This window comes from Sinohyriopsis cumingii, chromosome 12 (assembly GCF_028554795.1).
Source record: "Sinohyriopsis cumingii isolate HCF-2022 chromosome 12, ASM2855479v2, whole genome shotgun sequence".
Taxonomy (NCBI): Eukaryota; Metazoa; Mollusca; class Bivalvia; order Unionida; family Unionidae; genus Sinohyriopsis; species Sinohyriopsis cumingii.
The window spans coordinates 16,452,649-17,029,364 of record NC_142972.1 but is presented as its reverse complement, the minus strand read 5'-3'; the positions used below and the strand labels follow the sequence as shown (position 1 = coordinate 17,029,364).

The 576,716-nt window shown below is 35.6% G+C and overlaps 2 protein-coding genes and 2 long non-coding RNA genes across 5 annotated transcripts in view; 1 reads left to right on the top strand and 3 right to left on the bottom strand.

Moving 5' to 3' along the window:
* LOC149786033 (E3 ubiquitin-protein ligase rnf213-alpha-like) overlaps window positions 1-170,709 on the bottom strand; it is a 260,766-nt gene extending 90,057 nt beyond the window's left edge. The window contains exons 1-28 of the mRNA XM_089978105.1: window positions 170,517-170,709; window positions 159,007-159,361; window positions 155,945-157,332; window positions 152,277-152,308; window positions 146,800-146,946; window positions 135,547-135,758; window positions 115,566-115,870; window positions 110,992-111,254; window positions 107,564-107,797; window positions 101,382-101,595; window positions 95,795-95,859; window positions 75,884-76,172; window positions 70,774-70,878; window positions 64,617-64,724; window positions 58,298-58,493; window positions 56,284-56,601; window positions 52,105-52,670; window positions 48,048-48,201; window positions 40,435-40,655; window positions 37,805-37,960; window positions 33,407-33,568; window positions 29,538-30,174; window positions 26,964-27,150; window positions 18,789-18,925; window positions 17,531-17,605; window positions 12,210-12,316; window positions 5,754-5,895; window positions 375-561 (exon numbers count right to left, since the gene is read on the bottom strand). Of these exons, the coding sequence (XP_089834231.1) occupies window positions 375-561; window positions 5,754-5,895; window positions 12,210-12,316; window positions 17,531-17,605; window positions 18,789-18,925; window positions 26,964-27,150; window positions 29,538-30,174; window positions 33,407-33,568; window positions 37,805-37,960; window positions 40,435-40,655; window positions 48,048-48,201; window positions 52,105-52,670; window positions 56,284-56,601; window positions 58,298-58,493; window positions 64,617-64,724; window positions 70,774-70,878; window positions 75,884-76,172; window positions 95,795-95,859; window positions 101,382-101,595; window positions 107,564-107,797; window positions 110,992-111,254; window positions 115,566-115,870; window positions 135,547-135,758; window positions 146,800-146,946; window positions 152,277-152,308; window positions 155,945-157,332; window positions 159,007-159,325 (6,926 nt within the window). The 5' untranslated portion in view covers window positions 159,326-159,361; window positions 170,517-170,709. The remainder of the gene's footprint in view (window positions 1-374; window positions 562-5,753; window positions 5,896-12,209; window positions 12,317-17,530; window positions 17,606-18,788; window positions 18,926-26,963; window positions 27,151-29,537; window positions 30,175-33,406; window positions 33,569-37,804; window positions 37,961-40,434; window positions 40,656-48,047; window positions 48,202-52,104; window positions 52,671-56,283; window positions 56,602-58,297; window positions 58,494-64,616; window positions 64,725-70,773; window positions 70,879-75,883; window positions 76,173-95,794; window positions 95,860-101,381; window positions 101,596-107,563; window positions 107,798-110,991; window positions 111,255-115,565; window positions 115,871-135,546; window positions 135,759-146,799; window positions 146,947-152,276; window positions 152,309-155,944; window positions 157,333-159,006; window positions 159,362-170,516) is intronic.
* LOC149786035 (uncharacterized) lies at window positions 83,961-86,044 on the bottom strand. The gene is made up of 3 exons (XR_016424857.1): window positions 85,742-86,044; window positions 85,022-85,118; window positions 83,961-84,162 (listed from the first exon to the last, which is right to left on the bottom strand). It is a non-coding gene; the product is annotated as an uncharacterized LOC149786035 (long non-coding RNA).
* On the top strand, window positions 86,123-89,822 carry LOC149786034 (uncharacterized). The gene is made up of 3 exons (XR_016424856.1): window positions 86,123-86,501; window positions 87,193-87,289; window positions 89,266-89,822. It is a non-coding gene; the product is annotated as an uncharacterized LOC149786034 (long non-coding RNA).
* A 50,771-nt stretch (window positions 170,710-221,480) lies between the features above and the next one.
* On the bottom strand, window positions 221,481-576,217 carry LOC149786032 (E3 ubiquitin-protein ligase rnf213-alpha-like). 2 transcript variants are annotated; one of them, XM_089976319.1, is made up of 92 exons: window positions 576,149-576,217; window positions 573,513-573,873; window positions 565,271-566,715; window positions 559,086-559,123; window positions 556,135-556,281; window positions 554,643-554,848; window positions 545,904-546,205; window positions 540,137-540,399; window positions 535,570-535,803; window positions 532,429-532,642; window positions 530,180-530,244; window positions 523,571-523,859; window positions 522,057-522,161; window positions 515,549-515,656; window positions 510,028-510,223; window positions 508,209-508,526; window positions 502,227-502,795; window positions 498,361-498,514; window positions 489,133-489,353; window positions 484,323-484,478; window positions 480,721-480,882; window positions 477,142-477,772; window positions 475,703-475,886; window positions 465,269-465,405; window positions 462,965-463,039; window positions 459,622-459,728; window positions 458,124-458,265; window positions 456,517-456,703; window positions 452,526-452,763; window positions 444,934-445,080; window positions 442,769-442,877; window positions 439,976-440,141; window positions 437,549-437,717; window positions 436,169-436,320; window positions 435,305-435,502; window positions 434,265-434,387; window positions 431,786-431,906; window positions 429,441-429,682; window positions 428,604-428,686; window positions 425,161-425,294; window positions 422,813-422,905; window positions 416,588-416,812; window positions 407,419-407,585; window positions 398,231-398,453; window positions 396,041-396,274; window positions 388,156-388,265; window positions 387,077-387,214; window positions 380,825-380,984; window positions 378,580-378,653; window positions 376,549-376,681; window positions 373,886-373,993; window positions 373,171-373,256; window positions 368,673-368,849; window positions 367,488-367,614; window positions 366,371-366,568; window positions 363,176-363,312; window positions 362,205-362,412; window positions 357,583-357,824; window positions 351,853-352,112; window positions 344,741-344,882; window positions 342,134-342,480; window positions 341,052-341,215; window positions 339,955-340,176; window positions 328,107-328,300; window positions 321,613-321,721; window positions 319,467-319,567; window positions 316,980-317,162; window positions 310,093-310,362; window positions 304,362-304,488; window positions 298,448-298,710; window positions 293,681-293,804; window positions 290,376-290,492; window positions 287,262-287,372; window positions 286,801-286,854; window positions 284,124-284,321; window positions 277,876-277,969; window positions 276,752-276,786; window positions 269,374-269,471; window positions 264,128-264,278; window positions 261,869-262,043; window positions 259,807-259,907; window positions 257,148-257,205; window positions 251,791-251,996; window positions 249,455-249,596; window positions 246,942-247,004; window positions 244,258-244,426; window positions 243,335-243,548; window positions 239,474-239,548; window positions 235,152-235,343; window positions 230,904-230,993; window positions 226,706-226,905; window positions 221,481-224,063 (listed from the first exon to the last, which is right to left on the bottom strand). In XM_089976319.1, the coding sequence occupies exons 2-92, from the start codon at window positions 573,841-573,843 to the stop codon at window positions 223,907-223,909; spliced, it is 16,914 nt and encodes a 5,637-aa protein (XP_089832445.1). In that variant the 5' UTR covers window positions 573,844-573,873; window positions 576,149-576,217; the 3' UTR covers window positions 221,481-223,906. The 2 variants fall into 2 exon arrangements, with proteins under 2 accessions (XP_089832445.1, XP_089832444.1); XM_089976318.1 differs by lacking the exons at window positions 269,374-269,471; window positions 576,149-576,217 and adding exons at window positions 269,511-269,611; window positions 575,333-575,708.
* Between the last annotated feature and the right edge of the window lie 499 nt (window positions 576,218-576,716).

Here is a 576,716-nt window from a genome sequence, read left to right as displayed (position 1 = left end):
ATAATTATATACTGAATACTTTATTCTGACCTGTCACAAATCAAACCAGGTGAAACCTTGTAATATCATGATGCCAACAGCAAAGTATGTGTCTCTGGGTGTTCTTAATATAAAAATATAAACTACATGCAGTTTTATCTGAGTTTTTTTGCAGGATTCCAGTTTACTAATATACATTGCATTTATATAATTGATAAACATACCAAAGAACTTTTAAAGAAAAAAACCCTATGCAGAAGTATAATATATTCGAACACAGAATTTAATAAATGAATCAAGACTAACCTGCATTACTGATTTTTTAAACATAACACAAAAGCACATCACCATAGAAATTGCTATAGTTTTGTACAGAAAGATAATACTACACATACCTGTCAAAGTCCACAGATGCAGCAGTATTTTCTGCCTTCACCTGAAGTTTCCTCCCAACATAGTCAGCAATATGATGAATGTCTGGAATTGGCAGTGGGGGCCGTCTGAACTTGTCCAGAGCTGTGATAATTCGTGATTTGAACTCATTCTCAGCACTGCAGACCACAATTAGTCTGTACTGAAGGTCTGAAATAAATTGAAAATTTCACATGCAAAATATGCTGTCCACTTCAAAATCCACCAGTATCTGAAACTATGACTTTTCTGTGTCCCTAACTGAATCAATTGGCAATGCATATGGCAATCAACTATTACCAATGCAAAACTTGGCCATTAAAAACAAAATTAATGCTAAGACAATGGGATGGTTGACATGGCAACTTTTAATGCAAATCACAATCCAAGTTTATAAAATATAAACTTGGAAATTTTGGGTATTCTGAATGGAAACAAACGTAACTATGATGAACAAAAAAAATAATATAATAACTGGTGTTCCCAAACTGAAAAACAATAGGTAGAACAATTCACATGATAAAAATCAGATTTTTCAGATGTGAAATATGGTCTAAAGTTGCAAAAGGTCATAAAAGTACAACAAGTCAATGTATGGACCAGATGAACATCAATGGCCCATTCCCATCATCCTCCCCAAACCAAAATGCATGTTTACGACAAGCTTATGAAAGCTAGCTGAGGTTACACAAGCTAGTAAGGCAGCTTGTACAAGCTTGCAAAAGGAATTTTTTCAAGTCTGCAAGCTTACAAGCTTGCAAAATCTTAAGTTCAAGCTTGCGCAAGCTTGCAAAAAGAATTTTTCCAAGTCTGCAAGCTTGCAAAATTTGCCAAACTGTAGTAATCGATACAGTGCTGTCAGTTATTAACAATAGGATTACAAGATTATAAAATTTAAATGCACGCTTGTTAATCTCATTTCCGTTATTCTTAGGGTCTTTTTTTCCTCTCACATATCAAATTCAACAATTGTTCAAGGGTTGTTACATTTAATTCTTTTCATCCTCAAAGAAGATGGCAGTTATTTTATTTCAAAATGTCATAAGGTACCTAATCAGTTTCATCTAATTTATGTTGTTGTTTAAAGCTCTGAAGTGCCATTCAATTGACATGTGTCATAGCCCTTTCAAAATGGATTGTAAAACTAAAATTCACAGCTCACTAAAGATGATCCTGAATAACACTGATACTGCTTGGAATTGATAACTGATTTTGGAATGTTGAACTAAAAACGAAATGCTTTTGACAAAGTGGTAAATAAGCTTGCAATTTTGGTTTAAGTTGAAACAAACAGCATGGGAAACTTAGCATCCTCACTGGTAAGATTGGATTGAATGGATTTTGAAAAAAAATTTTGCTTGAATCATTTTTTCAGTCAAATTACTATGATGTCTGCAGTGTAATGACTTTATTTAAAGAGGGTAACACAAATAGCTAACAAATAATCTACCTTGAGGCCCTCATACAAAGAAATTTATTGATTTTAGCTGCATCTCTAAAGCCACTGGATATATTGGGTTAGGAAGAAGGAGATAGAGTGGGTATTTCTAACCTCAACTGGAATATTATTCTAGAGCAAAGTTCCAGAGAATTGGAAACTTGTTTTAAATATTTGGTTTGGAAATTTTATACTGTTTGGTACACATTGGTACACATGGATCACAGGTGGGGTGTATTTTCAGGTATCCTATACTGGAATAGTGATTGTAAAAATTCAGGAGCACTATTATTGGATATCCTGTTCATTAATTTGGCTTTAACCCTTTACCTTATGCAAGCACCTTTCGACCCCTCTACTCCATTCACATGGAAGTGCCTTTTGATGCCTGCTGTAAACATCAGCCATTTTAAGCCGGATTTTGTAGCGCCATCTTCGGGGGTAATCCCCTATTAGATACTACATTCATTTATGTGAATGACAATTACGTCAGATCACGTGGTCAGTGCTTATGCTCTGGTCGAAATCTGCTACTTAAATGACTGGGCCGTAATTTCCACACTCCAAAATGGAGGTTGCGGATTTCATTCAGTACTTACAAAGATTTCATGATTAGAATCACAACTTTGAAAGCTTGAATAACTTACATAAAGGCTCTGATATTGATGTAGGCAGCAATTAGTTTTTATAAATTATGAAATTCAGATGACTTAGTGATGTAGACGCAGACAAAAAAACTTGTAAATTTTGAGTATGAGAAATGGCAGCTACAGTTGGTCACGCGGCTTCACTGACTTGACGGTGAACGAGTTCTTTCAAGATTTTAATGCATATAAAAAATTCTTCTGTGAAAAATAATTACACAGCTATAACAATTGGACTTTACTCTTAAATCTTTCCACACATAATAGATGTGTACCAAAAATGTAAAATGGTTAAAATTGCTGTTAAACATAACATACACTATATTGCTTAACATTTAACAAGAAGGCCTATGCATATGGAGTCGAATAGGTAACAGGTGTTCTATTTATAGTGTTCTGCACTGGGTAACTTAGCTCTATGTGGTAAAGGGTTAATAGGTAATATTTTTAACTTACCACCTAAATTTTCCTTGCTTTCTTTCTAGATTGATATTAGCCAAAATGCTCTTTTTTGAATATGTGCCAGCTTTGCTATGTTATTATCATCTGAATTACCCCATATTGTATTACAGTAGTCTTAACAGGGTTGTATGTAACTGTTATAAAATAGTTTTCTGTGCCTTTCAGGGAGAAAATGTCTTATCCTACTAAGAAGTCATAAACTTGAATTGACAGTTTTACTGATACGTTTGATATGTTCAGTCCATGACAGGTTATTATCTACCCAAAGACCAAGTAGTCTATCATGATAGACCATTTGAATTTGTCAGTGATGACTGTGTACAATGATGTCTAGCACTGGGGCATCATGCCGCAGACAATGTAGTGTCAAGTACCACCCAGTCACATTACCCTGACACCAGGCCAACCAGTCCAAACACTATTGCTGAGTACCTAGCAAGGCAGCTGTAAATATAATTTTAATAAGTTTGGTATGACTCAGCCAGGGTTTCAAACTCATGACATCCTCACTGGTAAAAGTTCACTGACAAGATAAATCTAAGAATATATGGACATGGTTGTTATAATGCTCTTAAACTAACAGAAAAAACAAACCAAGTTTAGAAAATTCCACAGTAATTTAATTCTCTAAGTCATAAAATGAAAATTTAAGAGAACTTACAGTATTGTGAATGAAATCCCAAATAATCATAAAAGTCCTATCATAAGTCCAAAAGATTAGAGTGTTTTGAATGAATTCCAGGTCAGGAATGTAGTAATGTAACAAAAGCCTTGAATGTGCCAACAATCTTGATGTACCACAATGATATAATCCAGAATGTCTTTGAATGAATTCACAATAATCATAAAACAGTGTTTCAGTTCAAAGTCTATGAACACTTTTTAATTCCAATAAATAATTTAAATAATTTTCGATAAATGATTCTTCTCAAATTAAATCTAAACACAATAGTAAATACTTCTGCAGACTGATATTAAAATAGGAATAGGAATGAATAATTGTTACTTCTTCCTTTTAATATACATCACCATGACTCTCTGTTGCAATATATCCCTACTTGACCTACATCACAGTACATTCCCATCTGACTTATGTCACAGTACATAAAGATGCTGAGACATCAAAAGTTGCAATTATATGATTTAGCGAAACTTAAGTTATTGCAATGTTCTTCGAGAGGAACAACAAACTTCCACATGCTCGACTTTAATAACTACCCTTTGGGCCATCATCATAACCCAAGCATTACTGAATACTCTTTCAGCTGGAACATATGTAGCTGGGATGCAGAGAAATTTTGGGCCAGATTAGTAAAAACAGGGAGTCTGTAGCTGTTGTCCTTCCACCAGATTAGAGGATTCCCAGGTAGTCCTACTGAAGTTTCATTCTTGTACTTGTCAACTTCTAATGCTCTCATCCATACATATTTGGGTGTCTCAATGCTGACAATAAATATTTCTCCAAGTACTGATAGTAGACCAAGTTGACACCACAGCTTGAGATGACTGTCCAACTTCTTCCTTTATTATGTTTACTTGGGGGTCACCAGATTGGCCATCTACATTTGAATGAGCTGGGAGGGCTGTTAATGGTGACTCCACAACCTGACCTTCTGCAGGTTCAGTTTTCACTATTACACCAGGCGACTCAAATGCAGAGGAAGCTTATGTCACCAGCTGGTTATACAGTTGGAGCCTCTCATCTTCTTGAAGAATTGGCAATGCTCTGAATCTTAGATCCATACCAGTTACCAGCTCAGCAATTTGTTTTGTTTCAGACTCAATGCACCTTGACGAGAGATCCTATGTAACTGCATTTTTCATATCTCTGATAAATGACTAGGCCTCTTCAGAATGTATCACTGAAGAGACCAAGAGCCAGTACTGAAACAACAGGATGACTGAGATTGCTGGAATTTGTTCCGTACCAACATTGATCATCATGGTACAAAGTGGTTTCAGGCATGAAAGCATCTCTTGAGCACTAAGGATATCTTCCTCTGATAATGTGGCAAAAGTGTTTCAGACAGTGATTGATAAATTTCACCTTTCTGGTAATGTTTAAAATAAAAGTGATTCAAGATATCACTCTTTGGCCCCTTATCTGCCACAAGATTCAGTGATGACTGACTGTCTGCCATAGTAAGACAAACATCTGATTGCTTACAGTAAAGTTCTTACTTCCCAATTAGGTTTTGATCGAATAAAGCTAGTTCTACTACCATTCCATCTAACATACAATTAGAAATACAGATATGGAAGAATCTGTACCAATATGAATAGTTATAGGGTAGCATACATATGCATAACAATATATTTATATGATTCAAAAGTTTTACCTGCACCTGACTAGAGGTCACAAGTTTATGTCTTTTCTTGCCATGACCTTGAAGCAGGGGGCATGGCTATAGTATGTATCGCAATGTCTAATCATGACAGAGAACAGGGCTCAGTAATAATTATGTGAACAATTATCAGCTTTTAACAGAGCTGGTTCCTTTAAAACAGACGCAAGATTAAATATTTTTCTTCTTCAACACATCAGGATAAATTATAAAATCAAACTATTGTTTATGTTGGCACTGAAGCTTTTTATGACATCAAGCAATTGGTGACATTACTGAAAAATTTCAGAAGCCATGCCATGACACTGCTATATCCAAAATCATGTTATAACAAAGCATGTCATAAAAGTGGTTCACCGTATATCAAATTTCAATGGATCTTAAACCAAAGTAATGCATACAATTTTATACCTCATGAATACACATAAATCCAATGTATTTAAATATAACCATATTTTACTCCTTGTTTCTTACCAAGATGTTTCGTTTGCTGCATGTACTGCTCTAACTGTTTCTCCCCGCGGTCACTGACCTCAAAGTCCAAAAGGTCACTGTTGACCAGACAGTGGATCTTACTGCTTGTGTCAGCCATAGTCCTCCTCCAGAATACATCCAGCTGCAGAAAAAAATGACCAGTATAGATTGTATGTGGTCAACCCTGTGCATGAAAACCTCTCTCAGGACAAACTGAGTGGGATTCATATACAAGTGGTCTTCAAACACAATAAAATATTGTATATGAAGACTGAAAAAGAGACTGAGTATGTGAAGACTGAAAAAGAGACTGAGTATATGAAGATTGAAAAAGAGACTGAGAAATAGACAGATGAATATACAGAACATGGGCAAGAGAAGTAAAGGTGATTTTTATTAAATGGTACAAGACAAATATGCATATCTGAACACCAGTTGCTACAGCGATCATCATCCTAACATCATTGGGCATGGTCACAAGGGGAGTTTCCTAGTCAGTCTGGCAGAAAAACCATAGCTTTACTCCATATTTGATGACTAAAGACAGTGTTGTCGAAAGGTATATACCTCTCTTTTTGTAACTATCTTTCAATCTGACTTGGATTAAATACTTTGATTTAAAAGCTGACGAAACTGGATAGGAAACTGACAATGATGTTTATTTTGGAGTTGTCTATGTTCCTCCATCTGATTCAATATTTTCTATTAAATATAAAGTTGTTATGTTTGCATCCCAAGTTGCTATCATGTGTACTTCGAATAAATGTGTTTTTAATGGGATATTTTAAAGCCAGAACACATGCCATCAATAATTATTTGGAAATGACAAATTCGTTTTCATGCGCTTCAATTTTGGTGAAAGTTACATAAAATTTCCTTTGATACAGCAAACATTTTTTGAGAATATATTGCCTAAGAAACTAGTAACAGTAGATTGGGAAATTAATACCACTGGAAAATACTGATAGATATTATCAAAATAATCTTGGTATATAAAAAAGGAAGATGTGGTGATGATGCAAGTTTTGGTTCTACAACGTTTCAAAATACTTCTTTTATTGTCTTTTGTCTCTAGCAACACTCTAAAATATGATAATAATTTCTGCATACATGACCTTGATGCATTACTAGTTTTAGTTTTTACCACAAAAATGCTGACAACAATATATTATCACAAAAACTGAGATGGCAAGAAAGCACAAAGGCTTGTTTTATCAAGAATATTAATACCAATAAACTAGAAGCAATCATAAATAAGATGCATATGTTGCATTAAATGTATATATTGGAGAAAAAAATTCCTGTCCCAGAATTTATGTTGAAATTTTTTTTCACCTAGGTCATATGTCCCATAACTTATGAAATGAAATAAATTTGTATTGCATTTTTGCTCCCCCCATGCAAGTTGCAATAAAATAGATAAACAAAATGCTTATTCGATAATCAAAAGAAAGAAATTAACCTTGTATTGTTATCATTTGTTCCTTTTTTTCAACATGAGCATTAAAGAATAAAATATATCCATGAAATCTATACATGTAGCATAGGCTTCCATACTGTAGTGTGTATCGCTTATGTCTGATAGCACACACCATGTTGTTCACTGACATGAACATTGAGCAACAAATTGTGTTTGGTTTTGCTCAAAGGTTTGAATATGTTATCCAAATGAAAACTGGATCCAACAAAATCGCAAACAAGAGGGAAATAATCAACCAATATATTAAGGACAACTGTCATTCACACATGACATGGTGTTAAGTGCAAAATAATCAAGACTGAATTATATCCTGGTCTACTGTATGACAGTATCTCGCAAGTAAAAATCATTATTTGAAAACACATTCACTTGAATGCAAGTGACAATCCTTTTGTCAGCATGGGTTACAAAAGTATCATTACTATTTACCTGCAGACACCAATGCTCCTTTGTATTAATTATTGCTACAGATGCCAAGCACAAAGAGGACCAGGTGATGAATAAACACAACTGGCAGCGAGCAGTAAACTCCTTCTCAGAACTTACTGTTCGGGCATCAAAGACAAAGGTTATTTTTATTATAAAGCAAGCCAAGCTCAGAAGCCAACTTTGGTTTATTTTTTTATCTTTTTATTTTTTCAAAGGACATCAATACAAAGGTTATTTGATTGCAAAGCAAGCCAACATCGGAAGCCATGGATTCTTTTAAGTGATTTTTTTCTTTTAAACATATAAACACAGCCAAGATATGGAAACAAACTTTGGTTCCTTTTCACCAGTATTCATGGGAATTTTGAAAATAAATTGAAACAATGGAATAAATTTTAAAATGAACAATATAGAACAATATAGTGTTTCGTCCATGGACCTCCATGACCAAGCATTGCCCAGAAGATCTGGAAAAAATAAAATCATGTGATCAATTCGTACAGGCCAGAAGAAAAGCAGATGATTTCACAAACAAGAGGGAAATTGTTGTTGTTGTTGTTGTTGTTGTTGTAGGGTTTAACGCCATTTTTCAGCACAAGATAGGCCATATATGGCGGCCAGTATAACTGGTGGAGGAAGAACCCTGGAAAACCCAGGAAAGAACCACCGACCCACGAGAAGCTACTGGCAGGCTTTCCCACGTACCCACGCTAGCCGAGCCTTGGACTCGAACATACGCAGACAGAGGTGAGATGGCAGTGATCCGGAACGGTGAGCGCTTTAGACCACTCGGCCACTCGGGGCCCCCAAGAGGGAAATAATCAATATATTGAAGACAACTGTCATTTACGCATGAAACAGTGTTAGGTTCAAAAAAATCCTGACTGAATTATATCCAGGTCTACTGCATGACAGTATCTCACAAATAAAAATCATTACTTGAAAACATATTCACTTGAGTGCACTCTTGAGTGACAATCTTTTTGCCAGCACAGGTTACAAAAGTATCATTACTATTTACCCAAAGACATCAATGCTCCTTTGTATTAATCATATCTACAGATGGAAGCACACAGAAGCTCGGGTGGTGAATAAACACAACTGGCAGCGAGAAGTAAATTCCAAAGCAAGCCGACCTCAGAAGCCAAATTTGGATACTCTGAAGCCTCTTTTTTGAAAAAGGATATCAATACAAAGGTTACTTTACTGCAAAGAAAGCTGACAAAGCCAACTATGGATTCTTTAGTGTGCTGAATGTTTTAAATAAACAAAGACGGCTGAGATATGGAAGCTAACTTTGGTTCCATTTCACCAGTATTTATGGTAATTTGGAAAATAAATTCAAACAATGGAACAATTTTTAAAGTGACACAATATAGTGCTTTGTGCATGGACAACGATGACCCAACGTCATCCAGAAGATTTGAAGAAAATAAAATCGTGATGAATTCATGCAGGCAAGAAGAGAAGCAGATGATTTTGCTGACAATATGATCATTAACATGGATGAAATTCTAGTGTACTTTGATCACATTCCTGGATGAACTGTCGATAAGATGGGGTCAAAAGTGTGAGAATTAAACTGGTGCAGATTTGAAAAAATCAGACTTTAGTCCTTGCAGTGTCCACTTCAGGTGTTGCCTCTAACAATTTTTCACGGTATGAAAAAGCTAAATAAATATTTATGCACCGAAAGAATGGATTGTATGTGTGCAGGAGAAGGGTTGTGTTGATGAGATGCTGCTGCAGTGGAGTTTTATCTCAAGTACAGTTTTATTTTTTTCAAATAAAATTTCAGTTGAAGTGCATTTTCCGACATGTAATTTTCAAATGATTTAAAACGTGCCCTACAACTTAAAACTAAAAAAAACAACGATGTTGCCCAGAACATACAGTTCACACAAAAATTACTTTAAAATTAATTTATGGTGTCCCAACATATGCAGTGTCCCAACATATATGGTAAATATGGTAGGAGTGTATAATTTACATCTCAAATGACATTTATATCATACTTTACATCTTTAAACAGAAGAACACAAAGAAATTACTCATTTGCTAGTCTGAGATCTTTGAAATAGACTCTCTACAATCTTTATTGAAAATTAAAACTATAAAAAAAGCCAGATCAATCCAGTTATCTCTGAACTTGTCTCAATTAAAGTTAATTGCAATGGATAATTGCTAAATTTGATATGCGAGAAGAAAAATGTCCCTAGGAAAAATGGAAATGAGATTAAGATGCTTGCATGTAATTTCAAAATTCATCAACCTATTTTCAATAACTGACAACAATGCATCAAAATCTGCAGTTTGACAGGTGCAGCAGTAAATAACAATGATCTGCAAAGTTATTGTCTCAATGATTATGTGCAAAGATTACAAAGTCACCTTTTGACATTTAATGTACTGTAAGCAAACACTGTGCAGTATAATACAGTATAATTGGCCACCAAACTGCAGTCCAGTAAATGGGCAAAATGCAAAATAATGTTTGATTTTACTCACCAACATGATAACTCCATGATTTTAAATTCTCTTTGGAATTCCATGATCAGGTGCTGCACATGTACTGGTACAGCTTGCAATGAAATTTCTCGAATTAACAAGCTAAATTGTGAGGGTCCAATTTTGAAAATGGAGCCTCTTTGAAACCAAGGCTGCATTTTGTTTTCATGACTCAGGTATGTTAAATGTAGATTTCAATTTGTACACCAGTCTAAAGACTGAAAACAAGGGAATTAACTGTTGTTGACGTCTCGATGCCGAATTAGGTCTCTGTTGTGGAAAACCACATTCACTCTTGTGTGATTGTATCATTTAATTTCTTTTTTTCAGAAAAGCTAAATTCATGAACCTTTATTCCTTTTAGAATGCTGGCAGATAGGGATGGGTCTCTCTCTCTCTCTCTCTCTCTCAGAAAATAATAATTATTTACATTTTAAGCTTTTTATTTAGTCTGAAAAGAAATGCCAATGATTTGCTTCTTCTGGAAGCAGATAATAATAATAATAATAGTAATAACACTATTTCATCCTATTCACAACAACATTTAACAGTAATAACACAGGACACAATATACATGATGATAACTAAATGTTTAGAACAACAGAATTGTATCAATAATGGCTCTTCCCCCCCCACCGTTTTTGTTTAAAAAATTCTCATTATCAAAAATATATAATAACAGGAAATAAAATCATAATCAGTTACTTATCTTGCAACTGTACATAATGGAGTTGTTTATTATTATTATTAGTTTTATTATTATTAAGTTTTAATATTTGCCACATTAAAAAATATATAAATCTGGCAATAGTAAAAATAACAAAATGTAATTGCTGGAAATTAAATAATCCACATTATTAAATTAACTGAGGTCATATATAGCATACAATTATTTATTGTAGATTTGCTATCTGAAATTGTTTAAAAGTTATTTGCAGTTTATATGCATATAGCAGGCAATAAATGAAAATTCTCTAAGAAACTGAGTCTGGAAATATGTGGAAGCTTGCGGTTTTAATAAGCCTGCAAACTGTGCAAGCTTGCAGATATTGGTAAGAAAACGACCAGAAATGGTGCCATGCTTATGGAAGCTTGCACAAGCTAACAAATATTTATTTGCAAGCTTATTTTGATGATACAAGCTTGCCGCAACCTTGTGGCAAGCTTGTAGCAAGCTAACAAGGATGCATTTTGGTTTGGGGTCCACCAATCATATAATTATTTAATGACACCGCTTCAGAATGTTCTGTAATAAAAATTAACAAACCAATTAGCAACAAAAATGATAATTCAGTATATTACAATTACCAAAAAAAAGTCATGTACAAGAAAATTTTGGTCACTATGACTTACTTTTCAAAAGTGTGAATATTGGGTGAAAAAAATCAATGTTCCTATTATGTTTCATCACTGTAAAAGCAAGAGTGAGAAAAATGGAGTCAAGATATAAAAAAATGTATTGCAATTACTGGCATAGAAAACAATCCAATATAACCATTTCTTTACTTTGGTGTGTTGTATTCCTCCCAATGAATACACACATGACCATATAAACAAAGCTTAACAGAAATGGAGACAAATGCAAAAATCCTAACATTATGGAACATAAAACAAGGTCACTGTAACCTGCTTTTGTTCATCATGAATATTACCCTTTAAAATGAATGCAACCATCAATGCCCACAACTGTTCACACAATAGTGCCAGCAAAAAAGAGCCAAATGCAAAACATTAATGTACTAGTACTCACTGGAATGTGGAAAGTTAATCACTGTAACCTGTTTTTGTTCTTGGTGAGCAGTCCCCCTTCAAGATGATGCACCCATCAAGTTTCAAAACTGGACATACAATAGTGTCAAAAAAATGAAACCACATGCAAAGCTTTCACACTGATGCTACTGTCAACACCAATGATAAAACTGCCATTAACAAATATATCTATATTTCATATATGCTTTGCTGGTGAGATGATCAATGAATATCCAACCATACTATGAAAAACTGAAAATACAGTAAAGAACTTTTAGTTCACTACTCACCTGATCCAGTGTTGTCTGAGGCGTACACATCAGAACCTCATCTGCTTGAGGGAGGAGTTGGCTGAGATCCATCATGTAAATTGACAGGACAGTTGACAAGACATCAGCTAAAAAAAATTGACCAGTAATACATATTAGAGGACATACACTAATTTAGATTCAGCCTTATACTTAATTGCATAGAATAAATATGAATGTTCTCCAACAATATTTGGTTGCAAGTTGTTTTATTGTTTCACCTTTTGAGCTCAAAATCAATAGGGTTGTTCCTTACTCCATTCTGGATACTGTAGATGATGGACAACAAATGTAGAAATCCAATTTGTAAAAAACAGATGGAGTGACAACATCATAAGGAAGTCACACCATTGCAAGGGATGCCACCATACACAAGCACCTGAGGGACCATTAACTACAAAACATTACTATTACAACTCTATGGTCATAAACCATATAACAGAAAACAGTGAAAACCATGTTTTGCAAAATTCAACAAAACAATTTATTTCTTTAAAATACAAAGTGAAAATGTAAAAAAAATACCTATCAGTGTTGTCAATTAAATCCCAAATAATCCTAGAATTTCTAAAACAAGTCCTAATGATCAAAGTTCTAAATAAACATCAGTGGTAGTCCAAAATAAATCCAATGCTGTAAATGTTGATGTGCCTGTGATGGCTTGAATATTAATGATATGCCAAAAGCCTTTTGTTGAGTCACAATAATAGTATCCAAAACTATATCCTTGTCTGAATTTCACTATAAATCTAAGTCTCTATTTCCAAGATTATCAATTTAGGTGAGCACTTTTTATTTCCAGTGAATAATAATTTGAATAAATAAATTCCAATCCTAATGAAATAATGGACACAACAATAAGACTAATTTCTGCTTTGGATGTTATTGCAGGAATAATCAATTTTTCCAACAAACAAGAATGTATACTCCTTGACTTAAAATAGATCAAAATTCTCATTTTCTAAAAAAAACTGTTACTTAATAGAATATTTCATTCTAGAAGGTTCCAAATGTTTACAAGATAAAATCATAGTTATAATTAGGTTTGTTACTAAAATGACAATAAAAAACATGGTAAATACAATGTCCTTGATTCAGTTCAAGATAATTATCCTAATATTTATTCTTCAGTCAGAAAAAGGTAAACAATGTTGTTTACAAAACTGTCATTGATTTTGGGCAAGGTCAGCTATACAATTTTACATTACCCAAAACATATATTGAAATAAAAAAATAAAAAAACTGACTAACAAACAATGCAAATTAAACATACATAACAATTATTACTACCAACTTCCATAAAAGTTTACTCAGTTGTTCTGGAGAAGTTATAAATAGGTTTTCTATAACTTTCTTATCAAAGTCACATCAATACCAGAACACAATTTTGACAGTATGTGCTAAGAAATGTTGCAAATTATGATAAAACATCATAATTAAAACCCCTGTTTGGACTTCGAACAAGTGGCCATAGCAAGAAAGTGGCCTCATCGTAGAGGATAATTATTTTATTTTTAAATATTTCATGGAAGTAAACAAATACTAGTGAGAGCTCTTAGTTCAGAGGTTGTTACTGTATTACTTCAGTTTGATCAAAATTGGCTCAGTCAGTCTAATCACATCAGCTTTGCTAGCCAAGGTTCCGATAATCCTATCTACACCTTTGGCGGATCGAACAGCTATATTGGTGTTTTGTCCTAGAAACATTTATTGGATTTCATGTGTTGCCTCCCTCAGTATGCAATGCCAACAAGCTAATAGTGTAGTGCATTGTACATCGGCTGAAAACAGTGGTGGCAACTGACCTAAAAAGGATATTTTGTAAGTTTAGCATTGAAAGTATGACTGTGCAAATGTGAAGCCTATACAGGTGTATTTGAGTGAAAGGTATTTTTGTAAACATGGACCAGCACTGGAAAATTGTTTATTTATCAGTCCATTCAAGCTGTGTGCTCCCCTTGTCTCGATCATGTAAGAACAGTCTTTAAATTTGAACAACTTAACTTTAATTGAGTGCTGTGGCTTGCTGCCTCATCCAATGAAATTCACGGACCCAAAGCTCAGAAATATCTGCTTTATATGTCAAGGTGTAGATAGGGCTAGCAAAGATGGTCTTAACAAAAGGTCAAAAATAGGTTTTCCACTTTAATGCTAAAGAGAATAATTCTATGGGCATCATCAAAAGTAATTTTCTGATAGAATATGTCTAAAGAAACATTCTTACCCATATTGATCAAAACTGAATTAGCTGTTCTGGCTTGTATTCATGAATCTCTTCAACATTAGTACACAAGCAAATTCGAATATTATTTTTTGACAATTTATTAATTTAATTTTCATAAAATAAACTATTTTTAGAAACATGCTACAACTATACAAGTTTCAGCTTTCAAATACCAAATAAATTAGTATGTTCATTTCTGAATGTTAAACAAGATTTTATTTTTGTTTTTGTTGGTTTTAATGGCACTTTAAACGCATTATTTGGCTATATCATGCCAAGGAAATGGGAGCTAAGTTTCTTTCCTAAGCTGAGGTAGCTGACCTAGGCTAGATGGGTGGATATCAAACCCAAGACCCTTGGAATACTAGCCTGAAACTTTACCAACTGAGCTAATGTAGCTAACATTAAATAAGAATAGGGGCCCCGAGTGGCCGAGTGTTCTAAAGCGCTGTCTGTTAAGGATCACAGCCATCTCACCTCTGTCTGCATGGGTTCGAGTCTCCGATTCAGCCAATGTGGGTATGTGAGAAAGCTTGCCAGTAGCTTTTCGTGGGTCGGTGGTTCTCTCCGGGGTTTTCCTGGGTTCTTCCTCCACCATTAATACTGGCCGCCATGTATAGCCTATTGTGTGCTGAAAAATGGCGTTAAACCCTACAACAACAACAAATAAGAATATTGTGAACATGTGGTGGGGGGGTCAACCAATTTTAATGATATAATACTTACATGCTACAGTTAGTTGCATAACTGATAATTTTCTGGGTGGAAAATACCCCAATTGTATGAATAGAATCTGTTCTACCTTTACGGTGAACCAGAAGATTTGTGAACATTGCATTGCACCTGGAACACCCTGCACATACTTGCAAATGCTTCCCACCCTTCACTTGTTTCCCTGGGAGCAATCTAACATAGTGAGGCATCAATGCTGGGCAGGGGGAGGGAATCTGGTAATAGCAGCAGATAAGTGTTAAATCATTTAAGTTTAGCTGTATCCTTAAAAAAATTACATTTAATAACAATAATTAGGTACCTGCTGCTATCACATAGCTGACTTTGTCAATGTGGTGGGAGGCTGATGATCCCACAACTGGTGAATAAAAACAAACACACAAGGAATACTCACCCTCGTTGAAGAGTATGAGACTAAAATGAGACAGAATTAAAATGGGCAACAACAATGAGTGGGCCCAAGGAGAAAATTCCTTCACTTTAGTAGTCAAATGAAGGAAGTTAAAAAGAGCAGAAAGCAGTGTGAGAGCTCCAAAACATGGCTTTCTTCTCATCATCCGAAGACAAATGAGATAGATAGGCCCAGGCGGCAGCAATAGCTCGAACCTCATAGGCTTTAACTTTTACTAATGTCTTGTTCCTGTTGGTATGGGGCTGGCAAGTTCTCTTTATTGTTAATGTAATCTGCCTAGAAATAATGGAAACTGAAACCTTAGCTGAAATTTAATGGACAGAAAAGAACACTTTCTACCCTTTCTTCTCCTTTATTGGCTGCTAAATAAAAATGTAAAGCCCGAGCTGGACATAAAAGTCTATAATGATCATCCCCTTCATAGAAACTGCTGCAACTAGGTATCTCAACTTGGAGTGAAGCAATCAATGGAAGCTGAATTTTTGCTAGAAAACCTGGTGGCAACATTGCTAAGGGAGCTGACCTGATAATAATTTTGATAAAGCATGTTGTAAGAAATGATCCTACCAGGTCTAATTGATATTGGCTCAGACATTCAGGAGTAGTAAAAAAGTAGGTTTCGACCTAGCTTCTAAGAAAACTACTCTATGTTGTTATGAGTGCTAACCCTGAGCATGTTTTAAGAAACCTTCCTACCAAATAAAACTGGTCCATTGACTGCAATAGAAGCCACAAGGCTGGTGGTGGAGTCACCCAGAATTGAATTGTATTAGTCTCTGTCCTGAACAACATTAATAAAATGCTTGATCCCAGTTGGCTATGTGGTTTTCGGGAAGAAGTATTTTTTTTTAAAGAAATGCTGATTGAGACAAGAATGGATGATGCTTAACACATGCTGGATGCAGGGCAACACCTTAGAACCACCTGACCTTACAGCTATTATGTTTAGGCTCCTATAAAATGCAACAAGAAAAGAGTGAACACAACAAGCTTTGTAAAATTTAACAAATAATTTATTTCCCTAGAAAAACAAGGTAAAAAAGAGAGAAAAAACTTATGGTTCTATGAATCAAATCCAAAAAGATCCAAAAATAATCCAAGAATTTAAAAATTAGAAGTCCTAGTAATATAAAGTTCTAAAGGAAATGAGTTCAAATCCTGATGAAATCCAAATGGAAGGTGATGACATATGCTGTGGTCAGTATCATACTGATGTGTCAACAGTTCTTTGTTGAATCAAAGAAAATAATATTCCAGTGTTTGAATTCTGTGTAAATTTCAATAACTCCTTGTCCAAGAATTAATTTAGAGCACAAGTTTTTCCAGGGAAATATAATCTCTTGAAATCCAAATAATATGAAGAAAAATTAAAAATTCAACTCAAACTGGTCACACAAAACCCCTTTAAGTGTCAATGGTTTAAAGCCCAACTGCCCAAATTCTCTATAGAAAACAGTTATATACTAATTTAAGATGCAAAACAGATTCCCGCATGATGGTCACATGATCATGTTTCTAGAACAAGATAGAAGCTTTACATGCCTAACATCATGTACTCCCAGTATGGCCTTGACTAAAACCAATGATTTTTACTCTGGGAAAGAATTTTAAAACATATTTTACAAAGTTGTTTACTTTAACTCTTACGGACTCTGAGTCAAAGTCAGGAACTAGGTCAACATTAAATACAAAGTTTCTATTATTAGTTGTTTATGAAAAACAGTCAGTTCAAATATAACTGAACTAATTTTCTGGAAAATGTCAAATCCAGTAAATAAAGTTACATTACAATAGCATATAATGGAATTTTAAAAAAATTTAAACTAATAAACAAACAGTTAAATTAAATCAAATATAAATTAAATCAAATATACATAACACAGCCAGGTGACTTTATAAAACTGCATAAAATCAAACTCTTCAAAACAGATTTACCTTTAGGGCATATGATCAGATTAGGCATTCCTGGCACAAAACTTGGTGGGAAAGGTCGGTTAAATTGTATCTGATCTGGAAAAATAGAACATACAGATTGTGGTAAGAAATTTTGCCTCAGATATACCAACATTTCTGGTTTTCTGTGCTTTTTCTTGGTAATCTGACAAATATTAAAAGGTAAATGCTTTTCAGTTATGCTATTAAAATAAAGCTGACTTTGAAAGAATTCAAAAATGCACAAAATCACAGTTCTCTGCATGATTTTTGTTGAGCAGGGGTCAGAAATGCTTGTTTTCTGTAGGACATTGTATCATTTGTTCTGCCAACAAGCATTTTATAAAGAGAAACCAAAGCCAGCTCTTATAATTTCAAATGATGCTGTTAAAAATGGTAAAGTCTTGACAAACTCGTTAAGTCTGACCAAACCAAAATATATTTATGACATATAATGGACAACATCATTAGTCTAAAGCAAATAGAAATGTTTTGTACTCTGTTCACTTGTATAAATACAGATACCATTATGCCCAATCATCATCTGTTAAACTTACATATTTTCTCTGTAATTACAGTGATTTTGGTACAAATGTCATTTTGAACCCACACATTTTTTTAAGTACCAAAGCATTTACTTAAATTTTCTTTAAATTTACAAAGATTTTAAGAATCATTACATTTATTAAATATAAAACTTTGTGAAACACTTTAGAGTATAACTCCATATGCAATATCTAGAATCATGCAAAATCAATATTCACTATAATTAGTAAAATTTCTTGATAATACTTATGGAGCTAGGAATGGGGCCTTATTGTTTTTTTCTTGTTTCTTTACTTGCAGGGTGGGTAGGTAGTGGTGGTTACATGGCAACACATTAAAGGTTAGTGTTTGCCCAGACAATCAGAATAAAGTGCCTTACACAGGGACACAAATTATTATGGCAAATCTTGCCTGGTCTGGGTAGAATCTGAACCCACACCCTTCTGGTCAAAAGTCCAAATGAATCACTGTGACTCCCTACGATTCATACTCCATTTCATACATGTAATATTATTTTACAACAATGTATATGCCTTTCTAAGATTATTCAAAATGACTTTTAGACCAATGGTTCTGAAGTTACAAGCCTGACATAGAATGCTGATCTATGAATCGATGGATATATGGTGAAGAAATGGATGGACAGACAGATAATGCCACTGATGTGCGTAAGAGAATTAAATAATGCAAAAATGTGAAATTATAACATGTTTACCTTTTTCAGCAAGTCGTCTCAGAATGAGTCCAAGATGTTCAACACTGAGATAGTCAGTCACACTGGAGGACACAGAGGCCAGAAATTCTTCCCATAGTACTTCCATGTCTTTGATTAATTGATCTACATCCATGTCACTATGTTAAAAATTATTAAAAAACATATTTGTAATCCAAGGTTTTACTGTGTACAAGAACAAAAACAGAACCTCAGTCTAAAAATATAACTTTCTATTATGTTCAGAGGGTACAACTCATTTAGTCTCATTTTAAGCTTATCTCATGTAAGGCCCTCAGGGGCATAAAACACTCCATACGTGTAAACAATATTTGTATTTAAAAAAGTATGAATGAACTTGTTAATTATGGGTTATAATCTCAGACAGATACATCTCTTAAAACTTGCAATACGTATGCATTATTGTGCATCATTGTAACATGTTTGTAGCTGATATATATATATATATATATATATATATATATGCTCATAAGAAAAAACTTAGAATATTTCAGAGATATTATATGCCTGTGTAGTTGAACTATCCAGATTTAAACATGGCAAGAGTATCAGCCTGCTTTAGTTCAAGTGGAAGCCGATTCCGTTCAGAAGATCTTTTATATGTAACTGTCTTTTTCAATACATTAGTTTTGGGTTTTGGTAAATATTACTTTGAAGCTCATATTTAAAGAGGACACTAGTATTGCTGGTATGGACAAGCATATCATTTCGGTAACAACAGGACATTTTTTGAGGAGCGCAATCTCTCTTGCACACTATCATGCTCCTTAAATTGCTTCCAGGAGAGTGATCCATCATTTGCCTCAATCTTAATGGCAAAAACAAAGATTTCCAGGTGGGTTTTATTAAATAGCAAACTTCTAAACTTTTGTCCCAATTTTCATGGCAGTTGTCTTTCACAAACAGTGATATGTTTACAGGTTCCACCATTCTGATATATCACATCATGTGCCATAAACAATGATGTCAGAAATATCTGAATAGAGTGAATAATTCTACTCAACACGACCAGGAAAGCTGTTTACAGCTCTTCTGCATTTAAAAAAAAAACAAGCCCTGGAAAAAAGGTGTTAATTTATAAAGAGCTAGATAACAATAACAAAATGTAAACCAAAATACATCTATGATATGAGATTCTTTTGTCAAAAGAGAGCCTGTTTAAAGACTTAAACATATTAGCACATGGTATCATTATATCAACATTTAGTATAATTCTAGCAGAACTAAGCAATAGTAGTTCCTACAACTGATTTTTGGCCAACTGCTCCTTCATATAATTATTAGGCAGAGTCCTACAATTATACAATTAACCATGACTGCTTTTCAAGCTGCACCTTTAGTTGGCACCACATAGCATAGTGTACAAATCCACTGTTATATTTGTTGGCCATTGATATATTAAAAAACCTTTAATTTTCTTGTGAATACTTTTTATTGCTTTAAAGCTAGGTCTGTAAAATGTTATAAACATTGCTAATTTGTGGATATCATCTAGGTTGTTCTCAACTAAAGCAATAAGACGATGTTTTTTTTTTTTACAAAGCTGTAGCATATAAGGTAATGAGTTAAAACACTGTAATTTATATGGCCATGGAAGAACTTTTGACAATCATTTTACAGGATCTTTCACAATCTTTTTACAGGAATTTCATGTGACTTGGAGTCACATGAAATTGAGAGTATCTGGGTGGAAATTTCTCAGAATAATGCAAAATCACATTTAGATGGTTTACTTCAAACTTAAGTGAGAGAACACAACATGTTTGTATAAATAATGTTCTGTCTGAACCTGGAACAATTAGACATGGAGAACCACAAGGCTCAATTCTAGGTCCATGACTATTTATATTATTTATTAATGACCAATCACTTTGACTAAGGGACTCAATATCATCTACAGATCTCTATGCAGATGACACAACATTGTCAGGCATCCAAAACACAAAGCAGGAACTTGAAATTTCTTTACAGGATGCCCTAAACAAACTGGACAACTGGTGCACATGCAATGACATGATGGTAAATACTGGCAAAACTAAAATATCACTTATCTCAACATGGCAAAAAAGAAATCTTGATAATAATTAACTATGTCTGACATGAAAAGATAAAAATTTGCAAATGGTCTGTCATGAAAGACTACTTGGTTTTCTGGTAGATAGTAACCTATCATGGACTGAACATATCAAACATATCAGTAAAACTGTCAATTCAAGTTTATGGCTTCTCAGTAGGATAGGAAATTTTCTCCCTAAAAGGCACAGAAAACTATTTTATAATAGTTACATACAACCCTATTTAGACTACTGTAATACAGTATGGGGTAATTCAAATGATAAAAACATAGCTAAGCTGGCACATCTTCAAAAAAAGGGCATTTGGGCTAATATCAATCCAGAAAGAAAGCAAGGAAAATTTAGCTGGTAAGTTAAAAATATTACCTATAAAAGACTGAATCCATTTGAGAAAAGCCAAATTAATGTACAGGATATCCAATAACAGTACTCCTGAATATTTGCAATCACTATTTCAGTAAAGGCTACCTGGCAATACTCCACACCTGCGAACCAAGTCTACCAAACAGTATAAAATTCCCAAACCAAATAAGGAACTATTCAAATAAAGTTTCCAATACTTTGGAACTTTGCTCTGGAATAGTATTCCAGTTGAGATTAAAAATGTCCACTCTGTTTCCTTCTTCCAAACCCAACATATCCAGTGGGTTCAGAGATTCAGCTATAAAACAAATTCCTTTGTATGAGGGCCTCAAGGTAGATTAGTTATTAGCTAATTGTGTTACGCACTTTAAATAAAGTCATTATTATTATTATTACCTGTTTTGATATCACTGCTAAAGTAATCAAGATTCACACCAGGGTCCAATAAATTAAATGACCAGATTCCAGAGGTAACTGGACTACTTACTCTGGACTACCACAAGCTGAATTAAGATAGCAAAGTGAGCTACCACATGTTTTCATGACCTCTGGTACTTTTTAAAAAGTAGGGGCTGATGTGAACTTAAGATTTCTCACCTGACTGGATTCTTCATATTTGCCACAAGAAGGAGCAGTTGGCCAAGAAATCCAGGTTAGTAGGATGCTTGTTGTTGGAACATTTCCAATTCTGTTGATTACATGCAATCAGCTGGTCATGAAAACAATTCTTTTAAGGCTCTCTAGTATTTGCACCTTTATCAATATTTAATGGCACATCAGACATCAATTGTATAATATGGAAAGGTCTCTATGTGAAGATGTTTCATGTCAAAGTTAGTAAAAGTCTGTTCCAGCAATTTATTTTAAATAAAGCTATATGAATGTTTTTCTGCTTTTGACAATGCTGGTCATATTTGACAGTGAATTGGAAAAATGTATACAAATTTAAAAGACCTTCAAGCTAGGATGCTTTTTTGCAAATTTTGATGAATTCTGATGAACATTTTTTGCAACACATTTCAGTTTATTTATTGTGCTTTTAGTAATGGCACCCATGTTTGAAAGCAAACTAGTTATCATTTCTAAAACAAAATGAAAGTGCTTCAAGCCAGAATGATTAGTTTCCAATCTGGTAAAATCCTTTTGAGCACATTCTGTGAAAAAGATATTTTAAATGTTTCTATTTTTAGTAATGGTGGCCATAACTGTTGGCAGATTGGCATCATTCTGTACAAGTTGAAAGTAGTCTATATTAGTATTTTTTCTTTCAAATTTGGTCAAATTTTGTTGTGTGGCTTTTGAGAAGTTACTTAAAGGTTTCTGATCCTAGTAATGGCAGCAACACTTAATGGCAGATCAGCATTATCTATATAAATCTGAAAACCCCTAATGCCAGAATTCTGTCAATTTTGGTAAGATTCTGCAAAGCTTATTGAGAGAAAAAGCAATTGCATTATTTTTCTGTTTTTAGTAATGGTTACATTATATACTGGCAAACTGGCACTGTGTGTAGAAAGAACTTTATGCCATGATTCTTTCTATTAAAATTGTTCACATTCTGTTGAGTGGTTGTTGAGATGTCATTTCAGTTTTTCTATTTTTAGTAACAATAACCATATTTGATAGCATATTGGCAACATTCCTCATATGACTGATTAGAATTGTCAGATGAAATGTGTTGTACAGAGGAGTTTTAACCTGGTTCATTGAAGAAAATAAACTTTCACATACTGCTGTGGAAGGTGAAAGTGTGAAGAGCAATTCTACCATGGTTTTCTCATGCATAAACTGTTTCTCTTTGGATTCAAATAGGTGTCTGGACTTCCAGCATTAATGGTATCTAATTTACTCATTAAATCTGAGGAATATCATTAGAACTGAAGGAATAACATTTGTATAACCTTTTTATTTTCTGTTCAAAGTTAAGGCAATTTCTTGACTGTATCCAAAACACCAAGATTTAACTGATTGTTACAGTGTGTTATGATTACAAGATTAATCAACAGTGTCTGAAAGCCTCTTTGCTCCCATGCTTACACCAGATTATGGGTTCTCAAACCTTTTGTACTCAAGATACACTTGAGAGGACTCCATTTGAAGAAACCCACCTTCAAAAGTGAGCTGTGACCCATAGATTGAGAACCTATGCACAGGGCCCATCCATGTGGACAAAAACAAGTTGAATGCAATTATGTTGCATGCTGTCAGCATCATCAAGTTGTACATCAACATTACAAAATCCACTCTTAAAAAACATCCCGTCAGAATCTAAGCTTTCAAGATAATATATGAAAAGTAGTTTTCACAAGCATTAAAATATTCAAGTCAATCAAGGTGCAGAACTTTAACATATGATCCAAAATTACTAATCACCAAACTCATCTGAGATCTTTTCAAGATAGAGCATTACAGAAAGTCTGGTTCATATGAAACAAAAGCTGTAGATGCTGGAGAATTCAACAGCTATTAGGAATGCATGGCTATTCTTTGTCAGTCAAGGTTCATAACCCTGGACAAATGTATCAAAACTCTCTGTGACTGTGAATTTTATTAGCGAATATTATTGATATTAAACAAAATCATGTAAATGCAGCAGTCTTCAGAAGCCAATGAGATGTTAAAGTCAATCAACGACCATAACTATGCATGTAAAAATAAAAATCTAATTCATTTGGTTCAAAACAAGCAAAATAAGAATATAAGCATGTTCAAATCCTGTGTCCTTTAAGGACAATGATTCTGCAAATCACGGTCAAAATCTAATACAGTTAATCCCCAAAACCTGTCAAAATATTTGCTGAACCAAATCTTAACTTAAATCTGCTTGAAACAAAGAAAAACTATATATGCTACAGTGTTAACATGCCATTAAGATGCTCATTCTATGCTAATCAAGGGCCATGACTGGGAAAGAATTTGTTAAAATCTACTCATTATCAAACTTATTTCAGACATTGTTAAGATGATGCTTCAAAGTCAATATCAAGCAATCAGCTTCTTTTCAAAGGTTATCTAATTTTCCTGTACAAAGCTTTCAGCAGCCATATGAAATATTAATTATCATGCAGAAAGTAAAGACAACTTCAGTCAACTTGGCCAACGAAATGCTGTCCCCTGTGACAGTGCTTAAATATGGTACAACAGTTTGTAAAAAAAAACATAAAGTAGAGACACTATAATTAGCAGAAAAATCTGGAATAATTGTTATTTTTTAAATCATTTTTTAAAATCATTGTTAGTAAATCTGCTTCAGAAGTATTGTCAAAGACTGCCACCAAAGACAACATTTTATTGGATGGAAGTCACAGCCTTTGAATAACAGAGAATAACCCACTATTAGAAACATAGTATATACATCAGTCATAACTTGATCAGCTACAACAGCTGACGCCTCTGAAGAAATTCATGCAGTCCATTTTTAAGTCTTACTCATTCTTGAGTACAATACAGTCAACCTTTGGAGGGTAACCAATCAAACTACAAAATATTGTCATCAATATTAATGATTACCAATGAATAAATATATCTATTCCTACTTCGAATTGCACTGATCAGAAAGGGCTTTCACTATCAACCAAGCCATATATGGCACGGAAAATGTATGTGGTCATGTGCTTCACCCTATTTAATCCATGTGTGTAAAACGTAACATCAAGGACAGAATGACCGACGGTAACAAGAGCGTACAACTAACAGATGAATAAAATTAAGTTTCATTATTTTGACATAAAACAGCATCAAATAAATGAATTTTAAACACGAAATGTCCACAAATCAGTGAAGCATGAAATATATGTCAAAGAGCCCTCTTTTTGCAAAAAGGGTACTGTACTAGTTTCAAGACTCTAGGTAGGATAGTATGTATATATCATGCCAAAAACCCAGGTGGTCTCAAATTGAAAAAAGAACTAAAGCCAGTTGAAGAATGATAAACTTTTGCTGCGAGGTAGTATTCATTTTAATAAGCATTACTTGCTCATTGTAGAAGGTGAACATTTTGGTCCTGGTTTTACGATTTACTGACTTTGGTCACATTTTGTGTTTGATGATCATTTTTGAGGCACTGTGCATGCTTAAAATATGAAATTGGGGATGATAAACATCTCTCTTAGATTTATTTTTTTAGTTGTTTTCTTGGTTTCAATGGCACTTTTAATACCATACTGGCTATATCAATTACAAAAGAAATGGTAGCTAAGTGACTTTGACAAGGGCATAACTGACCAAAGCTGATATGGGCAGGCATTAAGCCCCTGACCATTGAATAATGTGCCTAACATTCATACACAAAAGTTTCTAGAACCACACCCTTACAATAGAAAATCACTGTGACCAATAATCAATCATTTTACTGGTTTTGGTCAATGTAATATAAAGCAGATATGTGCAATTTCTCCAGGGCACAGACTGGATATTGATTTTTAAATGTATCCATATGATGTAAATGTAACAGGACAAAACAGGTCATGGGCCACATGTAGCTGTTGGACTGAAGGTTTAGCATTAATCATGTACAAGAAATAAAGTTAGTTCCCCCATACACCTGCTTAGTAGGTACACGCTATGAAACAACTCCAAACTGCTGCCATGGAAGAAGGACTGAGACTGCACATAAGCAGATGCTTTTATGTGTGTGGATGTATGCTATTTTGATGCTGGGGATAATGTGATACATATTAACTTCAGAAAGGTGAACTAAAAACTGTGTGAATGTCAGAGTCAATGGGTTACCTATTCTTAACTAATAAAAGGCAATAACTCAGTCAAATTCTGAACACCACCAAATTTATTTGATCTAATGCTCAGATGAAGCTTCAATGTGAATATTAATGAAATCAAACAAGAGTGTGAAAGCTACAGTGTTCACAAGCTGTTGGGATACAGACATACTGTAAGTCAATCAAGTCCAATAACTCCTAGAAAACAAATCAAATAATCTCATTATCAAACTCCTCTATAGTCTCATTGATATGAAACTTCATAGCAAATTTGGACAATATGGAATAAAAAATATTGGTGCTTATGTGTACAAGGTTATACATTAGTAATGTCAATGCTCAAATTATCAAGGGCCATAACTCTAAGAAATATATGCAAAGTGTTCTTATCATCATAGGGGCCCCAGGTGGCTGAGGCACTTGCCTCTACAGATCACTCGCGTATCTCACGTCTGTCCATGTGAGTTCATGTCTTGGTTCAATCAACAACCTCTTGTTCAGATGAAGCTTTTAGAAAATAGATTTAGCGGAAATTTAAACATAAATGTAGAAGCTACAGTGATCACAATCTTGTGCAATAGTACTTATAATGTTAAGACAGTCAAGCCCTCATAACACTAACAATTATGTACAAATTTGCTCATCATCAACTTCTCCCGAGTTCTAATTGAGATAAGGATTTGACCCAAATTTGGCTGAAATCTAATAAATGTGAAAGTTAGAATGTTCACAAGTTTAAAACACTGGCTATTATAAGAAGATCAAGTGGCCATAATTTGGAAATTTTTGCAAAATGCATTCAGCACAGAACTCATCTGAGCTGTATTTAACATGAGGCTCTACAGCTGCACATAGTTCAAATTTAATAATGCATTTGGATACTAAAGCATTCACAAGGCATATGGACAGATGGAAGCATGAATGGATGCAAAGACAAATGGTGAACATTTCTCTGTCCTCTTGCCCAGGTAGTGAGAAAAAAATATTAAAGCTTTCCATACCCCTTTGCCATCTCAAGTCTGTTTGAGATTTCTGCAGCGATGGTCTTGACTGATTGGTCTGATTTTTTCCACCCTTCAAAAGGTATTAACTCTTTGGACTGATGATCTCCATCCTCCACCTCTGTATCTTCTTTTTCTTCCCCAATTGTAGCTTGTCCCTCTAGATGATCACTGCACCAAATTATACCTGTCAAAATGAAAATTTTGTCCTGAACCATGTACTCAACATTTTACTCCAATTACCATAAAAACAAGTATAAAATAAACTTCTTAAAATTATAAACCCATCAATGATATCCCACTGAGTAAGCAACATCTAATAAGGAATCAGAAAACCATGTAATAAAAAGTTTACATCATTTGGCAAACACAACAAGATGGCTCTGGTTGGATGATTTGCACTTGATCTGACATAATTCTCAGCCTAGGATGTCACATTTTTCTCTCATACACTTAATATATACATATGTGTGATAAGAAAAATAGTGACTTTTATATATACAGACTCTGATATAGTTCACAAACTGTATGAATAATAGCATTTCTATTCTCCAAAAAATGTTCCTGTGGCCAAATGCATTAAAAGGATGGTTAAACTATTAATTTCCACTTCACTGTATTTGTACTATTTTACATCTAAAAACTTACAAAAAGGGACAAAACCATCTTGTCAGTTCTAGTTTTAAATAAAATGCACCAACCAATAATTTTAATTGTGACTACAATTTTGCTGGAGACAGAAAAGTGGCTTCTATGACTCATTTCCAACCAACACAGGTTCAACAAAAATGAAATACCTCTTTTCTGTAGTATGCTAAAAACCTATTGCATAAATTATTAATACAGTCAAACTTGTCTACAATGGCCACCCATAGGAAAAGGTCTAATTGACCTTTGTAGACAGGTGATCCCTGAAGGCAGGTTCAGCTCTCACACATGGTTCATGACAAATGCATCACATAATAGCATTAGAATTAGTAGTAGTAGCATAATTATTACTATTTTGCCTGTATTATTATTAGCAGTAATGTAGTAGTATGATATCAATATACAGTGGTACCCCTCATGAACGGCCCCCTGACCACCAGCCACCCAATTTTTTCAGCCAGAATCCCTTGGCACTGACGAGTTTGTGTTCAAAAGTACCCATCAAGATAGGTCACCCCTCTAATGCGACCAGCAGACAATATATTATTGCAAATTTACTCCTCATAAGCAGCCATATGTTATTACTAATATGTGTCCAGAACCAATATTTAATTTATATGGTAAGGAAAGTAATCCAATTATCTTTCTGGATGTCTGTTTCCAGATGTCAGGTTTTTGTTACTCAAAGAAGTGTTGGCTAAAGTACATGTACCACTAAGGTTAGTAGTATTAATGCTGACATTTAGAGGAAATGGGCTCAGCAATTTTTTGTTAGTTGTGGCGGCTTCACACAGAGGTTTTTATCTTTTTAAATGATTATAACCAGATATAACTGTTAAGATCATAGCATGCTCAGCATAGGCTAAATATAGATTCTGTGGATTAACACACAGAAAAATTAACCTTGAACAAAACAGGGTACCAGACAAAGATTGTAAAATCACGTGACAGTTCATGTATCATATCCTTGATAAACAAGGAATTTTGTTTACTCTACGAAAGTTTCGTCTGCGTAATTAAATTGCAATACTGTACAATTAGCAACATATGAGTAAACTCTTAAAAAACTTTAACATGTCATCATCTAAATGGAGAAATAATACTCCAGAAGGAAAAGTAAAAGTTATTTGATTTGACGACAATGGAGAGAGTTCACTTGCCAATAAAATTTATGTTGGGAATACTCAAATAAACAACATCATAACAGATGAGAAGAATATCCTGTAGCAGTGGGAAAATGGAGTAAATGGAAAGAGGATTATTTTAAATATGAAACAATATATGTACAGAGATTTAAATATTATTTTTAATGGTTTTGCTATGTGCATACCAACAATACCCACTCACATTTCACGCCTAAGAATAAGAACTACTAATTTATGTAACCTTGAAATAAGTCTAAGACAAGAACATTTTAATAACTGATGCTAATTTTAAATGAAGGTATTAACTGCTTTAAGTTATATGTAGATTTCTTATCATAAACACATACATATACATACACATACATCTCTTAACTGTAGTCCGCCTCTGGAAAGGCCACCTGTCTTATATGGCCCCTTTCCTTGTGCAGGAGGGGTGGCCATATAAGAGGGTGGACCACTGTATATGTATTTAGTAAAGCTATTTAGCAAAAACAAAAGATAACAAAATAACAAAAAGAAAAGTTCCACACAAGATTACTGTATCCTCACTCTAATTCCTTATGATTCTCCTATCATTGTCATACGTGTTGAAATATTGAAGAATTGTTAGCAGTTCCTTTAATTCGCATCCAAACTTTATCTGACTGGGAAACAAAGGACTGACTGGTGTAATTAGGCATGAAAACAGGTGTTCACATTTCACTGGATCCCATCCATTGTGTGTGTGCATGTGTGTGTGAATTGTGTTTGCCATTTGTTTCAACATATTGAAAAGACTTACCATCTATAATCTCATCAGGTTTAACATGCCTAAGAGCTGCATCTGCAAGTTTCTCTGAATATCCAGCTTTCATCATCTCTTCAATAAAGTTTCGTACTACCTCTTTCTCCTTTGTTTGATCTGATCCATACTCCTCATCTTCATGACATTCCATCTCCTCACATTTCTCATCCACCTCCATCTGATCTACCTCCAAATCTTCTGAAGCCTTCTTCATGGCATCTACCAGATCTTCATACGTACAATTCTCCTTCACAGCTGATAAAAGGGGGTAGATCTTGATATCTAGACCTTGGTTTGGACCAACCTTCACTAGCTCTTGTTGTAAAATAACCAGCTGGTCTGTTGTGAAATAGTTCAACTCCAGATATTTTGATCTTTTCTGGTTGATATGGTCTAACCACTTGTCTAGACAATTCTCCATAAATCTTGCAATTTTTGGTATGATTGTTGTGACATCATCTTTCCAGGTGCATCTTCCCTTTAGAGGATTGGCTTCCTGACTAAATTCTATAAAGGCACACACGGAGCATTTGGGATCACAAAGGAATTTGGTCTGCCAATGTTTGAAAAGGACACATCCTGCTGAGTTCAGTTTAATGAAGACATTGGCAAGTCTCATGACACTGTCAGATACCTGCATGAGTAGAAAAGAGTTTGAAACAAAAGTACCAATACCTGACGTTATACACAGTTATCACAGTATCCTTCCAACTATTACACTGGTAACTGATATTTGCTAAAACAAAACTTGCAAGCAAATTTAATTTATTAATTTTAACAATATTTCTTACCTTCCATTTTCTTTTTTAAAGTCACATAAAAACTCTTTGAAATCACTTTTCATATTTACTTGTCAAAACAAATCACCTATCAACTAGAGTATATTTGGAGCAGCAGACAATAAACAAACTGGTATGAATATTTTTTTAAAAGTCTAAATATTAGGTCAAAGTGACCTAGTTTCAAAATGAATGAATTATTCTTTGAGAAGCATCCATATATATAAATTTACATTAATGCAGATGAAGTAGAATCCTAGATCTTGATGTTATAATGAGTAGGTGAAAACAAAAGGTCAAAAAGTAGTTCACATTGACATAGTTTTGCTTTAGGATGATATACTCTTCTTTAGAAGTACCCACATACCATTTTAATGAGTGTAGGTGAAATGGGGTCTAAAGTATTCATTGTGTAGAATTACTCTTGTTAACACATTAACCCCTGCTGCCTCGATAACTCATCGTACTTTACCTCTCTCATCTCCCGAGTGCCTCGATAACGTGGCTGAGTTTACCTAGCTTGTATCCCAAGTGCCAAGTTTGAGTGACATTATTTATCTAGGCCTGTATCCCGCATGAAGAGTTAAATTGGCACAAACCATTGGTTGATTTGAAGCCATTTCCTAATTATGCAGGCAGCTTAACCAATAAAATTTTAGCTTATATAGACAGAGTGAACATTGCTGAAAGGAGGGAATAAAATTTGACTTCGATGGCAGCAGAAATAGTGAAAATATATACATCTGAAAATGATGCAAATTGACAAGAATCAGCCACTGGGAACAGACTTTTACCTGACAGATTCTAACGGAGAATTTTCAGGATTTTAATCAGATGAGATTGATAGTGACATCGAAATATCTACTGGAGACGACAGCGGTAGTGATGAGAATGAGAATGTTGAAGAAGAAGAAAATGAAAGTAGAGCTGATCGATGATCGTAAATGATAAAACACACATTGACAAGAGGCTATACAAAGGACCAACACCAGGGCCAACAACGGATTTAGACCCTGATGCAAATGAAGTTAATTTTTTGGATCTTTCTTTTTGTTGAAGAATCGTTAAATAAATGTTTGGGAAATATATGCTGTTAACATGAATGTTCATAATTCAAGGTTTGTTAAGTGTCTTATTAGTTTTAAAATTTTCAGTGAGAGTTCTAAGGAAGAAATGTAAGTAAAGAACAAGCAAAATATGCCCATTTGTGCACAGTATTCACAGGGTGTTAAGTTTACAAGAGAAGACAAGTGGAATTTCTGTGTACATGAAATAGAATTATTTAATGTGTTGATGGTGTTAATAATTCTCTGTGAATTCATAACGGATTTTATGGATTATTCATGGCAAGAGAAGTAAATTGGCAAGTACATCATTTGTTTTCACCTTCATGCATTACTTTTATTTCCGCATGTAACATGAGATTTATACAATTATGTATGTAATTTTATTGAGAACTGCTGTGCCAAATTTCAGCTAAATTAAAAGAAAACAAATAAAATAATAACAGATTTATTGCAAGTAGCCCCCTCTATAAAAATCTGCAAGCCAAGTGCTGTCAGCTAGTCTCAGGGATACAGGCACTGGTAAGGCTAACACTGCTCTAGGTGATCTCTGCAAGTATGCTGTAGGGGACTGCCTAGCTGTTTGGCTCAGGGGTTAATGTGTTAAGCTGTAACAACATAACAAACTTTATTGAGCACAGAAGAAATAAAATTCAATATATTAAGTCACTCAAGTGTGAAAATTAAGTTATGCTGACCTGAGTCTGTCTTTCCAACAAACCTTTGTCGAAAAAGTAGGGATAAAGAAAACTGGGAAAAATGGAAGAGAGTGATACTGTATAAAGAAAAGTAGCATTAAATCTATATAAATGACTAAAAAATAAACAAATCCTTTACCTGTTTACTGAACTTACCGTTGTAAACTTAAACTGAAGCATGCGCTTACATACCATCTGTCTCTTTGGTCCCACTTACCCCTGTCATCTTTAATTATAGCTCCATATCACAAAGACTGTATCTAAATTCATTTTTATGATGTGAGTAATCAATTTTCAACATAGGTTTGAAAAAAGTAGGGATAGTAAGGCCAGTTTGGAAATATGTAGGGAAGAAAGGGTTTCTGCAAAAAAGTAGGAAAAGAATGAAAAGGTAGGACCCATAAAAAGATTGCAATGTTTTATATGGTTGGGTTACTCACCCAGATATGACTTACATTTCAGTTTTCATGAGCATAGGTGAAATATGGTCTAAGATACTGAGGAATAAAAAAACAATTAGCTAATAAATACAGGTTTTGGTATGGCTGAGTTACTTTCTTCAACATGTATCCACATATCAATTTTCATGTGCTGGTGATTTATAAAATCTCTAGGAATAAACACATAAAAAAAGAATGGGGCTTAATTATCATATCTAATTATTGTTCATTGGGTTTTTTAATTTGTGGTTCAGGGCATTAATGAAATCCATGAAAATTGGTACCCAACAAAAATTAGTGATAATACTGTATATAATATTTGTAAACATTAACTGTTCTTTCTATCCTCTGTATTTCTAGTTTGCCGTGTCTTGAATTTGTACAAAGCATCTGTTTGTTCTTAACTGTGTGCCAGAGCAAAGTTTGACTGCATAGCTAGGTGGTGTCAAAATTGCAAATGAAAGAGGTCAACATAACTTATATGTCAATAAATGTTATTTTGATATCTGGTCTTCATATCTCACTTTTTCTTAGTTGCACACTGACATATCAATTTTCAAAAGTGTTCATAAAATAAGATCTAAGTTACTGAGAAAGAAACCAATGAATAAACAACAAACAAAATACATTAGAAGCATTGGATCTGATATAAAAAGGTATGTGAGACAACTATTTTCAAAGAAAGCTTCTGAGCAGGCTCTCAGGATAAACTCCAATTATGGCTTGGCAAAAGATTCAAATCTTATGCAATGGGAACCAGTTTTTTGCCACATCCAAATCATTGATGCCTCAAACATAGTTTTGTCTTGTTTCATCAAATGGCAACTGTTTGATGAAAAAGAAAAACGTTATTTATCAATCAAAGAAAAGTATTTATTTACTAACCAACATAAATCTGTCTACATCATCTTTTCCCTGCTCTGCCCTCCCTGCCACCAACATCAGACGACTCTGAAGATCCTGTAGTTGTTCAAATGTGTATTGTCTGTCACCTTGGGACTCCTTGTCATGGTCAGGCACTGTCAACTGCAGGGTATTCTGGAGATCCTGAGAGAAAAAAATATATATCATTTACAAACCTGAATTATCAAGTAAAAATTCTAGTTTTGAGAAAAACTATAAAATCATTTGTGCATGAAGGCTGAATAAAATATTGCAACAAGATAACTGTGAACAGTACATTATACACATGCACCCTGTTTAATAGTCTTCTGCATAGGCACTAGTATGGCATGTTTCACTCTGGAGACTAGTGATGAATGGGTCTTAGTCACACGCGATGCCTTAGGTATGAGCCCTCCACAGGACTGGTCAAGGCACATGACTTCATAGTTTTGGAAGAAACATTTTTTTTTCCTTTCAGTCAGAGTGACTCTGACCTTTGACTTTCAACCTCAAATGAAATAGGGTTCTTTCTGACCAACAGACTTTGGTGAAAGTATATTGTCAAGAACTGAAACTTGTGCAGGAACCATTTTTAAAATTTTCATATAATGACATTGACTTTTGACCCAAAAATTAAAAGGATTCTTTCCACTTATTCCCCACAACACTTAGTACATGTCTGTAAAGTACAAGAAAAATTTATTGCGCAGAAGCCATTTTCTACTTTCAGTCAGTGACCCGTCTACTGATTTTTGACACTAAAATCAATAAGCTTCCAAGTAGCCCCAAGTGGAAAACAAGCACAAAGTTTGGTCCAGGCTATGACTTAGAGCTAGTGTTATTGTGCAGAAACTTTTTTCCTCTTTCAGTCAGTGACCTTGACTACAGACCTTTTGACCCCAAATTTATTGCGCTTTTTCTTTACCCCAAGTGCAAGCTATTTGCAAAGTCTGGTAATGGTAGTTGATGGACAACTCAAGATTTCTGTGCAAAATGAATTAGCAACACAGGCTGGCAACATGACAAGATATGCTCAGCCTTATGGATGGAAAACAAAAATTATCTCTGGCTCTCTTCATAGAGACTGTTATCATATCTCTCACTTCCCACAAGAACTGTTGGCATATAGTGGCCTTGAGATTCAACCTTTTGACCCCAAAATCAAAGGCACATGGTCTATGCTTGCCTTACCATTTGAGATAGTTTCAAAAGATCACCCATGAGCCACAAAAGAAACCAAAGATTTGTCACAGTTATATATTCTGTTTATTCTGGAGAATTTAAACAAAATTTGACCTGGAGTCATAAAGATGTAGTAATTGTTAAAAGGGTAAAATATTACGCTGATAGGAGGAAAGATATGAACTGAAAGCAAAGTATTAACCTCCTACTAATGAGTACAATTAAGGTTAAAATGGTGGCTAATCGGAGGTCTAAGTAGTTTGGTCTTTTAGCTTCATTACTTTGCTTTCACCTAATAAATATATAAAATGTAATAATCATCATAATAATAATCATCATAATAATAATAAGACCTTAAGTTTCAGAGCTAATTTACCATGAGGTCTTCTAGGTGCTATGTACAATATATACAGTATGTACAACATGATGTGAAGAATCTGGCTTGACACTTTATAATTAAGTGATTTTAAAAATCAATATATCAAGCCTGGAACACATGCACAGGCATCTGTGAACACATAAACATATATACAATAAAAATTATCATCCTGTATTGAAAAATTAAACTGTGAAAACAAGTCAAAAGGACAGATAAGCAGGCAGTATTTATATTACCAGAATGTTCAATTGTCATAAGATTACATTCATTTGAGACATCGATTATGAAAAGAAGAAATGCTAGGTGCCTCACTTATGTCATTGGAAATGTTGTTCCATACCAGTGGACCAGTATATTGAAAACATTTTTTAAAACAATTCCTTCTTTGGACTTGGCATAATGTAATTTTTACTTCTAATGGACCTTATATTGGAGTACTGTCAGCCTTTCCACGGTGAAAGATATTGCTAAGGTAGGCAGGAATGGCTTTTCTGGATACATATACATAAATTTGGCCTTTCTAAGAAATATTCTTTCATGTACTGGTAGAATTTTTATATTGTTCATTGTGTCCTGGAAATTGTCAATACAATGATCTAGAATGAAATGGCATGACCTCATTTGGCATCTTAAAAGTGTTGTTATGTTTAAATTAGATGTAATACCCCAAATTACATTACAATAGTCAAGATATGGCTGAATATAACTTTTATAAAAGATGACCCTATAATGAAATAGAAATATTTTGATTTTCTACAGTAGCCAAAGACAACAAATGTGTACATTTCCTGAAAGGTTAATAAAATGGCAAGACATTCATAATACAACTTATTTTTCTCAAAGTGAAAAAAATGTGAAGCCACTTCTTAATTTTTTCTTTGAAATAATTTCTAACAACGATCTTTCTGTCATTTTAAAACATACACAAACTTTACTTATTACACAGCTGCTGTATGCAAGCTTCAGTGTCAAGAATTTCTTAAAAAATATTTTGTTATATCTATTATGTATATAAAAACTGAATTCAATTTGTCAAAAGTACCAAATATTCAAATTTAAATCTGTAACATTTCAAATCAATATGAAAAAAACTTTCGCTGCTCACTACATCCTAGAAAATAGAATCTGTCTTTATGGTATAACGGTACCAATTGTGCAAGTCCAGGTGGGCGGAACTTAAGGTGTATGGAACATTGTATTCAGAATTAAAGAACAACACTAGCTGTGATTGGTGCATTATGTAAGAGTTGTACTTTCTGTTTGGCTTAAAAAAAAGTCGAGCCTCTTGGCAACATGTGAGTTTGTGTTAATTTCTATCTAGATCATATTTTGTAATTTTTATGATTTTTTTAAAATATGGTACACATGGCTGAAAATGTGCTTGTTGTGACTAGATAACTCTTACCCCTGTCTAGTTCCAGTAGAGTTATCTCTCTTAAACACAATGGAGTACCTGGTTATGTCATTGTCAAATTGACAATCTAGCATTGTTCTATATGACAGTGTGTGACATGCATGCCCAAGTTGGACAGAAAGTATATTTATTTCACAAAACATTAGCATTGAGGTATATGGAAAAACAATTGGTACTGTGATACCTTATAGACCATTTATTCAGCAATAAAATTGTACATTCTCAAGTTTAGTGTCTCATGACAAGTCATAACACTATATAATGAACATCTCTGTATATTAAGAATCCGATTCCACAAGACATGTGATCTTTCAAGACAAGTTTTCTATATTAGTTTATAGTATCATATATTTTTTTTTAAGTCACTGAAAAAATATTATTAACTTTCTTGGGAACTGCAATAGGATGCTACAATAGCAGTTGGGTCCACTTAGTGCAGTTATACCTAGAAGAGATGACAAAAGTTACAACTATTTAATATATTTGGGGATTTTTACACTGTTGCAACAATGAAGCATTACTGTCAAGTTTTTTTACTTTGCTCCAATGTGTTTACTCCAGAATTCAATTTATCATACAGAAAGGTGGTCTATTTGGAGCATCATACTATTCCATAGTTTACAATATCTTTTACAGTGTCTGAACCATCAATGCTCAAAAATACTTATAAATTGTTTTCAAAAAAATTAAATAGAAACTTAAAAAGGAAACTATTACTCAATCTCTCATTTTCTGATTCTTGACCTACATAAATATATATACTTGTATCTATCTCTAATAGATAACAAAAATCAGAAAATAAGAATACGTGCATACAATTTTTACAATTAGTCACCATTCTTCCATTAAAGTGAGATTGCTAAAGAGCACAGCACTGCATTTTTCACCTTTAATTAGGACAAAGTGAGCACTAAATTAAAGGTACAACTACTCTAATTGAACCCATCAGATTTAACTTCATCCTATTATAGTCTTTTAAACAGGAGTCCCTGACAGAACTGATACTCTACTTTCCTAGAATAGTTTTCCTGGAATTCAAGATAAAACAGTTTCTTCTTTTTAAGGCTGAGTGTTAAAACTATGTTGAAATTCTTGAGTAATAAGATTTTCAAATTAGTCAATGCACCAGCTATACTGGATGTCAGATCAGCACAATTTTCATTTATCACAAAGAAAACACCATTAGAGGACTATTGCTTTTTTAAAATAAAAAAACAACATCTTGTTATGAACATCAATTCAAGAGAATCAGTGAGAAAATATTAAATATATTTATTGTGGCATTTTTCTCCAAAGGTTTTACTCACCAATTTTATGCTAATGCACACAAAATCTGTTTCACAGAGCAATTAATGATTAAATGCATTTATTAAGCATACTGATTCAAACACAAGTGATTTTAGAGCAAAAATATATATCTCACCAAACCCAGTGTAGTGTTCTTTGCAGTACTGAATGCCCCTACACAGAAGATTCCCTTGGAATTAATGGCTTCAGCTTGGGCAAGGGAGGTAACTTCTACTGAACCATGTGCTTGTTTCACAGTCTTCAACCATTCTAGATGACGGTTTGTATCAAGCTAAAAAAAAAAAATAATTTTGAAAATAAAAATATATGTCTTTGTGAAATAAATACATATATACACAATCAGTGAAATACAAAAATGCATTAATAAATAATGTCTGCTCAACATGCATATCGTCTGATGACCAGAATATGTAGTTTCAAAATGAATCCACTGAAAACTGCAACAATAGTTGCATTCATGAAAATCTGACATATATTATACATGTATTGCCATATACTGCATCATGATGTAAATCAAAAGGGGCCAATAATTCTTACAAAATTTACAGGAACACAAAGATTTGTTGATATCTGCATCTTTTCATAATGACAATTATAATATTCTGATCTGCAAAAATTGAGTCTGTACTTTCATGGTCATTTCAGTAAGATATGTGGTCAAATCATGAGGAATGGCAGGTCTGCCTCTGTGACAGGGCATAACAGACAAAAACCAAGAAAAAAGAACATGATTTACTAAGATATCAAGGCAGAGGTATTATAATGAGGTTAAAAAAGCACAGACTAATACTGTTATCTCTTTTTAAAAATTATTGTTTATAAAATCTGCTTATAAAGATACTTTCATTGTCCTCTTTAAAAGTGATATTTTACTGGTGAAAAGTCTCTGAATCACATTTTTGGAGTGACAGCCAGTTCACAATTCTAGAATGAAGCATCGCCTGAGAAATGAATATCAAATATCAAATTTAACTCTAGTCAGGGAAGCATAAAATGCTGGTTATAACAGCCTACTTCTACAATGTGTGAAATATTGACCACTGCAACTTTCCTTACATTTGAGGTATTACTAAAATTTTCCAGCTTAATGATTCTATCATGAGCAGCTAAAGTACAAAATTTAACCAATGTCAGTGTGGCATGAAATATGAGTCACAGTGACCTACACTTGTGATCATGATGTGGTAGTCATCATGATGCATCCCCTCAGCAAGTTTCACTATTCCAGGTACAACAGAATGTATACAGGATGCAAAAAAAAAACAACTCAGCTAAACACATGCACACTGCTCTCTTGATAACTGGCATGTACTACTCTTGTAACATTGGAAGCATGTATTTAAAAAGTTCGGAAGTTATATTCGATACTGATGCAGTCAACATTATATCCTGCAAAAAGTAACATGTTTGTAACATACCTTAGACCTTAATTATCTCCAGTACAGTTACACAAACCTCATTTCCAAACCCTAAGAAGCTCAATGGATTCATGCTATCTATTGACCTGATGTAATTTTTGGATTATTTCCATTTCACATGATGATGGCAATCATATCTCTCAGTATAACACATACTCAAATCAACATGTGTAAGATAAACGTAATTATTGCCCTTCCTGCTTTATTTCCAAAGAATCTGAATATACCTTTTTTGTTCTTCTATACTAATAACACTTTTTAAGAGGCTTGTTTTCACTTCTATCTTGAACATGTATCATGACTGATGAGAGTCAACTGTTAAAACTTTAACGCCCTGGAAGCTTTCTGTCATATTTGGTCAAATTTAGCTGAGTGGATTTTAAGAGTTTTTCTATTGCTAGCAATGATGGCCATATCTGGTAATGGATTGTCATCATTTGTATCAATGGACTGTAAAAAAAATATTCATGCCAGGATACTTCCTATCAAGACTGGTCAAATTTTAAGCTGCTGTTTTGGAGAAATGAATATACATTTCTGTTTTTAGAAGTGGTAGCCAAACTAAGGGTGGATCAACATCATTTCAAAAGACTTTAAAGTCTTTTATGCCAGGATACTTCTGTTATAATAAGTCAAATTATATTCAACAGTTTTTAAGATAAAGTTACTTAAAAGCTTTCTGATTTTTTCAGTAACTGAAACTAGTGTTTGATAGCAGATTGGCATTTTTTCGTTTTTTTATAAAAACTGAAAAGTCTTCATACCAGGATGCTTTCTAGTAATTTGACAGTTTAATTTTTTTCAGTAAATCTGGAAAAGTAATTAAGGTTTTCTATTGTGTGTAATATAAGGATAATTCTGCCTAATTATTATCCTTCACTATTACTATTATTAGTATGCCGCTAACAAAGATACATTAAAAACATTTTAAATAAGCATTAACATTACAAAATACTGCATATGAATGTATTTTTATTGATGCTGGGAAATTTTAATTTGTTGCTGGGCAAGTCAAACTTAATTTTACTCATCCAATGGGCAAGTGGAAACAAAACAAACAAAAAATTAAGTCCTTATGCTATGAATTTGGTGAACAATCAGTGATGAAAAACATTAAATTGATTATGTTGCATGTTATCCCAAATGTACATAGAATTACTGTTTAACAATACATCTGTTTAAAATGACTAAATAAAACAAAAATTACTGCTCATGGACAAATCATAACACACAGTAAATGATGAACACTATTTTGGGACAATAACAAAAAAATATCTCAAGGTTGGTTAGAGTCTCAGTTAGTTCTTTAAACCCTCAAGCTACATACCAGTTTCTCTGGCAATTTTGGATCAGCTTTAAGTTCTTTCCAAAGAATTTGGCACTTGTCCAACAGTGTTTTGTACCCAGAATCCTCTTCCAGGTCAAAAATGAGGGGAGCATATCCTGTAGTGGCAGCATGAAGACAGTTGACCTTGGCAATCTCCATGTCCCCCTCCCCTGCTGATATACTGGCAAGATCAACAAACACCTTCAGTTCCTTCAGACCTCCTGTAAGAATGAGCATATTGTACTCTTTGAGATATATAATACAATGCTCTCACTGAGAGATTTGTGATTTTTGGCATTTAATGGTATATTTAGCATATGGTAGACCATACATGATGGCCATTATATTTGGTAGAGGAAGAGCCTCAAAAAAACCCAGAAAGAACTACCAACCCATGGGAACATACTGTCAAACTTTCTCCCATACCCATATTGGTTAAGCCAAGACTCAAACCCACACACACTAAGGTGAAATGTGCATGTGTGTGTGTGATTTGGATTTTTTAACGTAGCTTTTAACAATTTTTCAGTCATATCGCTATGATGTCTGCAGTGTGGCAGTTTATAGTGATGTCTAGCACTGGGCATCATACCACAGACGTGACATGATGTCTCACCCAGTCACATTATCCTAACACCGGGCCGACCAGTCATAACACTAACCTCGTAATGATGAGCATAAAGGGAGGAAGATGTTAGTACAATTTTTGTAAGTTTTTGGTATGACTCGGCTGATGATCGAAATAATAACCTCCCGCATCCAAGGCGGATGCTCTAACCACTAGGCCACCGAAGCTGTTCTAAGGTAATATGTAAGTGACCTGTAATGCAAGTGCCTTAGACCACTTGGCCACCTGTTGCCCTGATCTTAATGAAAAATGATGTCTAACAGAAGAAATATATATATATATATATATATATATATATATATATATATATATATATATATATATATATATATATATATATATATATTATTCCAGGTAGTCAAACTTGTCACTAGCAGCCACCCATGGGAAAAGAAAAAATTGTCCTTTGTACACAGGTGACCTCTGTAAACAGATTCATTTTTAAAAAATTGCTTTTGAACAAATAATATGCATCAGATATCATCATCATTATTATTATCATTATTATTATTATTATAACAAGATAGTTTATGTGCACAATACAACAAATTTAATTTATGTCAATATGTTGTTCTCTGAAATATATGTTCCACATAAGATTACTGTATCCTGCTCACTTTAATACATTGACTTAATATAATCACCGAGTTTGTTCACACGACAGAAACAATATTTGCTTTAACCAGTTGCTCAAGTCATGAAGATCAAAAGACAGTTGGCTTATGTGAGAAGCCTGTGATGAATAGGAAATCCGAAGAAGCTGTATATGGCTATTCTTTGTGACCCATGAATTGAAACTCTGCCTGTCATTAGAGACAAATTTTATACACTGAATGACCCCTAACCCTAATCAAAAAGTATACAACTCGCATCTCTTCTCGAAGAAGAACATTTCTCTTTGGAGATAGCCACAGTAAAATATATGAAGATATCAAACCATAACTATTACACTGGCACAAAAGGTGACTTCAAATTCTGATGCAATAATTCAAGCACTTTTACCACCATTCAGCAACAAATTGCTTTGACCCTTTACCCTAATGATAAAAACAACCTTACCTTCCAATTTGACATAGTGACACCTTCGATTTACATTGACTGGAGTATGGCGAGTATAAGCACTTTAAGAAAAGTTTGCATATCAATTCATGTAATATTGATTATATCTAATAATGCCTTCCTCATGAGGAAAAAGACAGTAGTCGCAGTAGATATGCACCAGTGACCACTTAAGGCAGGGAGAAACCATTGTTTGGTTAGGAAACACTTTGCTACTTGCCAGGGAAGGCAAGTGACTGTTATGTACATTCAGGTAGGACAGATTTTAATGACTTTTGTGAACAATGACAGCTGAGTTAAGGTGACCCTTAGGACAGGTGTGACTGTATCTAGTACTGTAGTGGCTGAATGGAGACTGATGATCTACCCTCCCTAAGATACTAATAGCAAGGTAATATTATATACAAATTCAGTTCTTATAGACCCCATATTTGTGACATACAGATCTAATGTTATCCATCTGAAAGCAGATAACTTGATCTTCCATATGTCAACATCAATAGAAACATGATGGTCAGATCAATGACATCCTTCAGTTTCTCCAAATCTGTGAAACAAAGCACTGTGAATAGAGCATGTCATCAGTGGTCATTTCTGAGTCAGTGATCCTGACATTAGATTTTGATCCTTTGATCCCAAACTTAAGTTTTATATATATCATCAAGGGTATAAGCAACATGTTGAGTTTGACAAAGATATGTATGGTAAAATATTTGGTACCATGAAGAAACTGTTTCTCTTCTTTGTTCTCTCTTTGCTTACATATGACCTTTCAAATCTGATATCAACAGTCATCTCTGAATCATGGAGGACAAATATTTGTGACATCTGGTCTATATGCATTTAATACAACTCAAACTGTCACATGGAAGATGCCTTGATTTGCAAAATCATGCTGACTTTAGCCTCTGACCTTAAGAATCCAAATTCAAAATGATTCATTGTATTCTCAAAGGAGCATAGAGTGAAGCTGGTGATGGCACAGTATACTCAAGAACTTGGGCAATAACAATAAGACCCTTTTTGCTTTCATAATTTTTAAAGATGTTGAAAGTTATGCGATATCCACAAATCCATAGGTGTATCTATTTTGTATCAGCAACTATCATGCAAGGTTTGGTGAAGATACATGAAGCTGCAACCAAATTATTAATAAACAACTGACATAACATACATACAACATACAGCAGGTATATAAATGAGAAAAATCTCTCATCCTAGTATTAGACAGATTTGGGAAATGGAAAAGAAATATCTATACATCAACATCATGTTCCTTTAGACATCCAGGAATACCAACTGACAAAATAATAGACTCCTGTATGTCAACAGGACTAAACAACCTAACCAAAGAGGACAATATTTTTGACAGGGATGAGGCCTGCAGAATGTGTGGCATAAAACTACTACCAGAGGGCCAGATATCTCTCAGGTACAGACAAATCCACCCAGGGATTCACGCACACACACACCCTAATCCCCTTCCATAGTCCCAGTTTAGCCCTTTAAACTTTTTCAACCAGCACAAATATATATTTTTGTATGTTGGCTTGGACCTCTTTAAAGCTTTCTGTAGGCACCCCATGAGTAGATAAATGATGTATAGAGTGGGTTAAATGTTAGATCTTAACAGAAAAGGAGATAAGATGCCTAATGATCCTTCTATATAAAAGACTACTTGTATGTTCATGTGTTTTGTCACATTGCTTTTATATCCATCACTACACACACTTTTAATCAATTGCATTAAATGCTTCTGCAATGTTTGCAACACTTGCATTTTTATCATATACTGTAAACATTGAAAATGGAGCATCACTAACATAAAGATGGAATAAGTACTGAGTTTACTATATGTGACCATTACTGTTACATTTTGTGAAGCAATTAAACTCTAAGCCATAATTTTATTGTCTAAACATGAAATTTGATGGTTAAATTAAATATTGATGACATTGCTGGTTTCTTCCTTTTTTTCCCATATCCCATTTCAAATATAGGCCAATATATTTGTGAAGGTTTAAAAAGTTAACAAATTTTTATTAGGAAAGTTGATTGTGTTTCATCTTCCATTTTTCTGGGGAGATTTCGTCCTGGGGGAATTAGTCCCAGGAGATTTTGTCCCACAAACATTTACTCTATTCTGTCCAAAAATGTAAGAAATATTCTTTATCTTATCCACTACATGTTATTATTTCATCAAAAACATTGCAAAATGCCAAGTACTTCAAAATGATGTTAAATAAATTACATAGCAACAACTTATCTACCCAAAGGGTAGATCACATTTTTCTCTTATCTCTTTTATGTGTGACACAATTTGCCTATGTGAGAAACAAGGTGGGATATGCCTATCCCACATAAGTGCACTCCCTGACATTAAAGGTGATGTCATTACACCTATTATATCGCAAGCATTTGTTGTTGTTGTTGTTGTTGTAGGGTTTAACACCATTTTTCAGCACATGATAGGCTATACATGGCGGCCAGTATTAATGGTGGAGGAAGAACCCGGAAAAAACCCCGGAAAGAACCACTGACCCATGAGAAGCTATTGGCAAGCTTTCTCACGTACCCACATTGGCTGAACCCGAGACTCAAACCAACACAGACAGAGGTGAGATGGCAGTGATCTGTAATGGAGAGTGCTTTAGACCACTCGGCCACTCGGGGCCCCCACAAGTATTTGTGAAATATTTAGTTCTGAACACTGAAAATAACAAAACTAAACTTGTTCTCAAGAGAAAAAAAATTAAAAATGTAAAGGATATGGTCATGCAGGTGGATTACTTTGCAAAAGCCCAAGGAGTATATAACAAAATGGTTTCCAAAGAAGATAATGATAGTAATTATAATATGAATAATGACTTTATTTAAAGAAGCTTTTTCTGTCAACTGATTAATCTTCCATGAGGCCTTCTAGAATTACATCTGTATATATATATATATATATATATATATATATATATATATATATATATATATATATATATATATATATATATATATATATATATATATATATATATATATATATTATACACAATCTATTGCTACAATAAAATGTGCACAAGGGTTTAAGGATAAGTTACAAACAGGGTACATACAAATAGTAGTAGCAAACATGTGTAACATATTACAGGTGACTACAATAACATTGTTTAAAATGTAGATGTACTGAATTTAACAAAAAAAACAACATAAAAATTATAGTTCTGTAAATGTCAACTAAGAAGCTTTTGAAAAGCCTGGCATAAGGTAGTACAGAATTCCAGAGTTTGAAAAGTTGGGAGCGACTACCTCATAATCTACTTGTATGGTAGGACCAATCAATTTTTTCTCTCAGTAAAAACAATAAATAAGTCCCGTGGGATATGCCTATTCCATACAAATCATTAAATGTGTCATTGCACCTATTATATCATAAGCATCTGCAAAATTTTATCAGTTCTGTATACTGAATAGATGAATAGAAAATTGGAGAGGTGGTGTAGACAGAATTTACTATAAACTAATCATTCAATACTATATCTAGTGATGTAAAAACTTTCAGAAAAAGCTCTGACTTTTTTAAGCTTTATCCATACAGATAATCCACCATCTTTAATTCCTCTCCAATTTTAAGATTAAAATAAAGCCTTGTTCCTACACTTAAATCATGACTCTCATGAACAATTTCCCTATGGAAAAAACCAATATATATCATGGATCTTCTTAACTTTGCCAATGGTAAAACTCTACATAAATTTGCCTGGTGCACAAGAAACATGGATATCCTGTTATGTTAATTTCTTCTTCCTAACTAAATGGCTACATCAAACAGCAACATTTTGAATCTCTTAAAAGAATTAGCATCTACCTATCTTTTTTAAAGTCACGACCAAAAGAGTGCAGACTGTCAGAAACAGAGAAACATATCCTGTGGTAGTACAGTAGAACCTGTCTTGAAAGACCACCTTTCCTGCCATACAGTAAAGGTCTCCCAAGACAGGTGGTCTCTCATCACAGGTCATAGCACTTAATAAATATATCCATGCATCAAGAATGTCAAGGTCTTTGAAGACATGTGGTCTCTCATAGCAGTGGTCTTTCAAGACAGGTTTTGTTGTGGCATGAAATTCCCTCCATCTTCAAGCCAAAATGTGTCCATACCTGAGGTTAGTCTATTTAAAGAATGCTGCTGTTTGTAAATGAGCATATATATCAAGGGCTTGTCATTCATTAAGATCTGTTAGATGATAGTGATATTCAACAACAAAATCAGTCTCTTCGTCTAGAAGTAAATATGTTTTTAAGGTCTTTTAAAAATGTTCTCTGGATAATAATAATAATAATAAAATAATAATAATAAAAATAATGACCTTATTTAAAGAGGGTAACACAATTAGCTAAAAACTAATCTACCTTGAGGCCCTCATACAAAGGAATTCATTTATTTAAGCTGCATCTCTGAAGCCACTGGATATATTGGGTTTGGAAGAAGGAAATAGAGTGGGCATTTCTAATCTCAACTGGAATACTATTCCAGAGCAGAGTTCCAGAGTATTGGAAACTTTTTTTAAAATAACTCCTTATTTGGTTTGGGAATTTTATACTGTTTGGTAGACATGGATCACAGGTGGGGAGTATTACCAGGTAGCCTATACTGGAATAGTGATTGTAAATATTCAGGAGCACTATTCTGAGATATCCTGTACATTAATTTGGCTTTTCTCAAACAGATTCGGTCTTTACTAGGTAATATTTTTAACCTACCAGCTAAACTTTCCTTGCTTTCTTTCTGGATTGATATTAGCCCAAATGCTCTTTTTTGAAGATGTGCCAGCTTTGCTATGTTTTTATCATTTGAATTACCCCATACTGTACTACAGTAGTCCAAATAGGGTTGTATGTAACTGTTATAAAATAGTTTCCTGTGCCTTTCAGGGAGAAAATGTCTTATCCTACTGAGAAGCCATAAACTTGAATTGACTTTTTTACTGGTATGTTTGATATGTTCAGTCCATGATAGGTTATTATCTACCAGAACACCAAGTAGCCTATCATGACAGACTATTAGCAGATTTGTATCCTTCCATGTCAGACATAGTTCATCACTATCAAGATTTGTCCTTCTTTGCCGTGTTGAGATAAGTAATATTTTAGTTTTACCAGTATTTACCACCATGCCATTACATGTGCACCAGTTTTCCAGTTTGTTTAGTGCATTCTGTAAAGAAATTTCGAGCTCATGCTTTGTGTTTTGGATGTCTGACAATGTTGTGTCATCTGCATAGAGATCAATAACATTTTCACATTCCACAACAGCACAATGGTCTGCTACAACAATGGTTTATATTTTTAATTAGTTGTCACAGATGCCATAGTGCATTGGGAATGATTCTGAATGACAATGTCAACAGCCTTTGTGCTTTACTTAGAAGGTTAGGAATAAAACTGCCAGCAGTAACAAAAACATAATGAAAGTGTTTCATTTTGCAATATGTCATAATTCATCACTAACTGTTTTTGCAAATTGTTTTATTTATATTTTTTGGGCATATCGTGTTTGAAATTGCTGGTTTTTGCCTATGGACTAAAGTAAAAATTAAAGTTGTTATTATTAGCATTATTATTAATAATTGCTGGCCAGATTATAAATATACATAGGAGTGATGGTGTCTCAGCAGTTAGCATGCCAGAATCATGACCAAAAGGGTGTGGGTTCGAATCCTTCCAAAGTACCAGCCTGGGTCAGTCACATGGTGTGTCCTTGGGCAAGGCACTCTGTTCCAATTGCCTCAATATTAAATAACCTGCTAGTGTTGCTGTACCATAAAGCACCAAACCAAATCCTTCAAGCCTTCATTAAAAACTATAAAAGATCACATAGAAAAGTGAGAGGTCTCGGGCTAAGACAAGAGCATACAGATATACCCATACATACCTTTCATGGATTCCCTAAGCCACTGTACAAGACGCTTGCAAATAATAAAGTGATCCAGACATTTGGTTTTCTCTGGTGTAAGTTCCTTTAGAAATTCACAGGTTTTTAAGAGAGAATCATCAAATTCTTTCATTTTCTTGTCTGCAGCATTTTCCTAAAAATAACAAGTGACTTCCATTTTGTTCAGTATGCTTTTAGTTAACTAGAAGATGAAAAACTTCAACACTAAACTTAATCTAAAACTAAATCTCAGTCACGCAGGTGACATAATTGAATAGTTGACCACTTTACTAACCAGGTTTATGTAGTACTGTAGAATACATTATATGTAAACTATCTAGTAAACTTTTAATAAGGTTGATTTTACTTATTATAATAATAATAATAATAATAATAAAGAGGACTTTGTATAGCACCTAATCTTTAGAAGCTCCAAGCACTTTTGTGTTGAACATTAGACAACACCTATAACATTAAAAAAAACCCTTAATGATACGATTACAAAAAACAAACACCATGAAACTAGAAAACATAAAAGCATGCTGAAATATTTAAGGTAGGAAACATTATTAGGTCTTTAAGTCTGGTCTTGCAGTCGAAAGCATAGTAAATCACGATACAATATATTTTAAAGATAAAATCATAATATGCATAGTCTGATGCATAAATAATATGCATAGTCTATTGCACATAATCCAAGTCATCCATGATGATTACCTATGCTATTACTATACTGCAAGTTGATTCCATTATAAATCAAGCATAATTCAAATAATTAAAACACACTGAAATCATGCTTATAGCACAGTAATATAATTATAGGTTACTGCATTTATGAAAATATGAACAAGTTTTTTTTTATTATTAATACTGCACAACCATTGGAAGCAAAGCATTCATACAAGAAAAGGAGTTCATATTTGCCCATACAAATGCAGTAACCTTTTTATTATATACTCATTTTTTTATTCTACCTAAGGCTTAATTATAAAAATAAACACTGCAAAAAACAAAGTAACTGAACTTATCTGTATTAAAAAATACACCTCTCCCTCGATAACTCGCACACATCAGGGTAAAAACCACAGACCGTACTATAAGCCAGGGCACAAGTTACCAAGGGACCACCAAAAATCCCATTAGACATCCAAAAATCCTAGAGGTTCACAGGTGGGAGGAGGGGAACTGGGCTGTTTAATGGCTGAATTCTCATTCTTGTATGGCTTCTACCACTAGCCTAAATGCGAAACATTTTATCAACAAAGTTAATGCGGAATCTTGCAAAGCAGCTGGTGTGTGACAGTCCATTCAGCCAATGGAAATAAGAATTCTTGGTTGTCTTGGCTTGTTGGCTCAGAGGCCCTTACATTTTCTACCAAAACCTTCAACTGCATTCTTCCACCATAAATTTAGTACTTTGACTTATAAAATGCTATGTCTCTGATAGATATGTGATAACCCTTGCCCTCAGCATGCCTTCTATGCTATTTTTATATACCCCAGAGAGTACTGGTCATAGTCCGAACCATTTCATTTATGAGAATTTACGAACATTTCTCCTAAATATCCATTTAAATGATCAGAATATTTTCAATACTGCATCTCTCATGATTGTTGTGAGCATTGCATTTGCTTGTTTGAAAGTTTCATATGTGACTCAGTAAATTCATCCACATTGTTCACTTTATCATCTCTACTTTCAAAAAGATGAAACAGCTCCTTTAGTTTATTCACAAACAAATTTAATCAACCAAAATCTAAAGCATCTACTACAAGAGTGTACATGGTTTATTTGCAGAGTAGCTTCTAATACACTATAACGTGTTCAGTTTTGTAAAATACTGCATGATTCTGACAATGTAAAGTTAACGGAGACAAAACTGAGCATATATTAAAAGCAAATATTTTTCAGCATTAATGCAGCACTGCTGTAAACACCCTGGAAACATACTGACATTTTGTGCTGCAAATTTACTGTTTTTGTACTTGAAAAATGTACTGCCAAATGTGAAAAATGTTCCATTTTTAAACAAACAGAATATCTTATATATAACAGCAACTGTAGTGTTGGTCCAAGAATTTTTCTCTGATTAAAAAGTTCAACCAAATGATTTAATGTTTCTAAACATTTCATTTAAAAATGAATGAATATTTAATGAAGATCTGTTACACCATGACTATGCCCATTTTTGTTTGGACCAAAAAGCATTTTGTGCATATGGATTTATCCAGTTTTTCCATACTATTATAATACTTTAGCTGAGAGTTTTAAAACACTCATTTCTACTATCCACCTATTTGGCATCATTGAGTGGCATTTGAAAGCTCAATTTAATTTTTTTTCATCAAAAGCAATATATAGCAAGAGCTTATTATAATCTTACTGTCTAAAGAATAATAGAAATTGTAAAATAGGTTAAAAGTTAAACTAAAGGAAATCCTGTTCAAAATTAGTTCTCTTAATTCATCTTTTCTAAAGAATACATTAAGTGTGGTCAACAGCACACACACACACACACACATGTATATATGGGGGGGGGGCTTAAGCAGTATTGTGGTTTTGTTCAGTCCTTAAAATAACACTGGAGAGATTAGCCAGTTTAAAGTCATACTGACTGATTGACTTGAGAACAATGAATGGTAAGATAAGGCGCATTTACATATCAATTCAAATGACATTACCTTAATTACTGTAACAATGCCTTTTGTTGTGGAAAACAAACATTTCATCTGCAGAGTATATGCCCTTGAGCAACTATTTTAAGCAAAATAATCAACGTTTCACTTACAAAGTACCTGGCCATTGACTGCAGAAAGCAGCGGTGATCATTTACTACATGACTTTTATGAAGGAAATTTCATCGAGGGGGAATGAAATCACGGCTGAAACCTGGTGACTGCAATAATGATGACCATCCAGGAAGGTCTGATTTTCATTCATTGTGCAGTGACAAACTGCTTATGATAGAGTAAATCTGTATTCATCATTTTTGACTTTGTTAATTTCTAAATAAATCTGCTATTTTGATAATGGGTATTTGTCTTTTTCACTGGTCCACTTATGTTTACTGTCCCCACTCAGTCCATCTTTCTAGCATGGTACCAACAGAGATGCACATAATCATCTAGTTTTAACTAATGATTCTAGCATGAACAGTTCAGAAATAAACAACAAAAAAATTGAACCCAAATCAATTAAGCATGAAATATGGCCCATGGTAATCCCCTCACAAAGTTTCATGTTTCTAAATACAACAATATGTCTACAGGATGCAAAACACCTATGGTCATATGCTAAACATACAAACTTAAATCTGGGACAGAAAATTTAAAACAATGTCACTGTGACCTTTTTTTGCTGTATGGATATGATATCAATGGAGTGGCATACAATCATCTAGTTTGATGATTTTCATACTAACAGAGCTTGAGAATAAACTTACACAATGTAACTAATGTCAGCTTAGCATGAAATATAGGTTAGTTATATACTTTGATATGTGCAGATGCTAACACCACTGAAATACAGCAACTCTCTTCACTGAGTTGATGTAAGAATATCACTAGGGCAGGATAATTAGGTCACAATGGTACAGTATGGGTATGAGTGTGTTACACAAGATACACCAACATAAAGTGCAAGTTTAATAAGATCAAGGATATTGATATTGATGTATGAATGATACCTGAACATTTTTTAAAGTAACTAAAGTATGAAACTTGTGTCACACTGACCTAGTTTGCTACAGATGAGCCACTTTTCATCAGATTGATCCACATACAAAATTTTGATAGGTGTAGGCTAAATAAAGTCTATGATATTTTCCACAAAGTGCTGATATAACAAAACAACAATTTTTCAAATTCTTTTTAAAAAAACAGTGAAACTACAAGCTCTTACAAAACTGATTTTACTGCATCTGTGCCATTACTCTAGTTATCATTACTGTCCCCCTCTCCTAATTCTCATCAAGATCACTATCATTTTTGTTGTGATCATCATCATCATTAATTGACTAACATTAATCAGAAGTACAGCACGCTTTCACACACGTACCTGTGATGCAATTGTCTTGATCACTTCAAAATCACCTTCTAAATCATAGGCTTTGGCAACATTCAGGATGGTCTTAGCCCCATCAACACATGCCTCCATCTGACGAAGCTGTTGTAGCTGTTTTACCCTTTCCCGAGCACATTCTTCGGGCACATTTATCAACCTCATTTCATCCACCATTCTTTCATAGTTAACTCTATAAATATTTCCCAGATAATGTTCCATTTCAGCAAACAGGATCTCTCCACTGACAAGCCTATCAGTGAGTTGATTCATTTTGGAGTAGACTGGTTTCCAAACTTGCTCAATCACTTCATCAATTGTTGAAGCCTTTGATGAATGCCCAATATCTTGCCACAAGTTCAAGAAGATATTGCTTCTGAATGATGTGTGCAGAAGTTCAAGCACACTGACAACACCATCAGAGAGCCTGAATGATTTGATCTGTGGTTGAAATTCATCCAGTACAGCAATCTCCACATTAGCTGGTTGACAAATATCTTTAATACAAATGTCTTTTTTTTCCTCAAGGAATTTGAGAGTTCTCTCCAGCTCAGTCAGTTCAACTAAAAAATAGTTTACAGACAATAAGAATATGAATACATAACAAGCCTTACTCAGTATGGAAAACAAGCCAATTCAATTGATACTGCCCTAAGCATGATACCCTAGAGAGAGTGGGAAAATGTATTTATATTTATTTTCTATGACCTATTAGAAAAGAAGAGGTTGTTAGAGACCTGGCATTACTCACCTTGCTAACACACCTTTAAAATTGAGCATTCACAAAGCAAACTCATTAGCAGAACACAACCCTTATATCATTTTGATTTTACATATCATAAAAAGTTTACCTCCTAAATAAGCTTCAATCTTGTTAAAATTAAACTCATTCAACCATGTGAGGATATCATATGAGACTATTTAACAAGTTAGATTCAAATTTGATCAAAAATAGTGTTGCTAGAGTGTTGACAAGGTCAGACAATCCAATGCAAAATCACTCAATAATATGCATGGACATTACTTGTAACTAATGATCTGAGATCTTGATGAGTTAGCCTATATTCGTAGTTTTATCAAATTCCTATAATACTCTCTAGTATAATAACAAGCTAGTCTGCTAATCAGTTGGAAGTTCTCTTCAACAATAATGTATAGCTCTTGGTCAACATAAATAACCCTTCAGGAGGTATGCATGAATTAGGTATATGTGTCCTACAAGTTTGATGGACAAGGATACAGAATCATTTTTTTGTGTTGTATCTCATCATATCCCACAGGAAAAACACATGGAAGGTCATTTATAGGCAATGGTAAGCGAAATCCCTGCAGGAAAACACATGGGACTCCATTAGGAGAAAGACTACAGTGAACTTGACCTCTGACTTTTTGACCTCAATGATTTCACACCTACTAATTATGCAAGCCATTCACAAAGTTTATTAGAGTTACAAGGGCTAGAATTAAAGCTACTATGCAGAAACCATTTTTCCTCTTTACGTCAGCAATGTCCTCAGCCTTTGACAGTTTGATGCCTAAAAACAGAAGGGTTTTTCTTATGGCTCAATCGTGAACTGATTATACAAGGAACCAGAATCGTAGTTCCGAAAGCGCTTTATGAACAAATAATGAGTATTGCTCATGAGGGTCATTATGGAATAGTTAACAGGACAAAACTTGTGTACAAAAGTATGTCTGCCAGGAATCAATAAAGAAATTGAACAGTTCTACAAATTTAAGCTGCTATGAGTGTCAGTTGGTTTGTCAGTCGAACAACCCAAAACCAATGTCGAGAACCAAACTGCCACTGGCACCAAGGCAACATTTGGCAACAGACTTTTAGGTTCTTTACCCTCTGGTGACTAAATTTTTGTAGTTGTAGATTATTAAAGTCATTTTTTTTATAGGTTGAAATTACAAAGTCTATAACATCAGAAAAAATTTACTTCATTTTTGTCAAAAATGTTTGTTACTCATGGACTGCTATTACGCATTCGGACTGATAATGAACCTTAATATATAGGGGACCATTTTAAATATTATTTGATGCACAATGGTACTGTTCACCAGTGAACAAAACCATTGTGGCCTCAAGCAAACTGTGAAGTTGAGTCCCAAAATAGATCAATCATGAAGTTGATAAAAATCTCACAAGCAAAAAAAACAAGATTGGAAGTTTGATTTACAAACATATTTATTAATTTACAGGAGCACTCCACATGCAACAACCAGAATAAGCCCCGCACTGAGTAACTGTTCAGGCAAAAGATCAGACTGAAATTACTGCAATTGGCAGACTTTGATGGAGACAATACTGAAGTTTGAGATTGCAACAGTGAAAATAAAGGAAAAGGTAAAATATATACTGAGAATAAGTGGAATGCTGTGGAAAATAATTTAACGTCTGGGGAGTTAGTTCAGGCAAGAGTGGCAAAATAAACTGACCATACCATTTTATCCATTACTGTGTAACATTTTAGAAAATATCGTTAATACAGTTATAGTTATAGTTATAGCAAAAAGTGTGCAAAATAGGAAGAATGCAAAACACATCAAGCGATTTAACAAAGATCAAATACCTCAAGATACACAAGACAAGTTATTTACCAAAACATCAAACATGCAAAGTTTCGATTCAATCACATTACAGAGTCAGGCAGAATTATCCAATGAACCCATGTCTATGGAACATTTTGTACCAAATGAATTAGATAAACCAGTAAGTCCAACTAATCCAGTTATGACTGTTTTGTTTCTTTTTTGATTTTGACACACAGAATTATTAAACTCTAACTGGGAAAAGGAGTCAACTTTGTTCATTCGTAGCACAGATATAACATAGACTGCAGATTTCAATAGTAACAGGAGCTGATTCTTTACCAGAAAACCAGACTGGCAAAGAAGAAATTAAATCATAGTTATCACTGCTATGTAAACAACCCTTTTCTTTTGAGAGTATGGTTCTCAAAGGAGGCTTCACCCAAAGGTCCATAAGGAGGCTTAGATAACCAAACAAAGAGGTTACTCCTTAACATTGAGGAACAAGAGACTAGTCTCTGGAGATCAAAGTACCTAATCAGTTCTGAAACAAGTGTGTCCAGCATTATATGAAGCCCATAGAGAATTTTAAAATATTTGAGAGGGCTGCTCTATAGCCCTTAATGATGGATAATGAGCAATATATTTCCTCAAAGAGAAAAATGTCAAAATCTGCAGCTTGAGTCAAAATGCATTTCCTGCTGTACCAATTACAGAAAATTCTCTACTGGCATCTCCGCCTTCTTGATGTCTGATGTATGCTATGACCGATATTTTATTGACAGCAACCATGATGCCGTGACATCTATGCAGTAGACACACCAATGAAGTGTTAGAAAAACAACTTGCATTTATAAATTGTTCATGGGAAGGGAATATTCTTTACAAGACCACAGACCCTGTACGACTGTACCCTCAGGTCTAATCAGTCCAGCCTACATCTTTGGCATCACTGTCATGGAAGGAGTGAAATTCCAATGTAAGAATCAAAACTCATGTCTGAAACCTGTCCTAATTCTAAACTCTACTTTGCTAGTGAATGAATAAGGAAATCTGAGTGGACACAGTGTCCTTGTGAGTCTCCAGTTGGCTAGAAGCAAGAACTGGAGAGGTTGCATATGAAGCCTTCTTAGGAGAACCAAGTCCATTGATACTTTGGAAACCAACATTAGGTATGGAATAATGAATAATTTATAATAAGATGATTGATATTGTAAAGTAAATAACTTTTTTACCACTCTGCATCAGCATTTAATATTTTATGCATGTTAGCTAAAATTTATACCATTATGTAAATATTTTTATTCAAAATAATCTTCCCAAATTTCTGCTTAACTAAAGTAATACTATTAAAAAATGAATCAATTTCTACCAAGTAACCCGTATCAATAAAATAAGACAGCCAAGAACTGTAAACTAATTCCAGTGATGCAGGAACCAGTAAACCTATATCAACCTAAAGTGATTCTCTGACTGTAAGTTAATTGTAAGGACCACCTAGCAGTTTGTCTCAGCAAATAATAATAATAATAATAATAAAATCAAACTTTATTTAAAGAAGAAGCACATGTGGTCAACAGACCGATCTTGCATGAGGCAGTTAACAGTCACTATATGTACATTTTTGCATGTACTGACCTGAATGTATATGCCGACAAAGCTGTATTAGAGTTGCAACATATATCTTTTGTGTGAAATAGCCATCCACCTCTTTCTGTCGGATTTTCACAGCTGTGACCAAATTCCATGTTTTCTCTTTCTTCTCATCAGATTTTTCACACACAATCGCAGCTAGTTCCTGAAATTTGCCATCAGCAGGTTTGATTTCATCAAGATCCCTGAGGGAGATAGTTCCATCTCTTAGAGCATGCACTTTTTGGTATATCACCGAGACAGCCTGTCCCAATTCCTGAAGGCAGACCTCTGATAAGAGACCAAGCGTCCTTTCATTTCCATCTGCAATACAAAAATATGCAGTTTTTGGTCCTCCATAACAGCTTAAACTTTACTCCACAAACATCTGTAATACAAATATATGCAATTTTTTGTCTTCTCTACCTTCACCCCCCAAAAAATGAATATTTGGGGGATTTTTTTATCACTATCAGACAGATCTGGATGCTTAAAAGACATCATATGACCCGAGTGTACTGGCTGCAAACCCATAGTTTGTGGTATCTTTGCCTATTACCAACCAAATGCGCCTTTGTCACATAGCTAAAAAGGTGTTTGCACTAGCTGTACCAGTTGCTACAGAGTATATAAACCTCACACTAGCAAGACAAAGTGATCAACTGATCCAATGTCTCTACCAGAACTTTTCGCATGGATGTTGTTACAAGAATGGTCAGGAACCAGGATTGACTACACCACCCAAGAACATGAGGGAATGCCTCCAAATTCCACCAGGCAGTATCATCTTTCCATTGTTGTATAAAGTTGGTTTTTAGCTTATATTAATCTTGGAGACCCATTTTTAATTGACAGTGGTTATATTATTGAAGACTTGCTAAGAGCAAGACAACTTCATGAAACACTCAACCTTTCCTGGATAAACATAAAAATTTTGTCCTCAATATTTTACTTTATGTTCCTGAATTTAATTTATTAATGTAAAATATGTATTTGTAAGCAAGGCAACACATAATTCACACAACATTACTTGATGGATTACTTATTCATAAGAATATTTTAAAATAAAGCAAAATTCAATCTAAGATGATTGGTTTCAACATTCATGGAACCTTCATTTCAAGCAGTTCAGAAGCAACAACTTCATATCATGATGACCTGACATGTCCAAACATTGCAGCAATCAACTTGTCATCATGTCTCATGTGTTCCACAGTCGGTGTTCCTACTGACAACCATAATAAAGAAACCACCAATTTTGCCAGCTGGAATTGGATTGGAAACAATAATTACATGTGGTCTTAAGTGTGAGTAAAGAACTGTCACTGGTGGGAATCCCAAAATGGGCATTGTACAATTTTTTCTTCTTGACCTTGTTTTTTTCAAAACTGCAAAACAGATCAAATGAAACAACTGTATGAAAAACTTCTGGACACTTAACCTACAGTAGACCGTATCTACCTGACTGTAGGATATGAAACAAGCCCATCTGGGCTGCACCCAAATTCTGGCTATAAACTGTTTTTACCCAATATCCAGTTTTCACAACCTTTATCACAGGAAACATAGCCACCATAAAGGAATGGTTACAATCACTTCTGGCCTCATCTTCATTTTCAACCACATACATGTCAGGTGAGGTGTATGGATTTAAAACATAAATGTTATTACTGATGTAGTTGTGAAAATTAAAAGACTACAAAGATTGTTAGCCTTTAGTTGCTGATGCATTAACTTGGAACCAATAACTTATCCTTGAATTATTGGGAGTCCAACTGTAAGTCTGTATCTGGAATCAAATATAGAAACAAGACATTGTGGGCAGATGCATGACAAATGCTGCACATTGAACATAGGACCACGCCAAATGCACACTTGGCCCTCAACCCAATAAACCCCAAAATGGTAAACATCCAGTACTTTTTACAAAACCTTTCTGAGTGGATCATTTCTAAATATTCTATGATTGCCTCATTTACAAACAACAAAAAAAAAGCACAAAAAATAGTGAGCAAATTACAGAACATGTTCAGGAACTGTGAAAATGGTGTCCAGGTGAGGATGTGGTGTAAGATGATTCCGTCTTCCTCCATGCCCTTCCTGTTCATTGCAGCCTTCCATTCTCTTGTAAATAGGTCAGAAAGGAGCTTTCCAAAGCGTAGTCTTTCAGGCTCTCCAAATTGATAGGCTTGCAGATCATATCCTCTTGCTATGACCTACAAACAGAAAAAAAAACTGAAAACTATTAATGCATGTTGTCAGGAACCATGATCTTCATCTTAGGTCTCTGAACAATGCAGGTTGGGTGGGTAATAAATGAAGGATGTTAATGTGCAGAAATGGAAGTGGGTGGGTCTACCAATCAGAGGCTCTCAATAGAGATGGCATGATTAACTGAATAATTGATAAATTGATTCATATATTTGTTAAAATGATTATCATGAAATAAATTAGGTAATCATTATTTTAGGAATTCATTTTACCATCATGAAAATTACTCTTTCACAATGAATTTACAATAACAGTTTGCCTAATCTAAACCATGGGGGCTTGATGTAGACTTGTAATTCCATTCAATTAAATTTAAATTCATCTGCTGCTCTCATGAATGACATGTATCATAGTTATTGTGGATACTTATAGTAAAATTTCATAAAAGCCATGGTAGTTCAATTGGTAGAGCATCAGACTTGCAAGTCAAGGGTTGTGAGTTCAATACCTGTCCATGCCAACTACCTCACTTTTACCCTTGAGAAAGGCACTTCCATCAAATATCTTCAGCATTATATAGCCAATAAAGCATTAAAAGTGCTATTAAACCAAACACCCTCCCTCCAGTAAAAAAATTTGACATATTTTCTAATGCACCTATAAATGGTTAAATGACTATTTCGAGAGCCTTTTAATAATAATAATAATAATAATAATAATAATTTATTTATAGAGGGTGACTCATTAGTCAAGGACTGTTCTCCCTTGAGGCCCTCTTAAGGAGAGTATAACAATGCACATTATATGAAGATAGCAATAATTAGTGTTTATTTTAACATGTTTAGTATTAAAATACTAAATTCCATTATCTACTAGAAACACATGCATGCTCATGATATCTCTTCTTAAATACTCTATTATTTTCAGCAGATTTTACATGTAGTGGAAGCTTATTCCACAGAACTGTACCAGAGTATTGAAAACTCTTTTTAAATTGCTCTGTTCTTGGTTTTGGTACTAGAAGGTTTCCATGTGATATTGATCTCAACTGGTATTGTGTTGAAAACGGCCTGAATAAGTCCTGAAGATACTCTGGTGCAGTTCTATGTAGACATTTATATAAAAGAACTGCCTTGTGAAAATATATCCAGTCACATATTGTGAGCCTTTTGAGTTCTGTAAATAATGCTTTTGAGCGATGATCAACAGATGCATCTAAAATTACACGTGCTGCTCGTTTCTGAAGTTTATAAATCCTGTCAAGCTCCGATTTAGGACAGTTTCCCCATACATTAGAATAATAATCCATTGTTAGAAGAATATATGACTTGTAGTATAGATTGCAAGTTTCCATAGGTAAATATTTCTTGATTCTGCTGAGAAGGGCAATTTTGGATGACAGTGTTTTACAAAGCTTATCAATATGGTCATTCCATAATAAATTATTATCTATGGACACACCTACTGTCCTAAATTTCATGTTTGACATTTTGTAATGGATGATTATTTATTGCAAGAGATAGTTTTGGGTTCCCTGACTTGTGTATCTTTTGTGATGTCCCCAAAATCATACATTTTGTTTTACCTTCATTAATTACGATCCTATTTTGTTGTGCCCAGTTTTGGACTCTAATAAGGTCTGAGTTTAATCTTGTTTGGATAACTTCAGTATCAGAACTAGATTTGTACAAGGTTGCATCATCTACAAACAAATCTGTATTTGTGGATTCATTATTTAATGGTAGACCATTGATATAGATTAGGAAGAGGAGAGGCCCAAAACTGAGCCTTGAGGGACTCCTGAATGAATAGTGTGAGTCTGAGAGCTAATATTGTACATGCTTATTTGTTGAGACCTTTGGTTTAGGTATGATCTAAACCAGTTTAACCTTTTCTAAGAACTGTAAGTAAAGCTTTCTTGTGGTTGTGAGTTGTTTGGTTTTACCATAGATGAAAAACACTGGTGACTGTACATCCTTGTTTTGAATAATGACTCTTGTGATTTTAAGAATTTTAAAGAAAATATTTTTGATTATCTAAACCCAAGCATCTGTGGTTTTATGTAAGAGGATCATGCATGTAGTTTGGTGCAGGATAGTGTGGTTTACTAAGGAGGCCCATCAACACAAATTCTTTCAACAAGAAACTATGTCATCATGTATCAACAACAATCTGCACCATTTACATATAAAACACACAGCATGCAATATATGTGCTTGTACTAATGAAATATGAGCTGGATAACAAGAAAACTGTGAGATAAAAATAATAATAATAATAATAAAAAGAAGAAGAAGAAGAAGTTAATTTAAAGAGGGTAACATGATTAGCTAAAGAACAAAATTTACCTTCAGGACCCTAATGTTAATTAATATATTTATATTCACACACACACACACACACACACACACAGACACACACACACACACACACACACACACACAACATTGTGTTCAAATCCATGAGTGGAGAAAATGAGGATGTTGATACACAAGTAACTGACAGCTGTAAATCTGTACTGTTTAGCTTGAGTGAAGGATATGACCCCATGAGCATTTTCAGCATGGATGAAACATGACTCTTCTTTCATCACACAACTAAGTCCACAAACATTGTCAAGGGTGACGATTGCTCTGGTAAGGAAAAGATCCAAGGATAGAATTATATTGCCTTTTAAGTCAGTACAAAAGGTACATGTATATTTTGTTATCTACAGTATCTTTTATAAAAAAAAAACTATTTTAAACTGATTTTCTTTGTTTTTCCCTGTTAATGAGATGAATCTGTAAACAGTTATTTTAATATTTTGAATTAAAACTATCTCCAATGAAAAAGAAATCTCCAAATAGAGGTACACTTCACTAGTGACATCCCTTCCAGTCTAGGTAATACTAACAATAATCACAGAATGCTTTGATTCATTCCCTGATCATCAAAAAGCACAAACAAGTCTTTTGATTTCTGCAAGTTTGAGCATATGCTTAGTCCATCATTTGTTTAAAGTGTGAAAACTTGTTTTCAAGCCTAATTATACCATCTGCCCTAATAAAAAGTCGGTCATGTGTTTCACAATAAAGGTAAACTGTCAATTAGTAATCTTATTTAAGAGCCATTTCTACCAATGAGAAAAAGTGTGCAAGACAGAGATGAATAAATGAGTGCATGTATGCAACTGTAGCTTTCTTGATTTGATTTTTGACTTAAATTATCAAACTGGTCTTATAAGAAATTAAAAGAAAAGCAGAGTCAGGTACTTATAAATGGACACAGTTATTTCTCTACACGAAGAAGATAACACCTCTTGGCATTGGCATTAGTAAAAAAACCCACATTGTTTTAGTAAGATCAGGCCAGAAAACATTCCTGTAATGAACACAAGCAAGAAGAAATCACAGATGATGGGTAAACTGAAAGGGTTTGCAATTCATCATGGACAATCACAAATACAGAAATCAGTGATGGAAGTTTCAGACATTGCAACTGAAATGAGGATGGAGACATGCAGAAAGTAAACTAGGATCAGTGATTCTATTAAAGCCTTATTAATGATTTCATGTACATGGTGGATTAAAGTGAAGATACAGTAATCCTTTTGTGGAAATTATTTTATTTAAATTGAGTTATTTTACTTTTTGCTAAATAGCTAAACTAAAGACATGTAGCTTCATAGCAAATTACTACTGCTAATAATAATACATGTGATATAATAATAATAATGCTAATACTACTAATAATAATGCTAATACTACTGGGTTCATAGTACATATTTTTGTCTTGAACCAAATTTGAGAGCTATGTGTGAGTTCAGAGGTCACCTGTCTACAAAGGCCAATTTTGCCTTTCCCATGGGTGGCTGCTGTTGATGAGTTTGACTACCATATTTTCAGGTCTTTTACATGGGTTTTGTTTTATACTCTAAATAAACTTAAATATATGGATATTATGAGATGTCATTGTCAGAATTGATAACAGGTTACATAGTTGTACAAACCCTTATTACCATATCAATAAATTACTTAAACAAATATAGCTGATTTACATAGTATAACTTGAATCATTATCTTGTATGCAATAATATGTGCTTCTTCTCTATGATTTCTAAAACATGAAATGAAAAACAATTAAAGAGCTCACATATCCTGGACTGCATAGCACACTTATGATCAATACCATATAGCAGCATAAAACAATTAACATCCCTTTCATTCTGTCAGCAAGGTAACTTGGCTTAAAGTCTGTCAATACAGATCATATTATTTGTGATCAAAAGTAATTCCAAAAGGATTTAAGAGAATAACTGATTATGGTTTTGATTACCAAAATGCTCAAAACAGCCAAAACAGGGACAGTTTTGTTTCATTGTTAAAAGTTTGTTCACATGTCTAACCATGCACTATTGCACAATGCTAAAGTGCCAAAATCTAAGCAAGAAAAATGTCACATGAAATTCAAGGATGGATGGAGATTGGAGTTTCAATGCTTGGAATTAAGTTCAAAGGACATGAATATATATTTTGCCCTTACCATAAAGCTGATTTCAAAATCTGCTATAGTTGCAAGAATGACATTACATATCATGCTTCATATTAAACACAGTACAACAAATACATCATCGCTAAAATCCATATTCGCACAATCTGCATCAAATGTGGATAAAGATATGCATGCCAAGACACAGTTTGCCATTTTTATAGCTGAAAATAATCTCCCATATATGGTAGAGAATCATTTTTCAGACCTAGTCATAATAATGTTTCCTGACTCAGAAATTGCAAAAAAAAGATCTCAAATACAAAAACTAACCCAAGCTTTGACATAAGAAAATGGAAGATTGATGCTGCAATTAAAACTTTTGTTATTCTCACTGAAAATCCTCCCTCTTTTGAAATCAGAGCTCCTAACTAAATTTTGCAAATCTTCAGATTTGTTCCAAGCTGACTTTTCTGTTCTTTCAAAAGTATCTTGTTGTTTAGTCAACAAGGTGACCGTTCAACATTCACAAATCATTTTAACTTTAGTTGGTTTAATTTTAAGCCCCTTACGCTTCATGCAACTTGCCTATTTATCAGACAGGATTTTTTTTACCACTCACCTAGCTGATTCTTGAGGCCAAAGTAGTGTGTTGCATTTGAGCAGCAACCATCTGCATTTCCTCTATTCAACTATCATGATCCTCTCCCTCAACATGCTGGACAAGACCCAAGGGCAAACAAGTTGCCTCTGTTCAGTTTTCTCTTATGTATCATGCAAACCCCAATAGGGGAAGTTCATAAAGAAGTTGAAAATGGCAATTTGTATGGAGGATTCATGTTACATAGAGACCATACTATAAGTATTTTAAAAATTCATAGCAAATTTGCATATCTGTCAATTTCGCTTGTGATTAATACAAAGATGGTTAAGAGAGGCAATTCATACATTTAGTGATCACTTGCACATGTTGGTCTAGTATATGAGTCTGTGTCAGTTTATCATTTGTAGCTGAATCTCTTCAACTGATTCCAGTTGTTCAGCTCATATACCATTGGAATATAAGGGAAACTCATTATGTTTTCTTTTACCCAAATTACCAGCCAACTGTAAATGTTCAACCCCAATCCAAACCGCAACAGTTGATATCAGGCAGCAGCCATTAACTAACATACACTCTTGTTTATTTAATGATTTAAGAATCATCCAGTTGTGAACAATTGAGGAAGAAGTAGAGTTGTGTTTTGCCTCATTAACCTGTCTAAAACAATCAAGTTATCCAGAAATTCTTAATTACATCTCCATCTTCATATAATGTGCATTGTTATACTCTCTTTAAGAGGGCCTCAAGGGAGAATAGTCCTTGACTAATGAGTCACCCTCTATAAATAAAACATTATTATTATTATTATTATTATTGATTATACATAAAAAGAATATATCCATATATATTTTTTTAAAAACTGGATTCACAATTTTTGTAAACCACATATTAAATAAAAGACAATTAGAGGAAGATAAATAAATCTGGTACTATAATGATGTGCATATAATATTATCTGGCTATGTTGAGTGTGCATGCACTGCCACTAAACCTACCATTTTCCTATTGACACAATGGTAGGCAAAAGACAAAAGAAGAACTTGATTTACTCTACCTCGAAAGCAAGGCGGTTTAAACAAGTCTGAACACATGGCTGGAAGGTATCCACCTTTGTGCAGTACAGGTCTATAAGTGGTGTTGTACTGCCAGTTGCTGAAGAGAACTGAAAAAAAGAGCATGAAACATGAATAATTAAAGTTGTATTTCAGCTGGGTCTTTAAGATCTGAGATTTTGAAAAAGATCTCTAAAAAATAAATTAAATCTAAAAGTTTCAGCATTGCTGTAATTACTTGTCATAACACCACTCTGAGGTTAAGGCAATATGAGGCAACTATTTCTTTAACAAAACAGAATATACTGGAGAGAAGTATGCAAAACATTTTCAAGAAATGGCTTTCCATTCAGGAGCAGAAATGTAGCCAGTGTTATATTAAGCACAAATGTTATAACTGTTGTACATTTTGTCTTGCCATCATATGTTTGCATCTGGTATATTATGTTTGTGGAGTTCATCTCATGTAGCATGTATCAGTGGAGTGAGTAGAGGAATATATGTGTTCACCATGTTGTCACGTGTGAAATGCATGTTGGTGCACATTGCAGGACCTGCCCAGTCCTCCTTTCTCTCTATGCGGTCTATCAGAAGTCTTCGTGGGGAGTAGTTGCACAACTCTACCTTACATCAGTAAATAATATATCATGACAATGAATGAAATCATCATTATTCAAACACCCGGTCTACAGAAATAACAAAATACAAGATGGCTGCTGTGGTGCCCATATCTGATGTCAGATCACAACCATTTTCATTTAACACAAACTGTACATTAAAAGAAGTCAAGACTGGTGAAAATTCCAAGTCATTATGACTTCTGTTCAAGCTGAGTTGCTATAAGATTTTCAACATAACTGCCATATTGGCAACCATATTAGATATCAGACTGGAACCATTTGTACTTACAACTAGTTATCGTTACAAGTCTTTTGGTGAAAACCCCAAGCTGATATAACCATCTGTTCAGGTGGAGTAGTAATAACAAGATTTTCAGGATGGTCATTGTGGTGACCATATTGTACATGAGAACATCAGACAGGAGGAGCAGCAATAACAAGATTAACAAGATGGCTGCTGTGTGGGCCATACTGGATGCCAGATCAGTAGTATTTTCATTTTGAATCATCAAGACATAACATTAATTATTTTTGTGTAAACTAAATTTCGATATGACCATCCATGTTGGCCATATTGGATATGTTTGGCACCAGATCAATTAGGATCAACTAGACACCTTAAGAAGTTAAAACCCTATGTTTATGTGGTCACCATTCATTCATGAGGAGTAGTAATAACAAGATAACAAGATTCTTAGGATGGCTTCTGTGGAAGCTAATCAAGAGCAGTTAGAGCTGGATTCTTAGGGTGTATGTTGTGTGCAAACCTTGGAGGGCAATATATGCAGTGACAGCTCTCCAGACAAATTTAGCTTAGAATTTAATTATTGTTCTTGAATTCATTAGGGCTAGTAAATTGCTAGAAAGTTTGAGATCAAATAACTACATTTCAGTCTGTAAAACAGGAACCATTATAAAATCTTTTATTTCTTTTCATTTCTCATTTAAAAAGAAATTAAATTTGAGAGCATTTGGTTCAGTAGATTTTAAAGAGTGCAAATTATATAGCAAAGAATTAAGAGGAACATGGTGATCCCCATGTAAAACATACAGCTGTGACTACTGTCAAAGAATTAAACCCTTTTATTTATTGAATACATGAACTCGGGTTTCGTTTTTTGTGTACAATGATACCCGAGGGTGATTTATGTATATTGTGTCATATTTCAAAATAGTGAGTTCGGTTCACCCCATGCCGCACATGCAAAGTGCTCTCGATGGGACAAACTGAAGGCCTACAATGCACAGATTGTCTGTGTATAAATACCTCACCGTATGTACATTTCTTTACAATACGGATAAGTCTTGTCAGCTGGCAGTCTGCTTCAAGGACTTGCACATCTTCAGCTGTAGAGGTATGTAAGTTTATTAATTTCTAGTCTATAAGTTATGACTACTGTATTACCACGCTTATTTTTGTATGTTTGCTATGTAGTATTGGTTTATGCAGTATAATGCACATATTTCTATTCTTGTTTGCAACTTAGCAAGGGATTTATATTAGCAATGTAAAGCTACATTTTTTTAAAGAACTGTTTAATATAGTAGGATTCTTATCAAGCAGGGTTAGTTTATTTTTGAACCTGTCATTTTGTGTTTTTTGTGCTGATAATGTAATCTATATAACTTGCTGTGTATAACGTCATTACGTTTTTACGCCCGTGTCATGTATAGTACACGGTATTGGATATATTTACAGCTGTCTAATGTCCAGCATCCGGAGTGTCCAGAGTGTCTAATGTCTGGGGTGTCTGGAGGGTCTAATGTCCAGTGGTCCGGAGGATCTCATGTTTAGAGTGTTCCAAGTGTTTTGAAGTGTTCTGAGTGTCAGGAGTCTGTAGCAGCTCTGAAGCTGAACTGTAGCAGCCATGGAGCTGAAACAGTGTACTGATTGATGATGAAGTGTATTTCCGTACATGTAATCTGTTAGCCGTGGGCTAATTTTGTGGTTTGTAAAACCCAATGTATCTTTCAGGAATGTAAAGATAAGTTGTATATCTGCCCCTCTTTTTTATCACCATAATTTCGCTACTTGAGTGAATGCATTTTACTACATGAGTAAAATTTTACATCGTTTACTACCTGAATAAACTATATCCATCATTTCATTGTCAAATCATTGTGAACCATTCACCCCTTGTCTTTGTATTTGCTAAATTAATTTATTTGTATTTTTCATCATTAAGTCATCCATTATTAAACCTTGTAGTTATATCATCGTCAAAAGTGTTCTGTTGTGAATCCAAAAATCCCACCCGGTTATCTTGTTACAACTACAACATACAAATGACTGTGTCTCCTGGTGGATGGATGCATATCCAATACAGAAAATAAGTAAGTAATGTATGTTTTTCATTTTTCTCTGCCCTATATCTAAAGATTGATAAAATTTCTTCTTTTATTTCATGCATAACACATCACTGTTTTCTTTTGCTAGGGCAATTTTTTTCCCCATTGGTTTTGGATAACAACTGACTTTAAATTTTATATCTTTTTAGACAATGAAAGAAACTTAAACATTTTGGCATCTGAAAGATGCAGGAAATATTGTAATAATATAATTAAAGTATCCAAAAAGACTGATCAATCTGTAAAAGCAGAGAAAGAGAGAGAGAGAGAGAGACAAAAACATCAACAAAGGGAAAAAGATCATATTTGATGTTGTAACAATAGTAAATGATGGATCATCAAAGTCAATGAATAATCAATTAAGTATGCACTAGAAGATAAATACATAGTTTATTATTTCAAAAAGTAAAAAGAAACTGAGTAATTATAATATTACAGAAAAATAGATATCACAAACTTCACTTTACTTATCCAAAGTTATAAACAGCAATGTTAGACAAGCTTTAACAAAAACTAGAGCTGTCAGTGCTGGGTACATCACATACTGCTTGCTACAGTTCACTCTGGATGGACTTAAATAGGAATTTTCTGGATACAACATGAAATAACAACTGCCACCATGAATTCTACCAAAACATAGTGTAATGTGTTCAACAATTTTATATATATGCTTTTATACTTCATGTATTTAAACTTGCTCATGCTCATTTTATTTCTATTTTTCCCTCTTGTACTTAAAATAGTTTCATCATCCTTGGGAACCTCAGGGAAGACTAGTTATTCTGCTGAGTTACCCTCATTAAAACTAAAGTATGTAGTAGTATTACATACACAGTGCTAAAACCTTGTTCAAAATGAACTAAATGCAAAAATCTAACCTAAGCCAATAAAATGTGAAATGAAGGTCACAGTTAAATTCTTTTTGTGGCAAGGAAATTGCACAAACAGATGCATTCATAGATAGTATAATTTTATTAGGCATCATAGAATTTTAAATAAAATATAAATCTGAATGCCAAATCTGCTTGAAATCAAACAACCATGTCCTGGTTACCTTATTGTTAAGAAACAATCTTTTTTCAGCAAAATGACCAATTACATGATTATAGTTTGAATGAAAGATCATAAAGTGATTCAAACTGTTTAAGACTTTGCAAAATAGCACATGCTAGACATCATGAGAACAAATAGATATAAAATATTCATGGATCAGTTAAAAGAAACTGATAAATCAATTTAAAGAAATATTAATGTTTTTCTCAGTTGACAAATCCAGAATTTAAACCTAGAAATTAAAAAAAAAGTTCATCTCAGAAGTACATAGGGACTGTAACAACAGCTAATAATAATGACAATAATGATCATGATAATAATCATTATCCATAGAGCTGTTGTTGTTGTTGTTGTGGGGTTTAACGTCATTTTTCAGCACACGATAGGCTATGCATGGCGGCCAGTATTAATGGTGGAGGAAGAACCTGGGAAAACCCTGGGAAGAACAACCAACTCATAATAAGCTGCTGGCAAGCTTTCTCACATACCCTCCATAAAGCTGAGATCCAAACTTTGTGAGATGTGGTGTAGGGACATAAGGACCCTGCTGCACCTCATTTCTGCAAGTTACTCATAACAAAAAAAAATAACACAAAAACATGGTCATGAATGGGGCTGACAAATTTAGATTTGGCAAAATGTTTTGTTTATGTGGTCGTGTCATATCCATGAAATTTGAAATGATATTGAACTCTTGATGTATCTTGGACTTTGAAAATATTATGAACAAATAAACATAAACTTGAAAATATTATGAAATACTATAAAAAAAGTTTAAAAACAGAAATCAGGAGAATTATTTAAACTTTTCAAAATTATAAATGATACAGAGCTCCAAAGTGCTAAAATCAAACAAATAGTAGATGTGGAAGCAAAATGAAAGCTTTTCTGTCAAAAAAACACTGTCCTATTCTAAAAACAAAATTATTTAATTCCATATCTCTAATGAATTATAAATATGTGACTAAGAAGTGTATATATATATATATATATATATATATATATATATATATATATATATATATATATATATATATATATATATATATATATATATATATAAAGGATTGTAGAATTTGTATATTTCTACTTTCCATACCTGCAAAGAAATTATTAAACATACTAATCTTTATTCCACAGCAAAAAACTTTATTTTAAACATCTTTATTCCACAGCAAAGATATAAACAAATAAATGCAGCATGGATTTGGCATTTTTTTTATTGAACATGTATTTAATCTTAGTAAAACACATGATTTTGATCTCTACAATATACATTGTCAAGCTGCTTCATTCCCTCAAATCTACTGGACTGTATATATTTAAGCCAGTGTATTACAATATTGATAGAAAAATAATAATAATAAAAAAAACAAAACAAGGGGTCCAGTTGGGCCTAATCAATATAAGACTATTGTATTTACCATACATCTTGGGACAAGATGAAATAAATTATTTATTGCTGTCCCATAACTTATGGTTAAACTTTTTGTTACCTAGATCATACGTCCCAAAACTTATGGATCAAAACAAATGTGTTGATATGCCACCACCCACCAAACTTGCATGCTACAATAAAGTAGGTAAAAAGAATATTTATTTGATAATACACTGAATAAAATTCTTGTACTCTTCTCATTTCTTCTTATTTTTTGTTCTTCGTAAACAATTTATGTTCAAAAGAAACAAAAGCATGGTCCTGTGATGTAGCATACACATCCATAATGTGTATTGTTTATGTTGAATAAAAACATTGACATACTGTTCATTGATGTGAAGATGTACAAACAAATAGTGTTCTCCTTAAGAGTTTTGATAAAATCACATTAAGTGAGAGAGAGAGAGAGCGAGAGAGAGAGAGAGAAATAACAAGGCACCATGAATTCTTTCATGACATGGTATAGAATGCAACATAACCAAGAGTGTATTATATCCAGGTTAACAATACAACAATATCTGGCACATAAAAATCTTATTAAATACATTCACCATGAATGCAAATAACAACATTTTTACTAGCATGGATTACTAATGCCAAGTTTGTTGTCATTATGGATGAAAATTTATCATACAAAAGTGAAACATCAAAATAAACAATATTTTTTGTTCATTGCATATGAAAAGTTTTAATATTTACCTCTCTTTTTAAGATAAGGTACAGGTCTTTTTCAATCTGAGAATTCCATATATCTCTAATGGTCTCAGATGGTAATGACTGTGCTGCAACAATACTGTTCCATTGCTGTGAAATAATACAAATTTACACAAAACAATTATTAATTTTTCATGGTTAAAACCTGGTGCAGGAGTAATTTCATTTTATGCTGTTCAAAGTTGACATATACAAAACAGCCAACAAGAGTACCGTGAATGGCACTACACCTGCCCTATGTTTATTAGTCTATATAGATTACTGAAATTCTGTGCAAATATAACTTTCTTCTTTCAGTAGTTACCTTGACCATTATAGCATTCTTTTTACCCCAAGCATAAGTCATCCACAAAATTTGCTAAATGTTCATGATGGAGAACTCGTTACTGTGCAGTAACAATTCTTTTCTCAGTCACAGTAGCCTTGACCTTTGACCCCAAAATCAACAGGCTTTTATCTTACACTTATTGCAAGTCATCCACAAAATCTGGTAATTGTTGATGATGGACAACTCAAGTTATTGTGCAGAAACCATTTTTTTCTGTCAGTCAGTGACCTTGACCTGTTACCTTTTTACCCCCAATCTATAGGATTCTTTCTTACCCCAAGTGCAAGCCAGTTTGATAACTGCAGATGCAGTTAACTTGAGTTACTGTACTGACACCAAGCTCATAACAGATTGACAGACAGGCAGCTGAACAACTGCAGAACATAATATGATCCACCTTAAAACAGGTGTATAAAAAAGATACCTAATTCAGCATTTTATAATGTACACTGGTGCAATATTAGCCTGAAACTGCATTAGACAATCTTTATATCCACACTGCTCATAGTACAAAAAAAATCAAATCATTCACTCACATACATGTTTCAATTCCATATGCAATGTTTCTTGGTTCAATTTAAATTCACTTCTTCACTGACATGGTATATAGGGAATTTTCTGTTATCTTTCTGCAGCCTATATGACTTCATAGGACCTAATGTTGAGAGCTCTAAGTTTACATGCGTTTCTTTTTAAAAGGTATGTAGATTTTTAAACTATCTTTAATTCTTTAAATTATACAAAACTGTCAATCATTTTTGTATATATCACACCTATACTTCAAGTGAAAATCAGTGTTATATGGGCCCTGTTTACAAACAGAATTTTTGTAAGTTGTAAGTATAAAAAAATCTTCTGTTATTTCGTAAGTACATTTCACAAAGACAGCCATAGGAAAAAAATTCATGTCATAGAAACACTTGTGCACAAGCTGCTCTTTTGCATTGGAGGTATGTTATTCATAAATGTAATGAGGCACTCATGAAAATATATTTACAAAGGACAGTGATTAAGATGACAATCACAACAACAATAACAACACAATGAACAAAAAATGTTATCAAAAGATGCCTTAACTTGGTAGCCATATTTAATGGAATCTTGGTATTATCTGTGAATAAAGAAGGTATTTTGCTTGTGTTGTGTGTGAGAGAGAAATCTTGTCAAGTTACAAGGTAATGAATATACAGAATTTTAACTAACTTGTTGTAAAAAATAGCCAAGCCATACTTCTTTATTTATCTATATAAAAATGGTTATCTAATTGCTTCCCTATTTTAATGACTTTCATTTCTCTAAATACAAAAATGCACTGGACAACAACAGACCAGCTGAGACCAGTATTGTAAATGTGAATGTAAATGTGATATTTATGCAATCCTTTGCATCATCTACAACCTTCCAAACTTATTTGATATTCACTGCAATACAAGAATAAACTTTTGTTTGGGTTTTAATTTTACTTTAATTTCAATTATTAGCACTGTTTGACCAAACATCAGAATCAATCCATTATTCATTCATGTTTAAATAGCTCCTCCCTAATTTTCATCTTGTCTGACCTTAGAATAACATTATAATGTACAGTTTGACATGATATAATGCATTTCTTTAGAAATCAGTATATTATAATCCCAAAATGTCTTTAAATGAATTCACAGTAATTCGGAGCTATTTATATCCAAATGTCTTTGAATGTTTTGAGCACTGCAGTTCCAACATATGATTAAATTAAATAAATGAATCAATTCTGTCAATATAACTGACAGTACTACTAAGAATGCCTAATTTTATGAAATAATTATATTATGTAGAATACCAATATGCATTAGAGAGCATGCAATATGAAGCTTGAAATGAATCATCCTGACATTTCAAAATCACTCTATCAGTAAACAGATCAGCTTACATCACTGATTAATCATAAATTAGGTCATCTGGGCCTTTCAGAACTCATGTCCTGTACTTGGGTCATGTGCTGTTTACCTGAACTATATATAGTACATCTCAACCTTGGAACTTTATGAATGGATCTATGCACTACATAAGAATGACTCATCTTTTAAGTACTACGATCATTGGGGAACATTAGCATTTAAATTGTTATTATCTAAGTAACGCTTACAAAACTATTATTATCAAACTAATACACGTAACGAAGGAAAGCAAAAATTGTTTGAATATTGTGAAAAATCTGCCCTCCCAATTTCCCTTTGACAGGTCAGTGCAACAGGCAAGCTTGGGTTGGGACAGACATATGGATAGAATGACAAACAAGTATATATAAAAAATGAAATTAAGATGCAAACAGTGAGAGATAATGAAAGCATCATTCTGTTGCATGACAGCATATATATTATTTGACACTTATTTTTGCAGTTGTTTTAATACAAAACTGAGTAAATTTCCAAATGCTTGAGTCATGTGTTCACAATGCAACTACACAAATTTATGAATAAATCAACTATATTTTTGCTTCTTATATGAGAAAAATGCTCAGTAAATACGAAAATTTCTTTATAATAATAATAATAATAATAATAATAATAAAAATAATAAAAATAATAAGTAAGTGTATACTGTATTTCTTCCAATATATGCTCAGGCAGTTTCACACTAGGGCTGGGTGGGGTTTTTTTTGCAGACAGCCTTCAAGGGATATCATAATTCAATGATATAAATCACATGACCATTAAATTTTGGTCATGAAAGTTTACATACATTTCTTATGAATTGATAAACTCTTCAATCGATGCATACCACGGCTAAGCTAATTCTCTCACAGTTTCAAAGTAGTGGAATTTCCTTGGCAGCAGCCACAGCTCTGTGTGAACAGTTACTGGTGTCCTCCATAATACAGAGGCTTAATATTACCAATTCAAAGGGTCATTTGTATCTAGTGAATACTTTGCAGTCATACGGGGATATATGTATAGTTGTTGTATCTGATACAATGTTCTGTTTTTGAAAATTACTTCATACATTTTGCAATAAATTTTAATGTGTGATGGAGAAAAAAATTAATTTACCTCACAACTGTGCTCTGAATCATCAGAGATGATTAGGTACTTAGGGATGATCAATTATTAGAGGCTATTAAAACTGTACAAACATTTGGTCCCAAAACTGGACACATATTAACTTCATGGTCAGGTCAATTTAGGCTCCTCCATTTGATCAGATGCAGGACTCATCTTGGTCACCATACCCTAAGTTTATCACTGTGTGAATGCTTTAAAAACATCTTATTTCATGACTTCATTTAAATTTGGAAGCCATTACTGTCTCATCTCCAACACAGAAGAAATATATTAATTTCCTCTTGCAAGGAAGATCTTATCTCGAAAAAGTCAGAGTCTGGGAGTGTGGAGATGACTAACAAATGAATCCATCATATTGTACATCTCTGTGTCTCTGTCAGTGAAATTTTTTTTCCTGACAACACCCAATTGCCTTAGAGAAATTAAAAATGTGACTATAACTCTTGCAGTTTGTAATCTACTCCCTCACCATCTCCATTCTAATTTTATTTTATCCAGTCGGCATAGTCAGTTGTTGATCACATATATATCAATGTAAAAGGAGACATTCCAAACTTGTTCCCTATGTACAACTTAATTTCTTTAAAAATCATTTAATAACCACTTTTGCAAGAAGCTTATATATTGCTTTGTATCTATTTGGATTGAGTTTTGATGCAAAGATTATGGTGTGTCACCAAATGAATTAGCTACAGTTAGTTCTTACTGGTGGTTATTGTTTTTCCCTGGACTTGAACAATCAATAAGCCACCAATCAGAAATCAATGCAATATATTTCAATGCTTGACATACTAGAAGTGTAGACTACAAATTGAATCCAAATAGACAAGATATGAAGCAACAGTGAAACTTGCATAAATGTGGTTATTAAATTATCAGTAAAGTGTTTAAATCATACATCACCAAATCTGGAATGTCACCTTTACATTGATATATGCTATCAGTAGCTGAAAATGCTGATGGGATGACATAATTAGCATGGAATTGGCAGGAGGGGGAGATCTCAAACCACTCTGTGTTAATTTGTAGAAGGCAAGTGGGTGTTATCAATAGCTTTTGTTTGTTAATCTGACAGAAATGAGCACATATGCCTGTGATAGCGATCTTAAATTCTCAACTTAAAGAATAAAAAGACAAACAAGCAATTATTATTCACTACTGCTGAAGATTAAAGTAACTTGTATAGGGTAAGTGTCGTTTTGCATTGATTTCTTCACCTCTTGTATCGATATGGAAAAAGTATCAACGCATCCATATATCAGTTAATCATTTTGCCCCCCCCCCCCCAGAATACAGCATAGAATTTTAGGGTGGAATTATAAATAGTTTTTAAAGTATGACATAGAGGTCTGCCCCTAAAAAAGAAAACAAGAGACCAAGGGGGCCAATGCTGGTTGCATAAATGGATTGCTCTTAGTATCTCAAAAAACTGTACAAACAACAAAAATATTTCAAACTTACAACATTAAAAAATATATTTTTTATTATGTCCTTGTAAACAGGAATTTCTAAAATAAAAATTTTCATGCTTGAATTTGTTTAATGTGCCAGAAACAACTGCATTGAGATTGGTCTTGTGCTACAAAATTAAATCACAGTAAACCAGAAGACTTATGTTTTATCTGCTGGGGATAACAAGCGAAACCCCTATGATGATGAATACAAGAAGTCAGGATCATTTCTAAAGGAAGCATAGCTTTACTTGAACATAAAAATCTGTACCCACCTCCAAGTTATAGCTCAGCTGGCTTCTCCACATCTTTTGGTAGATATTAAGCCATTGCTTGACTCCTTGATACCTCTCATCTAGAAGCTTCATGTGTTCTGACTGCTGACGAGTGTTTCGTTTATCTTCTTCTTTTGCTTTCTGTATAGCTTCCCACTGAGCTACATTGTGTAGGAAAATGTGCACTGCACTTCTTAACATGTAAAATGCATTTGTATAGCGAGTCTCAATGAGAAGATCACTTGATATCTTGTAGAGGAGTCTTGCTTGGATGATACTTGATTCAGGACTGAAGATAACAGGTAAAAATATATATTAAAAACTGGGTTTACATGTAAGCATAAGGAAAGTTTCAAATTTAGCAATGTTTTAGGAGAAACATGCACAACAATACTAGATCTGCCATTTGTTTTCATTTTTGCATCCAATATAAATAATTTGCATTGAAGACAATATTTAACGAAGGAAAAAATACATGTGGCATCCAAAAATATTATATGGCTGTCAGTCTGTCCTGCTAAGTAAAGTGTATACAGGGCTTACAATACAAAGCATAAGCAACGGAACAAAGTATAAATAAATAAATAAATAATCTTCTTCAAATTAGAGGGTTTATAGGTCAAAATGAAACAGACTATGCTGTCCATGCTTCCTTGGCCATGCTATTTAAATGGAGATGTAAACATGAAATGAAACTTACTGTGAAACACATTTATTTTTTCATCAGATAAGTCTTCTTCTTTCCAGAAAATCCTGCCAGCTTGAATTTTGAAGTTCAGCCCAGGGATCCATTTAGAACAATGATGAATAGTTATGCCACATGCAGAGTCTTATGAACACAAACTATAAATGTCTATGCTTCAGTTTGAAACAAATCGATTTGAAAGTTGTCCTTTTGGATAGCTAATGAATAAACAGACAGACAGACAAGTAGATAAATATGTGTCGCTATTGATTCAACCCTTTTCAAACACTTACCAAGACTGAGACAGTAAAGAAATGCAACTAATGAAAAACAAGTCCCTTGATGGGACTGATGTTTTACTGCATTAAATGAATTTCCTAGAATCCAAGATAAGTAGTAGTGAAACCATTTCCAACATGTCATGTGTCATGACAAATCTATTTTCTTATGGTTGAGTTAACAGGTTCACCATATATCTGCAACTGCAGTAAAAAATTTTTTGTCATGGCCTTTGACCCTGAACCTGCTATCATGGATAGAATATCAATGAACTTGTGTCAAGATATAACCACGTGCCATCTATAAGTAATATTGTTTTCATAAAGTTATCTTAGTGGTATCATTCACAGTATTTTTCAGATATATCTACAGACTGGATTAAATGATAAATACTCACTCAAACTTGTGTGTGTGTTATCTTTCTTACAAGCCAGTACAACTAAAATCCTAAGTCAAGACCAATGACCTTAATATCATTGTCATACTGCTTACTATCAATATGTTCACTATAATTCATCTGAATACAGTCTAGTCAAAATTTATTTCCATGTATACAAGTCACTACCCTTCATAAGCTGAAGTATAAAATGCAAGCAAATGACCTTAGACTTGACCTGAAGGCTGATTATGTATGGTTTTCAAAATTCCTTCATAAAAGTGTGGATATGCTATCTTTCATGTATGAAAATTTTATTCCAAAGCACTTAAATATTGCAAGAATTGTTTTAGTGGAAACCTTATGCAGATATAAGAATCCATATTGGAGACTGAATTAGTAATGATAAGATGTTAAAGATATTCACTGTGGCAGCCATACCTATTGTCTGAGGGGCATCATTTTCAATAGGACCAACTAGACATGATGAGAAGTCGTTTAGTGAAAATCCAATGTCAATATGACCATCAAAGATGGATACCATGGTGACCATACTGGATGTCAGATCAGCACTATTTGATTTCAGACCAACTATACAAGATCTATACATCAAAAGAAATTCTTCAGTGAAAACCCAATATCGATATGACAATTCAGGAGAAGTAGCAACTGCAGGATTTTCAAAAGGACTGCTTTTCGACCTCAGATCAGCACCATTTTCATTTACAACCAACTTTAACATCATAAGAAGACTTTTGGTGAGAGACCCATATTATGACCATCCATGATAAGATGTGGCCATAGCAATATTTTCACAATGGCCACTGTGGCAACCACATATTGGATAAATACCGACATCATTTTCATTTTAGACCAACTAGACATCATAAAAAGCAGCAGGGGGTTGGGGAAGAAGAGGAGAGGGAAGATGAACAGACTAGATTATTGGGGGATGAGCCACCCACTGCTGTTCTTCTGACGCCCTTTCCAAACCCCAAAAATAATCAACAGAGAGCATTCATATTTTATAATGACCTGATGCAATTCAAAACAAAAGTATGTTCAAAGAATATGCTTATTTCTTGAGTAGCCCCATAACAATCCAGGTCTCAATCCAGGTCTCTACATAGGCAGCTAAACAAAACAAATATGAATCTGAGAACTGTATGCCCTAGTGACCGTCACGCGATTATGCATTCACATAAAGCACATGCACCATGGGAGTAGCATGATGCTCTGACAGGTATTTGCCCCTCCTGCACTCAGAATGGAGTGACTGCAAAAGCTCTGGTAGTAACCTGAGCAACAAAGGTGTAAGAGTGTAGTACTGAAAGAAAGAAAATGCCTAATGGAAATTGATATTAGGCCCACCATCAATCTCTACACCAAAAACACAGGCCACACGGACAGAACTGGCTGATGAGGAAACAAAATGGACTCAAGCAGACTATTTAACTTAATTCTGAACATATTGTTCTGAGTACAATGACCCTAACCTGTCACTGGCACAGCAACTTGGAGAAGGTCGGATTGATTTATAATAGAGCACAATGGCTGTGATGTATCACTTGACTACCGCTTGGTGAATCTGGATTTTGTTAATAACCTAAGAACCTTTGATTTTCATTGGATTATGGTAAGTACAATTGAAAAATTAAATATTTAAACATTGATTCAGGTAATATACCTTTATATTAAAGCTGAGTACCATGAAATAATTTTGTACCTTGATACACTGTGGTATTTCTCAATGTACTGCGATACATAACATGGTATAACACAGTTATTCACTGTTTTGGGGTAGGAGCCTGACATTATTTTTAATTCTATTGATCAATAACTGGACAAACTATCTTGCTCTGATTTACAGCAAAATAGCACCATATTGTATCCATGACATTATTAGGAAAAACATATCCTGAGATAAAATAAAATATTTTAGCTCGAAAGAAAATCACAGCCACCTGCCCATAATTAAACAGCCAGTACCTTACTATAGATGAATCTGCTACATGTATCTTAATTGTTGCATAAGTTAAAATCAAAAACTGTAACAAAAGTGTTAAGATTAAGTTTACACTATAGCTGATACTCTGAAAGGCCTACTGCTGATATTAGATACTATTGTTAAAAATATGAAGTGCTGATACTGAAGCCTACAATTTTCTAGCTACACTATTGATATAATAGGTGGGAATCTTTGAGTGGGATGGCAACATTAAGGCAAGACATTTATCAGAGAGGTCAGTAAAAATTAAACACACTTACTCAACAAATGAGAAAATGTTTAGTGGATTTGAGAAATTACATATAGTTCAGGCAAAAAACAAGTACACTCCTGAAAATCAAGCATAATTTGAAGTCTCCCAAAAGGAATATATATATATATATATATATATATATATATATATATATATATATATATATATATATATATATATATATATATATATATACTTAAAACATTCGTTAACGAAAATAAATAACTAAAACATGACATGTTTATTCTGTGGTGGTGGGTCTTTGTTTTTTAATCTAAAAATTTTCTGAATGCTGGATTATGCCTGAATCTGTTTCAAAATTCATTTGGCCACCCTGTTGACATATGTGACAAGTGTCAAAATATGTGATTAAAGAATCAGAAATATAATTATATTTGTCACCATTAATTCATTACAGATACAACTGTTTTTTAAAAAAAAAATTAAAACATTTTGTCTTGAACAATGAAAACATGCTATTAAACCACAACAAGATTCCTTGAGAATTTCTGCGTATTCATAATGATGGAAACAACAGATGTACCAGTACAGTGAAAAAGTACCTTGGTATGTTGCCACGGAATTGTGTATATTTAATGTTTATGTGTATTTTGAATAAACTGTACTTGGGTTTCCATTCTGCATACAGTGTTACCTGCGTGTGGTTAAGGTATATTTATAGCATACATTATTTCAATGTAGTGAGTTTGGTTCACTCCATGCTGCACAAGTCTAGTGCTTACAATGGGAAAACCAATATACCATGAGTGCATAGGCCATGCATTGCAACATAGCTTGTATGCTTTTAGGCTCGTGGTATATGGCAATGTTACATTACAAGAAATCTTGTCAAAAAGCATCCACTTTACGGCACATTATCTCCAGCTGTAGAGGTATGTGAATTTTATTTTTCTATCTATATTATAGGATAGAAATGTTTTGTTTTATTGTTCTAATATTGTGCATTTTTGGATAGTCCCAAACTATATAATGCAATGCTAGATTTATTATAGTTGGTTTTCTAGTTTACCAGTATGTAACTGAACAGAACGACTGTATCCACACAAATATTGGATGTATTGAGGGATGAGAGAATGTTACTTAAAGTTCTGTAAGATTCTAACTGTCGGATGCAGATTCGCATATGAACCTGATCATTGTGATAATCCTGTACAATAGCCCTGTTGAAATAATTTACTATGAAGTAATTAACTCCACGTATGCGCATGCATAACATATGTCAATATATTTTATACATTACCATGTTGCATATACTACATGGTTTTAGACATTATATTTTCAGCTAAAAATGACTGAACTCCCATTTAGACCAAGATGTTAATACCTACTAGACTTAGAGTATTTAATTGGTATATCCAATAAAGTTCTCTATCTTTCCTAAAGATAGTGCTACTAGACAGCTCTGAATCAGATTTAATAATTTCTATTATCAGATATTTAACACAATCTATGTTGTGGTCAGATCAATTAAATGCTTGGACACCAGGCAATCTTTATGATTATAGATATCCCTCAAGTGCTCCTTTATTCTCACCTGGAATTTCCTTTTTGTTTCACCTACATATTGTTTACCACATTTTGTGCAGGTGAGTAAATAGATCACATTACATGTGGTACAGTGTCCTCAAAGTTTAGATTTATATTTCATTATCTGAGGTTAGTAAATGAACTTTTAAAGATTTTAAATTTATCAATTCTATTGCAGAAACTGCAATTAATGGTCTTGCAATCTAATACTTTATTTGCTTTAGTTTTTCCAGTAAAATTAATTGGTTGCTGAGTTTATAACCAATCCTCTCTGCAAAAAATCAGCTATCATGGAAAATCTGAGGGGAGACTCAGTTTGATAACAGGCTAGAGAAAAGGAAATAATTACCTTTATCACATGTGAAGATACCTGGTACCACATTGCAACAAACTCAATTTATTTTAATCAGTTTTAGTAATTCTGAATGATCAGCTGGCTTGCTTTTTTAAACGCCTATGTTAGAATCCTAGTTGGATAGCCTCTTCTTTATAAAAATAAATTAAATTGGAGGCATGTTTTTCGAAGTCCACTTGTTTAGTTCAGGTTCATCTAACTCTTAATAACTGACTAAATGGACCTGATTTTGTATAGTGGTATGGATAGTAGGAATCATAATGTAAATTACAATGTTTATCTGTAGGTTTACAGTATAAATCAAATACTATCATGTTATTTTCATGAATAACTGTAGTATAAAGAAATGTGATTTTGTCCTTCGAATATTCCATTGTAAACTTAATAATTTTATGGAAACTATTACAATATGAGTGGAATTTATTTAATGTCAGAGTCAATCCATATCATAAATATGTCATCAATAAACCTTAGATGTACAGTTTAAAAAGTGTTGATTTCAGCATTTTCAGTTCAAGCTCACCCATAAAAATATTGACGTATGATGGGGTCACTTTTCTTCCCATTGCAGTTCCACCATTTTGTAGATAATGGGTGTCTTCAAAAGTAAAGAGGCTGCAATGCAATACCAATTTTAATAAAACCAAGATGCTATGATTAGAGAGACAATAATTTTGTTTATTTAAAGCTAGGGTTCTAGCTAAAGAGGTTAAACCTTCATGATTTGGTATATTGATGTAGGGAGAGGTGACATCCATTGTGACCAAGAAGAATCATCCAGTAAATTGTGAATTGCTTGAACTTCATTGATAAAGTCTGTCATGTCCTTGATATAGGAAGGTATCAGTTTTACAAATGGTTTTAAGTGTTCACCAATGAGGCTACTAATTTTTTCTGTTAGTGAGTTGTTTCTACTGATAATTGGTCTTCCAGGGATTTTTCCAGGAATAAGGTATTTATGTGTTTTTGAAGGAGATAAAACCTCGGAGTACAGATTTTGTCACTGATGAGGTTAAGAAAAAAATTCCTTGTCATCTAATTCATCTTTGTTGTGAACTTGTATGACAAGGTTTTTCACCATGCTGTGGTGTATTTCTGTCACATCCTTCTTCAATTTGGTATAACAATTCTCATCATTAAGTTGTCTTAGAGCCTCTTTGGCGTAATCATCTGTATTCATGATTACGATGGTAGAGCCTTTATCAGCTTTCTTGATCACAATATCTTTGTCACTGGTAAGTTCAGATAAAGCCTGCCCGGCTGTACTTTTTCCATCGTATACTCTGGAAAAACATGGAAAACCCTGGAAAACGATGGAAAAATGTAATATTCTGCAGAATTTAGCATGGAAACCCTGGACATTGTGCATGGAAAATGCTGGACATGCCTGGAAAATGCTGGACATTTTGGACTTCGAAATTTTTCAGCATGGAAAACCCTGAAAAATGATGGACATTTTGGACTCTGAATTTCTTTCAGCATGGAAAACCCTGGAAAAGCATGGACAGTTTAGACTTAGAATTTTTTGGATAAATTTCAGCATGGAAAACCCTGGAAAAGAACTTAGTCAATTTTCAAGTTTGGTACAAAGAATTATTTTGAATTACCTAAAGAAAGAACAATCATGACTAAACTGCGCTGTAACACAGATTTTTGAACTTGAAACTAAACTATTATTTCAAACCTATGATAAATATATACTGAGAAATAGAGGACACAAGTCAAATAAACAAACTAAACCATACACACACACACACTTGACCCCTGCTTTAAAAAAAACAAACAACAAGTGTTGAAGTAGTACATCATTTATTGTATGTACCACATATGTAATTAAATGTTCATTATCAAAAGAACATCATTATACAAAAATGTTGGTGTAATACAAACTATACATGTATGAAAAGATATCCTGAAAAATTAGTTAAATCTTGACCAGAAAATATCTGGTGCATATAAAATCATAAATATGTCCAAATCTGTTCACCACTTGAGCTTGACACTACAGTGTATAAGTATGAAATTCTGCTGTACAATGGTGAGAACCATTTTAGTCCTTTTCATGATGATTGGGGAGAACAGTACCATAAATGGCATTTCCAATTTCAACAACAATAATAGGTTCTCGAAGACACTTGATCCTATTTTTGATGATGAAAGGAAGTCTTCTTTCTTGTCAGAGCCAACTTCATTCCAAAGAGATGTTTGCTCATAATTATTAGTTATGTACACCTGTACAGCCCCCAGTTTCACACATTTCTTCTTTATCGGAGTACAATTTTTTGCAGATCTCACAATAAAAATTGTATTTGAGATACTCCTTACTGAATTCACATTTTTTCTTCAAATCTTTGACAATTGTCAATCCTGTGTTTGCTGAAGGAAGATGCAACTGAATTAAGTCCAAAAAGTCACATATTTAGCATCTGACAAATTATGTCTTGTTGGCAAAGCCCCAAGGACAATAACATGTTCAGACTTTGTGACTTCACTACAATATATATCTTGTTATGGGGCTATGACATAAAGTGGGGGATCTGTGACATGGGATGGGTAAGACTGAGTTGCTTCACCTGATGATACTGTTCATCGTCTGAACTTGATTAAAACTCTATACTTTCTTCTGAGTCAGATGAAAAACTCATGTCACTGTCACCATATCTAGTTGGTTCATCTATTGATATTCTCATTATATTTGAAGATTAGTATTACGTACAGTCACCAATTTCATAATATCCAAGACCAACAGAACTGGATTCACCTAGATCAACAACACTGTAATGAGAAATACAAATTTTAGTGAACATGTATAATTCATATTAAAATCTTAACATTCAAACATTATTGTTTTGTTGTGGGAATTGAGTATGTACAGTTAATATTACACTGTTACAGTAGTTTAGTTCGACAAATCCAATGTTAATGCATGCATCATTTAAACATGGGTAATGCAAACATGATACACAATGAATGCATGTAAATGACAAGTAATTGATACACAATAATATACTCAATCATACAAAGTACATGTGATACAACATACACTTCATAAATGTATGTGATGTTTTCAGGAAAGCAACTCAAGTTTCATAACGTTTTAGGGCATTATAAGAAAAATGAAAGTAAAAATTATATTTAACATTTTAAATAATTAAAAACTGAAGTATGACAATGCATAACAATAAATTATTATATCTTGTTCTGCAAGAATCAATACTGATCAGATATTTCCTGGAATTTCTGTAATTGGCTGATTTGGTTAAATATGGTGTACATTGTGCATATATTGTGTATGGTGTGTTGGATAACCCATACAGAGTGAATGTTCTGTTCAAACACGTACATTGAATATTCTGTCTGTAAATACTGAATGATTTCACCATATACTCAGAATTTGTTGAACTCTGAAAATTCCACTTAGTGTTGTATAGTGAAATTTGTTTATTCCTTAAATTATTGATATGGTAATGAAACTGTGTTTAAGATATGAGCCATGTTAAGCTGTGAATGTACTAGGTAAGAACAAATGTATAAAGAATAATGCTTATCTTCACACAAATAAACATTGTTGTGGGAGACAGCTGCAGACATTATTTAAAATGTAAAAAAAGCTCTCTATTACTCCTGGAATTACCATTGTTTTCTCTTCCTCCAGTACATGGTGCTTTTAGGAATGGACTTTGTGGAATTAACTTCAAATTGCTTTTATATTTTGTCCTGAACACCAGTACCTGTAATACACAAACAGCATTAAAATGTTTACAGACTGTACAGTCAGGCTGATTAAAACATTAATATATCGTTCAAAAATCATCTTCATGGTAAAACTTGTGTACATTTTAATCTTGCTAAGATTAATGTGAAATTTTTCAAAATTTCTTTTTCCAGGACTTAAGTTACTTAAGTTATGATTTTACTTATATATGTAGCAGTCTGAAAATTTAGCAGTAACCTAAAGACCTTTTTGGACTAGATCTACAAATACTCAAGAAATGCACAACTTTATCATAATACCAGAGCAGTCCCTGTTTGGGCTTACATGTATCACTGGAGTTAACATTTCCAAGACTGACAATTACAAGGTTATGGCTGTTAAAATAAAATTCCACAAATTAGGTTGCTTTGAAAGTTATACATACAGATATATTGAAAAACAAAAATACCTACTCTAATTTTAAAACTGATGCAAAAGGAAACTTGTTTTTGACCTTGTATATCTTTTCACATTTATTGAAATACTTGCTTACAATTTAATTATCAGTCATACATATATAGTGTTGGGTGGTTAATCATATAGTTAGTTTATACTTGGGCAAACAAGATAAAGTTGAGACTCCATTTATTTCATACTCACCTATAATATTTGGGTGTCCAATTTGTGTTGTCTTTCCATTTGTGTTCCACACCTCGACACGATATTGCCTCTTGGTCGTAAACTTTGTCTTCTAAAACCACTTTACTGTAAACCAATCATTCCCCAACATATCCAAATCACGGCGTTGGTATCCGATGTATAGATATTAACTATTTAGATAAATCATAAATCAAAAGAGAACAAAATGTCTGATTTTTCTGTCAAGTATTCGCCTTCACGTATCGGAGTCACGTTTTTGTCACGCAGAAATAGCCGAGGTTGTTCCGTATGATGATGGCTGATGAAGCTGACTATGATGGGATATAAAATTATGAACTTATTGTTTTTAACCAATTACTACATTGAAAAAGCTGGCATATTTCGATTTCATGCGTTAGAACCAAATTTTCTGTAAAAAGAAAAAAAAACAAAAAAAAAAACGGTTCTGTAAAGTTTGGTTCCAAATTTGGCACTGTAAAACGCTTTGGATAACCAGTCTAGAATTTGGGCGCAATTTTCGATTGGAGTGTCATTGAAATTGTAAAATATAAAATATCCCAGGATTTTAAGATGACCACTGAACCAGAAATATCACTGGTTATGTGGGTGAATGATCGTCCCATTCAGGGAGGCATAATTTGTATGGCTGATGTACACTCGCCACGAAAAGAAATGAAGGAATATCGCACGGGAGAGAAAGTGATGGCGGTTTGTCATGGATTCAAGGGATACCATGAGTGTATTATTGCGAAAATAGCAGGTAAGTCATTACTCAGTCCAGTTGTAGCAAAATTATTTGCATGGCCGCCAAGTACCTTAGCTGCGAAAGACTTCGCGTGACGTAAATTTACAGAAAGCTATTACGAAATATATCCTATGGAACAATTTCTTTTTTTTTATGCTGTTTGAAGACTGATAAATTAAACATCAAACTTGTAAGGATATTGAAAGGTATGTGTTATGTTTTAAGCTTTGTTTACATAATTGGCAACATTTTTTACTTATCCTAATGCACAATGACCAGTCATCTCATGTCTGTCTTTCAAAAAAGTTGGTACGTGCCAGCCTTGCGAATATACATTTCCAAATTGTAAATTTCACTTTAAATTTTATTCACTCTTGATATTATTAATGATCTGACTGGTATTTGTATTTTTTACATTTTCGTTATTATTTTCCAGACAGTGTGCTATTTGTAGCAATAAGTTATATTTGTTTTAATTAATTTTAGACTGTGACTTGGAAATATACCGGTAGATCTCTTTTCTAATTAATCTTCAATTCAGATTATGGCTTGTTTCTGTCTATCCAATTTATATTCAGCCATTTCAGTAATATTTAATAGTAACTTACTGTATAATTAATAAGAATGTACAGTTGTAAACTGTTGGAAATGATTATCAATTTTCCTCACCAAAAATACTTGTTTAGTTTGTGTCCTTTAATTTCAGAAAAAAAAGTGGCAAGGCACAGTTATGTAAACAAGTTGATGGCGACAGCTTCATTGAAATTCTTCGATCTTTTAATTTTGAATTAAGCAAGCGAGAGGTAATACCACATTTGTTTCAAATTCAAATGTCTAGAACATTAGCTGTAACCTGGAGTTGTGTATGTAGATAAGTAAATATATCAGAAACTTAGTGCATATGAATCATCATGGTGAAAATTTGGATAAAATTTTTTTTCACACCCAGCATGAGGCAGAAATATGTCAAATTTTGGATTTTAACAAAGCTGCTAAATAAATATTCAGAATGCTGTACAGCTCTGGTGAATATATTGGCAAGACACTAACTGGGGCAAGAGCCAATAATAAGCACACACAAGGCCACCTCTCCAAGACCAGTCCAGAATTAAAATAATTTATGGTATATTTTAAATTATTAACCATGCGTTTTAAACTTTGTTAACCTATGACAAAATATATGCCAAATTGTAAAAAAATTTTTTTATGAACTAAGGCTGGAAAATTATTATGAAATTTAAACGTATACACAACTACTGCTTGAAACATTATAGTGTAGACATGCAATATTCAAATGGACAATGTAAATCTACTTTCAGTTTAAATGGTATAATCACAACTGCATGTATACGGTAGCCAGTTTGTGTGTGCGTGATTCAGATGTTTAGTAACGTAGCTTTAACAAATGTTTAGTCACATCGCTACGATATCTGCAGTGTGGCAATTTATAGTGATGTCTAGCACTGGGATATCATGCCACAGACATGTAGCATAATGTCTCCCACCCATTCACATTATCTTGACACCAGGTTGACCAGTCCTAACACTAACCTCTTAACCGTTTACCTTATAGAGCATAATTACAAAGTGCAGCATGCTATAAATAGAGCACCTGTTACCTATTCGACTCCATACGCATAGGCCTGCCTGTTAACTGTTAAGCAATGTAGTGTATTTTATGTTAAACAGCAATTATAACCATTTTACATTTTTGGTACACACCTATTATGTGTGGAAAAATTTAAGATTAAAAGTCTGATTGTTATAGCTGCGTAATTATTTTTCACTGAAGAATTTTTTACGTGCTTTAAAATCTTGAGAGGACTCATTCACCGTCATGTCAGTGAGGCCACGTGACCAATCGTAGCTGCCATTTCTCATACTTGAAATTTACAATTTGTCGTCTGCATCTACATCACTAAGTCATCTGAATTTGATAATTTATGAAAACTAATTGCTGCCTGCATCAATATCAGAGCCTTTACCTAAGTTATTGAATCTTTCGTAGTTCTGATTCTAATCATGAAAACTTCGTAAGTACTGAATGAAATCCGCGACCTCCATTTTGGAGAGTGGAGATTATGATCCAGTTACTTTAAATAGCAGATATCGACCAGGGCATAAACAGTGACCACGTGATCTGATGTAATTGTCATTCACAGAAATGAATGTAGTATCTAAATGGGGGTTTTCCCCGAAGGTGGCGCTATGAAAACCAGCTTAAAATGGCTGATGTTTACAGCAGGTGTCAAAAGGCGCTTCCACATGAATGGATTAGAGGCGACAAAAGACGCTTGCATGAGGTAAAGGGTTAATGCTGAGCACCAGGCAAGGCAGCTAATAGTACCATTTTTTTTAATAAGTCTTTGGTATGACTCGGTTAAGGGTTCAAATCTGTGACCTCTCACACCCGTAGCAGGTGCTCTAACCACTTAGACTTAGGCCACAGGAGCAGTTAGGTAGCCAGTTTAATTTGTGATGGAAACCACAGGTTTTTAAGCCTATCAAGTTAGTCATCAAGCCAAGTGCCTTATTACAATTACCAACCTCAGGGATTGTAAAAGTACTGTAATTGCATGAAATGTTTCAGGCATAACTCTCATTCTCTCACTCCCCTCTCTCTCTCTCTCTCTCTCTCTCTCTCTCTCTCTATATATATATATATATATATATATATATATATATATATATATATATATATATATATATATATGGGATTGAAATAAATTTGAAATCTTGCTTTATTCTATTCATTAATATACAATGATTTGTATTTCAGAAATCATGAAGGAGAAGTATAACATTGGGGAGGTGATGGTGAGACAGAAGCTTTGCGATTTGGTTAAACCATCAAGAGTACCATCACTTCCACAGACTCCAGTGGTGACAACAGAAAAATAAGAAATGTGGTGAATGAACTATGAAACAACACGTGTAAAAAAAAATATTTTAAATTTTTTTAATTAAAATTGAGATAGAAATTAACGTGAATTTCTGTTATTTTGTTGTTAAGATTGCTTCAGAATAAATTCAAACTATAACTAGAGTAAGAGAACATATTTTTAGAAACTTGGATGATGTTAAGGAGCCAGTAATCTGGATTTTATGACACACCAGTAGAAGTGTAGCGATATTTATGACAACTTAAGCCATGTTGTCTACTGAATACTAGTGCACAACCTATTAAGCTACCAGTGACAAGTATAGTTTTTAATTTTTGTTTCCTTGTTTAAAAGTTACTAAACATCACAGTCAATACAAGGAGTTGGTTGGGGTAATTTGGATCATGTTCTTCTTGAAATTATCATCAAATAAAAGTTGCATCACTGTTAAAAATCTCGTTTTCATAAAATATTTCAACAATTTTCAGCTAAATTTTAGTGTTGTCCAGGGTTTTCCAGCCTACCCTGGATAAAGACTGGAATATTAGTCCAAATGCTCCAACATTTTCCATGCTAGAATTGTCCAGGGTTTTCCAGCCTACCCTGGACATAGCCTGGAATATAGTCCAAATACTCCAGTGTTTTCCATGCTAGAATTTTCCAGCGTTTTCCATGCAAGAATTGTCCAGGGTTTTCCAGCCTACCCTGGACAGAGGCTGGAATATTAGTCCAAATACTCCAGCGTTTTCCATGCTAGAATTTTCCAGCGTTTTCCATGCAAGAATTGTTCAGGGTTTTCCAGCCTACCCTGGACAGAGGCTGGAATATTAGTCCAAATACTCCAGCGTTTTCCATGCTAGAATTTTCCAGTGTTTTCCTTTGTTTTTCATGGAATATGATGGACATTCTACAGCCGGAAGGTTCTTATTTTTGGTGATATTCAGGCAACATCTCTTTCTTTGTTTAAAGTAAACTAATGATAATTTTACCAATTTGCAGAACACCTCAATATACTCATTTTCGTTAGGTGGAAACTTCTTTGTCTGAATTTATTAATTCATATTTGGATGAATTAGTCTCATCATCCCTCTTTAGAGTATGATGAAAAAAGTCCTTGTGAATTAGACCAAGGTTAATTTCCCTAACAGCAGAACTAAAAGATAATCCTTTATTTAGGGCAGTGATATGTGACATGGCGAGAGGGAAGTTAGAAAGATTTATGACCAAATCCGAGTCATAAAGATGAGTATCTTTACTGTTTGAATTATTGTTAAAGTTTGCTAAACTTGCAAAGAGTATTAAGGTTTTTAGAATACCCGTTTGGAAATTATTCCTTCTTCCATGACCTCTGTTGTTCCTTGTTTGTTTTCTGGGCTTGGATTGTTCATTACTTTTTGCCCACTGTCTTGCACTCTCGTTCTCTTTTAAAAGTTTATTATATTTCTCATGGTAGAAAGTCAATAAATGTTTGTATATGTTTAAAAGCTGCTTCTGTACTATTCGATTATGTTCAGAGGGCAAATCTAAGTTTATTCCTGAAAATCTGGAAGGCTGCGCATCACACCCATCAGTCTTGTTAACACATTAACCCCTAGTGACGACTTAATGGAGCAGGAGGTAGCAGCCAACTGCCAAGCTCTGTAGCGTCATGGTCATGCATGATACACTAAAGTGGGTGGTATTATGTAAAGGTAGACAGATTTAGCTGTACAATGATACCAAATAATCTGGAATATCTAGTTGCACTACAAAATACAGATAAAAAAAAAACCTCAATTTTTGGACCTGACTTATTTCTACCCAAAATTCACCCGTGGTTGGAATCCGATTTTGTGTCCGGATTTTAGACTTTTTGGTCTCAAATCTAAGGCAAACCAGTATGAACTGCAAACAGACAGATGAGCTTTTGCAAAAAGTAGGATAAGATGGTCATTTGGAATAAAGAGTGGTCTCCATACAAAAATAATGGCTCTATTTAGCAAAAAAAAAAAAAAAAAAGAAAAAAAAAAAAGAAAAAAAGAAACTCCAACATTTACCCTTCTGCTCATGCACAAGTCAAATAGCCAATGAAAAACGATGTTTCTAACACAACTAGGCAGTATATTATTGAAAGATGACCGGGGATTTGGTGCTTTTGAGTCTATTCAGAAATAGCTTTCAAAATGTGTCTCCTACTCAATTTTCAGGCGAAAATGAAAAAAGCTCCAGGGGTTAATGTGTTAAGAGTATGGGTGAAAGTCAGGCTGGTTAGTTTCTTTGAGGCTTCACAGAGGATGGTGTTCCAAGCACTGACAAAATCTGGAGAATTAGTAAATCTTGGGTATGGATTAATTTCTAATCCTCAGTCTTGGAGGTAGTCAGATACCTTTTTTAATTTCACATATTTGAAAAGAAGTTTTCTAACTTCTTTATAAAGCAGAATCGATTGGGATGGTAGTAGCAAACACTTTGCTTTGGGGCGTCTTCTAACTGGTTCTTCTAGTTTACTCTTTTTATATTTTCAGCTGTTTGTGTTTTGGATACAGCCATCATTCTGACTGTGAGCAGTGACAATGTGTTTGTCAGAGTCAATCATATCTGTTTGAGTTGCCTGTGTTGGACAGTGTGGCGGCTGTACAGCTGTTGATGCTGTCCATCTTTGTTGCTGTGATGTGTCTGTACTCTGATGTGATGTAGCTGTTGTGAAAACCAGTGACTGTCCAAGTTGGCTGTGTGTGTTGGGCCACTGCAGAGCTGTTGGTGTTGTCTGTGTTGTCAGCTGTGGAACTATGTGTTGGAGGGGTAGTTTTAGCCATGGTACTGGTTTGGATGTTGAGTAGTGATTGTGTGTGACTTGGTATGTACCTAGTGTGCTGCTGTCAGTGGTGACAATGGCTCAGAGGGAGACAGTGGTTATCTCATGTTCAGGGACCAAAGATCCGGGACCAATGGGCCTGCAGGGAACAAAGGGGTCCATGGGATCATTAGGCAGACTGGGAGGGGCAGGCCATTTGTGGTGGCTCCTTGACCATTCGACAGCAGTGGGACTGAAGATACCATGTGCATATCACCTGGACAACTTGGTTATCTCTCTCCTTTGGGTTACATACCATTACCACTACTCAAGCAGAAAAACAACCATCATTGCTATTAGACCAGAAGTATAATCATTATAGCTATCTCAGCTAACATCATTATCACTATCTGAGCAAAAATCTTTGTTATTTGTGCTAACATCATTATCGCTATTTGAACAGAAGTTGTTGCTATTTGTGTGAACATCATTATTATTATTTATTTGGGCATCATTATCATTATTTATTTGCAAAATCATTTAACACTATTTGAGTGAGAATTTGCTAATTTCTGCAAAATTATTTACCACTGTTTGAGTGGTATCACTGTATTTGAGTCATGAACCTTTGGATTTTTTTGCATTTAATTTTTGTTCAATATCAGTTCATTTTTCATTTAAATTACACTTTGTTCCATTCAGGAACTGTATTATTTTGTATCAGTTATTTAACTCAGTGTGCATCATTATAATGTTAGATATCCAATATTTGGATTTGTTGCTGAGTGTGGTACAGGGTTTTTCTATCTTTAAATCATCTATAAATAAACATCGTATTTTTGTTAACATTCTGAGTGTCTTCGTTGTGATCTGACCAAAACCCAGTTCATCCAGTTACATACGTACCAGAGGGAAAAGATACTGTTGTAAACTGGTACAATGGTAATACTACACACCTCTAGTTTATATATTCCAAGTCTTGCTCATCAAACAAAAGAAGTTTAATTGCATACTTGAAGCGGTAACTGCTGATATGCTCTAGTGACCCTGGTAAAATATGTTTCTTCATGAATACTTACCCAATCATTATACCTTATAGATAACTACCTCAAAAATCCAGAACTCCTAGATAAAACTTCTTAGCTAAAGGAGCTAAAAGTTATCTGCCCACCCAGGTGGCTGTTGGGGAGAGTGATCTCCCCATGATATAGGGATTGGTGGCAAAATCCATGAATATCTCAGTTACTACTGGAACATTTGGCACAGTTTCTATATGGATGTAACTGCAGGAAGGCTGGGAGGGTGTATGTGTATTATGATTATTAAGTATTCACAAAGAAATACATTTTACAAGAAAAAATGAGTTTCTTTGTTAAATATGTTAACCAATCATAATAATAAGAGAATAGTTAACAGGTGGCGGAAGGTATATCCCCTTACACTGAAGAAGAGATCTCTGGTCTCTTAAGGTATGTGTGACAGCTTTTAGGTAACCTGACTGGAGAATTCTAAATCTGTCAGGGTGTGGCTTTGGAAAGGGAAAATGTTCCCTTCCACAAATCCAGCAGAAGTTGTGCTGCGTCTTATGCATCAAACAACCTGGGAATGTGGACTGTTGCACAACAACTATAAACCCCACCAGACTGAGCTGTGTCGTTTAGGATAAAAGATCTCTGAGGTAAACAATGGAGAATGTAGACTCAGATCTCCATCTCATGGCATGGATAATATCAGTTAGAGAACAGTTCCAGTTAAAGTCGATGCTTGTTGCAAGTGCTCTAACCTTATGAGCCAAAATGTGTAACAAATTCATCTGAGTTGGAGTTATTTCTCAATATGCATAGTGATTAACCCATTCGATCCAGGACAAAAGGGTCTGTCTTTTTATATCATCTCTCCCTGTTTGATAGGTAAAAATAGGTGTGATCTCCCTCAACACAAAAACTGTCATTTTAAAGTACCACTTCAAGGCTCATGCTGGATCCTGTATGTGACCTTGAGCGGAAGTGTCCAGAGTACACAATGATTTGAGTACAAAGGTCTGGCTGCCCATGGACAGAAACCTGTCCTTGGAAATAAAAGAGGGAACTGTCATCTGTGAAACTGACCTGTCTTGTCAGAACTGCATGTAATTTGGGTCCCTTGAAATGGCATGTTGTTGTTGTGGAATTGTACAAACATTAAGAGTTTCTAAAGGTCCCAGGGGTGGGTTCGAGTCTCGGGCTCGGCCAATGTGGATATGTGAGAAAGCATGCCGGTAGCTTCTCATGGGTCGGTGGTTCTATCCGGGGTTTTCCTGGGTGCTTCCTCCACCATTAATACTGGCCGCCAGGTATAGTCTATCTTGCGCTGAAAAATGGCGTTAAACTCTATAACAACAACAACAACAACAACAAAGGTCCCAGGAACATGCACATTATCATAATAAAAGTACAGCCCCAACTTATTTGTGAAGTTGCACAGGCCACCCATGCAAGTACCTAAGTACATTTTAAATGTGTGAAGACAACAATGTGTGGCTAAAATTGTCAAGGCTGAACTTTGTCAAGAGAGAAAGAGACACAAGTTGGAAATATAGATGGAATATACTTTCCTTGGGATGTGAAAATTCCAGCTTGTATCAACATTGATTCTGGCTTTTTCAAGGTCTCTCGTGTTGAGAGCACGCTTCTTGGTACGAGTTTCACCACCAATCCCTAAATCAAGGGGAGATCACTCTGCCAGACCACCACCAAGGTTGGCAGACAACTTTGAGACCTTTTAGTTAAAAGGTTTTATTTGGGAGGGCTGGAATTGCGCGGTAGTAGTATTTCTCCCTAAGAAATTATGATTAGATAACGAATTTAAAGAGCAAACATCTGGCCACTGGCCACAGAAGACAGGTGACCAATGATTACATAACATTTATTTGGGACATTTCCCAGGGAAAAACTAGAATGGCCATTGTGGCCAAGTGACTGCTGAACTTGGGTGACCATTAAGACAAGTCTGACAGTATAACACAACTGCAGTACAAAAAGTCCACCTCCAAACAAGAAAAAAAAATTGAAAAATTTTAAAACTAATACAATACCACAAAAATCTATCAATGCCTGATAAGTTGCTGGGCTGACACAATTGAATAAAATGTATAAAAGCCTTCACTCTGGTGTGACACTGATCAGAAAGAATGAAGAGATGAAGTGAGATTGAGAGAAGGCAGTTTTCATGACATAATCCTGAGAAAAAAATTAATAAAGACCTAACATGCAGCATTACCCTAACCTCACAGACTTTGGTTCTCACGAAATAAAGCTCTTTCACAGTGAAATTGTCAAAACAATCAACAATGAGATGCTGGTTGATAAAATATTAGAGATACCTTTGACAGGAAGAAAGGAAACTTTAAAACATATCTTGCCCCTTTTGATTTCACCAAATGGAAACAAAATGCCAAAGGAGTCAGTTTTGATCATCCACAGCATACATACGAATCATGACAGGGGATTTCAATCCGAATAGAGGCAAATCCCTAGGTGCAAATTTCATCATCCTGGACCAAAAATTGGATATACATTATATCTGGACATTCCTTAATAGATGATATGCATGTGTGTCTGTATTAATCCAAATGTATCATTCTATTTTTCTACATGATTTTTAATTTAATGTACCTCTCTCCTGGTAACTGTATTCCTTTGCATACATCCAACAGAGCATCAATTGCAGCACTAACTTTCTGTAAAAGGAAAGACATGGTTATACACATGTAGATTATTATGTGTGTGTGTGTGTGTGTATGTGTGTGTGTGCAACTATCTACCCTGTATGTAAATATGCATATAGTAGACGGCCACAAGAAGAATTTGTTCCATGCAACTAATTGTGTCACCCTCTTTAAATAAAGTTGTTATTATTATTGTTATTATTATAAACTAATGCATTCCATATAAAAGTATTTTGGAGCAAATGTACAGCAACCTTCAAGATTAATTAAACTTTGCTTTATCATATACATTCAACCAACAGTCACTGTGGTGATTTTAATTCTATCATACACAGTAAGTAGTCACAACTTTCTTTAATTTAGTTATATTCTCAGGTAGTTCATCAAGTTTTTTTACCCCCCCACTTTTTATTAATTTCTGGCATTACAAGACCTGGAGAAGAGCAACTGCACACAAAAAAATTAAATAGTTGACAGTGCCACCGTAGAAATACTAGAACTTGTGCACTTGACATCTATAATAATAATAATAATAATAAAGACTTTATATAGAGAAGATAACTAAACTAATAATTAAATTATTTGGATTGACCTTTGTACCCGAATAGCAAGTTAAATCAATCTTCTATAGATATATTGAAACAATCCTGACTACCTGTCAACTTGTATTTTTATAAAGTCAAGCCTTAAAAGCAAGGTAGACTAGTTACTACCGACACATTAAATTTAGGACTCACAATGACTACTATAAAGTTTCTCTGAAATTGTTTCAACGTTTATTTCCTTGTTATATCAGATAAAAACTCCCCCAGAGGGATTTAGCTGACGACACTGTCACTGTGTCGTCATGAACACAGCCATCTGCTATCCACTGGAAATTTAATATTCCGATTGGCATTATCGAATTTCCTATTCAGTTTCATGTAACATTTTGAAATCACAAATTTCCATCCATTTTGTAGTGGTTGTGTCATTTAGTTGATGAAATAATATACCCGACACAATGACACACTGTGTCGCTCAAAACGACACACACTGTCACATTCAACTCAAGCGACACACTATCGACATCCAGTTTCAGACTGTGTCGCTCAAAACGACACACTGTCTCAGCCAACAAACGCGACACACTATTAACATCTGGTTCCAGACTGTGCCTCTAACATATTTACTATTGGACTCTAAAACACAAACCCGGGACTTGTTCCGAACCTTGACTGGGTGCACAAAATCATTACCACTTCGGTACATTATATGAACAAACTTTGAGATAATTAGCTTCTTTTTTGTATAAGATTTGTTTGGGAATTGGGATTATCTGAGTTAGAGATGATGTGAATTAGGACAAATGGAACATTTATGCTGATTTTCACATGCAATTTAACACTGAAATTATTGTTGTCATTTCAACATGCTTTATGAAACATCTGTTCTGAAAATTGGCAAATCATATAATTCTCTATTCTGAGCACTAGATTTTGTGAGATAACACATTCAACTCTGGAAGACATATAATAAACTGTGTTGACTATTTATATTTGTTTTGTTTTGCGCTTTTATGACCTATATAAGAACTTTTGTATTGAACACACATTTCTTGACACTACAATACACTGGAGAGGTCCAGTAACTGAAAAAGGCGTGAGCTGTCCATATATTCCATTTTATTTGACCTTGACCCTTGGCACGTTACAATATTACATCATAGCTTTCCACATAATCATTATGGCAATTGCTCTCTGAATCAACCTCCTATCAAGGTAAACACTGATGAGCTATAAAAACTGTCTATGTATGCAAGCAGGCCATCCTCCAATGACTTGCAGCTTGTAGAACAGAAAGAAATAGGTTCCTTTCTTGTAATGTTACTCAAAATGTGTAAGCTCAAGCTCTTTCCAAAAACAAGCTCTCCAACCAAGTTTGATCAAGTAAAGTTTTGTAAAAACAAGATAAATTATTTGTCATGAAAAATGAAAACAAAGCTGTTAATATCATTAAAGTCATAACAAGAGTACTTGACAATTTCCATAAATTCCTTACTGACAGAAACTACTTAAGTACTGGTAGAGTGCAAAAGTACTGTGGTATGTACCACCAGAAGAAAAAAAAATACCATGGTTAACTGGTTTACCAGTAATATCATGCACCTCTACTGTCTAATCAATAAATTAATGCACTGATAATCTGGTCTCTCAAGACAGGTGGTCTCTCAGAGCAGTGGTCTTTCAATAAAGATTTTAGTGTATATATAGTGCACCATAAACAGTACTGTAAAATATAATTGGTATTTATATCAATACTTTTTAACAGCTGATCTCTTAGTTTAAAAGCAAAAAAAAACAACACTTTGAAACACTTGTTATTCAACTAACTTTCTGACTGGACATTAGATTCCTAAATGTATTCACTGAATGTTTATTTAATAACTCTCGTCAAAATATCTCCATCTAAATTTAGTATAAGACACACATATAAAACTGTACTCATCTTCTACCCATCTGAATTTTTTAAAGACAAATTTTGCAATAAATGATCTTTTTCAGTTTTAGTTTGACTTCCTCTTGTGATCATTAAATCATGTCTAGAATATTAAAACATTGCAAAATGTTTTTCTGAAAATTAAATTTTGTTCTAATGTTAAATATTTTTCAATTTCCAAATGACTGATACTGACTACAAAGTACATTTTTTGTAAAATCACCTATCTTACTTGGCCAGGTCTTTAATGAAGAATAAAAGACATTGTCTGAATGTTGTTAGAAAAGTGTTTGTGTCACCCATTTCTTGCAGTATCCAAAAGCATGACAAAATAACACATTTAACTTTACTGGACCTTGTGTTGTTGCCAGCATCATCCAATTTCTTTAACATAACATTGGCAAGAATAGCTACTTGTCTGCCCATGTACAATATGAGTTCAGTATTTTACATGTCATTATTCATTCTCTGAGACTGATATAATTATTTATCTGCTGGCCTATAAGTCGATGCAGAGTATAAGCTGAATGAGCGAATTTGGTAAATTTTCCATTCTTCATCCATATAAGTGAATAAAACAAGACCAGATCAATACCTTGACTTCATCTTTTCCGCTTCATTCCACACATCATCGTGAATTTTATTCTATCTGTAATTCTGTAACTTTTCAGGTCAGGATCATTAAATGTAACTAAAAGTACCTAATTTGCTACACACAAAATATTTTAAACATAATTATGTACTTTTAGCTACATATAATGAGGCTGAATGGAAAATTTATTGAGTTACAGATAGGATAAAATTTGTGATGCTCTGTGGAATTAAACTATAGTAACTTCTGGTTTCACGAATATTAAAGATATCACTATACGCTATTTCAGACTACCAGCAATAGTGAAATCACATCATTGATGCTATAAGTACTTTTTCCAGTTTTGTTTTGAAGAGAGACACAGAGAGAGGGAGGCATATGTATTCCCTCGCAGATTCTTGCACCTTGTGATCAAAATAAAATATGGCCTGACAAAAGAGAGAGATAAAAATATTTCAGCTCTTCATGCTATTTTGTACTTTACTGTCCCTGTTTAACTGAAGCTTTTGTCAAAGAGAGATAATAATAATAAATTAAATACTAAATGTAAACTACTAAAATACATACCATAATCCTTCAGTTTCAAAGTTGAAATATTCACAATATCTATATTCATATAAAATCCATTTTGGTTAAATCTCAAGAATGGCCATTTCACATGCTGCCTAATTTTCTTCACAAGCACAATGACCTCTCCATTTTGAACAAATAAGATCTTTTTTTTATTAAAGTACATGTACTATTCCTGTACTTAGGTGGCAATTTTTCTGATCTTTGCTCATCTTAGATGCTAGTTTAAATTGCTGATAGTTTTGTCAGCAAAATCAAAAGATGTCACTGGTTGAAAAATTTGCATGTAAGTAATCACCTGACATTTCCTTTTATTATATGCTACCATATTCATAATACCCTATGGGAAACCTCATTCCCCTACTGGCAGCCTCACTTATCTGATCTGGTCTGCCCAACCTTGACCTCAAACAGGTGTTAGCTTGGAAAACCTGACTACAGCTGTAGTATATTTAATTGGCATTAAAATACCACTATAATGCTATGTGATTTTTGGACAATGGCTGTGGTAACTAAAACTAGAAGGAATTGCCCAGTGGTATTAACTGATGATGGAATATAGTATTGCACATCTATATGAGTAAGATCACAACTGTTAGGTACATGAACAATACAGATTACAATCATCAAGATGCCTCTCTCTCTCTCTCTCATAATTTTTATTTGATCTTGTGGTGCAAGAAGAAAAATGTAATGGAATATCTGCTTTGTCATGGTTATTCATCTTTTAACTTGTCAATCTAATGCTCAGGTATGTAATCAAATTTAAACAATTTATGTCACTAGTGCATACTCCTTTAGTGCCCGTACATTAATTTTTAACACTGATGATTATGCAATTATTTTAAAATCCTTCTCAGTGTGGGGTCCTATATTTTTTCATATATGATCTCTTCCAAAACATAAAATATTTTTTTTACACATTATTTTTGTGTACCTTTGGAGATTTCTTTTACATACGAAAAATCATGTGACATATGATAAAGAAAGTCAGATGATATAATCAATATATTAGTCAATTTTGAGTACAAGACGAAGCTCAGATTTTCTGGTCAAAAAGTATCAACTTATAAGCTGGCAAATATGGCATATGGTATGCTAAGATATCTTTAACAAATTTCTGGTGAGTATTCATAGTCCCATATTGCTGACATGTAACATAAGATTGGTTTCACCATAGCATAAAATATTTCAATCTATGATTTAGAGGAGGCCCCGAGCGGCCGAGTGGTCTAAAGTGCTCTTCGTTACAGATCACTGCCATCTCACCTCTGTCTGTGGCGGTTTGAGTCTAGGATTCAGCCAATGTGGGTATGTGAGAAAACTTGCCAGTAGCTTCTCGTGGGTCGGTGGTTCTTTCTGGGGTTTTCCCGGGTTCTTCCTCCACCATTAATACTGGCCACCATGTATAGCCTATCGTGTGCTGAAAAATGGCATTAAACCCCACAACAACAACAACAACTATGATTTAGATGGAATCTTCCAAATACTTATTGATGCCGAAAATATCTAGATACTGATTTCAAAGCTGGAGATATTTTTAACTTTGGTCCTGCTCAACCTAGACATGAAAAGCAACCACATATATCAATAAAATTAAACTGTTTCAATGGGTTTGCCCCTGTAATACCAACACTCATAATTTAAACATTTTACTTGTCAAATAATACATTTCAACATATTCCTTTCTTAAGAAATGTAGCCCTGACATCATTTATACAATCTCAATATTCAACACAAAATTTTGCATACAAAGCACATAATCCTAAATTTTCAATTTTCATTTTGTTATTTTTACTGATATGAATGGCAATCTAAATCTTCTGATCGCCTTTGGATGTGCCAACATTACCTAAAAAAAACATAATAATCAAGCAGTACTTTGTGTACCTACCTTTTCAGGTTCAGTTTGACTAGTTAGAGGAGGATAAGGTTTTGTAGTCTTTACATAGTAGACAAGGCAGGCAGCACATACTTCATTAGGTATTTTTCTAATTTTGATTGTCTCTTCCATATCTTCTAGCCTCAACATGGCCATGATTGTACGTGGCAGAAGGTAGTCCATTTTAAACAGTGGATGCAAGACTGTGACTATCTCATGAAATGGTCTGATAAGAAAGAATAAGGACATTTTTTCAATTTACAATCTTAGCCAATTTCCTACTGTATCCTACAGTAAAAAAATAGGTTGTGGGTTTAGTTAGCTAAAATATATTTTACTAATGCAGGCCTTGCAAATCCTTGAACCAATGATGGAATACAGTAGACACATAATGTTCATAATGTTGCTAAATATCTTCTTCTGGTCATGACAGATCTTAATCATTGCTTGAATGTCATCAGATTTTTTCCCCCCACAAAACAGTCACATGGGAAACCTACTCAATTCCATTACTGTTGCTAAATATATGAATACATCATATGTATTGAAACAGACAACAAAAATAATTATTTCCTTCCAACACTTTCTAAATTTGCGACTAATTTTAATAGCCAAAAACTTCTCTGTGATAATCAATCTGGTTTCAGACAAACCATTCCTGTGAAACAGCACTGATAGCATTGGTTGATGCATAGCTAAAGGTTCAGATAAAGGAAAGTTAGCTGGGGGCTTTATAGCTGATTTCGAATAGCTTTTGATCTTGCAGATCATCAACCTCTTGAAAACTAAAAATCTATTAATAATGTAACACAGCTCACAAATGGTTTGCTTCAAACTTGAATGACAGACTTCAAAAAGTGACTTTAAATTGACTTTTATCTGAAATAAAAGAATAAACTATGGTAAGCCACAATGATCTATACTTGGAGTACTTTTGTTTGTTATCTTCATTAATGATCGTCCCCATCAAATTGGAAATACAGTAACGTTAACTGATCCACATGCCAGTGACACATACTACTCTCTAATAAACATATCACTGTAAAAATAAATTTAAAAATAATCTTCAAATGGTATCCAACAGCTTCACATGTAATTGAAAGAAAATGGCATGATTGAAAATACAGGTAAAATGAAAACTTAATTAATAACACAGCAAATGAATGAAATGACAGGCAGATGACTTCTTAATAAAGAAAAACTGAAAGTGGTTTTCAAGGACAAAATTCTTGACATTCCTCTTGAAAGTAATTTATATGCATCAATTTTCATCAATTTTATGACCATATTGTCCCTGACAACATCAGAGAAATCCCAAGTTAAATAATATATCAATTATCAAAGGAAGGTGTTTCTTTTACCATCTGCATCATTGTACCCAAGGTGGAGACAAAAGCACACACAATAAAATCAGTCAAACAATTAGGAAAATGGAAGAAAATTGTAGAAACAGCAGAAAAAAATATCATTAGCTACCAGGTAACAAAAGAAACATACAAAACTTAATAAACAGTAAATAATATAACCTCTTTCTATGGTCCATATGGTCTAAGCAAATGTACCCGGTTTGACAGAATAGGAAAAATTGCAATTTTTTTTACAAACTTTGATATAAAAACTGAAGATTTTTATAGTTCCACTTTTTAAAGTTATGAATTGCTAATTCTAAAATTATGTTCTCAACTTTATGCCAGAATTCTGAGGACACATGTTATCATTGGCTGACCTAAAAAAAATATTTTTCCATTGGCCAGATTAGATGGATATCAACAAGCCCTGCAGAAAATCAACTGGTCCTCCCAATCATATTTAATTATGGCTACAAAAATTTAACTGGCCACATGGGCCTGTGACTGTCAGTATTAACTGGTCTTCCTCAAAATTCCCAGTATATGGGCCAGCAGGCCATTGGCAAAATCAACCAATTTTATTAACAGGGTTGCTGAGAAAATGCAGTATAGTGCATCTTAGTAAGCCATTTCAAGAGACCAATCTCTAAAATCCAATATGATTTGGCACTGTATGTAAAAATATCTAAAAATAATCCCCAACTGACAACTTATTCTCAAAATTACAAACAATTTCAAGATAAATAGCTAATGAAATATGCAAGAATGGGATTGGGCATATTTTATCAGTGTTTTTTTCTATTGGGTGTGCTGTTGCTATATGGTACAATTCAGTTCTTACAAACTGAAATCTTCATGTTCAGCCAAATAATGATACTTCTGTTGTAAGACCATGAGCAAAACATACATACTATGAACAATCTATCCAAGAGGAAACTTTAAAAATACTGAAAATGATCTGAGGCACACACCCAGATATTTATATAAATCCCCTTGTAGGTGCCCAATATAAACAAAGTTCTCTCAAGGGCCTGAAGCAATATTGGGCAAAAAGAATTTCCAAGAATTAAAAATAAAGTCAATCTTCCTTTTAGCTGCTGAATGTTGAAAACATCTCTGATATTCTTTAGCAATAGCAAGAGTCTCAAGTTAGTTACTGTGGTGGACATACTAGTCTTAAGATTGTCACCATAATTATTCACGACCAATCAGACATCATTAGAAGTCTTGTGGTGAAAACCCCATACCATTTTGATATGACTTTCAATTTTGGAGGAGTAACAACAAGATTTTCAAATGACTGCCATGTTGACTATACTGGATATCAGATATGCACTCATCAGGGATCAAAGCCAGTTATCTTCCCAACAGGTGGAGCCATCAAATAACCTAGTCCCAATATTTGGTCTCTTCTCAGATTTTACTGTTTACGTGAATTTCTTTATAGATGTATTATCCCTAAGAATGTATGATTTATAATACATGTAAAACAAATAATGTCTTTTTTATACTGAGTAAATCAAAAGATAAATACTAGCACTAAAAGACACTAAAATTGCCACTTGGCATTTTATTCTGTTAATAAAAACAGAATATCTTAATAATTTTGGACTCCTTCTGTTCAGAATTTAGTGCAATCCTTTATCAAATTTTAATTATATTAATTTTATTTTCTTATGAACAATTTTTATTAAGGATAGAGAAGTCTCTGATTCCTTCTTATCCTCTCTCTGGAAACTGTTTTACATAACCTGCAATGTGTTAAACCAAATCAAATTAAAATTCAGTAAGAGCATACACGGGCTTAATATCAAAATCAATACACCCATTTTTTATAAGAGATAGCCTTCACCATAAATAATACTCTGATAGTCTTAATCCAAAATTATTTTCAAAATCTCAATTAAAGTTGTGCTTCAATAATCAAGAAGAAAAAAACAATTCAGTGCAAAGTAGACATAGCTGTTATTGTTAAAAGTCCCAAAGAAATTGCTAATTCTATGGTCAATTAAAAAAAAATACTGTTTACCTTATCATAAAAAATCTTGTATCTAAACAAAAATCACAAAAATGTATTCGGATCAGAAATAAAAATTAAGTCCCAATATCAACTCTGGCATTGTGCAATTTGTTTTTTATTCTGAATATTTATAACATTAAAAAAATAATCTTTTCAATAAAACAAACCACTCTCGTTTTGCTGTTGGTCTATTGCAAAACATGTGAATACTCGTCTTTTTGCACAAGTATATTTAAGCAATCTCAGGTTCATTTGAATATGTAGAACATAGCAAACTGCCACTCAATCACTTTTATCAATGTTTGATACATTAGAGACATACTGTTTCATGAAAATTAAGGGAGATTACCTTGCCCACTTAATATTTAAATATTCTTCATTGAATGGTAAGTGGATTATACAATTTTAGATAAAAATATCTTGGTTCTTTGCTTGTAAAGCAGAAATAAACTGGAAGTAATGTAGCACCGGTTCATTTCCTACTGCCATCTACTGAATTCAATGATACTACTGACAACAATGACTCCATGCATTTAGGACCAACTAGTCATCATAAGAAGATTTTTGAAACCATCTAGGAGATGAAGTGATAATATGATTTTCAGATATCCATTGTGGTGGCCATATTGGAGATCAGATTAGTACAAGTTAAATTTTAAACAACTTCATGCAGGGATGCTTTCCATAAAATTATTTCCAATTCTTTTGTAAAGTGTTGGTGAAAAAATATTTAAGTAATAGCAGCCATAAATGATAGCAGATAGGCATCATCAAAACAATATGAAAGGCCCTGATGCCAGAATGCTGCATACAAATTTGGTGCAAAGTGCTAAAGCGGTTTTTGATCATTGTGGATGCTCAAAACATGAAGTAAAATGGATGCAGAGCCATAACATAAACTTACTTGAAATAATGGCAAAGTGAGATAAAACCTTCAGTACATTATATGACTGCCTAATTTTGTGATATGAGCATCATTCCTACAAATCTGTTCCTTCATCATTTAATGAGACATATCATATAGTACTTCATTGTCAATTATTCAACAACCATACATGATGTTTCTTTATGTTATGATATCTGCTGAAGCATACATGTCTGGAAGCCAATCAACATGCACTTTTACAGTGCAAGACATGATCAGGAACTTTTAATACAAAACAGGAAGAAGAAAATTGCAAACTTAAGTCATGAAAAATGTTATCCTCTACTAATAGAATATATGTTGGGGTTGATACCGAGACAAGAAAATCCTAGTCAAGGGGTTATATTATTTGTCTCCCCATGAGGCTATGCTGAGTGGGGAGACAATTAATGTAACGGTGCAACTGGGATTTCCTTGCCTTGGTACAAACGCCGACATAGATTATTTTTCTCACCCAATATTTCCAATTAAATTAAAATAACCCTGCACTGTTGCAATTTATTTGACAGATTCAAAACACTGTATTCATCAGGTACTATTATTGCTTCTCACTCTATTTAAAGGTCATAAGGTTTTGTACTCTTTTATGAAAATCAGAATAATTATCTAAGTTGACTCTAGCTAGATATGTCATTCTTAGAAAAGGAAAAAGAAATCAAGAAAAAGTTATCACTGTTAGGTGTTGGAAGTATTGCGCAACAAGCATATTGAACCCCATGTTATTGTTATTCAAAATATAGTACAGCTCATTTATACGAATATGTTAATGAGGGCAACTCGGCAACCTGTCAACCATGAGTAAACAAGTGCTATGCATGAGAAAAAATAAAAATAAAACCATTTGATATTATTGATGAATTATCAAATAATCAATGTATGTCACATGAAAGCAACAATAAGTAATTAATATCTTCTAATTGGATAACTTTTAACTTTTAACTTTCATCAGTTATAATTTGGAAAACGTTATATGGTAGGCAATGGTACGATACATTACTTGGTACAGACTGCCATACAGTGTAGTGATGGAGGGGATTTCTAATTCATGATATTTTTGGAAATTATTATTTTCTTCTATGGAAATATGGCAAGTGTTGCTATTACTAGTGTAATGATATGCTATATGGAAATCTTGTGAAATATCATGTGGAATGATGAATGGATCAATATGATTGGTAAGTGCAGGAATTTTCATTTGTGTACAATGTTTGATTCAACTGGGATATTTTGGGGATACTTGACAAAGTTTGAAAAATGCAGGTCTGACAATACACAAAATTTAAGTTGTTGCCATCTTTAGGGTAGCTCTTGAGAAAGTTTCTATTTTTCCTTTTGGATCAGTGTTTTCTGTTATAGTTCATTCCATGCAGCATCTCGAATTTTATCCGATCTGTAGCTCAGTAAATTTTCATGTCAGTGTCATTAAATGTATCTAACAGTACATAATTTGTTTTACATGAAGTATTTAAAACTAGTTAGGTACTTTTAGCTACATTTAATAACTCACCTGAAAATTTACTGAGTTAGGCCTACAAATAGAATAAAATTGTCCAGGCTGTGTGGAACAAACTAGTTTCTAGCATAGTACCAAATAGCTCAACTTCATGTGTGTGTGTCTGTCCCTCTCAAACTGGTTTGTATGGTGTGTTCTCAAAGATGGAGAGGCCTTAAGTCTCTATATGGATTTTTTGTGTTATGTATGTTGTTGTTTGATTTTAAAACAACTACGTCAGACACAGCAGAAGATGACAAGGTTTCTTTTTTTAAAAGTATTCCCTAGTGCAATATGTACACAATGACTGAGACAACCTGTCTGAGATAAGAAAAGTAAGGTTAGAATACTCTATCACATGGGTGAGAAATCAAGGTATGTGCATGTGTACTCATTATAAATGCTTACACTGTCCAACTGGATAGAACAAAAGCCTTGAAACTAGCAACAGCTTTGGATAAAGGTACAATGCCCCACCACTTTGGTTCACGATTATCATGGGATGTGTCATCTGGCACACTTTGAAATGGCTGCACCTGATCAGTCAGGAAATGGTGCAGTGGCATGCATAGAAATACATGGGGGTTTTTGGCAGTTCTGGCCATAGACTCTATAAAACCTTGCAGGGAATCACCCAAGGGTCTGAAGAAAAAAAGAAATAAAAAATAAGTATGAACATCAAAAGCTTTCTTATGAGATAAATTACAGGTAATCTATTTAGTAACAGACTGATTACAAAAAATGGTGTACCTTGTTTATTTTTTCTAACAAGAGCATAGAGAGGGTCTGACATTGTTGACCTGAGCAGTACTTCACTAAGAGGTCTCAAGATGCCCTCAAAATGAAAATTTGGAAAATTGCTGAAGAAAGAGCATTCTTTTTGAAAAATTTTGATTTTTTTTCAAGAGAGAGAATGGCTTTGTACATAACATAAAGTTTCAGTGCACAATAAATTCTTGTGCTTTTTCTGAATGCTTTCTTTTACAATTTTTTTTAAACAACAACCCATTAAAAGTTTATCTACTTTAAACAGCTGAGGCAATTTTGCATAGCACATGGTGGAAAAGTTTTTAAACTATTTTAATATGGAAACCACATATTTGCTAGTAAACAAGTGTTAATAAAACTTTGAATAGAGCATATCCTCATTAACATACCTATCAAATCTGACTGAAACTTGCATGCTCAGCCTGTTTTAAAACTAGCATACCACTCAAGCCCCATGCTTAAGGAAACATTCCTACTTTAAGTTAGTCTTGTTCACCTGAGCTCTCATGAACTTGCTCTATGTGATCTTTGCCATAAAAGGGTCTGGTAATGGTCTAAACAAACAACTGTAATTTTCAAAATGAGACTTACCAAACATCTGGTAAAGTCACTGATTGGTAGACATATTAGTCAGCATTCCTAATAAAAACTTAGGTTCCATAAATGCTTAATTTATGCTCTTTCAAGGTTTTGTTTATGTCTTGGTGTATTTTGTTTATGTTCAATGAAGGCAATACCAGTTTTTGATTCTGAGCAAACTTCTTGCAAAACATCAGATTCTTACACTAACTCACCAAGTACATGAAGGTGCTGCCCACATTGACAACAATACATACTACCACCTCTAAGTAAATTATAAATATGTTTTCATTTTCACTTGTGCACAAATAGTATTGATGGAGTTTACCATATAGATAGCATGTCTCCAGAAAATAATGGAAATATGGAATAAGCATCACATATATTGGCAACAATCAACTGTATAAACCTTGCTGAGACTCTGCCAGTATAGATCTATCTGAGTCATGCAATTGTACTGTTGAATAAATTTAACTGAAATTACCCTGTGGTTGAGCATTATCAAATTTAATACCACTTAGGCTACTACCCTTTGTAAATATTTGTAACAAGATAACCAGGTGGGATTTTCGGATTCACAACAGAACACTTTTGACAATGATATAAATACAATGTTTAATAATGGATGACTTGCATGAGCAATTGATTATGAATATGTGCGTGTATATATAATCCAAATATTGGATTTAATTAACATAAGAACGCACAGACTTAATGATGAAAAATACAATTAATTTAGCAATACAAAGACAAGGGGTGAATGGTTCACAACAATTTGACAATGAAACGATGGATATAGTTTATTCAGGTAGTAAACGATGTAAAATTTTACTCATGTAGTAAAATGCATTAACTCAGGTCCAAATGGTAGGGATGGACATCAGGTAAATGTCAATAATGCATGTATAAATTTGTCTTTTCATGCCTAGCAAATAATACATGATTACTGACTGGGGATCTCAATCGCTAATTATGACACACCTGCACTTTTACAAATGTTTCAAGAAGATCTGGAGGGAAAATAAGAAATGGTACCTTGAGTCTGAGTTGTTGTGTAAATTTCTGACAGAAGAGATGTTTTTGGTAGTGATATAAAACAGGTAAATCTTGTATTAGTTACAGTCTACTTTTTTATTTTTGCTTGACACTTACATTGTTGTTACGCTAGAAATAAAAATCATAATCTTGCAGTAAATTATGTTATCTAATTTCTCAGTCAAGGAAAACAAGAAAATTGTAGCATTACTTGTAAATCAGACTTGCCAACCCTAATAAGGCATTTAATAATTTTTCCTTCATTTAGATCAATTTTTATTAAAGTGTAATGAAATATCATGTACCATGTATCATATATCTTGTACTGCTATAGTTGACTTAAAAAACATACATCTAAAAATTGTATAAGAGACTGGCCTGATACACCCAAGGCTACATAAAATTCAGGTAAAATGTTTGTGAGGCACAATTCAGCCTTAAAACTCCACTTCAGTTTTAGAAAATGTATTTTAAAGCCCACTGTCGAGGACACTGACTAGATTTCTCAACCTGACATAATTGTTTCCTCTTTATACATTTATGCCAATTGTTTTGTACTTTTTAATAGGCTGATTGTTCTCTTTGCCTTCAATGTGTTTTTGGTTACTGATTAACATTTCCAGATGATGCTTCAATGTAAAGAAAAGGTTGCTCATGAAAAACAATTTGTACAATATACAGTGGCTCACCACCAACTCAAGTGAATCTAATATGAAATACCAGATTGAAACCAAATCTGGTAGGACATTTGGATATGAAGACAAAATCATGTTTTTATATTTCTTGCTACACATACTGTTCCTTAAGTCTGTTGTTTATAAGTGATTTCAGTACAAATGTACAGGTTGGCAGGCAGGTCCAGAAAATGATGGGAAATGTTCACTGAATGATAGGAATCTTGATGTCTGACCATACAGTAATACCAATCAAATGTCACCTCATTTTAATAAACAGGCTTCGCTGTTTTCAAGGTCAGCAAGTGTATTTTGTCAAGTCTTGATGTTATATAGAATGCACTTGTAATTGTTTATGCATGTTATCTGTGATAATTTGTTAACTGAGATAATAATAAAATCTTTTAAGTGCATAATTTCATGATTTTAAATATGGCTGCATCCTCAAATACTTTTTTAAGATGAAAGTGTCACATCAATGTGGTTGTTTTACAAAATTTTGTACTGTTATGCTGCAAATTCTTACAAAAAATGTATCTGCGGATGACCCCCAAACATTATGTGTGTGATTCATCTGTCATATTGATGTGCCAATGGCGTACTGCATCCTGCTAGAATAAACCCTGATTATTTCCTACAAATCATTTTATGTATCTTTTCAGTTTCATTTTAACAAACTGGAATGTTTAAACATTTCATCGTTTACCACAAAACTAGATTTTATGGACACGTCCAAGGCCTCCTTTCATTGTCCTTAGGACTGAAAAAGATCATATCTACCTCATTTTGTTCTTGGGTACATATTTGCCTATGCATTCTAAGTCATAGCATTTCTTATCCTCATGATTGGGTCGCACAAGTAATCCTTTGGCCAGAAGATTTTGCTCCATTTCGCTCAAGTCCAATTTCAAACATCCCACAGCAGAAAGAACTGTTATGGCTTTAACCATCCTCATTTCTGCATCTGCTGCACTTTCCTTCCAATCACGAAGAGGAGTATTTTCAAAGGACTTCAAAATTGGAGCCAAAATGGACTCTATTACCTGAAGAAAATGGAAGATATTTTCTTCACTACACAAATGTAACACTCACTAATCATGTAATACATAACTCAATGCCAATGATGAAAATGCCTGAGTAATGTTTCTTTTAAACTTGCAAGCAGAAGTGAATAAAATTATAGGGAAATTAAGTACTTCATGTCACAAGAAAGCTGCATCAATGAGAAAACTGGTGGAGTGTCACTTCTGAAGGATCAAGAAGTAAAAATTGAAGTCTTCTCCAATCCACAAGAGTTTCACCCTTTGAGACTGTTCTAAAACAAGCCAAACTAGAAATCTTGTTTTATGCATTTTTGAAGACTTTAAATAGAAGACCCAGTAGGAATATTATTCTTAACTATATAGACAAGAATGATCAAAAGTACTTATTCTGATAGTGCATCAAAACAGACAAGTAGAGTATTTGATGATATGACATCATATTATAACTGGCTCTGATAAGTCAAGAGTACCATGAATGGCAAATTATATACCTGCCCATTGTACAATAGTTCTATATGTAAACATTAGTTGGGTATGATTAGGGAGATGACTGACCAATGGGTCTAAGAAATCTCAACCTCTGGTCAAATTATATGGTTTTGAACTAAACTTAATATACAAAAGACTATTATTTGCTTATTAAATTTACTATGACAATGACCTCTGAACTTTGCTACCCATGATTAACATATATTTTTATTACTTTAAGTGCAAGTCATCCACAAAATTTGGTCAAAGACAGTGGGAAAAAAATGTATTTTTCTTTAAACCAAAATCAGCTTGTTTGACCTTTCATCCTAAAAATAAATAGGTCTCTTCACCACCTTATGTGCATGCCAACCACAAACATTGGACGTGATTAAAGTAATGTGACTATGCAAAAACAATGTTTTCTTTTAGTCACAGTGACCTTAATTTATCATCTTTTAACCCCAAGATGTTTCTTCTTTCAATCTGTAACCTTGACCTTTGATCTCTTGACACCCAAATCATTTTTTTCTATCAGTCACAGTGACTTTTACTTAAAACCTGGGTGTCCAACCAATTTTTTTTGGGGAGGGGAGGGAGCAAAACAAATAAAAAGCTTAAGGTAGCAGGCTGCATGAACAAGAACAGTTTAATAACTAAATACAAAAATCCAACACAATTATTAAATGACACTAATTACATTTTTATTACAAGGTTGTAATAACACTGTTCAATAAAACAGTCACATACTGTGATAGAAACATAAAACATCATCAGAAATAAATACAGAAAAATGGAATAGATAATAATTTAAATGCATATTTTCAAAAGGACTGCCTTTCATGGCCACACAATGTGAAGGACTGGGCCACATGTGACCTGTAGGCCACAGGCTGGACACACCAGCTTTAAACCTATGGAGCCCTGAAAAGATTATCTAAGGGTTCTTACTTACACCAAGTGTAAGTCATCTGCAAAGAACAATAATTGTAGACAGTAAACAGCTCGGGTTACTGTGCAGATGGAAACAGGCTGATGGACAGAAAACATACAAAAAGTGAAATAAATAATAGTAGCAGTGATAAAAAAAATTATGAATTTAATGGTAACCATATTAATATACTCACATACATGCAATAACAATGACACGGATATACTAAGGGCCTTTATAGTGAGGGACAATTTTATGAAAAATTGTATTGCCTCTGTTACTCTCCTATGGGACTCTTTGTTTATGATTAGCATGCAATCACCAAATGTTAGAACAACATAACCAGTTCATAATTATATATATAGTTTTTTAATGATGTAATATTTACCTCATCCTGCTGATCATATGATTAGAATTCATCCTCCAGAATGATCTGAAGGTAGCCTTTAACGAGTGGAACATCAGTGCAGGGTAGGAAGAAGGAATCTGGCAAAGCATCGGGTAAGTATTACATAACCCCAAACTAAATTTTAATATCATTAGCACATAATCTGTTGCACAGCTGAATTTGCCAGTTCAGTGGGAGGCCAATGATCCCACAACTGGTGAAGAGAACAAAATGGAATACCCACTCTCACTGTTGCAGTGTATTCTACAAATGGATGGCATCTGCAATTAGAGATCTAGATGTCATGATGCTTATTAGAATCTCACCACACTAGTGAGTATCATTGTGTCTTCATTTACTGCTTTATCAAACATCCAGACTTCATCCTCCAACATCTGGCCTGACAGGTAGGAGGAGGGTGGGGACCCTCTTTTAGGTTGGCCTCTGGCCTGAGCAGACAAAATAAGTCCTTAGCTGGAAATGTCTGTACTACCTTTAAGTCAAGGGAATAATGACAGGGAAAGAAGAATGACTTAATGTAAAGAAGTGTCCCCACATCCCAAAGAAATTAAAAGTGAACATAGGAAAGAATTGGGTTGCCCATTCAATCCACCTCCCTATCCCTCTCAGGATTAACTGGTATCATACAAATGGGGACTGGGGATTGGGTCAGTATCTATCTAATCCCTATCCACAGACAAATAATGGAACCCCACTGACTGGTGACTGGCCACCAGACAAAGACTGGTCCAGAGACAACTATCTGATGTAAAAACCCACGTATCATTTTTCAATAATTGGAAGGAAAAGTCCTTCCTTTTAATCTCCAGAATAGTGTTCCCATCTTTCAATAAACCAGGACAATGTCCTCTGTAGCAGCCTCAGAATTGTGCTTCATTTGGAAAGGGACATCATCCACAGAAAAGCCAGAAAATGTTTCGTCACCCGACAGAAACAGTGACAGAATATCACGCAACTAAAGCAAACCAGAACCTGATTGATGGCTACCCTTACAAGGCATGAACATTAATGGTCATATTTAGAAATACAATAAAGAATTTTTCAAAACATGAAAAACCATCTTACAGCCAGGTATCTTGACTGATGTCAAGTTCCCAACAAAAGGTTTGCTTGTTTACCTTTTAACTTAGCATGCAGTCCCATGATGTTCACTAATATTTTGAAACTCATTATTGCTTTTTTGCGGAGCAGAGCAATTATGTCCTCTTACTATATAGTTGATTCCCTGGTCAGAAATCATGCCAGATCTCTTTGTGAGAACTATACACAAGTTCGACTGCATGTTATGCAAAATGCAGGCTTCCAAGTAAATCCTGAAAAATCCATCCTGACCCTACTCAGATCATAGTTCATTTAGGTTTCATCCTCAATTCCAAAGAGTTTACCATATCTTTGCCACACATCTTTGTTAACAAGATAATTATTCACATTTTTAAAGAGGTTTTATCCTACTCATCATGTACAAAGAGGATTCACATCTTACTGGCCTCTCTACCTCTTCATTTCGAATGGTTATTTCTGGTCCTTTCTCCTTTACAGACATTTAGAGTGGGAGAGAAATATTTTCTGAAGTCAGCAAATGACAACTATGATACACTCAATACATTATCATCTGAAAGTAAAGAGGGCATTCAGTGGTGGGTTAAAAGCCTTCACAGGATGAATGGGGCACACATACACTCTCCAGACCCTAAGGTTTACTTAGAAACAGATGCATCTCTGTCTGGTTGGGGTGCTAATGTTGCAATTCTTGTAAATGGAGAACACTAATCTACCAAAGGCAGATGGAGTGCAAAATAGGAGACAGGCCATCATATAATTTATTGAGCTTAGAGCAATTTTTTTATGGTTTACAGAGTTTGTGTGTCTCAATTTTTTTTAATACATTTTGATTAAAACTGACAATACAACATATGTTGCTTACATAAATAATAAGGTGGATCTAAATGAGATCTTTTGCTTCTGGTCAAAGATATTTGGCTATGGACTTTTCAGCATAATATTTTTCTTCCAGTAACTCATATTCTATGACAAACCAACATTCTTGCAGATTCACTGTCTATAAATTATAGTGATTCAACTGAAAGGAAACTCTTATCATAAGAAATTTGGTAGAATTCGCTAAGCAATATTCTAAAATAATACCATTTATTGCAGAATTGCCAAATGATGACTTAAATAATAAAGTGCTGAGTACCCAACTGCAAATAGTGCACATCTAAAGTTGTTGTGCAGAAACAAAACTGGTAATGGACAGAGGAATGTATGAAAAGACCTCATAAGTTAATATGATGAGTATATAAAAACTGTAATTTGACTACGAATTATTGGCTAATAAATTTTAGTTTCTCACTGTCAAACTATTTCACAGTTATTAAAGTTAAGATCTGATACATCACCTGTATTGATTTACTTTTAACAAAACAACTTCTAATCTCTTAAATTGCATGGATGAATTTCCAATAAATCATCATGCAAATAAAATTGAATTTACAGTATCTACCTGTCTCTCAAAATCCTTTTCAAAAGAGAAACAGCGTCTGTCTATAGAGTAAACTCTTCTCATGGAATGGAAAAGTTCTTCAAGCTGTATAACTGCTTCAGCAACTGATCCTTGAGGGTCTCTGCCTCTCAATACTGCATAAAACAGTTCTGGTTGAAAGTGCAGCAAGCTAAAATTTAGATCTCTTTTGTGTCTCTCAGTAGCACTCCCTCCAAAAAATTGCACAACCTTTTTGGCAAACTTCTTCAGGAAATTTTCTTCTTCTTTTGGAGGATAGACAACTCCATCAAACTGATGCCATTCATCTGCATGAGATAAATATAAAAAATTCACTTAACCATATTAAGACAATTAGGAATGAAATAAGAGATACTAAAACTGAGTGAAAGAATCTTACTCAAAGCATACAATTAATGAGAGTATTTCTGAATTGTACGAGTTTTCATAACTTTTTCAAAATTTATTTATGATGACTGTAAGTTTATGAATGCAGTTAATCTGTACAGTCATGCATAGATTCCTACGTCTATCCTTAACCCCGCCCCATCGCTCCATACATGTACCGGTAGTCATAACTTGGAAACCATTGAGATCCATGCCAAGGAAGCTTTGATGATTTAGTGGTTAAGGCATTGGACTCACCAACAAAATGGCTGCAGGTTCAATTTCAACCTTCTATTCAGCCTGGATGCTCATTAATATATCTAAATCTCGCTCATAATCACATTCATCTTATAATTGGATTCAACCCCACATAGCATGTCTTATCAAATAGAAAGAGTTTTCAAAAACTTGGTTAGTAAAGATGCAAGATCATGTCACTAATATCCCGGATTGCTGCTCATAACTGAACTCATTTGAATCTAAATTATAAAATATTACATTCAAAATATGGTCTGAAATATGCTGTCAACAGTGCTCACAAGCTTAGCCAATTGGATACAAGATCACTCCATTGATGGGTCTATATTGCTCCAAAGATGCAACATCACCACATTAATATTCATAATCACACCCATCTTAGATCTTGATAAAATAAGCTTAAATACCATATCAAAGCAAAACTGGATTAAAAAAATAAACTCCTCGGATGTTCACAAGCTCAGTCAATCAGATTCTAGACCACCTTATCAATATTCACAGAATGTAATGAAACTAAGTGTAAATGCACAACACCAATCCACACTCTAAAAGAAACAGTATGTGTAACAATACAAGTACTAAGTTTGTTGCACAAATAACCAACTGCGCATATTCTGATGAAACACTATCTGATTTGTGTAAAAAGTGCAACTTATTAACATGTAAATAATTATGTGATGCTGTTAAAGTAACTTCTCCCTCTAAGGCTACTCAGGTATCTAATTGCCACTGTCTTCTTGTAAATCTGATCATCAGTCTCATATTAAGTATTCTAATGTATCCAACTCTACTACATTTGGTCATGGTACAACAGACAAGTTTTGCATATCTTCTTCATGTGTGGTATGTAAATAAGCAAGGTGATGAAAAGAAATATGTTAAGACTAAACACATTACATGGAATAGTGCTATTTCTGAAAATCAATCAAATGATCAAAGCTCTAATTGGCCTCTTCAAAAGAAGTCTGCAAGTAGACAACCTAAAGATCAACCACATCCTCCCTAAATTGAACGAGATTAAATTAATGTTACAGAAACTAAACCAATCAGTATTTGGGTCCATTCTCTCTGATGATACTGACGATCTGGTTCTCCAAATACAGGGGTTCAACTTTGAAAGAAAAGATAGCATATCGATGTGGGGGTTCTTCTCTATGTAGGCAGTTCCATTAGTTGTAACATACACATTGATCTAGATACTAATGCAGTGGAGAGTATCTGAGTTGAATAATCCCTTGCCCAATCCAAGCAAGTACTCAATGTTTAGCTTACAGGCCACCTAGTTCTATAGCTGATTGGAAGCAAAAGTCGGTTAAAAGAATAAGTATCTTGAACAAAACAAAGCTATCTAAACATTCTCTTAAACATTAATATATTTTTATTTGTTTTTTAAAGAAACATACTTCAACTTAATACAATTCGGCATTCCCGACTTCCATTACATTCAAGCCGAATAAAATGTAGACCAATGGAACTTGAAAACACATCCATTTGCTTGTGCAAGAATTTGAATTTATTAGAAAAAGACATCAAAGTAAAGTCTGAATAAAACATTATGACTTCAATTTAATTTGTAGAAATGCATCAATAGGGGCTACCAAGTGTGTGAGATATTCCTGAAAATCTGACTTCTCATTCAGACGTTAATTGACATCGGAACAAGCTACACACTTGTTTAAACAGTAAGACCTTGACCCACAAAACATGAATATCTGGGTCGATATCATACATTATTGGACTAACATTGCATATACTCAGTTAAAGAGAGAGAAATAAATGAGTGCATGTACACAGTTGTGGTTTTCTTCATTGTTGTTAACTAACTAAACTAAATACATGTATCTTGGTAGCATACTGCTACTGCTAATAATAACACATGTGAAATAATAATAATGATAATACTACTACTAATAAAGAAGATGCTGTTCAGTTCATTATACGTAAATTTGTCTTGAACCAAGTTTGGAAGCTGCACCTGCATCCTGAGGTCACTACTCTACAAAGGCACTTTTGCTTTTTCCCCATGGCTGGCTGCTGTATTCAGGTTTGACTGTGTGTGTGTATGTGTGTGTCTATCTATCTATCTATCGATCGATCGATCAATAGATAGATAGATAGATAGTACTGAAGTAAACAAACTCATAAAAATAATTGTTTCTGTAGATGTTGACTAGGAAGCTTTTTGAAAGCTTGGCACGAGTCAGCTGACTTAAAGGTCATATGGAATTCCATAGTTAGGCTCCAGAAAAAGCAAAACTTTTCTTATAAACTTTGAATTTATTTTTTATAAATATAAATTGTTGTTTGACATGGATCTTAGTTCATACAAATTTTAATTTTCAACAAATTTAAAGTTACATTTAAGATAATAAGGAGCATCTCCATTAACTGTATTCAGAACCAGACTAACTTCCCAATTGCGCTTGATGCTCTTCTTTCATTTATAAGAGCTAAAATGCTGAAGATAAATATTTTTCAACGGCGAATATTAGTGAAACTGATGTTTTTGATGTGCTCAGTAAGTTGAGTATTAATAAAACCTCTGGTTTGGATGGTATTGGCAGATAAATTCTTAAATTTGATGCACAGTAACAACAGTGTCATTAATGCATGCTATAAACTTAAGTATAATGAGTGGTAACTTTCCAAATACCTTGAAATGTGCAAAGGTTACGTCTATCTTTAAGAAAGAAGAAAATTACAATCCAGGGAATTACTGACCAATATCTATTCTACATATATTATCAAAATTATTTGAAAAGCAAGTAGCTATGCAGGTCTATATATTTTTTTGAAACCTACTCTCTATTTCATAAGGCACAATCACGTTTTAGAAAGTACCACTAGTACCAAATAGAACTTATTAAATCAACAGATGTTTGGCTACAAAAAATGGATACTGGTTCTATGAGTGGGATTGTTTTCCTTGACTTTAAGAAAACCTTTGATTTCATTGATCATGAAATTCTGCTGCAAAAGCTGAACTGTTACAGGCTTGATAATCCTTCTTTAAAATGGTTTAGATCATATCTAAACCAAAGGTCTCAACAAGTAAGTACTGGCAATATTAGCTTACAAACTTGCACTATTCATTCAGGGGTCCCTCAAGGCTCTGTTTTAGGCCCTCTCCTCCTTCTGATCTATGTAAATGACCTACCATTAAATAATGAATCCAAGAATACAGATTTGTTTGCAGATTATGCAACCTTGTATATACAACTAGTTCTGATACTGAAGTTATCTGAAATAGATTAGATTTGGTCCTTAGAGTTCAAAATTGGGCACAACAAAATAGGATTGTAATCAATGAAGGTAAAACAAAAAATATGATTTTGGGGACGTCATAATAGCTACACAAGTTAGGGAACCCAGAACTACCTCTTACAATAAAATAATCATCAGTTAGAAAATGTCAAACATGAAAAAGCTTGTATGTCTGTCTGTAGATAATCATTTACAATGGGATGACCATATTGACAAGCTTTATAAAACATTGTCATCCAAAATTGCCCTACTCTGCAGAGTCAAAAAATACCTACAGAAACTAACAATCTATACTACAATTCAAATATTCTTCCAACAACAGATTACCATTTGACTATATGGGAAAACTATGCCAAATCTCAGCTTGACAGAATTTATAAACTTCAGAAATGGGCAGATGCATTATTTTAGATGCATCTATTGATCATCCATCAAAAGCATTGTTACATAACTTTAAATGATTCACAATATTTGAAAGGATAGATTTTCACACAGCAGTTATTGTACACAAGTGTCTACAGGGTGCTGCACCAGAGTATCTTCAGGATTTATTCAGGCCATTTTCAACACAATACCAGTTGAGATCAATGTCACATAGAAACTTTCAAGCACCAAAACCAAGAACAGAGCAATTTAAAACAAGCTTTCAATACTGGCTGGTAAAGTTCTATGGAATGAGCTTCCACTGCATGTAAAATCTGCTGAAAATATTACCAGCTTTAAGAACAGATATCATGAGCATGCATGTGTTTCTAACAGAATATAAACAAATTTAGTATTTTAATATTAAACATGTTAAAATAAACAGTAATTACTCTTATAATGTGTACTGTTATACTCTTCTGAAGAGGGCCTCAAGGGAGAATAGACCTTCACTATTGAGTCACCCTCTATAAATAAAGTATTATTATTATTATTATTATTATGCACAGATATAATGGCTGATTAAACAGATGCTGGGTAACTTCATAAATGTGAATATATTGCTCATAATTGGCTACTGGTAAAAGCCAACATCTTCATGATGTTACCTTAAATACCAAATCAAAACCAGATAATAAATATGGACTCAAGAGTGTTGAGAAGCTCAGCCAATCAGATACAAGATCACCTCATTAATATACCAGCAGGCTGATGGATCAAAAATATGCTGTGATGAGCAGTAACAACCTCAGTCAATCTGATACAAGATCGCATTATTATGCACCAATCATGCTCATTATCATCCTCAATGAAATCCTGATGATATACATAACCACCTGTTATGTATATCTGTATTTTTTGTAACTTCTGGTGTATGATTTTATTTTAATTTCGTAATTTTTATTCATGGTTGTAAGCTCTATAGAATATCTTTTGTTATAAATTGTGCACATAATTTGGCTCTGTTAAGAACACAAATTATGTAGGATTTATAAATAGATGTTTACGTATGTGTTGACAGTTAGTAATAATAATCGTAAAAACAAGACTTAAAATGGTGCCTATGGCATATTTTCTCAGTGATTGATGGGTTATCAATCTTTCCAGAAACATTCTGTGGATTCCCATTGGTTACATGAGGTCATGTGAATATACTTAGTTTGTCGCAAATCAATAGTGTATGTTGTCACATGGGGTCTATGGCAAGCTACAGTTGCAATATATGGTGTATATAAGGAGAAAATTAGGCATTCAAATTCATTCTGATTTCTGGAGTCATTCACACTTTTTGTGTTCCTCATCTAAGTCTACAGAAGTATTTTATGTTGTACTTACGATATTTTTCTAGAGGAAAAACATTTGTTTGGACTGTTCAGTGGTGTCATAGAAAGTGCTCATTATTTGGACTCTAATATTATCCTGGAACTGTTAAATTATTCAAAAGAATTCTGGACAATGCCATCTTGACAACATCACAGTTCTTGGAGGACCAGTACATTTCCAGTATTGAAAATTATAAAGGACTTTTCATTCATTTATGACTTTCAATGACCTTTATAAGGACTAATTTGGATTCACTCATTATACTGTTAAGTTCCTCTCTCATTTTCATTTATCACTTTAATAATTAGATTGTTTGTTAAGTTATAACAATCTTGTTGCTTCTTTTCTGTTACTTAAGTTTGTGACCATAGAGTCATAACACACTGTATTCCAAGTTTTGATAGATATCAGATAAGAAATATGGCTTACAGAGTTGGAATAACTGTTCTGTTAAAGAGCAGATTATGGACAGACACCTGATACATGGCCATACTATAAGTTCACATGATCCGATGGCCAGGTGAGCTAAATATTTCCTCACATATGCCATTTTGGAATATAATCAACAAATAACTCCTAATTTCCTTGGAAAATTTACTGGGTTTTAATCACCTCCCAATTTGACATTTTCAGTAATAAATCTCAGTTTGTCAGGTGTTAAAAAATGCTGTTTCTACAAAGTCTCTCACCCAATTCTGCATGTGGAAAGCTATATCAGTAAGCATATCCCAATTCTCTAAAACAAGTTAGAATGCTTTTAATAACCTCTTACAATCAAAAGATAATCAGTTGCAAATGTTTTTCAGACCATTTAATTTTATTTATGATGGATCATTTGTCAATAGCTGAACTGATTATGACAAACATACCTACATTTTGATGCTGACTATAAATTCTTCACTCATGAATTTGTACACTTTTTTCAGACATAACATTATCCATTATCTCATTTCTTAACTACAGCATACTCATGACATAAGGTACATTTAAAACAAGCTCTGTTCACAAAAATGGCTCTCAGCTGGACAATGGATATGACAGGCTTATTAAATTTCTTCCCTGCATTATCTAACAATTTTGAGAAACTGACAATTAAGTAGGACTATAATTCAATAAATTTTCAGTCTTTCAGAAAGAATAGATTTTCACATGGTGTCATTCTTGTCAAACTGCTTTAATAAAACTCACAGACTTCTGGCTGCAGGAAGTAAGCATAAGGAACTTAACGTGTATAATTCTTGAACTTTAGGAAGGCTTCTTACTTAGCTGATCACAATGTGTCACTATCAATATTAAAATGTAAGACTTGAGATAACCGCAATGATTCTGTGTCATATCTGTCTTAAGAATTCAACCAGTTACTGTTAGATATTTGATGATCCATGCTCCATCTTAGGACCACTGCTCTTGTTTATATTCATAGATGAACTTTCCCTTTGCACAGAGCACAGACTTATTTACAGATCGTACAACAGTATTGGCTTCAGAATGTGATGTGATATTGTGCAGACACTACTTAACTCTGATATGAGAAATACCAAGTTTGGTCAAGACAAAATAAAATGGTTATAACTGAATATAAAAAAAATGTATGGTAATAGCCTCCAAGGAGTTTCAAGAGAAGCCAGTGGCTATCAATTTTTCACTGTATCCAGTGAAGCTTACTTGTAGCACCTTTTTCCATTCATTACAGGTTAGTTTAAGACTAGAATACTCTTGCTTTCTCTGATTAAGCATCACTTAGTACATGTCTGACAGACGATTCAATCTATTTCACAAATGCCCAATCTCTTTCCCTTCAGGACCATTAGGATCTGAAGTGCTAATAATAAAAAGCCTCTTGAAGATTCTTGACTTTAGGCTAAACTAACTCAAAAAGTGCTTTCCAACAAACTTTCTAACAAAGTTCAATAAATTATGCAGTACAAGTGTTTATATGACTAGGGCTGTACCAAATAGGTGATTATCACGATTCAGCCAAATAAAAATAACTGGACCAACTATTTGGCCAAATATGAATACAAATAGTGTACAAAATAGGTCTACTGACAACATTAAAAATTTCAAATGTAAGCAAAAGTTTAAATTCAGTAAATTTAATACATAAACTAAAACTAAACAGTAAAATGCTGTTTTTCAATATTCCAGTGATTCATCATGTCCAGCAGAGCATCAGCTAGTCGAGTTCCAGTGTGCTGTCCATTAAACTTTTGACAATGAAGGACAGCAGCCTGGGGTGCAAATTTGTCATCGATCCAATGTGCCATTAAGCTCATGAAAGATGTTGTCGTTGTCTGCGCTGTCCAAGTATCTGTAGTTAGACACAAAAATTTGCTTCACTGATGGCAGCCTGGACACGACCCACACTGTATCATACATATCAGGTATGATTTTTTCACTGAAGAATTTGTGGCTTGGTAGCACGTATCTTGATTCAAGTACATCAATCAGTTCTTTAAAGCCACTATCATCAACAATTGAGTATGGCTGGATGTCAACGGCAATCATTTCTCCAATGGCCCGGTGTACTTTCTGTGCCCCTGGGCTATTGATAGACCACTTTTTTCTTGTCAATGATGTCGCTTAGTCTTTGTTGAGTCCTTCCCGTCTGCTGAATGCCAGATGTCAAACTTGTCAAGGCTGATGCTGCTGCTTTCTCGTTTATGATCTGTTTGTACTTGTCCGGGTGTCTGTATGACAAATGGTTATTCAGTGGAGTTGTTGTGAACGACTTCGCTGAACTACCGCCATAAGAAATGACTGCATTGCACAACTGGCACATTGCTTTTGTTTCATTGTCACAAATCTTGAAAAAATTCCAAATTGGACTTCACTTATCCATCACTAACTAACCAACTGTAAGTTGAATTTAATGTAAAATTAACTAAGAAGTTTAACTAGCAGCTGACCTGCTCAAGCCTCAAACGCTGAACGTTAATGTTCAGTCACTGTACACAAAAAATGAGACTACTGACACTACAATATCTTGGTCCAAGCAGTAGATAACACCTGGCTGCAACCACAGCATATATTATGTTAATGAGAGAGTTACTTCAGTCCACTCGCTGTAGCAGCCGCATATGCAGAAACAGATGTCACGTAACCACTATTCATATTTGATCTGACCACTACTATTCGGTTGAATGCCTAATAGCTATTTGGCCCACTATTCGGCCCCAAAACAAATACGAAGCGAATGTTCAGTACAGCCCAAGGTATGACAGGTGTAATAAGAGAGACAGCAGACACTGATACAATGTATGAACAATACCAATGAAAATATCAACATGTCGAACATTCTGTTTACAGGGAGACCAAAATACACAAAAAACACCTCTTCCTTGATAACTCGCGCACAACGGGGTCCACAAACATAGACCACAATATGAGCGAGGTGTGAGTTACTGAGAGACCTTAAAAAATTGAAAAAAATCGTTTTGACATTGAGAAAATTGGGGGGGGGGGAGCAGCGTTAGGGAACTGGGCTATTTATTGACTGAATCCTCATTTTACAATCATGTCGACGATAATTTTTAATAATGCGCTTTTTCTAATGAACTTGTTCATTGTTCTGTTTAAATAACATTCATTTTCAAAATGTCCCACATATGAAAGATCATTCCAACTGGTTTCAACAACCATCATGTGTATGTGAAAAAAAACTGTGTATTACATCACTGCTTTTTGTTTTCTTGATGAGTCTGGTTCCCATAGTGGTGTTTAATATTATCTTGCCAAATTGGGAGTCCAAAGAGCAGGGAACTAGACTAACTGTTGATACACCACCAAACAAGATTCCTTTTTTTTTAAAAAACACGCGACATTTATTTCATGAGACAATCGTTTACATTAAAACTCAATTTTTGTATTACTCAATTAGTACAATATTGATGTTGTGAATTAATTAATTGGAATTAATAATGTAACTTGTTATCACTCTTGAGGATATCTCTAAGTGCCAGTTCAAGAAATCTCTAAAACTTGCATGCCCACAATGGTCTGTATCTGTGAAATCAAGCTCTTTTATTTTACAAAGTATTTGTTTTGCTTGGCTGCCTTGTTATCTTTGATCAGTTATGAAAGATCAGTTAATTTAAGGTAGTTTATGTTACATAGACAGTAACATTTATAAGTGTTCGATTGATCAAATGAAGTGAGTTCACCCAACATACGACCGGGGCCACTAGATTTTAAGTTTGTAGGATTTTCATGCCTTTTAACTTTTCTTTTATTCCACCTCCTTTATTTGATTCAAAAGACATAATTAATATGATAATACAAAGGAGGCCAGCTTTTAATTCAGTGAAACAATATAACAAATACTTCCGGAAGTCAGTTATCAAAAAACATTTGGCACTTAATTAGGTTCTCAGAGAAATGCTCGCGGACATAGCTGTTAAGGTAGATTAACACATTTTATGTTTAATTACAAGAGGAGTGTGTGTGTGTGTGTGTGATTTGGATTTTTAACATAGCTTTAACAATTTTTCAGTCTTATCGTTATGATGTCTGCAGTGTGGCAGTTTTTAGTGATGTCTAGCACTGGGGCATCATGCTGCAGACATATGGCATGATGTCCCACCCAGTTACATTATCCTGACACCGGGCCGACCAGTCCTAACTCTAACCTCTTAATGCTGCACGCCAAGCGAGGCAGCTGTTAGTACCATTTTTGTAAGTCTTTGGTATGACTCGGCTGGGGATCGAACCCACAACCTCCCGCATCCGAGGCGGACACTCTAACCACTAGGCCACCAGAGCGGTCAATTACAAGAGGACACATTGCATTTATGATGAATACACTTTGTAGCAACTAAAAGATAGAACTAGAACACAAAATTTCAACTGATAACAAAACTATTTAATCTGTATTTATTTATTAATGTACTGCCTCCACTCAGCATGAGTGACATTTTCATTGATAAAAATTTCCTCACATGTCGTTAATTGCGGTGTACTAGGAATGTTGTTTGGAAAGAAAATGTAAAAAATTGTATGACCTATTTTTAAATTTGATATTTCATAGTGTTGATTAAAATTTCCAGGTCCTATCTACCATTTTCAATGATAAAACAAGCGATACATCAAGGGTTCCATTACCAATTTTGATGGCGATTTTCTTCAAGTTCAGCAAATAGGGATCAATTTTTGGGTATTTTCTGGTTTAAAAAAATGGGATCCACACCTGACCCCGCATTATAAGCGGGTCTGCAAGTTATCAGGGCACGAGTTATCAAGGGAGTGGTGTAAAAGCATTTAATGTAAATAAAATACAACATGAATATCACAAACATTTTGTCACATATGTTAAATATTTGTATTGAAAGGGAGTCTACCCAATTCAATTCATTTAAAAACAAAATTCTATTTCTTTTTATAACGCGTAACAGTTTCAGTACAAGAGCATTATATGGGTTATAAGTAATATATATAAGGACAACTAACTATGGTATCTTCTGTCCAACACGACACACCATCTTCTCAAGTTCATTATTTTTGTTGTTAGTTTTATTTTGTGTTTTAACATAAAACTCCAGGCTGCTTCTTTGTTTTGATCTATTTTTTATCAGCAAAGTAATTTGAGACACTTCAGTACTACTTTTTACAGCAATGTTATCAACATCATTTTACACATGTTCACTACTACTCTATCTATGAATCCTGTATATACTCATCCTTAAAGACTTGTGCATATTTTATTGTTGCAGTAGATCAATCGTCTATCTATCTCTTGGCATCTGTCCGTCTACGAGAGACGATGGCATAGCTCCAAAGTACACTTTTGCTTATCCTTCTTTTAGCTCTCTTTTCAGCTTGCTTTATTCTTCTCTTTTCCTCTGCATTTTGAACTCCCTGCCTGACAGCTAGACGCCAGCTGGAACGGTTGTTTGCACAGCTCTCCCAGTCGTTGACATTGATGTTTGCTGTCTTCATATGCTTCTTGCAAACATCTTTGTAGCGCAGATGTGGTTGTCCAGTTGGTCGTGTACCTTCTGCTAACTCCCCATATAACAGGTCCTTGGGAATGCGACCTGGGTCCATTCTCTTGACATGGCTGAGCCAGCGAAAGCGCCTCTCGCTGAGTATGGAGAACATGCTGTTCATGTTGGCGCGTTCTAGAACCTCTGTGTTGGGTACTTTGTCCTGCCACTGGATGTGCAGAATGCACCGCAGACATCTCAGGTGGAAGCTGTTGAGTTTCCTCTCGTGTCTTGCATAGGTGGTCCATGTTTCGCTGCTGTAGAGAAGTGAGCTGAGCACGCACGCTTGGTAGACACGCAGTTTGGTCTTCTCTGTGAGGTTGGGGTTGTTCCAGACCCTCTGGTTAAGTCTGGCCATCACTGCTGCTGCCTTGGCAATCCTGCCGCCCACCTCAGAATCAATGGAGAGTGAGCTGGAGATGTTAGACCCGAGGTATGTGAAGTTCTCGACAACTTCCAAATTGTACCCATCGATGGAGACAGAGGGAGGGGAGTCTGTGTCCTGTGCCATGACATTTGTTTTCTTCAAACTGATGGTCAGTCCAAATTCCTTACATGCATGGGAGAGGCAGCATACCAGCTGCTGAAGTCCATCTTCCGTGTGTGATGTCAAGGCTGCATCATCGGCAAAGAGCAATTCACGGATGAGTACCTCTGTGACTTTAGTCTTAGCACGGAGACGGGCGATGTTGAACAGCTTGCCGTCAGCCCTGGTATGGATGTACACTCCCTCGCTGCAGTCCTTGAATGCGTACTGGAGAAGCATGGAGAAGAAGATGGCAAAGAGCGTCGGTGCAAGGACACAGCCTTGTTTGACTCCGCTAACGACTGGGAATGCTTCAGATGTTGCGCCATTGAAGCACACTGTGCTGTGCATGTTCTCGTGGAACGACATAATGACAGCAAGCAGACGTGGGGGGCAGCCGATCTTCTGCAGAAGTCTGAAGAGTCCACTCCGACTGACCATGTCAAACGCCTTCGTCAGGTCTATGAAGGCAACGTAGAGGGGTATCCGCTGCTCGCGACACTTCTCCTGCAGCTGACATAGTGAGAAGATCATGTCTACAGTTGACCTGCCGGCTCGAAATCCACATTGGGATTCTGGGTAGACGCGGGAGGCTAGGATCTGCAAGCGTGCCAAGGCAACATGGGCGAAGGCCTTTCCGATGATGCTGAGGAGGGAGATGCCCCGATAGTTGTTGCAGTTGCTACAGTCTCCTTTGTTTTTGTACAAAGTGACGATGTTGGCATCACGCATGTCCTGTGGGATGTATCCCTGTTCCCAGCAAAGGCAGAGGAGTGTGTGTAGGGGCTGGAGCAGTGCTGGTTTTCCGCTCTTGAGGACTTCTGGCGGAATGCCGTCACTTCCGGGAGCCTTCCCACAGGCAAGGCAATCGATGGCTTTTCCCAGCTCTTCCAGGGTGGGCTGTGTGTCTAGCTCCTCCATGACAGGCAGGTCTGGAATGGCGTCCAGGGCAGTTCCAGTGACATTGTTTTGGGTTGCATATAGCTCGAGATAGTGCTCAACCCATCGCTGCAGTTGTTTCCCCTGGTCTGTGATGACTTCGCCCATCTTGGACTTGAGGGGGGCGGTCTTGTAGCTGGGGGGGCCTGTCGCCTTTTTGATACCCTCATACATTCCTCTTGTATCCCCGGTGTCAGCAGCTGTCTGTATACTGTTGCAAAGGTTCAGCCAGTAGGTGTTGGCACAGCGGCGGGCGGTCTTCTGTGCATTATTCCTTGCAATCCTGAGGGCTTGTAGTGTTCTGGGGCTAGGTGCAGCCTTGTATGCCAGGAGGGCTTTCCTCTTTGCCTCAGTCACAGGCTCCATCTCCTCCCAGTTTGCCTCATACCAGTCGACATTCTTTCGCTCCCTCTTCCCGTAAGCTGTGATGGCTGAATTGTACACAGAGTCACGGATATGGGACCACTTGGAATCAATGGTGTCATCAGGTGTCACTTTGGTGAGGGCTTCCTTCAGTTTGCTGATGAACTGCTGTGTTTTCTCTGGGTTGCTTGCACAGCAGGTGTTGATACGTGGGTGACCCTTCTTCTTGGCGTGGTGCAGCTTCTTGGGTAATATTCGCACCTTGCTGGCCACGAGGGAATGGTCCGTGTCACAATCGGCACTGTGGTAGCTGCGGGTAAGGAGGACACTGGCCAGTTCTGCACGCCTGGTGATGACGAGGTCTAGCTGGTGCCAGTGGCGTGAACGTGGGTGTCTCCACGACACCTGGTGGATCTCCTTGCATTTGAAGAAAGTGTTTGTCACACATAGGCTGTGGGAGCAGCACATCTCCAGCAGTCGCTGACCATTCTCGTTGATCTTGCCCCTTCCATAAAAGCCGAGACAGGTGGACCAGGCCTCATGGTCAGCTCCCACTCTAGCATTGAAGTCTCCTAGTAAGTAAAGGCTTTCATTGTTGGGGATCCTGGATATTGCCTGATCCAGAGCCTCATAAAACTTGTCTTTCTCCTCGTAGGTGGAGTAGAGGGTTGGAGCATACACACTGAAGATGTTGACCGGGCCTAAGGAGTTGACAGCCGGAGGGCAAGGATTCTCTCAGTACCTGATGATGGAGGTTCAATGAAGGCGATTAGCGTGTTCTTGACGGCAAAGCCTACACCATGCTGCCTAGGTTCATCCAAGGGCTTCCCCTGCCAAAAGAATGTGTAATTGGCTTCCCTGATGGTGCTGCTGTCAGCCAGTCGGGTCTCCTGGAGGCAGGCAATGTCGATGTTCAGTCGGGAGAGTTCTCTGTCAATGACGGCAGTCTTCCGTGCATTGTTGATCTGCTGTAGGTCAGTGGTCAATCCAGGACACATGGTCCTGATGTTCCAGGTTGCAAAATGAAGAGTTGGAGTCTTTTTATTTCTTCTTTTAGTCTTTCCTGGTGCAGAGTTTTGTGGCCCGCTTGTCGAGATGGTTCTCTAAGCTCCACGCACCCAGTGAAGCAGGCAGGCCATGGCGGGCAGCACCTTACTGACTGGGGGCTGCCCAGCTTGAGGCAGGCAGTAGCTGTCCAGTGAGACCTGATGATCTCTCCCACCGTCAGAAGTAACCCCTGGTGCCAAGCTCTACGCCAATCGAGCTTTGACTTAGAACCGGTAAACTGCTACTTCTCGTGTTGTGCCGACGCCGTATGACGACGCTGGAGTGTCCTCTCCAGTGGAGCTATGAAGCCTGGGCAGGGTGGTATGGAGAATCAGCTGTTGCCCATGCAGCAGATCCCCCCTCTCCACGCAGCTGGTGTGCCCAAGGGAACGACGAATGCCGATACAGCTTGGCACCAACGGCGTCGCAGGAGTTGCCGGAATGACGTTGAAGTCAATGTCATACCGCCTTAGGGACTCCATCTCCGGATTTTCTGTCGGGGTTTACTCCCTTAGCCTTTCCCATGAGTGGGTATAGCCACAAGGCAGCAGAGGTTTGGAATCGGAGTTTTCCTTCTCCTAGATGAGCTACCATCCAAGGTTTACGAGTCCCATCTACCCGAAGCAACTGGTTTTAAGGCGCCAGTGGGCCGCCTTCACCCCTTCTCCTGTTAGTAGAAAACATGGTCTGCCGGGCTTCAAATCTAAGCCACTCGCGAAGGCCAGGAGCTGGATTTTAGTTGACAGAGGCAGTAAGAGACGCAGGCCGTATGGGGCATTTTGGAGGATTGGGGCGCTTGTCTCCCACTCCCACCCCGGGCAATGTCAACCTTAGACCACTCTATCTATCTCTCTCTCTCTCTCTCTCTCTCTCTCTCTCTATATATATATATATATATATACATACATACATACATACACACAAATGTTATTGTAGAAGGCCTAATGGAAGATTGGTCAGTTGACCAAATGAGCTTCTTCTTTAAATAAAATTATTAATATTATTATTATTATTATTATTATTGTTATTGTTATGCAGAGACCTATCAATACATATCAAAAATATCATACATAATTTTTTTCAACTTTTAATAGGATTGGAATCTAAAAGATCATCAAGAACAATAGTCCTAAAAGGGATTGATGCCCTAATGGCTGAAATGAATTTCCAGGAATTCAAGACAAGACCATTTCTTCCATTAACTGTGGAGTGTTGTAACCATCCCTGATAACAAGATTTTCAAATATATTCAATCTCAAATTGGCACCATTTTCATTTAGGCCGAAAAAGGCATCATAAGAAGTTCTTTTGGAGGAAGCACCATGTTGATATGACTTTTCATTTTAGAGGAGCAACAATAAAAGGTTTTCATGATGGCTGTGGGCCATATTTGATATCAGATTGGCACCATTTCTATTTAGTATCAACCAGACATCATATGAAGTCTTTCTGGTAAATATAACTTAGCCATTGAGAAGAAGTAGTGACAATGCTTTTAAGATAGCCCCTGTGGTAGTCAAATTAAAAGCTGGATTGGTACCAATTTAACCAAATAGACATTATAAGAAGTTTTAAAATGAAAACTCCACACTCATTTGACTGATCTTTCAGAAGAAACAGTGATAACATTTTCAAGATGGTCACTGTGGCAGGCATATTATTAATGTCTGAATGGCACCATTAGGACCAGCTAGACATTACAATAGGTTGTTGGGTAAAATTCCCATACTGAAACAACCATTCATTCTGGAGGAATCGGGATAACAATATGTTCTTGCCATTAGAAGGATTAGATATAAAAAGATTATCAAGATGTTCACTGTGGCAGCCAAATTAGACATTAGATTAGCACCATTTTCATTTTGAATCAACTACACAACATAAAAAGTCTTTTGATGAAAACCTCTTGTTGATATGACCATCCATTCAGGAGGAGTAGCAATAACAAGATTTTCAAGATGGCTATTGTAGTGGTGACATTGGATAACAGATAGGTATCAATGTCATTTAGGACCAACTAGACATCATAAGAACTTTTCTGGTGAAAACCCCATTGCAATATGGTTTTCTATTCAGGATGAGTAGCGATAATACAATTTTCAAGACAGACACTGTGGCAGTCTTCTGGTGAAAATTCCATGTCAATACGGCAATCGTTTCATGAGAAGTAGCAATAACAAGATTTCAAGACAGCCAATGTGATAGCCAGTTACTGGACAATAGATCTGCCCCGGAATGTGCAAAGAATTAAATGCAATCCCCACCCCTTTTGCTGGTGTACTCCACAAAGTAAAACTCCATCAACCATGAGTTATGAAATTTATTTTGCTTGCTTTGCTGATAGCCAATTGTTTCCTGAATTGCCTTAAAAAAATGAATTACACTTAAACACTATTCCAACAACCAAAATAATCATGATTTGAATTTTTTTATATAGAATAAAATCTGACTTCAAAGAAATGTTGCCACTGTCATAAACTTGTCAATAAGTTTTAATACTGATGGCTTAAACATTCAAGGTAAAGATATGTAATAACTTGTTTTCTTCAACATGCATCAAGCATCTCTCTAATTTACCTGAGTCGTTCCACTTTATGAACTTTACCTATGCAAATTAGCAAAATCAGCTTGTTCTGTGCAGTCTTCAAGTACTTGACACGTCACACTTTCATCCAGAAGAAATGCCAAGAACAAAACTCCATCCTGTGCATACCTACCTTAGTAGTACACTGTCATATCAGTCCACATGACATGATGATAAAACCAACATCAGAATTACCTAAGCAAGTGTGGCCTTGGCAGACTATTTGAAAATGTGTGTGAGTGCACAGGTATCAGTCACTAAAAAAAACTGAATGTCTACTAAGCCACTGTGTTGCCAACCCTGCAGTATTCATGCAAAACCCAGATGGTTTACAGTTACCATGCCAAAAAAATGAACCAATTTCATGTGGGCTGCATGAGGAAATTGATAAGGATAAGATGGCAGGACAATGAGGTTGTCATCAGGATTGTTACACCAGGCACAGTCTCATCATACTGGAGCTACAGACTAATTGCTAAGGAGAACTGAAGATGCACAAACAAAATAAATTTTGGAACTGCAGCAACCCCAAGTAGCATCTCCTCCCTAGTGTGCCACAGACATTTCAAAGCAAAAATTGGACTGATCAGCCATTCACATACTCACAGAAACCAAACCAGTTAGAGATGTCAGGGCCATCATCAAACTTAAAGAATGTACAACAACCTTTCTTTTCTTTTTTTTAGATGAACATAACTTTTCAGTGCTTACAATAAAGAAAACATGCAGTTTTTTTCTTCTGAATTAATATCTTTGAAAAACATTCTGAAACTATTCATAAATATCAGGCCAGAACGGTCAACTTTGTACATTATCAATCAGTAATGTATATACATTGATTTTTATTGATTTCTCATGAAAATCATGTCTCCTTCTAGGTACTTACCAAATAAATGCTGTGTAAAGAGTCATTGATGATTAACACAATATTAAAATGTGCTTTACAGTTATCATTGAATTTTTATCTTCCAAGAAAAGACTAAAACCACTAAACCAGCTTATTTTATATTAATTCTAACTTACGAAAAATTAACAAATATTATTTAATGTAAATATTTTCATTTAAAGCACATATTAAACCCATTAAATCTTGTGTTCATTTTTTAATAGATATTTTATTGCATTAATACATATATAACATGATAACACTTCCATATAATGAAAGATCACAAAGTTATTTAAAGTCGGCTTTACATTTTGCGTTTTATAATAATGTTAAATTTTTAAAAATTGGAAAATGACAATAAAAGTGGTTTCATTATAGCAGCATTCATCAAACAAGTTTTGCAAATTGAAGGTAAAATGATTTTACTATAATTACTTGCACCTGAATTAATTAAGGACCAACTAATCAAAGTACAATTTTCCCTCATTATAATGCAGTGTTGGGGTCCATTAGCACTGACTGCACTATGTACTGAACCGTGTTATACTGAGAACCATGATATATAAGAAATTGTGATATATCAAAAATATATACAGAACCATGGTATGGTCAGCACTATCAAATTTTTTAAATAATGGTGTTTTGAAAGGAAATGAAGATATAAGACTAAGTTTCACCTTGTTTTTTTCTCTTCAACCTATATTGTTATACACTGGATGATTTTGGTCATGGGGACCATAGTAGTATAGCATTACATCTGGAATCACATTAAAATGAGATATGATATCATGGGGGAGAGCTGTTTAATTATAGCAGCATTCATCAAAAAGTTTTGTACATCGGTCAGATGATCTCACAATTACTGTTTGCAATTAAATTAATTAAGGGCATACTAACCAAAGTATTAAACAGACAGTGATAATATGTTCTTTAATTATAGTGGCATCAATCAATTGAATAATCTGCATAAATTTAAATGATACATTATGAATTCTGGGAAAATAATTAACAAAGATCATTACACAAAGATCAGTGAAATGTATTTCAGTTTTCAACACAGATAACACCACCATTTTTATTATGTTCTCATTTTCCTTATTATAATTAATACTAGCTTACAAGGTTAGAAAAATATGAATGTATGATACTCTATTGAATTAAATCATAAATTTGACAGGAATGCTGCATCACATTTTAGTACACGTGTTATTTACCACTATTAGTATATAGTACAACATACAGGATAAAGATAAATTCTACATAAATATAGCAAAAGCATCAACATACTCAGGCCAATATATAAGAAAGAAACAAAAATTATGACATGGTTGCTGTTTTACCTGATTTTTTTTACTGTTAGTAATTGCATTATTTATTTCAATTCTGCATACAGGTAAATCACCTGCTCTAAAAATAGTTCACTATCATATTGGCAAAATAAAATAGACAGTTTTATGTTATTCTATTTGCTCTGTATACAAAATAACACCATCTCCAGTAAAATCATGGTTTTGTTTCCTTAAATGCGTTGTTGAACTGCTCAGCATACCTGAGAAATGAGAAATATATTTTAAACAACTGTAAATGTCTCATTTAAGTCTGTGACAAAACGAATATTTTACATGGTCCAAATTAACCTGTAATGATCCAAATCAACATGGTCTTTGGTCCAAATCAGACAATAATTTGATTGTGGAGGGACTTTTTCTTAATTTTCTCCATGCTCTCTCCACCACCACTGTGATGCATGGAGAAATGAACATTCATGTCAGCTATACTGCAAAACATAAGGACAGGAGTCAAAATGTGGAAGCAAAGGGATGTGTGTATATAAACACAACAGTCAAGCTTAAACATGTTGTTTTCCTTGATTGTTTTCTTTTGTATATTGTGGGAAAGGCTAAATTAAAAGTTGTCTGCTCTTATTACCCAATTCATCTGCAAAAACTTCCAGAAATAAAATAATTTTCAAACCAACCAGTAAGTGTTGACTGAGTACAAACCTGTGGTCTTTGTTTTTTGTTTCAAAGCAAGTGTCCTATTTTCATCCTTTGAACTGTGCCCATAATGGTAATTTTCCCAAACATATTTGGGCTTCTCTCCTGGTCTGTCTTTTATGACAGCATATTTATACTTCAGTCCTCTGTCAGTCTGAATAGCATCTTTTGGAATATTCATCAACAGTTTTAATTCCACATAACCATCCTCTGTAGTCCTAAAATATAAAGATTTAAAAGAAGATAATCTGATATTCATAAGCTAAATTAGCCTATTACTTGACAATTTGGTTTTCTATAGGAACATATAAAAGAGAAATCCTGATATTCTAATTAGAATAGGCCTCATTAGCCCCCACTGGATGTCATAAGAGGCAACTAATGGTGGTTCAAGGGTTAGCATGCCGATCTAGTGACCTATCATTATATCCACAAAGACCAGCTACCATAATGTTCTCTTTTGTTGCTCTTTTGTAATTCATCACCAAGGAACCAATCAAGATTTGAAGATTATCTTGACAATTAAACAACATCAGCTACACAAATAACCCACTAATTGCCATCAAATCTGAAATTAGCAATTCAAAACATTCTGCAGTCAAGAGAAAAAATAATACATCTGTTTTATTGACATAAGCATGACTTAATTGAATAAAAGATTAGGAAATGCATTACGAATACAGTAATTGATTTTTAAGTTCCACAGTTGTATCAAAAAGTAGATTGGGGTTATCTCAAGACAGCATGTTTTGTTGCACTTAGACCATAACAATGTCCTTAAATTTTAAATGAGCTTTTGAAATGTTGTGTAGTCTATTAAAAAACTATTTAGCTTTTAGATAACAACAAAATGTTTAAACTTTATTAAACAGAATATGAAGAAATGCATAAAACAGTGTAATTGATACGTATCTGATAGTTACAACAGGAAAGAATTTAAAGTTATTTTAGAGGAAGAATTGTATGCTAATATTTAAACTTTTAATGTGGCCCTTACAGTTAAAGTTATTTTTATAAAAGTATGTAGTTTATAGAAAATGTACCTAGGTTTTAAAAGATATCAAATATAACTTGGTTTAATGGAAGATATATAAATGCATACAAGAGAGCAAATTGAGATCTGCAAATGAAAAGCAATCTTAATTTATTTCAAAATCAGAACTGTATGCTCATGTTTCAATCTAAAAGTCTATCCTTAATTTTAATTTAAACTTTCCCAAAGTTGTGCAGTCAATAAAAACATTTATTTTGCTTTCAAATACTAACAAATATGATTTGATTTAATAGAACATGAAGAAATGCATAGAAAAGAGCAATTGGAACAAAAATGGTTTCCACACAACACCATAATTCTACATCCAGTTATTTTAGCGACAGAATTGTGTGTTATGTCAAGACCCTGGATACATGTCAAAACCCTGGATACAGTCCATAAAATTAAAATTAACTTCAAAAATGCTTCTGCAGCTTACAGAACATTTATTTAGCTTTTAAATGCAACCAAATATGATACATTTAATGGATGAAGAAAGAACTAGCCCAATAACAATGAAGTGGCAATTCAACAGATCAACATGCAAAGTGTTAAAAATCTCTTGGTACAGATGCATGTCCTTGTCAAGGATCATAAAATTAAACATTTGAGACTGACATCACATTAATCCCCTATACAGTGTGCAATGATGTTATAATTTTGATTCAACTCTCTGCTGTCAAAACTTTTAAAAAATCAGGAATAAATACATAAATAATGACTACATAGTACATTATGAAGAATAACACATAATATTGTTATTTTTTTGATATCTGATTTAAGACACAGTTCAAGATAAACAGTACTTTTGCATATTTTGCTAACAAAAAATGGCAGAAATAAAGCTGTAAATGTGTTCTAATTATACCAAAGAATTTAATTTCAAGCATTTAATCCAGATATGTCAGTGTGTTTCTCCTATCATAAGTGTCTGCTTTTTAAGAACATTTGGAACCAGGACAAGTTCTGGACACTATGCACATTTAAAGTGATTTTACTTGATCACTTTGAGAATATTCACTCAAACAGAACCATATAAATGAACAGGCCTTGAATTAGTCTTGGCAACTAAGTCATTTGACACTTTAAGTAATAAGTTCCAAACCAAGCAGTAAACCAACTGAATAATTATTTTGTCCATAACTCTGCCGTGAGATATTAAATCTGCAATATATTACAAAATTTGGCATTCAATAACTAGTGTTGTAAAGAACACAGGGCTGAAAATTTCAATTTTTATCTACTAGCACAGTAACAATCTCTGCACATTTTATAAGCACTCAACACATTATTTTTTCCTAATTGTATTTCTCTAAGTGGTTGTTTTCATAATCATGATAACAAGCTAATCTAGGATGGGTACATGTACAAATGGCGAGATAGATGAAAGGACATAATGACAGGCAGGTGCAAATTGAGATTCCTTCAATGAACCTACATTAGGGGCATAAAACAGAACATGAAATATTACCACCTAAATGATCCAATTACAGCTGCTGCACACTGTGATGGAAACATAGTACATGTGATCATGATATTTATAACTAAGAAAAATACAATTATGTCAAAACATGAGGCTTGCCTAGTGTGGAGACATATAATGTAACCCCATGATTTGGATTTTCTTGTCTTGGTGCAAAACCCAATGTTGATTATTTTTCTCACCAAATATTTCCTTTAAAGTTAAAAGAACTCTTCATTTTTTGCAATATAGTTCACATACAAATGTTTACATGTGGTGTAGTAATACAAATATGTTAATGAGGGCTGTGGCATAACCATTACATCTGAAGTACACTATTTTCAAACATGAGCAAAATTATAACAACATAAAACATTTGATAGTATTGAGATATTATCACATTTAATACATGGATGTTATATGAAATTAACAATAAATAATAAATATTTATTACAAGAAAATGTTTCACTTTCATCAGTTCCAATTTAGAAAAGTTACGTTGTAAATAATTAAACGATACTGGGTAAACAGCTCTATATACACTGTAATGAAGAGTAACATGTAGCATGAGTGCATGGATTATTCATGAGTAATTAGAGATCTGTGTCACTATCATATATAACACTCCTTTTCTTTGGAGGAAGTGAAACTGTTAGTGACATACTGGTCTTGTAATTAATACTGACCCTTGTGGATAACCTGTGCTGAACTTTCAAGTTCATGCTTTCTTGGAAAACTGATATTTTCTTTTCTTGGAAATATGGCAATTGTTGTTATTTGCAGTTGAAGGATATGCTACAGAAAAATCTGCTTGTGGAATAACGTGGAGGGATAAATGGTTCCTTCTGACTGGTAAGTGCATTATTTGTCATTAAAGATTACAGGTACATGTTTGATTCAACTGGGGCACAATGTGGTAAACATTTATGATTTTTACTCTCCAACCTTTAAGAGTCATGATGTTCTTTAGCTTACAGTCCATTTTCTTTTTGTCTGATCTTTATTGTTTCTTTTTTAAATCATCTTTTTGTAAGTTATTTGTTTCTCTCCTCCAAAAACTACTTTGTTAATTCCCAAAGTGTCAGCATTTGTTTGATTGGAAAACAACTCCATCAGATCAGCAGAAGACAACAATGGTTATGTCCCTCAATAAAGTAGTCCCTTGCATGTTGACACCATAACTGAGATGATTGGTCTGAGATAAGAAGACTGAGATAAGAAAAGTAAGGTTAGCAAAACAGGTAAATTTCTCTGTTGCATGAGTGAGAATAGGTCAGCATGTGAAACTATGGTTACAAGCAACAGGTTTTCCCGCTCCATGGCATCAATAGGAATACCCACTTTGGCCACATCAGCATCCAAAGGAAGAGGGTGACAGGCCACTTTGGGGAATGTACCTGGTAACTGAAAGAGGGGTCTTAACATTGAGGGAGGAACAGACCACCCTTTATTTTGTCAAGCAATATTTTGGTCTTGCAAAAACTTCCATGATATTTCCTTGATTTTGGATGAATCTGGAAGAAGTAAGAGATCTGGTTGAGTTGGTACCAAGGAGATCTTTTCCAAACTGGAAAGGACCTTTTTGGACTGTGTGCCTGATGGTTGGGGCACAAGTCCAGGGATAACAGATGGTAAACCTTGTTTACCACCTTATCAAAGCACCAAACCTCCTCTTCCTCATCCATCTGAGATCAAGGGGTGGGCCTAAGAGAAGGTGTCATTGCCGCAGCAGCTTCCATCTAGAACTCATTGGAGTCAATGAGGATAGAGAGTGCATCATCAAAGTCAAGGATGCTATGAGTTAGAGTGGCTGGGCATCCCTATATCTCTTGATGGAGGGGGAATAGGACCTCTCTGCACCATGGTCCCTGGTCCATCATGAGGGGAGAACATCTGTCTACCCTAGATGATGTAACAAATTTAGCCATCCAAGAGGAAGTGAGGAGGTGATGGTGGGACATGAGCCACAGCATCACTTCAACTGTAAGGACATGGTCCACTAGCCCATGGGTGCATAATGGACCAAGAACCCTGAGTCAGAAGGCCCCATATCCTGTAAGTGTTAATAGGTATAACTGGGAACAGGGGAATACCGACGTGGTCCCTGTCCCTAGCCTGAGTCATGGGTATGGATTGTAAATCATGCACAGGGTGAGATGTTAGAAGGGGGGAAGCTCGGTCCTTGCCCTGTCCCCGTACCATAAGCCTGATGAGTGATAGGTGGAGAAGACCTAGTCTTCAACTGATTTATCACTGTGTGCATCATGGGTGCAGTGTTTTGCCTCCCTAACATTAACACATTACCAGAAGCATGATATGTATTGTGGTGCTTTATGTCTCTGATGGGAGGGAGCAACCTGCTGATGTGGTCAATCTCCCTAAAGGGAGGGTGCAACCCACAGTTGTTGTGCTCCAACTCCTTCAAGGAAGGGTGCAACCTGCTAGCTTGGTGCTCTACCTCCCTAATGGGAGCGTACAACCCGCTATTGTGGGACTCTACCTCCCTGATAAGAGGGCACAACCCACTACTGCAGACCTGCCAACCCTGATGAGTCAGTAAGGCAGTTGATTTTTTTTCCGTAAGATTGACCAGTTTTCAGGAAGGTGTAACATAATATCAATAACTACTATTATAAACCTGGAAAACATAATTAAAAGTTTGATGCAGCAACAATATTCATTATGTTCAACTGAAAAGTTTGTAAAGTACGCATAGACTTTATTGACCACTAGTACAGTTGCACAAGCTTTAGTTCCGAACCCAGGCTATGCAACTCAATGACTTGTTGCTATCTCTCAACTTGACATAATTCTTGGCAATTCTTTATCCATTTCACATGACGATTGCAATCATATCTCCCGCCACAAGACATACTCAAATTGGCACATGATGTCCAATAAATGTAATTGTGTCCTTTCCAGCTTTTATTCACAAGAATCTGAATACTCCTTTTTATTCTTCTGTGTTAATTTTTAACACCTTTTTAGAAGCTTTTTTCCCTATTTGTCTTAAACATGCATTACTTTCTCAATGCCATTTTAAAAAAATTATAATCAACAGTTTGATCATGCAGATGCTTTGCATGAACAAATAGATGTAGTTTAAAGCATCTGGGGTGCTGATGTAAAATTAGTCTGGTTCCCTGACTTATTTCACAAATTCTAATATGAAATCCAGATCATATCAAACATGGATGAACCAGTTATCCGGATCTTTCAGCAACTATCATTTTTCTGTAGTTCTTGCTTGTATGCTGTAAGTCCGTATTTTAAGGGTAATTTTTGTAAGACTTATGGAAAAATCATAAGAGTTGGCAGGTCTGCTATTGTGGTGCTCCACTTCCACTGTCACAGTGCTCTAGCTCACGTTTGTGAGATAGCAACCAACTACATCAGGGCGTGCACACTTTGAGACATGAGAAGTGTTTGTCATCTCCCTACTGGGGGAAGTGGATTGACTTCTCAGATGTCTATCTAGACCCTCCTTCTGGAGTCCCAGGCTTCACTGCCTGCCAAAGATGCTAGTCCCAACATGTGAGAGCTGGAAGAGATTCTGGAAAATTCTGAAGAAGGGAAGAGATTGTTCCTCTGGCCTTGATACAAGATCATAATTTACAAAAAATGCAACAAATTTTTCCACATGCACTTTGAAGACTTATTTAGTCTGTGTGAGTCTCCCAAGGGCCCTTGGGGCCCCACGTGGCCGAGTGGTCTAAAGCGCTCTCCGTTACAGATCACTGCCATCTCACCTCTGTCTGCGTGGGTTCGAGTCTCGGATTTGGCTAATGTGGGTATGTGAGAAAGCTTGCCAGTAGCTTCTCGTGGGTCGGTGGTTCTTTCCGGGCTTTTCTGGGTTCTTCCTCCACCATTAATACTGGGCACCATGTATAGCCTATCGTGTGCTGAAAAATGGCGTTAAACCATACAACAACAACAACCAAGGGCCCTTTTTGTGGCCACACTACCCCACAGACTGTTCTGACATCCTGTAATAAAGAAATAATAAATATCATCTGAAATCACTTGATGTTGCCTTGCAACTCATCTGGTTGTATGCAATATCATACTGCGTACAACCCTGTGCATGTACTGAGAACACTGTATGATGCTGTTGCAAAACTCACCTAGTTGTATGCAGTGTTGTACCACATGCACACCTGTGTATGCACTAAGAACACCATATGATGTTGCTGCAAAACTCACCTGGTTGTATGCAGTGTTGTACCACATATGCACCAGTGTATGCACTAAGAACACCATATGATGATGATGCAAAAATCAACTGGTTGTATGCAGTGTTGTACCATGTACACACATGTATATGCACTAAGAACACAATATGCATGAAGCAAACAACAGAGTTGACCTTGTGAAAATTACCTGTAGTTTTTTTTCAATTGAAAAATAAGATGATTCAACTGTGAACTTTGTGTCTTAAAGCAACATACATATGCAATGTCAACATGTAGTGTGGGTAAACATAAAAAGTATACACGAAATTGAAGGTAAAGGAAATGATGTCCTCAACGTAGAGCAGGGCCTATTGTTATTTTCCTTGGAACAAAAGGACTTACCCGTACAACAGTGTTTTTTCATATGTGTAAGGAACATGTCTCAACCTAAAAGATGGAACACAAGGTAGGCTCAGAAGCCCTTTAAAGAAGAACTAAGTTCTGAAGGGGAACAGGGTACAATACAGTCTCTTATAAAATGATACAGACAGTTGTAACACCGAAGCTAATTAAAAGCTGCAGAAGAAGACCGCTTATTTGCAGAGAAGTTGCTACAGGCATAGTTGCTCTGGTAGATTTCTATGCATTATGGCATCCATGAAAAAGATGACAGCCCGTACTGAAATTTCTCATGGATTCCGAATGGAATACTTATGGAATCCATATGGAATAGATATGGACTGAAAAACTTATGGAATCAGACAATTTATTCCATATCAATTCCATAAGTACTTCACAGCAAGTGAAAATTCCATATGGAATAAAGTTGCAACTTTAATCCATAAGCACTTTTTTCCATATGGAAAGCAGACTCATGCATTATAGCATCATGGAAAATACTCTCTGAAGAATTAATAACCTAAACTATCTGATTAAAATAGAAATATTGGTGGGAGTTTGAGTACATGTATATGTCAGTGTAGCTGATGTGGAAGGATGAATATATACTCATATAAATTTGAAGAAACACATGTATGTCAGTTTTCTTTAATTTATTTCCACAGATGTTTAAAAACAAAGACATGACCAAAAAAGTAGGGAAAATGTAAACATGATAGAAAATTAATATTGAAATACAAGCATAGATGAATCTTTGGTGCAAGGTGGATTTTGGACTTGATCTAATGTTTATTCTGAAAAGTAATTTTGTTGGCTTCCTTTTAAAATATGCTCTACAAAAATCATACCCTAGTGAAAATGTGACTTAAATTTCAGCAAAATCAATGAACATTTCTTGACATTCACTCAAATGTCCTTTTTCACCAAATTATAGTATTTTAGGAGATTTTACTAAAATTTAAGAAAATGTCAATGAAATTTTGTGATTGAAATTTCATTGACTCTGCCAACATTTCTGAAAATATCAGTGGGAATTTTTGATTGAAATTTCACTGAGAGTTTGTCAAAAATTCTAAAAATATAGTGATATTTTGTGATTGTAATATCACTGACATTTTAGTAAAAAAAAAAAATATAAATAAGATATAATAAAATTTATTTTTGTTTCTTGTACAATTTGATTGATTTTCAGCAGCATTCATATTCCCTGTTTCTGATAGCTGCAATTGTATTGTTTATTTTGGGAACAATAACTTCTTTCCACATCTTTCTGTATTATATTTCTTATTCAAATTTTGTTATTGTTGTTGTATTTTTCTAAATTTAAACTGGATTTAACTGCCCTGAAACAAGTTTTCTTGTTTTCTGTTTTGAATCAGAATTTCGCTTTTCTCCTGACCTGAATCTGATTTTCCTCGATATGGACCCTTTTTTTATATCGTCTCCGAAACTTTTTTAAAAATAATGCTCTATCCTGTCCCATTCCACAACGGGCTTTCTAATAAAGTATTAATAAGTATTTGTTCCATTTATTACTTAAAGGATGACTGTTGTAAAGAGCTTTCTGATTGGTCAAAATTTTTTATTTGTCCAATGAATCGTTGTGTAATGGAAGCTGACGGGAATGCTAAACATGGCGATTCGAGCGGGATACGAGTTTGAATAACCATTTGAAAAATGTGCGGCAAAGAGAATAGCTTGAATCAAAGTCAATGGGAGCATAATTGGTCAGTGTGTATGAAAACTGAATGCCAGGACTAGCATTTTACTTTTTGTGCCATAGACAGCTCTACAGTAGCGGCGAACATGCTAAATAGGACAAGGAACTGAATCAAGATGATTTCAAAGTTATATAACTCAAAACTGATTAACTTCCAGGATGAATTTAAGGAGGACAACGTATAGATCACTGGTGGGAATTCTTGCAAAATACCCATGTCTATCAAAGATGGTCATATCTTTGCGGAATTTTCTTGACCCACATGTAGATTCATCGTTCAATATTGTGGGGCATTGTTGTGTATATTATCAAAATATTCTAGGTGTGTTAGAATTCAGTGTAAAATAAGAGTACTTCTATCATGATAAACAGCTGTCACGGCTGCTTATGGAACAAAGACTAATTCAAGGGACCACAACAGCATCATAGTTTGTGCATTAATCAAAAATCAAGTTGCAGTATAAGTGACATGGCAAGCTTTTAGCATTTCTTTTCATGTCTCAAATGGATGCTTTTCTGTAATTTTGCATTATTTTCACAGTTGAATTTTTCAATGCAGATTAATATTTTATATATGTTTATGTACTCACAGATGCCTGTGCATATATTCCAGGCTTGATACTTTGATTCTTAAAATCGCTTAATTATTTAGTGTCAAGCCAGATTCTTCACATCATGTTGTATATACTATAAATATTGTACATAACAGATAGAAGGCCTCAAGGTAGATTAGTTCTGTAATTAAGTTACCTTCTCTAAATAAAGTCATTATTATTATTAATTTTATTGTTATTATTAACTCCCATATCTCTTGCCTTGGATGTCATATAATTACAACATCTGTAAAAAAAAATCATGCAAACTTAATATCACCTTGGTTAATGAAGTCCTGTTTAAGTCATATTCATTATTAATCTGAAAGTTCAGTAAAATACTATTTAATGATCAAAACTGTAGTGAAATGTCACAAAAGTTTTAGTCAAATATTTGAAATCTCACCAGACTTTTCAGTGAAACAAAAAAGACTTGAGTGATGCCATCATGGATTAGGCTTTATATGCGAGAAAGAAAATGATGACAAGAAAAACCTAAATCTTATTTGATAATGTCTGTCAAAATAAAATTTATATCCATTTTAAAAATTATGGTGAATATTCATCATTGATTCCCAATAATGTCTAAGAATCATTAGGCAGTTTAATAGAAATCTGAAGCAGATTTGTTTATGGTTTAGACAGAAAGCACTTTAAAAAACGCATCTGAAATCCGCCTTAAGTATGCCTGGAAATTTTTGTACAGGATGAACTGTTACAGTGTTACCAAATTCCATATGAACTATTTACAAATTCCATATGGACCATTCACAAATTCCATGTGGTATGTTTGCCAACTCCATATGGACTATTCACAAATTCCATATGGAGTATTGCCAAATTCCATATGGATTATTCACAAATACCATATGGATTATTCACAAATTCCATATGGATTATTGCCAAATTCCATATGGAATTTTAATTTTATTCCATATGGACAACCTACAGATCTCATGGACTAATTAGCATATTCCATGAGATTTTCCATACGGAGTACATACGGAGTCCATAACATTTCCATATGGATACACTGAAATCCATAAGAGTGCTCTAATTATAGAATAGAAATGTCCATATGGATATTTCTGTAAAAGTATGTATGGATTCCATATCCATTCCATGTGGAAAATTTCGTACGGGAGGACATATCTGCAAATGACCATGTGACATACAGAGTGATGTGGAAAAGGTCATTCTGACTTTTCTTCATTCTGTGAGAGGATGTATTCAAATCAAATGGACAGTGAGTTTTCAGCATGAAAATGTGCTAGCTTCGCAATAGTGGCAGGATAAGTAACTGCTGCTATTAAAAGCCCCATGTTCACATAACGATCCATTCAGAAGGAGTAGCAATAACAAGATTTTCAAGATGGCCAGTGATGTAACTATACTGTATGTCCAAGTGAAAGCCCCATGTTCACATAACGATCCATTCAGAAGGAGTAGCAATAACAAGATTTTCAAGATGGCCAGTGATGTAACTATACTGTATGTCCAAGTGAAACCAATTTTGTTTAGGACCAACTGAACATCATATGATGACTTCTGGTGACAAATGTTGATATGACCATCAATTCAGGAAAAGACAAGCAATAACAAGATTTTCTGATCAGTACCCTTCTTATTTAGAACCAACTATGTCTTAGGATGAATATATGTGTAAAGTTTCATGGCAATCCTCAGTAGTTTAGGAGTTTGATAACCAATCTGTACTAACATGTGGACATGAACAGATGTCAGAAAAGGAATGACATATAACAGGCCATCCCATAAGCTATTATGGCCTACAACCAGTAGAGATAAAAACTGTTTGTATTCGAAATTTCTTTTTTTTTCACACAATAAACAATTTTTGTAAATATGTGCTATACTAATACCTGACTGTTCCAGGACTATGTTCATCAGATTTCCATCCCCCGAGACTTAGCATTTCAAACTTCACAACAACCTTGTCGGCAGAAGTCAAGTTAAACTCTGGTGATAGGAGGGCATGGAAGTAAACTCTCACAGTATCTATCGTTTTCCTGTTAATGAAAAATGGATCTTAAGATGGAAATCATTACAAATATCAGCACTTTCACTTTTGAATCCCATCTTCCACCAATCTGGTGCTGCATCAAACACTTTTTTATTCTCTAATCATTCTGGTGAACATTTTTACCAAAAATATGATCATCCCAGTGCTCAGTCAGTCAGATTTCAGGACATAAGAAAAAAAACAAAAGGCAAATATAAATTATATATGAAACAAGAGGTTCAAGTGTGCTCAATATTGCTCAACTGGCTTTATTAACAGCTGACCATCTCTCAAAGCAGGTGTGTGTGGTATTGTGAGAATACAGCCTATATAAACTTCTCCCAAATTTTCTAACATGCCAATTTTACCTATTTCCTGATAAGAAATTCTTTCTAAAGATAATCCCATTATTACTATGCACAGTTTCTTGCTCATAAATAAAGTCAACTACATGTTTATGATAATAAACTCTACAGGTCAAAACAATAATATGTATTCGAGACTGGTAAACAGGCCTGTCGATCAGATACACATATTAATATCCATTAATCCCACAAACTTTAGAAATTGCTCAAGATCTTGATGATATGTTTCCTAATTCTGATCCAAATCAGATCAAGAATGGTAATAAGTTAAACCAATCACATGTATTATCACCTTATAAATATATACACTGATTGCTGATTACTGAAGGTCCAAGTTCTTGATGATGTAAGCATATATTTCAAGTAAGACTAAAATCATATCACAAACATAGCTCCAGAATGGTAAAAAGTTCAGCCAATTAAATCCAAGATAACATGTACCTCATAGCATCTGTTACTGTGTAGGCTGTCCAAATACAGTAGTTGGGAGCCATAGAACCTGACCATGTTATAGAATGAACTGTGTTATAATCAACCAGGTCAGTTAGCTAAAGAAAATGATGCATGTACCCCTGAAAAAATTACGGGGGGGGTAATAAATGCAGGCGGTAAGATACATCTTCATTGGTACAGTTATCATCTTAAATTGATGCATGAGAAATACACCTGTAGTGAAAACTGAGAAGGCATACTTTATTTAGAGAACCACAAATTTGTACATATATGTGAATAATGGTTATATATACATGTCTAATGTATAGCATGAATAGAGTATCAACAACATGTACTCACCCATGAATCTCATCACATACACTGAATCTACAATACAAGTGATTCCATCGAAAATATGCACACACAGATTTAAAATATTCAATAATTTTTTCACAGGTCACATTGGTCTGAATTCAGTGGAAAAACATAGCACAATCACGTAAAGAATGATGAAGCACATTTACTTTTCAGTACGTCCCAAGTCAGTAAAAGTTAGTTTGCATTTTAAGCTGCCGTTGGTAGCGTTCATACGCATAAACGTTTTCCCTGCAAAAAGGAAACTTTCACTGCAAAGTTAACATGTTCCAGTCACGTTGGAAAATGCATAAATCCATCAGATTCCATTACTTTTATTTAAGTTTGGTACTGACTTCCTTTGAAGAAAAGTTCTTTGTTTTTATTAAAGACTGTAGTTGACTTTCTTTGATGAAGGGTGCATATGTTATTGACATCACCGCTAAAGGACAGCTTTGGAGAACCAAACAAATGTCCATTTCTTATTGTGGCATCATCATCAAATAATTGTATTGCATGATTGAGACTGATTTTTTTTCCCACTTGCTAAGTATGTTTTCAAAACAATCAGTGCTTCAAAGGTAATCTGTTTCCTTTGAAATTTCATCAAACTATTTTATCTGGGTACAGTTATAAAAAGGAATTGGCCATCATTTGGTTTATTCCAGTTACTGTTCCTCCCTTCCTATTGATGAACCAAGAATTTGCACATTTGTGGTAGCAGCGTGATGTTACCTTCCTCGTATGCGTCAGAAATTTAACAAAGGGTCAACGGACGATAGAAATGCAGGTGTTCTGGTCTGATAACAGTAATTATTACAGAAAATGTGAGTGTTCTGAAGTATTTAGTGAAAAGAAGAGGAATTTTACTTACCATCCACATACAAATGTCAGTATTTGTAAATATATCAATTACTAGCAAGTGGCCTAAAATCCGACAAAAGATAGATTACGAGATACTATGCCTCGTCTGGTTGAACTCCATTACCAAAAATGTCAACAAGAAAAGCGGATATCTCACAACATACTGTACTCATGCTAGATGTCAAGATAAGCAGATTATGATATAACAATGCACTGTTTAGATGCTTTGTCAATATGGACAAAGAATTTGTTTATGTAACAATAGATAAATTTGGTGCATTTTATATCCAGTTTGCGGCCTCTGAAGTTCTCCACTCGAAACCAATGGTTGTATATACAAGTATAAACAGCCAACAATGTTGCCAATAAAAAATATCGCCAATAAGGAAAAAAAATATCCAAGTCTGCAACATTGGCGAAGCCCTACGCAATCCCAGAATACATTTTTTATATGTCATTTTTCGAACTTTTAAGAATTAAAAACTACTTTTTTGTGCACAAGAAAAATACAATAAAAAATTTCAGGAGCCACGCCATCATTGTCTTGTATTATTCATACATGATCTCTTCCCCAAACTGATAAACTTTTTACATTTTTTTTCGTACTTTTAAGAAAGATTTTTTTTTCATGTACAAGAAAAATACATGCATATGAAATTTCGGGAGGCACAACATGACCGTATTATAGCCAAATTCATGTTATAACGGAGCGTGCTATAGTGGGGTCACACTGTACATGTGCCAAAGCCACAAACAGTAACTGTTGATAATGTTCCAATGACTGCTTCAAGCAAGATATAACCATTATTTTGTTATAGTAAAAGTTATACATGTCATGTATATGTGCATTTACTCATCCTAAATTAAATACAAATTGTGTTTAAAAATGTAATACTAATTTTGTTTAACCTAAGCCTATTCAATCCTAATTTTGGACCTTAACTGTCATCAAGAAACTTCCAGACAAAATATTATTGAAGCTTTTTATATCTTTAGTAACAAGAACCACGTCTGATGGTAAAACAGTATCTTCTGTTTAAATTTAATACACTTTCATGCAAGATGCTCTCTGAAAATTATTTTAATTTTATTTTAGATGTTCTTGCATGCGACCTTGTTACAATTTTAATCTTTTTTTTATTAACAGCAGTCATACAGGATGGTTGATCACCATCATTTGTATAAATTTGAAATGCCTTAATATTAGAATGTTGTTGTTGTTGTTGTTGTGGGGTTTAATGCCATTTTTCAGCACGATAGGCTATACATGGCGGCCAGTATTAATGGTGGAGGAAGAACCCGGAAAACCCCGGAAAGAACCACCGACCCACGAGAAGCTACTGGCAAGCTTTCTCACATGCCCACATTGGCTGAATCTTAGACTCGAACTGCCGCAGACAGAGGTGAGATGGCAGTGATCCGTAACGAACAGCGCTTTAGACCACTCGGCCACTCGGGGCCCCCAATATTAGAATGATTTCTGTCTAATTTAGTCAAATTCAGTTTGGTGGATTTTAAAGAGGTCATTTAAATGGTTTACTTTTCTTTTCTTAGTGATATCACTGATAGTGAATGGTAAAATCTGTATCACTTGTTTAAATTCTAAAGGCCTCGATTACAAGATGATCAATCAATAAAATTAGGTCAAATGTTATTCAAAGGATTTTGAGAAAATGTAATTTAAATTTTTTTCTGTTTTTATTACTGGCAGCCAAATATTAGCCATCATTGCCATCATTCACAGAAATTAGAAACAGCTTTGATCCAAGATGAATTCTGTCCAATTTTATCAAATTCAGTTACGATTTTTTTTCTGCAAGATGATTTGTTTTGCAGTAAAATAGACTATATGAAGCCCAATTGGCATCATTGGTACAAATATGAAAACCTTTTATGCTAGGAGGCATTCTGCCAAAATTGGTCAAGTTCAGTTAATTATGTTTAAGAAAACAGTAATTTAAAGTTTTTTTTCTATTTTTCCAAAGTCAGCCTGTTTGGTGGTAAATCAGCATCTTTTGTCTAAATTTCAAAGACCCTCATACAAAGATGCTGATGCTTGCTCTCAAAATTAGTCATATTCCGTTAAGAATTTATTTTCAAATGATTAAAGGTTTATATATAATAACGGTGGTGTATTTTGATAATGGATAGACATCATTTGTATAAGTTGGAAACATGCCTTCTGTCAAATTTAGTCAAAGACTGAAGAGCATTTTTGAGAAGTCATATCAAGTTTTTATTTTTATTTTTAGCAATTACAGCCACATTTGATGTGAATCATCTGTACAAATCTGAAAACCTTTGTGCCAAGATGTTTTTTTGTTGTCAAAATTTACTAAAATTCAGTTCAGTGGAATTTGAAGCTTTTGTTTTTAGTAATATTGGTGATATTTGATAACACACTGGCACCATTTGCATTAACTTGTAAGGCCTTCAAGCATGAATGCTAAAATTGTTTTTTTCAGTTTTTCAGTTAAAATGGGTCTCATGGTTTTCAACAAGCTGAAAAAATCAACTTTTGACACACAATGCACATAAAAAAACACATGCTAAGCAAGACCAAACTATATCACCAGGTAAGCTAAAAGGCTAGAGTATATATGATTGATTAGGATATTGCAATGCCATCCATCTATCCATCCTACCCATCAATAATTCTATCCATGCAGTGACTATCTGCAAAACAGTTAGTTTTGAGACCCCCCCCATGTCAAGCATTAAATATAGAACAATTGCAATGATAATAACATTTTAACACAATTTTTGACTAAAACTTTGTACATGTAGTTCTTTGGATAAGACCACAGAATATTTGTAATCAGGTTCAGGTTATTCCCCTGAGTCATGGTCAGAGGTGGAAGAGAGGTGGGGCAGCTCTGAGACTGGGTATTTGCCATACTGAACCATCCAAGTAGCTTTAGCATTGATCCCAATTCCTCTGCATGATATGACTAATAATCTGTTCAAAATGCCATTATAAACCAAATATCTGCAAGGGGGACTGGAGTCTTGATTGATTCTTGCACCCGGAGTCACCAGTTGTGAATCAAAGATAATTTTAGTGTTTCAATTGTAATGAAATTCTTTACTATTTTATGACCAAATATCATATCATATATATATATATATATATATATATATATATATATATATATATATATATATATATATATTAGCAATAGCTCACACTGTCAACATGATGGATTTTGCTTTATGACTGATGGATTATTATATTAGGGGTGGAGGGACTTAAGACAATTCTGAAAACACACAGTGAAAAGCATTGGGGAATTGCAGTTTTTATAGTTACATGTGATCCTACCTTTCACTCTTCCCTGCATTATTTCCATTAGTCTGAAACAAAAATGTATATACTTTATTCTAATGCTGAAAAACTAAATCACTTGAAGCAGTCATCATCCCTTTTAATTTGGTATAGTACAGAAGTATCTTCAGTTACATATATGTATGTTAGTTTATCATCTCATCTGCGACCTATGATGTCCTTCTGCTGTTTAACAACAGAATGACTCAACAACCTGTGATGATGACCTCTGACCTTTGAACCACCACATCCTCTGTCAGAGCAAGAGAGATATCATAGCCTGATGTCTGGGGCTCCAATAACTCTTGATCAGGCCCCTCCCATATTTTAAGTCTATTGTCATTGGAGCAATTGTATTACCTAATTTGTCTAAAAGAAACCTTGAGCCAACTGAACAAAGGATGCATTTTACTTTCAAGTTTTTGAGTGACCGTGGTGTGTGATGTGATTTGGACTTTTAATGTAGCTTTAACAATTTTTCAGTCATATCGCTACGATGTCTGCAATGTGGCAGTTTATAGTGATGTCTAGCACTGGGGCATCATGCCGCAGACATGTAGCATGATGTCCCACCCAGTCACATTATCCTGACACCGGGCTGACCAGTCCTAACACTAACCTCTTAATGCTGAGTGCCAAGCGAGGCAGCTGTTAGTACCATTTTTGTAAGTCTTTGGTATGACTCGGCCGGCAATCGAACCCACGACCTCCCGCATCCGAGGCGGACGCTCTAACCACTAGGCCACTGGACCCTGGTAAATTATTAATACTCAACTCTCTGATGGGAATTGATCTTAAGATCCCTCTTTAAGATGTCACTAACACTTACTTGGTAATGTACCACTGTATGGAGTACTACATGAGTGATTTGTGTGCCAATAAAGCTAAGCCAGGTGGATTAGCAACTTTTAAAAACCCTCAAATTAATATTTTTTTACCCAAAAGCAACTGAAATCGTTACACTATATTTTTATTCATTTGGTTCAAAGAGTTGATGGTTCAGACTGCATTGATATGTAGTTAGGGTTTTCTGTAATTGTGACACATTCGTGGTTTTGTCACATGAACTGATTACAAAGCTTTAACTACTGTTTTTACTGACTTCAGTCTGACAAATGGAACTATTTTAGAATATACAAATTCACATATTAAGAAATTATCTATAAAAAAGTTTATATACTGACCCAATTTTTTTCAAGTCTCATTAGAGAAGCACCAAATTTGTTCACATGGCCTAAGCTGCCTTTTAGAAGATGATGTTGAAAATTTTATACATTAAGTAACATTAGCCATATTTAATGGTAGATTAGCATAAATTTTAATAAATTTAAACCTATGTATTAGTGTTTGACAGCTCCTCAGTACAATATGACTATAATATGCTGCCAATTAAAACTGAAGTTTTAAAATCTTAAATGTAAAGAATTACAAAGGAAGATAAACCCTTCCAAATAAATGTAAAAACTTAGGTACTGCAAAATAAAGGATAACAGGTAAAGATGCTTAAATTCTTTAAAATACTCACAAAATAAAATACAAAAGTACAAAATTTAATATGTTTACAAATTTGTTATATAAACCATATTTCCTCAAAAAGTCCAAGACATTCCTCAGTGTACATCATTATTAAATTTCATAATTAAGTAAAAGACCCTCATGCCAGTATTGTCAAATATGGTCAAATTTTGCTGAGCAGTTTTTTTTAAAAAGTCACTTAAAGGATTTTCTATTTTTAGTAACAGCCATACATTCCCTCAAAAATTCCAACACTTTCTCAGGTGGTACTTCATACAGTTTCTTAATTGAATTCACATAAAAGCCATTCATGCCTTGATGCTTATTGTCAAACTAGGTCAAATTCTGTCAAGAAGTTTAAGAGACTGAGTTGCTGGAATTTTTTCTAAACAAAAATTTAAATGTGGCTATATCTACCAGTAGTAGCTGGTGGGTATCATTTGTAAAAGAATTGTGAGTGTGTGTGTGTGTGATTTGGATTTTTAATGTACCTTTATCAATTATTCGGTCATATCACTAGGATATCTGCAGTATGGCAGTTTATATGTATGTCTATCTCTGGGGCATCATGCCACAGACATGGAGCATGGTGTCCCACCCAGTAACATTATCCTGACACCAGGCCGACCAGTCCTAACACTAACCTCTTAATGATGAGCACCAAGAGAGGCAGCTGCTAGCACCATTTTTATAAGTCTTTGGTATTATGCAACCAGGGTTCAAACTTGCAACCTCCCACATACGAAGTGGATGCTCTAACCAATTAGGCCCCCGTAGCGGTGTGTTAAATGATTAAACCCTCTATGCCTGGATACTTTCTGTCATATTTGGTCAGTCAGTTTAACAGTTTTTAAGAAGCCATTTCCAAGTTTTTATATTCTTTTTACTTATTGCAGCAATATTTGATGCCTGACAATCTTTAATTACAAATGCTCAGATGGGTAATCCTTGCTATGCCACAGCAAGCTATCTACAAACTTTGGTCATGGTTTGTGTCACTAGGCCTTACCGAATGTCAGCTGTCTGTCTTAAGTAGTTTTGCTAAACTGTGCTAACCAAGTTTTTATCAATAACGTCTGTCAAAAAGGTTCAACAAGGCTTTATATCGCAATGCAATATTTTAGATAATTTTTATATTTGATCTCTGACTCCATCCAATGAACCAAAGGGGTTAAACCTAAGGGTGACATCCCTCTTGCTGATTACATGTACTACAATTGGGTCAACATAACTACAAATCTTTCTGAATGTCCAACAGCAGTTTAGATAGATGGACACACAGATTGGTGAACAGTATCACAATATCCCTCATGTGAATAATAAAGAAAAGTTGCAGTAATGCTGTGGAAATCCAATCAGATTAATTTATTTATTAAATAAATGCATCCTAAGTTTAAACTGCCTACCTTAAGTGGTTTTTGCTCAATTGTGGTAAACTTGATCTTTTCAAAAAGTTAAAGAATCTCTAAAATGGACAAAATCTAAAACAGCATTAAAATCTCATTAGGTCATTAAAATAATAATAAAAATATATTTACACCAAAATTAATTTGTCTGCCTCACATGATTTTTTATTCAACCTGCCGATGTAAAAAGTTTCAAAATTTGTAACAAAATAATGAGCTCACAGTCAGCAGAACATAATCATGTTTTGAGACCCATTCTAAATATCCAATTTGGTCTGGGTTTTGCTCCAATATCTGCTCATTTCTTTTTGAGTGAAAGGTAAAACTTATAGACAGCACAAGACTTATTCTCTCCTTTCTTCATTTTATTGGGAGTTTTGAGGGGGTTTGAGAAAGTGAAACAATTTTCTATAAAAGTAAGAAAATCTGGAAATCACTCTGAAACTAATTAGAAATGTCCCAACTTGTTCCATATATTTAAAATAAACTTCAAACTTAGGACAAATTACTCTGAAGGCTGTTCATAATTATTGTATACATTCTTAAAAACATGAATTAAATGTCTGATATTTCATGCTGGGGATATGAAAATGTATGCCAACAAACATATATCTTGATAAGACATCAAGACAACATTTCAACATTCATTGTAAATGGCATTAAAACTGCAACCTCAGTTTAGAGCTTGTTTCTGTCTGGCACCTCATGAGTGTTGTACATTTAAAACTACAAGCTGATAGTTACCTGGTTGTTAATCTGCATATTTTTGTTCTTAGTTTCTTTGGATTCCAGTGACTGGTTACTGTCAGTGTTGCCTTTCTCAGTTACTTGATGGACTACACTTTCAACTTTGACATTTGGATCTTTATGTGGTCCTTTTACTGCATCTCTGTTTGATCTTTGATTAGTGGTCTGATCTGGATTATTTCCGTCCTTTGAACTATCTGTCTGGTCATCATTTTTCTTACCTGGTACCTTCTTAACCTCCACAGAGGACTGTTCATTTTTCTTTCTAGTCAAAGCTGCATTAATAGATTGATCATATTCCATTCTATTAAAATCTGTACTTTTTTCACCTGTAGAACTTAGGCTGGGCTCCCTCTCAATATTGTTACTCTCAACTGTTTCCATTTGTGAATCTTGGTCATCTCCTGTCTCTGGAATTGATACATTATCATGGCTTTCAATATTCTCTTCAACCTGGTCTTTATTTGTATTTTCTCTTCTCTTTTCAACATCTCCAGATGTGGCCCCTTTGCCTTTCTCTGTACTTTGACTTGATCCTTTACCTATCTGACCTGCTGTGGCATCTACTAATCCAACCAATAATAGAGAGTGACCAACAGCTGTGACACTTCCCTGCACTGGCTGTAGGTCTGACTCTTGGGTTTTTGGATGGGATCTGATTTTCACACTCTCCAACTTTTTCTTTTTCTTTTCTCGCTTTATTTTATGTTTCTTTGGCTTCTTCTTCCGTTTTGATCCTAGCATCTGCCCCTTCATTTGAAAAGACTGTGGTGATGTTAGATTCATAACTTCATCTTCAACACACTCAGCACCTGAAGAGTCAGGACTGGAGTCATCACTATGTTTGTCATTTACTTTAATATGAACACTTTTAATATCAGCGCCATCTTTTGATAAAAGTTCATCACTCTTTTCTTCTGACAAAGTCACATTACTCAGTTTGCTCTCCAATCCTGCACTATTTCTGGATGCAGACTCACCACTGGATGACAAAACTGCCTTCTCATCCTCAGAATCATAATCAAGGTCATTCTCATGAAAAGTGACAGGATCAGGTGAACAGGATGAAGGGAAGAGTCCTGTGTGTTTTCCATCAATGTTGGCCCCCAAATTAAATACCTTCAAATTTCCTGATGTGGAACCACTCTTAGGAAACAAGTGACCTGAAAGAAGGGTCTGTCCTGCAATTTCTTCTTTTCTGTCTTCTCCATCCATTGGAGCATTCAAGCCAAACACAGTCATGTTTTCTTTGTTTCCTTCATGAAACTTCCCTCCATCAAGCTTGGCATGCATGCCAAAGACACTTCCTTGTGGATAACTAGTAGCTGAATCAGAAGTAGAGTTACTAGTGTTCACATATTGAGGAGAACTGGTGCTAACAACCTCTGTGAAAGGAAGTAGAAGACAGCATAAGTACATTTATACCACATACATTAAAATTAACATGGCTTTTAAAGTGCTGGTATAAAGCAATTTGATATACCAATACTACTGGTATATCAAATTGTGATCCTCCCATGGCGCAATAATATGCATTTATAAACATTCTTGCAACCGTGTGTTGTTGATTCTAGATTAATGATGAATTTCTACACATTAATCGTTAGTGATGTTTGAAAATAATGAAAAAAGTATTAATAATCCCCATTTTCTATATGACTTTAATATGGTACACAATTTCATTGCAATCCTTTCTGCTTTCTATTCCCATCTCCCCTCTCATGCATAACAGACAAATTATGAAGAAATCTAGAGTGAGAGAGAAATTTTCTTTGGGTTGAATGAAAACCTTGAAATTGAACTTACACCAAATAACCTACAAGAATATGGTTCATTGTAATGGTATATGTGCACTTTCCTTGGGATTTATCTACGGTATTTATATAATCAATGATACAAAGTTCCAAACCATTTCAACATTATATGGTAAATTTCTCGGTTACATTTGTTGTTGTTATAGGGTTTAACGCCATTTTTCAGCACAAGATAGGCTATACATGGCGGCCAGTATTAATGGTGGAGGAAGAACCTGGGAAAACCCCGGAAAGAACCACCGACCCACGAGAAGCTACCGGCAAGCTTTCTCACATATCCACATTGGCCGAACCCGAGACTCGAACCCACGCAGACAGAGGTGAGATGGCAGTGATCCGTGACGGAGAGCGCTTTAGACCACTCAGCCACTCGGGGCCCCTCTCGGTTACATGGTACACATACTGTGATGTATTTAAATGCTTTGTTGTTGTTGTTGTTTCTTAAAACTATTATAATGTTCTAAAAATTTATTACTATTACGTAAATATGAAAATGTCCAAAAGCCCCCCCCCACCTCTGGTCCTGACTCAGACCATCATAGCAAGATATGGGCGAAAATCTATGAAAAGCCAAGCATAGAAGATTTTCACTTGTGTCATCCCATGATGTCTCTGGCCTTATGAATGATCGTTAAAGTTAAGTCAAACCAACCAAAAGATGAGAGAGAGAGAGAGAGTTTTATGATCGGTAGTACTGTTATTAAAGCAGAATAATGACTTAGATCAACTGTAAATATATTAAAATATATTAATTACTTCTCACTGGTTCATCATTTCACTTAGTTTCTGTTCCACATTAAGTTCCATGTGCCAGTATGTGAATGGCTGAGTGTTCATGTGAATGGCATAGCTAACCATGTGTTTATAGTGCTCTACTTTTTTCATTAAAACCATCTTTCATGTTTAAATTATAAGTGTAAATTATATTGATTTAACCAATGTGAAGAAAAATAGTAATTCAAAAAAGAAAACAATCAACTTATCAATATGCAAAGGTGATTGTGAATAGCCACAAAAGGCTTAGAACTACATTTTAAAAAGCATTCTTGCCACTTTCAACATTTAAAACCAAGCATCCTTTAAAAATACAAGAATTAAAAGGAATAGTTAACAAAATACTAGTAAAATGTTGGAATTACTGAATTTATAGGACTGTAAAGGAACTTACATGAACCTGATACCATGTAGATTACTACAGTTAAGAAAAGAAAATGTATACTCTAAAAAATTGTGGCCGAAATCAACCTGTTATTGGAGTCACATCTTGAGGTGTTCCACATATGATACAAAATTTGTCATCTTCCTTTAACAGATTTCTGCACAATGAACTATCTTTCATCACACCCAGACATTTTATCTGCATCTTTTGGAATAATGCCTGGTCAACATTTTGACCACACTCCATGCAAAAGCAGAAATCCTTCTGCAACTCAGCACCGCATGGTGTCCCATCATGTCTTATCCCCAAGCAAAGAATAACATCAGCATCAGTGACAGCAGTTCCGCACTCGACACAAAACTGATCATCATCACCTAGTTCTGCCTCACAATTCCCACACTTCATGTCTGTAGGTTTTCATGCATTGCTTGGTCTGTAACACTTCGAAAGAGAAATAAGAAAGTAGGTACACTTGTTATTTATTAGTCTGCACCAGTGGCCACCCAATGCATAGTTATTATTCATTTTTTTATATTAATGATCAAGTATGAAAATTTTTTGAATTTATACTTCTCCCTGACAAGAAATATTATCTCATAATGTGACTATCATTTCTTGCTATATTTCTAATAAAATATCTGCTAATCCAAGCAAGAGGATTTTTTTTAACCATGATGACAGAAAAAGAAAGATTTTTCACTTTTAAATTTGTTGTTCTATCAAACTGAAAACAGTGCCCAGAACAATTAGTTAGTCACACTGTGCAACAACTGTTGAAGATCTCTTTATTTTGATCAAAACAAATAGAAAAAACATTGGCATATAACACTAAAAAAAACACATCTGAAGCTGGATAATGTCAAATAAAAATAATGAATGACATGATCTGTGTATATTAAAACAAATTGGTACATCAATGAAACACAATAATATATGAACTGGCAACACAAAGAATAATTCTAATAATGCAAACTAAAAGGAAGGAAAAGAGTACAACAGAAAGTGTATATTAAAAAACAGACAAAAGTCCTAAGTTCAAATTGAAGAATAAAACATGAGTTTATATGGATAAAAAGGAATTTAATTTTATTATTAAAGTCACATACAGGACACAAGGCTGGAACAAGTCTTATTTGACCTTTAAAAAAGGACACTGAATGATGGGAAAGAAGGGAGCTGGACAATTCCTAGTATCAAAGAAAAACAACAGCAAAAGAAGAGTTCCATGGTGTGTGGGGTGTGGTGGAAAGTCTAAAACTGTGTTTTGAGATCCCAGAGGAGTGGGTGTCAAGATGCATCCCCCCCCAAAAAAAAAGATGTCATCCAACTGAAAAAGGCTATCTTTACAAATAAGCTTATAGAAATTACTGTAAATTCAAATATGATGAAAAAGAAAACAATATGTTTTCTTTCAAACATTTAATACATTTGCAAAAAATAGTTGGTCGATTTAATACTATCACCAAACAAGTCCCACCAATCACATAATCAGTCAGTGAGATATTAACAAAAAAATATATATATATATACCAATCTTCTCTCTTTAAAATCCACTGACATTTCTTTACAGGATGACCTAGATAAACTTGACAATTGGTGCATATGCAACGGCATAGTGGTAAATACTGGTAAAACTGAAATATTACTCAGCTCAACAAAGCAAAAAAGAACAAATCTTGATAGTGATGAACTATATCTGACATGGATAAAAATTTGCAAATGGTCTGTCATGATAGACTACTTGGTGTTTTGGTAGATAGCCTGTCATGTACTGAACATATCAAACATATCAGTACAAAAGTCAATTCAAGTTTATGGCTTCTCAGTAGGATAAGACCTTTTCTCCCTGAAAGGCACAGAAAACTAGTTTATAACAGTTACATACAACTATATTTAGACACTGTCATCCAGTATGGGGTAATTCAAATGATAAAAACATAGCAAAGCTGGCACAGCGTCAAAAAAGAGCATTTGGACTAATATCAATCCAGAAAGAAAGCAAGGAAAATTTAGCAGGTAGGTTAAAAATATTACCTATTAAAGACCGAATCTGTTTGAGAAAAGCCAAATTAATGTACAGGATATCCCATAATAGTGCTCCTGAATATTTACAATCACTATTCCAGTATAGGCTACCTGGTAATACTCCCTACCTGCGATCCATTTTCTACCAAACAGTATAAAATTCCCAAACCATATAAGGAGTTATTTAAAAAAAGTTTACAGTACTCTGGAACTCTGTTCTGAGATTAGAAATGCCCACTCTATTTCCTTCTTCCAATCCCAACATATCCAGTGGCTTCAGAGATGCAGCTAAAATAAATAAATTCCTCTGTATGAGGGCCTCAAGGCAAATTAGTCCTTAGCTAAATGTGTTACCCTCTTTAAATAAAGTCATTATTATTATTATAATTATTAATACTAACAGCGAAACATTTTCTTCATAAGCTGCAATATTTGCTACTCTCAAAACTCATTATAGGGTCTTGAAGGTTATGCAAGTTTCACTCATTAGATTCTGGATGGTACTGTTGTTCAAATGTCTCCAAATATGCTGGATTCTACTATGTCAATGGATGTCATAAAATCCAGAATGACTCGTATTTATATGGTGTTTGCCATGTAGGAAAAAAAACAAATTCCCCCTAACTGCTGCATTTTACAAACTCCATCCAATTCTGAAATTAAGTTTCACTCTCCTTTGCTTGCTTTGCAGTTGGCTCATCCTTTCCTGAATCAGACATGTGTTTTGAAATTTTCCCTTCAAAAGTTAATCAAATTGTACACTATTCAAACTACAAAAATACCAGTAATCATCTTTTATTTTTTTGGTGTGCAATCCAAATTTTAAAAAAATAAGTTTTTCTAGTAGCAAATGTTTCTTTAATACTTACCCAGTCTATTACTACTGCCTCACAAATCCATGTCCTTATAGATTAAAACTGTTTAGCTAAAGACCTAAAAGTTATCTGCCAACTTAGGTGGCAGTTAGAGTGATTTCCCCATTATACCAGGACTCAGGTACCAGATCCTGTGAATTTTTTTATTACTATTCTGTGGAAGGTATATACTCTATATCAATGTAACTCTGATGCAGCTGGGAAGGTGTATGTGTACCCAAGAGACCATTTCTGTCCCCCTAAGGTATGCGAGAGAGCATCTTGATAACCAAACTAGAAAACACTCAACAAGTCAGAGAGCTGCTTTGAAGGGGAGCATTTTTCCCTCCCACAAATCTAGCAGAAGTCATGAAGCTGCATCATAATGATCAAGCTGTCAGATGATCTGGTAAAAAACCTTTTGTGCCATGGCACCATAGTGAGTTGAACCTTTAAGGATCAAAGAACTCTGAGACAGAATTGCTGCAGAAGTATATAATCGGATCTCTGTCCCACAGCATAGATAATAAAGGAAAACTATTTCATTCATATGCTATGCCTGTGGTGACTGTCCTAACTTTGTGATGCTAAAGCAAATTCATTGGTGTGGGGTTATTTCTGATATGCAGAACAAATAACCCACTTTATCCTGGATGAAAGTGTCTGTGCTGATATATTGTCTTTCTATAAAGGGTAATAATTGGCAATATCTCCTTCAACGCAACAGCTTGGTCTTCCTTAAGTACCACTTTCGAGTTCTAACACTGGGTCCTGGATTGTCCAATAACCTATCCTCCATGATAATGCAGTGTGCCAGTGATCATGGAAAGGTAGGTTTTAATTATGATTTGTGCTAAGTGTTTCTTTTCAAAGAGCCATAGGAAGTTAGCTATTGAGGTATGGATGCCTGCAGTGGTATAATCAAGTGTTCTTGTGTGCACAACTGTGGGAATATATATTGCCTTTGTATGCCTGTAAAATGGAGGGCCAGGTCGCTTGAGGGATTAACCACTGCTTGTAAGAACTGTCTGTTTTTGAGGACACATTTTCATAAGATCCAGATGTGAAAGTTTAGGAATCTGGGCTTAAATGAAACATGTCATCACTGCTGCTTGAACAGGTGAGACAAAATCTCAATTTTCTGGCAATCCTTTTGTGAGATTGATGAGGTAATTGATCTAAGATTTCCCAGTTGAGTGGAATAATCTGGATGAGGTGACACTACAGTTCTTTCGCTTACTGTATCACCTTCTGAACCAGCCATTCCAATTTACATAAAGAGCATTTGATTATCTAGGCCTTTGGACCCAAAACTGATGAGACAGAGGTTGGGATTTTGGTATTCCACTTTGTAACAATAGATCTATCATAGGTCAATCCCACTGTGCACCTACTGATTGAAAACTGAGGGATGAAGAAACCATTCCATTTGTATTAGTTGGTTAACTGTGGGACTACAGGTCTACCAATACATCAGACAGCCTAGGATATGTCAAACTTGGATGTGGATTTGTCACTGATACCACCACTTTAGAAAATACCAACAAAAAAATAAGGTATGGGGACTTGGTTCTGCCTTGCCATTTGAGATAAGTGACTAAGCTGGAGCTGTCGGACAGAAAGCGAACTCCATTCCAATGTAGCTTTCTCACGATGGAAAGCTTTCTGAATGGTTTTCATCGCAATAATGTTGATTTACTGAAATAAGGAGTCATGCCCCTTTCCCCAAGTCCTCAGTATTCATGTGTTGACAATCACAGGAACTTCCTGGAAATTATATGAGTGTGGACACGAAGTTGTGCCTTCTGCAAGTCCACAAAATTACTGCATAGGTCTCCTTAATGAATTGCATTTAGAACCCACTGTTGCATTCCATCATGGACCAAAGAGCATAAAAGAATTTACTCATGTATGCGCTTAGGTTGACAAGCAAGTGAAGAGTGCCGCGTTTGTAGCTGAAGGAACCATGGGCAAAGGAGAAGGTGCTCTTAACTAGCTGGGTCCTTATATTGTCATTCCAAATCTTTCCCATTTGGAGCCTTCCCCCTACCACAATCTGTGATAAAGGGACATGAACGTGATGTCACTTGAGATAGGGAGGGCCATTTTATACAGATAAGATCATTAAAGCATCACATTTATAACTGTGAAATGGATGCTAAGATAAAATAATATAGACAACTTACTTGTATGTATCTGGACGTAGCAGAAACTATACACCAAAATTAAATGAGTTTTCTGTATCACACACCAGACTCATTTGTTTATCAATACAGTTATAGCAATGTGGAAATGTATAGATGGAGTATATCTGCATTCAGAGATTGAACTCTGGGGCTACTCTGGGTCGGGGTAAATGTGACAGTTATCCTGGGTTCTTCTGCCACCAGTTATACTGATCACCATGAATATAGCCTATTGTGTGCTCAAAAATAGTGTTAAACCAACATCAACAGCACATTAATACTGTATTACAGATGGTCACTGTATTTCTTAATTGCTGCAGTAACAGAATGTTTTCTTTAAAGTGCTTCCCATAATAAGTCATCTCAGAATATCCAGCACTTTAGCATTGATCAGAAATTAATATCATTTATCGTGACACATGCACCACACTGATTACTGATGCAGTTGAATAAAAATAAAAAGAATGTATTGTGAAACTTTTTCATGTATATTTTCTTAGTGGCAACACAGTATGTATTTGGACATAACAGTCTAAGTTTCATCATTTAGTACTTCGAGGATATAATATAATATACAGTATAAAGATAAATTTACATAAATTTTGTAAAGCATTACAAACTCAAATGCATTTCTACTACTGTGTGAGAAGGCACTAAGTACAGAGTAAAAATGTGATTCAAATTAAGGAAATGACGAATTTTAACAAAATTACAAACTAATCAGAAAAGAGATAAGCAGCTGCATACGTAACAAGATGGTACTTCGCTTAGTTCTACTGGATGTCATGATTGTCACTAACCGTGAATAAAATATACACCAAGTAATGGGGGTGCGTGGCCTGGGCCTGACGTCCCGCTTGCCAAAGGAAAGTGAAGCGTCTCTCATAGCCTCTCCTTCCCAGGTGTAGTGATTGCCGCAGGACCACTGTCTCGCTCTGCGGGGCAGGAGGTTACTTGCATATGGCCTCTCCTACACTATTGTGTCCACAGCAGCACCTTCACGCGGTGCCCCCTGTTTTAACAGAGCCTGCTGTGTGGCGCGACCGAGTACCCGGCGGTATAACTGGGTGGGCAGACTGGGCTCATTAGCCTTGGCAGGCAACCAGTCTAAGAGAAGGGAAACTCTGACCCCAAACCCGGGCAGATGAAGCTCGTTAGCCTTGTCAGGCAGTTCATCTAGGAGAAGGAAACTCTGATTCAAAACCAACCAAGTCCCATCCATTGGATTATGGCTCCACTGCCTTGTGGATATCTTCGGGAGAAGGAAAGGCTACGGGAGTAAACCCAGACAGAAAATCAGGAGTGGAGCCCCTAAGGCGGCTGGGGGTCGACTGCGACCTCCTTCCGGCAGCTCCTGCATCCAAACTGGTGCCAAATGTCATGCTCAGCATTCCTTTGGACCCCACCAGCAAGGACGAGAGGGGGATCCTGACGTCTGGGCAGCCCAGGATCTCCATATTCCACGCCCAGGCTTGCGCCCTGGAGAGGACACTCCAGTCTCGCTACTGAGTGAGGAAACAACACGGAAGCTGACAGTTTACGGGTTATAAGTCCCACCCGATTGGCGTAGGGAAGGGGCGCCACGGGTCGGCTTTGACGGTGGGAGGGATCATCGTGTCCCACTGGCCAACTATCGCCCGCCTCAAGCCGGGCAGCCCCCGGTCAATAAGGTGTTGACCCGCCATCGTCTGCCTGCTCCAGTGGGTGTCTGGAGCTCAGTGTGTTGTTCAGCATGACAAGCAGACGGTAATTCCACACCAGACAAAAGAAACAAGAAACCAATAAAGAAGACTCCAGCTCTTCGATTTGCAAGCTGGAATGTGCGCACCATGTGTACAGGCATCTCCGACGACCTCAGAGAAGTGGACGACACCAGAAAGACGGCCATCATCGATAGAGAACTCACCAGACTAAATATCAGCATAGCTGCCCTCCAGGAAACCAGGCTCGCCTCTAGTGGCTCCCTCAGAGAGGAAAACTACACCTTCTTCTGGAAGGGTCGAGAACCTGAGGAGCCCCGTCAGCACGGAGTGGGCTTTGCCATCAAAAACAATCTCCTGGCCTCGGTTGAACCTCCAACAGGGGGCACTGAGCGTCTCTTGTCCATCCGCCTCACCACTACTTCAGGTCCTGTCAACATCATCAGTGTCTACGCCCCAACCCTCACGTCATCAGAAGACGTGAAGGATCAGTTCTATGGGCAGCTGGACGAACAGATCAAAGGATGCCCCAAAAATGAACCACTATTCCTCCTCGGCGACTTTAATGCCAGAGTAGGTGCGGACCACGAGTCCTGGCCTACCTGCCTCGGATATCATGGCACTGGAAAGACCAACGAAAACGGCCAGAGACTGCTGGAGCTATGCACCTACCATGGCCTGTGCATCACAAACACCTTCTTCAAGTGTAAGCCACAACACAAAGTGTCATGGAAACACCCCAGATCTCATCACTGGCACCAACTCGACTTGGTCATCACCAGGCGCTCTGCCCTTAACAGCGTCCTCTCCACCAGAACCTACCACAGTGCAGACTGTGACTCCGACCATGCCCTTGTGAGCAGCAGAGTGCGATTACAGCCACATGTGCTACACCGCACAAAACCAAAAGGATGTCCTCGCATAAACACTGCACAGATGTCAGTCCCTGCCAAGGTGGAGGAGTATGTGTCTGCCCTGAACAAGGCTCTCCAGGACCTGCCTGAGTATGACGCTACAGCCAAGTGGAACGCCATGAAGGGTGCCATCTACAGTACAGCTATGTCAACGTTTGGCAAGAAGGAACGACCCAGCCAGGACTGGTTCAATGCACACCTATCAAGGATGGAACCACAAATCGAGGAGAAACGAAAAGCCTTCATAGCTTACAAAAAATGCCCTAATGAACGGACGCTTGCTGCTCTCAGAAGTGCCCGAAGTAACACCCAACGCATTGCTAGACAGTGTGCGAACGAGTACTGGCAACAACTGTGTGAAGGGATCCAGCGAAGTGCCGAGTCCGGACACATCCAAGGCATGTACAGTGGCATCAAGAAGGCTCTAGGCCCTACAGTGAAAGGGGTCGCTCCCCTGAAATCCCTGACGGGAGAGAAGATCACAGACCGTGGGCAACAGATGGCCAGATGGGTGGAGCACTACTCAGAACTATACTCCCGAGAAACGTCAGTCACTGATGCAGCCCTCAGCAGCATAAAGAATCTGCCCACCATGGAAGAGCTCGACAAAGTGCCAACCTTAGAGGAGCTCAGCAAAGCAATCGACTGCCTTCCAAACGACAAAGCACCAGGTAGTGACAGCATCCCACCCGAAGCTATCAAACGTGGAAAACCAGCATTGATTAAACCACTGCACGAGCTACTTTGCCGCTGCTGGGAGGAAGGAGTAGTCCCCCAAGACATGCGTGATGCCACAATTGTGACCCTTTACAAAAACAAGGGCGACCGCAGTGACTGTAATAATTACAGAGGGATCTCGCTCTTGAGTATTGTTGGTAAAGTGTACGCCCGCATCATACTCAACAGGCTGCAGTTGCTGGCAGACCGTGTGTACCCGGAATCACAGTGCGGCTTCAGAGCAGGCAGGTCGACGACAGACATGATCTTCTCCCTACGACAACTCCAAGAGAAGAGCAGAGAGCAAGGTCAACCACTCTACATGATGTTCATCGACCTCACCAAGGCCTTTGACTTGGTCAGCAGGAAGGGCCTTTTTGAACTTCTGAATAAGATCGGTTGCCCCCCAAAACTCCTCAGCATGATAATCTCTTTCCATGCAGATATGAAGGGAACAGTCATGTATGATGGATCATCCTCAACTTCCTTCCCAATTAACAGTGGTGTGAAGCAGGGCTGCGTGCTGACACCAACACTTTTTGGGATCTTCTTCTCCCTGCTCCTGTCCTACGCCTTCGACACGTCCACGGATGGCATATATCTACACACCAGGTCTGATGGGAGCCTGTTCAACCTGGCACGACTGCGCTCAAAGACCAAAGTGAGAGCTGTGCTCATCAGGGAGATGCTTTTTGCAGATGACGCAGCTCTTGTGGCCCACACCGAGGAAGCCCTCCAGAGACTGGGAGACCGTTTTGCTGTTGCCTGCACGCACTTTGGTCTCACAATCAGCTTGGAAAAAACAAATGTCAGCGTGCAAGATACCACCATTGCCCCTTCAATCAAAATCAACGGTGTCACCCTGGAAGCAGTCAACAACTTTACCTACCTAGGGTCAACCATCAGCAACACTCTCTCAATTGATATGGAGCTGGACAGAAGGCTTGGAAAGGCAAACACCATCATGGCTCGATTAACAAAGAGGGTTTGGGAAAACAACGCGCTGACAGAGCACACCAAGGTCCAAGTCTACCAGGCCTGCGTTCTCAGCACCCTTCTATATGGAAGTGAGACGTGGAGTACCTACATGAGGCAAGAACGCCGGCTCAACTCCTTCCATATACGGTGCCTAAAACGCATCCTGAAAATCAGCTGGCAAGACCGTGTTCCACACAGCGAGATCCTGCAGCGTGCAAGAACCCCCAGCATGTACTCCCTGCTAATTAAACGCCGCCTTCGATGGCTGGGTCACGTCCGACGCATGGAGGATGGAAGGCTGCCAAAGGACATCTTATATGGACAGCTGGCCACTGGCATGAGAAGAGTTGGACACCCCTCACTCCGTTTCAAAGATGTGTGCAAGAGGGACATGAAGGCATGCAACATTTCACCCGATGGCTGGGAAGAGCTGGCTGAGGACCGAGGCACCTGGAGACTGATGGTAAACAATGGCATATCAGTCGCTGATGCAAGGAGAGGCCAGTTGGTGGCAGAGAAACGTAAGAGAAAGAAGAACGCAACAGCAACCACAGTAATGCAGACTTCCCAGTATGTCTGCACCAACTGCAGTAGGGACTGTCACTCACGTATAGGCCTGCACAGCCACAGCAGACGTTGCCAACAGAGACAGGCAACACCCCAAGGGCGCTATTCGCATGGTCTTTCGAGATCGAGTCGCCAATGATGATGATGATGATGATGAAGTAATAGCACAACATGCTTAATCACAGTGAATATGACATGCATCCATGTGCTTTTCTACAATGGATTCTACAGTGTGTTGAATAGGCCATGTATAGGGAAAGAGCTGACACTTATTTGTACAATTACTTATATACATATTAGTAGTGATTTAGTGACATTTTCTGTTTGTGTGATATATAGCTATTGATATTGTTTTGAGTATGAGATTTGAAAATTGGGTAAATTGATCTTTATTGTTGTACGGTATAGTCATCTGCAAAGACATGGGATGCTTTAGAAACCAGGATATAAGGAGGCACTGCTCTTACTGTGACAGGTGGTCAACATAAAGGAGAAATATTAGTTGTTGTTGTTGTTGTTGTTGTTGTGGGGTTTAATGCCATTTTTCAGCACGACAGGCTACACATGGCGGCCAGTATTAATGGTGGAGGAAAACCCCGGAAAGAACCACCGACCCACGAGAAGCTACTGGCAAGCTTTCTCACATGCCCACATTGGCTGAATCTTAGACTCGAACCACCGCAGACAGAGGTGAGATGGCAGTGATCCGTAACGAAGAGCACTTTAGACCACTCAGCCACTCGGGGCCCCCAGAAATATTAGACTAATTGTCCCATTACATGTATTAGGATACCAAGAAGTGGTTAGAGATTTGAACTTAAGATTCATTAATATCTAAAATATAGAAAACTGAATTACCAACAAAACAAAATAGATTAGATACATAGATTGATGTATTAGCATGTACAGAAAGCCATGTCAGCAGAGAAAATGAAAATATTCCAGACTGTTTTGGGGATCACCATAATGTTCGGGACTAAAAATTGTGTCACTATTATTATTACAAAAATATATGGAGAATTTTGTTATTATCTTCATCATACATGCTGCTTATGGTCAATACAATGGCCTTCCTAACTTTATTTAGGAACAAATGGCTAAGGATACTTCAGGACTGACTAGCATCCATTGTGTTACTTGCAAACAGTATATATGTGCAGAAAAAGTCAACTCATGTTCAATTTCTCCAAATTTTATACAAAATCCATATCTCTTTTTCACTAAATTGTTTAGTGGAAAGTGTCAGTGGCATTTCGTTTTCACTACAGACTCCATATTGCTGTACAATGCATCAACGTCTATGAATAAAAAGGTATGAATTTTTTAAAATTACAATTTATTCTTTCACACGCTCACTGCTAAATGTTGCAGGATATTTAACTGAAAAAATGATACATCAGCATTACCATAATTTGCAACCATTTCTTCACAATCTGACTACCATTCACCACCCACCTATATTGAATAACGCATTGTGCACGCTAATAATTGCTCTTAAACCAGTTTTGAACTGCACCACTTACCTGGGAAATTATAAGAAATCTCGTATTTTAAACAATTATAAATGTCACATTTATATTTAAGACGAAACTTGGCCCATAAAATGGTCCGAATCAACCTGCACCCATCTAAACCATCTACTTATATCTACTTACCGTACAAGTCTATATAATGCCGCTAACGAAAAGAATTATCAACCTTCAATAGAAATTTTCAAACCACGGTTGCCATTTTTGGTAGCTGAAGAACATCTTCACATTTACCAAAGAAAACCAAAGAGGACGTATTAATCGCTATACTTAAAATAGCATCCAAAACTGAAATAGCATTAAAGGCGGCAAGCCTAAAGTACAACTGATGCTTTCAGAGTATCAAAACCGAAAGTAGCCTCTCCTGGCAGACGGCTTTTAAGCAATCGGAATGACCTCTGTATGCTCTGTATAGTCAAATGAAGAAAAAAAAATCGGATGTCTATACTCTGTACACGACGGACAGGTAACACGGTGCTACCTTTAATGTGCCGTTCATCACCAACCAAGCTTTCCCCGACTTTTACCTGACCTTTCCCTCTACATGTTAAATATTTGCACCACAACATAACTGTCCAATTATTTAGCCTGAGCTTGAAAAGATACAATATTTTTTATTTAACTGTGAAACATAATTGTTTCTTTGGAAACAATGTTGGCTATATCATGGCGAGGAATTGGGAGCAAATTGCCTTTCACAACGACTCACCGAGGCAGCCGACCGGGTTTAATCTTGGTCCGTATCGAACTCGTGACCCTCGATAAAAATACTTGCTTCAAAGCAGCTATCGTATTGAGTCGACGAGAAAAAAGCATGCCCTACACGAAGCATATGATCCGTGCTGGCCTGGCTGCATTTCGAACCCGCGACTTATGGAAACTAGGAGTACGATTCCTCACATCTACTGCACCTTTCGTTGGAACGTAATTAGTTATAGAACACTTGAAATTATGCAGCATTGTTGGAAGGGATGGACTGGTTATTTTTCTTTTCGTCTCACAGATAATTTTACAAACACAATGCTCCGATTTTCAGAGAAAAAGAACAAATTCAATCCATTATATTAGTTGACCAATATTATATTGAGGCATAAGAAAAAAATATATATAATGGAGGGAACGAAAGAGCCACACCATCTCTCTCCTTATGCCAATTCCAATTAAATTGTCAGTCCCAAATGTGCAGTTCCGTGGCTCAAACCATTTAGGCACACACCTTCGATATGTACCATCCATAATTTTATGTACTTGAAGACCCCTTTTTCTGAAAACAGACATCGAAAATAGAGTCCTTTCTGGAATCAGGATAAATTAAATTGACCTGACTTACCTACTGAATACAAATATAAGCCGTATACCCATTGTGATTAAAACTGACATTTCCAACATATCTGTTTATAAATAGATTTCGATTTCAATCTTATCGATCGTACACAGGGTACGGTGTACTAGAAACGTGAGGTCCAAAAAATGGTACTAACAAAACACGTATATTATCTCCATAACGTACAGTAAGTTTCTTTTCTGGGGGTGGGGTGTATTGTTTCGATTTTGTTTTTTGTTCTTCTGTTGTTTGTGTCTTTTCTTGGGGGGGGGGGGTAATGAAACAAACCACAACAGTCCTTTACATATTGTTCAAGAGCATCGAAATCATAGGGAAAAAAAAAGTGGCTAGATAAGGAATAGCTAAAAAAAATTACGCAAAGACTGAAACTGCAACTTCATAGCATTTTTTTGTCCATACCCCCGCTCCCCCCACCCCCCTCCCCCTCTCTCCAGTGTAAGAATAATTTTAGAATCAGTGTTTTTGCGTGCCAGAGAGATGATATATCAACTATAGAACACTAAAGACTACGGTCGGAATTGTTTGGGATTTTTTCATCGCTTTTCAAGTTATATCATGCCAAGGTAAGTTGTGTGAAGTGCCTTGCACAATTACACACGCTGATCTGGGATGACGAGTCGTTAAGAAGGGTAGTATAGTTTGTTGATGTGTTCTCAAAAATGGCATTATGACATCAGCGGCACTCTGCAAATTTAACAAGATTATAATTTTTTATTCCAAAAAATCGCATCATGACCTCAAGTGGATTTAGCATCGACGATATAAGTTTGGGCTTAAAAAGAACACTATAGTCTTAATGGAATGTTAACACCAAGTTTGGCTTAAAAATGGCAATCAGGCATCGAAAGGAATTTGTTGAGACTGAATTTTCTACGATTATTTTTTTCTTCATAAAGTTCACTTTTTATTGTTATAACTCAGAATTGTTATAATTTTTATAAAGCAAAATTTCTACTATTTGAACGCTACAATACTTGTTTTTTATTTTGCAGAAATATATTACGGTGATTCCTCTTATCATTAGTTCTAGTGAGTTACGTAGCATCACTACATGCTGGAAATCGACATGTTAAGAAATTCATATATTCTCACGTCTGCATGCTAAAAAGATACTAGTAATGGGAAGGTCATGAACTCTGAAGTCAGATGAGGGGAACCCCCCCCCCCCCCCCCAACCGGACAAGCTGGTTATTTTGGGGAAAAGGAATGAGTTATGCAGCAATCTCTTAGCTTCTCACAACTCCAAAGCACACGATAATGTCCAGTTGCTTTAACCTGTAGTCTTTGTGGAGCAAGAGTACTTATTCCATGCATCCAAAACTGTAAATAAACGGACGCCCAAACGCTTGGGAAAAACTGCCTTATCTAAACATCTCTATAGAGTTTTCGCCTGCCTGTCAGGTAATAGATAAATAAATGTTGCATTTTAATGACCTTTCTAGGATTTTTTGGGGATGGGGGAGACATGCACATATACCAACACCAACACACAAACCATTTTTGGGCGGGCAAATGGACTAGTCTATTTTTCTAGAGATCTGGATAACCCTGAAAAAGGGCTTTTTTGTTACCCTGATGTCTAGGAGGACGGACCTGTCTCGCGGCAGGCTTTCCCACGGGATAAGGTCTGCTTCTGAGGAAGGAGAAAGAGAACTTCGTTTATGTCAACTCTGCAATCCACAAAGCCACTCTCTTGCTCCTGTTGCTGTTGCTGCTGCTACCTTCTGCAGTCTATATATACCTCCCAGGTGGCCTAAGTGGTTAAAGCGTCCACCTCGGATGCGGGAGTTTGCTGGTTCGAACCCCGGTAGAGTCATATTAAAGACTTGTAAAAATTATACCAACAGCTGCCTGGCTTGCTGATCAGTATTAAGAGGTTATTGCTAGGACTGGTCGACCTGGTGTCAGGATAATATGACTGGGTGGGACATTGTAACATGATTTGACCTGAATGGATGCTTGGATTAAATGACAACACAACAGTAGTTAAGTGGGATACCCTAGCCTCAATGGGAATTAGCATTACAGAGACCCCTGGGACACTCTAGCCTCAATGGAAATTTAACATGGAGAAAAATCGTGGAACACTCTAGCCTCAAGGGGAATTTAACATGGGAAAAAGTCTTGGGTCACTCTAGCCTCAAGGGGAATTGAACATGGGATTTTTTTTTTTTTTAAATTTTTTTAAAAAAGGGGTAGGCAATTGAAAGGCTATCTCTTTTCGAGAAATATGGCTGGCCCTGAAAAGGGCCTTTGGGTTTATGTTAATATTAATATTAACATAGATGGCATCTGTCACATCTTCTTCTTCTTCTTCTTAAACTCCTTCTAACTGCCGGTCCATACACAAGTACCCTCTTGAGACATCCTTGTCTTTCTATGTAAACTCTCCTCATCCATTGACTAGTATTTGTCCTATCAACAACAGTCCACTTGGACCTGACATACATGAGCATGTCCGTCCTAAACATCATGGAAGACACAAGGGTGGATGACTCAACTGTGGTCCACATCTTGAAGCGACGAGAATAGGTGAATCAATGCAGTGAACTGCGCTTATTTATAGGTACAGGAAGGATTGAAACGGATTGAATTCATTCACCAATCCGAACACGCGTTACAAAATTCAGTCAGCTCGCATCCAATCCGAAGAGAGCAGTCTGTGACGTCACGTGGTCTATATAGATTCGTTAGCGCTTGTGTGCAGTCAATCTATGCGACAGTGATTCAACATGACGGAAACTCAGAAAACGATCCATTGGGGTGCACCAGCAGGGGAGACTGCCCAAGGGAACCCGGACTTACTTTCAGAAGAGGTACATTGGGATTTTGTGGATTTTCTTACCTCGCAAGAATTTGTTCCGGAACCTTCGTTACCTTCTTCATTACCGCAAGTGGAGAATTTTAGACAGAGACAGAAAGAAGAATTGGAGAAATTTATGCAACGACAAAAGGAAGCGGAACAAGCTTTTCTCCTACAGCAACAGCAACAAGAAGAGGTAAGAAAAAAACAACAACAAGAAGAAGTAGCAGCAAAGAAACAAGAGGGTGAAAATCAAACGGCTACGGTACTGTTGGACATTTTAGCGGAGTTAAGAAGTCTGAAACAAATGTATCAGACTTCTTTATCACGACCGAAGAGAATACGACCTTCCCGAGCTAAACACGCCAACCCTGTGACTAAGCCTATCGTACCACCCTTAGTGATTTCAACCCAATCATCAGAAGTAGGCCTCGGCCGTGGCAAAGGCTTAAGGCAGTTAAAGTTGATTGGTTAAACTCACCCCTACACCAAAATAAAAAGGCCCTTTTCAGGGCCACCCACTTCTCTCGAAAAGAGATAGCCTTTCAATTTGCCAATAACTCAAAAATCAACAACAAAAAAAAACAAACCATTTTACCCTTATAGTACATGTCTGTGTATGAGTGCGTGAGTGTAGCTTCTTATTTTAAAATCAAAACTCAAAGACACTTACCTTATATCATTCATGTATTCTTTTATCCATTTTTTACAATCCAATTCATAATTCACCACAGAACACTTTAATTAAAAGTTCATTGACTTCTTCTTTCTCCTTGTTTAGTCTCTCTGTTTTTTGAATTTCTTCACCGCTTTTTCCTCATTTTCTTCCCTTCTTCTTTTCTTCTCCTGTTTCTTTGCTTCTTTTAAATAGAATTGTCTTCTTTCTTCCTCTTCTTCCTCTGAAGAATCCCTCTCTTCTTTCGAAGAATCCCGCTCTTCTTCCGAAGAATCCCTCTCTTCTTCTGAAGAATCATTCTTTTCTTCTGACTCCTCTTGTTTCTTTTTTGGGCAATCTGGAGACCAATGTCCTTTTCTTTACAATAATAACAGGTATCTTGACTTTTGTCTTTTTTAGCCCCTGTTTTTTTCTTTTCTGACGGTCTGGACACTCTGAAGACCAATGCCCTTTCTTCTGACAGATATAGCAAGTATCTTGACTTTTATCTCGAAAGGAAGGAGAGTAGTCCGTGGGCTGGTCTGAAGAGAATTTTCTAATGACCCCTCGCAAAGCTCTGACGAAACGTTCCATCTGGGTAGTCTCTTCCATCGTTGTGCTCGGCTTGAGAGTGAAATGAATAGTGAAAGAACAAGACACACACCCTTTTATATACGCTGGTCTGCCATGACTATAAATTAGTCCATGGTGTTTACACTTGAGTCATTTGACGTTTTGCACTCAAGATGAAACGATCCCATTCATTCGAGAAGAAAGAAGAAAAAAGTAAGAGGCAGAAACGTGATCTATCGCCTCGTACCAGAGCTGAAATCTTGGCACAAATTCATGCCAGTGATTTTGAAGAGGACATGAGTGAACCAGAATTTGAAACCTCTAAACCAAGTTCGTCACCCTTAGTCAACCCTGAAAAATACTATTCCATTCGAGAGACGGAAAAGCGCTCCTCTGGAAAATTTAGAACCACGGCTTACACCTACACGGTGAAGTTTAAAGATTTCAAGGCTGACGTACCATTGGAGAAAGCAGAAGGGTTCATCACTGGGGTGTGGGATTCTTTGCTCACCGCAATCAAGCGACAATGTCAACCCAAAGAAGACGATCGCTTGACACTATCCATAGATCACGACGGTTTGAAATCCCCTGTTTGGATCGAGTTTAGCAGACCCGCAGAACTAACCCCTTCCAAAGTCATGGACAAGATTCAACACGTACAACAATCTAATGACCAGTTTAACATCACCGATGGTAAAGCCACACTGAAAATGGCTCACGTCTCTCTTCCTCAAGGGACTGGACGCAAAAGATGTTATTGGTGGACGACCTTCGCAACACCAAAACAAGTCTCGTCCGAATTAACAACCCTCATGACCAGATGTGTTTAGCCCAAGCCATCGTGGTGGGACGAACCTATGCCAACAAGAACGACACGACAGAATGGAAAAGAGCCTGGAAAACTATTCGACAATCGGACCGAGCCAAACAACGAAACGAAGCAGAACTCCTGTTGCAACAAGCTGGTCTGTCCAAAGACACACCCTGTGGCATTCCCGAGATGCAGAAATTGCAAGATGCCCTAGCTCCACGCTACACCTTGAAAGTGCACCCTCAAGAAATGCGTGGGTCTCTGTTGTTTCGAGGCCAAGATTTTAAGGACGGAAAATACATTCACCTTTATCATCACGATGACCATTTCGATACCATTACCAGTATCACTGCATTCCTGCGATACGGTTATTATTGTGAGAAATGTGATTATGGTTATAACAATCGAGAGCAACACAAGCATTGTGGATGGAAATGCCCAGGATGTTTGGCCTCTCAACCCTGTCTGAGCGAAGAACCAGTGCCTTGTTCAACTTGTTTGCGCACGTTTGTCAGCCCTACCTGTTACCAACAACATTTGAAGACGCAAGGTTCACAGAAGAAATGTGCTTGTCAACTCCTGAGATTGTGCCCTACCTGTGGACAAGGCATACTTACCAATAATGCCAAGGCACACGTATGTCGAGGAAAGAAAAAATGTCACATTTGTTACCGCATCGTGGACTTGGAACACCAATGCTACGTGCAAAAATACCAACCCCCACCAGAGAAAGAGGACGGTCACAAGAAGAAAGGCAATTTCATCTTTTTCGATTTCGAATGCATGCAAGAGACCGGCATTCACATTCCTAATTTCTGCGTGGCTCATCGAGCGTGCGAGAAGTGCATTCAAGAACCTATCTTCAGTCATTGCCCTCACTGCAGGAAGATTCCCGGAGGGCGTGAAAAAATCTTTCGGGGACCAAACACGTTAGCCGATTTTGCCCAATGGGTCTTAGACCCCATCGACAAGACGTGGAGCCAAGAGGACATCGAACGTTACGGAGATTGTCATCGTCATGCCACGGTGATGGCTCACAATTTCTCCGGATACGATGGACAGTTTCTTTTGAGGTACTATACGGAACATGGCACCGAACGTCCTAAAGTGATTTTGAACGGAGCCAAAATCATTTTCATGCAAGTGGGACAAGTGCAGTTTAAAGATTCGATGAGTTACTTGGCCATGCCTTTGAGTCGAATGCCTAAAACGTTTGGAATGACAGAAATGGCTAAAGGGTATTTTCCTCACTTTTTCAATACAGAAGCCAATCAACACGCCGTTCTACCCCATTTGCCTGAGGCTCACTATTACGACCCCGACAACATGCGTACCGAACAACGAGAAGCTTTCTACGCTTGGTACCAGGCTCATGCCTCTGACCCCTTCGACTTTCAGGAAGAAATGTTAAAGTATTGTCGTTCCGACGTGGACATTTTACGACGTTGCTGTGGAAAATTTCGAGAACTGTTCATGGAACACGGAGGGATCGATCCTTTGAAAGAAGCTTGCACCATTGCCAAAGCATGTTCCTTAGTGTACCGCCAACGATTTATGCCTGAAAACACCGTGGCTGTCATCAGTCATCAAACGACCAACTATGTCAAGCGTCAATACTCGGTCAAAGCCCTACGTTGGTTACATTACTTGTGCGACAAGGAAGACAAGTGGATTCAGCATGCCCGCAACGGAGGGGGCGAAAAGACCATCGGAACGTATTCGGTCGATGGCTGAGACTTAGAAAACCCCAAGATCGTGTACGAGTTTAACGGTTGCTTATTTCACGGATGTCCCGTCTGCTACCCTGACCGTGACACTAAAAATCAGTTTTTACAACGGACCATGGAAGACTTGTACCAGGACACTTGTCAGCGGCGCCTAAAGTTAGAACAGCAAGGATACCAAGTGGTGGAAATGTGGGAACACGAATACGATCACCGTATGAAAACGGATCCCGAGTTTAAACGCCTCGTGCAAAGTTACCAGTTCATGGACCCGCTGAACCCGAGGGATAGTTTGTACGGAGGAAGGACCAATGCCACCTGTTTGCTGTACCAAGCCGACGAAGAGAAAGGAGAAGAAATCAAATACTTGGACGTGTGTTCGCTGTATCCCTACGTGTGCAAATATTGTCGCTTTCCTGTAGGGCACCCGCAATTGCTGACGGAACACATCGACCTGAAAAACATTCGACAATACGAAGGCTTGATCAAGTGCAAAGTTTTGCCTCCCACGAACCTATACCATCCCGTCTTACCTCACCATTGTCAAGGCAAACTGATGTTTCCCTTGTGCCGTACTTGTGCCGAAACGTGCAACCAAGATCAGCCTTGTCATCACAGCCAGGAAGAACGGGCCTTGACGGGAACCTGGGTCAGCGTAGAATTGTTCAAAGCTCTGGACATGGGATACCAACTGTTAGAAGTGTACGAAATTTGCCACTTTCCCAAGACACAACAGTACCACAAGGGTGACCCTACTCAGAAAGGCATTTTCGCTGACTACGTGGATGCCTTTTTGAAACTGAAGCAAGAAGCCAGCGGCTATCCTTCCTGGTGTCACACTCCCGAAGACCAAATACAATTCAAAGAGAAATACTATGCACAAGAAGGCATCTCTTTAGACCACATCGAGAAAAACGAAGGCAGGCGATCGTTTGCCAAAGTGATGTTAAATTGCTTGTGGGGTAAAATGGCACAACGACCGTGTTTACCCAAGACGGAATATTTGACAGAACCTTTCCTCTACTTCCAGATGATTCACGACAAAACCAAATACATGAAACACGTGGACGTCGTTCGAGAGGATTTGATCTTGGTCAATTACGAAGAAGATCTGGACTTTGTACAAGACGACCCTTTTAGAAATGTCATCATTGCGGCTTACGTGACAGCCCATGCTCGCTTAAAATTGTACGAAGCTTTAGAACTGTTAGGGGAACGCGTCCTGTACTTTGACACGGACAGTTGTATTTACATCCATCACCCGATTCAACATCACCCTGACATCGAAGGAGACCGTTTAGGAGCCTGGACAGACGAGCATCCCGACGACAAGATTCTAAGTTTCGTCAGTGGCGGCCCCAAAAATTACGGCTACGAATACCGGGACAAACAAGGAGAAGTGCACACGACGTGCAAAGTGAAAGGACTGACTCTGAATCATCGTACCAGTCGAGTGGTCAACTTTGGGGTATTGAAAGAAGCCTTGCAATCGGGAGAGGATGGAAACTTTAAAGTGACCACCTATCAACCGAACAAGATTGTACGTTTACCCACTCACCACATCGTCAGTCGACCCTTGGAAAAAGTCTATCAAATTGTATACCAGAAGCGAGTGCGACTTCCCAATCACTTTACGTTGCCGTACGGTCACGTCGGTATTGGTCTCTATATAAAAAGGAACCCTAGGCAAGATCGATAGTTCATTGTTCATTGAAGTAACTTACCATGTCGTTGACGAAGAAGAAACCAGATTGGTTTGGCTTGGACCCAAGAGGTGGCCCAGTATGCACGAGAGTTATTCAAGGAAAAAAGTTACTTTTCAACCCGTGTTAGTGACGGTGCCAGAAGAACCCGTCACCCAGGACGGGACTGTCGCGGACAGTCCTGAAAGACCCTTTCGGGAGGACACTTGTGTGACCTTACCCCCTACTATAGAACTGGTTAGAACTTTACCCAAAACATGTTGTACAGACACTTGTGTTTATTCCACGTTCATGGTTATCATGTGCCTTTTATTCTTGTACTTAAGCCTTTGGCTTTTATGTATTTTTGTCTTTCGTATTCATGTTTGAAAAAAAACATTCAATAAACGTGTTCTGAAAAAGTATATAAACTCTTGTCTTCTTTGTTTTTCGTGTCACAAGTGACATTTCTCACACAATGGCTACCTCTGCTGTCTCTGCTCCCTCTTCCTCTACTGTCAAAGTCATCGACGAACACTTAGATCGTGCCAGTTGGGAGGTTTTGTATATTCGCCATCCCTTTAACATGCTCATTGCTGGACCTAGCGGTTCAGGCAAAACCGAATTCGTCAAACGTTTGATCGAACATAAACATCATTTGATCGATCGGCCACCTCAACGGATCGTGTGGTGTTACAAAGAGTGGCAATCGGCGTACAGCCTCTTGCGAGAAAGTCAAGGCGATTCCATCGTGTTTGTGGAAGGCATTCCTAAAGAAGACGACGGCATCGTCTCTGACTCCCGTCAAACCCATTTGGTCACGACATGTTAGGAGAAGACGAAGAAGAAATTAAACTGTGGTTCACGCGCAAAGGGCATCACCGTAATGCCAGTGTCGTTTACATCACCCAAAATTTGTTTCAACAAAGTAAAGCCCATCGCACCATCAGTCTCAATGCGCATTACGTGGTCTTGTTTAAAAGCCCTCGAGATAAATCGCAAGTGCAAGTCTTAGCCAAACAGTTAGGAACGCCTTGGCTGACTCAGGCGTACGACGATGCCACTCAAACACCACACGCCTATTTACTCGTCGATTTGAAACCTACGACCCCCGAGGATTTGCGATTTCGTACCCACTTGTTTCACCACTGGTGCCAAGAAGGAGGGCCTGTCCTGTACACGTCTCCGTCCTCGACTTCATTTCACTCCCCATAAAAAATCTATAAAAACCTCAGACCCTTTTTCGTCTGTCTCACACAGTGTGAACATGACGTCCCTTCAGTCGCATCTTCCCGTCAAATTGATTCATGCCTTGTATGGCATCAGTCGAGAAAAAAATCCACAAACACGAGCTCGTGTCTTAGAAGCTAGCCTCAAAGAAGTCTTACGATGGTTCACGGTGACGGCACGTCAATTACTCCAAGGAATGATTCAGATTCCTCATCAAACCAAACGCTTTTTCGATCGAAACAAAGTCGCTTTGGTCCAACTGGCCGATCCCCGCATCGACACTCAAACCAAAAAACAAATCATTTTGAAACCTGGAGGGAGCGGTACTCTAGGAGGGGTCATCATTCGCTCTCTCTTAAGATGGGATCCTAATGCCCCCAAAGTTATCCCCAAGACAAAGGTCCAACGAAGTCCCAAGAAGAAGAAAAAGACCAGGTCCCCAAAGAGAAGAACTTCTCCAGTGGCAGGACCCTCCTCTGACCAGACACCACCACCCCGGAAAAAGAAAAGAAGCCCCCAGAAAAAGAAACAGAGAAAAAGTCCCCAGAAAAAGAAAAGTCCACAGAAGAAAACTAGTCGCAAGAGAGGCACTTCGGCCAGGACGCAACCTTACACTCGCAAACCACGATCTGCCACGGCAGTGACTGCGTCTTCGGCATCCTCACGTTCATCCACTTCTCCGTTAATGACACCCAGAACTGAAGAGTACTTGGAGACGTTGATTACACCAAGAACATCTCCGTTGATGACCCCCAAAAGAACTTCCACAGTGGCAGGACCCTCCAATTTAGTGGCAGTGGCTGCTGCTCACAAAGTACCTTCTCCCAAAATCAAAGTCCAAGAAAGATCTGGCATGTTACAAAGTTTACTGGATTTGTCCAAGCAAGAACTGGCCCGATTTAGTCCGTTACGTACCCCTGCACGACGTGTCATGCCTGTCATGAAGTTGATACGACGTAAAGACAATCAGTAGCGACGCGTTCCAGTATAAAAAAGGCCTGTGACCAAGTCGGGGTATCAGTGTTTTGGTGCTCCTGAAGATGTCACCCTCCAGAAAACCCCAAGGAAAGAAAAGGAAAGGACTGCCTCCTCGTTTAGTCAAACATGGGGACATGTTATCTGTCCTGTCCAAAGCTTCTCCACCCCTACGAAAAAAACTCATTCAAACGGCCTCCAAAGAGGTCATCGATACCGTGTGCAAATGTTGTTTGAACGTTTTGAAAGGCACGATCCCTTTGTCCAAACACCAGAAACAATGCTTAGGCAAACATCGTCACGTTCTTCGCCAAATGGTTCAAAAGAAAATTCCCATTCGTCAAAAGAAGAAGATGTTGGTCCAACGTGGAGGCATTTTCCCTCTCTTGTTAGGCCCCTTACTGAAAGGAGTCTTGGGAACCATGTTGGGAGGACTGGTGGGAGCAAGATAAAAAGGCCTTCGGAAGTCCCAAGATCTCAGAATCGACCCCTGACAACCCCATGGAAGGACGAAAACTAGCTTTAGTGCCTTACAAGCGATGGATGGAATACCATCGGTGGCAAGAACAACACACCCCGCATTTACCTCCCAATCCCCATTTGAGCGAGATGTCCCAGTTACAACACGAATTGCAGTCCTTGATGGATCGCCAAGATTTGTCCGAAACAGAAAAATCGCAAAAGTACGGTCAACTCTTGCAACGACTGCAACTCTTTCACCAGAAAGCTTTAGACGAAACAGCTCTACCCACTCTGAAAGATTTTAAGAGCTTGATGAAAAGTCCAGCACCATCACCAGTACCAGTACCACCAGTACCCGTGACCAAGACAGAAAAAGAAGAAGAAGAAGGGTTTCAAACTCCACCCGAAAAAGTATGCAAGTTAACAACACCACCTACCTCCAGAATTGGATGGATTAAAAAGATGATGGCCACCCCTTCTTCCTCACAAGAGAAAAAGAAAGTGAAGACAGAAGTGAAACAAGAACCGATATCCCCCGCTCAGACATCCTCCTCTTCAACACCTATTGCCGGTCGCACACGCAAAGCATTGCAATCCAAAAAAATACCCCAAGAGAAAAAGAGTAGCCTCTTCCAAGAGTGGGTGCCTTATTAACACACCAATCAACACAAAAAAAATGGAAAAAGTCTTAGCCAGCATTTATTACGATCCCTCGCATCCTGCAGGTTACGCAGGAGTTCAAAAATTGTATCGTGCTGCCAAAACGCGACTGAAAAGTCTCCGTTTACCTCAAGTGCAACGATGGTTACAAGAACAAGCTACCTACACTTTACACAAACCCATTCGACGCAAGTTTGCCAGAAGTCGCACCCGAGTGGAAGGCATCGATCATCAATGGCAAGCCGATTTAGCTGATGTCTCTCATTTGGCCAGCTACAATCGTGGCTACAAATATTTGTTTTGTGTCATCGACGTCTTTTCCAAATTTGCCTGGGTCGTGCCCTTGACTTCCAAATCGAGCAGCGAGTTAGTGCGAGCCCTGCAACGAGTGTTGAAACAAAGCGGTCGTCACCCTCTTCGATGGCAAACGGACAAAGGCACCGAATTTCTGAACCAAGCTTTCCAAAAAGAATTAAAGAAACGTGACATTCATTTCTTTACCACCGAGAATCCTGAAACCAAAGCCAGCATCGTGGAACGTTTTCAACGCACTTTGAAAGAACGCATGTGGAAATATTTTACACATCACCACACTCTGAAGTACATCGACATCTTACCGCACCTGGTGCAAGCGTACAACCAATCTTACCATCGAAGCATCGGACGTGCCCCGCAAGAAGTGACTCCCGAGAACGAAGTGCTGGTGTTCGAGCGTCTGTTTGGTACGTCCCCGACGAGGGCTGTCCCCAAGAAAAGTGGAGAGTTGGCCGTAGGAGATTGGGTGCGCATTGGCAAAACCAAACGCACTTTTGACAAAGGTTACTTACCTAACTGGACGACCGAACTGTTTCGTGTCACTGGACGAGTGCATGGCCGTCATCCTGCCGTCTATAAATTGGAAGACATGAACGGAGAAGTGCTCAAAGGAACGTTTTATTTGCCCGAGTTACAACGTGTCACCAAAAAAGAAGACGACGTGTACGACATCGAAAGCATTCTCGAACGCAGAACCCGTAAAGTGGGCAAACGACGTGTCAAAGAAGTCAAAGTACGTTGGAAAGGATATCCACCCAGTTTCGATTCTTGGATCGACGCTTCGCAAGTCATCGACTATAAAAAGAAGTGACCATCATGCCCTTTCACACATCAGACGCAGCTACGTCGACCACTCCTCCTTCACCCAGTTCTTCTCTGCAAGATTTACAAAAACAACCCTTGTGGGTATGGTGTGGAGAACGTGTGCCTAAAACGCAAATCGTCTTTTTCTGCCAAATCTTCGTGGTGTATTGTGTCATCGGGGCAGCCATCGCCAATTTGAGTTTGCAACAAGGAGACAAACAATTGTGGACCATTTTATTGAGCAGTTGCATCGGTTACCTGCTTCCTAATCCCTCCCTGAAATTCACCTCGAACGGGAACCACGGGAACCTTGTGTGCAGTGCCAGTGCCAGTCACCACTCCAACCACAACCAGGACCCCATTTTGGGCGGAGACACGCCTCTGACGTCCACTAACCCCTCGGACAGCCACAGAACTCTGGAATTATGAGTCACCAAAACCAATTTTACTTAACCTTACCCAGTGACAGTTCCATGGAGGTGTTTCCCAAGAACACGTTGTGCTGTTACACGGCCAAATTACCTCAAGCCATCCAGTTAGATCACGAAGCCCATTGGGAAGTGGCTTTAGTAGAAATCATTCACCCGACCCAAGTCCTCAATGTCCTTCCCAATCAAAATTTTTTTGATGTGGAAGTTCATGACGAGCAAATGCAACAGTGGATGGATAGCAATGTCAAATATGACAAGAAAACCCGTACACAAAATCAAAAGTACACCACCTATCACTTGTTCATTCCCCCAGGCTATTATTTTAGTGGTCAACATTTGGTCAGCACCATAGCCTCTAGGTTTAATGTCGTGTTTCTGAAAGCTTTGGAGCATGTCAACAAAAATGTCACCATGGAGTACCACAAAGCAGCTCGTCGCTTCTTGATGAAATTTGAACGGAGTAAAATCATGTCCATTTTATTTTGTCCTGAATTGTTTGACATGTTGGGCGGAGACATGGACATGAGAAAGGCCATGATCAAGAAAAACGAATTACCCATCATTTACGACAACGAGTCTTTTAGCAAGTTATTTCGTGCCCCGGTAGAACTGAACCAAGGACTGAATTTGATGTTTGTGTATTCTGATGTGGTGGAGTACAACGTGGTGGGACACACCTCCGTACCGTTACTGCGTGTCATTCCTTTCAAAGTGGATTCTGCCACGAACACTGACGAGGAAGGTGGAAACACTTACCACGTACACCGCGAATTTGTCCATCCTCACTATTTGCCGGTCAGCAAGTCGTATTTGGACACGGTCAACATTGCTATAAAAGGAGATTTGGGACAAAATATTCCATTCACCAAAGGAAAAGTCACGGTGAAACTCCATTTTCGAAAACGGTTCTCTCACGACTCGTAAGTAAGTCATGTATCCAGTGTACCGAGGGGTTGCTCGACAGCGAGGACACGGTTTAGGAGACATGTTAAAATCGGCCTTTCGTTCGGTGGCCCCAGTGTTGAAACCGATGGTGACACGCGGATTGCACGCCTTGAAAGATGCGGCACTGACGCAAGGCAAAGAATTTCTCCAAAATGTCATCATCGACAAACAAAACCCTAAAGAAGCCTTCATGAGGGCAGGCAAAAATGTCTTGCTGCAAACGGGCAAAGACATTTTAGGCCGACGAGACACACCTATAAATGCCCTGCACGCTACCGAGTCAGGCATTCAGCAAGGACAAAGCAGAAAGAGACGACGAAGAAAACACCCTTTCACCAGACTTCAAGCTAGAAAGGCCAAGAAAAGAAGAACCGTTCGAGACTTAGACGTTTTCGATTATTGAGAAAGAACAAAAAAATTATGCACCGAGAGTCTTGCGCTTGTTCCAAGTCGGAACTGGATCTGTTTGCCATGCCCCCTACCATGATGACCATGCAAGAATCCCAGTGGGTGGAATTTCACCCCGTCTCCTCACTGACGGATTCCGCTCCCATCGAGTTTGAAATCAAAGGACAGCCCGAAGATTACATCGATCTGAATAGCAGTTACTTGTACCTGAAAGTCAAAATTCTAGATAAGAGTGGAGGTGCTATACACGATGAAGCAGTAGCTCCCGTCAACAATTTCATGCATTCCTTGTTCAGTGGAGTGGACTTGTACTTGAATAACAAACTGGTCAGTAGCAGCATGGATACTTACCCTTATCGTGCCTACCTGGAAAATCTCTTGACGTACGGAATAGATGCCAAGAACACTCATCTCAATGCCTGTGTGGTATGGGAAGCTGACGAACCTACCAAGTTTGAAATATTGGAAACTGATGAAAAGAAAGACAACAATGATGGATTTCTAGAACGAAGAAAGAGAATCACGGGAGTCGACACAAGTTTAGAACTGATGGATCGTTTGCATTTGGACATGTGGTTGCAAGAAAAGTATTTGCTGAACGGGGTGGATGTCCGCCTGAGACTGAATCGTAGCAGTACCGCTTTCCATTTATTGGCTGATAGTGACGGTTACAAAACCAAAATCCAAGAAGCCAGACTCTACGTACGCCGTGTGGAAGTGTTACCTAAAGTGGGAAACGACATCAGTCAGACGTTGAGCAGAACGACCGCCAAGTATCCCATACGACGCGTGGAAGTGAAAACCTTCACCATTCCCAAGGGACAGCGATCCATGATCGAAGATCATCTGTTCCAAGGACAGTTACCCAAACGTTTGATCGTTGGTATCGTCGAGAATACAGCCTTCAACGGAGCTGCCGAAAAAAATCCTTTCTACTTTCAACACTTTGGCGTGTCCAAAATCGAAGTCAGTCGCGATGGCAAGACCTTGTGTACCCGACCTTTCGAACCTGACTTTACCAAGAAGAATTACTTGAGATCGTACTTGTCCCTGTACGAAGCCACCGGACAGTTAGGAACCAATACCAGTCACGGTATTACGTACGAGGATTATGCAGGAGGCTACGCTTTGTGGGCTTTTGATTTCACTCCAGACCAAGGCAGCGACGAGAGACATTTCCACCCTATAAAATCCGGCCAGATTCGTGTGGAAATTCAGTTTAAAGACCGAGACCCTGATGAAACGGTGAACGTCATCCTGTATGCAGAATTCGATAATACCATAGAAATCAACAGTTTGAGAGAAGTCATCCTAAATTACTAGAAACCATGGAAGACTGTTATCCCTCTTTACCTAGTGGAGAAACTTTAAAAATGGAATGTGAGGAGACTGTGGAAAAAGAAGAAGAAGTGATCGTGATGAAATCAAGATGGCCAGAACAAGAAGCCCATTTAGTCTCCTGTTTTGCCAAACACTTGGTCGACAAAATGACGGAATTGATCAAGAAAAATTGTTATGGATGTCAAAACGCTCATCCCAGTCAAATTCAACACGATAAATGCCTGATGTTAAGTCAAGAAGAAAAATTAGACGAATATCTGGACGAAGCTTGGAGTCTCATCTCGGACAAAGACGTGTTGCATCAGTGGTATAAAGACTTGCGTAAACATTCTTGTCCACCATTAACCACTCAAGAGATCCATCGTATCGAAGCTCTCCTGAATCAGAGTGAGGAAACAGAACGAATAACCGTTTATTCGTCAGACATTTTCAAGCAAAAAGTCAGGATCGAATTGACGACTTATTATTACCTGTGAAGAAGAAAAAAAAACATGGATACCTGGGAACTTTATTACCTTTTGAACCACAGTTCGTATACGGCTTCTTGGAATCCTGTCGTCTGTGCTAAAGATGAACTTCCTCATCGCAAACCTCAAGACCATCAAGCTTACGTGATCAACACGGACGACAGTCATCTCCCAGGAACCCACTGGGTAGCCGTCTACTTTCCTCAAGAAGGATGTGTGGAATATTTCGATTCGTACGGATTGCCCCCTTTGGAAGACGATATCATCGACTTTATGAGAAGAAATGCTCAGACTACCCGATTCAATAACGTGAAATTACAAGGCACAGATTCCTTGGTGTGTGGACAATATTGTGTGTATTTTCTGCATCATCGCAGCCTGGGCTATTCCTTAGAACATTTAGTGACTCATTTTGATCCTCGTTCTTCTTCTAGAAACGATGTGAAAGTAGATCGATGGTTTTGTGACCATTATGCTTATCTTTTGTCTCAAGCTAGGAAACGTAGTGTCCATCAATGGCCTAATGATTTCCAAAAGTGGAAATCACAATTTCATTCACAACGTTGTCAGCCCTGTTTAAAGTAGATTGTCAATTGAGAAAAAAATGTTTGTCATTTGAAAAGATTGTTTGATGTTATCATGTTGGATTATTGTTAAAAATGTTAGAGTTGTTGTTTAGTGTTAAGTGATTTTTGAATAAAAAATGTTGTGTTTTGAAAAAAATGCCTTTGTGGTTTGTTTAGCTATAAGAATGTTTGATTGATGCTCTTTCATTTCTTACTATCCCTCTCATGACACTCACTGAACGTTGCGGCTCGAAAACCGTGGAGGGATGTTTTCCTTCACGTCCGCGCTTTGACTTTAAGAACCGGGGTTGTTTCCAGTCTAACCATCCATTGTCGACTCACCCTCCTACGAAGATGTGCTCCAAACTAGCTAAGCTAAACGAAGCTTACGTGAATTTGCATAGGGTCAGACACAGTCTGATACCGAAGCCAGAAGAAATAGAGAATGTGAGAATGTTAAAAATCACTGAAGACCTGATAGAAGAGCTCTTCAGAGAAGAAATGAACAGGGAAAAAGAAGAATGGACAGAGAAGTACAGACTTCAGAGACAGCAGCAACAGCAGCAACAACAACAACAACAACAACAGCAGCAACCTGAAGCTGACAGAGGCTTTGTCGATTGTCGTATCGACACCAAAGAGTTCTTCTTCTCTTTCTGAAGAAGCAGACCTATCGCCAGAAAGTCTATCCTCAGAGGACATCGCATTCTTAGAAACTAAAAAAGAATGCCATAGCAAACAAAAAAAACAGCCCTTTTCAGGGCTACCCCAATACTCTAGAAAAGAAATAACGATCGATTTGCCAATGTGTGTAGGTAGAGTAGTGTGAAAATAAACACTAACTCTTTTTTAAAAAAATGTGAGGGTATGTGTTTGTGTGTTTGTGTTTGTAAGTGCTTAAGTAAGTTGGTATGGATAGTAGATTAAAATGATGTCTTTTTTTGGTGTTTGAGGTGTATATTTGGAGTTAGATTGGATTGCTTTGCGTATGTGGATAGTCTATTGAAGTGATTTATGAAAAAATTTTAAAATAGTGATGGGTAGCATAAAAAGTGAGTGAGTGTTTCTTTTAGGTCCGCGCGTTGTTGTTTTTCGGTCATGATCTAGGTAAGATCAATTTTATGTTTTTAGGGGGATGTTTTCCTTCACGTCCGCGCTTTCACTATAAATTGAAACTCGCTGGGCAGTCTAGCTACCCTTGTTGATTGATCAACACCAGAATGAATACCAGAATAAGCAAACTTCTTGAACTCCAGATACATCTGGAATATGTCAGGCGCCTGGTAAATGAACTGGCTGCGGAGGCTATAGTAGAAGAGGAAAGAATAAAGAAGGAAGAGGAGGAGAGAAGACAGAGGGAAGAGGAGGAAAAGAAAATAGGAGAGAGGATGGCTTACAAGATACCAGAGACAGAGGATTTGGGTGATGAAGCTAATCATCCTCCCTCTGCGCTCCCAGCCAAACGAGTCAACTGGAAAGACTGGAGTAGAAGATGCGTGTGTGGCGCCAGGCCAGGAAGGTGCCATCATTAGATAGGTGCATCTGGAGTTCAAAAAAAGCCAACAGCCCTTTTCAGGGCTACCCAATACTCTAGAAAAGAAATAACTATTAATTTGCCAATGTGTGTAGGTAGAGTAGTGTGAATATAAACACTAACTCTTTATTAATAGTGTGAGTGTATGTGTTTGTGTGTTTGTGTTTGTAAGGGCTTGCGTAAGTTTGTGTGAATAGTAGATTATGGGTTTTTTATTGTTTCTTTGCGTATGCGGAGAGTATAGTTTGGGGTTTTATTATATGAAATGAGAAAAGTGGGGGATGTTTTCCTTCACGTCCGCGCGTTGTTCGGTCATGATCTAGGTAAGATCAATTTTATGTTTTAGGGGGATGTTTTCCATCACGTCCGCGCTTTCACTATAAGAACCCACAGTGTTCGTCGTTCGCAAGATTCTACGGAAAGAATATGGCAGCTGTATCTGACCTGTTCAACAACTTGAGACACTGTTATTTTTGGATAGTAGATGGAGTATATGTTGTAGAAAGAGTAGAAAAGGAATGGAAATATCCAGTTACAAGGGATTTTGTGACTAGACAAGTGAGGAGTCTGAAACTAGCTATGGATCTCCTTGACGGTATGTTAGAAGAAGAAGTGAAGAAAATAAGAGGATTCATTAACCCTCCCTATGTAAGAGTAGGTAGCTTGAAGGAAGCTCTGGATAATACAACATTAGTAAGATGCTTCCTACAAGATATCTTAGTTTGGAGTGAGTGGTCTTTTGTGAAATGGGGTGTTGACCAACTTATAAAAGCCGAGGTACTTATGAAACGAGTTCTGACCCAAGAAGTAGAGAACATAAAGGAAAGGTGGACTAAAGAAAGAAAGGAAGAACAGAATAAGAAGAAGAAATTAGAATTCGACCAACTGAATAACAACTGGATGAAAATACAGGCCAAGTTCCGAGCCATGGGTCACCCGGACTGGATACCAGAAACAGAAAAGAAAAAGAAGAAAGGAATGATGGACAAAATAAGGGGATGGTGGAAAAAGTTAAGAAGTTAAAAGAAGAAGAAAAAACCCAAAGGCCCTTTTCAGGGCCCCCATATTTCTCGAAAAGAGATAGCCTTTCAATTGCCTACCCCTTTTTTAAATTTAAATTTAAATTTAAATTTAAAAAGCTTTTTTAAAAAAAAATCCCATGTTCAATTCCCCTTGAGGCTAGAGTGACCCAAGACTTTTTCCCATGTTAAATTCCCCTTGAGGCTAGAGTGTCCCACGATTTTTCTCCATGTTAAATTTCCATTGAGGCTAGAGTGTCCCAGGGGTCTCTGTAATGCTAATTCCCATTGAGGCTAGGGTATCCCACTTAACTACTCACAACACAATGTGATGAAAGATGGAAGTTTATTAAATAAATCATTAAAAATATGTATATCCTCTACAAATACAGTGTGATTCTTTCAAGCTCTAAATACACGACTCATTCAATTACTTTACACAAACATTCACAAATGGGAAAACAAAAATGTGATTCATATATTCACATGTAATGAAGGTAAGATTTATATAATCTCATCTAATGAAAGTAAGATTCATATAATCTCATGTAATGAAGGTAAGATTCATATAATCTCATGTAATGAAAGTAAGATTCATATGATCTCATGTAATGAAAGTAAGATTCATATAATCTCATGTAATGAAAGTAAGATTCATATAATCTCATGTAATGAAAGCAAGATTCATATAATCTCGTGTTATGAAAGTAAGATTCATATAATTTCATGTAATGAAAGCAAGAGTCATATAATTTCATGTAATGTAAGTAAGGTTCATATAATCTCAGGTAATGAACTAAACTCAATTGAACTCAATTGAAACACATCATATGTTCCATATACTCAATGGAAACGACATAAACAATTGAAACAAACATGATCAATTGTAATCAGCATAACAATTGTACCAAACATATCACTCGTGACTCAGTCATTTGTACAGTCCGTACGATTCATAACCACGTATGACTCATATAAATAGTTGTATAAACTTGCAAACGAAACATTTTGACCGGGTTCATATGTCCATTGTCAAACCACACAGTTCTCCTAAATTCTTGGGTTGGCCCACACCTGTATTGGCCACACACACCCTTCATGGATCCACCATGCGCACAAGTTTACAAATCAGCACTTCCGTTCTTGTATTTCCTTGATGGTCGCACGCTTCCATCCCCATACAGACAGACCGACAGCCTCATACATCTGCACACACACACACATACACACACAGACAGCTAAAATAAAACCAAACTGGTCATAATAACAGGTACGGAAATAAAATCTATAGACACTTGCTACTAAATTAAACCCTTAATAGCAACTTGAAATAGTTTAAAAGTTCACAACGTTTCAAATCCGCGTAGTGGTAAATTTCAAGTTATGACATTGAAACTGAATATGCTTCACATATCAAATAAAATAAAAATTTAACACTTACCCCTATGGCTGTAGAACAAAATGGAGAACGTACACTTCTTGACAAGATCCCAAAAGACCAATGTGTCAATTAAAAAAACAAAAACTTGCTTTAAATCTACAGGAGAATGAATATTAGTATGGTTAAAATACCTGTGCATACCATGCTTTTTGTGTCTCTCATCGCAAGCGATCTACGACGAGATACATGCTAGTTCAGTCACTTAATTAAAAAAACAAAAACAATTATCCACCGTTGGTAAGGTTATACGCATGTACGACGAAAAGTGATCAAATCGTTCTAAGGCGAAACCAAGTTATTTCTTGCCTTATTCTGTGACAGACATGATGCTACATGTATGCAGCATGATGCTCCAGTGCTTGACATCACTATAAAAACTGCCACACTGAAAGCATCGTAGCAACATGACTAAAAATTGTTAAAGCTACGTTAAAAATCCAAATCACACACACACAAGTAGTGAAGTGGGCCACCCTAGGGACATTGGGAATTAGCATTACAGACCCCTCCCCCGGGCCACTCTGGGGACTATGTAAATTTAACATGGGGAAAATTGCTGGGCCACTCTAAGGACAATGGGAATTTAACATGGGGAAATAGAGTTTGGGCTTGTCTAGGGACAATGGGAATTGAACATGAACATGGGGAATAGAGTTTGGGCTTGTCTAGGGACAAGGGGAATTTAACATGGGAGAAAAAACTACTTTAGGGACAAGGGGAATTTAACATGGGATTTTTTTTTTAAAATTTAAAAAAAATGGGCTAGGCAATTGAAAGTCAAGATCTTTTCGAGACCTATGAGTGGCCCTGAAAAGGGCCTTTGGTTTTTCTTCTTCTTCTAATTTTTTCTATTTCTCCACCAGCTTCTTATTTTCTGTCCTACACTTTTTCTCTTCTTTTCTTTCTTTTCTTCCTCCTTTTTCTTCTTTTTCTCTTCTTTCTGCTTCTCCTCCTCTTCTTTCTACCTCTTCTCATTTTCTTCTTCTTTTTCAATTTTTTCGTTCCATTCTCTCATCCTTATCTTTTCCTCTTTATCCTCCATCTCCTCCTTTATTTCTTTCATCAGAGCATTGATCATGTCCTTTACTTTTCTTAAATTGTTGATCTCCATCTTCACTCGACGGGAACTATAAGAATAGTGATCCTCGTTTAGCCTCACTAACATTTGCTCCATCATACCCAAATTGTCCAGGACGTCTTGCAATGTTTTCATTTTATCAAGTTGGTTTGAAGCCATCTTCTTTTTTATTCTCTGTAGAATGGTTTGAACGACGAATACTGTGAGTTCTTATACGAAAAGCGCGGACGTGATGGAAAACATCCCCCTAAAGCCCAAAAGTTATATTACCTAGATCATCAGTTAAAACGTGCGGACGTGAAGGAAAACATCCCCTACTTTTCTCATTTCATATGATCCACTATCCACATAAGTGAAACAGCAATAAACAAACCCCAAATCTACTATCCACACACGCAAAGCATTATAATGAAACCCAATAATCTACTATCCTCACAAATGTACGTGAGCGCTTACAAATACACACACACACACACACACAAGGAAAAAAAGAGTCAGTGTTTATATTCACACTACTCTACATACACACATTGGCAAATCGATTACTATTTCTTTTCTAAAGGTTTGGGTAGCCCTGAAAAGGGCTGTGTGTTTTTAACTCCAGATGCACCTATCTAATGCTGGCACCTTCCTGGCCTGGCACCACACACACACATCTTCTACCCCAGTCTCTTTTCACTCTTTTTGGGGGGAGAGCAGAGGCGGGATAAGTGGCTTCAGAATCCCAATTTTCTGTCTCTGGGATTCTGACATTTCCTCTCTCCTTTTCCTCCTCTTCTTTTTTTCTTCTTTCCTCCTCCTCTTTCATCCATCCCTCTTCAACAGTGGCCTCCGCGGCCAGTTCATTTAGTATGCGCCTGGCATATTCCAGGTGCATCTGGAGTTCTAGAAGCTTTACAGTTCTGGTGTTCATTCTCTTGATCAATCAACAAGGGTAGCTAGACTGCCGAGCGAGTTTCAATTTATACTAAAAGCGCGGACGTGAAGGAAAACATCCCCTAAAACAAAATTGATCTTACCTAGATCATGACCAAACAACGCGCGGACTTAAAAGAAACACTCACTCACTTTTTTATACTACTCATCACTATTGTAAAAAATGTTCATTTAATCAATAATATACTATCCACATACGCAAAGCAATCCAATCAAACCCCAAATCTACTCTCCCCACACCTCAAACAGCAAAAAAAAACAAACATGATCATGATCTACTATCCACACAAACTTACGTGATCACTTACAAACACACAATCATATACACAAACACATACACTCACACTATAAAAAAGAGTCAGTGTTTATATTCACCCTACTCTACATACACTCATTAGCAAATCAATTGTTATTTCTTTTCTAGAGTATTGGGTAGCCTTGAAAAGGGCTGTTTTTTTTGTTTGCTATGGCAATCTTTTAGTTTCTAAGAAGGCGACGTCCTCTGAGGATAGACTTTCTGACGATAGGTCTGCTTCTTCGGAAAGAGAAGAAGAACTCTTTGGTGTCGATACGACAATCGACAAAGCCTCTGTCAGGTTCAGGTTGCTGCTGCTGCTGCTGTTGCTGCTCTCTCTCTGCTGTTTCTGAAGTCTGTACTTCTCTGTCCATTCTTCTTTCTCCCTGTTCACTTCTTCTCTGAAGAGCTCTTCTATCAGGTCTTCAGTGACTTTTAACATTCTCACATTCTCTATCTCTTCTGGCTTCGGTATCAGACTGTGTCTGACCCTATGCAAATTCACGTAGGCTTCGTTTAGCTTAGCTAGTTTGGAGCACATCTTCGTAGGAGGATGAGTCGACAATGGATGGTTAGACTGGAGGCTGCCCACGGCTTTAAAGTCAAAGCGCGTACGTGAAGGAAAACATCCCTCCACGGTTTTCGAGCCGGAACGTTCAATGAGTGTCATGAGAGGGATAGTAAGAAGTCAAAGAGCATGAATCAAGATTCATATAGCCAAACAAACCACAAAGGCATTTTTTTCAAAACACAACATTTTTTTTTATTCAAAATCACTTAACACTAATAAACAACTCTAACATTTTTTAACAACGATCCAACAATATAACATCAAACTTTTTTTCAAATCTCAAACATTTTTTTCATGGATCGCTGTCCAGCAGGAATGGTGAACGTTTTCACTTCCATTCTTCGTATCGGATACTTGGCAGTCGTTCTGCTCAACGTCTGACTGACGTCGTTTCTCACTTTAGGTAACACTTCCACACGACGCACGTAGAGTCTGGCTTCTTGGATGATGGTTTTGTAAGTGGAACCATCGGCAGCCATCAAATGGAAAGCGGCACTGCTGCGATTCAGTCTCAAGCGGATATCCACCCCGTTCAGCAAATACTTTTCTTGTAACCACATGTCTAGATGCAAGCGATCCATCATTTCTAAACTACGACTTAGATGAATTTTAGTTCGTCGTTCTACAAATCCCGTTGTATTTTGAGCATCCCCAGCAAGTGTAAGGCTGTTGAACTTAGTCGCTTTGTCAGATTTCCATACCACGCAAGCATCCAGATGAGTGTTCTTGGCTTCTTTTCCGTACGTCAAGAGATTTTCCAGGTACGCTCGGTAAGGGTAGGTATCCATGCTGATGCTGACCAGATTGTTATTCAAGTACAAGTCCACTTCGCTAAACAAGGAATGCTTGAAATTATTGACGGGAGCTACTACATCATCATTGTCTACGTTAGCGTTGGGTGGTTCGATCACTTTCACTTTCAAATACAGGTAACTGCTATTCAGATCGATGTAATCTTCGGATTGTCCTTTGATTTCAAACTCGATGGGAGCGGAATCCGTCAAAGAGGAGACGGGATAAAATTCCACCCACTGGGATTCTTGCATCGTCATCATGGGGGGGGGGGCATGGCAAACAGATCCAGTTCCGACTTGGAACAGGCGCAAGACTCTCGGTGCATCATTTTTTCTCTTTCTCAATAATCGAAAACGTCTAAGTCTCGAACGGTTCTTCTTTTCTATGTCTTTATAGCTTTAGACGTGTAAAGTCTGGTGAAAGGGTGTTTTCTTCGTCGTCTCTTTCTGCCTTGTCCTTGCTGAATGCCTGATTCGGTAGCTTCCAGGGCATTTATAGGTGTTTCTCGTCGGCCCAAAAGATCTTTACACTTTTGCAGCAAGACATTTTTGCCTGCCATCATGAAGGCTTCTTTAGGGTTTTGTTTGTCGATGATGACATTTTGGAGAAATTCTTTGCCTTGCGTCAATGCCGCATCTTTCAAGGCGTGCAACCCTCGTGTCACCATCGGTTTCAACACTGGGGCCACCGAACGAAAGGCCGATTTTAACATGTCTCCTAAACCGTGTCCTCGCTGTCGAGCAACCCCTCGGTACACTGGATACATGACTTACAATTCGTGAGAGAACCGTTTTCGAAAATGGAGTTTCACTGTGGCTTTTCCTTTGGTGAATGAAATATTTTGTCCCAGATCTCCTTTTATAGCAATGTTGACCATGTCCAAATAAGACTTGCTGACAGGCAAATAGTGAGGATGTACAAATTCGCTGTGAACGTGGTGTTTCCACCTTCCTCGTCAGCGTTCGTGGCAGAATCCACTTTGAAAGGAATGACATGCAGTAACGGCACAGAGGTGTGTCCCACCACGTTGTACTCCACCACATCGGAGTACACAAACATCAAATTCAGTCCTTGGTTCAATTCTACCGGGGCACGAAATAACTTGCTAAAAGACTCGTTGTCGTAAATGATGGGTAATTCGTTTTTCTTGAGCATGGTCATTCTCATGTTTATGTCTCCGCCCAACATGTTCAAACAATTCAGGACAAAATAAAATGGACACGATTTTACTCCCGTCAAATTTCATCAAGAAGCGACGAGCTGCTTTGTGGTATTCCATGGTGACACTTTTTTTGACACTTTCCAAGGCTTTCAGAAACACGACATTAAACCTGGAGGCTATGGTGCTCACCAAATGTTGACCACTAAAATAATAGCCTGGGGGAACGAACAAGTGATAGGTGGTGTTCTTTTGATTTTGTGTGCCAGGGGTCTTGATGTTATATTTGCCATGGGTATCCAAGTACTGTTGCATTTGCTCATCATAAACTTCCACATCAAAAAAGTTTTGATTGGGAAGGACATTGAGGACTTGGGTCGGGTGAATGATTTCTACTAAAGCCACTTCCCAATGGGCTTCGTGATCTAATGGGATGGCCTTTAGGCAATTTGGCCGTGTAACAGCACAACGTGTTCTTGGGAAACACCTCCATGGAACTGTCACTGGGTAAGGTTAAGTAAAATTGGTTGTTATTGTTCATAATTCCAGAGTTCTGTGGCTGTCCGAAGGGTTAGTGGACGTCAGAGGCGTGTCTCCGCCCAAAATGGGGTTGCTGTTGTTCGAGTGGTGACTGACACTGGCACTGGACACAAGGTTCCCGTGGTTCCCGTTGGAAGAGAATTTCAGGGAGGGATTGAGAAGCAGGTAACCGATGCAACTGCTCAATAAAATGGTCCACAATTGTTTGTCTCCTTGTTGCAAACTCAAATTGGCGATGGCTGCACCGATGACACAATACACCACGAAGATTTGGCAGAAAAAGACGATTTCGTTTTAGACACACGTTCCCCACACCACACCCACAAAGGTTGTTTCTGTAAATCTTGCAGAGAAGAACTGGGTGAAGGAGTGGTCGACGTAGCTGCGTCTGTGTGAAAGGGCATGATGGTCACTTCTTTTTATAGTCGATGACATGCGAGGCGTCGATCCAAGAATCAAAACTGGGTGGATATCCTTTCCAACGTACTTTGACTTCTTTGACACGTCGTTTACCCACTTTACGGGTTCTGCGTTCGAGAATGCTTTCGATGTCGTACACGTCGTCTTCTTTTTTTGGTGACACGTTGTAACTCGGGCGAATAAAACGTTCCTTTGAGCACTTCTCCGTTCATGTCTTCCAATTTATAGACGGCAGGATGACGGCCATGCACTCGTCCAGTGACACGAAACAATTCGGTCGTCCAGTTAGGTAAGTAACCTTTGTCGAAAGTGCATTTGGTTTTGCCAATGCGCACCCAACCTCCTACGGCCAACACTCCCCTTTTCTCGGGGACAGCCCTCGTCGGGGACGTACCAAACAGGCGCTCAAACAGCAGCACTTCGTTCTCGGGAGTCACTTCTTGCGGGGCACGTCCAATGCTTCGATGGTAAGATTGGTTGTACGCTTGCACCAGGTGCGGTAAGATGTCGATGTACTTCAGAGTGTGGTGATGCGTAAAATATTTCCACATGCGTTCTTTCAAAGTGCGTTGAAAACGTTCCACGATGCTGGCTTTGGTTTCGGGATTCTCGGTGGTAAAAAAATGGATGTCACGTTTCTTTAATTCTTTTTGGAAAACTTGGTTCAGAAATTCGGTACCTTTGTCCTTTTGCCATCGAAGACGGTGACGACCGCTTTGTTTCAACATCCGTTGCAGAGCTCGCACTAACTCGCTGCTCGATTTGGAAGTCAAGGGCACGACCCAGGCAAATTTGGAAAAGACGTCGATGACACAAAACAAATATTTGTAGCCACGATTGTAGCTGGCCAAATGAGAGACATCAGCTAAATCGGCTTGCCATTGATGATCGATGCCTTCCACTCGGGTGCGACTTATGGCAAACTTGCGTCGAATGGGTTTGTGTAAAGTGTAGGTAGCATGTTCTTGTAACCATCGTTGCACTTGAGGTAAACGGAGACTTTTCAGTCGCGTTTTGGCAGCACGATACAATTTTTGAACTCCTGCGCAACCTGCAGGATGGGATGGATCGTGGTAAATACTGGCTAACACTTTTTCCATTTTTTTGTGTTTGTGTGTTAATAAGGCACCCACTCTTCGAAGATGCTACTCTTTTTCTCTTGGGGTACTTTCTTGGATTGCAATGCTTTGCGTGTGCGACCGGCAATAGGTGTCGAGGAGGAGGATGTCTGAACAGGGGATATCGGTTCTTGTTTCACTTCTGTCTTCACCTTCTTTTTTTTGTGATGAAGAAGGGGTGGTCATCATCTTTTTAATCCATCCAATTCTGGAGGTAGGTGGTGTTGTTAACTTGCATACTTTTTCTGGAGGAGTTTGAAACCCTTCTTCTTCTTCTCCTTTTTCTGTCTTGGTCACTGGTAGTGGTGGTGGTGGTAGAGGTGATGGTGCTGCACTTTTCATCAAGGTCTTAAAATCTTTCAGAGTGGGTAGAGCTGTTTCGTCTAAAGCTTCGGACAAATCTTGGCGATCCATCAAGGACTGCAATTCGTGTTGTAACTGGGACATCTCGCTCAAATGGGGATTGGGAGGTAAATGCGTGGTGTGTTGTTCTTGCCAACGATGGTATTCCATCCATCGTTTGTAAGGCACTAAAGCTAGTTTTCGTCCTTCCATGGGGTTGTCAGGGGTCGATTCTGAGATCTTGGGACTTCCGAGGGCCTTTTTATCTTGCTCCCACCAGTCCTCCCAACATGGTTCCCAAGACTCCTTTCAGCAATGGGCCTAACAAGAGGGGTAAAATGCCTCCACGTTGGACCAACATCTTCTTCTTTTGACGAATGGGAATTTTCTTTTGAACCATTTGGCGAAGAACGTGACGATGTTTGCCTAAGCATTGTTTCTGGTGTTTGAACAAAGGGATCGTGCCTTTCAAGACGTTCAAACAACATTCGCACACGGTATCGATGACCTCTTTGGAGGCTGATTGAATGTGTTTTTTTCGTAGAGGTGGAGAAGCTTTGGACAGGACAGATAACATGTCCCCATGTTTGACTAAACGTGGTGGCAGTCCTTTCCTTTTGTTTCCTTGGGGTTGTTTAGAAGAGGGATGTTTTCTGGAGGGTGACATCTTTGAGTGTTCAGCACCAAAAAACACTGATACCCCTACTTAGTCACAGGCCTTTTTTATACTGGAACGCGTCGCCACTGGTTGTCTTTACGTCGTATCAACTTCAGGACAGGCATGACACGTCGTGCAGGGGTACGTAACGGACTAAATCGAGCCAGTTCTTGCTTGGACAAATCCAGTAAACTTTGTAACATGCCAGATCTTTCTTGGACTTTGATTTTGGGATAAGGTACTTTGTGAGCAGCAGCCACTGCCACTAAATTGGAGGGTCCTGCCACTGGGGAAGTTCTTGGGGTTATCAACGGAGATGTTCTTGGTGTGATCAACGTCTCCAAGTACTCTTCAGTTCTGGGTATCATCAACGGGGAAATGAATGAACCTGAGGCTACTGGAGACGCGGTCACCGCCTTTGCAGGTCGTGGTTTGCGAGTGTAAGGTTGCGTCCTGGCCGAAGTGCCTCTCTTACGACTAGTTTTCTTCTGTGGACTTTTCTTTTTCTGGGGACTTTTTCTCTGTTTCTTTTTCTGGGGGCTTGTTTTCTTTTTCCGGGGTGGTGTCTGGTAAGAGGAGGGTCCCGCCACTGGAGAAGTTCTCCTTGGGGACCTGGTCTTTTTCTTCTTCTTGGAGCTTCGTTTGACTTTTTCTTGGGGAGAACTTTGGGGGCATTAGGATCCCATCTTAAGAGAGAGCGAATGATGACCCCTCCTAGAGTACCACTCCCTCCAGGTTTCAAAATGATTTGTTTTTTAGTTTGAGTGTCGATGCGAGGATCGGCCAGTTGGGTCAAAGCGACTTTGTTTCGATCAAAAAAGCGTTTGGTTTGATGAGGAATCTGAATGATCCCTTGTAGTAATTGACGTGCTGTCACCGTGAACCATCGTAAGACTTCTTTGAGACTACCTTCTAAGACACAAGCCCGTATTTGTGGATTTTTTTCTCGACTGATGCCATACAAGGCATGAATCAATTTGACGGGAAGATGTGACTGAAGCGACGTCACGTTCAAACTGTGTGAGACAGACGAAAATTGTCTGAGGTTTTTATAGATTTTTTTATTGGAGTGAAATTAAGTCGAGGACGGAGACGTGTACAGGACAGGCCCTCCGTCTTGGCCCCAGTAGTGAAACAAGTGGGTACGAAATCGCAAATCATCGGGGGTCGTAGATTTCAAATCGACGAGTAAATAGGCGTGTGGTGTTTGGGTGGTATCGTCGTACGCCTGAGTCAGCCAAGGTGTCCCTAACTGTTTGGCTAAGACTTGCACTTGCGATTTATTTCGAGGGCTTTTAAACAAGACCACGTAATGTGCATTGAGACTGATGGTGCGATGGGCTTTACTTTGTTGAAACAAATTTTGGGTGATGTAAACGACACTGGCATTACGATGATGCCCTTTGCGCGTGAACCACAGTTTAATTTCTTCTTCGTCTTCTCCTAACATGTCGTCAAAAATGACCAAATGGGTTTGACGGGAGTCAGAGACGATGCCGTCGTCTTCTTTAGGAATGCCTTCCACAAACACGATGGAATCGCCTTGACTTTCTCGCAAGAGGCTGTACGCCGATTGCCACTCTTTGCAACACCACACGATGCGCTGAGGTGGTCGATCGATCAAATGATGTTTATGTTCGATCAAACGTTTAACGAATTCGGTTTTGCCTGAACTGCTAGGTCCAGCAATGAGCATGTTAAAGGGATGGCGAAGATACAAAGCCTCCCAACTGGCACGATCTAAGTGTTCGTCGATGATTTTGACAGTAGAGGAAGAGGGAGCAGAGACAGCAGAGGTAGCCATAGTGTTAGGAATGTCACTTGTGACACAAAAACAGTCAAGACAAGAGTTTATATACTTTTTTCAGGACACGTTTATTAAATGTTTTAAAAATGAACACGAAAGACAAAAATACATAAAAGCAAAGGCTTAAGTACAACGATAAAAGGCACATGATAACCATCAACGTGGAATCAACACAAGTGTCTGTACAACATGTTTTGGGTAATGTTCTGACCAGTTCTATAGGGGGTAAGGTCACACAAGTGTCCTCCCGAAAGGGTCTTTGAGGCAAGTCCAAGACAGTCCTGTCCTGGGTGACGGGTTCTTCTGGTACTGTCACTAACACAGGTTGAAAAGTAACTTTTTTCTTTGGACGTTGAAAGGAAGGATCACAACTCTCGAGCATACTGGGCCACTTCTTGGGTCCAAGCCTCAAAATCCCATTTTTTCCAGGCACGGACATCTGTCCAATGGGGGTGTAAGTCACAAGCTACACACACATCGTCATACACATCTTGGGTTGCTAAAAGTTGACGAATCTTTTTTTCACGTAGAGGCCGAGAAGTATCCAGATGAAAACGTAAGGCTTTGAGCAAAAGGAGTCTCTCGTGAACATTTAAAGGCACAACTTTCATGTTGAATGGGGTGGTAAATACTGTTCGTAAAGAGTCCACAAGGAATCGGCTGGTAAACGAAATCCCAGAAAACAAGTCACTAAGACACACACTATGCGTCGTCCCAAATTGAACGGATACAGTTCTCGTAATAATTGAAGGTAATGATCCACGGTTTGAATATGGTCATTGAGTTCCTTCCACGGAATCTGTTCAATCACATGTGATAAAAACCTCGGCATGACAGCCTGTTTTTATATTCTCTTTTTTTCGGATGCAATACACGTACTTTCTAGCCAGACATCTTCGTTCTCCAGTAGGAAATTTAAATGCTCCAAACTCTAACCTAAACATCAAACTTCGTTTAGGAGTTTCCTCTTCCGCTAAGTAGATTCCACGTAAAATATGTTTTTAACCCTTTGTTGGTAATCCTTTACCTTGTCTTCCTCAATGTATTGCTGTAGGTGAATCTCGAAGTAACCATAATTATGAACATGTCGATCATTGGCGACTTCAAAATTTTGAACAATGTCTGACCACTGAAACAATTTCTGACGAATCAGTTCTTTTATACCATTCAGGTACCAGTGGTTAAAGATCTGGTGACGTAACGGATGCAACTGTTCTTTATATTTGACTTGTATTTTGACCAGCTCTCGGTAAATGCGTTCTCTTAACTCCACAGGTAAAGCACGAATGTTCTCTTGTAAAGTATCCATGAATAGGTCAGTCCGTACAATTCACAATCTTCTCCTAGAGCAAAAGTAATCCACATAGTAAGTAATTTCTGACCACTGCCATTCAGGGTAACGTCCAAGAATCTCACTGAACTCTTTTGATGTAAACGGTCTAGAGTGATATAATAGGACGAATGCACACTTGACCCAGAGAAATCTAACACACTGGTTGACTTTTTTCACTTTCCTCTTGTGAATTTCTCGGCACAAAAGTTCTACAGTTACCCATTGAGATTTCACTCTGGCAAACCCCTGCCAAACTTCCTTGTAAATCTTCTCTTGCAGTTCTTTAGGTAATGATTCAATATCGTTTTTGAAATGAAGTTTAAACACTGGTCTCGGTGATGTCCAACATTTGACTCCTAACCAATCTGGTTTCTTCTTCGTCAACGACATGGTAAGTTACTTCAATGTCTCGGTCCCACTAAGGGTAAGTAATGACAATTCGGTGACCATCGAGCATGTTCTACGTAGGCCGAATCTTGCGGTTCCTAGTGGTGAAGTGACACACCGCAACTGAAGCACTTGACTTTATCCCCTTCGCCCAAGTAGAAAAATCCGGCTCTGGCTAATTCTTCGGGGGTCGGTCCTCCCAGATACTTAGGCCATTCCCTTTGAACGATTGAAGACGATTTTCAAAGTCGCAATATTCCGACAAACGCACAGGAAACGAATATTCGTCTTTCACAGGTTCGTTTCGATGAGGGTTGGGTGACATAGACAGGAGTTTGCTCAGGGCTGGATGAAATCTGTAGGGAGGTAGACGTGAAGGTGAACATCCACCTTTAAAACGAAACCCAGTAAAATGTCCAAGAGGACGAGCGGCATCGCTTTCGCATCCCTCAGGTTTGACACGCACAGCATCACTTTCCATGATAGGGGTAGTGAGAACAAAGTTCCCATGATGCTTTACGGCATCGCTAAGGTCACAGCGTACAGCATCGTTCCGATCGCAAGGCTCACAATCGCATTCCATTTCAGAAGCCCCACACTTGAATTGTGCCTTTCTAAACTTGTTTTGTGTTTCTCTGAAAGTATTCATCTTGTTCGCTTGGTCTTGGTAGTCACAATGAACTATCGATCTTGCCTAGGGTTCCTTTTTATATACAGACCAATACCGACGTGTCCATACGGTGAGGTGAAATGATTGGGAAGTCGCACTCGCTTCTGGTACACGATTTGATAGACTTTTTCCAAGGGTCGACTGACGATGTGGTGAGTGGGTAAACGTACAATCTTGTTAGGTTGATAGGTGGTCACTTTAAAGTGTTCATCCTCTCCAGATTGCAAGGCTTCTTTCAATACCCCAAAGTTGACCACACGACTGGTACGATAATTCAGAGTCAATCCTTTCACTTTACACTTCGTGTGCACTTCTCCTTGTGGGTCCCGGTATTCGTAGCCGTAATTTTTTGGACCACCACTGACGAAACTTAGAATCTTGTCGTCGGGATGCTCGTCTGTCCATGCTCCTAAACGGTCTCCTTCGATGTCATGGTGCTGTTGACTCGGGTGATCGATGTAAATGCAACTGTCCGTGTCAAAGTACAGGACGCGTTCCCCTAACAGTTCTAAAGCTTCGTACAATTTTAAGCGAGCATGAGCTGTCACATAAGCCGCAATGATGACATTCCAAAAGGGTCGTCTTGTACAAAGTCCAGATCTTCTTCGTAATTGACCAAGATCAAATCCTCGCGAACGACGTCCACGTGTTTCATGAATTTAGTTTTGTCGTGAATCATCTGGAAGTAGCGGGAAGGTTCTGTCAAATACTCCGTCTTGGGTAAATACGGACGTTGTGCCATTTTACCCCACAAGCAATTTAACATCACTTTGGCAAACGATCGCCTGCCTTCGTTTTTCTCGATGTGATCTAAAGAGAGTGCCTTCTTGTGCCCAGTATTTCTCTTTGAATGTCTTCTGGTCTTCGGGAGTGTGACACCAGGAAGGATAGCCACTGGCTTCTTGTTTCAGTTTCAAAAAGGCATCCACTTAGTCAGCGAAAATGCCTTTCTGCGTGGGATCACCCTTGTGGTAATGTTGTGTCTTGGGAAAGTGACAAATTTCGTACACTTCTAACAGTTGATATCCCATGTCCAGAGCTTTGAACCATTGTACGCTGACCCACGTCCCGTCAAGGCACGCTCTTCCTGGGTGTGCTGACAAGGTTGGTCTTGGTTGCACGTTTCGGCACAAGTACGGCACAAAGGAAACATCAGTTTGCCTTGGCAATGGTGAGGTAGCACGGGATGGTACAAGTTAGTGGGAGGCAAGACTTTGCACTTGATCAGACCTTCGTATTGTCGAATGCTTTTCAGGTCGATGTGTTCCGTCAACAGTTGTGGGTGTCCTGCAGGAACGCGACAATATTTGCACACGTAGGGATACAGCGAACACACGTCCAAGTATTTGATTTCTTCTCCTTTCTCTTCGTCGGCTTGGTACAGCAAACAGGTGGCATTGGTCCTTCCTCCATACAAACTATCCCTCGGGTTCAGGGGGTCCATGAACTGGTAACTTTGCACGAGGCGTTTAAACTCGGGATCGGTTTTCAATCGGTGATCGTATTCGTGTTCCCACATTTCCACCACTTGGTATCCTTGCTGTTCTAACTTTAGGCGTCGTTGACAAGTGGCCTGGTACAAGTCTTCCATGGTTCGTTGTAAAAACAGATTTTTAGTGCCACGGTCAGGATAACAGACGGGACATCCGTGAAATAAGCAACCGTTAAACTCGTACACGATCTTGGGGTTTTCTAAGTCCCAGCCATCGACCGAATGCGTTCCGATGGTCTTTTCGCCCCCTCCGTTGCGGGCATGCTGAATCCACTTGTCTTCCTTGTCGCACACGTAGTGTAACCAGCGTAGGGCTTTGACCGAGTATTGACGCTTGAGATAGTTGGTCGTTTGAGGACTGATGACAGCTACGGTGTTTTCAGGCATGAATCGTTGCCGGTACACTAAGGAACATGCTTTGGCAATGGTGCAAGCTTCTTTCAAAGGATCGACCCCTCCGTGTTCCATGAACAGTTCTCGAAATTTTCCACAGCAACGTCGTAAAATGTCCACGTCGGAACGACAATACTTTAACATTTCTTCCTGAAAGTCGAAAGGGTCCCAGGCGTGAGCCTGGTACCAAGCGTAGAAAGCTTCTCGTTGTTCGGTACGCATGTTGTCAGGGTCGTAATAGTGAGCCTCAGGTAAATGGGGTAGAACGGCGTGTTGATTGGCTTCCGTATTGAAAAAGTGTGGAAAGTACCCTTTAGCCATTTCTGTCATTCCAAACGTTTTAGGCATTCGGCTCAAAGGTATGGCCAAGTAACTCATCGCATCTTTAAACTGTACGTGTCCCACTTGCATGAAAATGATTTTGGCTCCGTTCAAAGTGACTTTAGGACGCTCGGTGCCTTGTTCCGTATAGTATCTCAAAAGAAACTGTCCATCGTATCCGGAGAAATTGTGAGCCATCACCGTGGCATGACAATGACAATCTCCGTAACGTTCGATGTCCTCTTGGCTCCACGTCTTGTCGATGGGGTCTAAGACCCATTGGGCAAAATCGGCTAACGTGTTTGGTCCTCGAAAGATTTTTTCACGCCCTCCGGGAATCTTCCTGCAGTGAGGGCAATGACTGAAGATAGGTTCCTGAGTGCACTTCTCGCACGCTCGATGAGCCACGCAGAAATTAGGAATGTGAATACCGGTCTCTTGCATGCATTCGAAATCGAAAAAGATGAAATTGCCTTTCTTCTTGTGACCGTCCTCTTTCTCTGGTGGGGGTTGGTATTTTTGCACGTAGCATTGGTGTTCCTAGTCCACGATGTAGTGACAAATGTGACATTTTTTCTTTCCTGAACATATGTGTGCCTTGGCATTATTGGTACGTATGCCTTGTCCACACGTAAGGCACAAAATCAGCAGTTGACAAGCACATTTCTGCTGTGAACCTTGCGTCTTCAAATATTGTTGGTAACAGGCAGGGCTGACAAACGTGCGCAGACAAGTTGAACAATGCACTGGTCCTTCGCTCAGACAGGGTGGAGAAGCCAAACATCCTGAGCATTTCAATCCACAATGCCTGTGTTGCTCTCGATTGTTATAGCCATAGTCACATTTCTCACAGTAATATCTGTATCCCAGGAATCCGGTGATACTGGTAATGGTATCGAAATGGTCATCGTGATAATAGACATGAATGTATTTTCCATCCTTAAAGTCTTTCCCTCGAAACAACAGAGGCCCGCGCATTTCTTGAGGGTACACTTTCAAGGTGTAGCGTGGAGCTAGGACATCTTGCAATGTTTGCATTTCGGGAATGCCACAGGGTTTGTCTTTGGGCAAGTCGGCTTGTTGCAACAGGAGTTCTGCTTCACTTCGTTGTTTGGCTCGGTCCGATTTTCGAATATTCTCCCAGGCTCTTTTCCATTCTACCGTGTCGTCTGGTCATGAGGGTTGTGAATTCGGACGAGACTTGTTTTGGTGCTGCGAAGCTCGTCCACCAATAACATCTTTTTGCGTCCAGTCCCTTGAGGAGGAGAGACGTGGGTCATGTCCAGTGTGGCTTTTCCATCGGTGATGTCAAACTGGTCATTGGATTGTTGTACGTGTTGAATTTTGTCCATGACTTTGGAAGCGATCAATTCTGCAGGGCTGCTAAATTCGATCCAAACAGGGGATTTCAAGCCGTCGTGTTGTATGGAGAGTCTCAAGAGATCGTCTTCTTTGGGTTGACATTGTCGCTTGAGTGTGGTGAGCAAAGAATCCCACACCCCGGTGATGAACCCTTCTGCTTTCTCTAACGGTACTTCAGCCTTGAAATCTTTAAACTTCACCGTGTATTTGTAAGCCGTGGTTCTAAATTTTCTAGAGTAGCGCTTTTCCGTCTCTCGAATGGAATAGTATTTTTCAGCGTTGACTAAGGGTGGCGAACTTTGTTTAGAGGGTTTGGATTCTGGTTCACTCATGTCCTCTTCAAAATCACTGGCATGAATTTGTGCCAAGACTTCAGCTCTGGTACGAGGCGATAGATCACGTTTCTGCCTCTTACTTTCTTCTTCTTTCTTCTCAAATGAAATGGACCGTTTCATCTTGAGTGCAAAACGTTAAATGACTAAAGTTTAAACACCATAGACTAATTTATAGTCATGGCAGACCAGCGTATATAAAAGGGTGTGTGTCTTGTCCTTTCACTATTCATTTCACTCTCAAACCGAGCACAACGATGGAAGAGACTAACCAGATGGAACGTTTCATCAGAGCTTTTCGAGGGGTCATTAGAAAATTCTCTTCAGACCAGCCGACGGACTACTTTCCTTCCTTTCGAGATAAAAGTCAAGATACTTGCTATATCTGTCAGAAGAAAGGGCATTGGTCTTCAGAGTGTTCAGACCGTCAAAATAGAAAAAAAGGGGTTAGAAAAGACAAAAGTCAAGATACCTGTTATTATTGTCAAGAAAAAGGACATTGGTCTCTAGATTGCCCTAAGAAACAAGAGGGGCAAGAAGAGAGGGATTCTGGAGAGGAAGAAGAAGAGGAAGAAAGTAGACAATTCTATTTACAAGAGGCAAAGAAAAAGAAACAGGAGAAGAAAAGAAGAAGGGAAGAAAGTGAGGAGGAAGAGGAGGAAAAGACTGTGACGGTGAAGAAATTGAAAAACAGAGAGAGTAAACAAAGAAACAGAAGAAGTCTATGAACTTTTTAAAGTACTCAGTTGTGAATTGTGAATTGGATTGTAAATATTTATAAAAGAATAAATTAGGTATAAAAAGGTAAGTGTCTTTGGGTTTTAATTTTAAAATAAGAACGTACACTCACACACTCATACACACGTACTATAAGAGTAAAATGGGTTGTTTTTTTAGTTTGAATGGATGTTGGCAATTGAAAGTCTATCTCTTTTCGAGATACGTGGATGGCCCTGAAAAGGGCCTTTTTTGGTGTAGGGGTGAGTTTAAGCAATCAACTTTAACTGCCTTAAGCCTTTGCCACGGCCAAGGCCTACTTCTGGACTGCGTACTGCTGATGATGATGATTGGGTTGAAATCAGTAAGGGTGGCACGGTAGGCTTAGTCACAGGGTTGGAGTGTTTAGCTCGGGAAGGTCGTATTCTCTTCGGTCGTAATAAAGAAGTCTGATACATTTGTTTCAGACTTCTTAACTCCGCTAAAATGTCTAACAGTACCGTGACCGTTTGATTTTCACACCCTTGTTTCTTTGCTGCTGCTTCTTCTTGTTGCTGTTTTTTTTTCTTACCTCTTGTTCTTGCTGTTGTTGCTGTAGGAGAAAAGCTTGTTCCGCTTCCTTTTGCTGTTGTATAAATTTCTCCAATTCTTCTTTCTGTCTTTGTCTAAAATTCTCCACGTGCGGTAATGAAGGAGACGAAGGTTCCGGAACAAATTCTTGCGAGGTAAGAAAATCCACAAAATCCCAATTCACCTCTTCTGAAAGTAAGTCCGGGTTCCCTTGGGCGGTCTCCACTACTGGTGCACCCCAATGGATCGTTTTCTGAGTTTCCGTCATGTTGAAAAACTGTCACATGGATTGACTACACACAGGCGCTAGCGAATCTATATAGACCACTTGACGTCACAGACTGCTCTCTTCCGATTGGACGTGGGCTGACTGAATTTTGTAACGCGTGTTTGGATTGGTCAATGAACTCATTCCGTTTCAATCCTTCCTCTACCTATAAATAAGCGCAGTTCACTGCCTTGATTCACCTGTTCTCGGCGCCTCAACATGTGGACCGACGTTCAATCTTCTACGCTTGTGTCTTCAATGATGTTCAGGACGGACATACCGATGTATGTCCGATCCAAGTGGACAGTTGTCCATAGGACCGACACCAGCCTATGGATACGTAGGATTTACGTGGAGAGGCAAGGATGCCTCAAAATAGTTTTAGTCTATGGACCTACCATTAGACGAAGCCTAAGACGAAGAAGATGTCGCAGATGCCCTTTATGTTAAGGTCATATTAATATAAACCCAAAGTCCCTTTTCAGCGCCACTCATAGGTCTCGAAAAGATCTTGACTTTCAATTGCCTAGCCCATTTTTTTTAAAAATTTTTTTAAAAAATCCCATGTTAAATTCCCCTTGACCCTAAAGTAGTTTTTTTTTCTCCCATGTTAAATTCCCCTCGTCCCTAGACAAGCCCAAACTCTATTCCCCATGTTCAATTCCCATTGTCCCTAGACAAGCCCAAACTCTATTTCCCCATGTTAAATTCCCATTGTCCCTAGAGTGGCCCAGCAATTTTCCTCATGTTAAATTTACATAGTCCCCAGAGTGGCCCGGGGGGTGTCTGTAATGTTAATTCCCATTGTCCCTAGGGTGGCCCACTTCACTACTCACACACACACACACTGCAGACTATATTTCCCTGTCCACTCTTTCTTGCTCCTTCTACACGTCTTCTCTAGAGACCTCTTCTATGAGGTCTTGCGCCACTTTTACCATCCTTACAGTCTCTATTTCTTCAGGCTTTGGAATCAGGTTTTGCCTGATAGCCTACGGTGCAAATGCACGTGAGCTTAGTTCAGCTTGGCTAACTTGGAAGGCATCTTTAACGGATCAGAAGATTACTAACACTTATTACGAGAACTGTGTTCCGTGGAATTCATGAATTGGAATGGACGTGTGGTGTGTGTCTTAGTGACATCCTTTCTGGGATTTCGTTTACCAGCCGATTCCTTGTGGGCTCTTTACGAACAGTACTGTACCAAACAAAACTCATGATTGTAAATGAGCACGAGAAACTCGTTCTGCTAAAAGCCTTCCGCTTTCATCTACAAACTTGTCTACCTCTGTTTGAAGAAACGTTTCTTTGTGAATTTTAGCGACTCCGGATACTTACGAAGATATGTGCATAGTTTGTGACTTACACTCACACTGGAAGGATGTACGTGACTGGAAAAGTTGGGGTTTCGAGGCTTAGACAAAAGAAGTGGCTTACATTGCCCGAGGTTTGTGTTATGTATTCAAAGGAAAAAGTGAACTTAACGTGTCCAGTGAGAAAAGTAACTTTTAAAGCTGTGTTAACTGCAGTGCCAGAAGAACCCGTCACCGAGGAGAACCACTCCCTTCAGGACAGGACTGTCATGGACATTCCCGAAAGGCCACTTCGGGAGGACTCCTGCGTGACTGTACCCAATGTAGAGACTGTAAGAACATTACACACTGTCCCTAGGACATCTTTGTTACCAAAAACATATTGTAGAGTGACTTGTTTATATTCCACTTTGATCGTTTTGATGTGTATTTTATCTCTGTACTTAACCATTTGACTTTTATGTATTTTTGTATTTCGTATTGTTCATTTTAAAATAAATAAACGTGTCCTGAAAAAGGTATAAAAACTCTTGTCTTGTTTCTCTTCGTGTCAAGAGTGACATTCCCTGCACTATGGCTACCTATGCTGTCTCTGCTCACTCTTCCTCCACTTTCAACGTCATCGACGAACACTTAGATCGTGCCAGTTGGGAGGCCTTGTATCTTTGCCATCCCTTTAACATGTTAATTGCTGGACCTAGTGGTTCAGTCAAAACCGAATTTGTCAAACGTTTGATCGAACATAAACATCATTTGATCGATCGTCCACCTCAATGGATCGTGTGGTGTTACAAAGAGTGGCAATCGGCGTAAGTCTCTTGCGAGAAAGTCAAGGCGATTCCATCGTGTTTGTGGAAGGCATTCCTAGCGAAGACGACGGAATAGTGTCTGACCCCAGCCAAACCCATCTAGTCATTTTCGACGACATGTTAGGAGGAGACGAAGAAGAAAATAAATTGGTTTACGCGCAAAGGGCATCAGCGTAATACCAGTGTCACTTTATATTACTCAAAATTTGTTTCAACAAAGTAAAGCCCATCGCATCATCAGTCTCAATGCTCATTACGTGGTATGGTTTAATAGCCCTAGAGATAAATCGCAAGTTCAAGAACCGAACACTTCCAGCGCACAGACGATGTATTGCTGCATCGTCTGTGTATAAATACCTCACCGTATGTCAAAATCTTTACGTTGTGGAACGTCTTTTCAGTGAGCGGTCTACTTTAAGGACTTACACATCTTCAGCTGTAGAGCTGACCAGAGTGATCGGAGTCGCAGCTGTATAGCTTACCAGAGTGATCAGAGTTATCGGAGTGATCGGAGTCGACGTGGTACCAACTGCATAGCTAACTATAGAACTTGACCATAGCAGCTGCACCATAGCAGCCATAAAGCTGAGTAAACAGTGTTGCTGGTGGAGTAGCAGGTGATCGGGCATTGCTGACTGACATTGGTGGGCGCTGATTGCTTGATTGACCAATCTGGAATACTGACTACTTGATTGACCAGTGTGACTGGTAGCCAAGTGTGCTGGTGACGGAGTGTGTAACTCCATACAAGTAATCGTTTAGCCGTGGGCTAATCTTTGTGGTTTGTAATACCCAGTGTGTTTTGGACTGTAAATATATTTTGTACATCTGTCCCTTTGTTTTCATCATTTTCACTATGTGAGTGGATACATTTTTACTATACGAGTACAATACCACAGAATTACTATTTGAGTAAAACACGCCATTCTTTCGTTCTGAAATCACTGTGAATCATTCACCCTTTGTCCTTGTACTGTGTAAGGTCCTTTATTTGTATTTTTATTATTTAGTTCGTGCGGATTATGTTAATTGATCCAATATTTGGGTATTATACGCACGTATTAATCATAATTCTTTTCTCATTCAAGTCATTTGTCATTAACCATTGTATTTGTATCACCATCAAAAGTGTTCTGTTGTGAATCCGAAATCTTACCCAGTTGTCTTGTTACACCTGCCAAACCCAATTTGACACCCGTTCTTCCTCATTTGATGAAACAATGAAAACCCGCGTCTCCAAGAACTTCTTCAGCGGTGACACCCTCCTCCTCTTTAGCTGCAGTGGCAGCTGCTCACAAAGTACCTGCTCCAAAAACTAAAGTCCAAAAGAGATCGGGCATGTTGCAGATTTTTCTGGATTTATCTAAGCAAGAACTGTCACGATTTAGTCCGTTGCGAACCCCTCCACGAGGTGTGATTCCTGTCATCAAGTTGATACGACGTAAAGACAATCAGTGGTACGTATTCCAGTATAAAAAAGACCATCAGTAATGGATGGGGATCAATGTTTTTGTGCTCCTGAACGCCTATTGATGTCCCCTCAATGAAGTGCACACTGTCACCATCGTCGTTCTCCTGTCCAAAAAGGAAAAGGAAAAGACAAGGACAGTCTCGTCATCCGAAAAAACGCTTAGCCAAGCATCGATGTCACCCTCGGAAAAGTCACAGTCCAAAGAAAAAGAGGAGCAACCAAAGGGGATGATTCTTTGGCGATTTTGGAAAAGACATCGTTACCTTTCTGACGAAGCGATACTCAAAAAGAAAAGATAAAAGAGCGTTTACCAAGTCACTGACATCAGTGTATTTTTGTGTATGCACTGAAACTGACAAAGATATCACACACACCCCCAGAAAACATCCTTCTTCACTCCCCAAAGGAAAGAAAAGGGAAGGACTGCCTCCTCGTTTAGTCAAACATGGGGACATGTTAGTCCTGTCTGAAGCTTCTCTACCCATGCGAAAAAAACTCATTCAAACAGTCTTCAAAGATGTCATCAATACCGTGTGCGAATGTTGTTTGAACGTCTTGAAAGACACGATATTTTTGTCTAAACATCAGGAAAAATTATTCGCCAAACATCGTCACGTTCTTCGCCAAATGGTCCAAAAGAAAATACCCATCCGTCAAAAGAAAAAGAAGTTGGTCCAAGACTGAGGATTTTTACCCCTGTTAGCAACTCTTGTCAAAGTAATAGTAGGACCCACGTTGGGGCTCCTGGGAAGTGTTTTACCCATGCCCATGCTTCCAGGAAGATAAAAAGGACCTCTGGAGTCAAAAGATCTCAGACGTGACCATTGAAATCGAATGGAAGGACGAAAACTGGCTTTAGTGCCTTACAAACGATGGATGGAATACCATCGTTGGCAAGAACAACGGACTCCGCATTCGCCTCCCAATCCACATTTGACCGAGATGTCCCAGTTACAGTCGTTGATGGAGCGTAACGATTTATCCGAAACAGAAAAATTGCAAAAGTACAGTCAACTATTGCAACGACTGCAACTCTTTCACCAGAAAGCTGTAGACGAAACTAGCTCTGCCCACTTTGAAAGATTGTTTGGCCCTGTTGAAAAGTCCATCACCGCCACCACCACCACCACATCCAGAGGTCAAGACAGACGCAGCCCCACGAATGCATGAGGAAGAAGAAGAAGTACGAGAAGTCTTTCAAACAACGTCAGCAGCTCCCACTCCTAGTAAGATTGCAGCGTCCTTGTTGACCCCTTCCCCCACTCCCTAACGAGAAGAACTTAAAGCTTGGGTTAAAAAGACGATGTCCACTCCTCCTTCGACAGAAGTCAAAAATAAAAGGAAAACCAGAAGTGAAAAAAGAAAAGAAGACCAAAACCAACCCATTACCATCCTCACCACCACCACTACCCTCCACGTTTACTCTCGTGGCACATCGGACATATAAAGCCGTTTCCAAACAACCATTTTGCCCCTTCCAAAGTAACATCAACAAAGAGTGGGTGACTTATTAAAAAATGGAGGTGTTAGTCGGCATTTACAACGATCCAGCCCATCCTGCAAGGAGTTCAGAAATTGTATCGTGCTGCCAAAACCCGTCTGAAAAGACTCCGTTTACCTCAAGTTCAACGATGGTTACAAGAACAAGCCACGTACACTTTACACAAACCCATTCGACGAAAATTTTCTAGAAGTCTCACCGGAGTGGATGACGTCGATTATCAATGGCAAGCCGATTTAGCCGATGTCTCTCATTTGGTCACCTACAGTCGTGGCTACACGTATTTGTTTTGTGTCATCGACGTCTTTTCCAAATTTGCCTGGGTTGTGCCATTAATTTCCAAATCGAGCAGTGAGTTAGTGCGAGCCCTCAAACTGGTGTTAAAACAAAGTAGTTCGATGGCAAACTGACAAAGGCAACACATTTCTGAACCAAGCTTTCCAAAAAGAATTGATGAAACGTTAAATGTGGAAATATTTTACGCATCAACACACTCTCAAGTACATCGACGTCTTATCGCACTTGGTTCAAGCGTACAACCAATCTTATCATCGAAGCATCGGTCGTGCCCCCCAAGAAGTGACTCCCGACAACGAAGTGACCGTTTTTGAGCGTCTGTTTGGTACGTCCCCGATGGTGGTTGTCCCCAAAAAAAGTGGAGTGTTGGCTGAAGGAGATTGGATGCGCATAGGCAAAACCAAAAGCACTTACGACAAAGGATATTTACCCAACTGGACCACCGAATTGTTTCGTGTCACTGGACGAGTGCGTGGCCGTCATCCTGCCGTCTATAAATTGGAAGACATGAACGGGAAAGTGTTAAAAGGAATGTTTTACTTACCCAAGTTACAACGCGTAACCAAAAAAGAAGACGAAGTGTACGACATCGAAAGTATTTTCAAACGAAGAACCCGAAAAGTGGGAAAACGTCGTGTCAGTGATTTCAAAGTACGTTGGAAAGGATATCCTCCCATTTTTGATTCTTCAATCGACGCTTCCCAAGTCATCGACTATAAAAAAAAGTGACCACACAGCCTCAGCTACCGCTACCACCGCAGTGACCACTCCTTCACCGAGTTCTTCTCTGCAAGATCTACAAATACAACCGTTGTGGGAGTGGTGTAGAGAATATGTGCCTGAAACGAAAATCGTCTTTTTCTGCCAAATCTTTGTGGTGTATTGTGTCATCGGTGCGGCCATTGCCAATCTGAGTTTGCAACAAGGAGACAAACAATTGTGGACCATTTTACTGAGCAGTTGCATCGGTTACCTTCTTCCAAATCCTTCTCTGAAATACTTCTGGAACGGTAACAACGGGAGTCTTGTGCCCAACGCCAATCACCACCCCTACAACAACCACAACAACAATCCTCTTTTAGACACTCCTCTGACTTCGAGTGACCCTTCGAACAGCAGCAGAACTTTGGAATTATGAACAACAACAACCAATTTTACTTGACGCTACCCAGTGAGGTGTTTCCCAATAACAATTCGTGTTGTTACACGACTAAATTATCTCAGGCCATCCAATTGGATCACGAAGCCCATTGAGAAGTGGCTTTGGTGGAAATCATTCACCCTACACAAACCCTAAACATCGTTGAAAAGCCAAACTGCTTTTAGGTCGAAGTTTATGATGTTCAAGTGCAAGAATACTTGAACACTCACTCAGCTGTTTAACTGAAGCTGACGCTAAGCCAATACCACCCAACAAGCTAATTAAATGGTACACCTATGGGATGCATATTCGTGCAGGCTACTATTTTAGCGGTCAACATTTGGTGATCGCGATTGCAAGTAGATTCAATGCACTGCTTGGTAAATTTCTTTTGGAACAAAAAAAAAACAACAAAAAAGTGTCACCATTGAGAACCATAAAGTAGCTCGTCGCATACTGATAAATTTTTTGATTGAGGACAAAGTGGTAGGTATTAACTTTTGTCCTCAAATGTATGACATTTTCGGTGGAAACATGAACATACCGAAGGGTGGACCCATACCAACTATTACCAACAACTTGGATTTTGCAAAATATTTTCGTTCTCCGGTAGAACTGAACCAATGACTCAATTTGACCTTTGTTTACTCCAATGTGGTGCAGTACAACGTGGTGGGACGCACCTCTGTGCCGTTACTGCGTGTCATTCCTCTCAAAGTGGATTTTGCCACGATCGCTGATGAGGTAGGTGGAAACACCTATCACCGCGAATTTGTACATCCTCACTATTTACCCGTCAGTAAGTCGTATTTTGACACTGCCAACATTGCTATAAAAGGAGATCTGGGACAAATATTCCTTTTACCAAGGGGAAAGTCACGGTGAAACTACATTTTAGAAACGATTGTCTAACGAGTTGTAAGTCATGTATCCTGTGTACCGTTGCCTCGCTCGACAGCAAGGACATGGTTTAGGAGATATGTTGAAATCGGCCTTTCGTTTGGTGGCCCCCGTGTTGAAACCGATGGTGACACGAGGATGCACGCCTTGAAAGATGCCGCATTGACGCACGGCAAAGAATTTCTCCAAAATGTCATCATCGACAAACAAAACCCTAAAGAAGCTTTCTTGAGAACAGGAAAAATGTCTTGCTTCAAACGGGCAAAGACATTTTGGGCCGACGAGAAACTCCTGGATGCTACCGAGTCGGGCATTCCTGCTTCCCTGACGCCACGGCAAGGACAAGGCAGAAAGAGACGACGAAAGCACCCCTGCAGAGGACTTCACTCTCATAAAGCTAGAAAGACTAAGAAAAGAACAACCATCCGAGACTTAGACGTTTTTTGATTATTAAAAAAATCACAGAGAGAAAAAGATAGAAAGAAAATGATGCACCGAGAGTCTTACCCCTATTCCAGGTCGGAACTAGATCTGTTTGCCATGCCACCCACCATGATGACGATGCAAGAATCCCAACGTGTAGAATTTCATTTCCGTTTCCCCTGTCAAGGACCCAGGATCAACCCCCATCGAGTTTGAAATCAAAGGATAGCCTGAAGATTACATCGATCTGAATCGTAGTTACTTGTACCTGAAAGTCAGTGTTCTCGACCCGAATGGAAGTCATATAGGCATTGAAACATTAGCTCCCGTCAACAATTTTATGCATTCCTTGTTCAGCTCAGTAGATTTGTATTTGAATAACAAACTGGTTAGTAGCAGCATGGATACTTACCCTTACCAAGCGTACCTGGAAAATCTCTTGACGTACGGAAAAGACGCCAAGAACACTCATCTGGATGCTTGCGTGGTATGGAAACCTGACACGCCAGACCAATTTAACAACACCGAAACGGATTCAAAGAAAGAACACAATAAGGAATTTGTCGAACGACGAAACAAAATCATAGGACTCAACAAAAGTTTTCAACTGATGGATCATTTGGATTTGGACATGTGGTTACAAGAAAAGTATTTGCTGAACAGTGTGGATGTCAGTCTGAGACTGAATTGCAGCAGTACTGCTTTCCTTTTGATGGATGCAACTGATGTCTCTTGCAAAACCAAAATCGAGGAAGCCAAACTCTATGTACGACGTGTGGAAGTGTTGCCTAAAGTGGGAAACGACATCAGTTTTCATAGTTCTTTAGCATCCTTAATGCAGCTTTCCTGGCATATCTTAATATTCGTATATTACACTCCTGACTGCAAACTGTTTCAGTTGTTGTACTGTTACTGAGCTGGTCGTGGATAATATCAGGGACTGGTTGTTACACAAGCATAGGAACTAATAATACAAAAGTATGTCAGCTTTATGCAAAAGGTTTGGTATTTGCATGTATACCATGCTGTTGTGCAATTTAACTTAGCTGAACCAGTCAGCATGCTTATATAAATGAAAAGCTTTCTCTAATTGAAAAGTTCGTTGATAACTTGTTTTAATTATTTTATTGCCACTGAGGATCAGAAACTGCAGTTGCTTCAATCCTTGATATTTCATTTACTTGTGTGTCCATTTCATCAGTGTCAGGTGTTTTATCAACAGCATCAGGTGTTTGTGCAATCACTGATTAAGCAGATCTTCATTGATGAGTGCGATAATACTCGTGAACAGATTCACATAGCTAGCAAAGCTGATTATTTGACTGGACTGTGAAGCTGCATTTAAGACATGGCTGAGCACCTGTACCAACACAATCATGAGTAGATGTGATCTGCAGTATTCATAATGGCATGTTCTGCCACATAATTCATATTTTCCAAGGCATAAACCTAATGTCCCAATGCCATTGAATGTTTTAGATATTTACAAATTATATTTCTCTAATAGAAATAATCATCTATGTTTTCATCAGTTTTTCTGATTAATGGCCTACATAACTCCTTATGCATGCATTTCTCACCAAGTACAAAGGGTACTTTCATCACCTTTGCAATTAATTTGCAAAACCAAGGCATCATCAACTCGATCACAATGGTTCATCAATGTAAGATCCATGTAAAATATCTTTCAGTCCTTAATTACAATTTTCTTTTATTCCGTATTTGGCCAAACCACTGCATACTGATTATTCATAATAAACGTCTGCAAGTTTTACAGTGAAGTCCAATGACCTCAAAGGATTTAAACTTATTATTTATTGGCTCCATAGTTTGTTTCTTTGCTTGAAAATTTCTATCCCAAAATCTCATGAGAATGTGTCGTTTGATTAAACTATGCATCATGCTTTTTGACTCCTGACATTTCCTCATAATTATTCACAAATGTCTTTAGTAATTACTTATATTAATACAACAAAGTATTTCTCTAATTGATTTACTTTTGGTGATCTTCATTATGCAAGCAAATACATTCACTTAATGTCAATGTCATTGTCTTTGTCATCATCACCATTATTACTGCAGCAATGCTCTGTACTCGGTGTTAATGCATTTTTTTCTCACAATATTTAATATAGACTTTTCAGGTCTCTGCTAAAAATATTTGCCAAGCTCAACTTGTTGCTTCTCTAAGATAATTCCCAAGTTAATTAATTTATCAATATGCTCTGTAATTGGAATTCATGGGCGTGTGCATATGCATTTATCTTTTTACCAATATAAGCAGAAGTGATGGAGGATAGAAGGCTCTTACCTATACATCAGCAAGCTTAGATTGAGTGCAGTCCAAACTAACTATCATGACACTACACCCAGATAATGAACTAAGCTGACCCACTACAATAGTGGTTTGCTCCAGTGCAACAGCAGTATGATAAAGTTAGGTATTACTGTGTATTTGCACATGCTGTCAGTGCACGTGTAGAATTTGTATTGTAGTAGAATCATTTGGACACGACAGGGCTGAAGGATATTATGCAAATGAGAAACAAATATATGGTTGTTTTATGTGTGGTGATGAAATTGCAAGCAAGCTGTATTAGATACAATTACAAATCTTTACAACTACTAAAGTTAAAACCTGCTGATCCATTATGTCTATACTGCCACCTAAAGAAGAATTATTGCATACTTGGAAATACTGTTCATGCAGGGTGTTGATGCATAGCTTAGCTAGCTGACCTGCACTGAAGCAGGTAATATTGGGTATTAATGGATTTCCTATACTTTTTCATTGAATACAATAGCTTGCAGTTGTTAAATGCATACGTGGCTAATCTGAAACAAATAAATATTGTAGCAATATTTTGACACTAGATCAAAACTGATTTATGAATTATTTAGTTAAATGAATATCAGAAAATATATATCTGTATTTAAATTTGTTGTCATATTAAATGGTGCAAGAGAGATCTAGAATCATGTTTATATCAAAGGGTACTGTGCCAAAGGACAGCTATATATATATATATATATATATATATATATATACCTATTTATCAAGTTTAATTTTGATTAAAATCTGTTCAGAAATTCTTCCAGACTGCTATATCAATCTCAGTACTTCATTTGTTCATGATGATTTCACTCATAAACATTTATTTAATGTTTAACATTTGCTAGTACAAGTTATTAAACACAAAGTTGTAGGAAATTTAGCTGAAAAATACAGTTACTACCCAACTAGTTCAGATTGTTAAATGCTTGATCTATTCATCATTAATTGTGCCAATTTTACTTACTGTTCAGTTCATTCAGCTCTCCAATCACATTTTCATCCCTATTTATTCTAATGTGAAGCCATTATAATTTCCACTAGCAATCACTGGTGGACCTATGTATTGTTACTGATTATTCATGATGGAAAATTGACAACACATGGATACATAATTAATCATTGTGCAAGTAAAAAGAAAGACAATATTAGTGAAAACAGTTTAATTAAGAATTTAAGGAGAAGCAGCATATTAATTTTCCAATCATGCACATTACATTGCATACAAATTGGTTTAATTTGGATGGAAAAAAACAAACATGTACATTGTAAATTACAGCCAACAAAAACATTCTGTACTGAAAATCAATGGCACATTATGACAAGGGATCAATGAATACAGTATATCGCCTGTGCCTCATGCTATGATGTAACCGCCAACTTGAGAAAACTTAACCACTTTAACAATGAGTTTTGATGCTACCCATGCTGCTGTAGAACTGATTCTTACATGTACAGATTTTTACATACTTCAGCAGACCAAATAAAATCCAATAATTCATGGCAAAAAAATCCTTAGTATTAAATCTGTTGATGTTTATCTTGAAAGAAAATCAAGTTTTACAGGCTGATGCAGTGCAATAACATACCATCTGGGATCCTTAATTTGCATAATCTTATATTTTCATTTATAACATTTGTACAACACACTCTTGGAATACACTAAGCTTGATATGCACAAGTATTATGAATCAAATGTACATTCAATGTATCCAGATATGAAGCATGGTACTTGGTCCACATTAAAAAAGAAAATCCTGACTCTCCAATGACAAAACAATTAAAAAAAAGCAGATGGCTAACTGTGTGAATCAACTAGAATTTAAATGGTGACTATAACTTTATAGTAGCAGACTTAAATTTCATTAAAAGAAAATTGCAAATTAAAGCAATATATAGTCATAATGTATTTAAAGATAAGCACAATATATATATATATAATTTAATATAATATAATTTGTAATCTTAGCACATGTGCCAAGCCAACCAAACAGGAAAAAAGATTTACAACTAAACTAAATGCTGAAAGAAAATGGAATACTGACTGAAATATTGTCATCATATGAAAAATATTCCAAACAACATATTCATAAAATGTTTAAATTTCAGTGTATGCTCAAACGATTTCATATGTCTAATAATAAAAACTGAATTTACATCATAAAGCTTCACATTCTAAAATCTTTTGGGATGACAATGTTATTAAGTATCCATAGCCTATTTCATTAAAGTTTCACAAATTCTACATTAGTCATAAAATCAAGATTTGAGTTTTTTTAAGTATGCAAGCTGAGTTTTATGATATAAGGCTACTTTCTCAAGTTGTTGTATTAATGGAAGTCAGAGTCATCTCACCCTGGGTTTCTCCAAACCATATGCAATATACAAATTAAGTGACATACACAAAATGTTTATGTAAAATTAAAAATTTTAAATTTTTACATACTAGCCAATTTAACCAGCTTATGAAAAAACATCACACTTAACAGCACTTTCTTACAATTTCTCTTAGCATAATAATAAATGCTACAAAAATTATAAATCATTACTCCTATACCATTTTAACTATGCATAATACACAACTCATAATTTTACATGTAGATCTTTTATCAATTATACAACAATGACTGCACATTTTATGGTCCAAAAAATGTAACTATAATCAGTATGTGTTAATTGCTACATTGTATGTGTATTATAAGAAAGCATATGATAATGTGGCTTAACTGAAGTTACAGGATTACAGGAATGGAAACTATGATCTATTATTATTATTATGTAAAATTTGTCTTTGAATGATTATTTTTCAACTTGGCATTGATTACTTAAAAAATATCCAGAATGCAAATAACTTTTACTTACAATTTTTAACAAAACATTATTCTGTGATATTGTGCCACATGTATAGCCAAACTTGCATGAGGCTGGACCTCTCCTCTGCATTGATTGTAAATATACAGTAAATTTGTCAGCAACATAGATTCCACTTTTTTTAATTACATCTTTTTATTTGCATGAACAAAAAAAGTTCTTATGAAGTGTGCAATGTAGAAAAATTAATGTCTATGTATTACATCTCTATATATTCATCACATGATCAATATAAATGCAGGGAAAGAAAACACACAATATTGAACTTAAAAAGTCTTAAACGTTCATTTTATCTTTATAGGTTATTAAGTTACTTACATATTCATCATTAATCCCAAATAAAATAGAAACAAATCTGTAACTTTCATCAAGCTGCATAATTATTTAAATAAAACAGCTGCATTGCTTAACTTTGAAAAAGTATATTATATTCATACCAAAGCAGTTCACATTCAAGATTGGGGCAAAATAAGACCTTTTTTTTTGTGTAAATGTATTTAGCTCATTTTCCACATTAAATCTCCCATCAAGATAATATATTTCATTAACAAGAAATACACCTGCATGTGGAAAGAGAAACAAGCAATCATACAACATTAGCTGATTCCATTTAAATATTTACTGGTTTAAATGTCATTCATTGTCAAATGTACAGGAAATGGGGATTGGGCTACAAACTTGGATAGAAACCCTTTCCCATATATCAATATCTTTGTCTCTTTTTCTCCTGCAGACACTGATAAGTAAGTGTCCAGGTGGCCACACAGAATTTGGACAAAACATCATCAGGAAAAGTGTCAAGTCCAACAGGAACCTCTGTCTCCTTCTCAATCATCAGGGCAAGCAGATAGTCTTTGAACCTAAAATGAACGTAATTTGCATAACGTTTTTATTTTGGTCTAACTATACCGGAGATTGAACAGTTGCATAAATAAATGTGCCATTACACTATTATTATTATTATTATTATTCAAATGAATAAGGATAGAAATAAAAAAATGTACAGTCTCGCATCTGGTGACTTTAGTTTCCTCAAGAGTAGTGTAACATTAGTCATTAATCTTTGACCCATAACACGCTAAAATTCTTCCATGACGTCATTTAACATTTACGTACTGGATGACAAAAATTCTCCAAATACACATAGGAGAAAGATTAATTAAAAGCAAATGCTCAAAGAGATGGAATTTTGAAAAAGGTTTGTGATATTGGAAATGGTCATATGGACATGTTTAGACATTTCAAGTGCCAATGCTGGAAATATCCATATTTTATGTGCCAAATGAAAAGAAAAAGTGCAAGTTCCATAAATAAAAAATGCATTATTGTTACCAAAAATCTTATAAGGTCACTTACATAAGCATTGAAGTATGCCTACCAAATTTTATTGTCTACATCAATTGGTTTTTGTGTAATCATCCTTCCATGGTTTTTCTTCAAATTACAGGCCAATTTTAATACTTAGTTGCTTTGGAAAAGTAAAGGAAAGAAATAATTTTCAAATAGCAATACAACCATTTATACTACAATGTTCTTATATTTAAAAATCAGAATGGTTTTCTTCTTCTGCCAATGGCTAGAGAGACTCTGATGTATATCCAAACTGGGAAAAAAGTGACAACTCTACATTCAATAGTGTGTGTGATTTGGATTTCAAATGTAGCTTTCACAATTTCCGAGTTATATGAATGATGTCTGCAGTGTGGCAGTTTATGGTAATTTGTCTAGCACAGGGGCATCATGCTGCAGACATGTAGTCCTAACACTAACCTCTTAATGCTGAGCACCTAGTGAGGCAGCTGTGAGTACCATTTGTATAAGTCTTAGGAATGACTTGGCCTGGGTTCGAACTTGCAAACTCCCACATCTGAGGTGGATGCTCTAACCACTTAGGCCACCAGAGCAAAGAGAGAAAGAGATAGAGAATTCTTTTATGTGATTGTGATGACTAAATAGTGTGTTTCTGGATTTTTAATGTAACTTTAATAACTTGAGCCATATTGCTACGATGTCTCCAGTGTGGCAGTTTGTAGTGATGTCAAGCACTGGGCCATCATGCCGCAGACATGTGGCATCATGTCCCACTGTATCACATTATCCTGACACCAGGATGACCAGTCCTATCACTAACCTCTTAATGCTGAGTGCCAAGTGAGGCAACTGTTAGTACCATTTTCATAAGTCTTTGGTATGGCTTGGCCTGGAGTCGAACACACAACCTCCTGCATCCGAGGTGGACACTCTAACCACTTAGGCCACCAGAGCAGTGAGAGAGGGATGAAGACAGAATCCTTTTATGTAATTGTGATGAAGACAGAGAGAGAGAGAATCCTTTATGTCAATGTGGTGTAGACATATAATCCTTGGCTGTGGTGAAGAAAGAGAACTCTATGCTACTGTAGTAAATCTTTATGTGATTGGTGGAGAGGGAGAGAGAAAGAACCCTTAATGTGACTGTGTTGGAGAGAGAGAGAGAGAAGGAAATGGAGAGAGAAATAATCCTTTATGTGACCATGCAAGATATAAAGAAAATCCTGTATGTGACTGTGGTGAAGACATAGGAAAACAATCCTTTGTGTGATTGGCAGTGAAGATAGAGATAATCCATTAAGTGACTGGTAAAAACAGAGAGATAATCCTTTATGTGACTGTGTTGAAAACAGAAAAAATTTATGTGACTGTGGTGAAGATACAGAAAATGCACACCATCACATATTTATTTCTAATCATTACCTTGTCCAAGTTAGGATACTGATTCTATATCGTATCTATTACTGTTGAATATTCGGCTAAATATAATTTAGAAAACAATGAGATGTTCTGTAAATGCTGAAGAAAATTGTCACCTATCTGATAAAAATGATGCCCAAATGAAGGTCACTTTAAACTTTAAAACTAATCCAACCAAACTGCAGTGAAGCCCAAGTTTTCTCTAACCCTTCCCTCCTAGTGTCATTTTAGAACAATAATTCTGTATCAAAGCCAATGAAAGCACAAAACATTTGATGGGTCGCACGTCGTCTTATCATAGAAATTAATTTTTGCAACCTTTGCACATTTCAGATGTAAATAATGTGTGAACACATATGTGAACTATTCCAAACTCTAAAAATGCTGGTCAAAGTTTTATGTGTTTAATGAAATGATATTTCTTACATTTGACATTTTAATGAAAATGTAATGACTGAAAGGTGTTTGTACTTGAATGGGGTAAAAAATATAAATTAAACGAAAACTAAATTTCATTTTCAGGTCTTATTCAAGTACAATAATTTTGTAAATGCACTTATATTAAAGTAAACATAAATTTATGAATATGCATAAACAAAAATATTTCATGTTAGTTTGTGGAGCTCTTGGCTCCAAACTTATCGAGTTGAGAAAGAATTGTGAGTCTGACAAAAGGTAAAAAAAAGTTATGAAAAGTTGGAAAAACTATGGCGACTGAAAAGTTTGAGGATGTTCTTGTTTATAAGCAGCTAAAAGCATTAAAATATCTCACTTTTTCTCCTTTGCATCCACATAATCCTCATCATCTGGGTTCTGAGGAACAGAGATGATCAGGACAATACACTCAAACATTAACTCCAGAAGAAGTCCCAGTCTTTCCAAAGATAGTGGCTGAAGGAATGCCATCACTTGTTCCACATGCTCAGCACTCAGCTGTTGGTGGAATTGTTCTGGTAATCCATCAAATATCACCTGAAAGAGAAATTCATAAGTACATGAACAATGTACAAAGAAAGCTTTGGCCTGATGCCTATTACCACACTTTTCTTGATTATTCACTGCCCTAACCCTGGTCCCAGGATCTGACAACCCCATCCCATAACTGCCTTCCTGTCCCTGGTTCTGATAGCCCCATGCTATATTCATTCTGCAGGGGCTGGAACATATTATCTTCTGTGTCAAAACACAATCATTTACACTCATGTGCTGACACAGCAGAACCTGTCTTGAAGAATACCCCTTTTGCCAAAATATCATGGTCTTTGAAGACAGGTGGTCTCTCATAGCAGAAACCTTTCAAGACATGTGTTCTACTTTTCATTTACATTTTATGGAAGAATGCCAAGTTGTACTAGAAATAACCATTTTATACAAGAACTGTGATGATGCTCACATATTCCAGACTTCAACCTCCTTAAAATCAAACTTCTAAGAGTTTCAACATAACAAAAATAGATATGCCTGTGGTTCACCCCACTACCACCAACACCACCACCAGGACTTGAATGTATCACTGTCCCCAATGAATAGACTGCCTGGTTCATTTTCCAATTTGTTAAGACAAATACAATTTTCCATAAACTTGTATATGTAGCAATTTTTATGTCATATTGCTATGATGTCTGCATTGTGGCAGTTTATAGTGATGTCTAGCACTGGGGCATCATGCTGCAGACATGTAGCATGATGTCCCACCCAGTCACATTATCCTGGCACTAAGCCGACCAGTCCTAGCACTAACCTCTTAATGCTCAGCGCCTAGTGAGGTAGCTGTTAGTACAATTGTTATAAGTCTTAGGTATGACTCAGCTGGTGTTTGAACTCGCAACCTCCTGCATCTGAGGCAGATGTTCTAACCACTAGGCCAGTAAAAACATTAGGTTATTTTCAAGTTAAAACTTAAATTGCTAAGTTAGTTTATCCCAATCAAAACGGTTTCGGAAGTTAATCTAACAAAAAAGTAACTGTATTAAACACTTGCATGAATTAGTAAAAATATAAATTCCAGTATTGAGACTTATTGTCAATATTTTAATGATGAGTGGAAAAAACAATGCTACAAGTCATTTCAGGCATTCAAAAGACGGTCACACATACTAAATATTACAAAATGTATCCTACAGGATGTCACATATATAAAATTGTACAAAATGTATCCTATTTGAATTTGGGTTCAGGACCTTGGTTTTTGCCTTGGAAAATTCTATTGTCTTTCTGATTTTTGTCATGATGTTTACTTAAATTTAAGTTCAAAGCCTGACCTAGTTTATCAGTTTGGTATTTTCTGGAAGCAAACTAGTTTATGAATTTGATGGGAAAATGACCATTATCCTGGGCATTTTATTGTGTCATAAGGTCAGATGATGGTTTGTACATAAGGAACTGGGTGGGCAATTATTTATTCCTATTTTAATATGTCTAGTGAAATCACTTTTAGTCGTCTTCATTTATAATTTTGAGAGGAATTATTAATTGAAATTGTTCATTTTGGACTAAAATATTGCTTTGGGATTATTGAGTACTCATTCAAAGACATTCAGGATTATATCATTGTGATATAACAATTCTGTTGGAACATTAACATTTTTCAAGATTCTTGAATTCATTTGGAACATTCTATACTTTTTGTCTTGTGATAGAAAATTAAGGATTATTTGGGATTTATTTCACAATACTGTCAGTTCCTATTAAATTTTCACTTTGTAACATAGAGAATTAAACTATTTGTTGATTTTACTAAGCATGTTGGTTTTGCTTCTTTCTGTTACTTAGTTTAAGACCATAGATTCATAAAAAGAAACACAAAGCTATTTGATAAATCAACATCATTTCTGTAATCTGGTATTATAATATTAGTTCTTACATCTGTTTTATTTTAACCTTTAAGAAAAGGATTAAAATGCATTGTATGTTGTTTCACTACACATATATATATATGGTATGCAACTTTAAACTGATGTTGTGACATAAAGATAGAGTGAAACAAGAAAGCACAAGTTATTCAAGTAAAAGTATTGCTAACAAGGAAAGTAGGTTACTAGTATATGAAAATTAGATTTAATACTTATTCATAATGATTCCAATTCAAGTGAAACTGTTGTCAAAAAATTAAAATCCTTGTGAAAGTATGTCTTATTGTATCACTGACTGCTTAATCCAAATGAAAAACATGACTGTAAAATACTAGTACTATTACCTGAAGACCAATTACTAATGAAACATTATGTATAGACATTAATAACTTTATAGTACTGAAGTTCATACTTCATTGATTTCTTGGACAAAACCACCAAATCAACATCTTGTCAATCAAGTCTGCTGCTATACAGAAATGTTTTTGAAGTAAATAATCCTAAATTTGCTGAATTAAAGAAATCCAGCATTTTCAAGGCCATGAATAATTAAGTCTGGTCTTTTACACATTTTTGTGTCAACTGCAATTAGACATTCACCTTGAATCAGCTTGATTGATGAAGTTTTAAGTAACATCTAATGATTGAACTTGGGTTGTACGTGAGGAGGGCTAAAATAAAGGAGTGATTCCATTGGTTTCTCACTCTGAACACATCATATACTGATATTGCTCGCTAACTGACAGGCAAAACCACGAATTTAAGTATTATGAAAATGTCACATTTATATTCTTTTTTTAAAATATGACCACAAAAATTGAGCCCCACAAAAATTAGTGATACTACAGTAGTATAAAATACATCCTGTAGGATGTCACATCTACCAAGCAGACAAAGCATATCCAACAGGATGTCACATACCAAATAGACAAACTTTTCTCACAGGATGTCACATCTACCAAGCAGACAAAGCATATCCAACAGGATGTCACATACCAAATTGACAAACTTTTCTCACAGGATGTCACATCTGCCAAGCAGACAAAGCATATCCAACAGGATGTCACATACCAAATAGACAAACTTTTCTCACAGGATGTCACATCTACCAAGCAGACAAAGCATATCCTACAGGACGTCACATACCAAACAGACAAACGTTTCTCACAGGATGTCATATTTACCAAATAGACAAAGCATATCTTACAGGATGTCACACATACCAAATGACACACATACCAAACAGACAAACTTTTCTCAGAGGATGTCACATCTACCAAACAGACAAAGCATATCCTACAAGATGTCACACATACCAGATAGACACACTTTTCTCACAGGATGTCACATCTACCAAATAAACAAAGCATATCCTACAGGATGTTACACATACCAAAATGACAAATTTTTCCAACAGCATGGCACACATACCAAACAGACAAAGCATATCATACAGGATGTCACATCTACCATAAGGGCAAACTTTTCTTACGTGATGTTGCACCCACCAAATAAACAAACTATATCCAACAGGATGTCACACATACCAAAAAGATAAACTTTTCCTACAGGATGACACACATACCAAAAAGATAAACTTTTCCTACAGGATGTCAGACATACCAAATGGTACAAAATGTAATAATGTTTAATGCAAAACCTTGATGTCCATGTCTAATGTCCCATGTTACAGTTCTTCTATCAAGACCCCATCAAATTCTCTTTGTTACAGGCTTCTTCTACATCAACTATTATGCTTACTATATAGTTATGTTATATGCAATCATAATGTGAAAGAAAGAATGGTAAAAAATTAAAGGAAGAAAGAATTAGATTTGTATTTGTAAAACATGAATGCCCTAATTGCAGACCAAAGAGTACAAGTCCAACAGGCTAAAAATGCATTTTAAAAAAAACAAAGAATCGCAAAATTCCAAGACTGGGCTAAATATTTCATCAGTTCATCTATATATGGATAAAAACAATGCTAGTGAAATATATTTTGTCAACACTAAATTGGTTGTGTATTCTTGCCAGCAAGTTTCTCAATGACCAAATCAAGGTTGGGTTGAGGTAGGGAAATAAAGAGTTTAAAAATATCAAGAGAGTAAATTATACCTGATTATGGAGAGCAAGCTGTTTAGTCTTTTCCAAGGACAAAAGTAACCAGAGTGACTGTGCATGTTGATACTGACATATCTGTTTGGCCTGTGGAAAAACAATAAAATTCAACATATCACAGAAATACAACTTAATGTAATGCTGCTAGATATTGTAATTACTCCATTTTCTCTCCAGCAATTTTAGTACAATGCATATCACTGCTGCTATCATCTCTGAAGCAAATGCTTACAAAGATATACTGAAATAACTGACACTGACCTGGCCTGCATTTTCTTGAGAAAGGATAGCAGTGATATGCCAGGCAATCAAGATAAAAGAAAGTCTTAAAGTCCTGTGTGAAAATCATTTAATCTCCGATATTTTAGAATTTGAAGTATATGCACATGATGGTCTTTCAATTAATACGACTTCTTTAGGCTGACTTTTACTATATGTTTCATAAGGTTCTGATAGTATGTAATATGGGCAAATAATGAATGAAATAATTCTCATTCCATTCCATCAGTGGTCCCCCTTGAAAGAACCCTTTTATGAGTGGCTACCCCTTTTATAAGGCCACCTTGACTGACACCAAAGCAGTAAAAATTATAACTAATTTCTCCCCCTCATAAGAGGCCACCCTTTTTATTGCATAAAAGGTGGTCATCTAATGAGACCACTGTACACATTTACTTTACCTGCATTACGAAAAACATTCCAAGGTCTCCTCATCTGGTTTGGTTCAATGATTTTGCCAAAAATATAAAAATATGATGTAAAAACAATTCTTTGCATCAGAATTTTTATAACTCAGTGGAAAACTTAAGTCAAGGATTGGGACTGTGAGATGGACGAAAATTCTATAAGATTGTTCTCAATGCTGAAATAGAGAACAGAAATGCCAGACATTTGTTTAAATACGCTGTTTTTTTCAATGAGTTTTTAATTATTTGGCACAGTAGCATCATTTGCACATACAAAGTTTTTCTTTTCCTTTTTTTAAAAAGTAAATTATGTTTCTCCTTTAAAACTGACATTGTCACGTTACATTAGGATAACTTGCTTTGCTGCCTCTGAATCCAGCCCTCCCAGAAAGACGAAAAACAGCTTTCTGTCTATATATTATACAAAGGCAAACAACACTAACGGGTTAACTTCCCTTTCCACCCACTAGGTGGAAATCATTATAACTGGATGTATAGTTTTACTTGAATGAAACCTTAACAGAGCTCACATTGTGGGAAAGGGTGGGAGGGAGTTTTAGCAATGTGATCAGTTAAGCATTATTAGAGAAACATAATTTACTAAAGTCAATTTGCTTTCTCTGTCAGTACATTACCTGATCACATTACATATAAGAATATGCGAGAGGAGGAGGAACTGCTGAGCATCCTGACTCTACCTGTGACATCCAGCAGGAGCATGATTACTCTGCTAAAAGGATGAACTTCTCCTAATATGAGCTTAGCACAACAATTAAGAGTAAGTTATACATGTGAGATAGATCCCTGTGGGGATTTGCACTTGGTTATTGTCTTGTCATCAGAAGTTTTAAAGCAGATTTAGCGAAAGTGACATATTCATGTCTTCATCTAAGGCTATGCTTTCATGAATAAGGAGTGGTCACTGACTGTTCAGCTGCCACTAACCCTGTGAGATTCAATTATCTCCTTAGCAAGGCCATGTCATGCAAATGGAAGCTAGCGATGGCAGACTAGGCAAGCCAGTAAGCTGACTCCACTATTTCCCAAACTGAGAATGAATAGTTATTGCTGGTTGACTAGTGACAGCAACCCATTCTTAAGAAGGCTGTGTCATCAGAATGACTGAATTGGAGTAGAAGCCCCATGTGTACAGTTTTTGTACTATATACAATGCTCTTAACAAGCAGAAAAACTAGAATTTCTTGTGTAAAAACATCCACCTCATAGGATCACTTGGGAGTTCCTTCATGCAGATAAGAAGAAGAAAGTGAAGGAAATAATCCTAAAAACTGGGGATCTTCTTAAACAGTTTGGATCACTGTGAATGGTTGGTCCAAATCTGATAAAAAGAGAGTATTCTGGCACTCATCTGGGTGCCAGAGGGCATGGGTGATGGCGTATCACTGACAATTGGCTGAGGGCCTGGGTAAGGAGAAACTGTGTTTCTCTCTCTCCCCTCCTCCTTGCTTGTGATAATAGGGGCATATGGCTACCTAAAATTCGCCTGGCTAGAAGAAAAAAGAAAAATCTGTCATTATTGACAACTGCTACAACAAATTCTCTCATGACAGTTGTCAGTTCTCATGTATGTTTTCTAACAGGGACATGCTTTGATAGGAGTGTGCGATGAAAGTTAAAGGGCACCTTTTTTGTCTATTGCTTTCTCACCTGCTGGACTGATTTGTTTGGCAGTTGGAACAGCTGACCAATGATGGCATATGCCTTGCAGGCAGCTGGCTGGTGAATTATGGTCTGTACCATATTGGTACAGACCATCCATCCACACTCTATTGGTCAAATTGCAAATCTTCATATCCTGCTCATTTTCTTAACATTTTCATGCATGGATGGAATAAATGATTCAAAAGCCCTCAGTTCTCATCTGCATGTGTGCACTCATGTCTCATAGGTAGGTTCCTTGGCTTATACCCAGTAGGATTACAATAAATAAATGCCATTTCAATTAAATATAATGACAATGGAGCCTTAAGTCATTTTGACTGCATGCGATTTAAAGGACTAATTGGAATTGCCTGCGCAATCTACTGTTGTTGTTGTTGTTGTTATAGGGTTTAATGCCACTTTTCAGCACAAGATAGGCTATACATGGCGGCCATTATTAATGGTGGAGGAAGAACCCTGGAAAGAACCACTGACCCACAAGAAGCTACTGGCAAGCTTTCTCACATATCCACATTGGCCGAGCCCAAGACTCGAACCCATGCAGACAGAGGTGAGATGGCAGTGATCCGTGATGGAGAGCACTTTAGACTACTCGACCACTTGGGGCCCTGCTTTCTACTGTATCATGGATATAACATGTTCTGTTGTTGTTTCTCCTTATGCATGTAGGAGAGCACATCTCGACATCACCCATGAAACTAATAAAAGCTTCTGCTGTATTCACAATACTGTGTATTCTGGCACCTTTCTGCATTTTCATGGTGGGTGGAGAGGGCATCTTGACATCCCCTATGAGATTAATTGACAATTCTACTATATTCACAGATACTGAATGCTCTGAAGCGGTTTCTGCATCTGCATGGGGGTGGAGGGCATCTAGACAACCCCACAAGACAAATCAGTGATTCATATGTTACATGTATGTTCAAGTCCTGATAAGATATATTGGAACATGTTTGTTTCTTGGCTCTTTAGCTGCTTTTTTCAAAACGTCAGACCAAGTATTTTTGTGCCAAAGTACAAGCAATTGACATGTCTTGTATCCATGTTCTACAAGCAACTGCATGTACAGTCATGTCTTCTGTCTATTGCTTCTTGCACTTGGTTGTCAACTTTGTAATGATGATGAAGAACAAACAAGTGCATACAACAAATATATATATAAATTGAAATAAAGTAAACCGTATTATCGAAATGACTTAGAAGTGTAATTCTTGAGAATTACACTGCCAAAGTATTTCTCCAGTGAAAAGAATTATTGATCAAAATCATTTGACAATAACAAATTGTACAATAACTGCAAAAATGTGAATATATTCACTGGGAATCACAAAAGTGCTGCATAAAACAGCTTTCTGACTTACAATACCACTCAAAATAAAAGATGGATGATTTGAAATTTATCTATAAGATAAAATGCATTCTATGAAGGATATCTTTACAACATGACAGTGAAAGTTAAAATTTGGTACATCAGCATGTAAAATCCAGTAGCCACCTAGAGGTTAGAATGGGTGAGTTATATATGTGTGTGTGTGTGTTTATAGATATATATAATGTATATAGACAGAGATGTTTTTCAAGTCTTTGCAATAGCTGGGTTGAGATAGCAGAGAAAATTAACCTGATATAATGTGATCAGGTAATGTCTTTGATTAAGAAAGGTCTTGATTCCAGGGTGTTTTCTTTGATGCTTAGTCAAAACCAATCTGAAAATTCTCCAGATGTCAAAACAATAAACTAATGGAAGGAAAATGTACTTTCAGTGATCCATCCCATTTCAAAATAATTTATGTATATTTGTGTTGTTAATATTCCTGACATCCACACATGATCACAATAACCTGTGTGGCAGCATGCATGTTGAATAATTTACCTTGGGACTGTACAATGACTGTTCCATCTTGAGCGTCTCTACCATGAACTTATCAAGGTTGTTGTCAATGTTACCACCAATGGATTTCAGGAAGCTTATAGCAATGTCAAGGTTATCCAAAGCCTGACACAGGTCAGGTAAACTGCGGAACTCCTCACTTATTTTGCGCTTCGATCCAGTACTCAGGGGTTCCTGAGGAGGTGAAATATTGAAAATAATTAGACAGTAGTTGAAGAATTGCAAAGGAGGGAATCTTTTTAAAACAAACATGTCCAAGCATAAGTGAAATTTATTATAGATTTAATTGCCCCCCTCCCCAAACTCCCACCAATATGATACACTTTAGAATATAAATTCGTTTAAGATCACAAATTAAAGATCCATCTAAATTTAAATACCTGTATACAGCTGTATATGATAATTATAGAAGTTAAAACAATGGCTTATAATGAAATGTCAGTGTTTCAGGCTATCTGAAAATACATCTGGTTTTAGCAAAACACTGTATGAGCACATTAATCATATACAGATTAACCATCAACCAGTTAGCAAACACTACTGATTGATCATGAAATTTTATTATACCCAACATTAATATGGGCTTGCAAAACTCGGACGTTCAGATTTTTATTTTCAACATTGTGAAACTGACAATCAATTTCTATAGTTCTGAATATTCATAAAACACATATATATTACAATGAAGAGATTTTTCATTAGTACCAAAAAATTAGTGTTATCAGAATAAAGCAGTACAAAAATTCAAAGGAACAGAAAAATTGCAACTGCACATTAGCACTCATTTTGTAACATAGTTTTCTAAGCCATCAGATACAAGATAAATAAAACAGGTGAAAGAATTTCACCATGCCTCACACCTGTAGTATGCTGAAAGAAGCAGATTGCTCTCCTACACACACAAGATTTGATTTTATGATACATGTTATAAGCTCTACTAAAATCAATGAAACAAAAATGGTTTCATCTTGCATGTTTTTATAATCTATAGTTGAATGGCGGCCTGAAACAGGCATGATTTTCTTTAAGAACATCATGAAAATTTAAAATCTTCTGAAATCTTTTTTCAAGTATAGATATAACAAGTTTACCAAAGCAACTCAAAATTGTGATTGGTCTGTAACTATTGGGTGAGCTTGGGTCCCCTTTCCCTTTATATGTTGGTATGATTATCTTTCAAGTCTTGCATCTAGAATCATACAAGTGTTAAATATATTAAAAAATGAGCCATATAAGTGCATCAGAGTACATTGTACATGTTCATTTAATAGATTATCACATGACAGTGTTTTGTTATTCTAGAGAACTTTAATACAATTAATAATTTCTGACTCAGTAATTGCAGATTTAAAACTTTCATCTACTGAAATATATGTCTCATCTTCAAAACCCATTTTTTTTAATGTCAATATTCTTATTTTTTTTAAACATCCATAGAATTCTTCGAGTTGAACATTTATGTCCCTTCAACCTCTGTCCTAGGGTATATAGTATTTTCCAATAAACCCTAATTTTTGTGTGCTAAACCATTCTCTTTGTTTATGTAAAAGTTCATTTCTTTCCTATAATTTACCTGCATTTACAAGATTTGTCCTCTATTTGTATGTGTTAGGCTACTGTTGTATATTTTTTGCTAGGTGAAATTTTCTGTGTGCCTTTTATTGTTTTTTTTTATATTACAAATCAGATTATGTAAAAATTATGATTTTACTATATTTAAGGGAAGCTGTGGTGATGATATGACTGTTGGTTCTACGACTTTCCAAAAATACTTCCGTTATGTATTGACTGTTACTAATTTCTGCATACATGAACTTGATACACTTTTTACTCATGGTGACTGATTGTTAATTACTAATTGTAGTTTTTACCTTAAAACCAAGGAAATTTTATTTTCAGCATCACAAAAACCAGGATGGCAAGAAAATAGAAAAAATGATTTAATAAAATATTGATATATGTACCAGTAAACTTGAAGAGACAGTAAAGAAGACACTGGATACAGAATAGAGAGATCAAAATTACTCCAACAGGCCGTATTCATCAGTTTCATTATTATTTAATGATTCTGCAATATAAGGACCAAAACATATCATTTATTTTCAGATTTTTTATTTGTGTGTGCTTGTATTTGAGCATGTGCACATGTGTGTTTGGGTGGTAATGATATTTTGATAATGCAAAGGGACATACCATTTAAGTGGGGGAGAGGGTGTGCTTCTTTTTAGAAAATAAATATCTGGCCCCCATTGCCTGAAAATGATATTCTTGCTCCGCCATGTAGTAGAAATATAATTTTTTTTAAAAATCCCTTGCATTTATTTTTAAAAAGGAAGAGAATGATAACAAATTTTCATGATGGCTGCTGTGGCAACCATACTGGAGTTTAGATCACAACCATTTTCATTTAGGACCAATTAGACTCCATATGAAAACTTCAGTGATAACCCCATGTTGAAATGAACATCAAATCAGGAGGATGAGTCATCTTAAAGATGGCTGTCAGATCAGCATCATTTTCATCTTCCAAGTACTGTATGCAGAACAGTGATTAACTGGTGTTAACATACCGTATGTACTCGCATATAAGCCGAAATATTTAGGAAAAAAATAAGGCCTGGAAGAAGGGGGGATCATCTTATCTGTGGGCCAAGGTCCAAGTCTGAAATTTTTAATGCTTTTTTCCCTTGATTTCCAGTATGTATTGTTTCTGTTGATCGCCAAAGATCAGATCACATGCCTAATGATGCCACATGGCTCATAATAATTTGTGCTGTCGTGAAGTGAAACAAATATTTTTAGCTAACTTAAGTGGTAGGATAATGAATGAAAAACGTGTTTTAACGTACTTGACATCTATTTGACAGATGTCCATCCACCAGAAAATGCAGCCATATGTGTTATTTGAGCCACGGTGGTACATGTATTTTCCAAAAGAACTGCAATATTAGTAATCTTCAGTCAAGTATTTAACCCTCAGGTAATCAGTAATCATTAAACTCAATGATGTCGTACAAATGCACGCTAGCTTATTTCAGTGTAAATATGAAAAGAATCTACGTAAAAAAATAAAAGAATTACAATACTGAAGGTATATACGACAAACATTTTGATCGAGAGTAGAAATACATGTATGATAGTCTTAAAGAAACAATAGTGAGAGGCTCCATAGGGGTTTATGAGCACGCTTAGGAAGGGTAAATAACAGGGCAATATACAAGTCAGTGTGAATAATTGTAAAACAATATAATTTGTGGGATTTCTTTGACAGGTAGTTTTAGAAGTAATCGGCAGCAACAATTTTATATTCTACTGTTGTTTAGTTGTTTGTAAAGCAAAGTGGTTTGTTAGCAGTAGAGTGTTGTATAATAGCTACCATATGCTTAATCTGTGGTAAATGCCTCGGGGATAATAGGTTTGTTTTGTTGCACAATGCCAGTGACTTTACTAACACATGCCGATTCTCAGATATGGTAGTGGACATGGTTTCTGCTCAGAGTTATAAACTGTCACAATACTTGAATAATGTCCACGCTGAAACCAATCATATTTTGATCAACTGAATCACACTATCGGATGACCATGATGACAATGACGACGTATATGATGAAAACACGCCCGTAACAGAAGCCGAGTTTCGTGAACTGTTTGGCGAGTCTGATACAGAGCCAGATTTTGAAGGATTCTAAAAGTGATAGAACTTGTATGATTCATGATTTTAGAATGAGGATTAATTAAATTTCCATTAGGACATAACACTTTAGAATTGTTTTTATTTCAACATATAAATTAGATTTCTTACTTTCATTTTATTTAATAATGTGATTTGCCTAAATAAATGTATTCAGATCTCACTTTGTGCATCTTGTGATGTACCAGTAGTCTAGAAATTATGGGTCGGCTTATGCACGGGTCATGCACTTTATAACAGGTTTACCAATTCAGTTGGGGGGGGGGGTCGGCTTATACACGAACGGGCTTATTTGCGAGTATATACAGTAGGTATGGTTCACAGATGGATAACAAATGATTGACAAAACCAAAAAGTTTTCTGTAAACTTGGAATGTTGCTAAAGCACTGATAAGTTCATGACTGAAATAGCAGACAATGATGACAAAACTGCCCAGTTATTTATGAACAGTCATCTTTCTATTTTAGATACATTTTTTTCTCTTTTTCGAAAGGAAATAATGCAATAATACTTGATTTTTAAGAACAATGCACAATTTGCCATGTCATGTGATCAAAATTGCAAGGTCCCCAGTATTTTTTTAAAATGTACAATAGAAAGATTTACTCTCACCTGTGGAATTTTCTCTTGCAACTTTCTGAAGACTGTGGCATTAGTGTATTCAGCTCTATACACCATCAAATGAATCTAAACAACAAAAACAGGAATTAAGATCAAACTAAAATGGAAGGATGCAGTCAGTTTTATACCAATTCATGGTAAACAATGAATATGCTATTGAGATCATTGCAACAAATAACATGAAAATTACCACTGGCGGTATACATGCTGTAAATTATCACTTATTTAAGGGGTACCAATCCTGGTTAATTTATTTGACTCAGAACCCCCCAACGGCAGTGCCAAGAAAGATGGGATTATATCAGAGAGACTGTATACAGCACAGCCACATGGATCTTTGGTAAGAAGCAATCAAAGAACAATGACTGGTTTGAGGCTAACTCTGCCACACTCATGCCAGACATAGAAGAGTGTCGCAGTGCTCACCTGCAATACAAGCGATTCCCCTGTCAGAATACAATACAGGCATACAGTTCTACCAGAAGCAACGTGCAGAGATTGGCACGGCAGTGTGCCAATGAATACTGGCTTCAGCTCTCTCAGAGTATCCAGTCAGCAGCAGATATTGGAAACATCAGAGGCATGTACGATGACATAAAAAAAGCCATGAGTCCCACGAAGAAACTGACAGCACCACTGAAGTCTGCCACAGGCGATACCATCCAAAACAAGGGCAAGCAGATGGAGCGTTGGGTGCAATACTACTGCAAACTGTACTCCAAAGAGAACCACGTGAACAATATTGCCCTCAACGCCATTGAAAACCTCCCTCTCATGGCCGAACTGGACGAGAAACCTACTGTGGATGAACATAAGAAGGCCTTAGAGAAACTGTCCCTAGGTAAAGCCCCATGGAAGGATGGCATCACAGCAGAACTCATCAAGTGTGGATGGAGCATGCTTCTCACACACCTGCACGACCTCCTCTGCCAGTGCTGGGATGAGGGGGCAGTGCCTCAGGACATAAGAGATGCTAACATCATAACCCTGTACAAGAACAAAGGCAACAGAAGCAACTGCAACAACTACAGGGGCATATCACTTCTCAGCATCGTGGGTAAAGTTTTTGCACGCGTCATCCTGAACAGACTGCAGACGCTTGCTGACAGAGTTTACCCCGAGTCGCAGGGCGTGTTCCGCGCAGAGAGGTCCACAATCAACATGATCTTCTCTGTCAGGCAACTGCAGGAAAAATGCAGAGAACAACACAGACCCCTCTTTCTGGCCTTTATAGACCTCACCAAGGCATTTGATCTGGTCAGCAGAGACGGACTCTTCACAATCCTGGAGAAAACTGGTTGCCCTCCAAAGCTGCTAAGCATGATCCAGTCCTTCCACAATGACATGAAAGGCACAGTGCAGTACGATGGCTCAACATCCGACCCCTTCGACATCCGCAGTGGAGTTAAACAGGGCTGTGTCCTTGTCCCCATGCTCTTCGGTATCTTCTTCGCAGTCCTGCTCAAGCACGCCTTTGGGACGTCCACAGAAGGGATTTACCTGCACACACGATCAGACGGCAGACTGTTCAACCTGGCAAGACTGAAGGCAAAGAGCAAAGTGCGTGAAGTAACCATCAGGGACATGCTCTTTGCAGACGATGCTGCTCTAGCCACCCACACAGAAGCTAAGCTTCAGTGCCTGATGGCCCGCTTTGCTAAAGCATGTGATGAGTTTGGGTTAACCATAAGCCTAAAGAAAACAAACATGATGGTTCAGGACGCGGACCCCTCAAGCATCATCAAGTACGAACTTGAGGTGGTGAGTCAGTTCATGTATCTCGGCTCTACCATCACCAACAACCTCTCGCTCAATGCTGAGCTCAACAAGCAGATCGGAAAGGCATCAACAACTCTCTCCAGTTTGTCGCAGAGAGTGTGGAACAACAGTATGCTGACCATGAACACTAAGATCACCGTGTACCATGCATGCATGCTAAGCACTCTCATGTATGCCAGCGAAACCTGGACTCTGTATGCCTCACAAGAGAAAAGACTGAGCACCTTTCACATGCGATGCCTCGGGATCACCTGGAGCGATCGAGTAACAAACAACAAGGTGCTCGAGCGTGCCAAGATTCCCAGCATGTTCACACTCCTCCGCCAATGCCGCATCAGATGGCTGGGCCATGTACGTTGGATGGTTGACGGACAGATCCCCAAAGACATTCTTTATTCGGAACTCGCCTCTGGCAAAAGGTCGATCGGACTGCCACATCTCCACTTCAAGGATGTCTGTAAGCATGACATGAAAGCCCTTGATACTGATGTCAGCACCTGGGAAGAGCTTGCTCTAGACAGATCAGGCTGGCGACATGCTCTGATCACTGGTCTGAAAGCCGGAGAGGACAAGCAACGCTTGCTAGCTGATTAAAGACGATTGCAGAGGAAGAAGAAGCAGCTTCAACCAACACCTGACACAACCTTCAAGTGCAGCAAGTGCAGCAGGGACTGCCACTCCTATATTGGACTATTTAGCCACAGCAGACGCTGCACAGCCACCAACCGGGACATCTCTCATGGGCGAAGTTCCATCGTCTCTCGAGACTAACGGATGCCAACTAACTATTTAAGGGGTACCAATCCTGGTTAATTTATTTTGGTTACTTCTAATCTGACTCATCTAAATATACAACTTATGTGATTCAACAAGCAATAGTGTCTGAGAAAATGACCTGATGCAAACCAAAACCAAAAGGATATGAGCTTAATGCAAGGTATGCAAAAATCACAAGAACATGAAAAATAGGTAACATTTACCTCATTTTCACAGATGCTTGTCGTGTTCATTTTGGGTCTTAGTGATGTAATTTTGAAAGAAATGTGTAGCCCTCAACATGATACATTTAAATATCAACTTCACTCAATCTACAAGTAATAGTGTGAAAATACTGTCCTACATACAAAGTAACAAAATCACTGGACCGTGAAACAGGTCAAAATGAACTAACTTTCACTAATGACTGTAGTATTCCTGATGATACAGGATCACAAGTTATGTTTCTTTAAGAATAATAATGTCTGAGAAAATGAGGCGAACACAGGTTAACCAATCACATCTGAGTGAAATTACCTAAAATACAACTTATGTAACTTTACTAAGGTAATAGTTTCTGTGTAAATGTGTCATCAAATACAATTTAACTAAATGCAAAAGGTTAACCAAAATCACAGGACTGCGAAATACAAGTCCAAGTGATCTAATTGTTACTGAAGGTGTAGCAGATCTCTACATGACACAGAAAATATCAACTTTATATGACTCTACTAGTAATACTATCTGAGAAAGTGACCTAAATGTAAACCCTAACCTTGATAAACTGACTTACATAATGTAATTACGTGTGATGATTACAGAGAAATACTGTCTAAGATTATCAAAACACAAACCCTAACTTAGATAAACTGACTTACATATGATTTGAATTTTAACAGGCTCAAAATGATAGCGCAACAGTAAGGGATAATTATAGGGAATGCATATATTCTACTATAAAAGGCAATATAATGTACAATGTGAAATACATAACAAGAATTTAAATACAGTGAAACCTGTCTTACTTGACAACTCCATATAAAAACACCTGTTTTCATAATGGACAACAATTAAGAAAAACTTTACTTTTCATTACCATTTTAGCCTTTACAATACTGGATACCTGTCTATAGAGGTAGCTACTTTTGTTATCATTTTAGCCTATATGCTAGACACCTTGCGCATATAGTCCACTGAGTTTCTTTATAACCATGTTTCACTGTAAATGACATAATTAAACATACATGGCTCATCTTTATAGTTTACATTACTATTACACTTTGTTTTAACTGTTTCAGGTTCCAAAAAAATGTTTACCTCAATGTCTATCCAAGACTTTCCAAATAGAAATCTCTCCATAATTTGTCTCTCTAAGTTGGTGAAGTTGTACTCAATAGTTGTTCCCTTGCCAACCTCAAAGGAATAGTTACAGTTGGCCAGAACCAAGGGCAGAATATCCTGCTCTGGGTGGTAGCTTATCAGGTGAGCTGGAGTTATGTCCCTTACTTTTACATGCGGTATCTCTGCAACTCTGAAAAACGGAAATTTAAAGAAATTAAGCCAAATTTTTTTTTTTAAAGTCGAAAAAATCTCTCATTAAAGGGTAAAGATTTTCAAGACACTTTTAGTTTAATTCTAACAACAGATTAATAAAATGTTGGATGATAATGTTTGATCTGATGAACATCAAGTTAGTAACAAACCACCATCAGGGCTATTCACATTGTTAAATTTAAGACAACAAGAGTGCTGGGATATATATATATATATATATATATATATGCATTCATGTTTAATAATCCTCTATGTAGGTGACTTAAATTTGTATGCTCTTTTCTTCTTTCAGTCACAGTGTGGTTGGTCTCTGATTTCAAAATTAAATGGGTTCTTCCTTATCTCGAGCACATGCTATTCACAACTCTAGTTACTGTGCAGAAATGAACTGGTAAGAGACGTATGGATGTAAAACATGATAACATAATATATTCTGCATTATAGCAGGCATATAAAAATAAGGCTCAATTGTCTTTCTGAATTTGCTAATGGACAATACTGTCAGTGATCACACTGTTATTTAAATTTGAATTTAAGTTTGAAACAAAATAATGTCTTAGTTTGGTAATGACCTTTAGGGACATAATTGGTACTAGCTTTTATCCATTTTAGGTACTGGTTTTGAGGTATTATCCAACCTTCGTACATAAATTGTGCAGCTGTGATGAATGACTCTGGTTTATTACCTTTTCTTGATTTCTCTGTAGTAGTTATCCATGAACTCGTTTTGTGTGCGGAACAGAAACTCCAGTACTGAGTAGGCACAATGACCTGCATCACTCGCTGTAGGCAGAAGCTGAGACACAGGTGTGTTGTCATCAATACGTCGTCTACGGTACTCCTTAGGTACATGCACTGAATGGATTGGAAGAGTAGTTCAGTTGTTAGCATTTTCATTAATTTATTGCACAATAAAATTAGATGAAATTAGCAGTGGTGTTAAAAGATCAAACATTTTTGCGACCATAGTAGGTTTATTGTAAATGAATAGGCTACATGAAATGCTCCCAACCCATTTCCCTTCTCAAAAGTACTAAAAACAATACAATATGTGTATGTCCTGTGTTTAAATAGTTCACTAGTTATTTATATCAAAGTACCAGCAGGGAACTGCCAATTCTGGATAGAATTTAGATTTGTAATTTGTCAAATGCTGCACATTTCCAACAGGATGGAAGTTTTGACTGACATTAAATGCCCAAATAGGCCACTGGAAGTTTTGACTGACATTAAATGCCCAAATAGGCCACTGGAAGTTTTGATTGAGATTAAATACCCAAATAGGCCACTGGAAGTTTTGACTGACATTACATGCCCAAATGGACCACTGGAAGTTCTGACTGACAATAAATGCCCAAATAGGCCATTGGAAGTTTCTGCAGAGCAGTTTAAATTCAGCCTTATATGTATTCTGTTCATTGCAACAGGTATGAAATTGCCTTGGAGCTTCTGTAAACAATATGTCACCTCTACCTGGGAACTATCCCTGCATTATAGTTCCCTACCCAGACCATTTAATTTCATTGGCAAAGAGGGATTCCCAAACAAAAAGCTGTCATAAAAAAAAGACAGAAAAAGAATGCAATAATCCCTGTACAAATGAAAACATATGTTGATTGCTATAGTTTTGCACTAATACATAGGAAATATAGGGAGTATTACATCTATCTGTAACAGCAGATTCCATGACCCTTATAATTTTAATGATTCTATTCCAAAATCAGCATCCAACTACAATAATTAGGCCTACCTGACAGTCCTGTGTCAGTTTTTGGCTCTCCAGCCAAACCTTCCAAAGCCTTGGTAATCATAAATGGTAATTATAGCTCAATGAATGGTCTTTCAGAGCAAGTAAACTCAATCAGAAATTTATGCCAGTTCTCTTAGCAGTTCACTTGTTTGTTGAAGTCCAAGTCCATTGAGACAAAGACAAACATAGGTGGCGTGCTCAAGCAAAGACAGCCACAAAGTTATCTCAATCTTGCCAGGTTGCCATGAGCCTCTGCCTTTCAAGACCATGTCTGCATGACTGAGAAATAGCTATAAACGAAGAATCAAAAGTTCTGATAATCTGTGTGAATAGGGTCAGTCTGAAGGTAAAGCAGAATTTAGAGGCATTGATCATATGGGTTCACATAACCAGCTGATTAATCGGACCAGGTCTATGTGAACTCCTCTCTAGAATAAAGGCTAAAATAGTATGCTGCACTGAAGCGGTTGCAACCTAACATCTCTAAGCAATTACTATAATCGACTCCTCCACCAACACAGGATGCAACCCATGACAAACAGATTGCATTCAAATGTTATCTTTATGTGGATATGGATAGATATTCAATGAAGATCTGGTATATACATTGTTGTTCTGTGTTCCTTTTTTTTCAGACCATTTTGCACATACAAACTTATGCAGACTTCTTCACGCTATTGTAATACATTACCTTGCTTTTCTTCTATTGCAGACAATAATTATAATACACGTATGCAACAGAAATTAACAGTGTCTGAAAGATTAATTTGAAAACTGAATTGGAATTTTTGCATTTTAAAAAATCACCAAACTATTATTATGCTGTGAACATTGATAACCGATAGACTTTGTTCAGTTGGTCAAACTTGAAAACTAAAGCAAATGCTTAGTGGGTGGGGTAAAGCTACAATAATGATGATTTAAGGGGGATATCTACCCCCTACAATGAATTTCTATTGTGTTTTTATTCAAATTCTTCAATTTAAAATTGTGAAATTATCCACTGTATAGATACACTGACAGAAAGACTTGAACATGGTGAATATAAGCAAGATAAGACATGTTGATAAAATAGTTCACATGACATGTCTTCACTAAACTATGTCCTTCTTTTATACACTCAAATGACTACTTAGGCAGTAAAAAGTCAATGTAAGTTAGGAAACACCTGGTCAATAACTGGAAAGCAAGTGACTGCTTAGTACATGACTTTTAAAGAGGAAATTTCACATGGGGAAGTGGGAATGGTCATTAAGACCAAATGACCACTATAATTATAAAGGTGACCAATAGGGCAGGTTTGACTAATTTTAACAGCTTTGGTATTATGCTCTTGAAACAAGAGTATGATGGACAGATGGGTCTAAGACATATGGTATATGGACAGATGGGTCTATGGACAAATGGGGGACAGATGGGTCTAAAGCAGATGGGTCTATGGACAGATGCAGGAATGAAATCCATTTGTATATTCCCCACCACCTTCATTCAGTGGGAACAACAGGAAACTGATGTGAAATAAAATTTTAAAAAATCCAAAGAACATAAACTTGAAATTTCCATACTGCAAGGATACTGTTATGTTGAAAATTAGATACAAAATACCCATTTCCATCTTACCCAAATTTTCCCTGATAAGGTCCCAAACCTCTGCATACTCATCCAACAATCTTGGTAATTCATCTGAAAAAAGGAAAGGTTAAAATTTACAAAGGAATCAAAATATTTCACAAGTATTTTTCTCATGAGTTACATAAGTCAGTCAAAACAGTGAAACCCTGTTATAACACTATCTCTGGGGTTCCGTGAGTTTTCATCAGGCACTTAATACAGTGTACCAGTAACCCTGCTATAACACAATAGTCAGGGTTTGTATGAGTTCTCAAGAGGAAGTTAATACAGTGAAAACCTGCTATAACAAAATGGTTGGGGTTGTCATGACTTCTCAGAAGGTATTCAATACAGTTAAACTTCACTCTAATGCAATGGTTGGGGTCATCATGATTTCTCATAAGGCAGTAAATACAGTGAAACCTCACTATAATAAAATGGTCTGGGTCATTGTGAACTCTCACAAGGCAGTAAACAGAGTGAAACCATGTGACAACATGATGGTAGAGGTCTTCAAGAGTTCTCAAAAGGCAGACAATACAGTGAAACCTTGCTACAACGTGTTAATTTTGATGCTGAACATCTTGAAGACTGACAATCATAATAACCCATATCCTGAGAACAAAATTATGACATCTGTCTTAATTTTTAAATTTCTTTCAAATAACTGGAACTATTGTTAGGTAGGTGGTCTAATAGACCTAGGCTGAATAGGTCATTCATTAAACCACACTTCCAAGTGGTGTCCAGTGCTTTCTATAAGCTGAAAAAGATGGTGGCTATATGTTCCTTTTTACAAAAGCTTTTCTAATAATGTCGGACTACATGATCTGCTGTGTTTGTGTTTTTCTGTTTTTAAAGTGAAAATATGTACTACTTGAACGTTGATATAAAAACATCAAAATCTGAAAAATATGACGATACCTATTAAAATTATTGAAATAAGTTGACAATAACAGACTGTTTAGGAAGATTGATAGGTTAATGTGATATGTGTACCTTTGTATGTGTGCATGTGTTTATTTGTCTGGATGTGCATTGGGTATGTAATATGGTAGTGAGCATCTTTTATGATTATACTTTTCACATCGGAACTTTCTGGAAAACAATGAATACACATTTTCCATATGGTTGCTTTGGAAGGTACACAAATGATTGGGAGTCAGCCTGGATACAATTATAACAATGCATATTCTATGAAACATTTTAAGTTGGACTGAAACTTGGTCACCTGTCCTGCTGAAGAAGTTGAAAATATTTTTTTCCACCTAGTTGCTAAGGAAGCCACACTGCTGAAATGGGATCAACCCTGGACAACAGTTTGATACAGCACTCAACCATTCATCAGATCTGAAGTGAAACCTTGGTTTTGCACGTGGTTGCTATGGAAGCCACCCAAGATATAATTTTGACTATGTTCTAACAAACATTCAAACCATGTTTGACAGAAACTGACTTGGCCATTATGGAGAAAGGATTTAAAATTAATTTTCTATATGGTTACCATGGATACCACACCATTATTAAGGAATCTGCCCTGAAAAGAATTTTAATAATTTATATCCTATGAAACATTCCTATCAAGTTTGATCGAAAATGGCTTCCTCAATCTGAAGAAGTCAACAAAAAAAAGTTTTCCACTCCTACCATTTTTTTATTTTAATGTTCCAGTAGTGTCTGAGAAGTCTTAAATAACACTGCTGACCAAAAACAATAAATGATGAGATAATATCGTCATAAAAGGGGCCTCAGATGGCCGAGTGGTCTACAGTGCTTGCCTTTACCAATCACTATTATCTCAACTCTGTCCATGTGGGTTTGAGTCTTGGGCTCAGCCAATGTGAGTACATGAGAAGCCTTTCAGTAGCTTTCAATCGGTCAGTTGTAATTACTGGGGTTTTCCCGGATTCTTCCTCCACCTTTTATACTGCAGCCATGTATAGCCTATCTTGTGCTGAAAAAGTGTTAACCCCAAGCAACAAAATAAAACAAAACCATATACCATAAGCTCACTTGACCCTATGGCCAGGTGAGCTCAAAACAGAAGGGCAAAGCATTTTTCAACAATTAAATCCATATAAACTTTAGCAGCCCATAATAGCTTGATTGAAGTGATGATTCTCTTTCACTAAGTAAGGCCATATATTTCTTTTTGTCTTTCAGTGAATTAATAAATGATTCATATTTCTGCATTAAAAAACCCCGCTAAATCTGTGCTAAATAAATATGCTTTCATAGATAAATATGTTAATAAGATATTACTTCCTTAAAAGTGCATACCATAATCTGCTTAAGTAAATGCCTCCCCTTTCCCCCATAAATATGACAGACAAATCCCAATGAGGAATTAAATAAAAAAAGTACAAGTTACAGCCTTTTCCTGTCCAATTTTATACACAAGATGTCCAATGATAGGTGAATTACAACAAAAAAATATCATGGCCTTGTATGTAACATGCCGACTTGGACCTTTGCAATTCTACTCAATAACATGTATTATATTTTCACTTCATGGTACAAACCTCCCTCAGACTCCTTTCTGAGTATCTCCACTGTAATGGTGGAGGCTTCAGCACGATCCAGCTTTATTTGATATTTCTGGAACAGGATTCTCTGCAACTTCAAGATGCTGGGAAGGTAGCGAATTGCCCGCAGATGGTGTTCCTATAATATGCAGCAAAAACAAATTATTACCATGGAAAATAATAATAATAATAACAATAATAAGACTTTATTTAGAGAAGGTAACTCAATTAGTTACAGAACTAATCTACTTTGAGGCCTTCTATCTGTTATGTACAATATATTTAACATGATGTGAAGAATCTGGCTTGACACTAAATAATTAATTTTAAAATTCAAAGTATCATGCCTGGAACTCATGCAAAGGCATCTATGAACACATAAACATATATAAAATATAACATATCATCCTTCATTGAAAAATTAAACTGTGAAAATGATGCAAAATTACAAAAAAGCAGGCGGTATTTTTTATACTAGAACTGTTCAATTATCTAAAGATTTCATCCATTTAAGACATTGATTGTGAAAAGAAGAAATGCTAGGAGACTGTCTTATGTCACTGGGAATGTTCCATACCAGTAGACCAGTATACTGAAAACTTTTTTTTACACTATTCCTTCTTTAGCCTTGGTATAATGTAAGTTTTACTTCTTATGGACCTTAAATTTGGAGTACCATCAGCATCTATTTGGTTAAAGATATTGCTTAGATATAGACAGGAATGGCTTTTCTGGATACTTTATACATCAATTTGGCCTTTCTAAGAAATATTCTTTCATTTAATGTTAAACCTTTATATTATTCATTGCATCCTGGAAAATGTCTATACATTGATCTAGAATTAAATGGCAAGTCATCTTTTGAAGTCTTGAAAGTGTTGTTATGTTTGAATTAGAGGTATTATGCCAAATTACAACAGTCCAGATATGGCTGAATATAACTTTTATAAACGATGACCCTATACTGAAGAGGAACGTATGTTTTGATTTTCCTCAGTAGTCAAAGATAAGAATGAAGCTTTTCTGAAACGTGTTTAATGTAAGGTTGTTATCTACGAATACACCAAGAATTTTATCGTGAGAGGTCGTATTAAGGCTCATGCACATTGTCCAAAACAATTCTCTTTTGTATTGGTATAAATATGACCTATAAGCATTTTAGAGGTAGATGTTACTCTGGTGGGTTCATTTACTAGTTGCTCCATACCTAACAAAGCAATAAAATTCATCCAATTCACTTTTATTTAGAAATAGTACCAGTTCTAACATACATGTATTGATATACAAGAAATGTTCACCCTGATTTTCTGTTAACATTGTTTCTGAGAGTCCAAATAAATGAATATTATTTGGAGAGGTCAGCATTAACCTCTCTTGATTGATCTTTCCACGAAAATCCTAAATATTTAAATGACCTATGTGCAAACACTTAATAGAAACTCCTAAATTCACATTGATGCTATTAGAGGCACTCAAGGAGACATTAAAAGTATTAAAACTATGTTCATAATGATCCTCGTTACAACTGTCATTACTGTATACAAAATTAATTTTTCTACAACTGCATTCTCTACTTTTTAAAATCATTGTAGAAATCTGAACTATCAGTCATACTTGAATATGTACAAGTAACTGGTAAGTTTCCACATTCAGAACATCCATCAGCAAGGGGATCAAATCTGTTTTGACAAGGGATGGTCTTAAGCCTTTAAATGGGTATGCTGGACTTAAATGTGGAGCTGTATCTGGATTGCAGTAAAAAAAAAGTACTTACAGAATATTTAAAGTTGTTCTTTATAACCCTTGCATATGTTGGTAATATGAAAAACAATTTTTGAATAGTTTCGAGTTGCAAAGAGACCCAGCCTGAAGCCTAAATTGATGTTAAGGTTAGACAGTAGTGCTTGCACAGTCCCTTAACAAATTTTATGCCCATGGGACTGGGGGCAAATTGTGTCCGCTATTCGCTTATTTAAGTTGTCAACAAATCTTTGCAATGTCAAATTCATGGGCTTGACATCTGATGGCTTAAATCATACAGATACTTGACTTTAGTTTTAAAAGCATTCTCAAACACTTCAGTGACAGAGCTGAGGAGTTTAATAAATGAACAGAACCCAGGCATGCTATGTATAATGCAGATAAAGACATTGCAGGTAAAATAAAACCAATTCCTCACATCACGATTTCTATATATCTGCTAAATTTTTCATCAAGACAATGGTAAAACTTCAGGGAACAGCTCGGTGGGCAACATATTACAAATAAAGTTTTACTGTTTCATTTATTTTTTAAAGAAAATTGCCCTAAAATTACCAAACCAAATTAATTACCTCTTTTAGGAAGAGCTGTAGAACCTTGTGTTGTCCCTGATATTTCTTTTTGGACATCATTTGAACCTCAAACTCATGATGTAGGTGGTCCATGGTGATATGCGATCTGAATCGCCACATGGAGGGAATTTCCTGCAGTATTTCAAGAGGAATGTTTTCCTGTGGTTGGGCAATCTCATACAGAAGGCATAGGAGGGGATCCGAACCTGTAATTTATTGTATTGGAATCATGATAATATACAAATTAAGACTGGATAAAATGATGTTTGACTTGTGTTGGGATATCATTGGAACCATGATAACATACAAATTAAGACTGGATAGAATGATGTTTGACTTGTGTTGGGCTATCTCATACAGAAGGCATAGGAGTGGATCTGAACCTGTAATTTATTTATTGGAATCATGATAACATACAAATTACGATGGGATAAAATGATGTTTGACTTGTGTTGGTCTATCTCAAACAGAAGGCATAGGAGTAGATATGAACCTGTAATTTATTACATTGGAATCATGACAACATACAAATTAAGACTGGATAAAATGATGTTTGACTTGTGTTAGGACATCTCATACAAATGGCATAGGAGTGGATCTGAACCTGTCATTTCTTGCACTGGAATTATGCTATTGTTCAAATTAAGACTAAAAAAAATTATGTTTGACACGTTTCCAAACTGAGATTGGACTGAAATGATGACTGCTACTGAAAGCTTGCAGCAAAAAGGAACGGTCCTGCCTTTCACAAATACAACTTTTTAAATTTGCTTTATTTACATGCAATCAAAATCTAATCAATGTCTGGAGTTTCTACCTGTGTCAGACACGATATTGTTTAAGTTACCTACATGGCACAGAATCAAATAAACTCCATTTTAGCTCAACACAACAACATAAATAATAACAATAATAATAATAAAAATAAAGACTTTATTTAGAGAAGGTAACTCAGTTACAGAAACATTCTACCTTGAGGCCTTCTATCTGTTATGCATAATATGTACAGTATATACAACATATGGAAAATTGGGCTTGACACTAAATCAAAATATCAAGCCTGGAACATATGCATAGGCATCAGTGAACACATAAACATATATAAAATATAAACAATCATCCTGCATTGAAAAATTCAACTCTGAAAATGATGCAAAATTACAGAAAAGGACGCAGTATTTACATTAATAGAACTGTTCAATTGTCTAAAGATTTCATCCATTTGAGACCCTGATTATGCTAGGAACTTGCCTTATGTCACTGGAAATGTTGTCAGTGGAGCAGTATATTGAAAACCTTTTTAAACAATTCCTTCTTTGGCCTTGGTATAATGCAATATTTACTTCTTATGGACCTTAAATTTGGAGTACCTTTAGCATCTCTTTGGTGAAAGATATTGCTTAGATAGACAGGAATGGCTTTTCTGGATACTTTATATATCAATTTGGCTTTTCTAAGAAATTCTTTCATGTATTGTTTAAATCTTTATAGCATTCTTTTTATCCTGGAAATTGTGAATACACTGATCTAGAATTAAATGGCAAGCCCTCTTCTGGAATCTTAAAAGTGTTGTTATGTTTGAATTAGAGGTATTACCCCAAATTACATTACAGTAGTCCTGATATGGCTGAATATAACTTTTATAAAAGATGACCCTATATTGAAGAGGAATATGTTTTAATTTTCCTCAGTAGCCAAGGATAAGAATTAACCTTTTCTGAAATGTGTTTAATGAGAGTAGACCAAGTAAGATTGTTATCTATCAATACACCAAGAATTTTATCATGATAGGTCATATTAAGGCTCACATTGTCAAATAGAACCTGGAGTTTGTCGCTATCTAGCCTTGCTCATTTTTTATGGATTGAAACTAATACTTAAAGTCTGCTTCAACCATCTTGAAAATTATTTTCATGTACCGTTTTCATTTTACCCATCTCAGACAGTGTAGTATCATCAGTATAGAGGTCAGTGGAAGAAACTGAAGTTCCTATCTTAAGAGGTAAGTCGTTGATAAAAAGAATGAATAACAGAGGTCTGAGGATTGAACCCTGTGGTACTCCACAATTAATATTTACTTTGAGAAAGTTGATTATTTAAAGATACTTTTTGCACTATCGGTTAAGTAAGAAGTAAACCAATTTAGGGAGTTTTCACTGCATTGATAGATATTTAGTTTTTCAAGCAAAATATCATGGTCCACAAGATCAAAAGCTTTATGAAAATCAACCATAATAGTGCCTACCATTTCTCTTTTATTTAATGCTTTCAGCCATTTATCAATATAATAAAATATAACTGCAGTTTCACAGGAGTGAGTCTGTCTTGAAAGCCAGACTGACTATCATGAATAAGATTATACGTGTTCAAATAGTTGAGAAAAGAATAATGTACATGTTTTCCAGTAATTTGTAAATAAGCAGCAAATGTTGGATCTGGTGTTCTACTTTGCAACCTTTTCTTCTTGTTTATACATGTTATAATTCCAAATTTCCCAGGAAAATCCAAATCTTTAATTACGATTTCCCTGAGTGATCGATAAATGAAAGGGGGTGGGGTGGTATGAGAGTGCATCATATTACAACATGGCTTCACTGAAGTACCGTTTACAATCAGAGCCCATTGTGAACCTTCCTAGACCATTCTTTTGATTTGTGAAGGTGCCTCATTAATAGAAATCAACAACAGACATCTGCATTGTAATACTAAACCTAAATTAACTCACTGCTATGCTTAAGATTTTATACATTTATAAATTATAGCAGGAAAAATAATATTAAACATATCCATTTCCTCATTTCTGCTTTTATTTTCATGACACAAGATCAAAGTTCAAATTACAGCTAAAGCCTTTTACTTCCAGGAAAAAAGGAAAACATACTCACAGTGTTGAGTTACTTCCATTAATTATATTGGAGTGTGTGTTTTTCAAAAGTAAGTTACCGCTCCGGTGGTCTAGTGGTAAGAGTGTCCACCTTGGATGCGGCAGGTCGTGGGTTCAACCACATCATACCAAAGACTTACAAAAATGGTACTAACAGCTGCCTCGCTGGGTGTTCAGCATTAAGAGGTTAGTGTTAGGACTGGTCGGCTTGGTGTCAGGATAATGTGTCTGGGTGAGACATCATGCTACATGTCTGTGGCATGATGCCCCAGTGCTAGACATCACTATAAACTGCCACTTTGCACACATTGTAGCGATATGACTGAAAATTTGTTAAAGCTACAATAAAAATCCAAGACATCACACATCAAAAGTAAGTATGATATGCAGCTGTTTAATATACCAAGATAACCACTGATGGTTCGAGTATTAGTGGTGAACAGATAAATAACTTGGTAACTAGTTAACAGACATCCCCCCGCTATTACTTTAAATAAAACAAGCTTTATAATCGCAATACCTTGGCCCTAGTTTAAGCCAAATGCTGTAAACGAATTCTGTTATTCTAAGATATAATACAGAATAATATTAATACCATCTTCACTCATACTTTATGCAAACACATACACATATATGGACTTTTGCAACCACATGAATCCTGTTTTTTCCCTTGACAGGCATCTTGTGGGATATACAAATTTACACTTTGTGTTTAACGGATCCTGACCATCCACCTGATTGGTACTGATTACTGTATGAAACAGCATGGAAAGTGACAAAATAATTAAAGTTGGAACATGCACATTGAACTCTAGTGTAACATATCAAGTGTCATTAGATTTTAGAAACTGGAACCTTTGATTATGATGCAATTCTTGCCAGTTCACAATCTGTACAAGATGTGTTTTTAACTGTAACTGGTTATAGTTCAAATAATGCATTGCTGGTAACTGGTTAAAGAACTAACCAACTGCTACAGCCCTACTGCTTAATACACAAAACTACTCTCCTTGTAAAACATGCACCTGCTTAATACACAAAACTATGTACCTACTTAATATGCAAACCTACTCTCCTTGCAAAATAATGACAGGATTAATACACAAAACTACTCTCTTTGTATACCATGCACCGGCTTAATATACAAAACTACTCTCCTTGTGAACCATGCACCTGCCTAATACACAAAACTACTCTCCTTGTTAACCGCGCACCTGCCTAATGCACAAAACTACTCTCCTTGTCAACCATGCACCTGCCTAATACACAAAACTACTCTCCTTGTCAACCATGCACCTGCCTAATACACAAATCTACTCTCCTTGTCAACCATGCACCTGCCTAATGCACAGAACTACTCTCCTTGTCAACCATGCACCTGCCTAATACACAAAACTACTCTCCTTGTCAACCATGCACCTGCCTAATACACAAAACTACCCTCCTTGTCAACCATGCACCTGGCTAATGCACAAAACTACTCTCCTTGTCAACCATGCACCTGCTTAATACACAAAACTACTCTCCTTGTCAACCATGCACCTGCCTAATACAAAAAACTACTCTCCTTGTCAACCATGCACCTGCCTAATATACAAAACTGCTCTCCTTGTCAACCATGCACCTGCTTAATACACAAAACTGCTCTCCTTGTCAACCATGCACCTGCTTAATACACAAAACTACTCTCCTTGTCAACCATGCACCTGCCTAATACACAAAACTACTCTCCATGTCAACCATGCACCTGCCTAATGCACAAAACTACTCTCCTTGTCAACCATGCACCTGCCTAATACAAAAAACTACTCTCCTTGTCAACCATGCACCTGCCTAATATACAAAACTGCTCTCCTTGTCAACCATGCACCTGCTTAATACACAAAACTGCTCTCCTTGTCAACCATGCACCTGCTTAATACACAAAACTACTCTCCTTGTCAAACATGCACCTGCCTAATACACAAAACTACTCTCCTTGTCAACCACACACCTGATTAATACACAAACCTTCTGTCCTTATAAAATAGTATGAGACAAATATTTCAACAACATATGAAAACATTTATTCCCATTTTATCAGATGGATTAGTATTTGTAAATTCTATTACATGTATTCTAAACTTTACATGATAAACAGTGCAGAATGAAATATAATCAAGGTTGTAACAAAATATTTTATTTGCTGACAACATTAAGAAACTGAATCTAAAACAAAAATGACTTAATGAGACCAACTGGCCAATTTAAATTCTATATTTCCATAATTCATTACCAATGATTCAATATATTAATTTTTCTGTTGAATGTTTCTCAGAAAATAAAAGATAACTAGCCTTTAAATAAATCTGTCACTTTGGTCATAGGTCAGGTTTGCCTTTAGGAAGATGACACATGCCCCCGTCTCCCCCTTCCTCAAAAAAAGTGTAGGATATAAAGGAAAGAAAAAAAAGAAAACAGAACTTAAAGTTACCTAGTCTTTTGTCCTGTGCTAGTTGTTGGTTGCATTCTTTCAATATATTTTCCATGTTCTGTGAAATAAAATAAGAAAAAGATTAATAGTTCTTTTATCAACATGTACTTCTACATACAAAATCCATTAAATTAGAATAGTTTCAGAAAATCTTTCCTAATAATTTTAATTAAAGTATGTACAAACCACAAATGACACATGATACCCCATTAATATAAGGTTAGTTGTTTCAATTGTATTTGGAGATAGTGATACTGACAGTTAGTAAATCAACAGAATTATAGTATCTGCACACACCCCAAAAATTTTAGAAAAACAGATATCAAGGACATAACAAATGAATGAAACATAGTCACTTTATTCATCAGTTTATATTTTCTATACTGACTGTTGCCAGGGGGTACCAAACACTGTGAACTTGTATTTATTTCAACGGTTGCCCTATTTGCATGGGCGAGTCAGTTTTCTAGCATGAGATGTGATAGAGTTCAACATCCTTTGATAATCTCAATAATTTAGTATATTTTGAACCTTTGTATCTTTCTCCATTTATTTCTTTAATAATTTGTTTTAGAAATATTAAAACTAGACAATGAAAATATTGGACGATCGATAGAATTTTTCGATGGACTTATCTAGGTATCAGAAATGGACAGTGAGCAGTAATTCTTCTTGTTTACATTAATTTGAGAGCTTCCATTAGGTTTAAAATCCAATAAGTTACAAGCACAAGCATTGTGAATCCTGGCATATTTACTCAAATAATGCTGGATCACACAAAGCATGATTTCTGTGGAAGAAAAATACTCTCTCTGGATGTACTAGAGCAACTAAAGAAGTCTAGGTTTGTGGCTGCATGCACACACTCACAAAGGTCAGGTTAGAACTTAATTTTAGGATAAGTGACTTCTCCTTCTGGACGATTAGGTAGAGTGACAGCTGAACAGGGAGAAGTGGGAGCAAAGCAAGAAACACAACATGTGTGGAGTGTGTGTGTTTGTGTGTGTGTGTGTGAGTGTGTGTATTTGTGGGTGTGCTTTGGTTCTCTAGCTCTCTAATTTGAGCTATCTATTTCTCAATATGCATATTTGCATTTAACATTGGTTTTAAGCAATTCTTTATTTGAAAGTAGAACAGTCTTAATGTTGCATATACATTATATGCATGGACAATCGATAAAATTTTTCTATGGACTTATCTAGTATGTTCTTTTATGTTTACAATGTTTTTAATTTATAATTATATTTTAATTTAGAGGTATGGACTTTGTAGTCTGAAATAAAGAATTCTTATCTTCTTATCTTATCTTATTATAAACACACTTAAAGTATGTCTGGATGGAGAGATCCATGCAGTGTATTTCGGCCATGTGACTATAGAAGAGAACAGCGGAAACTATACATTGTAATTAATTTTAACTGATAGGAATACTCAGATTACAGAATTTGTATTGCCAGTTGGTACAAAAACTTAATCAACATCCACTTAGACAAGATGGTTTTTGTTACTTTCTAAAACATCCCCATAAAACAATATTTAAGAACATTTGTAAAGTTTTAAACAACCCTTGTAACTGATAATGTGAGCACATTCTCAAGTGTCTTCATACCATAGTGTTCATCCTAATTTTCATGTTACTGATAAAATGTTACCATAATTCCACATTGATGACAAACTTAAGTTTTAAAATCAATGTACGAATGAACTAGACCATACTTTCGGACCAAATGAAATACAGTACCATGCATGACATCAATAACGTTGGTGCAACCATCTTAAAAAAAAAAATTATAGCTTCAAAATAATCCATTGATAGGACTGGAAATGTGTTGTTTTATTATCTGTTTACATACTTATAGTAATGCCATGTATTTGTTAGATATTATCTGACTCACTGATGTTCTTGTATTTAAAAACAAAAACAATATCGACCTTACATCATTTCTCTCAACAAAGCACTGTCTCATATGTTTCTGACTAAAATAATTTTGTTTTTAGGCTAAATCTTCTATCACATAATCATTAGAATTTGCTTTCTATGAAATGTATTTTTTTTCTCAATTTATTTGCCCAATAATTTTACAAAACTTAATGAACAAACACTTTCTAAACAGTGATGACTGCCATTACCCCATAGCATGTTCATTTAAAGTTTCAAATGATTTGAAAAGAAAATACCACAAACATGACACTTAAAATATTCACACACAAAAATTTAGAAAGTGCTTTTCTATTCTTAAAACAGAAATGTGAAGTTTCAAAACACAGGTGGGAATATTTTTCATCATCAAATGATAACTTGGTGAAAATTGGGCAGTGATAATTTAATCAGGAATGGGTTAATGATCAATCGATTAAAACACATCACTAAGCAAGAGTTTGTTTATCAGTACAATTAAGGTCAATGCCAGTTATTTGCTGTGTGCAATACATTTTGCCTTGGACTACAACGACACTGGAACAACCTGACTAGATCAAGAAAGAATCTCAAAATTCACAAAGTACTCTTACTCTATGTACAGTGAAAAGATCAAAGGGCAAATTCATTTTTGCTTTCCTAACAGAAGGCTATGGAATTTACAATTTTCAGTCAACTGAATTTCCCATTTCATCTGGTACTGTGACCTCTGACACACACACACACACACACACACCATACCTGTAATGCTGGAGCCACATATCTTTCAGAAAACCTCTTTTCCCACTCATTTCTGCCTCCTTTGGTCATCAATCCACAGAGATCTTCTACAAGCCTCTCATCTAAATAGGTGGAATTTGTTTTATTTTATAGACAAAACAATGGAAGGATTTTTTTTTCTTCAAATAATGCAATGAAAAAAAGATATATCTGACAATTTTTTGCTTTCTTTCAATATAAAGGAAACACAAATTCATCAAAGGAACTGGCACAATTAACTGTCCAGAAAGAAATTTCTGGAATTCAAGACTTATTTCTTTTATTTAGGTTCTCTGGGTGTTGAAATCATCTGTGATGTTTATGAATTATAAGATTTTCAAATCAGCAATTGTTGCAGCCATATTAGATGCAAGATCGACATTATTCTCATTTAGGAAAAATCAAACACCAATGAAAGATGTTTGGTGAAAACACCATGATGAGGATCCATTTAGAAGTCAATGCCAAGATTTGTAATGTTCATTGTAGCAGCCATATTTTAGGCCAGATCAGCATCATTTAATTTAGGACCAACTAGATATCTTAATTAGTTTTTCTATGTCAAAAACCCAATGTCAATGTGACTTTCCCTTTAGGAATAGAAGCAATAAGAACAATTTCAGGACAGGGTGCCATGGTGGCTATAATGTATATCAGAGTAGCACAATTTTTTAGATCAACTAGATACCACATGAAGTTTTCTGGTGAAAACCTCATGCTCATATGACCTTCCTTTATGAGTAGCAAGATTTTCAATATGGATACTGTGGTGTTCATATTGGACATCAAATTGGCACCAATTTCCATTTAGGACCAACAAAACGTCATAAGAAGTATTTGTTTGAAAACCCCATGTTGATATGATCATCCATTAAGAAGGACTAGCAATAACAAGATTGTTAAGATGTTGCTTTGGCTGCCATATTGGAGATCTGTGCAGCACAATTTTCATTCAGGACCAGACAGAAATTGGGATGAATGTATGTGCAAAGTTTCATGGCAATCCTTTAATTAATTAAAGGGGAGTAGTGATAATAAACTTCTGAAAATAGATGAACAGATGCAGAGGGATAGACAACAGACCATATCATAAACTCGTTTGGACTTTGACCAGCCAAGTTGAAAAGAAATATAAAATGTCTTGTTTCATAAAAATGTATTTTTTGTAAACCTTCTCTTAATTTATCTACAGAATTAAAAAATTACTCAAATAGCAATATAATTTCCCATCTATCTGGTTTAACATGCCATAAAATATCCTTTTTTTGAGCACATGTCTTGATGCACATGTCTCAAAGAAGGGAAGTAACTGCACAAACACTCCTAGAACTGCATGACTACCTTAGAAATTTCCACTATGCATACCTATTGTGTTACAATGATGTAATTTTATGGGTTGAATCAATCTCAAAAACATATCACATGTTCTTTATTAAGGGTAACCATATTTGGAAAGAGATCCAAATTTAAGAATTCCCACATGAAGAAAAGGATCTAACTGTTGGAGCACAACTATAAACTTTTCAGGAACATGTTTAATGAAATCATCAGTGTACACTTTAATGATGAACTGTAACCTCATGACCTGACAACAATAAACATATGGTGTAGATGTTTGGTCACAAATGGTAATTTAAATGGACACTAAACAAAGGTTTACTTCCATCTGGTCAGAAATGTAACCAAATCAGATGTACATGTCCTATAAAAATAACGATACAAATGAAATTAAAAATTCTAGGTCAAGCAGTTATCATAACTTAGTAAAAGTCTAATGAAAAACTGAAAATATAACTTCACCAAGGTCATTTTGTTTTATACAGGGTATGGCTTCACTTAACACTATATAATCATTAAATTTGTGCATTGAGAATATGGTCTCTCAAGATAGGTGGTCTCACAAGACAGGTTTTACTATATATATATATATATATATATATATATATATATATATATATATATATATATATATATATATATATACATACATACACACACACACACTCAATTATAGGATATATGGAACTATAAATAACTGACTTACTCTCATTATGGCCTTCCATTATTCCAGACAAAATACTGTGTAAAATGATGAAGATATCATCCAAGCTTTTGCCAAGTGCTCTGTGAAGGTCATCCAGGTCATGTCCAATGTGTTGCAATAGAAACTGGGGAACTATGCCATTATTTATGTTTGGTTTGATAAATTCACTCACAGCCTGGAAAAAAGCAAGGTAATTTGATTAATCATAATGGAATCGTAAACAAGATATAGTTTTTCCTCTTTGATTAAACCATGGGACATGACTAATAAATTTGTCAAAAAAGGAGGGTGGAATCAATGTACATGTTATCACACAATGATATCCTTAGAAAATATTTGACAAATATTCTGTCAAAATGGAAGGTGGGCTCATCATCATCAAGCATGGGATTATCATTGGATAAATATGGTAACTGGAAACATTTATGTAACATGAAGGGGTATACACATGTACTAATGCATGTACTGAATGGGCACATTTATGTGACATGAAATAATAACAACAACAACAACAGCAACAAGAATAATAATAATAATAATAATAATAATAATAGTAAAATAACAATAATAATAATAATAATGTGGACTTAGTACAGTGCATAATATTTAGAAGCTCTAAGTGCTTACAATATTATCTAAAACATAATAAACACCAGGAAATTAAAAAACAATAACATGCTGACAATAACTGAGGAGGTAAACATTATTAAATCTTCAATTCTGTTCTTGCATTCAAAATAGGTGTGCTAATACATGTACTGAATGGGTAAGTCTTGACATCTGAAATTAATATGGAACAGATGATTATCATGGCATAAAATCAACAGTGAAAAGAAAAACAAAATGTTTGACTAAAAGTTTTACAAGGTAGATTTTAATAGTGTAAAATAGTGTAAATAGCAACTGAAATTTTGTGTGAGGTTAAAGAAATACAGTCATCAATCTGGTGTATTTTAACTGATGTCACAACAATGGAGCAGACTGAAAACACTATATGATTAGAAAAAATACACACCACCAATAACACAAAAAATAGCTATCCTGATATACTTTAGAGAACAGGTTACAAGCCTTGTTAAGTTTCACGACTGGACACATAGCATTTTGTTAACTGTGAACAGAACTAGTGTATTGTGAATGGAACATTATATGCTGCTGTATGTTGAATAGTACTCTATGTAGTTAACTAAAAATTGTGTACTGAAATATTTTTCTTCTTTCAGTCACAGTTACCTTTACTTTGATCTTTTTGACCCTCAAATCAATAAACTTCTTTCTTACCCTAAGTGCATGCCATCCAAAAGTTTGGACCAAATTTGGGATGTGGAAATTAATGTTATTAAGTGGGAAGCATTTTCTTCTTTCAATCAGTGACCTTGACCTTTAATCTCAAAATCAATAGCTGTCTTACTTACCATAAGTGTAAACCATGCACAAAATTTGGTTGAGCTATGTCATGTGTAACTAATGTTATACTGCAAAAAATCATTTCTTTTCTTTTGGTTAGTAACCTTTACCTTTGACCTTTTGACCATGAAATGAAAAGGGTCCTTTCTTACCTCACACTATCCACAAATTTGGTAACTGGAGATGGTGGAGAAGTTGAGTAAGCCTGGAGAAGCCTTGTTCCTTCTGTCATTCATGGTAAACTTGACCTTTGAGCAACTGAACCCAAATTTAATAAGTCCTTCTTTACTCTAAGTATAAGCCATCTGCAAAGTTTGGTAACTACAGATGGCAGAAAACTAAGGTTATTGTATGGGAATCAAGTTGGTAACAGGCAGGCAGATGGGCAGACAGACAACATAATATAATACATAGCCTTACAGTGTTGGAAAACCCTATGGTAACAATGGAACTATATGAAAATATAATATTAATACCTACAAAAAGCAACAATGGTGACTGAAATGCCATCTGTAAAGTGATGCCTAGTTCTTGCCTATGAATAGCAACCAAAACTTAAGTGAGCCCTAGATAGCTTGCCTGATGACATTTTCCCTCAAACAAAATGGCAGATCAGCATCATCTGTACAAAGTGGAAGGGCCTTCATGTCTTTATGCTGTTTGTCAAATTGGGTTGGAACTGGTTTTTTAATTAGTACTTTCTGAGAAGAATCTGAAGATAGCAGTTTTTTGTTGACAGATGCAGGGTTAGTGTACAGTGGATACAGGTTGTTGACAGATGCAGGGTTAGTGTACAGTGGATACAGGTTTATAACAAAAACTAATTTATCCTGATGTGAGGTAAAAACTAACCAGTGAGTTGATGTTGGCTCCAAGCATCATGGTGAGATGTGTCAGAAGACGAACAATACCACAGTAAGCCGGAGTAAGACTTCTCTCTGGACCAATCTGTGTCCTGTTCTCAGCAAGGCCCAGTATGTGTCCCGTTTCTGTACGATCCACACTGCACAATAAAAACCCCAAAACAAACAGTAATTTGAATGATGAACATATTATAATACTTTTAATAAATTAATTTGTTATCTTTTTGGTGGTATTGAGTTTTGTAAAGATTTATTTGATAAAAATAGCTAAATCAAATGACTGCAAAATAAATTTATTATAAAGTGATTTACTTATAAGAGATATAATACATGCACTGTAAGAAAACAAGGGATACACAAGTATATGCATTCATTCTCTCTCTCATTCACTCACTCTATCACTTTCTCTCAAAACAAGCCACTATTCATTATTACCAATATTATACAAGCTCAAAAATGCATAACTACAATAACATTAATACTCATATAAAATACTTGGCTCTCCCTGTGGCAGCTACTCACAGGCTAGAATCTGAATGCACAAGACTATGATGATTCCCAATTGGTGCCACGCATATCCCAGCATTAGTGTATTCTGGGCTGATCCCAGCTTAAGTAGAATCAGTGCTAGGCTAATCCCAGCTCAAGTAAAATCTGTGCTAGGCTGATCCCAGCATTCAAGTGTATTCTGGGCTGATCCCACCTTAAGTAAATATATGCCAGGCTGATCCCAGCATCACAGTATATTCTGGGCTGATCCCAGCACAAGTATAATCAGTGCTAGGCTGATCCCAGCTTTAAAGTGTATTCTGGGCTGACCACAACTTAAGTAGACTGTGCTAGGCTGATTCCAGCTTAAGTAGGCTATGTGCTAGGCTGATCCCAGCATAATGGTGTATTCTGGGCTGATCCCAGCAAAATGGTGTATTCTGGGCTGATCCCATCTTAAATAACTCTATGCTAGGCTGATCCCCACATAAAAGTGTATTCTGGGTTGATTCCTGAGATTAGTGGAATAGAGCTAGGCTAATCCAAGCATGAAGACAGTATTCTTATTTTTTTTCCTGTAAAAGAATTGTATAGAACAGGCATGGCCTTTATGTTATTAGTATAGCATACAAGCATCCTGTTGGGAAAAATGCACCCTAGTCCATGGCAGCCCCATGAGAAAGTACTGAAACAAAGGCACTGACTATATATAAAGAGCACAACCCACCATGTAGACACCATTGGGTGCTGTTGGGGGTGGGTGGGGGGATGGCAGGCAAAACAAATCCATAAAAAAAGTTGGATCCCAGAACTCCAAATCCATTGTCTGTACCTTAAAAAAGCCAAATAAATCACTGATCACATGGTACTCTACATGATCATGTTATGTTACAAACAGATTATTTACTTTGGTTGGCTCTTTGAATTCAGTTGTCAATAATAGCCTCTTGCATAATTCCCTGCCTGCCTCTCAGTTTCAACATATATATACAACACTCCTATATAAGTGTTAGCTAACAACTAAGCCTTATAATTTGACATTACATCAGCTTACCACACCACCAATTTCTCCCTTATTGGTCATTATCGGACAAAGCCATCGCAAAAATGGTAATATGTACCTAAAATAACTCAAGATCATCAAGTTGTGTACAAACTAAAATTAATAAATTATCAAGTAATTGATATTAATTGACAATGAAGACAAAACAGAGTTAAGTGTAGGTCAAAGTGATCTACTTTAGTAAAGTGGTGCCATAACACCATTCTGGAAATAATGCAGTCTCTTTAAGGACTCATTTTTTAAATATTTAAAAATTCATTTCCAGTAACTTAATGATTTAAATAGTTACTTTAATCAAATTGGCATTAGAGTTTGCATATAATTATCCACCATGTTAGTCTGCAATTGTCGGCTATTGCATTTAACTTCAGGCCTTAGCAAAAAGGGGGTATGACGTGTCTGCATGTTGAGATCTGAACCTAAATCACACTCATCACATCAGTTATTTCAAAACCATGCAGTATTTAATCCTCTGTTTGATTTAATACAGCACATGTGTAAATAAATAATTACAAATCTGATTGGTCTGTTAAGACAAGCTATATACCCCTCAAATACACACTACCAGTACCTGTCAAACCCACATATAAAAACATCATTAAGCCTAAAGACATTTTGAAGCCAACCTGTGTAATGCCAATGAACTAGCTTCAAATATGTTATATTTACTGACAAGGAAGATAAACCAACCAGTAAATCAGAAAAAAATTAAAATATCATTACAATCTTGTGATATTTTGAAGCCCACCTGTGGATTACCGCTATAAATCAGCTTTAAATATGCTGTATTTACTGAGAGAGAAGGGGAATCCCATCTGGATTGCCAGTAAACCAGCTTAAAATGTGCTGTATTTACTGACAAGGAAGGGAAAGCCAATGTGTGGACTGCCAGTAAACCAGCTTAAAATGTGCTATATTTACTGACAGGGAAGAGGCAGCATGAATGCTCTTGCTTGCCAATTATATTTTCTAACCTGACATACCTGGCTTGGAAAATTTCCCAACTCTACTGTCGATAAAACAAGAAATAGAACAAGCAGTGATTGGCAGTGAGGTGCCCCTGGCTATGTCATGCCTAATTGCTCACATAACCATGCTGAGTATTATCCATGTGATTATCAAGAAGTCATGGATTAAACATGGTCAGTTTTAGATAATCAGCTACTCTGTGCAGAAACAAAATTGGCAAAAAAAAGACCTACACATGCATGGACAACATCATAACATAATTCCATATGATGGGCATGTATAAAAGGGTTATAAACAAGAGTACTGTAGATGGCCTATTAAAGGCCTGCCCTGTGCTTAATATCTGTTTGTAGAAAAATGACATTTTTTATACAGACAATAATAGTAATAATAATAATGGTCAATTATTCAAAGAATTTGATTTGGCCTCATACAAGCAAGATCATACATATAAACAGTGACCACTATTGGACTAACCAAAACTTCCAAATAAATTTAGTTGAACTCATCCCAAGATTACCTAAGGTTGCAGAGAGAAATATACCAGTTTATTATGCCCTACTTATTTGTGTCATTTCTTTAGTTACTGCCAAGGCACTATTACAAAACAATATTGATACGGTATGACAATCATGTCTAAGATATCAATATATCCTTGTAGCTGTGTATTCAGGAAAGAGAATTATGGAAGAATTAAAATATAATCAATCAAATTATTATTATTTTCTGCGGCAATTTCACTGTCACAATGCTTACAGACTTCAACATTAAAAACTTCACGGCAAATGTCATGTTTTGTATGGTGCAAACACTAAAGTATAAATCACTGCTACATCACTGGTATTAATTCGATGGCTGCAAATGATTAAAGTGAATCTCATGTGAATGAATTTACAGTACTAACAGCAAGGACCTGGGTCTAACTACTGAAGGCTATTTAGAGAATAACACGCTTGACTGTATTTAACCTCTTTGAGTAAGTAAAGTCACTTCATATTAACCATTAATGCATGTCATTCTTATGGATACTAAATGTGTTAAGCTGCATCTGTGAATACCATCTATGTTTGCTTGACATGATGAAGTGTGTTTCACTGCATCTATGAATACCATCTGTGTTTGCTTGACATGAAGTGTGTTTCACTGCATCTATGAATACTATCTGTGTTTGCTTGACATGATGAAATGTGTTTCACTGCATCTGTGAATACCATCTATGTTTGCTTGACATGATGAAGTGTGTTTCACTGCATCTATGAATACCATCTGTGTTTGCTTGACATGAAGAAATGTGTTTCACTGCATCTATGAATACCATCTGTGTCTGCTTGACATGATGAAATGTGTTTCACTGCATCTATGAATACCATCTGTGTTTGCTTGACATGATGAAGTGTGTTTCGCTGCATCTATGAATACCATTTGTGTTTGCTTGACATGAAGAAATGTGTTAAAATGCATCTATGAATACCATCTGTGTTTGCTTGACATGATGAAGTGTGCTTCACTGCATCTATGAATACCATCTATGTTTGCTTGACATGACGAAGTGTTTCACTGCATCTATGAATACCATCTGTGTTTGCTTGACATGATGAAATGTGTTTCACTGCATCTATGAATACCGTCTGTGTTTGCTTGACATGATGAAGTGTGTTTCACTGCATCTATGAATACCATCTGTGTTTGCTTGACATGATGAAATGTGTTTCACTGCATCTATGAATACCATCTGTGTTTGCTTGACATGATGAAATGTGTTTCGCTGCATCTATGAATACCATCTGTGTTTGCTTGACATGAAGAAATGTGTTAAAATGCATCTATGAATACCATCTGTGTTTGCTTGACATGATGAAGTGTGTTTCACTGCATCTACGAATACCATCTGTGTTTGCTTGACATGATGAAATGTGTTTCACTGCATCTATAAATACCATCTGTGTTTGCTTGACATGATGAAGTGTGTTTCACTGCATCTACGAATACCATCTGTGTTTGCTTGACATGAAGAAGTGTGTTTCACTGTATCTATGAATACCATCTGTGTTTGTTTGACATGATGAAGTCAGTTTCACTGCATCTATGAATACCATCTGTGTTTGCTTGACATGATGAAATGTGTTTCACTGCATCTACGAATACCATCTATGTTTGCTTGACATGAAGAAGTGTGTTTCACTGCATCTATGAATACCATCTGTGTTTGCTTGACATGATGAAGTGTGTTTCACTGCATCTATGAATACCATCTGTGTTTGTCTGACATGAAGAAATTGTGTTAAACTGCCTCTGTGAATACCATCTGTGTTTGCTTGACATGATGAAATGTGTTTCACTGCATCTATGAATACCATCTATATTTGCTTGATATGAAATATGCAGACTCGGCAAAACTTCAAGCTGTAAACTGCATGGGAATGTAGAACTCCAAATCAGTAACCTTTTCTGAAAATAAACTTGCACTTTGTTCCAAACTGAAGCAAAGAATATTACTGTAATTCTCTTTTGCCTCTAAAGCCCTACAAAGGTTGATTACATAGCTCTTACGAATATTTTCATTGGTTAACACATGAAAAAGACTTCTGAGTTGGAATTCTTGATCATATAGGAAGCTGACTGTTGGTAAAACGCAGTGCATAAGACAAAGGTATTTGCAAAAGGAGGGGGAAAATGAGCCTCCGAAAAAAAAACATTATTTCATCTTGTTTTACCCTGGGTCAGGTGCATTTCCTGGGCGTGGTATGTGTCCTTGACCTCCAATCTCCAAACCACATTTTGGACATTTACCTATAGAACCTGGGCGGCCACACTGTAAAAACAAATACAAAAATGATTAATGAAAATTTACCCTCCTTGGTCCTGAATATTTCCTGGTCTTAGTTGGTAGTGCTGACCACCAATTGCTGCGCCACATGCTTTGCAGACCCCTTCTGTAGCAGGACGACCACACTGTAATTATACAGAAAATACCCTAAATATTATTTTATAACACTATAATTATTGCAGTAGTCATTCCATGCATAAAAGATTTTTATTTCATGTACACAAGGTTTTAATTCCATACTCACATGGTTTTTCTTCCATGTATACAAGGTTTTCATTCCATGCACATAAGGCCTTATTCCGTGTATAGAAGATTTTTACAAAATTCTATTTTCATTTTTTTTTCTGTACTATAACCATTATGCCATGCTTTTTAACCATGAACAGATAAATCAGGATCAGATTTATTTAAAGTTGAAGAACTACCTGTAACAAAAGCCCCATGTAGATCCAAGATCCCTTATAAAAATGACATCTGCCTAACAGACAAATGCATGAGCAATAAATATGAATTAGTAGAAAACCAATTTTTTCAAGTAAAAATATGTTTCTTCAATAACACTTACCCAATAACAATGCTTAGGAGAAATACTACTACCTCACTAATCCAGCCCTCCCAGATTAAAACCTTTTAGCAAAAAGGCTAAAAGTTATCTGCCCACCTAGGTGGCAGTCAGAATGATCTCCAATTGATACCAGGAAATCATTAGTTACTAATGGAGTGGAAGGCATGCTCACTATATTGGTGTAACTGCTGGAAGGCTGGGAAGGTGTATGTATATTATAACTGGGTAAGTATTATCAAATAAACATATTTTACTAGAAAAAATTGTTTCTTTCTTCAAATATGTTCTCTTATCATAATACTTTAGAAGAATAGATAAGAGATGGAAGGAAATACATCCCGTTACCCCAGAGAGACAATCTCTGGTCAGTTAAGTAACACAAGATGGCTTCAAGATAAACCCAACTAAAAAATAGACTTCATATATTAGAGAGCAGCTTTGAAAGGAAAACATTTTTCCTCAAGCAAATCCAGCAGAAGTTCCTTATAAAGCAGAACAAACCAGGAAAGTAACCTTTTGTGCCTTGGCTACAGGTCTCACCAGATTGAGTTGAGCCTTTTAGGATGAAAGATCTCTGAGTTAAAACTGGGGAAGTGTACTCAGATCTCCATCCCATGGCACAGATAATAAGTTAGAAAAAGTTTTGCTCATATCCAATATTTGTAGTCACTGTCCTAACTTTGTGAGCCGAGATGCCATTAGCAAATATATTGGTGTGGGGTTATTTCTGATATGCAGAAGAAATAGCCCACTTTATCCAGTGTCTCTGTTGTGATGTCATCTTTTCTCTCTTTAAGAGCAAGAGTGTGTGTGTTTTGAATTTTTGATGTAGCTTTGACAATTTGAGTCATATCACTATGATGTCTGCAGTGTGGCAGTTTATATGTTTAAAGTGATGTCCAGCACTGAGGCATCCTGATGCAGACATGTGGCATTAAGTCCCACCCATTTTGAGGGCAAGGAGTGTGATCTCCCTTGACACATTGGCTTGGTCATCCTTAAGTAACAAATCTGAGTTCACACTGGGTCCAGTAGATGACCAAGAGAAGAAGTGTCCAGAGTAGACAGGAATTATTACCAGAGTCTGATTACCATTACACAGTGACCTGTTCTTGGCATTCAAAGCAGGGGGGTATCATAAGTGATGCTGACCCATTTTATTGGATCCAAAATGAGCAGAAAATAGGTCTTTGGCTTATCTAATATCCTCTTCCAAGAGTGAGTATGGAACACTAAGTTTTAATTGTGATTGGTGCTAATTGTTTCTTATCAAAGATTCATAAGAAGTTGACGTATGGATGCTTGCTTTATATAGAGCATTCTTGTGTGCACCAATGTGGGAAAATATTCCATTCCATTCATATGCCTTTAAGGTTTAACAGCCATCTCGGTCGAGAGATTTTCCACCACTTTTATGTCAGAACTGTTTGTTCCTAATGGAGTATTTTAACAAGATCCAAATGTGCCAGTTCTGGAACTCTGGTTTGGGATGAACAACCTGCTGTTGTGGTTGCTTAAAGCAGATGACAGAATACCTCAATTTTCTGGCAATTCTGTTGTAAGATTGATGAGTCTGATCCAAGATTTCCCATTTTAGTGGAGTACTTAGGATAAAGAGAAACTCCGTTTTTTTGCTTCATGTATCACCTTTGGAACCTTAGGTGTTAGAGGAGAAGTGCTTACATTTGGCCATTTCAGTCTATAGAAAGAGCATCGATTATCCAGGTCTTCTGGATCTAGGACTGATGAGACAAAGGTTGGGAAAATCCCAAACAAATATACAAAGGTCTGGGGACATGGTACTGTCATGCCTTTTGAGACATCACCATAGTAGAATTATAAGAAATAATAACTCCATTCCCATGAAGGTTTTCCAGCCACCAATGACAAGCTTTCAGAACAGTTTTCAACTCGATAATGTTGATATGTAAAAAATGATCGGGGGTGGGGGGACACACTCCAATGACATCTTGAAATGGTAGGAGATTCGCTTCCCCAAATCCTCTGTGTTTGTGTCTATAGAAAGTCAGATGAGGTTTCCATGCCTGCCAGATGGAATCTCATATTGTGCAGGATGTGAAAGTTGGTCCAATGGCCAAAGGTTCAGCCTCCATTTGCCCAAGAAGGCGACGTAGGACTAAGACATCTGCTGCAGCACTGAGCAAAACTGAGCAGCACTGAGTTCTCCAGATGATTGATTGTTCCATACAGGCACGGGATCCACCATTGTATTTATTCATTTCTCATTCCAGGGGAAGTCATACCTTGCTAACTTGAATGCTGAGTTTCAGACATAAATGACCAACATTTTGAAATTGTACAAGGTCAAAGATGTCCTTGTTGACAACAAGACTGAGAAAGAGGTAGTTAACAAGTGATATCAAGTACTGTTCCAAGATATAGCTTGCCTGCTGATTTGTAGGCTGTATTTCTTTGTAGGCAAATCATAGGACTTCAGGAAGCCATGAGAGTGGGAAACATGAAGTTATGCCTCATGTCCACACTGATTGCATAGTTGACTGAATGTACTTAGGTTGATGACAAAGTGCATATTGCCATGTCTGTAGCTGAAGAAAGTTTGGGCAAAGGAGGAGATGTAGTGAACATGATACCAAGTCCACTGAAAACCACTTGTCAGGTCCACATGTTGTCGTGGCAAATATTCTCCATTTGGCAGCAAAAAACTTGAGTCTCCCCCCACCAGATCTGTAATAAGGGGGGCGTGAAAGTCATATTATTGGATATAGGGAGGGTCTCATGGAAAGAAACATTGGTGAACATTGTTAGCTCATTATACAAGACAATAACAGACAGGACAATGTTGGTGGTATACCCGGCACTAACAATGTAAAGAAACTGTGTAACCTACAACCATTTTTTTGATGATATTGTGTCCCCTTTTAGTTTTCTGTCCATGCATATATAAGGTGGTGGGAGTGCTGAGGGTTGGGATCGACAGTGTGTGTGTATGTGCATGTGATTTGGAATTTTAACCTAGTTTTAACAATTTTTCCGTCATATCATTATAATGTCTGCAGTGTGGCAGTTCAAAGTGATGTCTAGCACTGGGGCATAATGCCACAGACATGTAGCATTATGTCCCACCCCATCACATTATCCTGACACCAGGCCAACCAGTCCTAACACTAACCTCTTAATGCTGAGCACCTAGCGAAGCAGCTGTTTGTACCATTTTTTATAAGTCATTGGTATGACTCGGCAGGGGTTTGAACCTGTGACCTTCCACATCCAAGGCGGACACTATAACCTCTAAGCCACTGAAGCGGTCACATGCTATTGGTGAACTCTACCACAATTAAGCAACATGTCCTTTACATTTTGATTATAATCATTCATTCGTCGATGATACACAAAGTAAACTGGGATCAGCCTAGGATAATTCTGCTTAATCTGGGATCAACCCAGATATGCTTGGATCAGCCGTGCACTGATTCAATTTAATCTGGGATCACCCTGATATATACTCCAATAGAAAATGTGGGAGAGTGAAAAAAAAGATTTGCATTTTAGTGTTTCTTTTCTTAAAAGACATGTATTAAACATTCCTTATTGCAAGTCTATATACTGTTGTGTATAAATATCTACTACTGATGTTTATGCAAAAAAAATTCTCATAATGAAAGTTACATTTGTTTTCAGAGTAAAATACAGCACTTAATCAAAGTTAGCTATAAAACACATGCCAACTCTGCTTTATCTACGTTTTGTTGGTAAAAAGTTTCAGTTCAGTTTACAGAGTACAGACTGCCAGACTGTTCATGGAGAAGTAATACAGTGCTCCCCCTCTTACACGTTCACCCCTTCTGCACCAGGAAAGTGACCTTATAAGATGAGTGGCCTTTCCAGAGGGGGACTCAATTTTTTGTGAGAATTATATGTAATGTACGTAGCAAGAAAGCTACATACTTCAAAACCTTTAATATCTTTGCTTAAAAGTAACATTAATTATTAAAAGGTTCTTATTGTATTAAGAATAGACTTATTTCAACTGAATATACATTAATAGTTCTTATTCTTGATGTAAGCGTGATATGCGAGTGGGTACTGTTGTCATGCACATTGCAAAACCATTCAAAAACGTCATTTAAATCTTGGTATATACATGTACATAATTCTCTTTCCATTTGCTCATTTTCCCACTGGTGCTGAATAATCTTATCGGTTATGACATTGTTTATTCAAGTCTTTTCAGCATAAAATTGTTCTATTTGAGTCTTTTCTATATAAAATTATTTGGTAAGTTCCCCCTCACCACTCCACCCAATGTAGTCAAGTAGAATAACTGACTTTCTTCTAAAATAATGTCTCCGTTTACGTGATGACATGTTAATGTTTGGTAATGATTTATTCAGATTTTGCTAACTGTATGCAATTTAATTATGCAGACAAAACATTTGTAAAGTGGATGAAATGACTTCTTTGTAAAAGAAGCAATAAATATATTGTCAATTGATTTTTCGGTCTTTGTCTGGTACCGTTTTGTTCAAGTTTAAATTCTATGTGTGTGTAAATCCATAAAATCTATTTCGCTCCATGTCAGAAACTGGTGGTAGATACTGGTGAAAAAGTTGGACTTAGTTTTTTGACACTCCACCATGTTATGATCTTGACAGTTATATCCGGTTGTAATCATCAAAGATTAGAACTTGAGAGATGTGTGAAGCCCAAAACTCTATCATAACATTGTTGAGCCCATTTCCTGTAAAAGACATTTTTTTATATAGATAATGATATAATATTAATCTTAGTGTTATATGTACTTCAGTCAAGACTTCTTTCAGCAATGGATCCTGACATTGGGAGACATGTATCGATGGTAGAGATAACCTGATTACTTACCTTACGTCACGATATGAATTAATTATTGGTTCTGGACACATTTGAACAAAAAAGTGGCCGCTTGTGAGGGGAACATTTTACATTTTTGTACTAATATGCTGGCCGCTGGTCACGTTAGAGGTGTGGCCATTCTTGAGGGTACTTTTGAACACAAACTCGTTGGTGCCAAGGGATTCTGGCTGTAAGAAGCGGGTGGCTGCTGGTCGGGGGGGGGGGGCTGTTCAAGAGGGGGACTACTGTACTGAAATCAGTCGTAATGAGTTCAGATGACAGAGTACAGACTACTCATTGTGTACATAGAACTAACACCAAAATCAGGCCGAATGAGTTCAGATTACAGAATATAGCCAGTTCATAGTGTACATAGAGAATACTGAAGTTAGGCTGATTGAGTTCAGATTCAAGGAGATACAAATGTGTAATACATGAGACAAAATGTGTAAAAAATCTGATCTGACAATATGTTGGAGAGAGTGATGGGTAAACAGACAGACAAACCCAATATACCAAAATACCAAAACTCTGAACTATGATCATGCATTGAAGTGACAAGTTCATCTATGTCACCTTGTGGTATTTCATACATCAAAGTAACCAGGTCACTGTTACAAGAGTTAGATCATCATTTCATTTCATTCCTTTTATTTTTACCTTTTCATGTTCTGTAACAAGATTATTTTTGGGATGGGCAACTATAGGTAGGAGACCACAAATCTGAGATCATCTTTCAAATGACTCCCTATCATGACCAATTTAAATATGGCTTTCTTCTGCAAATCCTTTGATTAAAAATAAAAAGTAGTACAAAAAATGATTCATCAAAAATGGAGGTCATTTCATGTTTCATGCCCTATAAAATGTACAAATAACCAGCTTTCACTTCAACTGGAATGGGAGACACTTACTGCTAAAATGACACTGAAATATAAAACACTCTTGAAAATTATATTGTATTGAAATTAAGCCCATGAAATCTTACCATAAAAATAAAATAAGGGAAGGTTTACATCTGAGTCTATAGCATAAAGAGCTAGAACTGGCATCATGCCAGACACTCCATTTATCTCAGTCAAACTGGCATCATGCCAGACACTCCATTTATCTCAGTCAAACTGGCATCATGCCAGACACTCCATTTATCTCAGTCAAACTGGCATCATGCCAGACACTCCATTTATCTGTCAAACTGGTATCATGCCAGACACTCCATTTATCTCAGTCAAACTGGAATCATGCCAGACACTCCATTTATCTCAGTCAAACTGGAATCATGCCACACTCCATTTATCTCAGTCAAACTGGTATCATGCCAGATACACCATTTATCTCAGTCAATTTTTAATATGCTGGCTAGAGCAGTGGTACAGTATTTATTTCTCTAAATCACAGGTCCTATGGTTGGTTCCATCTGTAGTAATTTCTTAGTGGCAGTAAATACTCATTCAAGGTCATATGTTTTCCCTGGTTCTAAGTGTCCTAAATCTAGAAGACCAAAGCAGGCTATCATGTTTTGAGAGAGACAGCAGACACTGTAAAATTTCTTTCTCAAAAATTGTCAGACATATTCTATAAAATAAAATAATGCTTTTGCTTTTTAATGGATCTGATATTGCTATGAAATGTTCTGGGTGGAGAAAAAAACTGGAAATTTGTGGAAAATCATGAAGGTTTGAATGTTAACTACTCTGAATTTGCACATGACTGAATTGGAGCTTGAACCCAGTACTGTAGAGTTGCACAATCAGAATGTTACCACTACTCTGGCTTATAATTGTCTGACCTTATGTTAGACTGAAAATAAATAAAACAATGTTTTACTAAATTTAACTAAAATACTTACATCTCCAATTACATATGGGTGGCCATTGGGACAACCTAAAACATGAACAAAAAATATAAGTTAATAGACAAACAACATAATAGTATTAATTAGTATATTGGTGTAATCATAAATGCTGACATCATTAACATATTATGCTATAATTTTTGAAACAGTTCTCTAAGTATGGCTGGCCACTTAAAACAAACAAATCATAATTAAATATTATTCATTAGCATACTGGTGTAATCCATAAATTGTTGACAAACTTGACATAATATGCTATAATTTATTCTTTCAACAGTTTCTAAACTCCACAAAATGTGGCAAGATCATGAAAATGGGAAACCAGAAATGTGTTCAAAGAACATGGATGCCCTACCACATCACTTGAATAGTGACACAAACAGAGAACTTAATCAAAATGGGGTAGACAGATGAATGGATGGATAGACAGACAGATAAATATAATACTATATTCCCTACAACTGTCATGGTTATACATAACAATGCAGTGTAACCTTCATATTTTTTCTGCTCTTGAGTTAAGGGTAAAAGGACACAAAGTAAAATTTGGTGCCTTAAATATGATAAATTGCTCAAAAATCCATTATCTAACACTAAAAGTAGGCAATATTAATCAAGACTCTCTTCCTCTGCTTGCACAAAAGAGGACTTGTATCATACAGGCTTGGGAACAAGCCTGACACCCTCCTCCTCCCACATGTTATAAAATACAACTAATCAAGGAAGCCAAGGTTGCTCACTAGAAAGCATACCGGACTCGTGACTAAAGGTGTAGGTTCAAATCCTACTATCAGATCAACTTGGGCAGATTACTGTACTACACCTATGGGCACAGCACTTTATTCCAATTGCCTTAGTGCTATTAACAACCTTGTTGTATTACTATCTTATGAAATGCCAATGAAATCAAAGCAAACAAATACATTTCTTCATCTGCTGCCTGCTAATGCAACTATTTAATTTATATATACAATATAATAATAAAAACTAAGATACTGTATATAAATTCTCAGAGCAAGCTATTGCTGTTTCTAGGTTGATTCCTCTATGTCTTCAGTTACATAAAAACACAAACAATCATTATTTTATGAATAATTTATTAATATAAGACAACTTACGATAGAAGACTGGGTTATCTCCCTGTCTGTGAGCCAGTAGCACTGCTCTAATTTCTTCAACATCGTCCTGAGGCATTGTTGGTAAGAAGGCAGCCTGGAATACATTTATGATATTGGTATAGTCACATAGACATAATATGCATTTCTATCTTAAAATTCAATGCAGTCTGATTATAGTAGTTCAAGGCCTATAATTCTAATCAATGATAATGTAAAAACGTTAATAATAAATTTTACTTTGGTTATATCCAAATAAATCTGCATCTAAAATTTTCTTGAAATCTAATAAGACGATGACTTTGGTCATTGATATTATCAATTTATATTGATGATACTGTCATTGATATACAACACAGTATGCTGATATTTTTTCATCATTAACTGTACAGAACTTAACCCTGGCTCCTGGTCGTATAAGTAAAGTCCTACATAAAATCAATTTGCAGGTGAGTACATCTTGACTCAAACAAATCTGATTCAATGACAAAGTCCAGAAAATCATATAAGGAACATCCCCAACATTTATTGATTGATTCAAGTATGAATCTCATTGTTTTGTCAAGCATTTATTACATAAATGATAGTTAACTCTGGTTCTTAACTGAGGCATCAAATAAAGAAGCAGGAAATTTGGAAATGAAATAATTTCATATTTTACAATCACACAGAAAGTATAAGTCTGATATAATCTAGTAGGAAAATTATTACTATTTGTTGTCTTAATTAAGGTATCAAATAATGAAACAGGAGATAAAGAAATTATCACTATTTCAAACTGTGAAGAAAGGCTTTTGATCATCTCACTTTGAATGGGTAATTCTTTTGTCAATTTGTTTACTTTTTTCATTGATCTGCCCTTATTTGTCTTCTTTATCTGTGACAGAATATAATGACTAATGCATATAAACTCTTAGTGTAATTACAATATCTACTGCTGGTCATTAACAACTGGACAATGACCAATACCATTAATGAGTGCTCTTTTTTAAGACAGTCACTGTAGTAAAGCATCCAATGCATTTTAAAATGAGTTTGAAAGCCATTTGATGTTTTCTTTTCCAGAAACAAATTAGATCTTAGTAGCAAAAAGTGAAGAGCAATAGACCATTGATCAACTGGTTTCTTTTAATATTCAGTATAGAAATATAAAAATAAAATACAAAATGGTGATTTTGACTTTGTGAATTTGATTCTTGTGTAATATCTTTTGAGTGCTTGTACAGTTTTTTCATGGGTATGTCATCATTACAAAGTTCTTGGGTTCAGTCGAATATCATTAACGACTACTCTTTACTAAGGCCATCACTGTCACAAACTGTTTGAAACAACCAGAATACAGCTCACATATTTTAAAACAAGAGTTGTAACCTCATCTGCATACCTGCCAAAACACACCATGTCACACAAAAAATTCAATTTGGACACACACACCCGAAACAGTCATGTTTAAAAAAAACCCATGATTTTCAGGACTCTTTGCCTCAAAAAGTTTCTCAACAACAATAAAAAAATATTTATTGACCACTGTGATATATGCATGTAAAATGTTGTATAATAGTAAACAGTCGTGCTCAAAGCTCAGCTAAATCTATCTTTAGTGCATACTCCTATTAGAAGGCAATTAAAAGTTAGGGCAGTCAGAGATAAATAACCACCTTTCAGACATTACTTAACTGACTGAAAAAAGCTAGGGTGATGTGTCATGTCAAATTCTGCTGTGGGAGAGTCCACTTAGCTAATCTGCATAGGTAAAGTAAACAAAGTAGAACAATCCAATTCATCAGAATGGTACAACAAAGAGACATGATGAAGTTTGTCATCAGTGGCAATGTTTCTTTGAAGTCAAATTTTTACTTCAGGCAAACCATGATTATTTCAGTTGTCTGAATAGTGTTAAGAGTGATTCATTTTTGAAGACTGATTCTGGAAACAATACCTTATCAGCAAAGCCCAGCAAAAATAAATTTCAAAACTCCAGGCTGACAGAATTTTACTTTGTCCAGCACAGCAGCAAGGGGAATATTTAATTCTTAACACATACTCAAACATCAAAAATGAGCATGAAGTAGACCTATACAATATACATTGAAATAGGTTCTGACCAAGATTCACTCACAGAATCCATCAGGGAGATTAGGACAACAGTACCATCTAGTCTACAGTGAGTGCTGTTGTTGTTGTTGCTGTGGGGTTTAATGCCATTTTTCAGCACACGATAGGCTATACATGGCGGCCAGTATTAATGGTGGAGGAAGAACCTGGAAAAACCCTGGAAAGAACCACCAACCCATGAGAAGCTACTAGCAAGCTTTCTCACATACCCACATTGGCTGAATTCAAGACTCGAACTGATGCAGATAGAGGTGAGATGGCAGTGATCCATAACGGAGACCGCTTTAGATCACTTGGCCACTTGGGGTCCCTATAGTGAGTGCAAAGATGAACACAAATGACATTTGCTTTACTTTCAAAGCCCCTACTGAACTACTGAAAGCAGCAAAGACTACACCAAATTAAGTATATATTTTGCCATCCAATGGATTTTAAAGACAGAAACTTAATATATGTTGTTATTTAACATCAGCGTGGTTGTGATTATGCGAGTATTTTAACATGTGTATGGTGTTGATATTTGAAAATGCTAAGTCTACCGACTAATCTTTCTTGAATGGAATATAGTAGTGTCCTTGTACATGAGAAAGATTAAAATTGTCAGGAAAATTAAAATATAGATTTCACTCACCCTGTAACCTCTCTTTTTCTATCTTCAAAGGCAATGTATAAATACTGATCTGAATACAAACAATCTTACAGACACAATGCCATTTCATCTCTCTCACACATCCAGATGTATTCATTAAACATGTCTTTCTGAGTTTATTTTTTATTGTAATTTGATGATGTTGCTGTTGGTGTAAGACACATAATACATGTACAGACCATCTTAATCAAAACACACCATAGCAGCTTCAAAGAAGTACGTTCTGAATACGCATGATCTTGCAAACTGAGGCAACATTATCATTTTAGTCATCTCTCGTCTCCCTCTCTCTTGTTAACTACCAGCAACAAAATTCTTTTTGAGTACTTTTATTTTTATTTTATGTTTGGATTCTTGAGCTGAGAGCAGATTGAGAGACAAATTTTATGTTAGTACTGTTAGGTTGTTGAGAACTGTGTGTCATATAGACCTTGTTTGCATATGAACCCTTTATAATTAAAAAAGATCTGGTGTGGAGACAGTTTTCTTTAATTTACAAGGAATTAAATGAGTTAAAAAAAAAACAACATAAAAATGCAATCAGAGAACATGAATGATCTACCACTCTTTTCTAAATAATCTTGCAGTTCAATATGTATGACAAACTGATTCTAAACACAAAACTTACCCAAAATGCATGAAGCATGAAACTTAGGTCCCATCTACTTCTGGATTCAAAAGGATTCAACTTCAAATCAAATCCTATTTTTCTGTGGCCAATAATGGCTAAGAAACAGAAACCAACCTAACTGCAAAACTCTAGTCACTGAAGCAAGAAATGTAGGTCCCAGTCACCTACTTTAAAGTACAGACATGTCATATTAACCAAGATACATCTAAATACCATGTAAACATTCAATGCACAAGCAAATGATCTCAATTGAAACCAAAAACTTAAATCAATGAAACAAGACATTTAGGTCTCTGTGAGTTACCATATTTACCGTATATGTTGGGATACTGTATTTGTTGGGACACCATAAATTAATTTTAAAAGTAATTTTTTTGTGCACTGTATGTTCTGGGACACATCGTTTTTTTCGAGTCGTAAGTTGTGGGACACCTTTTAAATCATTCAACAATTACAAGTCGGAAATTGCATTCCAACTGAAATTTTATTTTAAAAAAATATAAAACTGTACTTGAGATAAAACTTTTTAATCCAATGCAGCAGCATCTCATCAAAACAACCCTTCTCCTGCACATGTACGATCTATTCTTTTAATACATGAATTTTTTTTAGCTTACCATACCATGAAAAATTGTTAGAGGAAACACACCACCTGAAGCGGAAACTGCAAGGACAAAAGTCAGATTTGTTCACATCTGCACTAGTCTTGCTAATTTTCACACTTCTGATGCCCATCTTATTGTCAGTCCATCCAGGAATGCGATCAAAGTACACTAGAGTTTCATCCATGTTAATGATCATGTTGTTGGCAAAATGATCTGTTTCTCTTCTGGGCTTCACTAATTCATAACATAATTTTATTTTCTCCAAATCTTCTGGATGATGCTGGGTCATTGATGTTCACGCACGAAGCACTATATTGTGTAACTTTAAAAAACTGTTCCATTGTTTCACGTTATTTTCAAAATTTTTGTGAATACTAGTGAAAAGGAACCAAAGTTAGCTTCCATATCTCGGCCGTTTTTGTATATTCAAAGCTAAAAAATAAAAAATCGGCACACTTAAAAGAATCCATAGTCGGTTTCTGAGGTCAGCTTGCTTTGCAATATAATAACCTTTATATTGATATCCTTTTAAAAAAATCGACTTCTGAGTCCAAAGTCGGCTTCCAACGTTGGCTTGCTTTGTAATAAAAATAACCTTTGTATTGGATGTCCTGTCAGTAAGTTCAAAAAAGAAGTTTACTGCTGGCTGCCAGTTGTGTTTATTTACCACCAGGGCTTCTATGTGCTTGGCATCTGTAGTAATAATTAATACAAAGGTGCACTGATGTCTGCAGGTAAACAGTAATTATACTTTTGTAACCTGCGCTGGTGAAAAGATTGTCACTTGCACGCAAGTGAAATTGTTTTCATAATGATTTTTATTTGCGAGATATTGTCATACAGTAGACCTGGATATAAATTAATCTTGGCTATTTTGCACCTAACACCATGCCATGTGTGAATGGCAGTTGTCTTCGATATATCGGTTTATTTTTTCCCTCTCATTTGCGAAATCATTTGCTTCTCTTCTGGCCTTCATAAATTCATCACATGATTTTATTTTCTCCAAATATTCTGGGTGATGCTTGATGCTGGGTCATTGACATCTGTGCACAAAGCACTAAATTGTGTCACTTTATAATTTGTTCCATTGTTTCAATTTATTTTCAAAATTCCCGTGAATACAGTTGAAAAGGAACCCAAGTTTGCTTACATATCTTGGCTGTCTTTTTACATTCAAAAAATAAAATAAAATCGGCTCTCTTCATAGAATCCATAGTCAGGTTCCAGTGTCGGCTTCCTTTGCAATAAAATAACCTTTGTATTGATATCCTTTACTGAAAAACGTAACCAAAGTCGGCTTCTGAGATTGGCTTGCTTTGTAATAGAAATAACCTTTTGTCTTTGATGTCCTGTCGGTAGGTTCAAAGAAGGAGTTAACTGCTTGCTGCCAGTCGTGTTTATTGACCACCAGGACTTCTATATGCTTGGCATCTTTTGCAATTAATACAAAGGAGCATTGATGTCTGTGGGTAAATAGTAAGGATAATTTTGTAACCCAAGCTGGTGAAAAGATTGTCATTTGCACTCAAGTGAATGTGTTTTCAAATGATTTTTATTTGCGAGATACTGTCATACAGGAGACCCGGATATAATTCAATCTTGATTGAAAAAAGGAATAAATGATAATAACACAAGGTTAGTTTCTTTCTTTTTATTATCAATTAAGTGTTTTATTTATCTATTTTATTGCAACATGCAGTGGGGGGGGGAAGCAGAAATGCAATACAAATTTATTTCGTTTCTTAAGTCTAGGGACATATGACCAAAGTGAAAAAATGTTTCACCATAAGTTCTGGGACAGGAAAAAAAATAATTATTTTATTGTGTCCCAACATATGCAGTAAATACGGTACTTTTGGCATGATGGGGTTGTTCTCTTCATTATATATATATATATATATATATATATATATATATATATATATATATATATATATATACACACACACCAAACTCCATGACTCTGGGACTAAACTGATATAACACAAAATGTAACCAAATTGTGACAGATAGATATTTGGACAAAGTTAACACTATAAGCACATTTTGCATTTGTGGCATGGCATAAAAAGAGAGAAAATAAGATATTGGAAACAAGAGTTAGCTGGGTTGTAACTAATGCTGTAACAAATGGTCAAACAATGGGTCACTTAAATATCCTCTAATTATAACATAGACAGAAACCATGAGGCTGAGGGAAAGGGGTGAACTTGCTGTGAAACATTAACAAAAGTAACAAGAATCTTACCCTCATGGTTTGGGGCTGTGTGGCCAACCTGATCAATGGCTGCACAAGTGTACTGTCACCATGGAGATTTCTGAGAACAAGGTCACAGTGAATTAGCAGACACAGTACTCCCTGCTGTTTAAGGTCAAGGCCAGGGGTCACAGTCAGTATTTGTGTCTGGACTCCATATGCATTCTGAAGAATCTTCTGTGCTATGTCCTGGAAACGGAGATAGTACTTATTAATAATCATCAGACCATCAGGGGCTAAACTATTTTTATGCCCATGTCCTGATAATTTGGAACTGAAGTATCACAACATGTAAATGTCATTGTTCTTGTGTCTTCTCATTTATGTATGTATGTATGTATGTATATAATTTTTATTCATCACCCAAATCAAGTACATATGCCTTTCAGTCTAAGCATTTTTATTTAAATCTTACATATTAAATAACAATGTATGACATTCCATCAAACAGAATGAACTTTTGACAAACATCTTTGCAGTCTGTTCAAAACATTTACACTTTATCCACATTTTAAATTTGAAAAGGTTGCAAAGATTTATTTGTTCAAGAACGTGACAGTTTATGATTGGCTCTGAGACAGTTTGGGTAAGCATTACTGTAGAAAGTGTTAGTTTTATTAGATAGGTGAATAAACAGTCTACAATATTAGAGAACATCTCATATTCAATCCAGGGCCTTTACACTGAATTCATTTAGAGAAAAAAAGTATTTTCAATAAAATTAAAAAATACTTACCAGTACCCAATTACTATACAGTACCAATACATACACTACTTTTCAAATCAATTAGTAATTAGAAGTACATAAAAATGTCATCTGCATGCCTTCTTAAAAGTCAGACAGGAGCGGTCTCCCTTGAACAAAGTGACTTGTGCCAGATATTGTCATGGTGTCAGTTATTACTTCTGCTCATGCCAGAATGCATGCCCTTTCTAGTGGCCAAGCAAAATATAAATATCCACTTATGCCTTTTCATTAACTTAGTGATTCTGAGGAAGTTTTTGCACAGCACTGAAACACACTTCTGCTATATTTCTATTTATCACTTTTTTGTAGACAAATGTTTTGCTCTTCATTTGGAATCTAACTCTGTCATATGATAAGCATATCAGTGCCATCCCAATTGCTTGCCTTGGGGTCTAAAGTACATCAATTCATCTCTGTACATCTTGTCTATGAATTTTGTCAAGAATGCTATTATACGTTGCAACATCATGCATGTAACTTAGAGTCCTCTTTAACAGTAAGTTCAATGTGATGCTTGACTCATTTCACTTGTGGATGCCATTGTCTTGATTATATTTACAGATGTCAACATACTGGGCATGTCTAAGTCAATGGGGTGCTAAAAGTTAAAGCTAGCTAAAGACAATCACTCTAGCAGTATAAATTGTATGGGATACAATTTAGGTCAAACATTTGATGAGTGCTCATGTTGATTTTATAATCTATGGGAGACCATATATGCCAAAAAACTTGGGCAAATAAGTGATCTAAGAAATGTCTCATTGATGAAGCAGATGGCAAGTACTGTCAATGATGCTGCCTCAATTGACAACTTCCTCTTTGATGAATCCTTGAAGGCAGAAAACCTGCCAACATCTATCAAGCCGTGGAATGGAGATCAGAGTCCACATTCTCTAGATCTTATCTCTCAGATCTTTTATCCTAAAGGGCCCAATTCAATCTGGTTGGATGTATATCTGCAGCTGAACAGGTCCCCCTTCAAGGTCAACTGACAGCTTCTTAAGACATGGCTTCACAACTTCTGCTGGATTTGCAGTGGAAAATTGTTTCAGCATTCAAAGCGATGCCCCAATAGATGACATCCCCTTTAGTTGGGTTACCTAGAAGCCGTCTCACATACCTTAGAGGACTGCAGAAGGAATCTCCAGGGTAAGGGGATGTTCCTCCCTCCACCTCTTACATATTCTCCTAAGGTATTATGATTGAGCAATGTATTTAAAAAAAGAAACCCATTTTTCCAAGTAAAGTACGTTTCTTTAAGAATATATACCCAATCATAATACACACACACCCTCCCAGCAGTTATATTCATTGAGAGCATGCCTTCCACTCCAGGAGCAACTGATTCATGCACTTTGCTGCCAATCCTTATTTGCAGGGGAGATTACTCTGTCAGACAACCATTCAGGTCAGCAGACAGCTTTTAGCTGCCTTTAGCTAAAAGTAGTATCTGGGAGAGCTGGATTTGCAAAGCAGTAGTAGTTCTCCAAAGTTATTATGATTGGGTAATATATTTAGAGAAGAAATGCATCGATCTCACTCCAAATCATCATTGTATGGATCTTGAGGATATAAGCTTACATACCAAATCAAATCAAAATCTGATCTGCAATATGGTCTCTAGAGAGTTCAGAAGCTTAACCCATCTGATGCAAGATCACCTCTTAATATGTGTCTGAGGTCTAGATGATATACACTAACATACCAAACACAATAAAAAATTAGATCTATACAGTGTTTATGAGTGTTGATTGCCAAATGGATGTCATATGATGCACAACAGACCAAAAGCCAAACTGTAAATCTCCTTTTTCTTTGCCTTTGGCCAGGTTAGCTAAAATTGAGGAAGAATTATCTCAAATTAAAGAGAACCAAAAATTATGTATTCCTAATGTGTCAACCCAAAGCAGACATATTTACCTTGTTCTTCATGAATTTGGCTCCTAAACAGAATTTATGAAGCATTTCAATGGCCTGAAAGATACAAATATACAAGTCAAAAGTATTAAATCTTCTCCATGTATAATAAAAGGATTACTGTATTTTCTTACTAATGTAGAATTTCTAACACATGTTCATGGTTACAGATGAAATTATGGCAAAAAATATTGCAGGACATAACACAAAGTAGTCATATTGTCTACCATATCATATTCTGCTTCCAACACAAATCATATTGTAAAGAATACACTGAATAGTCTTTTAATTTGGTTAAGAAACAACAACATTAGATATCTCATTGAAGCTGCACTGATGAATTCACAAAATGCTGTGAAATATGCTAAATATATTGTGTGTATACATGATCAGAAAATCTCTTCTAAAGTAGAGAAAAAAATATTCAATATAAGGATTGAAGGTTTTACATGTTGTAGGTATACCTTTGGTGTAACTTTGCTCTTGTCCTCTTCTTGTAATTTGGACATTGTAATTTCTCTCTGTAGGGCAAGGCATAACAGAATTTCCATCCTGTTTTCTGGCATCTTAGTATCCTATTAGCAAAAATATAAAATGGTAAATTTTTTTAAATTGAAGTCTCTGAGTGTCTTACCATATTTTGAGCATCCCGCTAAGCTGTAAAGAATTGGACATTAAATACAGTCATGCTTCCAACTGCTGTAATCTGTGTGTAGTGGCAATCTAGTTATGTTCAGTAAACATGAGAAATAAATCTTGTATAACCCTTTCTCTACCACAAGTGCTTTTTGGATGCTTCCACCACATTCCAGTGTAAGCACCATTCGATGCCTTGGTTTGACTCACATAAAAGTGCATTCAGCTGTTTAAGATATAGGCTTAATCTACTATTTAAATTAACTGGTCAGACCCTTAAAATAGAGTCTGTGGACTTCACTGAGAACTTAGTTGATTTAGGATAATATAAGTTATGACTATGAAGTCTTTAATAAGTCAGACATAGGCTCTGATGACTATAAAGTCTTCAATAAGTCAGACATAGACTCTAATGACTATGAAGTCTTCAATAAGTCAGACATAGACTCTGATGACTATGAAGTCTTCAATAAGTCAGACATAGACTCTGATGACTTTAAAGTCTTCAATAAGTCAGACATAGACTCTGATGACTATGAAGTATTCAATAAGTCAGACATAGACTCTGATGATTATGAAGTCTTCAAGAAGTGAGACATAGGCTCTGATGACTATGAAGTCTTCAACGAGTCAGACATAGGCTCTGATACTGATGTAGGCAACAATGCTGTTGACAATTTATCGAAATGATATGATTTAGTGCTAATGGCATAGACAAGTAGAAAGTTCACCTATAGTTGGTCACACAGCTTCATTCTTTGCTGAAAATTAATTATGCAGCCATAAAGATTAGATTTTATTCCTAAACCTAACAACAGAAAATAAATATCTACAGAAAGGGATAATGGTCAAAATGTTGATTGAACTCTACATATACTACATTGCTATACATTTTATAAGCTGACCTTTTCAAAGAGAATCATAGGTAACAAGCATTTTATGTAGAGCACACTGCACAGTGGTTTTGGCACTTGTATATCAGAAGTCTGAACAGCAACCAATGCTATGAGGTAATGGGTCTGTTAACAGTAACACGTACTTTGAGGTAATGGTCTGTTAACAGTAATAGATGCTATCAGTTAATGGGCCTGTTTACAGTAACATATGCTAACAGGTAATAGGCCTTTTAACAGCAACAGATGCTACGAGATAATGGGCCTGTTAACAGTAGCTAATGCTATGAGGTAATGGTCTGTTAACAGTAATAGATGCTATGAGGTAATGGGCCTGTTAACAGTAACATATGCTATGAGGTAATGGACCTGTTAACAGTAACTAATGCTATGAGGTAATGGCCCTTTTAGCAGTAACAGATGCTACATGGTAATGGGCCTGTTAACAGTAACAGATGCTACAAGGTAATGGGCCTGTTAACATTAACAGAGGCTATGAGGTAATGGGCCTGTTAACAGTAACAGATGCTACAAGGTAATGTGCCTGTTAACAGTAACAGATGCTATGAGGCAATGAGCCTGTTAACAGTAACACATTCTAAGAGGTAATGGGCCTTTTAGCAGTAACACATGCTACAAGGTAATGGGCCTGTTAACAGTAACAAATGCTACAAAGTAATGGGCCTTTTAACAGTAACAGATGCTACAAGGTAATGGGCCTGTTAGCATTAACAGATGATATAAGGTAATGGGCCTGTTAACAGTAACAGATGCTATGAGGTAATGGGCCTGTTAACAGTAACTATTGCTATGAGGTAATGGCCCTGTTAACAGTGACAGATGCTACAAGGTAATGGGCCTGTTAACAGTAACACATGCTATGAGGTAATGGGCCTGGTAACAGAAACAGATGCTACAAGGTAATGGGCCAGTTAGCAGTAACTAATGCTATGAGGTAATGGGCCTGTTAACAGTAACTAATGCTACAAGGTAATGGGCCTGTTAACAGTAACAGATGCTATGAGGTAATGGGCCTGTTAACAGGAACAGATGCTATGAGGTAATGGGCCTGTTAACAGTGACAGATGCTACAAGGTAATGGGCCTGTTAACAGTAACACATGCTACAAGGTAATGGGCTAATACCCAGTAATATGTCAGCATAGTCTGCATTTCCACAGAAGAAAACTTCTTTAAATATTTTACATGAAAGCCAGGGCCCATATCACTGTTCACCGTAATGTATTTATAAAAGGTGATGCAAGAGTCATGTTACTAGGATTTAACCCCATTAAGTTCTTCATTCAGAAATAGCTAGAATAATATCATCGTCCAATACAATACCATTATTATCATATGAACACAAATTGTTTTGAAATCTTGACTTACTTGTTACATGTGTTAAATCAACAATCAAATTCATTGCAGTAGTCTCTCATTTTAATGAATGTCATTATTAACTTTACTGGATAATGATTAATATGAGTTTTAAGACCTAAATGACATGGGGTAACAGACATCATTGTAATTAACTACTCATATTATTAATTGATTTGAACTCAAAATAGTAATCTGTAATCATAACATATATTTATCCTCTTTATTGGTGAATACAATTACATATTGTGCTTACTTTTGTACAGTAATTTGTTCTTAATAATACTGGCAGATTTGCATGATTAATTAATGTGTGATGCCTGCTAACATTGTGTACAAATAAGGGTGGGCATAGATTGATTATTATGTACTTGTCCTGTAAACACTGTATACAGGAATACATTGCTATGACAGATTAATATTAATTATCCTCATCATCTTCACTTGTGGGAGTGGGTGGGGGTCAATTTATAGTTTCAGTTTTTTATATGGCACATTTGGTAAAGTTATGAAGGATAAATCCATTATGTGTTAAATATTTTTATTATTTGGCGAGGGCAGAAATAACAATCAACAAAAGCATTGTTCATGTGCAGTAATTACATTTAACTGTATCTAATTATATGACAACTTTAGCGTCATATTAAAATATTACCTTCACTGAAAGTATTACCTTGATTGCCTTATCCAGCTGCTCAGTACCCTCTCCAAGTACCACTCTAGTCACAGCCTCTCTGATGTTAACATAATGGGGTCCACAAACAATGTACCTGTCTGACACCTCTCTCACCTGCATAATATTTAATGAAATGGTAATGCTACTAATATGTTATAACTTCTTGTGGGACATAAAAATTAAGGTTTACTAGATAATTAGTCAATGGCTGCATTAGTTTTGACTGATTATTGAATGACCTATTTCATAGAATTTATTAGCATTTCATAACAATCTTTGGGGGTCCCCGAGTGGCCGAGTGGTCTAAAGCGCTCTCCGTTATGGATCACTGCCATCTCATCTCTGTCTGTGTCGGTTCGAGCCTCGAATTCAGCCAATGTGGGTATGTGAGAAAGCTTGCCAGTAGCTTCTCATGGGTCCGTGGTTCTTTCCGGAGTTTTCCCGGGTTCTTCCTCCACCATTAATACTGGCTGCCATGTATAGCCTATCATGTGCTGAAAAATGGCATTAAACCCCACAACAACAACAACAACAACATAACAATGTTTATATGCTTCTTTCTAAAACGTAAAACAAGGATTCTGTGGAATGATGTGTCTCACTTTTGAATTGCATTACCATGAAACAGCTTTCTACTTAAGCAGAGACAGGAAGCCCATAGCATACAAGACTCTATATCTATTGATTTCAGTGGCATGCAGCAAATGATGTACAAGAATATGACCTATCAAAAAATCTATTTAAACAGAATTTGAATGTCAATGCCATGGCTGTGTCTGCCCCCTCAACCATATGAAAAGTGACACCTATGTTTGACTTTTAAATAACAAGAGGTCCAAGTGGGCACAGGATTACTCACCTGCTAACATCTGCCTAATACAAAATGCAAGAGCAATTTGCCGAGAAACCTGTGTCATTAGGTTGCTTTTTGAGAAAGTTTCTCCAAAACTCCTAATTGCATATGTTATTTATAAAGTGGTTTCATGGAAACAATCGCTTTAATATCTTCATGGCACATCAGCATTATGAAGGCCACAATGCAATCTGAAAAAGTTAGTCAAATTCTGTTAATTTGTGCTTAAGATAAAGTTGCATAATGTTTTTATTTGTAGTAGCTGCCGAATTTGATGACAGATCAGCATTTATTTCTATCTGTGTGAAAAGCCTTCATGCTAGGACACTTTCTATTAAATTTGGTTAAATTCTGGTTTTTCTGTAGCCACATTGATTTTTTCTTGGCAGATTGTCATCATTTGTACAAAATTCCTTCATGCCAAGATGCTTTCTGTCAAATATGGTCAAAATCTGTTGATCGATTTCTGAAAACCTTAGTGGATTTTAATTTTAGTAACAATTGCCATATCTGAAGGCAACTGTGCTTCATTTGTACAAATTTTAAAGTCCTTAATGCAGAAAGTTTTGTCAATTTTTGAAAGGTTCTTCTGAGCAGTTTCTGAGAAAACTTTTAACAATAATGTTTTATTTTAGTTTTAGTAACAGTGGCCATATTTAATTGAAGAGTGGCATCATTTGTACAAAGTTTAACGGCCTTTATGTTGGATGCTTTTCTACTGAATTTGTTCAAATTATGTTGATTCGCTTTTGTGAAGACATTATTTAAAGATTTTTATCTTTAGTAATGGTGGCTATATCTGATTGCACATTAGTATCATTTGTAAAAAAAACAAAAATGAAAGTTCTTGATATCAGGATGTGGTCTGTCAAATTTGGTGAAATTCTATTATGCAATTTTAATTTTTAAAAGTTATTTAAAGCTTTTCCATTTGTTGTAATAACTGCCATACGTGTTTTGGAAAGGGTATCATCCGCACATATCTGTAATGACCTTATTTAAAGAGGGTAATACAATTAGCTAAAAACTAATCTACCTTGAGGCCCTCATCTGTAATTCATCTATATGACAGGATGCTTTGTGAAGAATTTGTTTAAAGTTTATTTTTATTTTTAGAAAGGTGGCAATATCTGGTTAATTGGCACCATTTAAAATTGTTTTTAAAAATCTTCATGCCAGATTGCTTTCTGTTGAATTTGGTTGAATTCTGTTGAGTAGTGTTTCCAAGTAGGGTGTTTAAAGGTTTCCTTTTTAATAACGGTGGCCAAATTGGATGAAATATTGGCTTCCAATGACCACATTTTTAGGTCTTGATGCCAGAATGCTCTCTTTTAAGTTTTGTGTTAACTTGTCAATTAGCCTTGTGGAATTATCAATAAGTTGAAAATAAGGAACTTTGTCATTTTCTTTACCTTATATAACTATGTATACTGACACTGACCTTAATATCTGGACACTAAACAAATATTTACTTTTCTCTCTGTCTAATGAAAATGATAAATTGTCCTGAACATTTGCCAGAATTGGTCATGGTAGGTAAAATGTGTTGCAATATATCCTTCATTTCCTATATAGAAATGTTCATTATAATGTTTAATTGTTATCTTTTACAAATAGAAGAATTCTGTTTGCATTTTGTAAGTTTTTTTTTTTCTTTTCATTTGTAAAACTATGACAGCCAGTTCATTACTTACATGTACAACATGTACCTTAAATCTAAAAAATTGAAAGATAATCCACATTTTCCCACAAAAAAATTATTCAAGTGATCTTGACACTAAATTCCAAATATTGCAATAATTGCCCTAAATAAATCATGGAACCAAATCACTTATACTAAGTATAAAGACTGAATGGACTTCATCTGAAATAAATGATATCATGGTAAAAATAAACCAATGAATACAGGTGAGACTACAAGAACTTGTAAAATCTGTGTGTCAGACATGTTGACTACTTTATCATTGATAAATGGAAACCCAGTAGGTAAAAGAAAGCTAATAACCTGCAGCCAAGAAAGCTAATAACCTGCAGCCACATATAGGCTCAATATAACACTGATGGACATTAATTTTACAGATATTAAAGTGATTCATTAATTAATCCTGAAAGCTTTCATAAGAAGAAAGCTTGTTTTTTTTATTCATTCAGTGTGTTAGCTGTTTGTATTGCTTCCTAATGACAACTACATTTCACCCACATTATAATTTGTGAAATTTAAAAAATTTCATGGTCAGATGGTTGACTACTCATTCACCAGTTTCTGATAAAAGTAAAATGTTTGAGTTTTATCTTTAAACTTTAATTTTTTATTTTTCATCCAATAAAATATAACTTGATAGATGTCCATAATTATTGTGTACTATTCCAAGGTATAAATTTTAAAAATCTAGTGTCCAGAAAATTGGAGGATCAATTACAATATGAGTCATATACAAGTGTGTGATACCCTATCCCTTTCTTCTGCAGGCTGATATCTGATCCATCTAAAGTATCTGACATCTGTCTTCCTGCATACTGCCTGGTAGCTGTCAACTCCATAACGACGACACAGATACTTGATAAAGAAGATCCTGTGAAATACAGAAAACCAAACTATTATCTACATGTGCAATGAAGGTTTAAGGTCTGATGACTTTTACAAGGAGTTTTGATAATAGTTTTCAGTATAAAATGCATTCTTTAATGGCAATCAAACCAAGGCCTTTATATAATATACAGAGATAAACATTTGAGAACTGTCACAAAATGAACAAACCAGTTTAGCAAAACAAACAGACAGCAGTTTTGAAAATTTTCAGCTGCACTGCTTGCTCAAGAGTGAAATGAAGAAGTACGAGGTATTTATCAGTTTCAAATTCTATTATTTCTCATATTTTAATGCTTTTTCATATCTCTGTATTTACTAAAGCCTGGAACAAGAATACTATTAATGACACATTATAACTTCTCCTTCTGTTTAATAGTCTTCAATGTAGGTACTATGTGGTGTTTGCTTGACTTTGGAGTTAATTAATTGACCAACAGGTCTCCATGGCCTAGACCTTTGGTCAAGGAATGCAGTCTTGAACTAAACTTTCTGTTCAGAAAACATCATCTTCTTATTAGGCTTTCTGTGACCATGACCTCTTACTGTTTGACCCCAGAATGCAAAGGTTTCTTTATTACCACAGATGTAAAAGATCCACAAAGTTTTGTCAAAGAACTTACTTAAGATCAAAAGTTAATCTGCAAAACCCATTTTTTCTCAACAATGACCCTGACCTTTGATCTTTCAACCACAAAGAATCAATTAGCCTCTTCAAAACCTAAAGAGCAATTTCTTCATAAATACTCGTCCAGATAAATGGCCTAAATTAAAAGCTCTTTTGAAAAAGCAAATGTTTCAGTAAATTATGATTCTCCTAGAATACTTACCCAATCACATCAACATTAGGAATATAAGCCTTCCTAAAGCCTGAATCAAACCTACCAAAGGATGAAAATTCATCTTCCCTGCCACATTATATAAACAAAGGGTAATAACTCTTGTTCATTACCTCCACTTGACAACTACAAGTGGCACGAGTAATAAGCTGAGCAGAACAGAATATAAAGAAATGATCACACTGTGGCAGGATTGGAGGGTACTGAGGTAATATTATCAGCTAAGTATTCTATGATAAACATAATTTACTGGAAAAACTATTTTCTCTTTTTAATAGGTTCCCTGATCATATTTCCATTAGGAAAATAGATAATAGGTAGAGGGAATGTTGAACACTCTACCTATACCTTAGTTAACCTCTGAGGGAAGGAGATGGCATTCCGTGTAATGCACTCTCCTAACTTGTTAGCAGCACAAGGGCAACTCCTTCACAAATTCTAGTCCAGATAAATGGCCTAAATTTAAAGCCAAATTTTTAGTAAATTATGTTTCCTCTAGAATACTTACCAATCACATTAATGTTAGGAATATAAGACTTACTAAAGCCAGAATCAGGTCCTCCAAATAAAATAATTCACTGGAAAATTGCTTTCTCCTTGTAGTATGTTCCCTCTAATCACATTAGCGTTAGGAGAACAGGTAATAGGTAGAGGGAATGTTAAGCACCCTACCTATACATTAGTTAACCTCAGAGGGAAGAAGATTGCATATTAAGGTTAACCGACTCTCCTAATCTGTTAGCAGCACAACTGTACCCAATGTGGTTACATATGGGAAGAAGAAATCTTCTTATCCCATAAAATTTCTGGCTAAATCCAGTGAAAGCTGTGCAGGATGCCTGTCCAAAGGTTGTGATATATCAAATGGGATCTGGTAGCCACCTGTGTACTGAGATGGACCTACCAGATACATATTAATGTGTCACTCTTGAGCCAAGTATTGTAAATAAAATCTCAAGAAGGTTGACTGTGCATGCCAACTGACAGCTTCAACAATATAGCTGATGGAGACATTACAGTCAAAAGCTAGGCTCACAGAGATTTCTCTCATTTCAAGAGCAGAGATCTTTATGAGGTGACTCTATTCTGGTGAGATGTCAGAGTATACTGTGCATTTTAGTGGGTAATATGCACAGTATACTCTTGACATCTCACCAGTGGTCATGTTCTCTTTTTCAGTTTTAACTGGGACAAAGAGGAATCTAAAAGCTCTACAGACTGGTTATGTCTACATCAGATAAAGTCTCAGTGCAAGGATTGGGTCCTGTTTGAAAGCCTCTTGGGGGGTGTCAGTACAGAAGAGAGGCTGTCTGATGACTCTTTGATTGCCCGCTGATGGCAACCAAGTCCTGGCCATGAACTGGGTTGCATTGTAAGGATTGCTGAGCCATGTGATCAAGACTGAAGGTAGGATGGGTTAACTGGTCAACTGAGAGGGCATGTAATTCACTGATGCTGCATGCCAAAGCTAACACTATCAGGAAACAGGTGTTACATGCAAGGAGCTTCATCATGGTCCTGGTAACAGGCTTAAATTGTTTTAAATCAGGACCCAGAACAAATTATATTTGTGAAACAGTGTGAGTGATTTAGGCCCATGCAAGTCAAATTTGATCAACAAGTCAAAGAGCTCATTGTTCTCTGTCATGATGATGGAACATGTCTGATATCTTAGAACAGTAACAGAGCCACTTTAGGTGGCAAGGGATGGTAATGGGAAAGAGTTATTGCCCTTTGTCTACATGATATAGACAGGAAAGATTAATTTGTCATCTTTTGGAGGGCTGGATTCGGGAGGTAGTAGGGCTTATGTTCGTAACATTGATGTTATTGGGGTACATATCTGAAGGAGAAAACCTATTTTTCTTCCTTCAGTCACTGCGACCTTGGATTCTTATTGCCAAATCAACAGGCTTTTTCCTTAGCCCAAGTGTAAGCCATTCACAAAGATGGTCCAGGTCTGAGATACAAAACAAATGTTACTGTGCCAAAAATAAAATAAATTTTAGTTTTCTCAGTCACAGTGACTGTGACCATTGACCTGTTTACTTCAAAATTGATTGGCATCTTCCCTACCCCAATGCAGGCCATCTAGAAATGTAGTCCAGGTGTATGATGTTAAAGTAATGCCACCATGTGGAAATCATTATTTTATTCAGTCACAATGACCTTTACTTTTCTTCTTATGCTCTCATATTTATAGGGTTCCTCCTTATCCAGGGTGCAAATCATCCACAAAATTCAATAACTTTTGATGGTAAAGAATTCAAGCTGTTGTATGGAAATGAAAGCTGCTAACAGATTGATGGATAGACAACATCATAATCCTTACAACACTGGTCTACAGCCAAAATGCTTCCGAAATAAATGTAGTAAAACTTTACTAATTCTGGGTCACTGAGAACGAAAATTATGTTTAAAATTGTTGATTGGATGTAGTTTAAAGATATGATACTGGGTCAGGATATAAGACCCTTGACTTGGGAATGGTGGAGGATAAGTGAGAAATAAAGGGAAGGGATCTCAATTTAAACCAGAAATGACTAAAATACTTCTTTGACTATGTCTATGAATAAATCTATGACTAACTTTGGGCAGTTACTTGCTTTTTAAGCAAAACAATTAAATGATGCAATCTGAAACTGGTATTGCATCATGCATAACATGAATTGCATCATGTTATCCCTAGAAGTCATCGATGATGCAATCATAACTATGCTTACACCACTCTACTGAACAAACTGCCCTATATCAGCTCTAGAAATCATACAGTGTCGTGCTCTCTTATTTGTCAGTGTTTGATTTCATAAAGCGACACATTTCTGTTTAGCCAAAGTGAGCAGAGATGCCTTGTACTTGTGTGAATAATGCAGATAACTTCTACTATGTTTGTGGTGAAGTGACTTTTGCATCACAAAAGCACAGTACAAATGGGGCCCATCAATGCTTGCAGATTATTGCTGGACAGTGACAAGAGATGCTCCATTTAATGAAAACAAGAGACAAGCCAAGAAGTGTCAAGCTGACACTGAATAAGGACTAGGCTATGTGCTTATATATACATAATAGTTTTTTGTCTTTTGTTTCAACATACATTTTATTTATATAACCATTTAGAAGGTGAAATATTATCATGCAAAGCAACCAAAAACACATGAAAAGACTTAGGTTTACAATTTATGATTAAAACTCTTCTATCTACACAATATGCATAGAAGTAAAATCTAAAAACTTAAATATCTTAGAAACAGTAGCCAATCATTTGTTTTAATTGTCATATTTAAATTCAGCACATCAAAAATCTGTAATAAAGAGCACATTTTATCTCTGAAGCAGACAACTTCTAAAAAATTGTAGACTAGTGTGATGGTATAAAAAGCAAACATTTTCTAAGGATTGTGTTAAACAAAATTGTGTGAGCAGTTGGCAGTAGCACTAGTTTAGACAGTAAGTTGCTTTTTAATTAGAGCTGTAAAAAGTTTAATTCTTGTTAATATTAATCTTTAAATCCAACGTTTTCACAAGATTAAAATATTACTTTGTTCTGTATACAATTATGTCTACCTCACACTTAAGATGAAAATATTCTACTGCAAAGGAATAGTTCTACTTAAGAAAAACAAAAAGTTCAAATGAACCTGTTAACTCTATAAGATTATCCAAAGTTACTTACTTTGGCCATTTGCAACCACCCTCACACAAAGTTACTTACTTTGGCCATTTGCAACCACCCTCACACAAAGTTACTTACTTTGGCCATTTGCAACCACCCTCACACAAAGTTACTTACTTTGGCCATTTGCAACCACCCTCACACAAAGTTTCAGCTCTTTCAATCAGCCGCCGTTGTTCATGAGTAACCATCTGTCCCTTTTTCAATACAGTTTCCTGAATGTGCTTTGCTGTTATAGCAAGGCCAAATCTGGCTTTGGCAATTCCATAGAGTCTGTCTAACATGTTGGGACTTGTTCTTATGTCTTCCACAGCATCAGTCAAGTGCTTGGTTGCATTGGCAACCTCGTTATCTTTAAGACATTCCCGGTAAAATGAATCCTGAAATATTTTATGAAAATATATATAGAGGCATTCTATTTCATTTCATAATTATAGACTATTGCATTCTTATATCTCCTATAAGAACTGGTTTTGCTCAGGGCAAGTATCAATTTTCATACAGTTCAGTACTATCACTATTTGATTACCTTGTTTAGGTTTAATTTTCATGAGCACAAACTTTATATTGGAACCATAAGAAGACAAGGCTTGAGCCTGCATGATAAGTGCACCATCAAATCATTGCCGTTAAATTTGTGACCTTAACCTACAAGGTCAAAAAGTTAAGCATGCATGAAGAACCTCCATGAATGGATTTATAAAATATATGCAAACAAAAAAAATGTAACCAAAATCTTGAAGCAAATTAGCTATTAATGTGACCTTGTCTGAATGGTCAAAGGATCAAGAATGCATATAGCAAAATCAATTATCTTACATCCATAATGATTTATCCCAATTATGAAAAAATTCCATAAAGGGCTTGAGGAACAGAGATCCAATAAGTGCCACATTTTTGCTGGACATATCCAACAAATAATAAGATAAAAAGTGTCAAATGACTGTTTGCTAACTTGATCTTTGGACACTGGGCACAAGGTGCCCATAATTATCCCATGCATTTCTTTGGTTAATTATATTTTCACAATTATTAAACACTGTATACCCAAAAAGCACCAGACAAAAGAGGCATTAAAGCTATCTCCTGATCTTATCAAAAGCCCTATAACTGAACTGCCCCTGGGTCCAAATAGACACTGCAACAGTCTCTAGCAGAACACGTTTTTAACTATCTTGCATTGTAGTGTACCTGTACATCAGACCTTTAGAACAATTTATGTAGCCATGGCCTGCATTAAAAGAAAGATACAGGCAATCACAACAATCTTTTCTTATCCTCCTCCAGGACTTAATCAACAAATCTTCACCATCATGCTTTAGAAGAAATGCCCATCAATTAGGTGTTACATATTTGGAGATACCAGCAGTAAGTCTACACATTGTCAATTAAAATTAATGAGCAGAGTGGAATAAAATACTGCTGTAATTAAAAAAATGTTTTTTAAGTGAAATGAATGAATTTCTAAAAAATATATAATTAATTGGAAAGGAAACCAAGGAGTAATGGAAGGATAATACCAATGATAAACAAGCAGCAAATCAAGAACCAAAACTGACACATTTTCTGGTACATTAAACAATTAGGTGTATCAATGTTTTTTTGGTCACAACTTTTCAAATCTTCCTTAAATGCTTATATATTAAATTTTACAAATATATGGCCACCACATAACCCATTTGAATTTCAGGATCCCTGTTTAGAAAATATAAAGAAATGAAAAAAACTTTACTCCAAACCATAACACAATGTTTTTTTTCTGACTTTCACAAGGGACTTCATGAAAATAGGAACAATCAAGCATTACAAAGAACTGTGTTGGCTCAATAATAATTAATAGTGAGTAATGTGGTTATCTATCACACTTCAACCAAAACCTTTATGAAAATTTTCTATGACTTCTTCTTGTTGGGTTTTTATGCCATTTATTAGCATGAGAAGATTACATAACAGCCAGTATAACTGGTGGAGGACGAACCTGGGAAAATCCTGACAGAATGGAAAGTGCTATCACTGGATTCTATTGAAGAATGCTTGATAATAGTAGGCAGAATTAATAATTTAATACAAATAATACTATCATACAGGTTAGAGAATTTTTAATTGTTACTCTAAGGAAATTTGAATGCAGGTCAGCGCATAAATGGCACCTATCGTCTTGCCTGCACACATGAGCCCATATTCCCTCATGACTAAGCACACATCACCAAAAAATGATGTTACTCAATTGGTGTTATTTGTATTAAACTATTAATTCTGCCTACTATTATCAAGCAGTCTTCCATAGAATCCAGGGATAGCACTTTCCATTGTCTGGTGTATATTTATAATTCTCTATAATTAATTCTATATACCTTGATTTCTTTCATAGAAATCCGGAATGACTGTGTAGATATGAGAATCAATTACTAGGTTGTCATGCAAGTGTGTCTGTTCACACGAATGCATATAACATCGATTGAGTAACATCATATGTATATATGTTGCAAGCTTCCAAATCTGAATTTTTATTTTCTCTTCCAAAGTAATATTACACAAAATATATGCAAGATTAATTTTTAAGGACTGAATTTAACCATAAGAGGTCTTGGCAATGCTGGGGAATGAATTAGCAGACCTCTTTGTGGAAAGCATCAGAGATGAATTGGTGGCTAACCCTTCAGTCAATTTTATGGCAGATCTGTCAAAATTCTATCAACTCCACGACTGAACAAGATCTGCAGTTTCTGAGTAATTGGTTGTGATTGTAAATTCTGCCATGCAAACTCAAGTATCAGCTAGGAAGATCCAGCACTCAGTACTTATGACCACAGAACTGCTGTACAAACTTATCAGTGCCAAAAAGTAAACAAAGAAAATCTGGTTGAAAATGTCAGTGTATATGAGATTTCTTGACACAAACATTACCAATTTGGGAGTTTATGGAGACAGCCATCATACCTGTTGTTCTCCTGATGGAAATTTTCTTACACGTAAGGAAAGTAACAGGCTTAGTGTCCAAATGGGGTTATTTGGCAGGTGTCACCTTCTCACTAATGGTGCATCTGCAGCAAATCAGGTTTTATTATGCCAGAACTGATCATCATCTGTATTCATGTAATAACCTAGTGACTGGCAAATTATTTGGGGATGACCTAGGTACATAGCCAAATGTCATCAGTAAGGTCCGGCGCCTTGGCCAGAAAGTGCCAGCCAAGCTTTTTTTTCAGACATTTTTACACCAATCTCAATGTAGCCATGATACCAAGCCATTTTTAGGGTGATATCTGCCCAAAACCATCAAACCTTATGATACAACAAAAAAGCTCAATGGCTGAAGAAGAAACAGGACAAGACTTGGTAGTGGATGCTGCCGCTATTGATGCCTTTCTGTAAGCATTTGTCTGGATACTTCCGTTCTTACTTCCTAGCATAATATGGATTTTCTTTCCAGTGTTAATAATTCTCCTGCCAATTCCTGTGCCTGTGAAACAACATTATTTTCCCACAACTGGAAAAAAAACTTACTTCTGACACTTGGATTTTAAATAATTAACTTTGATATAAAACTGAATTCATTCATTTCACTGAAAACCTCTCAACCCCAAAAAGTTATCTGACACAGAATACAATTTTTTAACATTTGAAGTCTGTAAGTTGGTTTTGAGTAGTTTTCAGCCCCTCCTTCAACCTGCCAAGAAGATTTCTCTCTGGTATATTTCTCAACCACAAAAAAGATGGGATGCATAGATTGATTCTGAACTTCAAACATTTAAATCAATACACTGAGAAACATCATTTTAAAATGGGAAACTTTACATTCTGCAATCAATCATAATAAAAAAAGACTGCTGGTTTGCCTCCATTGATTTCAAAGATGCATATTATTTTATTCCCATATATGCTTTGCAAAGGCCTCATTTAAGCAGATCTGACACCTTGAGTGGAATAAAATTCAGGATGGCAAAGGTAAAATATCAGGATCTGGAGAGAAAAATTAGATCGATGCATATATTGATGAAAATTTACAAAGGAATTTACAACCAGTCTATTTTATACTATTTATGTAACATGAAAAATGTATGTTACAATCATACCAATAAAATCTATCACTGTTTCCATTTTCATCTTATATGCTGATATTTAGTGTTAATTCAATTAGGACACTAAATATCAGCATAAAAGATTAATATTTTCAAGGTATGACTGTAGTGTACTCATGGAATTTCTGCACACTTTTGCTCTCTAACTGAAGGAGATGCAGACATTATGAATCAAACTGGAGGGGTGGGCATTTTTAATAAAAAAACTGATTTTGGGTAAAAAAATTGGAATATCATAATTTTCTGATTTTAACCCTTTACCTCATAGAGCATAGTTACAAAGTGCAGCACGCTATAAATAGAAAACCTGTTACCTATACGACCCCATACGCATAGGCCTGCCTGTGAACTGTTAAGCAATGTAGTGTATGTTACGTTTAACAGCAATTTTAACCATGTTACATTTTTGGTACACATCTATTATATGTGGAAAAATTTAAGAGTAAAGTCTGATTGTTATAGCTGTGTAATCATTTTTCACGGAATAATTTTTTATGTGCTCTAAAATCTTGAGAGAAATCATTCACCGTCATGTCAGTGAATCCGTGTGACCAACCGTAGCTGCCATTTCCCGTACTCGAAATTTAGAAGTTTTTCATCTGCGTCTACATCAGTAAGTCATCTGAATTTGATAATTTATAAAAACTAATTGCTGCCTACATCAATATCAGGGCCTTTACCTAAGTTATTGAATCTTTCATGGTTGTGATTCTAATCGTGAAAACTTCATATGTACTGAATGAAATCCGTGACTGCCATTTTGGAGAGTGGAGATTACGACCCAGTTACTTTAAATAGCAGACATCTTCCAGTGCATAAACAGCGACCACGTGATCTGACGTAATTGTCATTTGTAGAAATGAATGTAGTATCTAATAGGGGGGGTTTTCCCAGAAGGTGGCACTACAAAAACCAGCTAAGATGGCTGTTTACAGCAGGTGTCGAAAGGTGCTTCTATACAAATGGAGTAAAGGTGTCAAAAGGCGCTTCCATGCAAATGAAGTAGAGGTGTCCAAAGACACTTGCATGAGGTAAAGGGTTAAATGAAAATCTGGAATGATCCCAAGTAAATTGGGATAAGTGGCTGGTCTGCTTAAGGTTTAGTTGGGATAACACAGTTTATGAATTCACTTGCCTTCAATGGTTTGTCCTAAGCTCTTTGTGTTTTCACAAAGCCTTAAAGCCAACTTTTTCTTACCAATGGCAAACTTGGCCATTGCAAAGTGGTGTACACTTATGCGAATTTATTGCAGGCAGACATATTTGCTGACTGTGCACAATGTGCAAGACACTGAAGACACTGTGCATTTAGTGAATAATTTGGGCTTTACTTTTCACCCTGATAAAACTATTTTCTCTGAAGTTACTGTATCTGCAGGATTCATTCCAAAGTCTGTTGACATGACTGTGCACCTTACACTGGAAAAGGCTGAGAGCTTAATGCATTCCTCCATTCGCCTGGTCTATGTGCCCCTATGGTTCTTAGCAGTGACAGCCCTAATGTGGGGTGGGGAGGTTTCAGCTATGTGTCTAGCTTATCTGCAGTATACTGGTCATCAACAGTAAGACTGTCTCACATTAATCAACTGGAACTGAAAGCAGATTTTTTTCTCATTTTACAGTGCTTTTGCTTTGGAATTAAGGGTCAGCATGTACGACTGCTTATGGACAATAATGTTGTGGTTGCATACATTAACAACATGGGGGGGGGTAGGGTTGAAAAACTCAATCTAGTTTTTGAAACATGGGAATGGTGTAGAACAAAAAAATATTTGGCTCACTTCCTGTCGTCTGCCAGGATCACTGAACATGGGGGCTGATTTTCAATCACAAAGGTTAAACTTTTATTCTGAATGGATGTTGTGGCCTGCAATTGGTAAATGTCATCAGCTGCTAATATAAAATTATTTAACAAGCTAGATTATGTCCCAATACATCTATTTTCTCACCTCCAGGCACTGTACTACCAGCTGACAGAGCTGTACCATGTGTACTTCTATGTCTATATTGTCTTTACCAATCACAGCTTGTGCTTTGTTGAAGTATTTCTCCAGGATAAAGTGCACCCTCTCCTCACTGTCAAATAAAGTTATATAACCTGTATTAGAGCATAGCTTTACATTAGAATTTTTTTTATAAACATAAGAGGCAGCTATATCAAAGTAGTGCCCAAACCTGGTAAACAATAGCGTACTCCTATTAACCTCATAATCACATATCCTGAGCCCTTAATTTTCTAGATAACATATTTTTTGTTTTTTCATTCTTTTAAAAATTTGAAATAGTCAATACAATTTTGGAACAGCTAGTACATATCTTAAGTAGGGAAAATAAAATCAAGATGGAATGTAAGCTAATGAATATTGTTTTTTGTATACAAGAAATAAACAGGTGGCTTGGCTGAATAGACAATTGTCAGAGAGGGAAACTGTTGGCTCATGACCTTTTTTTATATACTAAGAAAAACCCATAGGTAGCCAAATCTAAATATCTTTATTTCTCTATGGTATCAAAATATTCTTGATATTATTATAATCTTATCTAAACAATTTTGTCACAAACTAGGAAGCAGAGATGGCCAAAAACTTTTAACTGACTGTAGACATTATTTTGACTCAACAGGGACATGTCTTTGTTACCATATACAAATAATCTCAGTTGGATACTCAGTTCATACACAAATTGAAAAGTGTGCACACTTATAACCCATGGCAAAATATGATCATGAAGAAACAGAAAACAAAAGATCTGCAATGATTGTTTTAATTTGTAAAAAAGAATCCACCAGAACACTATCATGTGTTTTTTTATTATTTGCAAGCAAGGAAACAATGCCGTCTTGTTTACCCAGCACACTCCCAACTAGCACTGAACTTACCAGATATATCAGCGCACAACAGAGACAGTGATTTTCCTGACACAGTATTTGGGGAAAAATATGACTTTCATTAGCATACCAATTATCTGAACAGCAAGAAATGTATTAACTTTTTTCATGCACTGATATTGTGATGAATCATGACATATAAACAGCTAGTTCAGATGGAAGATTAATTTAGACTGGAGGATTAATTTAGACTGGACTAAATAAGATTTATCTGGACTAGAGTTAACTGATGATTTTTAATATCAATTACTGATCCAAAACTTGTCAATGAAAATAAATTTATCAAATAAGGCTATCCTCAAAATAGTTTAAAGCATAGTCAAATATAGCAGTAATAATAAGCAAAAACTGGGAATTAGAACATTATGACTCTTAAACTACATAAACAAGAAAGAAACCAAGAAGTTCTATATAATTAAAATATTAATTTATTTTCCTAAAATACAAAGTGAAAAAATTAAAAATCACTTACAGTATGGTCAATGAATTCCTAAAATCCTAAACATTCTATCAATTACAATAGTTATGATAGTTATGAGTAATCCAAATGAGTTCCAGAGGTATTCCAAATGATGTTGATACTGCACTGATGTGTCAACAGTAGAGAAGAAAAATATATATAATGATATCACAGTAACTCCAATACAGCTATAAATGCAAATGTCTTTGAATGAATTCACAGTAATTTCTTACAGCTATTAATCCAAAGACAAGTTTAAATGAATTTTAGAGCACTGTAACTCCAATGAATGATTATTAAATTAAGTAAATGAATCAGTCCTCTCAATAACTCTTTCAAGACCAACAGTACTGCTTAGAATGTCCAATTCTATGTAAAAATTCACTTATATAAAAGCATAATACACAATAGCAAAAATGTACAATATGAGGTTTTGAATGAAACATTCCTGGTATTTTTCAATACTCTATCAGTAAACAGATCAGCTGTTCTAACACCAAACAATAGGAAACTAGTTCAGCTTGGCTTCTCATATTAGAACTAATGTCCTTGTTGGTTCATATACTTGACTGTATTTTCAGTACATCTCAACCTTAAAACTTATGAATGAAACAACAAACACTATACATTAATCATCCTTATAGTGCAGTATATGATCAAGAATATCAGCATTGAAAATATCATTAACTAAATGACCCTTACAAAACTATTATTATTAAAAAAAAATACTCATACTATAGATATATATAATGCCACCTACATCTTTATTTGTCCAAAATGGCACTCCCTTGCCTGAATTTGCAAATGATGGCAAACGTCATCTCTGCATTAAAATGTTGTAATACTATGACAACTATAGTCAACCTGCAAAGAACTTTTAACTTCAGTTTTCCTGTTGCTAGTTTTGCAAGGCTGAGCTGACTGCTCTACAATAGTCTTCCAAATTATGTACACTCCATGGAGGAAGTTTCTGACCTGCTTCAGATGTATTCCTGATCATCAGTTATTTGTATTTATTTGTAATAATATCATTAGTTTTGAGGTTTTCAATGGTTTGTATCATTACTTTGTGCACTTTCATCAATTTAGTAATACAAAGACATGCAGGGGTTGGGGTGTAGTCATACTGTATGGTATTCTATTAAGTCTACCATTGGCAGGTGCAACAATATTAAGAAAACAATGGCTTTATATTCAAAGTGAAGAAGGTTTGAGACTTCAGACTCTGATGAAAATATATTTACACCACCTACTGATGAGCTTCTTGTTGTTGGCAGGGGTGGTTTAATGCTATTTTCAGCATACAATAGGCTATACAAGGCAGCCAGTATAACTGGTGGAAGAACCTGGGAAAACCCAGGTGGCAAGCATTCTCACATACCCACATGAACGCACTGGCTCTATATTTAATTAACTGATAATGATAATAAATTTGGTAATGATAGTGAGTAGCAAACAATCAGAGATGTCCAAGTTGAGTGATGTGGCAGATGGCCAAACTAGTTCATTACCAGGTGATGATTTCTGGTTGTACACCCCACTAACCATATATAATGGGGAGTTTAATGATCTTTGTGGACCAAGTCATGCTCTCACATGTGATGCCACACCTCTAAATTTCTCTGCCTGATGCAATAGGAGTCTCTCTTTTGAGCAGATGGGTGCTGATGCCAACGCAGAACAACAATATGGGGATGGAATAGAAGGTAGGATCTTAACAATACCTGATTAAATTAAAGCCTGTACAAGTCTCTCCATTTTCAAGGGAGTGGTACAACTGCCAACCAAAAGATGCATTGGTCACATGATCCTTTTCTTGGAAACAATGCTTTCAGGAGTCAATGACATCATGGCAAAAGGGAAAGTGGAAGCAGTATGTCCCCTCTTCCACTAATGAAAACACTAAGCCCCAAGGTGAAACAGAATGAAAGGCGTCTTAATGTAAGACCACTGACAGATATGACTAAAGCAAACGTCAAGCAAAGGTAAAGGACACATGAGAACCAGGTGGTTAACAAATGATGATATACAAAGGCTAATATTAAATCAATCAGCATATGCCATCTAAGCTAATAACAATAAGAAAGAAAGTCTGGATGTGATATGATATAGTAATTGGTTACTGCCTTTAGTACAAAATCTGTTTTGGCCATAATGATGAAGACAAGGCTTACAGAGGGCTTAATCATGGAATAAAAGTTGTAAAAGCCATCTGCAAGAATCTGACTGAGTGTCAAAATGGGTTTATGGATCGCTATTTTACAAGTATCAAGGTCTTTCACATTTCTGAAAGAAATAGAACATACAGCTGTGGCACCAACAACACAGGCATCCTAGTCCTTTTTTGTATCTGAACTACATTTACTTATGAACTGACACATTGAATTTCACAGTGATATTATATTATTTTTAGTTAGTCTGCATAGAAAAAACATTACAGATATTTTATATTGCATCTATTAGAGACTGATGAAAATGTCAGCAAGAGTTCCTGATTGGTCCAGTCACTTTTATACTTGCAGAAGGAACCATGATGGCCTCATGGTAATGGTCAGCCTTACTATTTCTCACTAATGGATATACTCAGGTTAGCTACAGTAATATGTTCTGGGTAAGGCACTTTTTCCAACTGCCTTGGCTTCACTGAAAATGTCAAACCAATCCAATGCAGTTGCTGGGCTATTATGAAGAGGTCAGGAAATTTTCATCTGGAGCTGAATTCTTTGATCCATATTATTATGAAGGTCATAATAATTCTAAAAATATTAAGCCATATTGCGTAATGAAAGTGAGCACTTTAACACATTAACCCCTAGCAACGACTTAATGGGGTAGGAGGTAGTAGCCTACTGCCGAGCTCTGTAGTGTCATGGTCATGCATGATACACTAAAGTGGATGGTATTATAGAAAGGTAGACAGATGTAGCTCTACAATGATACCAAATAATCTGGAATATCTAGTAGCACTACAAAAATATAGATAGAAAAACCTCATTTTTTGGACCCGACTTTTTTAAATCCAAGATTTGCCCATGGTTGGAATCCGATTTTGTGTCCAGATTTTAGACTTTTTGGTCTCAGATCTAAGACAAACCAGTATGAACTGCAAACAGACAGATGAGCCTTTGCAAAAAGTAGGATAAGATGGGCATTTGGAACAAAGAGTGGTCTCCATATAAAAATAATGGCTCCCTTTAGCATTAAAAAAAAAAGAAGAAAAAAATAAAAAAGAACTCCAACTTTTACCCTTCTGCTCATGTGCAAGTCAAATAGCCAATGATAAACGATGTTTCTAACACAAATAGGCAGTATGTTATTGAAAGATGACTGGAGATTTGGTGTTTTCGAGTCTATTCAGAAATAGCTTTCAAATGTGTTTCCTACTCGATTTTCAGGCGAAAATGACCAAAAGCTCCAGGGGTTAATGTGTTAATGCTGACGAGGTACTCAAAAATGTTTCTCTCCATTTCAGATGAATGATTACATGACAACTGCTATCATGTGAATTTTCTGAAATCTTCATTTATCAAAGAAATTTATTTATCCATACAACTGTAGTATTTGTACATTCATATGCTGAAGACCAAGCATTGCAGAAAATGACTGTTGACCAGAAATAGTGCACTATCAAAAATCCCCATATTTTCAGTGCATAATTAATATCACTGCACTTTCATCCTGACAATGAAACCAGATGTCATAATGACAACATGTGTCTTTCAGCTATGGCTGCATAAATCAAATCTGGTCAGAAAATATAAAATTGGCACACAAAATTATATTTTTGTAACTTTTACCTTTGACCTTTTCCCTTGGTGCAGTAGGTATGGATGACCCAATCTGATATATGACCATTAGAAGGACAAAGTAGCAAAAATATTTTGTGAATTTTCACCAAGCAGTTACAGATGAGATATTATTTCAGACAGAAAGAAAGAACAGGTATCACAATATCCCTGATGTTATTTTTTTTAAGTGTGGGGGTAAAAATCTATTCAATTAGGTGTATACTTTATGTACTGTACTGTAAAATGAATCTTAAAAGAATTCAGGTTGTTTTATCTTTCTTTGTCATGAACATATTAGGCCTATATGGTCACAAAACGCAACGGTAAAAGTGATATCAAAGCACAAGTCTAAAAATCCAGTTTTGGTTTTCTGGGTTCTGTACTCAATAAGGAATGCTACAGCAAACAAAAGTTAATGATAACCCCATTGTTAGTTTGAATTTTTTTCCAGGTACACCATTCTCCTGTTTCTCAGAGGTCACTTATTATCAACACCCAAAAATATTCACTGTAAATTTTAAGGAAAATAAAATTCACATTCTGACCTTGTTCTCAGCAGTAACTGCAGTAGGAATGATCTGAAAACTGGATTTGGATCTACACAGTCATTAAAAATGGTCAGTTCCTTTGTCAGATGTCGAGTTTCCATTGTTCCTTGTTTCCCAGGTGTTGTTGTCATGGTGATGTATCCTAGCAACTTATCAACCACTTGGTCTGATGGAGCAGTGTTGTCAACAAAACACAGCTGGGACACAACATCCATAAAGAAACTGTTACATCTACTCTGATATTCCTTGAACTTTTGAACTCCTTTCCTGAAAGGTAAGAGGATTGAAACTGAAAAGCTGCCAACTGCCAACTGTTTGATAGAAATACTGATGATAAAATAGTATTAATCAACCTAGCAACCTAGCAACATAACAATGCTACACCTTGACCTCTGACTTCTAACCTTTAAACTGAAAGGCTTCCTTCTTGTCCCAAGTACCAGCCATCTAAAGAGACTGGTCAAGGAAATGTGGTTTTGGACTAAACTTCCTATAAGGAAATTTGTGTTAAAATTAGCTCACAGCAACTCTTACTCCAAGTGCAATTCATCCATACATTTTAGTGAAGGTATGTGTTCATGAAGTAAACTTAAACTATGTTTCTACTTTATATCACTTTGATTCTGACCAATAACCTTTTAACCCTCCTAACTAATAAAAAAAAGTTACCCATAAAACTCTGTCATATATGCTGTCTAGAACTGAAGTTACCATGAAGAAGCAATCTCCTATTTGATTCACAGTGGCTTTAAACCTTGCATCTTTTGACCCCAAGTAAATAGCTTTGAAAGCCATTTATAAATTTTGGTGATGGTATATGGTATGGAAGCAAACTTAATTAAGTTATTCCTCATATTTAGATTAAAACCTAAAAGAATTATTTTAAAAATAACAATGTGCGTCTCAAAAGATGAATTCCCCTGCCAAAGTACCTTTCTTTGTAATGTAAGCTAAGACAGGTTATGATAGCTTATATGATGTCTGTTGCTACAATGTGTATTAAAGTTTGTGTCACTTGTCTTCCTTTTACATATACACATGGCAGATTCTTTTGCTTCCTGTTTGAAGTTATTTTGTAAATTAGCTTTCATTTTCTTGTGGACTAAAATAAAATGGATGAAATATATAAAACAGTGTCAGTTTTAATTCATTACAGTATACGTTTTCTCCTGCATAATTTAGTTGCCATGACTTGGTTTTTTGTTTGCTTCTGGATACTGAATGAAATATTTTTGTCTGTTTTTGGACAGATGAAAGTAATTACTTTTTGTAGACCCAAAACATGCAAACAATATAAAATACACTTTTCTTGGCATAAAAAGGCCATCATTATGTTGCAACCAGCATTGGCCCCTGGGACAGTCCCTGCCCTGATGAGACTATAATTAGTTCATAACTTAGAAACTATTCATTGGCCCACCTTTATAGTATAAACACAATTATCTTTTTAGTACTGAAGTCCAAATCCAATGGTGGATCAGTACCATTTATTTAAAACTGAAATCCATATATGCCAGAATGCTGTCAAATTCTGTTGAATGGTATTTTTGGATTAGTCATTTCAAGTTTTGTTTTAGTAATGGCAGCCATATTTAATGGTGGCTCATCATCATCTTGACAAATTTAAAAAACCTTCATGCCACGATGCTATCCATCAAATTTGGTCAAATGCTGTTAAGTGTTTTTGAGACTTTGTTTAAAGGTTTTTCTGTATTTCTTAATGATGGCTATGTTGACGTCATTTGAATAAATTTGAAGGGCTTTCTTGCCTGGATGCTTTCCATCCAATTTGGTAAAACTATGTGCAACAATTTTCGAGAAGTAGAAGTAAATAACAATTGTGAAAGGAAAACAGATGAAGAACCATACTATAAGCTCACTTAGCCATACAGCCAAGTGAGCAAAGTAAGTCACAGTTACCTATTATTTACATAAATGAATTGCTGTTCCAGAGATGCATAAACACAGCTTGTAAAAGATATCAGGTGACAAAATAAATGACAATATTTCCTCAAAACTTTGAAAAAGAAAAGTACTTCAAAATGCCCAAAACAAGTCTAGAATTCATCTTCAGTGAATTAGATAAACTTCAGGTCAGGACAGCTACAGGTCTAGATATAATTTTGATTAGTGTAGGTGACACTGGGTGCAATATATGGAAGTTGTATAGAATGAAAACTGCAGGAGTTTCTCAAGTATTAAAATAGGTCACGAGTACTACTTTGGTATCGCTAAATCATTATCAAAAATTAAATGTTGTCTACATCAAGATTGGGGCCAATATTTGACTTATTGAAGCCATCATAGCTACAATTATAATCTCACCCAAACTCAACAAAGTGCTAAATGAAATATGTGGCCTCTATTTTGTAGATTGGAGAATCTGACCCAGTTACTTTTAATAACAAATTATGACTACAACTTAAATAGCAACCTCATGATGTGATGTAATGGTCATTTACCTCAATGCCTGTAATTTCTAATCGAATTTTCTTTCTTCCAAAGATGACACTAAAATTCCCCAGCTCAAAATTATGTTTACTGAGGGCATCGAAACACAATTCCATGCAGATGGTGCAGAGGCATCCAAACATGCATGTATGCAAATTAGATGGAGGCATCCAATAGTGCTTCCATAAGAAATGAGTAGAGGTGTCCAAAAATGCTTACATGAGGCAAAGGGTTAAGTTGCCCTTCATGAAATGTATCCATATACAAATCCTTATAAAAATGCAATCCTAAATTAAGATTACGTGAGCATGTGATAGCTGGCAAGTTCACGCTAAGCTTGTTACAATCTTAATTGTAGCTTACAGACTAGGTAGGAGCTTGCAGCAAGCTTGTAGAAGATCATGTAAGAAATTTGACAACATCCATGATCTTGCAAGCAAACCCTGCAGATAAATATTCATCTAGAAAACTGGATATATTGTGACGGTGAGAAATTTGCTACATAATGTAACATTTTTTTGTCAATAGAATCATTAATTTGCATATCAAATCAATAATCTTTATAAGTTTGGAAAGGCGATGAAAATCCTTGTCTATCATTTCATTTTCACATTTTATTGCATTGGTATATTAATCCTAGGGAATTATGCAGGAGTACTGTGGATGTTGTAATATATTTGCAAGTTTTTGACAATTTATACTGTGTAAATGCATGTATTTGTTGGTACCTAATGAGTATTAATGAATTTATAATCCACAAAAAAACTGATCAATCAATAACCTTAACTATGCAATGTGAATATTAATATCTCACATTAGTTGTTGTTGTTGTTGTATGGTTTAATGCCATTTTTCAGCACTCAATAGGCTATACATGGTGGCCAGTATTAATGGTGGGGGAAGAACCCGGGGAAACCCTGGAAGAACCACCAACCCACAAAAAGCTACTGGCAAGCTCTCTCACATACCCACACTGACTGAACCTGAGACTCGAACCCACACAGACAGAGGTGAGATGGCAGTGATCCATAATGGTGAGTGCTTTAGACCACTTGGCTACTCAGGACCCCCTCACAATAGCAAAATGTTCTGACTGATTAAAAGTTTGGTGGCATTTTGTTTATAAAAACCAACAATTTAATAAGAGTTCATATGCCAATATTTTATTCACACATGAACAAAGTTTTGCAATGTTCATAAAACCAATTTTAACAAACAAGAGTGAATTTATTTGTGAAATAAAAAGCAGAATGTAGAAAGTACAGCAATATGTCAACCAGCCAAATCAATATCAAAATTCATTTTAACTACCATCATGTACATAGAATAAAATATATTATCCCTAGTGAAAATGTGACAGAATTTTCAGTGAAATTTCAGTGAAATTCACTGAAGTTCACTTAAATGTCCTTATATCACCCAAATAATGGTATTTCACCAAATCAGGGTGAAATCTGACTGAGATTTTGCCAAAACTTTCTGAAAATATCACTGAGATTTTGTGATTGAGATTTCACTGAAGTTTCATTGAAAAAATATCATTGAGCAACAGTACTTCATTGATATAAAAAAAACATTCATTTCATTTTAATATAATGTATTTTTTGCTTCTTATATATTATGAACGATTTTCAGCAAAAACTTGTATTTCCCATTTCTGATAGCTCTAATTTTATTGTTAATTTTGAAACAATAACTTCTTTCCATATTAAATTTTATGTTTCCTTTTTTATAAATCAAACTGGATTTAACTGCCCTCAGACAACAAGACTGTTTTCTGTTTAAAAGTATAATTCCACTTTTCTCCCGACCTGAATCCAATTTTCCTTGATATGGACTGTTTTTCTTCTTCTCCAATGCAGTTTTCAAATAACATTCTGTTCAGTCCCTTTCTGCAACCATCCTTATAGTCCCTTTTTTCATGTATTTTTTTGGTACCCTTTAATTTTTTGTACACAATCCAGTTATCCAAATAATAATTATTTAAATGTGTCACATTTTTTCATACAAAGCACTTTGTATTTTTCAGAAAATCCTTAAATTATCATACATAAAAGTTTTACTAAGAAGATTTACGTTTGCAAAAAAGATCAAAAATACTATATTGCCATTTTGTTTTTACAAAAAAATAACAAGAGAATATAATCATGATCATATACGATTAAGGTGGGTTTTAAGGCTGTTTGTTTTGGTTTGTATTATTTTAACCTCGTATCTTGATGTTTTAAAATTGGGAAGGTTCTCATTTCAAATGGCTCTGAAAATATACCAAGGTATGATTTAGATACGTCCAATGAAGAAAGTATTGTGTTGCTAAGTGTATGATATAAATAGTGATTAACTTTGAGTGATATTAACAATTATTGTTTATATTAGCAAAATATTCTACTTGTGTTATAATTATTTGGTGAATCAGTATAAATATACCACAATAAATGTTTGTCATGGCTGACAGTAGGTTGAGGGCTCATTCAACTTTAAGCAATGACAACAGCGTCAACTTGTATTCAAAAGTCCAGTCTGCAACTACTGTATCTCTCACAAAATAGTAAAATAGTCTATAGTAACTCAGAAGTTTCACTATTTCAGTCAAAGTTCAGTGCTGATTCAATGAAATTTCAGTTAAAGTTTTGGTCAAAATTTTAGTGAGATCTCACAAAAATTTCAGTGAAAGTTTTGGTCAAATTTTAGTGAAATTTTGGTGAAATCTCACCATGATTTAAGTGAAAGATTTAGTCATGATTTTAGTGAAATCTCGCCATCTTATCATTGTCCTATAAAATGGAAATGAAGTTTCATTTCCCATTTACTACAGTTATTATTACTTTTCTATATGTTATCGGCTAAAGGAGCACTGTGCGGAGAGTGTGGCATCACTAGTCATTAGGAGTAGTCCTAGAAAACAGAATAAAATTAAGTCTCATTTTCCATTTTTGGCAGTTAAAGTTATAATTACTTTTCTACAGATTGTTGGTTTATCAAAAAGGTGTCGACTTCACCCATTTCTGGAATTGGAACAATATGATAGAGATATCAAAACTTGAGCACCGTTGTGGAATACAAAACTATCATGCACTGACAAACCTTTTTTATTGGCTGTGAAGATTTAAGTTATTTGCTTATTCAATTTTTGTATGCTTGCCATGAGCCCACATGTGCAAAGTTTTAGTGAGCTTCCTACTATCTGGCTGACAGCACATCATGAGCTCACTGCTAGCCTGAATACTCACTGCTAGCTTGTATGCTCACTGCTAGCTTGAATGTTCATTTCTAGCTTGAATACTCATTGCTAGCTTGTATACTCACTGCTAGCTTGCATACTCACTGCTAGCTTGTATACTCACTGCTAGCTTGAATATTCATTCCAAACTTGCTGCAAAGTTTCAGCGAGCTTGGTAAAAGCTCATTGGAAGCATGCCATCAATGATTTTAAGCTTGCTGCTAGCTCAGCATGGCTATGTAATCATTCCTATTCCAGCTTCAATGTTCTATATAATGAAGTTGTGGGCTTGCATGTGTGAAGTTTGAGCGAGCTTGTTAATGCCTTGAAATAAACTCATCATTGTAGGGGAAAGTTTGATAAGGTTAAAAAAAAGAAGGTCCAAGATATGGATGACATGGTGAAAATATAAAAAATTAGTAAACAAGCAAACAAATGATCAAATAAAGAAACAAATGAATAAATGAATGGGCAAATAGCAAAATACTTTATGGCCTGACAACCATTCTGGCAAGGGTATAAAAATTATTAAAGATCACATAGCTATTTCCTACTCAGACCCATCATATTTTCAAAGGAAAACAGATTATTATCAAGAGTCACTATAAAAAAGACATAATGGGGAAATTTAAAGCAGCATATCAGCTTGACATACTTGATCACTTTTATTAAAACACCCTGAAACTGAGAAAAGCCTTTATAGAATATAACAACCCTGAAACTGAGAAAAGCCTTTATAGAATATAATAACCCTGAAACCGAGAAAAGCCTTTATAGAATATAACAACCCTGAAACTGAGAAAAGCCTTTATAGAATATAATAACCCTGAAACTAAGAAAAGCCTTTATAGAATATAATAACCCTGAAACTGAGAAAAGCCTTTATAGAATATAACAACCCTGAAACTGAGAAAAGCCTTTATAGAATATAATAACCCTGAAACTGAAAAAAGCCTTTATAGAATTTAACAACCCTGAAACTGAGAAAAGCCTTTATAGAATATAACAACCCTGAAACTGAGAAAAGCCTTTATAGAATATAATAACCCTGAAACCGAGAAAAGCCTTCATAGAATATAACAACCCTGAAACTGAGAAAAGCCTTTATAGAATATAATAACCCTGAAACCGAGAAAAGCCTTTATAGAATATAACAACCCTGAAACCGAGAAAAGCCTTTATAGAATATAACAAATGCATCGGCATAACAGACCTTTCCTTTCCTGTTGTTTCTGGATTAAATTTATCAGGGATGTTTCTTGAGCACTTTGGACATTTCTTAGTGCCTAAAGCCTCTATCTCACGGAAACATCTGATGCATATTGCATCCTTACATGGTAGTACAACTGGAGTGCCCTCTATTTTGTCTTCACAATGGCAACACTTCTGCTCTTCCCTGAAGCATAAAATATGATCAATAAGGTTTACATTTATTACAATATAAAAAATTTCATAGAAAAATATAACTAATAAAAAAACAGTTTATTTAATATATAAAAAAACATAAAACATGTATTGCAAGACTAATCTTATGATAAGAACATCTGAGAGTCAAACTGACTTGGTCAAATGTCTCTTCACCTAAATTGGCAGTTTTAATCATGTTGTAACAATATTCTGGAGACATTTAGTCAAATATATTTATCCAACATATAGGTCAATCCATTAGTCATGAAAACACTTACTGAATGGAATCACATGTGCTTTTAATTTTTTTCTTTCCTTAAATAAAAAACAACATCTATCTCATTCATTTATGACCTGGTTTTATCCACTTAATATTTACATCAAAGGGCATGGTTTTGTGCCCTGGAAGAAGTTGCACATACCTGATCTATCTACTTATTTCCACCAGTGTAAACCAATTTCACTGTCATGCATAAGATTCCTGGATGTAAAATGATCAAACCAGCAAACCAGACATGTGCTACATGCCTTGCTGCAGGGAAGTTAGTCCACATTGTATTAATTGTCATAAACCGGTTTCATAGTTTAAAAGAAAGACATTGCAGGAAATTGAGTCCACATCATGCATTTGAGTACTATTTATCATTAACGAGTTTCATAGTTTAAAAGAAAGACACTGCAGGAAATTGAGTCCACATCATACATTTGAGTACTATTTATCCTTAAAGAGTTTCATAGTTTAAAAGAAAGACACTGCAGGAAATTGAGTCCACATCATACATTTGAGTACTATTTATCATTAACCAGATTCATAGTTTAAAAGAAAGACACTGCAGGAAATTGAGTCCACATCGTACATTTGAGTACTATTTATCATTGATGAGTTTCATAGTTTAAAAGAAAGACATTGCAGGAAAATGAGTCCACATCATACATTTGAGTACTATTTATCATTAACGAGTTTCATAGTTTAAAAGAAAGAACCTGCAGGGTGAATAATAAGCTTCATATTTTATGTGGCCCACCCCTGGGTGACGAAGGTGATGTGTCCTAGGTGATGGTCACACATTTTTTCCGCATTTCTAATCCCCATGCCTTACTGAACCACAGTAGATCTAACAGGATGCCATTAAAGAGTGTTATCCCCTTGTCCCCCAAAATGGCAAGAAATTGTTTTATAGTTTTACTAATGAAAAACTGTGCACAAAAAATATTAAAGAAACTATAGGTGGGGTGAGGGTCGGTTTCTCTTGGGGGGAAGAAAAGACTGTATGTAAATAAGCTGGGGTGATTTCCAACACATAAATGTCCTTTAAAATGCATACTAGTTGAACACAGTCCAACACAATGGTTGGTATGCCACATGCAACTGGAACAGCCTGCCTGTGACTAACAAGAAAGTTGACCAAGTAGAGTTTAAAGCACATGCTGCAATACTGCCATTATCAGTTGATCTGTAACAACATTTTGCCCAACTTCAAATCTGTTAGACCTAAAATTGTGCAACTGACCTATCAAAAACAGGAATCTCTTGTTGGAACTGATTCTCCAAGTGTAAACCACATGCTGTTGCCATCCATGTGCCATTATCAATTGATTTGCAAGTTTATCATGCCTGACTTCAAATCTGTTCTACCTAAAATCACATAATAGGCCTGCAGCAAAACAAAGCCCTTAGGGGGCACTCTACGGATATTATGAACTTTATGTCATTAATTTATTGGTATGTATATAGTCCAATCATACATTCAAGCAACATTCCAAAAACTCTGGATTAATGAAATGGATGACATTTCAATGAATGCCATGAAAGTCAAGCCCACCTCTAAGCCTTGATAATGGGGGCATTTATTTAGTTATAAAAGATCTCAAAAACACTTTAACAATGAAGTTAACCAAGGGAGTGGAAGGACATATGGACAAATTAGTAATACAGACAGATAGACAATCACTTGGTTGCCAAAGTGATCACAACAACATGCTTAATTGATCAAGGCAGGTTCAACAAATGTTTGGTATTTCTGAAGAAAAGGTATGCTAACCAATTCACACGAGATGATAAAATAAGCCTTTCATTCTGCCTAAAATAAATTTTCAAATGTAAAGACATGCATATTCATTTATGATAATATATGGAAGGAACACTTTTTATGGCCAGATCTTCAAAGCAGATAGTATAAATGTTAGTTTGGCATCACATGACCTATGACTTCGGATTCCATTTAATCAGTTTACTTAGGTACCATTACTTCTGATATCATTCAGATATGTGTATCAAAAGCATCCAGTTTACCCTAAAAGATCCTTAATGGCAGTTCTATTGCACATTTTGAGGAATTTCTCCATATTTTCAATGGAATGCACTTGCTTCAAGTCTGTAGTGTCCCCAAGCATCTGAAATTAACAAAATTCATAAAAGTAAAGAAATGGTTTCTGTAACAAGATGTTTTTCCTGCAACCAGTGCTACTTTGATTTATGCAACTGTATCATTCTTGTAAATATATCAACACAAAACTTCAAAGACAGGGCTGCTGGGGTATAAAAGGAGAAATATTTCAGCCGTGTCACTGTCCCTTTGACTGAAGGCAAACCCATCTCTGAAAAAGCAGCTGATTGGTCAATTATATGCAAGATTGTTTTGAAAGCTGTACAGGTCCAAACCATCCAATTTCAAAAAACCAGTCTATAAGATACAATCATTATGTAGCTGCTGCTTCAGCCCTTGTCACTGAGCCCAAAAAGTGACATCCATGTATACTTTAGTGAGACAATATGACAATGTTGCTAGAAAAACAGTACAGTGTTTTATACCTTCAAGATTGTGAGTTATACATATGTTATGACTGTAAAAGTAAATTAAGAAATTACTTGTGTTAACTGATTTATGTAAGGTTCCAATTAATTTTTCCAATGTATTTAAACGTCCTGCAAAACGACATTGAAAAATAAAAGAATACAATTTTGTTAACTCATTATCCCTGCATGCCATGTTTACATGTCATGTGATATTACCTTACTTCCAAGCTTGTCAACATTATTTAATATACACCAAAGTGGGTGGTATTACAGAAAAGCAGAAAAATGTAATTCTAAAATAATACCAAATAATTTAGACTTTCTACTCATTTAAAAAAATAAACTGGAAATTTTTTTTTTTGAGACCTGACTTATTAAAGGCTGAAAATTACTTGTTTCAGAAATGGAGTTTGTGGCTGGGTCTGAGACTTGTTGGCATTAGATCAAAAACATATGGGTCTAAACTGCACATAGACTGATAAACTTTTACAAAATGTAGCACAAGTTTGAGATTTAGAGTAAAAAGAAATGAGGCCAGGACATGAAAACTATGGTCCAAATACAAAAGAAGAGATGAAAAAAAAAAAAGAAGCCAATTTTTTTTCATCCTTCCACACATGCATGGGTGAAATAGCCAATTGCAAACATTGTTTTTTATACACCTAGGCATCCACTTAAATGAAAATATGTCAGAAACAGATGTGTTCAGATTCATTCAAAAGTAATCCCATAATGCCTTTCCTATCAACATTTCAGGTAAAGATGAAAAGAATTTTCATCGGGCAATAAGTTCAATAAATCGAGAAAAATCTTATGTATTTATCCTCCTCCCCCAGCAAGGTGTTCACTTTAAAAACAAATGACCTGCCAACAGGAAAACCTTTGTAACAGCCTACAATATACAGACTGGTATATAGTGTGATTCAAGCCTGAAAATTATTTGAAAGTGACCTACTTTTGGTTTGGTCAATTTACTTTCCTTGAGATGCATTCACATACCAATTATCGTGAAAGGAGGTGAAAAATGGTAAAAGATATAAGGCCATAATGAACATAGTGCTGAAAATACAAAAGATACTAAAGCATGTGACCTAGTTTTGGTACAAATGAATAACCCTCCTTCTGAGGCATCCACATACAAAGTTGATGAAACAGGGTCCAAGACACTTAGAGTAACAAACTGAAAAAATGCAAGTATGTGTAAACAAAGTAGGGTCAAAGATATTGTGGGTGTAATGAAAAAGTAGCCTCAAATACAAAAGTCGCTAAAACCTTACATCACACTGACCTTGTATGGTCTGGTTTAGTTACTGAGATCTACAAGCCAATTTGCATAAGAAAAGGTGAAGCAGAGTCCAAGATAATCAGAGTGTAACAAGGAAACAGTTAAAAATACAAAAGATGCTCAATCATGTAAATTAGGTCATGGTGAATAAGTTTGGTATGGCCCATATCCATTTCCTGATATGTATCCATATATCAATTTTTCATAAGTATTTTAAAAGAGGGTCTTATGAACAAATTAAAACATGAGCAGACAAAATGGTATATCCCTTCACAATATTACGGGTGATGGGCTAACAAGCCAATAACATTTAGTAAATTATAGTTATTAAGAGTTTTCATGAATGGTATTACTCACCACCCAGAGAGGCATGATGTGTTTAGGTCCATGTTTCTCAGCTTCCTTTTCTGATGTCACCACATGTTCAATGAACAGCTTCACCACTGTTACCCTTGTCCACATTTGTCTGTAAATGCAAGGAAATCATCCATGCAATGAAACTATGACTGAGGCACAAGGACTATACTAATATGTTACAACTGAAGCAATCATGGTCCAAGGTGTCCTGAGCTAAACTTCTAAATCAAAGAGGGGCCATAAATAAATAATACTTATGTGAAAAAGATGAAAATCAAATCTGATGCAAATCTTCTGATGCACACATCCTAGACAATCCATCCCTTGACAACAATATGTGATAAGATGCAAGGAACCTGTTTCTTTTTAATGCTGGTAACAAATTTAAAGAAATGGATGATGACAATGTCTGACTCATCTGCAATAAGTCAATCATAATCAACCAATATTCAAACAACTTAAGGGTTAAAATGTTAAATTATCTTTTAGTCAAAGACAAATATATAAAGAAGTCAGCATATAAATATCTACACTGATATAAGACTGCTGTCATTTTGATAACTGTGGAGGACTTAACGTTTTTTGATATCATAACTTTGATTAATGGTCTACAGATAATCATGCATATGAAAAGGTACTTGTATCACAATAACATCTGGTTGTTGGGTCAGCTTAATTTCTTGTGAAAATCACAAACTGCAGACAACGCCTAAGTTTTTGCCATTGGGTAATCTGTGGATCATTCTTCTTGATATTTTGGAAAATAATTTTGAATAAAACTTATAATAACATTTAAAAAAAAAAGCTCTAATAAACTTCAAAAAGTAAAGACGACAACAAAAAAAACAAGAAGAGCGTGAATGAAATCACAGAACATGCGTACTTCATGTATACTTATGTGACTTCTAAACTAACTAAACTGGTTTCAATGACTACAATTTACTGCACGCTATTCTAGCTGGCATTGTCAATAATATTTGGGCACAAATAAATGGCAGTAACAATCACTATCTTTTGAATCCATTTTCCCATGGCAATAGAATGTATATTTATACTATTTATTTGAATCTTTCTGGTATCAAATTTCTCAGTAGTGATCAAAGGACTGTCTGTCTTTTTGTTTAGGTAATTGCTTTCACATCTTTTTTATAAACTAGTATATCTAACAACATTCTGAACATTTTTCAACAACTTGTTTCTTTACTGGCAATTTGTAGTTATTACAGGACTTGCTTAGCATTTGCACATAAAACCATATACAATAAGATTACAAAACAAACACCAGGAAATTACAAGAACAAAAACATGCTAACAATAGTCAAAGAAGTAAACATTATTAAGTCTTTTAGTCTCCTCTTGTAGTAAAAAAAAGTGAGTTTTAAGAGCACTCTTGAATGAGATCAAAGTGTCATTTTGACTAATATCTGTGGGCAATTCATTTGACATAGCTGGTACACAAAAGAAAGCTGTCTGTATGACTTCATTTTAACAGTAGGAACAGTGAGTGTTGGAAGCAGAGCACAAGTTTCTAGATGAGGTGTACACATGGTTGAAGGCATATAGGTATACTGGACTGGCGCCAGTCATGGAAATGTAGCACAGTAAACAGATTGTGTTGGATTCTGGATCTAATGGCAATTTATGGTAATACTGCCTGATATCATGTGACTGAACTGGCTTGAGCAGGACACGACAATTTAGTTGCTAAATTTCAAACAGCATAAAACAATTGACACCTTTATGATTCTTTTGGCAAAGTTGATTGGATTCAGATTCATTGCAAGTTTGTTGACATGGATTATAATATGTATAGCAGTGAATTCCAAAATGATTAAAGAGATTAATGGATTACAGTTGGATTACTAAAAAGCTCAATCAGTATAAAAGAAGATTGGTTCCTCTTTGATGCTTTAAGTTTGTTGTGATGTCCAAGTGTGTGTTATCCCCTACTGCTAAAATGCCACTCTAACCAAAATATCACATGAAATGCAATGATGGATTCAAACTGAATTTCAGTGGTTGAAATCAAGTTCAATGGACATAAATATGCATTCTCACCTTCGAATAAAGGTGATTTTAAAATCTGCTATGGTGGCAAGAATGACATTATGCATAATGCAGCATGCGGTCTCACTAAACACCCCAAGACTCGCCATGAACACCCCAATATTACATATAATCGCACCAAAGCTCTAAAAAATGCGTCAAGAAGTGGAAAAAATGTGACACACGCATGGACATTAATGCTATCAAAGACTGACATAACTGATTGATGGCCCCATTTCCAATAATCTATGGAAAATAACTCTTATGCCTCAAATCTCTTTAATTTTATAATATTTTAAAAACAATTTCCACATTAAACAGCAAGGCACTTTACTTCCCTTATGTACCACTGAAAGCTTATCTAATGATATCACATCAGTTATACACACTAATATATAATAAGTACATAATGTGTGTTCTTTCCATTAATCAAGCATTAATATTGGATAAATATTCATTTGTATACTCTAATATTCACATGTTAAAGAATAAAATTACCATTTTGTGTACACTTTAATTAGTAGACTTCTAGGTTGTAATAGATTTTGCCAATTAATACAATAACAGATTGAATAACAATGTAGTAGCCCACAGCTTCCAAAAAGTTTCCACCACCATATCAATATTATACCTGACTGGGACAATGGGCCCTTGGGGGGGTCGGGTGGTGTGGTGGTGGTGGACAGCAATCATTTTTAAAAGGAGCATCCAAAAGCCTTTGAGATGTTGTCTTAGAACTTTTAAATTCTTGTGGTCCACAAATTTAATATAAAAAGAACAATAATAAGGCCCACTTAACATCAGATGTATTTAATGACTATTATTTAATGAACCTAAAACTTAGTAGGGTATTTTACTTAGAGCTAAGAAAATCAGTATATTACTCGGAAATAAAACAACAACTGGATTATTTTGTCACCTATTGCCTTAGAATTTGTCAGAAATATATTAGAACTTCACATCTGCACCAACTTAAAACAACAGCATATGTTGGCATATACTAATTATATATGAATAAGGGTAGGAATGGGCTTAAAGAGTTATGGGTACTGAACATAGTTCTGGTATAAACAGATGTTTGCGGCCGCTACTACTCTCGATTAAAAGTGGTTTACATTCAGGCATTATGAGTAGTTAGACGCTTCTTACAGAATTTACAAGAGCTTTCTGGATCATATTGCTAATGAGCTAGATACAGATGTTGAGTCTGTGGAAGTACAAGTGCCTGAAATGATGGAATTTGGAAGTGATGAAGAGAAGGGCATCACTAAGGTAATGTATTCCACTTTGCTACACGCTATCTTTGCACTAAACATCGGAAGGATAATGTCAGGCATTACAATCAAAATAAAATTGGGGTAGAAAAGGGTGAATGTGATATAATAGTGGCCAAATATTTGGTACCGGTGACATCACAGACAAATACCACAATAGATTTTGAAAGTCGATCAGAACATCCAGAAACACTCATCAATGAACAGCATCCAACATTTGCACCGTACTATCGAAACAACTTGAAACTACGACTACAGAAATATGTTTTCGAGTCTAGCCACAGAAATACAGAACACGTGAATAGGACTCATAACAATGCATAGTTCATCAATAAAATTCTTAAACTCTCTGTTGATTGGAAACCAAAACATGCACAAGATCTAATACATAAACTTATCAGTGTGACACAGCTTCATTTCATGGATTAAAGAAGAGCTCTTCATGACAGCAGGAATTATCAATTAACAAAACAAGAACACATTTACCACATATATGACAGTATCTGGAGGTGCAAATCTGAAAAACAAAAGGCAGATTTTCGCAAACTTCCTCAATAACATTAAGCATATAAGAAAATCATAGTACATAAAATCACAAGATGGAAAATACATCGTAATTAATAAGGCCAAAGGAACTGCACAAAACCAGGTCAGCAAAGAAGGCCCGTTAATGAGAGGACCAATAAACACTAAACTCTTACAAATACATGAATATTTAAATTGTTTTTGAGATATGCTATTAACTTTATATACCATATGACTTATTTGATGCATTAAATTTTTTCGCCTCCTCCTGGTGTTGTGGTATTGCTATTTATTGATAAATGTTGATAAATGTTCATGTTACTGTACCCAAACACTCTTTGTCAAAATGGGAGTTATTTCCCTTGGCATCTCTTGAGATCACTACTTTTCCTGTTACACAACAAATTAGTAAATATTCACAATTTTTGTTTGTTTGTTTGTTGTATTTGAGATTTAAAGTAGGTATTCTGTAAAGTCTTAAGGTGTTCTTGGGTTGTCTTGGAGTGTTTAGTAAGACCCATGCAGCATATACCCTATAGCATCATAAAACAATTAACATCCATTTTATTCTGTCAGCATGATCAGTTGGCTTCAGTGTTTGAAGTCTGTCAGCATAGATTATACTACCTGTGATTAGACATAATTCTGACAGGTTTAAAGAGATTAATTGATTATGGCTGGAGTTTCAAAAAGCTCACAACAGCTAAAACAGGGTCAGTTTGGCTACAGTTTTTAAAGTTGGTTAACATCTCTAAGCATGCATTATCTCACAATGCTAACATCCCAAAACCTAAGCAAATGAAATATCACATAAAGTTCAATGATGAATGGAAATGATAATTTCAGTGGTTGGAATCAGGTTCAAAGGACATGATTAAGCTTTCTGCCCTTCCTGTAATGCTGACTTTAAAATCTGCCATGGCAGCAAGAATGACATTATGCATCTTGCAGCATAATAAGGCATTTTAAAAACAACAACAAATATTCCATCACTAAAATCCATGTTCATGGAATCTGCATCAATTGTGGATAAAGATATATGTGCCAAGACACTGTTTGCCAACTTTAAAGGCAAATATAATCTACCATTTAGGGTAGCAGATTATTTTTCAGATCAAGTAAAAATAATGTTCTCTTTTTTTGGAGATAACAAAAAAGTTTACATACAAATGGATGAAAGCTACTCACATAGTGACCCAAGTTTGTGGTCCTCTCTGGGATAAGAAAGTCAAAGATGTGTTACGATGAAAAATTGGATATTCCCAGAGAAAATTCCCCCTCTTTTGGAATAAATACTCCAGATCCAATTTTGCAAATCTCCCGATGTATCCTAAGCAAACTTTACTTTGCTCTATCACACGTATATAGTATGAATAATTCGATTGCTAACCTCTTTGATTTGGCTTAAAACTATTTTAATGGCACATTGGAACAAATGCCAATGTATTGAATTTAGAAATCAACAAACATTCATGAGATATATATAACCATCATGTGACTGCTTACAAGTGCTAAATTTGACAGTTTTTGCTCTAATATGCTGGCCATTAGCTGGATTAGATTGGATTTTTGGACATTATGTTTGGTAATTTATACTAGATCTTCATTTTCAGACACACTAACTATGACCTGTTACAGTCTGGAGATGAAACAAAAGTAATTTAATTTACACTTCTGGAATTTAAAACATTAATATACAACATCAACACATTAATATACATAGAACTTGCTCACTATTTAAGTCTTCCAAGATCTTGATGATGGAAGCATAGATTCCAAATTTAGTCAAACTTTTATCAGAAACATGACCTCCAGAGAGATAAGTTCAATCACTCAGATGCAATACACCCCATTAATATGCAAAGATTCTGCTCCTAGGCAAACTCCTCTTTATGGTCAGGTTCCCTATAAAAGGTTATGTACTAAGATCTGAGATGAACTATAATTCCTATACTCCATAAAGTAAGCAGTTAAGATGGCACTGACTTGCTTATTGTACAACAAAGTTAGATAATTGCAAAACATTCACATATGATGATGACAGAATGAAATTTAGTAAAATAGAAGTATATTGCCCTGTGGCATTAAAACTCTGAAGAATCACTCAAACTGGTAAAAAGACACAAACTAGAAAGTATTAATGAAACTTCTTGTAATAAGGTGAAGAATTAGCTGACTAGCGATGGGATTTTAGTGCCAATCCCACTAATTTAGGGAAGATAACCCTTGTCTGACATTCCTTGCAGAAAATAGATAACCTTGCACTTTCAGCTGCTAAACAATCTTAAAGATGTGAACATCTTTTCTAGCCTGGGAGATTAGATTTGTGAGACACTGGATGTACTCTTAACAAATTATGATTGGGTCTTTTGTATCTGAAGAAGAAATATCTTATCTCCCTTATGCAACTTCCTTAGACAAATGTTTCCAACCCATATACCTGGTAAAAACAAGTAGCACTGTTTTACACAAAAAACGTTCAAGTAAGTGACAACAAACCAAACTATTCTGGTTCATCAACAACTAGTCCAGGATGAAATTAAATTTGTATTGTGTCTGTTTTTATCATATTTAATGCAAGAATTGTGAACTTGCACCCAAGTAGTGTCAGTCTAAAAAAATAAAATAAACCAAGATAAATGTACGTACTTTCCTTGTAAAACAGCTTCATCCACTCGAGTTCCACTGGCTAAGGAGTAAAGATCAAGTCCTTTCTCTATAACAGGGCGATAGTTACAAATTTTTCGCAACCATTCCTGATGACTGGCAGCATTGTTCAGATAATTATTGTCTGGAGGTTTGAGCTGCTCAATAAGCATGCATAATCCAAGGATGCCAAGTGTCTAGGAAAAATAATTGTACATAAATCTATTTTTGTTGTGAAAATTACATACAAATATGGAACAACATTACACTTAATTGTATATAAATTTATAAGTCTTCTTCAATACATGCATGCAAGCATTTCAAATGTGATTAATTTTTGAAAGCCCAATAGAGTAATATGCAAGTGCAGCTTTCTTCATTACTTGAAAAAGGATCATAAAAACAAAAACTTGCATTTCTTTTGTCTAACTATGACAGTTGTAATGGCAGATAGTATAATCCTTGTCTGTATGTCCATTCATCATGACCTTTCAAGTTTTGCATAAAGTGTTTAGACTTGGATTGATTTCTGTTGTTGGGCTGTCCATGCGCTAAACAGAAGTAAATATTTTCAAGATGGCAGCCCTCATGAACATGCAGTGTATTGGGCAGTCATTCATAGTTTTAGCATTTAATGCTTAAGAATAACATTTGTTTGGTCGAATAATCGCTAGCAACAAGAAGGGTTAAACGTCACACTTCTTGGAAGAGATCTGCTTATAATAACTCATGTTTAAACTGATTTTTAACTCTAATTTAGTTCCAATCAAATTCAAAGTGGTGTAAATGTTTAACTTTTCAAATGTTCCTTATGCATTCTATTCATGTTTAAGATTAATGACTTTATTGTTAGAGCCTGTAGAATACCAAATAGAGTAAAGACACATTGTGGAAAGTTTTTAGAATTGTGTTACTTGAAATGTTCAATGAATCAAATGAGGGGAGTGGGTAAGGACCAAGAAAAATGAAGGGAGTTTTCACACAAAAAGAGTTATATATCACAAATTTATAAAACAAATCAGAATAACAGCATAAAGATAAACAAACATTTAAAAACAATATAAAATCGATCAATCAACATGAAAGACTAACAGCATGGCACTGACCATCTGTATTGTGTGGATGGGGTAGGGGATTAAATAGATAAAGGAAACATTTTTGTTGTTTTTCAATAGTTTTTGCAGGATAACAACCCAAAGTCACAACTCACAACAACACCAACCTATACACACCGCTTCTCTGATTCAAATGGTTGCCGCCATACTATTTTTTGCTCCTGAATCATGAATCACAAAAGAAAGAAGAGAAAAGACAGCATATCACAAACTAGAAAGCAAATTTTTGAGTAAATTATGTTTCTCCAAGAATACTTACCCAATCACATAATGTTAGGAATATTAGCCTGCTACCTCATGAATCCAGCTCTACTTAAAAATATAAAAAATCATCTCTCCCTGTCTATATCAATAGGCAAAGAGTAATAACTCTTGCCCATTTACTCCCCTTGGCACTACCAGGTATCACTAGTTTTTAGCTGAGTGAGATGCTAATGAGGACGCTCACATGGTGGGGTGGTTGGGAGGGTTTTTAAGTAATGTGATTGGTTAGTATTCTTGCAGAAACATAATTTGCTTTCTCCTTCAAATACATTCCCCAATCACATTACATTAGGAGAATAAGTAATAGGAGGCAGGGATGCTGAGCATCTGACCTCTTCCTTGGGTATCCTTTAAGTAAAGAACAGCTTAATTCCCCCATGTGAACAATAACCAATTCTCCTAATTACATTAGCAACACAGCCTGAGGTCACTTGACCTGTGACCCTAACATATGGTTACGAAGTCGATTATTCAAATTTTCTTACCTAAAACATTTCGGTGAATCCAACAAAGCTAACATGCTGTGTTGATTGATCTATATGGGTCTGGTGGCCATCTGTGCTGCCTACACTGGACCTACCAGTGTTTGAACTTGAGGTTCGCACAGATTGCTTGAAATTTCTGAGCAGTAATCTTCATAAGGCAACTTTGATCTGGTGAGACATCAGAGTACACTAAAATGTAAGACCAATTTCAACCATGAAGAAAGAACTTGAAGGATGATATCCCGTGTTCTGGCTCACAACTGAAGGAAGATACATTTGTGCATGCCACAACTTGTCTCTGTGCACTTCAAGCAGTGCTTAGAAGTGTAAACAGGATCTTGCATGGCTGCTGTTCTTGACCTGTTTATGGAAGTGGGAAAGTGAGTGTTGACTCTTCAATTACTGACAGATGGTAACCTATTTTGGGATACAAAGCCTGATTATGTCATGAGAACCACCGAACCCTCCGATCTGAACTGAAGAGTGTTCAGGCTGACAGAAAGGGATTGCAGCTAAATTACTCTGCATGTGGAAGCTGAATCTATCAGAAAACCTTATTTGTATGATAGTGGCTTTAGTGAAGTGTGGACTTGAGACTTGAATGGCTTCAAATCGAGCCATGTTAACACCCAGGATTGGTTCCATTAGTCAAACCAAAAAAGGGATATTGGTTGATTGGGACCAGAATTGTCTAGAAGATTCAATAGATCTATATCCCATCCAAAGTCATGTCTTCCATGATGCTGGGATGTGTCCAGTTTGGGCTGGGAGAAATCTTCCTGGGTATATCTATCTCTAGAATGAGTAGATTGGTGACCCTGGACTTGTCCCATCTAAGAGGGACAATCAGGATCATCTTGCCATTCTGCCCCCATAACTTTGGATTATGTCAGTCTCAGAACTGTGGGAGGGGAGGCAAATGCCCAAAACCCCTCCATAGTGACTGATAGTGCATTCAAAGCCCAAGCTTTTGGGTCTGGAACTGGAGACATGATGTTGAATAGCTTGTGATTCCACCTTGTCGCAAAGAGGTCGATCATCATATGCTCCCAAAGTGCACAAATCTGAGTGAAGACTGATTGATACAGAGACCATTCCATGTGAAGGACTTGACCTCTTCAGGATAGAGTCACAGCCAAGACACTTTGTCTGCCAGGAATGTGTTTGTATGTTGATATGGAGATTGTTGCAACAACATAGAAACTGCCAAGTCAGAACACACAGGTCAGGTGATTTGAGGAGACAGGTCGTCAGCAGAGAATTGTCAAACCTAATGAGGACCATTTCTGCCACAGAGTTGATCTTGTCAGAAGTGAAAGGCATTAATGACAGCCTTCATTTCTAGGATGCTGATGTGTAGAGGTCATTCCCCTAGCTCCCACTTGTTGCTGATGGTAGTGAAGATCAGCAACAGGTGGGCACCACCACAATGCACACTGGCATCGGTACCTGCTGTTATTTCCACTTGTGGCTTCTCCAGTGGGATTGTCATGGTCAGAAGACCTGGGTTGGAGACAGAGGACAGACTCGATGTATTACAAGATTCTGGTAACATGAGCAAGAGGAAGCTGCAACAGATTCCGGTTGTTTAAAAACTCCGTATCCAGAAGGACAAAGTTCTGGGATGGACAGAAGGCTGACCTTCCCTGTTCACTAAAAAGCCTAGATGACCTAAAAGAGAAAGATGATTGTTCCTGCCTTGGAGTAGGATAGAATTTACCATGTGTTTCTGGAAGATGTCGTCCAGGTATGCTGCCATTGTTGTAGATGATGGTGGCCAGAACAGGGAGCTGGTGCAATCCATAATCTGAGTAAAAGCCCAGGGACTGATGCTGAGGCCAAAGGGAAGAACAGTGAACTGATAAACTGTGTTGTGGTAAGCAAATAAAGCAGAGAAAATGTTCATGACATGGGGTGGTTTGTGAAATATGCATTGGTCAGATCAAGACTGATGACATACTTATCCAATCGAATGGATTGGCAGATTGAACTCACCATCTCCAACTTAAATTGGTTGAGGTGACTTCAGTCGAAGATGGGTCTCAACTTGCTATTTACTGCCCAAAAGAGAAACAGCCTTGAGAAAAAACCCAGGGACTGTGGTCTTTGCACAAGCTAAACTGCCTGATTTTATTTGATAAGCAACTGTATCTCCTGTTGTAGAAAGGCATAATTTTCCTGATCTGATGGTGTTTTCATGAAGAGGGGTGATAAGGAGGGAGGGATTGTTCTTGAATGAAATGCAAAGCCTCTCTGAATGACCTGGATCACCCCTACCCCCTGATCTGAAGGAATAGCAAGATCCAGTGAGCTCAAAAATTGGTTTGTTACCACCTCTGCATAATTGCTTCCTAACAATCAATGTTGGTGCACCTGTGACTGAAAAGATCCGCTGTCCTGAGGCTACTTAACACTGGCAGGGACTGAGTGGTTCCAAATGCTGATGTGGGTTGAGTGGCAAGGTGGAGGGGTAGTTCCTGGGCTGCCTGCCTCCAAACTTTGTCTATTTTTCCTCCAGAGCAATGTTGACCCAGACAGGGTTGTCTGGAAATGGAGGGTATGACAAGGTTGGAGAGACACTGATTGCAGCCATTTGACATGTTGTATCCAGAGTAGATTCGCTGAACCCATCAACGTTTTGCAGATTTATCCAACCTAGAAAACAAATGAGCAGACAGCTACTATATTCTTGGCAAGTGCCAGGAGATCAATACTGAAGGTGTCTGTCATCTTAAGTCCATCTCTTCCTTATCACTGAGATCTACTAATTCTTTAGAGCAAATGTAGGGGTTGAGGGCATTCTGATTTAGCCAACACCTTATAAATGTCCTCAATGGGTTCCATGCACAGATATGAGTACTCACTGTGTGTCAAGGCTCAACTGGTCTACTTGCAGTGCTGGAGATTACATACCAGGTTGTATAAAGATTAAATTCCATCCCTATGAAAATGTCACTAGCTCTTCATTGTGGACAAGCAGTGAACAAAAGAAGTCCAGCATTGCTAGCAGGTTTGCCCAGCGAATGGTCTGCCTGGAAGCTGGCAGGATAGAAGATGGTCTGGCTATCACTATGCCTGGCTGGACAGACAAATTTCTCACTGAAATCTCAGTAACAGAGAGGGCATGTTGCCAATGGTACGGTTGGACGTACGGATCTATCACTCATATAAATTATAGTAGGCTGGTCCGATTCGATAAAAAGGTCCCCAAGTTGGAACGGCTAGATGGCCAGTGATGACTGAACAGCCAGCATATGGTTTTAATATGCATTAGATTCAATGGATCCATTGTGAATGGTGTATGATCAGCCTGGATGCTGGCGGTATATAAGATGGTCCAGCAATCACAGGTACAGGCAGCATTAAAAGCCTGGCTGAATGGACAGATTTCTCATTAAAAATCTCCTGTATAGTAATGATCAGATGCTGATAGCATGGCTAGATGGACGGATCTATCACTAAGATCCCCATATAAACTATTTGGATGGACCATTTCAACAAAAAGATCCCCATGCTGGGATGGCTGGACTAATGGTATCTGCTAGATGGCAAGTGATGTTGGGATGGCAAGTGATGGCTGGTACTGGTATGGCAGTCCTAAAAGCTAGATCCAATGGATCCAGCTTGAACCCGATGCATCCCAACTTACAGACCCAAAGGCCATGCTCAGACATGGGTGGAGGGGAGAAGAGAAAACAAAGTATAGATTAGCAAATTAGGATGTGATTAACTAGCTACTAGCATAGATTGGCAAATCAATAAATGATTAATTAACTAAAATTGAAACTCAGACTTCCACTGATTAGGTATTATAGATGTTGCATAACAAAGTACAAATAAAACAAGAATCATAGTAGACTTCCATGCTCTGAAGCTGCATATAAATCATTTAAACTGACATTCCTCTAATATGATAAAAACACAAATTAAAGCAGAAACTAGCAATGTATTGTTATTACAAAGTCACTAAAACACCATCATAACTAACAGACATTGAAGTTGTCGTATAAGTAGCCTATGGTCCTGTTATGAACTTATGCACAATGCTTAGTTAATAATTAAACCATAATTCTATCAAAACAGCATGAAATACAAAGAAACTAAGCATAAATATCAAGCAGAACATCAGAATTTCGCTAACAGAAGCTCCGTAATGAACAGAGTAAGCAAACAAAGTCAAAGATATGCGAACTCATAATGACCTTATATAATGTCAACAATAGCATGGTGGGATGGTGGTCTTAAAAGACAAAGTCTCGAAAGGTGTAAAATCACTCACAATTTAGCAAAAATTGTAAAATAATGCATACAACCTTCAGTAGATTAATAAATCCATACAATAAATCCAAAAGGAATGTTGGATGGGACCATGGTAATATAAAAATGGCTGGATTGTCAGAGGATGAATTGTACAACGTGTGGCCTGCACAACAGCAAAAGCAAAAAGCTGGCGATACCTGGTACAGTAAAACCTGTTATGAGAGACCGACCCTTCTGCCAACCAAAAGCGGTCTCTCAAGACAGGTGGTCTCTCATAAGAGGTGTGTGAAAATGGACTGGTTTTCAGAGTCAATAGTTAGCATTGTTGAAAAATAAATAATACCCATACTCACTGTACATGCATCATATCCTTTATTCATGAATCTTGTTAAATATTGCATGCATTCCTCTCAAAATATCTTTATATAATAATGATATACATCTATCAAACAACGAGAATAAAATTTATATTTCAACATCACATTAATATGTACAAAAAATGAACAGTTAGATATGATGTATATATCTTATTTTATACACTTATTCACTTGTTTTTTTAAAAGAAATCCATTATACTTCTTTGTTGACATGTTTTACTCAGCTATTTGGTCTGAACATGTATCTCAATTATTGCCTTTTCCGGAATCAACTTTCCACTTACTGGTATGTTTTTCCTCCTTGCAACACAAAATCACTCCCATACTCGCTCGTTCAGATCTCCGTAAACTGTCCGTCGTGCCATGGCATATTTCCTCTGTGCTTGTGCACCTTTCTGCCATTCGTTTCTAATGGACTTCTTGTCTTTGATTACATTTTGAACTTGCGTTTTACCGACGCTTAAGCTGACTGCTATTTTGCGAGTGGTCTCGCCTTTATCATTTCTTTCAATGACATTAATCCTTTCTTCCAGTGTTAAAATGTTTCTTTTTTTCAGCGGAGATTCTGCCGTTGTTATTAGTGTTGACGTTATAAAGACTATCGGTTTTGATCAGGTTTTGGGGAATTGTGGAATAAATATATATTATGTACCAATGAATGAAACCAAAAGACATAATTAACTCATCAAGAAACAATACATTTATTCTGAGATGAAGTTTAAATCAACAGCGTTATAGCTCGATAAACAAATGTTCCGACCATCTGCACCCACGTAAACAGATTGTGGCTTGGTGAAACACTAACAAAAGAAATAAAAAATAATTTTAAAAAAATCCGGAAATGATTCTCACTTACTAGTATTAAAGACAATGAGCTCATTCACCCTCTAGGCATTATGGATTAACTGGAAAGAAAACGACGTACTCAAACCAACACTGAAGCCCTTTCAAACGATTTCTCACTTGGACATAAGGACTACCGGCGTTTTGTGAGTTTTCATAAAGATAAAGAAAAAATACAAACCTCTAAATTGACTGCGTATATCCATCATTACTCCCTTTGATGTTACTCTTACTGGCTATTCACATGACTTCGGCACTACAATGGCGGTTAGTGACATGTACTTTAGTCTGGTTTACTGCAGTTTACAAATGACATCGTACGCTGGAGTTGTAAATTTCACAAAACTGGTACTGTAGCAAGACAAATTATTTTTAAATACTTTATTAGAGCAATCTTTGCTGTTTATGCAGTCTTTGTTACAAAGGATTAAATGATGGTTAGAGGTGTTTATCCCGATATATGGTTGTTCAGCTATAGTGTTATTTAATGTGTACTTTGTTTGCATACTACATTTATCCCGAGCTCTAGTGTTTACAAAGGATTAAGTTAAGGTCAGTGGTGTCAATCTGTTTTGATTTTTTGGCGATGCGGTCGTTCATAGCAGTGTCAAAATGCATATTTTGCCAAGAAATCGCGGTCGCTGGTCGCGTTCAGCAGGTGGTCGTTCATAACAGAGCGTTTATATAGTAAAATCGATCCGTGCATTACGATTGTGGTCGGAAATGACAGGTGGTCTCTCATAGCAGAGGTCGCTCGTGGCAGGTTTTACTGTAGTGCCAAGGGGAGGTAATGAGTAAGAGTTATTGCCCTTTTGATATAGACAGGAAAGACAATTTACATCTTTTAGTAAGACTGGATTTGCAAGGTAGCAGGCTAATATTCCTAACATAATGTGATTGGGGAACATATTCAAAGGAGAAACAGTAACTGAATGTTGCAATGTTCTGTGTGGAAGTTCACGGTGGGAAGTCACTAATTATCATTTTTATGAACATAAAGCACTTTCACTGCTGTTTACAATTTTATAAATATAAACATCAGGGAAACACAAGTGGTGTAAGATAAACTGTCTTCCTTCTCTAACTTTGATGTGTGGTTATATTTAAATGAAAATAGGATTTATCATGGTTGGTAGCTGTTATATATGCCGAACAGGATTTTGGGAGCAAAAACAATTTTTTTTTATCCCATTGTAAATAGAATCTAGAGTCCTTCGAAGCTAGTGACACTTTACTGAGCCCAAAAAATTTCCAGGAATTCAAGATAAGATCATTTCATCATTTTAAATGCCATGTGTTGAAACCATCACTGCTATTCTTCAGCAATACCAAGAGTTTCAAATTAGCTTCTGTGTTGAACATACTGGATGTCAGATTAGCACAATCTTCATTTTGGATAAAACAGACATCACTATATGTTTTTTGGTGAAAAGTCCAAGACATAATGATCATCTATTCAGAGAGTTTAGAGACAACAAGATTTTCATGACAGGTGTCACAAGAGCCATATTGGATGTACAACTAGCATCATTTTCATTTAGGACAAATTAGACATCAAAAGAAGTCTTTTAGTGAAAACCCAAACCATAATAATCATCCATTCAGGAGGATCAGTGGCAAGATTATCATGACAGCTGATATGGCAGCCATACTGGATATACAACTGGCACCATTTTCACTTAGGACAAGGTAGACAACAGTAGAAGTCTTTTAGTGAAAAAACCCAAGTCATGATGATCATACATTCTGAGGGATTAGTAACAGTAAGATTTTTATGACAGCTGTCATGGCATTTATAATGGATGTACAAATGCCACTATTTTCATTTAGGACAAACTAGACATCATAAGAAGTCTTTTAGTGACAAACCTCTGTTGATATAACCATCCATGTAGGAGGAGTAGCGATAGCATTATTCTCAAGATGGCTACTGTGGCAGACATATTGGACCCCAGACCATCACATTTGCCATTCAGACTAACTAAACATCATAAGGAGTGTTTCATTGAAACTCCATCTTAATATGACCATCAATTTAGGAGTAGCAGCGACAACTGCTGTGGACATCAAATTGACACTATTTTTTAAAGGACCAACCAGACATCTTAGTGGAAACCCCATTTTGATATGACCATTCATCCATTTAGAAGTAGTAGCAATAATAAGATTTTTAAGATAGCTACAATCGTGGCCATACTGGATGCCAGATTGGCACCATTTTCATTCAGGACCAAGCAGACCTCGTAAGAAGTCTTCTAGTGAAAGCCCCATACTGATATGACCATCCATTTAGGTGGAGTACCAATAACAAGATTTTCAAAATGGCTGCCATGGTGGCCACACTGGATGTCAGATCAGCACTATTTTCATTTTGGACCAACTAGGCATCATAAGAAGTCTTTTAGTGAAAACATCATGTTGATATAACCATCCATTCAAGATGGATGGTGTGGTGGCCATATTGGATGTGAGAGAAGCATCATTTTCATCTAGGACCACGGGATGACTGTGTGTGCATAGTTTTATGACAATCCCCCAAGTAGTTTAGGATAGACAAATGACAATAGCCTATCCCTTAAGTTCTTCTGGTCATTGACCAGTACAGTAGTCCCCCTCTTGAATGGCCTCCCTGACCAGTGGCCACCCGCTCCTTATGGCCAGAATCCGTTGGCAGCGACGAGTTTGTGTTCTAAAGTACCCCTCGCAAAAGGTCACCTGGCTAACGTGACCAGCATATTAGTCCAATAATATAAAATTTACCCCTCACAAGCGGCTGCATTTTATTTGAATATGTATCCAGAACCAGTATTTTATTCATAACATGTGTTAAGTAATCCAATTTCTGTTTCCCCGATGTCAGGTTTTCGTTACTGAAAGAAGTGTTGAGTAAAGTACCACTAAGGTTAATATTATATCATTTACGCCTCACGAGAAGTCAAATTTATTCCATAAAAACTGAGAAAGACTCAAATTTTAATCCATACAAAAGGGTAATCCAATTAGCCTTACTGCTGTGTTATTATAAGATGTCCGGTTTAGTCACTGATAATTGTTAAGATTACAATTATTGAACAATAGTAACAGCTGAGAAGTGGCAGTATCGATGTACAATACCCAAGTCAGCAGGAAAATGGTTTATTAGCCTATATGGCTTCCCTTAGTAAGATGTTGAGCTTGTTCACTTTGATAATCAGTGGCTATTACTACTGACAATAATTGTCAAAATTACGAATCCTAATGGCCGCGAGGTCAAATCTGCATGATGTTAATGGTACATATCAAAGCCGTTTTGGCTTCTCTCACTTAGTGTAAAGAAATGTATAAAAACAATAGGGTACCAGACTGCGACTAACAAATCACGTGACAAGATCACTTCCTTTAAAAACAAGGCAATTTGTTTAGATGCATACAAAATTGTTTTATCAGTATTGTAGTTGGCAACATGAATAACTTACTGCAAAAAGATCAACATGTCATCGAGGAAAAGAAAAATTCTCAGTTTGGAAGAGAAAGGGAAATTAATTCAACTGACCGAGAGGTGGGGTGTGTGTCGAGGATCCTTGCAGAAAACTAATGTCAGAAAGACTCAGATAAACAATATCATGAAAGATAATGAAACAATTCTGCAGAAGTGGGAAGGTAAAATAGACAGAGAAAGGAAGATTGTTTGAGCCAGGAGATGTTTGTATCCTGATTTAAATAACAAGAAAAAGCAACAATTTTGCCAGTTGAATTGGGATATGATGACTTTACTGCAAGTAATGGATGGTTGCACAGATTTTAAGTGCGACACAATATTAAGTGTTCTGTCCTTAGTTGAGAATTAGCGAATGTTAATAATGAAGGTGTCGAAGATTGGAACAAAAGACTAAATGATATATGCAGGGGATATGACAGCAAGGATATTTTTAATGTGACGAGACTGGTTTGTTTTTTTAGACTGTTACTAACAAAGTGACAAATGATGTGATCTGTAACATAATTATAAAGACAGTTTTAAAACTATATCAATGGTTATTCATAGCATTCTTTTTGCAAATGATGACACAGTTTGTTTTACATTTATTTCACATCATGCATGTGATTTTTTAATGAAAATATTAAATATTTAAAATTAAATGTACTTGCGACTTTCTTCATATGTATTTACTATTCGCATTTGTCATCCCCCTCTAGAAAGGCCACCCACATTATAAGGCCACTTCCCTGCTGCATTAGGGGTGGCCTTATAAGAGGGGGACTACTGTATAGCTAAAACAAGTTCTATTTAAAAACTAAATGTTGTACTATTTTAATAAAATAAACAAACATGTTTCTTAAGAAAAGTTTTATTTGTGTGCTAATGTTGGGAAAGATATTGACTGAAATAAAAAGCCTTGGTCCAGCCTGTCTACTGGACACTACCTTATGCAATAAACTGCACTATATTCTGTGTAATGAGTATAATGCTAATAAACTGACATTTGTTAGGCATAACTATACCTCTCTGCTTCATTTCAACACTTACAAACTGATCCGAGACCAGGAGAAAATGTCCTGGATTCTCAACCTGCATAGTCCTGATGGCTGCAGCACACTCAGGCCACACTTGATTAATGCTCCGGAAGTATCGAAGATGTTGAACAATCTTGTTGTGACTCTCATGGATCCAGACAAGTCGGGCTAGGATGTTAGGGGACTTGTCCTCCAGCAACATGGCTGATGTCTGCATGATGGCATTGTGCACAAGCTAAAAAATGAAGTTGATACATATAATTATTTTCATTTTCTAATCAATGTAAGTTTGCTGGAATCTTACTGATGTAAATGACTCTTGATTAAAATATTAGGCAGAATGTATGATTCTGACAATGGGAAAAAAGTACCATAAACTTACCAAAATAAGAAAACTTTTAAATGATTTCCCTAAATGCAGAAACAATAGTGAAAATAAATAGAAACTAGAGAAAATGTTGTTAGTTGAACAATTATTTTGCTACTGAACAATTCTTAAATTAGATATGCACAGATAAAAGGTCATAATTTGGTGACACTTAAAAATTTCATTCTACTTCTTAAGGAAATCAATATAATTAAGTATTCATTTTGTTTCAGCGAATGACAGAATGACAACAGATTTTTTTTAAAGCAAGTATTGAAGGACACTGATCTTTGTCCTTCACTTTTACTTTCACACTTAAATAGATCAATATTTCACTATGTATTGTTACTTACAGTGTATTAAAATTTTTTTCAAAGACAATCTAACAAAATATATGTTGATTATGATTTTATTGTTAAGCAGACAGGGTCCCACGTTTCTGTTGTATTAGATATGAACAAATGAGAGTCTACATATACCACCCTGTGTTATCAGCAGGTATAAGAGTTATATGGGTGTATTAAAAATTAGGGAGTAGTGTATTTCTACTGAAAAAAGCTCAGTTGATTAAGTGATATCTGAATATCAAAATTTTATCAAAATTTATTTTCATAACTAGTTTGAAGTTAAATGCAAGGGAAAATATTCTTTAACAGAACTTCTGCTTATTAGCTTGTGACTGCTTTCCGCCTTAACATTTAAAATTACATTATGCATTAGCACAACCCTCTATGAACACTGACCTCATACTCAACAGATGACTGGGCATGATATACCATGTAGGTAAAATCTTGAGCATACAGGTATCCAACATCTTCTGAAGAAACACTACCCTCCAAAGACTCAAGCAGCTGTCCTAGTCTGGTCTCGTTTACAAGACAAGCAATCTTCTTCATTTTCATATTTGCTGGAATAGTACAAATACAGAAGTGTGTATGAAGAAAGGTAGTCATACTGATACAAAATTTAAATTTCTGGAAAAAAAGAAATGAACTGATGGGTTCATATAACAAAACATTACGATTTTCAATTCAGATATGAGGTCACACTAAATTTCTATAATATTTCATGACAAACTTTATCATTCTGACAATACAGCAAAAAAGTGGTGTGATGGAAAGATGAAAGTTTATGTGTTTTAACACATACACTGATAACTTATAGCATATGTGACGATGCAAATTTTTTTTTACTCTGTTCCATTTTTAGAGAATGCTCCATGAAAATTGTCATCATGATTTCACAATCCCATGATATGAAATGTTTAGGTTTGAATTTTCCAATTGCCTTGTCAGTATATAATCTTCATGTGTTGTATAGCCATAAAAAAAAGACCAAACAAAATAACAAGTGATCTAATTCAGACGATACAAGAATCAACATTTGAAACTGTGTTATTTTCTTAAATACTCATGCTCCTACAGTTGTGCTGGTTTTTCAATGAATTCAAGGTCAAACAAGTCATTATGACAAATGTGACATAGAATCTAAATAATTTAATTATCAAGTATCCTGTTTGACACTACAAAACGGCAGAGTTATTTATAAAATTGGTTTGAAATGACCTGTGTCTCCAAAGAAGTTTTAATAAGTATAAACAACAAAAATCAAGTTGTTTACTCGTTATGATGAATGTGACTAAAACATTTCATTTTTATACATAGCTCATTTTAAGAAATCATGCAAAGTACACAGGGCCAGACAGATGGGTGGATGAATGAGCAGACGACAGCAGGCAATCAATATGCCCCACTGCATGTGTAGTGATGGCACATAGAAGGAACTGATTCATTAAGACTATAAGAATAGCCTCAAATTTTCTTACTTTCATCATCCTTCTGACTTTCTTGGGCAGTTCTCCAGATGCTATCTATCTGCTCATAAATCAACCAGGAGAAGGGCATCACTCCAGTAAATATTTGACCTTCACACCCTGTTGTCTTGATGATGACCTCATTTAGTTCCTGTTGCCTGGTAGGAGACTGAAGGTCAGAGTATTGTAGTTGAATGGCACCTGGGGTGTTGAGAATCTGAAGCCATAACCTGGCTTTCCAGTCATCAGAAGTGAAATGACTGTGTATAATGTCCAGATTATGGTTTGTATCGATGTGGGCAATCATTCCAGCAAGTATTGGGTAGATCTTGGATTCAAGGTATTGGATGCAAGCTCGTCTAGACAATGAAAATATGAAATGATGATATGACATACTGGAGACAAAATGGAGAGCTCAAATTTTTTAAAGCTTCAAAACTTCATATATACACTTTCAAAGCCATATGCTGTTAAAATCTTGCATGCCTCTCTTTCTTGTGCTACCTTTGGCAATGTTCAAGCTTCATATACACATAAAAGATTGATATTAACTTCTGTTTGTCTGGCATTCATTCCACAAATCAAACAAGGGATAGAAATTGGCCTGAAATCAGCCACTCCCCCTTACAAGTCTCCACAGGCTTATATAACAATGATCAATATCAAACTTTAAATATCCTGGATGAGCAATTTGTTTAAAGCTGTAAAAATTAAAATGTTCCTATTTTACAACAACACCAACCATTCTTCAAAATGACATGAAATCATTCTTCAAAAATAAATCTGCTTAGTTAAGTATTCAACTGATTCATGTTTGTCTAGAACTTTTCTGTTTCAGTAATAGTCAGAATTATACAAATGTATTCATCGACTTGAAAACTGGTCAAAATCACTGAGTAGTTTATGGTAGGTGATTTTTTAGCATTTAATAGTGAATCAGCATCCACTAATCAACATAATATGTACCAATTAGGATTGCTCACTTGTTACATTAGTTCAAAAGTGTTTGTACCATATAGAAATAACTTGGCAACCTTTTCTAATGACACCCATATTTAATAGCACACCATGATCACTTGTACAATCTACCCATGCCTTGATTACAAGGTCATCTATACTGAATTCTGGCACATATTTGCAATTCTAAATTTGATCCAAACTGGTTTAAACTTTGTGTCGCATTAGTATTTAAGATGGTAATAAAATCAGTAATGGCATGTATTTCAAACTCTTAATGCACCACACTAGATCACACTGAGTATAATTCATGCTCCTGTGACAGTATTTAAACATTCTTTAATATCCCTTTGAAATATTATCTTCATGACTAAATCTCTATGGCTAAATCTCTATGAAATATTATCTTCATGACTAAATCTCTATGAAACATTATCTTCATGACTAAATCTCTATGACTAAATCTCTATAAAATATTATCTTCATGACTAAATCTCTATGACTAAATCTCTATAAAATATTATCTTCATGACTAAATCTCTATGAAATATTATCTTCATGACTAAATCTCTATGACTAAATCTCTATAAAATATTATCTTCATGACTAAATCTCTATGACTAAATCTCTATGAAATATTATCTTCATGGCTAAATCTCCATGACTAAATCTCTATAAAATATTGTCTTCATGCCTAAATCTCTATGACTAAATCTCTATGAAATATTATCTTCATGATGAAATCTCTATGAATAAATCTCTATAAAATATTACATTCATGACTAAATCTCTATGACTAAATCTCTATAAAATATTATCTTCATGACTAAATCTCTATGACTAAATCTCTATGAAATATTATCTTCATGGCTAAATCTCCATGACTAAATCTCTATAAAATATTATCTTCATGCCTAAATCTCTATGACTAAATCTCTATGAAATATTATCTTCATGATGAAATCTCTATGACTAAATCTCTATAAAATATTACATTCATGACTAAATCTCTATGACTAAATCTCTATAAAATATTATCTTCATGACTAAATCTCTATGATTAAATCTCTATAAAACATTATCTTCATGACTAAATCTCTATGAAACATTATCTTCATGACTAAATCTCTATGACTAAATCTCTATGAAATATTATCTTCATGACTAAATCTCTATGACTAAATCTCTATAAAATATTATCTTCATGACTAAATCTCTATGAAACAAATATCTTCATGACTAAATCTGTGAAATATTATCTTCATGACCAAATCTCTATGAAACATTATCTTCATGACTAAATCTTTATGAAACATTATCTTCATGACTAAATTTCTATGAAACATTATCTTAAATTTCTATGAAACATTATTTTCATGACTAAATCTCTATGACAAAATCTCTATGAAACATTATCTTCATGACTAAACCTCTATGAAATGTTATCTTGATGACCAAATCTCTATAACAAAATCTTTGAAACATTATCTTCATGACTAAATTTCTGTGAAAAAATCTCTATGAAACATTATCTTCATGACTAAATCTCTATGATAAAATCTCTATGAAATGTTATCTTCATGACTAAATCTCTATGAAACAATTTCCTTCATGACTTGATCTCTACGAAGCAATTAACATCATGGCCAGTATAAACTTTACCTGAAAGTGCCAGCCTTGTTGATGTTTTCAGGTTTGGCAGCCTCAGCAGATAACCAATTGTCGGCTCTGAAGGCATTTTTCTCCTTCTGTTTCAGAAGAGCAGCAATATGGTAGCTCAGACCTTGCAGGAATGTGGGAAAACCTAGGGAAAGATTGTATACATTTCAGCAAAAGATTTACATACAAATTAAATTAAAGCATGTAGGGATGGATGCATAATAAAAGACCTTACTATGTACATTTTTCTAAGCAGGACATTAAGCAGAATGATTTCTGTTGGAAAAGCAAAATTTGGAGAAGAAGGACGTTCAGGAGCCAGAACTCTTCTGAATGAAACATGGAATACATGATAAAAGACACCAAACATTTTGGAACATTGTTTGTGTGGGTAACACAAATTAAGCACTAGCTCTGGGGACAAGCTATTTCACTGACATTGCATAACACACAGAAACATACTTTAATGGCATCAATAGTGTACACATAGCTATTGTTTAGCTTTCTCTTCCATTCTGAAAAAAAGAGCACCTTCTTCTCTATTACATAAATTAAGGTGTCTTCTGACTGGAATACCCCTCCCAGCACATCACTACCAACCAATGTCAAGGATATGTAGTAACTATGTAGCAGCATGTTGCTGCCTCCCATTCTTATGGAGATGCACCATTCACCTCTTAGTGTGATGCTACCTCCCATTGTGGAGGTTATGCACCAATCATAAAATTGTAGAGTAGATGCACACTGCCAATCCTAGAGTGTAGCTGCCTCCATTGGAGTAGATTCACTGCTCTTGTCATAGTCTGTTGCTGCCTTGAGGAGATGTGCCACCAACACCTTGTCAGGGGTAGTGTGTCACACCCTCTCACTGGGAGGGATCAGCACCGCACTTTCCTGAGTGATGTATCAGTTAAAGATCCTGTATGCTCCAATCATCACACTATGATCTAACTGTATGCATATGGTTCAGACTGAGTTCCCCCCTCTCCATCTTCTACCACCTTATTATGAACACTGGGAGTCCAACTAGTGGGCTCAGACTATACTATGGGATGAGATTGGTATCCCCCCTTTCCTATTATCACAATGAATCCCTATGGGATGTGGGGTGCTCCACCTCAGGGACCTTGATCATGTACACCCTCTTGGGGTTTTGGATCTTGCTCTCATAAAAGAGGTGATACTGTGGCTAGTGTCCTGCCATCTCCTGGTAACTGGGGGGAAACAATTTGGAAGGCTAAAACTGTCACTTCTTCAAGGAGAGACAGATGATCTCATCTCTCTCTGGCTTATGAACTCCTTCAGTCCCTACTCACAATGTTGGACTTAGTGCAGAGTTTTACTTTACCCTTGTCACAACCTAGGGACCTGGTGATGCCCTCACACTACAGATCAAGAGTTTCCTCAATGATACTATCTCAATTCTAGTAGACTCTTCTGAGTTCAATAAGGAGGAAGCACAAGTGATGCCTCCTCTTACACCCACTCCCTCATTTTGTATGATTGAGGAAATAGCTGAGAGGTTTTTGATGGACCAGGACATTAATCAACAATGTTGAGTGTGGGCCATTCTCTCCTCAATGTTGTGCCATTTGGTCTCTTCTGTCAGCTATCAGGTATATTCCCCAAAGTGGCCCATGAAACCCTCCCAACTGTACTCCATTGGAGCCAAGGTGGGTATTTCAGGTGGAGCCTGGAAATGCCTTTCTGTAAAAGGCGTTGAAGCCATGGAACAGAAAGTCCAACTGCTTGTCACCATAGCTTCACATAAGATGTGGCCAAAACATATTGGCATGCACTTTGTTTCCATGGCTTGGTTGGCGGAACTTCACATCCACTGTGATGTTGCTATGGACTCTTCAAAGGTATTATTTGATCACAGTAAAGACCTCCTTAGGGTTGCTCTGCTTGAAGCCTAGAGTCTGTGTGGAGGCCTCATTCTAACCATGGCATCTCAAGACTTGTTGGATCATCAACACAGGTCCTTCATATCTACTCCTGGTCCATGGCAATTGGCTAGGAAGTGTGTCAATGTGAATTGCCTATGAGGGGCTTCTACCAAGTTCTTCAAGCGGACACAGCCCTATTCCAAAATGCAACCTTAAAATAGACCTACTCCTAATCATCTGTCTGGATCCCAGAAACAAAAATACAGATGTGCCCGATGAACCTGGAAAGGAAGGAGATAATCTTCATAGCCCCCTTCCCAAAGGAGAGGGTGGGGGACAGCCCTAGGGACCTGAGCTCTTTTCTGCCACACATCCCCTTCTCAGGCTTTCCAGTTGTTGCTTGCCTTGACCTCTTTACAAAGGCCTGGTCAAGCATCCCAGACAATAGTTGGGTCCTTTCAATTGTTAATAAAAGGTACCAACTCTAGTTTTGGGAACTAACTCCTCTTTTGATGACCCCCATCTTTCTTCACCAATCCAGTCTTGTGAAATGAGATAGGAGGTGCACACCCTTTTACAGAAAGGGGCAGTCAAGATGGTTCTGAACTATCAGTCACTCACCTTCTGTTCCCATATTTTCCTGGTCACCAAGAAAAGTGGAAAGTTTCATATTATAATCAACCTCGACCTTTAAACCAGTTTCTTCTGAAAGAACCTTTCAAGATAGACCACCTCCACAATCTGGAATGCATTTCAACTGCCTGATTGGGCAGATTCCATTGACCTTCAGAATGCCTATCTATACATCCCCATATTTCCTCCTCACCACAAATATCTCCAGTTTTGCTAAAACCAGGAAGTTTTTCAATTCTGGGTCCAACCATTTAGAATTTCTTCTGCACCCAGAGCCTCCAGCCAAGTTGTGGGAATAGTGGCAGGATACCTCTGGTTATAGGGAATACCAATTCTCCTGTGTTTTGATGACTGGCTGATCAAAGAAGGCACACATACTCCTTCTCTTTGTGTTGAAGTCTGAAACCTCCTGCACTACCTCAGAGAATGTAACACTCAGAGTTTGGCATATTCCGGGCAAAAACCTAGAAATGAAGGCTGTAAACCAAGAGTTTCAAGGGTGCATAGACAGAGTATGGGGTTGATGTGTCATGGTCTCCCTTGAGAACATGTCTGTTGTAGCTTATCTACAATGTCAAGGAGGCACACATGCCCTTTCTCTTTAAGTGGAAGTCTGGTACCTCCTGTGCTGGGCCACCTCAGAGAACATAACACTCAGAATTCGGCATATATTCTGGGAAAGAACATTTTGGTGGCCTGTCTCTCACAGAATGGACTCTTCACTGCTCTGTTACTGAGTCCCTGTTCTTACTGTTGGAAAGACCCCTAGCAGTTCAATGTGCAGCCAGGCTCAACAAGAGACTTCCATTTTACATTTCTCCTGTCCCACATCAAAGGGCATGGGCAGTGGATGTGTTTAGTCTCCAGTGGGATCAGCAGTTCAATTATACCTTCCAACCCCTCCGACTGATTTATCATGTTCTGCAAAAAGTCAGAACTTCACAGATCAGATCATTCTCATAGTCCCTCTGTGTCCTCAGTACGCATAGTTCAATGCTCTTCTAGACCTGTTGATCGCCTGACCCAGGTCTCTTCCTCCACTACAGCCCACAAATTCTCCACAGTGACTCTTGGCTCATCTCAAGTGAACTCTCTGCCAGAACAAATTTCAGGCTGAGTTGCATTTGCATGATTCAGGCAAGTAGAGATTCAACATGCAAGGTTTATAATGCCAGGTGTAGAATCTTCTGTGATTGGTGATGTAGAAAATGCATTGATCCTAGCTGTCTCTCTATGTTGCTGCTTTCCTTCTGTTCACTTCAGAACAAAAGATGCTCTGTATCCACTATCAAGGGCTATAAAGCTGGCACTTCAAACAAAATTAAATTAAATAAAAGGCATGGTAATTGGCTCACCTTGCCAATCTTATTAAATATTTTGAGCTGCAGAGACCTGTCTTGCATTGTCTTATGCCTACATGGAATATTTCTTGTGCTTTATGGTCATTAACCAAAAGCTCCTATGAACCACTGAGTGAGGCTTCCTTTCAGAACCTAACTCTCCAGACAGTTCCTATTTAACCTCACCCAAGCGTGAAGATGAAATGAGACTCATGCCATATCTATTGACACTAGCTGTCTCCAGTAAATGGGAATTATGATTTCCCTCCTTTGTCAACTGGGATTTTAAGCCCATTGCTCCACTTCCAATAGAAAATCCCAGTCTCAGTCAAATTTGTGCTGTGGATGATACACAAATAGACCTTGTGTCCTGTGAGGGTACTCTGTTCTATCTTAAGGGTTTCAGATGAAAAAGAAAGGGTAGGAAGCACCTTTTTCTCTCTCTCAAAGACTCCATAGACATTTCAGCTGCCATTTTTCCATGAGGGATTGTCACCATCATCAAAAGAGCCTACCAGTCTCATACTGATCGAGACCTTTCCTTTATGAAACTTAAAGTCAATGACGTTCAAGCCATTGCTACCTCCTGGACCTACCTTTATCACTCCTCCATGGAGGATATTATGAAGGCAGAATTTCGCATTACCATGCTACTTCTAACTCCTTTTACCTCCACTCATTGTCAGAACAAGTGCAGGAAGTTTTTTCTCTGGGTACCATCATTATGGCACAACAAGCAGCCCCAAGAAATGCCAACATTCCATAACATGGACTTCTCCACCAATGGTGAGTCCTTTCCATCTTCTGTTTTTTCTAATCAGTTTAACAGAGCATCATCCAACCCTCCTTACTGACAAATTCAGCCAAACAATAGCTATGGGCAAGCAATTACTGCTACTAAAATGCATTTTGTTTGGGGGAGTAAAACTAATGGTAATTATGCAATACTTACCCATGGCTATTGTCAAATGCCTTCCTCCACCCTGCTCAGATGTCCTGATGTAATAGTCATGTTTGAAGAACATGAACTATCTGTCCTTGTTTCACACATACCAAGGACAAGGCAAGTTACAGGAGTAATCATCATACTGACAAATCTTAACTCAAAGGGAAGTTTGTATTCACATCAAATGGACAGTGCATTTTTTCAGCACAAAAAAGAAAGCTAAACAATCACTATGGGTAAGCTATTGTGAGTACTTTACATTTTCTGTTTTTTCATCAGTTTAATGGAGCATCAGCCAACCCTCTTTACTAACAAATTCAGCTAAACAATAGCAATGGGTAAGCTATTGCTGCTATTAAAATGTTTCATGGTTCCTGAGCTTGGAGGGTTACAAAGATCTGCTGTTATTGGAGATTTACTATTTATGGAAAAAGGGCAATAATTCTGTTAAATGTTGATCTGGAGAAACCAAATCTTTAAAAGGTATATCTACATGTGATAGACAATATTCAATCACATGGCATCCAATTATGTGTATGGATTGCTGAGCTGTGCTGCCTTTTAAAAAACCCACCTCATGTGATGAGCTTAAGCTTACTGTCAAAGGCCATAACTCTATCCAAAGTGGAGTTGATGAGACAAAACCCATAAAAGGCACATGTAGGTCTACAAGACAATGTCCACACCAAATTGTAAAAGGTTATGCTGAATCGTTTCTGAACTATCTTGTTCACAATAATTTGGTGTTGCTGTAATGGTGATGTAATATTAGTGGAAAAGGCCAAAAACTCTATCAAATTTGGAGCCTCAAAAGATGAAACCCTTAAAGTACTTAAAAACCTTTACATGTAATAGGCAACTCACCCATCAAATGGCATCCAGTTAATGTGTAGGTGATTCTGAATCATGCCATTGCAAGACATGGGAATGGATTAATGGAAAAGACTATTAAAGGTTCCTATTATCTCAGTGTAGGACCATGAGAATGTCATGACATGCAGAATGCATAAGCATATGGGCTCTTCATATGTTTCTTAAACAAGGTCAAAAGACTGACCAGTCTTAGGGACTGGCCAACAAGTCAAAACTGATGTTAGAGATTAATGTCCATCCCTAGAAGCCCAATTTTACTGGCTGAAAGTCACAGACTTTGACTGCAACATAAACAGCACCCAGTAAATGAACCTGAAACACAAAAATGTAACAGTGCTCAAACTTGAAATACACGCCTCTTTTTTGCAATAAGGATGTTGAACATCTCAAAATGCACATGCTCACCTGTCACATGACAACCACAGACACTCAAATCAAGTCACATGACCAAAAACTACTGAAACTTTGGAATGAGCAAATGAACAAAAGTCACATTGGATTTGTGCTGGACCTAATGGAACAGCCAGATGTATAGATTAAATTCAAAATGGTAAAAAACATAACATGATCACCAAGTATTGTATCTTGCTTCTGCAACATTGGGATTAATTTATAATCCTATTTTTTGGCATTGCATTACATTTAATTCACGGGCACTATTGAATACAAACAGGGTCATCTCAATGGGCTGGATTTGTAATGTGGACCTACAAGGAAGTTCTTTTTCAAAATGTTTTATTTTCATCATCTTAAAATTCCCTTCTTGGAGAGACCATTCACAGGATATGAGCATGATTGAAGTCTTTGCATGAATGTAATTTAACTACACATTAACATTACAGTCCATGGGAATTGAATTAGTTGTCTGTACCCATATAAAGGGCCACAAAACCTAGTTGCAAAAACTAAACCCAAGGAAGTAAAATATCAAATGAAGGTCAGTGACCTTCTTTAGTTGCATGGGTGTAGTACTAATAGAGATCATATGATCAATGAGCTTGAGAAATGAACTTGAAATACAAAATCTTTAAGCAAGGTCAACAATATGTGTAACAGTGACCTATTTGTGAAGAGGGTGTAGTACTTGTCAGATGCATCTGCTTACCACAATTCCAGATAAAACAGTATTTAAACAGAATTCAAAATACCCAAGCTAAATGTAAAAACTTTACTATTTGCAAATTAGCCACATCAGCTCCTCCACTGAAGCAGGTGCTATGAAATCCACTCCTGTTACCAATGATATAGGAAGAAAGAATTCGGTGAGGCTGTCCAATATGCTTTAATCTTTGTTGATGCCAATTCCTATGCTGACACAAATGCTAATGCTTATGCTAGGAGTAAAACAGTAGCATACTTCAAATTTACGGAGATGATCTAACAAAATAGTTCCTTGTACATGTTATGAAAGCAAGAATTAATTCAAATACTCACCCTCAATAGGGTTTTGATGTAGCAGATCAAGCATTAACTCAATTCTCCGTGTTGATCTGCCAGTAGTTTCTTCTTTGTCTTTGACCATGGCCAAAGCTGGCTGGATACAAGAGAGTATCAAACTGCGGACATTCAGTTTGTGGTCAATTCTTTCATTAATGACATCCTGAAGCTCATAATCGTGATCATGATCAGGTTCACTTAAAGGCTTCTCTGCTTCCTCTTCATTCCACTCCATTTGTTCAGTTTTGACTTGCCTGCTGAAAGAGAGAAATTGTTCCCTGAAGAATACATGAAGGTTTTACTACTGCAAATCTGTTACTGAAGTGTTGTTTGAAATAGGGAAATAAATTAGAATATTTATACAAATTTTACTGCAAAATATTTAATTTAGGTGCATCTCCAAAGTTGGGGCTATTTCAAAGGGTGTGACAATTTACTAGACTAAAACAAAATGCCCAGAAATCCAAGATAAGCCTTACAGGACATAAGACTGATACCATTTTCATTAGGACCAACTATACATCATAAATAGCCTTTTGGTGAAAACCATATCTTGATATAATAAGACTTTCATGAAAACTGAATAGTTCTGGGAGGATAAAACTACTATAATTTATGTAATACTGGCTATTATTGCGTTGTGAGTGATATATTTTCCTGTTGCATGCCTCCAGTCCAAGTAAACTATTTCCTTCTCTCAATTAGTAATTTGAAGTCTAGATTACAAAACAACATGATCCCAGTCTGATACCTTGGTCCACTCCTGTCAATCAGAATATGGTCTTTTTGTGTTCTTCGGCACAGCCTGAAAGGTCATTATAAAGAATAGGGATGGAAGTGGGAATTGGATAATAACAGGACGTAAATATTACATAATAAAATCAGTGTTAAAACTATATTTTATTAGGAGTAATACTTTATCTATTATTATTGCCTTGCTCAATTTGCCAGCTTAGTGGGAGCCTGATAGTCTAAGAGAAGCTGTTATGGTCGATTATTTCCAGCTCAGTGGGAGCTTGACAACCTAACAGAAGCTGTTAAAAGCAACTTACCACTGCTAGCTGACAAGCTGTGAAAGTCCATCATTGCCAGCTCAGTGGGAGCCTGATGGCCTAAGAGGAGCTGTCAAAGTCAACATATCACTGCCAGCTCAGTGGAAGCCTAATGGCCTAAGAGGAGCTGTCAGGGTCAACTTATCATTGCCAGCTTAGCGGGAGCCTGATAGCCTAAGAGAGGCTGTCAGAGTCAACTTATCATTGCCAGCTTAGTGGGAGCCTTATGGTCTAAAGACAAGCTGTCAAAATGAACTTGCCATAGTACAGTTGTCAGTAGGCTGCTCTACTGCAGACTAGAAGATGGTTTCACTCTGGTGTGACACTAATCAAAGATTGAATAACAAGAAATTGGAGGGAGACTGCCACAAGACAAATAATTATGATACAAAAGAGTGGGGGGAGATTGCCACAAGGCAAATAATTATGATACAAAAGAGTGGAGGGAGATTGCCACAAGGCAAATAATTATGATACAAAAGAGTGGGGGGAGATTGCCACAAGGCAAATAATTATGATACAAAAGAGTGGAGGGAGACTGCCACAAGACAAATAATTATGATACAAAAGAGTGGAGGGAGATTGCCACAAGGCAAATAATTATGATACAAAAGAGTGGGGGGAGATTGCCACAAGGCAAATAATTATGGTACAAAAAAGCCTAAGATACAGCAATAGCTTTGACCTCATGGACCCTGTCACAGAAATTGATTGGTAAACTTTGTTATAGTGCGAATAATGTACCCCAAAAAGTTATTAAAGATACCTTTGAGGGGTTGAAAAAAAACTAGTAATTAGCCTTTATTTTCACTTTAATTTACACAAATAAAAACAAAACTCTAACTGGGCAAAGAATTTTATCTTTATCATCATCAGCACAGATAAGACCGAGACTGCAGATTTCAGTAGGAACATGAACTACCAAAGGTAGCTGAATCTTGTCCAGAAATTCAGGTTGGAACAGAAGAGAGACTGAATAATGGTTACTGCTGAACCATAACAAACCTCATCCAATTATAATGCATGAATTATACTCCTGGCAAAATTCTTTTCATGTTGCCCACATAGCCCTAAACTAAATCATTTAATACAGTACTCCAATCTGGTTACCTAAACAAATACATTATATTTGTGTTGGCAGTCTCTACATCATAGGAAGCATGCACGGTATCCCGGTTACTTTTGAGAGATTCTAGACTTCTTGTTGCTTCTTCCAGCACACACTTTACTTGACAAGTTTGGTTTCTAAAGTCATGTTTGTTTGTTTTGTTGTGCCAATTAATATCAGCAAGCAAGTAGTCTGGGATTGAATTTGCTAATTCTTCATGATCTAAGGTCAAGGTATAGGTTTTGCAAGAACTCGGCATATTTGTTTTATCTCATTAGAGTGTATGATAAACATTTCATCATTGAGCTTTTGTATATACAACCACCTGACAATCTTTTTGTACTGATTACAGGCATATGCAAACTTTCTTTCATAGATGTCAAGCAGTGCATCACAAATAAACAGCTTGGTTATGAAAATTGCAATGTCTGACTTTTTCATACAGTGGTTTATTTCTGCCATGCACCAGTTTAATATCTTTAACCTGAGCTTTTGCCTTTGCTTAGAACCTGTTGCCTTGATCACATGTATATTCATCTTTATAAATGAACAGCCATGGACTTGGTCTTGTTTCAATGGTAAAACCTCTCAATGGTAACTCATCTCTGTATTTGGTTTCTTATGTTGATATAATCATCTATCCAATGCACTCAGTGAGCTTCCTCTAATTTCATTATACTTTTCATATATGTGCAGCATGCAATTAAACAATTAAACTATATTTTTTTTTTAGAAATATCAGAGTATTATGGTTAACTGATGCCTTATTGATGGCTTTGTCTTTCACAATTTTGACTGAAAATTCTTGTTGCATTTGAAATTTTCACATCAAACCAGGCCCATTGGAATGCTTTAGTTGACAGTGGTATCGGTAGTTCTGAACTTTCTACTCTAGATCTGAGAGTCATATTGGATGAGGGTGATGGCATGCAGTGTGGTTTTCAATCTTTTAAGTTTACCAAAACAGCTGATGAAAATACAACTGGTCACTTTGACAACACACGTTTTATTTCCTGGTTATTAAAAAAAAGCATAGTAAGCAGGTGTGCTGGGAATTGAGCTAAAGTTAGAAGAGTGTTGCTCTCACAGACGACACCCATCTTATTATGAAATCCCAGTAAAATATTTATTATCTCCTTGTGAGTTTCACCTCTTCTTTGAGTTATTAGCTCATTTTTTACCACTTTATGAATGATAGTCAAAGTGTGTGCCCTGTGCAATACAACCCATATTTCATTTTTCAAGGTTGTGTATTTATCAACCTCAGATATGTTATTGTCTGGTTGTGTATTAGATATGAGCTCTGTGATTGTGTTAAGCTCTGAATCAGCCAAGTCATGGATACCATCAGGCTTTTCAGTTTCCAAGGACAGTTGCCAGCTGATACAATTTACAAGCCATAGAAATCAGACTACAACTCAAAGCTCTAATCTCAAAGATAATCACAATGGAGGCAGCAATGATTGATGACAACATCCCAATCCCTGCTATACTGGTGCCCAGAAACACAGTCATCATTGTAGCGCCAATACCATCCACTGTGTTTTCTGTGTGCTTGATCTTCTTTTACAGGTACATGGCTGTTCATCCTCTGCCAATAAGGAGGTTTCAGGCTTGCAGATGGATTTTAGGTGAAATCGTTTGGGTCTGGGAGATCTGGGTATACTGGCATTATGAGGGGGTGAGCTTCAGGAAGCATACTGATCAGGAAGCAGTATATGGGCATGTGAAAATTACTATCTTGTACAAATGAGTGCCATCATTTTGCAGAATGGTGGTGAATAAGATAATAGGTGGAACATCAACACCAACAAGCCAACATAATGCATGAAGATGGAAGTTTTGCTCTTTGAGGATGTGCTAAGGAGCACTGCGTTCGCGTTCATGCAGTTCTACAATCCATTTATTAACAAGGTGTGATGACCAAGGGCATCCCAAACCAATTATATGCCCAGGAGCAGGTGAAATACTAGGAGTGAGATGAGATACTAAAACTAATGGTATGGTAGTCAATCATGACATGAAGTTGCCATGAAAAGATGTTGGTGCCTTTAACCAAAACCAAAAGCCCTTCTCATTGATATGATTGATGGTCACTACAGCTGTGGCTTCTCAAATTGGCATTTAAGGACTACTTTCATTTTACAGCTATCATCTACCAACTATATGTCTAAACAAGGCATATGACAGGCCACACATCCTTGTCAAAACATATGGAGTAAATCTGGTTAACCTCGGGAATGATCGGCATAACCTAATCCATGCAAATGCTGAAAGCATCAAAGAAACCAGAACTTATCTACAAGACAAATGCTGCTTTTTGTGTCTGGTTTAAGGAAATGACCCTCTATTAGCTTCCACTACAGCATCAGTGTGTGGTCATAACACATCAACACATGCCATAACTCGTGACTTCCATCTACTGACTTTGTTGCTTGCACTATTTTACTGTAATGACATTTAAGGACAAACTAGATGAGAACTATACCATGGAAGACAAACGGTGAACAGAAATCACTGGATTTCTCAAGCAGAATTGTTTTCAGTAAGCTATTACTAATAATGACCCATCCATATCTTGGTTAACTTGCATTCCTCAGGTGCAAGCAGATGTGTGATGCGGGGCTTCACATTTTATACATCCTTAGCCATTCTTTTTTCACCTACAGCTTTAACCCGTTTCATTTATAAGACACTTAGAATAAAGTTCTTGGTCAGTTACTGAAACCAAACAAGAACCACCATGATGGTAAAAGAGCTTACAATAAGGATGTTAATGCAATACTGAATGAAAGAAGTTAAATGAGACCTATAACCTTACAAGCCAGCTAGCTGCTTTGGGTATGGCCAAAAAAAACAATGGACAATATCTGAGGCTGTTTTGTAACATAAATTAATGACAAAGATGTTTTAAAGGAATACATCATATGAGGTTAAGCTAGGGAATCCACATAAATATGACTGCTTCTTCAACACCATCCCAGCCTGAACTTTACAAAGGTATATTTTAAATATTACCTCTAGTCTGCATCTATTCATAAACAGCTATGACAAATTTAACTGTTAATGGCTTGCTATCACTAACTTCCATGCAGTATGCCTTTATGGTCCAAACGGTTCTGATTCTCTCACAGGGGACCCACTGTAGGTGTAGGGATGCCTGATGTACTCTCCTGCATAGTATAACAGGTAACTAATTGAGGCAAGAAATGTGATGGCTCAGTGGTTAGCATGTTGGACTTGCAAACAAAAGTGTTTGAATCCAATCAACAGGTCAGCTCAGGTCTATTAATGTGATGTGCCACTGAGCAAGGCAGTTTACTGCAATTACCTTGGCACCAAATAGCTTACTTGTGTTGCTGTGCCATAAAACACAACATACAATCTCTCCAAGCAGAAGATAAATCAAAAACTACCAATTTGAGTGACTTTCCACCTAGTGTGCTTCATGAGGGAATAGAGTTACCGGCAGATACAGATACTATAGGATGGAGTAGATGGATGGACCAGAGGAGGGTATAACAATATCAATGACAGTTATTAAAATAGCATAACACATAGTAAAACCTTGGTATTTCTGTATCACTCCGTTCACTTTCCATCTCATCTGTTTCCATGGCAACAGCGCTATGACCAACCCTGTTGGCTTCAAAGTCTTCTTCATCCATGCCAGCTGTGTGTGCAGACTGAATGCCCACTGCCCTCTCCATCAGTGTACCCACTGACTTGCCCAGCATTTCCATGACAGAGGGCATATCATCATCTTGTGCCCTCAGGTCATCTAAATGGACTGAGTGCCAGAGACGACACTGAAATTGAATTAACACTTAGACATTATACCAAATACAGCAATATTTAATACTTAATTACTACACTGTCCAGCATCTCTATGATGGAGGGCATCTCTTCATTTGTACCCTCAAATGCCCAATAGCACAGTGCCAGAGTCCACATTTTGAGACTGATTAAAAATTGACATAAGCCCACATCATATTGATAGATATTCAAATATTTGAAAATAAAAAGAGGACCTAGTATGACTAATATTTGCTCACTTAAGCAGTTGAAAAGTGTTATGTATATCATCTATACTGGGTGCTTAACTCTTGTCCACATTTGAAGATTGTAATGGTCATTTGTAAGCAGCATGTTCACTTGGCTTTGAGTTCCTGACATTGGTTTTTCCCTAGGAAAAATCTTGGTCTGTCTGATTTTGTCAGGTTGTTTGCTAAAATTTAAGTAAACAGACTTGACCTTTCATATTAATCTGATGGAAATTTCCATTGTGAATGACTAGCCCCAGGGCATTTTGTTGTAACATCAGTTAAGTGACAGTCTGTATAAAAGTCTGAAGTAAATAAAATTATTTCATTCCAACTTTAAGTTCATTTGTGTTCAGGTATAATTTGAGAGTAATTAACTATTTTAAAAAATTATTCATTGGAATTAAAAGTGCTCAATTTAAATTTTGGACTAAATCACTACTTTGGGGATATTGTGAAATCATCCAAGGACATTCTGGATTACATCATTGTGATATATCAAGACTGTTGGCACATCAGCACATTCAATACTGGAATTTATTTGGAACACTCTAAACCATGGGATTTGTGACAACGTTTTTGATAATCTGGGATTTATTTCACAATACTGCAAGTTCCTTTTTTAAATTTTCACTTTGTATTCTAGGAAAATGGATTATTTGTTGAATTTTACTAAACTTGTTGGTTTTGCTTTTTCTGTTGAGATGTAACAGTAGTTGCAATGGAAATTGGAGCTAATAGTCACCACATTGCTGATTAATGTTAGTGTCATTATTTTATTTTCTAAACCATATGCAGGTCTGTATATATATATATATATATATATATATATATATATATATATATATATATATATATATATATTACTTTCAAAGCAAAATCACCTCAATAATATATATTGAAGTCATCTGAGATCTTGATAACATAAGCTTGCATATCAAATCTTATCAAAAATCAGACCAGAAATATAGCCCCTGAACTTCTCGAAAGCTCAGCCATTCCAATGCAATATCACCTCAATTAATATGCATGAATCTAGCTCATTATGGGACTTGTGCAAAATCTCAATGATATAAAAATATATTCCAACTTAATCAAAATCAGAAAAGAAATATGTCCTCTGCAGATGCAAGATTGCCTGATTAATATGAATTGATCTTGCTCATATTGAACTACCGCAAGAGACTGATGATAGAAGTACACATTCCAAGTTTGATCAAAACTGGATCATGGTCTTAGTGTTAACAAGCAAATGTTAAAAGATGGATAGATGGCAGACTAATAGCTATGTCATAAGCTCACCATACTATACTGCCAAGTGTGGTAACAAATAAATACTAAAAAAACGTAATATGCCTACCCTGTATTTTACATTTCTCTATACAGGTAATAACAGGGCATTATTCTGGAATAAACTAGGTCATTGGCTCAAGTCATTTGGACTTTAAATTATTTTAAGCAATAGCCTTTTTTGATACCTCAAAGGCTGAATATGTATAAAATCTGTGTCAAGGTGATGGTGTACAGTTACAATATCACAGCCAATGCTTTTTTCTTTATGTCACTGTGACCTTGAGCTTTGCATGGTTAACACCAACATCTATAGCTAACTTCCTTCTGATAAAACAGGAAGCCATCCTTAAAAGTTACGTGCTTTATATAATTGTAGTTGCATTTATTTTACAGATACTTTCCCTTGTTTATTTCCAAGTTACCCTGACCTTAGACATTTTAATTCCATAATCAGATTTTATTCTTACATTAAATACAAGCCATCAACAAAGCTTGGCCTAAGTTTGCAGTCAATAAAAAAAAGCTTTTGTGCAGACACCATTATTCATAATACAATATAAAATGTACATTCCATAAATAAATTTGGAAGACATGATATTCTGATCCATCTGCTTCTAAACACACGTTTTATTTGTTCTCCAATGAATTTGCTGATTTGCAACTGTAACTGAATGTAGCATTAAACATACCCTATTAGAATTTCTGAAATTTAGAAATCAAAACTAATTTTCATTTAAAGATTTTAACAAAGCTTTTGATTTTGCTTGAGAGATGGAGTCTATGGCAGAAATTCCTCCAAACAAGGTAAATAGAAAGTTTTTAAAAATTATTTATAATTTGTATAAAAGTCAAGTCATGTGTGATGTTTGCCAGAGAATATTCTAGATTCTTCCCAAGTTTTCGTGGGGTTAGGCAAGGAGAAAATGTTTTACCATTATTATTCTTATTGTTACTAAACAATATGGAGTGTTTCTTGGAGAGAAAAAGCTATGTTCTGGAGTGAATATAAATTTAGTTAGATTTAGAGCTACAACATCTCAAAATGTTTATTATTTGCAGACAATACAATAACTTTTGTGACTGATGCAAATCTTTCAAAAACACTTTATATATGATTACAAGTATGCTAAACAATGGAAAACTATTTTAAGTTTACAAAAACAATGATCTTTCTATGATACACTGTAGTTTACTGAGCTAATCCAGTATTACAAGCCAAAATGAATGCTGTTTAATTAAAATTTGCATATTGCCAAGTTGATCCCAGAAGACCAAATTTTATTCGAGTTTTTGTCCACATTTTTAATATAATCAGTTGTTCCATGAATCTTTCTCTCTCTCTCTCTCTCATGTGGGAGGCTGCATAAATATAAAATGTATTAGATTTCTTAAGTGTCAATATATATAAAGTTTAATTTTATTATTCATAGATGATAAGGTAACTTTCTGAACTGATGTAGAATCTTTCCAAGACAGTCTTAATGCCTTATAAAAGTGTGATATATAACATAAACTTATTTTATTTTTACAAAAATAAAGCTCATTATATTTGGTACATGTAAAAATGATCCCTCTGAATTTAAGCTTGGTGTAAATAATATTTCTATAAGTGATAAATTTAAGTACGTTTCATTCTCCCCCTTCATTTTCCTTTAAAGCTACAAAATAAGTCAATTCAAAATGTGCACAATGATTTCCTCTGGAATATAGCCAGACTAGTGCAAAGAAGAACCATTTATATCCTTCAATCAGAACTGGGTAAATCTTGCATAGTTAGTTTTTTTTTCTCAATTATTATTTGGAAAGACCCTTTAAAAATATAAAACATAATGCATTATGAGTTATGATTTGATCATGATTACAAATAGACTGAATCCATCAAAGATACTGATTTCTGTTCAAAGAATATATCTCTTTCATCAGGATTCTGCAAATAACTCCCAAACTTCAGGACCTAAAAAGTGTCCAGTCCCTAAACACCTTGTATATTTAAGGATGGAATCCACGAGTACCTACTACATCCACATTTAAGAGTTTGTTTCTTCTTTCTGAGAGGATCTGAATTTTAAAAATACAATACTTTATAATGAAGCACACATTTACCATTGTTCATATTCAGAATGACACTCCCCACAGAAGCAGGGTGGCAAATTAGCATCATTTGCACTAAATGTCAAAGACCTTAATGGTCATGCACTAAATTGGATTCTTATATGGGCTGCAAGCCAGACTTGTCGCAAGTAAAGTTATGAATTTGATGCTGAAACCAACAGACTAACATTCAGGGGTTATGCTGTGAATTAAATTGCATCTGTCACCTTAATGTAAAAACTGTATATACTTGCAGTCAGAAAGTGTGGTCATTTTACAGTTGCCACATAATGATTCAGGTTGCCACATGCTGACCATTTTACTATTTTCACTATCCAATTTTCAAGTGCAAGTTGGAGTGTTGATATATATATATATATATATATATATATATATATATATATATATATATATATATATATATATATATATATAAACAATCTTGTATAGTTTTTCTTCCAGGTGCCAAAATGTAAATATTGTTCTACATATTTTACCTTTTGTGTGTGACTAATTGTCCCCTGACGAAGACCTTGATGTAGGTCAAAACAGATGGAAACTATATCATATTCACAGTGCCATTTTCAAATTTCATATATATATATATATATATATATATATATATATATATATATATATATATATGTACTAATTACTGATCACATATTTTCTAATACAATTGGTTAGCATTTGATCTAGAGGAACATAATACAATCAACTCAGACCATATAACATTTTTATATCTGTATCTTTGAAATTAACCTGGAAGCCAGTAAAGCATCCCCCTGCAATCCTGGGCAGCTGTATGATTAATACAACATGACAGGGTGCTGTTCTTCTTTCCTTCATCTGCTGATGTTCATCAAGGGTACAGTATCTAGCACATGCCACCAAGTTGGCATTGGTGTCACCTGAGTCACACTGAACAACAAGAATTGACTCTTCCTCAGGGTTTGACTCAAAGAAAGATCTAGAATACAGACAACATAGAAAATTATCATGATTTGTTACCATATCCAACTGTATTGTTTGATCTTTTGGTAAGCAATAAGTAGGAATCTTTTGCATGTGATTGTTAAAAGCTGATATGTGGCATTCATCATATGATCACTAGGACACTGCAACTTCCACTGCCTCAGTAACATTCTTACATAAAGTTACCTACTATTAAAGGTCAGCATGAGTTATGTATGTGAATAACACCATATCACCATATTTCACTAACTCTAATTATGAGGGATGGCACTCTCCAATGATGGATCTAGTTACAAATGTTTGCCAAGAACAGATCACATGCTGATATATTTAAAACCTGTATGTATATAATCCTCCATTCAGGCATGAGTGACTGCATGACAGCTTTTGGTTTCTAAAAATTAATTGATTTTTTTTTTTATCAATTTGCAAGCTTGGATAATCTTATTAGTAATGTAAGAAATAAGGTACATCCCAAACAAAAAGTCTAGACACATGACATGATAGTGTTATATTCTAAATTCATGTTATAAGGTCTTTTTGAACCTTTTTGTGTGCTAATGTCACTACTGGAGGGTAACATATGAAAACTTTGAGATGGATTTTAATGAATGTTTTATATTTATTTAACTGAGCACAATGTACAAAAAAGAGTGAGAGTTAACAGTAAAAAAAACCCTAATAATTCAATTCAACTGAGTGTCCTGCCCTAGCCCATGTGTACAAAGAGTATACATAAAAGGCCCTGTACATTGTACCTGATTTTTCGACTGAACTGCTGCTCAGTGTCAAATGACTGCAGAGTTTCCAATGCAATCCTCTCAGGTGGAATTCCTACTGCTCTATGTATATCTGACTTGTCAGCTGTTGCCAGAAGCTTGGAGTGTGTTGTTATCTGAAGAAAAAAAATTAATAATACAGATCAATAATAAAGGCTGTCCAAACATATAAGTTGTATCAATTGCTTAACACAATTTACAAGGCAGACATTATTTAATATAAACTATATGCAGTTCACTGCCAAATGTGTGTAGGTACTTAACTCTTTAACTTCTAGTGCTACTGTAGTGGCTCACTGCTATGCCTAGCTGCTGGGGTCACTACTGCAGCTGATCTGTGGGCTGACTACCAGAGCCTAATGCTGCTGCAGCCAAATCTTAACTTTTTAGCTGATGATGTGGGGATATGGGCTAATTGTGTTAGTTATTTTCTGATTTATAGACTAAAACCATGCATATATAAAAGCTACAACTACCTTATATCTGTTTGATTATTTTATCCTGCTGACATCCACATGAATGATATAAAATCCAGGAATATAACACAAAACACTGTTTGTAAAAACACTAAAATTTATATGTGAGACTTTTATACAAAGTTATTTATCGAATATATACATGTAATTACTAAAAATGCCTAGTCACTGTGTTCTACTATTTCTTAAGTAGTTCCTCACGGTATCTAGAAAAACAGTTATGTTTTATACATAGACGGATATCACACTGTTTGCACATGATGGACACCTCATGCCGCCTTTTTTCTTTGGTACACATTTTGCATCGCCCTGGTTTCTCTGCTTGTATGGGCCAATGTGCATTTCCACAGTTATCAATTGCAGATACAACCTTTCTCTTTCTCGATCCTCGGAATGTCCCTATCATCTGCTGTGCAAGTGCAATTCTAAAATCAACTTGTCTCCGTCTGATTTCTTTATTTTTTTGGGTGACAAGTTTGTGGTTGGGCGACTCCTGCATAGTTATTAATTAATTAACTAAAGCAACATCAAAGCAGAACCAAAACAGATATTTCCACCATTTGGTAGCTTTGCGACAGGTAGAGTACTGCATTCTTTTCTGGTCTGCCAGGTCAACTCCAAACATGTATTTATTATAAAGTTCAGAGACAATCGGAGCTGGCACTTCCTGGTAGGTTCCATTTTTTTGTCTCCTACGCACCATCTTGCTCTCACTTGGATTGCAACTTGTTGAAAGATAATGGACAATTTTTTTGTCCTTCCAAGCTATAGCACATAGGCTTCCTTTTGTCATCAGGACACTGTCGCCTCTGTTCTTTAATTTGGCAGATTTTATTTCCTCTGGCATTCCCTTTCTATTTGCTCGCACTGTACCGAGACAATAAATTTTTTCTTTCCTGAGTGCTTCAAAGAGTGCTGGACTGGAGAAAAAATTGTCCATGTAAACTATATGCGATTTCCCACGTATTTTTGACATCAGATCAGTTATCACACGTGCACCAAGGCCCTCTTCTTTTATGCGTCCAGCCTGGCTTTCTTCTCTTCCTGTGTACACTTGAAACTTGTGCACATAACCATTGTGTGGGTCTGCCCGTTCCCAAACTTTTATTCCAAACTTGGTTGGCTTCGCAGGCAAATATTGCTTGAAGGATAATCTACCTTTATATACTATCATCCCTTCATCCACACTCTGCTCTTTATGACCATTGTAATTTTCGAGACACGTTTTGGAAATTTCGTCTAAAACTGGTCTTACATGACACAATTTGTCATGCCCGGGCTGGCGTCTTGGAGGATTCTGCCTGGTGTCATTTACATGAAAATACTTCGACAACTTTTCAAAACGTATTCTGGTCATAATTGTGGGAATACTTATTATCTGGAAGGGCCATGTTGATTGCCAAGCTAGACTGTATTCTAGAAGTGCCAGGATTGACATAATCAAATGTATTCCTAGAAAGGCCAGCATTTTGTCCATTGTCGTGGGTTGCCAGAGTGAATCAGGCTTTTCTTCGATACATCTTGCCGCATATCCATTCGTCTGTGTAACAATGCTTTCAATCATTGCCAGGGAAAAAAATTTATAGAAAAAATCAATTTCTTTTTTCCCCTCATCCAAAACAAAAGTTGAACCGACGCTTTCCGTAAACTCTGTGACTCTCGGAGCACGTAGATCTCTTGTCCACACTTCGTCGTCTTCATCATCGGATTCTGTCTCAATTTCTGACAGACTTGACAAAGAAGATAGATCAATGTCACTACCAATGCTTCTTAATTCAATGTGGTCAAATTTGTCCTCAGAAAAACCAGAAAATTCGGAATCTGAATCACTATCGTAAGCTAACGCCATTGTTTTCACTGTCAACTACAAATGTATGTATTAACAAACACGCGGTACAAATTTGAAAAAGAAACCCAGATTTAGTCAGAACAATCATTTGTTAACTCTATTTTGATTGGTTGAATATCCTTTTACTTCCATATATTGACCAATAAGACCAATTGTAACATGAACATACAGAGCGGATCTATCCATCACTAGGGTATAGGAAGCATAAAAGGCAAGTGGATATATCAGTCACCGGGAGTAATAGTGCTCTGTTTACAAGCAGATTTATCAGTCACTGGTGAGGCTAGGCACATTTATGCAGCGGATATACACGTCAGTCGAAGTGAAAGAGTTAAACAAAGTACCCCCATTCTCTCTCACATGAATGCAAATATGGAATAGGCATTAATGAAATATTCACATTTATTACACTTCTAAATCTAATGAACACTGGGGGCCCCGAGTGGCCTAGTGGTCTAAAGCGCTCTTCGTTACGGATCACTGCCATCTCACCTCTGTCTGCGGTGGTTTGAGTCTAAGATTCAGCCAATGTGGGTATGTGAGAAAGCTTGCCAGTAGCTTCTCGAGGGTCGGTGGTTCTTTCTGGTGTTTTCCCGGGTTCTTCCTCCACCATTAATACTGGCCGCCATGTATAGCCTATCGTGTGCTGAAAAATGGTGTTAAACCCCACAACAACAACAACAACTAATGAACACTGAACTAAATGTCTATTAAACAGTCTATGATTATGTACAGATTACTGTATGATTCTTCATACACATATAAAATTCCAACCTATATTTGTCATGCTTATTTACTTGTCCACCAAAATATTTATCTACTTACAAAAACAGATGTTTTTAACATTACCTGTGCAAACAATTCTTCTGTTTCCTCCACCATTAGCTTGAAATGGAGATACTGAGCCAAATTGTCATGATGCTGCTCCTTCATGTAGATATCTGTTATAATTTTCCTCTCCTGTGGTACCAGACAACATCTTTCAAGCCGAACTACAGAATCTGGGGTGGCACACCACAGCAGGAGCCTTTTGGCTTCATCCATTATCTACAAGCAGAAGATAATGAATCAATTTGCCTCACACTGGTCTACAAAACAATATAGGGGCTCATAAAAACATCAGCTGACTATAACTTATGCAGTCTGAATTCTTAGCCCTCACCAATTGTGCTAATTTTTTAAAATCCCTTTGGCTCAGTCAGCTGCTGATTACATATATCAATGTATATCTTGTTCATGATGTCCGACTTAATTACTTTATAGATCATTGCAAGAACCTTATCTGTTGCTTTATATCCATATGAATTGAGTTTTAATGCACTGCTTACAGTATCATGATAAGCTATCATTAGTTTTGACTGGTGTTTATTTAATTTCCCAAGACCTGAACAAACAATAACCACCAATCAGAACTGAACATGACATATTTCACTAAATCACACACCACATATGTAGCCTTCAAATTCAATCCAATCAGACAAGATACAAGGCAACAGGGAAGCTTCATGTAAAAGTGGTAATAAAAAATCAGGAAAGCAGAAGTGATCACTAACTGCTATGCATACATAAAGTTCTTGCTTTAAGTAATTTAAAAACATAGTTGTTGGAGAGACAAAACAAAAATGAATATATACAGTTATATCCTCCAACTTTCATAATGTATTTTAGTATGTCTTTGTACATGTATTTACTTGGAAAAAGTTATTTTCAAGCAAGAGAAAGAAAATGTGTATGAAGATACCCTGCTTTATTATGAACTGATAACACATTGCAATGTTTATTTTTTTCTTTAGTAGAGGGCCTCAAGAGAGATTATCACTGGTTGTCTTTAACTAATTTAGTTACATTCTTTTTAAAAAAAGACATTATTATTATCATCATCATCATCATGGGAATAATCGATAGATGGACATGAAAAAACATCAAGAAACTCTTTTTGCAGGCAGCGGCACACAAAAATAGCTACCTCATCTTTTTGGGGTTTCTGTTCTCCAAGTCTTTGCCAGACATGCAGAATAATAGAGGAGCAGGTGTCAGCATGGTATCCCATGAATACCTCTCCAACTGACCGGACAGGATTGTTTTTCTCGTGTCTAGTGGTTAGAAAAAGAAAAAAGAATAATTTCATCTTTTTACCCAAACATTTCTGTTTTAAACATTTTAATAAAGAATGTTACCTTAATCAGCAATACCTGAAAATACTAATTAAAGAAACCAAATCATTGTGATGGAGCTGCTGACAGCTTGGGTTGAGTGACCTGATGCAAGATTTCCATTGCTACTGCCTGCTATGGCTAAGGTGACTAGGAAGCAGGTCTAGTATGAGGAGACCCCAAAAGTTTATACAGTGGTTTGAAGCCTGACTCGATTAACATGTAAAAACCCAAGGATGGTTCCTATTTGGATAGATGGCTAAGGCCTTTGTTTGAAATAAATAAGGTAAAATCAGAAAGGTATTTGTTCCGGCCCATGTCTTCCTTTACAAGATGGAAAACTGCCTCAGAAATTGTGGAGTGTCAGCATTTGATTCAGATTGGGAGCTAACTTCTTCCAAAGTCACTCAGCAAGTAAAAAATGTAATAGCTTATCATTTTAACAAAAAAGCAGATTTAATATCCTTATTTACAAAGATACTTTAGGATGTTGTTGGGGATAAAATACTTTGGTGATTTCAAGACATGTCAATGAACATGTTTTGGAATAAACTGATGGAAAAACATAAACGAAGACAGGTATTTAACATCTTCCAAATTTCAATAAAATGCTGGAGTAAAATATCTGATTTTGAAATGATTATAGATCTTCTAGAGGATAAAAAGTCCAAAGTCTAAAAGTCCTAATTTACAAGTCCTAGTCTAAAAGTTCTAATTTACAAGGGGAAACAGCTCTTTATTCAACAGGTATTCTTTAACTGTACTTGTTTCCTGAGTCCTGGGACTACAAAATATTGATAAAAATTATTTCGAATCACTGTATTACATCATATTATTGGAAAACCCATAAATGCTGTTTGACCAAGACTTTCCTCTGATGCCTGTAATTTGATAATTATAAATATCTGTCATTCATATTAAACTGCAATATCTAGAATTAATCTGTGCTGTATGTTTTCCACATCAGCAGTAGCACTACATGCTACAGGTGTACTTACAAGTGTTTAGCCACTTCTGTTGAAAAATCCTTTGCCCATTTCTCGAGCTCTTCTGCCAGATCATGCTGGTCACGAGTAAGGATTGTATTTACAGTCAGAAAATGTTTCTCAAGTCTGTTGATCAGGGGGATTGGGAATTTCTTGTAAACCACGTCCTTTTCTGCTACCACAATTAACCTGAAATTAAAATGTTTAACAGATGTAATTAATGTAAGCCAATTAGCAATCCATCATCATTACAATATTTGAATAATATGTTCTTGAAGAGTTAATAAAAAAAGTAAATACATAATAATAAAGAGATAAAGAATCCAATCATACTTGTACATGTAATCGTTATTGAAGTTGTACTAATATTCTGTTTTATACAGATTAATAATTCAGTGAATAAACTAATGTAGAGTTGCAATGACAGTCAACCTCTTATCTCCTGGTAGGTTTAGATGCCATGCCTGATAAACTTGCATACAAAGAAAACAAAATCTATTACTAAAACTTGCTATGTAAATCTTTGTCCTGAATTAGCAAGAAATGAATCTGACTTGTGTCAGCTTTGGTATTCTTTAGCTAGCAACAGGATACTAGAAAATGCTGTTGGCACAAATCAAGTCTGGCTAAAAGAGCTGTACATTGATACATGTCAATCATACCTTAGAATAGTATTTATCAGAATGCATTTATTCATTCTATGATATTAGATGCAGCCTATGTGGCAATACCAATTTGCCAGTTATTCTGCATATCTTGACCTTTTCATTTTCTCTGTAAAGTCAAGTGATGAAAATAGTGGCTTTTAAATTTAAGATTTACCTGCTGGAATGCTTTCATTCAAATTTTATCAAATTATGGATTTTGAAAAGAAGTCATTTAAAGTGTGTTTTACTACCTTAGCAACAGTGGCCATATCTGATGGTGGATTGGCATATGTGTACAAATTTTAAAGCCTTCATGCTCAGATGCTCTGTGCCAGATCTGGTCTGATATGGTTCAGTTGTTTCTTTAGAAACTGAAGTTTGCAACTGTTGATAGAAGCATGACACACAATGCACCACAATGCATCTCAATCCACAAAAGAATGCACCCCAATACTTAAGGCATGATGAATACAGTGTCATATTGTGCATGAGCTCACATGGCATTATGGCCCAGTCAACTAGAAACATATGCATGACACAAAATATTGCTGTTCAGAAAAATTCCATAGAATAATTTTCTCAAAGAAATATTTTAACCAAAACAATCTTAGAGGAAACATGATGCTTAAAAGGATGATCCTAAAGCTGAAGCAACTGCAAATCTGGAATTGAAAATTTTCCAGTACACCCAATAAGAGGGTACATCCATATTTTCTTATTTTCAAAAATTCAAACTAAATTTCATAAATATCTAGCCGCCAAACTAATTTTTGGGAAAGAAAGTCCAGCAAAAGCAAGAATAATTTTGGAACCCAAGTTAAATGCAAATTCATAGAGTGTAAATTAGATCTTTCATATTTGCTATACATTGGTTCAGTACTTAAAGTGTCAGATGAAATCCAATTACCATGTTATAGCAAAGGAGAACTGAATAGTCATTGAATGATTTATATAGTCTGACTGCAAGATTTTAACAGCATGTCCATTTAGTACATTTGCAAAAAATGGTGCTAACGCTAAGTCTAAAAAAAAAATCTCCAAAGGGATTTCTTGTTTGTAAATGAAGTAAGAAACTTAAAATCTAAACTTTAATAAAGATTTCTCAATGACACTGAGCATCCTTATGGGGCAGATGGGGAATTGGAGTTAATCTAATGTTCGTTCAATATATTGTTTCAGTTTAACAATGATCCATCAAAAATGGTGTTCAGCTTATGATAATACAGAATCAAAGTATCCATGATACTGATGTTCATATTAATAGAGAGTAGTTTATAGTGAGAAGACCAATATTCAATAATGAAGCAAATTTTGTGCTAAATAATGCTCTAGAGTCAGACGAAAATCAACTAAATCTGCATTAACAGCAATATATAGTTTATTATAACAATACATATAAATAAAAATTAAAAAACAATTTTAATATTACAAAAATATACAAGTCAACTTTACAAAATTCCACTTCATTTACAGTTCAAGAGAGCTGCATTAGATAAGCTCTGACAAAAACTAACACTATTAGTACTAGTGCATTGAAAAAGTCCCTGCTTGCTACATTATGCTCTACCAAGCCTTAAACAGACCAACTTTCTGGATACAAAAGGAATCTATTCTATACCAATAAATCTTATACCAACTAATGAGGAAGAATTTTAACATCAAATCTGAAAAGTAAGACAATGATACTGTCATTTTCTGATACTTTATTATGATATTCTCAAACAAGGATTAAACTATTTTTCCTTGAGGTTTCTTAGTTACAGCTAAACAAGCATGAATATATATGACATACACTCACTTCACATACAAACGGAACCGAGTAGCATTTGCTTTAACAAATCTGTATTATCAAGTTCCAGTATTTTGTCCAGTCACCGCTGTAAATAACCATAAAAATAAATGATGCCATCCCCATGCCAAGTACCCACTGGATCTACTTATAATGTTCTGCCAGAAAAAGTTCAAATGCTATCAGTTGAGTGTCAGATTATAAACTTTCCTGTTTATTCAACCAATGATACCTTACGTGATGCAAAACTTGAAAAATGCACAATAGGTGTTAATTACATGTATGGGTCCACTCCACTGACCCCACGTCTCAAAGAACTCATGTTATTAACAGTGACAGTGGTAAAAATGAATTACTATAGTTATACACACTTTATTCATAAACTGATATTAATGTGCATGTTAGTTGTTCAAAAATTGAAATCTGCTTTATGAATTAAAATTAATTTCATATCAAAAAGGTTGAAATATTAAGCTATTTCTTCTTTATTTTTCAGTTTCATTTTGGGATTTTATTAATTTATCTGAAAATTGATTGGTATATAACAAAAATATTACTATCATAGTAATTTGATATTGACTACTAGGACATCTCTTGTTGTCAGCATCAGAAAATCTAGATTTTCTTAAGCTGAGAACTGAAAATGATCAAATAATCATTCATTCTATTAAAGAGAGTTCAATGCTGGCAATCAAATGCATGAAAGAATTCAGCAGCTACACAAAATTCACTTGAATTCCAATCTGTGTTTGCCATGATTCATATTAAATCCACAGCTTTTTGAAATATGTTATTTAAGTTAGTGTGTGATTAAAAATATGCTTAAAAATATATATTAAAATATGGTTTAAAGCATGTATTATTTGACATAAGCAAAGCGATGCAACTGTCATTGTACAAGTGTTTGTGGGAACCAATTTGCCATTATGGCAGATGTTGATCCATTTTATTTGTGAAACATTGTGAGAGTGGAGTTTTTTGAACATCCAAAGATGTAGATCAAGCAACATCTCTTGACAATTTGAATGATTTTTCTGGAAATGTCTCCAAAAACAGTTTTGAGTGAAGTAGTGTCTCTAAGAGAGCTCTACAGCTACACTCTACAAGTATAGTTGATCCAAAACTATGTTTTGTTGCACTTCTTGGTTCTCTAGCTGGGCCTGAAGAACCCTGGCTATCACAAAACATGGGAGTTTGATAAGTTTTTGGTTCAGGATTTGATTGAAACATGAGAATTCTTTTCCTATTTCCAAGACTCAGACAAGTTTCCTCATCTGAGTCACTGCTTGAAATATTCCTGGCCCTTTTGAGCCCAGGTCTCAAACCAATGGTTGAACTTTTAGTTTATTTTCCCATAATGTCTGATTATGATTTGGTCACCTGTGCTCCCTAAGAAGAGGACTAATATTTATGCTCATTTACTATGTTTCTCATGTGAGGGCTACATAGTGTGATATACTCTAGCAAAGTAGAAACTTCACCCAAATGATGCAACTGACCCTTGCCACCGACCCCAAAGGCAATGTCCTTTGTAACTTTTGATGAACACTAACATGTTGATTAACCACTAAGTATCTGCAACACAACCCCTGAAGCGTGACTAGCCAAACTTATCAGACCCAGTTATTGTGACCACTCATCCAGGTGAAGATGAGGCCATAGTAGTGTGCTGTACTGGAGCAGCAACTATTGGCCACTCTACTCAACTATGAGGATCCTCTCCTCCAAGGACATGGGATGCAACCCACAGCAAGTATTTTGCCTCTACTATCTAGCCTCTTACTACATACAATGAGGATATATTGAACCTATTCCACAAACACAAACCCACAGGTATTTCCTCTTACTACATAAAGTGAGGATATATTGGACCTATTCCACAACCACAAACCCACAGGGATTTCCTCTATGTGTAAAACAATATATGGCAATCCACCCAGTAGTTTTGGGGCAGTAGCAAAAAAACAAAATTGTAGTAATGGATGGATATACAGACAGATGATGGGCACTTACTTAGGTTCTTTTGGTCTTTGACCATTAAAGCTAACAATATGAAAAGAAGTAAAAGGTGTACCTGAACTTCTTATGTACCCTGCACTTGACTCTGTGAGTTCCCAATCCAAGATCCACATATCTCTCTCCTCCAAAGTACACATAATACTGAAATAAACCAATAAATAATAATTTCAACTTTAACAAAACTTGTAATTAATATGTTTATGGTAAAAGACATAACTTGATATCATATTGATGAGATATGAATTCAATAGGACTCAGGCGGGAACAGACAGTTGTCATAAGCTTTTTATTATTAATGCATTACTACTTTCTCAGTACCAAATTAATAATAAGTATATTAATATAAGTGCTCCCAAGTAACTGCATTTTCTGAAAAAACTCTCCTGAAAAGAGTGTGTGTGTGCTTAGACATTTAATGTAGCTTTAATAATTTTAGATATATCACTATGATGTCTGCAGCGTGGCAGTTTATAGTGATGTCAAGCACTGGGGCATCATGCCACAGACATGTGACATCATGTCCCACCAAGTTACATTATCCTGACACCAGGGTGACCAGCACCAACACTAACCTCTTAATGCTGAGTTCCATGCAATGCAGCTCCTAGTACCATTTTTAGAAGTCTTTAGTATGACTCAGCCAAGGTTGTGAAAATTATATACTCTCTTAAGCATCTTATGTTGAACTTCTGTTAGTTATTTTTGTACTTCACAAAATGATTTTCTATAACATTTTTCAGATTTAAATTATTCATAATTTGTCAACTCACCTGGTTGAGAGCATCATAAAGACTCTCATACAAATTTTCCAGATTCAGCAACACCACTGTGTTTCCTGTCTCCATGCACACCTTGATGCGGTTGATGTTCCTACACACCTAAAATAATTAGCAGAAACATGCCTCTTATTACCTATGACTTGTATTGATGGTCCTATACACCTTAAAACAAAATTCTACTTTCCAAGGCAATGGAATATTTAAAAACTCTTGAACATTTTCCAAACTTCTGACCTCTACTTTAACCCTTTACCTCATAAAGTGTATGGCTTTTTAGCCCTCCAATACACACGTAGCTAAGTTACCCAGTGCAGTGTGCTATAAATAGAACACCTGTTACCTATTCAACTCCATACACATAAGCCTGCCTGTTAACTGTTAAGCAGTGTATTGTATATTACGTTTAACAGCAATTTTAACCATTTTACATTTTTGGTACACATCTATTATGTGCTTTAAAATCTTGAGAGAACTTGTTCACCGTGAAGTCAGTGAAGCTGCATGACCAACCGTTGCTGCCATTTTTCATACTCGAAATTTACAAGTTATTTGTCTGCATCTACATCACTAAGTCATCTGAATTTGATGATTTATAAAACTAATTGCTACCTACATCAATATCAGAGCCTTTACCTAAGTTACTGAAGCTTTCATAATTGTGATTCTAATCATGAAAAGTACAAAACAAAATCAGCGACCTCCATTTTGGAGAGTGGAGAATACGACCCAGTTACTTTAAAAAGCAGTTTTCTACCAGAGCATAAACAGCAACCACGTGATCTGATGTAATGGTCATTCACAGCAATGAATGAGGTATCTATTGGGGGTTTCCCCAAAGGTGGCGCTACGAAAACCCACTAAAAATGGCTGATGTTTACAGGAGACGTCAAAAGGCGCTTCCATGCAAATGGAGTAGAGACGTCAAAAGGCACTTCCATGCAAATGGAGTAGAGCCATCTAAAGGCACTTCCATGCGAATGGAGTAGAGGAGTCCAAAGGCACTTGCATGAGGTAAAGGGTAAAATATTTATGCCACTGTCAAGAACAAATGGATGACCTAACGTGCTTTTGACTACCTCATTGCTAAATAAAATGTAATTGATGACTACACAACTTGCCTATATTTTAATTAATCTCCAGTGGCTATTGTAAATATTAATTTTCATGCAGAAAATAAGCTCAGGATAAAGTGATTTTCACAACAAAATGTTGGCCCCTTTTCTAATTCAGTTATTATTTTTTTGTAATTGTTTTCTCTTATCATTTTAACGATTTAACATTTTAAAACTTAATTAGTATTCTATAGCCAGTATTGTGCTGACATACTTTGAAAAGTAACTACCTACCTGTCTCATTACACTCACGAATACCTGCCCAACCTTCCTAACCAACTACCCACCCATTTACTTCCATACTATCCTACTGTAACAGAACATAAAAGACATTTAAAATAATTCTTTTCTATAATATGAAATTAGAGCCACTAAGAAGAGTACTATGAATAGCATAGTATATACACACACCATGTTTAATAGTCTTCTATGTAGGTAATTTATATTTGTGTGCATAAACCACTTTTCTTCTTTTAGTTTGAGTGACAATGACTTTAGACTTTTTCACTTCATAATCACTAGGCTTTGTCCTTACCCTAAATGCAAGACATCTATAAAGTTAGGCAAGGTTAGCATTGTAGAACTGATGTTTTGTGCAGAAACCATTTTTTTTTCTTCAGTAGCTGCACTCTGCCCTTTGACCTTCTGATTCTAAAGCCACTAGCCTTTCTCCTTACGCCAAATGCTAGCCAACCTCAATGTTTGAGGTAATGTCATGAAGTATCAATGTTACTGTGCAGAAAATATTTTTTATATTACTTCAGTCAGTAACCTTGACCTATGACCTATTCACTACATAATCAACAAGATTCTTCCATACACCAAATGCAAGCCATTTATAAAGCTGTTAAGAAGGCTATACGGTATTATGCTCAGGAACATTACAACAATTCAGCAGAAGACTCGCAAATGAGAAAATTAATGTCAAAATTTTTGTTGTTGTTATAAAGTCTTGTTTTCTCTTATCTGTGTTATAATTATGACCAAAAATATTCTTTAAAATAAAATTAAGAGTACTTAGTGGAGAAAAAAAACAATGGTAACAGTAAGGTATTTATATGCAAAATTTCATATCCACAGATGGTTAGTTTATTCTGATGTTTCCAAGTAGTTTACAGCATTCCTTTAAGTACTTTATTGTTATAAAGTGACAACAGGCCATCTCATAAGCTCTTCTGGTCTATGACCAGCAGAGCTAATAAACCATAAATATTTGGTCAAAATCTGGAAACAAAGCTTTGGATTACACATAATGAAAAGAGTACAACAAAGACATATTGACATACGTGTTAGGTCAGTTTAATACGAAACTATATCTTTTATATGGCGTAAGTCCATACAAATTTATCAGCATTTATTTTGTCTAATGTACAGAAAGAAAAAGTCAATCCTGATTAATATAATATATCTACAGCTTCCTGACAAAAATGACTGTAACTTTTAAACAAACAACCCAAAACAAAAATCTTGTGTGATGTAAGTGAGGAACAGAGGGCAACCTAAATTACTTCCATGTGATGTAATGAATTCATTTTTACACACCTGAGTGTATTCTTGGTCACTGGGAAAACTACTGCCAAATATTGTAATAATGCTATTCCCCGTTGGTATCAATTGCTGTAGAATTGTCAGGGCTCCATAGTTCTCTGTCAGCAGCAACAAGTACCGACTCTCACTGAAAAAGAAGAAATAAAGAATATGTCATTATGAATTTTAAATTAGAGATCAAAGATTGCCAGTCCTGAAGTAGAAATAGTTGAATTAAGCTTTACAAAAACATCTAAAATGCCGGTATGTAACAGGAATGAACAGGTTTGGTATTGTTCAAGTATTTTATTCTGGTTTTAAAAATGATATGGATGAATAAAGTGAAGAACAGCATATTTACCATATATACTTACTTATAAGTTGACCTTTTTTGCTAAAGATTTTACAAATGCAGAGAAGGGGTCATCTTATAAGTGAGATGAGAAGAAAAAAATCTTAAAAATTTATCTTACCATTTTGACTGTAAATCTTGGCACACTATAAGTCATAGGACACCCTTAATTTTTTTTATAAGTAATTTTTACGACTTATAAATGTTGGGACATGAAATTATATTGGATGAAACAATCATTTTTTTGTTGATTTCATTCTAGATAAGACCAACACAGACAAAACAACTGATGACAGTAAAGACAAAGGATCAGAACTGGATGATAAATCAGATGAGGAATCTGAATCAGAAAATGTTTACAATGACTGGATGACAGTGGAGGAATTCAGAACTTTATTTGGTAACTCGGACAAGGAAGATGAATGCTTGGGCTTTGAACCAGATGATATTAAACAGGAACATTAACAGGATACTGTGAATCATAAAAAAGTGGACTATACTTTTTGGAATTAATATATTATGAGATATTGTGAATCGCATCGTTATGGATTACTATTTTTAAACCCATATATGATTCAATGCATGGATTTATCATAAAGATGCATTAAAAATGTAAAGCATTATGAATTTCATTACATGAAGATGGACAAACTGTAGGCTGTTAATTTATTTGTATTCAGCTCAATAATACAAATGTAATTATTCTAAATTGTTTTTGTCTTTTTTTTGTCCTACCAGTCTTTTTATCCATCTATCCAGTTTGACTTGTTTATTTTTCTCCATGTGCAACTCCAACTCACTGACCACATGTCACCCCTTGCAGAGAGATCTGACTAGCAAAAAAACACCTCAACATTTAGGAGGGTTATAGAAAACTTCGCTTTTTGCAGACACAAGAATGGGGTAGTCAACTTACAGTTGAATCAGCTTATAAGCGAGTATATACAATAAATGAATGAAGGAACCCATGCAAAATGGAGAAAGAAATAAGATTAACTATTCAGTTTAACTCAACAATCTTCACAATGGGAAATACTGTTTTCTAAATGTTATAACAATATTCTGGCCTCACTGTATTCCAATGAACTAAATTTGCTTCTTGCATGAGGAATAAAGTTCATGCTAAATTGACAAAGACTCAGTAGTTTGTATTTATTACAACCATCTTTCAAACTTTCCTAAAATTTATTTTCATTTTCTACTGTATTAATGATATACATCTTCATTTCCAAATCACATCTAAATATTTGATAGCATCAATTACAATAATGTATTATATTTACACCATTATTTTCTGAAGCTTTCTCTGTAGCTGGAAACTTCATCCAGATTAGACCATATGTAATAGTCAACTGATACAATTTTTGAAACTTTGTGAAATAAAGTTGAATGCCTTCTTATGATCATGTCTTTTAATGACTTTTCTATATTCATTTGTCATTTAGTGACCTTTCTGTATTATTAACAGCCATATCTGAAATGGATCAGCAATTATTTAAGAAACTTAAATACATACCTTGATGCAGGATGTCATCTGTAAACATTTGGTACACATTATCTCATATTCATGACTTGCATGGAGACACCTGATTCACTCTGGTTTGTAATTTTGCAATATTCATTGGAAAACCAAACAAAATATATTAACAATGCAAAGATGTAAGCACAAGGCAATTTACATTGCTAATACTGACCTTTGTTTGTTGGTATTGTATAGACAGGCTTTGATCAAACCTGCTGTACTGCAGTCAGGGTCACCCAGTCGAGGCTGAAATCATAAGGTACATATACAAGCATAACTACCAATTGCTGATACATTCACCTTGATTATTCCTTAGTACCTGAGGCCAATACCAGATAGGACAAAGCAGAAATATGAAATTATCATGCAATGTATATGAACACATAAAATTTCCAATTGCAGGAGGGAGTATATTAGTCTGTCTGTAACAGAAATTAAATCTAATGTGTATATGTGACAGAAGGTCATTATTGACCTTTCACACTCAAGAAATTTTCTTCAATACTGGAAAAACCTGCTAAATCCCTCTATCAGACAATTAAATCAGAACCCCTCAATGGTTCTGCACCAACTCTCCTGCTCTTTATTATACAGTTACTGGTCAGGGAAATACTACATCTATCTAAATACTTCCAAATACCATAAAAAAACAGGTTTTTTTTAATGAGAACCTGTCACTAATCTTCATTCTCAGCATATGTTGTAAACATGACTTGATGACGACTGTATAGTACAAGCCATAAGTCATACAGGTCATATTGGTGTTCAACACTGATTATTTCAGTATTGGGTGTCAAATTTTAGAATTTGACTCAACATACCTTTAAATGACAATTATTCACTTTATTGGGATCCTCATACATACATATACCTTTGAAAGGTCATTATTTACACACCCTGAAAAGTACATATGGTAAAATCAATGTTAAAATATGTGGACAATTTTGGATGAAATGTCACCACGAAAGCTATGCATGCAATCTGATTACAATCGGATCTCCACTGTCCTACATGAAGATCTTATAGCAACCGCTTAGAGGTCATGTTCTGGTGACCTATGTTATTACCATAATCACTAATTTTATCAGTCAATCAGATGAAGTCTTTTATTTTTGCGTTTGGGAAACTGAGCAGTATGGCTGAAGAGCATCAGTGTGTCCTGAACAATTTCATTCACTTTCAGATTTCTAAAAGCCCCATTAATTTGGCTGATTTAAGGGTCACCAGAGCATGACCACTAATCAGTTACTGTCAGATCTTTATATAGGACAGTGGAGATCTGATTTTAATCTGACTGGCTATGCATGTTGATAAACAAATTTGTGCTACCCTATATTATGAGGATTAGACTCGACAAGCTCTCTTCTTGATCCAGTTTCTGACCTGACCACCAATGTAAAAGTCCATAGCAATTGATAATTTTCGTCTGGAAGCTTCTTGACGATAGTTAAGGTAGAACACTCAATAATCAAGACTGAATTGACTTTGGTTAAAGAAAATTAGCATTATATTTTAAAACGAAAATTTATATTTAAGATGAGTAAGTGTGCTTACATGACCCGTATGACTTTTACTAAACATAGTGGGGCCCCAAGTGGCCGAGTGATTAAAGCGCTGTCCTTTAAGGGTCACAGCCATCTCACCTCTGTCTGCATGGGTTCGAGTCTCGGATTCAGCCAATGTGGGTATGTGAGAAAGCTTGCCAGTAGCTTCTTGTGAGTCGGTGGTTCTCTCCGGGGTTTTCCCGGGTTCTTCCTCCACCATTAATACTGGCCGCCATGTATAGCCTATCCTGTGCTGAAAAATGGCGTTAAACCCTACAACAACAACAACAACTAAACATAGTATCCATCCTTCCTGGATGAGCATTTTCTATTTGATACTCATATCAAGACTGAATAAATGACTTCATGGTCACTGTAATCCCAGTTCACTAAAACTATGAATAAAGAATCTGAGACAGCCCATCAATTGTCATGGATGGCAACATTAAGGATAGTTTACTGTAGGATGTAAGAGTTACTTCCCTTTTGTCTCAAAGGCAGTAAATACAATCTGTAAGATTAAGTTTGATGCCAAAATATTTTACCAAAAAGGCCATTTTCCATTAGGGGTTTCAAATAATAAATAAAATTGTTTTTGTATCTGCAACTGTTAAAATACATATTGCAAAAATTCACACACCCAACAATAATACAATTCATATTGGTAATGAAAAAATAAAAGTGGCATCCATACATACCCTCCCCCCATTTAAAATTTAAACAACTGTTGCAAAACTAGGACATTCATAAAGAACAATTTACTGAAAGATCTGCCAAAAATGTTAAATTTTATTTCTTTATGTTGATTCAGTGCAACAAAAATAATAATTTTCCTCATATATTTGAGATTAAAAAGTAGTCATTCATACAGACCTCTGTCTCTTTGTCCACCATGGTCAATCTTTTGGCAAAGGTTTCTATTGGGCTGATAGCATCCAGTCCACCAAAATTCCTTTTTATGGAATGAAGAAGCTGGTACCATGTTGGGGGCTTCTTTGTTTGCTCCACAAAGGAATAAATCATCTTCATTAGACTGAAACATATAAATACATCATGAATAAATCTTTGATGGAAAGATTTGTTACTTATTCATATATTGTGTTGATGAAATATCTAGTTTGAAAGAATTTTAAAATAGTCACATTCTTAAACTTAGTAACAGTTCAAAGTGTGGTTTATAATAATTAAATGTAGCACATGATTTCTTGTTCTCTGTTAATGTTAAATTTTCCAGAACTATTGATCATACCCATCTTCATAAAATTCTCAGCTAAAGTCCACACTGAACTTTTACCAATAAATCACTTTGAACACTTTTAAAAATTGTTCTCTATATTTAGCACTACAGTGATCTCCCTCATGAACAGCCCCTTAACTAGCAGACACCCACTTTTTATGACCAGAATACCTTGGCACCCACAAGTTTGTGTTCAAAAGTACCACTCAGGAATGGCCACCTCTAACACAACCAGCATATGTATCCCTGAGGTTAATATTATTTCATTAATACCAATGTTCACAAGAAACGGGGTCAACAATGTCATGTTAGAGTTTTGGGCTTCACATGGCAGTTGAGTTTTTTTCTTTCTTTGATGATTATGACTGGATGCAATTGTCAAGATCATAACATGGTCAGAATAGGCTAAATATAGATTATGAGGATTAACACACAGAGAGAAATTAACTTGGAACAAAACAGGGTACCAGACAAAGACCGAAAAATCATGTGACAGTACATGTATCGATTCCTTTATAAACAAAGCATTTTGTCACCTCTACAAAAGTTTCAGCTGCATAATTAAGTTGCAGTACTGAGCAATTAGCAATATAGGAATAAATCATTAAAAAACTTGAACAAATCATCACATAAATGGAGAATTAATACTTTAGAAGAAAAAGCAAAAGTTATTTGACTTGATGACATTGGGGAGAGTTCATGATTTCTTGCCAAAATGTTTTTTAGGCCATCTTGGGAAGACTCAGATATAGAACATCATAACAGATAAGGAGAACATTCTGCGGCAGTGGAAAATGGAGTAAATGGAAATATAATTATATTAAATGCCAAGCAAGGTATGTACCTTGATTTCAATGACATTTTTGGATGGTTTTGACATGCACAGGTCAACAATACCCTACTCGCATTTCACATTTAAGAATAAGAGCTATTAATGTATGTTAACTTAAATAAGACAGTTTTTAAGACAAGAAGAACCTTTAAGTTATTTATAGCTTTCTTACTACATACACTTACTTGCCACAATTATAATCCCCCTCTGGAAAGGCCACCCATCTTATATGTCCACTTTCCCAGTGCAGAAGGGGTGGCCATATAAGAGGGGGACCACTGTATTCGTTACCAAAATACAAACACATTTAAAGCAGACATCTTGTTGATATGAGAGAAGTACATCACAAGACTGTAGTAGGACTTCTTGCCAGGTGAATTAATGAAGGTATAAAATATGGATATTAAACACAGTCAAGGTCTCAGGAATATAATGGTGCATGTCAAAACTGGTTGAATGTCAAGAAAATTTGGTAAAATCATGATGTGGAAAATAAGTCAGGAGGCCAGGTAAACAGGGGGAATAACTTCTTCAAATGACACCATGGAAAACTGGCATTCAAATTTATTCAAGACTTAATTTATATTAATCTGCATGCCAAATTTGGAAGCAATCCAACCATCCCCCAGTAATGTTATGCTGCAGAAATCAAAGTCAAAAGCTGGAGATTCAGGGTCCATAATGTTGCTAAATCATGTCTTCAGAAACTCAAAACACTTTCAGGGTCTTTGCCAAATTTGGTTAGCATCAAACTATTCCTAGTAGAGTTATCTTCCAGAAAACAAATTGCTGTGAGACTTATGGATATGATTAATATAGGTCCAACAAGTCTTTTCCTTATGTCAGCAATGTTGATACTATTTTAGATCAACATAACTTGGCAATCAATGCAAGTGATGCAGAACTAATATTACAGAATGATTTTTCTTCTTTCATTTATTGACTTTGCCTTCTTGACCAGAAAATCAAAAGGCTTCCCCTCTATCCTAAGTCAAAGTCTTCTACAAGGCTTGGTAAAAGTCTGTGAAAAAAAAAATGTTCTTGTCCAGAAATCATTTTTCTTCTATTAGACCTTGACCATTGAACTTTAAAACTCAAATTCAATAGGTTTCTTCCATACCCCAAGTTCATGTCATCCATATACACTGCAAATTTGTTTTAGTGGATACAGATAACCTGCAAATGTGCTTATGTTACATAAAGCAAGCATAGATCCCCTTTGAAATAATATATACACCATAAAATATACCCCTATTTGCTGAAGATGAATAAACTTGTAATCAAAACTGCTAAATTAAACCTACCTCGTTATGTCATTAATAATTGGTGGCTAGTGCCTGAAAATTTGAATTACCATGAAATTTTCAGCTTTTAAAAAGAAGTCATATATTTTGTTACAGTTTCTTTTTAAAATTTTTTTTTACATGTTCTCAGTACACTATAAATAACAATATGTGATGAAATAAAATTACATGTCAGTAATATCTACTGGCGGCAACACTTTAAAAGACAATATGAATTAAATAAATCTTATAAAGTTGAGATTAGTGCTTCAGTTTTAGCACTTAACTGGGTTTAAGTCTAATCATCATAAATGCAATATGCCCTCTTGTAAAGCTGGGTACCATGAAAAAAAATTGTACCATGGTATTTCTAAACATACTGCAATACGTACCACAGTACATTGCAATTATGTTACAGACCAACAATTTAATGTTTTGTGTCCAGGGACCAGGGACCTTTTTTTTCAAAATTTCCACTGTCAACAGGTGTAGCAAATATCTTGCTCTGATTTTTTTCAAAACAACATCATATTATATCCACTATATTATTTTAAAAAAAGAAAATAATTATACAGAGATAAAAATTATAAATAACTGATTGACTCAAAATAAGTTGCAACCCCCTCCCACACACCCCAAAATTTAAATGGTCAGTACCTTATATTGGATGGATTTGCTCTGTACATGTTAATTGTTGTACAAGTTATAATGCAAAAACTGTAACTTAAGATATATGATTAAGCTGACACCCCATGAGAGACATTGTGCTGACATTAGTGAGGTTAGTGATAAAAATAAGAAATGCTTACATTAAAGTCTACAATTTACTTGCTACACTGCTGCAGTGATAGGTAGAGAAACCATGAGTGGGATGCCAGAGAGGACAGGTGAACTTAAAATACAATTCCTCAACAGTGATAAAAAATTTGTGCACTTCAGAATTTATACAATTTCAACAGAAAACTGCTCTCCTGAAAATCTTTGAACGATTCTCAGTCTTACAAAGGAATATATGTACTTTATACAATGACATAGGCTATGAAATTCTGTCTTGTTTATTTTGTTTTTTTTTTAGTTTGTTGTTTTTAAATCTGAAAGTTGTCTAAAAGTGACATACATCAAACATGCAATTAAAGGATATATATATATATATATATATATAATTAATTTTGTATTATTTAAAAATGTTCAAAAAGGTAATCTGATTTTGATATCTAAGCATATGTCAGAGAGCATGGTCAATAACTGCTGAGGGAGGTGATTGTATTTTGAAGGTGACTGGAAAGAAAACATGAATACCAATTTGTGTTTATTACACATGATACAATTCTGCAACACATAATATCTTCATATCTGTAATAATTTCCTTAAACCTACTATAAACCTATTATACAAGGACTTATCAATGACATATCAGCATCAAAACTAATACTGTTAAGAAATGAAGCATTAAGTTTCAAGTATAGCCCCACATTTATATCATCTTTGTATGTTAAAAAACAAAAGCAAAAGAATACCTCCCTGCCTCACTCCATTAGTTATATAGAAAGACTTGAGTATTGCACTTATCAGCACACATAACACACCTATTTTCCATATAAGCTAACTAGAGTATGAACTATGTCGATGGGTATTTGATTGTTGAGCAACATTTTAAAGTGTCCATTAACTGACCGTATCAAATGCTTTACTAGCATCTAATAAACATGCCAACACATGGATACTATGTTGTAAATAATAGTTGACAGTTTCTTTACAGGTAGAGAGGCATAAGTCTGCTTAAGTTTTGTTTCTTAAAACCAAACTGATTATCAGAAATTGTGACTTCACATTGTTGTTGGGAAATACATTCTAATATTTTCAAAATAATTGCAGTGACAGCTATAGAAACAAAGTTATGTACAAACAAACAGATAAAATCATTAAAAGAACCTTGAGTATATTGTTAAAACATTGTACATAAAAAAATCTAACCCTGGAATTTTATTCCCCTTTTGTTTAGCTATAGTGCATCTGATCTCAGACAACACGATATAAACGATTCTAAAAAACTACAAAATTTAGGGGACTTGAATGCTGAAAGAGCATAATTGTCATTGGAATCATTTTTTTAAACACTAATGAGTAAGGCTTCAAAAATATTTTCCATACATTTCATGTTATTTTAGCCATGGTTCCCATCTATGCAAATTGGGACCCTAACAGAAGTTGCAGTTTTATTTGGTTTAGCTTCCTTCAGGAATTGATGTTGGTCTAAATTTTCAAATTGATTTGCAAGCATGTCTGCTGTTTTAATTCTTCCATTTAACACAGTGTAAGGGCACACTTAAACTGAGCTCTTGTTTGGCTCATTTGTTCATAGGAGGTTTACTGTTATCACTCCACACACTGATAGGCCCATGAGGAGGTTTACTGTTATCAAACCACACAGAGAGACCCATGTGGAGGTTCACACCATATAAGGTAAGCACTTTGGTGCATAGTTGTTCACTTTTTGACAGTTATTCCAGCCTGATATAACAGTGACCAGGTTTAGATTTCTAAGTATTTACCACTAATCAAAATTCATCTCCCATAGAGATTGAAAACTTCAAGCTGATGACTAAAATGTTGTATGTGTGAAAAGCTGTGTTATATCCATATGTATTGGAATATTTTTTTCTGTCTGACATATCTTATTAAAATAACTGTTTCAAGGTTTCTCCATTTTGTATACCTTTATCCCTATTTGAAGGCACATCAGCACCATTTGTTAGACATATGTCATGGTGCTTTTTGTTAGAGTAAGTCAAATTCTATTATGTTTTTATTTTGATGTAGTTATATAAACAATGTTATAATTTTAATAATGGCTCCCATATTTGATGGTGGATAGGCATATTTTTTATAAATGTGAATGGCACTTTTGTTGGGACACTTTCTGTCAAATCTGGTCTAATGCCAAGATGATTTTTGTTAAATTTGGAAAATATTTTGTAAAGCTGTCTTTAGATGGTTTTAATTTAATGGCAGATAGGGACTGTTTGAACAAATATGAAAGAACTTCATGCCAGAATGGTTTTGGTCAAATCTGATATAATGATGAGTGGTTTTGAGAAGAATGATCCCCATATTTATGGTGGATTGGAATCATTTGAACAAATCTGAAGAATAAAACTTTGTGCCAGATTCCATATATAAAATTTAGTACAAAATTCCATTGAATTATTTTTGAAAAGAAGTTGTATAAAAGTTTAATTACTTTTAGCAACAGTGGTCACATTTGATGGGGTTCATGACATATGCAAAACAATTTAACAAATTTGTTTGCAGCTGATGGGACTAGCAAGTTAAGGAATTTACTAATCATGTTTATTCTTCACTAGTCCTTTGTACACTACCAGTCAAACAGGAACCTGACTAGCTTTGGATGAGTGGACTAATGTTAATTTTTGACTAATGATGATAGTAGGCTACCTTTAAAATTTAATAAAATTTTGTTGAGCAATTTTATGAGGAGGCTGCAAATAGAACTGTAAATGAAAAATGAATGATATACAAAGGATTTTCTATAAACCAGATGAGCTAAAAACAAAAGACCCCACCCTATATTTTGAGACCACATTTTATTTAACTAGATGAGATACATATAAAAGGAAATAAACTTTATCATTCAGCATAATCTAAAAAAGCTTTAGCACTAAGCTTCATCTTGGGCATGGACAATGAGAACTGACTGCCTTGATATACTGTATGCTGCAACTGTGTAAACTTTATTTCTAAAGAGTACAAACCTGTAGAAATCACGGAGACCAAAGAATTCCCGAAGTTTGTCTGAGGCTACTTTAAAGAGATCCAGGTAAGATTTTGCCAGGGGTTCAATGAATGGCTCCACAAGCTTGGAGACATGACCCTTAGCAGACCAGATCCCTCTGCAATCAAAAAGTATACGTGAACATTTATACTGTCATGGTCAGAAAACTTCACAATACCATATCACAAATTAACAGCAACTCTCAGAGCAATCAGCTAAAGGATTCATCAATCCATTCATATATCGATATGGGTTTCAGATTTAATTTTCTGTACTTTTATCAACTATATATAATTTGATACTGGTAATAAATGAGAGTTAAAAGAGATAATAGTAGCAAATATATAACATATATTAGTTAAAATATTTAACATGAATGAGAAAAATGATCTCCTACATGGAATTCTATACCCAATACACAGATCTCTTTCCTTTTTGTCTGGGTATTGCCATGCATTTATACAACAAATATAATCCTACCAGTTTGTGTGTGTGTGTTTGTGTGTGAGTTCTTAACATAGCTATTACAATTGTTCAGTCATATCGCAAGGATGTCTACAGTGTGGCAGTTAATAGTGATGCCTAGCACTAGGGCATCATGCCGCAGACATGTGGCATAATGTTCCACCCAGTTATATTACCCTGACACACGGCCGATCAGTTCTAACATTAACCTCTTAATGCTGAATGCCAAGCAAAAAACTGCTAGTACCATTTTGATAAGTCTTTTGTATGACTTGGTCAGGGTTACAACCCATGACCTCCTGTATCCAAGATGGACATTTTTAACAGTTAGGCCACAGGAGCAGTCTCCTACCAGCATATTAATAAAAAAAAGTACATAATATAGAAGGACAACAGTGTAGGTTTCTGACCTCATTAATCCTATAACATATTTTTTTTTAAAACTGAATAAATGACTCCTTTGATTTTTGTTATCCCTTAACCTTCATAAAATAACTTTTCATCCAACATATGACTTCAGTTGGGATGGTATTGGTATGGTGTTTTATGGCATAGTAACACAGGTAAATTTCATATATTCAAAATGTAACTAACTCTGCAGTGTTCACAAGTTCTTCCAGGTCAGGTACCTCCCTCTGCACCAAAATTCCACGGTTCATCTTAGCAGGGTCCAAAGCCCAGTTAGAAATACCAATGAAAGCAACCTGTCAAAATATTAAATTTTCTCTCTATTAATTATGAAACCCATCAAAAAGACCTTAGCAACAATCTAAAGAAAAGACAAGATAGGAAAAAAGGTTTTGGCCTGCAAACGCTTTCAAAATTTTTTTTTTTTTTTTTATCTTCTCTTATCATAAGAAAAGACACACAACAAAGACTATTTTGCATCTGTGACTATTTTGATTCATTGGTCATTATACTAGCTGTTATTATTGCAATAATATGATAAGAAAACAAGTGTCCCTTGATGGAACTGGCACTCTATTAGTCAAAAAGAATCTCCAGGAATTCAAGTCATGGCCATTTCCTCATTTTACCTGTCAAGGGTTAAAATCTCTGATATTCTTCAGCAATAACAAGATTTTCAAATTAGCTGCTGTGGTGGACATACTAGATGTCAGATTGGCACCATTTTCAATCAGTGAGACACCATTTAGATCAACAAATCATCATAAAATGTCCTTTAATCGAAACCTCATGATGATATGACTTTCTGTTTTGGATGAGTAATGATAACAAGATTTTCAAGATGGCTGCCATGGTGACCACCCTGGTTTTCAGATTAGCACCATTACCATTTAAGAACAACCAGACACCATAAGACATCTTTTGGTGAAAGCAAAACACTGGTATCACCAACCATCTAGGAGAAGTGGCAATAGCATGATTTTCAAGATGCCCATTGTAGTGGCCTTATTTTAAGTGAGATCATCATTATTGTTTGTGACCAAATATATATCACATAAAGTCTTTCTGTGCAAAACCCATGCTGAAATGACCATTCCTTCTTAAGTAGTGATAACATAATTTTCAAGATGACCATTTGAAACATTGGGATTGGCACTATTTTCAATTAAGACCAACTAGACATCACAAGTGAAAACTCCATACTGATATGTTCATCCATTCTGGAAGAGCAGAAATAACAAAATTTTCAAGATGGCCATAAAGGACATCAAATTGTCACCATTTTCAACTAGACATTATAAGAAGTCTTTAACTTAAAACCCCATGCTGATATGATCATCCATTCAGGAGGTGTAGCAATAACAAGCTTTTCCAGAAAGCGACTGTGGTGATCATACTGGACATCATATCAGCACCATATTCATTTGCTACCAACTAGACATCATAACAAATCTTTTGGTAAAAACCAATGTCAACTGGTTCACGATTAGTCTTAACATCAAGATGATGGCCATATTGGACATGAGATCAACATCATTTTCATTTAGGCCTGACTAAATGTTATAAGAAGTCTTATAGTAATCCATTCAGTGGTATTCATAACACAATATATATATATATATATATATATATATATATATATATATATATATATATATATATATGATGTTTCCTTTTTTTATAGCACCTTTCATTATAACTTGATTATTGATAAAGGCATCTTGCTATAAACCCAGTGACCAAAACTAAGCCATTGTATTTGAATTGGTGTATCAAATGACTGACAATATCAACTGAAATGGAACAACATAAAACTTACCATTACATTTTTTTCCTTGCTGGAACATTATTATTTGACAAAATTAAGTGCATAAATACAATTATATGAAAATATATTTAATTTGCATAAAAAAATTATTTCTACACATCTGACTAGCATCTAGTTTTGATAACCAACCACCCCTGAAAAAATTACACAATAAAGTAGGATACTACCACAATCAAAAGTTATTTAAGTGGCGGGAATAAAAGAAAGCATTTTGTTTACGAAGCAGGACTCAAAATTAAAGTTATTGAATATGCTGAAGCAAATAACAACTAAGCAGCAGCATGCAAATTTTTGTAAATGAGAAGCAAGTATGGGAATGGTGGAGAAGAATGCACCATTAGAAGAGATGCCAAGAACAAAGAAGGCACATTGGACTGGAAGTGCTTCATTACCTGAACCAAAGAAAGAACTCAGCAATTTTGTTAGTGAATGTCAACAAAAAGGATACAATGTCACAGAAACTACAATTCGTCTGTGTGCCATGAAAAGTGTGAAAAATCACAAATACAAGTCTGCAGATTCATCAAAATTTATTGCATCAGCCAGTTGGTGTTATTCTTTTATGAATCAGCATGGTATCTGCCTCAGGCATTGAATGAAGAAAGCATAAAGGCAACCAAAAGGCTTGGAAGAAAAATTGAATCATCTCAGTTTTTTATCGAACACAGAAAGAAGTGCTCATTCGAACTACCACAAATCAGAAATGTGGATGAGATGTCTATGACTTTTGACATTCTGAGAAACAAACAGTCAATGCTGGTGGTGAGAAAACTATTCTGATAAAAATGACTGGTCATGAAAAAAGATATTTCAAATTCACCATGTAGGTCAAAGACACATGGGACTTGATTCCATCAGAAATGATTGCCAAATCACTTTGAAAGTGCTGCATCAGCAATGCCATGGTTGGAACTGAAGGTGATGCCATAATTAATTCAGATGACAATGAGAACGAGAAGCCAAACGACATATCATCAGATGACTCTGATTACAACAATGATATCTAGGATGAAAGCACACCCATAACAGAAGCCACGTTTCATGAACTGTATGGCAATTCAGATAATGAACCAGATTACGAAGGATTGTAGTGAATTTTTTTTATATATTTCAGGATCTCATGATTTTATTATTTAAATTAAGACTTAACATTTAAGTCTAAAGTTTTTAATACTGTGTTTGACTTTCAACATATAAATTAATGTTCATACTTTCATTTTCATTAGGCTTGAAGATAATATTTTATTTTAATAATGTTATTTGCCTAAATAAATGCATTGAAAACTTAGTACATAAATTCTGTGATGTCGTCATGGACTTATGGGTCAGCTTAAATGTGGGTCATGCACTTTTTATACTTTTACCAGTTCAGTTGGTGGGAGGGGGTCAACTTATACGTGAATGGGCTTATACATGAGTATAGCAAAATAGCCTGTAGAATTACTATTAAAGGCATCCAAACATACATTTGGAGTTTCTCAGGGGGATCAGTGAGACAATGTGAATGTTCAAATGTGAATGTTCAAATTTCTTTATTTTTAAGCACAATACAAACAAGATTTAAAAGGGGCCAAGAAAGGTTCCTATCATACCACATCCTTTGACTAAATAAGCTCAAACATATACTGCAGTTAAATATTAGTATTCATCCATACAGTAATGAATAATTGTACTATAATACTTTCAAAGATATCATGCTGGCATCAGCGTAGCTCTATTCCATGAATACGGGATTAACCCAGAATACAATCTTATACTGGGGTCAGCCTAGCACATAGTCTACTTAAGCTGGGATCAGCCCAGAATACACTTGAATCCTGGGATCAGCCTAGCACAGATTTTATTTGAGCTGGGATCAGCCTAGCACAGTCTACAGAATCTAGGATCAGCCCAGATTATACTTTAATGCTGGGATCAGCCTAGTACCAATTATCATTGAGCTGGGATCAGCCCAGAATACATATTAATGCTGGGATCAGCCTAGCACCAATTCTACTTGAGCTGGGATCAGCCCAGAAAACAGTGTAATGCTGGGATCAGCCTAGCACCAACTGGGAATCAATCTTTTACATTCAGATTTTAGCCCATGTGTAGCCCCCACAGAGAGAGCCAAATATTTATAAATATTTTAATTAAGTATTGATGTTATTTTAGTTATGAGTTTGATGTTGTAGAATATTGGTAATAATGAACAGTGGCATGTTTGAGAGAAAGGGAGAGAGTGAGAGAGAGATGAATGCATATACTCATGTATCCTATATTTCTTACAATGCATGTATTAAATCTTTCTTTGTACAATTCAGTATTGTTTTGTTGTGTCTACACAATGGATAAAACTAGAGTCCTCAAAGACAAGAGTCCCTTGAAAGGTCTAATGCTATACTGGTAAAATAAATATCAAGGAATTCACAAGTCCATTTGACCTATTTTGATTCTTTCAAACTACAGAGTATGGAAGCCATAACTCATATATTCTAGAGAAAATCTCACATACCAAAACAAATATATTTTCTTGTATGTCTGAGTTGACATATTCACAAGCCCACTGCAGTAAAAAGAAATCTTTCTCGTCGTCAATTACCTTGAAAAATAGACATGGATGGTATGTATGCCTATGCATGTATAGAATTAAAGGTACATCGGCACAGTTCCGGCTGCATAGTGCAGAATAAGTTTAGGCATCCCCCAAAAAGGCAAATAGAACAATGATATAGACTACTGTAATATGCACATCATATGCATGTCCTGTGTTTGGAAACCATATTTTTTTCTCTCAACTGAAGTGACCTTGACTATGGTTCTCCCTTATGCAAAATTGCATGCCATCTACAACATCTGGTAACTGTAGATGGTTAAGGACTCAAATTATGATAATGCAACCTTGTGTTCAAGAGAAGCAAAAGAAAAAAAAAGATTTCAATAAGGCTACCATTGTGACCATGTTGGGAAATGAAAACCAATATAACCAACCCATCTGAAGTTAGAGCAGCATTAACTAGATTTTAAAGATGGCCATCATGGTCAGTGTTTACTCCATCATTTCAAGAAAATGGGCCATTATGACTCCATGGATCAAATTCATGAGATCCTTTCAACTTTCAGAGGGCAATTCCTATTATTACATCATTAACTACCAGTATTTATTACTTGCTTTTCACATCACCATAATATTTAAAATATTGATTTCATACATTTCTTGCTGAATTATTTTAAAATGTTTTCATATTTTTATTTAATATGAGAATGACTTAAGATAATTAAATAACTGTGTGACTATATTTAACTCCATCATAGTTTGCTTCTTTCAAACTGTTTTACTGTCAAGAAAAACAAAATTATTTCTTATTCAACATTTTTCAGACAAGAATTTAATTTGGGATTATTAGCAGTATTTATTAACTGGATCAACAGATTTTCAAAAACTACAGCTCCAGACACCCATTTTCAATTTCCTTAGAGAGCTTTGGCATTGTTTGTGCTTAAATGGCTGAGTTATCAATCCCAATACCAAAATCAGATTTTGGGCAATGCCTTCTTTGTAATCATCATTAACTGAAGTTCAGTCACTAATTCCTACAGCCACTACCATACCTGCCAAACTTCCACACAGTTTGGGCAGATTTTGGGACTCAGAAAGTGCATTTTAAGATCAAAGGGGAGTAGAGTGCACAATCCCCCATAAGCAACATCATAGAATTGAAAACATGTTCATCGACATGTTATTCCATAGAAAATGACGGAAATTCAACTCTGAATAAAATAAAATAAAATATCTAACTTTTCTAAAGCATTTAATACAATTTCTGTTTTCTTTTTATTCGATTCCAAGTAAATAATGTATTAAACTATTGACAAAATGCAATGTAATGCAACAGTCATGGTTCTAACATAAATTCTAGGTCATCAAATGCATTCAGCACATGACTTCCTCAGATGGGCCAACTATCTCACAAATGTACAGGAATAAAAGAATAAGTAATGTGCAGAACCCAGTGACTCACCTGAATCAATGCAACAATATTAAATAACTCCTTGAAAAATCTTTAGCACTAAACTTTAACATTGTTGACGATACTGATAAAACCATCACAACAAGAAAAATATATTTCTCACCATATTAATGAAGGTCACACAAAGAAAATTCTAACCTCACATCTGGACAGGATATTAAAATCTAATCAAAAGAAATTGAGATATTTGTCAGGACCATATCAAGCCTCACATCTGGTACTGGGCTCCTTTCCTGAGTTTTATTTTCCTATTTCACATAATCAAAATTATAAATGAACTAGAACTGTTTCCACATGCCATAAATGACCCCATCAGTCAAATTACAAATAAAATTGATGGGCCATTACTCAATGACATTCTGCAAAAAGATATTGACACAAGTCCCTCAAAGGGACTGACATTCTACTGGCCAAAAATAAGTTCCTGGAATCCAAAATAAGATGGTTTCTTCTTTTGAACCACAAAGTGATGAAACCTTCTGTTAGCTTAATTGGATACATTTATAAGATTAGTGCCATTTTCATTTAAGACAAAAATAGACATCGTAAAAAGATTTTCATTAAAACCCCATGTCTATATGACCATTCATCCAGGAAGAGTAGCAATAACAAGATGGCCATAAAATCATGACCATATTGGATGTAAGATTAGTACAATTTCCATTCAGGACCAACTAAATATCAAAATGAAGTGATTGGATGTAAGATTAGCACCATTTCCATTCAGGACCAACTAAATATCAAAATGAAGTGATTGGATGTAAGATTAGCACCATTTCCATTCAGTAACAACTAAATATCATAATGAAGTGATTGGATGTAAGATTAGCACCATTTCCATTCAGGACCAAGTAAATATCAAAATGAAGTGATTGGATATAAGATTAGTACAATTTCCATTCAGGACCAAGTAAATATCAAAATGAAGTGATTGGATGTAAGATTAGCACCATTTCCATTCAGGACCAAGTAAATATCAAAATGAAGTGATTGGATGTAAGATTAGCACCATTTCCATTCAGGACCAAGTAAATATCAAAATGAAGTGATTGGATGTAAGATTAGTACAATTTCCATTCAGGACCAAGTAAATATCAAAATGAAGTGATTGGATGTAAGATTAGCACCATTTCCATTCAGGATCAAGTAAATATCATAATGAAGTGATTGGATGTAAGATTAGCACCATTTCCATTCAGGACCAAGTAAATATCATAATGAAGTGATTGGATGTAAGATTAGCACCATTTCCATTCAGGACCAAGTAAATATCATAATGAAGTGTTTGGATGTAAGATTAGCACCATTTCCATTCAGGACCAAGTAAATATCATAATGAAGTGATTGGATGTAAGATTAGCACCATTTCCATTCAGGACCAAGTAAATATCATAATGAAGTGATTGGATGTAAGATTAGCACCATTTCCATTCAGGACCAAGTAAATATCATAATGAAGTGATTGGATGTAAGATTAGCACCATTTCCATTCAGGACCAAGTAAATATCATAATGAAGTGATTGGATGTAAGATTAGCACCATTTCCATTCAGGACCAAGTAAATATCAAAATGAAGTGATTGGATGTAAGATTAGCACCATTTCCATTCAGGACCAAGTAAATATCATAAAGAAGTGTCTTGATAAAAATCCATGTTAATATGACCATCCATCGAGAAGAGGTAATGAAGACAAGATTTTCAAGAAGACGACCATGGTGTCCATCCTGAAGATATTTTTGCCTCAGTTTAATTTATGATGAACTAAACATTATAAGAAGTCTTTTAGTGAAAACCCCAATGGAACCATCAAGACTGATGTGTCTCTTAAGTTTGGTGGCAATCTTTCCCAAAAGTCATCACAAAAACTCTTCTGGTCTATGAGATAAAAATCAAACTTAAACTAAGCTTTCTAAATACAAATCCTTTTACTAAACTTGGCTTCAATCCATTAAGTCCTTGAAAAGTTAAAAAAGTGGAAACTGAAGGGCAGTTAGGGGTCACAACAAAAATGATGAAAATGAAATTTATTTTATGTCTTTTTAAAAGGAAGTCTCAAATGAAATTAGACCTCTAACCATGACAAACATGATAACATGACAAACGGACATCAATAATACTATATCCTCTTCCAAAGACCCAGTGACAGCATACAAACAACAAGTTTCCAAATATGTCTAGATATTTCGTGGTTAATTATGTTAATGAAAATGAAGTTATTAAATGGAAGCTGCCTTTTTGTGTGGTTCTGGTTTTTCATCTCCTTGGCAGCCATCTTCCAGGAGAGGATGTAGTGTCTTCAGAGGCATTCTGGGACTGTCCTCTGCAAGTCCAACTTCATCCAAAACAACGACTGATACAAATCTTTCGAGATCTTTGTCCTTTTGAAACTGTGCACACTGACGGAAAGTTCCCACAATTCCATCTGGTGTTGAGAGTGGGCTGCATTGGAAGGATACCATCTGAACCTAAATGAGTTGAAAACAGGTATGTTACATAGCCCACTTACAATATTGAATTAATTTTCTATTTAATACAAGCATTTCACACAAACCAAGTGCTAAACAGTTCTCTCTGTAGATATTAGTAGAGTCTGGAGGTTATTGACCAACAGGTCTTAATGACCTTGATCTTTCTTAAAGGCATGTGGCTTTTAATTACTGCACAGAAACCCCAGAAATATCTTATCTTACATACCATGACTACAACCTCTGACCTTTAGACCACCAAACCTATAGTTTTCTTTATTAATTTTGGTGCAAAGTTATACCCCCCATAAGACCAATAGCCCTCTTCTATAATTTAAATACAAACAATCTACATGCTCTGTGAAATGTATGTACATATAGTTGTAGAACTAGTGTTATTATGCAAAAAAAGCTCTTTCTTTTCAAATCAGTGACATTCAAACTTTTCCCTCCCAAGTCAATATACTTCTTTCTTAACCAATGTGTAAGTCGTCCACAAACTTTGGTGAAGTCACATGGTTGAGAACTGAAAATTTTGTGCAGATACCATTTTTTCTTTCAGTCACATTAACCATGACCATTTGACCCCAAAAATCAGTACGTAGGTTTCTTCCTAAAGTGGTCTAATGTGGGAGGTCGTGGGTTCGATCCCCGGTCGAGTCATACCAAAGACTTACAAAAATGGTACTAACAGGTGCCTTGCTTGGCACTCAGCATTAAGATGTTAGTGTTAGGACTGGTCGGCCTGGTGTCAGGATAATGTGACTGGATGGGACATCATGCTACATGAGTGCAGCATGATTCCCCAGTGCTAGACATCACTATAAACTGCCACATTGCAGACATCATAGTGATATGACTGAAAAATTGCTAAAGCTACGTTAAAAATCCGAAACACACACACACGCTTCCTAACGCCCAGTGCAAGCCACACACAATTTTTGGTTGAGGTATGTGATGTAGAGCTAACTGTACAATAACTGTAGAGAAAACATTTTTCTTCTCTCAGTCACAGTGACTTTGATATCTGAACATTTCATTCCAAAATCAACAGGGTTCTTTCTGAGACCAAGTGCAAGTCATCCACAGCACATGGTAACCACAGATAACAAATAACTCAGTTTATTGCAGAGAAACAATTTTGCTTCTTTCAGACAGTGACTTTAACCTTTGACCTTTGACCTGAAATGGATTGGTTTTTTTACTGCCCCAAGTGCAAACCAATCCACAAAGTCTGGTAATTAAAGATGATGGAAAACTCAAGTTACTGTGCAGAAAACATTTTTCTTCTTTCATTTACAGTGACCTTAATATAAAACCTTGTAATCTGAAATCAAAAAGCTTCTTCCTTACCAAACTATCTACAAAGTCTGGTAATTATATATGAAGAACTTAACTGATTGTGCAGAACTATTTTTCTTCTTTCCAGTCCTAATGATCTTGACCCTTTTAGCTTTTGAGCCTGAAATCAATAAGCTTCTTCCTTACCCAAAAGTGTGAGTTATCCACAATGTTTTGTTAACTATAATGGTGGACAACTTTCATATGCAATAGTTTCCTGGTATGGACATATCAAAACTTGCAGCAAGCAGAGAGTGAATAAAATAGTTTCTATAAATTTGAGAAAAATAAGTAATCATTCAAATTTATATAGATACAAGAGCCATTGCAAGCAACTATGGCATTAAAAAGCCATTCTGTCAATTTTGGTCAGACACTGTTGTACAGTTTTTGAGAAATCATTTAAAGATTATGGCAGTTTTAGTAACAATTTGCTGGTAGATCCATATTTTTGGTACAAATGTGGGAGAGACTTTTAGGTATGATGGACTAAGGATCATACCATAAACTTACAGGAACATACAATCAGGTGAGCCATAAAAAAAAGCCCTATGCAAGTTTTCTATTGCCAAATTGTGTTATAATAAATTATGTTAGAGTGGGGTTCCACTATACCTGTTTCAGTTCTCTGAAAAGATCCTTGTGAGCTGCATTTCCCTGCATGGCATCTGCCACAATGGTTTTGGCCAGGGATTTGGAACTGCCAGGTTTTCCCACCAGGAACAGAGGGATCCGCAGCTCAATGCTAGTGACCATCATGAACATGTTCTCCTTAAGGGCAGTGTTCCGGGCAATGTTGTTTTCCAGCTGAACATTTTGTAGGAACACATCCTGACATCTGTGAATTGCAACAACTATAACAATGAACAACATTTAAAGCATGTATGACCTGTATTATTGGGCCTGATTACAAAACAGTTCACTATATTTAATACTCAAACTCTCTACCATACAACTAATCACTATGGTAATGAGTTTAAGAAATCAGAGGTTATTTAATCAGCAAGACATGGCTAGATAGATCCATCGTACTCGATGAAATTGTAATATAGTGAAACCTGTCTTGAGAGACCACCCCTTCTGACAAAATTAGGGGTCTAAATCTGTTCTTGATAAGAGTCAAGCATGAAGGAGAAGATGGTCTGGGCAGTGGTAAAACACCTGTGACCTTGGTTGCTTGAGAAGATTCTGCATGTTATGAAAAATATGCCACACACATAAAGGCAACACATATATTAGTATGTTACACTTGTCACGGAATGGTATAAATCCATTTTATTTATAAAATACATTTACTCAGGTTTTGTTTTTTGTGTACAACACTACCCGAGAGTGATTTATGTATACTGTACAATATTTAAAAACAGTGAGTTCGGTTCATCCTATGCCACATGTGTGAAGTACTTTCAATGGGAAAAACCAAATACTTCAAGCGCACAGACAATGTATGGCTGCATCGTCTGTGTATAAATGCCTCACTGTAAGACAAAATCTTACATTATGGAACATCTTTCAGTAAGGAGTCTACTTAAAGGACTTGCACATCTTCAGCTGTAGAAGTATGCGAGTTATTTATTAATTTCTTCTGTATAATTTATAACTATTGTACTACTATGTTTATTTTTGTACATTTTCTATGTAGCTTCGGCTTACATAGTATAATGCAAATATTTTCTATTACTGTTTGTGACTTGGCAAGAGATTTATATCAGCAATATAAAGTTGCATTTTTAAGAAATGTTTAGTACCATAGGATTCTTAGCAGGCATTGGTAGGTTTACTTCTAAACCTATTTATAGCTTTGTAATTATTTTGCCAATAATGTAATCTGTATAGCTTACCATATATAAAGTCATTACATTTTATCGTATATGCCTGTGTCATGCATAGTACACAGTGTTAGATATATTTTCAGCTGATCGGAATTGACATGGTACCAGCTGTAGAGCTAACCAGAGAAGTTGACCAAAGCAGCTGTAAACCTGAACCATAGCAGACTTATATAAGGATGAAGGATGGAAAATTTGCCAAATTTGCTGATTCGACTTATACTCTGCATCAACTTATAGGCCGGCAAATATGGTATTCGAGTAAAATACCTCATTTTTCACTATCTGAGTGAATTCATTTTTATTATTTGAGTAAAACACATCATTCTTTTCGTCATGTGAAATTACTGTGATTCATTCACCTTTGTCCTTGTACTGTGTGAAGTCATTTATTTGTATTTTCATTTGTTGCATTATTAGCTTCGTGCATATTATGTTATTTTATCCAATATTTGGATCTTATACACGCATGTATTAATCATAATTCTTTTCTCATTCAAGTCATTCACCATTAAACATTGTATTTGTATCATCATCAAAAGTGTTCTGTTATAAATCCAAAATCCAACCAGTTATCTTGTTGCAACACTGTTAGTGCCCTGTTAAGGCAGCCAAAGAGTCCATTGGAAACTTGCCAAGCAAGGTACATACCAGACAAGGATTTCCATGTACTAAATATTTTGGTAACTACCGTATTTCATGTTATTTTTCATACGTAAAAAAATAATTATTAATTTCAGTGTATGAAAAATTATATGTAAAATAAATAATTATTATTTTGTGGTAATGACCGTGTAAGAAAAATAAAGGGATCATACCCGGACAAGGCCTGCAGAACACATGACATTCAACAACCTAACACAGAAAACTATTGGACAAATTCTGTCTCATTCTGCTCTCAACTCAAGAATCTGATTGTTGTCATGAGAGAGAGAGAGACAGAATAATCTTTATTGTTCAGTTACCTGTCAGTTGTGTTATTCCTTATGTAAGCACTACAAGGGCACTATTATATTCCATTGGCAATTAAAACCTGAATGAATAAATCATTATGGTTGTAATTATGAGATCCATTGTCACTCTGCCACATGGCTATGCAGACGTAATATAAATGCTAATTAAATACGCTCGACCTTTAGCTTGGTCTTTTCCAGTAAATACTGTATTGAAGACCAGATTCACCTCAACAGATCACATTAAGGAGGCTCTACATAGGGAAATGAGGCTATTCATGGGGTATTGAAAATGTATACGACAAGCCCATTAGCTCAAGAACAAATAAATCTACTGATACTTGTTCTGAAGTCAGTTGAAAAAAAAATGGCAAATGAATTTAAGAGAGAGAGAGAGAGAGAGAACAACAATGTGTATAAAAAATATGTTTGTATTTATAAACACTGCATGTTATTTTCAAGGATATAATTTGTGATCCAACGTTGGACAAATGCATAAAACAAATGCAAAAACATGATGCAATGAAACATTCATAATTTTCAAGAGTTTTACAAGTCTTCCAGCTCAAAACCCTCAAACCATTCACATTCTTTGTCACTAGGAAGACTTTCCAATGGAGATGCATTGTCTCTCCTTATGTAGTGGTCCTCTCTACTATTTATTACATTTGAAAGGCCAGTAACTCTGAAGCTACTGATTATCATGTCCTTTTTCTTCTTTAATTCCTTACTGGCTTCAAAAATCCAGTCAATCATCTGCTGCTTTGAAGGGGCTGGAATTTTTTCAGTTGCCTCCTAACCAGCTTCCCTGGTTGCAATATTTGTGGAAGCCTGGTCCGTCATGTATGTTGACCATTTTTCTGCAGCAGTCCTTTGAAAGGCTTATTTAGATATACATCCAGTGGCTGTAGTTTACTTGTGCATCCACCGGGGATTACTGACATTGTTGCTCTGGATTTTTTCATAGAGCTTTTATCCATCAGTCAAATGGCAACAGAATGAATCCAAAACTAGGAGAGAAGGTGTGCACTTCGTGTGCACTTTCCAAACTTCATCAATATAATCCATGATTAGGTGTTCATACATCCATGCTTTTTGTTGAACAGGCATGTCAATACACAGGTTAAATGGCGCTTGTCACTGCCGGTACCTCTAATACGCACCTCTCTCATTCTGACTATCAATTATCTTCCCTGGAACCAAGTCGAAATACACTGGAATTTTGTACATATTGCCAATTAAATGTTCATCAAATTCCTCATGCTCCCGCAGCCTTCTTATATATCTGGTAAAGCAGACTATTTTTTCCTCTAGTTCTCAAGATAGTTTTTGAGATATTAAAGTTCTACATCTCAGTGCAAGTCCATTTCACTAGAAAAATCCATCAACCCATCCTCTTGAGCCCTGAAACTTTAGATTTTCCTCCTGAATAACTGCAGTAGCATAATTTTGTAACATCTCAATTGTTACAGGCACGTGGTGGTCCAGCACACAGGGAAACCAGGATAAAATTTCCTGCTCCTTCTCATGCGAATATGACAAGGGTCGGCCGGCACCTGGGATAGAACCTATCTTTGACCTTGGTGTAAGGTGGTACTTTGCAGCTATAGGCCTAATTCCACATAGTTTTGCCTCCTCATTAATGTCCCATTTCTTATGCTTTCCCCTTACTGGTGACTTTGCAGTATCAGGAAACTGGCTTATATCCCTCATATCTTTGCTGTAGTCCAGCTTGTCTACTGAAAGCTCAGGAAATTTTTCAGCAACAATGGGCACCTTTTCAATAGTATCTTTGGGTATGATGGCATATCTGCTGCATCAATATTTGATTTGTGCAGTTCAGCATCATCTTTTACACTGGCAATCTCGGTAACTGAAGTTACAGACAGGCGATGGGCTTCACCTTTGTCTTTTCTGGGCCATCCAGGTCCAATTTTCTGTCTTTTGTTTGGTGGTTCAGTGCATTTAGGTGGTGGTGGGATAAAAGTCTCTCCCTTTGGCAGGGGTTTGAAGAAACTTAATAATTAAGACATACCCAAGCACAAACAGACCAAGATCTTTGAAGATATTAACTATATATAAATGTAACTCACTGAGTCAATGACTTTTGCATTTATGATGAAAACTAACTGGGTTTTTATAGCTTTTACTGCCATACTATATTGAAACAATAAGATTAATTGCCCAATGGTCTGTGGTCTTCGCGTCTTCCTGTACTGAGATATTATTTTTACTGGATAAACAAACTCAAATGGCTTCTGAACTCATTTTCAAATGCACGCGTTTCTTTGTTACACCAACTGATGTAATCAGTGCTCATTAACGAAGTTGTCCAGTTGTTAATGAATAGCAGTATATATTTTAATGCCAACAACAGAACAAATACATCAATCATTATATTTTCTTGCTGATACAAAAGACGAAGAAGGGCAATATGATGAATGTGAAAAGATTCTCAGTTAACAAAACAGTTGCCCTTTCCGAGTAAGCTGAGCAAAGGGCTTTCTACACGCTTATAATTGGTGAATACTTTGTTCTTTTTTTATTATTATTAGATGCTTCAGGTACACATTTACATGAAGATAACTGATAATTTGGGTTCGTGTTTCACTGAGGAAACAGATATTTATATTTCTCATATGGGATTATGCCAAATATACTCGGCAAAGAATAAAATGGTCATTTTGCATACCTAAGTGATACATCAGCATTTTTTCTGATGCTGTTTGAAACGTGATGCAAATAAAAACATAAAAAAATGTAGTGAAATACAAAAATAAAAGAAAGAAATTATCAATGACCTACATGCATGATTATAAACGATGATTGGTATATTGCGTGAATCTCTCGTTTCACCATTTGATGCCTCAGTTAAGAACATGCCCAAAGTTAGTCAATACTTATAACTTGCTTGCCCATACGAAATAATTAGGCAGATTCCACCTGGAACTTAAGCAGACTCCAGGTGGAATCTGCCTAAAATGTTAAAAATCTGGTTAATACAAAGGCGGAGATGGAAGATTTGAAAAGTCAAAGATGAATCCATCTAAGAGTCCATCTAACTCTAAGATGGACTTTTGTCAAATTCCTGCTACAAATACATCTTTAGGCGTAATTTTGGACTTGGTTGATTTTCCACCCACCATCTAGGTGGAATTAGGAACATAGTCACTGGCATCTATTATATGAAAGGAGGAATCTGGACTTAGTTTATTTTCTAACCAACATCTAGGCAGAATGAAGAACTTAGTCATTTACATCAGTTAAAGAAGGCATAATTAGGACTTGGCTTTTGTGTGTCTGTAAAGTTAAATGACCGAAAATATAGTGATATTTTGTGATTGTAATATCACTGACAGTTCAATAAAAATATCAATAAGATATAATAAAATTTATTGTTTCTGGTACAATTTGAATGATTTTCAGCAGCATTTATATTTCCTGTTTCTGATAGCTGTAAATTTTTATTGTTTATTTTGGGCACAATTTATAACTTCTTTCCACAGCTTTCCTTGTTAAATTTCTTTTTCAAATTTGTTGTTGTTGTTGTTGTATTTTTATTTAACTTCAATTGGATTTAATTGCCCTCAAACAAGTTTTCATCTTGTTTTCCATTTTAAAACATAATTTCGCTTTTCTCCTGACCTTAATTTCCTCAATATGGACCCATTTTTTTAATATCGTCTCCAAAACTCTTTTTTAAATAATGCTCTATCCGGTCCCATTCCACAACGAGCTTTCAAATAAGTATTTGTTCCATTTATTGTTTAACAGAGGATCGTTGTATAAAGCTTTCTGATTGGTCAACATTTTGTAATTGCCCAATGAATCATTGCGTAACAGAAACTGATGGGAAAGAGCATGTTTACTAAACATGGCAATTCGAATTTTCAAGCGGGACGAGAGATTGAATAACCATTTGAAAAATGTGCGGCAATGAAAATACCCTGAACGCAAATTTGATGGGAACATAACTGGTCAATCTGTATGAAAACTGAATGCCAGGACAAGCATTTTGCTTTTTGTGCCATAAAGAGCTTTACAGTAGCAGCTAACATGCTAAATAGGACAGGGAATTGAATCGGGATGATTTTGAAGTAATATACAACTCCAAACTGATTAAAACTTCAGAATTTAAGGAGGGACAACGTGTAAATCACTGGTGGAAATTGTTGCCAGATATCCATGTCTATCAAAGAAAGTCATATCTATGCGGAATTTTCTTGGCCGAAAAGTAGAATCTACTTTCAATCTCGTGAGGCATTATTGTGTATATTATCAAAATATTCTTGGTGTGTTGGAACTCAGTGTAAAATAAGAGTTATTATATCATGATAAACATTTGTCACAGCTGCTTTTGGAACATGGACTAATTCGAGAGACCACAACAGCATCATAGTTTGTGCAATCAAAAATCCAGTCTACAGTACAAGTGACATAAGGCAGGCTCCTAGCTTTTCTTTTTCTCATAATCAAATTGTCTCAAATGGATGCTTTTCTGTAATTTTGCATTATTTTCACGGCTGAATTTTTCTATGCAGATTAATATTTTATATATGTTAAATGTGTTCACAGATGCCTGTGCATATGTTCCAGGCTTGATACTTTGATTTTTAAAACCACTTAATTATTTAGTGTTAGATACTTCATATCATGTTGTATATACTGTAAATGTTGTACATCACATATAGAAGGCCTCAAGGTAGATTAGTTATGTAACTAATTGAAATACCTTCTCTAAATAAAGTCATTATCATTATTATTGTTTTTATTAGTATTAACTCCCATTTCTCTTGCCTTGGATATCATATAATTACAACATCTGTATAAATGTTTTCATGCACACTTAAATATCACCTTGGTTAATAAAGTCCTGTTTAATTCATATCCATTATTTCTTTGAAACCTGCTGAAATGTCTGAAACACTAAAAACAACCTTCAGTAAAAAACTATATAATGATCAAAATTTTAGTGAAATCTTACAAAAGTTTTAGTAAATTTTTTGGTGAAACCTAACAAATATTTCAAAGAAATCTGAGTGAGACCAACATAATTTCATTGAAAGTTTTGGTTAAAATATGTGTGAAATCTCACCAAACTTTAAAGTGAAATGAATATTACTAAGTGGTGCCATTTTGGATTAAATTTTGTATGTAAGAAAGAAAATGGCATTGCCCCTTAGGACAAGTAAAACCTAAACCTTATTTGATAATGTCTGTCAAAATAAAATTTACGATCCATTTTTAATATTACTGTAAATATTTATCATTGATTCCCTATAATATCTAAAAATCATTTGGCAGTTTAATATATAATAGAAATCTGAAGTATATTTTTTATGGTTTAGGCAGAAAATGCTTAAAAATCCTGTCTGAAATCTGCCTTGACATTTTCATTATTGGATGGTGTTTCTGCAGGTATTTCCATGTAATTAGGCAGAAATAAAGATTCCGCCTAGTAACAGTAATTTCAAGCAATATTCCACCCTGAATCTGCCTAAAAGTGATAATAAGGGGAATCTACGCTAAATAAGCGGAACAAACAGATTCCACCTAGTAGACGGAATAAACAAATTCCACCTAGTAGGCGGAATAAACTAATTCCGCCTAATAGGCGGAATAAACAAATTCCACCTAGTAATAGCTGGACTAATTTGCATATTTCGGGCTGTATTCCACCCTGAATCCACCTAAAATTTATAATAAGTGGAATCTAGGCTTTAAGTGAAATCCGCTTTAAAATTCCACCTGGAATCTGGTTAAGGTCAGGGCGGAAGTTTTCGTACAGGTAGCAAAACAACACCCTGGTCATTTGATGTACCTAAATCAAACTTTGGTATATTTTTGAATCAGTTTGAAAAGGGAATCTATCTTCAATTTTAACAAATTGAAATAAAAATAATAGATAAATAAAAATGCAACTAAAACAATGATTTTTTCTTATTCTTACCTGTAAAATTTAAAGGGCCATATTTTTTTTATCACTTTGGCAAAAGTAAATCTTCACAGCAGATCATTTATATACCAAAAATAATAGGATGACCGAAAAAGCACTAAATTTTGTGTACGAAAAAATATGATAGAATTAATTATTATTTTTCTGGCTTGATGGTGTACGAAAAATTAAATGGTATGAAAAATAACATGAAATATGGTAATAAACAATGTAACAGGTTCTATCATTTCAATTGTTCCATAAATAAAAAGCAGCATAACTGACTCTAACATGTATTTCAATGGTGAATTCCTGGTACAAAATTCGTGAAAGTTAAACAATCTGTTCTATAATCAACCATTTCTGGGTGGAAGATTCCATGCACTGATTTAAAATATGTGGCATGATAACTAAACCAACAAGCTTTGGAACATCAAACCCATCCATTATGAGTAGCATCTCTCGCACAGTAAATATCCCAGATTAGGTTGTATTTTCTGATTACACACATAACTGACTTATCCTTCCTCCTGAAGGACGAACCTCAACCATAGTACATATCTACCAGTGTCCACCGACAGTGGAATGCATTCTTGTCATAAATATCAATCTACACCCTGTGAGACAAGATGCTCTTTTATGTCAACTCCATTAAAAACTGTTATGATGGATGTAACCATACTACAAGGTCTTGAAATTTTTGAGAGAATGATATTTGTATAATAAATTTCATTCTTATATATTTTTAAAAATTTTATATTTTTCCTTTACCATTTTATTTTGTATACTATTTACAGAATTGTAAAATTCTCACCTTGCATCGTTAGTCTTGTAGCATTACATGCTTAAGTTTATCTTTTGAAACTTTCTTTATCTTTACAATTTTAGACCTAAACTTTTAAACAAACCATATTCAATATTGTGCTTACATGGTATTAAACACAGTACTTACATTTTTTTGCATGCCCTATTTGAAAATGACAGAGATTCAATCTAGTCTTTATACAATACCATTTAAAATTTTCAAGATTTGTTTAGCATGGCATGGTGAAGCAGAAGAAACACCATTACTATAAATCAACTTACACAGAAATTTCCTGTTCTATCTGACCAGGTCCATGAGGGAGATGACATGGAGCCCTGAAGAATTGTGCCACATGCATTCTATAATCTTCTCTGTTCTTCAGGCAGGCATGGTAACACACACCCAAAGCTAGGACCAGGGATCTAGTTATGTCGTGAATCCCTTGATTCTAAATAAAAACAAGATGCCCATTAGATTGCTCACTTATATGACATATGCCTAATAGCCAACTCAAAGATTACTAGTCTAAGAAATCTGCATCAATGGTATGCATCATTTAGAAATTTATTCCAATACTACTGACTAAATTTGTCATTAAAAAAAACTGTTACAAAGTATCTGGTTTTTTTTTTATCTTCATCCATATTTGATGACACACTAGCATAATTATTCCAATATTACATTAAAACCTGTTATTAGCAACATCTGCTATGAATGACCATCTGTCATTCACAACCACAATCATAATGCATGGACTGATTTTATTATATAAATGCTGTTGTGAGTGACCACCTGCTTAATGCCACCAATGACCACAATTTCTTGGCAAAATACACATTTCGACACTGCTATGAATGACCGCATTGCAAAAACAAGGATAAACTCCACCAACCTATATTTAAATCCTTGTAATAATGACCGCTCATACCATTCTAAAAGAAACAGGCTTAAGCTACCAACTTCTGAAATTATTTTGGTTAAGCATGTATGTTCTATATTCTGGATTGTAAACCAAAGTAAAGTACATGCAGTTTGTTCCAGTACTTAACCTGGTTCCTGGCCCTTTGGTAGCTACCATCCATATGCACATGTAGGACAGGGGACCAGGATATCGAGCACTATGAAAGACCATATCATGAGAACAGAGACAGACACCACTGACATTTATGTAATCATTTTAACAATGACCACATGAATAGTTAAGATTCTGTTCTAATAAAAAACAAGCATAAAAATAAGAACAAAAAAATAAACAAAAATATTTTAAAAATTAAAAAAGGAGTCTGGCTACCTGTTTGTAAACTTGGCAAGTCAAGCATATAGTAACATGTTACACATTGTAAACCAGGCTAATGTACATGTTATGAATTGCCACTGTAACGCCAAAATTCAGATAGTGGTCGCATACATTGTTTGTCTTTAAAGTTAATGCATATTGCCTGGTGGTTAATGAGGTCTATGTCTATTAAACCAGCAAGTCAGAATCATTTCCAAGATTTGATTGATAGTATTAAAAGCCTATGATGTTTGTTGCTTTCTTTCCCTGATGTTACAGTGATTACATCCCAGACACCAAGCCATCATCTATTCAAGTACTACTGGTTACACTCTTTGTTTAAAGAGTTAATCCCTTTATCTATTTTGTGAATTAATCCATTGATTTTTGTCTCTGAATAAATGATTCTGTTACCGTCATTACGGTCAATATTACAACTGAGTGCTAATAATATCAACACCTAGTACCTTAATAACAATACAAGAACCTCCAACTAAAAAAAAACAAATGTTAACACTTGAGAAAATAATTGAAAGACATAAAAAATAGCAAACCACTCACACAATAACAATTTTAAATGTCAGTAAAACTAATTTAAGGTGTTAAAAGGAAAAAGTGTAAATCAGGAATGATCTCATGTGTTAACACACGTACATGTGATCTTCAAATGTAAATGTGATTCATGTTTAATGATAAAGTATATCCTTGTTGCCATATAATTTTTTTTTTTTTTGATGAACATATACAATATTGTAATGGCCCAGTTAGGTCCTGATAAGACTACATTGGAGTATGACACCAGGAATGAGTATGCTTCTTACCAGCTGACTAAGGAGGGGGAGAAAGGAGTAAACTCAAAATCTTGATTTCTTTTCAACCGTAACACAAGATGATTTATTAAGAAACATTGAATAAAGCTGCAGTTCACCATCACACCAGTCTTGTTGTTTGTATACTAAGCCAGAATACTATTACAGTCTTGAGGTACAGTTTGGTATAGGACAACCTCAAACAGGGTCAGGGTATATATTAATACTATACTATATGTTCATTATACTGTATTACTACTTCTTTTGATGAATGAAAATTATATATTTACCATATTTGGATTTCATTGCAATAAAGTTTACTACAGAAGAGAAAATATGACTTGATTGTAATATGTGAAATGTAAAATCTGCAAGGAAAACACTTGCCTGACTTTACACTTCAACTATAACATAATACTTATTTGAATTGAATTGATATGAATCAAAATAAATTAGCTGTCAAGTCGGTGAGGAAAACACTCACAATGACTTTAACAACTAGTAAATTATACAACAGAATCATAAACAAATTATGTTTTTATTCATTGCTAGATTAATCAAGTATTGTTGAAGTGAATTTAGAATGTTAAGTCAGTGAGGAAAGCACTCACAATGACTAAGACATTGTATTTCCCTAAGAACATTTTTGGACCTATAATTTAACCCTTTATCTCAAGCAAGCACCTTTGGACACCTCTACTCCATTCACATGGAAGCGCCTTTTGATGTCTCTACTCCATTTGCATGGAAGCACCTTTTCACATCTGCTGTAAACATCAGCCATTTTAAGCTGGTTTTCATAGAGCCACCTTTGGAGAAAATCCCTATTAAATACTACACTCATTTCTGCGAATGACAATAACATCAGATCATGTAGTCACTGTTTATGCTCTGGTCAATATCTGCTATTTAAAGTAACTGGTTCGCAATCTCCACTCTTCAAAATGGAGGTTGCGGATTTCATTCAGTACTTACGAAGTTTTCAAGATTAGAATCACAACTACGAAAGATTTAATAACTTAGGTAAAGGCTCTAATACTGATGTAGGCAGCAATTAGTTTTTTTTATAAATTATCAAATTCAGATGACTAGTGATGTAGACACAGACAAAAATCTTGTAAATTTCAAGTATGAGAAATGCCAGCTATGGTTGGTCATGCGGTCTCACTGACTTGATGGTGAAGAAGTTCTCTTAAGATTTTAAAGCACATACAAAATTCTTCTGTGAAAAATAATTACACAGCTATAACAATCGGACTTTACTCTTAAATTTTTCCACACATAATAGATGTGTACCAAAAATGTAAAATGGTTAAAATTGCTGTTAAACGTAACACACACTACATTGCTTAACAGTTAATAGGCAGGCCTATGCATATGGAGTGAAATAGGTAACAGGTGTTCTATTTATAGCGTGCTGCACTTGGTTAAGAAAAGGAATTATATATTTGAAGTGTAAAGAAACTTTTCTGTATGCCTTTAGCTTCATAAAACTAATTAAATAAAGAAAATTAATAAATAAGTAAATAAATAAAAGTATTGGTCTGTGAGGACTACACTAACTTTACCATGTAAATCAGTTTCAAATAACAAATGATATAACGATATCTAGTTTGCTTGTAAAAATAAATTAAAAATGACCAGAATACATATAATTTGGAAGAGAGAAAGGAATTAAAAACAAAAATCTAAATTCCTTAAATAAATATTGTGTTAGGCTTAAAATAAACTTTAAACAAAAATGTACACTCCAAAATATGGTCTGAAGTTCCACAACTATATAATAAACTAAACAAAACAAAATAAAACTCACAATAACTGTGACGTGCCTAATTCGATTGCTGCTATCTGACTGAAACCCCACAAGCAGCTCACAAAGCCTTATATACTCCTGGCAAAACCCACAACCAACAAAACCACAAAATCCACAAATCCAACAAAACCCACAATGTTCACAAAATGCACAATGCCCACAAAACCCACATCCAACAGAGCCCACAAATCCCACAATTTTTGTTGGAATATTCAAACAAGCATGAACTAGTATTGCATGTGCATATTTAGTCAATTTTCACAATGATTATATGTAGAAATTACCAACTCAATACTTTACACATTGCTACAATGCAATTGTATTGCCCCAAGAAAACAAAATCAGTTTTGCATTTTACCATGTTATGCTGTCACTAATGGCAATGGTTAAGCAACTCTGTTATGCACTCATACAATATTACTGAGGTACCATACTTACCGCATATGTTGGGACACCGCATTTGTTGGGACACCATAAATTAATTTTAAAAGTAATATTTTTGTGCACTGTATGTTTTGGGACACATCATTTTTTTCAAGTCGTAAGTTGTGGGACACCTTTTAAATCATTCGAAAATTACATGTCGGAAATTGCAATCCAACTGAAATTTTATTTTTTAAATATAAAGCTGTACTTGAGATAAAACTCTTTAATCCACTGCAGCAGCATCTCATCAACACAACCCTTTTCCTGCACACGTATGGTCGGTCTATTATTCTGGTACATGAATACTTTTTTAACTTTCTCATACCGTGAAAAATTGTTGGAAGCAACACACCACCTGAAGTGGAAACTGCAAGAACAAAAGGAAGATTTTTGTCAAATCTGCACCAGCCTTGCTAATTCTCACACTTTTGATGCCCATCTTATCATCAGTCCATCCAGGAATGCGATCAAAGTACACCAGAGTTTCATCCATGTTAATGATCATATTGTCGGCGAAATGATCTGTTTCTCTTCTGGCCATCACGAATTCATCATGTGATTTTATTTTCTCCAAATCTTCTGGATGATGCTGGGTCATCGATGTTTGCGCACGAAGCATTATATTGTGCAACTTTAAAAACTGTTCCATTGTTTTACTTTATTGTCAAACTTCTTGTGAATACTGTTGAAAAGGAACCAAAGTTAGCTTCCATATCTCGGCCGTCTTTGTATATTCAAAACTAAAAAAATAAATCGGCACACTTAAAAGAATCCAGTAGTTGGCATCTGAGGTCAGCTTGCTTTGCAATAAAATAACCTTTGTATTGATATCCTTTAAAAAAAATCAGCTTCCTAGTCCAAAGTTGGCTTCCAACGTACGCTTGCTTTGTAATAAAAATAACCTTTGTCTTTGATGTCCTGTCGGCAAGTTCAAAGAAGTTTACTGCTGGCTGCCAGTTGTGTTTATTTACCACCAGGGCTTATATGTGCTTGGTATCTTTAGTAATAATTAATACAAAGGTGTACTGATGTCTGCGGGTAAATATTAATAATACTTATGTAACCCACGCTGGCGAAAAGATTGTCATTTGCACTCAAGTGAATGTGTTTTAAAATAATGATTTTTATTTACGAGATACTGGCATACAGTATAGTTTTCTTCTGGCCTTAACGAATTCATCACATGATTTTTTTTTTCTTCCAAATATTCTGGGTGATGCTGGGTCATCGACATCTGTGCACAAAGCACTATATTGTGTCACTTTAAAATTTGTTCCATTGTTTAAATTTATTTTCAAAATTCCCGTGAATATAGTTGAAAAGGAACCCAAAGTATGCTTCCATATCTCGGCCGTCTTTGTATATTCAAAAAAGAAAAAAAAAAAATCAGCTCACTTCACAGAATCCATAGTCAACTTCCGATGTCGGCTTGCTTTGCAATAAAATAACCTTTGTATTGATATCCTTTACAAAATAAAGTAACTGGGGTCGGCTTCTGAGATCGCCTGCTTTGTAATAAAAATAACCTTTTGTCTTTGATGTCCTGTCGGTAGGTTCAAAGAAGGAGTTAACTGCTTGCTGCCAGTCGTGTTTACTCACCACCAGAGCTTATGTGTGCTTGTTATAGTAAGGATAATTATGTAACCCTAGCTGGTGAAAAGACTGTCACTTGTACTCCAGTGAATGTGTTTTCAGATGATGATTTTTTTTTTGCGAGATATTGTCATACAGTAGACCTGGATATAATTCAATCTTGATTATTTTGCACCCAACACCGTGTCATGTGTGAATGGCTTATTCAAGATATCAGTTGACTATTCCCCTCTTGTATGCGATTTTGTTGGCTCCAGTTTTCAGTCGGATAACATGTTCAAACCTTTGAGCACAACCACACACAATTGTTTCTCAGTGTTCATGTCAATGAACAACATGGTGTGTGGTATCGGACATAATTGATACACACTACAGTATTGAAGCCTACGCTACTTATACGGATTTCGTGGAAATGTTTTATTCTTTAATGCTCATGTTGAAAAAAAGGAATAAATGATAACAACACAAGGTTAGTTTCTGTCAATTAAGCGTTTTATTTATCTATTTTATTGCGATGTGCAGTTGGGGTGGGGGAGAGCACAAATGCAATACCAATTTATTTCGTTCTTAAGTCTTGGGACATATGACCAAAGTGAAAAAAATGTTTCACCATAAGTTCTGGGACAGGAAAAAAAATAATTATTTTATTGTGTCCCAACATATGCGGTAAATACGGTAGTCTGACTGACATGCAGTCAACATGTGTATGTAACAATCAAATAAAGATGAGAAAACCAAACTTAAATGCAATTATGTATACAAATTAAACAACAGGGGCTATAAACATACTGAGTATGTATCGTACAGTCTTAAGCAGTTAGCTAGAAATAGTCATTAATCAAATTAACAAGGATGCCAACCACCAGCATTGATATATTCCCTACTTTTGCTAACTCAAAACATGTAGACTATACCAGCAAACAATTAACTGACGAAGTAAAAAAAACAGAGGATCATAGAAAATGTCAACTCATTTGAGCAATTCAATGGTAATGCACTGATTTTAAATTTAAAAAATTGAGACTAAATTGGGCGGCTTGTATGAATTGTGTTTGTATGAATTATGTTTACTGTATACATGTATGTATATTGCACTCCCTAAATGCAGGTTATTACAATATATTAACAAGAACTATTAATAAAGAATAGAATACATGTACAATGATTGTGGTTATATTTCTTTAAACAGTTCTGAAATTTGACATTAGAAACTGTCTTTTTGTATAAACCAGTTATGAGATAACCTGTCTTGAGAGACCATTTTTTGTTGGCAGAAGGAGCAGTCTCTCATAACAGGTTTTACTGTAATAGGCTTTTTATGCCAGGACCTCTTTTGTTTAAAGATGTCATTCTGTAAGGTCGATGATATTTCTACCATACCCATGCCCCAGCTATGCTCACTGTACCAATATATGCAATAACTGTCTTAATAAAAAAAAACAAATCTCTTCCTTTCCTAAGAATTGAAAAAATACATAATTTTTAAAATTACATATACAATCTCTAAACTTCTGTACGAAACAGTTGTTACTTTGATAAAATAATCCATTTTGAGCATTATATATATATATATATATATATATATATATATATATATATATATATATATATATATATATTAGCTAAATTTGTTTAAGTTGCTGTCTGAAATATTATCATAAAATTCTAGAACTTCTTTTTATTGATGCAGTAATGGCACAGAATGGAGAACAAAATTCATGCAAATCATTGGCTTATGCTTTAAAAAATATACAAGAAAAAGAAAATCTATGTTTCAGTAGATATAAGGAAATGTTTCCACTTTACTCATTAAATATTTCCTTATGTCTACTAAAAATATAGAGATATCCTCTATTTGTACAAAAATGAAAACCTTTCATGCCATTAGTTAAATTTGTTAATGTACTGTTTCATGTGTTTTAAGAAGTTATTTTATTTTTTTCATATATTTGTTGGCAGAATGGCATAATTTATCCAAACTTGAAAAGCTTTTATGTAAGGGTGCATTCTATCGAATTTTATTAAAGTCGGATTATTTTATGACAAGTGGTTTAGTAATAATGGCTATACTTTTTCATGGAGTGGCATCACTGGTATAAATCTGAGGTTTTTCTATTTTTTTAGTAAAGCAAACATAAATGATGGCATATTGGCATGATTTAAATCAATTTTAATGGAAACCATGCGAAAATGCTTTCAGTGGTTTTGACATCATTCAAAAAGGATCCTACCTTTAGTAATGATGGCCACATCTGACAATGTATTGGCACCATCCGTATAACTCTGAAGGCTGTTATTCCAGGATGCAATGTCAACTTTTTTCAAAATCTGTTCAGAAGTTTCTGAGATGTCATTTAAAGATTTGTTCACTTTTAGTGATAGTGGTAATATTTTGCAACAGATTGACATTACTTATATTAAACTCAATGGCTTCTACATCAGAATGCTTTTGGTCACATTATGAAATGATGATTAAAGTTTTTTCTGTTTTGGTAATCAGGTAATGGAAGGCATATTTAGGCACATTTGATTATAGATTGGCATAATTTGTTTAAAAAAAGGAAAGAAAATGGAGTTCTTTATTAATGGGTTATCCCTGCCAATAATGGTTGGTCCAGTAGCTAATTAGAAGAAATTAAAAAGAACAATTTCTGATAGACAGATGACACACAATGGAGGCAGGGCTATACCATAAGCTCACTAAGCTTTACTATCTACTGAACAGCAAATTAAAGAATAGTCATATTTTTTGTATAGTCAGTGATTTTACTACAACATAATTGTGTACTACTTTGTAAGACGAAACAAGGTAACCATACTAAACATTCTGGTCATGGAACATTCGATAATCAAATGATAATGTATGCAATGTTCTTCCAGTATACACTTTAAGTATGTTCTCTTTCACACATCTACACTGTATCCTGAGACACTGAAATTTAAATTCTCTACAATAACCCATTCATAGAAAAGATCAACACTCCTGACAAAATTAACTAAAATCTTGCACTCATGAAAATTATAAAACGATCCTTTTGTTATGTACTTCTATTACGATGTTTTTTTTATAGAAAAACTATTCCCTTATTGATACCTAATAAACAGACACAAATCACTGCTTTCATATGGCAAGTTTTATGAAAATTAAATTATGAAACTGGAGTTCATTTATTAGATCAATCTTCCTTTGATTATTGATTGCAACTAGATGACATTATGTTTTGCCAGGTGAGTATCCACACAACTAACACAGACCATGACAGAAGGAAATGAAGAGGCACCGTAAGCTATTGGCATTTGAACTGCAGACATTAATGTGAAGATACTGAGACAGGAGGATGAAAAGAATAGTGACGGTGTAGGTGGAAGGGATGTATCATGGACTTTAAAAAATTGAAGTTTTTTTAAATAATAATAAAGTTTTTGAATCATAAATCATGATTTTGGAGCATGCAATCAAATTTTAAAGGTAAAAACCAGTAGACTGTTATTTTAATTCAAGATTCTTAATTGCAGTTTTATTAAATTCTCACTCTTATTGGAGGCTCATTCATTACTGGCATATCTTCTGCCTCCTCTGTATATCCCTCCTCATATTCCTCCTCCTCCTCAATGTTTGGTTCTTCATCAGCGAAAGGTTGAATAATTTCGTCCATTTGGTCAAACAGAGTTCTCCCCTCTTGGCTTTGTGCATAGAACCAGCTCATTACATTCAAAACACGCTCCACATCTCGTAAGGATACAAAGCTGCACTCTCCCTGAAAATGAAAGTATATAAAAAAAATTTAAAATGTAAATTTTTTAATAAAAAAAATCGAAAAATTCATCCTAAACATTCAGAGGATTGCCTTCCTCATCATCATAAACGGCCTTGACAAATGATTTTTGAAAATATTAATTTTTTCTTTCATTAGTGATCATTAATATTATTGTTATTGTTACTGTCATAAGGTTTGATGCCATTTTTCAGCACCAGACAGGCTATACATGGTTACCAGTATAAATGGTGGAGGAAGAACCCAGGAAAAGCCCTGAAAGAACCACCGACCCACGAGAAGCTACTGACATGCTTTCTCACATACCCACATTGTCAGAGCCCAAGGTTCAAACCCATGCAGACACAGGTGAGATGGCAGTGATCTGTAATGGTGAGTGCTTAAGACAACTCAGCAACATGGGAACCTAGTCATTAATGTAACTATATACAAGACACTGTTTCTTGTATAAACTAAAATTCTTAAGATTCACTGTCTATTTACTACTCTTTTCTCCTGACAAACTGTACCTACAATGTTCATTATCAGACACAATAGTTCAGCTTTGTTTTGCATCTATTATTCTTTATGCCTTGCAATTTTTGTATATCATTTTAAATGATTTTTATTTTTTTTATTTTTGCATATTCATTAATTGTCTTTTGTAAAGGTTTATTAATTTTTAATATCTGCCTTGCTGAAGATGTGATTTTGAGATCTACATAAAAAGATATATATAGGCTTCCAGTTTTGTCAACTTTGTATTTTCCCCATCTGTATTACAAGGAAAGACCCCTTGCGTTTGTGTTCTGGAGATAAAATTATTTTCATATGTATAATTCAGAACTCTTCCAATACATAACCCAAGATCTGACAAAAGAATTTATAGATTTATATAGTAAACCCATCTAAACCAGTTGATTTTCCATTTTTCACATTTTCAATGCAGAGAGACATTCTGGTATTGAAAGTAGAACCTCTTGTAAATCCATGTGATCTGTAAATAACTGGTTTATAAGTGAGGTGTCAAAGAACATACTGCTTTTATTAACATCAATGTTCAAGATGAATACAGATTTTTAAATACTTTTGTTCTTGAAAATGGTGATCAAATCAGTTGTTGTTAACCACTCATCAGGAATTATTTTACATATCAGGTTTTCTGTAATGTATTTTTTTTCCAAGTTATAAAAAATGCTTTTTACCTTCTACTTCAGATCTAGCTTTTGCTCTTAGGACAATAAATGTGACATTTTCTTTTCCAATACCCTTTAATCTTGTTTTAAAAATAGTGTTTTATTATATTTTATCACAAGCTTAATCACTGTTATAGAAGTTCTAACATTTTTCCGTTATTTCCTTTCCCACATGATCTCCATTTCTTTTTCAAAGACAGAAAAGAAATCATTTTTCCATTATTTTTAAATGTTTCCCAAAATAATTGATTTTAAAGAAACCAATTTTTTTCTAGTAAAATATGTTTCTGCAATAATACCTACCAAATCATACTGCTACTACCTAACAAAACCAGTTCTCCAAGGCTAAAACAGTCTGGCTAAAAAGCTAAAATTTAAATGTCCAAGGCACAGATAATGATAGAGAACAGTTTCTCTCATATGATATCTCATGAACCCACTTATAATGTGGGGTTAGCCATCGATCCCCTGTGTTTTACTTCCAAATAACCCAAAATTGGACCCTATTTGTTGAACTGGAAGAAAATCATGATCTAGACAAGTAACTGAAACCTTGATATATTGTGCATTTTCTCAATGAAAACATTGGACAGTATCCAGAAACTTGAATCAACATTATGACATTTTTAATAAGATGTCTGATATTCTGTCAAATTTACGTTCCAAACAACATTCCTGGTACAATATAAATAACAATATTCAATGAAATTTTGATCAATGAAAATGTCACTAATGCCTGCTGGTGGCAAGACTTTAAGAACTTCATATCAATGAAATATGCTTTATCAAGTGAAATTCATGTTCTAGTTCTAACTTTTAGTTCAGTTTAAGTGTAATCATAATAAATGTGATGCATCCTCTTGTATTCAAATGTGAAATATGTCAATCTACTGTAACAGCCATGTCTGAGAGAATTTCATTTTTTACTCAAATTAAGTAACTGAATGTGGAAGTATTTGTTAAATTGTTGCATTGAATTAAAACAGACCTGCTTTATATTATCAACTTAATTACATCGTTGTATCAAATAAAATTTTGAGTGGAATGAAAGAAAAGTTAAAAGGTATGCAAATACTACCTGCATAAGAGCTAGTGGTCATGATCATGTGTCAGTTAACTCATTTAAACTGATCAATCAAACAATGTTAGAAATATTATTATGCAAGTAATTTAATTAAACTACCTTAAATTAGCCTATTCATTCACAGGTAACCAAGCAAAATAAGTACTTGGTGAATAAAAGTTTTGTTTTACCTACACAGTTCATTGTGGAGAAGCAAATTTCAGAGTCTGCAGTTAATTTAAAATTCCTAAATTGGCGCTCAGATATTTGCTCAAAAAGCAAATAACCTCTTCAGAAGAAGCTATTTTGTTGACAATTAATCCCAATGCAATTATAAAATGAGTAAACATCTATTAAACAGCCTAATTGCCCCATAAAGTTTTCTTGATGCCCAGTAGGGATGGCATCACTTCTTATTTTTTGGAGGTCCCTTGGTAACTTGCACCATTGCTTTTATGTAGTTCAGTCTCTCTTTCTGGACCCCATTGTGCTTGAGTTATTGAGGGAGAGGTGTGTATTGATAGTGAGGCATGTCTGTAGAGAGCATGCTACTTGGCGTGAGCGGAAACAGTAACTAAATATTCACAGGATTTGGCAGCAGTAACTGTATTAATGGGAGATCACTCTATCTAACTGCCATTGGAACAGATAACTTTTAGCTAAAACGTTTTAGCCTGAGATGGCTGGATTTGTGAGTTAGTAGTATTTCCCATAAGGTATTATGATCGGATAACGTATCTAACAAAGAAAAATGCAAGGTGTCTAAATCTGAATACGAATCCAATTCAAATGTCCTCTTTCTGGTCATAGAATTTAAAGATAAAGAGAAGAGACAGTCATCTTGCTTGTAATGAAAACCAGTATCAGAGTTATTGGTGACTCTTTGAGTGTCACAGAGGATACCAAATATTAGTCCAACTTTAAGCTTGTTTATTACAAGCAGCCCACCATCCATATAATTGATGCCAGGAATATTACAACAGCTTCTCTCAACTTCATAGTGGTTAGCTCAAATTAATCTATAACAAAACAGGTCTGCATTTAGTATGTTTTATATATTGTTTTCAAATCAAAAGTAATGGAATCGAATTGTGTGATTAGTCTCATAAAAGTTTTGTATACTAAATTGCTAAAAACCGTTTCATTAGTTGTGTTAGTAAAATATTTAAGATTCTGATCATCTACTCACCAATATGTTCCACTGAAATACAATAACCTGGTGCTAATTCCATAACTACTTTATAAGTTATAACAAAAACCTGCCATACTTCACATTGTTTGTTGTATTCAATGACAAACCTTATGTATAAACTATGTTATATCTGAGCAGATTTTCATGGATGGCAGATTATTATAGGAAACTGCAACATGAAGACAGATTTTAATTGATGGTAGATCTTGATTAGACAGAACAACATGGCAGATTTTCATGGAAAGCATCAGATTATAGGAGGGAACAATGTGTGTGTGTGTGTGTGTTTGTGTACGCATGCATGCATGGATGTGGGTGTGGGTGTTATTTGGATTTTTAATGTACCTTTAACAATTTTTCAGACATATTTCTATGATGTTTGCAGTGTGGCAGTTTATAGTTATGTCTAGCACTGGGCATCATGCTGCAGACATATAGCATGATGTCCCACCCAGTGACATTATTCTGACACTATGCTGACCAGTCCTAACACTAGCCTCTTAATCCTGAGCACCAAGACAGGCAACTGTTAGTATCATTTTTATACATCTTTGGTATGACTCAGCTGGGGTTCGAACCCATGACCTCCTGCATTTGTAGTTGATGCTCTAACCACTTAGGCCACCAGAGTGGTCCAATATGGCTGACTTTTACTGATAGCAGCTAATGATAATGAGGTAAAACATAACAAATTTTCATGTCATGTATATGATGATAGGTCAGTACCACATGGTAGAATTTCTTGGATATTAGGTAATAAGAGGAGGTTCAAACAATGTCAGATTTTCATGGACAATAAATGATGATAGAAGAGTACAACATGATAGACTTTCATGAATGATAGATAATGATACAAGGGAAAATATGGTGAATGGTAGATGATGCTAGGAGGGTAAAATATGGCAGATTTTCATGGATGGTAGATGATGACAGGAATACAACATGACAATTGTTCAAGGACAGCAGATGATGATGCAACAGATTCTGCATCACACATAAAGTTTTATTTTTAGATACACTTATATTGTCTTATGAATTGAAATAAGGCAGGTAATATCTGTTTTCATTCATGATTAATTTGAGGTTTGACCAAGGGATAGCACAATATCATATGTGCTGTGTTCACTACTTGTGTTATTTTTTCATTCAGACACTTAATGAAATAGTTTTGCATGTTTGGGACAGCAAAATCCAAACTGTAAATATGGTATATACAGTGGCTCCTCATTATCATGCATCCCAGTAAAGTCCCTCATATAACTGTTTTAATCATGGATTCCATTTTGCAGATAACTAGACATGGTAGACTTTGCTTGATCATACAACAACAAAAAAAAAGATTTTTGCTTGACTGTACAACCAAATATTGTTTTCGAAATGTAAACAAAGTTCACAATTGTGTAAACCAAAAAGAAAAAAAACAAACTGCTGTAATGGACTAAGATCTATTCTGGTTAAAACACCTTGACAATATGCCCATCCATGTTAGAGAATTAGCATTAAGACTTTTAGTTAAAACCCCATGCTGATTTGAAGTTCCATTTGGAAGTAGCGATAACAAGATTTTTAAGATGGACTCTGGTGATTATATTGGATGTCATTCAGGGGTAACTATATTTGTTTGTAGAATTTCATTGCTGTTCTCCAATGAGTTTTGGATAAGTAGTGAAAACAAACTTGTGCCAAGAGATGACAGACTACTGACAACAGGCCATTCAATAAACTCTCCTTGTTTATGACTAGTCGAGTTAATAAACAAACATTCATAAGGATGCATTTCAAACTTTAAAATGTCTAGATTTTTTAAAGTGTGAATAAAATACTGACTTAACAAGTAACTGTAATCTGATGGAGTGATCCTGTATTCTTTACACCTGTTGATTGCCAGAAAAAGTTTTGATCATTTAAAATTGAAAATGGAATTAAACTGTTGTTTATCAACTCAAGGCATCACAGCATCTAAAGTTTGTTCAACAGGTAGTAACAAATTTCCTTTTTTCAGCCATGGAATCATTATGTCATACTGATAACTAAAATCACTGGATGCTATAACAACTCTGAGATGACCCCCACTTAAAGCCTAACAGGATGTCCTTTTCCAGTGAAGCCAAAATCTGCTTAACAGAAGAAAATTGGCTGTCCTGGTTTGTGTGCTCTGGTACTGAAAACCTGAACTTAAAAAATCACAAATATTATTTAAATTTTTGCTTGTATATTTAAAATAACACAAAATGAACTTGAAATGAAATTGTTTTTCAAAGCCAGGCTATTATTCTAAAAATATCCTCCAATTAAATCGATTCCTTATATCCAAGACTACCACATCACTGTGTAAGTGTAGATTTTAGCATTATCCCTAATGGATAATCACACTATTTCCTTACCATGGCATGAGGACTTGAAAGAATGTTTCTTTTAAATAAAAAGCAATATGATGCTAAAGGACTAGAAGAAAGCCTCATTTCTTGCCTAAAATAGAGATTGTCACCAAGGATGAGTATATGCAATATTATCTATAAACTGGAGATAATATTCTCTATCAGTGTGCATACCTCTTGTTGTCTCATGAAGTCTTGCGAGGCAGTGAGAACACCACTGATCACTTCAATCAATCCTAACAAGTTGGGAAGTCTGTTATCACGAATCTGAAAATATTTAAGTTTTAAAATAAAACTCATTCAGCTGAAATGCATACTTCAGCATTTATTTTTCAACTATTGTAAGAATATTGGATGGTATTTATATTAATGATGGTATCAGTTGATAAGTTGACTTATGTACTGAGCAAACATACCACAGGTATCAAACCTAGCTGTGCTACAAAAAAAGTAAATATAACACTGACCATTTACATGCAGGTTTTATCCTATAAACTGATATCAAACCAGTATTGGTAAAACCGTCCTAAGCATATTCAATTTAAATACATAATTTCTGTTGTTAGCATCTATGATCTCAATTAAATTACATATAACCTGGTATCATGAAATTTCAACTTGTAACAGCAATAACTAAGAAATCTCAGCAGTTCCATCCAAGTTAGGTAAAATACCCAGAATTGTTCAAAGAGTATTATATGTTCTAGTGGACTTTAACAGAAATAACTGCCAATGGCTTGAACTGCTTTCTTGAATTTAATCTGAAGTCAATTCATCTGGATAATCATCATCAATTGATCTATCAGTATTGAAGTGTAGATAATCTTATCATTAAAGTCTGAAGAGTCATGTGAACAATTTGACACATATTAATCACTCAACCATAACGCAGTACTGATGTGGATAATGTCACAAATATCAATCACTCAACTATATTTTCTACCAAGAAATGCCCACATAATGTACACCACTACTTACTGTAGTCTCCAATATCCCTAGTGAAAGCAGCTATTTTGATCTAATAGGACTGCATTTCTCAGAATTACAAATGTGTGTTGACATTTATGAATAGTTTAAAATGTATAGAAATAAATCATTACTTATATTTCATAAGTGGGTTACTATTTAATATTTCAAGTTGAAAAAGTAGAAAAACCAGATCAGCCATATCAATGTTATTTACAATGATTATGAATAATCATCAATCACAGTGTAAAACCACTTGAAAACCTTGTAAATAAAATCAGCGTATAAACTTCTGTCATTCTTCGTCAATTCCACCTTCCTACTGCTGTAGAACGTATCCATAAGTGAGGACATTTATCTCAATATTTCTGATATCCAATTTTTCAGCAAGGATTAATGGACTCTCCCTCCTTTTGTTTAGTTAAACTGAGAATATCTTACAACACTTTTGCACTTTCTGCAACAACTTATTCCTTCATTGGCAAATATATTACTGCCAAACTAAGTTGTAACTACCACATTAAACGCCCCATGATTACAAAAGTGAGCTTGTTTTGTGATTGACTGATTCTAGTGTAGTCTACCCTTTCAAATATATTTCATAATATATGAAAGAGAAGCCACAATAGCTAACAATCCAGTTTAACTTTATGGCTACCAGGCATCATGCTGACTTGACCCAAACAATACTGTACTTCTAAGAAGGAAGTATGATAATATATCAATGCTACTAACTGACAGTAATTATCAAAGTGATAAAATCTGACATCTAAGGAACACAACAGTAAGGATAACTGTGAGTAGATTACTTACTTGTTCATACAGATTAATGTTAGGTACAGCATCAGCATGTTGCAACAAATGTCAATTTGCTGAATTTACAAATCAACCAATAACCCCAATATCTCTCCACTCATAAAGGGTAAAATTTACTAATATGCTGGCAGCTGTTATTGGCCATCCTCAAGGGATACTTTTAATCATAAACTTGTCAGCAATAAGGGATTCTCGCAGTAAAAAGCTGATGGTCGCTGGTCTGAGGAGCCGTTCAAAATGGGGACCACTGTAATTACTAGCTGATATGGTACCTTGCTAAATACACTAAAAAGCTATAAAACACTTTCTCAAATCAAAACACTCCTTCTAAGAAACTGATATTTTTAGTAATGTTTCATAATACCAAGTTCTCCACTTGTCATAGTTGCAGATTTATGGATTTGTTATCTGCAAATCATGAAATTGTCAGAGTGTTTGGCAGTTTAAAATCAATGTTTTTTTGTGTGTGATATGAAATGACTTGGCATTATTGCACTACTACTACTTATAACAAAAAAAAACAACTAGAGGAATGGTGAGTATTTTATCACTTAGATACACCCCTGCTGTCTCTCTCACATCCCACACAATGCAGATGGGTTTATACACAATACGGTTTCATATATAGGGTTCCCTGCAGGTCATTACATAAGCTAACTTTGCCTTACCACTATGAAACATAAAAGCATTGCAAAAAATCCATTAAAGCCAATTAAGTCAGCTCCGACAAATGTACTTACATATCTCCTGACCATTTGTCTGATGTAGAGGTCTTCAATCTCTGTGTTTAGCTGTCCAAAGTCCCATACAAGGGGCAACAAACTCTGTGGTAGTGGCTGTACCCTGTATACCAATCTTCTCATAGGAACTCGACCTGTGAATATGAAACAGAAACTTTTGTAACTGTAACATCTTACATTTTATATCAAAGATATCATTTACAACTATAGAGTAAAACCTCATTTATACATAATTCCTCCTATTGTAACATTATATCATACATATCAAAGATATCCATTAAAACTATAGAGCAGACCCTCATTTGTGTGTTGCGGTGGAGTGGGGTGGGGAACAAAGTGTTAACTGGATAAGCAGGTGTCTGGATTAGTGTTTTTCATTTTGGTTTTATTGGTTTTAATGGCACTTATAACACAGTTTTGACTTTATCAAGCTGACAAAAAGGGAGCAAAGTACCTTTCACAAGGACACAAAATGGCAGGCAGCATGGGCTGACCTGGGCATATATAAAACTTGCAAGCCTTGGATTAGGATTCTGAGGCTCTATCAATCAAACTACCTTATTTCCCTTTTGGATTAGTTAGGTTTTGTAGACCAAATCAGCATATTAAGGGAAACATGTGCTTCACATGAACCAATAAAACAGATCAATGAGATTTACATAAGTCAGATATCTTCTGTACTTGAAATTAAAATGAATTTAAAAACTTACTGAGTATAATGGATTACCAACCCTACAACACATTACAATGTAGCAGAAAAACATAATTCGGGCCAAAGCAACATCAAGATGCAGATATAAAATTCAAAATCGTGACAGGACATACAGTTGTGGTATTCCATGTCAATTTATAAATTGTCAGACAGAGACCTTTGATGTGGAAATATGTACATATTGCTGAAAGACCCATTCAGCTGACCCTAAAGCAAGAACGGTAGTGGTAAGTGTCTAAAATGTACACTGATGTTCTGCAGACTAATCTGTCAATTGGATGATTATATGAAGAGACAAGATCAGACCTTAAACTGTCCATCAGTATTAGTACAGGTTTTGTGTTGATTTGTGTGTGTGTGTGTGTGTGTGTGTGTGTGACTACTAGGATTTCACAGGATCTCAATGCAATACTGACTCTATTATGCTGATTAAAAGTTGAGTTCTAAAAATGTGAATCTAAAGAATTGCAAAGTGAGTTATAACCCATTCCAAATAAACCCAAGAAAAGAATCGCAAAGTACACACAAGAAAACAGAAGATAAACGTGATAAAATTAGGTAAAAGGTATATAAATTTTTGAGGTACTGAGAGGTGCACTATCATTACATTTAAATCCCTATTACCAAAATGGTATCACAAATTGACAACATTTTTAATTTTGGCATTTATCTAGATGATTTCAGAATTTCACAAACACTGACTGCAAAGACATTCTATTTGAAATTCATGTTGATATATTCTAAAGTATGGAAGAAAACTTAAAGTGTCAGGTAAGTTCAGCTGGCTATAGATTTATGCTGACAGAATAGATAATGAAACCAATAAGAAAACCCAAACAACATACAGCTTAACACATCTGAAGGACTTCTATTGTGGTAACAATTGTCAACATCTACAGAGTCTAATTTTGAGCCATCTGATACAAAACTATCAGATCCTATTCTGGTGTTCATTTAACCCTTTACCTCATAGAGCATAGTGACAAAGTGCAGCACGCTATAAATAGAACACCTGTTACCTAGCAGACCGCATCCGCATAGGCATGCCTGTGAATTGTTAAGCAATGTAGTGGTGTTACGTTTAACAGCAGTTTTAACCATTTTACATTTAAGGTAGACATCTATTATATATGGAAAAATTGAAGAGTAAAGTCCAATTGTTATAGCTGTGTAATTATTTTTCACAGAAGAATATTTAATGTGCTTTAAAATCGAGAGAGAACTCATTCACCGTCATGTCAGTGAGGCCGTGTGACCGACCGTAGCTGCCATTTCCCATACTCGAAATTTACACGTTTTTCGTCTGCGTCTACATCACTAAGTCATCTGAATTTGATAATCAATAAAAACTAATTGCTGCTTACATAAATATCATAGCCTTTACCAAAGTTATTGAATCTTTCGTGGTTGAGATTCTACTCGTGAAAACTTCGTAAGTACTGAATGAAATCCTGCCTGTGAACTGTTAAGCAATTTAGTGTATGTTACGTTTAACAACAATTTTAACCATTTTACATTTTTGGTACACATATATTATATGTGGAAAAATTTAAGAGTAATGTCCGATTGTTATAGCTGTGTAATTATTTTCAACAGAAGATTTTTTTATGTGCTTCGAAATCTTGAGAGAACTCGTTCACCGTCATGTCAGTGAGGCCGTGTGACTAACCGTAGCTGCCATTTCCGATACTCGAAATTTACAAGGTTTTCGTGTGCGTCTATATCACTAAGTCATCTGAATTTGATAATTTATAAAAACTAATTGCTGCCTACATTAATATCAGAGCCTTTACCTAATTTATTGAATCTTTCGTGGTTGTTATTCTAATCGTGAAAACTTCGTACGTACTGAATGAAATCCACAGCTGCCATTTTGGAGAGTGGAGATTACGACCCAGTTACTTTAAATAGCAGATATCAACCAGTGCATGAATAGCGACCACGTGATCTGACGTAATTGTCATTCGCAGAAATGAATGTAGTATGTAATGGGGGGTTTTCCCCGAAGGTGGCGCTATGAAAACTATCTCAAAATGGCTGATGTTTACAGCAGGTGTCAAAAGGCGCTTCTATGCGAATCTTGCAGAGGCGTCAAAAGGCGCTTCCATGCGAATGGAGTAGAGGCATCCAAAGACGCTTGTATGAGGTAAAGGGTTAAATAATGCTTTGGTCACCTGACTACAATGCAGCCTTCATCAAGAAAATTTACTATCACCTACTTTAAAAAAACGTCTCTTGAAATATATATGCAGTGAACAATTTCTGACAGGTCATAAATTAGATGATTTACCAGATGAAAATCCTAATATACAAGATATTTTTGCCATGGTTTGTTCTTTTGTTATTGTCACCTGAATGGTTCCTCTTCCTTTTGTTAAAATGGTCTCAGCAGAAAGGATCAGGAACCAACTGATTATGCTAGGAACCAGTCAACTGACAAATAACAATGGCAACATCATGTAAGTTGGATTTTGTCTGTTAAAACAATGAATTGGAAATAAATCACACTTTTTCCCTTGGAAAATATAATCAGCATTACTAACATTTATGGCAGGAACTAACTTTTTCAATCAGTTGGTAATATAAAAGAAAACAATTACAAATGACTGAAAATCATGAGGTGACAAAACATTTAATTAATGTACAACAAGCAGATTTAAAATGTCTCAATTTTAATATTAAATATTTCTTCACGTGATGGAAAACATTCATAAAAAATGTCCTTAATTACCCAGTCTGTCTCTAGTTTTGTCTGCGTCCACATGATATCCCAATCCAGCTTGTTCTAGCCGCTCTATTAAGGTCTCAGAGTGCCTGGGTTAAGGTAGAAATGTACAATGCAAAACAACAGAAACTCTAAAGGTAGATTATAAAGATCTCCACAAAGGTAAGTCAATAATATTATTTAACTTGACTGATCTATGTTTAATGCTCATGAATTGAGAGTAATAAAAACTTGTTCATCAATAAAAACGTGCAGTATTTATACATACTGCACAATGTTTATCTGTTGACAGCTAGACTGATGTTTACTTAAACCTTCTGCTGCAGACTGCAATGGCATTCATATATTGAATGAAACATTTATTCACTGTTGCATTTTATGACAATGTGAAAAACAACATGTTTCGAAGGGTCATTCTGGGTGAACCTTAAAAATGATGACCGTATAGACATACTGTACATTGCATAACTTTCTACAATATTAACATGAAAGAAGCAAGAATGATAGTATAGACCAAAAGCATGAAACATAATGTATTTAAAATGGCTTTCTTTTTTTAACTTGTAAATATTTGTTTTACTAGTTTCATATGCCTTAAACTATTTTAACTATCTGATTTAATACTATATAATTCAAAAGTTCTGTGGCACCTAGTGTCTCACTTGTGTGTTATGTATCTCTCCTCCAATTTGTGTTGGGTTTGCAAAAGCCATAACATTCCAATGTTAATGGTGCTTTTGGCATTGTCACCAAAAAAGGGATACCTATATCTGACCATGCTTATGCAGATGAGATGATAATCAATTAGATTTTTTAAGATACTTAATGCAAACCATTACTGACTTTCTGTATGGGTTGCAAGCAGCCACAAATTTGAGGTTCTGACATCTGTCTAAATGGTTTCCTTCCATGGACTTGTCACACATGATCTCCTTGATCATTCCTATAGCCTCTGTAGTGTTTGCTTCATCAAAGAAAAGCACTGTGTATATGTGAGGTCCATGAGTGTCAATATTTTGTTGAGCGATTTTCCTTGCTTCCTCTACTTTCCTCTTTATATCTGAATTTGTTGTGCCACCATGCACCTGTTGAAAGAAAGAAAGTGACTTGCTGATAGTAGTTGGAAAGTGTTTAGCACATTGGCACATGAAAGATAATTTGGAGCTTCAGCCATGAGAACTAACATGTTCAGTCCGGCATTCTAAATCAGTTCTTTACATATTGGTATACACTATAAAATCAGAGTGCAACTTTTGCTGGAATAGCTGAGCTTAAATGAATGTTGATAAATAATGCTGATGACTACTGCAAAATTCAAGTACATCACTAACTAAACTAGAGTACCACCATCTCACCAATTAAACAAATGTATCACAAATAGCATGTTATGCCGACCTTGCAACCATTACCTTTCAATCAGGACTTGACTATTGTACGATAAAATATGGACCTGGATAAAGTTTCAGCAAAATATCTGTGGGGGTTAAAAAGTGATAACCTGGATAAAGAAACTACTGATTTACATTATCCCTTGTGTCCTTGACTTTGTGACAAGGATATGACTGAATATGCAATATGTTCTTGAGTAAAGATATACATATGTCACAAGTTTTATTACAATATCATCACTGGTTCAAAATTTATACCTGTACAGAGATTGCTGCTTTATAATTTCTTTTGGTGTAACCTTGATCTTGAGGTAGGAGATGTAACCATGGTTGTTGTTGTTGTTGTGGGGTTTAATGCCATTTTGCAGTACATGATAGGCTATACATGGCGGCCAGTATTAATGGTGGAGGAAGAACGAGAGAAAACCCCGGAAAGAACCACCGACCCAAGAGAAGCTACTGGCAAGCTTTCTCACTGTAACCATGGTACTATGACAATATCTAGTCATGATATAAAACTGATTATAATTTAATAAATATATCTTCACTTGTTTAAAAATTATGCTACAGACAATGATACAAGTCAGAGTAAAATTTTCACTTGCCCATAACTTCACATGAAAGAAACAGGCATGACCATGATACATGATACACCATATCTAAGTCATATAGGCAAAGTTTCAGTGAACTATCTTCACTATCTCTCTAGACAAAGATACAAGTCAAAGACTTTGAAGTAATGTGCAAGGCTATGGTACATGAAGCACTGTCAAGTCTTTATAAATATTTGGGCAAAATGTCATACATGTAAATATAAAAACTAAATTTAAAAAGTACATTCCTGATTGTGGAAGCAAGCCAGTTACATTCTCCCTCATCATGACCTTGGCCTTCGTGTACGGGCATAGCTATACTATGTGTAACACCATTTAGTCAAGCTAAATACTTGAGCATTGCTTCATGCAAAATGTCTGTTACAAAGTTATGGGCTTTACAAGCAAACAATAATGGGCAGAAGACAAGACAATGTCACAACATAACTGTCTTAAGATGGGTGTCAACAACAGAAGTAAATATTCTAGTCAGTATAATATTTGTGATGCACGTAGATTCTTCAACAGTGCTTTGTATCCCAAAGCACAACTGACATACTCCTAAATAGTCCTAGCACTCAAAATGTTACAATCTACATAATGTCAAATAAGAATGTTGTAACTGATATTGATGTTTTTAGTAAAACATGAAACTGTCACTTTGCATCCTACATATTGACTTAAATTATTAATTGTAAGTCTGCTTTAAGAGTTATTGTTGTTGTGGGGTTTAACGCCATTTTGCAGCACACGATAGGCTATATATGGCGACCAGTATTAATGGTGGAGGATGAACAAGAGAAAACCCCGGAAAGAACCACCGACCCACGAGAAGCTACTAGCAAGCTTTCTCACATACCCACATTGGCTGAATTTTAGACTTGAACCGCCACAGACAGAGGTGAGATGGCAGTGATTTGTAACGAAGAGCGCTTTAGACCATTGAGGGCCCCGGTGCTTTAAGAGAAGAATATATATATATTTCCACTTACCTTCATAAGTATTATATCCTTCACATCAATTTGAGACAGAGTATTAGTAGACACAGAAGCTTGACCACATAATGTCCATCATATCACACTTAAAACATATTACTTACCTTCATTAGGATCATGTTCTTTCAACCTGTTCCAGGTGAGGTATGTATTACACAAAGAAACTCAACCAGATCATATCCATCACAACATAATTAGAACGCTTTACATACCTTCATCAGTATCATATTCTTCACATCAGCTCCAGGTGGGGTCTGGAGTGCACACAGAAACTTGACCAGTCTGGTTTTGCCACACCCTGTCTCCCCCATGATAATCACTGGAATGTCACACCTAGTTTCCCACAAAAGAAGAAGAAAAGAAAGATGAATAAGTAACTAACCAAAGATATGAATGGTTGGGATATATATGTACATGTTTGTACCATTATATCCCTACTTAATCATGTAATTTATAATATTTTATGTAATCATCACATCATCAAATGCATTTTTCGCTGTCAACCACTGAATAATGTTCACATCATGAAAACCAGATTTTAAGGTAATAATACTTTTTTTTAACTCACTGATCCCAGGAGATTTTTTTATATTTTTGCCTCAAATGGGGGTATGAAATGCATTTTTGGGGTTACTATTGACAGCATTCAAGTACGTCTATATCTGAGAAATTTTCATTTAACAAGATGCTTTGGTGCATAAAAGACGTTTTTGAATGCCTAGTCTGCCTATTTGGTTGGCACAAATGCAGAAAGGTGAGCATTGGCATTCTTTTTTCTGTTACATATTGCACCCAAGATTTTTATATCCTCACCCCATTTTTATATCAATGCCTGATTTTTTTTTATCCTGGCCCCATTTTACTCCAGATCTATCCTCCTTTTAGCAATGGTTCATTTTTTCATGTGCAGTTCTAAAGACTGGTCTGTTTTAAACCTAAGGTCAAACGAAAAATTCCAAACTCCAGACACAAACTCCAGTTACAAAGAGAGAACTTTTTGGCCTGAATAAAAATGGGTCCAGAACAAACAAAAAAAATTGTGCTGTATTTTTTTATTTGGGTAGAATGTCTACCTTACTAGACATCATTGCACAACTACAGCTTTTTCCTTTTCTGTAATATCACCCACTTTGGTGTATGTTATATGATTTTGACATTATAGAGCATGGAAGTATGGTACTACCTTATGACAAATAAATATGGCAAATGAAGTTAACAAATTATTTTATTTTTCATAAATTTCTTAGAAATTGTCAAGAAATGGCTGTTTTTGTCATTTCTGTGCAATGTTAATGCACAGATGAAGAAAAGGGTATCTTCAAAAAAGTCAAGGAAGCAAAATGATTTTTCAATATGTGCATCTTTCGATGATGACCATAATATCTATCATGTTTCATCATTCATAAAAAGAACTATAAAACAAGCTCACAAAGTTAATAACTGATGGGGTGAGTGTACAAATGCAAACAATATTCAGGTGGAAAGAACTATTTACTGTAACACGTCCCTTCAGTGAGACTTAGGCATACAGAGGAGTAATGATCAACTTCACTGTATTGTATCATACATGCCACTACTTGTATTCACAGTTTAGTTAAGTCTGTAGAATACAGTTTCTATGGTATCATTTATTAGAAACAAGAATCCCTCGACAGGACTGATGCTCTTTTGTCTGAAAAGAATTTCCAAGAATTCAAGACCATTTTTGTCTTGTAACTGCAGAGTGTAGAAACGTCTCTGATATGCTTGAGTGTGGCAGCATTATTGGATGCAAGATCTGCACCATTTTCAAATAAGAACAAACTGGACACTATTAAAATACCTTTGGTGAAAACCCTATTTTAATATGACCATCCAGTCAGGAGAATTAGTGATAAGATTTTCAATATGTTCATTGTGGCAGCCACATACATGGTCAAATCAACACCATTTGTTTTTTCAAGACCAACTACATATAATAAATAGTCCTTCTGGTGAAAAACTCATGTCAATATGACTTTCTACATAGGATGTAGTAGTAATATCAAGGTAGGGTAGTCATACTGGATGTCACATCAACACCATCTTCATTGAGTATGAACAAGACATCATAAGAAGTCTTTTAGTGGAAACACACATGCTGACATGACCATTCACAATGAAGGATTAGTGGTAAAAGTTTCATGATAGCCACTGTGGTGGTCATATTGGATGTCTAGTTGGTACCATTTTCATTTAGGACCAAATAGATATCATAAAATGTCTTTTGGCAAAATTCACATACCCATATGACTTTCTTTTCAGGAAAAGTAGAAACAACAAGATTTTAAAGATGGCTGCCATGGTGGTTGTTTTGGACATCAGATCTGCATCATTTCCATTTAGGACTGACTAGAAATCATAAGTAGTCTTTCAGTGAAACTCCCTGATTATATGACCATCCACTCAGAAGTAGCTATAATATGTTCAAGATGGCTGCTATGGCAGCCATATTAGATGTCCATGTGGAACCATTCTCATTTAGGATCAATTTGACACCATAAGAAGTCTTCTGGTGAAAACCCCATGTTGCTATGACTATCCATTCATGAGCAGTAGCAATAACAGCATTTTGAAGCTGACTACAATAGAAGACCATCCTATAAGCTCTCCTGATCTATGACTAAAAATCACAACGTTTGAATTAGCACATAATTTAAACAACAATCTCACCTGAACCGCATGTAGATGGCCAGAATCTTCTTAACATTGTCAGTTGTCAATTCATAGGTGTCATCAGGATCATGAGGCATCTCATTTCCCATCACCTGACATAGTCTCTCTATTTTTTTATCTCTAAAAAAAGAAATCAGAGGTCATCAACCTGGTTTATATTAGTCTACATGCAAAATTAAACAGCGACTTGCAAAATCATTTTGGATCAGAGTTCTTTTAAGGATTTTAAACAATACAACTCTAGGAACTGACTTGTTGGGTCTTAAACTACCAACTATTGTAAATGTAAGGTTAAATATTTCAACAGTTGAAACATTAAATAAATCAGCATTAAATTAAGCAAACCCATACAGTACTTCAAACAAAGGTCTACATGACATAATGCCCCCACCCATGATATTTCATCCTACATTCAAAACTGCTACCTGTCCCAAAAAGAAGCAATCTTATGCACTGACTGGTAACTTTTTAAGGAATTCTCATAGTTAGTTACTATGCAGGTCAATCATAAAGACTGATAATTTCGAGGATCTAAGTTAATATGGTCACACTCAGAAATTCTCTTTGTGAGATTATGTCATTAAGATTTTTCTTATTTGTCAACAAATACAGTCACAAGGACCAGCAAGAGCCCCTCATAAAATTGTTAAAAATCTTGCAGTCATGAGATTTTCTGTAAAATTAAAACAATATTATGTATGTATAAATTCTATTGAACTTTAAATTAAATTAAATGAATTTAAGATTTCATACATATTTTTACCAATAACTACCAAATTCCTTTGACTAATACAAACATTATTCAAGCATTATAATAATAATAATAATAATAATAATGACCTTATTTAAAGAGGGTAACACAATTAGCTAAGAACTAATCTACCTGAAGCATTAAATATATTAAAAAAGGCAAGTAAAAACAATCAGCAAAAGAAACTAAAATAGTGCAGAACATGAAAAAGATATCGGTAACACAATAAAAGAACACAACCTAAACATAACACTAGCAATATTTGTATCCAGATACTATAACAAACCTTGGGAGGGAATCAAAATCTTCCTGAATAGGTACTCGGTTGCCAACCAGACTGTCATACAGATTTTGGGGCATGATGGCTGTCTCAAGCACTTGTCTAGTTTGCTGATCTATCAAATTTCCAGTGTTACGGTCAATATTAAATCCCAGGAATGTGATAGTGTGTCCATCAGGGTTAAAGAAGAGATATGGATGAGGGCTGTAAAGGGAAAGCAGACAATCTGCATTAGTAACAGCATGAGTATCTTAGTAAATAAAGTGTAAAAGTTATAATTTTCAATACAAATCACTAATAACAATATTACATCCACCAAGCCTTCCTCACTCTAGCACCTTGAAAACATTTTATATCATAAAATTCAATCTCACCAATATGATGGTGAATGAGCTAATCTTTCATCAGCATTTCTTAATCTTCGTCAACAGGAGTTAAACTTGGGTCTTCATAGCAAGAATTATGGCTTCTCAATGCTGCACTATTCAAGCCCCACAGCATGGAAAGTTTCATCTCACCTTTAATCATCCAGCTATGAATATTTATAGTTAGCACTCAAATGGAAACTTAAAGATTAATTTACCATAACCAATTTTAACCAACTACACTGATCATTACAATGGAAAATTGCAGCTAACTGTTAATTATGTTACACTGCAGCCTACCTATAACCATACAGAAAAAGCAATTTTAAATATAACATTTTAACAACTAGTGTTTCCACTTCCTCCATAATTATGTAAATCAATCATGGTAATGTAAATTATATTTACCACTACCCCAACCAATCAAGTGCATTGCAACATAATAATTATATAACAGTAGAAATTATATCAAAAATGAAACTTTTTACTCTGACATATGACCCACCTGCTTTCCCATGTTCTCCTCATCTGGTACTTTGCCAGACCTTCCACTCCCTCCTCATCCCTGTCCTCATTCTCTTCTTCAACTTCCTGATCTACTTCCATTCTGGTGGTTGGGGACTCCTCACTCATCTGGAGAGACCTTGTAGAGAAGTCCTTTTTAAAACAAAAGAGTATCATATTATATAATAAGAAGCATTACAATGTAAATACAGTTGATCTAATTTTGTTATACTCCAAAATTCATCACTCTCCACTTTATTTCTGTAATGTAACGTGAACAACTATTGTAAAACAATGAAGCTCATCATTTTACATCTTCTGACTGGGTAAAACACAGATCAGATGGTATTTATTGAGCATCCTGAGAAAATATTGAAATACTGGTAGAACGTAAACAAACTGAGTAATTCAAACCTTATAACAAGAGGACTACAAAACATCACATGATATGTCTGTCATGTGACATTTCCCTACCAATGACACAGGTCTCTGCACTTGGTACTTGACTATCACTGTATGACAAGGTATAAACCTGGGTAAAAATTTCATCATGATATATGTAGCGATTAATAAGTGACAGCATCCATACAAAAACAGATACTAATTCGCATTAACCCCTGTTGTTAACTTGAGAATGGGGGCATGACTGAACAAGAAACTATCACATCAAGATATATAAATGGTTTAGATTTCATTTAAATATTCTCATTGGTTCAAAAGTTACACCTGTACATGGACAGAGGTCTGTGATTGATATTTTCTTTTGCAGTAACAATGACTTTGTTGTTTGAAGCATCTGTAGATCTGACTGTTACCTCAAAAAAGGGGACATGGCTAAAAAATCACACACTATATAACTTTTCATTCAGTGGTTCAAAAGTTACACCCTGGACAAATATACAATTCACAGAATTACATTTTCATTCGCTGTGACCTTGCCCTTAATGGGAAGAGCACATGGCCATAGTAGAGTATAATATGCCATCTAGTCATGCATAGATAGGCAAAGTTTCAGTTAAGGATCATTGTGTTTCAAACGACTTACTCTAGGAAAGGATACAATCTCAGAATTTATAATGTCTTTGCCCATATCCTGACTTTAAGGCACAGGTTTTGATAAATAACACACCATCTAGTTCTGATATGAATGATTAGCTAAAGTTTCATTAAATTATCTTCAGTGGTTCTGAACTTACACTCTCTAAACAACGATGCAAGAATGACAATTTTTCACACCGACCATGAACAGCTGCTGGGTATGGTACATTTTATATATATGTGTGTGTGTGTGTGTGTGTGTAGTCAAAGTTATCAAGACACGGATGGACATGATAGGCTTCAATATATCAAAGTGATCTGTAAGAATTTAAAATTTTCATACCCTCGACATTTGGATCAGGAATCTCAGTACAAATCTGGAGAAGCCAGGAAGATCTTCCGCAACAGCAGCACTACAAAAAGTAGACTTTTCAAAGTCTCTGAGTTGGGTATTGAAGAACCAAACAAAGTGGTGAAGCTCTGCCCATGAAGGGTCTGGGACTCCACAGTGCCTGGTAAGATAAAGGAATTTGAGAATGAGAGTACATATATTTATATACAAGCATTAAATGGCATTTCAGCACAATAATCACTATATGGTGCTTATTTAAAACTGTTCTCAAAATTTAAAAAACTCAAACAAAAGAACTATTGGAAGATAAACCCTTCCAAGTACAAGAAGATAAAAGTAAAGATGATAGTATATTGTAAGAAAAAGATTAAGTTGAGCACATTTAAATCCTTAAAAGGGGCCCCGAGTGGCCAAGTGGTCTAAAGCGCTCTACGTTACGGATCACTGCCATCTCACCTCTGTCTGCGTGGGTTTGAGTCTAGGATTCGGCCAGCATGGGTATGTCAGAAAGCTTGCCAGTAGCTTCTTGTGGGTTGGTGGTTCTTCCTGGGGTTTTCCCAGATTCTTCCTCCACCATTAATACTGGCTGCCATGCATAGCCTATCGTGTGCTGAAAAATGGCGTTAAACCTCACAACAACAACAACAAATCCTTAAAATATAGGAACACAATGTGTTATATAAACCACAAAAGGCTGAGACATACATAGAAACAAAATACAGACAAACAAGAGACAATAAGAAGCAACAGGGACAGAAAGACATATTCAGACAGGGATTGAAAAATATAAACAGAATGAATCAAAGATATGGACAGAAAGTGAGATAAAGATTAGAACTGTAACAGAAGTTGAGAATAAAAAGAAAGAGAAAGGCAGAAAGAAACAAGATACACTAAATGAAATACTCAAAGCAACTGGGAAATATTTAAAATACTGACAATGTAATATAATATATTAAACAGGATCAAAGGGATGAACTGTGAGATATTGATGATCATGTTCATGATCACAAGCATGTAGGAGTATCCCTAAAAAAACTTGTAGCATGAATTTTATTTTTAAAGTCATTTATCTCTTAATCTCTTAAAAGAGAATTGATAAAAAAAATCATAAAACATTTTGATAGAAAAGATTTAAGCAAATACTTTTAATGAGCACAGCTACTGAAATGATTTTATTGGAAGTGCTGCACAGAGGCTGTCAGCTAGACTTTCAATCTAATAATTTCATTTTCATTTCCTGTTACATAACCAGACTCACTTTTTTTAGACCAAAAGGACAATAAAGCAAAATATACAAAAGTACCTATTATTAGAAATACAAACTATTCTTAGTAATTGAAAGTAGACAGCATGCCATAGGCTTGGGATTGATAAATCCATCCGAGCCAACCAGTGTGAATATGACAAGGGGAAAAAAGGGGAAGGCTGAAAGCGAATTTAGAAAGAGAGAAAAGGTGATATATAGTGAGGGACAAAAAAGATTATGTATGCATACAGTAGCATGTTATTGCACCTCACCACAATAGTGGCTATATGGTGCCAACTAAAGGTAAAGTTTATAAAAGGTAAAACTTGTGTTCCAAATATATGTAAACATGAAGTATAATATGATAAAATATAAAATGTAAACATGTAGAGTGCTATAAAATGAACACAAAAAGCTACATATTACAAGTCTTAAAGAAGTGAGAGATTCTTCAGTCACACACAAAGACCTTTAGTAAAAACACCCTATGCTCCATCACTCTCAATTTGTATACTACTTATGCTAGTACCCTGCAGACATCACTCTCAATTTGTATACTATTTATGCTAGTACCCTGAGGACATCACTCTCAATTTGTATACTACTTGTGCTAGTACCCTGTGGACATCACTCTCAACTTGTATACTACTTATGCTAGAACCCTGTGGACATCTCTCTCAATTTGTATACTACTTATGCTAGTACCCTGTGGACATCACTCTCAATTTGTATACTACTTATGCTAGTACCCTGTGGACATCACTCTCAATTTGTATACTACTTATGCTAATACCCTGTGGACATCACTCTTAATTTAAATACTACTTATGATACACACTCTTTCCATAGCAACATAAAAATATTAAAAGTAGAAAATTCGAAATATTAAAAAACACTTCTATGCATCTTTATTGATCTGTGTTGAGCGTTTTGTTGAAACGCCATGAATTGTTTCAAATTTATGTTCCAGATCACAATCGGACTAACAAAACATGGCAATAGCTATATCCCTCCAACCCCATACATCTCACTCATTTTTATTACTCTTTCAGGCAGGGTGTGATGGGGATGGGAAGATACAAAAATATTTTGTAAGCATGCAAAAGGTCAAACGGATTAGAATACTGGTTACTTTTATTCTATGGAAGAATGTTGTTTCTTTAATTTACCTAAGAAGAACCCTCAGGCAGTCTGCTGGTGTTCCCCAGGGGACACTTGGATTTACATCATCAATTCCACGTCCCTGGTCAAGTCGACTCAAATACTGGTAGGGACGTTGAAAGATTGTTCCTGTGAACTCCTTCAAGTCAAACTGTGGATCTTCCTGTTTGAAATCTGCAATCAGAATTACAATACCTGAACATTTTTACCCACTAAAGTACCATAGCAGCCTGTGAGCCCATATCTGCTTTGCAAATGTAATCAGTACATGTCAATATCTATAGCAAAAGGTGAGATCTCAATTGTTTATTAAGTTTACATCCTATTAAAATGGGATCTTTGGACAGATTACTAACCTGCCCAAAATCTGCCCTGTAACAGAATGTCAAAGACTCAAGGACACTAGGATACTTTCTGAACATTGTTTTCAATGCAGTTGATTACATATATGCTTGAAAAACTGTTCAAATTTCAGCATGTGTTTAATACTGAATTCTCCTTATGTCATTGTGCCTTTGGTGTGTTTTTTTAATTTTTAACATAGCTTTAACAATTTTTCAGTCATATCGCTATGATGTCTGCAGTGTGGCAGTTTATAGTGATGTCTAGCACTGGGTCATCATGCTGCAGACATGTAGCATAATGTCCCACCCAGTCACATTATCCTGACACCAGGCCGACCAGTCTTAACACAAACCTCTTAATGCAGAGCGCCAAGCGAGGCAGCTGTTAGTACCATTTTTGTCAGTCTTTGGTATGACTCAGCCATGGATCGAACCCATAACCTCCCTCTAACCACTAGGCCACCGGAGTGGTTTGTGCTTTTTGCTGAATCATGTCAATATACTCTAATATTTTCAGCAGATTTTACACATAGTGGAAGCTTATTCCACAGAACTGTACCAGAGTATTGGAAGCTCTTTTTAAATTGCTGTTCTTGGTTTTGGTGCTAGAAGGTTTCCATGTGATATTGATCTCAACTGGTATTGTGCTGAAAAGGGTCTGAATAAGTCCTGAAGATACTCTGGTGCAGTTCCATGTAGGCATTTATATAAAAGAATTGCCTTGTGAAAATCTATCCTGTCATGTATTATGAACCATTTGAGTTCTGTAAATAATACTTTTGAGGGATGATCAACAGATGCATCTAAAAGTAAACGTGCTGCTCATTTCTGAAGTTTATAAATCCTGTCACGCTCAGATTTAGCACAGTTTCCCCATACATTGGAACAATAATCCATTGTTGGAAGAATATATGACTTGTAGTATAGATTTCGAGTTTCCATAGATAAATATTTCTTGATTCTGCTGAGCAGGGCAATTTTGGATGACAGTGTTTTACAAAGCTTATCAATATGGTCATTCCATAATAAATTATTATCTATGGTCACACCTACAAGCTTTTCATGTTTGATTAGAAAATAATGGATAATTATTTATTGCAAGAGATAGTTCTGGGTTCCCTAAATTGTGTATCTTTTGTGATGTCCCCAAAATCATACATTTTGTTTTACCTTCATTAATTACCATCCTATTTTGTTGTGCCCAGTTTTGTACTCTAATAAGGTCTGAGTTTAATCTCATTTGGATAACTTCAGTAAGTATCAGAACTAGATGTACAAGGGTGTATCATCTGCAAACAAATCTGTATTTTTGGATTCATTATTTAATAGTAGATCATTGATACAGATAAGGAAGAGGAGAGGGCCCAAAATTGAGCCTTGAGGGACTCCTGAATGAATAGTGTGAGTTTGAGAGCTTATATTGCCAATGCTTACTTGTTGAGACCTTTGATTTAGGTATGATCTAAACCAGTTTAAAGAAGGATTGTTGAACCTGTAACAGTTCAACTTTTGCAACAGAATTTCATGATCAACAAGATCAAAGGCTTTCTTAAGTAAAACAATCCCAGTCATATGTCCATTATCCATTTCCTTCAACCAAGATCAATTAATTTGGTAAGTTCTGTTTGGCATGAGTGGTACTTTCTAAATCCTGATTGTGCTTTATGAAATAGAGAGTATGTTTCAAAAAATGTATAGACCTGAATGGCTACATGCTTTTCAAATAATTTTGATAATACAGGTAGAATTGATATTGGTCTTTAATTCTCTGGATCCTCCTTTTCTCCTTTCTTATAGACAGGTGTAACCTTTGCACATTTCAGTGTTTCTGGAAAGTTACCACACATTATACTTAATTTTATTATATGTTTTAGTGACTTTGTTATTACTGGTGCAACAAATTTAAGAATACACGTACCAATGCCATCCAATCTAGAGGATTTATTAATATAGAAACTGGCTTAGCACCTCTAGCGAAATAAATAAAAGAATTGGTTCCCCACCCAACTGCTAAGGAAGCCACACCACTGCTAACATTAAGAAATTATAATCTATAGACCAGTCTATCATACTGGTGCTTCAGTACTTTTCTCCTTATCAGTATTCATATAGCAAATTCCTGTTAAAATACTTTATACCAATAAACTTTGATTTTCCAAGACTGCATCAATATCATTTGAAAAATGTAATTATTAGAAAGAATCCAAAATAATTTTACAAAATGTAGAATGGCCAGAATATTTGAAATCAGTGACTGTTTTTCTAATAGCGTAATATATTGTTAATAAAGCTCTTACTAACAGTACTAGTTAATATTAATCACTAACGAAAAGACATAATTTCATTTTGTTTTTTTAACGTGCAAAATATTTCTATCAATGAAATTTAAACTTTACAAAGTTCTATGATTTTTAGGACTGTGGACCAAATTTAAGAATTAATATGCAAAGCTCTCACCTCTTGGCTTTGGTCTGTTGGTGAGTATATCCAAACTTTCTTGTGGGGATCGGCAGGTCAGGAATGGCAGAAAGTCAAATACGTGATGGACATAACTTGCACTGCCTCCCTGTTAATAAAAGCACCATAACAATTATTTATTACAAAGATGGACTAATATATAATTCAATGATTAATTCAGTTGGTAAAGCCTTGGGTGATGATTTAAGAAATCTGTGTGCAATACATAATTTTTTGATAACTGTTACTACTAAATCTTATTGCTGCTGATGATAATCTCATCAGCAGTCTGAAAAGAACCAAGTATCAAATATCAGAAGCTGGTGTTGGACATTTTGCAAAACCTCCAGTCTGACTAGATTCTTACCCACACATGGAGTTTTCTCTATCGAGCACCACACAGATCATTTAAAGGAATCTATTAGTCTCCTTATCTGTTAATGTTGCCCTACTTCATAAAAAAATAAGTATCTTTATTACTATTATTATTATTATTATTGTGCATCATCATTATCACAAATCTATTACAAATGCAGCACACCTAAAAACACTTCCATCTTTCCAAAATGAAACTTTATCAGGCTAGTGACAACATAGATCAAAGAAAGACTTTTGGTTCATGGAACATGTTTTGTTTTAAGAGAAAAATGTGCAAAATTTGCATGAACATGTCATTTCCATAAATTTGCATGAACATGTTATACCTAAATTTGCTCAAACATGTTATTTCCATAAATTTGCATGAACATGTTATTCCTAAATTTGCATAAACATGTTATTTCCATAAATTTGCATGAACATGTTATTTCCATAAATTTGCATGAACATGTTATTTCCATAAATTTGCATGAACATGTTATACCTAAATTTGCATGAACATGTTATTTCCATAAATTTGTACTTTCGATGCAAATGTGTATGACACGCTTAACTAATTTCCAAGCTGAATTTTTCGTAAAAAATTGTGATAAAACCTTCAGTACTGCCACAGTTTGTATAAAATCATATCAATTTTTGCACTAAATCCTTAAAAAAAGACAGTTTATAATGTAAGTATTATTATTAGTAGTAGTAGTAGTAACAGCAGTGCTAGTAAAGTAATCACAGGACAGTGAACAGCATTTATATTAAAAAAAATGAGGAAACATGTATGCTTGGGGTTGAGGGGGCTGCATAGGCCTCCTTGTAGATTCAGGGCAATGCACTGGGAGGGTGCAATGCCCCCTCCCAAGTGCCCCTGCAATTTATTTATTTAAAACCCTTAAAACTGACCATAATTACATACCTTTGCTATCTTATCAAACATTTGAACAATATGTGGGAATGTGATATTTGCTGATGCAGTGTCAGAGGTATTGGTACTAGTAACTTATCCAAATGGTACAGGTTGATCACTGAACTGTTTTAAATAACTTGTCAATGCCATAGTGTGAGCGTTTCTGTTTTAAAAGTAACATATGTTTCACTGATCTGACATGATCTTCAATAGCAACAGAGCCATGATTGCTATAATTTATTTGCTTTGTACACAAATTGCATAATGTCTATCCCAGTAAGTCACACTCAACAAAAGTGTCACCTTGTTTAACTGATATCGGTATGTCTAAACTGGTATTCAGTTCTACGGGAACATTCAAAGTATCATAAACAAAATTTATTCTTCATATCTTTGGAAATTTACTTCACTCTTGATTCTTTATTTTTCATTAAAATACTTATTTTTCAGTGTATTTTACATCAAGAAAATTTCCTCAGTTTTCTTTTCGGCTTCATTTTTCTCACAAAATTGAATGCAAAACGTTTGATTTGTGAAATGTTACTAAACATTCCTTGTGATTGGTTAATAGTTGCAATTGGATATAATGGTCTTTTTTGGCAACGCAATAAGCTCTCAAAATTACTGATGAATGATTGTCATTGTCATCCTTGTGGATTGACAGCCAACCCCAACCCCCACAAATTTTCTTCAAAATTTTGCCAATCTCAAAAGTAACCCTGGAGATGAATAAATCTACTAAGAATACACAGAACTGTGAACAGGACAGAGTTCTTTTATTCTGCTTTGAACAGTTCTCTATTGCAGGCCAGTGAGTTTTCTTTTACATACAAGGCTCCATATTAAAAGAATCATTGCCCAAATTATTATAATTTGAATAAAAACTTACCTTTCTTGACTGAGTTAATTCAACTATTGGCATTGTCTCTATCAGGTACAGATCTCTAGGTAAACGTCTCCAAACATATCCAAACTTGTCTGTCAAGCATCCCAGGATCAGAAGATTGAATAAGAAAAAGTCAACTCCTTCCTGGACCTGAAGTGTAACATTAGTGTGTCAAACATGTGATTATTGGATGATAAGTAAGTGTATAATTATATTTATAAGATTTCCCTTTAATCTGTGATGGATACAACCATTTTGTGAAAGAACAGAGAAATATGAAACCTATTTTGTCACAAATAATGAAAACCTGCTGCTAATATCATTCAAGTTGTAACAAGATTCCTCAAGAATTTCTGTACATTCCTTATTGACAAAAACTATCAATGCACTGGTACAGTGAAAAAGTACTGTGGTATGTACCAGCAGACAAATGTACTGCAGTAAACTGGTATTTCAGTAACACTGTGCACCTCTAGGTAATATGCACATCTTCAGATGATGACCATAATAAGCCACCAAGATTCATAGCTATCTATCAAAAGCTGTAGGACAAGTTGTGTTCGCATGATTCTGTCATACCCTATGTCCAGCTGCAAGATGAAAGGGGCAGTAACTCATAACAAAAAACTATGTGAGGACAGTAATTTGCCAATCTTCAAATAATGAACATGCATTTACAAGACTGTTATGTATAACATTTAGTTATAAGGTGATAAAGGCCAAGACAAAAATCACAATAGCATGGTGATTTATTGATATATGCATCTTAAGACGATGACCATAACATTTCTCAGGTTTCATGGCGATGCATTTCAATCTGTAAGTCAAGTTCCATTTACAGGACTATCATCTGATACATCAAGCTGCAAGTAAAGCTGGACAACAATACTAACTACCTGAGTATAAGCAGTTATCCTATAGCTCACCTATAAGAAGCTGTATGTAGTCTCCTGTAGACAATGATGTGGGAAGTAACCAAATTTCATTGTCCTGTCTCAAAGAGCATTATAGAAAAAGAGCTGAGATTACAGGAGATGCAATCAATATAGAAACATAAGTATAGCATGGTTCATCACTGAACCTCAGATAGTTTTAAGATATGAAGCAAAAGCAAAAGCAACCATGAAATATGTCCCTGTGACCTTGATTTACAAGATACACCCAGTTTCAAAAAGTACTATGACCATTCCACAAAAAATGCAACTGATGACATAATGATGGGATACCAAAGATTTTCAGAACTGAGACAATATATGCCCACCAAACCACACAAATCTGAAATAAATGTTTAGGCCATATGTAATGGAGATACCTCATATTAGCACTTCAGCTGAACCTTGTTAAAAGAGATCAAAATGAACGCCATCAAGTTGTCCACGGTCTGTCATAATAATAATAATAATAGTAATAATAATAACCTTATTTAAAGAGGGTAACACAATTAGCTAAGAACTAATCTACCTTGAGGCCATCATACAAAGGAATTTATTTATTTTAGCTGCATTTCTGAAGCCACTGGATATATTGGGTTTGGAAGAACGAAATAGAGTGGGCATTTCTAATCTCAACTGGAATACTATTCCAGACAGTTCCAGAGTATTGGAAACTTTTTTAAATAACTCCTTATTTGGTTTGGGAATTTTACACTGTTTGGTAGACATGGATCGCAGGTGGGGAGTATTACCAGGTAGCCTATACTGGAATAGTGATTGTAAATATTCAGGAGCACTATTATGAGATATGCTGTACATTAATTTGGCTTTTCTCAAACAGAAGTGGTCTTTAATAGGTAATATTTTTAACCTACCAGCTAAATTTTCCTTGCTTGATATTAGCCCAAATGCTCTTTTTTGAAAATGTTCCAGCTTTGCTATGTTTTTATCATTTGAATTTCCCCATATTGTATTACAGTAGTCTAAATAGGGTTGTATGCAACTGTTATAAAATAGTTTTCTGTGCCTTTCAGGGAGAAAATGTCCTATCCTACTGAGAAGCCATAAACTTGAATTGACTTTTTTACTGATATGTTTGATATGTTCAGTCCATGATAGGTTATTATCTACCAAAACACCAAGTAGTCTGTCATGACAGACCATTTGCAAATTTTTATCCTTCCATGTCAGACATAGTTCATCACCATCAAGATTTGTCCTTTTTTTTTTTTTTGGTGTGTTGTTTTCTCCATTGCTGGTACTATCTTCAAGGCCTAGGACTCCAATTAAAAGTTTTAATTTTCCATAAGACTTTCCTGATATGCTCTTAAATCCTTTGAACACATGCATGCATATTCCACTCTAAAACTTCATTCATGAAACACTTTCGCTTCAAGTAATTTCATCTTTAGGGATGGTGGTAAAATATGTAGATGGTGTATAGTAAAACTAAAGAGTGAATGGGAAGTCATTGTTTCATATAATTTCATTTTCTTTAAATCTCATTAACTGTGTGGGCAAGTCTGAGCCACTTGAGTTAGGATACTATTTAATTTTTTATTTTTAAGGTTTATTTGTCCTTCTCTGTCTTTACATGATGTATTTTGTCCATATGATTTCAGATGAGCACAACAGAAACTGTACATTGTAATTCTAGCTGATAGGAGTACATAGATTACAGTGTTATAATTACAAATATGAACAAATAGTTTTTCAGCTGGCACAGGTTGTTTAATTCTTTTTGGGTTTTAAAAAGTCACCAATTATTCACAAATTTAAAAAAAATATCGGCATTTATTTGAAATAAACTGTTTGACCACTCTGGTTTTCATAAATGAACACTGCCATGCAAGACAGCTAAGTATGCATGTTCATAAAGTTTGTGTCAAAAGATTTTTGAACTTGTCATGTACTGGTAAGTTTTCAGAGTTAAAAATATTTAAATTGCTTGTGTAAGTGACAGTTTATTAAATATCTTTACCTGTTTCTAATTACAATATTGTAATATAGGTACTTTTGCTCTGTAAAATTAATTAGAATGTATTGTTTCAGCTGTGCTCATTTGAGACCGTATTGTTAAAATAAATATATGATGTAATTACTATAAAGGACACATAACTCTTACTTGGGGGATGATGTTGGCAAATATCATATCTTTCTTTGCCTGTAAATTGTATCTCCACATTACATCTCTGACAAATATTATGGTTATGAATTAATCTTTTGGAATTGGGATAAAATACAACACAAACATCGATAATTATGTGCGACTAGTTTTGCATTTTCTATATGCTTCGTCAGGCACAAAATGTTTTGAAAGAAATTGATGACGTCTTTATATTTTAAAATAACAATTAAGACATTTACATAGCGTCATAAATAATATGCACCATCATAACAATTTTATATATATGACACAACAAAAAAGATACATGATATCCTGAAAATTGTCTTTTGGAAAATTTCTGTCAAAAATGCCACCAGATGAGTAATTGGGACTCTGGCATCAGCTCATATAAGACTACATTTGCCCTTTTTGGGTTGTTGATATCCAACAGGCAGGATATAATATGCAGTTCAACCATTTTACTGACAGATCTGTTTTGGAAATATGCTTTTGCTTTTTTCTAAAAGTACAGACATTAATAGAGGCAAACAACTGAAATGAAAAAATGTAGGCTGTAGTAGAAATTTGATTTGCATATTGTTTACAGAAATGCTGCAAAAGCTGGTTCATTGATAATGTATTGTCATACTTGTACTAATATGCTTTGTATCACCTAATACCTCTACAGCTATGTAAAAAGGGTCACTGCCAGATTTCATCATTTTATACTCTTCATGTCCTCACAGCATTTAGCAGGGGAGAAAAAAGTTTGTTTCATTTTCTTTTTCATGATTGTAATCGAGTCATAAAGAGGGTATGGATATGAAATATTCAATTTCTACAAAAATATAGCCAAATTTGATATTTCTGGATATCACACCCTGTCACAAAGAGAACCAGATATCATATTTCTTTGATGTTATGTCCATGCTCACCTACCCACTTTAAGAAAGTTGTAGCAAAGGGTAGGGATGGAAAAAATAAGCTTATCTTCACTTGTGACAAAGGGGCAAGAAGAAAAGGTCTGTTGTGTTATGTATATTTAATGTGTATTGTTGTTAGTCTTTTTTCTCCATGGTTTATGGTATGTAAAATTGTAATTTGGAATTGACCTTGTCCAAACTCAAGTACATGTTGTACCTGACCTGTAGCATCTGTTTTGTAAACATCAGCTAATAGTTTTCCTAGGATTTTGGATTAAGTATTTAGATTACTGTATTATTAATGTAAACATGTTAATCAAAGACTAGAACAATGGAATTCCCCCAAAATAATAACCTAGCCTACCTAGGTATTACCACATTCTTTATTATAATTTTAATAACAGATTTTATCTGTTTACAGCTTAGAATTTTCTAGAAATGAACTTTGGACCTACATCCAGTCTCTTTCTTAGTTATTTATATAATCTTGTTTACTTTAAAAATTATTCATTCTTGCTTTGACATCTTTAGGCAGAATCAGTCTTACTGTTGTGTTCAGTATTTGATTTGGGTGAAATTATTTATTTAAATTAATATTCACTGGAAATACAAAGTGTTCTTTTATAATATTCTTGGACAGAAAAGTAAACATAATAATAATAATAATAATAATAATGACCTTATTTAAAGAGGGTAACACAATTAGCTAAAATCTAATCTACCTTGAGGCCATCATACAAAGGAATTTATTTATTTTAGCTGCATCTCTGAAGCCACTGGATATGTTGGGTTTGGAAGAAGGAAATAGTGTGGGCATTTCTGATCTCAACTGGAATACTATTCCAGAGCAGAGTTCCAGAGTATTGGAAACTTTTTTTAAATAACTCCTTATTTGGTTTGGGAATTTTATACTGTTTGGTAGACATGGATCACAGGTGGGGAGTATTACCAGGTAGCCTATACTGGAATAGTGATTGTAAATATTCAGGAGCACTATTATGAGATATCCTGTACATTAATTTGGCTTTTCTCAAACAGATTTGGTCTTTAATAGGTAATATTTTTAACCTACCAGCTAAACTTTCCTTGCTTTCTTTCTGGATTGATATTAGCCTAAATGCTCTTTTTTGAAGATGTGCCAGCTTTGCTATGTTTTTATCATTTGAATTACCCCATACTGTATTACAGTAGTCCAAATAGGGTTCTATGTAACTGTTATAAAATAGTTTTCTGTGCCTTTCAGGGAGAAAATGTCCTATCCTACTGAGAAGCCATAAACTTGAATTGACTTTTTTACTGATATGTTTGATATGTTCAGTCCATGATAGGTTATTATCTACAAAGTAAACCATCTAATTGTTCTTTCATCACACTGGTAGATTTTCAGTTTCTTCAAAAGGATTTCATGATCCACCATGTCAAAAGCTTTCCTGAAATCTACAAATGCAGATCCTATTATCTACCTTGGTCAAGTGCTTGAAGCCATTGATCAGTTAGGGAGATCAAGGCAGTCTCACAGGAATGTTTCTGTCTAAAACCTGATTGATTAGGGTATAATTAGAATAGATGGGAAATAATCATCATTTATACTTTGACAAGTACTTTTCCTGCTGAACATCGGGAAGATGACATTCACATGTGTGCTACTATATGAGGTCTTCCACCACTTCTCAGGCAAAAAGTCTGTGATAAGGAGTCAGAGATGACTTGTACAAAGCAATCTATTACAACCACTGATTGCGTAATCTGTGATAAGGAGTCAGAGATGACTTGTACAAAGCAATCTATTACAACCACTGATTGCGTTTACAACAGTACTGATGATGATGTTGATTTAATCTGAGAATCACAGGTGGGCAGATAAAAGGTTGTTGTGACCAGGCCAAAGTTTTCCATTTGTATCCATTTTAACATAAGAATCTAGTAGATAATCATTAGCAGTTCAGAAAGCAGCTGGAAGACCAAGCACAAAATACTCTAGGCAAATTATTTGTTTCATCACTGACTGCTGTTGAGTTTATAATGCTTGAATGATCTACAAACTGGTCACAACCAGGCAAGTAAGCAGAAACAAACACACAAATGCTAACTTCATCCTGGATCAAGGGAGAGATCTAATTCACAACTTTAGTAAAAACAATGGTTAACTCTGAGGGAAAATGGTGGTTTCAGGTTGATTTTTTTTTCTTTTCAATTGTGCAATTTAAAACTTACCATGCATAAAAAAATAGCTGTAAACCAAGTTTTCAGAAGAAAACTCATCAGGAAATTGTTGATGGTTGCTGTTTATGCAATATTCATGTTTTGTGTCTGCTTCCTTTTTGTTCCAAGTCAGAGGAAATAATGAGTTTGACTGGTCATAGGAATATGTCAAGACCATGAAAAAAGCATTGTTCAAATGTTTTGGTATTCATTTTAGCAATGGTTGCCATATTTGTTGATAGGCTGGTACCACTGGTGAAAACCTCAAAACCCTTTATATAAGAGTTTTACTTTAATTTTAAGGGGAAAAAAGTTTTTCTATTTACAGTATTATGGCCATATTTTACAGTGATCTGAATTATTTTCACAAAATTAAAAGATGCTTTCTGCCAAATTTTGATTTAATTCTATTGAATGGTTTTTGATCAATTGTTTCGAAAAAAATTCTCAGTAATTGCAACCCTTTTTAAAGCAGATCAGCATCATTTGTATAAAAAAAAAAACAAACAGAAAACCCTGCATGACAATGTACTTTCTGTGAAATTCTGCCACAATATGACTTTTTTTCAAATGACTTTATTTAAAAGTTTTTCTTTTTTTAGAAATCATGGATATATTGGGTCAGCATCATTGGTAAACATTTCAAAGTCCCTTATGTCAGCTAAGGCTGCTTTCTGTCAAATTTGATAGAATTCTGTTCAATGGTTTTTGAGAAGTTGCTTAATGGTTTGTTACTGTCTGTGATGGCACCCATATTTGATGGTGGATAATAATTTTGCAAAAATGTTAATGCTCATCATGCCAGAATGCTTTGTGTCCAATTTTGTTTCTGGTACATTTTATTCAGTAATTTTGGCAAGGAGTTGCTTAAATGTTTTCTATTTTTTAGTATCAATTACTATATTTAATGGCAAATTAACATAATTTTTACATATTTAAAAGGCTTTTATGACTGGGTATTTCCTACCCAATCTGGCTCAAACTGATCCAGTAGATATTGATATGAAGTTTTAAAAGAAAATATTTGCAAATAACAGACAGTACTCATAAGACACAGGGCAATTATTATATGCTCATTTGGTCCTACCCCAATGTGTGCCAATAGACCTTCAACCAAAATCTTTGGAAAAACACTTGGTGTTGATGCTGTTGGAAAACTGACTGCTACGTATTGCTTTCCACTAACGTGCATGATAACAAAACACTTGACAATGATTATGAAGCTGTTGGAAAAGTTACTTCTTTGTAATGCTTTCCTCTTATATCAGCTTAAGAAGCTATGACAAGATGAACAATTGGATTGACAGCATAATGGATGGATGGAAACATGAATTTAGCCCCTCCTCCCTGCTTCTAAAAAAAACTGGGACATGCTAGATAGGGTTAAGTCACCAGTTCCAGTAATGAACAAGATTAAAATGTATCACTTACCTCATGTGCAATGTCCAGGTGAAATATGCGTGGTGTAGTGACCCCCTGTGCCAGTATATGGGTCAGAAGAATCTGAGTCACCTGGGAAACATTTATCTCTTTGTCCTGGAGAGGTATGTTCACAAGATGTGTAATTTTGTAGCGAGGATTTTTTTGTACCAGCTCTTCATTTCTCCTCTTGACATACAGGGATTTCCCAACCCCTGCTCGCCAGGACTTCACAACACGTACACTTGAGCTGCAAAAAATATTTTTCTCATTGATTTCACAGAGTAGATTTGTGTCTTGTGTTACATGCATTTTCCTACTGAAGTATCATCCTCTGCATGAAAAAATAACCATTGAAAAAATGGTTATTTTTCCCAAACAACTGTAGCTATTATGAATGTAAAATTAACATAATATTGTAATTTCATATCCTGTGACTTTCATCTATGAAGGTTTAAATCACAAACTCAAAATGGAATTGGCCTTTCTCAAACGTAATGCAAATATGGAGTTCATAAATTTGCTGTGGGAAACCTCAGTGAAAGCAAACTGAATATGTTCAACATAAAATGACAATTCACTTATTAACTCAAGAGTCTGGGCTTACAAATCAACAGGGAGGTGTCACTGCCCAAGTGTATCTACAAATGAGGTTTGATGAAAATTTTATAAAGTAACCTGACTTGATGAACATAAACAAGAGGCCTAAGTGGGCCTAATAGTGCACTGATAGGCATAATGTCAGCATGTGAATGTAAATTCACAAGTAATGAAACTGTAAAAGAGTTTGGAGCACATTGTTTTCTAGGATTCTACCCTGGATCTCTCTGCCAATTTCATGCCAGTACAACAGCTTGTCCAAATATAGTATTTCATGAATTTTGCCCAGACCACCAATGCTAAATAAAATTTCTTGTATCTTGTTTTTCTTGTATTAGGGAGGTAATCTGTGCAGTCAAGCATAGATTCCTGATTCTGTCCTTACTCAACTAGGGTCCAACACTACTTTCATAGCTTGGAAACTATTGAGATCCCCACCCAAAGGTACTGTGGTAGCTCAGTGTTACGGCATTGGACTCGTAACCAAATCTTGGGGTTTATATTCTCACCAGCTGCTCAGCTTGAATTTCCATCAGTCAAAATTTAACCATTCTAAGATCTTGAAGATACCAGCTCACATGACCAGAAATAGGATTTGTGAGTGTTCAAAAGCTGAACCAATCACATGCAAGATCACCTCATTAATACTCATGCATGTTGTTCATCATGGAACTCATCTAATATATTGATGCCATAACATTACATGCCATGGCCGAGTGGTCTAAAGCGCTCTCCATTACGGATCACTGCCATCTCACCTCTGTCTGCGTAGGTTCGAGTCTCGGATTCGGCCAATGTGGGTATGTGAGAAAGATTGCCAGTAGCTTCTCGAGGGTCGGTGGTTCTTTCTGTGGTTTTCCCGGGTTCTTCCTCCACCATTAATACTGGCTGCCATGTATAGCCTATCATGTGCTGAAAAATGGTGTTAAACCCTACAACAACAACAAAAACAACATTACATGCCTAATCTGGCCAAAATCTGATAAGAATATGGACTCTATTGTATCCACAACTCAGCCAATCAGTTACAAAATCACCCCATTAATCTGGATGCAGTCGATAATCATATTCATCCAAGATCTTGATGAAAGTTTATTTACCAAATGTGGTCTGAAATATGGCCTCTAAGATGTCCAAAAGCTCAGCCAATTAGATTCAAGATCACCTCATTAATAAAAGTGACTCTCACTCATAATCGAACTTGCCAAAGATTTAATGATGTAAACTTTTGTACTAAACCTAATCAAAATCTGATCAAAAATATGGCCTTAGAGTGTTCATGAGCTCAACCAATCTGATGCAAGATCAACACACATAGCTCTTGTGTACTTCTTGCATACCAAATCTGATCAAAGATATGGAGTGTTAACTGTAATTAATCAGATGTAAGAAGCAATAATTGATATGTGTGGATCTCACCTAAACACATCTGAGATATTGATGATAAAGACTTAAATCTGATCAAAATATGATAGAAATGGAAACTGTTATATGTACCAGGCAATCATATTGGTGATTTGGTACTTTTCTCAGTTATCAGTATTTAGTTTTTTTTTGTTTGTGTTTTTATTATCATTATACACTATGGATAACTGTATCTTGGACTTAACCTTGTCCAAAATCAAGTTCTTTTTCTACCTGACCTGATTTAATGATTTTGGTTTTGTAGTAAACCTGTTTATTTCAATCTGAGTCTAGAACTTTGGAAATTCTACATGAATTGTCAGGTCCATCTGTTGTTACTACATTTTATATTATAATTTTCGTAACAGATTTCTAATTATAACTAAGATTTTATCTTGTAAACGTTTTAAGCCTTCTTGAAGGAAAAATTCCATTAGGTAATATTTTTTTTTATAGAAATGCTAATAATGACCTGAGGTCAGGTAGAGAACAATATAATCTTGTTTTTCTAGAAATTAATTATTCGTGCTTTAAGATCTAAGCAGAATCAATTGTATTATTGTTGTGTCCAGTAATTCAATTAGGCTAGAATTTAATTATTCATGTTATTTATTCACTGGAAATACAAAGTGCTTTTCAAAAATATCATTCTTGGAAATAGAGATGTGAATTTATAGTGAAATTTCAAATAAGGGTATATTCTTGGATTGTATTACTGTGATCCAACAAAAGATTGTTGGCACATTACCACTATATGCACCACCACAGGCACATGAACACTTCCAGAGTTGGATTTAATTTGGATTTCCACTAAAATGTATTCCAAATTTTAATCTTTAGGACTTGTGTCTGTAATTCTATGATTATATGGGATTTAATTTTAAGTTCCATTTTTCAAAAAACATTTTCACTTTGTATTCTAGGGAAATAAGTTATTTGTTGCATTTTATAAAGCTTGTTGATTCTCACTCTTTTCTATTACCCAAATTAGGGTCCCGATAGCATTCTGGAGAATTGTGGAGGGTTGGTGGGATTTTTTATTGAGGGTGACACAACTTATCAAAATGTGGACATGACACTCAGGAAAACTATTCTTATGGTTAGTGGCTTAAAAAAGATTGGGAACCACTAGGGTAAGGCATTATACAGTCGTCTGGTTAACACATTAACCCCTGGAGCTTTTTGTCATTTTTGCCTGAAAATCGAGTAGGAAACACATTTTGAAAGCTATTTCTGAATAGACTCGAAAACACCAAATCCCCAGTCATCTTTCAATAACATACTGCCTAGTTGTGTTAGAAACATCATTTTTCATTGGCTATTTGACTCGTGCATGAGCAGAAGGATAAAAGTTGGAGTTCTTTTTTTTTTTTTTTGCTAAACGGAGCCGTTATTTTTGTATTGAGACCACTCTTTATTCCGAATGCCCATCTTATCCTACTTTTTGCAAAGGCTCATCTGTCTATTTACAGTTCCTACCAGTTTGACTTAGATCTGAGACCAAAAAGTCTAAAATCCAGACACAAAATCGGATTCCAACCACGAGCAAATTTTGGGTATAAAAAAGTTGGGTCCAAAAAATGAGGTTTTTTAATCTGTATTTTGTAGTGCAACTAGATATTCCAGATTATTTGGTATCATTGTAGAGCTACATCTGTCTACCTTTCTATAATACCACCCACTTTAGTGTATCATGCATGACCATGATGCTACAGAGCTCGGCAGTAGGCTAGTACCTCCTGCCCCATTAAGTCATCGCTAGGGGTTAATGTGTTAAGACCAGAGTCATAATACTGGAAATGAAGGCATATTAAATGCTAGGCAAAAGTTTAATTCACTAGAAGAGTGAACCTAACAATTAAGCTAAAACTAACCTGCTACACTGATGTTTGCTTTTAATATACACAAAGACACATCCCTAAGGCAAAATAGTTTTAAAAAGAAAAATGATGCTTCAGGATACACTAATTAACTTGCACACATGAACACATAACGCCACCTGTCAAAGTCAACAACTGGTGCTGTATTTCCTTCCTGCACTTGAAGTTTTCTCCTGACATAGTCAGCAATATGATGAATATCTGGAATTGGCAGTGGGGGCCGTCTGAACTTGTCCAGAGCTGTGATGATTCGAGATTTATACTCATTTTCTGCACTGCATACCACAACAAGTTTGTACTTAAGGTCTGAAATAAAAGTAAAATGTATGGTATCACAAGTTACAAATGTTATTCCTATCACAATCCTCAACCTAATGTAACCTCAAATTTGTATTATATTAATATACCACAAACAAATGAAGGTGTCACAAGATGATCTGATGGCAAGCAAGTATTTCAAATTGATGCATAGTTATTTTAAAATAAATTCATACTGAAAAACATCAAAATGTTCATGAAAAAATGAAATTGAGGGTTACAGTTCAAGTTCTAATAAAAGCACAACCAAATCTAAAAAGAAAAAGTTATGCAAAAGAACACCAATCACTGGAATTTTTTCACATCTGTATGCATGAAATGGTCAGTCTAATTTTACACCACACAAATTCCTTTTTAAGAAGATTCCCTTGAATAGAGTGATACCCTACTGATAAATACAATTTGTTCTTTTTTTGTGTTGAAACCATCTCTGATATTCAAGTGTGTCAAAATTTTCAAAGAAGCCACTCTGGCAGTCATATTGGCTTTAAAATTGGCACCATCTTCATTGAGGACAAACCTGACACCATTACAAGCACTTTGGTGAAATCCCCATGTTGATATGACCACCCAGAAGTAGCGATCACGATTTTCAATATGGCTGCTGTAATGGCCAATGTGAATATCTGTGCAGCACCATTTTCATTTTTGGACCAACCAGAAATTAAATGAATGTGTGTATATAATTTCATGGCAATCCTCCACGTAGTATAGGAGGTATAGTTACGGCCGGACTTCGGACAATGGAGGTTAGATTATAGACAATGGACGCAGACCATCTCATCAGATCTTCTAGTATTAAGTGTCAAGCAAGTGTTCTATACTTCTGTCCCTGTATTCAGTTTACTTTATGTACCTCTTCAGTCACCTTTCTCCCTGGTCACAGACCTCAAAGTTCATGTCAGTGTGATCAAATACCTCTCCAGTCACCTCTCACCTCTGTCACAGACCTCAAAGTTCATGTCAGTGTGAGATCATGTACCTCTCCAGTCACCTCTCACCTCCATCATAGACCTCAAAGTTCATGTCAGTGTGTGATCATGTACCTCCCCAGTCACCCCTCACCTTGGTCATAGACCTCAAAGTTCAGTGTGTAATCATGCATTGATGTGTATAAATATGATGTACATGTTCTTGTTTTGTTATATTAAAAAAGCTGAAAGCATCTACTGTGAAATTTGTTTCTTTCTGGGTAATGATGTTTATCTTACTGCAAATATTGGTACTTTTTCAGATTTTTACTTCAATTCATACATTTGTTATGATGGGGAAAGAGGTTCAATTGATTTCATAGATGAGTTATTCATTGGGTCTTTAATTCAATTTTGCAGAAAACATGATACAATAGATTGAACAGAAGTAGAATTAATATCTTTAAAAATCAACTTTTCTACCCTTGGATTCTTACCAAGCTCTTTTCTTTGTTGCATATATCGCTCCAATTGTCTTTCCCCTCGGTCACTGACTTCAAAGTCCAAAAGGTCACTGTTGACCAAACAGTGGATCTTCCTACTGGTGTCAGCTATAGTCCTTCTCCAAAATACATCAAGCTAAATAAAAATCAAAGTATCTATGATACTAATGGAGAAGAAATGGAGTAGAAAGAAGGATGGGGATGAATAGCATTTAATACTAATAGAAATGACTCTAAAATCAGATGAAAAATTAATTAAATATGCACACAGAAATTATAATAGCTTATTATAACCAAAATATATTAAGCAAAATTACAATATTACAATAATGTATCAACAAAACTTACAAAATAACACTCTGAATAAAGTACAAATCAGCAATGGTTAACAAACTTTCAGAAAAGCTTAAACTTTCTGCACATGGTATAACTGCACAGGCATAGAACCTTGTCTGTTACAATTTGCTCTGGATGGCCTAGGAGAATGGGGGAGAGTCCTTCTTGTATCAATACAAGAGGGGAAGAAATTATACAAAATGATACTAATTCTATGCAAGATATTTTAATCTTCAGCTGCTGTGAGTAAGTTTTAGTCATTTGCCATTTTAATCTTCAAACTGAGGATTCATCTGAGATAGCCATAACAGGAATATGCTTTTTATTTACGTCAAAAACAAAGAAAATCTAATGACCATGCCTTCTACAAATCAGAAACACAAGGTGACTAACTCACATAGTTTTAAATCTTTCGCCACCCCACCAATTCCATGCTGATTATTTTATCCCATCAGAACGCTCAGCCACTGATAACATAACATCAACATAATGAAGACATTCCAGGTATACATAAAGCTTTACTAGTGCTTCACATCTCGTCTAGCTGCACTGAATATTATGGCTATACTTCCACAGTGGCACGCAGTTTAATATGTTACATTTAATTCTGATTGGTGGTTACTGTCTGTTCAAGTCCAGAGTAAAACAATAACCACAAATAGGTACTGCAGCTTATTCTCAAGCACCGTTTTCATTTTGGACCAACCAGACCTTGTGAGTTTACGACAAAAAGCAATGACAAACTTGTACTAATGGATGGCTGAACTAAGATGATGGACACAGGATGCTCATAATTATAAAGAACATTCATCATTTTAAGACAATACTGTTGTTAATATATAAATCTAAGCTAAATATTTACAGGTGGATAAATTTGTTTCTTTACAGCTTATTTCCAAATAAAAACATACTTTACATAACATCGGATCTATTTTTAAGCTTTATGTACATCAGTACATACTGACACTAAATATGACATATATTTCCTTTCAATGGATCAAGAGGGACACTGAGACTTCTACTATTTATTATATCTCCTTTTCCACATATAAATATGAAGAAATATACAATCATTTATAACTGTTATGCAAAAATAATGAAAAATCTGCACAGTCCAATAAAATGTTTTGCTAAGATTTTAATTTTTACAACTCACCTGGTCCAGTGTTGTCTGTGGTGTACACATCAAGACCTCATCCGATTGAGGTAGAGGTTGGTTCATGTCCATCATGTAGATTGACAGGACAGTGGACAGGACATCAGCTACAAGAAAATGGTGACCAGTTAAGAAACATTGTTGGGCAGAAAAATCCAGCCAACATGCTAATTCCATCTGAAGCATATTTATGTTTGGTCCACATGTAGTGGAAACTTATAAAGGAATTTTTTTTTAATGTTAATCAATGGTAAATTTATGTCAAAACCAGTCTTGATGTTAAAGGTGTTCAACCAATATTTCACATTCTTTCCTTAGAGCATAGCAGAGTTTGTACACTACTCCATTGATAACTTGGGTCCATAAACAAAAATATCAAATTATAAGGGCGGTCAAGAAACAGTGAGGGATGCAATGCTTGGTTACCATAACAGCAACATTGTTGTTAGGAGAGCCACCTAAAACACAATTTTTATTCTGCATGTTCGAAGAAACATTTCTACCAAAGTTTTAGCACAAATTGCTCAGCCATTAGTATCATTTTCCATAACGTTTGATATGAAAACTATTACTAGGGGAGCAACAGCAAACAAAATTTGTACTATGTCCTCAGAAACATTCCAACTAATCTTGATCAAAACTGGCTCAACTGTTCAAGAAAGAAGAAGAAAAAGGTTTTCCACTTGGCTGCTATGGAAGCCACACCATTGCAAAGGGAGTCATCCTAGACAAAACTTTTGAACTATGTTTAATTCAAACTGTCTCTTGTTTTGTGGAAGAGAAGAATTTGAAAATAAGTTCTGAATATGGTTGCTGCTGAAGCAACACCATAGTAGGAGTGCCATCCCAGATACAATTTTGATTGAGCATGTCATAACAAATATTCCAACCAAATCTGACTCAAACTATAATTTTTATGCAGCATGTCTCAGCAAACATTCTTAGTCTGATTGAAAGTGGCTCCGACATTCAAAAGAAGTCAAAAATAAGGTTGCTAAGGAAACCAAAACCAATGTTAGCAGAGGCACAAAAGAAAATGTTTTGATAAAGAAAGTCTTAGCAAACATCCTTATCAAGCCTGATTTAAACTGGCTCAGCTTTTCTTGAGAAGCTGAAAACAGGTTTTCATATGGTTGCTATGGAAGCCATACCAATTTTTGGGGAGCCACTCCAAGCAAATTTTGAAAGAACATTCCAAAAATGTGCGATAAAAATTAGCAACCCAATAGATAAAAATAGGTTTTCCTGATTACTAAATAAGCCACACCACTGCTTGAAGAGCCACTCTTAAAGCAAGTTTGATACAGAATGTCCAGAGAGATATTCCCACCAAGAATGATAAAAAAACCAGCTTAGATGCTTTTGGACAAGAAATGTAAAATGGGTTTTCTTGTTTTCTTGCTATAGAAGTCACATCATATTTAAGGAAACCACCCCAAAAACAATTCTGGAAAAGCCTGTTATGAGGAACATACCTACATATGCTGAAATTGGACCTGTGGTTTTAGAGAAGTTGAAAATAGCAATGTGGATGGAGGACCTATGATGTGCTACAGCTGATGGGGGATAAAAGTAGGATGGTTGAATTTATTAGCTAAACATTTTATATACTCCACCCATCCCACTCCTGAGAGGAGTTGTCATTATATCAAAGGCATATATGTCAACCCCTAGAAAGGAATAAGCATAAATAATCTGAGTGTCCAAAAAGTGTGCTCTGAGTATAAAAGAACTGTAGTCTATACGTTACATGCCATAATTACAATAAACTATGAAAAACATTTTGCTACTAACTTGGATCTGCAGCTGGTTTTAGTTCTTGTCACAAATGGGAAAAAATCAATGTGGATTAGTGCTAGAATACAAACACAAAAAATACTGAAAAATTATACAACACATGCTTGGACTAGTTTACATGTCTAACTTTCCACTGAGTCAACTCCACAACAATGTAAGTGCTTATTTATATCACTCATATTATTGTGAAATTTGTAAAGCACCATTGATTTGTACATCTTCTGATACAACATGTTTTAAAGCTTAAAAACATGCCTCTCCGCTAACATTTTTTTAGTCAAGAAACTTCCATAACAAACAATGATAAAGCCTCCTTCAGCAAAGGGAATAAGAATCCAAAATAGGAATGAATCTGATTTCTCAGTTCTCTCCTTATATACACCTTCAACAGAATATTACAAATATATGTTGCAATATACCCCATGTGACAGATCTTACTATTCAATCTAATACTTCAAAATACATAGTCATGTGATCTAACTCAGTCAATGGGAAATAAATTAATTCTTCTAAGAACCCACCTGACTTAAACCCTCCAGCCAATGAGAAATTGTCCCAACAATGTCAACAGGATTTATTGTTAGAAATCTGACATCTATTGATCCTATGCAATCAACACTCATAACATCTTAAAATAGAATTTTTAACCCAAGTATAAAAAATTAGCTAATATCCTGACTAAAGATGATCATTACCATTCACAGTCATGAATGAAAACTACACATAATATAGATACAGCCATGAACCAAGAGCCACAAAAAAATACAGATATACATAACACAGGTAAGAATGTAAATCATCTCTGTGGTAAACAAAGGTGAAATACATTTCACTATCTTCTATTGTACAATGCATAACACATTCATGAACAGTGACTTAAGGTCAAATGTTTTTATTTTCATTGTTAATCCCTAACCGTGACCAAAATAATAATACATAAAATTTAATAGCTGATGAGATACCTGCATGGAAACATTGCCATTTTATGCCAATAATAAATGACAAGTTCTACTTATCTTCACCTATATTGGTCAGAAGTTTCCAAATTTATTTCAATCATGACCTCAAACAATGACCCATTTATATTCCTGCACATATAATAAATAATAATATAAAAGATCATCTGCAAATTGAATACAATAGAAATTGCCATAAAACTCCAGAGCATAATCTCTTGATTCCTTGATTTTCATGGGTATCATTTTTGTGGATTTGATAAAAATGACATATTCATCAGTACTTAAAATTTGTAGCATAGGGAAAGGAGGCTAAAAGTTTTGAAACTTATTATATATTCATTTGGTCTTTAAGTTTGTGATTTGTAACAAATACAAAATCCATGTAATCTGTCACCCATAAATATTAGTGACTTCATAGTAAATAAATGAATCTACCTGCAACAGCTAAATCTATAAATAGATAGAGGATATTTTCATTTTGGAAAAACTAAACAGTTAAATTACAAAAGAATTTACTTCAACTGAGATTTATATTGATCTTCCGTATGAATGATTACAAACAACACAACCAAGTATCAACCGCTTACCTTTGGGGCAAATAATTAGATTAGGTGTTCCTTGCACAAAACTTGGTGGGAAAGGTCGTTTGATTTGTCTGGGATCTAAAAATTTAGAAAAAAAGCATGGTTTGAAATTTCATATCAGAAATATTTGCATTCAATGGTTTTCTATGCATTGTTTTGGTTCTTAGAAAAATATGATGAGCAAAATCTATATAATAAAATTGTTTTCCAACAAATTAAAATATACATGTACACTATTCTCTAATTTGTTTTACCATAAACATTCACACTTATAGCTTTACTGTTTTCTGGTAGGAATTTTACATTATTTATTCTGTCTGTCATCATTTATGGATAAAATTTAAAACCCATAAGTTCGATTTATAATATTAAGTAAGGTAAAATCTTGATAACTTCTTTAAGTCTGACCATATCCAAAGTCTATGGATGCCATTAAAATGCAGCACTTTTCTCCTACATCAGGGTAAAGGATAATGTGATTGCAGATGCACTCTCACATGTATAGAAGTATTATATAGCTTAATTAAGCTGTCATTTATAAGACATCTTCCTATATAATGTTAATTAGTATTGTATCATATGCATACCTGACAAATATGTGTTGAAAGCTTCATTGTATAAATCTTTCTTTTTCTTTACGTGGGGAGGTGTTATGTATATTTAAAAACATGTTTGTTTACAAAGCAAACTTCTGTACATGATTACAAGTTGTAAAACAACATGTTTACATACCGAGTTCAAGGCCAGTCTTGTTTACAGTTAGGCTAGGTTTTTTCATGGAAATCTTCACATTTTATCAAGTTATAGGTCAAGTGAAAATGTGTATAAATAGGGATTTGATATGTAATTCATTCCTACTTAAGATCAGTCTCTGTGTTGCCACTGGAATTGTTAAAGTGCTCACTGACCCTTTAGATTTACAAACTCTACTTTGGGATTATTGTGAACTCATTCAAAGACATTCTGGACTGCATCACTGAATTAGATTAGGACATTCAGGACTACTGGAATTCATTCTGAACATTCTATATTTTTGGACATGTGATAGGTCATTTAGGACTATTTGGCATTTAATTCACAATGATGTCTTTTGAAGTCCCATATATAGTATTGTAGCGAAAGAAATAAGTTGTTGATTTTACATAAATTGTTGGTTTCACTTAGTACTGTTACACATTTTATGAATCTTAACAAAGGGAAATTAATTCTTATCTCAGGCTCCCAAAGAAAATCAATGCTTTCATTACATTACAGTACAGAGTTATATTTTGCAAATGTTATGTTATGGTATCTTAATGAATACATTAGTGACCAAACAATGAATAAAACTGTTAAGATCTTTCATTTCTAAGTTTTTAATGGATCTTCTTGATATTTAGGTTATTAACTTAATGTTTTTAAATGAACCATATGTTTTGAAACCCAAGCTCTTTTAAAGAAACTACTTAGATTTTCAAGCACTTTTCTAGTACATTTTTGAGTCATCTTTGAATTCAGCAATTTTCAAGGTAACAATCAAACTTTTTAAGACTGTGCAAACCCTGGATCACAGATATTAGACAATATATAACAGATGACAGACAACATGCTATCCCATATGTTCTTCTGATCTATAATGAATAGAGCTCCAAACAATTGTCACTGATGTGATGACATCACCTGGTGTTGTATATTATCAGTATCAATCTGAATGGAACAAAATAGCACCAATAAAATTTGATGACAACATTCCAAAATATATATTTGTAAATTTGTTGTATTATATCTTAATTTATCATAATTAATTCAATTCTGCCTTTTGCATTTTATGCATTTGCCTTCTCATTAAACCATACATTTAATATGATAAGACACAAAAGTGATAGTTCTCTACCTTATGAGTAACACTGTTGAAAACAAGAATCTGATTTCATTATCCATTTTGTTCTTAAAGAGTGAAAAGAAAAGGAAATGATGGATGAAAGTGATAAACACAAAATATGAATGCATTTCTAAGACCATAAATAAAATACGAGATGAGGAATGAAACGCAAACATGAATGGAATGCAAACAAAATTCAAACTGAACACAAACAAAATACCAATATAATGCCAGTGAAATGCAGATTTGGTTAAATGACCTGCTTTAGGGTCTGTACAGTATTTTCTGCTCTATTTATAGAATTCTAGCAAACATTTATTGAACATATCTATGTCTAATAATAATCCTACCTATTAGGCTGGCTTTATCATGGGAGAAATATTACACTCATTTATGAGGTATACTATCAGATCATGAGGTAGGCTGTTTATTTATAGTACATATACCTTTTTCTGCCAGTCTTCTCAGAATGAGTCCAAGATGTTCAACACCGAGATAGTCAGTCAAACTGGAGGACACAGAGGTGAGAAATTCTTCCCAGAGTATTTCCATGTCTTTGATTAATGGATCTACATCCATGTCTCTGTGCAATTTTAAAAAAATATTAAAATATACATCTATCAAACTGCTGTACATCAGCTTGGCTGCTATTTGATATGTATTACAATACCTGTGTGACAATACAATTCATACCATGAGTTATCACATAGTCGGTACACTTTACATATAGCATATGGAGTTTCATATTTTTGATATGACAACATGTTAAAATATCACTTTATTTGATTCTGATGGTCTAAATAAGCCCATGAAACTCCTGCGCAGTATTCTCTTTATTGATTGGCTGCAATTTTGGTAACATTTTCCTTATCCACCTTCTGGAACTATTTGTTTTCACTATTACTATTATAATTTTGGCTACCACATTTTGAAATCAATTGGCAAAGGAATTGGAGAAAAAAGGTCCTATTTGTCTGAATATGGCTTATTTACCCACACGGACTCATTACATCATGAATAGATTATCATGTGCTGAAAAATAGCGTTTAGCCCCAAACAAGGACAACAACAACAAATAAAACTAAGGGAATTGGTAAGTTGATAGAGGGCATGGAGAGAGGGGTAGGTGGAATACCTGTAATATGGAATCCACCTTATATACAAGAGTGGTTTAAATGTTGACTTACAGGAGTAAATAAACTCACCTCTGTTAACAGAAGAATGTGGGTATAACCCAGTCTTCAAACTGAGAGAGCGTTACCCAACCACAGCATGTTTACATGGCAAAATAGCTCTTATTATGTCATGCAATTCCAACTTGAAATAAAATTAGTCTATATCTACTGTAGTCTGTTCCAAATCAAATAATGTAAATATCTGTTCACAAATAGATATAAATCTGGGATATTGCCTTCCATAATCATCCCTTCACATGAATATTGTAATGATAAAACCCATGGACTATAATTTTGTTTTGTTAATGTAATTTTTGTTTCATTAAAGTTTATGTTCTAATTTTAAATGCTTGGTGGGCTTTGTAGTGCCAATTAGCATCTTATTTTTTGGGTCGCATGATTCTGCCGGGGTATATATAGGTGCCAACTGTGGCTGCTATGGTGGTGTGTTAAGAAGCGGTATTGTTTGAAGAAGTCCCCTTGCAAGTGAATCAGTATAACCACCCCAGCAGAGCAAGCACATTTGGTTGTATTTTGTCAGAAAGGAGAGAGCCAGGCCAGGGAATCAGAAAATACTAGGGATAAGGTCTTTCATTGACCAAAGAACCAGCACTACAAGGCTCATCCAAGGAACATAGAGGTCTTGCAACAATACACATTTTGCCTGAGGATAACTCTTCTTTCATCATTTTGCATTGTCATCTCTCTCTGTCAGTCTCTATTGGATAATGACATGACTCTGTGACATAGAGACTCTGCAACCAACTGTGTGACCAAGTCAGCGACCAGAGAAAGACCCAGTTGGTGACTCTGTGACTGTGATCAAGTTTGTGACATAGTTGGCAACTCTGCGACCAAGTTGGCGACCAGAAGAAGACACAGTTAGCAACTCTGGTACAGTTGGCGACTCTACAATAAAGTCATTGACACAGTCGGTGACTCTGTGACACAGACTGTGACCCAGTCTGCAACTCTGCAAGTAAGACAGCAACAGTCAGTGACTCTGTGACCAAGTGAACAACACAGTCTGTGACTCTGCAACTAAGTCAGTGACACAGTTGGTGACTCAGCAACACAGTCAGTGAAACAGTCAGCCACTCTGCTACATAGTCGGTGAATTGGTGACCCAGATGACAATCCAGTGACTCAGGGGATAACACAGTCAGCGACCACAGGACATCCAGTCAACAACTCAGCGACCCAGTCGGTGACAAGAAGCCAGGAATAAGATGGTATCCAACTGCGGAAGGAATCTGTCACACTCTGGAGGGTCAGTCTTCAGACAGATTCAGCAGGGTATCATTCCAAATACAAGACCTATCCTAAAGAACCTGAGATAGTGAGACTCGGGGTAGTTTAGCCAAGGGAGTGTTCCACTACAATATCCAACAATTTAAATGCTAAGTAATCAAAATGACATTTCTACTGTAGTAAGATAAGTAATAAGGTTGATACAGTGAATAAGTCAGACTTGGAACTTTGATGCCTGCATGGAAGGGTACTTAAATTTAGGAGTAAAATAGCACTGACTTGCACACTTTTCTATACAAGTTCCAGTCTGACTATAATGTACAGTAGCACAACAAAAAAATATTCATAGGCTTTGAGTAACATGCATTGCTCGTACATAATATATTTGTTAACATTTTACACTTTGTTAAAGAAACAATTATGAAACTGCAGCTGAATAATTTTAATTTCTGTTTTTTTTGAAAAAAGTGGGAGGTCCAATGGAGTTCTGACAAGTTTATCTGTTGGGTCCCTCTGGGAAAACTGCAGGTCCTGGACCTTGGACTACCCCCATTTTTAGGCCATGTCTAGGGACTATATCTTTACATGCAACAAATGAAAGCTGCAGCATTTGAGTCAAATGAACAAAATTATTTCATCTTCATTCTCTCATATTTCCATTAAAGTAAGAACTGTGATAAAAAGAATCTTAAATGAGTAATGATTTAATACTGAATTTATTAAATTCGAATAATGTCCAGCTTTGCTCGCCAAGGTTTGCAAAAGCTGGCCATTATTCATCTCACTGAATAAATTCAATATTAAATCATTACCCATTTGAGATCATATATATATATATATATATATATATATATATAATAGTGTAAGCAGCCAATACAAGGCATATTGTGACACTGATGTGCTGTGTGCTGGAACAAACAAATCTTAGTCTTGTAACTTTTATAGTTGTAACAAGTAACTGATCTGATTGTATGATTTTTATGTCATCATCAAACTGATTCATATAATCATATCACAGATTACACATTATCATTATGTTTGTAAACTATTTAAGAAATAAAACAAATACACAGGGTATGCATGTAAAGCCTGCTATCAAAGTATTCTGTTACAATTTGTGACCTTGACCTGATGGTCAAAAGCTTCGGTAGGCATGTTAAAAAATACATGGTCTTAGCTTCATTCATCCCAAGTATGAAGAATAAAAGCATAGTAAAATATTTAACAAAAGCTTTGATGCAAATTTTCTATGGCGATGATCTTAACCCCAAAATCAAAAGGGCAAGAATGCATGTCACAGAATGAATTGTCTTACTGTTATATATATGATCATATTGCACTAAAGGATTTAGAAAATATTAGCATATGAAAAAAATAACCAAACCCCAAACAAACTGTTGATGACTTTAACACTAATGCAAAAAGTTACCAGTGCATCACACTTCCCATTTATGACCTAAACAAAATTATCTTATATATTGTAATTTAAAATAACCTTAAATTTCTGTTTAAATATTTACTATTTGATTTGTTACCATGCAGTTAGGGCAGTGATAGTGAAAAAGTGACAGCTTACATAGTCCCTGGTCCTATGCTAAAGCAAAGTCCCCTACCGAAAGTGCCCTATGGTACACCACTCTCAATTTTTATACTACTAAAGACAGTACCCTATGGTACAGTACTCTAACTTTACAAACTACTTATCAAGGTAAAAAGGGTACAAGGCTCTCAATTTGTATACCACTAATACAGTACCCCATGGTGCAGCACTCTCAGCTTGTATACTACTAAATAATGATTGATGGATGCCTCAGGTGGCCAAGTGGTCTAAAATATTTGTCTTTACCAATCACAGCCATCTCACCCCTGTCTATATGAGTTTGAGTTTCGGGCTCAGCTAATGTGGGTATCTGAAAAAGCTGCCTGTAACTTCCCATGGGTCAGTGGTTTTTACCAGGGCTTTTCCATGTTCTTCCTCCACCAGTTATCCTGGTTGCCTATCTTGTGCTGAGCAATGGCATCAAAAACAACAACAACAGCAACAACTGATGACATAGCCTATGATACAGATTTCTCTATTTTTACTTATGACGGTACACTTATTATGACTCCATGGTCATAGACTAAGAAACAGAGAGAAGTAAAACCAACAAGCTTTGCAAAACTTAAATAATTTAATATTCAAAGTTGTAAATGAAAATTGAAGATGAACTTACAGTATTATGAAGTAAATCCAAAATAATTCTGAAAAAGTTCTAATACACTCCAGAAAAATGAAAAGTTCCATAAAAATTTCTGAATTGGAAATGTACTGGTCCACCAAGAATCATGATTTTGTCAAAATGGCATTGTCTAGAACTCCTTGGAATAATTTTCATAAGTTCCACAATTATACTATATTCCAATGAGCACTTTCTATTTCCACTAAACAGTCCAAACAAATGCTTTTCCTCTCAAATAATATCTAAGTACAACATAAAATCTGCAGATTTGATGTCACAACTGGAACACAAGAAACAAAAATGACTCCAAAACTAGGTACGAATCTGATCGCTCAGTTCTCTCCTTATATACAGAGTTTATTATGACTACAGATCTTACTTATAAACTTAATATTTCAAAATACTATTGATGTGACCTAACTCATCCAACAGGAATTAACTTAATTCTTCTAATACACCACCTGACCAATCTGTCCAATGCGAAAAAGGCAGAATCTCAAAAACATATTCATTAATAATTATATTATTAGTAACTGTCAACACATACATAAGCATCTATTTATTGATCCTATGCAATTTTATGAAATCCACCTATAGATAATCACTACAAATTAAGCAATAAAATTACAAAAATTAAAATCATTCCAGGAGTTACAAAAAAATATCAATATATATAACACTGTAGCACTCTCAGTTTATACACTACTAATCATAGTACCCTACTGTCAATTTTTATACTACTTGTCATGGTACACTATGGAAGGCACTCCAAATTGATATACTACTTCACTGAATATCTTAAGGTCCTGTACTCTCAAATGTGAGGAACAAAAAAAAACAACAGTTCTATAGTCTGTTTGGTTGGGTTTAATGTAATTTTTAGCACAATAAGGCTATACATGACAACCAGTATAGTTTGGTATATGAAACCACTGACCCACAGTAAGCAACTGGCAAGCATTCTCACATATCCACATTGGTTGAGCAGAGATTCAAACTCACACAGGAAGAGGTGAGATGTGTAAGTGATCTGTATGAGTATAGTTCCTCAGATCACTCGGCCACTGGTACCATCAATAAAACCAAAATGAGATTCATCAACATTTCCTGTCCAAGCAAAATGTCTCCTTACAGAGAGAATAATGTGAAGACAATTTCATTTATAGGAAGTTTGCAAGTAAAAACTACAGTCCTAGTGTCACAGCTTTACTCCTGAAAAGAATGGCAGCTTGATGATGACTAGATACAAGGACTAAGGCATTAAGTATATTCAAACTGAAGAAATTTGAATATCAGACAGATAATATGGACCACAAGTTAAAATTTTGTTAAAGGTGTTGTAAGATTCTCAAGATCTCATTAACAGTTTCTGAGTCTTGCCCCTGGAAGAAAAGTGAGGGATGGAAGGATGAACAAATGGATGAAACTTTAAAAGCATTGAAAATGAACAATTATTAATAGCAACATATGTACCAGCTGCAGTACCCCATATGTTGAAAGTGGTATGAAGAGGTTGGAAAGTGGCATGATGAGGCTAAAATGTGGTAGGAAGAGGCTCTTTGGAAAGTGGTGAGGAGGCTATATGAAAAGTAGTATGAAAAGGTTATATGGAAAGTGGTATGAAGAGGGTGGAAAGTGGTATGAAGAGGCTGTATGGAAAGTGGTATGAAAAGCTTTATGTAAAGTGGTATAAAGAAGCTGTTTGGAAAGTGGTATGAAGAGGGTGGAAAGTGGAAAGAGGAGATTGAAAAGTGGTATTAAGAGGCTGGATGGAAAGTGGTATGAAGACGGTGGAAAGTGGAAAGAGGAGATTGAAAAGTGGTATTAAGAGGCTGGATGGAAAGTGGTATGAAGACGGTGGAAAGTGGAAAGAGGAGATTGAAAAGTGGTATTAAGAGGCTGGACGGAAAGTGGTATGAAGAGGGTGGAAAGTGGAAAGAGGAGATTGAAAAGTGGTATTAAGAGGCTGGATGGAAAGTGGTATGAAGAGGGTGGAAAGTGGAAAGAGGAGATTGAAAAGTGGTATAAAGAAGCTGTTTGGAAAGTGGTATGAAGAGGGTGGAAAGTGGAAAGAGGAGACTGAAAAGTGGTATTAAGAGGCTGGATGGAAAGTGGTATGAAGTGGCTGCAAAGTCGTATGAAGAGGCTGAAAAGTAGTATTAAAAAAGGCTGGATGGAAAGTATAATGAAGAGGGTGAAGAATATGGCAAGAAAGTACTTTTAAAATGTTTTATGAATTGCAAGCAAAACAAGAACCCATTGTCTGGATAGTGTCAATGTGATGTTATGTATCATGTCTATGTTTACACCCATTCAGAGAATTGAGGTCATTGTGATAGACATAAGATAGTATTATGTCTACTATCATACATTTTAATGATTTGTTTCACAAAGGCATAATATCCGTAAGAGATGGGCTGGATGTACTGGTGAGTAGGGCTAGTCAGCCAGCTCTAGTTCCTGTAACTTGGCCACAACTAGAGACAGCTCCCAGTGAGAGCAGACATACACAACCAAGATAGTGATTAATCTTCTGTATCAAAAAGGAGATAAGGAGAGGTGTATGGACCAAATATTTTGAAAAAGTGGGATGAAGCTTACACAAAGGGAAGCCAAGAGCTTTTGCAGGGTTTTGCAGAGGTTTGTTTCAAGTGAGGGAAAGACTGTTATCAATCATTCTGTTGTTATTAACGAGCTAAACTGGTTGGAACCATAACTCTTCCCAACCTGAACTTTGTGGGTTTTTATAATATAATTCTTTGAAGAAAAGAAAAAGGCTGCTGTCTAACTGACCAAAAAGGGAGCTACTAAGCAAGGGTGACACAAGATCAATCCTCTGTCTTCACCCTTCATGTACACAATTCAGTCTCAACGGAATTGCTAAGACATTCATCTGAATTGCTTCCTACTCAGTGTACTTCTCTGCCAATATAAGCATGCTCTTAAAAAGATCTGCCTAAAGGTTAATCCTGATATTTGATGGCATACGGATGTTTGCCTAACACAACCAATCTTTCCCTGCTGGTTGCAAACCCAGGAAACTGCTAGTCGGATGCTCAGATTTGGTAGCATAAGTGGCCTGGTATTTCTATTGACATTTCGAGAAGCTTTATGCAACCAAGCCTGCTTTGCTGGAGACTCCACCACCAAATACCAGCAACCAGATAAACAACAAATGTCCTTGCTCCAGGAACACCAGTGATGCAATTATTCTAGTAGACTCTGCCAATGACATTATGGAAGCACTCTGGCAAGAGCAAACCTATTTGCAGCAAAATGTGACAAAAGTTGTTTGTTTCAATGGTAAAGAGCCTGAGGATTTTATCTACGAGTTGTACCATGCTCACACATCAATCCCATCAGTCTGGTGTGCTCCAGTGGTGTAGTCAACTACCTTTCCAATCAGGTGGGCAAACAGACAGCCTGACTGCTGTGATGGTCAGGTTGCCATTTTTGTCTGTGCTATCCAAGTTCACCTACCTGAAGAAGCCCCAAGGGGGTCCAATATGTCTAGCACGCTGTTACTTGGTAGTGGTTACAAAGGTCCAATGCTCTTTCCCTTAAGACATGACTTCGTCCCTGCTATGATATTCTTGTATACACAGAAGAGAAAAAATTATTTAATGTCACTGGAGAGCATGTGCCACACAAGATATTACCCCATGATGTAACCAAGGTATTAGGTAGTCTCTACAACTGTGCTAGCACTGAGGTCAGTCACTGCAACAAAAAAAACTGTATGCAGCAAACCTTGTCTATGGACTTGCTATAACAAGGCAGCACAGGGGCAGCTCAACCATGACAAGAGTGAAGCCTCAGAATAAAGTAACAGCTGCCTGTACAATGAGCTTGATCCCAACCTCTGCCTAGTTACTGACCAAGTAAAGTGAGAACTCCCTGAGAGTTACAGGCCAGTCTCACATCTCATATATGAAGGCATGCATATACTGTTCACAAGCTTCCAAGTATGTTGGAGTATTTAGACTGCAGATGCAGTGTGTAAAGACTTGATCTACATGTCTCTATCAGAGCTGGATGATCACCAGATGTTACAAATGACTAGCTTTCAGTATTAAATTTTAAAAAAAAAAGACTTTTGCAGGTGGCATAATGCGAGATGCCAGTCTGCCAACTCCCATATGCATGAATGCCTGCTCACTTTCAAAATGGAGGAATTTGGTATAGCTTATACCCACAGACATCTGTTTGTAACAGTAGGAATCAAATCACTCTATGGTCACAAACTTAAGTAACAGAAAAGAAGCAAAACCAACAACTTTTGTAAAATTCAACAAACAATTTAATTATTAAAGTGATAAACGAAAAATGTGAGAGGATGAAGTGAATTCATATTTGTCCTAACAAAAGTCTTTGAAAGTCCTAAACAAATGAAAAGTCCCATACAATTTCAATACCAGAAATGAACTGGTCCTCCAAGAACCATGATGTTGTCAAGATGGCATTGTCCAGAATTCTTTCAAATAATTTATAACACTTCCGGAATAATATTATTGTCCAAATAATGAGCACTTTCTATCACCACTGAATGGTCCAAACAAATGTTTTTCCTCTCAAAAAATATCTAAGTACAACATAAAATACATCTGCAGTCTTACATCAGGAACACAAAAAGTATGAATGACTCCAGAAATCAGAATGAAACTGAATGCTTAACTTTCTCCTTATATACACTGTAAATTGTGACTGTATTTCCAAATGGACCCCATATGACAACATACACCATTGATTTATGACATACTAAGTCACAACATACTAAATTCACATGACCTCATGCAATCAATGGGGAAGCCACAGAATTCTTCTAAAAACTTCCATATCCCATCAGTCACTGAGAAACTATGCCATAGGCGCCATTTTATGTCTTATTATTACAATTATTATTACTAAATGTCAACACATACATAATCAACTATTTATAGATCCTACGTCATTTATGTTTTCAACTGAGCCAAATTATGCACACAGTTTATAAAAAAATATATTCTTAACAATTTATGACCATGAATAAAAACTACGAAAATTAAAGAAAATCATATACCAGAGGTTACAGAAAATATTGATATACATATCACAAGGGACAACAAATGGGACAAGAAGGATGATGCCAGATTGATACAAGCAGATACATTGAGAAAATGTACAACAAAAGAAATAATTATCTAGCAGAGCTAATGGTTGAAAAAAATGAAACAAAGGTTATCACTTTCAAGTTTTTCAGGTTAGCTGAAAATACAAATACAAAACTGGAAAGAAAAAGATGTCATGAAACATAAAATCTGGATAGTAACTCAAATAATTCAGTGCCCTCCATCCACTTCCTGAGGGCTTATATGTTCCAGACCTAAAAAAATGTACATCTAATAATGACGATATTAACAAGTTTTTGGCACTACAAATATCCAATTAATACTGAAAATTCAAAATGGAAGATGAACAATTTACATGTATATGCTACATTGCATGTTTAAAATAACTTTTCTAGCTCTGCCTTCTTTTCACACCAAAATGTATGAAAATAATTAACTTGAATAATCCAGTCATTATTTTCCACCTCGCTCCAATCACTACACAAGGATGCTGATTTATTCAAAATATGAAACAATATCAATACAATAATTGCCCATCTGATGTGCTGTAATTGACTCCCTCTTCAGGCATTAATGTTGTGAAAAGAGATGGGCTGAATATATTCAACTGGATTATTCCGGTTAGATATCTCCGGGCAGTCCAGATATGATGAAAGGATGATAATAGATTTTGGACACTGACTTTTGTTTACATCTACATTTGTTATTTGCATTTCTTTGAATATTTACTGTCCCAGCAAGCCTTTGAACTTAGAAATTTTGCCAGCCTAAGTAAAAAGACACTGGCCTCATACTTTGGATTGGTGCTTATTTTGAAGACTGCAGATGGTGGATATTGGAAGCTGGATGGGAGGATGAAATCCTATTACATTAATCTATGAGCAGAAAAACTAAAAAGATAGGTCTTAAAGGTAATAGTTCAGATTTCAGTAACTTCTCTTCACTAATGAATGTAAATTTCACTACCAAAAATATTCTCTTTAGATCTTCTCTTATTTCAATCATAAAATGTTTCTTATTAGATGGATTACCGGTAAGCTTCAGATATATAAGATCACGCCTTATGATGGTAAAAACACACACTGTCAAGAAATCACAACCAAAAAAGTAAAAGGATTCCATACCCCTTTGCCCCCTCAAGTCTGTTTAAAATGCCTGCAGTGATAGCCATGACAGTCTGGTCTGATTTCTTCCAGCCCTCATAAGGTATAGCCTCTTGGGCTGAAAGGTCTCGATCCCACAAATCTGTATTCTCTTCTTCCTGATGGGTATCCTCTTCATCCAGATGATCATTGCACCATATGATACCTGGTAGATGTGAACAATTTTGTACTTAATCATATACTCTGTTCCTACCTTCAATTACCTTCTGAGGCATTTATGAAATAAGTTGTTTTATGCTGTACACCTATCAATGATAACCCACAGACACTGCTGATTTTTCTCACATGTCAGCCATCAGCTTCTTTCACATGTACACCTTAGAGGAAAACAGAAAATCAAGTCTGAAAAGATGGTCACTTGGTCAATACAACATGCTATCTTGTATGGACTGTTTTGGACTTAAAATTAATTCCCAGCATTAAATGACACATTATTCTCTGGTAATGACATATTTATTTGTAAACATATAGGAAAACATAAAACTACTAATGGAACTGGTCACAAATATATGTGCTTTTTTTTGCTGCCACCTCCTAGCTCCCCACACCTACCCAAATGCATTCAGGATTTTAAATCTTCATTCTACACAACTAATCTTCCTGAAACATCATACCAAATATGGTCATTTTTAAGTTGTTTAGATAGCATCCAGCTTTCGTGACCTTTGATGACAACATGGTCACACCTTCACACCACCCCTATGTCTACAACCTGAATTCAAAACCTTAGTTCTCATTTATTCATCATCCTAAACCATCACACCAAGCATGATCACTTTCATTCAGTTGGTGAATATTCAGTTCAGGTTACAAGGAAATATGACATACAAAATTATGATGGCATCGACAGATACAACAAACATGTAGATCTGACATGAATAATCACAATATGCCTATGATAGTATGGCTATAAATATTGAGTTTTGAATAGAAAGGCTTGGGTAAAAACTAATAAAAATAAAAAGCAGCATTTCTATTTGCCCAATCCTGTGCCTGTGGCTACATGCATAAAATGGGAGGACTATTTATTCGCACTGCACAATTTTCATACCATTTAACAGAAAAGACATTGCAAGGCCAAAACTTCAACAAGAACTTTAACAAAACTGGTCACTACAATACTGCTGCAAAAGAAAATTAAAGCTACCTCAAAGTCTTGCCTTCCACTTCGTTCTTTCCTTATGATGTTAAACATTTACTGGTACATAATCCAAATATCCTCCATATTGAAACAATATTAATTGCTTACTGAATCACATCTTATGGAGGATATCTGGATCCTTTGGGTCTATTTTCATTGAATCCCACTGTTGATTTCACATTAGATAACTCTCTTAACAGATACTGAATATTCTTGCTCTGTGACTTGTGTTTAGTTACAACAGACTGACAAGACTTACCATCTGTAACCTGATCAGGTTTCACAGCCTTAAGAGCTGCTCTTGCAAGCTTCTCTGAAAATCCTGCATCAATCATTTCCTTGATAAAGTTTTGCACCTCCTTCTCCTCCTTTTTTTCATCTGATGCAACCTCACCCTCATTACCTTCCATCTCATTTTCCTCATCCACCTCCATCTGAACGACCGCCACATCTTTTGAAGCCTTCCTCATAGCATCTACCAGATCTTCATATGTACAATTCTCCTTCACAGCTGATAAAAGGGGGTAGATCTTGATATCTGGACTTTGGTCTGGACCAACTTTCACCAGTTCTTGTTGTAAAATAACCAACTGATCAGTTGTGAAATAGTTCAACTCCAAATAATCCAATCTTTTCTGATTGATGTGTTCAATCCACTTTTCCAGGCAATTCTCCATGAATTTTGCCATTTTTGGTATGACTATTGTGACATCATCTTCCTGGTTCCTCTTACCCTTTAAAGGTTTGGCTCCCTGACCAAATTCTATAAAGGCACAAACAGGGCGACTGGGATCACATAGAAACTTGGCCTGCCAATGTTTGAAAAGGACACATCCTGCTGAATGTAGCTTGATGAAGACATTAGCAAGTCTCATCACACTGTCAAATACCTGCACAAGTAGAAAAATGTTAGAAATATAGTACCATATGTATGGAAAAAAACCAACACATACCTACCACAACCAGCTTTGAACAATGGCCACCGTGTTTACATAACTTTCTTATTTTTAAGGGAGGGTGTGCATTTTACAGAAGAACTAAACAAAAGCTTTCTTCCAGGTCAATCTGATGAAGAATGAAGGCACTGTAGCTACCTAAATGTGTCACATTCACTTATTATGAAATATTATATCCATTGCACATTGTGTTATAACTAAATTGTTTACCAATACTAGTCTTATTAAAGAAATAAAAAATGCTTACAAGCCTTGATAGTCCATGATATGTGATTGCTTATATTAATAAACTCATTTAATTTCACATCACTTTGTAGCATTTTGTTCTTTGCTTTGACTGGCAACTTGTTGTTCAAACACTATGTAGATTGCTGCATTACTGTGGAACAAATATATCATTACCATACCTGTAGAAGTTCCGTGTTCAATAGCTGTGGATCTAATAAAAAAATTCTTTATTTCTTATTGGCTGAATTGAAATACTGTTTAGAATTCAAGCAATGGTAATGTTCTTGTCAGAGGCACATTTGGCAATGTCTTTTTCCATGACTACAGTTGTCTGTTACAGTAACACTGACACATTGTTAAACAAAATAATCAATAATATAAAATCAGGAAATATTTTCTTTTCTTTAGAAAATAAAACTGGTTCTTAGTTTTGTTTCTCCTCTGAAATCAGTATCTGATATATCTTTACAACAGTACAGTTATCAATGCTTCATTTGCCAAGCGTGGTCTTTTCATGGAAATCAGCGCTGGGTAAAGCTATGATGTGCTAAACATACTTACAGTGCTTTGTCTTGGCAAATTTGCAATTCATTTACTTTTCCTCAGAAAATAAGCTTGGGCCATAGTTTTATTTTTCATCTTAAACCACAGTATTTGATCCTTTTCTTTATTGCAATACAGTGAGCTATGTTTGATTGACTAGGGGTCTTTTTAAAGGCAATCTGTGCTTGCTAAAGTTTGGATTTGATAAACATAATTACAATACATTGTCTTGATAAATTCCATCTTGGGCAATGAGAGATATCTTAGAATTGTTATGATAGTCCAAATAAATATAACTTCTGGACCTGAACTTTCACCAGTGACTTTTCAGGAGTGACGACGATAAAAAGAAATTTGAATGATTTAATGCAACTGACTTAATTCAATAAACAAGGTGAAGCTTAAAACAACTCGTTTTAGAGCTAACCATAAAGTCAGAAACAACATACTTTAAATTTTGCCTCTTTTCTCACTTTTTCCTCACAATATCAGTGAAAACAAAAAGTATTGGTTAAGATTGTTTGCTGCAGTCTGACAGGACAGACAAGAGAAAAAGGTGAACTTTACAATGACTCATTTTAGAGCCAACTATAAACTTGGAAAAATATACTTTCAATTTTGCCTCATTTTTCATTCTTTCTTTTATGGCACCTACAACTGGTCATGATTGGGTGCCGTACACTGACAGAAAAGACCAGGGAAACATTATTCTACAACGAGTATTGTTACCTGCTACAGCCATTTGCAGTTAACAAGACTAAACATATATACCTTTCTGTAGCAAAACGAATTTTTGACTCCTGAGCTTTAAACCTTTCCACAAGGTCTTCATAAGAGGCATGACTTCTGGACTGAAGTCACATGATCGACTAAATGTTGATTTCTTAAAAGTCTGGAGGGTAAACTGGGATGGTTCCCATTCCAATTTCCAACTGATATCTGTTTTTTCATGGCTGACCTCTATGCCTCTTGCTTTTCCAAAATCACAGTATTCTTTTTCTAAATGCTTTAACAAGTAATAATCTCCTATAAAAATAAACTTGAATTTAAAATTTAAAATTAATAATTATCTCCTAAATATTTGTGCAGTTATCTACATGCTGGAACATTTTTAGTCCTTTATCCAAATTTGGAACTGATAAACCATTTATATTTCTATTATTATTTATCCTTCTGCCTAGTGCTTTGATTGACATGACATAACAATGACACAGAGCATCCCCATCTCACAGATCAATACATTTGATTGGTTTATTTTTATTCCATTTACTTATGTAGATGTTTTTATACCATATTTCAACCCATTTGGAAAAGTTGTTTCCAAAGCATATATCTTTAGATGGTTTCTATATAACTATGTTCTATTCTGTTAAGAGCTTTCCTTAACAAACAGTATCATTGGTCTATGTTCTCTATGTTCACCTTTACTCTGTATAAAATCAATGATGTCTGTATTGCTAAAGCATTACTTTCTATAATTCTTCCTTCCTAACCATAGCTCTAGTTTATATTAATTATTTTGCCCATACATGTTTTTATTGTGTTTGCTAACATTTTACTTAATTTTTTTTAAATTTGTATTGTTATGTATATTTAATTTGTATTGTTAGCTGGCTTTTCTCAATGACAATATGTTACATATTTTGTAACAGACCTTAGTCCAAAATCAAGTTAGTGGTCTAAGTAACTATTGACATTTATCTTATAAGCAGCATAATACATAACTAATACTTCTCTATGATTACAGATTTAATATTCAGATCATTATTATGTAAATGTGTTTACTTCAGTTCAAGTTAAAGATAACCTTGATTCTGACCTTAGAAAGTTCCAGAAAAGAAATTTTCCATAAGCTGACAGAGTATTTCCAGAAAATGATAATCGCGTCAAGTGGAGGGGTATATAAAATGGTGTATAAAATTGTTTACTCAAGGATTATTGATTCTTGTCTTAACATTCAAAGCAGAATCAGTCTTATTTTTGTGTTCATTTTTGAATTTGAGTGGATTTTCTTTATTTAAATTATTATTCAATGGTCTTATTCATTAGGTTCCAACTGTTTGATTGACCAAAAGACTGAATTGTTAGTTAATCAAAGTTTCTTCACTGACCAGCATAAATCTGTCAACATCATCTTTCCCCTGCTCTGCCTTCCCAGCCACCAGCATCAGACGACTCTGAAGATCCTGCAGTTGTTCAAATGTGTATTGTCTGTGACCATGGAACTCCTTGTCATGGTCAGGGACTGTCAAATGCAGAGTATTCTGAAGATACTGGGAGAAAAGAAAATGTGTACTGAAGCACTTTCAACCTTCTATCAGTTAGAAACTCAAAAGGAACAAGGTCTGTGTTTGTGAAACACAAATGCAAACATAAGAAAAACTCAAAAAAATGTTTAAAAAACCCTCAAGCCCAAAAATTCAAATCACTTTGACAAAAAAAATATTGTCAATATTCCTATATCAAATATTCATACCAATTATTAACAATATTTTCATCACAAAGTTACAAAAATGTTAAAAAATTGCTATAATGGCCTGAAAATCTATCTTCTCTATTTACATATGAATAGAAAATGTCTAACAAATTTCATTTGTAAGTCTTAAATGATTTTTCTTAATTATGCTAACAAATGTTTTTGTCAAAAATATCCAAGTCCCAAAAAGTTCAAAAAGGTAACCCATACTGACCTAAATATTTAATGAATTCATCTACATATGCTTATAAAACAAACTAGCTCAATTTCATTTGGTGACACTTCTCTGAACAAACAGGACAAAATCAAGATTTTCCACAAACGTTCGCAAGTAATGGGGGTATTAATAGAAACATACCATGTTAACGTAAAGATTGAAATGTTAGACAGCCAAAAGCTTTATCATAAGCTTCAATTCCTACTCACAGTAAATTAAAAAATATAACTATGACAAAATCATGGAAGTATATTGGTTGATATTTATATTTTCTTATGAGGATCACAGTATGTTCAACCTTTCAAAAGAACACAGAAATCTGCTAAAGCAGTTGCAGTTGAAGAATAGCAATACAGTAACCCCCACTCCAATTAACTCACATATCTCAAATTCACATGACTCCATCCATCAATGGGGAGCCAAATGTTTATCGCAGTCTGATGGGTTCCTACTTGGGAACCCTGGATACTGCCCATTTGTGTATATACATGAATAAAACGCATCTTGGGGTGTACTTTTCTGCATGGGTGTTAATATTAATTTGCATAAGTGCAGGATGCAAGTAAGTTGAATACATGTAAACCAAGAGTTTACTGTAATTCTTTAAAATAAATGGCAGGAAAATGGTACTTGGCCAATATGCACATCTTCTGGTAATGAAGTTCATTGTTTCACAGCAAACAATCAAACACTGTAAGAATAACTGAGGTCATAAGACTGAGTGGTATATTGATAAAAAGGGTAGTAACTCATACGAAAACTGCAGGAACACAGTGACTGAATAATAAGTACATCCTCAAATGATGAACATAATATACACCAAGTTTTATCAAAATCCACTGAAAATGCAAGACTAGTTGCAGTTACAACATTGTGTCTTATACTGCATGCAGTAAAACGCTAAAAATGGCAATAACTCTTGTAACTCTTATTTCGGGAACAAGTTATTTGACGAATATCAATTTTTTCCACTAAAATATGTTTTTATTAAAAATACTTCCCTCATCATAAGATGTCTTGAGAACATCCACTACCGTACAAATACACCTACCATAAGACAATTTTTTGTATACTGCGCATCACATGGCATGTTTTAGCAAGAAGATTAAGTCAGACAGGAGTGGTCTTCCCTAGAATACACTAACCACAGTCCTACACACTTACATCGACATCACTTGTGCTGATGAGCCACTATATCAACAAAAATATCCCAAGCTCATGGTCTATTGTTACTACCAAATTTGTCATGCTTATGTTGATGCCGAGATAAAAAAATAAATGTGTATGTCAACATGATGCCCAAGTCCCAAATCGAACAAATCTTTTATTTTCTAATATTTTATGCCAACAAGCTGCAAATTCCACCCTATACATTGTTCTACAATTATCTGATGTTGCTGTCAATAACAAATAGGCATTTCAAGGTGACTTCAGTAATACTTGCTCTCTTCATCAAAGCAAGCTGACTACAATCTTCAAAAAAAAACAAAAAAAAAACACCTTTCATCTAAAAAAGTCAGCACCAAACTTAAATAAAAGCAATGGAATCTGATTAATTATTGCATTTTCAAAGTGATTGGAACACCTTTTATAGTGCTGTTAAAGTTTCCTTTTTCCAGGAATAAAGTTTATGATTATGATTGCTACAAACTGCAGTATAAAATGCTAATTAAATTTCCAATCTTTAAAAACTAATGCTTTCTGGCAGTTAAATTGAATGAAGGTGTGACTTCTTGTAAGGATGTTTGTGAAACTTTTGAACTTTTCACATGTTTTCATTTCTCTATGAATAGCCTCAGTAAGATGATAGTTTTCACAGGCTAACCAAAATCTAGAAGATACATTTACATGTAGCATGTAACCATCAACTATACAGCCACAACCTACTGGTTACAATGAATATCATTGTTAATTGTTTAGTAACACATTTGTTGACAATAAATTATGTATCAAATGAGGACTACCATTTGTTTAATATATGTGTTATTTGTGTTTTCTAATGGGATGTGAATGATAAATGAATTTTCCAACATGTGATCTACACTCAAATTCATGGAATTCTTCATATACATGAACAGTACTTAACACATTATGGACTTTACTACACAAATGTAAGTCATCAATATACCTGTATTTCACCTCTAACAAATTTTATTTGTATGCACACACAAAAAATTCAGACACCCAACCTCCCAAAATTTATCCTGACATCCACTTATGGAGACAATAATACCTTGGTCCCAAGGATGTCAAGATAAATGGGTAGTACTGTAGCCCCTAATCCATCAGTCTTTAGTTACTACAGAGTGGAAGTGTATGGTCTTTTGGGTGTGTATTAGCAGAAATGGTTTGTTAAGATTTGTTAATATTATGATCAGGTACCTGTAAGTACTACTGAAGAAATACATTTTGCTCCAATAAATGGTTTCTTCTTAAAATATACCATCAGGTATCATAAAGAAAGAGAAGCAATTTTGAGCCTTATGTGAGATATGGGCTAGGGTTAGCACATGTCAATGAATGGATCAACAGATGCATATAACCTCATGCAGAAGAGGGTGAGATCCAAGAAATGCCAATGATATATAAATATTTACTGTTTAATAATCACATAATGGTTTTGTAATAAAAAACTTTGTTGACTACTTCTCTATTATTTCTTCTTAAGCTGTAATGTATCATGTGTACAGTTCACCCTTCCATCAGTCCACCTGGTTGTACATGGGATTGAGCAAATTGGTAGTTTCAGTTCTTAGTCCACCTGTCCATTAGTAAATCTATTCTATATTGTGTAAATTTGTGAAAATTCATCACTCATCTAAAGATTATACAACCAATAATCTACTTTTGAAACCATATTTATATGCATAATTTACACTGTGTGTAGGCTCAGAATTTGATATAAAAACATGAATGGTTTACCAAACTGTTTTATACCAACACATTAAAAGCCATGTGAATTCGTATTGTGTATTATGACAAATCATACTCAAGTAATGTTTAAAAAAACAACAACTCACCAAGCCCATTTTGGTGTCCTTAGCAGTAGTCAATGCTCCGACACAAAAGATTCCCTTGGAATTGATTGCCTCGGCTTGGGCAAGGGAGGTAACTTCTATTGACCCATGTGCTTGTTTAACAGTCTTCAGCCATTCTAGATGACGGTTTGTATCAAGCTGCAAGATATAAAAGGAAATTTTACTGAAATAAAATTATGATATATCAGTCAATGAAATCGATACTCAAAAACAAATGTGTAAATTGCAAAGTTTCCAGACAATAAACCTTTCTTTACATTTTGATCATGCTGTAATAAAAATCATGATAAAACTTAGTGCCAAAAATGTCACATGATACTAATGACTTTTAGTCCACAAGGAAAGTTGCACTGACAAACTTGCTGTGTGGAAAGTTGCACTACCAAATTTGTAAGAAAAAGCTGCATGACAAACTTGCTGTATGGAAAGTTGCACTGACAAAAATTACTGTATGGAAAACTGCACTGACAAAACTGCTGTCAGGAAAGTTGTGCTGACAAACTTGCTGTAATGAAAACTGCACTGACCTATTTGCTGTAATGAAAACAGCACCAACAAACATACTGCAAGGAAAACAGCACTGTCAAACTTGCTATAAGAAAAACTGCACCAACAAACTTGCTGCAAGGAAATCTACACTGACAAACTTGCTATAAGGAAAGTTGCACTGACAAACTTGCTGTCAAAAACACTACACTGACAAACTTGCTGTCAAAAACACTACACTGACAAACTTGCTGTAAAGAAAGTTGCACTAACATGTGCAGCAATGTCAACAAGATGCATATGAAATATTACGCATGTAAAATCTTAGTACAAGATTTATCTTCATTTTGTGTTTAGCATTTTATATTCTTCAGTTTAATACAGATGCACCATGTCATACCACAGAAAAGGTAAACAAGTTCGTATACTCTGCAATTCACCATTCAAAATTTCCTGAACTTCATGTCGATTCTTCCAAAAATTCAGAAGATGCAGAAACACACTTCATATCATAAGTCTAGTGTCAAAGGTCCAATATCAATCCAGGCCAGCAAAGATTGGTTACATCAGCGTGTCCTTGTGATTCCACTTAGCTCCTGTTTTCTTTGCATAAAATGCACAATAATGTGTTTTGTAAAATTTAATTATTAAATAGTTACCTATCACAATTGCAAAGCTTTCTCTTTCAGGACACAAATCCCCTCATCCAAGTTTGTAATTCCCTCCTCCCATTGGTATAGGTGGCTGAGTGGTCTAAGGCGCTTACCTTTACAAATCACCAATATCTCACTGGTGTCTGCATGGTTTGAGTCTCATGCTCTGCTAGCATACATACATGAGAAAGCTTGCCAATAGCTTCCCATGGGTTGGTAGTTTTTCCCGATATTTTCCATGTATAGCCTACCATGTGCTGAATGTGGCATTATACCCATAACAACAATTACAACAACAACAACATTAATATATAAAGTTCTATAACAACTACAACAAAAGGAACAGTCTTTTCCAACCCTTATATCCCTTTCTTCATCCCCTTATAGGCCTGCCAACTCTCAGCAAGATCCCAAATTTATTCTGGCCATAAACAAAAGAACAGATAACCATCAGATTGTGTACAAACTAAACAAGTAGTGTGAGTATACCAAGTGACCTTTTTCTTTTCACAGTTCCAACACCTTATGACATTTCCACCTTCAATACGAAGATCTTAAAAATATTTCAGTACACAGTATCTGAATTGAGGTAAATATGCTTCCCATACTGAAATATATCAATATTCAAATTATTTCCATAAAACAACATATGAAATGAAGGAAACACATTTTTAAACTGAATAATACAATTATTTACATAAAACAATGAATGAATTTGGAGGAAATGTCAATCTGGAATTTGAAAAACATTACACATAGTGGCACTTGCTAATTAGCATGGCATAAAAAAGTATATATATATATAAGCAATTCAAATTAACACTAAAATTAGGTAGGATGTAGGGGATTATCACTTACACAACACAGAAATACAGACAATTATGACAAAATACATCTGGGAAACACAAAAATGAAGGCAAATCTGTGGAGTGAAATGCACATGTCTGATCATGAACAGCATACAAAGAAAAAAACAGAAGGCATATCCTGTATGGGCCTTTGACACAGAGGTCAGAATGGACAGTGTTCCTTTTGTTTTAGAGCTTTCCATACTAATAAGGAAGGAATTGAGAGCCTGGAGGGGACTTGTGTCCTGAGAGGAAAAGCAATGCAACAGTGATTAGTGTTGTATTACTGCAACAAGTAGTAAAAGTATGCTAAACAAAAACAAGAAACAAATCTTTTATGACCTTTACCTTTTATCTTCTCAGCTTTTTCTCAATCTTGCTTACTTGTTAACATTACTAAGACTAAAATATAGCAGGAACAAAGCTTAGCACATACTTCCTCCTAGAAATAAAGACTATTGGTGGTAAGATGGTACTGACAGCTCAATGGAACCAGGAACCAACATGTAAACCTGAAGAAATGGAGGAGTGCCACAGACCTGCAGAGATCTTAAGCATACTCACACTGTGAGGGATCCTGCTGAAAGCATCAAGGATGAGACTGCCTTCTCCACAATCTACCTAAAGTAATACAGAGCAACCAAATAGATGTGTAGGCTGTGCCTCTAATAGAAAGAATAATTGAGAGAAAGATGACTGACACCCACATAATTGGCTTACTTTTGAAGATACCCTTGGAATAACTAAAGTTCAAATTAAAGAACAAACTCAAGGTTGAAGCTGGAGGATCAAAAATGCCCACATTCAAGGGATACCCCACAAGACAAAAAGGTGCAAGAACTGTCACCCTGGATGCTGAAAAGGTAAAATACTGTCAACTTCTTATATTTAATGGGAATCTTACTGAAAACTTGGTATATAGACAAATGCTCCTGAAGTCAAAGCCCCAGCCAAGGAAGAAAGAACCACCAGCTGACATAAAAAGACATAGAGACAAATACAAGATGCTATGAGCCACCTTACATCACTTTTCCAAATCTGGAAAGGTTCAAAGACAGAAAAATTCAAAAGCCTACAATCTGAATAATACTGAATATTGAATGATATTGATCCTAAACATTGCTGGGTTCCATTAAAACCAGATAATATTGATATTTCATCACATTATGAGACGTGTGATTTCTCCCTCAAACTAAGAAACCCGGCCATATGTACAAATTAATCTAAGTTGATTGGCAGATTTCTGTTGAAAGCTGAACACAGATTTGATGATGTCACCATTGTAAACATTGGAAACCAACACCACACTATGTTGTGTATATAAGGTGATTCCTATGTGATACACTATTCTCATTTTGCATTTGATATGATGTAATACTTTGCCTATCATTTACGAGTATTTTTTCTTTCAAGGTACAACTGATGTACATAATTTTTTACAAGTCTGTGTCATATGCTCACCAGTTAATATGGAGATCAGCAATATCTGGGTCTTTCTTCCACCAGTGTTCACCCTTCAAAGTATTCCAATGAACCAGCTGAATACCAATATTCACCCAAGTCTAATTTGTATCTAATGCAAGCTTTTCTTCTAATATCTGCTTTAAAAAATCAAGTCTGCCTCTCTTCATTCGATCTCAAATCAATTTGTCTGCCACATGCAAATTAGATTAGTCGCTAACAAATTTTGGCAAATGTATCACATCACTACTTCTGAGCACACCCAAAATATAACAGAATTACAAGCGACTTCAGTGAATGAATAAAGGGGTGGCACCTCTTAATTTTAAACTGATTATCTTAACATCATTTAAACCTAAAATTGTGATTATTTCAAAGAATGGTTGATTTCAGTTAGCTTTTTTAACAAATCATTTTCTTCCTTCCAAACTTTGCTTAGACTGGGAAAATGGTGAAATTTATGAAAAATGACAGCATTGCCTCTTTAATGATCAAGTGTTGAAACCATCTCTGATATCCTAAGGTTGTTGTTTTTGTTGTTGTTATTCTAGTGTTTAACGCCATTTTTCAGCACAATATAGGTTATACATGGCGGCCAGTATAACTGGTGGAGGAAGAACCCTGGAAAAGCCAGGGAAGAACCACCGACCCACGAGAAGCTACTGGCGGGCTTTCCCATATACCCATGCTAGCCGAGCCTTGGACTCGAACCCATGCAGACAGAGGTGAGATGGCAGTCATCTGGAACGGTGAGCACTTTAGACCACTCAGCCACTTGGGGCCCCAAATCCTAAGGTAACAAGTTTTTAAAATTAGCCACTGTAGCAGCCATAATAAATGTATTTTCATTTAAGACAAACTAGACTCAACTATATGACTGTCAGTGAAAAATAAAAAGACTATGCTTTTTAAGAATGTTGCTGTGGTGGCCATGTTGCATGTCTGAGCAGCAACATTTTTGTTCAGGACTAACTAGACCTATTGCAACACTCCAAGTAGTTTCTTAACAGCAATGACAAGAAACTTTTGCTATCAGATGGACAGACATTGGACAACATGCCATCACATAAACTCTTCTGTTCTATGACTAGTCGACCTAAACAGGATTTGTCCATGTGACCTTTCATTATTTTAGCCTAGTCCAGAGGAATAAAAACAACACATATAGTTGTATCCATGCATAGTGTATGCTACATGTATGCAAGACATCTATAAGTGTTCGAGGTCTTAAAAATTATTCCAATGATAGGTTAAACTGACATCCTTCTGGGTGAGCTGTACCTCAGATGGCCAACATTAAGATAAGCCAGGGAACTTTTTTTTCTAGTAAATCATTTTACATACCAGTTTTGCTGGGAGATTTTGATCTGCTTTCAGCTCCTTCCATAAAATTTGGCATTTGTCCAATAGTGCCTCATACCCAGAATTCTCATCAAGGTCAAAAATAAGGGGAGCATATCCTGTAGTGGCAGCATGAAGACAGTTGACCTTGGCAATCTCCATGTCCCCCTCACCTGCTGATATACTGGCAAGATCAACAAACACCTTCAGTTCCTTCAGACCTCCTGTAAGAATGTCAATAAATAATGTAACCCATAACTGGGATTTCCTTGTCTTGGTACACACAACAACAAGATAATTATTTTCACTAATATTTTCCAATTAAATTAAAATAGCCTTGCACTGTCCCAATATAGCCAGCTGATTCACATATACACTATTAATCAGGTACTATTAATGCCTCTCATTTTGTATAAAGGTAGTAGACTCTAGCTACATATGCCCTTCTTATAAAAGAAGAAGAAAAAAACAAGAAAACAATTATAATTATTATATGTTGGAAGTATTTGCACAATGAGCACCTGGAGCAATGTACTACTGATGTAACATTGTGCATTAATACAAATATGTTAATGAGGGCGGTGGGGTGAACTGTCGAGCCCAAGTCCACACGTTCTACACATGAGAAAATAGAAACATAAAAACATTTGATATTACTGTATTATCACATTTAATCTATGGATGTCATATGAAAATAACAATAAGTAATTAATTATCTTTTATATGGATAATGTTTAACTTCATCAGGTCAAATTTGGAAAATGTTCTATTGCAGGCAATGGAATGATACAACACTGGGTACACAGTTCTAATGAAGTGTGATGTGACTGTGGGGATATGTCAAGATCATGATTTTCTTGGCAATTTATATTTTCCGTCCTGGAAATATAGATAAGTTTGTTGGAGCTGGAAGATCATAAATGGAGTTATTTAACACTTTAATAAGTGGGTGTTGTTTTTGTATTGACATTTTAATTCAGAAAATCAGTTTACCTAAAGCTAAAACTCCCAAAGTGTTTATAATTATTAAACTATTTTTTGCAGGTAGAATAGGTGAGTGTTCACTATCTATTAGGTAACAGGTAACTGCTATGTAGCTTCTTGCCCTTGTGTTTTATTTTTGGGGTAAATAGCAAGTAAGTGGTTACTTAATTATTTATCCTATGTCAATGGTATTATTATTCTAACATGCTAGTTTGTGTGTTAGTCATTGGAGTAAATTATTGCTTCTATTAAGTGTACCTCTTGAGGTCCTTTCGTAAAATCAAGAAGAGTGTTCATAAAGGAGATAGAAACCAAACCAACCAGCTTGTGCCAGTCTTAACTCAGTTCAAGTAAGGGTATAATAGTCAAATTTACTATCCTTTCAAAGTGGTTGCACTAATGTGGATGTCCTTAAGCCAACATTGAGGTCGCAAAGCAATCTTTCGATGTATACTCTTGAGTTGGATTACACTGATTAGGTTGTTTGACAATGTTTGAAAAACACAGGTCTGATGTAAGACATTTCAGCTTCGTGCTGACTCTGCATCAGCCCTTGAAAAAGTTTGTATTTTTGTAGCCAGTGAAGTGTATTGCCTGTGTTTGTCTGGAGCTCTACCAAATAGCTTGACTTCATGTGCGTGTGTATGTCTGTATCTGCCAAAATGTTCTGTACGGTGTGTTATCAAAGTTGGAAAGACCATCAGCTGCTTTATGAATGAAGTTCTTTTTCACGTATCTGCTGTTGCTGTTGTTTTATTTTGATAATACCATAAGGCATAGCAGAAGACAACAAGGGTTTCTTCTTTTTAAAAATAGTTCCAAGCTCATTACAATGCAGGTAAACAAGTCAGGTAGATTACTCTGTCACATGAGGGAAAAATACAGCACCATTCTAACACATTACTGTCCTACACTAAAGTGAAAGTTAATTGGTATTTATTCACATTTAGGAAATTCAAGCTTTCTGATAAGATTTAAAATTAATTTTAAAACGTAACTGACTTTTATGGAGTGAGAGGGGGTCACTTTCCAAAACAACATGTGAAAAAATAGATTACATAATTTATTGAATAAATAATGTTTCTTATCCTGCTGGGCCAATCAAAGAGGAGAAAATAATTTTGCTGATACTTCTGACTTAACATACAAAACAATGTAAATGCCTGCAATTACAACCCTATGGTCTTAAACAAAGTAACAGAAAAGAGCTCAAACCAACAAGTTTTGTCAAATTCAACAAATAATTTATTTCCCAAGAATACAAAGTTAAAATTTAAAAAGAACTGTATTGCGAATTAAATCCCATATAGTCCAAAACATTCTATCACCAGTTCTAATGAATAAAGTTCTAATTAAATTCCAGTGGGGTTGAAATAAGATTCAGCACTGAATCAGTTAATGTGGACGTAGTCTTGAATGTATTAATGTACCAGTGACCTGAGGTGTGACAATGTACTAACGTTCTTCATATTAATCACAATAACATAATCCAAGGTGTCTTGAGTTCACTATACTTGTTGTATACATTAGGGAAGATGTAAATGTAAAAAGGTGACTTGACTTGGAGTCACATGAAATTGAGAGTATCTGGGTGGAAATTTTTCCAAATAATGCAAAATCTTTCCTAGCTGGTTTCATTTATAGACCACCTTCCTCCAAAGCATTTTGGAATGATAACTTTTTGGAACTAATGGAAAATGTTCTAGCACAGGAGAAAGAAACATATATACTCGGAGATATAAATAAGGACCTTCTCAATACTCAAATAAGGAACAACTGGATGGAATTTATTGAATCATTAGGCCTAGACCAGCTGGTAAATGAGCCTACAAGAGTAAGAGAAAAATCAAGCACTCTTATTGATCACATTTATACCAACCTACCAGACAATGTGGCTTGTGTTAATGTACCGAATGTTGGTCTTAGTGACCACTATCCTACTTTTTGGACAAGAAAGGTTAAATGCAAGAAAAATAAGAAAAATACACATAGAACGATCACTTACAGATCATTCAAAATTTTAATGAAGAACAATTTCTCAATGACCTATATAAAGTTCCATGGAATATGATCCAAAATCTGGATGACATAGATGAAGCCATGAGGGTGTGGACTGACTTATTCATGGAAGTAGTATCTAAGCATGCACCACTGAAAGTACATTGAGTAAAGACTGAAATTCAACCTAATTGGCTTACTACTGAAATCTTAGATGCTAAGAAAACATGAGACAAATTCAAGGCTATGGAAAACCATGCACAATATAAAGTATGGAGAAATAAAATAACAAGTATGATTAAAAAAGCTAAAAAAACTTATTATCAATCATTGCTTGAAAACAAAAGGAGCAACACAAACTCCATTTGCAAAGTCTTCAATGAACTCACTGGAGGAACGCACAAAAAACAGACAAATAAAATTCACTCACTTCTGGTAAATGACACCATACTCACTGATGAAACTGACATTGCAAATGTTTTCAATGATTTTTTCATCAACATTACCACAAAGTTAAAAGAGCCAGTGATAGAAAACAACTTTAATGAACTGAAAAAGTTCTGCAGCAGCAAAATTTCTAAGGAGGTATGTTTCTCTATCCCACCAGTGTCAAAAAACTTTGTTAAAAAATGTCTCAGTGAACTTGATACCAAGAAAGCTACAGGATTTGATCAGATTGGTCCACGACTCATTAAATCTTCTGCCTTTGCTATTGTAGATAGCATAACATTCATAATTAATTTAAGTATTGCAACCTCATCTGTCCCCAAAATATGGAAAACTGCAGAAGTAACTCCGATTCACAAATCTGGTCCTAAGGATGATGCTGATAACTACCAACCAATCTCAATACTACCAAACTTGTCAAAATTGATTGAAAAACATGTCCATGACTCATTCATGTCATATTTAACCAAAAACTTGCTGTTACACCCTAATCAATCAGGCTTTAGACAGAACCATTCCTGTGAGACCGCCTTGATCTCCCTAACTGATAAATGGCTTCAAGCACTTGACCAAGGTAGAATGATAGGAACTGTATTTGTAGATTTCAGGAAAGCTTTTGACATGGTGGATCATGAAATCCTTTTGAAGAAACTGAAAATCTACCAGTGTGATGAAAGAAAAATTAGATGGTTTACTTCGTACTTAAATGAGAGAACACAACATGTTTACATAAATAATGTTCTGTCTGAACCTGAAACAATTAGATATGGAGGACCACAAGGCTCAATTCTAGGTCCATTACTATTCATTTTATTTATTAATGACCTACCACTTTTACTAAGAGACTCAATATCATCTACAGATCTCTATGCAGATGACACAACATTGTCAGACATCCAAAACACAAAGCATGAGCTCGAAATTTCTTTACAGAATGCACTAAACAAACTGGAAAACTGGTGCACATGTAATGGCATGGTGGTAAATACTGGTAAAACTAAAATATTACTTATCTCAACATGGCAAAGAAGGACAAATCTTGATAGTGATGAACTATGTCTGACATGGAAGGATACAAATCTGCAAATGGTCTGTCATGATAGACTACTTGGTGTTCTGGTAGATAATAACCTATCATGGACTGAACATATCAAACATATCAGTAAAAAAACCAATTCAAGTTTACGGCTTCTCAGTAGGATAAGACATTTTCTCCCTGAAAGGCACAGAAAACTATTTTATAACAGTTACATAGAACCCTATTTGGACTACTGTAATACAGTATGGGGTAATTCAAATGATAAAAACATAGCAAAGCTGGTACATCTTCAAAAAAGAGCATTTAGGCTAATATCAATCCAGAAAGAAAGCAAGGAAAGTTTAGCTGGTAGGTTAAAAATATTACCTATTAAAGACCGAATCTGTTTGAGAAAAGCCAAATTAATGTACAGGATATCTCATAATAGTGCTCCTGAATATTTACAATCACTATTCCAGTATAGGCTACCTGGTAATACTCCCCACCTGTGATCCATGTCTACCAAACAGTATAAAATTCCCAAACCAAATAAGGAGTTATTTAAAAAAAGTTTCCAATACTCTGGAACTCTGCTCTGGAATAGTATTCCAGTTGAGATTAGAAATGCTCACTCTATTTCCTTCTTCCAAACCCAATATATCCAGTGGCTTCAGAGATGCAGCTTAAATAAATAAATTCCTTTGTATGAGGGCCTCAAGGTAGATTAGTTTTTAGCTAATTGTGTTACCCTCTTTAAATAAGGTCATTATTATTATTATTATTATTATGTTTACTTTTCTGTCCAAGAATATTATAAAAGAACACTTTGTATTTCCAGTGAATATTAATTTAAATAAATAATTTCACCCAAATCAAATACTGAACACAACAGTAAGACTGATTCTGCCTAAAGATGTCAAAGCAAGAATGAATAATTTTTAAAGTAAACAAGACTATATAAATAACTAAGAAAGAGACTGGATGTAGGTCCAAAGTTCATTTCTAGAAAATTCTAAGCTGTAAACAGATAAAATCTGTTATTAAAATTATAATAAAGAATGTGATAATACCTAGGTAGGCTAGGTTATTATTATGGGGGAATTCCATTGTTCTAGTCTTTGATTAACATGTTTACATTAATAATACAGTAATCTAAATACTTAATCCAAAATCCTAGGAAAACTATTAGCTGATGTTTACAAAACAGATGCTACAGGTCAGGTACAACATGTACTTGAGTTTGGACAAGGTCAATTCTAAATTACAATTTTACATACCATAAACCATGGAGAAAAAAGACTAACAACAATACACATTAAATATACATAACACAACAGACCTTTTTTTCTTGCCCCTTTGTCACAAGTGAAGATAAGCTTATTTTTTCCATCCCTACCCTTTGCTACAACTTTCTTAAAGTGGGTAGGTGAGCATGGGCATAACTTCAAAGAAATATGATATCTGGTTCTCTTTCTGACAGGGAGTGATATCCAGAAATATCAAATTTGGCTATATTTTTGTAGAAATTGAATATTTCATATCCATACCCTCTTTATGACTCGATTACAATCATGAAAAGGAAAATGAAACAAACCTTTTTCTCCCCTGCTAAATGCTGTGAGGACATGAAGAGTATAAAATGATGAAATCTGGCAGTGACCCTTATTACATAGCTGTAGAGGTATTAGGTGATACAAAGCATGTTAGTATAAGTATGACAATACATTATCAATGAACCAGCTTTTGCAGCATTTCCGTAAACAATATACATATACAGCATTTCTGTAAACAACATGCAAATCAAATTTCTACTACAGCCTACATTTTTTTCATTTCAATTGTTTGCCTCTATTAATGTCTGTACTTTTAGAAAAAAGCAAAAGCATATTTCCAAAACAGGTCTGTCAGTAAAATGGTTGAACTGCATATTATATCCTGCCTGTTGGATATCAACAACCCAAAATGGCAAATGTAGTCTTGTATGAGCTGATACCAGAGTCCCAATTACTCATCTGGAGGCATTTTTGACAGAAATTCTCCAAACGACAATTTTCAGGATATCATGTATCTTTTTTGTTGTGTCATATATATAAAATTGTTATGATGGTGCATATTATTTATGACGCTATGTAAATGTCTTAATTGTTATTTTAAAATATAAAGACGTCATCAATTTCTTTCAAAACATTTTGTGCCTGACGAAGCATACAGAAAATGCAAAACTAGTTGCACAGAATTATCGATGTTTGTGTTGTATTTTATCCCAATTCCAAAAGATTAATTCATAACCATAATATTTGTCAGAGATGTAATGTGGAGATACAATTTACAGGCAAAGAAAGATATGATATTTGCCAACATCATCCCCCAAGTAAGAGTTATGTGTCCTTTATAGTAATTACATCATATATTTATTTTAACAATACGATCTCAAATGAGCACAGCTGAAACAATACATTCTAATTAATTTTACAGAGCAAAAGTACCTATATTACAATATTGTAATTAGAAACAGGTAAAGATATTTAATAAACTGTCACTTACACAAGCAATTTAAATATTTTTAACTCTGAAAACTTACCAGTACATGACAAGTTCAAAATCTTTTAACACAAACTTTATGAACATGCATACTTAGGTGTCTTGCATGGCAGTGTTCATTTATGAAAACGAGAGTGGTCAAACAGTTTATTTCAAATAAATGCCGATATTTTTTTTAAATTTGTGAATAACTGGTGACTTTTTAAAACCCAAAAAGAATTAAACAACCTGTGCCAGCTGAAAAACTATTTGTTTGTATTTGTAATTATAACACTGTAATCTATGTACTCCTATCAGCTAGAATAACAATGTAAAGTTTCTGTTGTGCTCATCTGAAATCATATGGACAAAATACATCATGTAAAGACAGAGAAGGGCAAATAAACCTTAAAAATTAAAAATTAAATAGTATCCCAACTCAAGTAGCTCAGACTTGCCCACACAGTTAATGAGATTTAAAGAAAATGAAATTATATGAAACAATGACTTCCCATTCACTCTTTACTTTTACTATACACCATCTACATATTTTACCACCATCCCTAAAGATGAAATGACTTGAAGCAAAAGAATGTTTCATGAATGAAGTTTTAGAGTGGAATATGCATGCATGTGTTCAAAGGATTTAAGAGCATATCAGGAAAGTCTTATGGAAAATTAAAACTTTTAACAGGAGTCCTAGGCCTTTAAGATAGTACCAGCAATGGAGAAAACAACACAACTGCTAATGATGATATATAAGTACACCAAGTTTCATCCCATCTCTAACAGCTCTGAAGGTTGTAGACCAAAATGGAAAATGAGATGGAAAACTTATAAGATTATGCTGTGATGCTGACTTTCAAAGCAGGACCCCAAATGTGAGACACCTCGAATGATGAAGAACAAGTATACAAAACTTTATCCCTTAATCTCAAACAGCACAAAGTTAATGAGTGGGATCGATAGAGACGAGAAAACTTATAATACTGAGCTGAGACCATAACCCTCAAGATGAGATCTCCCGTGTGATTAATAACAGCCATCTAATAAACATTCCAAGCTTCATACCTTAACAGCTATAACTTATAAAGGACAAAAGAATGGTAGGGAAAACTTAAATATGGATCCTTGACCTCAAAGTTCAAGAAAGAAACCTGAATGTGGTACATGACACATCTTCTACAGATGCTATACAAGTAAACCAAATTTCATTCCTTAATCTTTTATTCCCCAACTTTTACCCTTCTGCATATGTGCTTGCAAAATAGCCAGTCAAAAACATTTTTTACACACCTAGGCATCTGGCTAAATAAAAATCTCTTTGGATATATTCAAAAGTAACCCCAAAATGTGTTTCCTACCCCCATTTCAGGCAAAAATGACAAGATTCTCTAGAGGTTTTTACATAACAGTTTCATGAATAAATATGTCAAAGACAATGTGTGTTTTGGAGTTTCTCTACAAAAACTGACCTTACCTCAGCTATTTATACTTTTTGGTCGAGCTCTTATGTTTTTATGTTATCACATATGGTGACAACTTTCTTAGATTCTGATTCTCATCAGTTGAATCAATTTCACTAACTCAAAATAGTTCCATGTCCCTAATCCTTCTGAAACCAGATCTCCCACTACTGATTGCATTCTAAGTGTATCTTCCCATAACAAAAGAACATTATTTTGTCACCTGTGCTCCTACCCACCTCAGAGAGAAACAGAGATTTACTCTAATTTAATGCATTTGCCAGGCAATACTACATGCTATCATGTACTTGAATAAAGAAGAATCCTTATTCAATTAACCCCTTGCCACTATCCAAAGGGGCCATGTTCATCATAGTTTCTGTAAGCAGCTGCATATGTGTCCATAACCATGATGGTGTCCTTTGCGAGTCTAGATATCAATAAAATTGACTCTGTCATTAAGATTGGCTTTGAAACTAAATGTGACTAGAGGATTGATCAAACCAGGTCCTTCTGCCCATCTATCAAAGTTGAGACCAAGTAGTGTGCTGCATCCAAGTGGCCAAAAATTCAACCTCTCCTCTGCTCAACTACCAGGATCCTCCTTCCCACTGACACTGGATGCAAACCACAGCAAAACTGTTTGCCTCAGTTAGTTGCCTGTTACAACATGCAAGAAGACACATCTGGCTTATTTTGCATCTTTGAGCCTGCATGGGGAAAAGGAAGAAAGAGAGAAAGAGAAAGCATTTCAGTTGAGATCTACTCTTTTCTGCAAAGACATTTAATAATACAGACCTTTCATGGATTCCCTGAGCCAATGGATCAGAGGGCTGCACTTGATAAATTGATTCAGACAATTGGTCTTTTCTGGTGTAAAGTCTCTGAGAAATTTGCACGTCTTTAACAAAGAAGCATCAAAATTTTTCATCATTTTGTTGGCAGCATTTTCCTGAAAATCAAAACATGATACACTGTAACTGAAAGTTAATAACTTTTTATTTATGATAGACAATGAATAAAAGAAAAACAATAATATGAATGAAACATAATAATTTGTCTATCATCATTTAAAAGTTATAATGTGTGTGTGTGTGTGTGTGTGTGTGTTGTTGTTGTTGTTGTTGTTGTTGCTGTTGTGGGGTTTAACGCCATTTTTCAGCACATGATAGGCTATACATGGCAGCCAGTATTAATGGTGGAGGAAGAACCTGGGAAAACCCCAGAAAGAACCACTGACCCACGAGCAGCTACTGGCAAGCTTTTTCACATACCCACATTGGCTGAATCTGAGACTCAAACCACCGCAGACAGTGGTGTGATGGCAGTGATCCGTAACGGAGAGCGCTTTTGACCACTCGGCCACTCGGGGTCTCCTCTGTGTGTGTGTGTGTGTGTGTGTGTGTGTGTAATTGGTTCTCTTTTCATTATTCTTTCCTCTGTCAGTAATTATGGAAACTGATGATGATGAAAATTATGCATTTCATATATCATCTCATCATTCATCATTAATGGTATTAGAAATGCACAGAGATTTTATTATTTTCATTTATCATTTCCTTTCATTTTTGTTCATTTGGAATGAAAATGGAAATGAATTTGATGAACCCAGTTATTCCATTTCAGTACTGTTAAAGAGAGAAAACTATAGCTTTAGTATTTTGTCTTGTTAAAATAGTGCTCTACAGAAATAGCAAATGCATAAACTGCAAATGACAGCAATGAATTTATTGAAAATTGATAACTACAACTGTAATAATCATTATTTATCATCAATTTTTTTTTGTCTGTTCAGAATTTATATGTGCAGGTAAAACCACCAGTCACGGTGTCATCACAAATGGTGCTTGATTTTTTATGTCTGCCTCAGCAAGATTAATATCATGGCTTGTAAGGGGTGAAAAGTTTTCTCCTAGTGTGAAGAATCTGATCTTGATTATCATGCATACAGACTTTTAATCAAGTACTGGGGACAGAATTTTCCTTGTTTAACCTGGAAGTGTACAAACAATACTGGTTGCAGTTCTGGTGTTTTTTTTCTTTCTTTTTTAACATGCAGATACACCATCATTGGATAAAAATATGCATAAAGGTCTAGCTGTGTTAGGAAAGCCAGGGGGGCCAGATGAATCCATGCTCTATTTAGGTTAATAAAAGTGGTCTCAAGTATTCTATCAGATTCTTCTGAGCATGATAAAATATTTCCTAGTTAATATTCTGACTTGAAACAAAAGTCCCCTGTCCTTGAGATCATGGTGTAATACTGATAATAGTTGATTGGCATCATTTGTACAAAATGTAATGCCACCTACACCAGGATCCTTTTCTTTAAAATTATGGTAAAAATTCTGTTTAGAAGTTTTTGAGAACATGTGATTTAAAGATTTTTTATATTTTTGTAATGGCAGCCAGATTTGATGGTGCATCAACATTAGCTGAACAAATCTGAAAGATAGACTTGAATGCTAGGATGATCTCTGTAAATTTTATCAATTCTATTTTGCAGTTTTCAAGAAGAATCTGTTTAAATCTTTTAATATATTTTGTAATGGTGGCCATACTTGGTAACAGATAAGCATCATCTTAACAGATATGAAAGAGCTTCATGCCAGTATGCTGTGTCACATCTGGTCAAGTAAAGTTGAGCACTTTTTGAGTACAAGTTGTAAATAACAACTTTGAATGGATAATGCATAACAAACACTACCGCACAAGTTAAAATGACAACAGAATATAAAAAAACAACGTACATGAAATATTAAACAGTCAATGTAAGGTGTATATTTTTTATCCATCATCATCAATTTTTCACAAAAGGATTAATTAAATATTTCTTTTTGATGCTCTTGCATTAGCAAATATAGCAATTTGGAATGCAGGGTCTGTGTTATAAATCCCAAGCATTTGCTGGGTTCTCCTGAATATCTGACCTATTTCTTCAGTAATCTTGCAAGGAAGAGAATACCTTCATCAGTGTGTGTGTGTGTGTGTGTGTGTGTGTGTATGTGTGTGTGATTTAGATTTTTAATGTAGCTTTAACAGTTTTTTAGTCAAATCACTACAGTATCTGCAGTGAGGCATTTTATAGTGATGTTAAGCACTGGGGCATCATGCCACAGACATTTAGCACAATGTCCCACACAGTAACATTATACTGACACCAAGAAAGGCAACTGCTAATACCATTTTTATAAATTGATTAAGTCTTTGGTATGACTTGGCCGTGGTTCGAACCCATGACCTACAACACCTGAGGCGGATGTTCTAATCACTTAGGCCACTGCAGCAGTGAAAATACCTTCAGCATTTTAAACATGGTTAATTGTGTCTACCTCATGTTTCATAATCCTCCATGCTGGGACTAGCAGGATGTGGTTGACTATGGAGATTAACAACCAATGGGTCTCAATGACCTTGAAAATTTCTTTATGCAGTCTAAACCAAATTTATTGTGCAGAAATGAAACTTTTTGTTAATTAGACTGCCATAACTGTGACCCCTTATATCAGAGAATCTATAGGGTTCTTTTATTACCCAAAGTGCAAGCCAGCCACATAGTGTGGTCACAGAACCAACTCTAGAACAATAGTTACCCTGCAAAACTCATTTTTCTTTTGAGACACAATGGCATTTTACCTTCTGACCCCATAACTGGTAGGTCTTTTATATACCTTAAAATTCATCCACAAAGTATGCTCCAGGTCTGTGATGTAATGTTATTGTGCAGAAACCATTTTTATTTTTTTAGTATGCTAACCATGACCTCTGACCCTCAAACTGATAGGCTTTTGCCCTTCCCCTCCCACCTTCCAAAGTACATTGCCCAGCAATGTTGAACTAATGTTATTGTGTACACATCATTTTTCTTCTTTTAGTCATCACATGTCCTTGACTGCTGACCTTTCACAACATTTGGAAAATGAAAATGGTTGAGAACTCAAACTGTTGTGAAAAAAACATTTTTCTTCTTTCAGTCACTGTGGCCTTGATATTTGACTATTTAAAACTCAAAATAAATAGGCTTCTTCCTCACTCAAAGTGCAAACCATCCACAAAGTTTGGTAGCTACAGATGGTGGAGAACTGAAGTTATCATATAGAAAATATTCTTATTCTTCTAGTCACTGAAATTTTATAGGGTTCTTCTCTATCTCAGGTACAATTCATCCAAAAAGTCATGGTAACTATAAATGGAGGACGAGTTATTGTACAGAAATTTGCTAATAGACAGATGAGCAGATGAATCAGTGGATAGACAGATGGGCAGATGAATCAGTGGATAGACATGATCCACTTTATGGTAGACATCACATCTTTTTTATTAATTACATCTTGTCAAGTTCTAGAAAAATGGATGTACATATCAGAAACATCCACACTTTAGCACTAAGAGTTCACAAATTCTTGTTTGTTGTTGTATAATATACTAGAGAACTATTTTTGACGTCAGCTATAGGAGATCATTGTAAATGACAGTTGTCTTAGACAAAATCTCAAACATTTTCAAAACTGACCACTACCATTGCATTTTTTGAGCTTGTAAAATGTATGGGAAATAATATGTTGATTTTACAATATCACTGTTATATCTGAAGACATCAATATTGTCATCATCATGTACCAAACTTTAAACATATATATGAGTTATACAGATCACAAACCTACCTGTGATGCAATTGTTTTGATCACATCAAAGTCCCCTTTCAATTTGTAAGCAATGGCAACATCCAGAATGGTTTTTGCCCCAACAACACATTCTTCCATCAGCCGAAACTGGTTCAGTTGTTGAACCCTTTCCCGAGCTTTTACTTCTGGCACATTTATCAAGATCATTTCCTCCACCATTTTCACATACTCATCTTTGTAAATATTTCCTAGATACTTTTCCATTTCAACAAACTGGATCTCACCAGTCACAAGCTTCTGAGTGATCTCTTTCATTTTTAAATAGACTGGTTTAAAAACTTGTTCACACACACCCTCTAGGGTTGTAGCCTTTGTTGCACGTCCCATGGCTTGCCACAAATTCAAGAAAATGTTACCTCTATATGATGCATGCATAGGTTCAAGCATACTGACAACCACACCTGACAGCTTAAATGCTATAATCTTCGGCTTGTAACTTTCAGGTACAGGAATCTCCTCCATATTAGCTGGTTTACAAATATCTCTAATACAGAGGTCTTTTTTCTCCTCAAGATACCTGACAGTTTTGTCTATCTCAACGAGTTGAACTGAAATATAAGAATAAATGCTTGGTACAACTTAAATGAAAAACAGTCAATGTCCATTGTCCAATTTCCTTCAAAGAGATTTTCAATAAGAACTTTTGTTTTATCTTGCTGCTCTAAAAAAAGAGTACACTGCACATAATATCATGAAATGTTTCTTAATAGTAAAGGTACAAAAAACTTCACCCAACAAAATTCACTTGAATCTCAAATGTGTCAAACATCACATTCTTCCTTATTGAGGAAGGAGTCAACCAGAATCTTTAAAATCTGTTTCTACTTTGGGTATGTATTTATAACATTTAATGGCACATCAGCACCAAGCATGATTGTAAACAGCTGATTAAAAATTAAAGTAATTGCCATCAGTTGATAGACACCTGTCAGGATAATTTCCAGTTATTTGGTAGAAATTGGTGGTACCTGAAACTTTGTTTACCATAATTTTGCTTTGATAAAGCTATGGTGTCATTAAGAGTGACACCATTTTTACTTAGGGCAAATAAGACACCATCAAAAGTCCTTTAGTGAAAAACACGTGCCAATATGACCTTAAATTTTAAAAAAAAGGACAATAAGATCTGCAATATGCTCATTGTTGGAGCATTATTGGATATGTGCAAGGCACCATATTCATTCAAGACCAACTGGCTATCATAAAAAGGAATGTTGGCAAAAACCCTATGTCAATATGGCTAATTCTTGAGATGTAGCCAAAACAGATCTTCAATATGGCCACCATGGTGGACCTACTGGATGTCGGTATGGCACCCATCTAATTTAATAGGAGCTAAACACTATAAGAAGACCTATGTCAATAGGGCTTTCTGTTCAGAGGGAGTAACGATAAGAATTTCAAGATGGCTACCGTAGCAACCAGAGTGGTTGGCTGGTTGTGTGACTTTAATGACATTTTTCTTGTGGAATAAGAACCCAGAAGACACTGGAAAGAACCCCCCAGCCCATGGAAAACTACTTGTAAGCTTTCCCACATACCCACGCCAGTCAAGTCAAAACTCAAATCCAGGCAGACACAGGTGAGATATCAGTGATCTGAAAAGGTGAGCAACTTAGACCACTTGGCCACCCAGGACCCTGTTTTAATTTAGGACCAACTAGATACCATAAGAAGTCTTTAAGTGACAACCCCATGTTGCTATGGCCATCCTTTCAGAAAAAAAAGCAATAAAAGATTTTCTGGATGGCAAAAGTTGAAGTCATACTGCATGTCTAAGTAGTACCATTTTCATTTAGGACAAATACTGACATTTGGATGAATGTGTGTATAAAGTTTCATGGCAATACCCCACGTAGTTTAAGTGGAGTAGCAATAATAAAAAAAACTCATGCTAACAAACAAAAGTATGTTAGATGACATATAATGGATGGACAATGTATGACAGGCCATCCCATAAGCTCTCTTTGTCTATGACCAAAACCTTTTTGTGTCTAAGAGCTTGAAAACATTTCATGGTAACCAAATTACAATATGGCAGCCTATAATGATTCCAGATGCTTCCTGTATAAAGACTGTAAGAAAAAGCATCACACTTATACAGTGTTACATAGAAGCATGCCATAAACAATGTACCCAAGAGGGCATGAGATCTCTACCTGGCTGATACCCAAATGCAAGAACAGCTGTCCAAGAAATCTGGGTTAGTAGAATGCTTTCAACAGAAAATGTCTTCCAATGCTATGAAAACAACTGTTTCAAAGTTTCTCTAGTATTTATATCTTCATCTATAATATCTGATGCACACCAGCATTATTTGTCCAGTAAGTCAAAACTCTTGGTGTCCAAGTTGGTCAAGTTTTGCTAAGTATTTTCTTAAAAGTAAAGTAGGGGGTCCTGGTGGCAGAGTGGCCTAAGGCACATGCCTTTACAGATCACTCACACATCTGATCTCTGTCCACATGAGTTTGAGTCCTGGCTTGACCAACACTGGGTTGGTAGCTCTTTCCAGGGTCTTCAGGGGTTCTTCCTCCACCAAATATTCTGCCCTGTATATCCATCATATACCAGAAAATGCTGTTAAACACCACAAAATCAAAACCAAGCCTTAAAAATAAAGTTAGTGTCAATGTGTTTCTATTTTCAGTGATTGTGGCCATATTTGAGGGTGCATCTGCATCATTTCTATAAAACCAAAGACCTTCAAGCTAGGTCACTATACATCAATTTCTGTTAAATGACTTTCAAAACAAAGTTTTAAAAAAAATGTTTCTTCATTTAGTAATAGCAACCATATTGGATGGTGAATTGAAAGTTCTGAATGCCAGAATGTTTTCAATCACATAGCAATATCTAAAACGTCATATTTTTTCCATTTAAAGTAATGGTGGCCATATTTGACTGCAGAATGGCATAATTTGCACACATAAAATAGAAACCCTTGTATGCCAAAATGGCTTCTCAGATTTGTTCAAATTTTACTGACAGTTTGTAAGAAGTCATAATTTTTCTTAAATATTTTTCTCTGAAGCAAGCTTTATTTAAGAGCTGATTTCTATCATTTGCACAAATCTGAGAGTCATTAACACAAAGATATTTTGTTATATTTAGTCAAATTCTATTAACCAGCTTTTCAAGTCATTTAATTGTTTTTCTATCATTTTTGTTATGACAGGATCAGTATCATGTGAATAAATTTTAAAGCCCTTTATGCCAGGATACATTTGTTCAAGTTTGGTCATATTTAGGAGTATATTGTTGTTTAAAGTTTTCTACATTTAGCTGCATGATGGATGATGTACAACTGATGAAAGACTATACTGTGAGTTCACTTGACCTTAAGCCTAGATAAATTATAAATTAATAATGACCACGTATTTATCAAAAGGTTCCATGCCAACATTAATACAACTGATAAGAATGGATCTGCACAGAATAAACATCATTAATATCAATTTAACCAATAGTTGCTAAAATATTGCCAAAATTCATTCAAACAAATAAAACCTAAATGAAAAAGGTACAGATTACTTCCATGAATAAAGTTCCATAACAATGGAATGAAGAGTATCAAAGACATAAAGCAAAATATATACATGCCCTAAAACTTCATGTAATTTGCAACATATTCCCTGTAATAACATCAAAAGGAATACACATCATATGGTAATGATGGCAAGTTTTTGGACAGGAAAACAATAATTATTTTTTGTTGTTGTCCCAATATATAAATTCACATGAAAAATACAACAATTTCAGTGTCCCAATACTTACTTACACAAAAATTGTCAAGACAAAATTGTCAAAATTGTCTTACATCACACATCAGTTATCAGCACTTGCTCAATTACAATGTCATTAAACTACTATTATTGTTTTTGTATTACTTCATTATCATATTCACTGATTTCTCCAACATAAAAAAGGTAAATAAAGACTTCATTGTTCATGGGCTGCTTAGACTTTGCAGGAGACCTGTATTGTAGTGTACAGTATGTATACAATGTGCATATCATGCTAAGCATTACTTCTATCCTAGTTTATTCCTAAAGATAATACAGAATTATTTTATGCATCATTTTTACCAAAACTCATTATGCCTGATCATGTTTTAGCCATCACTGTTTTAGTTATACATCTAATGCTGTTTTATTTACTTTGTTTCACACACTCTTTCTACCCTTTTTTAGTGATATAAATGATCCTACAAAGTGATGTAATCTATATGAAGACAAATAATTAATCAATATTTACAAATATACATGGCACATAACCACATATAGTCAAATAAATATATTGATTAAAGAATGACCATAATATAGTCTAAACATGACCAACTAGATCACCAACATTGATCCATTCTAGTTTTGCGTTTTCATTCCACTTTTAAATTTAGTGTGCTAGTTGCTTTGGAGGGTCCTTTTGATTATAGTTAGTGGATTTTGTGAAATTAAGGTCTGTTAATTTTTTATACTGTGAAACTGGCTTGTGTTAAGAAGGAAATGTATCTGAGGGCAATGCCAGTTACCTTTTCTTGAACAACAATTATCACCTTATCACCTTTAACTACATAATAATAGCATGATTACTACAGCTAAGCAAACCTGTACTTATTTAACGGTTGCTTATATCAAAGCAAACTACCACTGAATTATTATTGCAATTACTTTCAAAGCATGATATTTCTGAGATATTATTGAAGTTAAGTGCAGTGGTGACTATGATTAGCAACCAAGAGATGTACTTCATTCAGCCCAAGTTAAGATATTCCATGTATATGCAGTGATATCACGATGTAAACATGGTCACTTTAAATTCAAGCGATTAACCAAACAAGCTTTTTATTTTAATACTGGTGCCACAGTTTAACAAGTTATTTTTTTTTAATTTTCAATGCTAATGCTCAATGCCTGTCATTATTATATGAAATATACATATATGAATTTGGACATAAAAAATATAAAAGCAGAGGAAAACTAAATATATATTTTTTAAATTTTACAATGAAATTACATTAATTTAGAGCATCTTAATATAATAATTCATAATGATAGTAATAACAAATGCAAAGACTCTTTTTTATAATAATGTCATGATCAATCAATACACCAAGTGATCAGATGAAACAAAATGAGGTGTCCCAAGACTTACAGAACATGACAAAAAATTGCTATAATTTTTTACAGGACATAATTTTGTGAATAATTAAGGCTATCTCAAGACTTATTGGGCCACAAGATTTCCCATCATTAATCAGTAATTTGGTGATTTTGATAAAGATCATACAGGTATAAACAAAAAGTTTCCCCCCACACCCCCATAGTAATGTAAAGAATAAACCTGATGTACACTTCAAAATGTCGTAAGAAGCAACTAATGAGAGTATGAGTCATGTCGTCTCAGTGATTAGTGTGCAAGACACAGCTGAAAGGATGCAGTTTCAAATACTACCACTGCATCAGCCCAAGCTTATTACCAAGATGTGTCCTTGGGCAAGGCACTTAGTGACTCAGCACTAAAAACCCTACTTGTGTTTCCATACCATAAAACACGAAAACCATATCAAGGATCTTGTCCTAAAACTTTAACCTGAAACTTTGTGTATTCATTTCAAGACCCTAAAACATCACCTAGAATCGAACTATGTTATATTCTTGCAATGTACAGATAATCAACAATGTATTTCTACCAAATGCCACCCACCCACTATGATAACTGAAGGACATATAGACATGCCCCAAAACTTTAATCAAGGTTGGATGCAGATAACTATGACCAGGTAAAGTCTTAAGCTAAAAGGAAAGTGATAAATGCAACGCCACATACTTCCTTGTGAGATGACCAAAACAATCTTGATCTTATGGCCTCAACATACATTTCTATCCAATAAAACAATTAAAATCTCTGTAGCCAATTGGAACAAAATACAAAATACAAATAAAGTTTTCTGTATGTACCTACCTGTTGGTATATACTGACACAGCTGCAATAATGTGAAAATATGTTCCTTTTGTGTGTTATAGCCATCCACCTCTCTCTGGCGGATCTTCACAATTCTGGCTACATTCACTGTCTTGGCATTCTTCTTGCTATTTTTTTCACACACCATCACAGCTACTTCCTGAAATTTTTCCTCAGCAGTTATGATCTCATCTAGATCTCTCAGGGTGATAGTACCATGCCCAAGAGCATGCAATCTGTCCTCAATCAAAGATACGGCTTGTATCAGTTCCTGAAGGCACATATCGGATAGGAGACCAAGCTTCCTTTCATCTCCATCTAAAATAGAACAAAATCTGTGGACAAACAAATCTTTCCTGCTCATACCAAAAAGATGTAATTTGTATGAACATTGTCTCCAGCCACCTGTCACCAAACACCTGAGTAGAATGAACTCTGAGAATTATATAAGTGTACTAAGAAGGGATGGCAAGAATTTTCATATGAAAAATGCCTAAAGAGCACAGAATGGAAACAACACTGTCAATGGCAATGGGTTTCATTTATTATTGGTACTTTAAACATTTCAGTTTGTTTACAAAAATGTTCATTACAAAGCAAATCATCTATTATCCCCATTTTTCAAAGTCAATGTATGGACTATGGTGTAATTAAAAATAAGTCCAAGATTTGCTTTGATGGTGCATCATTACAATGTTTCAAACTAAGTTCACATTTTAAAAAAAAATTCTGTCTAATGAAGTAGAGATTTTGAGAAGTCTTTTAAAGAAAGATTTTTTTTTTAGTAATGACAGTGATATTTGATGACGAATTTATATTATTTGCATAAATTTGAAAGTCATTATTTCCAGAATCCTTTCTGCCAAGTCGGGTCTAATTTCTGCTTAAAATTTTCTAATAAGAATCAATACATATGGACAGTTATCCTTTGTGGAGGGGGGGGGGGAAGAAATCAGCATCATCAACTATTTGGTATGGGCAGATTTAAAAATAATTATAAAGATTCCTGCCATAAAATCTATGTTAAATGTCAGATGGAGAAACTTTTTTATTTTGAACTACTCAAGTGCTGTGAAAAATGTTTTGTTCAATGACTTAAAACATTATGGCCAATGTTTTAAGTGGTAACAATAACCTGTTTTGAAGGATTGGCAACAAAAACATTTAAAAGATGCCTGCCCTATCTTATGTATGTTTAACATCAGAAAGACATAACTTTTCTCCCTTTGTTTTTAGAAATATTCAAAACATGGTAAGTATGTCACCCCTTATCACTGGCATCAGTTTTGGTGGCATCAACTCAGTACTACAGTCTTTTACAAGGCCATAATTCTGAACTTCTGAAAAAGGTGTGAAACACTTTTAATGGAACCCTTTTCAATGAAGGCTGAGTAGAACTCAGAACGAATACATGTAAATTCTATAATCATCCACAATGTGTTTCAAATGAGCTACAGCAAAAAGAAATTATCTTGAAAGAAATGTGAAATAAAGGATCAAAAACAATGATTAACTCACAGATGATGGATACCAAAGTATTAGTTCTGTGGAACTGTACAAGTACTTTGACCAATACAGTAACTGAATGCTCATGTCATGAGGCATATATGTTATTGGAACATATTTTCGTATCAAAGTCAAGTTGTATTCCTGTTTCTAAAGGTTATATTTCCAGTTTCTGTTTCACTCATTTGATTTTCTTTATAATACAAATCATGTACACATCAGTTTACAATTTTCAATCCAACCTACAATATAAATTGATTGGTTGGAATATTTTTTGAATTCCTGCCATCAAAAATTCAAGATAAAAACTCACAGAAAATGTTCAGGAAGTGTGAAAATGGTGTCCATGTGAGAATATGGTGCAAGATAATTCTGCCTTCCTCCATGTCCTTTTTGTCTAATGCAGTCTTCCATTCTCTTTCAAACAGATCAGAGAGAAGCTTTCCAAAGCGAGCTCGTTCACGTTCTCCAAATCGATAGGCTTGAAGGTCATATCCTCTTGATATTAACTACAAAAAGAAAAACAATCAACTCATGATGCAAGTTGAAGATTAATTTGAAATGTAAAATCAAATATATGGTTCTGTCCATGACTATTATTCACAGGGTCAGCAGTGGATTCTAATATTTGGGTGATATCACTTCTCTCTCCAAAGGAGTGTTAAAAGTTTAAAATGTATATCATTCAAAATAGTTAAACTTTTATTTTTGCATATCTGTTTCATAGATGATTATAATACTGATGAAATATGATTGAAACTTTACATTATATATAACTTTTCTTACTTTTTTATCACCACAGTTATTTTATACCTTAATTATTGTATAAAACGGTAACATCAAAATAGGATGCAGTCAAAAGGAGTCAACTGTTTCCATAGGAAAAGTCCTCTTTTATATATTTAATTTATGAAATTATACATTTTACCAGTAATGGATCTAGACAGGTCCAGCAAAACATGTGTCTATTCTTACTGGTCAATTTTGTGCTCATCTAGGATCTTATGTGAATTTCTGGTCGAAACTCCACTGATAGATCCAATTTCTCGTATTTATGATTAGCACCAAGACTGACAGAAGTTAAGGCTCCTCCTTGATTAAAACTCTTAAGTCACTAAATGCTAATTTTGCCCTTGCACAATTAATAAAATTGCTTACAACAGAAGCATTCATTTCCATTATGCTGGAAACAAACTCTGAAGTGAAAAGTAATCTAACCTGAAATTGATAAAATCATATGTCCTGAAAATTATAAAGAACATTTAATGCAAGTGTCATCAATGTATTGTAGAATGTTTGACACATCTTCACAAGCATAACAAGGTAGAAATATCTGCGGCAAAAATTTCCCCATTAACCAATCATGCGAAGAGATACAAAAAAATTACTGTGAATAGTCAACAGATAACACATACAAAACTAAAGACCATATCTTAAGCTCACTTGACCTTAAGGCATGGTGAGCTAAAAACTTTAACCATATAAAACTGATATGGAAAGCATACTTCTAAGCCATAAACTTAACATATGTACCAAATTTTGCTTACAGCCTTCATCAATTATAAAATTTGGTCAATTTTTGTGGGGTTTTTTTCGCATCAAAATGTACAAAATGTAACCATTAAAAAGTTCTTTCTAATCAAAGAGCACAAGTTTGATAAATGGAGCACATTCATAAACATATTTCATACTATTATGAATTGTACAAAATAAAAAACAAATATCAGCTAATTGGCAGCTTGTTTCCATGGCAACAACTTGAGGACCAAGTGGATCTGAGGCTATTATCTCGATAAAAGCCAAACACAAGTGCATCTGGCCAAGAAATATTATGAAGCTTTCTACGTTTGACAGGCTTTTCCATATTCTGGGGGGAAGTGGCAGCCATATTGGATGGCAGATGAGAATCATTTGTGCAATTTAAAATGTCTTATGCAGGATGTTGTCTGTGAAAGCATGCAGTCTGGCAATGATTTTGGCCTACCAATAAGCAATACATTTAAGTGTAGATAAGAATATTTGTTATGGTTCTGTCATATCTACCATATGGTGATCGAAAGACTAATTTTTCTCCAGACTTCTGCATCATTGAGGTTTTCTGAAACAAGCAGCTCAGTCATGATCACACTTGATATTTTGACAGAAGGCACTTTTTTAACCATTAACTCCTATATATATTCTACCTTTAAATATGCAATGAGTTTATTAATGTCCAGTTTTTATGAGCTTGGAGATGATAGTTAAATTAATAATGTGCAGTTCTATAATCCTGTAACATTTAAAAGTAGATTTTTAAAAAATAAATTATAATTCAGAGAGCTGTACAAGAATTTCATGGGCTTGTATGGACCAATCACAATCACAAAAAGTGATATGTTAACATGTTGTCATATTAAATATATTAAACTACACACACTATATGTAATGTGTATTGACTGATATATATATATATATATATATATATATATATATATATATATATATATATATAGACTCAGATGCACAAAATCAGAATAAAAATAATAATGTGCATCACACCCATTCCAAGAAATATTTTCTGGAGTTTATGATCTATAATATGTATCAGTTTTCTGTCCTTTTTGGGGACCATAAATATGTTGCTAGAAAGCTGATGTTACCAGGCAAAAATCCAATGTCATGAGAATGTGCAATCAGGAGGACATCACTCTTCTGGTCAAGACTAAACTCAGAAAATGCACATGTAACTATGAGGCAATGGTGCGATACCAAACTGTATCAAAATGAGCTATGCTAGCAACACGAACCATTCCATCTGAAGATATTAGGTTATTTGTCAAGTAACAAGGACTTAACAAACAAAAACCACAAAAGTCACAAACTGGGCCTTTAGACAATGTAAACACCAAATTAACAAAGTGGTATATATCACTTAAACCCTAACATATGTAAAAACATATAAATCACCAACCGATATTACTCTGGTAAAGTACAAATCACAAAGCTCATGTACATGCTCTGAGTCACTTTTTGCAGCTACAGGTGTCATTTTGGAGAATTTGATTTGATGCTGCCGTTGTTGTAAATGAAGTCAACCAGAACAGGTGGCAATGCAATCCATAACTTTGTTAAAAACCCAAGGGCTGATGTTGAGGCTAAAAAGTGTAGGACTGTGAACTATGTCCCAGAAAACAAAACAAAGAAATTCCATGACACAAGGTTGATAGGGGCATGAAAATATGTGTTGGTCAGATCAAGACCACTGGACAGATAGGTGGATTGGTCTCATCTCTATCTTGAATTTCGGTGAGGCAGTGAATTGATTGAAGCGACTCAAATCAATGATCAGAATCAAGTTGTCATTAGCTTTCCAAATAAGAAACATACTTGCATAAAAGCCCAGCAATTGTGGCTTTTGCACAATCTCCACCACCTTTCAATGAGTGACCATGTTTATGGTTAGGAAGCTTGAAGGTGAAGATACCTAGTTTCTCACTGACTCTGTACAATTGCATCCTAGGATATTTAGACTGTAGTCTCATGGCAATGGGCTGGGATTGATATTGGTACACATCTGACTGAACAGATCCCTTGTCCAGAGGCTGCTTAACATCTCTTCACATTGGCAGGGGCTGAGTGTTTCCGAATGCCTGCGTGGGCTAAGCAGCGAGTTGGAGGAGGATTTTTTTTAGCTGCCTGCCTCAGAACTTCAATTCTTCTCCAAAAGCAATGGTGACCCAAACAGGGTCATCCATATAGTGAGGGTATGATGAGGTATGAGCAACAATTACAGCAGATATGCATCACATCATATCAGGTCTAAGTTGGCTGAGGCTGTCAAGGCATTGGCTGTGGTATAGTTAGATTCCCAGTTAATGACTCTAGCAATCCTGGCCATTGCCTCCCAAGTATGGCAACTGACCAATTTCTCTTTGAGTCTGAAAATTGTCAATGAGGCCAAATCTAACACTAAAGAAGTAGCAACTATGTTCCGAAACATCTTTGGCATGGAACACATTTTGTGCACTTTATAAAACAGTGGAGATGATTTATGAACAGCTGCTATATTCATGTCAAGGGCAGGAGATCAGTACTGAAGATGTCTGAGTTTTATACCACCGAGATGAAAATGTCACTGGAACTTGGGTTTCTGAGAAGAAAGTCTTAGAGTTTCCTGGGTCACCAAAACTGCCTGAAAGCCAGTCACTGATCCTTAATTCTAGCTGATTGGGGATGGGGCCAGAAGGATGGAATCTCTTCCTCCTCATTGAGATCTACCAATGCTTTAACTTTATAGTCTTCAGTAGAGGTAGGGGGTAGAGGGCATTCTGAAGTACCCAACAACCTATACATTTCCTATACAATGGCTTTAAAGCTAAGTTCAGTCCATTCCATGGTCAGATTTGAGTATGGTTTATTTGAAGGAGCTTTGTCACACTCACTGTTTGTCAAGTCTCAATCTGAGTCTGCTTGCAGTTCTGGAGAAGTCCTACCTGGTGGCATCAACGACTCAATTCCAATCCCTTGAATGTGTGGATAAGCAGTGAACACAGAAGTCCGGCACTGCTGGCTAGTTTGCCCAGTGAATGGTCAGCCTGGCTATCACAGGTACCAGCTGCTCCAAGGGCCTGGCCGGACAGACAGATTTCTCACTGAAATCTCCATCATAGTAAGGGTGTGTCACTGATGATATGGCTAGATGGACAGATCTGTCAATAAGATCCATGTAAATCACAGTTGGCTGGACCCTTCAATGAAAAGATCCCCATGCTGGGACAGCCAAATGGCCAGTGATGGCTGGATAGTCATGACAGAGCAGTTGTATTATTCATTGGATCCAAATGCATCCAGTACAAATCCCATGCTTCCAGACTTACAGGCCCAAACACCATGCTTGGACATACCGGGGGACTTACACCCACTGGGCTGTATAAAACTGGGGGAACAGTCCCCCAATGAATTGGAACTGCAAGGAATAAACTAGTTGGCTGGACCATCTTCTCAAAAGGTCTCCTATGCTGGATGGTCAGTGATGGCTGGATGGCCAGTGACAGCTGGATGGCTGGTAACAGTGCGGTAGTATAAAGAGTTGGATCAAATGGATCTGTACAAACCCCGTGTGTCCTGACTTACAAGCCCAAAAGCAATGCTTGGATTTGCAGGGGGACTTATGCCCACTAGGCTGCCTAAAAATGGGGAACACTCCCCCAAATATATATATATTCTGCACTACTAAAAACTAGTACATTAGGTGGTGGCAAGGGAGGTAACGGGAAAGAGTTACTGCTATTTGTCTATGAGATAGACAGGAAGACACGATTTTCATCTTTCAGTAGGCTGGATTTGCTAGATATGTAACATGATTCAGGAATGTATTTGAAGGAGAAAAAAAATTGTAGACTGGACAATGGATGCCACACAATGGACAATGGATGCCACACAATGGAGAATGGATGCCACACAATGGACAAAGGATGCCACACAAGGGACAAAGGATCACTCAATTAGCTCACTTAGTCAGGTGAGCTCATAGAATCTTTTTTCTTAAACTTAAACAAATAAATAAATTCCATATCATTCTGAAAGAAATCCAACAAACATTGTTGTTTTACTTTCAACTTTCTTTGTTAGCCAATGTTAAGATCTGTACTCATATATACATCTGTAGACCAATTTGTTATTTCTACTCCAATCACAATTGGTATCAATTGGATCCTGTGGGTTGCCAACCTTGAAAGCATGATAAACTAACCAACAGAATCGGTTTTAACAATTCCAAATGATAAACTGAAAATGGCAAGTGATCATTAGATATCCCTGTGGAGGAAAGGTTTCCAACTCATATAAGTACTTACTCTGAAAGCAAGGCGACTCAGACAATTCTGAACACAGGGCTGGAAGCTGTCCACCTTTGTACAATACAGTTCTATCAATGAAGTTGTGCTGTAACCTGAATGACTGAACTGAAAATGAAAAAAAGTTAATAAATACTGAATGTCTCAGAAATACAATGAATAACAGTATCATGATAAAGGAAGAGTGCTGTAAAATTATTATATTATCATCAAAATTGGCAAATGAAATTAACATAATAGTCATCACTTGTAAACATCTGGTGTAGTTAGCAATAAACAACCCCAGTAGCCAATGAAAACAAGAGTTTCCTGAAGGCACTGACACTCTGTTGGGCAAAACAAAATTCCAGGTACATGCATTCACAATAAGAACATTTCTTCTTTTTAATTGCTGAGTGATTAGACCATCTCTGATATTCTTGAGCAATAAGATGAGTTGTAAATCAGCAGATATAGTGCATGTCAGATCAGCACCATTTTCTTTTAGGAAAAACTGGACAATATTAGACACCTTCTGGTGAAAACCCCTTGTCAGTATAACGATGACAGAAATACTGGTGGTCAGATTAGTACCATTTTTATTTTGAACCAACTAGATATCATAAGCAGTCTTCTTGTGTAAACACTATATCTATATGACATTCCATTAGGAGCAGCGATTACAAGATTTCTAACAAGGAGATACTGGATGTCACCTGAGTACCCATTTAAACTAATGGTCAACTAGATATCACGAAAAGTCCTTTCAGAAAACACTATGTTTTTATGACCATCCATCTAGGACAAGTAATAACAAAATTTTCAAGATGTCCACTGTGGTAGCCATACTGGAGATCAGATTAGCACGATTTCAAATGAGAGCAAATAGACATCATAAAATGAGAACCCACATCAATATAACTTTCTGTTCAGGAGTAGTAATAACAAGATTTTCAAGATGATTGCCATGCCAACGTATTCAGAAATCAGATCAGCACCATTTCCATTTCAGACCAATTATACATTACAAGAAGCCTTTTAGTGGGAATCCCATGCTTACAAAACCTTCAATATTGGACAAGTAGCAAGAAAAAGATTTTGAAGATAACTGAAGTATCAGATATAATGGATATTAGAGTGGCACTGTTTTCATTTAGGACCAATTAGGCATCATAAGAAGTCTTCTGGTGAAAACTTCAATGGGATATGACCATCCATTTAGAAGGACCAGCATTAAAAACATTTTCAAAATGGCTGCCATAGTGGCTATATTGGGTATCACATCAGCACCATTTTCATTTAAGATCAACTAGACATTATGCAAAGTCTTTAAGTGTAAACTCTATGATGATATAATCATCTATTCATCATAAGTAGCAACTGTCTGTGCCTCTGTGTGTGTGTGTGTGTGTGTGTGTATTTGTGTATTTGTGTGTGTGATTTGACTTTTAATGTAGCTTTAAAAAATTTCTTTCATATCACTACAATGTCTGCAGTGTGGCAGCTTATAGTGATGTCTAGCATTGGGTCATCATGCCGCAGACAAGGAGCATCATGTTCCACCCAGTCACATTTTATCCTGACACCAAGCCAACCAGTCTTAACACTAACCTCCTAATGTTGAGTGTCTAACAAGGCAGCTGTTAGTACTATTTTTATAAGTCTCTGGTATTACTCAGCTAGGTTTTGAACCTGTGACCTCCTGCCTCCAAGGTAGATGCTCTAACCACATAGACCACTGGAGTGGTGGAGAACTAGCAATAAGGTTTTCAATATGGCTGCTATGGTGGCTGTAATGGATGCATGATGTATGTATACAGTAGCATTTTACTGCACCTCAGCATAACAGTGGCTATATGGTGCCAACAAATGATAAATGTTCATAAAATGTAAACAATTAATTGTATAAAAACATTGGTACATAAACCCTTCAAAATAAACTAAACATGAAGTACAAGAAGATAAAATATAAAAGACACAAATGATCAAATACAGTAAAATATATATAATATAGAATAAGAAATAACAGTAAGTCCCAAAATCATTAAAACTCTGTGATATAAGCTGCATTGCCCTTGGGTGGTACATCATCATACAGTTTGAACATTGAAATACTTCTGTCTCATAGGTTGAAAGTCAACATACTCAACGAGAATGTATTCCATTGTCAATGGACACTCTACTCAAGATTCACCCTTCAGCAGGTATGCACAAGTCAGCTGTATGCTGATACACGATCAGGACAATACCACCCCATCTTTCATTTCTTCTACGCCAGGGATGCCACACACCACTTATGGGTTTGATGGTTCTCTTTTCATTCCACACATCTTGCCAAGATGTATATGGGAAGTTCTATTTGAACACAAGTGACTGCTTGGCAGCTTTGGCTGCTTTATCTGCCCTTTCACTGCCCTTTATGCCAGTGTGACTTGTTAGTCAACAGTACGGAATACTTCTTGATAGTATGCAAATATCATATTTCTCTGACATCTGGGAAATTAGTCATATTCAATGTTTTGTCAGACATTCAATAAGGAAAGTGAATTTAAAATGCTTTGTCTACTAAATTATCTGCCTTCAATCATCCTTTATAACAATGTGACCGACAGTACAAATTAGTTTTCCAACATTGTATGAGAAAACTATGCTTCTTTAATACTGTATCTAGAATATCAACAAATTGTCTGATTTATGATTTTGCAAGTCTTTCCGTGCTGATAGGGAATCTAAAATTATGATGAATTTGTTTTTTGAGAGGTTTCAATGTAATTCAAAATCCTTAGCATAACTAATTTCTGCTGTAAAAATTGAGACTTTATTTGATAAAATGGGGTGTTGCAATGGCAGCTACAATACTGTCTCATTTTTCAAAACATCTGCAAATCTTCACATCAGAAGTCACTCTCAAAAGGTTCTCACTGTGCATGAGTAAGACCTCTGACAAGTCCAGTGTGGGAGGTTTGAGGGGCCAAGTCAGGGAGTGGACCCTGTAACTTAGGCAGAAACCAGTGTCCTAAGCAACAAAGAGAAAAGAGACCATCCCCTCTGCTGCTTGATTGCCCCATGACAAGAGAGATAACTGGCCATTTCAGTGTGGGAGCAACAGGAGGTCTGTTTAGAATGTGTCCACAAGATTATCTCCAAACTAGACAGGATACTAGTGTCTTAAGTACTAAAAGGATTTGGACACAAATCTGGATGAAGGAGGTGGTAAAACTTGTTAAAAACCTTGTCTAAAATTCACTTTCTCATTTTCCATCACCTGTCCTGAAGTGTGGGATAGAGCAGCAGGTTAGACAGACTAGAAATGAACATATCTTTGGAGAGCCCTAGAGCACCCCCAAAAGGACAAAAAAAAAAAATGAAAGCATTTTTTTAACCTGTTAGGAAAAGATGCTAATTCATGGGTAGCCTATCTATAGTCATAAAGGTCAGCCAAATCACCCACCCATTGCTGGCCTGGTACTCTATAGTGTCTTTACAATTATTACAACAGTCGCTTGAAAAAAAATGATGCTCTACTAGTTAAAAAGAATTTCCAGCAATTCAAGGCAAGACCATTCTTTCCTCTTTAATTTCTGAATGTTCAATCCATCATATTCTTCAACAGTAACAAGATTTTCAAATTAGCTGCTGTGGTACACATATTAGATATCAAACTGGCACCATTTTAATATAGGACCAATGTTTCTGAAGGAGTAACAATAACAAAATTTCCAAGATGGCTGTCATGTAGCCATACTGAATATCAGATGCACATCACTTCCATTTAGTACCAAATTAACATCATAAGAAGCCTTTTGGTTAAAGCACAATTTCAACATGGTCCACTATCTAGTAGAAGTAGTGACAACAAAGTTTTCAAGATGGCCATTGTGAAGATAATATTTAAAGTCAGATAAGCACCATTCTCATTTATGACCAACCAGACATCATAAGAAGTCTTTCACTGAAAACCCCATGCTGATATGATCATTCATGTGAAGTAATGAAAATAAGATTTTCAAAATGGCCACCATCATTTTGTCACCTGTGAGCTGCTTCCTGAATCAGCATTTAAGTGGCACTTGATGTTATGGTCATTATCAGCTTGACAACACTCCTAAATAAAGTATATCAAAGCTTTTGGGACCACATCAAGAAAGACACTGGAGTATTTTTACTTAACTCAAGTGATATGAGTCTAAGCTATTAAAATAAGTAACAGAAAAGAGTGAAAAGCAATGAGCTTTGTAAAATTCAATAAATAATTTGTTTCCCAAGAATACAGAGTGAAAATAAAAAAAAAAGATTAACGTATTGAAAATTAAATCACAAAATAATCTTAGAATTACAGACACAAATCCTAATAATAAATGTTTTAAATAAACTTTTGTAGAAATCAAAATTAAATCCAACGCTGAAAGTGTTGATGTGTCTGTTGTGCCCTGTATTATGGTATTGTAACAACAGATTTTTGCTGGATCACAATAATACAATCCAAGAAGAAATCCTTACTTGAAATTTCAGCATAAATTGAAGTCTCTATTTCCAAGAATATTATCAGAGCACTTTTGTATTTCCAGAGAATAAATAATTTAAATAATTCCAATTCAAATAATGTACACAACAATAACTTGAATCTGCTTGGATGTTAAAGTACAAATTAATAATTTTTCCAGAAACAAGATTATATAGCCTTCTTTCTGCCTGACTTCAGGTCACAATTAACTATTTCTATAATTAAAAAAACACAACCTAACAATAAAAACCTTCTAGAAACTTTTTAATGTTTACAAAATAAAATCTTAGTTATAAATAGAAGTTTATTACAAAAATTATAAAATCTGTAGTAAACAACCAGTAGACATGGCAATTCATGGGGAATTTCCAAAATTCAAGACTCAGATTGAGATAAACATGCTTACTATAAAATCAAAATCAATAATTCAGGTCAGGTAGAAAATGAACCTGATTCTGGACAAGGTAAAGTCCAATGTCACATTATCAATAGCATATAATGAAATAAATATTTTTTTAAAAATAAAAAATAAAAATCAAACAATGTAAATTAAATATACATAACGCAAGAAACTATGATCTGAATGATCTACTTCACACACATGCAGAAAAGTTTAAGGAAACCACAACATTTTTTCTACTCAATGGATGCACCTTTCTTTCTGGCATTAGGTATAAGGAAACTGCCTTTATGGAGGATAAGGAGCATCCAGAGATTACTGAATTTCTATACGAAAACACTTTGCCAAGCTGCCCCTAAACACAGGCCTACTAATATGAACTGCTTCTTGTCAGTGGCTCATAAACCCCAAAGCATTTTGATGTAATACAGTTGTTATTTGCTGCATAAGGCAGAGCATGCTGTTAAGCTTCAGTGCACATCATTCCAACAGACCAGCAGAAAACACTGGCTTGATCTTGGTGCTAACATGTGATAAGCTTTTTGGGCATATAGCCTTGTGAGTTTCCTGCTTGTAGGCCAACAATCTCATGGTTTAACCATGCCTCTCTCAAATGCGGCAAAGCAAAATGTTTGAGTTGAGTCAGGCACCCCATGCTGGACAGTCAAATAAGTAAGGCTGGATCACCATTTCTTATGGTAAGCCCTTGGCAGCTGTGCATAATAACTGTACAGCAAAAACACTACTCTCTACACTACACTGCTACTCTCTGCACTGACTGTAAGAATGAGTGCTAAGCAGCTGCAATGCTATTCCACACAAGCTTCCTTCTGCTGCTCCCTTTTTGTTCCTTGAACAATATTAAAGATATTTTGGCACAAGCTATCCAGGGGGGAAATGGCATAGATTAAAAGTGCTTTTTGTCTTGATCGAATAAGAGTTATTGGGCCCTATCATGCACCACTGTATTGGGAGATCACGAACATATCAGCAAGCTTCTACTGCTCCAGATAGGAACTCCAGCCACGACAGCCAGAAAAGGCCTTAATAATCTCCAGGTAATGATGACAGCTTGATTTAGGTTTCATCTCTGGCATGATAGTCTTCCTCACAGTGGTCAACACTCATGTAGACATTAAAGAGACAACTCTCAGGATATGGGCAGATGTTGGCTTTGGTACCCATGGCAAACAACTTGAACGTCTGCATCCCTAGTCACCTTAGAGAGGTACTGAGATTGTGGTGGGGGACTGCAAATTTTATCCCAAATAATAACCCATGGAATGTATTTCTGACCCATACAGTCTGGCATCCATTCGTTTTGGCCATCCAGCATAAGAAGCTATAGTAGGTTTGTGCATGTATATTGCCATCATTCTTGTGAGGTAGTGGGTCGCAGTGAGAATAAGCAGGTTGTGGTTATGCAATTTACAATCATGTCATTTGTATGGTTACTCCTGCTTAAGAATGTATACAGAATTTTTGTTTTAATCATTAACTGGCAATTTAAATAAAAATTTCATACAATGCTCAGCCAACCCATTTCTAATGTGAACTTTACTATCTTGGATTAATATTTATTGTTGCAGAGTAATGCAACAAGTTTAAAAGTATGTAATATTTACCACTCTTTCAAGAATAAGGTAGAGTTCTTCTTCAATCTGAGAATTCCATGCATCTCTCACAGTCTCAGAGGGTAGATTTTGTGGTGCAACAATACCATCCCATACCTGTGAAAGAATGGAAAATTAGATATATTTGTCACTATCAAAACATGATGTTGGGAATATCTCAGGCTATCAGGATATATTTTAAAAATTTATAAGATATATAATAAACAGTCCAAAAGATACTGCAGTGAACTGTTTTAAGATGTAAAATGGTGTAATTATAGCCACAACTAACCTGTGTCTTAATATTAAGGCATGTATTTTTGGGCAGCCTGTTTTATTAATTTGTAATCCAACTAAAAAATGACAGGAAACAAGGTGTATTCAGGAAGACTACAACCAGCTTTGCATAAAGGATCTATCTGTGTAGATGGTCCATACATAAATGCAATACCTTGACAGGTAAGAATCTTGTGCCCATACAGAAAACTTTAACTGACAATCATAACCAAGATATTTAAATGATCTTGAACATAAAGTGGCTATTTAATATTACTAAAACTTACTGGTTGCATTTGGCTGAATTGCAATTTTCTTCCATGGGACTTTCATAATTGTTTATTTATTATACCATTTTTAGCACAATTTGTGAAAAAGGAACTGCAATTTCAGTTTGTTAAATTTTTAAAAAAATGTTTTTAGATTGTATTAATAATTTCCAAAACAGCATTTGCATTTTATTATAGTTCTACTGTATACCTGGCTAATAAAAACCAAGCTGATCCACCAACTCTGTGTGGAATAATGTTTTCAGTAGATGTTGGAACTAAAATGTTGAGCTAAGGATACTAAATGAAACTGGTGGTTGTTTGTGCATGAATGTAGATCCAGGCACACATATCTTAACATTCATGAGGAGCATCCTAGGGTCCTTACATTGGACAAAGAAATAAGTAAAAACAATCTCAAGTGGAAGACAGATCAAATGGAAACATTTTTACTAGTACTTAATTTTGTAATTTGATAGCAAACTTGCTTGTTATACTACATAAAAAAAGGCTATGTATCCAATTATATAACAAATTCACACATAAAACTATATGCACATAACTGATTCTGAAATTCAGGTAGCTGCTACCCAGATTAATCAATGGAAAACAAAACCAATTCAACATATATATGTCCAAACATTGATTACTTTTAGATATAATTATATAATTATTATCTAATTTTAAACAGCTATCATCTAATCACAATAATGATCTAATTGCTATGATCTGATTTATCAATAACTGTAATTAGATATTAATTGTGTACCTAATTAGTATAATTATTATCCAATTGTACAATTATTATCTAATGAGATACAATTTTCATTTACTAATTAATTACATGAATAAATGAAAGTTGTACAGTAAGAAAATTTAAGCAGTAATCTCTGTGACAACAAATGACACAAAAACACCTTATATCAATACTGTTTATGAAAGCAATAAATGTCAATAATTTTATCTTAAATCTGCACTTACCTTTAAATGATCTTCTAGGTATATATTCCACTTGTTGTAGAAGACATTTAACCACTGCTTGACTCCTTGATACCTCTGGTTCAGAGTTTTGACATGTTCCAATTCTTCTTGATTGCTTGGTTTCTCATTATCCTCTTTTTTCTGTAATAGGCCATACCATGCTATACAGTGTAGGAAAGCTTGTACTGCACATGTGAACATATATGGTGAATTTGTACCCAGTGTCTCATTGACTAGATCACTTGATATTCTGTAAAGAAGCCTTGCTTGGACAATGACAGGATCAGTACTGAAAATAAAAATGAACTAGAGGTACTGCACAAAAACTAGTTCTCTTACTGGACCTAACATCACCTTGACCTCTAACCTTTAAATTCCAAAATCTACAGGTTTCACTCTTTCCCAAAGTCAGTCTGTCAACAAAGTTTGGTCAAGGAACTTACCCCAAAACTATTATTAAAAAAATCACAATGTTCTTGACCTTAGACTTTTTGTCTCCCAGATCAATGGCCGCATTCTTACTTTAAGTGCAAACTATCAACAAACTTCCATCAAGATACAGTTCTTTAGCCATAAGTATCATGCAATAAATTCACAAATCCTTTCAGTCACAGTGACCTTGTGCATTGACCTTTTAACATAAACCCAAAAGGCTTTCTCTTTCCCAAAGTGAAAGCCATCCACAATCTATGGTGAAAGAACATGGGGTCAAGAAGTAATTTTTATGTACAGAAATCAACTTTCATTTTTTCAGCCAGTGACTTCTATCTCCCAAAATCAAAACTGTCTTCCTTGTCTCAACTGCAAGCCATCCAACCAAATTTGGTAAAAGTAGCTGATAAACAACAAAATATCATGTGAAAATCATTTTCTACTCCAAGTTACTGTGACCTTGACCACTGATCATTTGGTCCCAAAATCAACAGTCTTTCTTTCCTCAAACACAAGCCATTTACAAAGTCTGGTTATACAAGTCATTATGGATGGATTGGTATTAATTATGTGTTCAGTGTTCTATATAGTAAAGACAATTACTCATTTGGGAAATTATAGTAATATACACAACAACATTAATACCAATGGAACTACGTCATTTTGCAAATGGAATAGTATTTTATAATTTTATTTCACTAAAACAACAGGACTTGTGGTCTTGTATAATGAGCCCCCACTTTATAATAGCTCATTTCACAAGCACATATCTTACACTATTGCAAACCAGATACACCCTTTGCAGAGTACCTAATTTTATCCACCCCTAACCCTCCAACAAAATGTAAATGCCATTGAATAACTGCCAAAACCACACTATTACACGGTTTATATGGGTCAAGATAACAATCATAGATTACCTCCCACTGATGATGCCCCTATGCTCACTTATACCAATAAAATGCAAGATAAATAAATATGTATCTGAATAAAATATTTTACTGGTTTAAAACAAATGGAGGACAGAATTGTTATTGCCTTGGAAGGAGAATTTAAAGCTGTTAACTACAATCACATACAAAATTTGCACAATCTCAAAAAATTCTTGAAATCCATGAGATAAAAGTTCCCAGTGATATGTTCTTTAATATTCCCACAACTACTGCAAAATTAATTTTTTCAAATAGGTCTCTATCCACTATCTGAAACACGAACTAGGTGCTGGTCACAAAGTAGGCAAATATTTTATATTTACCCTAATATCAGCATGGAATATTTTATTTTTAAAATTTCTGCACCTCTTATCAGTTCTGTATAACTCCAACAAGACAAAACTAACCTGGGTCTAATGTGGAGGGCCTTGCTCACAATACTCTGCTTTATAGGCCATCCCATGAATACTTCAGTTACTTCTGGAGCAGTGTGCATGCTCCTTAAATGTATGTAACTGCAAGAGACTCGGAGGGTGCATGTGAATTATTATCTTCTTCCAATACATTACCCAATCACAATACCTTAACAGAATAGGAAAGACAGAGAGAGTTCAGGGTTCATACACCTTTGGTGTGACAAAATTCAAGGACTTTTCAAGGACTTTGTCCAATTTTTTGTAAGGACCCCAATGCCCAGTGCACTTTAGTTATATTTATCAATGGCCATTTAAAGGATTAGTGAGAATATTGTAGTTTCCTGAAAAGGTGCTTCCTATTTGTGCAATAGACTTGAGACATTATAATAGTGAGAGAAAAAAAACAAATCTTAGGAGAATAACAACACTTTATTTTTCAGAAAAAGAAATGAATTCAGATCTTTATATGAAGAACAAAAAAAAACTATAGATTACATAGCAAATAAGGTACACTAGGTTCCACAGTTCTTTAAATTCTTAACTCCAACAACCAAATGGGGTTTAACACACTTTCCAGCATTTTGTTTTGGGTAAGCTCTCACAGAAAAATATGCAGATAAATCTTCCGTATTTTCAATGCCATGTACATGTTTTTATTCTTCAGCGGGAGTTAAAGCAGCCTCCTGAAAATTCAGTAGCAATTAGAGTTTACGTAGGTTGCCAAAGCCCACCTTCTCTGTCCGACACTTCATGAAAGCACATCGGCCAACCTCATATATAGTAACTTGCATAATTTACGTGTACCTGAAGTTGTCCACAGCAGACAAAATTGATTTCTGGAATAACTTCAATGCATTATATAATGCTTTCAAGCGGCATCTTAAAATCATTTGCCATGAAATTATGCCATGTGCTGCCACATCTAAAATTTTATATCTGCTGTAACGTGATCACTCATTGAAATTTTACAGGTACATTTACACGCAGATGTAAGTATATGGTATAGAAAGCAGCTTTTCTGTTAACAGGCATATGGTCATAATTTATGCCCAAAGGTTGGTTGTGACACCTAAAAAGTCAGTACTAGACTTCCAAATTTTAGACAGTATGCTGAAAATCAGAAGCTCGGATGCAAAATATGAACAAACTGTGACCATTTTTGGGTACATTTTTCATTATCTTTTGTTACCAGAGTTAGAACAGCTGATTCACCATGATTTAAAGTACAAAGATGTACCACTTCCACAGAAAATAAACTGAAGAAGAATGATTGTTGGAAAAGATTTGCAACTTTTTAATGCTCTCTGTAATCAGGTGTGTGTGCAATCATAAATATATGATTGGTCACATGTTGTAAACCACCCAATAGTAAGCAGTTTTATTTCAATTACATGATGTAATGATATGAAAAGAAACTTTCGTAATCCGTTTGTTGATTAATTTTATATTTTTCAAGGACCAAGGCTTATTTTCAAGTACTTTTCAAGGACTTTTCCAGGTAAAAAGATTTTCAAGTATTTTTCAAGGATGAATTGAAATTAAGGTACTTTTCAAGGTACTGAGCGAACCCTGGAGTTACATTCTCTTACCCTGGAGAGACCAGAGGTATATGAGGCTGCTTCTGGATCGTTTAACCTGGCTGGAGAATAGACTCCATATGCCAAAGTACAGCTTCTTTAAGGGAAACTTTCCTCTTGCAAAGCCATTTCCTTATGAAGCTGCCAAACTACCTGTGTAGATAACCTGTTGTGCAGTCGAAATTGACCCTGCCAGGTCTAGCAGAGTCTTTTGTGATGAAAGTTCTTGGAAATAAAAGCTGGAGCAAAAAAACTTTTTTTTACAAGTATCATAAAGTGAACAAAAAGAAGCATCATTGTATACAAATTAGCAATGAGATAAGAAAGTAACATATACAATTTCATAACTATATGGGCAACAATGTTCAAGAAATGTAGCTAGATGCAAGTACTGAATTTTGCCATTAAAATGTAAAGAGTAGATCTCTGCAACCTAAATGTTGTCAAGAAGGGTAAAACTTCTCAGGATGCATGCTTGCATGAAGCTTCATTGCTGTACAGGCAACAACACACAAAAAGTGGAAATAAACACAGCACATGACACAACAACCATTGTTGTTCGTTTCTTTTTGGGCAGGGGGTGTTCTTTCCAAGGCAAAATGATAAATATCCAAAATGGAAAATTCTAAATTCCAATCTATATACACCACTTGGTTATTGCCAACAAAATTTATTTAAATACCCCAAATGGTTCAAGAATTAAAGTCAAGGAACAAAATATTTGGAAGTTCTTGCACTGTTTCTATGGCAACATGAATAATATTTGAAATGAAAACCTTTAACTAAAAAAGGCACCTATACACCACTCAGGTGACATGTGACAAGCCTGAAAGAAACATCTTATGATGATTTTGAGCTATTCTCGGACAATAAAAAATGTTTAAAGAATAACATAATGACAAACAGACGGACAAGAAATTTATGTATTTCCTGACATTGCATGCTGATGGGATAAAAGCTGATATTAAACCTGCAGAAACTTCTATCTATTTTATACATGATTTGTTCTATTAACTCATAATGAATTGCCTTGAAAGGAATCATTTTTTGACATTTTATGAACTCCTTCTTTTCACACACATATGAAAATTTTCCACTACAAACCCCTATTTCTGAACAATGCAAGTATAGGACTTCTAGTGTCAAGGTCTATAGAGATATCCAGTAACACTGCACTTTGTTAAAAGTATAATTTCATCAGAATCAATGTATGTAACCATTTTCAATCAATAGAGTCTGACAAAGGTTTCTTTTAATTTGTGTGGAAAAAATTGCATTACTTTAAGCATTATGTAAGAAAAAAACAATACCAAAACTTTCATACAAGGCTGGATGTTTACATACTGGTCCATTAGAGCAAGATGATGGTAAAATTCAAAAGCCAAAAGTAGTCATAACTTGTCCAAAGAAACTTTCCAGGGATGTCATTGAGGTTCACCAATGTCACAAATTGCAATATTTTTTACTTATTGGCAACAAAATATACAAGGTGATTTTGTGGCATCAACAGTTTTTTATGTTTTAACTTGTATATACAATCTTGGGTTTGGGGTGAAGAAATTCAAAGGCACCATGAAAGGAAGCCAAAAACTTGGATATAAAATGTAATGGAATCTATATATTGTTACAGAAACAAATCATACTGACAAATGCATCTTAACAATGCACTTTTACATCATAGTCCACTTATGCAGACATCTGTCTGGGTACTGTATGCTGTGATACAATGAGATTGTCATGCTACCAGATTAGTTACAATCGATCAACCTCTAAAGGCAGGAACAGGAATGGCTACAACTGACCCAATGACTTCTTTTTGTTTTTACTTTTTGCAATAAAAAATGTACCCCCAAAAATACAGTTTTGCTGAAACTTAAAAACAAAAGTGATTTCCTTTGAAGCACCAATTGTTCTTTATAAATACTGAGCAAATGAACCAAACAAAAAAAATCAGTCTCAATCAATGTTCTACAATTATTTGATGTTAACACTGCAATAACAAATCAGCATTTGTTTGGTCCTCAAAAGTTTGCATTTAGTGGCAATTTCAATAACACATTATAAGGAAAACGACAACAATCTTCAATAAAAACAAAGCAGCTTTTATTATAGGAAGTCAGCACCAATCTTAAATAAAAGCAATGTAATCTGATCGATTGTTGCATTTACCAAAGTGATTGGAACACTTTTATTATGCCATGAGAGTTACTGCTTTGCAGGAAAAATGTTTATGCTTATGATTGCTACCAAAGGTGCGTTAGCACGTAAATTTCAAATCTTTTGAAATCATAGATATTTCATTGCAAAGATTTTTGTTAAACTTTTTAATTTGTTCACGTTTTCGTTTACCTATTAACAGCTCCATCCCCTTGGTAGCCTCGGTAAGATGATAGCTGTCTCCTGCTGATCAAAATCTAGGCCATGTTCATGTACCGTAAACAACTATATTGCCATATGCTCCTGGCAATAACAAATATCTCAGGGAATTGTTTAGTGATACATGTTTGTTGATAATGGGATAAACGAGGACACTATTTTTTCTTATGTATGAGTTATTTATGTTTTCTAACGTGATGTGAATGATATGTAAATTTTCTAACATGTGATCCATACTCAAAGTCATGGGTTTTTCATAAACATGTACTGTAATTTATGCATTATGGCTTCTTCTACACAAGTGTAAGTTGACAATACACACTCTCAATGTAAATTCTACTCACTGATGACAGGTGCATCTTACAAAAACATTTCACTTCAAAACAAAATTTGATTCCCCCCCCACACACACACACACTTATTTCAACATCGGCTCAAGTTTACAATATTTCCTTGGTCATAAGGATATCAAGATTAATGGGTAATATTGAATTATGAAAATTACGACATTTTTTGAAAATCTGCAACAAGATATTGAGACTGGCAATTTTTTGGGGTGAAAACTTTATTAATGCCAGTGCCATCCCTGCTTCATTAAATTCTTTTATAAAAGTGATACCAAAATTTAATAGATTATCTCTAACAGTGATTCACTCTTTAACAGATAAATTCTTGATAACAGAATGAATAAGATAAATTTGTCCCTCATGAGACTTGCCCAATTTGACCAGCAAGATGCAGATCTGACTTGGCCAAATTCAATCCCAGGCCACAGGACAACTGTTAAGGCCAGCCCTGTGATACACAGAGCTGTATCTTAGACAAAATACAGGGTAAAACTTACCAGTATGTTACTTTTATTCTTTGTTAACTTACCATTCTTCTGGTAGTTGTATTGCTTTGCATGCCTTTGAGAAGGCATCAATAGATGCAGCAACTTTCTGTTAAAACAAGACAAGAGTTTCAAATACTTAATATATGTAAAGATATTTTTGAACAAGAAATTATAGCAGGAACTGATGTCTCCCTTTTTTAATTGGTCTAATCATCATCAAGCAGAATAACAAATTTGGTTCCAATCCAATTATAACTAAGGGAGCTTTTGTGCAGAAACCAACATGTGGGTCTGATAATCAAGGACTGTAACCCTGCTAAACAATGCATAACGCTGACAACTGAACACAGCCAAAGTCTCATGAAAACAAGCTGAATATCAAATTTAGTTAAAACTGAATATGGAGTTTTGTGCAGAAATAAAAATGGGTGAATATAAAAGAATCTGACCAAGAATCATGCAGAATGTTGACAAACTCATCAATATCAATTAACAAGATGTTAGGAAACAGAAGTGGATGTCTTGATAATCGAGGCAGTAACTCTGCTATATACTGAACAATGACAATTAAACTCAGCCAGAGTCTCAGCAGTGTCTAACTGCATACCAACCTGGATCAAACCAAGCAAGGGAATTACTGCACAAAGAGGAAAGTGGGATGGATGTACAGAAGGAATGAAAGTTGGATGGGAGGGTGGAAGGACAGATGGGCAGGCCCAATTTAATGTCTCCCTTTTCTTCATATGCCAGATGGCAAGAAAAGTGATTATCTGAACTGCCACAGATATTCTCAAGAAACTCCAACATAACAGATTCAGCAACAAAACTAATTCCTGACATGTTTTACTTAATATGTTCACAAGGTAAGTACAGTACAAATTCATTCTTATGGTGTACGATAACATGGACAGAAGATCACTAAACTCATCACAGGCACTGTCCAAGTTTACCCAAATGCTAAGTCTGGTTAATTCCATTATTAGTATTATTTATTTTAAAGAAATTAAAATTTAACAGTTCACCATTTCATTATGAGGATTATGCAGTACCGTTAGAACACAACTAAATGTAAAGTATTTGAAATGATGTCATGTTGACAACTAATTTCAAAGCCAGAATTTAACTATTTTCACTAAATGCAGAAATGGAACAAAAAATCAACTTGAAAAATCCTATTTCTAATGGCATTTTGGGGGTTCTGAAGCATTTTTATTATTATTACCTACTCAGGAATGTAAGACTGAAAAGGAACTTAAGTACTCTTCTATCATTTTTACTTGTATAGAGTATACCATAGTCTGATCAGTAGACTCATTAATTCAGTTTTTACTGCTAAATGTCACTGGAAAAAAATGATGCATCATCTCAGACAGAAGCTTACAACTGCATGGGATTTCCCACCTCTGATTTGTAAAAAATTGTACCTATATTTCAAAACTGGAATAGTCCCATCAGAGAAGGGAGATACATTGTAAGTGAAAACTTCTCTTGCCCATTCTCTTGTCAGAGATCATGCATCATTTTCAGTGTGACATATAGTAACAAAAGCCTATGAATTTGTTTAATATCTAGCAGTAGCAATAAACTGAATTTAACCAAGATAAATGTGAAAACAGCACTCTGAAATGGACAATTCATTAGCGGATATCACTCTACCCAAGGAAGTTAAGATGCCAATTATCCATCTTTGACTTTATTATATACAAAGTACAATTTTAAACACTGTAAACACTAACATAAACCCAGTGATCTTACAATAAAGGAATCAATACCAAAATAAGCTTCACTTTTTGGTTTCTGAATGAGGGTGCATTTTCCCCCAGTTATGTATTTTAAGGAGTTTTACCAATAATTTGCATTTTATAACCGAAAAATTTAGCACCTACGTAATTTCCAAAACTAAACTGCCCTAAATTCAAGCCCTATATCTTATGAACTATTTTGCAATTTTGAAAATCCACTGGACGCTGCTATCCCTACTTTTTAAATCAGCCATTTCACCACTTTTATTATCCCAAGCAATGCCCAAATGGAATGGCTGACACGTACAAGACTAATGTACAACATCTCATACTACATTGATCAGTATCTTATGTGTCTCTCATTCATTTTGAAGGAGTTGCAAAGCATAATGGAAACGCATTTCTTTTTGCACAACACACACACGCTTCTTCTGAGCAAACAGGAAGATTTATACAGATCACACTTCTATTAAATTGAATAGAATTAAAAAATATGACAAATATTGCCAAAAGAAGCAACTACAAGCAAATATTAACTGTACACTTACCTTTTCTGATTCTGTTAGTACTGATGACTGATATTTTGGCCTTGTGCTCTTCACAAAACAGGCTAAGCAGGCAGCACAGACCTCCAGGGGTATTTGTCCACTTTTGATTGCCACCTCCACTTCTTCAAGGTTCAGCATTGCGATGATGGTGCGTGGAAGTAAGAAATCCAGTTCAAACAGGGGATGTAAGACTGTGACCACCTTCTCTAAAGGCCTAATTATGGATAACAAGAAAATGTCACTGATACAGCCAATGTCACCTCCCCTCAAATTACTACAGCAGAGCTTTAAAATTTTTACAAAAGTCAGGGCAAGCTGACTAGAAAATTACCTTGCTTTTGGGAGATTAGCACTTGCCCCAAAATAGGACAATGAAATACTGAAATAATCTTTTAAAAACGTAAAATAAAATATATGTTTTAAGGAAATCACATTACATTTATTCTACAAATATATTACATGTAGATAGAAATGTAGATGAGGAATAAAAGCAAGGGTTAGAAGAACAAAGATGTGTACATGTATAAAAACGTGTGCAAATAGATAAGGGTTTGGAAATAGCTAGATTTCTGATAGAGTGACATCTAAGAAAAAGACCTTGAATTTAAAAATTAAACAGCTAAGAACACAGCTGTGCTAACTTACTTTTACTCATGTTCTAATATAGTGAAACCCCTCAAGACTCAAAACCCATGGAACCAAAATGTGTCTTGTGAGGTTTTCTGTTTAATGAGGTTTTCACAAATTGGAAACAAATGTGCTTATGTGAAAGAGATAGAGAATATAATTATGACAGAACATCAGTGTGAGTGTGTGTGAGAGAGAGTACACTAAAATAAAGAAAGTGTTAGTTTGTTGGGCTTTTTTACAAACAAGTCTATATTGAAAAATAAGCTTAACAACATACATTTCTTCCATCCTGTTATATGAATAAATACAGTTGTTCCACACAGAAAATAGTCTCTGACACAAGAAACGTCTGAGTAATGAAATACTTTTATAACTTTACAATAAGTCCATTAGAATTATAAATGATACTCATAATGTTTAAATACTACAAATAATTTATAAGGTCACACTTAATTGAATCAATCTGACTTCTGTCTCCTTTGACCTAGTGTCAGCCCCAAATCTATGTTGGCATGCATGTCAAGTATTGTTTAAATCTTGCATAGCCTTGGCATATTTCCTGGGAATTTGTCCACAGACAAGCTTACCACAGTACTTGCTAACCATAATTAATCTGTTCCAGCATGTGTCAGGAATTTGTCAGCTAAAATACATTTCCAAGTTTGAATAGTTTGGGTTTTATTAAGTGGAGGAGATTTTCTGACAATATAAGTGCAGATCAAAATTTGTTTCAGTATTCCTAGTTCAGTGGTTTCAGTTTACTGAGGAAAAAAGGATGACATTAAAGAAGGAAAACTTTGGGACTCGAAAAAAATTTGGTCTAGAGGACATTCCAGTATACTGAGAGAATGTTTTTCAGGAGTTTTGCTCAGTATCATATTTTTCTTCATCTATGTTTCTACTTAAAATTCAATTGATTAAGCTGTATTTAGTATAAAATACAGTAAGAAGACGAAAACCTGTGTCCTCGCTGAAATATTCCAAGTTGATGAATTCACTGTTTTTTTTCTGAGGAGTTTTGTGTCCACTAGCATGACTGCTTCTGCTTCTATTTCTTACCTTGAAATTGGCAACATGCATCTAAACAGTCTCTGACAAGCTGACTTTTGAGAATGATTTGAAAACACTTATTTCAAACATTTTAATTATTTTCCTAAGCAGTATGTATCAGTCTTCTGTAACAACCATATAAACAACAGATGATAAACCTGACTTGAGGTGTGCCAGAATTTCAGGCAGCTGGACTCATTAGAGTGCATTTTATTTCCAAACACCTATCAAAGTTATATTATTACCCATTATCACCTAGTCACCTTGTAATTGGCTGTATCCAATAAAATAATTTTTGCTTCACTGAATGTTCAGAGTCAGCAATCTTGGTATATTCAAAGCTCACAAATTGCCAGTGGCTAGGTTAGGACTTCAAAGTTAGTGAATCCCTATGCATACACATATTATAATTCAAATATAACTACCGCTACGGTGGCCTAGTGGTTAGAGCATCTGCCTCGGATGCGGGAGGTCATGGGTTCGATCCCCGACCAAGGCATATCAAAGTCTTACAAAAATGGTACTAACAGCTGCCTTCAGCATTAAGAGGTTAGTGTTAGGACTGGTCGGCCTGGTGTCAGAATAATGTGACTGGGTGGTGGGACATCATGCTACATGTCTGTGGCATGATGCCCCAGTGCTAGACATCACTATAAACTCCCACACTGCAGACATCAGAGTAATATGACTGAAAAATTGTTAAAGCTACATTAAAAATCCAAATCACATCACATCAAATATAACTGATAAGTTAAAATATCAATATTTCCTAATGGTCAAACTTGCTTTCTATAGTACATTCAAATTATTTTGTCTTGATGAAATGTGCAAGACTGACCTTGACACTGACTAAAAGAAAATGACAGACCATCAGTTTACCATGTGAAATAATGGATTAATAGATGAAAGAAACAGTGTGCATTTATGTATTTGAAGAATGTTGTACATATAAATGTGAAATAAACATGATGATATGTGTACAGTGGTGAGACTGCAGAGATTAAAACTTGTAGAACATTAAGCATTACAAACTTAACATGATGCCACCATCTTTCCCTCTCTCTCTCTTGTTTTGACTTTCCAAAGGCAAGTACTTTGCAAACATGAGATTACCAAGCTGAACCTGTGCTTTTCCAGGGAATCTAGTAAATTTGCAAAGCCCTGAAGAGCGTGTAACGTTTGTGCATAATTTAGCTGTAATTAGTCAATTAATAGGTAATGGCTACTTTAAAAATGCTTAACTATTCCTTATGACTGATATCAATCTATTAGACCCTTCTAATACTGTAATTCACCATTTCATGCCGATTGTCCACATAGTTTAGGAGGAATAATAACAGACTTGAGCTAAGGATTGATGGATGACAAATACAGGTGATCCCATTAGCTCTTCTGGTCTATAACCATTAGAGCTAAAAATGGGAATATATATGTATGCCAGCAAAAATAGAGTGCACTCACATGGTCCATTTGGATGGAATAACTCTTTTGAAGTCATCAACAGCTTTGGACAAGGAGACCACACCCCACCATTTTGGCACCTTACTGTCATGAGATATATCATATGGCACTGTCTGAAATGGCTGCACCTGGCCAGTCAGGAAATGATAGAGTGGCATGCAAAGAAATATGGATGGTTCTTTAGCAGTCTTTGCCATACTTTGAATGAAATCTTTGAGAAATTCATGGAGCTGCCTGAAAAATATGGAATAAGCAGTTTGGCCAAATATGTAGGTATGAAACTTGTGTACTATGAAATGACCATAAAACAAAAATATGAGAATGAAACCTGCACTGTGAAATAATTTTGCAACTGAGACTGCATTACTGGTAGTTTTTATGAACTGTTCAGTATTTTCTTTATCTGTAATGGATATCGGTAAAATCTCCATATACGTAAAGTTCTTCATTATGAGATCACCTCAAAAACTTCAATTAGTAACAAGGTAAAATCTTAAATGAAGTCCTCAAAAATGTTTTTTTTTACAAGAAGCCGCCTATCAGACTGGAAGGCAGATTACATTAGGAATACTGTGAATGGTACATTATATGAGACCACCTTCTATCCAGAACTAAAGATGTTATACAGACAAGAATCACTCAGTTGGTTTACATAAGTTCACAGTTTACAATTTTACTAAACAGGTTTATGTAGTACAACAACATATCCTATGTAAACTATCTCCCAATCTTCATTTTGATTTTACCTAAGAAACTACATCCGTATCTAAATTCTTTCTAAAGATGAAGGCATACCTAATATTGTGATCATAATTAACATCATCAAGATCTTGATGATATGATCATATATTTGAAGTCAGATCAAAACTGGATCAGAAAATATGGCCTCCAGATTGGTAACAAGCTTGGCCAGTCATATCACCTCATTAACATATATGACTCACATAGAGAATGCATCCAAAATCTTAATGATATAAACCTTGTATTGCAAGTCAGATCAAAACTGGATCAGAAAATATGGCCTCAAGATTGGTAACAAGCTTGGCCAGTCATATCACCTCATTAACATATGTGACTCACATACTGAATGCATCCAAAATCTTAATGATATAAACCTTGTATTGCAAGTCTGATCAAAACGGGATCAGAAATATGGCTGAAAGAGTGGCAACTAGCTTAGCCATTCAGATGCTATATCATCTCATTTGCAAGCATGCATCTTGTTTATTATCAAACTTGTCCAAGATCCTAATGACATAAGCATATATTCTAAGTCAGATCAAAAATACAAACTCCATGGTGGTAATAAGTTTAGCAAATCTGATGCAAGCTCACCTTAATAATATCTATGGTTCTCACTCACTGTCCAAGATCTGTATGACATAAACCCAGACTCCAAGTCTGACTGAAATCAGTACAGAATTATGGACTCCAGTGAGATAACAAGCCATTGTTGATGGATGGACACGACACAAGTAAGACCATACCATAAGCATAGTAAACCTTATGTTCAGGTATGCTAATGACATATTTCCTTATTTCAATCAGAGACCTTGACCTTTAAACTTCTGACTGGAAATTCAATAGGTTTCTCTCATACTCAAAGTGTAACTCATGCATAAACTTTGGTTAATGTCCATGGTTGAGAACTTACATTTTTGTGCTGAAACCATTTCAGCTTGTAGCCACAGTGATCTTAATCTTTGACTGTATGACCCAAAACAGCAATAGGCTTCTACCTTACCAAATAAAAGTCATCACCAAATTGTGGTTCCTATATATTATCTAAACAGTATAACATGCAAAATCATGCTCACTTTGGCCTAATGAACAGGTTTAAAATATGTTTTCAGGAAGTTTACCATGAAATTATGGTGGCTATGTCCAGCATCCATATGCATACCTCCTTAATTGCAGTAAAGCACTAGGACTCAAATATGTGATATTTAACCAGCATATAAAATTTTGTTTTTTGTTGGCATCTAATGACAGAAAATGTTGTATTTAACTGTTACAAAGTTGTGTTTCATCTGTTCATTGATGATGTTATGTGTTTCAAGCTCAACTTCCTGTTATTCATTTTGATGTATAATATGTGCAATATATGGACTTTGTAAACAGTGAAAAAACAATGAAGCAGGACTGCAATGTATCTATAATTTTCAAACCAAATCCTTTAAGAAACACTGGCTAATAGTTTTGCAGTATTACATAGTGGCATCAAATGGTATATTTACTAGTAGTAAACAGCTAAAGTACATTTCTGCAAAATTTCATTTAAATTGATGCTGCTGCCACAGAGATCTTCCAAAATAGTTTTTCAACCTTTTGCTATGGAATCCACATGGTAACTAGGAAATCCACCTCAGATACAATTCTGACAGACAATGTCCTAAGAAACATTTCTGCCAGCTGGCTCAGCTGTTCTGGCAAAGTCAAAAAAAGGTTTTCCACCTTTTGCCATTGAAAGTCACATGGCCATTAAGAAGGCCACACTATACACAATTTTGATAAAGAATGTCTGATGAAACATTCCTGTCAAGTTTGATTCAAATTTGCTGAGCTATTCTGGATAAGCTGAAAACAAGGTTTTCCACCTGATTGCTATGGAAGTCACAAGGTTGCTAGAGAATCCACATCAGACACGATCCTGATAATAATATTTCATACAAAAAAAACCCAAATATTTCCAAGTCATTCAGAAGAAGCTGAAAATAGGTTTTCCACCAGGTTTACTATATGAGACAAATGGCTGTCAGGGAAGCCACCTCATAATCCCTCAAAGGACTAATTCTCTACTGGGCAAAAAGATTATCCTGGAAACAAAGCTAAATCATTTTTTTCTTTTTAAATGTTTCAGTACTGAAACCATTTCTGATATTCCTGAGTAACTCCAACACACTAAATTTAGTAACAAAAATATTTTCTTATGCATCTGAGTTGTTGTTGTTGGGTTTAACACCATATTTCAGCACAAGATAGGCTATGCATGGCGGCCTGTATTAATGGTGGAGGAAGAACCCGGGAAAACCCCGGGAAGAACCACCACACCGACATCTCAAATTTACTTGTCCTACATGTAGATAACAGACATTTATGAACAGAAATAATTTTTTACATTCAGTTACCTTGAATTTTGCGATTCTGATCTAAAAATAAATATAATTCCTCATTAGAATATGTGTAAACATCCACAAAGTATGGTCCTGATCTGTGATGAAGAGATAATGTTATGGTGTGGAAACTATTCTTTTCCTTTCAGTCCGTGAACTTGACCTTAGAAACTTTTCAACCACAAAATCAATAGCTTTCTTCCTTACCCCATGTGTGTGTGTGTGATTTTGATTTTTAACATAGCTTTAACAATTTTCAGTCATATTGCCATGATGTTTGCAGTGTGACAGTTTATAGTGATGTCTATATCAAACCCATGACCTCCTGTATCTGAGTCGGACGTTCTAACCACCAGGCCACCAGAGTAGTCTTACCAAGTGAAAGTCATCCATAAAGTTTGTCTGAGGAATGTCAATTCGAACCAATGTTATTGTGCAGAAACAATCTTTTTTCTAGCAGTCACACTAACCTTGATCTTTGTCCTCTGAGCCTGAAATTTATAGGCTTCTTCTTTACAAGTACAAGCGATACAAAACATCTGGAAACTGTACATGGTGGAAAACTAGTCATTCTGCAGAAACCATTTTTCTTCTTTCAGTAAGACCCTTAACATTTGACCTTCTGACCCAGAAATTTATCAGGTTTTTCCTTAAACAAGTGCAAGCTGTCCTCAAAGATTAGTAACTGCAGATGGTGTTAAACTCAAATTACTGAGTGGAAACCATTTTCCTTCATTCAGTCACAAAAGGTTTTGTCCATAACACAAGTGGATGCAAGCCACAAAGTCTGGTAATGGTAGATGTTGGAGAACTCAAGATATTGTACAGAAATCAGTTTTCTTTTATGAGTCACAGTAACCTTTATCTCGATCTTATAACCCTGAAATCTAACAGGTGCTTCCCCACCCCAAGTGCAAGACTTTATAAAAATTTGGAAAATTGTAGATGGTGGACAACTAAGTTATTGTGTGGAAACCAAATTGGTAACAGACAGATGGATGGATGAACAACAAATTTACAGCTCTGCCTTATGGTGGGCATATAAGAAGTCTTCTGATGAAACCTCATGTCAGTATCTTTTTCTGTTCAGGTGGAGTAACAATTGCCATTTTGGATGTGAGTTTAGCACAACTTTCATATAGGACCAACTAGACATCATAATAAGTGTTTAAGTGAAAATCTTATGTCTTTATGACCATTCATTCAAAAGGACATGCTTGATGGAGCAAGTTATTTCCAAAATTACAGACAACATTTTGATGAGTATGTCCTATGAACATTTGTGCTTAATTTGATCCAAACTGGCACAGCCTTTCTGGAGAAGTAAAATTTAGCACAAGCTGACAAATGATGGATGCATAACTATCCATTTAAGTCATATAATTTTTAAAAGGTAAGCTCAAAATGACAAATTTGCTTTTTAAGTAGGTATTACATGAAAGATCTGTATTTACTTCTTTTTCTCATTTGGCACAAATTTATCAATGCAGTTCAAATCATGGCATTTTTTATCTCCATGACTGGGTCGCACAAGCAATCCTCTGGCCAGAAGATTTTGCTCCTCATGTTTCAACTCCAGGCCAAAACATCCTACAGCAGAAAGAACTGTAATGGCTCTTATCATCCTCCTCTCTGCATCCATCCCACTTTCCTTCCAGTCTTGAATAGAGACATCAGAAAAGGTCTGTAGCACTGGTACTAGCAGAGAGTCTGTTACCTGCAGCAAAGAGATTAAAAGTTATCCTAAACATAAACCAGCAATATGCCTAATCAATTAAATTCTATAATATTTTGATTTGTTACCATTTATTTTTGGAAAATAAGATGTTTACTTGGAAACATACCATGCATTGCAGGGTGTGTACACAGGATATATGATGGAATATACTCATTCCTGGATATAATATAAGCTATCTGAGTGGAGTGTTTTCTTCTCATGATTAAGATATCTAGTATTGGAATGTGATTTATTAGTGATTTATAACTGGTGTCAAATATGTATTATCTGCATTACATAATCAATGTATGTATGCATGCTTGTGTATTGGAAAGGTTTTTATGGAACTGTGCTCTTGTAATGTTCTTTGTATTTCGTTGGATAGTTGTTGGTTGTTTTTTTATTTTTTATTAAACTCTAGTCTTTAAAAGCTGACATTGATATATGTTGGAACATGAGCCCTTTCATAGCTTTACCTACTTAAAATTGCTAGTTGGGCTGACATAGTTCTGCTAGTAGAATTAATGAACTCCCTCCCAATGTTTTCCTAGATTTACAGGACTCATATTTCAGGTTATGCACATAATTCAATACACACACATTGTACTCTCGATCCCATATCGCTCTTTCAGTGTTTGCACTATGATATGTCTATTATTAATTACACAGACACTGCACTCTCATACAGACAAAATCAACTGTTTTCTATTTATTAATTTTATAAATGCATGTTCTGTTTAAACATGCACTCCTCTGTGTGCCAATACAGTACTTTCAGATTACTAGCTACTGTCTAGGAAAGTATGTTACAAGAATAACATATTAAATAGTACCATTTAATGTATACATTCCAATATATTTTTGGAGGCAGCTATAACACATGCAATGTATTTACAAAACTATTTATCCTTTCTTATTCTGTCAATATCACTTAATTTCCATGTGCCACTATTGCATACATGTAAAACCTGTTTACTGTGTAAATAATATTTATTCAGTTTTATTACGATTCTGGACTGTAATTATGTTGGGGTTTTTTGGCCTCTTTTTGATTCTATGGGGACATCAGCTGCAATGCGTATGTTTGTTGCGCATTTACTTTAATCCTTTCATGAAATTTACCCCAAAATTCTGAGGTCAATATGCTTAATGGTCAAAACACAATCTTAAGTCATAGAAGTTATTGATGTGAATAATAGACAGCTGACATTATGCACTGTCCAGATATTGCTGGGCACCATTCAGTTTGTGCTGAAATGTTCTACCTACATTCAATGTAGAATGCCAGAACAAATGCAATCTTTGTTGAATGCTGGTAGCATTTTTTCAAATTAGCCAACACCATGTCAGGACAAGGTTGTACATGTTTTTGGTAATTGTGTGCATACATCCTCAGGTCCTTACAAATTCATCTGTGCACCAGTAATACTGATAAGAGCGACATGGTGAGACACCTGTGATGACGTTTAAACAGAGAAAAAACTAATTTTAATTTCATCAAATGTATCGGGTAACCAGTGCTTGCCTGTGATGTTAGCTTGCTGTTGTTTTAGCTGTGAATATAAATTGGATTTTGCTTGCTATGGTCTCAACGTCTAGGAAAAGTGAGAAGCGGTCTACTGGTTTTGCTGTGGAAAGATCAAAATCTGCCTGCAATTTAGGCCCAACAGAAAGATTACATCTGTGAACTTTGCAACAAAATCTATTTTATTTAAACTTGCTTTCTGTGTTTACCTGGGCTAACCTGACTATGATTTGGGGTCAGAGATGTCCAATAAACTAGGTAGATCCCCAGCACTAAAGACTGAAAACTCAGATTTAGTACTTTCATTTACAATTTTCCACAATCTTTCTCTGTTCATGTCACTTTCTCCATCAGTCATAGTGTGCTATTTTGTGTCAATAAGATGCATACACACTGGTTTTCAATTTGTAATGTACTTTGTCTACATTAAGATGCACCTGAATAACCTCTTGCAGTTTGCACATAACATTTATATGCTGCAGTCTGACGCAAAATTCACTAAAGGTCACCACTGGTAAGGAGAACACTGACACTGGGGAAATATACATTGCAACTTAACAGAGACATCAGCAACAACTGACAGCATCACCAACTGGTTATTTTGGCACAGCTAGATATTTGACACCAACAGGTACTGAAGTATGCAATGAAGAACTACTATCAGGGGCATGAACCTGGGGCATTTATCTTTCTTTTTTAAATCTGAAAACTGGAAGTTAGATCATTGGATCCTTCACCGGTAGGTGGTCTAAGGTGGCAGCACCCCTCCAAATGAGAGCTGAAAATCATTTACAGCAGCAGTTCCCAACATTTTTGTTGCTACAATCCTAAACTGACCACCAACCCTCATACTTATGTTCTGATGACCCAAAGTGACCCTACTGAGGACAAGCCCCCATGACCTTAAAATGGGTCACTAAGTAGTTGTAGTTTGACTGGGTCTATATTTTGTACAGATGCACTGCACATTATACATGGACTGCTCATTACATGTGGTATATTTGGGTATATACTGTTAACAGCTGCACTGTTCATTATATGTGGATGATCTGTGTCTATGCTGTTTACAGATGCATTGCACATTATACATGGTAGATCATGGTCTATGCTGTTAGCAGATGCATTGCACATTATACATGGTAGATCATGGTCTATGATGTTTATACCTGGGCTGTTCATTATATGTGGTAGATCTGAGTCCATGCTGTTAGCAGATGCATTGCACATTATACATGGTAGATCATGGTCTATGCTGTTAGCGGATGCATTGCACATTATACATGGTGGATCATGGTCTATGCTGTTAGCAGATGCATTGCACATTATACATGGTAGATCATGGTCCCTGCTGTTAGCAGATGCATTGCACATTATACATGGTAGATCATGGTCTATGCTGTTTACAGCTGCACTGCACAATTATATGTGACAGATCTTGGTTTATGCTGTTACAATTGCACTGCACTTCTCTAATAATTTTTCTTATTTAATTTCACCTATGTGGTTCCTCAGACTTATTTCCACATGATGTTTAATTTACATTTCTTCTGACTAAAGTTGCTGTACGCTTTTCTGGGAAATTACTTTCTGAAAAAAACAATATCTGGCTATCAACTACCTGCCCCATTCATTCCCATTTCCATGTATTTTCAAGAACTCAGCTGATACTCCGACTTTTTCTTTTTCTCATACAATTATGCACTTTGCCACTGCACTGATGCTGTTTCTTGTGTATGAATACTAATTCTACCTACCTGCAGGCACACTCGTTCTGAGACATAATCAGCTGACATATTCAGCCATTTACTGGTAGCAGACTATATATTGGTGACAGGCAGAAAACTATGGAGGAATAGGATGATTTCCTAAGAACATACAACTTTCTAAGCAAATTTATGCAAACCTTTATGTAAATACAACCCTACCTTACTGAAAAAAGCAGAAATCTGCACACAAAACCATAAAAGTCTCATGCCTGTATTGTATTTACCGTACTTTGGGGAGACAGAAAAAGATACCTATCAAAATGACAGTAACCAAAAACTTAGGGACAAAGAAAAAAATCTGCAACAAAGCCAAACATTTAGGGATGGAGTGGGGATTGGGAAAGAAAAATGTCTATTTTTGTTTCTTGGGTCTGCCTGTTATGATTATCTTTGTAATGAAGACATGACAAAATCAAAATCTTTTTACCCTGTATATCAACTGATCTTGAAATCTTTGATATAAATGCTGTTGTTTCCAAAACAAGAAAGCATGTACATTAAAAATATGTACAGAACAGCAGTCTGTTGATGTCACTAATATTGCCAAGTTGAGCTGTCAGAACTATCATATATGATTGTCTCACTGTATTTACAATTAAACTGTTAAGCGTAGAAACTAAATTGAAAAATGACTACTTAAGCCTGCACACCAAAGAATTCAAACATTGCCTTCTTTTATTCAAAGTTTAAAATTAATTGCAAAGTAACACATAATATAATACAACCTTCAACACAGACATTTAAAAATGCTGGGGAAAGAAACAATTCATTTGTATTCTGATTTAAATTCATTGTTGTTCTTGTAGACTGATGTGAATTCTGTCAATAATGATCCCAGTATCCTGTTACTTTAGTTTGTTTGTTTCTTCATCTTCTTCTTCACTCTCATTCCAATCACTGTTCTTTCATCTTCAATGGGTCATGCTCAATTCCAGGCAATGAAAATCCATAAAAGTCTTCAGCAGATTAAGTCAGGGAACTTCTCATCCCAAATGCTGATTCTCATTTTCCATAATTGTTATTTTCAGATTGCTCTACATTTGGTTCTAAATCAAAGTTTCTTTTATTTGCTGTCCAGTGTATCTGTAAACTAAATTTGGTTGAACTGCATGCATAATTAGTATATGGTGGAAAATAAACCACTAATGTGTCCCACATTTACTCATTGTGTGGGATAATGGTTATACAGACCTGCTAACCTTAACAAAACTTTTACAAGGCATTCAACATTTATCCAAATGTTAGACTCATTTTCATTAAACTTTAAGGTGGAACAAAATATCCTGTAATGCTTTTGTTGACTTGGAAACATGCATTTAAAAAGTTCACAAGTGTGATCCATGATTGATACAGTGAAAGCAAACATTCAACCAAAATGTTTTTAGGGACACACAGACTTTACTTCCTTCCAGTAGAGTTTTAGAAAATGCAGTTCTAAACCCATGGATCTCAAAGGCTTCCTGCTAGATCTATGGGCTCAGTTTTATGTGCTATTGTTTTGTTTGATTTTTGTTGTTTTGTCTTTAATTTCAAGTGAATTAGACATAACACAGCTTGCACAAGACAGATTTAAAAGATTTTCCACATTTAGCTTAATAATAATCTGAATTCAAGTTTACACATAATAATTTTCTCAATTTATCTTTTATCTCTAGCAAATGTGCTTTTCTATTGGAAACTATTAATTTCAAAACAGAACTTCTTACTGAAACAAAAAATTTTTTATTATTATATTTTGATCAATTGCAACTTGAAAATGATAAGCATCCATGCTATAGAACTTAACAAAGTGTAGTTTTCAGTCATTTTTCCACAAGATAAAAGTGAAAAATCAAAAAATGGCAATACTCAGCAGTCTTTTTCAAAAAATGAGTGCTGTATTGAATCAATATACTATCCTGTTTCTTCTAGTAAACTGTAACGGGTCTTATAACTATTTGTGTCCAAAACTTATGATAATAATAAAACTACAGACAACTACAGTCACAAAATTTGACATTCATAGCAAAAATTATTGAGAAACAAAGGCTTAGGATAAAGACAGAAGGCAGGCAAGCGTGACTACCATCACCGATTAGAGCTCTATGGCAAAGTTACCAATATTTTATGCTATGGCAGCAGAAGATAGAAAACTATATTCTATGCTAATATACCCTAATTATGTAGTGGCAGAAAACAAATGTACCCTAGCTAGAACAAAGAAAGTACTGTACCTGTCTCTTATATTCTTCACTTCTGATGTAACAAACTCTGTCTATGCAGTAAACTTTATTTAAGCAATGCACAAGCTGTTCCAGTTGCACGATTGCTTCATCCACTGACAATGAAGGTTCTTGGCCTTTGGAGAGGGCATGAAATAGTTCTGGTTGAAAGTACAACAAGCTACGGCTCACATCTTTTTTATGTCTCTCAGCAGTGCCTCCTGTGAAGAACTCTTTGAACTTGTTTCTAACTTTCTGTAGGAACTTTTCCTCTGGTTTAGGGTAGACAACTCCATCATACTGATGCCATTCATCTACAAGAAACAAACTGTGAACCGTTTTGCAAACTTTTTATAATGTAAATGCAAAACTTTACTCAAAAATGGCATTACAAAATTAAACTGTTATTGTCTGAAACAAAATCTCTCTAAATTCACTGTAAGCCTACTTTAATTCACATCCTACATAATTCACATAATTTATCCTCAAATAAACAAGGAATTTATTACTTTCTACAAAATTGCAAGAATTGATCTGTTACAACCAAAAATGGTGTAACAATGGGCATCTACAAAATTCAGTAGCTGCAAGTAAATATTGGTTTAGTATAAATCAAGAAATAATTTATCTATTACAATCATCGTCACAGCAAGAAATTTTGGGACTTCCTACAAAGCATTATTAATGATAATAATAATGTGGACTTAGTACAGTGCTTAATCTTTTGAAACTCTAAAAGTTTTACAATATTAGATAACACATAAAACATATGCAACAACAAGATTACAAAACAAATGCCATCAAATTAGAAAACAAAAATGTTCCTGCAATAATTAAGGAAGTAAAAACATTTTTAAATCTATAAGACTGTTCTTGTAGCTGAAATAGGTGAGTTTTAAGACCACTCTAAAATGAGATCATAGTTTTCCTTGTGTCTAAGATCTATGGGCAATTCATTCCAAGTAGCCTGGCCCGTGGATGCAAAAGAACTTCATTTTCATACAGGGAATAATGATAATGCAAGTGTCAGAAGAGAAGCAAAAGTTTCCAAATGTGGTGTAGATATGGATGAGGTCAGATAGATATATTGGACTGGAGCCAGTCACGGAAATGTAGCATAGTGAACAAATTTTGTCTGATGCTTGATCAAATTGGTAGCCAGAGAAGATTACAGATCTGTGGGGAGGTGTGCTCAGCTCTTCATACTCTAAGGACAATGAAAGCAGCATTGTTTTGAACTTTTTGAAGCATCCATACAAGATAATTAGAAAAACTGGACAGAAGTGTAATTACAACAGGCCAGCCATGAAAGTATCAAGGAACACACAAGTGTTTTAGTGGAATCAGCTAAAAGAAAACTGCAAACGGAGCTGTTTGCCTCAGCTTCAGATATGTAGCTTTGCATGTGTTCAAAACATGATGCAATGAAAGTGTACTGTTGAGAGTGACACCTAGGTTTTGAACTGACTTTGTAACTTTAATGTTGGTATTGCTGTGACTTATTGTTTGATGAAAAGGATGTGAATGAGAAATTAGTCCTTTTATGGTAATCAGGATGGCTTAAGTTTTATCATCATTTATCTGGAGCTTGTTATGTGTCATCCATGACTTCACATCGGAAAGGCACTGCTCTATACCTTGGATGGTAGCCACAGCTTCACCTGGGCAGCTTGATTTGTATATTTGACTATCATCAGCATAAAACTGGCTATGACACTTGGGTTCAGCTGAGTGTACATAATGAAGAGAATGGGATTGAAACAAAAAAACATAGAACAACTGGGCTGGAATGTGTTCCATTTATGGACACAATTTGTGTCCTGTTGACTAAGTAGGACTTGAAGATGGTGAAGTAATATATCATTGTCTATTGTGTCAAATGCAACAGACAAGTCACAGAGGGTTAGGACTATAATCTTTCCACTTTCCAAAGCAGTGAGAAAGCTCTCATAAAGGCAGTTTTAGTACTTTGGCAAGGGTGATATGCAGACTGTACATTGATGAAAAGACTATTTTTGAATTCAGATGAGATACAAGTTTTGGTGTATAGAATGAAGAGAATGGGGCAGAGAACAAAGCCTTGTGAAACACCAAAACTTAGATCAACGAGGCTGGAGTGTTTTCCATTTATATATACAATCTGTGTCCTGTTGACTAAGTAAGGTTTGAACCACAGTACCAAATACATGCTGGAGACAGTGAAGTAATACATCATGGTCTACTACATCAAATGTCACAGACACATCAAAGAGGGTGAGGACTGTAATCTTTCCACTATCATGAGCAGAGAAGTTTGTTAACTACTCTCAGAAGGATTCCCTCCCAATAGACAAAGTTGTTTGATGGGAATTTCATGTTGGGTTGCTTAGGCAGTTGTTTTGCCACTGATTACAATATCCAACGAGGCAAGAGTCACTTGGAGGGACTGAAGCTCTACTGGCTAAAAAGGATTCAAGACAATACTGGATTAATAAAGGCATGTACTGTTCTTAGTTAGGTCAAACAAGACATCATTACAGACTTATTGTGAAAACCCATGCAAATATGTCCATCCATTCAAGAGTAGTGAAAACCAATTTTTCCTTGTAAAATATGCTTCTTCAAGAATACTTACCCAATCATAATACCTTAGGATAACTACGACTACCTTGCAAAATCCAGCCCTCCCAGATAATACTTTTAGCCAAAGGGAGCTAAAAGTTGTCCTGCTGACCGTGGTGGCAGTTGAGCAGAGTGATACATATACAAAATGGTGGCAAAACCTCTCACTTACTAATGGAGCACAAGGCATGCTATCTTTGGATGTAACTCTAGAGAGGCTAGGAGGCTCTATGTGTATTATGATCGGGAAAGTATTCTCAAAGAAACATATTTTACTAGGAAGTCTCCCTCTTGGATGGCATTCAAAATGTCAGTGTTTTATTCACTTGGTTTGTGGACTGTGGCTTTCACTCAGTGGATTTTCAATAAGATGGATTTCTAGAGGTTTGTGTCCTAAGTGTGGCTCTTGGGTCCTTTTCTTGATTTCCTGTAATATCCCTATATCAATGCTGTGGTTACAGGGGAAGGAAATTGGTCTCTTCAATCTATCTTTTAAGCAGAAGGTTAGAGGAGAAAGGCTGTGCTTGCAACTTGGCTTTAAGGTGGTCCTTCAGGAAAGTGGAGGTAGAGAGTACTGAGTTGCGTTCCACCAATTGTAAAGTTGTAGCTGGGATACAGCATTGGCCAAAGTGTGTTGAGCATCTCTGTTTAGTACTTGGACCATTCTTGAGACTGACTCCCATGCATGCCCTGAGGAATTTGGATTGGGAGAAAATAAGCTATGTTCTGCCTGTCAGAAGAAAGCCATAGAGACAAAGTCCAACATAGAACCCACAGCTACACTACTGCACATTAACTGCCATGCGTCATCAAAGGCCATCCAATCCATGTGTATGGGGTGTGGATTTGTCATTAACAAAGTGGTGATATCACTGTCGGCTGCTGGGATTTCCAAATGAAATAATGATCATGAAGGCAGGTCAAAACATGTGTAACTCTGGAAGACTGCAGAAGTAATTCTAATTGGACTCAGATCAAAAGATGCTGGAATTCCTGTCCAGATTGTTGATGAAGTGGAAGGAGGAGGGCAGAATTCCAAGGGTCAAAGGCAGAAAACCTCCTCAATAGAGGCTTGGTATGCTGAATCTTCCCATGACATCGAATACTCTAGAAGTGATGACATTGCTTGAGAACCAGCAACATGACCTTGGTTACATGAAGTGAGGTTAAAGTCTCCAGTAATACTTGTGACTTAGCTGGCAAAGAGTGACGAGATCTGTCACTCACTAAACTTGTAAAGTACCCTGAATTAGAAGCCATTACTTCCAAGCAGTCGATTATTAAGGAGTAAGATCTCGTGGAAGTGTCAATAAATTGTGAAGCAACATCTAGGCATCATAACAAATGAATTGCTCAAGGCAGAATAATGGGGTAGACTGTTGCTCATAAATGCCTGCATAGGCTGGGTTTGATAAACAGATGCCAGGCTGTTTTCTGATGCCTGAACCTGTATTAGTTGTTGTTATGGTCCCTAGTATATGGCCTAGCCTGACTGAAACAGAAATAGGCCATCCATGTGGGGCAGATGTCATCAGGTTAGGAAGAGTTACAGGACATTTGATCCATGTAACCAGCCTGTGTGTCCACTGAGCAGGAGGGACTGTGGCTCTTTAGCTCTTTCCTAGAATCAAAGCCCAAGAAGGCAAGGCAGATAGTATTTGCCAATAATGCTGAGCCCTGTGATGGTGACTTGGTTGCCAGAGCGGTTATGGAACATGTCAATATCCGACACTTCGTGGGTGAAGGGTAAGAGCTGACTTATCTCCCTTGTCCACCAGAAACTCTCGCACTGGATAAGGTCAGCACGCATACGTATGACATAATCCTTGGCTGTGCATTGCTGCTCTTTGCCCATAGTTTTAATCTGTAAGACAAATATAACAGAATGTATAAAAAAGTGTAACCCTGCACCTGTCTTTTGAAAGCAATGTCAGTGCAGAGGTAAATTGTAAAAGGTTGACCCAGAATTTGATAACAGACAGTCTAATAAAGCAATGAAGCATACTAGTAAAATATAATGACAATACCACCTGTAGGGTGAAGAGCTTTAAACCTGTGGGCCTTGTTTGAATATATACAGAGTTATACCAAATGATGGTTACCTGGAAAATATTGAAAGCAGATGACCTAAATTACAATACTACCTGTTGGGAAGGTCAAGGACAGCATGTACAGGTAGAATTATTGAAGCATGGCCTTCCAGTGCTAAGGGTGCCATGGAAAAGGAAACTCACCTATCAGTAATGACAGAATTATACACATAGAAGGGCATAAAAACATGTACACATATAAAAATACTGTAGCCCAAAGTTATCTGGTGAAATTTTATAGGCTACTCATACAAGTGACTAAGTGTTCTTTAAATACGATGGAATGCCTATGCAGATAACACAAGCATCACCTATAGTAACATACATGAGCAGTATGCAACTGAGTAAACTGTGTGAAGAAAGCTTACCTTGTCTAATCAGAGTGGAAGCAATACAGAAATATATACAAGTGTCTATATTAGAGAAAAAAACATGCACACAAAAAGGAACTGAGGCAAAGTTATTAGATACTTACAAAGTAGGTGTGACAATAGCCATTATGAGGCAATTTTACCTGTACAGAAAAAAGGCCCACAGACTGCCTATACAAACATTGAAGTTTGGCATCCAGATGCTACCAGTGCCTTGGTATAGAAACTCACACATAATAATGTTTGTAATGGAATTAAACATATATTAGGAGCTTTTTATGAGCACTAGAGACTTGCATGTACATAAAATAATTATACCCCAAACTTATTGTGAAGTCATTTGGGAAAGTACCTAAATATGTGATGATAAAATGTTTGAAAACTGTAAAGGCAGAACTGTGTTGGCATAAGAAGAACAAATGTTGTTAATATAGATGGAGTTTACTTTCCTTAGAAGTGAAAAACTCTCCAACTTGTAATGATATATCTTCCGAGCAGATTCTTGCTCTGCCAAGGTCTCTCATGATGAGAGAACGCTTCTTGGCAAAAGCAGAAAATGTAATTGACAGGTTTATGGGTTTTGCCACAGATTCTTATACCAAGGACAGATCACTCTGCCAAACTGCAACCTAGCTCAGCAGACAACTTTTTGCTCCCTTTAGCTAAAAGTACTATCTGAGAGGGGTGGATCTGTAAGGCAGCAGTAGTTCTCCCAAGGTATTATGATTAGGTAATGTATTTAAAGAAGAAACATGATTTTCCAAATGTCTGTTATGATATCCATATTTGACAAAAGATTGGTGCCATTCTGCAGAAGTAGCAATAAGATGCCTTACGTAGTGGATATTTTTCATCTAAGACCAACTAGATAATAGAATGAATGTGTTTGTAAAGTTTTATGGCAATCCTCCAATTAGTATAGGAGCAGTAGTGATAAACTTGTAGTAACAGACAGATAGACAATGGATGACAGATGGACACTGGACAAAAGACAGACAAAAATCCATCACATAAGTTTGCCTAGTCTACGACTATTAGAGTTAGAAACCACCAATGGCAGCATGCTGGGCCATTGGAAGTTTGCACTGGACAAAATGGTACTAGAGCGAGTGGTGCTTTCAGCAATGTCCACTCAACAACAAAAAAATACAAGGAATTCAGCAAAATGGTGCCCCCCCAACCACATGGCTTGGTGCCTCAAGCAGTCACATGTACTGACTGCATCTAACAACAGCCATGGCAGCATGGATAGATTGCAAACCATGAATTTGCTTTTTATTCATATTGTACACATTTTTCTTTATTTCTGGGTTACTTTGAAATGAGGATTCACATATCTAAATATGAACTTATGTGACACAACAATAGTTTCAGAGAAAAGAAGCTAAATGCAACGGTCAACCAAAATTACTATGAAATATAGACCATTGTGATCTAATTAGCAGCAAGGTGTAGTACTCCATGTGACACACCTAAATTCCAATTTACATGACTCTACATGGTACTGTGTCTAAACACAAACTCCAACCTTGAGAATCTGATCACACCACAAAAGGAAGTATAAATCAGTTCACGATGAAATATACGTCCATGTGACCCAGATTTAACTGATGGTTTCAGTACTCAAAATACTGCAATTACATAATAAATTATTGTACTCCAAAATAGTGGTGAAACAAAATAAAGTGCAATGTTTAACTGATGACTGTGGTACTAGAAATTTCAGAATTTTACAATTACATACCAAGTCAGTTTAATCCACATTAGTATTGAAACAACTAAGGATAAAACTTTCATACAGTAGAAAGCAGTTGGTGGACAACAAACAGCTTCTTGACAACTTCCCTCCCCTCAATTTTAAATAGCCTTTTCCATGTAAATATGTTTGCTTATATCTTGAAAGTCATCATTTTAATCAAGTGACTAAAATTACTGGAAATTCTGCTGTACTTTCTCAGTCATCGTAACTTTAAAGCTGATCACATTTAAAAGGCCTACAGTGTATCCAGTACAGTAAAAGAAGTTGAAACCAATACAAGTTATTCAAACAATGAATCTCTATTAGAAACAAGGCCTGAGCCTGCACAATGAGCCCATGATACAGGTATTACTATACAACTTGTTAACTTGATCCAAAAGGTCAAATGTTTCAATCAGCAATGTCATAGACTGAACTATCATAGCATCATGATGATTCATGCAATGTATGAATAAAATCCATCAACAGGTTTATAAAAAAATGAAATAGAATGTTATGTAATATTTAATTTTCTTTTTTTGTTAGCTTTTTATTTATTCTTTTTTATTTCATTATATGCTATGGAACATTGTATGTTGGACTTGACCTTTTCCAAAATCTAGTTCATTTTCTATTTTACCTGAATAACTAATTTTTTAAATTCTGTAAACAACTAATACATAGCAAATAGTTTCCTATGAGCATGGGTTAATTATGAGGATTATTATCTTGGCCTGAGTCAAGGACATTGTATTTACCATATTTTATATTCTAATTAAAACTAAGATTTTATTTTGTAAACATTAGGAACCTTCTAGAAGCTTATTTTCCATTAGGTAATAGGTTTTTTCTTCTTCAGAAAATGATAATTGTGACCTGAGGTCACGTAGAGGACTATATAATCTTGTTTTTCTACAAATTATTCATTCATGCTTTAAGATGCGAGCAGAACCAACTGTAGTATTGTTGTGTCCAGCGGTTCATTTGGGCTGGAATTGTACTTATTCAAATTATGTATTCACTGGAAATATAAAGTGCTCATCAAAAATAACATTCTTGAAAATAGAGACTTGAATTTATAGTGAAATTTCATATAAGGATGATAAGGATATATTCTTGGATTGTATTACTGTGATCCAATAAATGAATGTTGGCACATCACCACTACAATGGATACCATAGCTTGGATTATAAGATTTGTCCTCACCTGCTGGGGACCACCCCTACAGCTAAAACTTACAAAATCATTTAAATCCCATCCCAAATAAGATGCAGTTGCTTAAGGTGTTGGACTTGTGAGCAGAAGGTTGCAGGTTCAATTCCCACCATCTGATCAGCCTGGATCCTCATTAATATGTGTGGATCTTGTTCACAACTTAACTCATATGAGATCTTTGTGATATAATGACGATTATAAGTTCACGACAAATATGGCCTCAAGAATGTTCACAAACTCAGCCAATCATGTGCAAGATCAACTTACTAATATCCATGGATGTCACTCAAAATCAAATTATTCCAAGCTCTCAATGATAAAAGCTTACATAACAAATCTAGTCAAAATCTAATAAGAAGTCAAGTTTCTAGAGTGTTCGTAAGCTCAGCCAATCTGATCACCTCAGTAATATATGTGGATGTGGCCCATAGTCAACCCATTTACGATCTGGATTAAATAAGCTTACATGCCAAATCTGATCAAAATCTGATAATATGGCCTCTATAGGGTTCACAGGATCACCTCATTATGCATGGCTGTCACTCATAATCAAACTCATTTAAGACCCTAAGAATATACACTTGCATACCAGATCTTATCAAAATTTGATAAGAAATGAAGTCTCTAGAATGATCACAAGGTTGGATGGATGGGCAATGAACAAATGACCACATCATAAGCTCGCCTAGCATTTAGCTGTTCACACCAAACACTTTACAGAACAAGTGTACAAACCTTTGATTTTCATTTTGTCTTTCACTAAAATGATCCTGTTTGCAGCTCTATACTCAACATCATATTTTTCCCATACATACTTGGGATCACTGTCCCAATCCTTTATCACCACATACTTGTACTCCAACCTCCTTTCAGTGTGAATAATAATGTCTCTTGGTATATTCACAAGAAGTTTCAATTCAACAAAATCATTTTCTGTTTGTCTGAAATTAAAAACGAAGAAAACAAACAACTTATTGAATTCACCATCAACTTGAAGTACTGAATGCTACTGCTGTATATTATGTTATTTTGTAGTAAAATAGCCTTGTACAAGTAACTGTATATACTGAAAGGGAAAAAAATTAATTTTCTTTTTCATTAGGAAGGGTCCAAGATTTAACTTATTTTAACCTATCCCATCCACTCAGGCAAAAAAGCATACCATACCTTATATTTGATCACTATTTCTACAAATAATACTGGTTAGTATGAATTAATGTATTATCATGGGTATCAAATTTTGTGATTTTGCAAAAATTCATATCTAAAAAACCAATTAGGATAGGTTTGGTCCATTGTTTCTTAGAGATCTTGCATACATGCTATGTAAGAATCCCTCGCTGATCCATAAATACATAAATCCCAACTGCATATAAAATGTCATCTTATAATCTCAAAAAATTGCTCAAAACCATTAAAAACTAGTTAGATCATGAGACACTCCCTCCCCTCCCCTCCCCCCCTCCCCCCACCCCAAATTAAGTCATCTGTAAAACAAAATATTTTGACAAAGATACTACTTAAAAACTGATATACATTATTGTCTACAAGCTGATTCCTTTGCTAAACATAAAGTATCACCCATTCAAGGTATCTAGATATCCAATTTGGTCTGGTTAAGCACAAGTTTTTTTTTACATCGGGATTACAAGGTCTGAAATTTTAAATTATGTCCTGGGAATCACAAAAGGCATGATCTCATGGTAAGATTGTCTACCCATTCAGTTTATGAATATATATTAGTCAGACAATAAGCTTTCTTCTAGTTATTCCCATACAGAAAAGAATTGGTGATAAATCAGTAAGATTAAAAATGCATGTATTTATACATGCAGGATGTATTACATACTGATTTATGTGACACATTTATGTACAAGCTGTGCATCTTTGGGAAGTTCAAAACAACTTTGGATTGTTGAGTCTTGTATAGCACTGGAATACAAGACAATCATTTGTAAAGAATTTGGTTTAGAAATTAATTTATTGAGTGGAATGCACTGTTCTGAGTAAATGTGATACTGACCTTTAATCTTATTCATATAAAATCAATATATTTCTTTCTTAGGTCAGTGGAAACCATTTAGGACTAAAGATTTCATACGGAAACCAAAAAAGGCACAGCTGGTCAGATGAACAGACAGTGCAAGATTACTGTATGCCATGCCTCAAGACAGGCATATAAAAATAGCACAAAATGAAGTATTTTATAATAGAAGGACTTTAATACCTGACAACTGTGGGTTTATGTTCATTAGATTTCCATCCCCCGAGTCTTTCATCCGCAAGTTTTATAACAACCATGTCTGCTTGCGTCAAATCAAACTCTGGAGACAGCAGGGCATGAAAGTACACTTTCAAAGTGTCCGTTTTTCTCCTATACAAGAAAATTTAACATACACTAAAATACATTTATATACAGCATTATGCAGTTTGGACATAAACTAGATTTGCTTGCAAACCAAACAAGTCCTAAGTCCAAAAAATTACATTATGCAAAGTTTAAAAACTCTTATAATAGCATGACAATCAAACCAGGCTCATTATTTACTAAGCTCCTCAACTTGAGTGCATACACAAAATCAACTTTCAGTACTCATTAGTCAAGAAATTTGACAGTTCTGATTTATTCAGCTGAATACATGTAACATAGTTAAATATGTAGAATAGTTTCATCAAAAAAAAACAATAGTGATGGAAGCCAAATAATCAAACTGTTTGTTTTAGCATGCACTCAGGTTGAGGAATTGCACGAACATGGAACCTGATCATCTAAATATACATGCAAACATGCATACTAAAATTCATTTTTTTTCTCAAAAACTATGTAAATAAAATGTAAAACATGAAAAACTATACAGGTCATTTACATATGAATACCAATAACCCAAGGGCAGAAAGCAAAAGCATGAGGCCCAAGTGGTCATGATATCCCTCATTTAGCTGACATCTGCCTAAAACCAAATGAAAGGACAGTTAGCAAAAAAAATCTTTGATATGAAGTTTATGATGCCTATCTATACATCCCCATATTTCCTACTCACTGCAAACATAAAATATTTCCTGACATTCTGCTGATTAGTTATTTGAAGTTGGGTGGAAGGGCTGCATCTACAAAATCTGTGGACAGGTCAGCATCATTTGTGTAAAAATGAGAGGTCTGTTAAATCTGGTTCAATTCTGTTATGAAGATTTGAGATTTGATTTGAGATTAAGCCATCTAAAGATTTTTAGTATAGATGGATACATCAGCATCACTTCTACAAAATGAAAGGTCACCATATCAAATTTGACTAACTTCCATCTATAGCTGTATTTGCAAAGCATAAATTCCCATTGCAGACCAAAAATAAACACCACCACAATGAATTGTGTACAAAAATTTAAAAACTGTTGTAATGGTCTGAAAATCTAATCATGTCATCTATATATATACACAAATATGCCAACTAAACTTTTTAATTTGTCTACCTCAAGTTCTTTTTAATTAATAGTATTAACAAGGTTTTAAGAAAAATGTAAAAAAGTTATATGTCAAAGGGGTAGATGGAGGGGACTAAATCAAGAAACACTATAAGCTCAAGACTTTACCACCAGGTGAGGTAAAAACTGGGCAACTGGTTAAGGTCTTAAAGTTGTCATTTATTACTTCATCCATTAAAGTAAAAAATGAGAAATTACTCTTAAAAAAGGCAGGACAACAGTGATTTAACAAGATGTACATCTCATGATATGCATGAAGTTTCAAAATACCCATAAATACCTACAAGATTAGTTGCAGTCATAAGATTGTGACAAAGGAAGCAAACAGAAAGATTGGCACGAGAATTCATATATTACTACTTTACATAACATAAAGTAAAGAACTTATGAAATCTTAGCCACACAATATTTGTATGCAACAGCTGCACTGGTACACCTGGCACTTACATGCAGGCATAAAAATAAATTTCAAGCCCTAAATGATATCATACTGAATAATGTAAATCACTTTAATTCATGGTATGGTTTGACAATACATATTTATGGGTACTTCATTTCATGAATTTTCATTTTTAATAAAAAATAACCATGAAGGGAGTGATGCTCTACTGACTGAAATATTTTCTAGGAGTTCAAGATAAGACCATTTCTTCAAGATAAGACCATTTCTTGTTTTTAACTGCTGAGTATTGAAACAACTAAGATATTCTTGAGCAACAAGATTTTCAAATTAGCCACTGTGTCATCATTATTTGATTTAAGATCAGTACTATTTTCATTACTAGATACCATCAGAAGACTTTTGGAGAAAAAAATCACCATGGTGACATGATTACACAAGAATTAATGACAAGAATTTCAATATATTCATATGTTAGGCCAGATCTGTACCATTTTATTATTTATAAGAAGTCATCTGATGAAAATCACAAGTCAATATGACTTTCCATTCAGGAGAAGCTATAACAAGATTTTCAATATGCCTGCCATGGCAGACATACTAGATGCCAGCTCAGCACCATCATTTAGGACCGTCCAAGCAGACATCATTAAAGTCTTTTTAATGAAAAACACATGTTGATATGAAGATACATGTACATTCACGAGAAGCATTGATATGATTTTGAACAGACATGGCTGTGGCAGCCATGCTGAATGTCAGAACTGATTTTCAATATCTTCATTGTGGCAGCCACAATTTACACCAGATCAGCACCAGTTTCATTTAGGATCTCAAAAAAGTATGCTAAAAACCCCATGTCAATATGGCTTTCCATTCTGAAGGAATTTCAATGGCTGCCATATTGGATGTCAAATCAGCACCATTTTCAATCATGACAAACTAGACATCATAAAATGTCTTCCAGCAAAACCTCATGCTGCCAAAAGGTATGTCCATCAATTCAGGATGAGCAGTAACCACAACATTTAGAAGATTGCTATTGTGGTAGCCATACAAGAAATCTGAGTATCACCAATCTCATTTAGGACCAACTAGATGTTTGGATGAATATGTTCTATGATGGAGCATTCAAACCAGAGTGTAAGGTATAAAAAGGTACACACAATTTTAAAAATTTTGTTTACAGCTCTTGTGATAAAAGCAAAGGCAATATAAAAGGAGGTAAAACAGCAACACAAACAACTTTTTATCAATCAACATCAATATTCAATGTGCTGATAATTGTAATATTTTACCTTTCTGATGTGTTCTTTCCTGCCCCCTTTCCACTGCCCTGAAAACACAAATTACAAATGCAATAGATATCATTTGCATTTTAAATTTATGTATTTAATTTTTTAAACAATCTAATATGGGCATTCAGAGTATGTTTTTACAAATGATAAAGACATTCTGACTGTTCAACATTAAAAATACTAAATTATTTCAATATAAAATAAATTTGAAACAAAATGCACAAGTAAACCCAATATTACTCACCTGGCTTACCTTACCATCACTGACAATATGATTTGACATTCTTTTTTCATTTTCCTAGCATATATGCAGGTATATCCAATTCAATCTGGAGGTTACCCAAATATTAAAACAGCTTAGACTGTCTCCTTTTTTTAAATGCTGAAATTTTATCTGGAATGAAAGTCAGTACATGGATTATCAGAAAATCCACACTGCTGTGGTGGACATTGAATTTGCCATGCTTGGTCATCATGGCATATAGTGGATGGATAATTTTTCCTTCCATCCACTCTTAAGTTGCAGCAATAAAATATAATGTGGTCACCCACTACATCATGTAGAAATTACTTTTTAGCTGTCCTACAATTGACAGGTCACAATGCTCTTTTTAACTGTAGGTACATTATAATTCTTTATAATTCCTAATATTCATAGACTTGCTTACTAAAACACATTACCATATATGAAACATATAATTTGAGCAAAGAATTCTATGTGAACAGGTGTTTCATAAAACATACAAAGTATAATGGTATTATATGAGATATCATGAACATATATGTGTTTATAATAGATAATGGAATTTAGTATTTTAATACTAAACATGTTCAAGTAAACAGTAATTATTGCTATCTGCATATAATGTGCATTATTATACTCTCCTTAAGAGGGAGAATAGTCCTTGACTAATGAGTCACCCTCTATAAATAAAGTAATAGTATTATTACTGATTTTAATTCCTGTGGCTACGTGGAAATATAAAAGAGAAAGTGCGAGACTTGAGATAAAAAAAATATATCCCCCAAAGGCACTGATACTAACGATCAAAGAGAAATTCCAGTAAATCAGAAGATTATCTTCTTATTATTCCTGAGTGTTGAAACCATCTCTGATATTCAACTGGGGAAGTAGTGACAGCATGATTTTCAAGACAGCTGTCATGGCAACCAAATTGGATTTATGATTTGCACTATTTTCATTTAGGAGCAACTAATTATAAGAAATCTATTGGTGAAAACTCTACACTGATATGATGTAGCCATTAATTTGGGAGGAAGAGAGATGACAATATTTTTAAGATAGCCACCATGGTGGCCATATTGAGGGCCAATTTGCATTATTTTCATTTAGGATTAACTAGACACCATAGGAACTCTTCACATAAATACCTCATGTAAAAAATGACTTTCCATTTAAGAACACTGCAATACCAAGATTTTCAATATAACCACCATGATGGCTATATTGAAGATCAGCACCATTAAGACCAAAACATTGTAAGAAGTCTTCTAGTTAAACCTGGTGTCCATATGGCTTTCCATCTTGTTACTTGTGGCCAAAATCTGATATCAGATTGGCACCATTTCCATTTAGGACTAGACATCATAAGAAGTCTTCAGGTGAAAGCACAATGTCAGTATAACCAGCCACCTAGGAGAAGTAGCAATAACAATATTTTCCAGAATACCACTGTTGTGGCCAAAATGCAGATCACATAAGCACCATTTTCCTTCACAACCGGCTAGACATAATGAGAAGCCTTTCAGTGAAAACCCCATGCTGAATTAACTATCCATTCAGGAATAGTAGCAATAACAACATTTTTAAGATGGCTAATGTAGCAATCATATTAGATATCACATTGGCACCATTTTCAAGATGGCTGCCATGCCTTGACTTTTCTATTTTTAGTAATGGAGGATAAATTTAATGTCAGATTGGCATCATTTGTATAAATTTGAAAGGCCTTTGTGCCTAAATATTCTGTGCAAAATTTGGCCGAAACTCGTTCAGTGGTGTTTGAGAAGAAGATGAAAATAGGAATTGCTGACATATGATACATGAAGGACATCTGCACAATGGACAAAGAGCCAAGCCTTATGGCCAGGTGAGATAAACCTAGCTCATGCTAAGTTACTTGTCCTAGTAGCTAAAAATCAGTACAGCCTTGAGGCAGGTAACATACAAAGTTTTGGGTGGCAATGTTTATTCCAGAAATAAAAAATTGGGGCCCTACATGGTCAAAAAATGTGGTCCTTTTGAAAAAGACAAAAAACTGGCTCACAAATATCCTTATCAGTTTTTTTGTTTATACAAGAAATTCAAACACATTATCAGTCATTATCACAATTACTTGCACGTTTCCAGGACTATATACTTAATAATAATAATAATAATAATAATAAATAATAATAACAATAATAAAGACTTTATTTAGAGACGGTAACTCAATTAGTTACACAACTAATCAAACTTTAGGCCTTCTATCTGTTACGTACAATATATACAGTATATACAACATGAAGTGAAGAATCTGGCTTGACACTAAAAATTAAGTAATTTTAAAAATCAAAGTATCAAGCCTGGAATATATGCACATGCATCTGTGAACACAAGAACATACATAAGATATAAAATATCCGCCTGCATTGAAAATTCAACCGTGAAAATGATGCAAAATTAGAGAAAAACAGGCTGTATTTTTTTTTTACATAAAATGTTCAATTGTCTAAAGATTTCATCCATTTGAGACTATGATTATGAAAAGAAGAAATGCTAGGAGCCTGCCTTATGTCACTGGGAATGTTATTCCATGCCAGTGGACCACTATATATTTGGCCTTGGAATAATGTAGTTTTTACTTCTTATGAGTATCATCAGCATCTCTTTGGTGAAAGATATTGCTTAGATAGACATGAATGTTGTTGTTGTTGTGAGGTTTAACACCATTTTTCAGCACACGATAGGCTATACATGGCGGCCAGTATTAATGGTGGAGGAAGAACCCGGGAAAATCCCGGAAAGAACCACCAACCCACGAGAAGCTACTGGCAAGCTTTCTCACATACCCACTTTGGCTGAATCCTAGACACAAATGACTTTTCTGGATACTTCATACATCAATTTGGCCTTTCTAAGAAATATTCTTTCATGTATTGTTAAAATCTTAATATTATTTATTGCATCCTGGAAATTGTCTATACATTGATCTAGAATTAAATGGCAAGCCCTCTTTTGGAATCTTAAAAGTGTTGTTATGTTTGAATTAGAGGTATTACTCAAATTACATTACAATAGTCCAGATATGGCTGAATATAACCTTTATAAAAGATGACCCTATACTGAAGAGGAATATATGTTTTGATTTTCCTCAGTAGCCAAAGATAAGAATTAACCTTTTTTGAAACAGGTTTAATGTGAATAGACCAAGTAAGATTGTTATCTATGAATACACCAAGAATTCTATCTTGAGAGGCCATATTAAGGCTCATATTGTCAAACAGAACCTGGAGTTTGTCGCTATCTAGCCTTGCTTGTTTTTGTTGCATTGTAACTAGTAATGCTTTAGATTTTTTCTGTATTTATGATCATACTGTTTTCCTAGAACCATACTTTAAGTCTGTTTAGTACAGTGTCAGTGGAAAAAATTTAAGTTCCTATCTGAAGAGGTAAGTCGTTAATAAATAGAATGAATAATAGAGGTCCGAGTATAGAGTCCTGTGGTACTCCACAATTAATATTTTTACTTTCAGAAAGTTGACCATTTAAAGATACTTTTTGCACTCTATTGGTTAAGTAAGAAGTAAACCAGTTTAGGGAGTATTCACTGCATTGATAGATTTTTAGTTTTTCAAGCAAAATTTCATGGGATACAAGATCAAAAGATTTACGAAAATAATTTCTAACTGATCTAATGCTTTCAGCCATTTATCAAAGATACAAGTGCAGTTTCACAGGAGTGATTCTGTCTCGAAAGCCAGACTGATTATCATGAATTTCATCATAAGTGTTAAAAGAGTTGAGAAAAGAATCATGTACATGTTTTTCTAGTAATTTGGAGAGACAAGGAAGGATAGAGATGGGTCTGTAGTTATTTACATCATCGTTTGGTCCTGCTTTATGCAATGGTGTAACCTTGGCAGTTTCCCATGCCTGTGGAAATTTATTAGACCTAATACTTTCATTCCAAATGAAAGCTATACTCTCTACAATTGCAGGTGCAGCTACCTTTAGTAACGTAGGTCCAATCATATCAAGTCCTGTAGCTTTACAATCATCCATTTTATTAACAAATTTCAACACAAATTCGGGATTCATTACAGGAATTTCAAACTTTATATCATTTGGTAGTTTTATAGCACAAAAAGTTTATTGTTCCAAATGATCAGATGAAGTTGAAGTTCTGGGTTCTTTAAGTTTTTCAGCAATTTGAACAAAAAAGTTGTTAAAAATACTTGAGATGTCAGTTGGATTTTCAGTATAAATGACCTCATGATTGAGGGATAAAATTTCTGTTTTACTCTTACATTTGCCTGCACCAAACCCTGTAAACACTTTCCAGATAGTTTTGGGATTATTTTGGTTTTCATTTAGCACTTTTTCATAGTCCACTTGTTTGGCTTGATGTATCATTTTATTAACTTCATTCCTCCAAACTCTATATTCAGTTTGATTTCCTACTGAGTTTAGTTGGTCTCTTTGCTTTATTGCTTCTAAAATATCTGGGGAGATCCAGCCTGGCTGGTGGTCTTTCTTTATCCTGTGGGTTTTAAAAGGGGCATGTTTGTTCACTATTCTAATGAACAGGTTTGTCCAAGTATCTAAAACAAAATCAATATCTTCCAAGATTTGGACTGTATTCCATTGAATCTGTTTCAGATCTTCCAGGAATTTAACAGTCTCAAAGTTTTCAAAAGATCTGTAAGTAATTGATTTATGGATATTATTTGTTTTTGATTTGCCATTGACTTTACATGTTAGAAAAATTGCAAAATGGTCATTAATTTCAATCTCTGAAACCATTACTTCCAAAACATTTTCTTTTGTATTAGTATAAATATGGTATATAAGTGTTTTAGAAGTAGATGTTACTCTGGTGGGTTCATTTACTAGTTGCTCCATACCTAACAAAGCAATAAAATTCATCCAATTTACTTTTATTTGATCACTGAGAAGGTCTATATTTATACTGCCTACAAATGTAAAATTCTTTCTCTTCCTTTTAAATTTTATCTACTTGAAGTTCAATATATTCACACCAATCATTATGTGATGATGGGGATCTGTACACAAAACCAGCTGAGATGGGGTTAGCTTTCTCTGGAGTGATCTGTAGCCAAATGGATTCTGTTTCCTGTATTTCTATGTCTTTCCTTCTTTTAGTAACAGATATCTCCTCCTCCTGCTTTCCTATCCCTATGATAAGGTTCTGATTGAGTCATGGTTACAATACAGCATGGTTGTCTACAATTTCCTTGTCAGCTAAAATAATAGTGTCCACTGTTAACCTTGACATTTCTATTTGTCTTCTTGGGTCTTGTCTACGGGTGCTTTGACACAGAGGTAACTTTATGTACCAGAAATTAACCTAAAATTAACTCTTTGGTGGGTAGCTCAACAGTTTCCAATTACAACCCAGATGCAGCAGTTGGATGTGTCCACCTCTACTCCTATCTCATGGCAAAATAGGAAATTTTTTAATGCATGGGTTTTCTTTTCGCTGGATAATCGGTATGTATAAAGATAGGTACCGGTATAGAGTGGCACTCTTACGAATTCTCAAATTACACTAAAATGTTATTCTCAATGGAATTCATTTAGCATCTTAAATGCGACACATTTGTTCCCAGCGAAAACATGGGTAGAAATCAAGACCTATATCCAAAGAACTAAATACATATATATTGCTGCACATCTTCTACTAGTGCAAATTTATCCAAAAGTGACCCCACCCACAAGCTCTGCCCCCAAGGCTTGGATCCAAATTATAAAACAGTTATATACATCCTATGAACTTCAATAATAGGATTTTAAATGACATGTGACATCAAAACTAGCATAATAACATGACCCATGCCTTCTATTCTACAGGTGCATCATAGTAATTTTTATTTAGGTTTTTACAAAAATTAAATTCCGTAAGTAAAATTACAATTTTTTATATCTGATGAAGCATTGTTACCTTGTTGTTCTGTGCAGAATTATTCTTAGTGTCACCTGACTCCTTCTGTAACTGAACATCCCCATCTGCTTTTTTTAATTTCACATCTGAAGCTTTTGGTTGTTCTCCTGAAGTATCATTGCTAAATTTTGGATCATCCTTCTTATCACATTGAGTATCTGATCCTGCTGAGTATTGTTCAATCTTTTTTTCAGGGTCAACAGTTTCCATTTTTTCCCCAGCTTCTTTTCTAACTGTGTGACTGGCTCCTACTTTAACTACACTTGACCACAAAGTGGTACCTGTCTTGCCCACATCAAATACTCCTGCATGTCGATTCTGGTCATTTCCAGTCTCTTCAGTTGGTATGTTGGTACCAAGGGCATTTTTGTCATTAATTTGTCCATCAACTGTAATGTCTGTGTTCTTCTCTTCAACACCACTGGCAATGATGCTCTTATTATCCTGTACTCTCTGAACTGGTGTTTGTCCCTCATCTTTCTCCATCTGATTTGTTGAATCAATGGTTGAGTCTACAGCTATTTTAAAAGGGTCATCAGTCACAGTGCTCTCCTGCATATTTTGTAATTCAGGTTCTTGACCTTCACCAGGCTGTTTATTATTTATATTTCTGTCAATCTCCATGTCATCTTTCTGCTGTTGTTCTTGCAACTGCTCAGAAAATTCTTCATGGGATCTGTTTCTAACAATCTCCATCTTTTTCTTTTTCTCCAACTTCACCTTATATTTCATTCGTTTCTTCTTCCGTTTTGATCTATTTTTTTTCTGTTCTGGTGGAAATATCATCTTTGTAGCTTCATCTTCAACAGATTCTGTATCTGTACTGTCATGACTGGAGTCATCACTACATTTGTCATCTCCTTCATTCTTTTGACTGTCTTCTATGCCATCTCCCAATGCAAGTTCCAAGTCACTGATATTTTGTTCTGAGAGAGTCACATGACTAAGCTTACTCTCCAAGTCTGAACTGTTTCTGGATGCAGACTCGCCACTGGATGCCAAATGAGTCTTCTCATCCTCAGGGTCAATATCTAGGTCATTCTCATGCACTGTCACAGATTCTGGTGAACCAGAAGAGGAAGAATGTCCCGTAGTTTTTCCATCAAAGTGTGTCTCCTTTCTAAATATGCTCAATTTTCCTGACATGGAACTTCTTTGAGGAAACTGATCATGAGAAATAGGAAATTGTTCTGCAATTTCTTCTTTTCTACCTTCTCCATCCAATGGGGTATTCATGCCCGAGACCATTAAATTCTCTGGAAATACTGTAGGAGATGAGGCTGGAAATCTTGATACTGAGGTCTGGCCTCTATTTTCTTCATGAACATTTTCTCCATCAAGCTTGGCATGTGAGCCAAACACACTTCCTTGTGCATAACTAACCACTTCAACAGTAGAGTTGTTATCAGTGTTCACATTCTGATGAGTGCTAGAGCTTACCATCTCTGTGAAAAACAAAGAAACAATAACTACATGCAATACTACACACTAACTTTATGAATAATGTTATACATGTTCAGTACTAATGTACATGTTCAACTACACAAAACAGCAACAGAAAGATGATATAATGTCAATTCATTTATTTTCTTAAGGATCAATTTCTTATGGCAAAAAAAAGGACTTAATGGGTACTTAATTTTGTTGATCAGGCAAAGAATCCCATTGTTCCCACAGAAAAATCATTCTTGTGTGTGTGTGTGTGTGTGTACAGTTTAACAGCACAATACCAACTGCCAAATAAGTTTAGGTATCCAAAAGGAGGTATACAAACAAATATAAAGCCACCACCATCACCAAGATTGAAATCCTTGAAACAAAAATCATATTTTGTTAAATATAAACTGTCCAATACATTTTCAAATGGAACATCTTCAGGAGAAACAGCCCTGAGCAAAACAGTTGTCGCAATAACCGCCTTATACAACATGCATGCAGGCTCATCAAACATATTCTAAATTCCCAATCTGCATTACATGTACTTTCAGTGACGGAAGATAACCATATCCACATAAAGAAAATTCCATCCTCCCATTAGATGGAAAGTTCTACAAGTCCAAAACTGGAAAGATAACAGACTTAAGTCTCCATATCCTCCCATGCACAGAAGCCCTCATTTTTCTTAGGGGCATATAACTTGTGTGGCCCCAGAACAGGGTGGGAGGTGGGAATCTGGCAATAGCAAACTGGTAAGAATTTCTTCATTAAAATCAGTTTTACCCCACATACACACCCTCATTTTAATATCAGTAATACATTATCTTTTGCTATTGTGTTGCTTAATTTGCCAGTGAAGAGGAAGACTGATGACTTCAACACTAGTATAAAAGGGGTATACTCACCATTATGATAGGAATGCACACTAATGTAAGTTGTTATCAGCCTGGGCCACATTTTATGCTGCCAATATTAGCTTCAAAGACAATATGCCTATGCTGTACTTGTAGACAAAAGACCAAAGGTAGATGGAGAAGAAAGTAGTGTGTGACCACCAAATTATGGTTTTCATAACCTATTCCAATGACAAACGAGTTAGATAGGTCCATGAAATATCAATAGCCTGGACCTCATGGGCTTTAATCCTCATAAATGAAAGGTTCCTATTAGCAAGGGGCTAATAAACTTTCTTGAATAATCCACCAATAAATCTGGGATTAAATGATACACCTGTATAGTGTATTGATATGATTAACAATGCATAGCAATAAAATACATTATCATTACACATATCAACTTAGTGGTCTTTTCATCTTTCAAAGGTTTGTCAGTGATAAGGTAGCACTGTTTTATGTGATGACATCTTGGTTGTATTACCAGTATGCTGATTACAGACAGATATGGACTTATCACCTGTCCGTATGCCATTCTCATCCTTGGCAAAATTAAAAAGAATACTTCCAAAACAGACTACCTGTTAGGTGTCAGTGATTTTAATTCAACCTTTCATGCCATTTCAGACTGATTGTTTTTATCCAATACACGACTCCTCTTGGTCACCATGCCCTTTGTTTTGCATTGCATGACTGCATTAAAAATATCTTATTTTCATGTTTTCACTTAAATTTGGAGGGCATTTGTGTCTTATCTCCAACTCTGAAGAAATAATGTAATTTCCTCTTGCATGGAAGATCTCATCTAGAACAAGTCCAGAGCATAGATAGCTAGCAACAATTCCATCACATTGTACTTACTGCCATGTCCACAGGCTCTCATATCTGCCTTTGAAAAAGGAAATTACTGAAAACACCCACTCACCTTATAAAAATTATCAAGGTAACTATTACTCATTTGGTTTTGAATCTGCTATCTCACCAATTCTGTACCAATTTGCTGATTTAAATATATCACTGTACACCAGTGACACCACTCCCTCAAAAACTTGCGCCCTGATAACTTGTGAACCTGCTTATAACACAGTGTCAGGTGTGGATCCCATTTATTAAACCAGAAAATACCCCAAAAATGTATCCCTATTAGTTGAACTTGAAGAAAATCGCAATCAAAATTGGTAATGGAAACTTTGATATATTGCTCATTTTATCGTCGAAAACGGTAGATAGGACCTGGAAATTTTAATCAACATTATGAAATATTAAATATATAAATAGGTCATACAATTTTTTTACACTTTCTTTCCAAACGACATTCCTAGTACACTGCAATTAACAGTATATAAGGAAATTTAAATCAATGAAAATGTCACTTACGCCAAGTGGAGGCAGTACTTTAATAAATAAATACAAATTAAATAAATTTTTTATCAACTGAAATTTGTGTTCTAGTTCTATATTTTACTTTATTTTAAGAGTAATCATCATAAATGCAATGTGTCCTCTTGTAATTAAACGTAAAATGCATCAATCTACCGTAACAGCTTATATCCGCACACATTTCTTTGAGAATCTAATTAAGTGCCAACCGTGTTTGGATAACTGACTTGCGGAAGTATTTGTTGTATTGTTGCACTGAATTAAAAGCTGGCCTCCTTTGTATTATCATGTTATTTATGTCTTTTGAGTCAAATAAAGGAGGTGGAATAAAAGAAAAGTTAAAAGGCACGAAAATCCAACACACTTAAAATCTAGCCGACCCAGTCATATGTCAGGTGAACTCACTTCATTTGATCAATCGAACACTGTTATAATGTTATTGTGTATGTAACATAAACTACCTTAAATTAATTGACTCTTTCATAACTGTGATCAAAGATAGTAAGGCAGCCAAGCAAAATGAATACTCTGTAAAAAAAAGAGCTTGATTTCACAGATATGGAACATTGTGGGCAAGCGAGTTTCAGAGAATTCTTGAACTGGCACTTAGAGATATCCTCAAGGATGATAAGAAGTTTCATTACTTCCAATGAAATCATGACATCAATATCGTACTAATCAAACAATACAAAAATTGAGTTTCGACAGAGACGAATGTCTCTCAAAATCAATGTTGCATGTTTTGAAATAAAAAAATAAATCTTGTTTGGTAGTGGATCAACGGTTAGTCTAGTTCCCTGCTCTTTGGACTCCAAATTTGGCAGGATACTATTAAACACCACTACGGGAACCAGATTCATCAAGAAAACAAAAAGCAGTGACATAATGCACAGATTTTTCGCGTACACATTATGGTTGTTGAAACCAGTTGGAACGATCTTTCACACATTTTGAAAATAGATGTTATTTAAACAGAATAACAAACAACTTCATTAGAAAAAGCACGTTATTAAAAATTATTATCGACATGATTGTAAAATGAGGATTCAGTCATTAAACAGACCAGTTCCCTATTGCACCCTCCCACATACAGTTTTCTCAATGTCAAAGTGAATTTTTTTTAAAAAGTTGGAGGTCCGTCATTAACTCGCTCCCTCGCTTATAGCACAGTCTATGTTTGTGGACCCATTGTGCATGAGTTACTGATGAAGAGGTGTAAAAGGAAACATTCCAAACTTATTCTGAATGTATGACTGAAATATTTTACAGCTCATTTAATAGCCACTTATTGTGACAAACTTATCTTTTGCTTTGTATCTACTTGAAACAAGTTACTATGCAACGCTTAAAGTATGTCATGCAGTGAATAAGCTACAGTTACCGGTAGTTCTGAGTGATGGTAATTGTTTTATTCTGGACTTGAACAAACAATATCCATCAATCAGAATTTAATGTACCATAACCTATTTCACTGCACGAGACACTGAAGTTCAGCCTTCAAATTCAATCCAAGTAGACAAGATCTGAAACAACAGAGAAGTATCATTAAAAGTGTTTATTAACTTTTCAGTACAATGCTTAAATCATACATAAAGAACAAGTCTGGAATGTCACCTTTATGTTGATTATCAATGGCTAAACATGCTGACAGGACCGAATTATCGAAAGGGGTGGAACAGGTGGAAGATTTCAAAGCATGTGATTTAGTCACCTTGTGTTAACTGTAAAGGTCAAGTAGATATTGTCAAAAAAAAATTAATTTGACAGAAATTAGTACATTTGGCTGCGACAGTTGCCTCAGATGAATTCTAAATTTGAAAAATAAAAAGGCAAACAACCAATAATTATTCATCACTTCTAAAAGTAGAACTTGGATAGGGTAAGATTCATTTTGTATTGATTCTTCACCTCATTTATGGATATTGGGTATCAATAGAGAAAAAGCTTTGATACATTGATATATCAAGTATAATTTTACTGTCCTCGAACCATAAAGAACATTCTTTTATAGCCAGGCATGATGCTTGCTACTTCATGTCAGAGACTTTAAAGAGATTTGGAAAACAGTTTTAACTGATTCTGCCCCAATCCCGCCTGTAGGCGTGATGAGGCTGTACCCTATTTCCGAGCTCTGCAGCATCAAGGTCATTTAAGATACAACAACGAGGGTGGTATTACAAAAAAGCAGACAGATATAGCTCTAAAATGATACCAAATAGCCTGAAAGTTCTAGTTGCACAACAAAATACAGAGGGAAAAACCTCATTTTTTGGACCTGGGTTTTTTTCACCCAAAATTTGCTCCTGGTCGGAATGTAATTTTATGTCTGGATTTTAGACCTTTTGGCCTCAGATCTAAGGCAGACTGATCTGAACTGCACAGACAGGTGAACCTTTGCAAAAACTAGGATAAGGTGGGCATTTGGAATAAAGAGCGGTCTCCATACCAAAATGATGGGTCCATTAAGAAGAAAAAAAAGAAGAAAAAAACAAACAAGAACTCCAACTTTTACCCTTCTGCTCATGTGCAAGCAAAATAACCAATGGAAAATGATGTTTCTAATACAACTAGGCATTAGTCTCATGGAACATCGGTTGAAAGCCGATGTATTAAGATGTATTCAGAAATAGTCCCCCAAATGTCTTTCCTACATGCATTTCAGACGAAAATGACAAAACACCCTGGGGCCGAATGAATTAATGGGTAGGTTCTCTAAAGAAGCTTCAGCCAATGGTTCACATGAGATCTTGACAAGGACCACAAAACACACAAGAAATTCCATCTTAACATTAGTGGGACACAGCTCTCTGCAGCACAAACTACCAGACAAGATCAGAAATAGCATCTGAACCAACAACTGGGCCTTTTGAGAATCTAATTTGTGTTGGAAAGGGCAGCCTGTAATAACCAACTGCTCCAGTGGCCTAAATGGTTAGCGCAACCACCTGGGATGCAGAATGTCACGGGTACAAACTGCAGACAAGTCATACTAAAGACCTATAAAAATGGTACAAGCAGCAGCTTCGCCTGGGGCTCAGCATTAAGAGGTTAGAGATAGGCCTGGTCGGACTGGTGTCAGGATAATGTAACTGGGTGGGACTAGATATTACATGTCTCCATAGCAGAGATTGTAGTGCATGATTAAAACTGTTAAAGCTAGGTTAAAAATCTAAACCACATACACACACACACACACAAAGACCTTAGTAGAAGAAAACAAGCATTTTCTCTTTTCAAACCATAACAGAAGTCTGCCACTGCACTCACAGAGGGACAATTTGGAATAATGCATTTCCTGCTTCTGCAGCACTAATCACAAAAGAATCTTCACTTTGCATTAAAGACCCTCGACACAGATCATCTCCTGGTCTGCATGATACAATTGGCATCTACCTCGAAAACTTCTCCTATTGGATAAACTACTTAAGATGTACCAAGTACGAGGAGCCTACAGGCTGTTGTGCACATGTCAGTCCCTTTGAGAAAGTAGGCTCCACCTCTGAGGCAATGTCCTGACTTCGTCAACTAAAAGGTTGGGAAGATCGCTGAACCATGATATTGAGGCCAAAGAGGGGATATAAAAATGAGCAATCAAGGTCCTGAATTTTTGGACCACTTGTGGAATCATTTTGAACAGTCACAGTGTATAAGTGAACAGACAATCCCACCTCAGTGAAGGTATCCAGGCAGGCCCTCAAGTCTGGGATTGTGGAGACAGGTATTGTAAGAAGTCTCCTGGTTCAAACCCCATGTCAGTGACTTTCCATTCAGAATTACTAGCAATACAAATTTTTTAGATGGCTGCCATGGTGGTCCATATTGGATGTCCAACTGACACCATCTTCAACTAGCAAATACAAAATGTGTTTCGGGTTGGGCGACCATCCCGGTTTTTCGGTAACAGCACTAGTATTTTTTCCCCCAGGATGATTTGTTTTTTTAAATTCAAAAACTGATTTGTGCATTTAAGCTGGTTTTACCCAATACTTGAAGTGCTTAGTACATTACATATACTAATAATTATATGATGTTTACAGTTTTTTTTTTAAATTCCTGAAAATTGATTTGTGTATCTAATTCAGCTGGTTTAGCCCAGTACTTTAAGTACTTAGTACGTTACAGATACTAATCGTTATAATACATATTATGTTAAAAACAAAACTACCTACCTATACTAATTTTATAACTTGTGCAATTGGAAACACACATATTTTTTTTGCCTTAGCAACAACTAGATATAAAGTCTTTGAGTATTAGCCCAAAGCTAATATGACCATCTATTCTTGAAAAGTATTGAAAACAAGAAACAAGATAGCCACAGTAGCAGCCATATTGGATGTAAAAACAGTAGCCTTTAATATATGGCCAATTAGGCCATGGGTTAAATCTGTTTGTGAAGTTTCATGACAATCCTGTGAGTAGTTAGGAGTAGCAATAACAAACTAATGCTAAATGGATGGACAACAGATCATCACATAAGCTCTTTAGACCAATGACCAGTAGTGCTAAAGAAACGTGAGACAGAACTTTACCTTCAGAAGCCACTGGTTTAGCATCTTGCTGCATTCCACATTTCATGCAAAAGTCATCATCCTCCTCTAACAGGCTGTTGCAGGATGAACCATCGTCCAACACACCCTGGCATTTTGTTTGCTTCTTTTGGAATAGCGTCTGGTCCACTTTTTTGCCACATTTTCTACAGAAGTTGCTACCCTCCAACAATTTAGCACCACATAATGCCCCTTTCTTTGTTATCTCTGGGCAAAGAATGACAACATCATCACAGACAGGTGTGCCACACCCGACACAAAACGTATCCTCATCTCTCAGTTCTGCCTTACACTTTCTACATTTCACAGCCATGGATTTTCATGCATCACTGTGTTTGTAACACTATGGATGAAAAAGAAATAAAGTAAATTCAATTTCTTTATTCACTTCCTGGTCTGCACCAGATGCCACACAATGTATGCATATTCTTGATTCTATGTACTGCTTGCAATGATCATGAGGCCAAGAATTTTTTAAACTGCTACTTGTTGTTTAGGACAAAAGACCATAACAAAGTTTCTAACTATTTTGCAAGAAAAAAGTATGTTTCCTGTAACCAGACTGACCTTTCTATACTTATGCCAACTTCATTACATCTAGATTGGTTCACACATTGTTCTGCTTTTCTTGTATATAGAACTGCATTTCCAAATCAAAATTAAACATTCATATATTAAGCAAAACATTATTTTAATAAAAGCATACCTAATGATCCAACTTTTCAAGCCTGTAACAAGAAGCAATTTTTTTCTTGGCCTTACTACCTGTTCCTGTTGGGACACAAAAAAGCAAACTTTTACAGTGGAAAAAAGACTTTTTTTCTGAAATCATAACAAATACTGCACAGAACCAAAAACATGTTACATTGTGCAACAATTGGACCCAGGTCACACAAAAGCTGGTGCACTCTGGTCTATATAAAGTGAATGCAATTAGTTCATGATTGCTTCAGTGACTGGACACTTCATTGGAAGAGTCTTTTGAAATATCAATATGAATGTCAACAAATCGGTCTAACCCGGCAAATATGAAATCTAAACAACCTTGTTCTTTTAAATGAAGTTGTTTCTTTTATGCAAATATTTAAGGATCATGACCTATGTGATACATGTCCAATATAGCAAATGAACAGATCAGTTTAAAAAAAATATATATATATTTTCCAAATGATCTTGAAACAAAACAAACTTAGCTGAATTTTAATTTTGATTTTTCTTATTTGTGGGTATCCATTGTTTATATAAATAATTCCCAACAAGTTAAATTCACTCCAAAGTAGACCAGAAGTATAAAGGTGGATGTTTTACAAAACTGTTCACAACACAAAACAACAGATAAACTCTGCATAGAAGTGACAATGCAAAATCAGTAAGGTATTTGAATGGTAAATGTGGGAAAGGTGTAGAATCTCTTCTTTATGGCGGTGTAAGTTATGAGTGCCTAATGCGCAGACACTATGGAAAATTAAAACAGAGTCATCGAGGGGTCAAATTGTGACTTTCTAGCCTTGTGTTAATTGACAAGGGTGTTAACACTAGTTTCCCCTCTGATTCAAGTGTCTGTGATCCCAAGGTAAGAGCAGCACATGGAGTTCCTAATGAATTAGTCCTCACTAGAAGGTCTCCACACTTTATTATTACCTTGAATTGATGCTGCCTTCCACATATGCATCAGAAATTTAAATTTCAGTTCCATAACTGATGGATACATAGGTTTCTTTTCTGACAGGGATTGATGCTAAGAATGTCAGTGTTCTGAAGGATCTAATGCCATGGATTAAAAGAAGATGGATTTTACTTACCATCTGCATACAAAAGCCAGTCAAAATAAATGTATTAATACTAGCGAGCGGCGATAGTCCAAACTGAAAGGAGGCTAAAAATATAATTCCAAATTGTGCCCCATAAAATTGTTCTCCGCTTCCAGTAATGTCACACAAAAAAGCAGAGATCTTGTTGTTGGTCGAACCCAAATATATACTTAAATGATGAATCTCCCCGCACCCGGAAATGTGCATAAGTACACCTGCCCGTAATAATCGATGCCCGAAGATCTCGCAATAATTGTAAGAAAATACATATCTATGTAGAGTGCTCGTACACGTGAATGATAGACCTTGAATCTTGAGCGAAATAACTTAAACTGAGCTACAAAATACAACCGAGGCAAATTTAGTCCCTAGCAGGATTAAATGCACGCAAGACTGTTAATGTGCCACTGTGTTGTGATTGGTCATTATAAATCCAGAGAAATTCCAAGAAAACATTATGTTGAAGTAAAAGTAAAGCTGAATGCGGTCGCCAGTTTGTTAAGCTGAAAACACGGGGCCTCGTATCATTGCTTACAATTTAACTATCAGTCATACATATATTATAAAGCATTATTTTATACTAACGGTTGACTGACAGTTGAATTGTAAGCATCTAATCTATACGAGCCCCTGTGGCTGAAAAATATTTATACGTCTCACAAATAGCTTCACTTAAGAAATATTTTTATCAAATGTAACATAATAAATGACTCTATAGAACCTATTAGCCTACTAAATTAACAGAACAGCTCAAAAAACTGAAAACGTTGTTAATGGCAAACTGTTCAATGAACAACAGGAACTTACCTATGAAATTCCACCTTACAATATGGAAACCGAAAGTGATGCAGACAGAGCGACATCACGCGGCAAGAAAAGATTTACAACTCGACTCCACAACGAATTGGGAGTGCACAGAACACGTGATACAAGAATCTTACCTGGTTACTACAGAAACACCAAAATACGCTCAAAAACAGAAAGACACCGAAATACATACCGAAATAACACAATTATTTACATGGTTTAAATTTATAAATTGGTACACACACCCCATATTATGATTTATAATTGTTTTAATAATAATAAGAAGAAAAACAAGTTTTGATTTAAGCGATTTTGATATGAATTATTTAATTTTTACCAATTTCTAGTGCAATATCATGTAATGAAGTTACTTGGTCGTACTTTATTTTACTCGATTGGACAGGTATCATAAATAGCGAATCGGTCAGAAATTAAAATATGAGTAATATTATGATTGTGAGAATCAATAATCTATATTTACATATATTTGCGGTGGAAATATATACCTTTGTGTTTCAAAGTAAATCAATATGTAATTGATACACAAAAAGAGGTAAAACTGTAAAAT

Excerpts from the sequence above, each read along its gene's own strand:
- LOC149786032 (XM_089976318.1), bottom strand. The coding sequence starts at position 573,843 with ATGGCTGTGAAATGTAGAAAGTGTAAGGCAGAACTGAGAGATGAGGAT. Across the intron at positions 367,615-368,672 it reads ACAGAAGTGGCTAAACACTT|ACACGAGAAAAACAATCCTG; the intron begins GTAAGTACACCT and ends TCTAACCACTAG. Across the intron at positions 317,163-319,466 it reads GCCATTAAGGATCTTTTAGG|GGAAGAGCAGAAGTGTTGCC; the intron begins GTAAACTGGATG and ends TTTATGCTTCAG.